Source organism: Sciurus carolinensis, chromosome 12 (genome assembly GCF_902686445.1).
Source record: "Sciurus carolinensis chromosome 12, mSciCar1.2, whole genome shotgun sequence".
NCBI classification, from domain to species: Eukaryota; Metazoa; Chordata; class Mammalia; order Rodentia; family Sciuridae; genus Sciurus; species Sciurus carolinensis.
The window spans coordinates 61005213-61581928 of NC_062224.1; the positions used below are offsets into that span (position 1 = coordinate 61005213).

The 576716-nt window shown below is 38.1% G+C and overlaps 4 protein-coding genes, 1 non-coding gene and 6 pseudogenes across 18 annotated transcripts; 6 read left to right on the forward strand and 5 right to left on the reverse strand.

The window, feature by feature from the left end:
- Positions 1-21691: 21691 nt before the first annotated feature.
- On the reverse strand, positions 21692-22309 carry LOC124961366 (60S ribosomal protein L10-like; annotated as a pseudogene).
- A 29503-nt stretch (positions 22310-51812) lies between these two features.
- Cdc42bpa (CDC42 binding protein kinase alpha) lies at positions 51813-385287 on the forward strand. Its single transcript, XM_047519951.1, is given in 51 exon segments — positions 51813-53256; positions 114723-114814; positions 133861-133944; positions 138170-138265; positions 151572-151720; positions 206538-206631; positions 224461-224640; positions 224642-224666; positions 226311-226514; positions 226517-226554; positions 229083-229137; positions 229140-229161; positions 231527-231693; positions 239014-239130; positions 245057-245190; positions 253307-253549; positions 253801-253911; positions 279061-279308; positions 294598-294703; positions 301027-301151; positions 309814-309919; positions 310328-310476; positions 312750-312841; positions 315297-315373; positions 316435-316482; positions 325924-325962; positions 333896-334015; positions 337774-337805; positions 337807-337843; positions 345083-345188; positions 348077-348213; positions 349972-350050; positions 350053-350110; positions 351724-351805; positions 353402-353619; positions 354446-354510; positions 355621-355697; positions 355699-356029; positions 356032-356139; positions 356142-356213; positions 358099-358195; positions 360199-360244; positions 360883-360913; positions 360916-360966; positions 364085-364208; positions 365146-365201; positions 365204-365259; positions 368983-369168; positions 374006-374123; positions 378804-378961; positions 380937-385287. Coding segments are annotated over 51 exon segments (5556 nt in total). The 5' UTR covers positions 51813-53078; the 3' UTR covers positions 381069-385287.
- LOC124961524 (ATP synthase subunit g, mitochondrial) lies at positions 143462-143912 on the forward strand. Its single transcript, XM_047520166.1, has one exon. The coding sequence runs from the start codon at positions 143501-143503 to the stop codon at positions 143810-143812; it is 312 nt and encodes a 103-aa protein (XP_047376122.1). The 5' UTR covers positions 143462-143500; the 3' UTR covers positions 143813-143912.
- Positions 190138-190467, reverse strand: LOC124961523 (60S ribosomal protein L34-like; annotated as a pseudogene).
- Positions 195945-197533, forward strand: LOC124961521 (hepatoma-derived growth factor-related protein 3-like; annotated as a pseudogene).
- A 1973-nt stretch (positions 385288-387260) lies between the features above and the next one.
- Coq8a (coenzyme Q8A) lies at positions 387261-445244 on the reverse strand. Of its 9 annotated transcripts, none has more exons than XM_047520161.1 (18): positions 423565-423695; positions 423082-423180; positions 408560-408752; positions 407960-408243; positions 407683-407868; positions 403835-404242; positions 403513-403579; positions 396135-396209; positions 393048-393170; positions 391527-391612; positions 391287-391427; positions 390808-390889; positions 390594-390687; positions 390230-390371; positions 389847-389954; positions 389658-389723; positions 389297-389383; positions 387261-388278 (listed from the first exon to the last, which is right to left on the reverse strand). In XM_047520161.1, exons 5-18 carry the CDS (start codon positions 407857-407859, stop codon positions 387994-387996), a joined length of 1941 nt encoding a protein of 646 aa, XP_047376117.1. In that variant the 5' UTR covers positions 407860-407868; positions 407960-408243; positions 408560-408752; positions 423082-423180; positions 423565-423695; the 3' UTR covers positions 387261-387993. The 9 variants fall into 9 exon arrangements, with proteins under 9 accessions (XP_047376117.1, XP_047376119.1, XP_047376118.1 ...); XM_047520163.1 differs by lacking the exon at positions 423565-423695 and adding an exon at positions 423392-423521; XM_047520162.1 differs by lacking the exon at positions 408560-408752.
- On the forward strand, positions 400814-400886 carry Trnam-cau (transfer RNA methionine (anticodon CAU)). Its single transcript has one exon. It is a non-coding gene; the product is annotated as a tRNA-Met (tRNA).
- Positions 442768-443158, reverse strand: LOC124961522 (60S ribosomal protein L22-like; annotated as a pseudogene).
- A 25791-nt stretch (positions 445245-471035) lies between the features above and the next one.
- Positions 471036-500847, reverse strand: Psen2 (presenilin 2). 6 transcript variants are annotated; one of them, XR_007104417.1, is made up of 13 exons: positions 500770-500847; positions 500026-500168; positions 487066-487228; positions 484809-485023; positions 483403-483544; positions 481146-481213; positions 480237-480457; positions 479458-479556; positions 476375-476458; positions 475905-476006; positions 473956-474078; positions 473041-473138; positions 472744-472862 (listed from the first exon to the last, which is right to left on the reverse strand). XR_007104417.1 is itself a non-coding variant. In XM_047521136.1 (12 exons), the coding sequence occupies exons 3-12, from the start codon at positions 487204-487206 to the stop codon at positions 471595-471597; spliced, it is 1347 nt and encodes a 448-aa protein (XP_047377092.1). In that variant the 5' UTR covers positions 487207-487228; positions 500026-500168; positions 500770-500847; the 3' UTR covers positions 471036-471594. The 6 variants fall into 6 exon arrangements, 4 of the variants coding, with proteins under 4 accessions (XP_047377092.1, XP_047377095.1, XP_047377094.1 ...); XM_047521136.1 differs by lacking the exons at positions 473041-473138; positions 473956-474078 and adding an exon at positions 471036-471750; XR_007104418.1 differs by lacking the exons at positions 473041-473138; positions 473956-474078 and adding an exon at positions 471720-471750 and having other exon boundaries at positions 475900-476006.
- Positions 491621-492710, forward strand: LOC124961368 (mitochondrial fission regulator 2-like; annotated as a pseudogene).
- A 7115-nt stretch (positions 500848-507962) lies between the features above and the next one.
- LOC124961369 (40S ribosomal protein S18-like) lies at positions 507963-511756 on the forward strand (annotated as a pseudogene).
- Positions 511757-576716: the final 64960 nt, after the last annotated feature.

Genomic DNA, 576716 nt, shown 5'->3' on the forward strand with positions numbered 1-576716 from the left:
CATTTGACAAGAGACTTGGTTGACTGGGGAAATGGTGAGAGATTGGACAGAATGACAGGAACAGCTAGGTTGAGGGACCTGTATACCAGGTGCTATGGTTTGGATATGATTTGAATGTGTCCCTCAAAGGAAATGCATTGGTAGCTTGGTCCCCTGTGTGGCAACACTGAGAGCTGGCGGAACCTTTGAGGAGTGGAGCCTAATGGTAGGGCACTGGGTTATTGCCCTCAGAAGGGATTAAACTAGTTCTTAGGGGACCCCTGAGTTGGTTCTCTGAGAGAGTGAGTTTTTATAAAAGAGTGAGGCTGGCTTCTCCCTGTGCTCTTGCTTCCCGTCATGCCATGTTATCTCTCCTTTTCTCACATGGCCATTTGCCATAAGGTAATGCAGTTGGGCATGGGCCCTCACCAGAGCTGGCACTATGCTGTTTCAACTTTCAGCCTCCAAAACCATGAGCTAAATAAACCTCGTACTTTACATTATCCAGCTTTAGTTATTTCACTATGACAACAGAAAATGGACCAATACATCATACTAGAAATTACAAATTTTCCTCAGAGGCAAAGGGGAGCCAGGTGGTAGGAAAATCAGTTTTTCAAAAGAAAGATGCTGTAGTTTGGATCTTAAATGTTCCCCCAAAGGCCCATGTATTAAAAATTCGTTCTCCAATTTGGCACAATTGGGAGGTAGTGGAACATTTAAGAGGTGGGGCCTTGTGGGAAGAAGTTAAATCATTGGAGGCATGCCTTTGAAGGGGAGATTGAGACCCTGGCCCCTTCTATTTCTCTCTTTCATTGACTGGCTACCATAAGGTTAACATCTTGCTCTACCTCATGCTCCTGCTATGATGTGCTGCCTTGCCACAGGCCCAAAGCAACATATCCAATTGACTATGGACTAAAGTCTCCAAAACTGTGAGCCAGAATAAACCTTTTCTCTTTTTAACTTATCTCAGGTATTTTGTTATAGTGATAGAAAGGTGACTAACACAGACAGTTACCGCAAATATTGCAGGGTAGAGCTGAGCAAGGAGAGAGCATGGTTCTTGACCAATTTTTCTACTGTCCTTCTTTTGCAAATCCCTCCACATGTGGTGAACTGGCCTTTATTACCTTTATGTGCACATCCTAGAAGCAGATGCTGCCCACGGAGACATTTCTGTCTATGCAACTGCATGTGTGGGACAGAATCACATAAACTGATGTGCACTGCTTTGTGTGATTCCTAAAGATCAAGATGACTGACTTGCTTATATAAAAAGCTTCATTTCCAGGAGATTAATCAATTGAGTTATTAATGAGGCATCTTTAGGGGATGAAATGAAAAGAAAAAAACCAATGTGGCTTCTAGTGAGCTTGTGTGTGCTTAAACATAGATTTGCTGTATGACCTTGGCTAACTCATTGCTTCTTTCTAGCCTCAATGTCACCATCTAGAAAATTAAATGGTCCAAATAAGAATAAGTTATTCTGGAACTTACCTGATGACAAGCATCTCAGAGTTCTTAAATTCCAGGTTCTACCCTAGACTCTAGGAGAGGGGCCTTAGAAATTATATGTTTAATAAGAGCTCTATGAAGCCCTCCCAGCTCTGTGATTTTGTGATTCCCACTTTCTATGATGCTGGTTTACAGCAAAGCCAAAGCCCAATCCAACTGAAGATTCCTCAGATGCCTTAGCCCATATCTCACTCCTGGAAGGTTTTGCTGGAGAAGGTGAGTGACAGTATATATAAGGGTGGCCATTTTTATGGTAGGAATGTATAGCAATGTCATAGACCCAGGAAGAAGCAGCAAAGTCATGGCCCCTTCATTTCTATTTTCCTTCCTCTGCTTAACCCCAAATATGCCCCTTTGGGGAAATAGGCACTGGAGCATGGAGGAACAAAGTTCTAAAACAATGAGGAATGTTTTCTAAATGATGACAAAGTTTGAAAAAAACACTGATAGCATTCAGTATTCTTCTTCCAAAGAGAGAGGCTGCTCCTTTTGGTATTTCAGTTCATTTAAAACGGTGTCACTCATTAGGGTCCCCCAGGCTCCATTCAAAATAGCGCCTTTAAGTACCCACTTGAGTGCCATGAAGCCATTAAAATAGGCATCATTTCCACTCCATGTAAGCTTTCCATCAGGGTGGACAAACAAGTTGAAGGGCAGTCAAACAGAACTACACAACACTGAGGGAAACATAAACAAATAGAGAACCTACCCAGAAAATAAACACGATTTTAAATATTGACATTCTGAATGGGGATTAGTAATTGTTCTTATGCTCCAGGTTAAGGTGGCTGGATCCAGTCCAGGGATACATGATTCACTGCCCTCTGCAAACAGAGAGATTGAATTATTTCCTCCCTATCCATTCACCCTGTCTACAAATTTGGGTTTTTAAAATTTATTTAGTGAACACTTATTCAATTTCTTCTGTTTTCTAAGAATCACACACTCAGGATATAAAAAACAAACAAACAAAACACTTCCTTTCTTTTGGGAACTTCATAATGACAAAATTAAGAAAATGCAAGCACTTTTCATTAAGAAAATTCTAGGGACCCTCTTATGAAAGTAAGAGAGCCAAATCCAAATAAGCATGTAAATGTTTAGATTGCCATCTAAACCTGAACTTGGATTCCAAGTTTTACTACGGATTAGTTAATAGCTCAAGCTATCTTATTCCATGGGAATTTTCTTAATTGTCTTATTGTAAATTAATTGGATTTTTTTCTTTTGTGGGTCAGATGAGTTGATCTCATTTTGACTGGAAGCTGTTTTTTCCTTTTCTATTTGTAGGAAGCAGTAGATCTAAGTAGATCAAGACTGTGGCTTATATACATATGAATACAGATACTTCATGTTTTTCTGTAAGGAATATTCAGATATGGAAGATTCTGGATGAAATTCTGCTAACAGAGTCAAAAGCAAACCTTCCCTGTGATTGTGTTGAACTTTTCAGACTTTGGAGGTCATCTCTTTTTTTGATTTTGTTTTTGGTACTAGGGATTGAAAAGAGGGGCATATAACCACTGAGCCACGTCCCTAGCTTGTTTTATTTTGAGACAAATCTTGCTAAGTTGCTTAGGGTCTTGCTAAGTTGCTTAGGACCTTGCTAATTTGCTGAGACTGGCCTGCAACTTGTGATCCTCCTGCCTTAGCCTCCTCAGTTGCTGGGATTGTAGGCATGCACCACCATACCCATCTTGGAGGTCATCTCTTAACAACAGCAAGTCTCTAACACATTGGTTCCTCTGAAAATATGTTTTGAAAATAGTTAATGAGCCAGGCAGGGCAGACAAAATGAACCTGGAATCCTCAAAACATCTTCCAAGGAATTAGTGACAACCACAAACCAACACTTTTATACCATCTTGCTTGTGCTCACAGCAAGAAATTGCCTGTTGAAGATAGGATGTTTTTGGTCAAGGTCATGATATAAACCTTTTCCATCTGTTGGCTGAGGCTTCATGGGCCTATAAGTTGGTTTTCTGAGATATAATTTGGTTTTCCTTGCTGTCTTCATTCTGGATTTGCCTCTCTCTCTCTTCTTTTTAAAAAGCTTTATTTAAAATATTTATTTTAGTTGTGGATGGATACAATGCCTTTATTTTATTTATTTTTATGTGGTGCTGAGGATCAAACCCAGTGCTTCACACATGCTAGGCAAGTACTCTACCACTGAACCACAACCCCAGCCCCTAGATTTGCCTCTTACTGAGTATTAAGTTGGGTCTGACCCTGCAGCCTGATCCAAGAGTTTTTCTTAATTCCTCCAACCTGGGTAAGATACGTCTCAGAAATCCCAAAATATCCTTTGCATTTCACTAGCACTGCTTTTTTCTCATTGTTTTCTAGGCATAATTATCTTTATTTATTTGACTCCACTGCTAGATTGTGAGCTTTTTGAGGACAGCAATATTGTTTTATCTCTTCCTCACTTGGTTTATGGTAGATATTTAACAAATGCTTTTAAATAAGTAATTCAATAGATGGATGGATATCTATCTATCTGTCTGGCTGTCTATCTGTCTCCATCCACATATGCACAAGTGAATGAGTGTGAATTCCTGCAAGGATGACTACATTAACAGACACGGTAGAATTCAGTGTTCCTCTGTGTCTCCAAAAATTATCCTCTACAGGAGCAACCATTCAGCTATGTTAGGACTGATAGAGATCCTATATTGTACATGAGTCTCCATGTGAAAAACAGATACATATCAACTGAGAGTCTGTGTCATGAATCCTTTTTTGGGGAGATGAGTTCTAGAGAAGGTAGGGTCAAAGGAAGCTAGGTTAGGACATAGTGTCAAATATAAGGGTGTCAGGGGTGCAGGGTGAACATTGAGTCTTCGAATCATGGTATTAAAGCTTGGAGAAGTAATGTAGGGACATAAGAAAATAGGAGAGAGGGGTCTGGTTTGAGGGGAAGCTTTCTGGATTGGGGACCTTGATTCTCAGGCGTCTGTCAGGCCATTGGAACAGAAGGAAGTGAGCAAGGATCAGGACCTCTAGAAGCACTTGCACTGGGGTCAGTGGAGGCCAGCTGAAGCAAGAAGTCAGGCTGTTGCTGCTGTGACCAGGTAGGAATGCAGGATTCCTCTCGCTCTGTAGCTCCTTCAGCCAGAAGGAGGCCAAGTGCCTCCCATCACCTGTCACCTTGAACCCAGCAATTTTCAACCCACTGAATGTAATGAAAATGGAATTTCCAAATCCTCAAAGTAAGAGTCTTCAGACAACTATTAGAGATGTAATTCTCTTCTTTATTTATTTTCTAGTGCTGAAATTTGGCAGAAATTTTCCTTTTGCCACAGGATGAGGAATACTTGCATTAAGAACACACACACACACACACACACACACACACACACACACTCCGATGTCTAGCTGTTTAGAATTAAAACAATGATTCTGACACTGAAAAGGAACCCAAAATGCAAAGAGTAGATATTTGACCTTGAACAAACAGTGCATATGTTATGGTCAAGTCAGAACTAGAGAAGGAAGAATGAGACTTACTTCTTGAAAAAGATGTGGTTTCAGGGAGTGAAAACAGTTCCCCAGCGAGCCCCATGAAAATGGCAGGGATTTTATCCAACAAGTAAATTATCAGGGCAAGTTAAAGCAGAGTTAAAGAATTATCAAGTGTCTATGGGGCCTGCCTGTGCAAGGCTAAGTTATAATTTAACACAGAGCAACGTATGCTTTCTTGTTAGAGTATGCAGTTGTATTTACCTGATGATTCTCCACATTTCTGTTTTAGATAAAAAATTGGGAGCTTCCCCTGGTGGTGGCTGTAGCTCAATGTGAGCCAGCAAAATGCCAAGTGGGTTTGTGGAAAAAGGTCAGATTTTATCCAGGGCGGTTGCCTGTCCCTCTGGTCTGGTGTTCTCAGTCCCTGGTGACCTCAGATCTTGAATCATTCTTGCCACTTTTACAAATAAATGTCCTACCCTGTGCGTGTTTCCGGGCATGGGGTGACCCAGCCTGTTCTCTGTTCCACTTACTGAATGCTGCTCAGAAACCACACTGGGTTTGCTGCAGAGTGCGTTGGCCAGGACACAGAGAAAACGTTCTTATTTCCTTACATTTTTAATGCCAAGGCATGGTTTGGTACAAAGAGGATTATGCCAGACCAATGTTATTTCCTTTTTTGCTAAAGGGGCAGGATACATGGTGGTGGGTGGTGGGCGGTAGAGGGTGGGGCGAAGTAACCAATGTGAATGTAAATAAGGCAATTGAATCTATGTTACATGATGTTCAAAGTCAGGAGCTGAGACACTGGTAATAATTAGTCTGTTGAAAATTCCTAAACAGTGATTCTCAAAGGCTCCTCACCAACCAAAGGACATTCTTAAGGATTGTTCTGTATCACTGACTTAGGTAAAGATGTTGAGATTGCTCACTACATTAGGAGAAGGCACTCATTTGCAGGGAGAAGATGCAGTCAATTTGAATGTAATTTAAAAAAAAAGAATGGAATGCAACACGACTTTGAAATACCAAAAAATGTGTCTATTAATAACAAAATTGCTTTTAATCTTGGCAGAGACCAATGCACATTAAAACTTTAGGAATCAGAAACATGGTCTCAAGGTGGCATTAAGCAGGAAAAAGTGCTTCCGTGTCAGTATGGACCACAAGCTAAATGAGTTAGCAATGGAGCATCATAATGAAAACAATTTATTGTTGTATAAGAACCTCTTAAAGAGTGTGTGCCATACAAAGAGAAAAAATCATCTGTTCATGGTGTTTAGAATCGTTAACGCTTAGAGTTTATTTTTTATTATCCTGTCCTAAGAGCAAACATTCTAGAGAAATACAATAATAGTCATGATACAAATGAGAAATAGAAGAAAAAGGAAAGTAATAACTCTTCACATTTGGGACACTGCCCTGCTTTCAGTATTGTTACTTGAGATAACATCACTGGCTGGGTCTTAAGTATTATTTTGGGGGCTCTTCTGGCAGGATCATATTTTGCAACTTTGGAACTCAGTTTCACTGAATAGTGAAAAAAATAGGTAAGCCAATGAGATAAAATTAGCCACTAATTATTTGTGAAGCACTCTTCTATCAGGTTCTCCTCATGCTTGTCCTAGTTTTCTTTGTCCCTAGCTGTAGAGACCATTTATCTTTTTAAACAAGTACAGAATCACACCAGCACTTCCTGGCCTGAAATTCAGACTACTTTTATATTAATTGTAACCAATTTCTGCTCTTTGATAAAATGTTAAAGGGAAATAAGGGATGATGTAGGAAACCTGAGGTTCTCCACCAATATTTTTTGCAATTAGGCACGCCCAGAATCACTGAGCTTGAGAGCAAACTCAAGGGGTGGGGGTCACTGAGCTGGCCTGGGTGAGAGGGGCCTCTTTGGGCCTCCACAGTACCCTGTACTTTCCTCCGTCCTCCCATTAATTACATTCTCATCTGGTACTTTTCTGTCACTGCACAGATCACCCAGGGTAGATAAATTTAACCCAATTTAAACATTACACAATGTGCACATTTCAAAACATTATGTGGTACCCTGTTGATATGAGCAATTTTTATGCATCAGTTAAAATAAATTTAAATTTAAAGTAAAATAACATAAAAGCACCTGGGAATCTTGTGAAATGCAGATTCTGATTCAGTTGGTTTGGTGTGGGGCCTGAGAATATGCATTATTGTCTGCACCAAGGAGAAAACAGTGTTGTGAGTCCCGGGGATTGCACTTAACTGAGTAGCAAGGCTGACTCCATAAGAGCTGGGCAAAAATCTCTTATTTTTTTATTGTTTATAAACTTACTATGGAAGTATAACATAAACACAGAAATGTGGACTAATCATCACAGTTCAAAGTATTTCTAAACAGTGAACATGATTATGTAACCAGCCCCCAGATCAAAAACTAGAACATTGCCAGGACCCCAGGAGTCCTCCTTGCATCCCGTGCAGTGTCTATTCTTCCCCCAAGGGTAATGGAATCTGACCTCACTCACTTTTGTACTAGTAACAATTACACAATGTACACAATTACACAATAAACGCACTTGCAAATGTACCTTTATTCACATGTGCACATTTCTCTGTGATAGATTTCTAGACCTATTCTGATTTTAATGCAAGGATGATAATTCACAGAAACATTAGTGCTTGTTCTTTGGGTAGTTTTTGTCTTTGAGTCTAATGAATGATTGATAAATGCTGTAAATAGCTTTAAGTTGTTTTGCATGATTTTCTTGAAGGGCTAAAACAAAATACCTGTGATCAGTACACCTCTATTGCCTGAAATATGTTTGTTCTTCACATAATGTCTAGATATAGACATCATGACCCTTTGAAAAAAAATAGGCCTGGCATTTTGAAGTGATATCCAGTATGCTAGTTTATAACTTGAGGAGTATTTTCTTAAAATGGGGTGGACAAACATTTGTCTACATTCCATGGGAAAATGCTGCTAGTATTATTTAGTTATCATAATTTAGCAAAGGTTATGGTTCATAAGTCAGGATAGAGTAAATAATTTTGAGGACAGAAGTCTTCTGGCACTTTTTTATGTGGGTAATTGATCAACTGTTAGATTGAAGTTTTGATGCAGGTCTTTTAAACTATAAGGATCATACCCACAGCTGTAGGATTACCATCTAAAGAAGCAACTTATCTGGTCAAAAATTATTTATGCTTTGATAATTCACTTTGCAAAAGATTTACAATGAACTCAGTGTCCCAGAATCCAATTTCATCATCATCTATACCTATAGATGTTGAAGTCTCCATTAGAATCTGTTATCATCTATTTCTTTGAGGTAATAATTATAAAAGGATATGAATTTTACAAGTGTCTACAGTCTTTTTTTTTTTTTGGTAGTAGGGTTTGAACCCATGAACTTTAACCACTGCACCACACCCCCAGCCCCGTTTTTATATTTTATTTAGAGACAGGGTATTGCTGAGTTGTTTAGGGCCTCACTAAATTGCTGAGGCTGGCTTTGAACTCGTGATCCTCCTGCCTCAGCCACCTGAGCCACTGGGATTACAGGTGTGTACCACTACACCACGCTACAGTAGGTTTTTGTATGTGATATTATTTATTATCTTGCCAGGTTCCTTTTGAGAGATTCAGGTTTTTTGTTGTATGATTGCTTTCATAATTTTATCACTCTCTGTTGATTGAACAAGAAATGGATGGTACTTTTCTTTTTAATTCAGGCAAATCCCCTGGAGATATGACCCAATCTAAATTTTCCAAATTTATCCTTGGTAGAACCACTGAAAATTTGATGTTAAAGTGTTCCTAAATCAATATGCTAGCTGGTGGATATTTAACAAAACATAATACATAGAAGTCTGACCATTGGTTCCAGACATCTGAAGCATGAGCATTCAGATTAGTAAAATGATACATATGTATATTAAGGCATATTTATTCAGTGTTTTCAAAAGTTATATTAGGATTATGAAAATAGTTTCTTTTTTCTTTTGTTACTAGATATTGAAACAAGGGGTACTTTACCATTGAGCTATATCCTCAGACCTTTTTATTTTTTATTTTTCATTTTGAGACAAGGTCTTGCTAAGTTGTTGAAGCTGTCTTTGAACTTGTGATCCTCCTGCCTCAATCTCCAAAGTAGTGGGGATTACAAGTGTGTACCACAGTGCCCAATAGAAAATAGTTTCATATGCATGAAATCACTTACAGAAAGTGCTTCTATTATAAAGGCAACCAGAGGTCACTTATTCATCCAAAAAGTCCACCAAATGCATATTATGTGTTAGGTCCCCTGGTAGGCACTTAGGGTATGGAGATGTTTCAGTAGTTCCTGTCCTAATGTGACCTGCGGTCTACCTGGAGAGGTAGACAAACATTCATAATTAAGGTAAGAACTGTTAAGGTGTTGGATCATATTTGTATTAACAGCAATTAACCCAGAACCTAATATAGTAAATGTTCAAATAAAGAAGGTATAGCCTCTAAAATAGGCATGTTCTGAGAAGATGACCCAAAAGGAATGTTTATCAGCTCAGCCTGAGATAGGATGGGACAATTAGAATCAGGAATCTTCACAAAGGAAGAAATATTCCTGACTGTGGCAGACTGAAGACTCCTTCCCTAAAGATGTCCATGTTCTGCCAGGAACTGTGGTGCATTTCTGTAATCCCAGCAGCTTGGGAGGCTGAAGCAGGAGGATCATGAGTTCAAAGCCAGACTCAGCAAAAGCAAGGCACTAAGCAACTCAGTGAGAACCTGTCTCTACATAAAATATAAAATAGGGCTGGGGATGTCTCCCGGTACAAAAAAAAAGGAAAAGTGATGTTGAAATGGAAGAATTACCCCAGTGAAACCAATGTAATTGCAAGGGTCTTTATAAGAGGGAGGCAGGAAGTTCAGAGTCAGAAGAAGGAAATACGAGATAACAACAAAGGTTGGAATGAGGCACTTGTGAGGAATGAGTCACAAGCCAAGGCTTGTGGACAACCTCTGGGCAATGGAAAAAAGGCCAGGGGATGGGTTCTGCCCTTGAGCTTCCAGAGGAGATCAGTCACTGACACCTCAACTGTACCCTGGTTCTAGATTTCTGACCTCAAAAACTGTAAGAGAATACACTGATATTTTGCTAAGCCACTAAGTTTATGATAATTTGTTAGAGTAACAATAGGAAGTTAATCTATTTGTTCACTGTCATGCTCTGCAACTGTAATTCTCAGTGATTTGTGTTCATAGGTAGAAGCCTATCTAGCTCTCAGGCCTCTCAGCTCCTTGATTTTCTTCCAGTGATCTCTACCCTATTTGAGTCACTCACTTCCTTAGTCATAGCCTAGGCTTAATATTACCAAGACCTGCAAGCCCTCCTTCCACTCACCCTCAAGTATCCAACTCTGGGTGCCCCTTCCTTTTTTTCCAACTCTCTCTCTCTTGATTCCAGTAATCCTGTGACCCACTGGATCCTCCAATTCACTGATCCCACCACCTGTCCACTGTACCGCACCCCTTGATGTCCTCATTTCCCTCCTAACCCGATTTAGATTTCTTGGGCAATCATTGTAAACATTCCCTTGCCTACGCACTAGACTCCCTGGCTTCTCTTTCCCTCTGACTTATTTGCTTGCCAAAATTCCACCCCTGCCTCAATCCAATTTTTGGCTATTCCTTGCCTGCACTTGGACAGCTGAATGTGAGTAAAGAAAAACACACAACCAGGCTGTTGATCCCAGTTTAAATTCACAGTCACTGATCCCAAGCTCCTGAGGGCTGCCTGGCATCCTCCTGTATTTGCACAGTGCACTCCTCCACTCTCCTCCCTGACCATTTCTCACCTTCCCCTCTCTCCACACTCACAAATATCCTCCCTCCTCTTCACCCCCACTTTGCTTCTGATTTCACTAAGGAAACAGGAATGATCATAAAAACTCCCCCATGATTTCACCTCCCACCCCTTCTGTCTCCTCCCTGCATTTCTCCCCATATGCACAATTTCATTTCCCCCCTGTGGCTCTGGACATGGCTCTTTCTGTGCTAGTGTCTCAGGCCAATGTCTCTACTTCTGTACTGGTTTCCCCTCTCTCCCCTGCCGGAGAATTTTGCTTCTGGTATTATTCTCTTCATCTCCAATGACTCCCGATTCATGTTTTAGATCATTCTTATGCAAAACTCCTTGAAAATGGGGTCTATCTTTGCTTTCTCTGTTTTCTGACCATTTTCTTGCTCTCTTTCCCCCCGCAATGTTTCCAGGGGCACATTACCACTAAGCCACATCCCCGGCCCTTTTTGTTTTTCATTTTGAGACAGGGTTTCACTAAGTTGCTTAGGACCTCGTTAATTTGCTGAGGCTGGCCTTGAGTTTGTGATCCTCTTGCCTCAGCCTCCTAGTCACTGGGATTACAGGTGTATATTACTGCCACCTGCCCCATTCTCTCTTGAATTTACCAAGCTTAGTTGTTATTGAGGTGTCAGTAATTCCAGGTTGCTAAACCCAGTGTTCAGGTTCCATCTGACCTTCTCTCTCAGAAACATGTGACATAGATGATCATGCTTTCTTTCTTGAAAACCTCTTTTTGCTTTGGGAACTGGAATGCTCTTTCTTGGTTCTATTCCTACCCAACTGATGACTCATTCTGTTTCTGCTTATTTCCCCAAACCTCTAAAGATTCAGAGACCCCAAGGGTCAATTCTTGGACCTCTCTCTATCTATACCCACATCCCAGTAGATCTCATCCAAACCCACAACATTAGTATGCAGATTATGCATAAAAATTTGGCTCCCAAATTTTTATTTCCAGCCAAACCAAATCTCTGTTTTGTCTTTTAAAAATATTTTTTTAAGTTGGAGATGGATACAATACCTTTATTTTATTTTTATGTAGTGCTGAGGATTGAACCTAGTACCTCAGACATGCTAGACAAGCACTCTAGCACTGAGCTACAACTCCAGCCCCCAAATCTCTGGTTTGAACTCCAGATTTTAACATTCAGTGGGTACCTCAATATCTGCACTTGGATTTCTAATAGGCATGTCAAAATTAACAAAATTAATAGCTAATTATTAAAACTAATTGACCTCCTAATTTCCACATCTTGCCCTACTGTATACCATCAATTCTGTTTCTCTCTAATCAATAAATGGCAACACCATCCTTCCAGAGGCTCAAACCCAATCTTGACTCTTCAATTTACACCCTGTGTTACTTTCTGTTACTGTAACAAAACACCTGATAAAATCAACTTTAAAAAGGAAAGGTTTTCTTTGGCTCACAATTTTGGAATTTTCAGTTTGTTATTGATTGGACCTATTACTTTTGAGCCTGTGGCAAGGGCAGCATATCATGAAGGTAGTAAATGGTGGAGCAAGTCCATAAATCCCAATCCTGGGAATAAAAGAGAGAGGGAAAGAGAATAAGAAGAAGGAACTTTTCTACTCCCCGCCAATAGCTCAAAACAGGGACTAAGCCTTTAATACATGAACTTTTTGGGAACATTCCAGATCTAAACTACAGCAGACCCCACATGTAACCCCTCAGCAAATAATATGAGCTCTATGTTCACAGAGGCTTAGGATCCAACCGCTCTCTACCAGCCATAATCCCAACTATCATCATCTCTATCCTGGCTTAATGATTGGCTTCATGATTAGTCTCCTATTTCTTTCCTGACTGCCTATTCCCACAATAACAGTCCATTTTCAACATAGAAGTAATTTATTTAGCAAATATTTATTAAATTCATATTCGTTCTGGCTGAAACATGAAATCTGGTCGTGTGTCTCTCTTTCCAGAATAGATGCTGAAGCCATCACAATGGTAACCCCTTTGACCTTATTTTATAGCTAACCCCATTTGCTCAGTGTTCTCCAGTCACACTGGCCTCCTTATTGTCCCTTAAATATGCCAAAGATGTCTCCACCTTGGGAACTCTGTATTTGGGGTTCACTCACTTGGAATATACACTCCTCCAAATCTTCATTTGGCTTACTTTCTCACTTCTTTCAGGCCTCTGCTTAACTTTCACTTTATCAATGAGCTCTTTACAAAACAGCACTGCCTGCTTCCAGCCTCTGCATTCGCTATCCTCCTGCACTCACTTTATTTACTCATTTTCTGACAATGCTATTGCATATTTACTTGTCTATTTAGTTATGGTCTGACTCCATCCACTAGAACGCAAACTCAATGAGAGCAGGCATTTGGAATTATTTTATTCACTGCTACAGTGCCAATATGCAGTAGTTTCTGGCATGTGGTAGATGTTCAACAAATATTTGAGGAATGAATAGAGTTGCTAAATAAAGCACGTGGGAATAGAATATCCCATGTTCTATTTGGACACACTTATACTAAAAATTATTTGTTGTTTGTTTGGAATTCAAATTTAGCTGGGTATCCTGTGTTATTATTTACTAAATCTGATAACCCTGTGGATGAATGAATACTTGAGGAGGTTCTTAAAGAACCAATAGAAGTCTGGAGAAGACACAGGGTAAGAAAGGACATTTTGGCAGAAAGATTTAATTTGCAAAAGCATGCAGGTGTAAAAGCAATATCACTCATTCAGAGAAGAGTTATTTAAAAAGGCTAGCCTGTCCTCATCTCTGCCAAAATACTTTGCTGGAGCGTACATTTTAAAAGGCCCTGTGTCAAAACTTGGATAGTTTTTCAGTCTTGTCTTTATAAATGAGTGATATTAAAAGTTCATAGGAAGTTTAGAGGATTTTTTTTTCGTTTCTTCATCATGCCATTATTACAGGAAAGAATAAGAAAGAAAATATAAAAAGAACATCCTTGGGGTGAGAGAAGATTTTTTTTCCCCTCTTTTCAACCTTGAGGTTGTATGAATTCATTCACAATTAATTACCATGTTATTAATACTACTGATATTTTTAGGTCTTATTTATCTGGGCTAAATTTCCTTCCTTATAATGGAGAAACTTATATGCTCATTAGTTCTTTTCATCTGAGAAAGAAGAATTTGTCTTATGTGGTAGATCCTATGGCGTGGTGCCCATAGGCCCTTACAGGACAGAAGCACTGATTGACTCAGCTTTGGGAGTGGTGGCGGTTGACTGCTCTTCTCTGAATTATTTTCTGTGACTTGCCATTAACCAAAGAGAGTCACTTTGCCCAAGTCACACCCTCCCCCTGAGGTGGCCCACATCTTGTCCCCAGAACTCTGTAATCATCTGAGGCCTTTGTTGTGATCTCAATGCAGTTTATCTCTTCCCTCTGAGCAATCCTTCTTTGTCCTACTCTTTGATATTGCTCTGATGACACTCTCCACCCCTTGCAAGAAATTTACTGTATGCTAATCTCTGTCTCAGACTCTGCTTCTTGGAGAATCTGACACAAGAGTTGGTCCCAGGAATAGTCTGAGGAACCTGACTCTAAAATAAGTTCTAGGGATGTATTACCCATAGGTCATTGCCAATAAGGACACCATCACTAGTGGTAGCTGGAGATAGTGCTTACCATGCTGTAGCCAGGTGAATGTTAGAATTTTGGCTGGTGATCAGCTGAGATGGAATATTAGTGGAAAACAATGCAGGAGCATTATCTCAGGCATTCAAGAAGTTCAGTGGAAGTAGTATTTATAAAAACTTTGGAAATAGATAGCTGTTGCTATGGACATTTGATGTATTAGAGAGAGATGATGAAAGGCTGAGGGTGAATAATCAAAAGTCAGAAAGTCAGAAGTTCTCCTTGGCATCGTGAAAAGACTCTCAGCCTACTGAGAATCAGGTCTAGGACTTAATTATGAGAAAAGGAGAGATCCAGAAGGTTGAATTCAAGTTATTCATCTCTACTGAATTGTTTTCTCTCCTCAGTTCATACCTATGGACCATACAAGGTACTTACAACTAGTTGATGGGAGAGGAAGAAGGCCATGCTAGGCTCACAGCATTGTGTGTGGATGCAAAGTGAAAATGGACTGTGGCAGTAATATAGCCCACATTGGGAAACCTTAGAAGACAGGTGGTGCCAGATGTGGGGTGTACTCCTTTAATCCCAGCATTAAGGCAGGAGGATCACAAGTTCAAAGTAAGCCTCAGCAGCTTAGCAAGGCCCTGAGCAACTTAGTGAGACCCTTCTCAAATAAAAATTTAAAAAATGGCTGTGGATGTTGCTCAGTGGTTAAGAACACCCAAGTTCAATCCCTGGTACCAAAAAAAAAGACAGATGTCAAAGGAAATCCTATCATTCACCAGATTTCTGGGTAGTGGTTTCTGGTCAAGTACTTTTCGAGGGTTTGCTTCACTAGCTGTTCAGGAGTCAAGGACAAAAAAGATTGGAAGACTAGGGGCAAAGACGTTTGGAAAAGAGGCATGTTGAGAGACTAATGGCCATGGCTCAAAGTGTGAATATTTTTGAATCCCGTTGTCAGTATTTGTCAGAGAGCATCCGCATGCAGGAGGCACTGAAGAATTAAGTAGACAGAAGGGCTTAATGGGTAGTTTATCAGTCAGCCCCTGTCATCAGTCACCATAGTTCTTGCACAATGGGCACAGGAACAGAGTAGCAACTGTGGCAGGGAATGTGGGCTATACCCAGGCTAACAGCATGGATTCCTACTCAGCAAGGCTGTTCTAGCTATTATTACCAAACATCTGATTTACCATCAATATGCATATTTAGTATGGTGCCATCTTTCATCTGAAGTCAATTAACCATTTGGCAGCAACTTTACTTTGGTTCCTTTATATGCTGAAGAGGCAGCAATTGATTTAGATAAGAATCCATACATGGGGAAGAGGGTTTGCTTTTCCCACCCACAGGGTGTCAGCCATCACCACCCTTCTAAATGATTACAAAGTTTTTGATCCACAAATATGGAATCTCATATGACATTGTATCCATTCAAGGAGCCCACTTACATTCAAGAAGTGCAAAAATGGATACATGATCATTGATTAACTGTTTTTTGTTTGTATGTTTGTTTTTTGAGACAGGATCTCACTAAGTTGCCGAGGCTGGCCTCGAACTTGCCATCCTCCTGCTTCAGCCTTCCAATTAGCTAGGATTATAGGTGTGCACTATTGCATGCAGCAGGACCAACTAGTGCTATCAGATACTACACCATCCAGATCCTACCAGTCTGCTAAAGGGATTATTATGGTTTAGGTGTGGTGTTTTCCAAAAGTTTAAGCATGAGAAAATGCAAGAAGGTTCGGAGGAGAAATTGTTGGGTTGTGAGAGTCTTAACCCAATCAATGAATTAATCCCTGATAGGGATTAACTGAATGGAAACTGAAGTGGTAGGGTGTGGCTGGAGGAGGTGGGAATTGGGGGCATGACTTTGGGCATATATTTGCAAGTGGAGACTCTCCCTCTGCTTCCTGATCATCATGTGAGCTGCTTCCCTCCATCACTCTCTTCTGCCATGATGTTCAGGCTCATCACAAGCCCCAAGGAATAGAGACAGCTGTCTGTGGATTGAGAACTCTGAAACCATGAGCCCTCAAATAAACTTTTCCTTCTCTACCATTGTCCTGGTCAGGTCCTCTAGTCACAACAGCAGAAAAACTGACTAAAACAGGGATGGGAGCCATGGAAGCTCAGGCTTGGAGATGATAACCTGAGAAAATAGCACATCATCTTCCAGGTTGCAGGACATACCCTAAATCAAATATCAGTATGTGGTACTATATTCCCAATAGGGAGAGCACTTGGGTCTAGGAAACATGGTAGAAGTAGGTGTCTGTGCTTATCATCATTATCAGTGACTAAGAGGAACTTCTGCTTCCTGTCCTTGCAGCTCTAGACTTCATGGGTATAGAGTATATCCTAAAGGGAAACCATTTCCACTAGAAACGCAGCAAGCATACTGTTAAACTTTAAAGCTATAGTTGCTGCCCAATTACTTCAGGCTTCTTGTTTTAAGAGACAAGAGAAGAAAAGGAATCATCACTCTGGGAGGTATCATACTGGGGACTCAGCAGGGGTAACAGATTTTAATCACCAGGAACAGGTGAGAGTACTGATATACAATGCAATGCACCAGAAAAAAATTTGTGTGGCATCCAGGGTCTCCATAGTCTCCATAGGCCTCCCTTTCCTCCTTTCCTTTTTTTTTTTTTTTTTTTTTTCAGTGCCTGGAATTTAGTCCATGTCCTTGTGTATGCTAGGCAAAGTGCTCTACTGAGCCATACCATTAACCTCCCTGCCTTATTTTAATACTGGGTGTTGAACCCAGGGATGCTCTACCACTGAGCTGCATCCTCAGTCTTTTTTATTTTGAGTCAGGGTCTCACTAAGCTGCCAAAGCTAGCCTCAAACTTGTGATCCTCCTTGGCCTACTGAGTTGCTGGGATTGCCACGACCTATCCTTTCCTAATTTAAATGTACAAGTGCCATAATTGTGGCCTGAGAAGGACATGGCAAACAGGGTCTCAGACCCATCAAAGATGAGTGTCAGCTGGGCATGGCAGCACATGCCTGTAGTCCCAGCTACTGAGGAAGCTGAGATAGGAGGATTACTTAAGGCCAGCCTGAGCAATATAGTGAGATCCTATTAAAAAACATGAGGGTCTAGGTCACCACCAGGTATACCACTGAGACCAACTCGTGCTAGCCACAGGTGAGGGGAATCTAGAATGGGTAACAGAAGAGAGAAAGAATCAACAGGAGCCTTGAGATCCATCACTGCAGTGACAGAAGCTGTGGTTTTTCCTGCCAACCCTCCTCTTAAATTTCTCAGAAAAAGAACCAATCAGAATCTTAGAGGAACTTTTACAAAACATAAAGCAGCAGGGCAGACTGTAGTTAATACTGGGAGGCATTACTGAGATCTTTCCTTTAGAACTGAGTTACCATTTCCCCAACTGTTGGGAGTGTTGGCCACTGAGGACTCTCAGTCGAATCACTGTCCTGGAAAAGTTCTCAGTCCCTCACCTAAGGACATACCCTTCCTAGGACCAGTTTCCAGCCAATGACTAATAGATGCAGAATGTAATGCCCAGTCTTTTTGTATCAAGGAGGATCTAGGAAGGCTATCCCTAGCTCCTCTTTGTCTGCAACTTGGCTTTTGTTATATCTTCACCCCTATGCACTCTTCCTCCTTCTCCTATCCAATCCTACTTCCTTCCCTTTCCATTGATACTGATTCCAAAAACACTCCCTAATAAACCTCCTGCCCACAAATGTCTGTTTCAGAATCTGTGCCTCAGGAGACCTGATCTAAGAAAGCTTCATTATCAATGTATTATACTTTATGATCAGAGAGGGTAAAGTAATAGAAGAAACAACCCAAAGAGCTGTTATCTGATAATTCACAAAGGAAACTACAAAGGAACTGGATAAATAGTGCTATTAGATAAGAAGTGTGTTGTTGAGTTAACTTTACAGATAGAGAAAGACTCTCTTAAGACTCTATCTAAAAGAGAATCAGAGTAATGGATAAATGAAATAGAATGTCTGGGCAAAGAGAATGGTGGGAGGCAATGTTCTGTGAGAGGCGGCCTATCTTTTATATGTCTTACACACTGTTGGACCACCGTTTTATTCTAGCAATTGATGTGACTGGTACTAGTAGGTTCAGTGGGGCCTCTCTGGCAGTATCCTTCCTAATCACTAAGAAAGTCTTCAGCAATGGGCAGGTGTAGCTCATCAGCTTTTTACCTTCACTTTATCACATCTTTCTCAATTTCTTTCACTTCTACCCTGTGGGCTGACTGTAGACACTGTTCAGCCATTCTGACCCAATGGCTGTGCAAACCTAGCAGGAGTTTCATTTCCTGTAGCAACCCTTGACCAATGCAAGATGTTTGTAATTTACATGGATCTTCAGAGAGTTCCTGGCAGGATGGAACTCCACTTACCTACTGTAATTATGGACTTAATAACACACCTTTGAATGACTGTCCCTCCTTTCTTGTTTTACTCTTTGTATTCCTCCATTCCCTTTTTTTTTTTTTTTTTTTTTTTTTTTTGTAGGTTTTATGTTTACCCCCTCTGAGGCGCCGGGGATTCGAACGGCGATCCTTGCACATGCTAGGTGAGCGCTCTCCAAAATGAGGTATTTCTTCAACTCTATTCCCATTTCTTGATATCACTTCCCCAAATAAATTATTTGTATTGAATTTTTTTTTTTTTTTTTTTTTTTTGGTATCAGGGATTGAACTCAGGGGCACTCAACCACAGAGTCACATCCCCAGCCCTATTTTGTATTTTATTTAGTGACAGGGTCTCACTGAATTGCTTAGCACCTCCCTGTTGCCAAGGCTGGCTTTGAACTCACAGTCCTTCCGCCTCAGCCTCCCAAGTAGCTGGGATTACAGGCATGCGTCACCACACCCAGCTTGTATTGAAAGTCTTAGGTTCTACTTTTTAGGAAAACTCAGGCTAAGAGGGTTGTAAATCTTGGAGAGATGAATTATAAGAATGGATTTATTATGTGATATAGAGAACTCATGTGGTCTGAGCATGTGGTCTAAAGAACATCCCTTCCATTGAAGCAATAGGCTTGCACCAGTGAGGGGAACAAAGAGGATCTTCAACAAGTGTAATTATAGCTATTCTCCACAGGGCAGAGGTCATTCTGCTGCTATAGAACTGAACTCTGCCCATCAGTGGTGGTGAGAGAATTCTGGAATAGCAGAGTCCAGGTAGTAGCACTTAATTGACAAGGTCAAGAAGGAAGTAAAAGAAATGGGTAACCCCAGAGAAAACTTACTATCAGGTCCCCTCTTGCATGGCAAGAGTTCTGATTCTATTTCTGTTCAATTAATCCTATTCACACTCAAAGAGGTGGGGGGAAGAGAGAGAGAGAGAGAAAAGAAATGGATCCGAGCCTGGTGGCACATGCCTGTAATCCCAGCAGCTCCGAGGCTGAGGCAGGAGGATTGTGAGTTCAAAGCCAGCCTCAGTAAAACCAAGGCGCTAAGCATCTCAGTGAGAACCTGTCTCTAAATAAAATACAAAATAGGGTTGGCAAAGTGGCTTAGTGGTCAAGTGCCCCTAAGTTCAATTCCCTGTACCTCCCCACCAAAAAAAGAAATAAATGGGTAACAAGGTGGAATCTCAACCAGAGTGCCTCTCTCACAAGGTTTTGTGGTAATGGCTAATAAATAGACCATAGTGATCCTAAGGGGACAAGACAGATGGGAAACTAAGAAGTTAATTCACTTACATAACCAGAAGCACTTGAGAATTTGGTAAGCAGAAAGCTAACATTAACTACAGAAGCAGAAAATCATGACCACTCCCCTAGTTTCCAGATCTCAGTCAGTTCTCACTCCCAGAGGCCATCAGTTGAAGGGAGTCTATGTCCCTTGTGAAAAGACCTGACAGTGTCACTACAAAAATATACTTCTATTATTTCTCCCATTCCTTCCATAAAGGGACCTGTGGTCATATACCAGAATAAGGTTATAGAGAGGGAAAGGGAATGCCCAGTCCTTTTGAGGGCTATCAGATACAGGGGACTCAAAATGCCTTCATGATCCTTCAGTTACAGTGGAAACTTAGGGATGCAAGGTGATAAATAAAACTTGGCTCAAGTCTATTCTACAGCAAGTCCAGTAAGTCTATGACCCCACCCTGTGTTTATTACTCCCGTCCCCAGTTGCATAATTGGGACACACATACTTAACAGCAGTCAGAATCTTACTTTGGCTACCTCATCTCTGGGGTAAAAGCTATTTTGGAAGGTAGGATCAAGTGGGGGTCCTTGAAACTGCTCTCCTCTCATAAGATTGTAAAAGGTAGTAAGCCAAGGCGTTACTGTATCCCAAGAGGAACTATGGAGATAAGCAAAGGGATACAAAGACCATGATCTCTATCATATTCCCATTTAGTTCTCCTGTATGGCCCTTGTGAAAATCAGATGGATTAAGACAGGTGGTGAGTTGGGTTACCCAGATAGAGTTGTTGTACTAAATGTTGCAACTTTACTGGAAAAGATTAACATAGTGTCTGGCACTTGAAGTAAAGCTATTGATGTGACTAAGATCTTTCTATGGGCTGGGGTTGTGGCTCAGGGGTAAAACACTTGCCTAGCCTATTTGAGTCACTGATTTCAATTCTTAGCACCATATTAAAAAAAAATAAACAAAACAAAGGTATTGTGTCCATCTACAATTAAAATATATATTAAAAAAGAAGATCTTTGTAATCACCATCTATAAAGAAAATTAAAACCCAATTTTCTTTTACATGCCAGTGGGATATAGTTACCATCTTGCCCTAGAGAACTATAATTCACTCTTCTTTCTATTACTACTTAGCCCACAGGGAGCTTGATCATCTCAATCACCTGTGGAAGCAGAACGTCATAGCCGAATTGTTAAATTAATGGCATCGGGTTCATGTTGCCTCAGAGAGCAGGAATTGGTAAGAATGTTCAATACCCTAATAAAAATATATGTGTCAAAGGGGAGGAAATAAACACCACAAGAATTCATGGATGGAAGTACATAAGGTTGCAAAGAAGCTCTGAGGATTTACACAGGATCTTCCACAGAGGTTATGAAACTGCTTGTGAGGTTAGGTCCAGATATGATTGTAATTTACTCATAATAGACAATAAAAAGAAAAGGCAAAGGTTCTGAGGGGTAGTCTACAAGGATGTTTTCTGTGGTTCCTGAGTGTCTTCTGGGTTTTAGCAGTATGATTGTATTGCTGCTGCAACTAAGCAACAAATGAGTAAAAGGCAACAGAAAGAGCCTTAGAAATAGGGGTTTGTTGTTGTTGTTTTGGACAGGAAGCAGGATTTGTTGGTGGACATGACTCAGCAGGTAGCACAGTGGAAGCCATGAGGAGTATAGGGCCCACCAATTATCCAGGTTACAATGATTTGACAGCCCCCTAGGATGAGCTGCTTCTCAGCCACCATGTCTTCAAATTCATCTGAAATAAACTTGGTAAAACCCTACTTCTTTGAGATGTGGATCCCCTGACAGCCAGGGAACTTGAACTTGGCCCTGCAAGGGGCCTTAGTCACATGTTTTTTTTTTTTTTTTTCTTGGTGCAGGCAGACTTGATGACTCAGTTAATGTCCTGGATTTCCAAAGTCACCCCACCTGTCCTGAGCCTGTCAGCCCCAGCACAGCGGATGATATGAAAAGGGTGGAGCTGCATTCAAATACGAAGTCATCTTTGCCAGAACTTTTGACCTGTACTTGTTGGCACCAATATGGGTGGCCTCCAGGGTTTTGGAAGAGAACTGCTCCTTTTGATCAAACACCCAGACACCATATGACCACAGAGGGGGAGTGCGTTCCCTTGCTGCCTTCTGTCCTAGGTCAAAGATGCAGACTTTGGCATCAATGACACTTTTACAGAATTGAGACTTTGCTGATGACTTGTTCTTGCAATACCCATAGCACTAGCCAGGGAAGTGACCCATGGTAACCCCAGGATCTTCGGTGGCACACTGAAAAGAGATGTTGTTGTTTTGTGTATTGTTTTCTAGGAGGAATAAGTCTTCTTGTTGGTGCTATCAGGAAGCCCAAACATGATTTCCTTATACACAGACAATAGTCATTGCTATTGTTAGGAGAAACACACTAACAGGAGAGTACAATCAGGTAAGGACACAGGCATCACATGGTGGAAGAGAATGTGAGGGGCAACAGAAGTGGCAGGTCCCAGTGAAGCAGTGACACCTAAGAGGGAAAAAGTAGGGAGAAGCAGCTGCCTAAAGGCAGCCCAGAGTGGACCAGGAGCAGGTGACTGCATGACATAAAAGGCATGGGAGGGTTGGAGTGTCGCTCAGTGGTAGAATGCTTGCTCAGCATGCACAAGGTCTTGGGTTTGATCCTCAGCACCAAACAGAAAAAAGAAGAAAGAAAAGTTATGGGAAAGAGGGAAGCAGAGTCCTGAAAAACTGAAAGAGTAGAAAAAAATTCAATATGAATTTGTACTGTTTTCTAGGGAGGACAGCAAGGATGAGTGATATCAATCTTTAAAAGGTCAGTGTAAAAAAAAAATTAATGCCTTTTCCAAATACAAAATCAATTGTTTTACAGAGGAAAAAAAATCACAAAATTCTCCTAAAAATTTGATTTCAAAAGTAATTTTCACCACTTCTTGTTAGAAAAATTATACTTATTCATTTGAGACATTTTGTAAAATATAAATTAGCAAAAAGATTGCCCATAATTCTGCCACTCAGATATTAATAAATACCATGAATATTTTGATGTTTACTGTCCAAAGCTTTAGTGCATGTATTCTATTTTAATAAAAATAGGATCATGCTGTGTAAGGCAATTTCTTTAAAAATGCACTGTTTTCATCTGTGAGAAGAACAATAGTGCTTTCCTTAAATCACATTCAATTTCTAAAAGGAACACAATAGATGATAGAAAATCTTTTCTGGGATTATTTTTTTATTTGAATCTTCAACATCCTTTTTTTTTTTTTTCTCCTCTCTCTCTCTTGGAATGTGCTCTGTCACTCTACCATGAAACCAAGGCCAGGTCAGGCACAGGCTGGCTGTGCTCCCCCCTGCAGAACTCCACAGCCTCCCACATCAGTATTGTCAGTAGCTTGCTACAGCTGACCCACATATTTATTTTTATGGGCCTTTTTCTGGAACAACAACAAAAAAATGTTCTGGGATATCTTCCATGATAAATGAAAAGGAAGTGCTGTCAATGTTGGAAAATGGTAGGACAGATCACTGCTCCAACCTACCATGACTCTATTGACTGTCCTCACTTTGGTCCTCTTTCACAGGCTAATGGGGAAAATACCTGTGCCATAAATAGTGGCAAGATCTGAATAAAAGTTAGGCATGGCGGCACAGGCTTGTAATTCCAGCAACTTGGAGGCTGAGGCAGGGGAATTTCATGTTGAGGCCAACCTCAGCAATTTAGCAAGATCTTGTCTCAAAATAAAATTAAAAAGGGATGGGGATGTAGCTCACTGGTAGAGGCCTGTGGGTTCAATCCCCACTGCTGACAAGAAATAAAAAAGAAAGAGAGGGCGTGAGAGCAAGAGACAACTGAATAAGACTATGTGAGGAAAGGACAGGTATTACATGCAGAAACAACAGACCACTTATTTTTCAAATTTACACACTAAAAGTAAGAGAGTTTATGGAAAAAAACAGGACTGAGGCAGGCCATTCAAGACTATTCAACCTGGAAACCAAAGCATTGGCATATCCAGCCTGATAAAATACTATTACAGGTAAAGTTTATTTATTTGGTACTGGGGATTGAACCCAGGGTATCTTTACTACTGATCTATTAAAGGATTGGGGAGTCCTTTTAATTTTTTTAAAATATGAGACAGGATCTCCCTAAATTACTGAGGGTCTCACTAAGTTGCTGAGGTTGGCCTCAAACGTGATCCTCTGGCATCAATCTCCTGAGTTGCTGAGATTACAGGTGCATACCACTATGCCTAGCTACAGGTGAACTTACAAACAGGATACTTGCCTTTAAGATGATGGTTGTTCATATGGATGTACCACAGTGAATTTCACCTTTATGCATATCCATAATGCACCAATTTTAAAAAATTATAACTAGAAGAAAGATCACTATAGTAGAGAAAAAGGAAAGGGAGAAGGAAGAGGGGAAGGAAAGGGGAAGTACTAGGGACTAAATTGGAGCAAATATATTCCATGCTTATATTAGTATGTCAAAATAAACCCAATGATATATATAACTAAAACAAACTAATAGAGAGAGAGAGAGAGAGAGAGAGTGAGAGAGAGAGATGGTTGTTTAATGGAATAGAACACGAGTAAGAGTTGATGCTGCCAAATTAAAGAGGTAAGTACAAAATGCACCAAGATCCAGGAAAACTTCCCAACGAACACTTCTAAGAGCCAAGAGGAAGAAAGTAGGATGAATGAGCCCCATATTCAGTACTGGATAACTTTTTTTTAACCTTTATTTTATTTATTTATTTATATGTGGTGCTGAGAATCAAACCCAGTGCCTCATGCAGGTTAGGCAAGTATTCTACCACTGAGCCACAACTCCAGCCCCCAGTACTGGATAACTTAATGACATCTTTTTGTTTTTAAAAAATGTATTAGGGTACATTGAGTTGCAAAATACTAACATGCTTCTGGGGGGGATCACATAGACATCCAAGACAAACTCAATTATATTGATATTTCCCCTATTTATCAACATATGAGCTTTTATATATATGGATACTGGGTCAGAAAGGACTAGAACTCATATAGTAGCTGGCTCATAGTAAAGGCACTTCTTAAATGATTGTGAAATTATCATCAAACTCATCATCAAAGTACCATCATGTTAATCCTCACTGGTCAAGAATTCCAAATAGAGAAGGAAGTTCATACTCTGAACCAACATACAAGGAGTCATAAAAACAAACAAACAAACCAAAAAAAAAACAAAAAAAAAACAAAAAAAAACCACCATCTGAAGACAAGATCTGACCTCAGCCAGAGGCTTTCTGTATGCTCTTGCTAAGCCAGTGTCATCAGTTTTGAGTCCCAGTTGAAACTGACAGGTGAGAGTAGATCCAGATGGCTTTGGAGACACCCATACCAAGATTTCAATTTTAGCATTTCGAAAGTAATCCGCTTGTGGCAAAATGGTATGTGTCAACTTTGTTCAAAATGGAGAACCAAAGAGAGTTTTTATGATTTTACTTTCGCCAATTACCTACTAAAATGGAATTTTAAGGAAAGGGTAACCAAGTCTAATCCCTCTATTCTACAGTTTCAGATTTAACATTTATTGCAAAAGGTCATAGAAAAATAGAGAGCTCATGTTTTACCAAGATTTGACCTTTACATAAGAGGCACTAACGTTTCTTTACTTTTGCAACAGACTTCCACCCTGCTTGTTTGACAGACATTTGGAGAAGAGACAACAATGATTTTAAAAATGTAAAAAAATAATTACTTCATATAGAATGTTCAATCTCAGAATCCATGTAGTGCCACATTACCTCAACTCTTGTTTTGCCTGACATTTATGGCCCAGGTCACAGACTGTCTTAGCCACAGTGGCCCAACTGGTAGGAAGAAATGTAAGGTTGAAAAGTAAAACCAAACTTGGAATAGTGCTTATTTTAATAAAACTGTCCATAAATGGTATAACTCAACAATGTTATGAATTTAGACATTCAGGAATCAGGAAATTCCAGAGTTACAGTTCTTATGTTGATTCAGCTATATAGCACATTTAATATGGTTTATATTACACCCTAAAAATATAAACCATAATGTGCTATGCTATTGTTCAAAGGAAAAGTGGGAAGACCAGCTATGGCTAAAGAGATCAAATGAATATTACTATGAAAATCTTTGAAATTCCTTAGACTCTGATCACATATGTTCCTAACTTGTATGCTTCATTAACATTATTTTCTTCTTGGGTTTAGGTAGAAGGCACATTAAAAAAAAATTTGCTAAAGTAGAATCCTTAAATGAGAATTTTTGAATCAGGAAGCCATAAGTCAAAATTCTTGTAAAAAACCATAAAATGTTCTATTCTGTGCTTGTTCTTAGATATATTATTTAAATCTTCATGACTTTAGATTGGCTTGATTTTTTCCCCTTCCTCTACTGGGAGTACATTCCTGCCAAGTTTGAAGTTTGTAACAATCATTTTTGAATGACATAAATGCAAAAAAATCTCAACCGTCTGTCTGCAATAGGAAAAATTATATTTCTTTCACTGTTGCTTTACTGCAGACTCATGAAACTATTTTAAAAAATGTTTTTTTTCCCATCAGGAGAAAGTTCAGTACAAATATGTTGACTTAAGACACAAGCTAAACTTTTCTAGGAGGGTCTTCATTAAATAAGTAACTGTAGGATAGTCTTAAATATTAATACATTTCTTTCTTTTTTTGTTTCAATTTTCACTGATTTGAGTGATTTGGGCAAGCCAACTGGTCTTTATAAAATTCCTTTTTCTCAAAGTAACATTGACTATAGTTTATGTAATAAGCTATATAGCAGTTATTTGTCTGCCCAGGAAGATTTCCCAGTGCTTTTCTTTGTCTAATACTTCCAGTCCTAGTAGTTCTTCCTGGAGATTTCTTGATTTTCTAGCCTGGGGAGGCACAGTTTTGCCTCTGAAGTCAGGTCCTAGAGGGATGGGAGGGTATGTGTGAGTAGTGATACAAGGAGGTGGCCATCTTCTCCACCTTGAGCGGAAGCCTGTCTGCCTTAGAAGAGGAAACAAACAAACAGAGACAGAGAGGAATGAGTGATAGGTGGGCACTACATAAATAAACAAGCCAAAAAAACCCCACAACAAACAATAGTGCTATGTGCTAGAAAAAAAGAATCCTGGAAGTGGTTGTGTTACAATGAAAATATAACAATATCTGGTAAACCTATTAATATTTTCATTATTATTTTTCTTCAACACAATCTGTTCTTTCTCACAAATGTAGAGAGGGAACACAGGATTTAAATATAGTTAGGTTATTTAATTATTTAAATATAGTTATATTTCTGATATCTTCAATCAGAAGTTATAATTAGCAGTGTCCTTGTTTTGTTGTGTGGGGTTATATATAGGCCAATGATTCTCAAACTTCAGCATGTATCAAAATTACCTGCATGGCTTGTTAAAACATTTCTCGGCCCCATTCTTAGAATTTCTGATTTGGGAAATCTGGTGTGGAGGTCAGAGAATTTGCATATCTAACAAGTTTCCATGGTGATGCTTATGCCACTGATCCAGAGACCACACTTGCAGAGACACTGATATAAAGAGTTTACACAGATCTTTGTAGCAACTAGAGTTCTTGATTAAGGAACAGGCTGCATCATTAAGCAATGAGCTTCCCCATTTTGAAAATATGCAAGAAGCAACTAGGTGAAGACTTTTCAGGGGTGCAACACTCCATCAGTTCTTTCAAACAACAGAGAAACACAGGAATGTGTTCTGCCACAAAAATCAGACTTGTTCAGTAAAACAAGCCCCACAGTGCATTTCCATATTGGCTTTGGGGAAACTGCATTGGCATTGTTCACAAAGTTCTGTAGTAAATCAGCAAACATTAAATGAACCTGTATTCAACATTGCTAATAAAGCACATATCTTGTCCTCACTCCCTAAACCTAATATAATAACTCTATGAATTATATACACAGATGGACTATAGCCAGAATTTATTTCACAGCATATTAAAAATTCTAACTTGGGGAGGCAATCAATCTTACCAGTTCCAGAACTTTAATTCTATTTCTATTACCAATAGCCAAATCTAGCAGCTAATTCACTAGAAATATAGTGTGGGAAAGAAAACCCTAAGTTTCCTCTTTAAATTTTTGAGAAAGAACAAATTGTGTTGAATGACTATGATAATGGAGATAGTATACTGTAGGTATTATTGAATATTTTTATAGTTTAGTTGTGATGCAATCACCTTACAAGATTATTTTTTATTTCTACTACTGGATGCTGTGTATTTTTGAGTAATACCCATAAGCTCACGTGCATGCAGTAGAACCAAAACAGACACACCAACTATTAGACAACACTCATGCTGTACTGTTGTTGAATATGTTGAAATAACCTCCGAATATGCCATTTCTTAAAAAGCATTATTTTGGTTTTTTGATTTGTTCTTTTTAGATTTGCATGACAGTAGAGTATATTTTGACATATTTATACAAACATGGAATATATCTTATTCTAATTGGGATCCCAGTCTTGTGGTTGTACATGATGTGGAGAAAAAAAAAGCATTATTTTGGTAGAGTGGTGCAGGGCATCGAACCCAGGGCACAGTGCATGCTGTGCATGTGTTCCACCACTGAGCTATATCTCCAATTTCAGAAATCCTACAGGCACAAACCTCAGTGGTAATTCTTTGGTAAAGAAATGAGACATATCAGGTTATTTTAGTTGTGTTTTGAGATTTTAAAAGTTAAATCGTATATATTAGTCTGAGGATACATTTTAACAAGAAAACAAATGAAAATAAAATAAATGTCAGTATTGCATGTTTTTGGAATTATACATATAAATATATATGTGGATCTGCCACTTACTAATGATGTCACTTTGGTCAAATCTGTAGATTCCTCAAGCTCCCCAAAGTTCACTTTTTTCACTTATAAAATACAAGATTGGACTGGATGATCTCTATATTTTTTCCAAAGTTAATGTTGTAGTCTTATGGGAGACAGCATAACAATTCATTAAGTTTTCTATAAACACATTTCAGTTTATTATAGTTTCTAGAATTCAAGTGTTGAAGTCATTCCATGCCATTATTTAGGAAATAGAGACACTGGCAAAATGAGCAGTGTATGACTCAACTTCTTAGAGAAATAGTTACTTCATTAAAGGAGAAAACTTGAACCCTAGAAGTCTGCAGAAATCTGTGTCACAATAGTGGGCATGTCAGAGAAGTGTTGGAGAGAGATTGGTACAAGTCATTTTTCATGGAGGTTCTCTCTTCTTCCAAAGCAGCATATCTCTGTGATTTCTCAGTGAATTTCACAATATGCTTTATGGTAGCAACACTTTTATCTATTCTATGTGTGGGAAAATGGATAAGATATAAAAGATGAAAGTAGTTTGTAGAGGTTTATGCAATGAGTAAGTGTAAAAATCAAATTTAAAACTTGAAATTTAGGAAGAGACTCATAGTCATAAGAAAATCCTGGAGAATTGATTTAAGTTTAGAAAGTTAATGTCAGCAGTTTCCTTTCCTATCAACATGAAAAGTAAATAACTTCAGGTAATAATTGTAGGTGAACATTAGATCATCACATTTTTAAAAGAGGCCAAAGTACTACATCAACTCACTTTTGACTGTTGTTGAAAATAAAAAAAAACAAACTCAGAAACACAAATGAAACTTAGTATGGTTAAATATAAATCAGCACAATTTGTGTGAGCATATTTAAAATGACAGGTGGACTGAGAGTCAGTAAATACAAGATATTGAAGATTTTGTGCAGAGTCTACTCTACATGTGTTAGGTCTGAGTTTTCTAGTTTGAAAGGGATTAGCTAAACTCAATAGAAGAAAAGTCAAAGAAAACATTACTTCATCTCTGGAAAAAATAGAAAAGGTTTAGCTTTGTTTTGGGGATGGCAGAAAGTTACAGGACAGTCAGATCCTTCCAAGGGCCAGTTCTTACATATTCAGCTAATAATATAAGAGTCTTTACACTCTATAGTACTTGATGGAATAATTCACAGCAGATAAAAGAAATATCCCTTTGGCAACTTTGGGCTTACTATCCAGAGAATCGGCTGCTTGATAATATTTAATAAAACAGGAAAGTTGGATATTGCATCTCTACTGAGCAGAAATATCCCAAGAATCCACAGAGAGAAAATAAAAAAGAATATGATTCTAGTAGAGAAATTGAAATAAATGTGAAAACAGAGGAATATCAAGGTTAAAAACAAAATGGAGCCAGGTGTGGTAAGCATGCCTATAATCCCAGCAGCTTGGGAGGCTGAGGCAATTTAGCAAGGATCTAAGTAACTCAGCAAGACTCTGTCTCTAAATAAAATATTTTTTAAACGGGCTGGGGATGTGGCTTAGTGGTTGAATCCCCTGGGTTCAATCCCCCATACCAAAAAAAAAAAAAAAAAAAAAAATGGAGAATGGAGGCTCAGTGTTAGAGCACTTTCTTAGTATGTATGAGGCCCTGATTTCTGTCTTTGGTACCACAAAAACAAAAGAGAAATTGGACTAGTTACACATTCTAAACATTTTCAATGACTGGGAATTTATTATATGTTGACATCAATTTGCAAAATCATACATTCACTAATGTGTAATCTCATCAAGAATTTTTTTTAATACCTTAAACTATACCATGTAAGACTATTCAAATGTTAATACTGTTCTGTTGAGTTTAAAAACAGATACATACACTTCTTGTGGACTATAGCAAATGTTTCAAAAACCCTAGAATTTGGGTATGATGAACCAGGCTAGAAGAAAGGAAGGGGACCTGGAGAGTTGGAAGAAGATTCAACAACTGTGCCTGTAACATGTTAGATGCTCAGTAAAATAGAATGGGGCTAGACAGGCTTTGTGCTATACTTGATATCACTTATCTCCTATCTTTATATGGCTCTTTGTCCAAGGAACATAGTGTGGTTGTATTAACTATATTTTCCTATTTTTTGTATTCTTGATACTCTAGTGTTTGGGGTCTCGTGGACCCCAGGAACAACCCTTCCCAGGGTTATCTAATTCCTACAAATAGTAAACTCACCTCCCAGCATTTCTTTGATATACAAACAAACCAATCCAGTTCATATCCCACACTTTCCCCCTTTTATGGGACATCTACAGTCTTGGGACATTGTCCACTGCTCTAATCACCACAGGGCCAGTCACCAGACACTTGGGGACCATTCCTATAGCGCAGAACCCACTGAAATTATTCTGAGCATAGGGCCTGTTCTGCTTACTTACTTTGCTTTGCCCCTTCCTACATAAATTGCAATAAGATCTCCCACGCACATTTTCCCTCCTCTCTGCCTGTTATCTTGTTTCAGTGCTTCTCAATATAGCTCTGTGTGGCATACTATGTCCCTTGTTTCTTGAGTCTATGAATAAAAAAAAAAACTTTCTTCTTTTTTGGCAATTATTTTCATATGTGTGTCTTACTATACCTGTTCAAAATAGGTCCTGGGAATATTTTTAGAATAATAGCATAATGTACATTTCTTCATTTCTCAACTAGTTGTACAGACTGCTCCAACTGAACACATTTTCTGAGTTTGTTCACTAGCATATTATACATACTACAGTCCCAGGACCACCTTACCCTTGTTGCATGTCTTCACTCAATACTCCTGATACTGTGGCTCTATCACTGTACACAGTTATGGATGGCTCAGCAACTTTTCCTATTCTTTTGAAAATTGAGAAATTAGTCTCCCCTACTCCCAGATAGGTTCTTTGTTTGGTAACGTGCCTTTCTCTGCCCATTGGATTAACGTGAGCAAGCTAGATCAAACCGACATTGTTTCCATGAGATTTGATTGTTGCATCATAGGAAAAAAAGGTCAGAAATGTTGGAACTGATTTACACTATTATTGGCACCTGTAAGAGAAAGACCATCAGCCTTCACTGCCTATAGCCTATAGCTATCCTACTGCTTTTGCCTGTCTTTTGATTTTATGTTATCTCACAAGCTTCCAGTAAAGTTCCTAAGTTACACTTGGTTTCTACCACAGAACCCCAACTGATACTTATGATTTCAGTGAATAGAGTTACTTGATGAAAACTTGGCCATTAAAGTAAAAGTCACAAGGATTCCTGAAAGTTGTAGATGGTGTTAAGATAAAAATATCTTTAAAAGTACTTGGTAAAAGAGGAGATATATTGATTGACCTTTAATCTTCTCTATGTTCTTCTCCTTCACTCAACCCTTACTCTATACTAAATGGAATAGACACACATGTTTAAGAACAATTGGTTAGCCACTCTATGCCAGTGAATATGTTATATAAAAATGGGTTGTTTCCTTCTGGACTCTTCTTTAGCAAGGTAGAAAGGGGTTGGGGCTGTGGTCATGGTACAGTGCCATGAATTCCATCCCCAGCACCAAAAAAAAAAAAAAAAGAAGAAGAAGAAGAAGGAGAAAGAAACTGTAGAAAGCTGGAGAAGGCCAGACTGAGATAAGATTCAGTCTCCTCCATCAGAATAGAGACTCACCCAAGCTTCTTTTGTCCTTCACCAAAAGATCAAACAGCAAATGTGACCATCTTCCTCTCTTTAGGTGTTTTCCCCCACTCTTTTCTTTCTGTGACTAATTTAAGAAGTACTTTTGACCAGATTTAAGAAGATCTGAGGTAGACAGGTTTAGCCTTTGGGACTAACCATTCCTTTTGCTATCTCTCCATTTGGTTCTTTGCCTCACATTGGTGGATGTGATCTGTTCAGGAGGAGTAAATATAATGTGAGACTCAAGTTCAGTCTTCCCATGGAAAAGCACGAAGCAAACCTTCATCCTACTTCAGTTTAAGGCTATTCCAATTGAATTTGAGCTCTTTGCTGGAAATTAGGGCCAAAACTCCAGCCAAACATAGGGTATCCTTCTGTGTCCTTTGGGTATATTTATTTGAGGTACCTCTTGGATAAGGTACTAAGTCAAATATCATTCTTAATATTACATTCTTCAGGCAAGTCAGTACACATTAATTTGGTCATATCTATTGTTTATAGCTGTCATCTGCTGTGATTGGTTAGTGTCCATGTACTACTGCTTGTCCTGGCATTTTGAATATCATCTCTTATGTTAATATTATGTTCAGCATTCCCTGAATGCAATTTTTTGTGCTTTATGTGATAGGTTGCAAAAACATTCACAATTGTTTAGACCTTCCTATGTCCAAACCTTTATAATACATCTTCCATTCTCTGCTCTCTGAATCTGGGCTGAACTTGTAATTTTGCTTTGGTCAATATAATGTAGCAGAAATGATGGTGTGCTAATTTCAACCCTAGACTTTTAGAGACCTTGCTCTATTGGGCCTCTTGAACAAGTTCAAACTGTCCTGCGAGAGAATGAGTTCATATGGATCCGAGTTAAGTCAGCTCAGTTGTCCCAGCTCAGGCTCCAGAAAAGAGGTGCTCTCTTGTGTGAGAGCAAGACTGGCAAAATTCATCTGCAGCTGACCACAGATGCGTGAAGGATCTTAGCAGAACTGTCCAATGGAGCAGAGTCTAAATTGCTGACTCTAGTATCATGAGTTATATATGGTCATGTGCCACATAATGATGTTTCAGTCAAAGACAGACTGCATATGTGACAGTGGTCTCATAAGATGGTATTGCCTAGTGATACTGTAGGCACCTTAGTTTGTGTAAGTGCAATGTCCACTTAATGATGAAATAGCTCAGTGAGCTGGATATGGTGGTGCATGCCTGTAATTTCCAGCAACTTGGGAGGCTGTGGCATAAGGATCTCAAGTTCAAAGCCAGTCTTAGCAACTTAGCAAGACCCTCTCTTGAAATAAAAAATAAAAAGGGATGGGGATGTAGTTCAGTGGGTAAAGTGTCCCTGGGTTTAATCTCCAGTACAAAAAAAAAAGAGGGAGAAAAAAAAAATAGAAATTACCAAATGACACATTTATCAGAATGTCAGAATCTATTTCCATTCTTAAGTAATTCGTGATGATGAGCAGTAGGGTAAACCAGTAGTGCGTGTGTGTGTGTGTGTGTGTGTGTGTGTGTGTGTGTGTGAACCCAGGGCTTCATGCATGCTAAGCAACCACTCTACAACTGAGCTATACTCCCAACCAATTTTGAATTTTATTTTGAGATAGTATTTCACTAAGTTGCATAGGCTGGCCTTGAACTTGCCATCCTCTTGCCTCAACCTCCCAAGTAGCTGGGATTACAAGTATGTGCCACCACATCTGACTTAAACCATTAAATTTTGAAATGACTTTTTATGTAACAAAGGTAATGGCTAATTGATTTATTATTATTTGTGATAAAATTAGAGTTATCTAGCAATAAAGGCAATCTTGGAAAACAATAAGATCCCCATCAGTGGGATCTCTAAGCAGAGGCTTTGTGATTCTCATACTGGACCTATGAAAAGATCCTAAGGAGAATATTTAATTCCATAAGCCCAAAACTCTGAAGGATGATAGTTTTTATTCTTTTATCATTACAAATGTATAAAAACACATTAAAAACATGTTGTTCTCTTCTTCCCATAAGTAAAATTTCTGAATCTTAGTATTAAAATATTCCCAAGTTAATAAAAATAATCTGTTGGACTTGAACTCAAAGAGTCAACTGGTTATACCATGAGAATATAATACAAGAGATAGATTCTGAAACATAAGTCTTGACTTCAAAGTCATGGTCATGTCTTTAATATCTTCCCACTGCTGCTGCTAGACCTCAGGTAAATTCCTAACACCCCCAAATTTTTTAAAAATATTTGACTCACATGTAATAATTATGAATATTTATGAGGTACAGCATGATATTTCAACACATGTATCTAGTATGTACTTATCAAATCAGAGTAATTAGCATTTTCATCTTATTACCGTTTATTTCTCTATTCCACTTTCAAGTTTTAGTTACATGATCAGTAAAACAGGCACAACAATCCTTCATCTTGACAAAGGATAAGCTAATCACATATCCTTTCTAAAGAGCTGAGAATTCAAAATAGATTAAATCTGCATATAAAATACTATCACACAAGGAGAATGTCTTAGTAAATATATCCCCTAAATTGCTGGGCACAGTGGCTCATGCCTGCAATCCCTGCAGCTTGGGAGACTGAAGCAGGAGGATCATGAGTTCAAAGCCAGCCTGAGCAAAAGTGAGACACTAAGTCACTCAGTGAGACCCTCTCTAAATAAAATACAAAATAGGGCTGGGGATGTGGCTCAGATATATCTATATATCTCTGATTTATAGATATATCTATATATATATCACACCTAAGGCATGAATATACCCAGGTAAAAGTATCATTGAAGAAATAATCAGGCCAACAGCCTCAGACCCCTTTATTAAAATTTTTATTTAGAGACAGGGTCTCGCTAACTTGCTAAGGACCTCAATAAGTTGCTGAGGCTAGCTTTGAACTTGTGATCCTCCTGCCTCAGCCTCCCAAACTGCTGAGATTTCAGGCATGCGCCACAGGGCCTGACTCATTTGAGAATTTAAGGCATTAAGTTTATTTTTTTACCTTATTTCTGGACTTGCGGTTATGTTCCATCAATCTTCACATCTGTCCTTTTGTCATTACTACACTGACTTTATTGTTGTAACTTTGTAGTAGGTTTGGAAATAAGGAAGTGTACATCCTCCAACTTGATTTTTTCTGCATCATTGTTTTGATTAATCTGCATCCTGTTATTTCCATATAAATTTTAAGCTTATCAATTTTTCCAAAAAAAAAAATGTCTGCTGTGATTTTGATGGGGATTCCCCTAAATTTATAGCTCAATTTTGGAAACCATTGTATCTTGACAATATCATGTCTTCTAATCCATGAGCATGAAATACCTTTCCATTTGTGTAAATCTTTAAAAAAATGTCAGCAATGCTTTGTAGTTTCCAGGGTATGGGTCTTGCACTTCTTTTGTTCAATTTATTCCTCAGTGTTTTATTCTTTTTTTTGATGTTATTGTGATGGAACTATTTTCTTAATTTCACTTTCAGATTGTTCATTGCTTATATATACAAATATATTTACCTTTTGTATATATTTAAAAAAAAAAAAAGAGCTGGGAATATACCTCATTTGGTAGAGTGCTTGCCTAGCATGCACAAGGCCCTGGTTTCAGTCCCCAGCACCCAAATGAGGCCAGAACATAAATGAGCAAACTGACTAAATTGTAAGATGCTTACTATGTAGAAAATTTAAATTTATGTTTACACAGAAGCCTGAAGAGAAATATGAGTTACTAAAACTTCTTAGGGCTGGGGATGTAACTAAAGTGAGCCCTGGCCTTGCAGTCATAAGGCCATGGGTTCTATTCCCAGCACTGTGAAAATCAAAAAACAAGGACAGTGGCACTACCAGGGTAAGAGGCACAGTAAACAGTTGTTGTTTCTGGAGAAATAGACTTGCTTAGCTATAATTTAGATTTCATTATTTTCTGAAATAAAATAATATACTAGTCCATGACACTAAATTTCACAATATACACGTATTTCAATTCTGATGATTTTTAAAGAATGAGTGACAGATGAAGTTCTACAAAAGTGGGAGTATGAGGGGAAAAAAAAGTAAGGTCTCTGTTACATAGTGGAATCTTAAGGCCTTGAACTATTGTGGTGAAATGTGGCCAAATTGTAACTTGTTTTGTAGGATTGTCCCTGGGAATGTTTATGCAGGGGCCATGATTCCTGAATTGGATATAATAATGATTTTTCCAGTTCAGAAATTTCTAGCGCTTGCTGCTTTGAATACCGTTCATGCGTTCAATAATCCTTTATTGACCTCCAAGTCTGTGCCAGCGCACTGTTAGGGACCGTGTGTACAAAGTTGAATGAGTGTAGTGTGCAGAGATCACTAAGCCCTCAGAACACCTCATGGTGGTTCCCTTTGATGACTTGCTTTGTTCTGGCAGACAGAGCTGTCAAGCTGGTAATGTTTCCCCTTTGTTCTGTCACCATAGGCTTTGGTTATCAGACAGACTGGGCCCTAGTTCCAGCTCTGCCACTTACTTTCTATACCTGTTTCCTAAGTGGAGGTAATACTTCTGTCTACTTTGTAGGGGTTCTGTAAGAATCAGAAAAAGCTGATTTCTCTGATGTGAGAAAAAGCTAAGGACAGGCTCTCCACTAAATGTTTGTTCTGATGACTCATTCCTCACTGTCCTCCTGGAATGTCTCATGCATTAACCCTTCCTTCATCCTGCTACCCTCACCAATTTTCAGAAAAAACTCAAGCTCGCCATTGTCTCTCTTCAGTGCCCTATTTCATGTAGATAAGTAGTTCATCCAAATCTGTATGAGCATATCAACTACTAACTCCCTGTTATTTGTCCAAAGTATAATGCACCTAACAGGAACTTCGTTGAGAGGATACTTTTTTCCCATTAATATTGGTTACATAATAACTATTTGAAAATCAATTTTCATTCAGCATTATGAGAAGTTAAGGGAAAAAGCGGGTGTGTAAAAGTAAGAGCATAAAAAAGGAGATGTGAAATTTCAGAGAGAGATGGGAGAAGGCTAGAAAAGAGAAAGGACAAATAGAAAGTAAAGAAGTAGATTAAGAGCAATTGCTGCTGTGGAGCACCGTGGCTCTTGCCTGTAATCCCAGCGGCTCAAGAACCTGATGCAGGAGGATCCCTAGCTCAAAGCCAGCCTCAGCAATTTAGTGAGGCCTTGTCTCAAAATTAAAAATAAAAAGGGTTGGGGATATTGGTCGGTAGTTAGGTACCCCCAAGTTTCAATCTGCGGTATAAAAAAAATAGTAATTGCTACAGAAAGATATATTCAGTAAACAAAGTGAGGATAAAGTGGAAACAGGGAGAGTGAAAGAAAGCTACAGAGAGTATAAGACAGGGAGAATTGTTTGTATTCTCAGACTTCACAGAGCCTGGGAAGCAACTATACACTGTCTAGCACATAGTCAGTACCCAATATATATGTGCTGAATGAGAGAGTATATGAAAGAGATGGTCAATAGCTGAAGTAAAGTGTTATCTTGGCATACTATTACTGCCTTATTGTTCACTACAGAGGGTATTGTGACTTAGCTATCTCTTGTAATGACTTTCCTTTAAAAGGCTAATTTGCTTTTAAACCATGGTTCATAGCTTCACAATAGTTCTTTATTATTTAACCTTCAGAGGTTCCAGTCTGAATAGGATCAGCCAGCACCCAATTAAGGAGAAATCATTATTTGCATTTTAGCTCCATAGCTCAAAGTAGTAAGTATCAATACACTAGTAGGCAGGTCTGTCCAAGCTTTAGGTTATATCCAGCCTGTGAAAGATGTTCCCAGGCTTTACCTTCATCCAGAGCAATGGTCAGCCTGTCAGAGGTGTTAGGCAGCACAGTAGGGTAGTAAGGGAGATAGTTTTAGGAAGGTGGTATCAGTTCATGATTGTTGTGGACATAACCAGATGCCTGCAGTGGTGACCTTCAGGCTCTGGTCCACATAGGACCTGGGATAGGAGTATGGTGCACGCTGAGAATTTTAATAGGTAGCAAGATCTTGAAAAGGGTCCTTTTGCTTCCACAACTCAGTTTGCCCCCATACATCTTGGAGTGCTTCTGGCTGACCCCCATCTGGTTAGTTTTTATGTCTGGCTTTGCATCCTGGTTTGGATTTCTTTTCCAATTCCTTACCGAAACTGGAGTCTCTGTCTTCTTTGCTGAAACCTGGGTTCTTGCCATGCCTTCTTCCCACCTTTTGTTTCTTTATAAAAAAAACCAATACTGCTCTGATCTAGAAGCACCACCATTGTCTATAACATGACACCTACCTGACAACCATACCTACCTTCTCTAAGAAGTGGCTCCACCTAGCCCTGTCTTCATAGAATTGGGTCACTTGAATATTAAATTACCCTCATTAGAGTTCATTTAGCTATAACGCTTGGATTTGGTTGCCTGTACCTCTCTCCTTTCTTAGAGGGGCCAGATTCTTCTCTCTCAGTTTGTTGCCCACAGAACAGAAGTTGGCTTATTCTTTTCTCTCTACTGGGAAAGTCCCCCCTGTTATCTTCTCTGTTCTAAAAGTCACCTAAAGGTCACCTAAAGGTATATTCTCATTTATCTTCTTCTGATATACCTTATTCTCATATAGCTTTTCAAGGATATTTTTCTGCTTCATCACTTTCTACCAACCAACCTTCCCCCTCTGACTAAAAAGACATTAATAATATGATATTTTTGCTTATGAGTTGTAAGTATATCTTTGGGTATATGTATAATGAAGTATAGACATGATCCTTGTGTACCTTGTACTCTGTTTCTGATATAAGTTGGGGGCTTAATAAGTGCCTGTTGCTAACCGAACTAAACTAAGAATGAACTAAAACATCATAATAGTATTTTTTCTTTCTACTTTTTTTAGTGTTTCTAGGATAATCTTTTTTTCCACTTTTTTAAAAAAATATTTTTTAGCTGTAGACGGTCACAATATTTTTATTTACTTTTATGTGGTGTTGAGGATTGAACCCAGTGCCTCATACATGCCAGGCAAGTGTTCTACCACTGAGCCACACCCAGCCCTCCAGATTTTTTTATTTGGTGCATTAGAGTTAAATATAATGATGGGATTTGTTGTTACATATTCATTCATGTACACAATATAACAATAAAATTTGGCCATTTGTAATAGTATTTCTTTAAAGAGAATTTGGTTAGTACTTGTTAATAGTTCTATCACTGCCCTGACAATTTATTTTTATGTAGTGAAAGTATTTGTTCCACAGTCACACATAATATCTTTTTATAAATTTTTTAAATATTTTTTTAGTTGTTAATGGACCTTTACTCTATTTGTTTATATGTGGTGCTGAGACTCAAACCCAGTGCCTCACATATGCTAGGCAGTTGCTCTACAACTGAGCTATAGTCTCAGCCCCCACACATGATATCTTACAATGAGACTAGTCATTAACTATATCATGCTCTTTTCATGAGGCAGGATGAGCAAAGGGTATGAATGGTTCAGAGAAAATAATACACTAGCAAACAATTGTTTGTTTGTAACACAATGTTTCAAAGATCAGGAAAGCCTACTTGATATAGTTTGGATCTTAAGTGTCCCCCAAGGGTTCATGTGATAAAAGCCTGTACTCCCGGAAGGAGCTATTGAGAAGTTACCAAACGTTTAAGAGGTAGGGTCTAGAGGGAGGTCTTAGTTCACTGGGGCATGCCTTTGAAGGGGCACCCCAGCCCCTCTTCTTCCTTTCTTTCATTTGCTGGTCAGGAAGTGAGTGTTTTTTCTGTGCCATACTTTCCCACCATGATGTTATACCATGGGCCTAAATAACAGGGCCACCATCCGTGGAATAAAAACCTCCAAAACTGTGAGCCAAAATAAATTATTTCCCTTTATAAGTTGATTATCTCAGGTATTTGTTACAGTAAAGGAAAGTTGACTAACACACTAATGTTAAAGAAAAATATTTAATTTTCCTATTATAATGTTATTCCTTGATATATTGCTCTCTAGCTTTTTATCCTGATCTATGTCATGCTAGTATCTAAAGAAGTGATTGAAATGAGGTCCCAGGTTTTATTACTTTACAAAGTCTTCTTTGTTATTTCTTGTCCTCTGCATGGCTTTTTCTTTGTAGTCTACAATATTGGGGGCCTTTCTTACTTGAGGAAAGTCTCTCTTAAGATCTCAGATTGGCCAGGCACAGTGGTGCACATCTGTAATCCCAGCAGCTTGGGAGGCTGAAGCAGGAGAATCACAAGTTCAAAGCCAGCCTCAGCAACTTAGTGAGGGCCTGAGAAACTCAATGAGACCCTGTCTCTAAATAAAATATAAACAAGGACTGGGGATGTGGCTCAGTGGTTGAATGCCCCTGGGTTCAATCCCAGGACCAAAAAAAAATCTCAGACTGAATTCTCTTAAATGTTCACTTCCCTTATCCTTATGACAGGGATCTTCTGGTATCATCCTATTCCTTGGTCATGTCTTGGTGCTCTATTATCATTATTGTTGTCGTTGTTGTTGTTACATTTCTCATTGTAAGGAATACTGCTGACAGTGCCTCATTTCGTTTGGCTTGTAAATGCTGATGCTGCTATCCTCTGGGTCAGACAGAGGTCACAGTCTGTTCTAAAACATAATCGCTAGCTCCACCATATGACTGTGAGTTTAATTAGTACCCCATACTGGTGTGGAAGCACTGAATCTTACGGCTGAATGGAACCTGGAGAGAGCAGCTGTTCTGGTCCCTTTACCTTCTGGCAGGTGGTTTCTGAACCATTCAAGAGAGATGGCTGTTGGAATCGAATTGAAATGATTGTTTCTGAGGTCTTCAGAGATTAAAACTCGACAATCTCTCTTTGTCTGATTTTGGACTTTACTATTCTAATAATAAAGAGTTTCTCTTTTAATATACATAAATAAATCCTCTTTTAATAAAACCATTCTCTTTGGTTTGCTCAACTCTAATCAGGAAAACAACTGACAAACACCTCTGTAGGAGAATGTCTTCTATGCTTCAAGGTTATAGTTAAGTCATTTGAATGTTCTTTTCTTTTGGTTAGACAATACAGTATAGCCTAGTTATGAATCACACCTAGTTATGGTATTAGTTTTTTTTACCTTGCTATGAGATAAATTAGGAAATTATTTCAGCATGTAAACTATACTTTTATTAGTTTTTATTTAAATTTATTTTTAACTGACACATAAAAATTTTACAGGTAACACTTTGATACATGTATACATTATGCAATGTTTAAATCAGTTTAAATTAAGGCCAAGTGGCATATGCCTATAACCTCAGCAACTCAAGAGGCTGAGGCAGGAGGATAGAAAGTTCCAAACCAGCTTCAGCAAATTAGCAAGTCCCCAAACAACTTAGCAAGACACCATTTCAAAATAAAAAATAAAAAAGGGTTGGGGAGCTGGGGTTGTGAGCTAGCACTTGCCTAGCATGTGTGAGACACTGGGTTCAATTTTCAGCACCACATATAAATAAATAAATAAATAAAATAAAGGTTCATCAATAACTAAAAAAATATTTTAAAAAAAGGGTTGGGGATGTGACTCAGTGGTTAAGTGTCCCTGGGTTCAAAACCCAGTACACCCCCCCAAAAAAAATCAGTTTAAACATACTTATTTCCTCAAACATTTATTATTTCTTTATGGTAAAAACATCCAGAATCCTTTCTTCTAGCTTTTTGAAATATATAGTGCATAACTGCTACCATTATATTGCACACTACTGTGCAATAGCACATCAGAGCTCCTTGCTCCTAAATATAACTTAGTATTCATCACCGCCACAACTTTCAATCCTTCCCTTCTTGCTCTCCCCAACCTCTGGTTACCACCATTCTATTCTCAACTTTCAAGAGATCAACTCTTTTTAGATTCCACATGAGTCAGATAACATGATACTTGTCTTTCTGTGCCTGGATTATTTCACTTAACAGAGTGATCTCCAGTTCCATCCATATTGTTGCAAATGAAAGGATTTCATTCTTTTTGTGGCTGAGTAATAGTCCATTGTGTGCATGTGTCACTATTTCTCTGTCCATTCGTCTGTCAATGGACAAGTGCACAAACTTCAGAATAAATTCCACAGGGGATCTTACCACCTATAAGCTTTATAACCTTAGAAAAATTATTTAAGCCGGGTGCTGTGGTGCACACCTATAATCCCAGCAGCTCAGGAGGTTGAAGCAAGAGATCAAGAGTTCAAAGCCAGCCTCAGCAATTTAGCAAGGCCCTGAGCAACTTAGCAACCTAATCTTGTCTTAAAAATTAAAAAATTAAAAAACGGGCTGACTGGGAATGTGGCTCATTGGTTAAACAGCTCTGGGTTCAATTTCTGGTACCAAAAAAAAAAAAAAAAAGATTTAACCTCTCTAGTTCTCATTTTTTCCATATGTAAATAATTGTAGTTTCTATCCTATAGCATTTTAAAGAGGAATCCATGAATGTAAAGCCTAAGGTACTTGGCATAGAAGGTACACAATACATGTTAGTTGTTATTGTTGCTTTGTAGCTATTGCCAACACTTCCGCTTTTCCCAACCTTAAAACCATATATATATGTATATATATATATATATATGGACTAGGGATGAAGTTCAGTAGCAGAGCATACCAGGCCCTGGGTTCTGTCCCTACTACTGCAATAATATTTTTTTCTTTCTCTAATATTTAAATTTTTCATACAAATCCCTCTACTTCCCTTGAAGAAAAATGTCTTTGTCCTTTTATGTCTTGGAATTTGCAGGACCATTTCTTTTTTTTTTTTTTTTTTTTTTTTAGAGACCACTTCTGTGGGGCCCTTGGCTTAACCAGTCAACAACAGGCTTCTGGAGAGGTGGTAGCATTAATATCATCTCATGTAATAAACCTTTGAGGGCTGGGTGTGTAGTTTAGTGGTAGAGCACTTGCCTAGCATGCATGACACCCTGGCTTTGGTCTTCCAGCACTAGAAAACACACACGAACATCCTGTAGGAGGCAATTCAACAAGGGGTCAATCTTCTTGGATAAGGAAGGGACAGCTCCTGGTTCTCTGAGGGAGTTTCCACACCATGGACAAAGGCCAAGAGAAAGCAAAGCATGGTCACTGGTCCTAGGTGCTGGGTAAACTGCATAGCTGTTCTACCTTCACAGAACCTGCATTTTAGTTGAGAAATTTAAGAAATAAGCAAACAAACAACAACATGCGCCACACAGGCACGTGTTATGAAAAATCAGGATAAAAGGACAGAGAATGACAGCATGGAAGGCTGTGGTTGGTCATTGTGCATGTAGGAAAACCCTCTCTGATGGAGTGAAGCTTTTTTGTTTGTTCGTTTGTTTGTTTTGTATGAGGGATTGAACATAGGGGCACTTAACCACTTAGCTACATCCCCAGCCTTTTTAAAATATTTTATTTAGAGGCAGGATCTTGCTGAGTTGCTTAGGGCTTTGCTAAAACTGGCTTTGAACTTGCAATTCTCCTGCCTCAGCCTCCTGAGTCACTGGGATTACAGATGTGTGCCACTGTGCCTGGCTGGAGTGAGGTTTTTTGAAGAGACTCAAATGCAGTTATGTGTACATATGTTAGAAGAATGTTCCAGGCAGAAAGAATGGCAAATTACAAACTCTGACGCAGAAGTGCAACCACAGGAGAGAACACTGTGGTCCGAGTGCAATGAGGTGGCGGGCAGGGAGTGGTAAAAGACGAAATCAGAGAGGTAGTCAGGGACCAGATTGTGGAAGGTCTTATAGACCATGGCAGGATTTTCGTTTTCATCCAAGTATAATGCAAAGCAATTGGAGGATGCTGGGCTGGGATATGAAGGCAGGAGTACGGTAAGTGAGAAGTGGTCATATCTGTTTTGATGATCAGATCAGGGTCTGTTCTAATTGTTTGGAGCCCATGCCCTTCTGGTAATTAAATACTTTAAATTTTCGCCAGCTTTCAAGATAGAATAGACAGAACATGCTGATAGGTTGTAAAGAGGGAGAAAGTAAAGTCTGGGAAAGGAATTGGGTAAATGAGAACTCTGGAGAAGAATCCTCAATTATTTTTTTCTTTGTTTTTGCAGGGGGCAGGTTAAAGACTTCTATTTTGACCATAATGTCTTTGAAACAAGATGCTAACTAGGCAGTTAGAATGAGAAGCCTGGAGTTCAGGAGAAAGATCCAGATCTAAATATAAATGTGGGAGTTATCAGCATTTGTATATTATTCTGGTTACTTAATGTTGCATAACAAACTATCTCAAAATTTCACAGCTTCACACAATATTTTATCTTTTTTTAAAATAATTTTTTAGTTGTCAATGGATCTTTATTTTATTTATTTATATATGGTGTTGAGAATTGAACCTAGTGCCTCACACATGCTAGGCAAGTGCTCTACCACTAAGCAACAACCCCATCCCAACAATATTTTCATTAGATTCATGGATACCTTGCATTTGAAGTTTGGAAGAGGCACAGTGGTGAAAGCTTCTCTTTGCTCCACCATGGTTGGTCCTCAGCTGGGAAGACATGGGCCTCAGCTGGGTGACCTGACAGCTTGGAGTTGAAATCATCTGGAAGCATCTTTTTTTTGGGGGGGGTGTACTGGGAATTGAACTCAGGGGTACTAGACCACTTAGACCACTGAGTCACATCCCTAGCCCTATTTTGTACATTATTTAGAGACAGGATCTCACTGAGATGCTTAGTACCTCGCTTTTGTTGAGGCTGGCTTTTGAGCTCTCTATCCTCCTGCCTCAACCTCCCAAGCCGCTGGGGTTATATGAGTGCAGCACTGTGCCCGGCTCATCTGGAGGCCTGGAAGTTGATGGTTTCTAGAGTTGCTGCATATGTGACTACATATGGCTTGAGCTCCCTGATAGTATGGCAACCTTGGGATTGTGGACTTCTGATAACAATTGAATATCTTACATGGCAGTTCTGGGTTCCATTGACAGTGTTCCAGCAGACAAGCTAAGGCTTCATGGTCCTTTACGCTCTGGCCCGGGATGCTAAATAATCATTTCTTTTTGCATTCTGTTTATTAGAAGTGAGTCGCCAAGACTGGTCTAGATTCATGGTGAGGAGATACAGACTCAAACTCTCAACCCTTCAGTATTGAAGAATTTGTCACGTGTTTTTGAAATCATCATAAGCCTGGGTCAGTCACTTTTCTGTCACTGTGACAAAATATCTGAGATAATCAACTTCTCAGGAGGAAATCTCTTGGTTTCAGAGGCTTCAGTTGATGGTTACTTGGTTCTATCACTATGGGGCAGAATATCATGGCAGGGAGCACATGGTAGAGCGGAGCCCCTCACCTCAGGGCTGCCAGAAAGCAGAGAAAGAGAGCTTGCTTTTATAACAGAGTCCCTCCCATGAAATTCACTAAGCTATGAATTCATCAATGAATTAATCTATTGATGAGATCAGAGCCCTCATGATCCAATCACCTCCAAAGGTCCACCTCTGTCTGAACACTGCTGCACTGGGACAAAACTTCCAACACATGAGCTTTGGGGATTTTCAAATTCAAACCAAAGCAAACCTTTACAACTAATTTGGACCAAGTAGGTAATAGGTATAGACATAAGAAAAGATTCAAACACTGAGCCCTGGGACACTCCAACGTTATAAGAGGAGGATCAGCAAAGGAGACTAAGAAGGAATGGCCAGTGAGGTAGGAGAAAATCAGAAGAGCAAAGAAATCAAGTGAATAAAAGTATTTCAATTAAGAGGGGTCGGGGATTTAGCTCAGTGGCAGAGCGCTTGCCTTGCGCACGCAAGGCCCTGAGTTCGGTCCTCGGCCCTGAAAAAAGAAAAAAAAAAGTATTTCAATTAAGAGAAGTGATGGGTGCCATAAAATACTGTAAAATAAATGTCAAATGAGATGTGGATGGAGCTATGGTAGTGTGAAAGTCACTGGTAACCTTGGCCAGAGAGACTTTCTGAATGTAGTAACAGAATTCTTTCAACTCTCACTTCTTTGACTGCCCGCTCCTAGGTCCTGGCTATGTCACTCCCATCTCCACTTCCAGACTTAGTAGGACACATTGGCTTAATTGGCTTGATTTTGTCACTACACATTGCCATAGAATCTTTTACCAAACATTTCCTGCTGATGGCATTTATAAAAGAAATTCACTTGTCCTCTTACTAAATAACTCTAATAGATACATTATCTATACTGTAATGTTTGATCCCAAACATGGTTTTGAAAGTTCCATCTATAGTAGAACTATGCTGTGGGTGGAACCCAGGGCTCTGTGCATTCTAGACCAGGTGCTCTACCACTGAGCCACACCCCCAGGACCCCTAGGTAGAACTTTATTGAGAGATATAAAGATAGGCAATCTGGGCAAGATACAAGGACAAGAGTGGGACATATTAGTTTGTGAATCTAACTAATCCTACTGTAATGAAGAGGGCTGGCTTATTTATTTATTTTTCTAACTCACTGAGGGATCCCCCTCAAAAAAGACAAAATAAATATAAAAGGAGTAAAAATTGTTTCTTTGTGAAAGCCATATCATTTCAAAATTTCATGTCCTGATTGTTCAGAAGTAAAAACATTTGTTTTATCAAAATTTTGTGTTTTACTTGGTGCTGAAAAATGAACCATGTTAAGCACACAATCTACCCCTGAGCTATATCTCCAGCCCCTTATCAGTTTTTAAAACCATTTTTGTAAGATCAAAACTGTGTTGAGGGACTGGAGTTGTGGTTCAGTGGTAAAGTGATTGCCTGGCATATGTGAGGCCCTGGTTCAATACTCAGTACCACATATAAATAAATAAAATAAAAAATCCATTGACAACTAAGAAAAAAAAAACTGTGTTGATTATATGTGCGTAAATCCTTACCTGTTTGTCTATACAGCCATTACTCACCCATTGCCTGCTGTGCTCTGAATCTTGGGTGATTGCTCAAGCAGACTCTTTTCAGAGGCTCTGTTAGCTGCAGAAGGTGGGAAATTTGAGGCAAGGTGTCCCCTCTGTCTGCATAGGGCTACCTTCCTAGTATCCACTGCATCTCTCCTGTGGCTTTAGCTTTCACCAGCCTTGTGTTTAATTTTCACCAGCCTAGGAATGGTAGCAGCTTTCTGATGCTGCCAGACTCTGTGTTCCCTCAACTACTTTACCATCATCTGTGTAACCATGTGTCAGAATTAAATTTCTTCTGCTTTAAATACACAGGTGATTTTTGCTTTTCTTTATTGAACCCTGACATCATGTGTGTTCCCTTCTTTTGCCCTAATGTCAATTTCTAATGTCCAAATATGTGAATACTACACCCCACTTCTTCCTTGTTATAACAGGAAGGAATAGTTGGGTTTACAGAATTTCTCAAATCTTCTAGACTTCCCTTACTTAGTGGGTAAAGTCTTGGGCACTAGCATGAGACAGCCTGGTATTGACTCCCAGCTCCTGTGTCATGTGCTACCTGTGTGATCTTTTACAACTTTCCTAAGCTCACTAAGCCTCAGCTTCTCTAATCTATGATTTGGAGATAATAATTTTCCTATTTCATGTGGTTTTGATGGTTGAAGAAAATAATGTGCTCAAAATTACCCAGGTTAGTTTTTACACATTGTGTGTTCTGTAAAGGAAGCAATTACTAATTAGAAAGTCTTTCTTTTTCATAATGTAAGTCTTTGCAGTAGATATTACTCATGTCAGCAGCCTGAAATGAAGTGAGCACTAGCATTTGCTATTTGTTTTACCCTTGGAAGGTACTAAATGGAGTGATTCATTTGCAGGGGCAGAATGTGCTAGCCAGGCCCAAAGAGGATGGAGCAAAATGTTCTGAATGCTACCATACATTGTTTCTTGGTATCTGCTGAGGATTGGTTCCAGGATTTCTGCTCCCTGTACCCGCAGCCCCCGCTCTTTATCACAATCTGATGATGCTCAAGTCCCTTATATATAATGGTGTGACATTTGCATATAACCTATGCACATCCTCCTGTATACTTCAAATCATCTCTAGATTACTTCTAACACCTAATAAAATGTAAATGCTATATGAACAGTTGTATACTATTTTGTTTAGGTGATAATGACAAGAAAAAAAGTACATGTTCAGGCCGCGTGCAGTAGTACATGCCTGTAATCCCAGCAATTTGGGAAACGGAAGCAGGAGGATCATGAGTTCAAATTCAGCTTCGGCAACTTAGTGAGACCCTGTCTCTAAATAAAATATAAAAAAGGGTTGGGGATGTGGCTCAGTGGTTAGGCGCCCCTTAGTTCAATCCCTGGTACTGAAAAAAAAAAAAAAAGAAAAGAAAAAAGAAAGAAAAAAAAAGGTACATGTTCAGTACAGATCAATTTCTTTCTTTCTGAATATTTTTAATCCATGGTTGTTGGAGCTGTAGATCTGGAACCCTCAGATATGGAGGCCCAGTTATACCTGAATATCATGCTTTTGACCCTGCTCTCCATTGTTGAATCTATATTTATTTTGGAGTAAGGTATATCAAGGTAAGAATGGGGCCAGTGGTTATAAATACTATTGGTGGATGGATTCTCCTAGTTTTAGTTTGAATTGGAGAATTAGTTGAAGAGCCTGCATTGGGGACTAGGTTTATTGACTTCTGTCCTATCTTATTCTACTACTATAATTTTTTCTTCTGTTCTTTCTAGTTTCTGAAAGGTCAGATTAATTCCCTTCATCTTCATAAAACTTTACTTCAAACAAATTGGGCATTTGCAGTGATATACATTTAATCTGTAGGTCACCAAGCAGAATTTTACAAAAAGGGACCTCCTCCAGGCTCTTTTCCCAAAGAATGCTCTGCCAGGCAGCCTGTGGCACTCTTGTGTTTTGTGGGAGTACTTCAAGCACTGTATGGCCACTGGGGCTGCGCCTTTCTTTGACTTAAGACCGGTTTCATTAACAAGCATGTTCACACTTCAACCGGAACATTTAAAATAACACCCACACAATGTGTTTAGTGTCTAGTTAATTATTAAATCTCTGAGCTTGAATTATTCAAGCAAAATTGATTGGGTTCAACTTTCTTCTTTCTCTTTGTGCTTTTTTTAAAAATAAAAATAAATTCTTCCCTTTGCTCTTTAAAATATGTGGAAAAGGTTATTTAATAACGTTCAATACCATGGACTGTGTGTGGTACCCAAGTGCTAATAGAATAGGTAGAGAGATCTGGCAGCTTGATTCTTTTGTTTAAAAAAAAGCCTGTCTGGGTCTGGGGATCGACTCTGTGTTAGAGTGCTGGCCTGGCATGCATGAGGCCCTGGGTTCTGTCCCTAACACTGAGAGAGAGAGGGAGAGAAAGTATCTGCATTTCATACCTCCCTTATTAATGAGCATTTATTGAGACATAAACTGTTTTTGGCTCTTTTAAATTTCTTGGTAGTTATTTGTAAGTTGGGTAAGTATCTTGGAATCAGTTCATTAGTGTACTGCATTTGAAAATGCAGAAGGAGGAACTGATTTCTTCTTTACTACCCCATTTCATGGTCATTTGAAATCATCAAAACGTGTTAGCTTCACAATTAAAAATCATGTTCTTGAAGAATGTTTACCTAAAAAGACATTTGTAATGTATTGGTAACTGTAAACTGGAAGCTGTAAAACTGTCCTTTATAGGTAACACTTTTTAGGAAAACAAATTATAAATACTAAATTATTGATTATTATCTAGTTTAGGATTAAAGTTTTGTTTTTGCTTTTCTACTTTTTAAGAAAATTTATTTTATTTTAGCTGTAGATGGACACAATACCTTTACTTACTTTTTATGTGGTGCTGAGGATCGAACCCAGCACCTAATATGTGCTAAGCAAGCACTCTACCACTGAGCCACAACCTCAGGCTCTGCTTTTCTACTTTTATAATTAGACAATACACACATATGTCATGGTTGGAAGTGATTTGACTTCTCTGAACATTTAAATATATTCATGTGTCAAGAGCACACTGAAAATAATGCTGTCCTTATTTAAGTCAGGCAAGTGTAGATTTCACAAAAAGATTCACAATATTGTGTGAATCACAGCAACTTGAATAACTTGTTAGCCTTTATTTTTAGGTTTTCTGTTTAGATCTTCATTTCTTTCTTGGGCTTCCATATTATCAAGGTGTAAAAAGAGCACTGTGGGCACTGACATAGATAATGGGGGTGAAAAAGGAATAGAAAATAACTGTTTAGGAGAAAGAGCATAGAGATGGAAATCTTGAGAGGAAATAATGGAAATGTAATGACCTAGTTTAGGGGCTTTAATTTAAAGGTAGAGTCTTCCATGAGAATTTTGTTGAGATCTCTTTTCAAACCAAGATCACAAAAACCTGGAAAGGCCCTACAGGCATCAGGGGATTTAGCTCTGCCTTTCCTGCCCCAATTCCTGCATTGTGCCACTGGATTACAAGTGTGCTTGGGTGCCTATCTGTGTGCGTGTGCAAATGGGGTGTAGGTTTGGTAACAGTTGGAGAACCGTCTTGACTCCTTTCATTAGCTAAAAGCCCTGTAGGCGGTAACCTTGGCTGAGGATAATTAGGCAACATCTAGAATATTTCCGGAGGAGAAAACATCAGGCTCTACGTTGGGAAACTTTTGAGAATAGAGATGGGAAATTCTCTCCTTTGCGCGCGCGCGCATCCCCCCCCACTCACTTGGACAGTAGCGCATACAAGTCTGTTATTGTTTTTGTCCTGAGAAATGACATACGTTCTTTAATCAGACACCCTAGACTCGAATGAGTGAGAACCAAATTTTGGAGTGGGGGGTAGGGACCAACAGGTAAGTAGTGGTCAGAGGCACCGTCTTTTCCAGAGCTGTTGGAAGCAAAAAGCCATCAGCTTCCAGACCCACTCAGCAAATGTGGAAGACAGGTGGCGTCTCCCAGGGTGAAGAAGTAGCCGGGCTTTGAGATGTGTAGGAAAAGCCTCGGGGAACCAGGGGTCAGTGACGAGGCAGCGGTGGCGCAGTTCCCAGCCTGCGCCCGCGTCCTGCTGCAGCTCCCCGGCTCGGCTCGGTCATCCGGTCTCCATATCCTCCGCCACAGCCACCTGGGCCTCCCCCAGTCCTCCCGTATCCCTGCATTCCACACTGCGGCAGCCGCAGCTTCGCGGCCCGAGTCGGCCCTCAGCACTTGCCTCAGGCTCGTGCGGCAGCCGGCGCCCCCTCTGGGGCCTCGACTCTGCTGGGCCGCAGGACAACGCCCGGCTGCGTGCGGGGCTCCGGCGGGGGCGGGGAGAGGGCGAGTGCGCGCGTGTGTCGCGGGGGCGCGGGCGGGGGCCGCCATATTGGATCCGGACTCGTCCGCGAGTCTCCGCTGCGTGCCGCGCAGACTGGAGCGGCCTCGCGGAACCCAGGGCGCGAGCGCGAGAGGAGCGGGAAGGCGGGGGAGGCTGGGAGGGAGAGGAAGGGAGTGGTTGGGAGCCGGGCTGCGGCAGCCTCTGGTCTCCACACCAGCGGCACGGACCCCTCCTCCTGCTCCTCAGCCTCCTCCCTCCTCTCCAAGGAAAGATGCCCTTAACCCAGGGGTGTGAAGAAGGGGGAGAAGTAGCCGCCGGAGCCGCCTGCGCCGCCGCAGCTGCTGCTGTCCGAGTCCTTTGAATCCAGAAGAGCACCCCCCTCGCCCAGGGGTGTCGGGAGCCTCCGGCTCGGCGGCCGCGGTCCGGGTGCGGGGGACCCCGGGCTCTCCGCCAGGCGCGGCGCGGCGCGGCGCGGCGCGGCCCGGCCCGCGAGCGACCACCGACATGGAGCGGGCTCGGGCGGCCAAGTAGCCGCTGCTCCGGGAGCCCGGGTGTGAGAGCCGCCCGCAGCCCGCCTTCCTACTCCCGACAGCGCCGCTGGTCAGGCCCCTGGGAGAAGCCGGGAGAAAAATGAAGAGTTTCCACCGGAATCCGTTGGAAATGGGACAAACTGCAAAGCCTTAAAAAACAAGGACCTCAGGAGGAGAACGGAAAAGCCTCCTCCGGGCAAGACTTGGCGTGCTCGGCCCCGAGGAGAGCTGCTTCAGGGACCTCGCCCCCTCCCTTTCCCGCTGGAGAAATTGCCGCTGATGCATTATCCAAGTGGCGGTTGGGAGGATTTGCAGCAGAATTTTTGGTTTTCCCTCCCCCTTCTATACATTCTGTTTTTTTTCCTCCCCTTTTAATTTTCCTTCTTCCCGGGAAGTGAATTGCTGATGCAAAGGGGACTTTATTCATTAATGATGCAACCGGATTCGTTTCAGGATTATGTTGCACGAGTTGAATTTTGAATGAAGGAGAAGAGTTTTTTTTTTTTTTTAAGTGTTGACTCTAATTCGTTTTAATTATTATTTTATTTAAATATACGATTTAATTGTATTATTCTTTTAAAATATTAAATATATTTTATGGTAACTTACCCTCCAAATATATGTATATGGGTGAAATTGAAGACGTTTCAGTTAAGTGAGGTTGCTGGTGTATTGGATGTTTAATTCAGCACCGGCATTGCATGACAGTTATTGGAATAACAAGTGGTTTATTTCTAAAGCCACACCTTTTAAAACTTAGGTTCAAATAGTAATAGTCAAACTTGTAAGAACAATTTAGAAGAAAAATCAACAAAAAGAAGCAAACATGTCCGGAGAAGTGCGTTTGAGGCAGTTGGAGCAATTTATTTTGGATGGACCGGCTCAGACCAATGGGCAGTGCTTCAGCGTGGAGACCTTACTGGATATACTCATCTGCCTTTATGACGAATGCAATAATTCTCCATTGAGAAGAGAGAAGAACATTCTTGAATACCTAGAATGGGGTAAGTTTAAAAAATTCCACTCTTTAGCTGGGCTTTATGATTTAATTGTTATGGAGAGTCGTGAGTAAACTCTAACGATAAAGAATTCAATTTATTTACAATTAAAGAACAGACACTAGTTGTTCACGATTTTTTCCCCTTAGTTTTTGGTAAATATTTTTCCAGGAGTAAAACCACTCTACTCAATTCTTGCCTTGACATAAGGCCTAGCTATTATGGAAGTTATGATGAAGAACTTAGGTTTTTAGGTCAGCAGTAAGAGATTTAAAATAAATTCTGGGATGGGCAAAAATGGATTATTGTTCACTGTTGCCTAATCCATGGCCGTATGACAGCTATTCAATTGAAAGGTATTTGTGGGTGGAAACATTCCTTCCCAGACTTTGGAAATCACTCTCGAAATGGGAGGATATTGAAATATCTGTGTTTATCTTAGGACTACAGGAACGTGAAGGTGAACAGTGGGTTTCATTTCATCTCCATATAGTGCAAGCAAAGCATAAGCTAAACGTGGACTTTAAATAAATTGTGCGTTCAGAAGATGAAATGACACTTAAAATTGTTGATCCAGAATGGGGAAAGCTACCACCTGAACGACTTTACTCTGAATTTCAATCTAAACGGTTAGTCTTTTGTTTTCAGTCTTCTAAATATAGATGTGAGTTAGAAGACTCGTAGTGGAATCGATCATTGATGCTGTGCGAGCGATCGCTCCATGTGACCTTCAAGCTTAAAGACTTGGCTGAAGTTCTTCAGCCTCTAATGTTATATACGGGCGCAGTCAAACCTGCCAGCAGTCTTCAATGCACTGGCTTTGAAAAGATTTGGCCAACTAGAATTTTGTACCTTTGGAATACTAGTAATATTAGTTTGTTGAAAAGTTTTTTTTTTTTTTTTTTTTGATTGAAAAGTTTTTATACCAAAATATCCTTGTTCCCAAGTGATACTTTATTTTCCTGAAGTAAAAGTCAGGGGCTTATTGTTTCTTTTCCTTTTTTTTTTGGATTTGAAATTTATTCAAAATTAGTTTCTTAGGTCAACCACTGATTCAAGAATGCCTAACATATAATAATTGTAATTATCCAATTTGTCACTATTAGAAGATTTCTAGAAACATGATGTTGTGAGGTTTTTAAAAAATATGTGAATGGGATGATTTTTAAAAAACAGGCCACCAGAGTCATTCTGGAAATGTAAGAAATCAACTTCTCTTTCAAGAGTGCTGGTTTTGTTGTCTTTTTATGTATAGTGTAAAATATTTTATAAAGTATGTGTAGTTTCTCATTTTTCTTGAATTTTAAAAATTCTGTAGTGTTTTCTTTTTGAACACTGAAGGTCTTGGAACTTATTTTATTGATTTATTTTTTTGTGATATTGGAGATAGAACGTGGGGTTGCTTTACCCCTGAGCTACATAATTTTGCCCACTTAAAAAAATTGTTTTTAGTTTGAGACTCAGTCTTATTAAGTTGCCAAGGTTGACTTCAAACTTGCTATCTTCCTGCCTCAGCAGACTGATGGCTGGGATTATAGGTGTGCACAGCTATCCCCGGTGAAGGTTTTGGTACTTTTAGTTTGAGTTCTAAATTGTGGTTTTTAAAGTGATTCACCAGTCTATGATTATGATTGTCATTTGATATTCTTTCTCATTTGCAAATAGTGGGAGAACTCTTTACATGGACCTGTGGTAAATATAATTTTAAATAATTTATGATAAAAGAGGAAAACATGTTGTCCATCTACTTCTGGTTGATGTAGCTTTATGCGTTGAGATATTTTGCGGTATTGTTAAAAGTAATTTTTCTTTCTGTTAAATATGTTTTCTTGGATGTTGTTTCTTCTATATATATATATATATAAACACCTTGCATATATAGTTACTTAAGCCAAAAGAGTAAAAAATCAAATATTTAACCAAATGCCTTATATTTTTATTAAGATACCTAAAGTAATTCTAACCAGGGACTTATCAGAATTGATAGTTATTTTAGTTGTATCCTTCACAGCTTTTCTTTTTTAGAAGTGTGATAACAAACTGTATAGTTTCTTAAACTATTATTGTTTTTCAATACTCAGAAACCAAGAGAACAGATTTTTTGTTTTATGGGTCTGGAAGTACAACCTATGGCCTTGCACATGCTAGGCAAATGCTGTACCACAGAGCTACATCTCTAGTTGGAGTATGAGGTCTTGAAGATCGTGGTTATTAACCACAGAAGATTGAGTAAAGAATAAGAAAAGTTAAAAAGAGAAAAGGAAGAATGGAAAAGCTGTGGAGATGTATATACTAGTGGTAGTATTTACTGTTCTTAAGATATTGGGGAATTTAGGTTAAGAATGACTTTATTTTTCATTCAGGTATTAAATGATCCATTCTTCACATATGAATTGATTACATATTTGGGAAATCTTCTATGTTATTTTCATTACCTAACATTATATAGAAAGCAATTTAGATTAAGGAAGTTTCCAGATTGTGAATTGACCTCAATTTAAATTTTTTTGAACATTATTATTTTTGGTATCTGATGGAAATTTACAAGAGATTATTGTTTGGGTTAAATCTGGTAATTTAGATTTGCCTTAAATTATATCATTTTTAGTTTCATTTTAATTTAAAAAATATTAGGTCTTTAAATCTCTAAAATAATTGCAGCAGGAGAGCAGTTTAGTTAAATACTATGTGTTATGTACTAAATATTTGTATTTGTTATTTACATTAATGCAAGTACCATCTAGATATTCCTGATTTTTATGCTGATGTTAGGTTACTTTTAAAAACGGGAGTCAGCCAAGATTCTATTGCTTCATTTCCATCAATTTCATTTGATTCCTAGTTATAGTTCATTTTACTTTTATATTGGTACAGTTAATGTTTTGTTCATAACAGTATCATGACAGTAACAGAACTGACAGTTCAAAGTCAGATATATTGTTTTTCTTTGACAACATTCCTTGCTTTTGGTGTCCATGGCTTGAGGGAGGAAATAAGTAGAGGAGAGAGGAAGAGGGGATTAAGCTAAAGAGTACTGATGAAAGGGAATAAAAGTACCTTAAGACCATAGATCACTTTTTAAATTTCACAATAATATTTTCCAGTTATAAGCAATAAGATTTGAAAGACAATGTTTTTTCTCCTTTGTTTTTAAACCATCGATTGTGGTTTGTATGTTTGCTTATAAAGTGGTAGTTTTGAAGTCAGTAGTATGATTCTAGATTAAGTTACAATAAAGTTGTAGTAGTAAAAATAACTTCAGTATCATCTAACTAACTTGATGACCATATGAGTTCATTATTTATTGAATTGGCTGTCCTCTACTTTGAAATGGGAAATTGGAATTTTAGGGAATTCTTTACCAATTTACTTAAAAAATAGATGTAAGATACTATTTCATATGAAAGAAATTTGCAGGGCTGTATCGGTATGTGGATAACGTTGATGCTTTCTGATCCTGTCTTTGTAACATTTCATGAAAGTGATCATTAAACAATTTTATAGCTTACTCATATTGTATGTATGCTACACAGAATAAACTGATTAATAAACTTGTTAGTAGGGCACATAGGCAAATTCTATGGTGTAAACATTTCCTTTTTTTAAAGAAATACTCTTTTAGTTGTTAATGGAGCTTGATTTTATTTATTTATTTTTATATGGTGCTAAGAACCAAACTCATTGCCTCACACATGCTAGGCAAGTGCTCTAACCATTGACCTACAACCCCAGCCCAGCATTTTCTTTTATTAAAGTAATTTAAAGCTTACTCACATTTTTTCACGTGTGGGTTAATTGAATGAGGTTAAGTGATGGCTTGCTTAGAAGAATCTAAATGTCTGGGGTATTTTGTTCTTATGTCTGCGGTTCCTCACAGTTATCTTTTTCTGAGAATTTATTACCCATATCAAATTATCAGACATTAATTGAATACAGATGATCAACTTATTTTTATGTAAATTTGCAATTAGGATCATATAAATGTCTTCAGAAACAGGTTGGGCATTTAGATCCTTTATACAACTTATCTAATATTCTTTTCTAAGAGTGAATACAATTATTTTATCCAACACAATTCTGGCACATGGTAGGAACATGCTCAACAAGTGGTGGGTGACTTATTATTCTCTCTCTCTCAAATCACTCTTAGAGGTAGTTGCCACATGATATTGGTTATTGCAACAGATTGGGATATCGATTAGTAATTATTTTAAGGAACATCACTTTTTTTAAGAATACTGCTTTATGAATGAGAAAAGGATGTCAGGATTAACACTTTAAGAATTTTAGAAATATAGTTATTTCTTATGGAAATTTAAGTCATATCTTAGTGTAAAAAGCAAATACCATAATGTGTTGGAAATTTATGAAATGTGCTATAAATCTTGCTATTATATAGTAAGCCCAGGCTATTTTAGGCACAAATTAATATTTTACTCTACTACTGTGACAAACATTTTTTCCAAAACTTTTTCTCTTTTGGTACTTAAAAAAAAATATTTTTAGTTGTAGATGGACACAATACCTTTATTTATTTTTATGTGGTGCTGAGGATGGAATCCATTGCCTCACATATGCTAGGCAGGCACTTTACCCCTGAGCTACAATCCCAGCCCCTCTTTTGGTACATTTATTGACAGTTTGTTGTGTATGAAACTCATTATTTTTTATTCTACTGATTGTGAGGTTTTAGAATCAATTTACTAAGTCTAACCAATACTTGACTAAAATGGAAATATTAAACTCATCTTGTATAGAAAGAATAAGTATTGTTATTAAAACACTTGGGTTTTCTTGTATTTCTTTTTGTAGATTGAGTTTGAGCCTGGGTGATGGTATAGGTCTGTAATCCCAGGTACTGGGGAGGCTGAGGCTGGAGGATCACAAGTTTGAGGCCAGCCCTTACAACTTAGTGAGACCCATCTCATAATAAAAATAAAGGGCCAGGGTTGTGGCTCACTGGTAGAGCACTTGCCTAGCATGTGTGAGGCACTGGGTTCAATTCTCAGCATCACATAAAAATAAATAAATAAAATAAAGGTATTGTGCCCATCTCCAACTAAAAAAAAATTTATTAAAAAAAAAAAAAAAGGACTAGGGATGTAGCTCAGTGGTAGAGCACCCCTGGGTTCAATCCTGTGTGGTGTGTGTGTGTGTGTGTGTGTGTGTGTGTGTGTGTGTGTATGTATGTGTACATTGAGTATGATAGTGTAGACGAAGCTATAAAGTAGATTATTTAATAGTGAAAATATATACATATAAGGAAAAAAATATATTTAAAATATATTTTAGTTGTCAGTGAATCTTTTTATTTATTTACATGTGTGCTGAGTATTGAACCTAGGGCCTCACACATGCTAGGCAAGCACTCTACCACTGAGCCACAACTCCAGCCCCTTATAGTGAAAATATTATAGACATAGTTTTTTTTTTCTTCAAGGAGGACTCATGATAGATTAGTGATAGGTGAATTTAATGAAGGAAAGGAGTGTTGGTAGGGACACAATAACTTTGAAAACCCTGAAAGCGGAAGGGAAAAGGAATGGGGTCAAGAGGTAAAGGGGAAAACAGAAGGGGGAAAGAATGAGAATGAATATAACTGTGTTCCTCACTTGCTGCTTTAGTCTGACTTGTGAATGATTGGGTACTTTTAATTTAGAAGAATTTACTAGACAGAAGTAACATCACTCCTTTGTATTTTTTTTTTCCTGTGTATTTTCTTTAATGGTTCATTCTCTCTTTGTAATTTTCCTTTTCAATTTTGGCTAATGAGTATTGATTTTCATTGGTCATATCCATATGACCTATAAATAATAGTAGTTGTTTTCTTGGTATGTCTTCCTATTACTACAGGTATTAACTCTGGTATAGATGTAGGTAAGGATTTGCTAGTTCCATAGATTTTTTTTTTTTTATTACTCATGAAACTGCCAGGCAGAGTGACTCAAATTTTAAGTATCAAAGACCATGAATTGCTCAACTGCTTTTTCCCTATCTCAATGAATCAAGAAGTTCTTTCCGCAGTGATTTTTTTTTTAATGACCCACATTATAACTAAATGTTATTCCAGACACTAATTTGAGTGTCCCTTTTACATTGAATGTAAAACTCCTTTCCAGATCCAGAGGATTTCCTTTCTTTCTACTGATGCGGATCAGAACTTTAGGATTGTTCTTTCTAAATAATTTCTCCACATTTCCTCCTCATAATTTCCTCCTGGTTTTCTGGTCAGTAGGTAGAGAATGACCAATTTTCTATTGCTGTCCTTTCTTCTCATTCTTGTATTCCATTATCTGCCACTATTGAAGAGTGGTATTTTGGGTTTCATGGTACAGGAGGCATGGAGACTTGGCTCCCAATTTCCAATCCCACTTTTTGCCCCTTAATTCTTTATTGAACTCTACTTATGTTTTGGTAATAGGACTACTTCATCTAGCTTCCTCCCTAGTTCCAAATGTGTTCAGTAAATCCTTGGGAAATTAAAAGACGCCTTGTGTATGTGGGGAGTGGAGGAAATTTAAGTAGTCAGATATGTTTTGGGAAACTTTCAACCAAATTTAACTTTAAAATGTTGCAGGTTATCCTAGAATTTATGGAATTTATCTGCTTATGAATCTTTTTTTTTTTTTTTCAAAATATCTGGAGGAGGGATAACTAGTATTTATACAAAAGTCTTTGTAAGATGCTATTTCAATATGAGATTATGGCTTTCCTTGAAACTCTGAGAATCAGGGTTAGAAAGAAATTTTGGGATACTATATGGTTTAGAGAAAGAATTCAATCTGAAAAAGTGATATTTTATGCAGTGATTGTGGACTTTATTTAGTGTGTGAAAGTTGTGATCTGAAAGATAGACTTGATCATGGTGTAGTAGTATAAAAGTGGTGCTGTTGATAGAATTACATCTAAGAAATACACCCTGTAAAGTGAATTAGATTTAACTGTGCTGTCAATTCCTAAAGCCCTTGAAGTTACTGAGAAGTCTTTGTGTATGACATTTTCTTATACTGATTAAATTTGTTTTTCACTTTTAGGTATTCATATTAAATATAGAAATTTTCACTTTCTCTTTTTTTAAAAAGTTTTTTAGTTGTTGATGGACCTTTATTTTATTGACTTATTGATTTATATGTAGAGAATCAAACCCACTGCCTCATGCATGCTAAGCAGCACTCTACTGCTGAACCACAACCCCAGCTCTCACTTTCTCTCTTACAGCTTCGGTTACTATAATAGTGATATGTTACACAAACTATTGTGTATCTGTCTGAAAAAAATTCATTACTTTGTGATGTTTAAGAGGAAAAGGTCATGGATTAATGCAATTTTAGAATCCATTATAGTGTTAAGTATTGTATTATTTCCAAGGTGACCGTGTTTTAGCTAAGCAGTTGATTTCAGACTTTTGACCAGTGTGGGAGCTTACTCTTAGGTATAACATTGTATGCTTAAACTGTTTCATATGCAGCACTTATTTATTTGTACTGTAATGAAAACAGAGAAAAAGTATTAAGAAGAAAAATCGTATATAATTGGTGCTATTTCAGCATGTTGTGAACAATTAGAACTCTGTAATTACCATAAACTTTTTTTCCCTAGATATTATGGTGGCAGGTAATAATTCTAGAAAATGATTCATTTTGACAGTTTAAAGACAAGTAAAGACCAGGAGCTTTGGATTTAGACTGACTAATTATTTGCTGGGTGATTTAGGCAAATTGTTTAACATCTAAGTCTGTGAAAAAGGGACATCATCCTAATAGCTTCTTTTGCCAAAAGAGAAGTCAGTTTAGGATTTTCCTTTTCTGATAATTTGTAGTTGTATTTGTTGGCTACATTCCCCATTCCCTCCTCTCTCCTCCTCTCCTTTCCTCCCTCCCTCCTTCCCTCCTTCTCTTCTTCCCTTCCTTCCTTCCTTTTCTCACACTGGGTGTGAATCCAGTAGTACTCTACTGCTGAGTTATATCCCTGGCCCTATATATTTTGAGGCATGGTCGCGCCAAGTTCTCAAGACTGGTCTTGAATTTGTGATTCTCCTGCCTCAGCCTCTGGAGTAGCAGAGATTACAGGCGTGTGACCAAACCCATTTCATTTTAAAATTTCTAATCTATGTAGCCTTATAATAAAGGAAAAAGTAAAATAACATTTTTTTACTTAATTATAATTGAAGTGTATAGCTGTACTAATATATGTGTATAAATAATTTAACATTAACAAACATAATATTTTATTAAATTTTATTGCACTGAAGATATCTGTATGTGACTATGCAAACAACATCTTAGTCTTTCTTTAGGATAAGATATTTTACATTGGAATATTTTGTTATTAATTGAACTATTTTGGTGTTAATATTAAGCTAATGCCCATTCTTTCTACCAGCGGTGGTAAATATTATGAAGTGACTAGTTAAATTTTATTTTATGTTTATATAGCTTCAATCTGAGAATCACTGATAGAGTTCTAGACCTCAGCCCAGAATATTAAAATCATTATTGATATGTTGTTCACTTGGGGCCTTTATGGACTAAAGATTATATAGTACCCATAGATGCCTTTGTGTTCTTACAGTAACTATGAATAAAATTAATTGTATCCCCTAGCATTTTTGAAACTATATTTCAAGAGATACAAGTGAATATTTTGAATATTAAGGGTTCAGTGGATATGTGAGAACTATTGCTTGTTGCATCCCTCTTTGGATGCTACAAAGCACATTTTCATAGATGTTTCAGAAAGTTCTGATACAGAAACCTCTTAACTTTGTTTTACCTAGTCCTTTTCACTGTGGTACTTTTTATGAGAAACGATTGAGTTGGGCAATGTTGGCGTACACTGGGGAATCATACATGATGTCAGAACTTTTAAACTGGTTATGTGAAAGGAAGGGACTCCCAGATTCTTCTACTGCGTTGTTAGCTACCTATGGCCTTGCCCTAACCAAAAATCATTGCTAAGAAACATTTTAAAACAGACTGAAAGCTCAGGTATTGTGGTGAGCTAACATGTTGCTATGCAGTGAAAACTAATACTTACAAAGATTTTCCTAGAGTTTATGGTTAAAACCAAAATATTATTGCAAGTCTAGTATAATTTCTGTTTCTGCATTTTTTACTGCATGCCTTTGTGATGTGTCAGTCCATTTCTAACTGATACATGCTGACATTTTATTTAAGTCCCTTGCTATAGTACATCCCTTGAGATAGTGATTAAGTGTGATCATATTGTTTCTTTTCTATGTGTGCCTGTATCAGTTAAGTGCAGCACCTGGTGGATTATCCTGTCTTCATTCTACCTTTGTCTGCATCTGACTCAATTGACTTGTTTGTATTATTAAGCCTGTATAAATGGATTTAGATATTTCTGGGTTTCATATATGTGTATATGAATTTATACATTCCTGGAACTTACTGTTCTTATTAATCATGTTTTGTTTTCCCTTCAAGTGCTACGTAATCTGCAGCTTCCTTATTACATGTGTTTCTAACTTGATAATATTGGGAATCTTACATATCCAGGATTTTTGTTTAGTGAAAATAATTAAAAAACCGAAAACTAATAGTCTTTGATCATGTCAGTATCCTACTTAATATCCTTCAATGACACTGACAGTTTTCAGGATGACTTTAAATTTCTTGGCATGGTATACACAATTTTAAAATATGGGCTTTGTTACCTCCCTAATCATTTTTTTCACTTTAAAAAATAATTTTTAGTTTTATTTTTGGCATTGGGAATTGAACACAGGGGTTCTACACCACTGAATTAAATCCCTAGTCCTCTTTTTATTCTCTATTTTGTGACAGGATCTAACCAAGTTGCTAAGGGTCTTGCTAAATTGCTGAGGCTGACCTTGAACTTGTAATCCTCCTGCCCCAGCCTTTGGGATACTGTGTGGGCCACCATGTCTGACTTTTGTTTCCATCATAAGCTGGGTCAATAGAAAATGTGGGCATGTAGGTCACCCATGAGTGTAGGCCACCCATGCATGTGCTGTACACATGTTCTCCTGTATTAGTGTGCTCGTTATGACAGCAAAGGATAGGTAGGTCCACAGATGCAGAGAGGAAGACTTGTGGTTCCCTCCTGCAGTTGGGGTAAAAGATAATAATAGTAAAAAGAAGCAATCTTAAACTTTCAGAAAAATTGCAAGTATAGTACAATTTTTTTCCTCCAGAGCCATTTGAGATAAGTTGCCTACCTAATGCCCAGATATGTTTGTGTGTATTGTCTACATTCTTTTCATGACTACAACTGTTAAAATCAAGAAATTAGCATTTAGGCAACATTATCTAATCCTTAGAAGTCATGCAATACTTCATTTGAGTTTTATCAGTTGTCTTAATAATATGTTTATAGCAAAAGGATTCAGTTTAGAAACTTGTTATATTTGGATGGCATGTCTTCTGTCGTCTTTCAGTCTGGGTCAGGTCTTTAGATTTTTCTTGACTTTCATGACTTTGACTCTTTTGAAGATTGTAGACCAGGTATTTTGCAGCTTTTGCAGTATCCCCATTTATGTTTTATTTCTTCATGATTATATTTAGATAATCTTTGATAAGAATATCACAGAAATGATGCTGTGTTCTTTCATTGCATCCCATCAAGGGTTACATGATTTAATATTGCCCCCTTACTTGTTAAGTTGGTATCTGGGGCCCTGCCAGGAGTCTTCACTGTAAAGTTCTTTCCCCCCCCTCTTTTTGTATGTATGTATGTATGTATTTATTGTACAAGAATTGAATCCAGGGTCACTATACTGCTGAAGTACATTCCTAGTCCTTTTTACTTTTTATTTTGAGACAGGGGCTCACTAAGTTGGTAAGTGTTTCAAAGGCTTGTCTTGAATTTGCCATCCTCCTGTCTCGGCCTCCCAGATAGTTGAGATTATTATAGGTAAGGGCTACAACACCTTGCCTTTTTTCTAATTGATAGGTATTTTGTGGGGAGGTATTTGGAAATTGTGTATATACCCTTTCCTTGTTAATGGTTTTCTTTGCTCCTCATTAGGTTATAGTCCTTCACTCTCATTTATTTTGAGGCTTGAATAGATCCAGATTTGACTGGTAAGAGTCCCTTGAAATTAGCTTCTGTGTCATTTGACAAGTCCCTATGACTCCTTGATCATAACTTTCTTGCTTTCTGGTATAATGAGGTGGTTCAGATTTGTCTTTGCTTTCCTTGCCCCATCCCTGGAATCAGCAATTTTTTCAGAGTCCTGGTTCCTTTTAGTGTAGAGGAAATTGTTCTAAAAAAGCCAAGATCCAGTGTAGATATGTGCTCATTGCTATTGTGTTGCTGCCCACAGCTCTGCTAGTAGACAATACTATTTTTTCATCCATTCAGATGTTCAGCTATCTATTCATCTGTCCACTTTTATGTATAATATCTACTTTTTAAAGCTATATTTAATTCTGTAAATATTTGTTTCTGTATTTATATATCAAAGACCAAGAATTTATACTAGTATCCCTAATTCCAGTCTAATATTACAGGGTTCTTTCTAGTTTTTTCTTTTCCAGATTGTAACTCCTTCCTAACAGAATCATGGCTTCCATTATCCATAATGTATTTTTTCATGTGATCAGTTTCATAGTATATAACTGACCTCCCATGAATACTGTGACCCACTCACTCATGCAGATAACCTTTTTTACCCTTTTTTTATTTAGCAAGTACTTCATTCCACTTGAACCTTCATCTGTCTGCCAAATTACTGTCCCTCTTTCCCCTTAAATTCATGCCCCTCGCTTGTCTTGCTCAGTCTCTGGCCACCATACTAGGCTTCTCTCTTCATGCCAGGCTGTCCTTCCATCCCTGGATGCTCTATCATGCTCTTTAGGTTTCTGTCATGACTCTTCCAGTGTCAGTGCATACAACATTTTTATGTGGATATTCTTTTCATCCATTTCAGCTTCTAGCACTATACTCTGATCCAGTATGACTTCTTTTTCTTTTTGCTTATTTTAATTTGCCCCACCTAATGGCTTTAATCTGAAATATTGAGGAAGGTTAGGAAGGGCTACTTACCTAATATATACACTCCTCTCTTAATGATGGGAACATAGTCTGAAAAGTGAGTTGGTGATTTTGTTGTGTGAACATCATGGAGTGTACCTACACAGACTTAAGAACTAGGATGTCACTAGGCAATATAATTTCTTGGTGCTGTCCGGATATATGTATTTATTCTGTCATGAAACGTCTTAAGTGTGCATGACTATACATACGTATGCATACACATACATATAGGTGTGTATAATTTTATATTCTCTACCTAACTTTAAAAATTAAAAATTCTTTTAAAAATTTTACATATAGTAAATTTACTCTTTTTGATGCATATCCTGTGAATTTTACCAAAGTAGAGTTATGACCACTACTGGTTGTTAAGGAACAGGGAACACTTCTATCATCCCTCAAAATTCTCTTGTATTGCCTTTTGTACCATGCCCTTTAATCCTTTGCCTGTCCTGGTAAGTGTGTGGCACATAGCAGGCATTTGGTAATGTTGGTTGGTTGGTATTATACTTGCTACACCCAAGACTAAAAGCAGTAGATCTAAGATATCTAGGTATCTTGAAAAGTTGCTTGAAATACAACATTTTTCTTGTCAGGAACTTGTTTCCTCTTTGATTTACCCTGTTCTACTTCAGAATAGCAGTTGACAGTCTGTATTACTCTATTTTATTTCAAAACAGCAGTTGGCAGTCTGTAAACAAGTATGTAATGGAGTGAGGAAAGGAAAAGGTAAGGAATAAAGTAAAATGCAAATTTCTGATTTTTCAACTTAAAATTTTCTTGCATTAGTTCTGTGTTTAACCTTACTTGCACAATGTCCAGCATAAAATTTAGAGTCTGGTGATGATGAACATACAAAAATATGATTTTATTCCCTTCTGCAACCATCTAAAAAGTATAGTAAACTTTTTTTTTTCTCTTAAGTCGTAAATATTTAAGGATGAGAAGAGCAGTGAAATTTTATAGAGTAAAAAACAGATGAGTAGAGTGAAATTTTATAAAGTTACAAACAGATGAGTGATAATGACTTAGGGGATCTGAGAAAATTGAATACTAAGTTAGCAGTGGTCTAAGCTAACCTGTCCAGCTTATTTGGCAAAATCCTCAGAAGTCTTAGAAATTGATGTTTTCAGGAATCTCTGTAAGTTGAGGTATGGCTGTGCTAAGATATGGAGGATTGATTGAAACTGTTGTAGAAGCAGGCAGAAACTCTAGAGTCCCTGCCCTAGGCTGTGTCACTGGACTACTTTATCTCTTTCCTCAAACAAAGACTTGATGTTTAAAATAGAAGCCTTCTGGGTCAAGGCATCAAGCAGGGTAGGCATTTTATATTGAAAATAAGGATATTAAATAAATGTTTACTTCTGTTTGGCTCCCAGGATTTTGGTGGTAGGCCTTATACCACAAAAGACTGTAGATTAGAACAATTTCTGGAGAATCTGACCAGCCCAAGAAAAAAGGCCTAAAGATACAGATACTTTGTAAAAGGCTTAGGCAATCACATTACAGTGAGGTTCATTTTTATTGGGCTTCACCTGAGGATTAGAGCTTCAGCTCTTCTTTTCATTTTCTCATAACTAAATGTGAGTAGAAAACCAAGAAGGTACCATACATCAGAGGGCAACCTCTAATATTTAAGGTATGGCTACAAACAATAGGGGGGAAAACCAGATCAAACCAAAACAAAACAAAACAAAAAATCAACAAACCAGCAATTATGAAACAAAGTTTGCCAAGAAGGCATAACTTAAAAAAACAAACATAAAGCTGTAATTAATATTCTCAGAGATAAAGTACTACAGCTGTGAAATAAAATCAGAATGCCATAAAAGGGAATAAGAGAATGAAAAGGTTTCTTTGAAATTAAAAATACGATAGCTAAAATGAAAAACTCTATACAAGAATTGTAAAGCAAAAATGAAAAACATTTTCAGATAATGGATGAAAAAAACCCACAAAGGCATAGAAAAGAGGAGGTAAAGGAAAATAGAGGACCAGTTTGGGAAGTTTAAATAATAATCTGATTAAGAGGAATTCTCTTATTCCAATAGAGAGAACAGAGAGGAAGGAATGGTCAATGAAATAATTCCTAGAAAATTACAAAACTGAATGACATGGGTTTCTAGATAAAAGGGGCCCATTCAGCATAGTGAATGCAAGTTGATTCACACCAAAATTCATATTCTGTGCACTGCAGAATTCCCAGAACTCTGGAGACAAAAAAGAGACACAAAAAATACAAAGATCAGGAATCAAAAAGACAGGCCTTCTTAGCAGCAACACTAGAAAGAAGCTAGGGCAGTGCTGAAGGAACATGATTTCCAGACCTGAATTCTGCATCCAGACAAATTCTTAATCAAGTGTGAGGTGGAATAAGGACAGTTTTTAGACATGCAAGTCTTCAAAAAGTTTACTTTGTACAACCTCTTCAAATAGAGTATTGAATCATTCAGGTTTACTTGGGACTGAAGAGTTTCCTGGGGGACATGGGATTTTTGGAGCTAAAAGCAGCCATACTGAGATGAATTGATTGCTCTAGTTCTAACGAGAGTACAGGGAGTAAATTAAGATAGAATGTAGGAAAGAAGTAGGAGATCCAATACAGGAGAGAGAAGAAATGATTTCTTTTTATAAATTTTAAAAATTTGTTCTAATTACATATGACAGTAGAAAACATTTTGATGCATCATATATAAATGGGGTATAAACTTCTCATTTTTCTGGTTTACATGATGTAGAGTTATACAGGTCATGTAATCATGTATGCACATAGGGTAATGTCTGATTCATTCTACTATCATTCCATCTCCATCCCCCTCCCTTCCCTTCACTCCCCTCTGTCTAGTCTATTCTCCCCTCTCCCCCCATGGTGAATTAGCATCCACATATCAGAGAAAACATTCAATCTTTGGTTCTTTGGGATTTGATTATTCGCTTAACATAATATCTCCAGTTCTATCCATTTGCCTGCAAATGCCATAATTTCATTCTTTTGTAAGACTGAGTAATATTCCATGTGTATATATACCACAATTTCTTTATCCATTCATCTGTTGAAGGGCACCTAGGTTGGTTCCATAGTTTAGCTATTGTGAATTGAGCTGCTGTAAACATTGATGTGTCTGCATCACTGTAGTATGTTGATTTTAAGTCCTTTGAGTATAAACCTAGGAGTGGAATGACTGGGTCAAATGGTGGTTCCATTCCAGGTTTTCTGAGGAATCTCCATATTGCTTTACATAGTGGTTGCACCAATTTGCAGTCCCACCAGCAATGTATGAGTGTACCTTTCCCCCCACATCCTCGCCAACATTTATTGTTGCTTGTATTCTTGCTGAGTTGCTTAGAGCCTTGCTAAAATTGCTGAGGCTGGCTTTGAATTCGTGATCCTCCTGCCTCAGCCTCCCAAACCACTGGGATTTTAGGCCTGAGTTCTGTAAATGAGGTAGACACAGTGAATAGGAAATTGAGATTAGAGCTTATCATTATGTACTTTGAACAGATCAGTGATTGCTCTGTTCTTATAGATGGCAATTTCTAAATAGTTTTTTTCTGTCTTAGGATGATAGTTTATTCCAGAAAAATCCACTTATGTTAAATTCTATGTGTTTACATTAACATTTACACAGATACTTCTGAAGTTAACACAAGTTGCATACATATTACTCAGTGTTTATGGAATTGAACACACAACAAATAAACAGAGCAGAAAGATAAATCTTACAAATTATGCAAATGACATGATTATCACTTCTGTGAACTACTGAGCCATCAAGTACTGTGAGAGGAGATACCAGAATACTTGTCAAATATACAACTGCAGAAGTAGCTTTATTTCAGCAGTGCTCAGCTTCTCAAGCTGAAATTCAAATTGATCCTTGTAAATTCAAAGAAATGCCTCATATTAAATGAAATTCTCTTGTGATAAATTTCATCTTCTCATAGAGAAAATTTTTAAGTTTAAATAACTGACCAGTTGTTTTCCTCATTTCTGTTTTTTAGGGCAATGTTAAGAGAAGTTTGTTTCAGGGAGTTTCTGAGGTTTACATAAGACTGAATGAGAAAATTGGTCAGCTTTCTAACTACTCTTAAGTCAGGTTTTTTTTTTTTTTTTTTCTTTTTTTTTTGTTTTTTTTTCTTTTTTTTATTGTAAACAAATGGGATACATGTTGTTTCTCTGTACATGGCGTAAAGGCATACCATTTGTGTAATCATAAATATACATAGGGTAATGTTGTTTGATTCATTCTGTTATTTTTTTCCCTTCCCCCCCACCCCTCTTTTCCCTCTGTACAGTCCTTGCTTCCTCCATTCTTGCCCCCCTCCCTACCCCTAACTCTAACCCTAACACTAACCCCTCCCACCCCCCGTTAGGTGTCATCATCCATTTATTAGCGATATCATTCGTCCTTTGGTTTTTTGAGATTGGCTTATCTCACTTAGCATGATATTCTCCAGTTTCATCCATTTGCCTGCAAATGCCATAATTTTATCATTCTTTATGGCTGAGTAATATTCCATTGTATATATATATACCACATTTTCTTTATCCATTCATCAATTGAAGGACATCTAGGTTGGTTCCACAATCTGGCTATTGTGAACTGAGCAGCTATGAACATTGATGTGGCTGTATCTCTATAATACGCTGATTTTAAGTCCTTTGGGTATAGGCCAAGGAGTGGAATAGCTGGGTCAAATGGTGGTTCCATTCCAAGTTTTCTAAGGAGTCTCCACACTGCTTTCCAGAGTGGCTGCACTAATTTGCAGCCCCACCACCAATGTATGAGTGTACCTTTCTTCCCACATCCTCGCCAGCACCTCTTGTTGCTTGTATTCTTGATAATCGCCATTCTAACTGGGGTGAGATGGAATCTTAGGGTGATTTGATTTGCATTTCTCTTATTACTAGAGATGTTGAACATTTTTCCATATGTTTGTTGATTGCTTGTAGATCTTCTTCTGTGAAGTGTCTATTCATTTCCTTAGCCCATTTGTCGACTGGATTATTTGCATTCTTGGTGTAGAGTTTTTTGAGTTCTTATAGATTCTGGAGATTAGTGCTCTATCTGAAGTATGATTGGCAAAGATTTTCTCCCACTCTGTAGGCTCTTTCTACGCATTGCTGATAGTTTCCTTTGCTGAGAGAAAGCTTTTTAGTTTGAATCTATCCCAGTTATTAATTCTTGCTTTTATTTCTTGTGCTATGGGAGTCCTGTTGAGGAAGTCTGGTCCTAAGCCGACATGTTGAAGCTCTGACCTACTTTTTCTTCTATAAGATGCAAGGTCTCTGGTCTGATTCCGAGATCCTTAATCCATTTTGAGTTTAGTTTCGTGCATGGTGAGAGATATGGGTTTAGTTTCATTCTGTTGCATATGGATTTCCAATTCTCCCAGCACCATTTGTTGAAGAGGCTATCTTTTCTCCATTGCATATTTTGGACCCTTTTCTAGTATGAGAAAATTGTATTTATTTGGGTTTGTGTCCGTGTCCTCTATTCTGTACCATTGATCCACCTTTCTATTTTGGTACCAATACCATGCCGTTTTTGTTACTATTGCTTTGTAGTAGAGTTGAAGATCTGGTCTTGCGATACCCCCTGCTTCACTCTTTCTGCCAGGATTGCTTTAGCTATTCTGGGTTTTTATATTCTTCCAGATGAATTTCATAATTTCTTGCTCTATTTCTGTACAGTACATCATTGGGATTTTAATTGGAATTGCATTGAATCTGTATAGCACTTTAGGTAGTATGGCCATTTGACAATATTAATTCTTCCTATCCAAGAACATGGGAGATCTTTCCATCTTCTAAGGTTTTCTTTAATTTCTTTCTTAGTGTTCTGTAGTTCTCATTGTAGAGGTCTTTCACCTCTTTTGTGAGATTGATTCCCAAGTATTTCTTTTTTTCGAAACTATTGTGAATGGGGTAGTTTTCCTAATTTCTCTTTCTGAAGATTCATCACTTATGTATAAAAATGCCTTCGATTTATGTGCATTGATCTTATATCCCGCTACTTTACTGAATTCACTTATGAGATCCAAAAGTTTTCTGGTGGAATTTCCTGGTTCCTCTAAGTATACAATCATATCATCAGCAAATAGGGATAGTTGATTTCTTCTTTCCTATTCGTATCCCTTTAATTTCTTTGGTCTGTCTAATTGCTCTGGCTAGAGTTTCAAGGATGATATTGAATAGGAGTGGTGAAAGAGGGCATCCCTACCTTGTTCCAGTTTTTAGGGGGAATGCTTTCAGTTTTTCACCATTTAGAATGATATTAGCCATGGGCTTAGCATAGATGACCTTTACAATGTTAAGGAATGTTCCCACTATCCCTATTTTTTTCTAGTGTTTTGAGCATGAAGGGATGCTGTATTTTATCAAATGCTTTTTCTGCATCTATTGAAATAATCATGTGATTCTTGACTTTAAGTCTATTGATATGGTGAATGACATTTATTGATTTTCCTGATGTTGAACCAACCTTGCATCCCTGGGATGAAACCCACTTGATCATGGTGCACTATCTTTTTAATATGTTTTTGTATGCGATTTGCTAAAATTTTGTTGAGAATTTTTGCGTCGATGTTCATTAAGGATATTGGTCTGAAAGTTTCTTTCCTCGATTTGTCTCTGTCTGGTTTAGGTATCAGGGTAATATTGGCTTCATAGAATGAGTTTGGGAGGGTTCCCTCCTCTTCTATTTTATGGAATACTTTGAGGAGTATTGGAATGAGCTCTTCTTTAAAGGTTTTGTAGAACTCGGCTGAGAACCCATCTGGTCCCAGACTTTTCTTTGTTGGTAGGCTTTTGATGACTTCTTCTATTTCATTACTTGAAATTGGTCTATTTAAATTGTGTATGTCCTCCTCGTTCGGTTTAGGCAATTCATATGTCTCTAGAAACCTGTTGATGTCTTCGAAATTTTCTATTTTGTTGGAGTATAGATTTCCAAAATAGCTTCTAATTATGTTTGTATTTCAGTCGTGTCTGTTGTGATATTTCCTGTTCATTCCGAATTTTAGTGATTTGAGTTTTCTCTCGTCTTCTCTTTGTTAGTGTGGCTAAAGGTTTATCAATTTTGTTTATTTTTTCGAAGAACCAACTATTATTTTGTCAATTTTTTGTATTGTTTCTTTTGTTTCAATTTCGTTGATTTCAGCTCTGAGTTTAACTATTTCCTGTCTTCTACTACTTTTGGTGTTGGTCTGTTCTTCTTTTTCTAGGACTTGGAGCCTGTAGTGTTAGGTCGTTGATTTGTTGAGTTTTACTTCTTTTATTAAATGCGCTCCATGAAATAAATTTTCCTCTAAGTACTGCTTTCATAGTGTCCAGAGATTTTGATATGATGTTTCTTTGTTCTCATTTACCTCTAAGAATTTTTTAATTTCCTTTCTAATATCTTCTGTTATCCATTCATCATATAATAGCATATTGTTTAATCTCCAGGTGTTGGAGTAGTTTCTGTTTTTTACTCTTTCATTTATTTCTAACTTCAATCCATTATGATCTGATAGAATACAAAGTAGTGTCTCTATCTTCTTATATTTGCTGACATTAGCTTTGTGGCATAATATATGGTCTATTTTAAAGAAGGTTCCATGTGCTGCTGAGAAGAAAGTGTATTTGCTCTTGGTTGGATGGTATATTCTATAAATGTCTGTTAAGTCTAAATTATTGATTGTGTTATTGAGATCTATGGTTTCTTTGTTCAATTTTTGTTTGGAAGATCTGTCCAGTGGTGAGAGAGGCGTGTTAAAATCACCTAGTATTATTGTGTTATGGTCTATTTGGTTTCTAAAATTGAGAAGGATTTGTTTAACATACATGGATGAGCCACTGTTTGGGGCATAGATGTTTATGATTGTTATATCTTGCTGATTTATGCTTCCCTTAAGCAGTATGAAATGTCTTTCTTTATCCCTTCTGACTAACATTGGCTTGAAGTCCACATTATCTGAAATGAGGATGGATACTCCAGCTTTTTTGCTGAGTCCATGTGCATGGTATGTTTTTCCCCATCCTTTCACCTTTAGTCTATGGGTATCTCTTTCTATGAGGTGAGTCTCTTGCAGGCAACATATTGTTGGATCTTTCTTTTTAATCCAATCCGCCAGTCTATGTCTTTTGATTGATGAATTCAGGCCATTAACATTCAGGGTTATTATTGAGATATGATTTGTATTCCCGGTCATTTGGTTCATGCTGTCGTTGGATTCTATTGATGTAACATCTAGATTTGTTTGGGGCATTTTCTTACCTTGATTTCTCATATTGTTCAGGAATCAGTTGGTTATTAAGATATTGCAGATTTCCTCTATCGACTTATAATGTCCCTGAAGATTGCTAGAATATCCCCTCTTATCCATTAGTAGCCTGAAGTCTTGGAGGAAGTTGATAATGCGGAGCTCCACGAAGAAGCTGCTTCTCTAGGGGTGGTGACCCTCAGGTGGGGTATATTCCCTGCTAGTGGGCAGAGGTGCCTCCACTTGTTGACCAATGGTCATCCAACGGGGAACTAGGCTGCGGGCTGAGGCAAGGCCTGTTTGTGCCTGTGTCTCTGGTTTTACCGTCCCTGTGGGAAAACGTCACCTGGCAGGGAAGACTCACCCGGTGGGGACGTCTCCCTGGTCAGTTCCCCTCCTAGAGGTTCCCCTCAATCTACAACTACCGCCTGGGCTGGGCTGTCTTCCTCTGCAATGTTCCCAGGGGCCCGGACCTACCTCCTGGGCCTGGGAGCCTCACCCTTCGCAGGCGAGTCTCCTTAGGCTGCCTCTCCCAGAGAATCTGCCCACAATCCTGGAAACTTCACTCCGCCCCTAGGCGTGTCTCTGTGCGGCTCTTCCAACAAGAAGCCACCTAGCTCCTGGGACCCTGCTCTGCACCTAATCGCCTGGCTATGTGGCCCCTCCTCTGAGCCGCCACCTGGAGCCCCATACAATAGCTCCGATACCCAGAGACCCGCCACACACCTCCTCCTCCGGACAGCGGCCCGGTTTCCGACGCAGTTACTAGGAGTCCAAGCAACTCACTTCGCGTCTCCTACTCCCACCAACTTCCTGTAGCCCTAGGCAGTCACTCCAAGTCCAAGTGACCCGCCCTGTTCCTCCTCCTCCTCCTCGGGGTAGCCCCCGGGTGTTCAGGAGCGGTGGCTCCGAGACCAAGTGACCCACCGCGCTCCTCCTCCAGGCAGGCCACCGGTGTTCAGGAGCGCTCGCTCTGAGTTCAAACAGCTCACCACGCAGCTCCTCCTCTGGCAACCATCTTGGATTCCCCCCTTAAGTCAGGTTTTTAGCAGATGACTTCTTTATTTAATTTGAATGTCAGGAATATTTCCACTCAGATGTGTATTGAAAAGCACACCCCAACTGAAATTATTGAATTATGCAATACTCTGTTTCCTTATATTAGAAATCATTCTGATTAGTTTGATTCTCAGGGTTATTTTGACTGTTTTCTGTATTGTTGATCACTTATTTTGTTGACAGTTGCATACCTAAAATTTATTTACTTTTGCATTTTACCTAAAAGGGAAAGAGAACATTCAAAATAGTAAAGCCATAAATAAAACACTTATATCTTACTAGAATTTAAAAAAAATTTTTATTGCAGTGCTAGATCTTTAACCTAGGACCTTATACAGGCTAGACAGGTGTTCTACCACCAAGCAACACCAATAGCCCTAAAATATATCTTAAATCAGTAATCCTTTTAGAGTCTAGATTCAGTGCTTTACTGAGAATCAAAATAATTTAAGCAGATTATAATCAGAGTGCCTCTCAGTATACACATCTGGCTTAGAATCAGGATGGAATATTTATGATAGTGTTGTATGTGTGTATTTTCAATTAGGTACGTTATTAAACAGCATAGCTTCATTCGATTTGAAAAAAAAAAAACAGAATTTTAAGGAAATGATGTAATATAATTAGTATGTGGAAATGACAAAGGAATTTTTGTCCCAGCAGTTCCTTTGCAGCAGTGATTTTAATTTACACTTCACTTCTCAAATATACAAAAATGATTTTTGTGAGAGTTTTAGTTTCTTCACAGACAAGCAAAGTTATTTAGATTTTTAAGAAAACTAATACTGTATTGTTCATTAACACTTTTCAGGTAAAGATGTGTTAACTTAATTTTAAAGTTATTTAAAAAGTCAGGTTTAATTTTCTTTTTAAAATTATCTGCATATGGCTCACATTGTATTTGAATCTCAATTTTTGTGTTTGGAAAATTCAGAAAACTTCATGAAGAAACACCAGGAAGACCAGTTCAAACACCAGTTCAAAGTTTTTATTCTCTCTCCATGGAAGGGCTTTTCTTATACTTTTAACTACTTCTATTTTTATTTATTCTACTAATAAGATTTCCATTTCTGAAAGTCACCAGCCTCCCAACAGTTGTATATGATTCTGTTCTCCCATATTTGAGATGGAGTTCAGCTTAGTCGGACTAATTTTTTTTGATGGTTAATATGTTATATTCATCATTTAGTGTGAAGGCAACATTTATGAGATAGTTCATGGGCCTTCTTTTCTGTAAAGTTCTCATTTTTTCAGTGAAACCTATAAGCAACTGAGTTGCCTCTGTCTCTTTTTACTTCTCCCCTACAAACTGGTTTGAAAAATAAGGAAAGTTGTACCGGCTAACTATCAAGAGCAAAGGTAGGGACCCGGTGCAGTGGGGCATGCCTGTAATCCCAGTGGCTTGGGAGGCTGAGGTAGGAGGATCGCAAGTTCAAAGCCAGTCTTAGCAACTTAGTGACCCCTGTCTCAAACAAACAAACAAACAAACACCCCCAGTGTTCCTGGGTTCAGTTATTCAATCTCTAGTACCAAAAAGGGAAAAAAAAAGCAAAGCAAAGGTAGGGTACAGTTCTTAGTGTCTCAGTAGTATTATCAAACTTCCAGGCTCTTTGAGTGATAGACTTCGACTTAGACGACTTCTTCCTCTTCCCCATCCTGTTCCCCTCCTCTTCCTCCTCTTTCTCCTCCTCCTCTTTTCCTCCTTCTTCCTTCTCTTCCTCCTTTTTCTCTTCCTTCCTTTCCCTCTTTTCCCTCCCTCTTCCTCCTTTTTTTTTTTTTGAATACCAGGGATGGAACCTAGAGGTAGAGTGCTTAATGACTGAGCCACATCCCCATTCCTTTTTATTTTTAATTTGAATTGGGATTTTGCTAAGTTGCTTAGGCCTTGCTAAGCTGCTGAGACTGGTCTTGAACTTGTAATCTTCCTGCCTCAGCCTCCCAAGTTACTGAGATTACAGGCATGCGCCACTGTGGCTGACTTAGATATTTTTTTTAACACTGTTTTTCCTAGAGGTTATAGAATGGCATTGGAGCAACATACCCCCTTGTCCAGGAGGGAAGGGGGAGAGAGGTGTGTTTCTGTAGGTCTCCTAAGAGGAATAAGACTTTTCATAGAAATACCTATTATAAAATTTCTCCCCTTCTGTTTCAGATGGCTAGGATAAAATTCCCTGTCCGTTCTTGAACCAGTCATTTCATTGGTGGTGATGGAATTGTTGAGGTACATGGGATGTAAGAGGGAAGTATTGCACTCTTAATGAAATTAGGAATCTATTTAGAAAAAGCAATCTTCAGTACGGTTGGCATTGTGGTTTAGTTTATTCATAACATTTTCATTAAAAATTATGAGTGCTACAGCACAGTTTTATGCTGTTTTTTTTTTTTTTTTTTTTTTTTTTTTTTTGGCCTTGTCCCTGACCTCTAAGTGATGCCTTCTCTAATATGCTTTTTTGACTTAGGGATTCTGGGCCAAGTTATTGCTAGGTGAAAGAGAGAAGCAATGCATTATAGATATCTATGATTAAATTTTAATTTCAAACTGTATCTGGTCATTAAAATCATACCTTTCTCAACTGAGCCATCCATTGTTGGCTTATCCCTCCTCTGAATGCTTATAAAATTTGTTTATAGTGCTCATTTGGCAACCAGTATGCATCTTGGATTATGAGTTATCTTTTTATATATGCCATATTGGGGTCATCTCTCATATCTCTAGCATCAATAAATTCTAGTATATATTGCTGGTGACATACGCAGAAAGTATGGTTAGGAGAAAGACTGTTAAAAGTCAACTTAAAGAAAACTGGGAATGGACCTACCTTTTGACCCAGTTATCCCACTCCTCAGTTTATACTCAAAGGACTTAAAATCAGCATACTATAGTAACACAGCCACATCAATGTTTATGGCAGTTCAGTTCACAATAGCTAGATTGTGGAACCAACCTAGATGCCCTTCAACAGAAAAATGGATAAAGAAATTGTGGTATATATACACAATGGAATATTATTCAGCCGTAAAGAAGAATAATATTATGGCATTTGCAAATAAATGGATGGAATTGTAGAATATCATGCTAAGTGAAACAGGCCAATCCCCCAAAACCAAAGGCCAAATGTTTTCCCTGGTAAGTGGAGAATGATATATAATGGGGGTGGGGGTGTGGGGAGTGAGAGAAGAATGGAGGAACTTTAGATTATGTAGAAGGAAATGAGAGGGAGGGGAGGTATGAAAAATGGTGGAATGAGACAGACATTACCCTGTGTACATGTATGATTACACGAATGGTATGAATCTACATCATGTACAACCATAGAAATGAAATGATGTACCCCATTTGTGTACAGTGAATCAAAATGCAGTCTGTGTAAAAATAAATAAGTCAATATATTGATTAAAATGAATAATAAATATTATGTGTATGGTGGTGTTCAGAAACAAAGATGAATAACGTGGTTCCTACCCTCAAGGTATTAAATAGTATTAAGCATTATAAAAAGAGAGGAGAGAGATTACTTTTGATATAGAGGGTGGAGAGTGGAAAAGGGTCTATCACGGAGGTGACATTTGAGCTGACCTATAAGAAGATAGTGTTTTATAAAATAGAATTAGAAGGAGGGCATTTTAGATGGAAGGGATCTATAGAAGGTAGAGTGTGGAGGCAGGTATGCTCAAAGGCATATGCTAGAGCAGAGTACTTGGAGGGATGGAGATATCATGGGAAATAAGTTTAGACTCATGGGTTGGGACCCTTTCAGAAGGCTTATTATATAATTTGAATTTGACTCTGTGGACAGTGGGAATCTGTTGAATATGTGTATTTGTATTTAAAGAAGGAGATTTGGAAATTGCTTTCTGTCCAAATGGAATAGCCTTAAGATTTGTAGTCTTTTGCCATGTTAGAATGTTTGTGGAATATACCCATTCATTCATTTTAACAGGTATTTATTACATACCTTCTATGTGGTAGGTATCAATTTCTGGAGATACAACAATGAACAAGACAGGCTGGATCTCTGTTGTCACGGAACTTACCTCTTAATGGTGGGGGGAAGTCAAGAAATAAACATGTAAGTAAACAGGATTATTTCAGTTATTGGTAAGAGCTATAAAGAAAATGAAAGAGGATGCAGGATAGTGTTTTTGGTGGTACTTTAGATGGTTGGTCAGGGAAGGCCTGTTTGAGGAGGCGATATTTGCAGAGTTGTAAAACTGAAGAAGGTGGCAGGCATGTGATCATCTTGAGTAAAAACATTCTAAGCAGGGGGAAGAGTAAGTGCAGAATCTTAAGGTGGAAACAGAGGAACAGAAAGATCAGTGTGGCCAGATAGGAGTAAGCAAAGGAGTGGGGTGGGTAGGATATGAAGTTCTACCTGAAAAGGCCTTATTTTATTCCAGAGGAGGTCATTAGAGAGTTTTTGAGCCAAGGAGTAATATTATCTAGGTTTATGTTTTAAAAGGGTGATGGTGGTTGCCACATGAATAACTCATACCATCAGAACTAGCAGTAGTCCAAATGAGAGATAATGGTGCCTTGAACTTGGGCATCAGTAGAGGAGCTGGAGATTTGTGAAGGATTTTGTAGAACTCACAAAACTGTCATAGAGGGTTGTTTGTACTGAAGAAAAGGTGGAATCAAGGATAGAAATATTTCTGAACTGAGTGACCAGATGAATATCAACAGCTATTACTTACTATTTACTGTGTGCCAGGATTGTCTAAGCAACTTAAATGGATTATTCTTATGAAGAAGGTAGCATTATCCCTATTATAGATGATAAAACTGAGGCATAGGTTTGTGGTCTCATCTCATAACTAATTAGTGGTAGTGTCAAGGTCCAAACCTTTTAATCTGATCACTGAGAGAATTATTGCCATTACTGAGAGAATTATTGTGATGGGGATGTCTATGGGGTGGGGTAAGAGTCCAGGGTACTTTCTCTTTTAGCCATGTTAAGGTTGGGATAGACTGAGTTGATTTATTAGTTTGGAGATATGTTAGTTATTGAGAGGTTAGGAACTAGAAACTCAGTGCCCAGCGTGTTTATTTTGTTGATCATCTGGGCACCCTCTGCCTAGCAAATACTGAAATTCCAGACTCTCAGAAGGAAGGTTTTCAGCAAAGACCATTTTGTTAGCTCAAGCAGTTTTAAGTGCAGTGAGCCCTTTTACCACGTAGAATTGGGGAAACACTTGCCAAGCTGAAGTTACCAGATGCTAACCAAGCCCTACCCTGTAAGCAGTCCTTTTGAGTTGGAATCTCAAGCCTGTTATGCTATCAGCTCTATACTGTACAAGACGAAGTAGTAACTTTGGAGAGTGGAAGAGGCTATCTTAGGGGAGGGGGTTCAGATTGTCAGAAATGTGTTCATGTAAAATTTGGATATAAATTTAGTCAGCTAGTATGGTTGTGATTTTTTTTTCCTCTGCTATATCCAGCTGTTCAGGAACAGGCAGAGTTCCAGTTTTAACTATGATATCCAAAATAATTTGCCTTGTGCAAAATGAGGTTGTCCATTTTTCATATCATCCTGAAACAGGGACATAATCAGAGATTTCTTAGATTTTATTTTATGTTGATAACCCCAGGATAAATCCTAAATGACCTTTTCCATAGTGACAGGAATATCTGGGACTCACAGACAATAGAATATATATATATTCTATTACATATATATATATATATATATATATCTATATATATATATATAGAGTAATTTGACTTTCCTCAAGGTAAGCAGAGTCTCAGGTTCTGACAATCCTTATTTTGACTCCCCCCCCACCCCCGGTACCTAATCACTGAGCCACATCCCCAGCTCTGTTTTTGGAGACTGGGTCTTACTGAGTTGCTTATAGCCAGCCTCACAAAGTTGCTGAGGCTGGCTTTGAAACTGCCATCCTCTTGCCTCAGCCTTCCAAGCTGCTGGGATTACAGGTGTGTACCACCATGTCTGGCTTCATTGTGACTTTTTATTGAGTACCATTACATAGCTTGGTTTTGGGTGGTTTATTTCAGGGCTAGATGGGTGGAATTTGGGTCTGTTATTTCAGGGGTATATGGATGGAACCAAGAATGCATTCTTTTATTTCCTTTTCATCATCACATGAGGTTGGTTATTGAGTAATTACTTAATATGTGAAGTCCTCAGAAGAAATGGTTCTTAACTTGGGGTAAGTGTCCAAAACACTTGTGTGACTTTTCCAAAATATATATGATTGCAACTCTTTCAGCAATTGTTTGAGTTGACATAGGACAGAGGCCAGGGTATGTGGATTTTTTAAAATGCTTTCCTATTGATTCTAATGTATGTATGCTTCTGATGAAGAATCATAATCCCAGACCAGTGAAGGTCTCTTAATCTTTATAAGTTTTGGACTTTGCATTAATAAAACTGTGTAGACAGTTTGTTTTGTTCCCTGTTTTACAACAAGAAACTAGAAGAATTTTGTCAGTTTGGGCATGTGTCTGATTGGGTATACTGGACCACATATGATGCATATGCCAGGGAATTTCTTGGTCTCCTTGACCCAAAAGTAAGTGGATTTCTAACAGCTCAGGGAACTTGGGCCTCTAGCATGGGAGAAAACTCCACTAAGTATTGCTCTGAAGCCTAGGCTTATGGACCAATTTAGTATTTCTTTAGGAATCATAGATTGTGAAAATCAGTACATTATTTCCATTGCTATTAAGTGCAGGTATACTCCTGGGGGATTGGTGGGTGGAATATTATACTTGATAACTACTTGCTGGACCTCAGGCTTAAAGATTCCAGACTTATGTATAGTTTGCTGGAAAACTATACTGCATTTATAACATTTTCTTAGACATTATATTCTAAATTACAAATTAATTGTTTAATAAATTGTGGATAATGATGGATTATAAGTTGTGAATTTCTTGAACTTTTCAAGGAGAATAAAATATGGAAAAGTAAATCATTTTTTAAAGAAATAATTCTTATAACATTTTTAAAATTTAAAAATATTAAGATATTCTGAGATTCTTATCAAACCATACCTTCATGATATCTGATATGTCAAGACAAAGCATCAATTACTATATATTAATTCCCTGTTACAGAAGAGAGTTTATGGATTGTTCAGTAATTACTGAAACAGTCCAGTAAAACATTTTGAAAATATTATAGTAGCATAAACATTTTCATCACAAATAGGATCTTCTTAGAAACATTTCTTTTTTAGATATATCGAGTTGTAAATGAGTTAGATCAAATTGATGTAAGCTATTAGTAGATATTGTAGTAAAGTAAAGTATTCTCACAATGGCATATGACACTTGTCATTTTTATGGTAGATTAAATACTTTTCAATTGTTTACGTGTATATACAAAGTGTATATCAAACTTTCTACTATTTAGTATCAACAGATAAATGTTTGCTTACAAAAATATTTATGAGGGCTGGGAAGATAGCTCAGTTGGTAGAGTGCTTGCCTCACAAGCCTAAGGTTCTGGGTTCAACCCCAGCACCGGAAAAAAAAAAAAAAATTATGAGACTAATATATATAAATACATCTTTATGTATATAAATACATCTTTTCAGGAACATGCTATTGTATCGATATGTGTATTTTAAATTCTCCTTAGAACATTGATTCTGTCACTAACAGAATATGGAAATTTTAAATTTGTAGATTAAATGATAGAGTTTTTGCAATTTAAAGTGTTTTATCTCATGGAATTTTGAAGATATTATTAATTTTTTTGGTACCAGGGGTGCTTAACCACTGAGCCATCCCCCCAACATGCTCCCCTACCCACTTTGCTTTTATTTAAATTTTGAATCAGGGTCTCCCTAAGTTGCTTTGAATTGAGATCCTCCTGCCTCCGTTTGCTGATCTGCTGGGATTACAGGTGTGTGCCAGCATGCCTGGCTAAGATACTATTTTAAAAATTTTCAGTAACATAGACATAACAAAATTTATCCTTGTAACCATTTTTAAGTGTTTAATTCAGTGACATTGAGTACCTTCATATTATTGTGTCACTATAATCTCTATTCATCTCCAGAAACACTTTTCATTTAGCAAAATTGAAACTTTGTACTCTTTAAAAATAACTTCCCCAAACCTCCCCATTCTCACTCATACCCTGGCAGCCGCTATTCTACTACTGTCAATTTGTCTATTCTTAAGTACACCTCATGTGAATAGAATCATATATTTGTTTTTTTTTTTTTGTTTGATTACTAGCAAAAAGTGATGTAGAGCTATGCCTTTCTACTGTTTGTATTTTATTTCTAAGCAAACAGTATTACTTAATTTTTTTTTTGTTATCTGAATTTTAAAAATAACATATGTTAGAAAGATCTTAGATAACCGCAGATAATAGGAGAGAGCTTGTTATGCTATGGCTTGAATGTTTCCCAAGGCTTCATGTGTTGAAAATAAATTCCTATTGTGAGGTTGTAAGAGAATGGAAGCAATCTGATTGGTATTTAGAGGTGGGACTTTTGGAAAGTGATTAGAATCAGATCAGATAGGGCTTTTGTGCCTGATTCCTGGTGGCCTTATTAGAAGAGGAAGAGAGACTAGACAGACAAAGACATACAAATGTGTGCTTTCTGTTTATTGTTATATGATGCTTCACACTGCCTGGGACTCTGCCAGTAAGAAGGCCATCATCAGATGAGGCACTCAGTCCTTTCACATCCAGAACTGTGAGCAAAATAAATATTTTCTTTATAAAGTAGCTGGCCTCAGGTATTTTGTTATAGTAACAGATTAAGACACTGCAGTATGTGCTACAGAAATTTCCCTGACTTTGCGTAGCTGCCATCAGAATTCTCACATTACACATGTATAATAGTAAACACTGCAAGTGATTCTATTGCTGTACAGACATTTTAAAGTGTTATGTAAACAACTGATTGTTTAATTTTAATTTAAACTCCTGGGAAGTAATAAAATCACATTTTAACAGTTTTGCATAGGAGCCATAAAAATAGTAATTTTCAGATAGTCTGTTCTTACCTTATGATAATAATATTGTCTTTTTGGCAATATTTATTCATTCACTTATATTTTTCTTTTCAATTATTAAAACTTTTTTCACTGACTGGTCTAGTTTTACCCAGAGCCAGGTGGGTTGTTTATCTTTTCCCCTTTTAAAGGAATGTGTACTGCCCAGGGTTATTTATGAGTTCCTGTCAGGGCCAGAGCAGTTCAGGTCTCTGAGTCTCTGGGCACTCTTTTTTTTTTCAATTCTTTATATATATATTTTAGTTGTAGGTGGACACAATACCTTATTTTATTTTTATGTGGCGCTAAGGATTGAACCCAGGGCCTCATGCGTACTAGGCGAGCGTGCTACGCGAGCGCGCTACCACTGAGCCACAACCGTAGTTCTCTGGGCACTCTTCATCTCTTTTGTCCTCCCTCAAGGCTTTGTGCTCAAACTCAGTTGCATCTGGACCATTTGCAAAAGTTCTAAGTCTGTGTGGTGGGTTTGGGGTGTATAGAGACATAATTGCTGTCTGGTGCTGTGGGCTACCATTACCCACCAGTGCAGGGTAGGGACCAGCCACAGGAGACTCAACAGCTGGAGGCAGGCAAACCTAGGGTCTCTGAGCTGCTTTTAGTGACCCTGAGACAGCTGATTCTGAGAGCCTCATGTCTACTGAACTGTGAGATAGAAAAGTTCTTGCAAGGATTGAGGTAAAGCTGGCAGTCTTTCATTGGCTGACTGTCTCTATTCCTATGAGTTGGAGAACTGGGTTGGTAATCTCTGAGGAGCTGTGTTTTAAGGAGTCTTGAAGTTCTCTGGCATGACTGGAGTGAGAATGAGTCAAAAGGGAAAGAACTTGGAACCTATCCACCCCTGCCTAATTTTGGATAACACCAGAGCGGCCAATTAGGAAAAGTTTAATGAAAAGGTGTTTGATAGGGCAGCAGACTGACTTTCATAAATTTAGTTTGGCTTGGATTCTAATACATCTCAGTATTCTCTAGATTTACACAGGCCATGGTGTTCTCAGGGATGGAGGACTGGAATTTGGGAGAACGCAGTAAGGAGAGAAGCAGTAGACCTGGCATGGTATTTGGGCTGTGGAATAGGCATTAGACAGCTGCTGGTAGAGTCTTGGCCGCTAGTATCAGCAACTCTGTCCCAGGGATCCTCAGAGGTACAGTTCCTCAGAGTCAGTTCTGACTTCCTGAAGTGCTGTACTGGAGACCCCTGGGTGGCAAGCTTGCATTATGGTTAGGAAAAAAGGGGCAGGCCAAGAAAATTAAAATAATATTCCTCACCTATTGCATATTATTAAGAAACAAAAAACAAAACAAAACAAAACACCAAAAAAAAAAAAAAAAGAAAAGAAAAAGAAAAAAAAAAGAAAGAACAAAGCCTCCAGCATGGAGTCTGTTTTTAATGTACTATCATTCATTTCTATTTGAATGTCACTTAATGAGATTAAAGCATAAAGTGACAATTTCAATTTCTAAAATGTCTACAAAAGGTCGGAGATAATCTAGTACAGTAGTTTTCAAAGTAGGGTATCTGTATCTGTGGTGCATGATTCCCCAGGGAAATGTGTGTACAGAGTTTAAGGGAATAGATTTCCAAATTTTCTACTCTAAGTACTCTTTTCTAAAATCCATCTGTTTGAGAGTACCTTGAAGTCTGTTGATTTTCTTTTTCCACTTGTTTCACAGTACCCATCTCCTACTACATAAAATAAGGCATATTTCTTACCCATCTCAAATCTTGCTATAGTATCTTGCCTTGAGTAGTGAAAATTTAGGTGTAAAATAAAAGGTACTATTTGAGATCACAGAGCTCCTGAGGGAGGGTAAAACAAAAAGAGGTTCTGTAGAGTATTGAAATCGGTGTTTTATTTCACTTGTTTACAGGCTAGTGCAAACATTGGTTATCCATCATCTGAGAAATCTGAAGCCAGTGTAGACTGGGCTGTATACAGTAATTGCTCATTCATTTGATTTAAAAATCAAGTAAGATTTACTCTAACAGAAAATGTCTTATTTTTGCCATTGGTTTGATAGGGAAGGACTGACTTTGCCAATTAGATTATATGGTGGACATTCTCCATAAATTTTATAAATTCCATGTGTTGATGGAATTCTTTGCAAAGTACATATACAACTTGAAATATGTTGGAAATTATTTACAACCTTTTAAACTTACAAGTACAATTCTTGAGTATAACTTATGTATGTGTGCAGCTGCTGAATTTGGCAGGTCGAATCCGATAGATAATAAAGACACTCTCTATACAAGGTAGTGTTTATGGAAGCAAGAGCAAAAGCAAAAGTGATAGGTGAGATAGATAGAGGTATGCATTGACTGGGAGAAACACCAACCCCTGAAGTCATGTAGCTGGGAGTCCTGGGGCAGCTTTTCAGAGTCCTGACTGGGAAGTCCCAGGCAGAGCATCCTCTCCATAGGCAAGACTCCACAGACTTATTCCCAGTGGGGTTCCTTAAATATAAGTTAGAACAAAGATAGCTTTGTTCTAGCAAGCTGCAGTGACCTAGTGATCCCCCAAAGACTGGCAAGATCCCTGAAAGGAGGGAGCGATAGCCTGAGGTAAGTGAATGACTCAGTTCTAATGAGTGAGCCAAACCCACCTAGAAGTCAGCATTCTTTAGATGTTCCATCAAGGATGTGTGAAGGTCACAACAGACACATGGGTGGGGAAAATTTTTAATTATTTTTAGCCCCTTTGTCAAGCTGCAATTTAAAAGGTCTAAAAGGAATGCATTGATTTATGACACTTTTCAAGAAAGAGTCTGTGAACAAGACTATTTCATGAGCGTTGCTAGAGTGTAGTGGAGAAAGCCTGGGCATTCCTGTCAATTTTAGAGAACTAGCTTTGAATCTTGTTTCTGGCCATGTTGCTTTAGAAGCTTAAATTAAAAACTGTGAAGGAGTTTTATCCAGTCTATCCAGCTAGTCTATTTTCTAGTTTTCTAAGAGGTTTTAGATTTTTTGTTATTTTAATATAAACTGGTATTGAATTTTATGTTTTTTGCATTTATTGAGATTATATGACTTTTCATCTTTAAAATTCCATTTAATGTGATGATTAACACTTGTTTGACTATTAAATCAGTCTTGCATTCTTCTTGCATTGTAATTTCGGTCTGTAACATATTTCTGGATTTGATTTACTAATGCTTCGATTAGACTTTTTTGTATTTATGTTCACAAATTAGTCTGTAGATTACTTAATATTGTCATTATGTTCCATTTTAAATGATTTCTACTTCTTTAATTTTCTTTTTGACCTGAGTCTTTCAGAGGTATAGTTTAATTTACTGTGGTGTTTTTTTTTTTTTTTTTTTTTTTTTTCCTCGCAGTGCTGGGCCTTTTGCTTGCAAGGCAAGCACTCTACCAACTGAGCTATATCCCTAGCCCAATTTTCAGTGTTTTAAAAGAAAGTCATTAGTTTCAGATTTTTCTAACTTATTTGCATCACACCTAGTATTTGTTTAATATTTGTCTTTGAGTGTCAAAATTATTTGCATTACGCCTAGTGTTTAATACTTATTTTTGAGTATCAAGATTGTTTTGTCCTCATAAAACAAGATAGGGTGCATTCCCTCAAGTAATGTTGGTGTCATTTCTACTTTTTTATTTCTAATATTGTTTATTTGTATCTTTGTCTTGATCGTTTTTTAGAGAATCATCAGTCTTGTGAAAGAAATATTTTTGTAATGTTGATTTCTCTATTTAGTAGTTTTTTTTTTAACATTTGAAAAATTGTGCTTAACTCATTATTAATAAACCAGTGAATGTTATAACTTACTCAAAGGAGAAGAGAAGGAACAGAGACAAATACATGGGAATGCAGAATCTACTTATTAATATCTACTCTTTTTAATATTTGTGGTTTTTAAATTTTTTAAAATTTATTTTTATGTTTTTTAGTTGCTGATGGACCTTTATTTTATTTATTTATATGTGGTGCTGAGAATTGAACCTAGTGCTTCACACATGCTAAGCAAGTACTCTACCAGCAGGCTACAACACCAACCCCTAACATCTACTCTTACCTATGCTATATTTAAAAATTTTTTCCATCTCTAAAGTTCTATGATTAGTCCATTAAATTTTAGCATTTTTCTAATATAAGTTTTAAGGCTTTAGACCTCTAAGTACCACCTTAGTTTCCTCTCATCCATTTTGCTGTGTTGTGTTTTCATTATTGTTCTATTTTATATGCTTGCTTTTTTGACCTGTGAGTTGTCATTTGTTTAAGATTTTCTAACTTACATCATACCTATTATTTGCTTAATATTTGTAAATATTCTATTGGTTTTCAAATAATGTTTATTAAATAGTTGTTATATTGTCTTGGTGTCCATGAGATCAGCTTATTAACATTTTTGTCTGTTTTGCTTATCGGTTATTGAGAGATGAATATTAAAATTACCTAGTCTGATAGATGTGCTGATTTTTCTATATAGTGCTTATAGTTTTTGCCCATTATATATTTTGAGGCTAGATCAGTTAGGTGCATGAAGTCTAGAATTATTTTTTTTTTCTTGGTGAATTGCACCTTTTTCTAAGGTGTCATTTGTAGTGAGACATTTCGCCTTAAATTTCCTCTTGTGTTTTCTTATTAATATAAATAATGTACCTTTATTTGCTTACTATTTGCTTGACTTACCTTTTTCCATCATTTATTTCCATTCTTTCTGTATCCTTGAATTTTGAAGGGTTTTTGGATATAGCATGTAACTGGATTTTTGTCTCTCTGTGAAATCTTTGTATAGCTGGCATGTATAGACCATTTAATTTATTATAAATACAGATTTATTTGGTTGCTATTTCTATCAGTTAAAAACATATTTTATATTTATTTTCCTTATGTTCTCACTGTCTTTGGATTAATTCAGTACATTTTCCAGATTCACTTTTCCACTCTACTTGTTTGGAAGATATACACTTTATTTCTCTTTCAGTTGAAACATGTTTAATGTAAAATTCATCACTATCTTTCATGTACCCTTGGGAAATCCTCTCTGTCTTTAAAATGGAGAAAGAGAATCTGATTAGGATCACTTGGGTCAAGTGTCTACTTTTGGATTATGGCTATTGCAAAGTATGGGAGAAGGGAAGAGTTTTAGCAGAAATATGGCCACTGGGGATGGCTGTCTCCGCCCGCGGCAACAATTGCACAGGTATTTATCGGAGGGGCCTGGAAATAAACTATTTTTCCTATATTCACTAATTCATAGAGGAAGAGAGACTTTGAGAGAAAGATAGACTTTGCTTATAGGAAGAGAAACTTTGCTTATCAGGAAGAGAGACTTTGCTTAGAGGAAGAGAAACTTTGCTTAGAGAGAAAGTTTTAGAGAAAGAGAGGCTTCTACTTCTTAGTTCTGCTGCTGCTTCTTAAAGGTGCGTCCTGCATCCTGTGACTAAGGGTGTGTCTATCTGAGGTGCTTCTTTTCAAAGGTGCTTTCTATCTGCTTGCTGCTTCTTCTTCCTTTCTGCTAATGGCTTCTACTCCGCTTCTTCTGCTTGCTGCTGCTCTTACTCTCGATGCTGCTTACTCTCGCGCCCTGCCAATTGCCCGCTTATATTCCCTCCAGGAGGCAGAGGGCAGGGCCACGCCAGTTGCCCCATCACGGCAAGGGTCAAAACGAGCAGGCCCAAGCAGGTGCACTCGGGAACACCTGTGCAGGCGTTGTGCGCGTGGATTTAACTGAACACGGCCAGTGATAAATCACCTGAGTGCGCTTATGCTAATTAACCTCCTCACCTCCGATGTGATCAGGCACCAGTTCTGGCTGGCACAGTCCCCAACAGATGACCTCTTCCTTATTCCTTACCTTCGCCCTGCCCAACCTTGTGCACCATATATTGTTAACTTTTGTCAGCCATTTCAGGTGGTGGATACTAAAGAATTGCTATAAACCCAAATATATCTAATTCTGTAGTCCTTCTTACTATAAAATATTAAGATCTTTTAAAAAAATCTCAAGATTTTTTTCTTACAAATTCACAAAATTGGGGAGATCTTTTCCCTTTCCCTTCCTTCCTCCTCATTCCTGCACCCCCACCACCCCCACCATGGCCATTTCTTAGTGGCTGTGCTGTTCCAAAACTGTTGGGTGACTTTTGTTTTAAACTTGTTTCTTTCATTTTTTTCATTAGTGCTTGCCTGTTTGAGAATTCCTAGGAAACTTTGAAGAAGTATCATAGTTATTCCAGAATTAGAACAAACTATATATCTAAACTTTTAATGAAAGTTCAGGACCATGGACAGATGCATGTGCGCTACCTGTCTCAGTCTTATATCCAAACAGTAGGCAGAGACATTGCTCTGAAGTTGCCATTGGTCATCATTTTTTAAATTGTAAGTTATACCTCCTCCCATTTTATCAGTCATCTAACAACCAGGTCTTACTTCTTTGAAGTTTTCATCTCATCTGCAAATAAATACCTTGTTAGTACCTTTGAGTTAGTTAATAAGTGTAGTCTCCATAAAGAAACTGAGAATTAGGTGAGGCAGTTTATCTGAGGTTATACTGATCAATGACAGAGCCAGATTTTTAACTCAGTTTTTCTGACTCTGAAGTCAGATCTTTTAAATTCCTTGATGCATTTGATTTATGACTTTAAAAATGTATTTTAAAATTAATTTGTATTTATTAAATAATTATTTTATATATTACCCCATTTCCTATTATATTTATATATATTTTCAAACTGTGTTTGCAAGTGCTTTTTGAAATTTAGGGATAGGAACCTTCTGACCATCAATAAATTATAGATATTTTCTCTGTAATTTTTTTCTTTTAAATTCATTTAAAGTGTCTTTAAAAATACTTTACTGTAAAATAAAACTTTCTTATTTAGTAAAATTTACCCTTTTCATTAACGATTTGCTTTTGGCATCTTGATTAGAAAAATTCTTCCCCACCCAAGAACATAAAAATATCCTTTTCTAATACATCTATGGTATATATAAGTTGTTTTTAAGATTGTCTATATTTGAAGTGATAATTTTCTAACAGTTTGATAGATGGTAATGCAGGGCCCTTCATATTTCTTTTAAAACATTTTTTGTGGCTATTCTACATTTATCTTTAGAGTTGACCTTAAAATTGTTTTGTTAAATTCCCTTTCCTACCCCTAAGTCTAGGCAAAATTTTTTTAAAAGACAACCTAATTGTCTAACTTATTTTCTTTTCACTTTTGTTGTAGTGCCAAACCACCATTTTAATAGTATTATGATCAGCTGGGTAGAAATAATGCGTATGTCTATATTTATTTTCTATTTCTTTGAGAATTATTTTCTATGAATCTATTGCCTAAAATTCCCTAATTCTGTTGTTGGTTTAAATATTATTAATAGCATTAATAACAAGATATTTGAAAGAAGGTAGTTGATGTGATTAAATTGTTATCATGGGAAGGTTGACTAGGTAACTACCCAAAATATTTTATTTCTAGTATAGTGGCTGGTACTGAATAGGTAATAAGTAAAGAGGTGAATGCAGAGTTAAATGAATAATGAAGACATTTTCTTGGTGAATTTACTAGGATATAAATTGGAGAGTTATTGCTAATAGTGTTTCTGTTTAGGGTGTTAATGTTTTGGACATTGTGGCATTTGCACAAAATTATGAATGTAATTATTATGTGTAATTAATGCTGCTGATGTACACCTAAATAAGGTTAAAATAGCATATTTTGTTACTTAGTTATTACAGAATTTAAAAAAAAGCCCAGATAACCTGTTGATTCAGGTTCTGTTGTTATTGCCATTTTGCAAGTGAGGTTTAGAAGAGATAAATGACTCGTATGTCTCCAAGTACTTGAACCCAGGTCTGAAGGATCTCACATTCCACATTTTTATCTATGTGATCTCTGCTGTCAGTACTAAAAGTGGAATTCTCTCCTATTCTGTGTTTACATTCTTTTTCACAGTAGTAAACTTTGACTCTTTGGTCAATTGATTTGTATTCTTTTAAGTTCTTTTTGTAGACATTCACTTATGTGTATGTATACATATATAAGTGTGTACAGTTTTTTTTTACATAAATGGCTTATTGTAATATTTATTTCCCACAAATGGATACCAGTTTAAACTCCCAACAGTGGCATGTGATTGTTTCTGTTCTCCAGGATTAGGATATTATCAGTTTTTTTTTTTAATTCTGTGGTCAATAATTGATACTTGTTACTTTAATATGTAGTTATCTGATTACTTCCAGGGCTTAAATATTTTTTATATATTTTTTCAAATGCCAAAACCCATTTTTCTAATATTAGTCCTTATTGATTTATAAAATTATGTTTTATGTATTACTTTTTGTTATATAAATATTTGTTGCAAATATATTCACTTTTTTAAAAACTTTGTTCATGTTATCTTTTACCAAAGACTTAAGTTTTTTTTTTTTTTTAATACTGGGAATTGAACCCAGGGGCACTTCACTACTGAGTTACATCCCCAGTTCTTTTTACTTTTTATTTTGAGACAGGGTCTCACTCAGTTGCTGAGGCTGGCCTCAAACTTGAAATTCTCCTGCCTAAGCCTCCGAAGTCACTGGATTATAAGTATGCACCTCCACACACCCAATTAAGAATTAATTTTTTTTATATACGTGAATCTTTTTTCTTTATAGCTTTTGGTCATACAGCTGCTAAGAAAGTCCTCACCTCAGTATGCTGTATTATTTTCTCCTAATAGTACAAAGATTAAAAAATAATTGCTTATTTTTGCTCATAGTGGTGCACACCTATAATCCCAGGTGCTCTGGAGACTGAGTCAGGAGGATCGTGAGTTCAAAGCTAGCCTTAGCAACTTAGCAAGGCCCTGGAGTTAAGTATCCCTTTGTTCAATCCCCAGTACCAAAAAACAAAAACAAAAACAAAAACAAACCCACAAACAACCCCCCCCAATTGCTTCTTTAATATGATATTACTTTTTGAACTCTTGTGAATTGTGGATCTGTTTTTTGCCTCCAAGTAGTCCATCTTTCCCCCACTGATTTAAAATACCAGTTTTATACTAAATTTTCATATATTGACAGACCTGTTTTAAAGTTGATTTCTGTTTCGTTGTTCTGTTGGTTCAGGGTTTAGCAAATTATGATACTGATTTGTTTATGTATTGTTTTTATTTGCTTTTGTGATGCAGTGGTTGTGTTTAGTAGTTGTCACAGTACCCGTACAGCTAACGCAGCCTAAAATGTTTACTGTAGCCTTCATAGAAAAAGTTTGCTAATTCCAATATTAGTATGCCTCTTATCATTATGCTACTCTTGTGATATCATTTATTAGATTTGCTATCTATTAGGAATAGACCCACACATTTATTTTTGGAAACAGCTGAGTTTTAAAAATTTTTCTTCATCCACATAAGAAAATCAACAAAGAAACATTGACGTTATATTATACATGATAGATGAAATAGACCTGTGAGACACTTATATAACATTTTATCCAATGGCTACATCACATCACCACGGGGAACATTCTCTGGGGTGCACCATATGTTAGGTCATAAAACAAATTCAAAAAAAATCAAAATCATATCATGCATCTTCTCTGACAATACAATAAAACTAGAAATCAATAAGAAGTTTTGAAATTGTACAGTTGTATGGAAATTAAACCAACATACTCCTGAATAGCCAATGAGTCAACAAAGAAGGCAAAAGAAAAATTAAAACAATTCTCCAAACAAATGAAAATAGGAGCAGAACATAATGAAACCTATGTGAGGTAGTAAAAGCAATAGTACTGAGAGGGGTGTTTCTAGCACTAAGTGCCTTCATCAAAAAATTAGAAAGATTTAAAGTAAGTAACTGGATGATGCAACTCAAGTAACTAGAAAGGCAAGAACAAACACAAGAAGGAAATAAATAACAAATATCATAATAGAAATAAATGCAACAGACTTAAAAATCAATTAAAAAATCAGTAAAATGAGTTGATTTTTTTTGATAAAACAAAATCAACAAACTTTAATGAAGAAAAAGAGAAAAGTTTCAAATAAATCAGAGACAATATACAGTTGGTATTTCAGAAAAAAAATCATTAGGGAATATAATTAACAATTGTAAACGATACATTGGAAAACTTAAAATAAATGGGTTAATTTCTGGACACAAATAGCCTAACAAATCGAAGCTTGATGAAATAAAGAATCTGAACAGACCAGTAATGAATAATCAGATTGAATTGAATCAGTAACAAAAAAGTTTCCTGCTGGCCCTGGTGGTGCACACCTGAAATCCCAGCAACTCAGGAGACTGAGGCAGGAGAATTGCAAATTCAATGGCTTCAGCAATTTAGTGAGACTCTGTCTCAAAATAAAAGGGCTGGGGATGTAACTGGGGTAAAGCACTCCTGGGTTTAACTTCTAGTACCAGGAGGGTGGGGGAAGTCTCCCAACTAAGAAAAGCACAGGACTGGATGGCTTCACTGCTCATTTTTATCAAGCCTTTTTGTTGTTGTTTTTCTGGAGATTGAACCCAGGGATGCTCTACCACTAAGCCACACCCCCAGCCCTTTTAGTTTTAATTTTGAGACAAGATCTTACTAAGTTACTAAAGACTTTGCTAAATGACTGGGGATGGCCTTGAACTTAAAATTCTCCTGCCTCAGCCTCCTGAGTGTTTGGATTATGGATGTGTATTATTGTACCTGACTTTATCAAATTGTTAAAGAAGAACAAATGTTAATTCTTCTCAAACTGTTCTAAAAAATGAAAAGGGAGGAAACCTATTGTAATTCAGTCTGTGAGTTCAGTAGTAGCCTGATACCAAAATCAGACAAGGATGTAACGAAAAGAAAATTACACACCAGTGTCTCTGATGAACATAGATGAAAAATTCTCAACAAAATACTAGCAAGCAAATTCCAACAGCATATGAGAATGATTATGCGCAATGACCAATGGATTTATTCCATGTATGCAAGGATATGGTTCAACAGGTGCTAATCAATAAACACAATAAATCATAACAGAATGAAGGACAAAATCATATAATCATCTCAATATATTTAGAAAAAAGCATTTGATAAAATTCAAAATCCCTTTATGATAAAGATCATAAATTAGATATAGAAAGAATGTGCCTTAACACAACAAAAGTTGTTGTTATGATTTGGATATGAGGTGTCCCCCAGAAGCTCCTGTGTTAATGCAGGAATGTTCAGAGATAAAAATGATTGGATTGTGAGAGCTATAACATAATCAGTCCATCCCAATTTGAATAACTGGATGGTAACTGTTGGCAGGTGGGGGTTGTAGCTGGAGGATGGTCACAGAGGTTGTTCCCTGGAAGCGGGGAATCTTACCTTTTGCCCCTCATCCAACCCCTTCTCTCTGCTTTCTAACAGTGCCATGAGGGGAACCACTTTCCTCCACTGGGCCCTTCTTCCATCATGTCCTGCTTCACGTTGGGCCCAGAGCAATGGAGTTGGCCATCTGTTGACTGAGACCCCTGAATCTGGGAGGTCCAAATAAACTTTTCCTCCTCTCCATTGTTTTCATTGGGTGTTCAGGCCATGGTGATGAAAAAGTTGACTAAAACAGCTTGTATGATAAATCCACTGCTGACATACTGAATGGGGAAAAGTTTGAAAGTATGTCCTTCAAGATCTGGGTCAGGACAAGGATGTCCACTTTGACCACTCTTATTCAACATAGTACTGGAAATTTTTGAGCAGTAAAGCAAGAAAGAGAAATAAAGGGCATCCAAATACAAAAGGAAGAAGTTCAATATCTCTGTAAATGAATGATTTTACATATAGAAAAACAATAAAAACTCCGTCAAAAACTGTTAGAACTGGTGAGTTCAGTAAAGTTGCAGGATACACAATCGACATATGAAAGTCAGTAGCATTTTTGTGTACCAATAGTGAACTTGCTGAAAAAGAAATAAAGCAATTCTTTTCACAATATTTACAATAAAATAAAATAAAATTCTTAGGAGTAAACCTAACGAAGGAAGTGAAAGCTATCTGTAATGAAAAATCATAAAACACTATTGAAAGAAATTGAAGAACATTGGAAGACTTCGCATGTTCATAGATCGGAAAAGTTAATATTTAAAAATGTACCCAAAATAAGAATCAGTGCTATTCCCATGAAATAGTGTTCACAGAAACAGAAAAAAAACAGTCCTAAAGCTCATGTGGAACCACGAAATACCTTGAGTAGCCAAAGTAATCCTGAGCAAAAAGAGTGAATCTGGAAACATCACAGTACCTGATTTCCGTAGAGCAAAGAAAACAATCAACAGAGTGAAGAGACAGTCAGATGAATGTGAGAAAATATTTGCAAACTGTTATCTGACAAGGGACTAATATCCAGATATATTAAGGAATTCAATCACCAAACAAAAAAACCTATAAATAATTAAATTAGAAAATGGACAATGATTTGAATTGACATTTCTCAAAAGAAAATGCACATTGCCAGCAGCTACATGAAAAAATATTTAACATCACTAATTATCATGGAAATGCAAGTCAAATCACAGTGAAATAACATCTCAGCCCAGTTAGAATTGAAAAAGAAAAAATTTACAAATGTTGGTGGGATGCAGAGAAAGAAAAACTCTTATACATTGTTGGTGTGAATGTAAATTAGAACAACCATGAGGGAAAACAGTATGGAGTTCCTCAAAAATCTAAATAGAGAACTACAGTAGGATCCAGCAATCCTACTATTGGGTATATATCCAAAGGAAATGAAATCATTATGTAAAGAGATATTTACCCTCCAGTGTGCACTGTAGTAATAGTCACAGTGCCCAAAATATGGAATCAACCTAGATGTCTATTGAGGGATGAACTGCTAAAGAAAATGCATTATACACAGTAGACTTTTATTAGCCATACTCAAGAATGATACTGTGCCATTTGTGGCAATATGGATGGAAGACTAGATAAAAGAATAGTTACTAGAGTGTGGGAAGGGTAGGGAGACAGAAGGATAGGGGGATAGATAGATAAAGGTGTCAAAGTTATAACTGGGAAATCAACTTTTTTTCCCCCCAAACTAGGGGATAACTTCTAGTGTTGTATGACTGGTAAGGGGCTGGAGAGGGTACAGACAAGGAAGTTTATTGGGAGGTAATTCCTCCTTTTTCTCTGTAGAACGGAGGAATAACTTTTGGAGTTGTGTTGCATTGAAAAATAATGTGTCTGTATAGGTCAAAACATCATCATAGTAATAGCTTAAGTATAAAGAAATGGAGTGTTTGGGGAAAAGGACTTCTCCCTGTTTTCTTACTCATGAGGGAGAAAACCTTTTCTAGGACCCCCAGGCCCTTTTTATATCATTGGTCCCAATCATATAAATCAAGTTTCACATATTTGCCTGACTAAACAGTGGAAAAGAGGAACTTGATTGCCATGATTGACATACACCAAGTATAATTCATTTTCTGGGGCAAAACAAACTGCTACCACCCAAAATCTGGGGTTGTTAGTGAAGTTGAAGGGAAGAGTGATTAATTGTTAGGAAGCGAACTAGCCTGTTGGCACATACTACAATATTCATTTATTTTAAAATGACTTAAAACAGGAACAGGGTTTAAAGTACTGAATAAAATAGCCTGATGCCCTGACTTCTTGAGTAGTTTTTCTTTCTTTAAGTAATGTCATTTTTGTTCAGATATTACTTAGGCTTTTGTTGTTGTAGTGCTAGGGATGGAATCTGTGGCTTTGTACATGCTAGGCAAACGTGCTACCACTGGCTAGCTAAGTTTGACTAAATCCAGCTGAACTTAGGCATTTTCCCAAATACTTAATAAGTCTTAAAGTTCAAGGGGACCATCTTGGACCATTAGATTTTTAAAATATCTTTTGAGGTTCTGAGAAAAAAGAAATTTCACTTAAAAAGTTTTATTCTCACAATTATGACTAATATTAATACATAATGGACCATCAGATTTTTAATATAATAGCTAATTTAAAAATGTATATCTCATGTTTTTGTTACTTAGCATAAGTTGTTTCATTAAAACTCATGACCCTCAGCTATGAAGTATAGGTGCCCATACAGGGTTTAAATAACTTTTCAAGGTCTCATAACTACTAAGGAGCAGTTAGACTCCAGGACAGATTCATGTCAAAGCCAGTACTTCTAGCTATTACATTGTATAAATTCTTATGTGCTTATGCTATATAAGAAAGTGATTTAATGAAAATTGTTAAAAATCTGAAGAATAAAATAGTTTCTTTGTTACCTTCATTAATTCTTGGCGATTAAATTTGCAAATTTATTGTATTAATGAGAAAATATTAGATTAATGTTTAGGTGAGTTATGTTTTAAATCTGTGAAGTGTATTTAAAGTTCACCTTGTAATTAGAATAACATATTCCAATTTCTTATTGCTTTCTAATGTGTCATAGGAAGTAGAATTTATTGATGTTGGGACTGTGGAAAATGACATTTTCAGGATATCCTGTGGCTTAAAAGGCTGAATTTTTAACAGGTCATATTTTTGTGATGGCTTATAGTTTGGTTTAAATTTTACTTAAAAGTAAATACTGAACTATATATCTATATACTTAGTATCCTTTAAAACATGATTTCTTTTTTAAAAATGACTTTGTTTTATTTATTTATTTTTATGTGGTGCTGAGGATCAAACCTAGTGCCTCACACATACTAGGCAAGTGCACTACCCACTGAGCTACAACCCCAGCCCCAACCCCAACCCCAGAACATGATTTCTAATCTAAGTGTATGAGGTTTCTGGTAGTCTATATGCTATGTAAAACTCCAGGTAAATATGCTTTTCCTTGGGAGGGATTCATAGCCTTATCCCAAATTTCTGAAAGCGTCTGTGATCCCCTGTTCCTCTCTTCCTATTTTTGAGTTACTGCTTCAGAATGTTTTAAAATATGGTTTGAAAACTTTAAAATAATATGGAGAAGTAAATTGCTCACCTAGAAATTCATTATCTTATATACATGTTAACGTATATTACATTTCAAAGTGATAGTGTTTTACATGTTTATACTTTATATAGGTTCTATTTGGTTATTTTTAAATCTGGTTGTTCTTTCCTCTTTACTTTTCTATTTGGTTATTTTCCAAATCTGGTTGTTCTTTTCTTCTTACCTTCCCCTTCTCCTTGAACCCAGGGTCTTGTATGTACTATGCTGTGGTTTCTGCTCCCTCCTTCTTTTTTTTGTTATTATTCATATTTCTTCTATCTTTTAAATCATTGTTACCCATTTAATTTTATGGTATTTCCCAGATTGTACTATGTTTCGAGTTCTTGATGATACACATTTCCTGGTTTCTTTTGATCAGTAATTTTCATTATGGTAGACTATTTCCTCATTTGGTTTAATTTTCTCATTGTGGACTTGCTTTGGCTGAGGTAGAATTTTCTTGGTTGTCACTTTGTGGATCTAACTGTTAGGACCTGTGTCCAAGACCAGTAGTCTTTTATACTTTTACGGCATCTATGAGCATTGTAGCATCTACTTCTGTGTTTAAAGTTTTGATTAGACTTACTTATTTCTAGTTCTTGGGTGAATTAGGGAGTCTCTAGATAAGCTAAAAGGGGTGCAGTCCAAGAATCTGGAAGCCTCAGAACAAGGGAGGCTGAGGCCCTAGAGTCTTTATAAGTTGCAGAGTCCAGAATCTGAAGAACTTGGAGTCTGAGGTACAAGAGCATCAGCAAGTGTGTCTGTTCTGGAAGGAAGGGACAGAGAGTGAGCATGAGAGTTATTTCCCTCTTCTACTTTTCTGTTTTCATTTGGATGCCCAGCTGATTGGATAGTACCTGCTCACATTCAAGGTGGGTCTTCCTCACTTGGTTCATTGACTCACATACTCGTCTTCTCTGGAAACACCCTCACAGACACACCCAGAAGTATGCTTCACTAATTCTTGGCATCTGTCAGTTCCATTAAATTGACACTCTGAACTAACTGTCACATTGGGATTCTACTCTTTTGTCTTTTATAAATTTGATTATGTTTTTAATTTTTCATGGTTGTTTTCTGTTTTATTCAGCATTTCTGTGTTTGTTGCATAACTGTGTGGATCTCTGTTAACTCTGCTTATTATGTTGCCAAATCCATATACATATTATGAACTGTTTTGAATCTTTGTTCAATAATAACTCAATTATTATTAAAATACCTTAAAAATTCATTCTGTGATAGATACTAATGCTAATAGTGAACAAGACCCAGTTTTTACTCTCAAATATCTGTCATTGCCAGTTATCCTGGAAACATACCACTTGTAACTTTATTCTTTGTACAAGTAGTGTGTAGTTGTCATATATTTCATAATCCTTTATTATAGATTTAAAAGAATATCATGTATTTTAGTTGCAAAATACAGACACACAACCTGATAATAATTGATAATATTATTAATGTGACTTTAGTAACTACTCTTTTCTCATTGGTACCTGTTTGTTTCCCTTATGCATGGATTATTATCTTTCCCTGTCATAGCATTGGTCCTTGATTGTCATGTTAGTCCACTGCAGTTTGGCACTAGTACCCATAGTGAAGAGACTTGTAATAGAAAGGATAAGGGGGAGAAAGAATGATGAAATGGAAACTCACTGGAGAAATTTGAGAAGAACATTGGGTGAAGGTAAAAATCTCTCCTGCACTTTCCTATGCTTCTTACCTTACTTCTTCAGATTCTGTCTTTATTTCTTTTATTCTCACATGCATGTCCTCCTTCCCACTCCCACTCTGTTTTTCTTTCTGAAGTCATGGTAGCCATCACCAGTGGCCATCTAGCTAGTAGTTGTGGGAGAGGGAAGCTGGAGGAGGGGAACACTGGAAGATACTCCATCTTTGGATCTTGGGCTTCAGAGAGTGAAGAAGGTATGTCTTGCAAAGAGTCCTTGGAATTTCACATTAGAATTTGAATTCTTTTTCTTGTAGAATTACTCATTTATTTATGCATTAATTAAATAGTGTCTTAGGAGATCAGAACTCTCTTTTCGAAGCAGTCTTAGAATTATTTCATGTTTAAATCTTTTAATTTTAGCATCTGTGTTTGTTTCAAAGTTTTAGGGAATAAAGTGGCAACTTATTATATTGGAAAGGTTTTTGAAGCCTGATAGGCTTCTCTGTACTACTTATTGGGTAGCTAATTAATCCCCATCAGAGCTTTTTTTTTTTTTTTATATGGATTTCTTTTTTTTATTTCTTTTTTGTAAGATGGGAATTGATTATGAGAATGGGAGATAATGTATGACAAGTTTTTATTTTGGTACTCATCCTAGTTGGCTCCCAATAAAATGGTACCTAAGATCATTATCACCAGAAAAGTTTGTGCTTAGTAATAAATCAGTTTCGTGTTGATACTTTCACAGATGGAGTACATTCAGACAGTGATTAGGGATTAATTTTGTTTCTTCACATTATTATTATGTTTTTGGGACTGGAGATTGAACCCAGGGTGGTTTTACAACTGAGTCACATCCCCAGCCCTTTTTATTTTTCTTTTGAAACAGGGTCTTGCTAAACTGCTTAGGAGCCTCTCACTAAATTGCTGAGGCTGACTGAATTTGCAACCCTCCTGCCTCAGCCTCCCAAGTTGCTGGGATTATGCTATGTGCAATCATGCCTGGCTTCACATTACATTTTGAAATTGGGACAGGATGTCAGAATTTACATAAAACAACTGTTTTTATGTTAGTGTGTCCCTCTCTGAGTCAGCTATAGCATATTGGTACTTTGACTCTTAATCAGGTTTCTACAGGTAAGTCACATAAAATTTTTAGGCCTGACAATAAATGAGGATTATATACCTAATTTATTAGTGTATTAGTTTGGAAGCCAGATCTGTCTGTGAGAGAAAAACCAGGTTCTTGTGATAAAACTTGGGCGCTCAAGGAATCGAAGGCTTGGAATGTAAGCAAATGTCAGGAACATGGAGGAAGAGAGCTTTCACAACACTTCTTTTGTCCTTGTTTCTGCTTCATGTATCTGCTTTGTTTTCTTTTCTTTCTGCAGAACTGATTTTCTTCTTTGTTTTAGCCTTATGATGAAATGTTTGCCTTGACAAGTATTGAATTTGCTAATTCTTGTAACCATCTGCATAGACTTAACTTTTTCTGAGCTCAATTTTAAATTATTAATTCCCCAGTTGAGGTTAGGTTCCACACTGGTTCACTTAACTCTGGCAAGGAAAGTAAGGTCTAGAGATATTATCTGCCTTACTTGCAAAAACCTGATTAACAAATAAAATGCTTGGGAATCAATCTAACAAAAGAGGTGAAAGACCTCTACAATGAGATCTACAGAACACTAAAGAAAGAAATTAAAGAAAACCTTAGAAGATGAAAAGATCTCCCATGTTCTTGGATAGGCAGAACTAATATTGTCAAAATGGCCATACTACCAAAAGTGCTATACTGATTCAATGCAATTCCAGTTAAAATCCCAATGACATACCTTACAGAAATAGAGCAAGCAATCATGAAATTCATCGGGAAGAATAAGAAACCCAGAATAGCTAAAGCAGGAAGAGTGAAGCAGGGGGTATCGCAATACCAGACCTTCAACTATACTACAAAGCAATAGTAAAAAAAAATGGCATGGTATTGGCACCAAAATAGACAGGTAGATCAATGGTACAGAATAGAGGACACGGAAACAAACCCAAATAAATACAATTTTCTCAGACTAGACAAAGGTGCCAAAAATATGCAATGGAGAAAAGATAACCTCTTCAACAAATGGTGCTGGGAAAACTGGAAATCCATATAACAGAGTGAAATTAAACTCCTATCTCTCACCCTGCACAAACTCAACTCACAATGGATCAAGGACCTCGGAATCAGACCAGAGACCCTGCATCTTACAGAAGAAAAAGTAGGTCCAAATCTTCAACTTGTTGGCTTAGGATCAGACTTCCTTAACAGGACTTCCATAGCACAAGAAATAAAAGCAAGAATCAATAACTGGGATAGATTCAAACTAAATAGGTTTCTCTCAGCAAAGGAAACTATCAGCAATGCGAAGAGAGAGCTTACAGAGTAGGAGAATATGTTTGCCACTCATACTTCAGATAGAGCACTAATTTCTAGAATATATAAAGAACTCAAAAAACTCTACACAAAGAATACAAATAACCCAGTCAACAAATGGGCTAAGGATATGAACAGACACTTCACAGATCTACAAGCAATCAACAAACATATGAAAAAATGTTCACCATCTTTAGTAATAAGAGAAATGCAAATCAAAACCACCCTAAGATTCCATCTCACCCCAGTTAGAATGGTGATTATCAAGAACCACAAGCAACAATAGGTGTTGGCGAGGATGTGGGGAAAAAGGTACACTCATACATTGCTGTATGAGTGCGAATTAGTGCAGCCACTCTGGAAAGCAGTGTGGAGGTTCCTCAGAAAGCTTGGAATGGAACCATATTTGACCCAGCTATCCCACTCCTTGGCCTATACCCAAAGGACTTAAAATCAGCATACTACAGAGATATAGCCACATCAATGTTCATAGCTGCTCAATTCACAATAGATTGTGGAACCAACCTAGATGTCCTTCAATTGATGAATGGATAAAGAAACTGTGGTATACATATATAACATGGAATATTACTCTGCCATATAGAATAATAAAATTATGGCATTTGCAGGCAAATGGATGCAGTTGGAGAATATCATGCTAAGTGAAATAAGCCAATCTCAAAAAAACCAAAGGACGAATGATCTCACTGATAAGCAGATGATGACACATATAGGGGGTGGGAAGGGGGCAAGAATGGAGGACGGAGGGACTCTAGAGGGATAAGAGGGGTAGGAGGGGTGGGGGGGAGAAAAAAATAACAGAATGAATCAAAAACTATTACCCTAGGTAAAGGTATGATTACACAAATGGTATGCCTTTACTTCATGTACAAACAGAGAAAGAAGATGTATCCCATTTGTTTACAATAAAAATGAATTAAAAAAAAACCTGATCAACAAGTCAAAAGTACCACTCGATCTACTCATAAGAATGGAGGGGGAGATTTTTCAGAGAAGGAGAGGGAGGAAGCATGGCAGTTACCTCAGAGTATGTGTCACAAGTGAAGGCACTAAACTTGTAGCACTGGGGAGAGTCATTAGATGGTATAGTACTTTGTGAAACATTACTAAATATAGCATATATTAGAATAGCATGTCATTTATCTAGTAGTACAACATACTCAATTGGTCCTTTATATAGTCTTAAGTTTTGTCAAGGACAATAGTATAGTGATTATGAAATCTTTTTCAGTTGTTACAATGAATATAAAGTCTTTTTCATTTTGTCTTTAATATCCAAAGTTACTTTAATCACAGTGCCTGAAATGGACTTTTGATGGATAGAATTAATAGTTTTTAAAAACAACTTTATATAAAGCATTTTATTAAATATTGCTAATGAACTTTTGGAAATAAATTGAATGTATATTCAATTTTTCTGATGCAGTGGAGAAATAGAAAATATTCAAGAAAATAGTAAATCTTTTGGTGAAAGAGGGCATCCCTGCCTTGTTCCAGTTTTTAGGGGGAATGCTTTCAGTTTTTCACCATTTAGAATGATATTGGCCATGGGTTTAGCGTAGATGGCCTTTACAGTGTTAGGGAATGTTCCCACTATCCCTATTTTTTCTAGTGTTTTGAGCATGAAGGGATGCTGTATTTTATCGAATGCTTTTTCTGAATGTATTGAAATAATCGTGATTCTTAACTTTAAGTCTGTTGATATGGTGAATGACATTTATTGATTTCTGGATGTTGAACCAACCTTGCATCCCTGGGATAAAACCCACTTGATCATGGTGCACTATCTTTTTAAATATATTTTTGTATGCGCTTTGCTAAAATTTTGTTGAGAATTTTTGCGTCAATGTTCATTAAGGATATTGGTCTGAAATTTTCTTTCTGCAGTACTTTTTTATCTGCACCCCTGGTTTAGTCTTTGGAAGTGCTAAATTATGGATTAATGACCACCTTTGTTTTGTGATCCTGTGGTAGAGTAGAAATCAAAACTCCGGGGGGTTTTTTGGTATGGGGGATTGAACCCAGAGATGCTTTACCACTAAGCCATATCCTTTTTAAAAAAAAAAAATTGTTTTTTGAGACAGGTTCTCGATAAGTTGCTTAGGGCCTCGATAAGTTGCTGAGGCTGGCTTTGAACTTGTGATCCTCCTGCTTCAGTCTCCAAAGCTGCTGGGATTATAGGCATGTACCAGTGTGCCTGACTCAAAGCTCCTTCTTAAGTTTAGGATATTGATGTTATAATTATTTTGGGTTTTAGTTAGGCTCCTGTTTCCTGTTCTAATAGGCCAGTATGGATCAACCTTATAATGATTTTTGATATTATGAAATTTAAAAAATTGTAAAATATATGCAGTCTAAAATTCGCTATTTAACCATTTTTAAGTGTAGAATTCAGTGGCATTAATTATATTTATGATGCTGTACAATCATTATCACTATTTCCAAAATCTTTTCATCACCCTCAAGAGAAATTCTAATAACCATTCAGCAGTGGTTCCCTATGTTAGCAACAACTTCCCATTTCTCCTGCCTCCCTAACCTGTGGTAATAATCTCTAATGTACTTTCTGTGCCTATGAGTTTTTCAGTTAAAGATATTTCTTATAAGTTAAATCATAAAGTTTTTGACTTTTTATCTCTAACTTATTTTACTTAGCATGTTTTCAGTATTAACCATTGTTATAGCATATATCAGACTTTCATTTCATTTTAAGGCTGAATAATAGAGAAACGAAATGTGTCTATACACACACACACACATGCTTGGGGGTGTGTGTATAGACACATTTTGTTTATCTATTCTTACATTGGTGGTCTGTTGGTTTGTTTCCACCTTTCGGCTATTGTGAAATAATGCTGAATGTGAAGTATCTGTTTGAATCCTTTCCATTCAGTTCTTTCGGGTATCTGCCTAGGAATGGAATTGCTGGATCGCATGGGAAATCTGTTTAGCTTTTTGAGAAACTGCCTGTTTTGGGAAACAGCTTTATCGTTTTACATTCCTAATCAGCAGTGTATGAATGTTCCAGTTTTTCCACACCCTTTGTTATTTTGTTTTTATTTTGTTTAATTAATTTAAAAAATGTCATCAGTCCTAGAGTGTGTATTGGTATCTAATTGTGGTTTTGGTTTGCATTTCTCTAATGAGTAGTGATGTCCTTTAGTATCTTTTCATGTACTTATTGACCTATGCATATATTCTTTGAGAGGTGTTTAATCAAACCTATGCTCTTTGTTTAATGGGCTATTTTTTGTTGTTTAATTATAGGTATTCTTTATGTGCTGTTCTGGTTTTAATCCCTCATTTGATATTTGATTTGTAAATATTTTCCCCTTCGGTGGGGTTTTTCTGTTTTAATATAGTATGTTTTGCTGCAAAAAGCTTTGATTTTGATGAAATTCATTTTATTTTCTCTTTTATGTCTGTGTCTTTTGTGTCATATCCACAAAATCCTTTATATCTATTCAGTGTCATACAGATTTTCCCCTTGGTTTTCTTCTAAGAGCTTTATAGATTAAACTTTTAAGTTTAGATCTTTGATACATTTCAAAATAATTTTTGTATGTGGTATAGGTAAGGATTCAAGTTCATTCTTATGCATGGAACTATCCAATTTTCCGAGCACAATTTGCTTACTGTCCTTTCCTCATTAATAATCTTGGAACCCTTTTTGAAATCAGTCGACCACATATGTGAGCATGTATTTCTGGATTCTCTTATTTATTCCATTAGTCTGTATGTCTATATTTATGTCAGTACCATGCTGTTTTAATTACCATACCTATGTAGCAATTTTGAAATCACAAGTATGAGATTTCTGACTTTGTTCTTGTTCAAGATTGTTTTGGCTAATCAGAGTATGTTGAGATTTCATTTAAATTTTTTTTTGGTGGTGGTGTCAGGAATTGAACCCATGTGCATGCAAGGCCAGCACTCTGCCAACTGAACTATATCCTCTCCCCTTTCATTTGAATTTTAGAATGAGTTTTTCTATTTCTGTTAAAAATACCATTGCAATTTTGATAGGGATTGTATTGTATGTAGATTGCTTTGGGTGGCATTGTTATCTTTTTTTAAAAAATATTTTTTGTTATCAATGGATCTTTTATTTTATTTATTTATATGCGGTGCTGAGGATTAAACCCAGGGCCTCACACATGCCAGGCAAGTGCTATACCACTGAGCCACAATTCCAGCCTGGCATTGTCATCTTAACAATATCAACTCTTCTAATTCAGAATATGGGATGTCTTTCTATTCATTTAGGTCTTTAAAAATTTTTTATCAGTATTTTGTAATTTTCATTTTAAAAGTCTTTCAGCTGTGTTAAATTTTTCCCTAAGTACTGTATTGTTTAGATGCTATTGTAAATGGAATTTAAAAAAAAATCCTTTTCTAATTATTCATTGCAAATATGTAGAAATACAACTGATTATTATTATTATTATTTTTTTTGGGTTCTGGGGATTGAGCCCAGGGCCTTGTGCTTGCAAGGCAAGCCCTCTACCAATGAGCTATGTCTCCAGTCCTTATAACTGATTTTTAAAGCAGTTTTATTAAGATATGATTTGCATCCCATATAATTCACACCTTTAAAGTATTCAGTTTAATATTCTTAGTATATTTATGTTGTTATGCCTCCATCAACACAACTCAATTTTAGAACATTTTTATCATATCTCAAGAAATTCCTGTATTCATTAGTAGTTGCTTCACATTACCCTATCTGCTCAGTCCTAGGCAACAACTAACCTTTCTGTCTCTGTAGACTTACCTATTTCATGTAAATAGGTTCACATGAACAAACAAACAAATAAACAACACATTCTTTATGAATAGAAAATACTTCATTTTCTCCTTTCCATTTTGGAGGCCCACCCCATGCCTGTTTGCCTGTTTGCTCTGGCTAGAATTTACAGTATAATAGAAGTATCTGAAGCAGTCATCTTTATCTTGTTCCTGATTTTAGGGGAGCAGCTTTCCCCATTGAGAATGATGTTTTATAAGTGCATGAGCAGTAAGTTTGAACTGAGGTATTGTTGACTGTAACACATTTTTTATTCCTCAAGTTAAAAATATCAGGGTGCCACATGAAATCAGACGTGTACTCAAAAGTTACTCAGCAAGGCAGATTTTACTTCTGCAGAAGAGCATGCTACCAAAAAATCTGGCAAACAAGCATACTGGGGAGGAATTCTTCCCAGGTTTTTATCCCTAATGCAGCACTGCCCCTTGCTCTGATAGGAGGAGTTCAGGGTTACAATCTGTGATTGACCAATTTAAAATTGGGGAGGGCAAGGGGAAGGGCTATAGTTATGATGGGATCACCAACTACATTATAGGAATTATGACTGGAAGACTAAGGTCAACGGGAGATATGTTGGGCTGGGGGACTCAAAATGGTTACATTTCAACCATTTAGATTACAGCAAACACATTTTTGTTAAATATTAGGAAACTCAGAATGTAGGTTTAACCTTGATAGAAAAAAGAACACTAATCTTAAACATACATTTTCTTTCATTTTGATTGATTTGCTAATGGTGCATGTTTTTATTTACTTTTTTCTTTTTATTTTTAATATGAGGAATTGAACTCAGGGGCACTTAACCACTGACCCACATCCCAAGCCCGTTTTTTGTATTTTATTTAGAGATAGGGTCTCACTGATTGCGGAGCGCCTTGCTAGTTTGCTGAGGCTGGGCTCTGGCTTTGAACTCTAGATCCTTCTGCCTGAGCCTCCCCAGCCACTGAGATTACAGACATGCACCACCATGCCTGGCTACTCTTCTCTTTTAGTCCAGAAATCTTGTTTCAAAATTTTATTGTCAAAATTGCAATATTAGAAGTTGTAAGTATTATGAGCTCCCATATACTCTTCTAGATTTACCTGTTTTTATCATTTTGCCACATTTGTGCTGCTGTTTATTCTCTCTATACACCAAATTGCAATATTAGAAGTTGTAAGTATTATGAGCTCCCATATACTCTTCTAGATTTACCTGTTTTTATCATTTTGCCACATTTGTGCTGCTGTTTATTCTCTCTATACACCTACATGCACACATATTTTTGCTTAACCATGTAAGGATAAATTGTAGATATTATAAACCCTTGAACTGTACATGTTTGTCATTGCTTCAGTGCCTTCAGCCTGTGTGTTAATGGGGTGTGTGTGCGTGTTGGGTGCGTGTGTGTTTTCTTTCTTTAAAAATTTTTTTTAGTTGTCAGTGAACTTCATTTTATTTATTTATTTATATGTGGTGCTGATAATTGAACCCAGTGCCTCATACATGCTAGGCAAGCACTCTACCACTGAGCCACAACTCCAGTTCTGTTTTCTTACTTATTTGAACTTGTAAAGCTGTTTAAGATTGTTGTTTTCTTTGTAGAAGATTTAAAAATATTGATTCTACTTGACAATTCAGATTTTCAGATTTTTTTAAAAAATGGGTTGTTCTTAGTAATTTATTTATGTCTATGTTTTCAAATGTATTGGACTAGGTTGTTTATGCTCTTTGCTTTAGTGGCATGGTAGTTTTGTCTAATTTCTCATTCTCAGTTTTGTTTTTTATTTGTTTTTTTGTTTTATTCTGTCAGTCTTTTCAAGGCTTTGCTAAGTCTTTCTATTATGTGTTTATTTTATTTTAAAAAATTTTTAGGGGGCTGGGGAGATAGCTCAGTCGGTAGAGTGCTTGCTTTGTAAGCACAAGGCCCTGGATTCGATCCCTAGCACCCAAAAAAAAAAAAAAAATTTTTTTTTTTTAGTTGTACATGGACACAATACCTTTATTTTATTAATTTATTTTTAGGTGGTGCTTAGGATCAAACCTAAGGCCTTACATATGCAAGGCAAGTGCTCCACCACTGAGCTACAACCCCAACCCTATTATGTGTTGTTTTCAAATTAAATAATTTTATTTTCTGATGCCTTTGCTTTTTTTTCTACTTTGAATTCTTTTTACCTAATAGTTTTAGTGGGCAGGGTGGGGAGAGAAAGAAAAAGAAAGAAATATGGGATTGCATTTTGTTCCCCAGGCTGGTCTTATACTGGGCTTAAGTGATCTTTCCACCTAAGCCTCCCAAGTACGTTGGGACTACAGGTGTATACCGCTTTGCTGTGCTTAGTGTTTTATGTTGTATGTTTAACACCTTAATTTCCAGCTTTTTCTTTCCCAGTGTAAATGTTGAAGGTACTATTTTTTTTTTTTTTTGTCAGTACTGTTTTAGGCTGTATCCTGGAAATATTGATATGTAGTTTTTTTTTTTTAATTATGGGGTAGTTCTTTTATAATTAACTTATTAATTTCATCATTTGAATTTCAGAGTTTTTAGGCTTTCCTGGTTATCTTTCTTTTTATTGATTTTTAGTTATATAAGGTGCTCTGTATGTATCCTTTGATTTTTATGTTCCCAATACTTTGGATTTTTGGGGGGGGATTTTATGACTTGACATGTCATCAAAATCTGTAGAGTTTCAATGTGTGTTAGAAAATATATTTTCCAATTCTTGGGTGCAGTTCAGTTATATTGACTTTTTTTTGATTACTGGTAGAGAGAAACTCTCTAGAAAGGTGAATAGGTGAATTTGTTTCTTTTTGGCTCTATGTAATTTGAGATTATATTATTAGGTACATATATGTTTAAAGTCATGTCGTAGTTAGATGAACATTTTTAAAAATCATATATATGACCTCTTTTTATCTCTTCTACTGATGACCTTTTGACTTAATGTGTCTTTTGTCTAGTATCAAAATGGCTTAGTTTTAATTTATTTATATTGGTGGGGGATGGTATTAACCTCTACTTTCTTTTTCTGATGTCTTATGTAAATTCAGTTAAGAGTTTACTTAAAGAGAAAAAAAAACAAATTAAGAAAAAATCAACAAATGTAAATATATATTTGTGAAAAAAGGTTGTAACATGCAGACTTTAAGCAATACTGGTAATGAAAAACAAGGAAAACAGACCTTCATAAATAGTTACTAAATAGTTAGTAAATAGATTTTAAACCTATCCATATAGTAGCATTTTAAAGACAAAATGCACATACCTGTAATCCCAGTGACTCTAGAAGCTAAAGCTGGAGGATCAAGACCAGCCTTGACAATTTAGCCAGGTCCTGTCTCAAAGTAAAATAGGACTGGGGGATGGTAATTCAGTGGTAAAGCACCCCTGGGTTTAGTACCCAGTACAAAAAAACAAACAAAAAACCCCCCAAAGCCAAAGATGATTATTAATCACCTTATTCTAATAAATTTGAATTCTGATGTAATGCATACGTTCAATAGAAACTATAATTAATCTAATCGTTTATTTTAAACATTTTTTAGTTATCAGTGAACCTTATTTTATTCATTCATTTATTTTTATGTGGTGCTGAGGATTGAACCCAGTGCCTCACACTTGCTAGGCAAGCTCTCAACCACTGAGCTACAACCCCAGCCCAATATAATTGTTGAATGTAGAAATAGAAAAACATGGACAACAATATTATGAAATAAGTAATCAAAAGTCCACCAAAAAGACACACTTGCTAGATGTTTTCACTGTAGCAAGTTTATCAGTCCTTTAAGTCATAGTTAACTGTAGTCTTCTAAAGGTTTTATAGTTTTATTTTTCACATTGACATAGTTTAGCAACTGGAGTGATATTGTTTTAGCAAATAGGAAAGGAAAGAAAGCTTTGTACTTTTAAACCAGATGAAGACAGTACAGAGAAAAGATAATTGTAGACAAACTATGTTTATGAACACAGGTGTAAAATTCCTAAATAAAATCAAAAGCAGTTTCAGCTGTGTATTGAAAAAAAAACACATTGCAAGGGCTGGAGTTGTAGCTCAGGTAGAGCGCATGTGAGGCACTGGTTTCGATTCTCAGCACCGCATGTAAATAAATAAATAAAAATAAAGGTCCATCGACTACCAAAAAATATTTTAAAAAACCATTATAATCAAATAAAGTTGATCTCAAAATATAAAAAAAAGTTCAACTTCTAAAGTCTACTTAAAAAATATGTCATGTTAAAAGACTGTTTTAGTTAACTTTTTTGCTTCTGTGACCAAACTGACCAGCACAATTATAGAGGAAAGATTTATTTGAGGGCTCACAGTTTCAGAGTTCTTAGTCCATAGCAGGCGGGTTTCATTCCTCAGTGCTGGAGGTGAGGCAGAACATCATGGCAGTAGAGTGTGGCAGAGGGAAGCAGCTTGCATCATCAAGAAGCAGAGAGTCTTCACTTTCCAGATTCAAAATATATACCCCAAAGCCACACTGCAATTCCAGTCTTCTCTAACCATACCCTACCACTTCAATTAATCCCACCAGGATTAATTAATCCCCACCAGGGATTAATTCACTGATTGGGTTAAGACTTTTACAACCCAATCATTTCTCCCCTGAACCTTCCTGCATTGTCTAATATGTGAGCTTTTGGGGCGGATACCTCACTTCCAAACCATAACAAAGATCATAAACAGAAAAACCAAATCTCTACAGAGATTGTAGTCAGTACTTCCATCTACTTTGTTTGATAGTACCTGTTATTCACATTCTTGCCAACACGTCGTTGCTTCAGATTTTAGAATTTTTGGCACATTTGGTTGGTAAATGATTGAATATCCCTGTTAAGTTAATTTGTATTTCTTTGATTTCTTGTAAGATGAATAATGTTTTCTGTTTCCTAGCAATTTGAGTTCAACCACACTGAAAGTTTTAAATAGTCACACTTACTGTATAATTTGTTTACTCAAATATAAGGCCTGTTTTAGTCTTTTTTGTATCTCTAGCATCCTGTATAATGCTTGGCATGTAGGGGATATTCAAAGATACTTCATGAATGAATTGAATAAATGATTAGTAAGCTATGAATATTCAGAAGAAATTTATGATGCAAATAACCTATTTTTTTATTTTATTAAATTTTTTTTTTTGTAGTTGTAGATGAACAGAATGCCATTATATTATTTGTTTATTTTTATGTGGTATTAAGGATTGAACCCAGTGCCTCACACTTGCTAGGCAAAATGCTCTCTGCTACTGAGCTACAACCCCAACCCAAACAACCTATTTTTTGAATGCCTGGAATTAGAGTAGTGTTGCCACATCAGAGAACTGGGAGTAAAACAAAAGAACTGAGATTTTAATTCTAACAGGTTCCAGGGAAAAAAATTTCAGGGGTATTTAACTTATGTTACTACTGTAGATTCCCATAAAATTTGTATAACTGATAATCCTAATTGTTTTATAATCTTAATTATTTATGATTTTATAGTACTCATTTGCTTTATGCTTTTAGGGTATATGCTACTATTGCAGGGCAATATATTATTCTTTTTGTTTTTTTTGAAAACACTGTTAATTTGTTGCTAACACGTCATTTTAACAATCACATTCTTTTTTTTTTTTTTTTCTTGGTACTGGGAATTGATCCCAGGGGCACTTAACCACTGAGCCACATCCTCAGTCCTTTTTTGATATTTAGAGGCAGGGTCTTGCTGAGTTTCTGAGGTGGCTTTGAACTTGTGATCCTACTGCCCCAGTCTCCCAGGTTACTGGGATCACAGGTGTGTGCTACCATGCCTGACTGACAATCACATTCTTATTAAAATCAAATTTCAAAAAGTTTCCTTACTTTTTTTTTTTTTTAAGAGCATTGCATTTGTATATAGTATCTGGGCTCCTTTTGACATAATTATACATACAAGGAATTTGATTTCAATCCCCATTTCCCCTCTCCTTTCCTCTCCTACTCCCTCCCTCTTTTCTTTCTTCTCTGATCTTCCTTTCATTTATTTATTTATTTATTTATTTATTTATTTATTTATTTATTTATTTATTTTTGCAGTGCTGGGGATTGAACCCAGGGCCTTGTGCTTGCAAGGCAAGCACTCTACCAACTGAGCCATATCCCCAGCCCACCTTTATTTTTGATTGGTACTTTTTCCATATTCATAAATGAGATAGTCCCTTTGGTACATTTATGTTTGTATATAACATGATTCTGTCAGATTTGTTCCATATTTTTTCCCTGTCTCTTCCTTCCTTTCTTTCTCTTCTACTCCACTATCTTTCTATATCTTTATGATATCAGATCCCCTCCCTGACTGCCTTTTTCTCTTAATTTTGCTTTAACTTCCGCATGTGAGAGAAAATGTTCTACTGAGTCTGACTGCATGATATTCTCCATTTCCGTCCATTTACTGGCAAATGCTATTATTTCATTCTTTATGGTGAAATAAAACTCCATTGTGTATATACCACATTTTCTTAATCCATTTATCTATTGTTGGGCACCTGGATTGATTTCATAATTTGGCTATTGTGAATTGTGTGACTGTATCACTATAGTATGCTGATTTTAGTTCTTTTGGATAAATACCAAGGAGTGGGATAGCTGGATCATAATGGTGGTCCCACTCCTTGTTTTTTAAGGAATCTCCACACTGCTTTCCAAAGTAATTGTACTGATTTGCAGTTCCACCAACAATGTTTGAGTGTTTTCCCCCACATTCTGGCCAGCATTTATTATTATTTGTGTTCCTGACATTTGCCATTCTGATTGGAGATGAAGTCTTAATGTAGTTTTTCTTTACTGTTTTGCAGTGATGTTTCATAGGATTGAAACATCTAGATTTCTCACCTTCTAGATCAGTAGATTGTTACTCAGAGGAAGGTGAATATGTAGAAGTATTCTTTAAGAACTGAACTGAGTTACAGATTAATAGTAGTTCAGTGTATAGTTCATATGCTTTATTTGAGTATCAGATTATTGGAGACCTTGGGTAGTTTGATGAGATTTTAAATACTTTATCTTTTTTTTTTTTGTACCAGGAATTGAACTCAGGGTGCTTACCCACTAAGTCACATCCAGAGCCCTTTTTATGTTTTATTTAGAGACAAGATCTTGCTGAGTTGCTCAGAGCCTCAGTAAGTTGCTGAGGCTGGTTTTGAACTTGAGGTCTTCCTGCCTCAGCCTCCTGAGCCACTGGGATTATAGGCATGTACCACTGTGCCAGACTGTTTTGGCTTAATTCTTAATCATAATTTGAATTTTTATTGTGTAAGTAATATTCATATCTATAGCATGTGTAATTTGCATCACATTTCTAAGAAAGTAATTGATGTTGCTCTTTTGTTTCAGCTAAACCATTTACTTCTAAAGTGAAACAAATGCGATTACATAGAGAAGACTTTGAAATATTAAAGGTGATTGGTCGAGGAGCTTTTGGGGAGGTAAGAGATGAAGATTTTATAGAATATCTGCTAATTGTTTTGGAAGGTGTTTTATACAGTTGTGAGAGAATTTAACTGAAATATTTACTTGATGTAATTGATGTAGTTGATTGGAAAATATATTAAAGTTTTGAAAGAAATATTTCTATATGAGTTGTTTTCTAAGATGTTAATGTATATATGATTAATTTTCTGGACACTTCTTTGGTCCGTTTGTGCCTCCTTGTGCCAAACTGTCCTAAATTACGTTAGTTTATAGGAACTTTTGATATCTGGTAGTGCATTTAACCTGACTTCTTCTCCCAGTCAGCCTTTCCCTCCTTTCATTGTATTTTCATATTATTTTGAATCCATTTTTCAGTTTCTTCTCATTTATATTCCCCATCTCATGCACCCCTGCTCAAATTTGAATTTGTTTTACATTGAAACTGGAAATCAGTTTACAGATAATTAAAATCTTAATATTGAGACAGTTAATCCATGGACATGGTATATTCCTCCATTTATTTAGGGCTTTATAAATTTCTCTTAGTAGGTTTCAGTCCATAGAGTTATTTCTACATCTTTCAGTATTCCTAGATCTGTGATATTCTTGATGTTATTTTAATTAGAATGGTTTCTTAAATTCTATTTACTAATTATTGAAAATATAATTGCAATTAATTGAATTTTATTTATTGACCTTATAGCTAGCACTAGTGTGTTAGTCAGCTTTGCATTCCTGTTACCAAAATACCCAACAAGTTAGAGGGGGAAAGTTTATTTTGCTTATAGTTTCAGAGTTTTAGTTCATGGTGGGCCAATTCTATTGCTCTGGGCCCAAGGTGATGAGGCAGAGGGTAGGGTGGAGGAACTTTGCTCATCTCAAGGCAACCAGGCCTGCAAGCAGAGGAAAATGAGACTGAAGGACTGCAGGGAAGATAAACCCTTCCTGGGCATGTACCCAGTGACCCACCTCCTTGAGCCACATCCACCTGCTTACAGTTACTCAGTTCATTCAAAGTAGGATGTTCTGATTAGGCTGCAGCACTCATAATCTAGTTATTTCACCTCTAAGTATCCCTGCATTAAGATACTATCTTTTGGGGGACACATTATATCTAAACCATAACATTCTGCCACTGGCCCTCCCACAGGCTTATGTCCATCTTGCAATGCAAAGTGTCCCCATAATCTTAACAGTTCCAGCACTGCCCAAAAGTCCAAGTCCAAAGTCTCATCTGAATACTCAGTGCAGACTCTTGGCTGTGAGCTCCTACAAAGATCAAAATCAAGTTACAAATATCCAGTGTACAATGGCACAGAACAAACGTTCCATTTCAGCAGGGAGGAAGAAGGTCATAGAAAGAAGGAATGGGACCAAAACAAGAAACCAAACTGCACAAACAAGTCCCATAACTTGACATATAGCATCTAGGACATAGTGGAGAGTTGTGGTCTCCAAAGGAGTTGGGTAGTTCCTCCCTTTAGACCTTGCCTGTTGTAACCCATATGAACTCTCTTTTAGCCTGGCTTTCTTTGCAGCCAGTGACTTTTCTTGGCAGACTGTTTGCATTACTGCCATCTTTTAATTTCTTGGGCCCTTTTCAGGCTTTGGCTTCATCTTTACAATTTCATGCATCACCCTCCCAAGGGGCAGCCCACAGGAGTTCTGACCCTGCTACACTTTGCCTATCCTCCAGGGCTTCTTTGAAATCTCAGTGGAAGCTTCCATGACCCCTTAACCTCCAGTATCCTGAACATTCCTGCAGAACCAGCACCACATGGGTGCCACCAAGGTCTGCTGCCAGTTTGCACAGCTGAACCTTTTGGGGTAACAGCTTCTGCCACCTCTGAGTGCTTGCATGGCTAATTTTGGTGAAATAACTGCCCTCCTTTGCTGTGAGCAGTGTGCCCTCAGAGTGTCTTCTTTTAGTTTTCCCTTCTATTCCCTTGAACCTGCAATGGGTATGCTCTTGTAAATACCCGAGATGCCCTCAAGCCATCTTTCCTGTTGTATCTGTGCAAAGTACTTAACGTGTTTAGTTGTCGTAATGTCTTTTAATAGCACACCTTTGTTGGCCCAGATTTTCCAAACACTTTTTTTTTTGGCCAAACTGCAAGTTTTTAAATCTTTGCAAAGCCTTGTCTCACTTGCCTACAGTTACACCCAGATAATTCATTCAAGCTAGAATGGACTGATTAGGTTACAGCTCTCATAATCCAATGAATATTCTTGCATTAACATAGGAACTTTTGGGGGATACCTCATATTCAAACATAACAAGTTGTGTTGATTATACTTTTAAAGTCATGAATTGTGTTGAATTTTTATAAAATGTTTTATGGGTATCATTTGAGACACTGACTTTTTTTTCTCCTTTACTTGGTTAATGTGTTGAATTATGCATGCCAATTTATTTATTTTCAAATGTTGAACTAAATTTGCCTTCCTAAAATAAGCCCATCTTGGTTGTTATGTATTGTCCTTTTTTAATATATCAGTGGATTAGATGTGCTGTTGTTTTTATCTTTTTCTTTGTTGGATTTGTTTCTTGAGAGAAATTGGTCTGTAATTTTTCTACTTCAAATATCCTGGATCAGATTTTGGTGTCTTGGTTATATTGGTCTCATAAGAAGAGGGAGGCACTTCCTCTTGTTTTTTCCTTACATGCTTATAGGATTTCATTTGTGAAGCTACTTGGCCTGGAGGTTGCAGGTGAGATAATCTTACATAATATATTTAATTCTTAAAAATGGACTTCCTATTATGTGTCAGGTTTTTTTAGGTTTATCTATATCATCTAATTTTCAAAACTTAATACCATATGGATCATATGTTAATTCAAATGAACATTTATTAATCTCACTTTTTATTTGTCTTGCTAGGGGCCTATCAGTTTTCTTTTCAATTAATTAACTTCTGGATTTTTGAATTTTATTATTGTTGGCTTGTTTTCTGCTTCATTCATTTCTGCTCTTGAATGTTTTCTTCTATTCTGTGGCTTTAACTTGCTTTTCTTTTTCTAATTCATTATTATGTTCACTTAGAACATTGATTTCTAATCATTTTTTCTATTTTTTTTAAACTGGAGCATTATAGTTATACATAGTAGTTGGATTCATTTTGACAAACTCATAACATTCTTCATTTCCTACATTTCTTCTTCCCCTCTCCCTCCCCCTATTCTCCTTTATTCTACTGATCTCCCTTTCACTCATTTATTTATTTTTGATTGATTCTATCTCCTTATAAATAAAGGTGAAATTCCCTGTGGTATATTTATATATGTACATAATATGATTTTGTTAAATCTCTTTCTCATCCTCCCTCCCTCCCTTTCCATCTCTTCCTTCTACTCCACTGATTTTTTTCTGTAAGTTTATGATATCTGGTTCTCCCCTCCTTCTTTCCCTTATTTTGCTCTACATAGTAGAAAATATTTGACTCTTGATTTTTGAGACTGGCTTATTTCACTTGTTCTTTCCATCTGTTTACCAGCAAATGCCATAATTTCATTCTTCTTTATGATTGAGAAAAATGCCCTTGTGTATATATGCCACATTTTCTTAATCCATTCATCCTCTCACTTTAAACGTACATTTGCGGCTGTATATTTTTCTCTAAGCAATGTTAGCTTTAACTGACCAGTTTTGATAATATTGCATTTTCAATAATGAAATAATGCCCCCAAATGCAGTATGATTTCCAATGCAATTTTATATTTTAAATGTGTTTTGTGTTGGATCCAAGAGTTTAGAAGTTTCTCACTTTCTAATAAACATTTGGAGGCTTTTTCATTTTTTTTTCTTTCATTGACTTATAATCTAATTTCCAAGTGGTTAGAGGATATATGTGTGTGATTATAATCCTTTGAAATTTGCTGTTTAGTGTTCTATAAATATCAGGTCAAAATCATTAATTTTGTTTAAATTTTTCATTTTCTTTGTATTTTCTCTTGATTTGTCATTTCCTGAGAGGATTTGTTTGTTTCTTTTTTATTCCTCTCAGTTTTTGCTGATAACAAATATAGTTATAGCTTTATGATTAACTCTTTTATTAGTATCATTATGGAATGTTTTCTATTATCTCTGTAGTACTTTTTTGATATAAATTTTTTTACTCTGATGTTAATAGAGCCACTATAGTTCTTTATTTGTATTCACATTAAAATCTTTTTCCATTCTTTCAGTTTCAGCTTTCTATAACCTTATAGTATATTTACTATTAAGTAAACTATAGTTAGGTTTTTGTTTTCAGTGTATTTTGAAAATCTTTTGTCTTTTACTTGGAGCACATTTAATCAGTTGACATTTACGTTGTCTATTCTGTATCATTTTCCTCTCATTTCTTGCTTTTTCTTAGATTGATGGAGTGTTTTACAGTATCACTCTCTTTGCTAAATTTATATGTTATGCATTCCCATTTACCTGATGTCTACTTTTCTTTGATCATTGCTGTCATTATTTTAGGTCTAATGTTTTTAAAATCCCCAAAGATATGATTATATTGTCCCTATTCATTCACATTTTCCAGCAGTTCATTTTCTCTTGTTCTTCACATTCACATGCCTTTTCACATTCATAATTTCACTTTGGAATCATTTTCCTTTTGACCTAAAAGTTCTTTGTGGTATTTTTCCAGTGCAAGTCTGGTGATAAATTGTCTATTTTATTTGTCCATAATATATTTATTTTGAGGTCTTAAAATTTAAAAAAATTGTATATGACTTGAGGGATTATTACATTTGTATGAACTTGTGTAACCATTGTGCTGCTCAAGATAGACTGTTTATAGCAATCAGATAGGTTCTTGCCCCCTCTGTTTGAATAACCACTTCTTGTTAATCATCTATTCTGGCCTCTATCATAGTTTTATGTTGCCTGTATTTTTAGTCTTATATACATGGCATTTGGTACCATATACTCTTGTTTCTGGTTCTTTTGCACCACATTATACTTATGTGATTCATTTCTTGTTTTTTTCATTAGGTGTACAGTATTTCTTTGAATGAATATAACCATATGTTATTTATTCATTCTAGTGTTGAACATTCAAGATATTTATAGGTATTAAAACAACGCTTTTACAAACATTCTTGAACTTGTCTTTGTGACATATAAGCACTCATTTATGTTTGATATAAACTTAGGAATGGAATTGCTGGGTCACAATAGGCATATTTAGCTTCAGTGGCCAAATAATTTTCCAAGTGCTTGTTGATTTATACTCCCACAGGCAGTGTATGAAGTTCTCAGTTGTTTCAATGCCTCACTAATGCTTGACTCATTTTCTGACTTTATCCAATTTTTGGTAAAAATTTGAGTAATTTTTTTGTGATTTCATTTTGCATTTCCTCTTAATGTTCAGCACATTTTCATATCATTTCACATCACCTTTATGAACAAGTGCACATTTTGGGGTTGAGGAGGCAGGAGCTGGATGGGTGGGTTTTGTGACTTATTGGTATATTCTAGATATGAGTGGTTTCTGTGGATATATGGTGTATGTGTATTAAAAAAGTGGTTTGGCTTTTCCCTCTCATTATAAATCTTGTATTGAACAAAAATCCTTAGTTTAAATGAGGTTCAGTTAAATTAAGCTTTGAAGATTATTGCTTTTAGTGTTCCTTTTAGGGATTTTTTTTGTAACCTTAAGGTCATGAACATATTTTTTTCTATAATCTTAGAAATTCTTCCTGTAATCTTTAAAAAAAAAAAACTTTTCATTTAGGTCTGTGATTCACTTGGTATTGATTATTTTGTGTTTCTGAAGTATGGGTCTAAGTTAATTTATTCTTTCTGGTTTCTCTTTATTGTACAGTTTTGAGAAAAAGGAAAAAGAAGGTTTATTGTTTTCCTAGCAGAGGAGAATAGGGGTTTGTAAACAGTTGATCATCCAAAGGCTAAATTCCAGGTGTTCTCTGTCTGGGAGTTGTAATTAATTTGTTAATTTAGGAGATAGTCTTTTCTTAGATCTTCTGGGCATTCCCAAATCTGAATTATTTCCTTCCCTGTGTGGGTGGGAAGGAAAGTGGCCATATGCAAAAGGGACCAGATGTGGGGGAATAGAAAGGGATCTGAAACCAACATGAGAAACATAGAGGACATCAGATCATAGGCCTTTCTACACTTGAGTTATGACCTCAGAGGTATGACCCCCTCATGGTTTGAGCAGGTTTTCAGTAGACATCTCCATGTTGATATTCCCTTTAGTGTGAGTGCAGACCTGGTCAGAAATGGTTTCCATAGCTCCAAATGCCCAGGAATTGCTGCAGGAACTCTGTCAATGTGATGTCTTTTTAATAGTTAGGCAGTTTGGCCACTATTCCCATATATCAGTGTTTTTAGGCAGACCCATTTTTCTTAGCAAAGTATATTCCCTGAGGTACATTGGGCTTATCCAGGAAACAGCCCATTCACATAGTTCAGGTTGGGGTAGTGGAGGCCAAACAGTTTATTTATAGGAGTATAAATAGTGCCTGGTTGGGCTACCAGTTAACATCATCAACAGAAACGGTCGCCAGGACCTCCTTTGGGAAATGAATCTTGAATTCATTGGAATCTGACGCACAATAATTTTCGTGGAACTTTTTATTTTGATTGTGACATGGTTGCTTATATCATACAAGCTTTTCTGCTGAAAACAGCTAGATTACAGCTTGATTAAAATTAATTTGTTTGAAAACATAAGAGCTATGAAATCAGTAATAAATGTAGGAGCCTAGAGTTGTAGAATTAAGTCTATTGAGAGGTGAACCCTCAATCCTCAGTCCTGTCATTCTCTTGGAAGCAGTTGACATTACTAGGCAGTGGTAAGAAGCTAAACAGAACTTTTAGAAGTCTTGCAGTGCAAGTAAAAAATATAATTTAGGTTTCAATAAAGAGAAGGACTCTGTTAAATATCCTAGGTATTCATTTGGGATCTCTGAAGGACTGTATTTGTTCTTCGTGTGTAAGGACAAAAAAAAAATGGGCCAGCCCTCACAAGACTAAAACTCAGTTCTAATCAGTCAGTTCCAGATTGGATTAAGGTGAGTTTACTCTACCCTAAAAATGAAACACACAGTGGTTTAAATTAAAATTTGTCAAGTTTCACAGGATAGCAAACTTAAGAGAGGATTAACATACAGGAAAATAGGTTAGTAAAAAATAGCCAGGCTAAAGCCTGAATGGACAGAAAATAAGTGGATGGAAATTTTAAAGAAAAAAGAGTTGACTCATGTTAGATATACTGAAAATTAACTTGGTTGTATTTATAGTTCTAGAGGGAAATGAGGAGAGTATGTGACAGAAATAATATTTGAAGAGATAATGACTGAGATTTTTCAAAGATAATTAAAGACATAAATCCATGAATAAATTTAATGGGGTTCTATAGCTTCATGACAGGATAAAAATGAAAATTTTATCCAGGCACATCATTGTAAAACTCTTCTGAATACCAAGGAGAGAGAGAATTTTAATAATATCTAGAGGGAAAAAAGAACAAGTAATTTTCAAAAAGCAATGAGAAATCAGTTCTCAACAGAAGTGATGGAAGTTGAAGATAATGGAAAATGTGTCTTAAAACTGCTGATAGTGGTGCTAGTGATATAGCTTAGTGGTAGAGTGTGTTCTTTGCATACACAAAGAAATACCCAAAAGACTTCAGAAAGAAGAAAACCTATCAAGATTTTATATATATAATGTATGTGTGTATATATGTATACACACAGGTATATATGTATCTCTAAATATACATACATATGTATACACATATGTATACACACATGTATATATGTATATGTAAATATACATACATATGTATGTATACATATAGTTTAAACTTTCTAGGTAATTGCCCTTACCTTAATTTTAACCTGCTATATAATTTGGACTGTGATTTCTCCATTCTTACCTGTCTAACCCTATTGTGTTCATCCTGGACTCCAGGAATTCTTTAAAGTACTGTTATCTTACCAGCTGATTTTGTCTTATTATTTTTCTTAGTTATTAGGGTTTATTTCTCTAAAATTTGTATTTTTATGTCATCTCCTGCACTTGAGGGTGAGAAGAAGATAAGTGAAGGTTCCTAATTTACCATCTCAAAACAATCTCTAAATACTAACTTAAGAAGAAAACATAAGCAAAAGAACCAGTTTTCCTGGTTCTTCAGTAATTACGTATTTTTTGACTGCCTTTCACAGCAGAGGTTCCTTAGTGTTTACATCTTTTGAGAACCCCAGTTCCTTCCTGGTTCTGACTACATAATCATTCATAAATGTCTTTAGTTCTTGTGCCTAGATCCGGGATGCTTTTGATACTTTGGATTTCTGGGCTATAATTGTATCCTGTTTGAGTTGTCTGATGAGGTGAGATTTAAATTACCCTCATCCCTCTGCTTCTGGATTTTTAAATAGTATCATCAGGCTCCCCTGTTAAAAAGGGATTTTGAACTTAGGACCATACTGGAGACATCCAGCCAATTTTTTTTCAAATGCAACCTTGGTTCCCAACTTTGGATCTCAAAATAGACTCAAAGTAGATTTTTAAATAGTATGTTGGAATCAGAACAAGTTCAAATATATCAGGATCCCCCGTTAAATAAAAAAAGGGACTTGAACTTAGGGCCAAACTGAAGATGTCTAACTACTCTTTTCCAAATGCAAACCTTGGTTCCCAACTTTGGATCTCACAGTAGGCTCAGAGTTTGTGTATCCAGATAGTAGAATTGAGGTTTTAGCAAGGCGTACGCACCCCACTTGGTGGTGGAACAGAGTGATGTTGAAATATGGGCTTTCAGGTCAATTGCCAGAAGGTAGGTCTTAAGTTCTTATCCATATGAATTTATCATATGGGCAGAAGTGAAAGGGAATTCCTCACCTTTGTTTTCCACACTAGCCTCTTGATGCTGAGAGGAGCCTTTCCTGCTTTTGAGGAAGAATTTTTCTGCCCACTTCTATCTTGAATTTTAAGAAGAAAAAAGTGACATTAAAAAAAAAAAAAGGCAAAGTGACTTTGAACTCTGATCTCTTTTGATACAGGTTTTCAGATACTTTGAAATGACTAATGCATTGTATTTAAGACCTCTGCTTGACAAAATGTATTTGTCATCACCTCTTTCTTCATTAAACTCATTTCCTATTTGGAAATAAGCGTTAAAGTCAGAAGTTAGTGAATTCATGGAGGAACTGAATAAAAGAGTGAAAAGGATGAATGAGTTCATATAAAGGGGAGTGAAGATATAAATAAGACACTTTTATCTACTGGGGAAGATGAGAATATCTAAAAACTTCTTCCTAATATTTATACTTGTAACTATTAAGTTTCTTATTTGTGTTTAATGTTTGTCTTTACAAACATTAGACTGTAAGCTCTGTGGGGGCAGAGAATGACTTTCATCTTACTCATTAAATTTAGTACTTTTCCCTTTTAGGTATTAAATAGATAGGAAAATGAAGTTCCTTTTTTCATGACTTTTTTTTTTTTTTTGCTAATGAAATTAATACTTATTAATTATCCACTATAATTCAGTCATGTTCCATGTCCTTATTTAGGTTTGCAGTGTAATTAGCAAGAGAGAGAGGTTCACAGCATTGGTATTCACTTCTACAGTTTTGGGGCATTTCCCCAATTTTATTTCTACTCATAGGTAATAAAATTGGAATAGATTTGTAAATATAGGTTTCCGTATCATTTTGTCTTTTTCTTGTGTATTAAAATATTTCTTTGTAAATCTGATTTTTTAATGGCTCTATAAAAAACCCATTATGAATGTTCCATAAGTTACTTAACCATTTCTCTTCTGTTAAACAAGAATACATGTACCATGAATATAAGAATTTTCCCTCCTCTGTCAGCATACTGCAATTCCCCAGCATCTACAACATTGTCTAGTACATAATTGGGTATTTAATACATGTTTGTAGAATGAAGGAACAAACTATGTAGGTTGTTCTTTTTTTTATTTTCCAGTATCATAAACACCCTCTGTAGTGTTTTTGTACATAATGCTTTTACTGCATTTCAAATGTTTTTCTAAGAATAAATTTCCAAAAGAGGATTTGTTGATTCAAAGAACATAGAAAAGATTGTGTGATTTTAGATTAATCTAATCTGAAAAGTGTTGTGTTTTTCTTTATACTTTAATTTTACAAACTTCCTATAATATATTCTATTAGAATCAAGAGTTACCTTTTCTTTTAAGTGCATTTCTTTTTGTTTGGGGAGCAGTATGTGCTCTTGGATTGGAAGATAGGGTTTTTGGGCAAAGTAGTGAATGACTTGGTATGCTATGCTGAGGAACTTTATTCCAACTTTATAGGAGTTAGAATTCTATTAAATATTAGGTAAGCAGAGAACTGATAGAATTCTTAGATAACATTGGTGATAGTCTTGAAGAAGGATTGAATAGAGAAGAAAACAAAGACAGGTAAGTTCTGGATTTCTTACTCTCTAGTCCTTGTTATCTAATTAGTCACCAGCTATTCTATCTTAAGGATCTCTTGAATTTCTTCCTCTCTTCCCTCGTTATAAATGTAACGGGTGAGTTAAAGATAGAATTAATAGATGATTGATCTGCAGCTTGAATAAATGAATTTGGTATATAAGTTTTTGGCTTGCTAAATTTAAGACAACTGTGAATATTCTAGAAAGGGAATTAGAAAGCAACTAGAAATATAGGTCTAAGAAATAAAGAGATGTTGTCAGTATAGAGTTATTAGTTGAGGCTTTTGGAACAGGTAATACATGTCAAGAAGGGAAGAGACATAAAAAGGTGATGCAGTGATCCTTGGGGAAACAATATTTAACAGTTTTCAGAAAAAAATTAGGAAATGATTCCCCTCAGTGTCCAATAGTGAAGAGTGGTTGAGGCAACCAGAACAGTATATTTTATTTGGAAATTAGAAGTTCGTTATTGATTTTTGAAAGAATAATTTCAGTCTAATAAAGTGAAATAGAAACTAGATTGAAACTAGATTGAAAGATTGAGAAGAAAAATGATGAGCAAGTAGAATAAGTAAGGGTATACTACACTTTGAAAATATGCTTTATGGAGAAATGATGTCATATGGAAAAGGGATATGATATAAGTTCCTTGGGGAAAGGTGGAGTGGTAGTAAAGTTTTTGTTTATTTTTTATTCTTGTTTGGAGGTGGGTCTCAGAAAAGTTTTCGGTTGATATCCAGGAACCAGGAGAAAGGCGGATTGAATGCAGGAAAGTCTTTCGTTTAACAGGGACAAAAAGGGAAAGAAGAGGAGGGTCTTGGGAACCAAATCTTAAATGATACTGTTAACTTTGAAAAGTGGTAGGGACACCTCTTCCTAGGAAAGGGAAAGAGGTAAGGATAAGTGGAAGTATAGAAATATTTAAAAGATGGCATGAGAAATGTGAAGGATTTATCAGCTATGAAGTAGGCCACCTGGTTGTTGTTGTCTGAAGAAGAGTGGAGAGGACAGGTATGATGCCAGGGTGACACAAGCATTTTAGAAGATTGGCAAAGGTCTATTGAGAATGACAAAGAATAAATGGTGGGACTGAAGTTTGATTTGAAGGCTCAGCTGAGATTGAACTATGGAAAAAAAGGAAGCAGTACTAAAAATCCTTTCAGAATATAATTCATAAAAGTATCTGAACAACAAAAAAAAGGATAGGGTATTGGAGAATTATAGTTACCCATTAGGTTAAGTGAGGCAGATAGTTAGGGACAGCCAGGTTTGCTCTACAGTCCTGAAGCTTGGAAGAAAGGGGTGCAGAGCTGGGGTAGCAGCAGACAGTCCAGAAGTCAGTCAAGTAGGACTAAGTGATGCCTGGTCACAGGTCAGTGCCAGTTAGACCTCAGTACTTAATGCATGACTGATAATATTTGAGATTTGAATGTGAGAAGGTGTCTTTCTTTTTTCTTTTTATTAGGTATGTTCTTGCTCTGTATGTACTTTGAAATATGTAAAAAGCAACAGATTGCTTATAGTCTGCTCTGTTGTTTTAAGACAGAGTTAATTTTGTATATAAAAGTAATATTGACTGGATTTTGAGCTTCACTGTTCAATCCTGATGAAAACATCTCTGCTGGGCTTTCATACCCTGTGGTGTTTATTAACTAATAGGTCTAGAAATACAAAGACCCTAAGCAGATAATGATTTCCTCCAACTTGTTTTCTACCAGGAATTTGTAAACAGGTATATAGGCCCAATGGATAGACTTCCTTTTGCATGATATCTGATAGAAACATTTCTATCAACTATGCTTTTTTTTGAAGGAAAAAAAAAACCATACCATGAAAATACATGCATAATTTATGTAACTCCTACAAGAAATGCATAAATCATGGGAAACAATAAGGAGCAAGACATAATTGAAATTCAGCATCTCTGTGAGTTAAGAACCTTCTCTCTACAACTCAGTTGTTGTCAGTTACTGCTTAACTTAACGCTGGGTTTTCCTTTTTGCTTTCAGGAAAACCTTTAACTTACGCCCTGGGTGTTACCTGTCCACAGTTTCCTGGTGGCTCGCCGCTTCTGCCTGCTCCAGCCTTGCTCCGGCAGCTTCAAGGCTTCTGGGCTTCAGAGCTTGTTGTGAAAGCTTGCTGCTTTGGCCTGCTACCCCTGCTTCAGGTGTCAAAAGCTTTTAATTAGCTTGCTTCCTCTAATTACTATAACTAGGCCCTTATATGTCTGCAAAATCTAGTCTTAGGGTCTGAAAAGAGAATTACCATTAGACATTCGTTTTTTAAAAACTCTATTACTGTGGCTGTCCTGGGATTCATGGGAAGTTTGAAGTTATAGTGCATGATTCACCTTTGATGGTGCAGGTTGTTAGTCCATAAAGGCAAACAGTTGTGGGCATAGTGTATTTTTATAGTCATTGTTCCAAATAGTTGATGCCCATGCTGTACCAAATTTTAAATTTTGACTATTGCTCCTGATACCTCTGACTGTTTAGTAAATTCTTTGTGGTATTTTTAGTTTTGTGTTAAAAGAGACTTATTCCCCCTACCCACTTTTTTGTAAATATTTTGAACAGAAGTTGATCACACATAGAACAGTTTTTAAAAATACAAAATAGTGATTTCACAAATACTACAATCACCATTAACATGTCAGAAGGTATCAAAACAGTAGACATAGTGAATGTAAAGAACTCTTCAGTACCTATAGAATCGTTCATTATGACTATATTTATAGTTGTAACTATTTTTTTTGGTTGTAACTATTCTTTATGATTATATTTATAGTTGAAAAGAACATAAGCTCTGTTGTTAGATAACCAGGATACATTATCTGGTTGTATTACTTACTTATTAATTATATGACTATGTGTAAGTTAAGTTTTCAAAATCTTAGTTTACTAATTTCTTAAGTGGAAATTTTAGGACCAATCATAGGTTGGTGTAAGGATTAAATGAGGTACATGTGATTTTTTTGACCCAGTGTCATATACAGAGTAAACTTTCCTGTTTTGTTATTTTATTATTTTTAATGGAAAGTGATGGTAGATATTAAACAGGAGAGACAAAAGGGAGACAAAGACATAAAACATTAGATGGTTAATAGTAACAGACAAAAGATGATAAAGGCTAAGTTGTAAAGTTGAGACTTTGAAAGCCTGTTAAGAAGTAGCATGAATTGAAATAATCTGATATACCCTTCACAAATTATCAAATACACAATTGTATATCTTTTATCCTAATGACTTTTTTTTGAATTTTGGTTTTGGTATGGTAGTGTACTTGTAGTTGAGAATATTGGTGTCTTATAGCTTTCCATGTATATACAACCACATAGATTAAAAATCATTCATTTATCCAACAAGTGTTTATTGAGTACCTGTTGATTCTCAGGCACTAGACATGTACTAGTGAAAAAAATGAGATAAAAATCCCTGTTCTCATAGAGCTTATATTCTAGTGAGTGAATAAAAAAAAAAAAACAAACAGTATTTAAATATATAGTACATTAAATAGTGATAAGTAAGGAGAAAAGGAAGCAAAGAAAAGGGATAGAAACGATCAAGAAGTCATTTCAGTAAGGGAATGAGAGAACAGTAAATGTGTCTCTGTGGAGGTAGAATTTTCCAGACCTAAGGAAAACGAGTACAGAGGGCTTGATGTAAGTTAAGTAAAGTGACCATTTTGGTTGGAGCAGAGTAACTTAAGAGGTGAGGCATGTGAGGTTGGGGAGGTTGGAGGCCTGAACATGTTGGCCTTATAGGTTATAGTTAGGACTTCGATTTTTACTTGGAGGGAGAGAGGAAACCACTGGAAGTTGGGAGTAGGAGATTGTCATGATCTGAGAGCAATGTTTTAACAGCATCTGTGGCTTCAGGGTTGGTAATAAATTGTTGTGGGCGAGGGCAGAAATAGGCAAGAAATGATGGTAGTTTGGAATGGGACAGAACAGAGAAGGTATGGTGAATGCTCAATATGTCAAAGACAGACTAGATTTGCAGAACTCTGGCAACGATTTCTTCCATATTAAAATCCTATTAGAATAGTGTGATCATTCTTAAATTATAGGTTGTAACCATAAATGATGATAATTAAATTGTGTTTAATAACCAATATGCATACATTTGTCACATACTCATTATTTCTGAAGTGTGTAGTTTTTCTAACATCAAATTGCTTTTACTACAAAATTCTTAAAGACATCTCTAAATGTTAATGTTTTAAAACTATATCTTTGTTTCATGTTAACTTGAAAAATTTCTAGTCCATTCTAAATGTGCTTTTCATTTTGATCCAATTAAATAAGAAAGGACATTTGTTGTCCCTTTTTGTAACACTAGGGATTGAACTCTGGGCCTTGTGATGCTGGGCAACCACTCCACCACCTATTTCTTCAGCCTTGAGGAAAAGATACTTTAACATCCTGCCTTCTTACATGTCAGTTAGCCATGGTTTTTGAAAATATAGGATCTAAAGTTAGAGTTCTAAGGGAATTACCTTTTCCTTGGTTTTTTCTTGAAATAAACATGAAAATGCTTGTCATGTTAAAGGAGTAAAGCAAGATCATTGTTGTTTTACCACCTTATAAGCTTCATAATCATTTCTCATAATGTTAATCAATTTGATAATTCAAGACTGTTTCCTTACTGTTACTATTCCACACCCCACACACTTCATTCCAGAAAACTTTTTAGGTAGCTCATGAAATTGTTGTAACATAGTTTTGAAAATATTTTTCACCCTGCAGCAGCCTAACATTCCCGATTATCACACAGATGTGTATGTTGGCCTTTATCAGTCATACTACAAAACGACTATATTTAGTGATCATTTCATGAGGTGTAGTATTCCACTCTATTCCATTCCATGTCTCACATTTTGCATATTTCATATAGAAGATGTAGAAAGGGAAATAGAAACCATATCTCCTAGAAATATTTGATCATCTAATATTTTGGTCCTTATACTTCTCAATATATATGTTATGGTTTGGATGTGAGGTGTCCCCCAAAAGCTTACATGTGAGACAATGCAGGAAGGTTCAGAGGAGAAATGATTGGGTTGTAAGAGTCTTAACCCAATCAGTGAGTTAATCCCTCATGGGATTAATTGAAGTGGTATTGTGTGGCTGGAGGAGGTGGGAATTGGGGTGTGGCTATGGGATATATATTGTGTATCCGGAGAGTGGAGTCTCTGCTTTCTGATTGCCATGATGTGAGTTGCTTCCCTGTGCCACCCTCTTCCACCATGATGTTCAGCCTCACCTCAAACCTAGAACCAGCCTCCTATGAACCTCTGAAACTGCAAACCCTCAAATAAACTTTTCCTCCTCCATAATTGTGCTGGTCAGGTCATTTAGTCATAGCAGTGAAAAAGCTGACTAAAACAATATATGTGACATAGAAATTGATGGTATCTATTTTGTGTATATATAGAAAAAGTAACCATAGTCTGCAAAGTTTAACAAACTTCTTTCTTACATATATCATTGTGAGGTTTTCCCTGTCAAATACTGTTCTTCAATAATTTTCTTCAAACATACAAATGATTCTCTACTCTCTTCTGATATTTAGTCAGTTTCTTCTTTTAGAATGTTCAATTTTACTATTGAAAACCACACTATGGTGAATATTGTGGCTTTTTATTTGTATGTAGATTTTTTCAGTTCAGGGAATTTTGGCCTATATTTCTATGTATATGTATGTTTCATAGGTATAAAATTATGGAAAGTTCAGTTGGAAAGATGGAATTTTTTTCCTCTACATAGTTTAAAACAATGGAACAGGTATACTGTTTGCCACATTCTTTGCACAGTGTTGGCACATAATAGCTAATACTCACTGGATAATAGCTAATATTCACTGAACACTTAATGAAATACCAAACCCCGTGGTAAGTACTTTGTGCTCATGTTAATGGTTTTAATCTTTGCCACAATTATATAAGGTATATACTATTATTAATCTCATTATATTGACCCAAAAACTGAAGTATTGAAAGGTTAAGTTTTTTGCGCAGTTAATGACAAAACTGGAACTCAAACCCAAGTAGTCTGACTTCAGAGTTCATGCTGTCACACCCCTCTAAACAGACAATAAATGCGAGCTAAGTGTTTGCATGTTCAGTAAGTGCTAGGTGTCATCATCATTATTTGTACTGCACAAATGTATAACCCAGGTGTTTTGGTTTGAATATTTTTGGATTTTGAAAAGATAATTTAGTTCATGTGTTCTGTTTTATGTAGCACACTCTTAGGGTTTGGAGCAGCACTCCATTAGCAAATGCATTCCTGTTTCTTCAGTGAAGCATGTTTTTCTTTATATTAAATGAATTAAAAAGTAAAATATATTAATTACCTGGTATCATCAAATGACCAAATGAGTTATGAAAAGCTTCTTTTAGAATTATGGTTAAGAGATTGTGAATTTGTCTTAGTATGTGTATGGCATTTCAACATTTATTGTATGTTGGCGGGTACTACTGTTACTACCAATATTGTCATTGGCAATTGCCTTTGGGTTCTTATTTACTCATACGTATAGAAAATTGGTGAATTATGCAGCATTAGGAGTACTCTTTCTCATATCATGACATGAGGAGGGGAAGGTACTTAGTAGAGTCTTCTAACCTTTCTTCCCTACATCTGAATAACAGGGCTTATGTGATAGTCTTCCACATCTTTTTCTATCTTAACTATAGTCTTATCTAGCTTAATGCTTCTGTCCTGTCCATGTGCACTCCCAATTGTGCAACATTGATTTCAGATTTTACACAGTAGCTCACTTTGCGTTTTCACCCTTTCAGAGATTTTAGTGAGACAATGCTCTAAGTTTTTCCTTGCTTGTTACTATAGCTCCTTTATGTTAAGTGGGAACCCTTTGGGAGAACAATTTAAATGACCCATCATTTCTCCCAATAAGACCAGATAGGACTAAAGACTCAAGTGATTGCATTTGAAATTGAAATACTTCCTCTTTTTTCCCCCCAGCATTTTAATCCATGAAAAACTGTAATTGTAGTTATCATAACTTTTTAATAAAACCAGGAAATGTTCAGTATTATACAGTGATTTAAACTACTTTTATTGCAATCTGATTCAAACATAAATTTATTAAATGCTCTTGATTTGCATAGTTGCTATTGAGATTAATTTTTTAATATATTTATATTTTAGCTATAGTTGGATACAGTATCTTTATTTTATTTATTTTTCTGTGGTGCCGAGTATCGAACCCAGTGCCTCACACATGCTAGGTGAGAGTTCTACCGCTGAGCCACACCCCAGCCTGAGATTAATCTTTTTAAAAGTTTTTCAGCTTGGATTTAAATCTATTCCCTGTTCTTGAAAATATCCCTTTGAACTCTTTAAAGATCTGCTGTGTTGCTATCTTCTGCATATTAGGATAGTATGTTAGCTTCCCATTACTGTAACAAAATACTTAAGATAACCAACTTACAAAGGGAAGAAGTTTTGCTTGAGTTCATGGTTTTGGAGATTTCAGTCCATGATCAATAGGCTTTGTTGCTTTTGTGTCTCTGTTGAGGCAGCACATCACAGTGGGAGCTTGTGGCAGAGTAAAACTGCTTAACTCATGCCTGGGACTTGAAAGGAGAGATAAATGAAGAGACTGGATTTCCACAAAGCCCTTTGAAGACAGGTCCCAACAACTTGAAGACCTCCAACTAGTACCCATCTCTTAAAACTTTTCACCCTCTCTACAAATACTATGCTAGGGACCAACCCTTTACCAAATGGACCTTTGGGAGACACTTAAGATCCAAGCATAGTAGTTAGTGTTTGTCTTCCTCATCCCTGCCTTTGAATAATTGAAAACATTGTCACTTAATATTTATCTTCCTTTTCTGTAGGTAGCCCCAGCCCCATATCAGATCCAACAGATTTGAAGGACAAATCCAACTGAAACAGAAGGATAGAAACAAATGTAACCAGTTTGTTAAGTTTGAGAATGGGGTCTTATTTATATTTGGCAATTTTTTGATCTGTAGGTGAAATTAAAGTGGAGAAATGTTTGTTTTTTTTGTGTTGTGATTTAAGTAGTTGTGTAAAGTTTATATAAACTAGCAGTTTATAAAACTGCTAGTCTTAATTGCTGTTAAGAGTGTATGTATATGTGTGTGTATGTGTGGTGTCTGTGGATTGGGGGTTGTGGTATATGAGTATGTGGAATGAAAAATAAGATCATTTTTAGTTTATTTCATATTGTTTGATCCCCATAGAACATATTTGTTTTGGCAGCTGGCATTCCCTGTTGGAATTTTGCATGCATTATTTAATAAGATCTATTTCTTTCATGTTGTAAATTTTGGTATACTTCTTAGTAACGAGAGACATTGAGTTTAAATTCCAGGGCAGAAAACTTGGAAAGGAAGATATAATATATAATAACTAACTGATACAGTGTTCACAAATAACTGTTATTGGTTTGGCATATATTCACTAATACACCTTTTTTACCTGAAATTGTTTAATTTAGGACCTTAGAATTTGAGCTGCATTGAAATAATTGATAATTGGCATTTATTTTTTTACAGAGAGGAAAAAGGAAAATGGATGACTGGAAAGAAGTACTATATATGTCATATTTTAAAAGTTATATTTTCTTTATCTTTTCTAGGTTGCTGTAGTAAAACTAAAAAATGCAGATAAGGTTTTTGCCATGAAAATTTTGAATAAATGGGAAATGCTGAAAAGAGCTGAGGTAAGAGTCTTAATATAAAAATAGCTATTTAGGGTGTTTTCTCATTTTTATTATTTTGAACCATGTTGTAGTAAAAATCTTTACGCCTGTATATTAGAGTAATTTTGTGAGCTTATCCATAGTGTGAATTTTTAATAAGGTAACAGTAAAGCTATTAGTATGTTATTTCACACACCCTAACTACTTGTTTGTTAACAAGAAATGTCACAACAGAAGAATATAGTATATGAGAAGAGTCATGATATCCAAGTATATATATGCAAAGTAAACTTTAAGAAAAAGAAAACGAAAAGGGAGGGGGAGTATGAAGTATTCTTAATCAGAGATATTGCTACTTCCAATTTGTATATACTGAGGTTGAAATGATTTTAGGATAATTTTTATACTAAGGATTTTCATGTTGGGTGGCTTCTAGAACTTACCCACTTCCCAAATTAAACTCCTTGCTACTATAACTTTTGGGCTGGGGTTAGGAGATACATTTAAACTTTGGTAGTTATTGCTTTAAAAAAATTGTCTTCTATAAATGTTGGACCAGAATATCTTTATTTGTTTAAATGTGCCAGTTTCTTAAAGAACTCTCCAGTTATTCATGCTATCGTATTCTCTGCCTTTAATTACATTAAACAGCATTTTTACTGACAGATAAGTTAAAAATGATGTATCTCTTGTTTGGTTTGATCATCAAAAAAATATATGGTAAAATGAGGGGTATATGCAATGATGCCATGCAGTATGAGACCTAGAATTCAGATTTTTTTGAGTTTTTTTTAAATTTAAAATTCTACTTGCTTATTTTTTAAAAATGAAAAATTTGACTTTTCCCTCATCAGATATTAGAGAAATAGTTATTATCCAAGATTTTTCTGTGGTAATAATTTTGGAGTGAAAGAAGTCTTTATTCCTAAAATATAAAAACTAATAGATGTAGTCGTCAGTGGATCTTCTCTTTTTGACACATGATTTCTAAGGATACATGCAGTTTTGATGTACTGTATAAGATTGTTAATTTGTTGAATGTACTGCATGAGTGAGGTGAAGAGAATCACGTGTCAGCTTTGCATAATTTTTATCATTTATATATGGTCCTTATTAACTTCTGTTTCACTATAGATATTTGTGTTGCTATTAATCCCAGTAATCCACTAAGAATGAAATTTAAATAATATATGACTGAATATAAAAAATTTGCAAGTGTGTCATAGACATATCACTATTGCAGACAGAATGTATGGTTGAACATTTGGTTGAGAAAGTGAATAACTGAATCTGAGGAAGCTCTATGATCTCCTCTCCAGTAGTTCCATACAATATGTTCCTTTGCATTCTTTTCTTTCTTTCTTTTTTTTTTTTTTTTGGTGGTTCTAGGGATGGAACCCAGGGCCTCATGCATGCTAGGCAAACACTCTACCACTGAGCCATATCCCAAGCCCTCTTGCATTCTTAAGAGACCAAAATATCCTGTTTTTAAAGGAGGGAAATTTAAAAACATTTTGTTTAGTGTTTTTAAAAAACGTAATTGAAGTGTACATTATGATAACTTTAAAACCATTTGAATCCCCACAATACTTTTATGAACCACAGATTATACATACATCATGGTTTGGTTAATACTGATCTAAAACAGGGTTTCTCAACAGGGACCCTTTTGACATTTGGGGCTGGATAAGTCTTTGTTGTAGAAGCTCTCCTGTGCATTTTAGATCATTTAGTAGTATCCTGGGCCTCTGCCCACTAGATGCCAGTAGAATCTTCTCTTCGGATTATCATAACTAAACAATGTGATATAGAAGCAAAAGAAGTAGCCTGTGTTTTACATTTAGACTCAGCATCTGAAGCATTAGTAAGAATTTTATTACCTAAATATGGATAAAATCATATGTTTTGGACTTTTTAAAAAAAGTCCATTGTGTTTGTATGTATGTATTCATGGAGAGGGGTGGTGGTGAGTGGGTGTGTAATGAAACAAGATTGATCTACAAAATAATTGCTGAAATCGATCGATGGTACATTGGGAGGAAGGGATTGTTGTATTAGTTTGAAATTTATGTCATAGTTTATTATGTTTTTTATTTAAAGTGATTTTTTTACTGAGCAGTTTAGCATAGATTACAACTCAGCTTATTCTTTTGACTGAATATTTGAAGTTTTATTTATTTTGAAATCATCAATCAAATGAAATAATGGTTATCAGAGTCTAGCGGGAGTGCCTAAAATTTTTTTTGATAGCTGCCACAGTAAGATTAGTCCAGGAGAATGCATTCTCCTAGGCTCTGACAACCTTCAGAACTGCTCTACAGTGCCAGTAGTAAGGCATAACTTTAGATCAGTTCAGTTATAAAACAGGACTTACTGGCAAATAGGCCTTGCAATTCCATTTTCTTCCTAAAGTGAATTAATGCATAATATTATAGATTTTAATAATCTAATTGGCAGGTTAAATCGCCCATTTCAGTTGGTTCAAACTTTGTTTTGGTGTTTTCTCTGTTGTTGCCATTTAATGCCTGTCTTTGAAAATGCTATTTGTCCAAATAAGATTTATGGATATACTTTGGAAATACTTGGGCTAATTGTATCACAGTGATTGTTTTCTGTATCATGGTTGTTTAATTTACCGTGTGGGAAATAATAACTTGGTGCCTACTACACATAGACATGCTCTGGGATGATATTTGTAGTGTATCTGCAATATGGTGTAGCCGTTAAGAAAAATTAGGTTGGGTTATATGTACTAAGATGGAAAGCTGTTCAAATATATTGTTACTTGGGGAAATAAACAACTTATAGAGCAATATGATTTCATTTCTGTAAAGAAAAATAAGATGGGAGAAGTGGGATACTATATGAATATATAACATGTCTATGCGTGTGTGCATGTGCATGTGTATATGTTTATGTATACTCAGGGATTTTCTGAGTGTGCTGAACAAAGATTTAATGGTAGTGACTGAACACAATTTGAAATTGAAATTGTGGGGACATTACTTAGGAGACTTTTACTTTCTATTTTACCTTTCAGTCTTAACTTTTAAGTTTCTGGTATAGTATTTTTTGTTTTCTTTTTATTCAAAAATTCAAAATTTTGTATAATAGAATTATAATGTATTATATCAATTTGTTTTTATTTATAATAATATATTTCTCAGATTCTCTAGGATATATTTTCATACTAATGGAAATTTATTCTCAGAATAAATTAAACCTTCAACAAATCAATATAAAAAACAATCCATTAGAGAAAATGTGCAAAGGAAATAAGCATTCAAAGAGAAAGTTAAGGTCGCTTGTGTGTGTGTGTGTGTGTGTGTGTGTGTGTGTGTGTGTATAAAGTTATTCATCTGCACCTGTAATTAGGAATATGTTAGTTAAAAGAACAATAAGACATAATTTGACAGCCATCAGAGACAACCACTTAAGTCTAATAATGGTAAGTACAGTTGAAGATATGAGGGAAAGGAACTTTTGCATGCTGGGGTATGGTGGTAATTGGTATAGAAACTTGCTGTTTTTTTGTAAAGTTGAAATTTGCTTATATTTAGCATTTTTATGTCTAAGTGTATACTATAGAGAAACTTGTACAGATATACTCATTATAACATTGTAATAGTGCAAATTTGGAAATTATATACGTTTCCATAATTGGGGGTTGCACAAATAAATTTCATAGCAGATAAAAGGGAAATAGTAATTCTGGAGTAAAGTAATCAAATTACAAGAGGGTAGATGAACTTATAACACTATATAAATTTTTAAAATATTTCAGTTCTGTTTTTGGACATATATACATGTGTGGTCAAAATGTGATTGGTAGTCTTTATGCTGTCTTCATTTTATTGGTTACATGAAGGGAAGAAAGGAGAGGAATGGGAAGGAGTAGGAAGACTACAACTGTGTCTTATTTCTTGAAAAAGATCAGAAGTAAATGTGGCAAAATAAATGTATTTGTATTATCTGAATAGTGTCATGGTCTATGCTTAATTTTTCCATACATTTTCTGATTTTTTAAACTATGACAACATTTTTAATATAAAATATTTTCTTAAGTGTAGTATTCTAGTAGCTCAGTTGCTGTTTTGAAATAGTGATTTGTTAAAAAGTCATATATTGAATACGTTCCTTTTCCAGAAGGGAAATAGCATAATAAACATATTAAGCAGTTGTTTGCATAATTTATTTCCTGGTTTTACTTAAAACGTTGTCTACAATTTTTTTCTTTCCTTTCCAGACAGCATGTTTCCGTGAAGAAAGGGATGTGTTAGTGAATGGAGACAATAAATGGATTACAACTTTACACTATGCTTTCCAGGATGACAATAACTTAGTAAGAATCTTTGTTATGTATTTTTGATCCTTATTAATTTTTTGACAGATTTAGCATTTTCTGTTAAGCATTATTTAAATGTAGATTTTAAATAGAAAAATTACTTCATTTTCAGAGTATAAGTTGAACTCTAGATATGAAAAATTTTTCTCTCAGTGATATGATACCTTTCCATTGAAATTATTTGTACTTTTAAATAAGCAAGTCAAAACTTTATCCAAATTGATTTAATTTCTGTCAGTTAAATTCTATAAAAGGGAATTCGGGATATAGCTTAGTTGGTAGAGTACTTACTTCACAAGCACAAGACCCTGGGTTCGATCCCCAGCACTGGGGTGGGGTGGGGGAAGAATACTATAAAAGGGTTCAGGATTTTTCTTTCATGACTTTCCCACTATTTTATTTGTGGTGTTCTGTTCCTTTTTAAAATTTTTACATAGTTTTCAAATGACCATGTGCTTCACTAAGTAGAGCTACATTTATATTGAGGTAAACTGCTTCACAAAATTCAGGAGTTTGGAGGAAGATCAAACTATTAGAGGCTTTACCAATTGAGAATAAATAAAAGAGAAACAGGAAATAGGAAAATAAGATTAAATCTACTATAATTGAGTATATAACTCCTTGGCTTGCACTGCAGAACTTTTCATTTTCTGACCTCAGTTTTTATTTTTTAGCATGCATGTGGTGAGATCCTGCCATGTGCCAATAAGTGAAAACTGGGATGTAAAAATAAAAAGGATGTTTTTTCACTCACTTGATAAATATTTATTGCATGTATGCTATGTATTGGGCACTATTCTCTAGATTCTGGAGATGTAGTAGTGAATAAGACAGAGGATCTTTTTTTCTTACTGTTCTTATATTTACATTAGGAGAATGACGATAAATCTAAAATCAAGTAAATAATATTTTCAGATTACTTCAGTTGATGAAAATATTATATTTATTCAAAGCTGTGATGACTGTGAAGATTATTCTCAGATAAATATGAATTAGCTAAACCAAGAAGGGAGAAAAGAAAGAGAGGGATTGATGAGCGAAAGCCCTCTCTGAGATTGGAAATAGCTTATTACATCTGTATTGATAGAAGAATGGAATTAGAGGATGAGGGAGGAGGGATGAGAGAGTTACATCATGTAAATACCTGATACATTTTGCTAAAGCAAATTAAACTTTTTTTTGCCAGGTGTACCAGGGATTGAACTCCGGGGCACTTGGCCACTGAGCCACATCCCCAGTCCTTTTTTGTCTTTTATTTACAGACAGAGACTCACTGAGTTGCTTAGCTCCTCGCTGTTGCTGAGGCTGGCTTTGAACTCTTGATCCTCCTGCCTCTTCCTCTCGAACCACTGGGATTATAGGCGTGCACCACAGCGCCTGGTCAAATTAGACTTTTACTACCATGTTTTTCAGTATGTGAATGTTTGTGTGTATGCATGCACATGTGTGTATTTTGTTTTTAAAAATGACGTTCTATCTGAAAACCAAGACAGTAAATCCTATAGTAGTGGAACTGTCCTTACTGATCTCCTGTCTTCCTCTTTACGCCTTCATTCATTGTTACTTCAAGTTCCCTCATGAGCAAAGTTTGAAAACTACTCTTTTAATACTGTAGAAAGGCTTGTGGCAGGAAAGGACAAGGATTGTCTGAGGCATGAGGGGAAGGCTAGTGTGATTAGAATAGAGCAGAGAAGAAAGATATTCAGCTAGGGGAGAGAGGTTTCCAGCATACAGGTCAGTCCTAGCGATTGGATTTTATTCTAATTTCAAGGAGAGTAAGATAATTAGTTTTACATTTTACATAGAACATTCCGGCAGCTTATGGATTTCAGGGGCAAAACTAGAGACAGGAGAGTAGGAGAATTTTATAATATTCACATGAGAGATAATAAGAGCTTGAATAAAGGTGATAATAACCAAATAGGGATGGAGAGGAATGGAGAGGATGGAGAGGTTTTGGCATTGTTCAGCGGGGTAAAATAATCAGAACTTTGCGTTTGAGTGGATATCAGTGGACGAGAAGAATCACAATGATTCCCTTTTTTTCCAGTGCCTGATTTGTGGGATTGATTGATTAGTTGGTGATGAACTTATTTGAGGAATACAGAAGGAAAAAAGATTTAAAGTAGAAGGAAAGATGATAAGTTCATTTTGGAATGTGTTGGGTTTGAATTGTGATGTGATTCATTCAATTAGTTGGTTAAATGTTTGGTGCTTCTGGAGAGGTAGCACTACATATTTTTAAGTTCTTGTCTCACAGATCAGGTTTCAGCAAGCTGTGACCTACAACTTAAAGCTCTCACAGCACCTATTTTGGTAAAACCTATGAATTAAGAATGCTTTTCACATTTTAAAATAGTTGAAGTAAAATCAAAAGAATGATATTTTGGTTGGGGCTGGGGAGACAGCTCAGCTGGTAGAGTGCTTGCTTCCCAAGCACAAGGCCCTGAGTTCGATCCCCAGTACTGCCAAAAAAAAAAAAAAAAGAATGATATTTTGTAAAACATTAACATTATATAAACTTTAAATATCAATCACTATAAGGTTGTATTGGAACACAGCTACATTTATTGATTTATATATTGTCTACAGATTGTAGTGACACAGGTGAAACTTTCATTTTGAGTGTCATGCATATTGCTATACCATATTCTATTATTTACTAATAGTGCATACCCCTCATGTCAAGATAAGGAAAGAAGGGTAGTCTTCATATATTCCTTTGAGGTACAGGGAGTGTGGATTATTTTTTTTTCCATTGAATTAAATGGCAAAGCATTGTATTCATTATACAACCACACTATGGCTGTACTAATAGAATACAATATCTCATTGCTAGAGTAAGCACTCATTACCACCTTCCCAATTCATAGGAAAGAAGGCATCAGAAAACTTAGAAAATTTCAGACAGAATATCTACCATAACAAAATTTCTTCACAAAAATAAAAAAAAAAAGAAAAAGATCCCACAACTATACTAAGTTTTTGAGTAGTTATTTTGTTAGCCAAACATAGAAAGCCATTTATTAGTGTTAAGTTGTCTAAATCATGCTTGATTACAACAGCCAAAGAAATATGTTTGGGGAAAATAAACTTAAGACCTTTAACCATTTGTCAAGAATAGTCCCTTGAAGAATTGTGCATATTGTGAACAAAAGCAGTGATTGATTTTAAAACAAGGGAAATTGGTTTTCACCTTTATTGTATAAAGTGACTACATAATATACTTGATTTTGCCTCTTATGCTGCCAGGCTAGTAGTATTTCCTATCTGGACTCTTATAGGAAATGTTGACCAGTTCCCGTAGTAGATAACATTAAATACAAGGATCAAACAAGAGTAACTGAGTATTGCTTATAAAAAAATAAATAATAATAAATAAAAAATAAATAAAAAATAAAACCAAGTGTGTTACAAAAGACAAGATAGAAAATCCAAGAAGAAAACTAATGGAAATAAATGGTCAGAGTGAAAAGGAAGATCAAGATATTGTACCATGGAAACTGAAGACAGGAGAGTAGGGCTGGGGATGTAACTCCATGGTAGGGCAGGTACCTCGTAGGTGTGAGGCCTAGGATTCAATCCTCAGTACCTCAAAGGAAAAAAAAATGTGGAGGAAATGGTGAGTAGTATTTTAAATATAGTATTTGGTAAAAAATATATATATAAATAGTGGTAAGACTGGAAATATTGTACTCTTCCACAGATCCTGCATTTCAGTTTCAGTGGAATATCCTCTGTTCTTGAGCAGTCTCTGTACTTGTCTACATTTTGCCTTTAATACTATTCCCTTTCATCTTTGTCTGCTCCTGTTAAAGTCCAGCTAATACTTCAAAATTATGCTCAAATTCTACATCTTAAAATAGCCAGTTTCAAAATTTTAATTTGGAATTCATCTTTTTAATATTTATTTTAGCTTTGTATTTTAAGTACTGCTCTTTCATGACTAACATATATAGAATATCTGATTCTCTGGTAGAACTTTAGAAGAAGAAATTAAGTGGTATATGTTCTATTATCTTTAGTTAAAGTAAAATTGAAGGTTTATATAACTCTATAATGATCATGGGCTTTATCTGATTTCAGACCAGATCCAGATTTTCAAACTTTGTTATTACCACCCTTCCTTTATATCCTTACATGCTTATAGAATATAATTATGTGTTTCAAACCGTAGGTTGTGACCCATTAGTGGCTTATGAAATCAATTTAGTGGGTTATAAGCAGTATTTAAAAATTAAATAGAAAAGAAAATGACAGAGTTCATTGCAATTAGTAAGAATAAATGTTGTTTTGTGATACTTATTTTATAATGTACTGATTCATCATATAAACTGTATGAATTATTGTGGGTTGTAGTTGAAATTGTTTAAAAGTGATAGGATAGAGCTTAACAGTATGTCAGTTGCTCAGTTGTTGAATGGAATGATGTTTAAATTGGATTTAGCATAATTATGTCAAATCTCAGGGATGAATGTGTCATGCAGATTATCTGCATAGATTTGTCAGCAGAATTCATAAGAGTAAATTAAACACTTGCCAATAATCTTGCTTTGTGAAATTATAGTGTTTAGCATGGTAATTTTCAAAAGTTTTTAGATGATACAGGCTAAAATCCCCTGTGACTGTTTTTGGTTGTAGATAGATGTAGCACTATAGATTTATGCATTGCTGCAAATTTTGTGTTTTGTTATAAATATAAAAGTTTATGAAGAAATAAACTACCCACATAACATTTTTATAGCAAAATTTGCTAAAATATTGATGAGAAAAAAATCAGAAACCGTTTTATCATTTTGTCCCCTGAGTTACTGGATTTGCACTTTCTGCATTTGACATTAGGATTAACATTTCTTTTTCAGAGACATGTATCCAAGAGAAATTGTTTATTATGTCGTTAGTTATATTAAGATGTTAATTATATTCAAATAAGTTATGCAATATTTGGAGGAGTATGGGAATACTCCAGTAATCAAATCTTGTATAATTTGTTCATTTTTCTTTTGGGGAACCTTTGCCATATATTAATCTTAAGAGTCAGAAGTCTTGGTCATTATAGATATTTATTTTGAACTTTTTATAAAATACTTGGAAATAGGGGCTGGGGATGTAGCTCAGTTGGTAGAGTGCTTGCTTGTCAAGTGCAAGGCCCTGGGTTCAATCCCCAGCACCACACACACAAAAATAAATAAATAAATAAATAAATAAATAGGGACCTTCTACCCTAGAACCATGGCCCAGTTCGTGCGTAACCTCGCAGAGAAGGCCCCGGGGCTGGTGAATGCTGCTGTGACTTACTCGAAGCCTCGATTGGCCACATTTTGGCATTATGCCAAGGTTGAGCTCGTTCCTCCAACCCCTGCTGAGATCCCTACAGCTATTCAGAGCCTGAAGAAAATAATCAATAGTGCTCAAACTGGTAGCTTCAAACAGCTCACAGTTAAGGAAGCTGTGCTGAATGGTTTGGTGGCCACTGAAGTGTGGATGTGGTTTTATATCGGAGAGATCATAGGCAAGCGTGGCATCGTTGGCTATAACGTTTGAAGACCAATCTTTAACATCTGATTATATTTGATTTATTGTTTGAGTTTTCTTGGACCATATATGATCAGATTGCTATCTGAATAAAATAAGATGTGTCAGATATCAGTATTTTCTCTGTCAAATACTATATAAAAGTCACGGTTTTGTTTTTTTGGGGGGGGGGTTGTTTGGGGCTTTTTTTGGAGGGGAAGGGTAGGGGGTCTTTGAACCCGGGAGGCACCCTACCACTGAGCTACATCCCCAATCTTTTTTTATATTTTTGAAACAGGGTCTTGCTGAATTGCTGAAACTGACCGTGAATTTGTAATCCTCCTGCCTCAACCTCCTGAGTGACTGGGATTAGAGGTCTGCACCACTGGCACCCAGCAGTTTCTCTTGATATTCAGTTTCGTTGTTTGGGTGATATATTAATATAGTTCTAAATACATGTCTATTTATGCTGAAACTGGAAAAGATATGTGAATATACCAACCTAGTACATGAATATATGAGGATTACATATTAATTGATAAATTAAAATATAAATATAAAATATATTTAAAGCTGGAAGTGGTGGCACACACCTACTCCCAGCAATTTGGGAGGCTGAGGCAGGAGGATCACAAGTATAAGACCAGCTTCAGTAACTTAGCAAGGCCCTAAGCAACTTAGTGAGACCCTGTCTCAAAATTAAAATTAAAAAGGACTAGGGATGTAGGTCAGTGGTAAAGCATCCCTAGATTACACCCCCAATATCAACAGGAAAAAAAAAATGATATTTAAACTTTATTTCCAGAAAACTTAAGGGGAAAAGTCTTGAGAAAAGTGGAACACTACAGTAGGAGAAATAGTAATACCAAGTGCCAGAGTAATGTAGTTAAATCATATTGGTAAAAGCTGGGGTTGGTGCCACACCTACAGTCCCAGCAACTCGAGTGAGGCAAGATTGCTTGAACTCAGGAATTTGAAGCCCACGTGGGTAACATGATAAGATCCTGTCTTAAAAGAAAACATGTTAACAAAGAAAATTTGGATTGTTTGTGCTATATAATCAGTGACCCTTTTGACAACAGTTGTGTCTGTAAATGTTGGAATACTTGTCTACTAAAATATTTGCTTTCCCAAGAGAGAATAACAGTGATGGTGTTCTAAATATGAATGTTCATAACATCTTTAAAAGTAATACAGAGTGGTAACCTATATTTTTAAGTATAATTTTCACATGTATTATTAATCTTTCTGGTTTTATGATTTTTAGAGCTTATTTTTGCAAAAATAGAGACCCCCACAGATAATTACACAAGTTTATGACAATATCATCCATGGGTCTAAATTAGTATATTGTGTCTTGAAATAAATGCAAGTGATTAGTGTCAAAAAAAAAAAATAAATAAATAAATACTAGGAATACTAGTATTCCTAGTATTTTGCATTTAAAAAGATGCAAAAGTGTAGTTTTAGGTACCAAAGAGGAAATTTTATTAAACATAGCTTTTTTCCAAAGTAACTTTTAACCCTAGTAGCTGATAAGTAGCCAAATAAATATCATGATTTATAGTGCTATACAAATCAAGAAAGATCTGGTTGATATCTTTTTTGACCTTCATTTACAACCTGCCTAAATACCCCTGTAACCAGAGCTTATGAAAAAATACTCACACATGGCAAATGTGCCTTTTATGTGCTTCAGAAAAAGTTACATAGGTTAATGAATGATGTTAAGATGTGATTAGAACATTTTTCCTCAAGAAAAACTCATTATATATAAAATGCTAAGTTGTATCAACATTGACACATAAATTCTTACCCTTTAGAATATTATGAGTCAATGAAGTTTCTTTTCCCCATATTTTCTTTATCCTTTTTTTTTTTTTTGGTACTGGAGGTTGAACCCAGGGTCGCTTAACCACTAGCCACATCCCCAGCCCTTTTTTTGTATTTTATTTAGAGGCAGGGTCTCTATGAGTTGCTCAGGGCCTCACTAAGTTGCTGAGGCTAGCTTTGAACTCAAGATCCTGTTACCTCAGCCTCCTGAGCCACTGGGATTACAGGCATGTGCCACTGTGCCCAGCTTCCCCATATCTTATCCACAGTATCCTGTTTAGTTATTTTATGCTTGAGGAAAAAAGATTGGAAAATAGTCTAAGAAAAATTTTTATTTCTTGAGTTAGCAATTCAAAATTGGTTATAAGATGTACAGTAATATTTAGTGTTAAATTATAATAACTTATATGAAGTCTAAGTTCTTTATAGGAATCCAGTGTGTGAAGATAGAAATTATTAAAGCAGTTTTATAATAGTAAAAGCAAGGAGGAATAAATCAAAGGTGAGGCTCTAAAGATTATTAATCTCCTTGTTTGACAGCAAGATGACTCAGTTCCTATTATCCCTAAGAAGACTTCTAAAAGTATATATGTCCTATAAAATGTTCTTTCTTGTACAAAATTTGTTTATTGTATGTTTTCAGATGTCTTAGCATTGTTTGGAATGTAGCTCTTTAATAAAATTTGAAGTAGAAATTTTAGAAATTCAGAGTTGGAAATCTTGGAGCGTGTATATATTCATACCTAGAAATCTGTTTCTTTATTTTGGATGAATAAAAGTTTGCCAGAACCACGTGAATCCTAATTTCCTTTTTTTTTTTTTTTTAATTATTCTGGTGCCTGGTACATATTCTTTTTTAATTTGCGGATATGGTCCATTTCCATTGAATGTTGACTCCCTCTTGAGTATAAAAGGCACTAGTCTTAAAATTTAATAACCCTGAATCTTGGCTTTCCCAACTGTATAATGTATGTTTGGGCAAATCATTTGGCTTCTTTTCCCCTGGTTTTGTAGCCATAAAGTAGGAATAACAGTTATGATCCCTACCTTAGATAGATAAGCATCCCTGCACCTGCATTCCATAGTTCCTACTTCATGGAGAAAATGCAAACTGTTGTTTACTCAAGCATGAATTTGTTCAGAGTTCTACTCTTTCCTCTCCTAGATGTAGATTTGTCCATATTTGTTCTTATCCCATGTGGATGAGATGTATCTATTTAAGGTTATTCCTTTCAACACTTTCCTTTGACTTTATTACAATAACTCTAGCCTTTTGCAGAACTTTACTGCATTGGTCACTTTTGGTTTGATTAGATTTCTCCCTCTTTACAATGAAGGGGTATACATTCTTAACTTCATCTTTCTATTTTATCCTTCTGAAATAACTGTTTGTTGTGTCTGTTCATTTTTAAATACTTTGTATAAATTTTATGTCTATAAACATGTATTTTTCCTTTTTTATAGAAAAGTGGAATCACAAAATACATATTACTTAAAATTTACTTTCTGTAACTTGTGTTTGTTCCCTAAATATATCACTGGCATATATTTATTTATTCTTTTTGGCAACTTTATGATATTTCATAGAATGCATATGTAAATATTCATTTAACTGTTTACTTTTTGATTGCTCTTCACATTCTTTCTGATTTGCTGCAGCTAATATAAAGTTTTGTGCTTGCTCATATTCCTGATGTATTGGAATCAAGTTTTGTACCTACTCATATTCCTTACGTATTTAAGCTTTTGTTTTAATTGATAAATTTCTAAGAGTGGTAGTGCTCGATCAAGGGCATTTATATTTAAAAGTTTAATAGATACTGTGAAATTACTTTTCAAAAAGATTGTAATATATTATCCTGCAAAAGCAGTGTTTTGTCTTATCATTTGATGGTCTCTTTGCTAATCTGATTGATAAAAATTGGTATTTTGTTGCAGTTTTAGTTTTCATTTCCCTCAGTTTTATTAAAGTTAAACATGTATTGCTAATTGTTTCCTGTTATATAAATTATCTGTTAATATCCTCAAGTCTAGTTTTGTTGGCTTTTTTGTTTTCTTCTTAATTGGTAGGAACTCTTTGTTGTAGGATTATTACCTCCTTGACCATTTTAGGAATATCATTAGCCTATATAGATTTAAAAATTTTTAAAGGACAGCTTAGCCATATTGAGTTACTTAGTTTTGGGTAGGGGATTGAACCCAGAGACACTTTATCACTGAACTACATTCCCAGCTCTTTTTCAAAATTTTATTTTGAGACCGGTTGCACTAAACTGGGGATGCTGGCCTCCAATTTGAGAACCTTCTGTCTTAGCTTTCTGAGTACCTGGAATCACAGGCATCTATGCTACTGCGCTCTTTGAGAGGAACCTTTCCTGCTATTACCAGTCAGCATGGAGTTCTTTTGCTTACCGTGGGACAGGATTCAGGAAATGGCAAAGTACAGCTCTTTTTGGGCTTACTGGCTGTTGGTGTTAACAACTTTTGCTCAATTAGAGAAAGAAATCACAAAGATAAGCAATAACATACAAACAAGACTTTATTGGGCTGTATAAAAGGGAGACAGTACACAAGATAGGGTTCTTGGACTGTTCTCTGAGGAGGTGAGAAGCAAAGCTTATGTAGACAAAAGAGTGTGGGCTAACATAGGCATATGGTCTGCCCTTGCACACAATCTCAGGGTTTCTGTACGTTTGGTCAGTTCCTTGCTCTCAGAACCCCAGTTTGCACTTGACATGGTGATTTGCATATATGCATTGGGTTCCTCTGTGCTCAGCTCACAAAATATAGCCTCACTCATACCACCATCCCAGGAAAATCATACATGGGTCAAGTTCAGGGCTATTGAGCATACTGGAGTTGCTGAAAAGCTTGGAGGAGTCAGCAGCTCCGGAACCTGGAACGTGGTGATTGATGAAAAACAGTATTTTAAAAGCAACTTGCGGCTGGGGAGATAGCTCAGTCAGTAGAGTGCTTGCTTTGCAAGCACAAGGCCCTGGGTTCGATCCCCAGCACCAAAAAAAAAAAAAAAAAAAAAAAGAATAAAAGCAACTTGCTTTCAGTTGGAAGCCATGGTGGGGCATTTAGGGACCTACCTCCTGCTCAGTCTTAATACCAGCTATTCAGTTTTACTCTGAAATTAATCAGTACAACATGATATTGATATAGTAATAGGCAACCATAGCAAAGTAGAGTGCTCAGGAACAAATGAGTGTATTTGGAATCTTGAAGTATGATGAGAGGACATCTTAATTGAATTGGGGGAAGACTGAATGAAATATTTTAAATAATAGTCTCTTTGTTTATAAGAAAATAGTCTTTCAGTTTTGACCAAAACATAAAGTCAGACAAATAAATGATCTTGATCGACAGATGGGGTTCTTTTCTTTTAAAAGCCAATTGGTCTTTGCTTATTCTTGTTAAAGTATTTATAGTACACTGAAATCGCCCATTATTTGTGTTTTCTTCTCTGTAACATTCCTGAAGGCAGGAACTATGTCTTGTTTATTGTTGTACACCCATTGAATAAATGAGATGTAGGTGCTTTTATAAATTATCTGTGGAATTAGTAAATTCACTTACTTATTTCTCCATTGTTCTGTAGTCTACTTTCCATTGTCAAGAAAATTGTTTATACTATAAAATATGTTATGGAAAGCTACCCCCTTTACCCTTAAACCCATAGTAGTAAATTGTCCAGAGTTAGGAGTCTGCATTAGAATTTTGGTAGTTGATAGCAAGAGAAGTAGATGGATTCTGTGGGGATTTAGTAGATAATAGACTTAACCAGATCATGATGATTGAATTGAATATGGTGAGTCAAAGAGAAAGCATGAAAGAAAGACTTCATGATCTTGGTTACATTCTTGGAGATAAGTTACCAAGGAAAGGAGTTTTATTCCTATGTGAAGTTATTTATTATTTATTTCCCTCTCCTAATGCATCTTGTCTAACATCAAAGCTGCACTGCATAGTTTTGCATATAGTTCATTTTCAGTTTACTTTTCCCTTGAGAATTTTTGTTCTTCTTGTTGAATTGTGTCTAATTTACTTTTGAGAAAAAGGTAGGGGAAAAATACAAGTAGGTAAAACCAGGACCCAAGTTAGCAGGCAAGGAAAACTAGGAATACTTTTATATTCATCATTTTTAGTTCTATCTTAGGGAGGTTTGTTTACCATAGAAAAATTTCAGTAAGATACATTGGAAGTTTGAAAGGGAAGGGAACCATGAGATTTTGGGTTTGTTAAGAGGAAGCTGAGTAGTATGTGGATGAAGGTGGAAGATAGATGATGACTCATGAAGCCCAGGTTTTCAGTGGTGAACATGGGTGACAAAAATGTTGAGATAATTATTTTAGCAATTTAGTAATGAACAGAGTACTCACATCTGTTAGAAGTCTGGTGTGATAAGAATAAAGTACCCTTTCAAGAGGGAAAAGGCTGTGATATAGGGGACCTTCATCTTTGTTCCCTGGGTATTTCCTCTATGTTTGGTGCAAAATATAATCTGGTTGACACACAGAAAAGTTTATTTGAGGAATGAGTTGTATTCTATGACTTTCTATACATAAGTATTACATTCTATTTTATACTGTGCGTGCGTGTGTGTGTGTGTGTGTGTGTGTGTGTGTGTGTGTGTGTCTGTGTGTTGGTAATCAAACCCAGGGCCTCAGGCAAGTGCTTTACCACTGAACTATATCTCCAGATCCTACATTCCATTTTAATAGCCATCTTGTTTTTACTTTTAAACAAATTTCTTGCTTACTATTGTTCTCAAAGTTCTTTTTAAAGGAAAAGATGGATATTTCTTCTCTACATCCATCCCTATGTCTTGTGACATGTTTATGTTAATAAAATTTTGTTACCTTTTGTTAGCTTGTTCTAATGGTGAGTGTGGAGTTTTTTAAACATTACATGGAGTGAGTAAAACAAGCCATAGACTAGGATTTGAAATATAGTTTTCTTAATTTTCACGACTTTAAATATATGAAATTAGCTTTGGTTTAACATATATTTTCTACGCTTATAATTTTTGTATATAGTAATAAAAATAATTTAATTTTCTCAAGTTTCTTTAAATTGAAATGTCAATTCAGTGGTTACCCTGAAGTATCCCATTCTGTAATAAAATCATTTTTCATCAAGGAATTATAGTTGATGTTTAAATAACTTCTGTTTACTAGCCTTCATGCTAAGGGACGTGCCCATATATACATGTATATGTAATACATATGTTCTAGCAGTCTAGAACATAGCAAAAAGCTATGATATCATCTGCAGTCTAATAACTTAGAGAAACTAGTAAACTTTTTGGTGTATATGCTTTATTGTTTGTTTTTTGGCATGGACACTTCCCCCTTCCCTGCCCCTAGTAAAGGTTCATATCTAAAATTAATTAACCACCATTTACATACACCTGAGAAAAATGCATTTTGATATTTGTACTCCATCAGAATTGGGAAGTGAAACACATGATGGAAATTATATTCCATATCAGTGATTTTTTCAAACCATAGACTGGTACTGGTTATATAGTAAAATTCTTACTGACCCATGGTCAAATAAGGAAATTATAATGATGATGAAGAGTAATGTGATTTTTTTTTTTTTCCAACACAGGTACTGTCCTATAGTCTGAGTTTTTTCCCCCTTCTTTCTTAGTTTTTGGAGAGTTAAAATGTTCAGTCTTGTGTGAACATTTGGCAAAGCTATGTATGGTCCACTGTAGGTAAAGATGTTGATGATATTACTTTGCAAAGTACAGCAACAACAGAAGGATAATCCTGTGTTGTTCTCTGCTCCAGTTTTTAGGAATGTTATTTCAATGCTGTATGAAATTTAGAAGCATTATAATGACTACTGGTAATCATCTTAAATACTTTGCAGTAACTAATATTATATGTGAATTTTTTACCCTTACTACTTATTGATGACATTTTATGTTTTTTATTCACAGTACCTGGTTATGGATTATTATGTTGGTGGGGATTTGCTTACTCTGCTCAGCAAATTTGAAGATAGATTACCTGAAGATATGGCTCGATTTTACCTGGCTGAAATGGTGATAGCAATTGACTCAGTTCATCAACTACATTATGTGCATAGGTAAATCAGCTCTTTGTTGCACCTGGCTATGAGTTACCATGTAATATCTACAAACTGAAGTCTTTTTATACCAAATTTATTATGGTCTTAGATGCATTGCTCATCAATCAAAAAATTGGTTTTGGTTATTTTTACTTTGTTGTTGTCATTATTTAATCAGCATTGCTGAACAGATGTTCCTGCTTATACATAAATGTATCCATATGGTATCTAAAAGTACCTACTTACAGTCAGCATTTCTGTAGAACACTTCTAAAAACACTTAAGTTAAATTTACATGTGGTTTCCTTTCTAAATGGTATATGCATTGGCCAGTTTCCTTGCAGTTCATTCTTATATATTAATCCTAGCTGAAATTCTCGACCATAAATAATAGTTTCATTTGCCAAGTAAGACTCATGTTATATAGTTTGTTTCTCAAGAAAATACTTTCAAGACTCATATAATGATCAAAAGAGATAAATATTTCTTTTTGTAGAATATGGCAGTTTTTATGTTCATGGAATGATTTCATTATAAACTGTTTAATAGTTAATACTTTATTAAAATTTCTCTACCATTGTGTGTTATATTGTGTAGGATAGAATGAAAAGAAAAATGCAGGCCTGTTTACAGAATGAATGGTTTTTACACAAAATTGTTCTCATGCTTGTTGACATACGTTAAAAATCCTTTTTCCTAAATAACTTATAATGATTTATGTGTAATAAAAAATAGAAACATATTTGATGATTTAAATGAAAGTGGGAATCATCACAGTTATTGGTGAATTAATCATTCAAATGAGATAAATTTTTGGGTTATGCAAAATGTAAAAAAGAGAAGGATGCTAAGAAGTAGGTAAAGGGTTATTGCTGTGTTAGAAAACAGACTATTTTATGAGACACTGATTTTCAAACTTCAGACGCATCAGGAGTCTTGGAGGGCTTGTTAAAACTCTAGAGTTGGGTTTTTAACTCTAGAATTTTTGACTTGATAGGTTGCATGGGACTGGGAGTTGGCATCTCTGGCACAGTTGCTGGTGGTAGTGGTGCTGGTGCTGGTGCTGGTGGTGGTGGGGGTGGGGGTACTACTGCTGCTGCTGCTGCTGCTGCTGATGATGATGATGATGAATTCAGTGACCACACTTTGAGAACACTGTTCTTGGGCAGCAAGGAATATTTCTCTTTAAGTTCTCTGAGAAGAACATGTATGTGGAAGGACAATGAGTTTCTGTTTCAGTGGTTTTCAAGATATGATTTTTAAAAAATATTTATTGGTTTAATTAGTAATGAGCTTCTGGAACTTTCATAAAGGAAGACTCTTTTGATTTAAAAAATTCTGTTTGGGCTGGAAGTGTTGCTTAGTGGTAAAGCAGTTGCCTAGCATGCATGAGCCATGGGTTCTGTCCCCAGCAACCCCTGCCTCCCTTTGCAAATGCATTTAATAGATCTCAATTTGGCTCTTGCCTATTCATATGCTTTTCTCTGTTGGTGTCTAATAGTTACAGATTTTTACCAAAAATAAAAGATAGGAAGATGCTTCAAAAATGGTATTATGGTCTCAAAGAGTGAATTACAGGATGAGAAACTACAGTGATTTTTTGTTGATTAAACAGTAATTCAGTTTCCTAGTTGAGGACTATTATTTAAATATATGAACATATTTTATTGAATACTTACAGAATACTGGTTATTAAACATAAGTCTTAGACTTGAGGAATTTCAAAAGACTTGACCCAGTTCATGTCTTCATTCTTCATGAGGAATGATTGTTTCTGAAAATTATTCCTCTAGTTTGGGAATACTAATTATGAGGTATTTGTGATACTCTGTATTATGCAGGCTTGTGACAGATTCTTAAGTGATCACAGCACCCTTTTTTAGTGACTATAGTTTTAGTCTTATAATTCTTCTCAACATAGCATTTTAGGTAACAGTTATCTTTCTGATATTGCCGTGTGGCTGAAAACCGTATTAACCCTGAGCTCTGCTTAGGTGGCTGTAATTTTAAAAGGTACTTACTATTAAAATGAATCCTCTTTGTTCCATTGTTGAGTGACTCTAATGTTACAGAATTTTATGTTATCTTCACTCAGAAAACTCTCACACTTTCCAAAGCCTTTTCTTCAGGCTAAACTTCTAAATATCTATGGTTTTTCTTTTATCAGAATTAGTATACACATTCTCTCTTCCTTATTTCACACATACTCTATGCCTACTTCCAAGTCACTTTGTCCTCCCTCTTTACCTCCTTCTTTACCCTTCAGTGAATGTTCCAATGTGTTAATACACCTTTAATATTTTCAAAATGAGTTTCCCATTTTCTGAATAGATTATTTCCAACAAAGACTTCACTGAGGAAATATTTTTTGAATCTTCTTTTGTAAAGAGCATAATGTGGGTTGGGGTTGGGGCTCAGTGGTAGAGCACTTGCCCAGCATGTGTGAGGTGCTGGGTTTGATTCTCAGTACTGAATATAAATAAATGAATAAAATAAAGGTCTGTCAACATCTAAAAAAAATTTTTTTTTTAAAAAAGCATAGTGTCAAATCATGTGGAATTATAAATAGGTATACTATAGTTCTGACTTTTAAGAAGCTTCCAGTCTGTTTAGAAACATAAAGCATAAGACAGAAATAAGAATTAAAGTAAATAGTCACTTAGGGCAAAAGTGTAAGAGATGGATTGAGTCCAGGAGCTAAATTGGGATAACAAATTTAGTTCTAAATATTAGTTCTAATGGTTAATTAATTCTTACTTTGTGCCATGGACTTCACCTATATTCTGATTCTAATGATAATTATGTTATTTAGATATCCAAAAATGGCTTTTGCTCCATTTTATAGATGAGGAAGCCAGACTCAGAGACATGAGTCAGTAAGTTGCATGGCCTAGATGAAAATCTAAGTCATCCTAACTCCAGAATTCATGCTCTTTGCACAATATATTTTCCTAAGAGAAAGCTTTAATGGAGGAACTTTGAGGAATGAGAAGACTATATATATATAGGCAGAGAGGAAGGCATTTTCAAATAAGAGAAAAGGAGGAGAAAAGCACATAGGCAAGAAAAGGCAGTTTTGGAGAACAGTAGACTAGTTTGGCTAGAAAAGAGAGTTCATGTTGAATTTGATAGAAAATTAATTTGTAATTCAGATTTGAACCTTAATTGTCCTACCAAGAGACTTTGTGAATTACTTTCAGGTTTTTTAAAAAATGTTTTCATTATTGTGTTATAATCTTCCAAGTTTTGACAGTTATGAATAAAACTGATTTTATGATTTTATGAGATTGTTTTCTTTTTATCATATTTTCTACACTTAAAAAAAACCTTTTTTAGTGATTGCCCTTGAGCTTGAAATATCTATTTGTAACTAATCCAGTTTCTTTTTAAAATAGCATGTTCTTTTTTATAATAGCAAAATAATCCTAATTCCTTCTTCCTATCCTTTATATCATTACTGTTGTTCATTTCATGCATCTACAGAAATTCATATTTAGATTCATTCATGCTATTATTTTGAACTAACTTATGTTAGGTCATCTGTTAAGAATGAGAAAAATAAATTTGTATTTTATTTTCACTTATTCATTGTCTTGTGCTTTTACTTTCTTTATGTACATCCAAGTTTCTGGCCTATAACAGTTTTCTTTTTTTGAAGAACTTTTTTCTTGTTAGACAACACATTTCTACGGATAACAGACTTCCTCAGTTTTGTTTGTCTGAGGAAGTCTTTCTTTCTCCTTCACTTTCAAGAATAGTTTTTCAAGGTGCAAAACTCTAGGTTGACCTGTTTTTCTCTCTCAGGTATTTCCCTCTACGTTGTTACTTACATAGTTTCTAAAGAGAAGTGAGATGTATTACTTATTTTTTGTTCCTGTATAGGTAAGACCTTCCCTAACCTCCCTGGTTTCTTTTAGGATTTTTCCTTATTTTTGATGTTCTTTAGTTGGAAATGATGTATGTACATGTGGGTTATTTTTGCTCTCGTTTTTTACATTTATCCTGCTTGATATTCTTTATGCTTCTTGGATCTGTGGTTTGGTATCTGATATTAATTTTGGAAAATTCTCAGTCATGGCTTTAAAGATTGCTTCTCTTTCATTCTTCTTCTGATATTCTCATTATACATGTTACACCTTTTGTCATCCCACAATTCTTGATTATTTTGTTTTCTCATTTTTTTCAGTCTCTTTAGTTTTCCATTTTAAAAGTTTCTGTTGTCATAAGCTCAGAGGTTCTTTCCAGACTTCTAATGAGCCCATCAAAAGCATTCCATCTCCATTAGTGTTTTTTATATCTCATATTTTTGACTCTTTCTTAGAATTTCTGTCTGCTTAAATTATGTATCTATTCTTTCATGTTATCTCCTTTTCCCATCAAAGTTCTTAACATGTTAATAATAGTTCTTTAAAATTACTCATCTCATACTCCAATATTTCTGCCATATCTAACTTTGGTTCTGATCTTTGTTCAGTCTTCTGGTCTCTTTGCCTTTTAGTATGTCTTGTAATTGTGGAAAGGTAGATATGCCATACTGGGTAAAAACATGGCATTATACTATCCTCTAGTTGGTGTGATGGTAAGGTGTGTGTGTGTATGTGTGTGTATGTGTTGTGGGTATGGGAGGAATATTCTGTAGTCCTGATTAAGTCTCAATCTTGTAGTGAGGCTGCTACTGAACTGTGAACACCAGTACCTCTCAGTATCCTCTAAACCCCACCCCACCTACACCTGCTTATTTGAGACAGAGCGGCTTGAGGGGACTGTAGTTAGGTATTTCCCTTCTCCCCTGTAGGTTGTGCGCTGATAAAACCCTAGCAGGTTAGGCTTTGGTGAAATAGTTCTATTGGAGCAGGTGTTCTTAAAAAAGAGAATGCTCTGGTTTATTTCTAAACAGCACCTTTACCCCTTCCTCTTCTGGAAGCATGAGTATTTTTCTGTAATACTAGCTATGAGTACCTGATTGAACTCCTAGTGGTAAAACTCACAAAAGTATGAGGTCTCCCCATGACTTGGCTTCCCTGGAATTTTTAATCTCTCAGGATGTGTACAGATTCCAGCAATATGTCAGTTGCAGTTTTTAAGTTTTCCTAACCGAGCACTGGTTCCAGGCAAGGTTTTTGCTTGTGAAGTTTGGCTTTGCTAAATTGTGAGTCTCTGTTCTGCCTGTCCCTCTAACTCCAATATTGGGAGCAAAAATTTGTGACCTTTCTTCTTTTACATGTCTAAGAAGAATTGTTGATTTTTCCAGCTTGTTCTTTTTTGTTGTTATTAGGGCATAGTGGTGACTTCTGAGCTCCTTATTTGTTGGACTGGGAACTAGAAGTTTCCCCCATATATTTTATTAAAATTTAGAATTCAAAACAACATGTTTTATCATTAAAATTACAGCAACTTGGAACTTTGTAAAAATATAGTTTTCCTGTAAAGATGAAAAGATTCCCAAAGGTACTTCTTAAAGTGTTAATTGACTAGCTGCGGAAATGCAATCTATTTCCTTGTTATTTTATTGAGAAGCCCTAGGATGTTATGGTGTTACAAATGCTCACAAGGGACAACTATTATTTTCTCAGAATTATCCCAGCAGCTCAGCTCTTTTGAAGGAGGCAGGGAAAGGATGCATTAGGATCAAGTAAAGAAGAAATACAGTATTAACAGTAGCTACTACTGGTGAGTATTGCTTAGAGGAATTAGAAATAATTAGTGACTAATAGTTTTGAAATACTCAAAGAGGTCACATTTCCCCAACTTGATCTATAGATTTAATACAGTAGCCATTAAAAAAAAAAAAAAAACAAAAAAACTACCTTTTTTTTTTTTTGTAGATAAAGACAAGCATTATAAATTCATATGGGAAGACAGTGGAACTAGAGTAGTTAGAAGAATTTTGATAAAGGAGAATAAAGTAGGAGGAATAACTCTACCAGATATTGAGGCTTATTGTATTTTTTACCTTAAGCAAGATAGTATGCTAGTTATGGAGTAATAAATACATATTTTACCGGAAAAGAATAGAGAATTCAGACATGACTAACACAAGTACTCCCAGATGATTTTGACAAGGGTGCAAAAGCAATGAAATGGAAAAAAGATAATTTCCAACAAATGATGCTAGAATCATAAGCAAAAAAATAGAGCTGGGATTATAGCTTGGTGGCTTGCCTAGCATGTGTATGACCCTGAGTTTGGTCCTTAGCATTGCAACAAAACAAAACAAAGTTCCCTAAACTTTACTGAAATACAAAAGTTAATTTTAAATGGTTCGTGGATTTAAATGTACAGAGTAAAACTTTAAAACATTTGAGAGGAAAAAAATCAGAGAACATCTTTGGGTTCTTGGACTTCGTAAGGATTTCTTAGATGTGACAACAGAAGTATGATTAATCGAAGAAAAATAGAAAAACTTTATCAAAATTAAAAATGTGTTCCCTATCAAAGACCTTGGTAATAGGATGAATAGACAAGCTATAGAGTGGGAGAAAATATTTGTCACTATATTTAATAAAGGCCATGTATTAGGGAACAGAACTAATAGCATGTATATATAAGAGGGAATTTTAGATTGGCTTATACAGAGAGTGAATAGTCCCACAGTAGCTGTCTGCAGGCTGAAAAACCAATGAAATCTGTCACTACTCAGTCCAAGAAACCAGAAGCCTCAGAAGAGGAGGGATCCATGATAAGCCCAAGTCTATGACTGAAAGCCTACAAGCTCCCTGGAGAGACTCGGTGTGAGTTTGCCTTCAGAGGCCAACAGATCTGGAGTCTGATGTCCCTAGGCCATTGTAGGAGCAGCAAAATAAAGTACTCATTCAAGGAGAATTGAACTTGCAGGCATGTGAACTTCCCCCTTCTGCTTTTTTTCCCCATTCAGGCCTCCAGATTATTAGATGTTGCTGCCCACATTCAGGACAGGCTTTTCTCCCTTATCTCACTGCCAAATCATCTCTGGAAACACTCTCACAGACACACAAAGTGTGCTTTACCAATTTATAGGTGTCTCAATTCAGTCAACTTGATAATCAAGATTAACCATTGCTGGCCTTGTATCTGGGTTATATAAATTTTTTCTAAAGCAGTTTTAAAAGGTCAAACAATCCCATTATAAAATGGGGAAAAGACAACAGTTAACCCTAGGGGAGACATAGGAGATTCAGGTGGCAAGTATTACATGAAAAATATTCATTGTCATTACTGCATGTTAGAACAGTTAAAATAAAAGGTAGTCATAATTCTAAGTGCTGGCAAGGATACAGAGAAAGTAAATCATACATTAGTAGAAATGTAAAATGGCATGACTACTCTAGAAAATTATTCCATAGTTTTTAAAATTTAATAAACGTGCACTTTCCATGTGACTCAGCAGTTACATTCCTAGGCATTTGTTACAGAAAATTAAAATTTATATGCATACAAAACCTGTACATCAATGTTTACAGCAACTTTATTTGTAAGAGTAAAATACTGGAAACATCCCAGGTATGTATCACTTGGTGAAGGGTACTCTGGCATGTCCATATAATGGAGTACTATTACACAATAAAAATGAATGAACTACTTACTGATTGGTGAAAACAGTTAAATCTTGAAATGTTGCATATCAAATGAATCCATTTGTATAATATTCTTGAAAAAACAGTAGAGATACAAATTGATGATTTCCAGGGAACAGGGAAAGGGGACAGAGTGTGTGGGAGGAAGTAGCAATACAGGGAGGCAGTATGAGGAAGTTCTCTTATGGTGATGGAACAGTTGTGTGTTACGGCTGTGGTCATATAGTTACAAGACTATCTATGACATAAAATTACGTAGATACATACAGACATGCATGCACACATACACAGTCTCAAATACAGATTTTTAAAAAGAATTTTAATTATGTTTTCATATCATACCATATTTCAGAAATTGAGAGACTTTCCTTGACTGGTCATTTAATCATGTGAGAAAAATACATTTAAAAAATAAAGCTGAATGAGTTCAAATACGATTTTTAAAAAGGACGAAAACTGACTAAGGTCTATAGTCTAGCAATAATTGGTGTCAGTTTCTTGTTTTTGTACTGTACTACAGTTATATGTTTTACAGGTAGAAGGGTACGTGGGATTCATTGTACTATTTTTGCAATTTCCTCTGAACCCATAATCATTTCAAAATAAACAAATTTTTAATAAAAAAAATTAATTGTTGCTTATCCTTCTGCAGTTGAGAAACCAAGCCCCCAAAGTTCTTTGCATCATATTTCACTTGCCACACATATGTATTTTGGTGAATTCTTCAAAATTGCCAATTTGTTTAATTTCTTTGGTCTGCCAAAAAGCAATTTTTCTTCCAAGTATAAGACTGAGACCTGTAATCCAAGTAATTGGGTGTCATTAGCAATGTAGATAGTATGTACATAATAAAGCAAACTGAAAGTACTCAACGAAACAGGGATCACATAATGAAGTGGGTCCAGGACTGAGTTTGAGGAAATCCAGTGTGTAGACTAGGTATAGTAGGAATAACCAAACAAGGGACTCAGAAGCAGTATCTAAAGGAAAATGATGAGAACATGGCCAAAGCATGGAAAATAAATCATCTTTCCCTTTTTTTTAATTACATTAATGTCTTAACTGATAGTATTTTAATTTAACATTTGAGCACTAGTGTTTTGGGTGCTGGAGGTTGGAGTGGCTGGAAACTGTAGGGTATTACTTGCTTTCTTGAAAGTAATATGCATGTTACCTTAAATTTAGTATCTTTTGCAAAAAGACTACATTTGAAGAAAATACTTCTAGTTCATGGTTGTCCTCAAGTTGGACAGATGTTTATCTTATTTTTCATTTTATAAATACATTCATTCATTCATTGTGGAGTTATTGTTCAGTCTCTACTGTTTTCCCAATATTCTAGCTCTTCTATGAGGGACATGAATAGAAGTAGAGGACATATCCCCCCCCCCCCCCCCATTTTTTTTATTGTAAACAAATGGGATACATTTTGATTCTCTGTACATGGAGTAAAGGCATACCATTCGTGTAATCATAAATTTACACAGGGCAATGTTGTTTGATTCATTCTGCCATTTTTTCCCTTCCCCCCACCCCACCCACCCCTCTTTTCCCTCTATACAGTCCTTCCTTCCTCCATTCTTGCCACTCTCTCTAACCCTAACCCTAAACCTAACCCTAAACCTAACCCTAACGCTAGCCCCTCCCACCCCCCATTATGTGCCATCATCCGCTTATCAGCGAGATCATTCGTTCTTTGGTTTTTGAGATTGGCTTATCTCACTTAGCATGATATTCTCCAATTTCATCCATTGCCTGCAAATGCCATAATTTTATCATTCTTCATTGCGGAGTAATATTCCATTGTATATATATACCACAGTTTCTTTATCCATTCATCAATTGAAGGGCATCTAGGTTGGTTCCACAATCTGGCTATGGTGAATTGAGCAGCAATGAACATTGATATGGCTGTTTCTCTGTAGTATGCTGATTTAAGTCCTTTGGGTATAGGCCAAGGAGTGGGATAGCTGGGTCAAATGGTGTTTCCATTCCAAGCTTTCTGAGGAATCTCCACACTGCTTTCCAGAGTGGCTGCACTAATTTGCAACCCCACTAGCAATGTATGAGTGTACCTTTTTCCCCACATCCTTGCCAACACCTATTGTTGCTTGTGTTCTTGATAATCGCCATTCTAACTGGGGTGAGATGAAATCTTAGGGTAGTTTTGATTTGCCTTTGTCTTCTAGAGATGTTGAACATTTTTTCATTTATCTGTTGATTGCTTGTACATCTTCTGTGAAGTGTCTGTTCATTTCCTTAGCCCATTTGTTGATTGGATTATTTGTATTCTTGGTATAGAGTTTTTTGAGTTCTTTATAGATTCTGGAAATTAGCGCTCTATCTGTAGTATGAGTGGCAAAGATTTTCTCCCACTCTGTAGGCCTCTCTTCACATATCTGATAGTTTTCTTTGCTGAGAGAAAGCTTTTTAGTTTGAATCTATCCCAGTTGTTGATTCTTGCTTTTATTTCTTATGCTATGGGAGTCCTGTTAAGGAAGTCTGATCCTAAGCCAACAAGTTGAAGATTTGGACCTACTTTTTCTTCTATAAGATGCAGGGTCTCTGGTCTGATTCCGAGGTCCTTGATCCATTGTGAGTTGAGTTTTGTGCAGGGTGAGAGATAGGGGTTTAATTTCATTCTGTTACATATGGTTTTCCAGTTTTCCCAGCACCATTTGTTGAAGAGGCTATCTTTTCTCCATTGCATATTTTTGGCCCCTTTGTCTAGTATGAGAAAATTGTATTTATTTGGGTTTGTTTCCGCGTCCTCTATTCTGTACCATTTGTTCTACCTGTCTATTTTGGTACCAATACCATGTCGTTTTTGTTACTATTGCTTTGTAGTAGAGTTGAAGATCTGGTATTGCGATACCCCCTGCTTCGCTCTTTCTGCTAAGGATTCTTCCAGATGAATTTCATAATTGCTTACTCTATTTCTGTAAAGTACGTCATTGGGCTTTTAATTGGAATTGCATTGAATCTGTGTACATATTCCCCCTTTTTGAGAAGTTACTTGAAGATTAACTGTAATAATAGAGATGAAGTGACAAAACAGGTTTTTAAGAAAGCTGTAAAAACTATACACCTAAACATTAAAGACAACAATAGATGAACAAGCAAATCTGAAAGACCTCTTGGAAAAAGTCACATCTGTGATAGGAAGAAGAATGTATTTCAACAGCTTCACTAGGGAAGAAGGGCAAAGGAAACAAGCTATATAGGGAAGGACCATTAAGGTTCAGGAATTATATTTTATCATTTTAATGTTAAAGATATCACATGAATATATAGAAAGTATAATATATTGAAATAGCAATGTTATAAAAATATGCTTATCTTATTCTTTTAACAAAATGGTTGAGCCTCCCCCTTGTACTTATTAGAATACTATTTTGACAGTCATAAAATATTTTCTTTAAAAAATTTTTTTTGAGTTTTTTTAAAAATTTATTTTATTTTTTTATGTGGTGCTGAGGATTGAACCCAGTGAACATGTGCTAGGCGAGCGCCCTATTTTTTTTCTAAAATCTGTCAGCTCAGATTTTAGACTTTGCCATAGATGCACTTAAATTTTCAACTTAAAGTTTGAATTCCAGCATCACTATTTTTGATTTGCTGAGGAGGCAGTCTACCTTTTAAGGGTGTGTCCTTTCTCCTTAATCATTTATTTGCTGAAATTTAGAATTTGGGGGTAGAAATTATTTCTAATGACTTGACATCATCATGTGGCAAGTCTGACTCTGGTTGATTAAAGTTTTCTGTCTAATGTTGGGTTATGACAAAGTAATTCCTAATTGTAGGTTGAACAAAAACCCCAAGTAATTTCTAAACATGTTAACTATACTTAGCAATAGTGTTGGTGTTCAGATTGTCAGTTATAACTTAAAGCATGCTAGTAATCAAAGACAAAATCCTCTAGACCAGTGAAGAAAATGAAGTTTGGTCTCATTAGAATGTTGTATTGATTTTTTGTACTTTACTTTTAGATGACAAAAGTGGAAAGATTATGACTTCAGTGGTATTTTTTAGCACTGCATTGATTATCAGTACAGATATTCATAATGTTAATGCTGATACCAGGGTCTTCATCAGTTTCTTTTCATCAGTGTAAATAATCTTTCTAGATTGCTTTGAGACCTAATTCACATAGCATACATTCAGTCGTTTAAAGTGAACAGTGGTTTTTTTTTTAGTATATTCACAGATATGTGCAACCATTGCCACCATCCATTTTAGAACATTTTCATTGCTTTGAAAGAAATCCTGTACCTTTAACCTCTTCTCTGTTTTCCTCTATGTCCTCAGCCCTAAGCAACAATTAGCCTACTTTATATTCTGTAGATTTGCCTTTTTGCAGATTTCATATAAATGAAGTCATGTAACATGTATTATTTTATGACTGTATTCTTTTACTTAACATGTTTTCAAGGTTCATTCATATTTTAGAATATGTGAACATACAAGTTCAACTAGGTTGACTGGTAAAATCAGAACACTATCATTTTCCAAACTTTTATGACAGAATCCAAAATGTGGATGACATACATTCACAATATATACAATACATTGAAATTAATCAGGAAATTATGATTTAATCTCAGGAGGAAAAAAATGTTCACTTGATGGCAGTGCTAGGGTAACCAAGGCATAAGAATTATTGGATAATCACCTAAAATAGGGCTGGGGTTGTGGCTCAGTAGTAGAACACTTGCCTGGCATGTTTTGAGCCTCAGAACCACATAAAAATAAGTAAATACAATAAAGGTATTGTGTCTATCTACAACTAAAAATATTTTAAAAAGACTTAAAGCTCTTATTTTAAGTATGCTCCAGGAAGTAAAACAAAACAAAAAAAGTCCACTTTGGAAATAAGTGAAATGATAGACAAATCTCAGCAGTGAAATAAACTGTAAAAGAACCAAATTGAAAATTTGAAACAGAAAACACAGCATTTTGAATAAAAATTCACTGAAAGGCTTCAAGCACAGGAATGAAAGCACATAAAAATATCAATATGGTGAGGATGTGGGAAAAAAGGTACACTCATACATTGCTGGTGGGGTTGCAAATTAGTGCAGCCACTCTGGAAAGCAGTGTGGAGATTCCTCAGAAAGCTTGGAATGGAACCACCATTTGACCCAGCTATCCCACTCCTTGGTCTATACCCAAAGGACTTAAAATCAACATACTACAGAGAAACAGCCATATCAATGTTCATTGCTGCTCAATTCACCATAGCCAGATTATGGAACCAACCTAGATGTCCTTCAGTTGATGAATGGATAAAGAAACTGTGGTATATATATACAATGGAATATTACTCCACCATAAAGAATGATAAAATTATGGCATTTGCCCGCAAATGGATGAAATTGGAGAATATCATGCTAAGTGAGATAAGCCAACCTCAAAAAACCAAAGGACGAATGATCTCACTGAGAAGGAGATGATGACACATAATGGGTGGTGGGAGGGGGCAAGAATGGAGGCAGGAAGGACTGTATAGAGGGAAAGAGGGGTGGGAGGGGTGGGGGGGAAGGGAAAAAATAACAATGAATCAAACAACATTACCCTATGTAAATGTATGATTACACAAATGGTATGCCTTTACTCCATGTACAAACAGAGAAACAACATGTATCCCATTTGTTTACAATAAAAAAAATCAATAAATTTTAATATAAATCAGTGGAAATTATTCCATGCAGAAAAAATAAGCCTCCAAGTTTTCATGTTTGGAGAAATAATTTGGATTTATAATGGAAAAAATTATAGCAATCCCAAATAGTATTGATTCTAGGAAACTGCACCTAGTGCATCATAATCAATGTGAAATCATACCTAGGTCATCATAATCCATAGGAAACCACACCCAGTACATCATAATCCACAGGAAAACATACCTAGTATATTATAATGAATGAGAAACCATACTTAGTATATCATAATCAATAGGAAACCATACCTAGTATATCATGATTAATAACAAACCACACCTAGTGCGCTATAATCAATAGGAAACTACACCTAGTACATCGTAACCAAGAGGAGACCATATCTAGTGTTTCACAATCAAAGTGTGGAGTATAGAAGGATAAAGAAATCTTGAAAACAACTAGAGGAGAACAAAATTTTTTGTGGGGGAAAATAATTGAATGGTTTCAGACTTCTCATCAAAATCATCAGGGACTAAAAGACCGTGGAATAGCATCTTTAGACTATTTTAAAAAGAAGAAAACTATCAACCCAAAATTGTATATCCAGTGGCAATTTTGTTTTGTAAAGTAGAAAAAATATATTTCTAGATACAGGAAATTCAAAATAATTCATTTTCCAAGACCTTCCTTACAAGAATATCTCAAGAACATACTTCAAAATGTAGAGAGACCATAGCAGAAGGAAATCTGAATTTTCATGAAAGAATAAAAGAGAATAATAAATGGTAAAAATTTCATTATAAATTCTTTTTTCTTTCTTAAATTCTTTAAAATACGTAACTTTTTAAAACAAAATTTTTAGTTGGTATATTCAATGAATGAATATGTAGTATGTATAAGAAATATAACATAATGGAGAAAGATCATAAACAATTCTAGTATAACTCTTGACCTTCAAATGAAAGAAGGTAAAAATTCTTTGGGGGAGACAAAATGAACAAGTAACTTATGTGGAAAGAAAAATAACAGTTGAACTGTGTAGTGACAAAACTTTATGACAATCATGCACTGAATATTTATGGTATTCCAGAAAAGTATGTGAACAAAACTGGCTTTCAGGTATTAAGGGTACATACAAATGGGTTCAAGTTCCAGAACCTTGGGGCATGTTGTTTCCCTGAATTCTTCCTTCAGATTGTATGTCTACTAGAAAAATCAGACAACCAAAATGGTCTGAGAGATGTCAGCATGTAGGCTGGTGTTTCTTGTGGAAGAAAAGCAGAAAAAAGGCTAACAGGAGAGTGCATGGTATTAATGACTGTATGCTCTTACAACAAATATATAGGACAACTGTAAAAGTAGCTGGTGACAACTGGGAACAATTTATGCAATTTTTTTCAAATTGTTTTCAGTAATTGAATTAGTGGTGATAGTGTAATTACTGTCATTTTTGAGATAGTTGTGTGTGAAATAAGCAACTTTAAGCATACTTGATGGAGTATCCTAATTATATCATTCCCTGTGTTCTTTTTTTTTTTTTTATGGCATTATTTATTTATTTATTTATTTATTTATTTATTTATTTTTTATTGTAAACAAATGGGATACATGTTTTTTATCTGTCTGTACATGGCGTAAAGGCATACCATTTGTGTAATCATAAATTTACATAGGGTAATGTTGTTTGATTCATTCTGCCATTTTTTCCCTCCCCCCCTCCCCTCCCACCCTTCCCCTCCATCTATACAGTCCTTCCTTCCTCCATTCCTGCCCCCCTCCCTAAACCCAACTCCAACCCCAACACTAAACCTTCCCACCCCCCATTATGTGTCATCATCCACTTATTAGCGATATCATTCTTCCTTTGTTTTTTTGAGATTGGCTTATCTCACTTAGCATGATATTCTCCAGTTTCCTCCATTTGCCTGCAAATGCCATAATTTTGTCATTCTTTATGGCTGAGTAATATTCCATTGTATATATATACCACATTTTCTTTATCCATTCATCAATTGAAGGACATCTAGGTTGGTTCCACAATCTGGCTATTGTGAACTGAGCAGCTATGAACATTGATGTGGCTGTATCTCTGTAATATGCTGATTTTAAGTCCTTTGGGTATAGGCCAAGGAGTGGGATAGCTGGGTCAAATGGTAGTTCCATTCCAAGTTTTTTAAGGAATCTCCACACTGCTTTCCAGAGTGCCTGCACTAATTTGCAACCCCACCAGCAATGTATGAGTGTACCTTTCTCCCCACATCCTCGCCAACACCTGTTGTTGCTTGTATTCTTGATAATCGCCATTCTAATTGGGGTGAGATGGAATCTTAGGGTGGTTTTGATTTGCATTTCTCTTATTACTAGAGATGTTGAACATTTTTCCATATGTTTGTTGATTGCTTGTAGATCTTCTTCTGTGAAGTGTCTATTCATTTCCTTAGCCCATTTGTCAGTTGGATTATTTACATTCTTGGTGTAGAGTTTTTTGAGTTCTTTATAGATTCTGGAGATTAGCGCTCTATCTGAAGTATGATTGGCAAAGATTTTCTCCCACTCTGTAGGCTCTTTCTTTGCATTGCTGATAGTTTCCTTTGCTGAGAGAAAGCTTTTTAGTTTGAATCTATCCCAGTTATTAATTCTTGCTTTTATTTCTTGTGCTATGGGAGTCCTGTTGAGGAAGTCTGGTCCTAAGCCGACATGTTGAAGCTCTGGACCTACTTTTTCTTCTATAAGATGCAAGGTGTCTGGTCTGATACCGAGATCCTTAATCCATTTTGAGTTTAGTTTCGTGCATGGTGAGAGATATGGGTTTAGTTTCATTCTGTTGCATATGGATTTCCAATTCTCCCAGCACCATTTGTTGAAGAGGCTATCTTTTCTCCATTGCATATTTTTGGCCCCTTTGTCTAGTATGAGAAAATTGTATTTATTTGGGTTTGTGTCCGTGTCCTCTATTCTGTACCATTGATCCACCTTTCTATTTTGGTACCAATACCATGCAGTTTTTGTTACTATTGCTTTGTAGTAGAGTTGAAGATCTGGTCTTGCGATACCCCCTGCTTCACTCTTTCTGCCAAGGATTGCTTTAGCTATTCTGGGTTTTTTATTCTTCCAGATGAATTTCATAATTGCTTGCTCTATTTCTGTAAGGTACATCATTGGGATTTTAATTGGAATTGCATTGAATCTGTATAGCACTTTTGGTAGTATGGCCATTTTGACAATATTAATTCTTCCTATCCAAGAACATGGGAGATCTTTCCATCTTCTAAGGTTTTCTTTAATTTCTTTCTCTAGTGTTCTGTAGTTCTCATTGTAGAGGTCTTTCACCTCTTTTGTGAGGTTGATTCCCAAATACTTTATTTTTTTCGAAGCTATTGTGAATGGGGTAGTTTTCCTAATTTCTCTTTCTGAAGATTCATCGTTTATATATAAAAATGCCTTAGATTTATGTGCATTGATCTTATATCCCGCTACTTTACTGAATTCACTTATGAGATCTAAAAGTTTTCTGGTGGAATTTCCTGGTTCCTCTAAGTATACCATCATATCATCAGCAAATAGGGATAGTTTGAGTTCTTCTTTTCCTATTCGTATCCCTTTAATTTCTTTGGTCTGTCTAATTGCTCTGGCTAGAGTTTCAAGGACGATATTGAATAGAAATGGTAAAAGAGGGCATCCCTGCCTTGTTCCAGTTTTTAGAGGGAATGCTTTCAGTTTTTCACCATTTAGAATGATATTAGCCATGGGTTTAGCGTAGATGGCCTTTACAATGTTAAGGAATGTTCCCACTATCCCTATTTTTTCTAGTGTTTTGAGCATGAAGGGGTGCTGTATTTTATCAAATGCTTTTTCTGCATCTATTGAAATAATCATGTGATTCTTGACTTTAAGTCTATTGATATGGTGAATGACATTTATTGTTTTCCTGATGTTGAACCAACCTTGCATCCCTGGGATGAAACCCACTTGATCATGGTGCACTATCTTTTTAATATGTTTTTGTATGCGATTTGCTAAAATTTTGTTGAGAATTTTTGCGTCGATGTTCATTAAGGATATTGGTCTGAAATTTTCTTTCCTCGATGTGTCTCTGTCTGGTTTAGGAATCAGGGTAATATTGGCTTCATAGAATGAGTTTGGGAGAGTTCCCTCCTCTTCTATTTTCTGGAATACTTTGAGAAGTATTGGAATGAGTTCTTCTTTAAAAGTTTTGTAGAACTCCGCTGAGAACCCATCTGGTCCTGGACTTTTCTTTGTTGGTAGGCTTTTGATGACTTCTTCTATTTCATTACTTGAAATTGGTCTATTTAAATTGTGTATGTCCTCCTCGTTCAGTTTAGGCAATTCATATGTCTCTAGAAACCTGTTGATGTCTTCGAAATTTTCTGTTTTGTTGGAGTATAGGTTTTCAAAATAGCTTCTAATTATGTTTTGTATTTCAGTCGTGTCTGTTGTGATATTTCCTTGTTCATTCCGAATTTTAGTGATTTGGGTTTTCTCTCGTCTTCTCTTTGTTAGTGTGGCTAAAGGTTTATCAATTTTGTTATTTTTTCGAAGAACCAACTATTTATTTTGTCAATTTTTTGTATTGTTTCTTTTGTTTCAATTTCGTTGATTTCAGCTCTCAGTTTAACTATTTCCTGTCTTCTACTACTTTTGGTGTTGGTCTTTTCTTCTTTTTCTAGGGCTTTGAGCTGTAGTGTTAGGTCATTTATTTTTTGAGTTTTACTTCTTTTATTAAATGCGCACCATGAAATAAATCTTCCTCTAAGTACCGCTTTCATAGTGTCCCAGAGATTTTGATATGATGTTTCTTTGTTCTCGTTTACCTCTAAGTATTTTTTAATTTCCTTCCTAATATCTTCTGTTATCCATTCATCATATAGTAGCATATTGTTTAATCTCCAGGTGTTGGAGTAGTTTCTGTTTTTTACTCTTTCATTAATTTGTAACTTCAATCCATTATGATCTGATAGAATACAAGGTAGTGTCTCTATCTTCTTGTATTTGCTGACATTAGCTTTGTGGCATAATATATGGTCTATTTTAGAGAAGGATCCATGTGCTGCTGAGAAGAAAGTGTATTCACTCTTGGTTGGATGGTATATTCTATAAATGTCTGTTAAGTCTAAATTATTGATTGTGTTATTGAGATCTATGGTTTCTTTGTTCAATTTTTGTTTGGAAGATCTGTCCAGTGGTGAAAGAGGCGTGTTAAAATCACCTAGTATTATTGTGTTATGGTCTATTTGGTTTCTAAAATTGAGAAGGATTTGTTTGACATACATGGATGAGCCACTGTTTGGGGCATAGATGTTTATGATTGTTATATCTTGCTGATTTATGCTTCCCTTAAGCAGTATGAAATGTCCTTCTTTATCCCTTCTAACTAACATTGGCTTGAAGTCCACATTATCTGAAATGAGGATGGATACTCCAGCCTTTTTGCTGAGTCCATGTGCATGGTATGTTTTTCCCCATCCTTTCACCTTTAGTCTATGGGTATCTCTTTCTATGAGGTGAGTCTCTTGCAGGCAACATATTGTTGGATCTTTCTTTTTAATCCAATCTGCCAGTCTATGTCTTTTGATTGATGAATTCAGGCCATTAACATTCAGGGTTATTATTGAGATATGATTTGTATTCCCAGTCATTTGGTTCATATTTAAAGTTTTTGACACATCTTGGTTCTTCCTTTATTTGACAGTTCCTTTAGGATAATTCCTCCCTTTGCTGATTTGCTTCTTTGGTTTTTATCTCTTCCTCATGAAATATTTTGCTGAGAATGTTCTGTAATGCTGGCTTTCTTTTTGTAAATTCTTTTAGCTTTTGTTGATCATGGAATGATCTTATTTCATCGTCAAATTTGAAGGTAAGTTTTGCTGGGTATAAGATTCTTGGTTGGCATCCATTTTCTTTCAGAGCTTGAAAAATGTTGTTCCAGGCCCTTCTAGCTTTTAGGGTCTGGATTGAAAAATCTGCTGATATCCTTATTGGCTTCCCCCTGAATGTAATTTGGTTCTTTTCTCTCACAGCCTTTAAAATTCTGTCTTTATTTTGTATGTTAGGTATTTTCATTATAATGTGCCTTGGTGTGGGTCTGTTGTAATTTTGTGTATTTGGAGTCCTATAAGCCTCTTGGACTTGATCTTCCATTTCATTCTTCAGATTTGGGAAATTTTCTGATATTATTTTATTGAATAGATTGTTCATTCCTTTGGTTTGTTTCTCTAAGCCTTCCTCAATCCCAATAATTCTTAATTTGGCCTTTTCATGATATCCCATAGTTCTTGGAGATTCTGTTCATGATTTCTCACCATCTTCTCTGTTTGTTCAACTTTGTTTTCGAGGTTAAATATTTTGTCTTCAATATCTGAAGTTCTGTCTTCCAGCTGTTCTATCCTATTGGTTATGCTTTCTATGGAGTTCTTAATTTGGTTTATTGTTTCCTTCATTTCAAGGATTTCTGTTTGGTTTTTTTTCAATATCTCTAACTCTTTATTGAAATGATCTTTTGCTTCCTGAATTTGCTCTGTTAACTGTCGATTGGTGCGATCGTTCAATGCCTGCATTTGCTCTTTCATCTCATTGTTTGCTTCCATAATCATTTTAATTATGTACATTCTGAACTCCCTTTCTGTCATTTCTTCTGCCATGCTGTCGTTGGATTTTATTGATGTAACATCTAGATTTGTTTGGGGCATTTTCTTCCCTTGTTTTCTCATATTGTTCAGGGATCAGTGGGTGATTAAGATGTTGCAGATTTCCTCTATCAACTTATAATGTCCCTGAAGATTGCTAGTATATCCCCTCTTATCCTTCAGTAGCCTGAAGTCTTGGAGGAGGTTGATAATGCAGAGCTCCACGAAGAAGCTGCCTCTCTAGGTGTGGTAACACTCAGGTGGCGTATATTCCCTGCTAGTGGGCAGAGGTGCCTCCACTTGTTGACCAATGGTCATCCAATGGGGAACTAGACTGTGGGCTGAGGCAAGGCCTGTTTGTGCCTATGTCTCTGGCTTTACCGTCCCTGTGGGAAAACCTCCCCCGGCCGGGAAGAGTCACTTGGTGGGGACGTCTCGCTGGTCAGTTGTCCTCCTAGAGGTTCCCCTTAATCTACAACTACCCCCTGGGCTGGGCTGTCTTCTTCTGCAACGATCCCAGGGGCCCGGACCTACCTCCTGGGCCTGGGAGCCTCACCCTTCGCAGGCGAGTCTCCTTAGGCTGCCTCTCCCAGAGAATCTGCCCGCCGCCCTGGAAACTTCTCTCCGCCCCTAGGTGTGTCTCTGTGTGGCTCTTCCAGCAAGAAGCCACCTAGCTCCTGGGACCCTGCTCTGCACCAATCGCCTGGCTATGCAGCCCCTCCCCTGAGCCACCACCTGGAGCCCCGTACAATAGCTCCGAGACCCAGAGACCCGCCACACACCTCCTCCTCCGGACAGCCGCCCGGTTTCCGATGCAGTCACTAGGAGTCCAAACAACTCACTTAGGGTCTCCTCCTCCCGCCAACCACCCGTAGCCCTAGGCAGTCACTCCAAGTCCAAGTGACCCGCCCTGTTCCTCCTCCTCCTCCTTGGGGTAGCCCCCTGGGTGTTCAGGAGCGGTGGCTCCGAGACCAGGTGACTCACCACGCTCCTCCTCCAGGCAGGCCACCGGTGTTCAGGAGCGGTCGCTTTTAGTCCAATCAACTCACCACTCACCTCCTCCTCTGGCAACCGCCTGTGGTTCTGATGCAGTCACTCCCAGACTAAGCGTCCCACCGCTCTCCTCCTCCAGGCAGGCCACCAGTGTTCTGGAGCAGCTGCTCCAAGTTCAAACAGCTCGTCACGCAGCTCCTCCTCCGGCAACCGCCTGCGACTCTGATGCAGTCACTCCCAGGTTAAGTAACACGCCGCGCTCCTCCTCCTCCTCCGGGCAACCTCCCGGCACTCAGGAGCGCTGGCTCTGAGTTCAAACAGTTCACCACGCAGCTCCTCCTCTGGCAACCGCCTGTGGTTCTGATGCAGTCACTCCCAGACCAAGCGTCCGCCACGCTCCTCCTCTTCCTCCGGGCAGTCCCCCGGCGCTCAGGAGCGCCCACTCTGAGTTCAAACAGCTCACCACGCAGCTCCTCCTCTGGCAACCGCCCGTGGCTCTGATGCAGTCCCTCCTAGTCCAAGCATCCCGCCGCGCTCCTCCTCTTCCTCCGGGCAACCCCCCGGTGTTCAGAAGCGGTTGTTCTGGGTCCAAACAGCTCGCCACACAGCTCCTCCCCAGGCAGCCGCCCGGAGCCCCAGCGGCTGCTCGAGTCCAAGCGCTATGCTGAGCCGCCTCCTCTACGATGATCCCAGTTGTCCGAGTTTACCGATCCAGTGGGGGGGGAGGGGCGTCCTGCCGAGCAACTCCACTTCACAAATTCCCTGCGTTCCGGGGCTACCGCCCCATCCGGGACGCCTCCCCAACAGGAGAGACTCACCCGGCAGCTTTGAGTTGGTCCCAAGTCTCTCACTATCTCCTCTTTTGAATCTTGCGTCCTGGAGCAGCGTGAAATGCAGCCACCCTCTAGTCCGCCATCTTGGCCCAACTCGCATTATTCCCCTGTGTTCTTAAGAACAGGATTTTTGGTATAGATGAAAAGAGAAGCTGATATAATACAGAAGAGTATTACTAAAAACCCTATAGTACTGAATTCAAATTGAGAATATCAGTATGAACTGAAGAATTTTGTTTTCACATACCTCCCAAAACACACACACACACACACACTGCAATGCAAAGGACTAGAAACAATGACCAGTACAATAACAATGACCATCCATATGGACAGATTGTGGTCCTTGAATATTACTTCTCCTAGGGATGGGGGCAAGTTTCTTGGAGAAATGACTAATGGTAGGAAATGTTCAAGATGAGCCTGGAACATCTTATCATCCCAAATAGCAAAAACTTTTTAGTGTCACGTCAGAAGGATTCAGGAGTCAAATTTGGGCAGGCTACCACTGATCAAACATGGGAAATTTTCAGATTTAATGGAGATAATAATTTGAAACCCATTGGGTGTACTTAAATTAATGATTTCATAACGTTATTTTCAAAACATACTGAATTTGTTTAGAAACGACTCAATCCATATTGTAGATTCCTCAAAAGACGGGATTTTTTTATTACCAAGCACGTTGGTAGGGAGGTGAATATGAATCTGAATAAGAATATTGGTTGAGAATTTAACCTTTAGACACCCATATCACTTTCCTGGTTGAAGCTGGGCAAGTACCCCTTGCTTTTCCTTATTGCAAGGCTCAAACTTTGCTCACTGGAAAGGGTGAAACAAAGTCTAAATCCTTTGAGGAGGACCCAGGTATGGGCAAATTTACCATCTAAACATGGGGGGACTTACTGGAATAATTAATTTTACATTTTGAATATTGATACCACCCTCTAGGGCCCGTTCCCCTTTTGACTCTAAAGAACAAAGGCCAGACTTGTGCCCTCTAGGCAGGAGACTGGGAGATTCTTTTCTGAGGAATTTTAAACAGACCAATTGAAAGATCAACTATGAAGTTCAGCTATTTCCCAGTGAAAGAGCAAAACCAGATTACTCAGCCTTATAGATAATTTCATAACCTTTCTAGCACCCTGCTCTTAAATGTGAATGGTGTAGTAAGGGATCTCTGACATCTGTGGTATACCTTTAAGATTTAAATCCAAGGACTTTGGTGTAGCTGGTAGAATATGCTTAACATGCACAAGTCTTTGATCCTAGCATAAAACAAAGATTAAAATCCAAACCAGAGAATATTACTCAGCCATGAAGAAGAATGAAATTATGGCATTTGCCAGTAAATGGATGGAACTGGAGACCATCTTGCTAAGTGAAATAAGCCATCCCCAAAAACCAACTGTCTAATGTTCTCTCTGATATGCGGATGCTAGAACACAATAAGGGGAGGGAAGGGAAGAGTAGATATGCATTGATTTAGACAAAGGGGAATGAAGGGGTGGGGGGATGGAAATAGGAAAGATAGTAGAATGAACTAGACATTACTTTCCTATGATCATATATGAATACACGACCAGTGTGACTCCACATCGTGTACAACCAGGAGAATGGGAAATTAACTCCATGTATATGTAATATATTGAATTGCACTCTACTGTCATGTATATCTAAAAAGAACAAATAAAAAAATAGAATGAAAAAAATATAAACCAGAATGAACAGAAGAAACTTGGGGGAAACATAACTTAAGGAAAAGAAAATCTCTCTCCCTAAAAGATCACTAGTGATCTCTGAGACATAGAGGATATGTGACATTTATGAAAAACATGCTATAGAGAGGATCCTAAGAAAATAAAAAGAGCTTTTGAAATTAAAATTATAGATTTAAAGCAAAATTAGCAGAAGCAATTGAAAATAAAATTGAGGAAATATCCTAAGAAATAGGAGAAAAATAATTATACCTTGGATACTGGAGAGAATAATGGAGAAAATTATGTGATCATTGACAGGGTAACACATCTGAATAGGAGGACTTCGAAAACAAGATAGTAAAGATGAAGGGGATGGAATTATCAAAGAAATATTAAGTAAATATTTTATAGAGCTCTAAGACATGAGTTTATATATACCATTAATGCTCAGTTCTTTCAGTCCTTTGATAGAATATTGATCCCCCCACTCCAAGATATATCACATCCCTCAGGATGAATGAGATGAACTAATGTAAATAATGCATGTAGTGATTAATAATTTGGTATATGCCATTTAAGCATAGGATGCTATTCATTATTGAATATTTGTAACTTTAATATTGACTATTTTCTCCATTAGGTTTTAAATTTGGAGAGGCATAGACTGAGACTTTTTTCTCTATTGTGCTCAGTGGATATAGTTTTTTTTTTTTTTGTATACAAATGGGATACATGTTGTTTTCTATTTGTACATGAAGTCAATGCATACCATTTGTGTAATCATAGATTTACATAGGGCAATGATGTTTGATTCATTATTTTTTTCCCTTCCCCCCACCCCTCCCACCCCTCTTTTCCCTCTATACAGTCCTTCTTTCCTCCATTCTTACCACCCTCCTTATCCCTAACCCTAAACCTAACCCTAACCCTAACGCTAACCCCTCCCACCCCCCCATTATATGACCTCATCCGCTTATCAGCGAGATCATTTGTCCTTTAGTTTTTTGAGATTGGCTTATCTCACTTGGCATGATATTCTCCAGTTTCATCCATTTGCCTGCAAATGTCATAATTTTATCATTCTTCATTGCGGAGTAATATTCCATTGTATATATATACCACAGTTTCTTTATCCATTCATCAACTGAAGGGCATCTAGGTTGGTTCCACAATCTGGCTATGGTGAATTGAGCAGCAATGAACATTGATGTGGCTGTTTCTCTGTAGTATGTTGATTTTAAATCCTTCGAGTATAGGCCAAGGAGTGGGATAGCTGGGTCAAATGGTGGTTCCATTCCAAGCTTTCTGAGGAATCTCCACACTGCTTTCCAGAGTGACTGCACTAATTTGCAACCCCACCAGCAATGTATGAGTGTACCTTTTCCCCCACATCCTTGCCAACACCTATTGTTGCTTGTGTTCTTGATAATCGCCATTCTAATTGGGGTGAGATGAAATCTTAGGGTAGTTTTGATTTCCATTTCTCTTATTACTAGAGATGTTGAACATTTTTTCATATATCTGTTGATTGCTTGTACATCGTCTTCTGTGAAGTGTCTGTTCATTTCCTTAGCCCATTTGTTGATTGGATTATTTGTATTCTTGGTGTAGAGTTTTTTGAGTTCTTTATAGATTCTGGAAATTAGCGCTCTATCTGAAGTATGAGTGGCAAACATATTCTCCCGCTCTGTAGGCTCTCTCTTCACATTACTGATAGTTTCCTTTGCTGAGAGAAAGCTTTTCAGTTTGAATCTATCCCAGTTGATTCTTGCTTTTATTTCTTGTGCTATGGGAGTCCTGTTAAGGAAGTCTGATCCTAAGCCAACAAGTTGAAGGTTTGGACCTACTTTTTCTTCTATAAGATGCAGGGTCTCTGGTCTGATTCCGAGGTCCTTGATCCATTGTGAGTTGAGTTTTGTGCAGGGTGAGAGATAGGAGTTTAATTTCATTCTGTTGCATATGGTTTTCCAGTTTTCCCAGCACCATTTGTTGAAGAGGCTATCTTTTCTCCATTGCATATTGTTGGACCCTTTGTCTAGTATGAGAAAATTGTATTTATTTGGGTTTGTGTCCATGTCCTCTATTCTGTACCATTGATCTACCTGTCTATTTTGGTACCAATACCATGTCGTTTTTGTTACTATTGCTTTGTAGTAGAGTTGAAGATCTGGTATTGCGATACCCCCTGCTTCGCTCTTTCTACTGAGGATTGTTTTAGCTATTCTGGGTTTTTTATTCTTCCAGATGAATTTCATAATTGCTTGCTCTATTTCTGTAAGGTACATCATTGGGATTTTAATTGGAATTGCATTGAATCTGTATAGCTCTTTAGGTAGTATGGCCATTTTGACAATATTAATTCTGCCTATCCAAGAACATGGGAGATCTTTCCATCTTCTAAGGTTTTCTTTAATTTCTTTCTTTAGTGTTCTGTAGTTCTCATTGTAGAGGTCTTTCACCTCTTTTGTGAGATTGATTCCCAAGTATTTTATTTTTTTCGATGCTATTGTGAATGGGGTAGTTTTCCTAATTTCTCTTTCTGAAGATTCATGACTTATGTATAAAAATGCATTGGATTTATGAGCATTGATCTTGTAACCTGCTACTCTACTGAATTCACTTATGAGTTCTAAGAGTTTTCTGGTGGAATTTCCAGGTTCCTCTAAATATATAATCATGTCATCAGCGAACAGGGATAGTTTGAGTTCTTCTTTTCCAATTCGTATCCCTTTAATTTCTTTGGTTTGTCTAATTGCTCTGGCTAGAGTCTCAAGGACGATGTTGAATAGATGGATATAGTTTAATAGATGTTGCTGGAAGGTTTTTTCATCTAGACCGAGAGAGCCTTGTGGTTATCAACAGTTTCTTACTGGGTTAAGTTAATAGATTACTGCAATATAGCATTCCCATTGTCAAATCATATTTTGGAATATTTGCTGTCACATTTGGTATTAGACCATGAATCTTATCTAAACTTCAAAAAGAGGTGTATCAACCATTACTGCATTCATTCAGTGTCCATTGAATTGTATTTACTGTCTCCCTTTCCCTGTCTCCCTCCCTCTTTTCTCCCTCTCCTCCTTTCCCTTTCTTTCTCCCTCTCTCCCTCCCTCCCTCTCTCCACCCTCCTCTTCCATAATGGATTTAGGTAATTTAAAATAAGAACTCATAAAGAAGATCAGTGGTGAAATATAAAAAGGACTAAGGAGTCAAAACAGAAATTATATGTAAAAGTAAAGAAACTACACCAGGGAAAAGTAATCAGTGAACAGAAATTATGTTTTCCTGTTTTTCATGCTTACCTTTATTTCTTTTTCTGGTAGAATTTCTTTTTTTTCCATGTGAAAATATCTAAGTTTCAGAACAGGCTATGATCCTAAGGGCTAAGACATACTAGGTTTTATTTATTTATTTATTTATTTATTTTTGGATAAAAATCTGTTTCTGAAGACAAATTTAGCAGGTTTGGGGAACTTGATGAAATATGTGTTCTTTCTTGTCTTTGTTTTTTTAACACTTTATGAGCTTGGATAAGTTTTTAGGATGGCATATATCTGTGAAGTGATCTTTTCCCTAGTCCAAAAATAAAAATAAAAAAGTTAACATATTATGGATTCCTTCATAACTCCTGTTTTTCCTCATGTTATCTGTTCCATATTCCAGATTTAGGATTGACAGTTTTTATTAACCTCATTTCCTTGATGTTAATAATGTTTTAGAGAATGGTATTAACTCTAAAGTATACTGATAAATAACAGAAAAAGGAGTTTAAGAGAATTTGTTGGGGGAAATACTACAGAATTAAATTCTAGTGAATTTTTCATTCCTTATTCCTTAAGAATTTTATGTAGGATACGATTTGCCCTGGTCCTTCCACTAGGGCTTCAGGCTGATTTCATCTCTTTCATCTTAAGATTTGTGGATACTATTTGGTAGTTACCCTCTTGGTATATGTAAAATCATTACAATGAGTTAGAATTACTTGGAGGCTGGAGGCTTTGCCTGAACTTCCTTTAGTCCCTCATAGACTCATAAAATGAGTCACATTTTAAAGTTGGAATTTTTCATATTGCTACTAGGGGAGCCATTTGTGTAGTATTCTGAAAATTTTGAAGAATAGGTACTATTGTAGTTCAACGTTGTTATGGCAGAGCTATAGATAAATTCAGGATGTGTACCATTTTAGGGATTATTTATATACGTTGTTACGGCAGAGCTATAGGTAAATTCAGGATGTGTACCATTTTAGGGATTATTTATATAATCATTTCATTAAAGTTCATTGGTATTTAGTACCTGTGAGGAATTTGGGTCAGCTATAAAGTTAGAGGGAACATTTTCAAAAGACCACCATCAATTCTGATACCAATTCCAATTTTAAGGGTTTACAAAACCACCCTGAGCTCTGAAAATTGTGTAAACGGACTTACAAAATTCATTGTAATCTGTTATACTTAACAATTATGGTTTGTTACCTGTGCGAATGTGAATTTAAATCAGCCAAAGGAAGATGTGAATAGGGTAGAGGTTAAAAATGCCAAAAGCAAAACTCCCATCATCTTCTGTTGGTGGAATTAGTATATGACTGTGCACATTGAGTAGTGCCAACTGTGAAAGTACACCTGAGCTTTTGGTTTTCACTGCCTGTGTGACTGTCCTTAGTCTCCTCTCCTATTCCTAGAAGTTGGGCTGATACCTTTAGTCCTAATCTCTTTCAGAGTAAAAACTTAACACCACATGGCACACATGAATGACATGCATCATAAATTACATTATTAGACTGTCTGGTAGCCAAACAAATATACTCCTAACTGTCATGATATTCTACGAACCTGGAGATGGCAACTCAGTAGCTGAAGACAAAGGTGGGACCTTACTTTGAGTAAGGTTAATTCTCTGTTATACAGTCCACCCTCTGGTCTTTAGCCAAGGCTCTCTTTTATAGCAAACCAATATTGTTTGTCAGGGCATCTATGGTGGTATAGCACTTGTAGACACAGCAGTGGTATCAGTGTGAAGATAGCTGTTATTTGGAAGAAACAGTGCAGGTTAAGGATAGATTTAAGGAAATTGGTAGTCCATTCTGTGATACTATCACATATATTTTCATATTTTCGTACTAATTTAATTACTTGTTTCCTCCTTTTATCTACAACTAACTTATGCAGAACCTAGTTAGCATGGAAATTACTTGATGGTAAGTTACATCCAATTCTTCTTCATTTTATTATTTTATTGGATCTTCAGAAGGCTCTAACTGAATCAATCCAAGGATTGGTTCTCAAATTAAATAGTATTGACTCTTGATACAGCTTTACACTGTTGATTTTTAAGTGATATGTTGTTTATCCAAATACAAATATATGTCAAATACAGTAAACATGAAGGCATTATATTAATGTATAACAATATAAAGAGGACCACAGTATAATACTTATATAAATTTGCTCCATAATTTTTTTTTACTTAAGAAAATATTTATTTTGAAATAATTTCAGATTCACAGAAAATTGTAAAAGTAGTACAGAGACCATGTCCCCTTCACTTATCTTTCCTCAGTTGTTCTGTATCATCCCACTCACTTATAATAGGACCTTTTCAGTGATGGTGGTTAGTGGTTTAATGTGTGTTTTATCACACCTTGACTTCCCTGTTCTGTTCTTCTTTTTCTCACAGTCTCTTTCTCTTTAATCTAGTTTCCTCTAAAGTTGAATTTACTATATTCAAATATTTCCATATCTATACATAATTTTGAATTTCATGGTAATCTTTGAGTTATGCTATTAGTATTGTTCCTGTGTTGGTTTCACTGTTGATTGTATCTGAATAGATTTTGAAGGGTTAAGATTTGAACAGCCACCATTATTTTATAATACCTGGAATTGTATGATCATTAGTTTTTTATTATTCACATAGAAATTTTTTTTCCTGGTACTGAGGATTGAACCCTGGGTACATTCTACCACTAAGCTATACCCCCAGCCCTTTTTAGTTTTTATCTTAAAATAGGGTCTGGCTGAGTTACCCAGGCTAACCTTGTCCATGCTGGCCTCAAATTAGCTATCCTTCTGCCTCAGCCTTCTGAGTTACTGGGATTATAGGCATGCGCCACTACGCCTGGTATCACATAGAATTCTTTTTTTTTTTTTTCTTTTTCTTTTTTTTTTATTGTGAACAAATGGGATACATGTTCTTTCTCTGTTTGTACATAGAGTAAAGGCATACCATTTGTGTAATCATACGTTTACATAGGGTGATGTTGGTTGATTCATTCTGTTATTTTTTCCCCTTCCCCCCACCCCTCCCATCCTTCTTTTCCCTCTATACAGTCCTTCCTTCCCCCATTCTTGCCCCCCTCCCTAACCCTCACTCTAACCCTAAAACTAACCCCTCCCACGCCCCATTATGTATCATCATCCACTTATTAGCGATATCATTCTTCCTTTGGTTTTTTGAGATTGGCTTATCTCACTTAGCATGATATTCTCCAATTTCGTCCATTTGCTTGCAAATGCCATAATTTTATCATTCTTTATGGCTGAGTAATATTCCATTGTATATATATGCCACAGTTTCTTTATCCATTCATCAACTGAAGGGCATCTAGGTTGGTTCCACAATCTGGCTATGGTGAATTGAGCAGCAATGAACATTGATGTGGCTGTATCTCTGTAGTATGCTGATTTTAAGTCCTTTGGGTATAGGCCAAGGAGTGGGATAGCTGGGTCAAATGGTAGTTCCATTCCAAGTTTTTTAAGGAATCTCCATACTGCCTTCCAGAGTGGTTGCACTAATTTGCAACCCCACCAGCAATGTATGAGTGTACCTTTTTCCTCACATCCTCGCCAACACCTGTTGTTGCTTGTGTTCTTGATAATCGCCATTCTGATTGGGGTGAGATGGAATCTTAGGGTGGTTTTGATTTGCATTTCTTTTATTACTACAGATGTTGAACATTTTTCCATATGTTTGTTGATTGTTTGTAGGTCTTCTTCTGTGAAGTGTCTGTTCATTTCCTTAGACCATTTGTCGATTGGATTATTTGTAGTCTTGGTGTAGAGTTTTTTGAGTTCTTTATAGATTCTGGAGATTAGTGCTCTATCTGAAGTATGATTGGCAAAGATTTTCTCCCACTCTGTAGGCTCTTTCTTCACATTGCTGATAGTTTCCTTTGCTGAGAGAAAGCTTTTTAGTTTGAATCTATCCCAGTTGTTGATTCTTGCTTTTATTTCTTGTGCTATGGGAGTCCTGTTGAGAAAGTCTGGTCCTAAGCCGACATGTTGAAGATCTGGACCTACTTTTTCTTCTATAAGATGCAGGGTCTCTGGTCTGATTCCGAGGTCCTTAATCCATTTTGAGTTTAGTTTTGTGCACAGTGAGAGATACGGGTTTATTTTCATTTTGTTGCATATGGATTTCCAATTTTCCCAGCACCATTTATTGAAGAGGCTATCTTTTCTCCATTGCATATTTTTGGCCCCTTTGTCTAGTATGAGGAAATTATATTTGTTTGGGTTTGTGTCCGTGTCCTCTATTCTGTACCATTGATCTACCTGTCTATTTTGGTACCAATACCATGCCGTTTTTGTTACTATTGCTTTGTAGTAGAGTTGAAGTTCAGGTATTGCAATACCCCCTGCTTCATTTTTCCTGCGAAGGATTGCTTTAGCAATTCTGGGTTTCTTATTCTTCCAGATGAATTTCATGATTGCTTGTTCTACTTCTGTAAGATACATCGTTGGGATTTTAATTGGAATTGCATTGAATCTGTATAGCACTTTTGGTAGTATGGCCATTTTGACAATATTAATTCTGCCTATCCAGGAACATGGGCGATCTTTCCATCTTCTAAGGTGTTCCTTAATTTCTTTCTTTAGTGTTCTGTAGTTCTCATTGTAGAGGTCTTTCACCTCTTTTGTGAGATTGATTCCCAAGTATTTTTTTTTTTTTCGAGGCTATTGTGAATGGAGTAGTTTTCCTAACTTCTCTTTCTGAAGATTCATCACTTATGTATAAAAATGCATTGGATTTATGAGCATTGATCTTGTATCCTGCTACTTTACTGAATTCACTTATGAGTTCTAAGAGTTTTCTGGTGGAATTTCCTGGTTCCTCTAAGTATATAATCATATCATCAGCAAATAGGGATAGTTTGAGTTCTTCTTTTCCAATTCGTATCCCTTTAATTTCTTTGGTCTGTCTAATTGCTCTGGCTAGAGTTTCAAGGACGATATTGAATAGGAGTGGTGAGAGAGGGCATCCCTGCCTTGTTCCAGATTTTAGGGGGAATGCTTTCAGTTTTTCACCATTAAGAATAATATTAGCTATGGGCTTAGCATAGATGGCCTTCACAATGTTAAGGAACGTTCCCACTATCCCTATTTTTTCTAGTGTTTTGAGCATGAAGGGGTGCTGTATTTTATCAAATGCTTTTTCTGCATCTATTGAAATAATCATGTGATTCTTGACTTTAAGTCTGTTGATATGGTGAATTACATTTATTGATTTCCTGATGTTGAACCAACCTTGCATCCCTGGGATGAAACCCACTTGATCATGATGCACTATCTTTTTAATACATTTTTGTATGCGATTTGCTAAAATTTTGTTGAGAATTTTTGCATCGATGTTCATTAAGGATATTGGTCTGAAATTTTCTTTCCTCGATGTGTCTCTGTCTGGTTTAGGTATCAGGGTGATATTGGCTTCGTAGAATGAGTTTGGGAGGGTTCCCTCCTCTTCTATTTCATGGAATACTTTGAAAAGTATTGGAATGAGCTCTTCTTTAAAGGTTTTGTAGAACTCGGCTGAGAAACCATCAGGTCCTGGACTTTTCTTTGTTGGTAGGCTTTTGATGACTTCTTCTATTTCATTACTTGAAATTGGTCTATTTAAATTGTGTATGTCCTCCTCGTTTAGTTTAGGCAATTCATAGGTCTCTGGAAACTTGTTGATATCTTCGAAATTTTCTATTTTGTTGGAATATAGATTTTCAAAATAGCTTCTAATTATGTTTTGTATTTCAGTCGTGTCTGTTGTGATATTTCCTTGTTCATTCTGAATTTTGGCGATTTGGGTTTTCTCTTGTCTTCTCTTTGTTAGTGTGGCTAAAGGTTTATCAATTTTGTTTATTTTTTCGAAGAAGCAACTATTTATTTTGTCAATTTTTTGTATTGTTTCTTTTGTTTCAATTTCGTTGATTTCAGCTCTGAGTTTAACTATTTCCTGTCTTCTACTACTTTTGGTGTTGGTCTGTTCTTCTTTTTCTAGGGCTTTGAGCTGTAGTGTTAGGTCATTTATTTTTTGAGTTTTACTTCTTTTATTAAATGCGCACCATGAAATAAATCTTCCTCTAAGTACCGCTTTCATAGTGTCCCAGAGATTTTGATATGATGTTTCTTTGTTCTCGTTTACCTCTAAGAATTTTTTAATTTCCTTCCTAATATCTTCTGTTATCCATTCCTCATATAATAGCATATTGTTTAATCTCCAGGTGTTGGAGTAATTTCTGTTTTTTGCTCTTTCATTTATTTCTAGTTTGAATCCATTATGGTCTGATAAAATACAAGGAAGTGTCTCTATCTTCTTGTATTTGCTAACATTAGCTTTGTGGCATAATATATGGTCTATTTTAGAGAAGGATCCATGTGCTGCTGAGAAGAAAGTGTATTCACTCTTGGTTGGATGGTATATTCTATAAATGTCTGTTAAGTCTAAATTATTGATTGTGTTATTGAGATCTATGGTTTCTTTGTTCAATTTTTGTTTGGAAGATCTGTCCAGTGGTGAGAGAGGCGTGTTAAAATCATCTAGTATTATTGTATTGTGGTCTATTTGGTTTCTGAGATTGAGAAGGATTTGTTTGACATGCATGGGTGAGCCACTGTTTGGGGCATAGATATTTATGATTGTTATGTCTTGCTGATTTATGGTTCCCTTAAGCATTATGAAATGTCCTTCTTTATCCCTTCTGATTAACTTTGGCTTGAAGTCCACTTTATCTGAAATGAGGATGGATACCCCAGCTTTTTTGCTGGGTCCATGTGCATGGTAAGTTTTTTCCCATCCTTTCACCTTTAGTCTATGGGTATCTCTTTCTAAGAGATGAGTCTCTTGCAGGCAACATATTGTTGGATCTTTCTTTTTTATCCAATCTGCCAGTCTATGTCTTTTGATTGATGAATTCAGGCCGTTAATATTCAGGGTTATTATTGAGATATGATTTGTATTCCCGGTCATTTGACTCATTTTATTCATTTATTTGCTTATTTTTGACACAACTTGGTTCCTCTTTATTTGAGAGTTCCTTTAGGATATCTCCTCCCTTTGCTGATTTGCTTCTTTGTTTTTCATATCTTCTTCATGGAATATTTTGCTGAGAATGTTCTGTAATGCTAGCTTTCTTTTTGTATATTCTTTTAGCTTTTGTTTATCATGGAAGGATTTTATTTCGTCGTCAAATCTGAAGGTAAGTTTTGCTGGGTATAAGATTCTTGGTTGGCATCCATTTTCTTTTAGGGCTTGAAAAATGTTATTCCAGGCCCTTCTAGCTTTTAGGGTTTGGATTGAAAAATCTGCTGATATCCATATTGGCTTCCCCCTGAATGTAATTTGGTTCTTTTCTCTCACAGCCTTTAAGATTCTGTCTTTATTTTGTATGTTAGGTATTTTCATTATAATGTGCCTTGGTGTGGGTCTGTTGTAATTTTGTGTATTTGGAGTCCTATAAGCCTCTTGAACTTGATTTTCCATTTCGTTCTTCAGATTTGGGAAATTTTCTGAAATTATCTCATTGAATAGGTTGTTCATTCCTTTGGTTTGTTTCTCTAAGCCTTCCTCAATCCCAATAATTCTCAAATTTGGCCTTTTCATGATATCCCATAGTTCTTGGAGATTCTGTTCATGATTTCTTACCATCTCCTCTGTTTGTTCAACTTTGTTTTTGAGGTTAAATATTTTGTCTTCAATATCTGAGGTTCTGTCTTCCAGGTGTTCTATTCTATTGGTTGTGCTTTCTATGGAGTTCTTAATTTGGTTTATTGTTTCCTTCATTTCAAGGATTTCTGTTTGGTTTTTTTTTCAATATCTCTAACTCTTTATTGAAATGGTCTTTTGCTTCCTGTATTTGCTCTTTTAACTGTCTATTGGTGCGTTCATTCAGTGCCTGCATTTGCTCTTTCATTTCATCGTTTGCTTCCCTTATCATGTTGATTATGTACATTCTGAACTCCCTTTCTGACATTTCTTCTGCCATGCTGTCATTGGATTTTATTGATATAACATCCAGATTTGTTTGAGGCATTTTCTTCCCTTGTTTTCTCATATTGTTCAGGTATCAGTGGACTGCAGAGATGTTGCAGATTTCCTCTATTGACTTATAATGTCCCTGAAGATTGCTAGTGTATCCCCTCTTATCCTTCAGTAGCCTGAAGTCTTAGAGGAAGTTGATACTTCGGTGTTCCCCTAGGTAGTTGCCTCTCTAGGGGTGGTGGTCTTCAGGTGGGGTATATTCCCTGCTAGATGGCAGAGGTGCCTCTACTTGTTGACCAATGGTCATCCAAAGGGGAACTAGACTGCGGGCTGAGGCAATGCCTGTTTGGGCCTGTGTCTCTGGTTTTACCGTCTTTGTGGGAAAACCTCACTAGGCGGGAAAGACCCACCCGGTGGGGAGGTCTCGCTAGTCCGTTCCCCTCCTAGAGGTTCCCCTCAGTCCACAACTACCGCCTGGGCAGGGCAGCCTTCCCAAGCAACGTTTCCAGGGGCCTGGACCTACCTCCTGGGCTTGGGAGCCCTGCCCTTTGCAGACGAGTCTCCTTAGGTGGCCCCTCCTCAGAGAAGCTGCCCGAAGTCCTGGAACCTTCGCTCCACCCCTCAGCTGGTCTCTGTGTAGCTCTCCTGGGCCTGGGAGCCTCACCCTTCCTAGACGAGTCTCCTTAGGTTGTCCCTTCTTAGAGAAGCTGCCCGAAGTCCTGGAACCTTCACTTCGCCCCTCAGCTTGTCTCTGTGTAGTTCATTCAAGAAAAGGTGCCTAGGTCCCTGGACCGGACCTTGCTATGCACCTAATCGCCTGGCTATGCGACCCGCCCTCTGACCTGTCACTTGGAGCCTCGTACATATGTTCCAAGCCCCAGTGACCCGTCGCTCGTCTCTTCTTCCAGGCAGCCACCCGGTGCTCTGTGTGGGCGCTTGGAGACCAAGCCACTCACTGCGTACCTCCACCTCCTCTGGGCAGTCCCCTCCCCGTTGCTCAGGCGGTTGCTGGATCCAAACAACTCGCCGCCCCACTCTTTCTCTGGCAGCCGCTGGAGCCCTGGCAGATCGCTTCAAAACCAAGCGGTGTGTTGCACAACCTCCTTTGCAAAGTTCCCTGCTTTCTGAGTTCACTGCTCCAGCGGGGGAGGTGTGTCTTGCCGCCTGGGCAGGGCAGCCTTCGCAGGCAGCATTCCCAGGGGCCCGGACCTCCCTCCTGGGCTTGGGAGCCTCACCCTTCGCAGACAAGTCTCCTTAGGTTAGAGAATCTGCCCGGGGTCCTGGAAACTTCAATCCGCCATTTTTCGCTCCGCTTCGCTGTCCAGAATTCTTTAAAAAAGAAAAAAAAAGTCAATATGTAATGGAAAAAGAGAAGCTGAGAAAAGTTTGAGAAATTTTATGAATAACTTTTTAAATTGTAGATAAACGCCAAATTAGTGTTCCCATTAAAAATTCTCATTTCTAACTAATGAAAAGGCTATCGATGACAGAATTTTACTCATGTGACTTTTCTTTATGACTGACATAATGTTTCTTTTGAAAAATTAGGAGAGTACACACACACACACAGACATTTATTTATTTAAAAACCTGGACATACTACTGTATTATTATGGCATCAAGTTAAGGGTGTTTGAACAGTGAAAATAGAAAGCATTTATAGTTATTAAACCTTGAATACTTTGGACATTTATTTTATTGGTTCTTTTCAGTTATACATGATAATAGAATTTATTTTGACATAATTATTGAAGCATGAAATATAATTTCTTCTAATTCAGCCCCCAGTACTTCTCCTTCCTCTCCCATCCTCCCACCCCTTGTTCCCTTCCCTGTGTTCTACTGATCTTTCTGCTATTAACTTCGTTTTTTTTTCAAATGTGTTGTGGATGTACACGATGGTGAGATTCACTATGGTGTGTATTCATATGTGTACATAGGAATGTTAGGTTAGATTCATTCCATTGTCTTTTTCTATCCCATCCTTCCTCCCTTCCCTATATTCCCCTTTGTCTACTCCACTGATCTTTCTTCTATTCTTTTTAGCCACCCCCCCTTTATTTTGGATTAGCTTCTACCTATCAGAGAAAACATTCAAATGTTTACTTTTTGGGACTGTCTCATTTCACTTAGCATGATAGTCTCCAGTTCCATCCATTTACTGGCAAATGACATAAAGTTGTTCTTGTTTGACTGAGTAATACTTCATTGTGTATATGTACCCCATTTTCTTATCCATTCATCTGTTGAACGGCACCTAGATTGACTCCATGTCTTGGCTGTTGTGATTTTTGCTGTTGTAAACATTGAAGTGGCTGCATTCCTATAGTATACTGATTTTAAATCCTTTGGCTATATACCAAGGAGTGGGATAGCCGGGTCATATGGTTGTTCCATTCCAAGTTTTCGAGAAATCTCCATACTACTTTCCTGAGTTGTTGTACCGGTTTGTGGTCCCACCAGCAATGTATGAGTGTACCCTTTCCCCATATCCTTGCCAAGATTTACTATTCCTTGATAATTGCCATTCTGACTGGAGTGAGATGAAATCTCAGTGTGGTTTTAATTTGCATTTCTCTTAATTGCTATAGATGTTTGAACATTTTTTCATATATTTGTTGATGTTCGTATTTCTTCTTTGGTGCAAAATGTCTGTTTAGTTCCTTTGCCCATTTATTGAGTCAGTTTTTGGTTTATTTTTTGAGTTCTTTGTGTATCCTAGATTAATGCCTGAGGAACAGGTGGCAAAGATTTTCTTCCATTCTGTTGACTCTCTCTTCACGTTCTTGATTCTTTCCTTTTCTGTGAAGAAGCTTTTTACTTTGATGCCATCCTATTTATTTATTGAATTTTGATTTAAGATGCAGTTTGGTTGTCGTATTCCAATGTAGCATGAGACTTTTTTCCTCGTGTATGTAAAGTGGTGGTGTAGTATTACATTGTAGTGTGGTAATTTTTCTATATGTATATAAAAAGGGGAGTAGGAAGAACAGAAAATAAAAGCATTCTTATATAAGAGTTCTGTTTTCTCACCTATATAAACAATAAGAAGGAACTGATTGGGAGAGACATGCTGCTGATGGGAAAGAGAAATGCATGCCTTAAATTAGTAATTCTCATTGACCAGTTGCTGTGCAGTATTCTGATTTACAGTGTATGGATTGGGTCCCAAGGACTATAATTAAATAAACTTTCTAGTAGTTTTGATGTCCAGACAGTTAAAAACTACTGCTTTGCAGATCAACTAATTTTAAACCCACATTTCACTATTATAGGAATAATATTTGTAATAATCATGCATCCGGCTTCCTTTTATAATAGTCATTGTTTTGGAATGCTTTTAAAAAATTCTTACTGTTATAAAGGAAAGTATGTATCATAAATATATTAATTTTGTTTTATTGTTTTAAAATAATACTATTCTTTTTAAGTCCAGTGTTACTTGTTTTTCTTAAAGACAATCAACTGATTTTTGGAACTTTACAGAAAAAGGGTTGATTCATATTCAAATTAGGGAGAAATTTGAATAATGGTATCACAATGATAATGTAGAGTTTATCTTTTCTAAACATTTCTGAAACTTTCTCAGTTTTCATAGGTTGTGAAGGTTGGAACTAATGTTTTGCCTTTCTCTTCACTCCCTTTATTGACAATACTTGGGTGTCTGGTAGGCTGGCTGTCACCTTATTTGCAAGATGTCACTAACGGAGTGGATCTGAATGCCAGATGTTATTTTGCATCTTTTTTTTTTTTGACTTTTTATAATTCAAAGAAGCTTCATTTTTTTATTTGGCTTTCTGACTCATGCCTTCAACACTCTCACAACCTTTTTCTGTTCCTCAATAAGGAAAGCACGTTTGATCCTGTCATGGACACATTTAGCACACATGGAACTACCATAGGTCCCGCTGACATGTTTTTTTATTTTAGACAATCTCATAAGGACTTTGGGTCTCACAGCACGAACCCCTCGAAGTCTGCCTGGGCACACACCATATGCAGATTTTGGTGCTTTCCCAACCTTCTTTGTATGAAGGTACACGATTCTATTACCAGGGGTTTAAGATAGCTTTGTTTTGTTAGAGGCTGTATTGTAGGAAAGCGTATGATGGTATGTCAAACGCTGGACCATTCTGAGTGCCTCTAGACACCTTCCCAGAAGCTATTTTGCATTTTATAACAGAAAATGGCATTTGTTTCCTATTGTTCCACTTAACAATTGCTGCATAGTATACTGTATTCTTCAGAAGTAGGCATTGAGTCAGTATGAATCATGCAGGATATTTAATGGGGATTAACACCTATGGAAGGGAGTTGATTGGATTGGATGGAGGGAGAAGTCAAATTATACTGTGGACCAAAACCTCAGTGAGCCCCAACTAGAGTTCTGAAGAGGCTGTTGCCATCTGAGTTGTTGGTAATTTGGTTAAAATGGCTTGATCATTATCTTTGCACATCAGTCATTCAGTGCATATGGCCTTCTCCAAGAAAGAAAGATGTGTTTGGGAAGAGGCTCTGTGCAATTCTGAAGGATCTGACTGATATCTGAGGCAGAGCCCTTTGTTGGAAGAGAAGGCAGCACATCTCTGTCCACCCTACACCCTAAAACATAGAGGCTAATGTAAAACAATAGTCACTTTTTTTTGCTCATGAATCTGCAATTTGGTACTAATTGTTTCTTCACTGTGCAGCTTGAGTTGCAGTGACCCACTTGGGGTTGGAAGATACACCAGGAGTCTCATTTACATACCTAGCTAGTGAGTGCTGCCCATCAATTGGGTTAGGGTCCAGCCAGAGCAGTGGGCCTGGGGCCTCTCCATGAACTACTTGAGTTTGTCTCACATACATAACTAGTAAGTGTTGCCCATCAGTTGGGCCTGGGACCTCTCCATGGGCTACTTGAGTTTCTTATCAACATTATGACTAGGTTCTAAGAAGAAGTGCCCCAAGAGAACAAAGAATTGCATGATATCTTTATGTCCTAGCCTTCAAAGTCATAAAGTCTCATCTTCACAGTGGAAGGGGCAGTCAAAATTCTATCCAGGTTCAATCAGGAGGGACAGTTCCTCTTGATGGGGGAGTAGCAGGAGTCTAGATGAGAATTCTGCAATGAGAAATTTTATTGAGACAGCTAAAAAAAATAGTTTGTCACATCCATGAAACTTAAACACCCTAGGTGCTTTATTAGAAATACATTGACTGCATCTGTTAGAAAACTCGATAGTGGTTCAAATATACAAGGAAGGGTCGTGAATGAGATCTTTCTGGGTACTCGCAGAAAGCAATAAAAATCTGAGTATAAAGCAAAACTAGCATCCTAAAGGCACTAGAGAATATGCAGAAGCAGGTGGAACTTATAGGAATATACACTTAGAGGAGGTTACTTTTTTGCCACTCTCAACCTGGATTTGGGTGAAGACGCCATGGTCAGCAGTGTGACTTGGATACAGTTGGAAAAACTTCAGTCTTTATGGCTCCCGAAGTATGAAAGCTGAATTTTGGGAAATTGTGTTTGCTATAGAGGGAATCCAAAATCTGTGTGCCCACATCTCTGATTTAAAACTGCTCAGCTAAAAGAAAAAAAGATATCAACTGAGACCAGAACTTCTGGAATAACAGATTTGGACTTTCAGTGTGATAAATCAGTTGATAAAGCAAGAGGGAAAAAAACAAACCACTAATTGGAGAAAAATAAAAGCATCCAGATTTCAACCATTAAAATTCATTATAATCAGTATACAGTTCATACTTACCCAGTGTATGAAGAAACAGGAAAATATGATATATTTTCAAGAGAAAATAATACCAACCATTTCTAAAATGACCCAGAGGTAGAAACTAGCCAAAAAGGATCTTCAGGTGGCTGTTGTAACTGTTCTTGAACTATCTGCTCATGATAAATGAAAATATAGGATATCTCAACTGAGAAGTAGAAACAATTTCTGAGAATCAAGTGGAAATTGAAAAAATGGAAAACAATATTTGAAAAGAAAATTTCTCTGGAAAAATATTGGTGATGACAAAGTATAGACTTGGAGATAGATAAATATAAATTATTGAAGGTTGGAGAACAGAAAGAAAAAGATTAACATGGTAGCACCTCAGTGACCTATGAGAAATACCAAAAGTTTTGTGGACATGTACTTTTGAGATCCAGAAGGAAAAGAACAACAATGGACAGAAAATACCTGAAGAAATAATGGCCCCAATTTTTTCAAATCACATTAAAGTTATAAACTTAATGCATTTGAGATGCTTAATGAATACAAGAAGATGAACATGCGAAAGGCCATGTCAGCATCCATCATGAAGCTGTTGAAAGCCCAAACCAAATTTTGGAAGCAGCAAGGAAACACATTACATATAGGGAAACTACGATTTCATTAAGAGATTCTCATCAGAAAGTATGGAAACTAAGAGATTGTCAACTAAGAATTCTATGTCAAGTAAAAATATCCTTCAAGAATAAAAGTGAAATAAAGACATTTTTAGGTAAAAGAAAAAAGAATTTGTTGCAAAAGACCTGCAAACAGTATGTGCTAAATGAAGTTCTTCAGGCTTCAGGGAAATGATACTAATGGCAACTGAATATGTAGAAAGCAATCTTCGGCATTGAGAATTGTAAATGTCTAGATAAATACAACAGTGTGAAGTTTTGCCTCTTACTCATAAAACATGTGACTACTCAGAGAAATTAATAATATGGCCTTTTGGGGTTTATATTGAATATATAGCTGATATCTGTATAACAATTATAGCATAACAATTGTGAAGACATAGATGTAGAACCCCAGAGTCTTAACATTTTTTTGGTGAGGTAGTTAAAAATATTTCTAAGTGGACTGTGAATAATTCACAACCAAGTGTGATTATATATACCTATACTCCCAATTACTTGGAAGACTGAGGCAGGAGGATTGCATGCTTGAGACCAGCTTAGGCAAGAGAAAAACCCTGTCTCAAAATGAGAAGGAAAAAAAAAAAAAAAAAAGGAAAAAGAAAAATAAGGATATAGAAAAGATACAAAGAATTATGATTTAAAAAAAAAATCCATCAGATCCAAGACCAACTAACCTGAAGTCTAGGAAAAGACAGGCACCTCCAAGGGGAAAATCATTGAGTGAGTTACCCTCCCAAAAAAGCAGGATATTGCATTTTAGTGCCTCTTAGGGAAGGATATCACTAGGGAAACAGAAATCATGCTTTTGGGAAAAAGGAGCCAGGAGAGGTGTTTTAGTCAGTTTTTTCGTTGCTATGACTAAATGACCTGACCAGCCCAACTGTAGAGGAGGCAAATTTATTTGGGGGCTCATGGTTTCAGAGGTCTCAATAGCAGGCTCCATTCCTCAGGGCTTAAGGTAAGGCAGAACATCATGGTGGAAGAGTGTGGCAGAGGGAAGCAGTTCACATGATGATAAAGAAGCAGAGAGACAGCCGCTCAGGAGGCTGAGGCAGGAGGTTTACAAATTCAAAGCCAACCTCAGCAAAAGCAAGGTGCTAATTAAGTAATTCAGTGAGACTCTGCCTCTAAATAAAATACAAAATAGGGCTGGGGAGGGAGATGTGGTTCAAGTATCCCTGGGTTCAATCCCTGGTACCTACACCCCTCCCCCAAAAGAGAGAAGCAGAGAGAGTGAGTCTTCACTTGCCATATACAAATATATACCACAAAGCTACACCCCCAATTCCTACCTCCTCCAGCTACCCACTTCAGTTAACACTGAATCTCTGTCAGGGATTAATTCACTGATTGGGTTAGATGCTTATAATCCAATATTGTCTCACTTGTGAGTTTTTGGGGACACCTCACATCCAAACCATAACAAGAGGAAACTGGGAAAAATTCATTTGAGTTAAGAGAAGAAATAGGAGAAAGTACTATAGTTGGGAGAATAAGCAACAGTGACAGATGTCATAGAAGTCACTGTAGGTTTCAAACTGAAAAAATTGTGCTGTGCTCAGCAATTAAAAAGTCATAGTCATCTTAAAGGGGATATGTTCTGCATAATGAGTAGAAAAGGAAAAGTCAAAAAATTTTGAACTACTTTTTAAAAAAATTTTTTATTTGTAGATGGATCTTTATTTATTTATTTTTATGTGGTGAGGATCGAACCCAGTGCCTCATACATACTAGGTAAGTGCTGTACCTCTGAGCAGCAACCCCAGCTGGACTACTTCTTTTAAGCATTTAAAGTCCTTTTAAAAATCTGATCATACATATGTGTCTGTGGTGAGAAAACAAGGACTTGCATTTTCTTTGAGCAGGAGAAAGAATAATAGATAACTTCTTATCTATGATTTTATTTAGAGAGGTTTTATCAAATACTGAGCATAATAAGTTTTTTAGGAGGCTTCTGTCTTTTTTTCTTAGGTAGCATTTCAAGATACCAAAGCCTTGATTCAGTGATCACATTATTTGTAGAGAGAATAAATAGATGTTTATCTACCTCCTTCTCTTTGATCCTGTCTCTTCTAGATGACAAAAAGGGAATTTTGGGGGATTGAAGGTACTGTTAATTAAGTTAGTGTCACCTACTTTATACTCAGTTTACAGGAGAGTTCTTTCAGTTCCTTTACCCCTGTCTTCATCCCACCCCCACAAGTTTGAATGAAATATGTATATATGCTTGTTATGTTAGTGAGAACATTCTTTACTCACATGATGGGTGTTGGTCAGGACTTCTCCAGATCCACCAGACATTTGTGTGAATGTCAGTCTGTGGACTCTGTTCACTTTGCCCATACTTAAAAAAATTTAGAGTGGGGGGAAAAAAATCTAGGGCTGGCCTTGTATGGGTTAAGTCCAGTTTAAATCATATTTTGTGTTACTTCTCTCCAACACTTTACTTTTGGCCACTATCAAATTAGATTTAAATGAAAACGACAGAGAATCTTTAAGGAAAAAGGAAACCACAGAAGGTCAAGATGCAGTCTTTTGTTGAGAAAGAAGGAGGGTACATTTTTCTTTGACTTGGAGTGATAAAGTTCATGAACTTGTATGTTAGGCCTTCCAGGTGGCTGGTAGTTTAGATCTTATTCAGTACCTATATTAGATGGAAAAGTCAACTTTTCCTCTAATTTATGAATTCTTTAAATTCTATCTGATATCAGCATTTTATCCCTCCTCCCAATAAAAATAAGACCTAAATACTTTCAGACCTAACAGAACTAGGGGAGAGTAGCTCATCTTCTTGAGGTCTCCTTAATCCAGAGGATTTCTAAGAGTTTTCCATATGCTTAAGAGTGACCATTTTAAGAGTAGAGAGACTTTTAGCAATGAAATAAAAATGAATGAGGATGTGTAGTGAGTCGGTAGGCAACATATTACATTAAATTTATAACATTATTTCTGTTGAATAAGCAGATTAATTAGTATTATCATTGTAGCATTATAGGGTTTATTTATGATTTTGGTACTCAGTTGTTTTGATTAAGAATATTGATGACTTCAGATGCTCATAGTCAAATAATTTATATATATTCTTTGATAAAATGACTCAGCCTGCCGGCTTGAGGCCTGTGGGAGCGCAGCGCATCCCTCGGCCTGTGGGGGCAGCCTGCTGGCATCTTCACAGCGACCAAGGACGACCCGGGAGAGGAGCCTACCGGATGGCGCGTCTGCGGCCTGGCGAGTACAAAGTGGGCGGGCGACCTAGTCTTTGCCAAGATGAAGGGCTACCTGCACTGGCCGGCGCGGATTGATGAACTTCCAGAGGGAGCTGCGAAGCCTCCAGCAAACAAGTATCCTATCTTCTTTTTTGGCACTCATGAAACTGCATTTCTAGGTCCCAAAGACCTTTTTCTGTATAAGGAATACAAAGACAAGTTTGGGAAGTCAAACAAACGGAAAGGATTTAATGAAGGATTGTGGGAAATAAAAATAACCCAGGAGTTAAATTTACTGGATACTAGGTAATTCAGCAACAGAGCTCTTCAGAAACTGAGGGAGAAGGTGGAAACACTGCAGATACAAACAGTGAGGAAGAAGGTGATAGAGTAGAGGAAGATGGAAAAGGCAAAAGAAAAATGAAAAAGGAGGTTCAAAATGGAAAAAGTCATATACATCAAAGAAATCCTCTAAACAATCCCAGAAATCTCTAGGAGATGAAGATGATAAAGACTGCAAAGAAGAAGAAAACAAAAGCAGCTCTGAGTGTGAAGATGCTGGCAGTGACACAAGAAACACAACTTCAGACTTGCAGGAAACCAGTGAAGGGACCTAACTACCTAATGAATGCTGCATATTAAGAGAAACCACAAAAGGTTAAATATTTGGTTGTCTAATATTCTTGAATTTGATATGAACCAACACATAGTCCTTGTCATTGACAGAACCCCAGTTTGTATGCACATTATTCACATTTCTCTGTTTTGTTGGAAAAAGAGACATTTTAACCTTTTTAAAAAGGTTATTGATTTAATATCATGTTATTTGGTTGCATGAAGTTGCCCTTAACCACTAAGAATTATCAAGATATGTGCACAGACTTACACATGTCTAGGATCCTTTTACCAAGGGAATTATGTTCATTATTTTCCTGCCTTTACCCCACCACCACTAAACACTTGGTTACATATTAATTAGCATTATTTTAGATAACCACTCCGTAATGCTTAGGGATAGGATTTCCTCTTTTTGACAGAACCCAGGAAGTAATTCTTAGATACATAATGTTGGTATATCAAATATGAAATTAAAATTGTCCTTCTGTTCTGAGGCCCTGTGTAAAGTTTTAACCATATTGTACAATATCTATTCTGTATTAGAAATAGCTAGTTGACAGCTTATACTTTTCAAAACTCATGTTGTTATGTACACAGATTGAGTTTTCTGCATGTGAAGTTAGTGAGTCTTTTTGTGTTACTCCAAAATAAAGGCAATGATTTATTTTTTTCCCAATGCCAGTACAATTTGAGCTAATCACTCAAAGTGGATACTTTACATTTTAAGGCTGGAATCACTAGCGGCCCTGTGGGAAACCAGACAAAGTATTGACTTTTAAATAGAGATTTTAAAATGAACTGTTTTCTTTTGGAACTAGCATTAGAATAGTTAATATTCACCCATAAACCAATATTATGTGTACATTATTGTTGCTATTGTGATAATAGAGAATTTTCTTTATTTTTATGCCAGCTTATATTGTGAAAACACATTTAGTCAATTTGAGTTTTATCAATTCTGTTATGCCTTTCCTTGGAACATCGTTTGTGTATTGGAGGTTTGTAGTTGAAAAGGTTACTGTAAAAAAAAATCAAAAAACAAAAAAAAAATTGTTTTTACAGAATAAACTTATTGGAATGTGAAAAAAATGACTCAAATTATATATATGTATTTTGGTTTTTAATCAAATTAAATACTGTATATAGTAAAAATGAAACCCAACTAGTATAAAAAGTTCTTATAGAAATTAAGAGTAGAATAGTGGAGAGAGAGGAGGAAAAGATTGCTCAAGAGGTGCAGTATTACATTTTCATAGGAGAAATATGTGCTGGTATTCTAAGGCACAACAGAGTGAATATGATTAACACTAATACATTATATATCTCAAAATAGTTAGATGAGAGTAATTTGAATTACTCACCATAAGGAAATAAAAGTTTAAGGTGATGAATTTGCTGTTTACTCTGAGTCAGTTGTTACCCAGTGCGTACAGGAATCAAAACATCACTTTGTACTTCACAAATATGTAAAAATACTGTATGTCAATTAAAAGATACATTGAAAAGTAGTCCTGTTCCACACTTCTTATGACTGCTTCCAAGTGGCAGCCACATCGAATTCCTTTAAGCTATGTTTTTCTGTTATTTATCCTCTTATCTCTAATGTCCTGATATCTATTTCCAGATATATAAATTCTAGACAGTTTGTTAGAACTTTTATTGACTATATCTTATGCTATTTGAGGATTTACCTCTTTGTATCCCTCCTACTTTTCTCTCCTTTATTCTCTCACGGATTATGTTTTTGCTTTGCTTAGTAGTTAACACATGATTGAAACTTTGTATAAATAGTTTATTACTGAGCCAAGAAGTAGAAGTGTTTATTTTCCTATACTTGGTAAGGTTCTCTGTTTTTTAAGTTTGCCCAGTATGCCTGTTGTTTTCCTTCTGTTTGTACCAAATACTTAACAATCCTGCTGCTACTTTGAGTTTTCTCTCTTCCTTCTCTTCTAGTTCTTTTTTTTTTTTTTCCTTCAGGTTAAACATATTTGTTTCTCAAACATTTATCATTTCTCTTATTTTAAAAACTTCCAAAATTTTTCTTTTAGCTATTTGAAATGTATGGTATATAATTGTTATCTATGGTCCCCACATGAGACCTTCTTGCTCCTAAGTATAACTCAGAACCTATTGATCAACCTTTCTCCATTCTTCACCTGTCCTCTGGTAACCACAATTCTTATTCTCAATTTCTGTAACTTTGTTTTGATTCTACATCTAGGTGAGAGCTTATGGTACTTGTCTTTCTGTGCCTGGTTTATTTCACTTATTGAAAGGATCTTTAGTTCTAATTTTTTTTATGCCTAAATAGTATTTCACTGTTCATATGTACCATATTTTCTTTATTCATCAACTGATGGATACCTACATTGTTTCCAATTCCTGACTATTGTGAATAATTCTGTAATGAACACGTGAGTGCATATGTTTCTTTGACATATGGATTCCATTTCTTTTAGATACAGAACTAGTAGTGGGTTGTTGATTCAATGGTAGTAGTAATTTTAGTTGAGGAACCATGCTGTTTCCCATAATGGCTGAGCTAATTTACATTCCCACTAAGAGCTTATAAGGTTCCCTTTTTTTCACATTCTTACCAGTACTTGTTATCTTTAGACTTTTTGATAGTGGCTTTCTTACTAGGGTCAGACAGTATCTCATTGTGGTTTTGATTTGTGTTTCCCTGATGATCAGTGATGCCGAACACTTTTTATGTACCTGTTGACCATTTATGTCTTATTTTGAGAAATGTCTATTTCAATTTGTAAATTGGGTTATTTGGGTTTTCTTTTTCTTTTCTTCTTTTCAAAAAATTTGTTCTTACTAGTTATATATAACAAAGTATTTTGACATATACCTACATGGAGTTAACTTCCCATTCTTCTGGTTATACAAGATGTGGAGTTACATTGGTTGTGTATTCATATATGATCATAGGAAAGTAATGTCTGATTCTGCTATTCCTATTCCCATCCCCCTCCCATCCTTTCATTCCCCTTTGTCTAAACCAATGCATGTCTACTCTTCCCTCCCCTCCCCTTATTGTGTACTAGCTTCCCCATATCAGAGAGAACATCAAGTCTTTGTGTTTTTGAGATTGGCTTATTTTACTTAGCATGATAAGTCTCCAGTTCCATCCATTTACCAGCAAATGTAAGACCCTTCTTAACAATCACATTTCTACTATTTAGACAGATGAAATGATATATCAAGTCAATTTAGTTTCTTTCTCCCAACTTGTGGACAGTTGTCATTTGCCTTTCTTTGTTTTGCATTATCATACAGTACATTTTCCATTTTCTAAGATTGCAACCACACCTTTTATCGTCTGTATCTTTTCTCACATTCACTTCTGAGTTTCTACCTTTTAATTGTTGTGTAGTCATTTTGCTATGGCTTCTGGAAAGAGTAGAGATAAATATGTGTTCACCCAAGAAGATTTTTAGGTGCAGATAAGGGAATGTGAAAATGAGAAACATGGGGATTTCTGTTTTCTACTTTTGTATATTCCATTGGTATGTAATGCCAGTTAGTGGCATTTGCCTCTAATTCCGTACTGTACATGCAAAATTGTTTAATGCTTGTCGAATGTTTACTTCAAAGTTAAATGTTTTTTATATACTTATTTATCAGCTGTTTCTTTTATCAGTTGATCTTCATGTCCTTTATTAATCTATTTTTACATGCTAAAATTTTCAACTGGTCATCTATGGTGAAAATATTTAGGTATTTCTTTCAGTTACAGATTTCTAAACAAATTACTTTTCTATTTTTAGATAACTATGTTTTTTTATTTTCTAGTTTTTATTTTCTTCTTCATTGGGAAAAACAATTTCTAGAATGAAGAGCAGAGAAATCAGAATATTCTTATGTAATGCTCTGATATAAATAGCTTTATATAAAAGCATGAGTTCCTTTATGAGAGGAAGGTGATGTCTGTGATTATCTATCAGTTGTCAGTCTATAGCCTGAGATGCCAGGTCTGCTTCCCAAATATCATGCTTTAATTTTTCTTTTAAAAAAATGAGCTATAATTCTCCTATCAGGAAGAATGCACTAATAGGAGTACAGTTACTACCGAGTATAGCTTCTAACCTGAAAGCATTAGGCAGTTGACAAGATAGTAGAGACCGATGGAAAGGGAAAAGAAGTCAAGGCTGCTGATTTTAGAAACTCCCTTGAATTTCCTGTGTTCTAAGGAGACAATAGCTTAGAAGGAAACGATAGTAAAAGTAAGGGAAATAACAGAAACCATCATGTTGGGAGTCTAACTGTATTATTCCTTCTTTAAAGGAGGATCGTAATTACAGTATTTGGGTTCATTTTGAGAAAATCATACATGAAGGGATTTGATTTCAAGTCCCACTTTTCCTCCCCTACTCCCTCCCCCTATTCTCCATCCTCTACTAAACTTCCTTTCTTCTACATATATATAAATGTGAAATTCCCTTTGCACCCTTTATATATGAACATAACATGATTTCGTTAAATTCATTCTACATTTCTTCCCCTTTCCATTCCTTCCCTCACTCTCTTGTTCTCCTTCTACTTCCACTTATCTTCCCTGTATCTTTATGATACCAATGCCCCCTGGCCAACTGCCACCTTTCTTTTGCTTTGCTCTAGCCTCCACATATGAGAGAAAACATTTGACCCTTCATTTCTGAGTCTGACTTATTATACTTAGCATGATTTTCTCCATTTCAATCCATTTACCAGCAGATGTCATTATTTAATTCTTTATGGCTGAGTAAAACTATTGCATATTTATGCCACATTCTCTTAATCCATTCATCTATTGTTAGACACCTGGATTGATTCCATAATTTGGCTATTGTGAATTGTGCTGCTGTAAACATTGAAGTGATTATATTTGTATAATGTGATAATTTTAGATCTTTTGGATAAATACCAAGGAGCAAGATAGCTGAATCACAGTGGTGGTTCCATTCCTAATTTTTTGAGGATCTCCACACTACTTACTAGAGTAGTTGTACTAATTTGCAGACCCTATAACAATGTAAGAGTGTACCTTTTTCCCCACATCCTCGTCAGCATTGATTATTATTTGTGTTCTTGTTAATTGCCATTCTGACTGGAGTGGGATGAAATCTTAGTGTAATTTTGATTTGCATTCCCCTAATTGCTAGAGATGCCAAACATTTCTTCATATCTTGTTTGTCATTGGGTTTGTTCTTTTGAAAAGTGTCTGTTTGGTTCTTTTTCCCATTTATCAATTGGGCCATTTGGGTTTTTTTGGTATTGAGTTTTTTGAGTTCTTTATATATTCTGGATATTAATTCCCTATCAGAGTAGAACTGGCAGAGATTCACCCTTATTTCATAGGCTCTCTCTTCATTCTCTTAATCATTTCCTTTGCTGTGCAGAAGCTTTTAATTTGATGGGATCCCACCCAATAATTCTTGGTTTTTATTCATGAGCTTTCGGGGTCTTGTTGAGGAAATTGGTGCCTGCACCTATATGATAGATTGTTAACCCTGTGTTTCCTTCTAGCAGTTGCGGGGTTTCTAGTCTAATTTTTAAGTCCTTGATTCATATTGATTTGACTTTTGTGCAGGGAAAAAGGCTATAAATTCATTCTTCTTCACAGGGACATCCAGTTTTCCCCAACACCATTGATTTAAAGGGCTTTCTTTCCCCACCATATATTTGTGATACCTTTTTCGAGTATCAGATGGCTTTAAAAATTTGAGTTTGTCTCTGTCTTCTATTCCATTGGTCTTCATATTATTTTGATGCCAATACCATACTGTTTTTTCACTGTAGCAGTATAGTATAATTTGAAATCAGGTATTGTGATGCTTCCTGAATCACTTTTCTTGTTCAGAATTGCGTCTCTCATTCTTGCAAATGAAACCCAATCTTCCAAATAAATTTTAGGGCTGTTTTTCCTAGTTCTGTGAAGAATGTCGTTGGTATTTCGATGGGGATTGCATCATTTTTCTTGTTTTTAATTCAATCTATGAAATGCTTCATTAAGAAGCATTTACTTTTTTAAAAAAAATTTCAGACTTCAGAAACTAGCCTCTAGTTTTAGAAACTCTCAATAAATCAACAAAATGTAAAGGATCCAAAATTATCCTAATCACTTTATAATTTATCCCAAATCAACAAATAATCTTCTTAGATTATGCCACATATCAGCAACTGGGAGGAAGATAGGTTTGGAAAACCCAAATTTTAGGATCCCCTAAGTCTATTGAGATAGAGTGAAATGGGATGAGAATGTTACAGTTGATGAAGCAGCTGTATACACTGGGTAGTGATCAACTCAGAGTAATTGCAAATTCATCACCTTTTATCATTTCTTAATGGTGAAGTTCTTTATGGTCAAATTAGTCTCATCTCATTGGTGTTCATTATATTCACCCTACTGTGCCTTAGAATACCAACCATATTCCTCCTATGGAAAGACTTAATGAACTGATTAAGGAATCAGTTTAAGAAAAAGACTATAAAGCAAAAGAAAAATGGTCAAAGTTTGTTTCTCAGAAACAGTAATCAAATGGCTCCAGCCTATATAAAAGATGGTTTTATTGATAATACAGAAAATGCAAATATTGTTATCACCACTTTGACCTAAAAGATGGGTAAAACATTTAAATATTTGACAAACTACTCTAATGTGCAGCTATATGATAATAGGCACATAGTGCTCATGGTAATATAAGTTGAGTCAAGTACTGAGGAGGCCCATTTTGGATATGTCTATTAAAATTTCAAATTTATGCATTTTTTTACTTAAAATTCCACATTTAGAATTTTATCCTACAGAGATCATTACATCTTGAAAACAGTCATTGAGAATTCTTCTATATTAGTATTATTTGTGAGACACAGAGGGGTATAGGTTCTTTGTCTTACAGATCTGAAGACTGAGAGTAAAGTAACAGAATTTAATTTAAACAGAGAGGAAGCAGAGCTTCTGCAAGAGAGAGGTCCTTGGTGGGTTACACCTAAGTTGTTGGTCTGGGGGTTTATACGGTGTTGCCGCAGATGACATTTTACGGTATTGGCTGACGACTTTTGGGAGGGGAGTTTCTACATCCAATCAGAATGAGACACTTGGTGATCATGTTGATTATGGTTCATATGCTATTTAGTGCTTGATATCTACCCATTGAATACTTTGTAAAAGGAATATTTTTTAAAAATATTTTTTTAGTTGTAGATGTCCACAATACCTTTATTTTATTTTTATGTGGTGCTGAGGATCAAACCTAGGGCCTCACACATGCTAGGTGAGCATGCTACCACTAAGTCCCTGCCCCAGCCCCTGAAAATGGAATTTTTCATAAATATTTTTTTAGTTGTAGATGGACACAATATGTTTTATTTATTTATTTCTATATGGTGCTGAGGATTGAACCCAGTGACTCACACATGCAAGGCAAGCTCTGCACCCCTGAGCCACAGCTCCAGACCCTGAAAACTTCTGTTTTTTTGTAATCAAGATCCTCACCCTGTCTGCCTATCATATTTCTAGCTCCTGGTCTTAATAGAAGATTGTCAAAAACTCAAGTGTTCACCAACAGCAGACTTGTTAACTAAATTATGTCACAGTTATATAATGGTGTGTTATATAAATGTATAAAAAATATTGGGGCTTTTTCTCTTCTAATATGGGTCAAAGAATTTTCTGTAAGTGAAGAAAGATTGCCGTGCATAATATACTATTTGGATTAAAAATAAGATTATATGCTTGCTTTTATATAATAAAGGAAACTAAGAAAGGATAGATAAACTAATCATAATAATTATTTTTGTCAGTATAGTATGAGTAGATGGGGGACATGTACAATAGGGAAATTTTTCAGTGTATGTTTAAAAATCGTTTTTATTTTGAACAGTAAAATGTGTTATCCATCCCCAAAATTAAATAAATAGAATTAAATCAGAACAGAAGTGAAAATAATCCATGTTTTGAAATTTTTAAAATGCATTCTTTGTAACTCCTAGGTTTGAGGGAAGATCACAATGGAAAATAAATATTTAGAATGAAGAAGAAAGCTCTACATATCAGAACTTGTACGTGCAGTAACTGTTGCAATAAACGAAGTTGCTAACCTTAAGTGAACTTAAAAAAGAAGGAAAGATTAGAAAAAAGTGAATTAAACCTCCAATGTGGGAAGCTGGCAAAGAACAGCAAAGTTAAATTACAGAGAAGGAAAAGGGTGAAAAGAAGTTAAATTTGATGAAATGTAGAAATAAGGAGAGGATCAATCAAATTATTATTTTAAAATAATCACAAAAGGACAAATATCTGGTTCATCATAGTAAAAAAATATGGAATCTTAAGCCAGATTACATGTGTCTCAGTCCTGACTGTGACATCTTCCTCATTTGTAAATGGGATAAATAATTGTACCCACCTTACAGAGCTGTGAATGTTAAATAAGCAAAGCTCTTAAAGCAATTGGAATAGTAGATGGGAAACAAAGTACTAAGGATTTGATGTTATTTTTGTCAAGAACAAAAGATAAAAGATACAAAGAATATTAGGAATGCAACTACATTATAGGTTTAAAAATCATAATACTATTATCAACTATTTCTAATCAATTTTAAAACATGGATAAAATTTGTATTTTATTAGAAAAATACAAACTACCCTAGAAGAAATAAAAACTCTCTGAATACATTAAGATCATATACAGAATGAAAATCTCCTCCACAAAATTCTAATATCTTATTTTTAATGGTAGTTCTTATCCCCCCCATTTAAAAAATTGTCCCAGTTAAGAATGTTTTCATCACCCCAGAAAGTTTCTTTGTGCCAGTGCAGGAAGCAGAATGGAATGGCCTCATGGCCATAATTGCCAATCTGTGATGACTCAGTGATCAAAATTGTACTAATGTTATATCCATATTACAGATGGGAAATCTAAGGGATAGAAACCTGTAGTGTTATCCTTCAGGTTAAAATGACTTTATTCTTCTCTTAATCCCATGGCAATAGAATTCTTTAAAAAATATGTAAGTTGTATTTAGAAGATTCTTCTTATTCTCTTTAAATAGGGTAAATTGGGAGGACCTAATATCTAACTTACTCAGTTACAATTTTTAGAATAGGATAAGAAACATTATTACTGACTTGAGAATCTTCTTTACAAAATCATTTTATATGATTGTTTTCCCAAAGGTTGCATTCAAATGCAAAACAAATAAAAATCTGGTATGATATAATTTATTATTTAAATTTAGGTGTCGTGCAAGCCATTAACATCCATAAATAATGAAAGCTCTAAATAATATAGGTAATCTGTTCCACATTTATTTCAGTTCTTCCACAAAATTAGCTTTATGAAGCTATTCCTTTTTGTTGTTGTGACCTGCAGTACTTGAGAATTTGTCTGTTGGTAGTTATGTTCAGGGTCTAGGAAGTATTTTTTTCCCTGTAAAATATCATAAGCTAGATGATAGCATTTTTTGTGAGTGTCAGGTAATTTTGACTTTTCTTAATATACTGATAATAGGCCTACCATAGCCACGTTGGAATCTGTGTAAAATGTAAAGAAAACAATAAAATTACCAAAGTACTTTTGATCTCCAGGGAAATTGTATATATTTAATAAAGTTTTAAACTGGGTATGGTGGTGCACCCCTGTAAACCCAGTGACTCAGGAGGCTGAGGTAGGAGGATCACAAGTTTGAGGCCAGCCTCAGTCACTTAGTAAGACACTGTCTCAAAATAAAAAATAAAAAGGACTGTGGTTGTAACTTCATGGTAAAGTGTCTATAGGTTCAGTTCACAGTAATCCCCCCTCAAAAGAAAAAGAAAAAAAGTTTTAGTATGAACCATGAATCAGATCCTAAAGTTGAATACACTTTCATAAAGTGGTTGAATAGACTTTCTTAGAGTATTACTTTAAAAATAAGTTGATATTTTTATCTTATTACCCAACTGATTATTTTTAATTTTCCCAACTAAAAATTGAATGTATATATTTTTTTCAGAGACATCAAACCTGACAATATATTGATGGATATGAACGGACATATTCGGTTAGCAGATTTTGGTTCTTGTCTGAAGCTGATGGAAGATGGAACGGTAAATAAAGAAATCCTAAATTACTCTACCCACAGATGTTTTCTTTGGTGTATGTCTTCTTTCTTTATTTTAGAAGCCTATCTGTCTATCCAGCCATCCGTTTGTCTGTCGGTGCACCACTTCCTTCCACAGTGGCCTTTGGCCATGCTTGTTCATAAAAGGGCTTGTCTATAAAATCAGAAGCCATTTCACCTGCTCATATTCATAATCTTGAGATTGCTATTTTATGAGCTCTTATTTGTTCATTAGCTGTTAACTACTTATTGTACTGGAAATATTTCTAAGTTTTCAGAAGGTAAGGAAAAAGAAATTTCATGTTGAAAAGGAAATGTTACTCCACCCTCACATTTTAAAATTTATTTTTTCTTTCCTAATTGTATAGTTACTCTGAGGGACAGTGCTCAACAAATCCTTTTTTTCTCTCTCCCCCAGAAAAATCTCCCTGGTTGTATGTTCCCTGTAGATTAACTAATTATTAATTAATTAATAGAAACTTTAGTTGGTAGAAACTTTTTGGAGAACAGCTTAGTATAATATATTCTAAAGGCAATGAAAGTGTCACATTATTCTGGATTAGTAACTTCAGTTCTGAAAATTTATCCTGAAGAGAGAATTTTTTTAAAGGCTTATATTAACTCTTTGGCCATATTGATAGGAATAATTAGTATAGAGTTAGCCCTCCTACTCTAAACAACTGTAAAACTGGATACAATATCTGAGACAGACATTTTTTGTGTAATGGACAACAAACAGCATAAGACAATTATCCCTGACAGGAATGAACTCTTGTGCTGTGCCTCTTTAATTGCCCACAATTGAAACAGTTCCCAACTCTCCTGCAAAAAGCTAGAGTTGGAGCAAAGTATAGCATTTCTTCAGAGATTAGGAGAAGAGACCAAAGATGAGTTAGATGTAGCAGCTGGAATCTGCAGGGCTTGGCATTGGAGAGAAAGAGAGATTGTACAGAGAATCTAAAGTATCCACTTGGGGGTACCTTTTTTAAGGTTGGGCAGTAAATGTGCAATGCAAGATCATATGAAATTTGCCAAATTATAGCGATACCTGTTCGAAACCAAATAGAGTACTGGAGATCAAGCAGTACTGGAGGAGAAACAGAGGATGTTGGATTTTTGGCCCTGGAAGCTTTTAGCATTTAAGACCAACTGGGCTTTAGATGAATCATAGACTTTACATTAACAGAGTGAATTCTCAGAGTGTAACCATAATCTAACACATGTTCAAGGAAATCAGCCAGTAATTATTTTGTGTGCTTAAACAAGACATTATATTTCAGAGGAATATAAGAGATGCACACTCCCTAAAAAAATGGAGATGGAGATAGTAATATAGAGTTAGAAAAAAAAATTAAAGCGTGAGTAGAAACCTTGATGGTACTTATATATAAGGAAGAAATGTCAGAATAACCACTGACTTCTTATGAGAAATCATAGAAAGATATCTTTAAAGTGCTGAAAGGGAAAAGAAATGTGTAAACTGAGAATTCTATAGCAAGCAAAAATCCTTAAAAAATGAGAGTGAATTTAAAATGTTCAGATTAATGAAAGATGAGGAATTAATCTCTAGCAGGTCTGGGAAGCTAAAGAATGTCCTTCATGCCAAAGGAAATGATACCATTTGTACACTTAGATCTATAGGATAAAGAATATCAGATATGATAAATAAGTGGGCAAGAAAAAAATGACTCTTAAAAATTATACATAAAAGGCTTCTGTTAGATTAAAAAATATTAAGATTTTAATGTGGAGTTTAATGTAGAAGTAAAAACACACAATAAACAATGGAAGATAGGTATATAGAATTATACTGCTTTAGGATAATAAAGTATGAAGCATAAAGTGGGAAGCGGGTAGTGCAAGGTTTGGCATGAAAAGAAAATAGCATGGTGGTTTTGTTGAATTGAGAAAACACACAGTGAAATCAGATGCTTTGGCATCTGGAAGTCATGGGCCACAATTCCAGAAAGGAGGGAGCTTTACTGAAAAAGAACTGCAGGGAAAGAACCTGTCATTCTCCAGTCCCACATGCTATAAGCCCCTCGTACTAAAAGTTGGGGCTTTTCTCCTGGAGCCTGATGTCTGCTTTTCTAAATCCCAGTACATTCCAAGTGAATAGTGATTGCTGTTTCTTTCCTTCTGAGTTTCCCTCAATCAAATTTGTTCCTGAAAGAGTGGTATCTTTCTATTTATCCATTCTTACTTTGTTTGACAGTGGGATTATGTTTTAAATTTTGTTTCTGGCACATTTTGTGATGATCTCAAAGTAGTTTTCTTGGACACACCAGCATGTTGGACCTCTGTTTAAAAAATTATAATAAAGAACTTCTTGTTTTATTTAATTTTATATTTTCATAAGAATGATACCTAAATATTTTAGGAAGATGTATAACGAAATATTTTAATTCTTCTCTCCTCCGAATCTGTTTCCCTAGAGAAAGGTTCTTAAACTTTTGACCCTTTCTTCTGGCATTTCATTTATGTACACATTTCTTACCATATTTGTGTTGCTATCTCTTATTTATCAAGATTCTATTTAGCTGGGTATGGTGGCACATGTCTGTAATCTCAGCCTGTCAAGAGGCCTGATACAGGGGATCCTGAGTTCAATGCCAGCTTGTAGCAACTTAGCAAGGTCCTAAGCAATTTAGTGAGACTTTGTTTCAAAAAATAAAAAAACTAAAAAAATAAAAATAGGGCTGGGAATGTGGCTCAGTGGTTAATATCCCTTCCTTCAATCCCTGTTACCAAAAAAAGAAAGAAAGAAAGGAAGAAAAGGAAAAAAAAAGGATTTTATTTCCTGCCATGGAAGATGAACCTTCAGGTCTCTTAGTCCCCTCTTATGCAACCAGTTCACTTCCTTTCTATCTTCCCAGTGTAATTACCATATAATCTGCCATTAAATTCTCTTCAAGATTTTTTTAATAATGATACTAATATTCTTAGTGTGCCATGCAGTTTATTTTAATTACATTTCTTTGCTTTATCTTTTCATTCTCTCTGGGGTAAGTAACCACTTTACATTCTTTAGTTTTGTTTGTTTGTTTGTTTATTTGGTTTTTTCTTTGTTTTTTTCAGTTCTGGGGATCAAATCCAGGGCCTCATGAATGCCAGACAAGTGCTCTACCACTGAGCCCTACATTGCTTAGTTTTTCATTTTAATTCATACCTGTTTATCCACAAACTTTCTGCCAAATGTTAATTTGGCGATTCCTTTTCCTCTCAGACACATTATATAAATAAGCAATTCCCCTTTATTCCTTGAAGATATATATACTGGAGTCTTGCCTTCTCCTGTCCTAATCTTGATGTTTTTTAGGCGTAATGCAGAACTGTCTTCCTAAGACTATGCTCTTATCATGGAATTTATTGTGTGTTGGTCTGTGATATTGGATCCTCTGTTACTAGATCCCTTGTGTGTCCTTTTCACTGATGGTAGCTGCCTGAGGAAAGTTCCAGGGGAAGTAAATATTTCACAATCTTTGATGTCTGAAGTATGCCTTCATTTCTTCTCTCTTATGTGATTGATAATTTTGACATAGTATTCTAGATTTGAAGTGATTTTTCTCGTCTTCTTAGAGGGTTACTGTTGAGGCATTTGATGTCATTCTGGTTCTCAGTTCTATTATAGTCTTTCAGTATATCTCAGGAAAAAAAAAATCTCAGAAGCTTTTAGGTTGTCCCATTTATTCCCAGTGTTTGAAACTGATATTATATGTGGGTCATTGTTATTTTTTTTTTTTTAACCTGGACAGATGCTCCAAATCTAAGAGCCTTTGCCGAACAAAGTCTGTGACTTTCAAAATTAAGCTTGAAGTTGATTTTTGGCTCTTAAACCAGAGTCAGAAATATATCTTAATCATTTTACCTTTAGAAGTCAGTTTCTGATGGAGAAATGTCCACTATAATTCTTTTTCTTCCTCTAAAATTGTCTTGACTGTTTTTGCCTTTTTGTTTTTCCATGTAATTGTTATGATGGTTTATATTCATATCTGTACCCAAGTATAGATATTCTTTCACAAATACAAGCTTGAGGACCTACACTGAATTGAGAGATTGATTTTAGGGAATTTATAACATGGAATGTTCCCTTCCATGAATGTATTCATTCTAATTATTTTAGATTTTCTTGTATTTCTGTAATAAAATTTTATAATATTCACTATTATTAATCTATTGCCTACATGTATTAGATTTAGTCCTAGATACCTTGTGAATTTTTTTGTTATGGCAAATTATAGCTTGAATTTGCAACTTAATAGCATGTAGCTCTTTTTTAAGCCAGTTGATTTTCTGTGTTCATTCTGACTATAGATATCATGCTAAATTTTTATCAGCTCAAAATAATTTGTAGATGCTTCTAGATTTCCTATACAGACTGTCATATAATCCACAAATAAAGATTATCTTCAGATTTTTTTCCCTTCATAAACTTTTTCCAGTACAGTGTTAAGTAAGTGTGGTGACTGGGCTTGCTGACACATGCCTGTAATCCCAGCACCTGTGGGTGCTGAGGCAGCAGGATGGCAAGTTCAAAGCCAGCCTCAGCAACTTAGTGAGACCCTCAAAATAACAAGGGCTGGGGATGTGTGTTTAGGTGTGCTTGGGTTCAATCCCTGGTACAAAAAACCCCCAAAAAACAACAAAACAAAACTAAACTAAACTAAACAAAAAAAATGTGTATGGATAATAATGAGCATATTGTCTTGTTCCTAACTTTTATAGTGGTGTTTCTGGACTTTGAAATGAATATGTGTTTGCTGTTGGCTTTTGGTATATATCCTTTATCAGATTAGGGAATTTCCTTCCATTTCTGATTACCAAGAGTTTACCATTTTGATTATAATCAAATAATTTTTGTATTCATTGGGATGATATGGCATTTTCCGTTCAATTTTTTAAATTCATTTTTATTGTAAACAAATGGGATACATCTTGTTTCTCTGTACATGAAGTAGAGATATACCATTTGTGTAATCATACATTTACCTAGGGTAATAGTTTTTGATTCATTCTATTTTTCCCTCCCCCAACCCCTCCCATCCCTCCCACCCCTCTTATCCCTCTATAGAGTCCCATCCCTCTTTCCTCCATTCTTGCCCCCTTCCACCCCCTATATGTGTCATCATCCTCTTATCAGTGAGATCATTTGTCCTTTGGTATTTTGAGATTGGCTTATCTCACTTAGCATGATATTCTCCAACTGCATCCATTTGCCTGCAAATGCCATAATTTTATCATTCTATATGGCTGAGTAATATTCCATGGTATATATATATATACCACAGTTTCTTTATCCATTCATCAGTTGAGGGGTATCTAGGTTGGTTCCACATTCTGGCTATTGTAAACTGAGCAGCTATAAACATTGTTGTGGCTTTATCTCTGTAGTATGCTGATTTTAAGTCCTTTGGGTATAGGCCAAGGAGTGGAATAGCTGGGTCAAATGGTGGTTCCATTCCAAGCTTTCTGAGGAATCTCCACACTGCTTTCCAGAGTGGCTGCACTAATTTGCAACCCCACCAGCAATGTATGAGTGTACCTTTTTCCCCACATCCTCTCCAACACCTATTGTTGCTTGTATTCTTGATAATCGCCATTCTAATTGGGGTGAGATGGAATCTCAGGGTAGTTTTGATTTGCATTTCTCTTATTACTAGATATGTTGACCATTTTTTCATGTATCTGTTGATTGCTTGTACATCTTCTTCTGTGAAGTGTCTATTCATTTCCTTAGCCCATTTGTTGATTGGATTATTTGTATTCTTGGTGTAGAGTTTTTTGAGTTCTTTATATATTCATTGGGATTTTAATTGGAATTGCATTGAATCTGTATAGTACTTTTGGTAGTATGGCCATTTTGACAATATTAATTCTTCCTATCCAAGAACATGGGAGATCTTTCCATCTAATAAGGTTTTCTTTAATTTTTTCTTTATTCTGTAGTTCTCATGGTAGAGGTCTTTCACCTCTTTTTTTAGATTGATTCCCAAGTATTTTATTTTTTCAAAGCTATTGTGAATGGGGTAGTTTTCCTAACTTCTCTTTCTGAAGATTCATGACTTATGTATAAAAATGCATTGGATTTATGTGCATTAATCTTATATCCTGCTACTTTACTGAATTCACTTACGAGTTCTAAAATTTCTGGTGGAATTTTCTGGTTCCTCTAAATATATAATTATGTCATCATCAAATAGGGATAGTTTGAGTTCTTCTTTTCCTATTCATATCCCTTTAATTTCCTTCATCTGTCTAATTGCTCTGGCTAGAGTTTCAAGGACAGTGTTGAGTAGAAGTGGGGAAAGAGGGCATCCCTGCCTTTTTCCAGTTTTTAGGGGGAATGCATTCAGTTTTTCACCATTTAGAATGACATTGGCTATGGGCTTAGCATAGATGGCCTTTACAATGTCAAGGAATGTTCCTACTATCCCTATTTTTTCCAGTGTTTTGAGCATGAAGGGATGCTGTATTTTATCGAATGCTTTTTCTGCATCTGTCAAAATAATCATGTGATTCTTAACTTTAAGTCTGTTGATATGGTGAATTGAATTACATTTATTGATTTCCAGATGTTGAACCAACCTTGCATCCCTGGGATAAAACCCACTTGATCATGGTGCACTATCTTTTTAATATATTTTTGAATGTGATTTGCTAAGATTTTGTTGAGAATTTTTGCATCAATGTTCATTAAGGATATTGGTCTGAAATTTTCTTTCCTCCATGTGTCTCTGTCTGGATTAGGTATCAGGGTGATATTGGCTTCATAGAATGAATTTGGGAGGGTTCCCTCGTCTTCTATTTCATGAAATACTTTGAGAAGTATTGGAATGAGCTCTTCTTTAAAGGTTTTGTAGAACTCGGCTGAGAACTCGGCTGGTCCCAGACTTATCGTTGTTGGTAGGCTTTTGATGACTTCTTCTATTTCATTACTTGAAATTGATTTATTTAAATTGTATATGTCCTCCTCGTTCAGTTTAGGTAATTCATATGTCTCTAGAAACCTGTTGATATCTTTGAGATTTTCCATTTTGTTGGAATATAGATTTTCAAAATAGCTTCTAATTATGTTTTGTATTTCATTCGTACCTGTTGTGATATTTCCTTGTTCATTCCGAATTTTAGTGATTTGGGTTTTCTCTCTTCGTCTCTTTGTTAGTGTGGCTGAGGGTTTATCAATTTTGTTTATTTTCTCAAAGAACCAACTATTTATTTTGTCAATTTTTTCAATTGTTTCTTTTGATTCAATTTCATTAATTTCAGCTCTGATTTGAACTATTTCCTGTCTTCTACTACTTTTGGTGTTGCTCTGTTCTTTTTCTAGGGCTTTGAGCCATAGTGTTAGGTCGTTTATTTGTTGATTTTTTTCTTCTTTTGTTGAATGCACTCCATGAAATAAATTTTCCTCTAAGAACTGCTTTCATACTGTCCCAGAGATTTTGATATGTTGTTTCTTTGTTCTCATTTACCTCTAAGAATTTTTTAATTTCCTTCTTGATATCTTCTGTTATCCATTCATCATACAATGTATTATTTAATCTCCAGGTGTTGGAGTAGTTTCTGTTTTTTATTCTGTCATTTATTTCTAATTTCAATCCATTATGATCTGGTAGAATACAAGGTATTATCTCCATCTTCTTGTATTTGCTAACAGTAGCTTTGTGGCATAATATATGGTCTATTTTAGAGAAGGATCCATGTGCTGCTGAGAAGAAAGTGTATTCGTTCTTTGTTGGATGGTATAGTCTATGTATGTCCATTAAGTCTAAATTATTGATTGTGTTATTGAGATCTGTGGTTTCTTTGTTCAATTTTTGTTTGGAGGATCTCTCCAGTGGTGAGAGAGGTGTGTTAAATCACCTAGTATTATTGTGTTGTGGTCTATTTGATTTCTGGCATTGAGAAGGATTTGTTTTATGTATATGAATGAGCCAGTGTTTGGGGCATAGATATTTACGATTGTTATGTTTTGCTGATTTAAGTTTCCTTTAAGCAGTATGAGATGTCCTTCTTTATCCCTTCTGACTAACTTTGGCTTGAAGTCCACATTATCTGATATGAGGATGGATACTTAGACTTTTTTGCTGTGTCCATGTGCATGGTATGTTTTTCCCCATCCTTTCACCTTTAGTCTGTGGGTATCTCTTTCTACGAGATGAGTCTCTTGCAGGCAGCAAATTATTGGATCTTTCTTTTTAATCCAATCTGCCAGTCTATGTCTTTTGATTGATGAGTTCAGGCCATTAACATTCAGGGTTATTATTGAGATATGATTTGTATTCCCAGTCATTTGGCTCATTTTTTTTTTTAATTGACATGATTTGATTTCTCCTTTATTTGGGTGTTCCTTTAGGGTAGTTCCTCCCTTTGCTGATTTACATCGTTGGTTTTCATCTCTTCCTCATGGAATATTTTGCTGAGAATGTTCTGTAATGCCGGCTTTCTTTTTGTAAATTCTTTTAGCTTTTGTTTATCATGGAAGGATTTTATTTTGTCATGAAATCTGAAGGTAAGTTTTGCTGGGTGTAAGATTCTTGGTTGGCATCCATTTTCTTTCAGAGCTTGAAAACTGTCGTTCCAGGCCCTTCTAGCTTTTAGGGTTTGGTTTGAAAATTCTGCTGATATCCGTATTGGTTTCCCCCTGAGGGTAATTTGATTCTTTTCTCTCGCAACCTTTAAAATTCTGTCTTTATTTTGTATGTTAGGTATTTTCAATATAATGTAACTTGGTGTGGGTCTGTTGTAATTTTGTGTATTTGGAGTCCTGTAAGCCTCTTGTACTTGATTTTCCATTTCATTCTTCAGATTTGGGAAATTTTCTGATATTATTTCATTGAATAGATTGTTCATTCCTTTGGTTTGTTTCTCTAAGCCTTCCTCAATCCCAATAATTCTTAAATTTGACTTTTTCTTGATATTCCATAGTTCTTGTAGATTCTGTTCATGATTTCTTACCATCTTCTGTTTGGTCAGCTTTGTTTTCAAGATTAAATATTTTGTGTTCGATATCTGAGGTTCTGTCTTCCAGGTGTTCTATCCTATTGGTTATGCTTTCTATGGAGTTTTTAATTTGGTTTATTGTTTCCTTCATTTCAAGGATTTTTTTTTTCCAGTATCTCTAACTCTTTGTTGAAATGATCTTTTGCTTCCTGTATTTGCTCTTTTAACTGTGAATTGGTGTGATCTTTCAATGCCTGTATTTGCCCTTTCATCTCATCCTCCAATGCCTGCATTTGCTCTTTTATCTCCTCGTTTGCTTCCCTGATCATTTTGATTATGTCCATTCTGAACTTCCTTTCTGACATTTCTTCTTCTTCTTCTGCCATGCTGTCATTGGATTTTATTGCTATACCATCTAGGTTTGTTTGGGACATTTTCTTCCCTTGTTTTCTCATATTGTTCAGGTATCTACCCCTCTAGTAGTGAAACTCTGGGATATTGCAGATTTCCTCTGTTGACTAATATTGTCTCTGTAGATTTCCAATAACTCACCTCTTAGCTTTCAGTAGCCTGAAGTCTTGGAGGAACTTGATAATGCAGTGCTGCACTAGGAAGCTGGCCTTCTAGGGGTGGTGGCCTTCAGGTGGGGTATATTCCCCGGTGGCTCTAAGTTGGTCCCACGTCTCTCAATACCTCTTCTTCTTAGCTCCTCTAGCCTCCTGTAGGTGTCTCAGGAAGGGAGTTGCCCTTCCAGTGATGATGGCCACCTCCTCAGGAGTAATTCAAAATGCCTGCACCAGCCTATAAAGAAACCTCTGGCTAACTCCTTGATGGCGACAAACCTCAGCGTGGTGGTCGGGTGGAGTTGTTCAGTGATGGCGGCTGTCTTTGTCCTGGTCGTTGGGCAGGTTGGCTACCCGCTGCCCAGCACCGCAAGGCAGATCGTTGGGTACCCACCTGCTACCTCCTCAATGCAAGTGGCCTGACTTTCCTGCCAGCTCGCTCCGCGACTGCAACCGACTAGGGATGGCACTGAGCTAGGTGCAGGGGTCAGGCGGGGTCGCTCAGTTATGATGTCTGTCCTTGGCATGCTGGCTGGGCGGGATAGCTGCCTACCGCCTACCTCCTCGATGTAGGCAACCTGACTCCCTCCCCAACTGCGACCAACCAGTGATGGCACCATGCTAGGTGCAGGGGTCAGGCCTCCTTTTAATCTTAATTTGATGAATGACATAATTTTTCAGTGTTAAGCCATCTATTCTTTGGATAAGCCTAACTTTATCACAATTTCATACTGATATATTTTAAAAGATTGCTAGATTATAACTGCTAATATTTTATATAGGATTGTTACCTGACATTTATTAATGAGATTGATCATATCTGAGACTGAAATAGCTTTATAAAATGAGTAGGTAAGCCCTCTCTCCTCTTAATCATTTTAGTCTAGGACAGTTAATACAATTTATTGGTTATTTGTTTCTTATGTAATTCATAAAATTCACTGTAAATTACCTTAGCCTTATGAGGTTTTGGTTTTCTTTATCTTCTTTGTTTTACAAAGTAGATTTTTTTTTTTTTACTATTGATTCACACTTTTTAATGGTTATATAACTCTGTTTGGTTTTCTGTTTCTTCCTGAGTCAGTTTTGGTAAGTTACATTTTTATGAAAATTGTTCATTTTCTTTGAATTTTCAGTTTTGTTCAAATTATCCTCTTCCTAGTTTTAAAATCTCATTTGTATATGTAGTTTTGCCCCATTTTTCATTTCTAATTTTGTTTATGTTTCTCTTTTCCTTTGTAAATATTTTAAAGAACATTTACTGTTATTTAATTCTAAGTCTTTTCCAACTCCAGTGAGAATTCTTATGTGGATCATAATTATTTAGAGATGTACCTTTCATATCTATAATGTTATATTAATTAATTGATTTGCTTCTTTCTAGTTTTGTTGGAAAATGGGTTTGATAATCATTTTGTGGGGGTGTTAGTTGATATTTGTTTGTAATTTTAGAATGCTTATTCAAAAAGAATACATTTTTAGTAACTTTTATTTAGTTTTATTTCTTTTTCTACTTTGACAGTTATGCCTTTTATGTTAAATAATTTAATGCTTTAATTTTTAAAAATATTTACACGTGATTTAAGTATAGAGTTAATCAACTTTTGCAGCATATTCCCAATCAAAACAAGAAACTTAGTTTACATCATATACAAAAATTAACTCAAGCCAGGCATGGTGGTGTGCATCTGTAATCCCAGCACCTGGTGAGGCCAAAGCAGAAGGATGGCAAGTTCCAAGTTTGACTCAGCAACTTGGGGAGGCTATAAGCAACCTAGCAAGACCCTGTCTCAAAAAATAAAAAGGACTGGGAATGTGGCTCAGTAGTTAGGCTCTGTTGGGTTCATTTACTGGTACCAAAAACAAAACAAACAAACCAACAAAAACCTTGAAGTGAGTTAAATGCCTACATATAGAAACTAAAACTATAAAACTATAAAGCATAGGTGAAAACTTCATGACATTGGATTTGATAGTGATATCTTGGCATAACACAAAAATCACAGGCACAAAAGAAAAATATAAAGAAATAAGAAACTTTTGTGCATCAATCTTCAGAGTGAGAAGACAACATGTTGAATAGGTCAAAATATTTGCAAATCATGTCCAATCATATGATAATATAAAATAAATGAATAAAAGAACTGTACAACTCAACAAAAATAACCCCATTGAAAAATTACAAGGGACCTCAATAAAGAATTTTCCAAAGAAGATATACAGATGACCAATAAGAACATTAAAAGATGCTCACTAAAGCTAATCATTAGAGAACTGCAAATCACAGCCATAGCAAGCACCTCTTAATCTGGGATGACTGGTATTAAAGCAGAAAATATCAAGTGTTATCCAGGATGTGAATAAATAGGAAATCTTGGGCACTGTTGGTAGAAATGTACAATAGTATAGCCACTATGGGGAAAAATATGGGTAGTTCTTCAAGAAATTAAAAATAAAATTACTGAGTATTCCAGCAATTTCTATTCTGGATATATACCCCCCAAAAATAAAAACGGATGCTTGAACAGATGTTTTCATGCCCATGTTCACAGCAGCATTATTCACAATAGCTAAAAGTTGGAAGCTACCCAAATGTCTTTCAACAGAAGAAGAAGTGTATAGACACAGTGATTGATCAGTCAACCTTAAAAAGGAAGGAAATTCTAATACATGTAATAACCTTAAGGACATGCAAGTAAAATAATCCAGTCACAAAAGGACAAATAATGTCTAATTCCATTTATATGAGGCACCTGGAGGAGCCAGATTCAAAGATGCTGAAAGTTCAATGTTGATTGCCAGGCACTAAGGGGAGGGAAAATGGGGTAATTATTATTTTAAGACAACTAAGAAACTTAGAACATTTTAATCCTGATTATCCCCTCAGTGGAATTTACTGTTTTCTAGTATTTTAGGGTTTTTTCTTTTTTTCTTTTCCTTTTCTTGGGAGTGAGGGTGGGGAGGTGTGGATATGGGTGGATTTTAAAATAATCTTATTGTATTAAGTTTAAATTGACTAATTATAGTTGCATATATTTATAGGACATCTTATTTTTCAACCCTATAGTAGTTGATATGCTCTTCCTTGTCTTGTTTTTATTTTGTATCCTCCTCTATCTCCTTCTCTTCCTTCTTCATTATGTTATATAATAAATAACCACGTAAGTACATGTTTAAATTTACTAATATGCTTATTCATGATTGCTTCTAGTATCATATTCCTCAATCTGAGTTCGTGTTTTCTGGAGAACACCTTTTAGTACTGCTCTTAAAGAATCTGTAAGTTATAGCTCACTCAGTCTTTTATGAAAAAGTCTTTAACACATTCCTGAATCTCAATTTAGATAAATGGGTATTTTGGTTTGGATCTAGAAGTGCCCCCGTAAAAGCTCATGTATTAGGCAGTGTTCAGAATTTAAAAGCCTGGATTATGAGAGCTTTACATGAGTAGATGACTCCATTTGATGGATTAATAATTTGCATGGCCTACTGGGTAGTAAATATTTTGGGAGCATAGTCTTGGCTGCTATGAACTGAAAACTATTCTCTGCCACATCTTGTTGCCACAGTGGTTTGCCTTGTCTCAGGTCTAGAGTAATAAGTTACCCAACCGTGGACTGAACTGCTGAAACCATGAGACTGAATAAACTTTTCTTCCTCTAAGTTGTTGTTGTTAAGTTTTTGGTCACAGAAATACAAAGGTAACTAATACAGTAGGAAATAATTATTTTATCTTATAATTTCTTTTGTTCTCATTACTATTAGTATTAATATTTCATCTATCAGTCTAATTGTCATTCTTTGGTAGATAATCTTTTTCCATTTTTGAGTTCTGTTGGTTGAATCTAGGGCCTTGAGCCTTCTAGGCAAGTGCTCTTCTTTTGGGCTGCACCCCCAGCCCTTATATAATCTTTATTGTTCTTCAATTTTTTAAAATTTCTTTGCCTTTGGTATTCCATGATTTTAACTATAGTAGGTTTACAAGTGGAACTGGTTTTATTTCTTTAGTACCAATACCCTACTGATTCCAAGAATTCAAGCCTTACATTATTCTTGAAAAATATATTAAGCTATAACCCTTTGAATATTGTTTTCCAGTATTCTGTCCTTTCTTTTAGTCTCTCATATTACGTGTTGTTGAACCTGCTCATTCTAGTGTTTGTACTCTTCTATATCTTTCATCTTTTTATCTCTTCACACTGGATGGTGATTAACTACTTAAGCTCTTTTTCAGGTGTAACTTTTTTTTCAATGTATGTAATCTATTTGTTCACTGTATTTTCAAAATTTCAGTAAGTTCATTTTTAAGACTTTTTGTTTTTACTTTTTTTCAATTTGTTCTAATTATACTTGACAGCAGAATGCATTTTGATTCATTGTACAAATATGAAGCACGACTTTTTGTTTCACTGGTTGTACATGGTGTAGAGTCACATCATTCGTGTAAACATACGTGTGTATAGGGTAATGATGTCTGTCTCATTCCACCATCTTTCCTACCCCCACATCCTCTCCCCTTCCCTTACTCCCCTCTGCCCAATCCACAGTTCCTCGAATCTTCACTTGCCCCACCCCCACATCCCTATTATGGAGTAGCATCCACTTATCAGAGAAAACCTTTTGGCCTTTGCTCTTGGTGATTGGCTTATCTCACATAGTATGATATTCTCCACCTCCATCCATTTACCTGCAAATGACATAATTTTATTCTTCTTTAAGGCTGAGTAATATTCCTTTGTGCATATATACCACTTTTTCTTTATTCATTCATTTATTGAAGGGCATCTACGTTGGTTCCACCGTTTAGCTGTTGTGAATCGAGCTGCTATAAATGTTGTGGCTGCTTTACTGTAGTATGCTGATTTTAAGTCCTTTGGGTATAAACTGAGGAGTGGGATAACTGGGTCCAATGGTGGTTCCATTCCATGTTTTCTGAGGAATCTCCATACTGCTTTCCAGAGTGCTGCACCAATCTGCAGTCACACCAGCAATGTATCAGTGTACCTTTTTCCCCACATCTTCACCAACACTTATTGCTTGTATTCTTTATTTTCTATTTTTTTATTTACTAAGAATTGCTTCGTGATATAACATACGGTCTGTTTCAGAGAAGGATCCATGTGCTGCTGAGAAAAAAGTATATTTACTAGATGGATGGAACGTTCTGTATGTCTGTTAAGTCTAAATTATTGATTGTATTATTGTGTTCCATAGTTTCTTTGTTTGGTTTTGTTTGGAAGATCTATCCAGTGGTGAGAGAGGTGTGTTGAAGACACCAATATTATTGTGTTGTGGTCTGTTTGAATCCTGAAGTCGAGAAGGATTTGTTTGATGTACATAGATGCTCCTTGGTTTGGTACATAAATATTTATGATTGTTATGTCTTGTTGATATGTGGTTACCTTAAGCAGTATGAAATGTCCTTCTTTATCCCTTCTGACTGACTTTGACTTGAACTCCACTTTATCTGATATGAGGATAGAAACCCCTGCTTTTTTACTGAGTCTGTGTGTGTGATATGTTTTTTCCCAACCTTTCACCTTCAGTCTGTGGATATCTTTTCCTAGGAGGTGAACCTCTTGAAGGGAACATGTTGCGGGGGTCTTTTTAAAAATCAAATCTGCCAGATCATGTCTTTTAATTAATAAGTTTAGGCCATGAACATTCAGGGTTATTTTGAGATATGATTTGTTTTCCCGGTTATTTTGGTTTAGTTTTGGTTTTTAACTTGACTTGGTTTCTCCTTTGATTGGCTTTTCCTTAAGTGTAGTTCCTCCCTTTGCTGACTTTCATTGTTGTTTTTTATTTCTTCCTCATGGAATAATTTGCTGAGAATATTCTGTAGTGCAGGCTTTCTAATTGTGAATTCTTTTAACTTTTGTTTATCTTGGAAGGTTTTTATTTTGTCATCAATCTTAAGCTTATTTTTGCTGGATATTAGGTTCTTGGTTGGCATCCACTTTCTTTCAGAGCTTGGTATATGTTGTTCCAGGACCTCCTAACTTTGAGGGTTTGGGTTGAGAAATCTGCTAATACTGGAATTGGTTTCTTCCTATATGTATCTGATACTTTTCTCTTGTGGTCTTTAAAATCCTATCCTTATTTTGTTTGCTAGGCATTTTCATTATAATGTGCGTTGGTGTGGATCTGTGGTAATTTTGTGCTTTTAGTGTCCTGTAAGCTTCTTGTATTTGATTTTCTATTTCATTTTTCAAGTTTGGGAAATTTTCTGATACTATTTCATTGAAAAGATTGTGCATTCCTTTGGTTTGTATCTCTGTGCCTTCCTCTATCCCTGTAATTCCTAAATTTGTTCTTTTCATGTTATCCTATAATTCTTGGAGGTTCTGTTCATGTTTTCTTACCTTCTTTGTGTGGTCAACTTTATTTTCAAGATTACATTTTTTGCCTTCATTGCCTGAGGTTCCATCTTCCAAGTGATCTAGTCTGTTGGTGATACTTTCTATTGAGTTTTTAATTTGATTTATCATTCCTTCATTTGAAGGATTTCTGTTTTTTTTTTTTCCAGAATCTTTATGTCTTTGCTGAGTAATCTTTTGTTTCCTGCATTTGTTCTCTTATCTCTTTATTGAAGGGGTCTTTTATTGCCTGATTTGCTCTTTTATATCATCCTTCACTTCATAGATCATTTTAATTATGTACATTCTGAACTCCTTCTCTGACATTTCTTCTACTGTGCTGTCAATGGATTCTATTACAGCATCTTGGTTTGTTTGGGGCACTTTCTTCCATTTAGTTTTTTCATGTTGTTTGTCTTCCCCTCTAGCAGTGTTGATCCAAGGAATTACATTTTCTACCTTGTAGATTTATAGTGTCCCTGCAGGTTTCCAATACCTTGCCTTTAAGGGGGTTGATATTAACATCATCCGGGGGCTGGGGTTGTGGATTAGTGGTAGAGTACTTGCCTGGCATGTGTGAGGCACTGGGTTCAATAGTCAGTACCACATATAAATAAATGAATAAAATAAAGGTCTATCAGCATCTAAAAAGATTAAAAAAATATTAACAGCATCCAATGCAAACAGTATGCAGCCTTAAACCGAATAGCCCCTATTAAAATGTTTACAGTTTTATTGCCATAAACAGAAATACTGTGTTTGGTTATTATGTACAGCATCAACTGTAGGTTTTCAATAGGGTCTACAGTTTCTAATGGTGGACAAAGAAAGAGTGGGGAGGTGTAGGATGTAATGTTAAGGATGTGATGTTTATGAGGTAGGAGGTAAGAATATAGAGGTATTAGATCAAAGAAAGAGTAAAAGAGGAATGGAAATAAGTTGATTGCTAGCAGGAGAAAAGAGAGAAAGAGACTCCAGGGAAACAGATAAGGGAGAGGAAAATAGAGTTAAAAAAAAAAAAGTAAAAAGAAAAACAATGTAAAAATATAAGAGTCTACAATGAAACTGTAATATACTATTCAAACATCCGAATCCTCAAGAGTCTGATGCATGAAAAGTACTTGATTTCAAAAATGTTGGGAATGTGAGAATGGGAAACGAAAAAAGAGAAAAAAAATAATTCTGAAGGAAAATTGGAGAATTGTTTCTGTTGGGGTTCAAGATCTTCTTTCATCTGATAGGTGGCATTGTCTGGAGTAACTCCACCCTTAGGATGGTGAACTTTACTAGGGTGGGAGGGTTGGATTTGGAGGTGGGACACCTGGAGGTAAGGTATAGCAATTGCCAATTCTGCTGGAAGACTGCAGGAATCTGCAGGAATCTCCTTTGGGGTTCACTTGTGTGATGAAGGAGCCTGTTCTTAGCCCCTTATGTTGCTTGTGAACTCTACAATTCCTGGTCTCTAATTTAGTCTCTGAATTGTATCTCTCCCACTCCCACCCTTTCAACTTCCCAGTCAGGAACCTCTCTTTCCAGAGGCCTTGAGGGCTGAGTGCTGGGACCTAAGCGCCTGTTGTAGATTACTCTTCTGTGTTGGCTAATCAGGACCAGGCATTGAGAATTGTGGGCTAGCCACATAGCTGCAAGCGCTGTTCCGGTTGGTGGCTGGGGGGCAGACTGGGGTTTGAGGAGCCAGAGGGCCTCCTAAATGTAGTCAGCTAAGTAACATCTACAATAAAGATTCAATAATACTATGTAATCTGAAAAAACCATTAGCATGGAGATTACACAAAACCTTACCCATATAGGAGACTAAATTCAGATAATGACAAAGATGTAGTAGTTATGAGATAATGTCTATTGTGAACCTCAAGTGTAACTGTTTGTAATATATAATTGTTTTATTCCTAATATTTTACAGCAGATTAATAAAAATGTAAATTTCTTCAGGTCCAGTCCTCAGTGGCAGTTGGGACTCCAGACTACAGTTCTCCTGAAATCCTTCAAGCTATGGAAGATGGAAAAGGCAGATATGGACCTGAGTGTGACTGGTGGTCTTTGGGGGTCTGTATGTATGAAATGCTGTATGGAGAAACACCATTCTATGCAGAATCTCTGGTGGAGACATATGGGAAAAATCATGAATCACAAAGTTAGTATATTTTACTTTTTTCCACTAAATTATTATGGTAATAATATAGTTTAATAAAAGAGAAATAGAGAATATTTTCTAAACACAATGAAAAGTTAAACTTCTTTGTTAGGAACATGAAAATTCATACATTATACATAAAGTTATTAGGTATAGCTTTCTCCTATATTTTGTTTAGAGGTGCAAATGAGTAGGAAGTTGAATGGTCTTTTCAGTTGAATAACAAAGGTCATAATGGACAATTTTTTTTCTTTACTCTTGATACTACTCATGGATTCATAACTGGAATGTATGTAAAAAATCTCAATCATAGCAGTGACAAATGTAATGCAAGTGTTAATAAAAATCAGATGCCTTTTTTTCTTGTCAAATTTGAAAATTTAAAGAAAAATTTTACTCTACTAAATAATTTATTGTGATGAGCATTCTGAGGTATTCTTGATAGGAGTATAAATTGATGTAACTTTTCTGTCAGGGAAATTTACAGGCTTGCACTTCATGCCTTAACAAATGGTTAGAATTTTGATTGAGCAACTTTAGTTTTAGGAAGCCACCCAGTGGAAATATTTAGTACAACAAAGATGTGTACACAGATAATCTATTTCGATATTATTCAGGATCAGGAAACATGGAAACAATCCATATGTATGACAGGAACAAATTTACAAAACTTGAATCTATTTAATATAAAGTGAAGTAGAATAGATTGTACATAGTAAGAGGAAAGATTTTGCTTGATTAGTTTCAGAAGATTGTGACTACTTACAAAAACTCTGCATATGAATGGGAATATTCCCCCAAAGGAATAATGTTCTTTTAATTTGTTCTACTGATGCAATTATGACTACTTGCTTATGTGCATATAAATCAGACTTATAGAGGTTTTCTTCCACCTCGCTGCAAAGATAGTGCTCTAAATAGCTATGAAGAAAGACAGTAATAGTTGCAAGATTGTAAAAAGCAGGTACAACATTTAAGGAAGAAATCATTGTAGTGTTACATGGTACGTAGTAGCACAGGTTCTGGAGTGAGACAGCTTCAGTTTAAGATCCATTTCCTCACTCTACTAGTTGAGAAAATTACTTGGTTTCCTCTTCTATAAGATTGCCATAGTAGTAGTATGTATATACCTAAGATGATAGTGTTGGAGTCTAAAGGAGTTAAATGAGTAAATCACTTTGAATAGTAGCAGATACATATTACATTCTTTAAAAATGTTTAATATTGATCAGTTAATCATTATTTGTTTTGTATAGGAACATATCAACCATCTACAGTTTCTTGAGATACTGAGTCAAAATTCCTCCACTCTTAATCAGATCCTTTTCATTCTAATAGCAGTAGAAGGTTTTATATTATTTTATGTTCTATAGCACATGTGTGACTTAAGCCATATATGGAATTAAAAGCATACACTTACAAGATATTTTTAAATGGAAACATATTTTTAAGACTTTTTTTTTTTTTTTTTGGCGGTGCTGGGGATTGAACCCAGGGCCTTTGCTTGCAAGGCAAGCACTCTACCAACTGAGCTATCTCCCCAGTCTGGAAATGTATTTTTAAGAAAATATATAAATCAGTTATTGACTTAATAAGTTTAACATTGTTTTTTACTCATATTTTATTTCTGTCATTCTTTGTATAGGAGAGTTTCAGTTTCCAGCCCAAGTGACTGATGTATCTGAAAATGCTAAGGATCTTATTCGAAGACTCATTTGTAGCAGAGAACATCGACTTGGTCAAAATGGAATAGAAGACTTTAAGAAACATCCATTTTTCAGTGGAATCGATTGGGATAATATTAGAAACTGTGAAGCACCTTATATACCAGAAGTTAGTAGCCCAACAGATACATCAATTTTGATGTAGATGATGACTGTTTAAAAAATTCTGTAAGTATGACATTATGAAGAAGTCCGTTCCTGTTTCTTGTAAATATGGTTATAAAGTAATTTTTTGGTTTGCAAATATTGTGCTAGGACCACCTTATCAGTTATTAGTCAAATAATAGTCATGACTTAGAGAAATGAAGTTTCCTGAGGCCAGTGTAGTTATTCACAGTGGAGTAAATTCAAAGATTTACTTATTTGATAAGTTATTCCAATATGTTTTCCTAAGAAGACAAATTGGATGCTTAGATACATGGCTTTCATGATTATAAAGTGGAAGAGTTGGGAAATCTCTCCCTAAACCAGCTCTGAAGCTAGACAAAATTGTCAAAAACCATTTAATGGCCTAATATATTAACCAAAGGAAAATATATTAAGAATTTATTCACGAATGATCCTTAGCTTTGGATAAAAACACACATAGCATATCCTCCATTCTCATCATCTGCTTGGTTGTGACATTTGACCTAGTAGCATGGAACTGGATATTAAAAACAGCTGCCAAAGAGGGCAGACTCAATTTTGAGGGCTAAATAACCACACCAATGATGTTACTGCAAAAAATAGCAAACTTGGTAGGAAATGAATGGGGGAAGTAAGTCCAGAACCTTACTAGCATGACGTTATGACTCTGCTTGAGGAAAATGGCAGGCAAGCGAACTATAGAAATATTGTACCATTCTTCTGAGGCTAGTATGGTGTATTGGTCTCTGTTGTGAACCATCAGGTTATATTAAAATTTAGGAAAATAAACATGAAAAATTTGTACTTTTTTTTTTTTTTTTTTTGCCTTTTACCTCTCTTATTTTGAGCTTTGTTTTACTACATTTTATTTCTTGTGGTTTTTATTCTGTACTAAATTTTTTTATATTTATTTTATATCATTTTTTACTGTTCTTACTACATTCAAAGTAGGCAAGAACTTCTCTTATATTTTCAAAACTTCACAAGAAAAAATTAGATAGACTTCCCTTGCCTCCTTTTTAAATTTTTATTCTATTGGGAATTGAACCCAGGTTTTTGTATTGTTATACAGACACTCTACCACTGACGCTGCCATATCCCCAACTTTCTTTGTTTTGAGATCTAGTCTTGCTTAATTGCCTAGGTTGACCTTGAACTTGTGATCCTCTTGCCACCTCCTCCTCCTGAGGAACTGTGATTACAGGCATAGGCCACCTTGCCCAGATTCTCATCAATATTTTATTAGAATTATATATTATATTCACTGTTAACACAAATTATGAGTCATTCTAAAAATTTATGGTATAGTTAGTACTAATTATTCATGGTAGTTATATTTTATAAAGTTACTGTGAACACTGTATTAGCTAACTTTGACTTATCACTCTTGGAAAGACAAGGTTAGATTTTTGTGGTCATAGCATTTTCATGAGCTTACCAATGCATAAACTGTTTTATGTGTGATGCTATTTAAAGACTCCTCCTATATTGTTAATTCACTGACATTGAATTCATGTTTAGCAACACTATAATTTATGCCCTGAATGAAGCTTATCTAACACATTATGTCTGTTAAGGTATGTTATAGTCTCACCTGATAGAGCTGAGTGTGGTGGCACATAACTGTAATCCCAGCAATTTAGAAGGCTGAGGTAGGAGGATTGCAATTTGAGGCTAATATGAACAATTTAGTGAGAACCTCAGCAACTTAGCAGGGACTTGTTTCAAAAAATAAATAAATAAGCCACATGTACTGCATTTCCTGGTCACCATCTGCTATTTGTTGGTAAGTTAATATAATTTGGACAAAACGTATATAGAGATTTTTAAAAAAAATATAATGTATGAGAAAGCCTGTAATCCCAGTGGCTTGGGAGTTTGAGGCAGGATGATCACAAGTTCAAAGCTAACCTCAGAAAAAGGAAGGTTCTAAGCAATTCAGTGAGAACCTGTCTCTAAATAAAATACAAAATAGGACTGGGGGTGTAGTTCAGTGGTAAAGTGTCCCTGGTTGAATCCCCAGGACCAAAAAAAGAAACTAGACAGAATTTCAGTGCTATGCTTGAAAAAGTGAAATTACCCACAAAATGTACAAAAAGGTAAAAAGCATGTCATTAATTTGACCATAAACCGTAGTGGATGTTTGTTATAGTATGAAAGCTTGAATGACTAAGTAGAATGTTTACTGTTCAGCCTTAACTAGGAATATGAACATAGAGCAGCTCCAACTTTCTCTGCTCTGTACATTTTGAATGATCACAAAAACACTGCGAGTATTGATTTTGAGTTTATAAATTAATATTGTCATCTGGAAAAATTTGCAAATGCAGAATACATCAGTAATGACTATACTGGCACTATCAAACTTTCAATCTTCATTTTCATTTATTACAATTTTTATAGTAACAGTGTTCATGGTGTAAAATTTTTATCACTTAACATCTGTTCCAAACTTACCAGTGTTCCCAAATGGAATAGTCACATATTCCATTGACAGTTAATATTTATAGCCCAACATATAGGTCATGGCTATCTATTCTTACCAGATTTCTTTTCTCTTCTTTTAGGAAACAATGCCCCCACCAACACATACTGCATTTTCTGGTCATCATCTGCCATTTGTTGGTTTACTTACACTAGTAGTTGGTAAGTTAATATAATTTGGACAGTATAGAGAGATTTTTTTAAAAATGTAATGTATGAGAATGCCTTGTTATTTTTTTTAAATAGGATAAGCCTACAGTTGGAAAAAGGTTAGATAACAGAAAATGAATAGTATACACAAGAATCTTGACTCATTTTGGAGGAGAAAGAGTAGGACCAGTGGACAGCTCATAATCTGTTAACAGGAATTGAAAGAGTTCCATGGTATTGAATAATCTTCTTTAGATGTCTCAGCTTCGGAATTTTCAACTTATTGATGCTACCATCCTTTTACCCATTCTTCAGTGTCTTTATACCTTCTTGTTCCTCTTTACCCAATTTAAATTCTACTGAGAATGAGTATAATCTCTCCTTATATGACACCTCAGTTTCCTTGGCCATCTCTGATTCTTTTTGCTTTGCTAAGTCAATAACAATGTTAAAAGTAAATTCTGTCTGTACCTATGTAGTTCAAAATGATTAGAGAAAACTGAGCATTGTTATTGATCTTTAAATTCATGTTCACCAAATTCAAGTGCCCCTTATTGCTGTTTGGCAAATATACTATTTTACCCTATTTTACCCACTCACCAGGATGACTATTTCATATTTCACATTTGCCTCCAAAACCTCAGTCATCTTCACTCCAAGCTGATGATCTTGCTTTTCATTTCACTGAGAGGATTGAAGCCAACAGCAGACACTTCTGCAAGCTTCCTCTACCAGATTTTCTACCTGCACACCTCTGGACTCATGTGCTTTTCTTTTCATAGATGAATCATAAAACTTGCTACTACCACCAACCTGGTCCATCTCTACTGCCTAGCATAGGCACTGCTCACTTTTACACCATAAATTTTCCATATGTGTCATCGTATTCTCATCTGTATTTATAAAAAACACAGTTCTTTCTTCCTTCTTAATGCAAAATAAAAAGTCTCTGGATCCCTCTTACCCACCATTTTCTCTGCTCTACATACAAAATTACTTCTGACTGTTGACTATTTGTGTGTGTTTTTCATTTTCTCCTTTCTTGAATCCAAGATGGAGTTTTGTGCCTCTGTCACTTCATGCATACTGCTTTGGTCATATTCCCATTGACCTCTGTGTTGCTAAATCAGGGATCACTTCTCATTCCTAGTCTTATTTTGCCTCATTTCATCATCTTTGCTACAGCTCCAGATCACTAAAATATCTTTTTCTTGTCATGGTCTAGAGCACTTTGCTGATTTCTTTTCATTTTTCTGGGTACTTCTCCTAATCATCCTGTTTTCTGAATATCAGAGTGTTCTAGGACTGTCTTTGATTTCTTTTTCCACCTGTCCTCTTTGGTGTTATCCCAGTTCTTTGCTGTGCATCTGTAGCTGCGACCTTTTTTTATCTCTTCTACTTGAAATTTATCTTAACCACCTATGTAATATGTTCATAATCTCCTTTTTTATATTTCTCTGAACCTGTCTCAGGTACCCTGTTGTGCGTTAAGTCAGAACATGTCACTCCCCTGTTCAGGACCAATCCTCTCACTCCTTAGCTTAAGTGACTTGTATCTTAACTCTAAACCAAAGTTCTTACAAGGCCCTATACAACTGGCTCACTTTTATTTTTCTGATTTTATTTCCTACTGCTCTTCTTATTCCACTCCATTTCATCCACACAGACCTCTTTTCTGACCCAGAAGTCTTGCATTCATTCTTCTTCATCTGCCTGAAATGCTCTTTCTTCTAATATGCCCTTGGCTGGTCTCTTGTACTTACTTGACTTTTCACATAGTTACTTTCACAAGGATAGCTTTCCTGACCACTTCATCTAAACTTTTATCTCTTCTACCTCAAGACTTCATTTCTCTCTTCCGTGCTTCAAGTTTTCTCCTTAACATTTAACACTTTATTGTACTGAATATTTTACTTATTTATTTTGTCCCTGTTACTGGAATTTAACCTCTACCTTAACAAGGATTTCTGTTTATTTACTGCTGAATGTCTAGCGCCTCTGTTATTTACAATTAACTTGTATTGAATTAAGGAAAGCACCTTTTGAATTTTAGATTTCAATTTCTGTTAAAGAGCACTATGGTTGTTACTTTTGACTGTTATTTACTTAGTGGTCAAATTGTTTAAACTAATAATCCTTTACCAAATTTAATTTTATAATTTGTGCTTTTTAAAATTTAGAATCATTTGGTGGATTTAAGTTTTCATTCAAAAAATACTGCTAACAGTGGTTTATGATAATTTTACAAAAACCATTTTTTTACTGTCATAGATAACTAACTATAGATGTTCAAATCCATGTGTTAGACATCAAAAGTTATTTTTTCCTTCAGACTTTTTATTGCAGTGTGAACCCACATTTATATTTTTCCCTTCAGTGTTCTTTCTGACCGAAGCTGTTTAAGGGTCACAGCTGGTCCCACCTCACTGGATCTTGATGTTAATGTTCAGAGAACTCTTGATAACAACTTAGCAACAGAAGCTTATGAAAGAAGAATTAAGCGTCTTGAACAAGAAAAACTTGAACTTAGTAGAAAACTTCAAGGTATATATATTTTAAGGATATGTTTCCTTGCTAGAATTGGAACCACAGTGTTATGAATTATTACAAGTGGTTTGTTTATCTTCAAAAGAAAGTTTTTGTGAGTGGTAAAAAGTCAAGTTGAAAAAATTTATAAGGAACATAGTATAATACCATTTATTGCAATTAACTGTAAACAACAATATAGTATGTCTTCCATAGGTGTGGTATGTATGCATGTGTAAAATGTGTGGGAATAAATACCTCTGGAGAGAGGGAAATGGGGGCCACCCATAAAACAGGGACCCTTCTTGCCTCTGTATAGCACTTAATGACTTTTCATACCATATAGTCTCAATTCTTAAAGAGTTCTCGCTCTTGTCCACTGTCACTGTTTATATCATTGTTCCTGCTAATGATTGATGATTTGAAAATGTATATAGGTGAAACTTCTAAGATTCTTACTTTCTTAATTCTTTACTTATAAGAATCTTGGATCTTTACCCTACCTCATTCACACTATCTGATAATGGCAAGATATAGCCCAAGATTACAGTATCAAAATTTTATTCATCTCAGTATTAAGTAAACCTTCATTAATATCCTTGTAATTTTTCTAGTGAAGTCTGTCTGGTGCCTTCCCTCTAACATTTCTCCAGTTCCACTGTTAACCTACCATTCTGTGTCACCCCATAATCATCATTTCACTGTTTTTCCTGTATCCTCTTTTCTCATTATATGGTCTGTGATAATCATACTATTACATCTACCCTCAGATCTGTTGTTCCCCCTTCTGTTTGTCAAACTACTTTTTAAATGAAGCTTTGCACCGTCTCCTGTGCATCTGAAGGTAGCTTACTTAAAACACAACAGGCTGTCTAGTGTCACTTCACATTCATGAACACTAGTCTCAAGTCAGCTATTAATGTTGTCCGATAATCTTTTTTTTTTTTTTTTCTTAGCCTGTTTCCCTGCCCTTTCTTGCAAAATCCAGTGACCATTTCTCAGTTCTTATCTTTTTACCTGTCAGCAACATTGACCCAATTAAGCATTTTCCCCTTAGAAACACTTTCCATTTTTGACTTCTGGAGCACTTTATCCCCTTGGTTTTGTTTTTCCTCAGAAGGAGTCCTCAGTCTCCTTTGCTGATTTCTCCTTCAGTCTGACCTTTGAATGTTAGAGTATGCTAGAATATTCCACATTTTCAGTTTTCAGAAGAGAAAACCTTACTTCCTGTCATTCTCTCAAATCCTCCATCTGATCCATACAGCATATCAGGTTAGCTTTGGTGTTGTAACACATTCAGAATTTTTTTTTTACTTGTTTTTGCCATACTGAGGATCAAACCCAGGGCCTTGTGCATGCTATATTCTCTTGCCCCAAGATCCAGAATCTGATTATCACTCACTGTAGGGTGGGGTTCCTACCCTGCTTTAAATCACCATTACCTCTTAACTATTTCGATACAGTATCTACTGTTTTCCCTTTTATAAACACCCCCACACACTTTTCTACAGTTTATTTTTAACATAACAGCCAAGTAATTTTATCAAAACACAATTTAGATCATTTTATTCACTGTATTTTTCCCAGTCCCAAGGGCTTTCTTTCTCACTCACAGTTATAACCAAATTCATTTTAATGGCTTAAGACCATGTATGACCTGACTTCTTATTTCCTTCCTGACTTCATTTCCTAGTATGCTTTCCCTTGTTTTATGTTCAAACCATTCTGGATCCTTGCTGACCTCCACCCCAATACACACAAGCCAGGTAGATCCCCCACCTCAGGGCCTTTACATTAGCTATTGCCCTATGTTAAATGGCCTTCCTTTGATATTCATATGATTCAAATGCTTACCTCTCTACTCAAAGTTCATCTCTACTTAATTGAGGTTGCTCATGTCTTTCCTGACCATCCTATTTATAATTCAGTCTCAAGATGCATTCTCTCATCTTCCAGCTTTATTTTCTCCAAAATGAACCATGTAGCATACAATTCATTTATATATTATGTGAATAAAGAAATGTATGTATGAACAAATAGTCAAGAACTTAAAACTCCTAAGCAGAATCAAGTTTTACAGTCATAAAATTTACTATCATTGTTTTAGAGGTCCATTAGAAAAAAAGATTATGACATCAGTATAACTATTTCTGTTTTTTAATATATGCTAAAATCTCTGCATGTGAATTACTTCCTCTTTGTGACTCACATTTTTTACTAGGTATTTAATATGGTGATATACACATAATAATGTGCACATTCGCTTTTATTTGTATGAGCAGTGAATGTTCATGTACGTGTGTACTCCTATAAACTTTACCCACATTGATATATAGTATAAAGTCCCCAGCATAGTGTAAAGTCCCCTTTCAGTCCCCATCTCATTAGTACCCTACCACCCTAAGTATCACTGTTCTAATTTCTTTTACCATTATTTAATTTTTACTTGTTCTTGAACTTCATATAAGTGAAATCATGTAGTATGTAGTTCTCTTTTGTAACTGACTTCTTCTACTTAACATGTCATTTTTTGAGATTCACTCATTTTTTATATATTTAATTAGTTTATTATTTATTTCACTGTTTAGCATTTCATTATATGTAAATACTAGAAATTATTATTGAATCTCTTGTTGTTGGACATTTGGGTAATTTCCAGAAGTTGACTATTATAAGTAAAGTTCCTGTGATATTCTTTTTTTAAATTTTTTTTTAGTTATAGATGATATAGTACTTTATTTTATTTATTTATTTTATGTGGTGCTGAGGCTTGAACCCAGTGCTTCACATGTGCTAGGCCAAGTGTACTATGACTGAGCTACGATCCTGTGAATATTCCTTATCTATTTCTTTGGTGGTCATATGTACTTATTTCTCTTGGATACATACCTAAGAATAGAATTTCTTGGTTTTGGGGTAGAGAATTTTAGCTATGAAGATATTGTCAAAGAAGTTTTTCAGAGAGGTATGTCAGTGCTTGGTTTCACAGACATACACATTTTACGTCCTTCATCCACTACCTCCAGAACCTGATACTGTAACCTTTTTTTCTCTCACAGACATTCTGTATGATGGTATCTTGTAATTTTAATTTGCATTTTCCTAATGAATATTGACACTGTGTATGTTCATATATTTTCTGTTCATATATCACTAATAAGAATATTAAGGAAAATAGTGAGCCTAGTGATCCATGTTTCTATCTGGAATTGTTTTTCTTTAGCCTGAAAAACTTCCTTTTGTATTTTTTATAATGTGAGTGTGTTATGACAAATTCTCTTAAGATTTTATTTGTCTGAAAATGTTTTAATTTTGTCTTTATTTTTGCCGTTTTAGATTTCTAGCTTGGCAGTTTTTTCCTTTCAGGACTCGTAGTTATTGTTCCATTGTTTTCTAATTTCATTATATTTCTTAAGGAGTTAGCTGTTAATCTTCATTTCTTGAATGTAATTTATCTTTTTACCCCTTTGGCAGCTTTTAAGATCTTGTTCGTCATGTTCGTTTCAAACAGTTTAACTGTGATGTGCCTAAGCACACCATTCTTTATATTAATATAAGTGCTATATGGAATTCACTGAGCTTCTGCAGTCTTAATTGATCTCTTGTATCAGTTTTGGAAAATTCTAAACCATAATCTCTAGATATTTCTTTTGCCCTATTCACTCTTTCTTTCTGAAACTCTAAGAAGATAGGACAGATAAGTGGATGGCTGTAATAAAAGAAAATGGCTGTTTCAGGAGATACAGGAGATTTAGGGAGAGACAGGAGTAAGGATACCTACTTTATGTCCTGTGCTGAAGCAGGTGGAGTATAGAAGAAAAAATAACTTGCATTAATGTCCATTGGGTATTTTGCATACTCACATTTTCTACTCCTTAGATGTCTTAAAAAAATTTAAAACAGTGGGTATTATTTTAAAATAAATACAGAAAGAATCAGTTTGTAGTATATTTGAACCCAAATAAAAAGAAAGAGGTAAGAAATAATTATTGAATATAGATTTTGAGAGATGCACTGCACAATATAGTATATCTTTTTTTCCCTTTTTAAAATTTTTGTTTTTACAGACTGCATTTTGATTCATTGTACACAAATAGGGTACAACTTTCATTTCTATAGTTGTACACAATGTAGATTCACACCATTCATGCAGTCATACATGTACATAGGGTAATGATGTCTGTCACAGTCCACTATATTTCCTTCCCCCACCTCCTCCTGCCCCATTTCCCTCTACACAATCCAAAGTTCCTCCATTCTTCTCTCCCCACCCCCCACCACACCCAACCCATTATGTATCATCATCCACTTATCAGAGAAAGCATTTGGCCTTTGTTTTTTTTGGACTTGACTTATTTCACTTACCATGATATCCTCCAACTCCATTCATTTACCAGCAAATGCCATAATTTTATTCTTCTTTATGGCTAGTAATATTCCATTTTGTGTATATATATATATTGTGTATATATATATCACAGTTTTCTTTATCCATTCATCTATTGAAGGGCATCTAGGTTGGTTGAATGGCTATGAACATTAATGTGACTGCCTACTGTAGTAGGCTGATTGTTAAGTCCTTTGGGTACAAACCAAGGAGTGGGATAGCTGGGTCAAATGGTGGGTCCATTTCAAGTTTTCTCAGGAATCTCCATACTGCTTTCCAGAGTGTCTGCACCAATTTGCAACTCCATCAGCAATGTGTGAGTGTGGCCTTTTTCCCCACATCCACGCCAACACTTATTATTGCTTTGTTCTTGATGATAGCCATTGTAATTGGAGTTAGATGAAATCTTAGGGTAGTTTTAATTTGCATTTCTCTAATTACTAGAGATGATGAGCACTTTTTCATATAGTTGATGATCACCTGTATATATCCTTCTGTGTAGTGTCTGCCCAGTTCCTTGGCCCATGTATTGATTGGGTTCTTTGTATTTTGGTATAAGTTTTGTTAAGTTCTTTATAAATTTTGGAGATTAATGCTCTGTCTGAAATGCGTGTAGAAAAGATTTTTTGTCCCACTCTTTTCACATTATTGATTGTTTCCTTTTCTGATAAAATCATTTTAGTTTGAATTCATCCCATTTATTGATTCTTGCTTTTATTTCTTGCACTATGGGGCTCTTGTTAAGGAATTCTGATCCTAAGTCAACATGATGAAGATTTGATCCTACTTTTCTTCTACTTGGTGAAGAATCTCAGGTCTAATTCCTAGATCCTTGATCCCATTTTGAGTTGAGTTTTGTACAGGGTGAGAGATAGGGGTTTTAATTTACTGCATATGGATTTCCAGTTTTACCAGCACCATTTGTTGAAGAGGCTGTCTTTTGTCCATTGTATGTTTTGGCATCTTTGTCTAGTACAAGGTAACTATACTTATGCGGGTTGTCTCTGTGTCTTCTATCTTGTACCATTGGTCTACCTTGTCTATTTTGGTGCTAATACCATGCCATTTTTGTTACCATTGCTCTGTAGTATAGTTTAAGGTCTGGTATTGTGATACCTCCTGCATCACTCTTCCTGCCAGGATTGCTTTGACTATTCTGGGTCTTTTGTTCTTCCAGATGAATTTCATGATTGCTTGCTCTATTTCTATGAGGAATGTCATTGGGATTTAATTGGATTTGTGTTCAGTCTGTATAGCGTCTTTGGAAGTATGACCATTTTGATAATATAAATTCTGCCTATCCAGGAACACAGGAGATCTTTTCATTGTCTAAATTTTCTTTAATTTCTTTTTTCAGTATTCTGTAGTTCTCATTATAGAGGTCTTTCATCTCTTTTGTTAGATTTATTCCCAACTTTTTTTGTGAGACTGTTGTGAATGGAGTAGTTTTCCTATTTCTCTTTCAGAGGATTCATCACTTATAAATAGAAATGCATTAGATTTACGTGTGTTTGGTTTTATATCCTGCTCTTTTGCTGAAATCATTATTAGTTCTAGAAGTTTTCTGTCGGAGTTGTTTGAATCCTCTAAATATAGAATCATGTCATCAGCAAATAGTGACAGCTTGAGTCTTCTTTGCCTATTTGTATCCCTTTAATTTCTTTGATCTGTCCTAATAGCTCTGGCTAGTATTTCAGGCACAGTGTTGAATAGAAATGGTGAAAGAGGGCATCCCTGTCCTTGTTCCAGTTTTTAGAGGGAATGTTTCAGTTTTTCTCCATTAAGAATGATGTTGGCTGTGGGCTTAGCAATAGTCTTTACAATGTTGAGGTATGTTCCTACTGTCCCTATTTTTTCTAGTGTTTTGAGCATGGAAGGGGTGTTGTATTTTGTCAAATGCTCTCTCTGCATCTACTGAAATAATCATGTGATTCTTAACCTAAAGTCTGTTGATGTGATGAATTACATTTACTGATTTCCGTATGTTGAACTAGCATCCCCAGTGATGCAAGTGGGAAGAACCCCCACTTGATTGTGGTACACTAGCTTTTAATGTGTTTTAGTGTAAAATTTGCCAGAATTTTGTTAAGGATTTTTGTGTCTGATGTAGTATATCTTATGCTTTAATTCAGGTTAACTAATATTTTGACAACCATAGATCATTGCCACCAAGAATCATGATATGTATTTTTTATCAGTATGTATAAATACAAAACAGACAGTAATGCTTTATACTAACCCACACAGAGAGTTTGGTAAAGTGTGAGACTTACCATTTGGGAACCTTTCATAGTAGCAAAAAACCTATTTTAGGACAAATGGTGGTTTCATTTCTGATATAAAATGGTTTTGAAGTTTTCTTTTAATCCCCCTATCTTTTGATGCTATTTGGTATAAACCTCAATAGAGTTAATTTTTTTTAATGCCTTGCGTATTCTGATTAGAACTGCAAGATAAATTAATCTATTTCAACTAAACTGGGGAACCAAAGACTCTATAGATGGACCTCAACTCTCATTCATGAAATTTGGAAGGCTAGCACTTCTATATATGATATAATAGCATGTCCAAATCTCCTTTCGTATACTGGATGCAATTGTTCATATATCATCTGCCAGATGACTCTTGATTATCACATGGTGATGTTCTCTTAGGACTAAAGGACTGAATAGTTTGGTTCACTGGCAGAGTATACCAAGAGTACTTATAATGAAAATCTCAATGTATTAGAGGGTAGATTCATAATAAACATATAGATATATATATGTTTCTTATATATATACCATTATAAAATGTAAAGACATGCAATGGAATTTTTATGACAGTGTGTACATGCTTTTTATGAATGGATAGATGTTGTGGTCTATAAAATTAAGTGAAGATTTTTCTACAAAAATAATAGTAGGTTTTAAAATTTAAGTGTTTTGATATTTTTCATTCTTTTTTTAAAGAGTCAACACAGACTGTCCAAGCTCTACAGTAGTCAACTGTTGATGGTCCACTAACAGCAAGCAAAGATTTAGAAATAAAAACCTTAAAAAGAAAGAAATTGAAAACTGAGGAAACAAGTAGCAGGTAAATTTCTGTGGTTCCTCATTGAATTCATCTTAGATTATAAAAACTGGTTCATTTTCACACAGAACACCCACTGAGTCTCTGTCTGTATTGTGTTGTAAGTTATATATCTGTGAGGGAAAAGCAATAAAAATGGGGCATTTTTGGGTAAGGAATTTATATGTTGGTGTGGGAATCAGATATACAAGTAGTCTTTATAACACAGGTGAAGAGACTGTGGGGAAAAATAACATCTGTACATGAAGCATACATAGGAGAAGCATGTAGGTTTAAAGAGAACAAAGATGATTTTTTTGAAAGACCTACTTTTATTTTTGGGAATCAAGTTGGTGTTTGTCTGGCAATTCATAGATATGACTAGGGAAAAGGAATTAGGACTGAAGAAGAGGAAGGACACTATAGAATGGAACTGCATGTAGTTAAGCATGTAGGTTTGTGGAAATTTATTTCTTTGTAACATTTTATTTTTCAGTGTATTGCTTAGATTAATTAAAATTCATTTGACATGTTATGTCTGTTGTATCCATTCATGCATTTTTCAACAAATACTGAGTACTAGGTGTTGTTTCTTACTTTTGAGTTTAAAAGACAGAAATCCTTACTTTGCCTGGGTGGAGGGCAAACAGTGGGGAAAAAAAACCCAATAAATACGTAAGTATATAAATGATAAGAGTATGTTAGAAGTGGAAAGTGCTTTTAAAAAGAGTAGAATAAGAGGAGTCAGATGTGCAGATGAGAAGTTTTATCATTACGAAGGAAGGTCTGGTATAGGCCTAATTGAGAATATGACATGTTTGCAAAATTTAAAAATAGGTAAAGGGCTTAGCCATACATAAGTTTGGAAATGCATGTTCTAGGTAGAAGGACCAGCCAGTGCAAAGGCTCTAAAGTCAGAATGTGCTTAATATGTAAACAGAGGACAGAATAGCTAGGGCAGACTCAAGCAGGAAGGATGGAAGAAAATGAGATTAGTGAAGTAAAGGCGTAGAAAGGCTATTGCCTGATCAGTAGTCTTAGTAATTGTTATGAGGTCTTTGGTTTTCATTCTGAGTGAATAACCTTTGCAGGGTTTAAAGACATCCCATGATGCAGAAGGCGGCAATACTATCTTAGCCAGAATGGTTGGGCCTCTCCAGAAATGCAGTTTAAGGCAAAAATAAATGAAGAAAAATAAGAACTGACTCAGGAACTTTTATTTTTAAAAAGATTTAAAGTGCTACATTAATACTTTGTTTTTATTAAATAAATATATCTTAATTTGAATATAGTTTATAAATGCTGTTTTTTAATAAAAATATTTTGTTTCCTAAGAAATGTTTTTTATCAATTTCTTTAAATTTATATTTCTAAAAATAAGTTAGATTAGGAACATTATAAGCACAATCATTTATTTTGCTTTGGCACCAATGATATAACATATACAGTGGAACTGAATGTCTTATTTTAGAGTCGTATAACATTCAAAAACATTGGCACACAAGACCAGCTAAGATAGACAGTAATTTATCTTCAAAGGAACTTGTACTGGAAAACTCCATATACCTATAGATTTACATTTTTTTTAATGATAGAGGCTTTGAATGGCAATAACTTTTGAAAGTTTATTTTACAATTAAAAATTATAGTGAAATAGGTGGGATTGATGTAACCATTTAAATAAACAATCTAGTAGTTGTGTGCCTCACTAAATAGTTGTGAGCTTCTTTTGATGACTTCATCAAATGGGTAATTTTTTAAAACCTACCTTTTGCTGTTACATATAGTATGTTCTACCAGTATCTAAAAGGGAACCTATGGTGACATACAACCCACTTTATATAGAATAACAATAAATAATTACATTTTTAGCAACTGAAAATGGTATTATATTTTTAATTTCAATGTGCATTTATTCACTACTAATATATAGAAATACAGTTTATTTTTATTTTATATTCTGTGACATTGCTGGCTGAACTTGTTAGTTTTAGGAGGACTTTTTTTAAAAAACAAATTCTTTGGGATTTTCTATGCTAACTACATTATCTAAAAATAGGACCAATTTTTATTTCTCCCTTTTTGATCTGTATGCTTTTCACTTGTTTTCTGCCTTATTTCACTATCTAGAACTTGTAGCACTGTGTTGAAGTGGTGAGAAAAACATCCTAGCTTTTCATTTTTAGGGAGAAAGCATTTGGTCTTTCACCTTTCAGTGAAATATTTGCTGTAGACTTTTTTAAAAGTATTTTTGTAGTTGTCGATGGACCTTTATTTTATTATTTATACACAGTGCTGAGAATCAATCCCTGTACCTCACACATGCTAGGCAAGTGCTTTTCCCCTGAGCTATAATCCCAGCCCCTTGCTGTAGATTTTTATAGATACTCTTTATTATCCTAAAAAAGTACTCCAGTCTTGTATTTCCTAGGGTTTTAATTAGAGTGTGTTCTGAATTTCATCAGAGGCCTTTTCTTTTTTTCTTTATTTGTTCTAGTTATACATGACAGTAGAATGCATTTTGACATATTGTACACAAATGGAGCATAATTGCTCATTCCTCTGGCTGTACGTGGTGCTGAGTCAAACCAGTAGTAATCATACATGTATAAAGAGTAATACTGTCTGTCTCATTCTACTGTCCTTCCCACCCCTACTGGCCCATGCCTCCCCTCCCCCTCCCTCCTCTCTGCACAATCCAGAGTTCCTTCATTCTTCCCTCCCCGCCCCCGCTCCCCCCCCCCCCCAACTAAAGATCAGCATCTGCTTATCAGAGAAAACATTGGGCCTTTGGCTTTTTTGGGTTTGGTTTATTTCACTTAGCATGATATTCTCTAGGTTACCCATTTACCTACAAATGCCAAATTTTATTCTTCATTTAAGACTGAGTAATATTCCATTGTGTATATGTACCATATTTTCTTTATCCACTCATGTGTTGCAAGGGCATCTAGGTTGGTTCCACAATTAAGCTATTGTGAACTGAGCTGCTATAACATTGAATATGGTTGTGTCACTATAGTATGCTGATTTTAAGTTCTTTGTGTATAAATCGAGGAGTGGGATAGCTGGGTCAAATGGTGGTTCCATTCCAAGTTTTCTGAGGAATCTCCATACTGCTTTCCATAATGGTTGCACCAATCTGCAGTCACACCAGCAGTGTATGAGTGTACCTTTTTCTCCACATCCTCACCAACACTTATTATTGCTTGTGTTCTTGATAATTGCCATCTGAATGGAGGGAGATGAAATCTTAAGAGTAGATTTGATTTGTATTTCTCAAAATTGCTAGAGATATTAAATATTTTTTCATATATTTGTTGATCGATTATATTTCTTATGTGAAGTGTCTGTTCAGTTCTTTAGCCATTTATTGATTGGGTTATTTGTTTTTTTGGTGTTAAGTTTTTGAGTTCTTTATATATCCTGGAGATTAGTGCTTTATCTGAGGCTCTCTCTTCATGTTATTGTTTCTTTTGTTAAGAATAAGGTTTTTAGTTTGAATCCATCTCATTTATTGATTTTTGCTTTAACTTCTTGCTTTAACTTTAGGAGTCTTGTTAAGGAAGTCAGGTCCTAAATCGACATGATGAAGATTTGGGTCTACTTTTTCTTCAATTAGGCGCAGGGTCTCTGTTCTAGTGCCTAAGTCTTTGATTCACTTGAGTTGATTTTTTGGTGAGATAGGGGTTTAATTTCATTTTGTTACATATGGATTTCCATTTTTTCCAGCACCAGTGTTGAATAGGATATCTTTCCTCCAGTGTATGTTTTTGGCACCTTTGTCTAGTATGAGATAACTGTATTATGTGGGTTGTGTCTATTTTTTCTATTTTGTACCATTTGATCTATATGTCTATTTTGGTACCAGTACCATGTAGAAGGATTGCAAGTTCAAGACCAGCCTCAGCAACTTAGCAAGACTCTAAGCAACTTAGTGAGGCCCTGTCTCAAAATGAATAATAAAAAAGGGCTGAAAATGTATCTCAGTTGTAAAGCACCCCTGGGTTCAATCCTGAGTAACCCCCCCCCAAAAAAAAGTTGAAATAAAACAGCAAATCTATTTTTAAAGAATGTTGAGGGTATCCTGTGAAACAGTTTGCTTCATAAGATTTATATTTTTTTCTTATAAAGAACAATTGAAATAAGTCAATAACAATTTAAAAAAAATAAACAAATGTGTTAGGATAGAACTCTTTAAAAGTACAAGGGTAAGCTCAGAAGTGATTACTAAATGTACTGTTAGGATGATTTCCTTGAAACATAAACTGATTTAAAATATACCAGGAAATGACAGGAGTCAGCAGCTTCACATATTAAAATTTGATTCTTAATACTAATAAACAACAACATAAATTAATATCTCCATTGAAATCCTTGAAATACTAGGTATTAAATAACAGGAAAATATTATACTTGTTTGAAGGAAATTAGAATAAATAGAAAATTCCCATATGAAATGCTGATATTTGAGAAAATGATAAAAACTAAATCTCTTTAGTTTTCTTCATATAAAACATTCATTAAAGGATACTATTAAGATAGAATAAAAATTAGTTAAATATTTCTTGGCATATATCCTTAAAAGTTGTCAAAATTGTCCTTCCCATAAGTATATCTAAGCTTTCAGAATAGCAAAATTTTAAAATCTATAAATATAGGGCACTGGCTATCATTAAATTATTTTGTTTTGGGAGGTAGAAACATTAGTGGTTGAAACACTACTGTATTTAAGTGATTTTTAGACTACAGACTTGTTTATACAAATGAAATGCTCTTCTCAGTAGGACTAACATAATAGTAACACTTTCATTTATTGAAAGCATGAGACAGCAGTATGCAATACTTTGTGTATTCGTTCCACTTTAATGTACAAATGAGTATCATATATAATTCTGATTCTCTGGGTCTGGGTGGACTCTGAGATTCTGTATATTTAAATTCCTGGAGAATGCTAATGCCATTTGTCCGGGGTTGACTTTTAAAGTAATAATGCTGTAAAGAATAGCAAACATCCAAACAGAATTAACAATGAATGTGTTTAGTTTTCTGTTTTAACAAACTTCAGTTCTTTTATTTGCTAGTTCATTTTTGATACCATGATCATTTCCTAACAGTTCTTTAAATTTTATTTAAGCATATGTGAAAATTAATCATTTTGTTTAGTAATAACCCTTTTGATCCAATCATATTAAACATTATTTAGTGACATTTATTTCCAAGTTGGAGAAGTCAGTGCAAAGTTTACTGGGCTCTGGTCTTCATTCTGGTACTCATTTAATAACATGACCTTAGGCAAGTCATTCAACTCCCTGAGTTACTTCATCTGAAAAAAAATGGAAGAACTGATTTGGATCAGAGGTTTTCAGATATTTACTTGAAGAAATCAGAATTTATTCTTTAATTAGCCAGTGGTGAAACTTGACTAGGTGATCTGTACCCAAACTATTCGAAGCAAAACTATATTAAATAAATTAGTGGGCTGGGGATATAGCTCAGTTGGTAGAGTGCTTGCCTTGCAAGCACATAGGCCCTGGGTTCAATCCCCAGCACCGCAAAAAAAAAAAAAAGAAATAGAAATTTGTCAGTAGCCCAGATACAAACTTGTGTTTTTCTCTGTTTGGATGGTTTTGTTGTTTTCTTAGTTTTAAGTTTTCATTTGATCTGAAGGTTCTGTCTTTGGAAGCATGGTCTTTTTCCCCCTAATATGTATGTATATATGGCATTTCTGTCCATAAATTTTGCACATCTTTACTTAAGCATATGTTATTCACTATCTCTACAGTGAATCAATACTCATTTAACTTGTCATGAGTCATACTGGTATGTGATGTTAATAGACAATACCAAATTCAAAATACTTCTTTTTTTCTTTTTAACTTTTTTCAAACTGTGGTTCAAGCATTTGCTTTAATATTAAAAGAAGCATTGTCTTGTTTTTAGAATCGAGTCATTTGGAGCAGCAACTTGAAGAAGCTAATTCTGTGAGGCGAGAATTAGATGATGCTTTTAGACAAATCAAGGCTTATGAAAAACAAATCAGAACTTTACAACAAGAAAGGGAAGAGCTAAATAAGGTAAAAACATATGAATAAATTGTTAAAACCTTTTCTGTGTTCTTAATTTTCTGTAATTATAATGCTGAAAGCATGTGTAATGAATTATAATAATATATAGTCTATTTTAATTTTTAAAAGTTATTTTAAAAATTTAAGTGTTGTTTTGGTGTATATCATTTGATTATTTTCTTGTAATGAAGAAACTTATATTCTTAAGGCTTTTAAGGAAAGAATATTTAGTTATTTGGAAAGTGAATGCTGTTGAAAAGAAACATTTTTGAAGAAATATACTAGTAGAATGTATTTAGTGAAATGGGAAAATTTTAAATGGAGGAACATTTTCATTATATTTTGCTGATAGGAACATTTTTAACAAATTATAATTAAAAATCAGTGATTTAGTTATTTTTTAAAATGTAAGTTTCTCTTCCAAAGCTGTATAGATAAACAACTAAAGTCATTTTCATAAGAACTTTATGTAACATTTAAAACAGTATTGGAAGCATCAGCAAAATTTACTACTATCAAAAACTGCAACACAATCATAATGTAAATAACATTCATGCAGTAGAGCAAATACTTGAACCACATGCTGTTAAGTATTGTGGCTTTCATTGAAAAATGAGAAAATGTTGGGATTAATACTTCATAATGCAAACTAAGGAACATTATATAAATTGTATTCAATGATATAATATATATACACTGATTAATACAGAATGAAATTCTTCTGAGGAAATTTGTAAATCTTCCTACCAGTAAGGATCTAGAGCAGATAGAAAATAGCAAATAACCTTTAAACAAAAACCATGTAATAACAAATTGACTATTATGAAGTTAATCCAAAGGACTAATAGACAAAGCCATTAAGGATTAAATTGAATTAGATAAGAACATTTTTACTTTGCATTTCCTGCAGTCAAGCAGTGGTTTGTATTGATCCATCTAAATTCATGTTCATTTTTATAATATTTGGCATTTATAGCAGATATTTTATTTTTTAATGATAATATTATAATATTAGTGGTTTACTGATATTAGTGGTTTAATGCCAAGTTGTTTTATTGGTAGGATTTCCAGTCAAATTTAGCTAATATAATAAGGATGAAAATATGATACCTAGATTTTATAGTACTAGGTATTTTTCCAATTTTAAGTAGGTTTTAATACTAAAAATCTTTTTAGTATATTTCGAGAAAAGGGAAGTGCCGAAAAGAAACTGATTATACCCATAAAGAATTTTAAATGATATGCTTAATAGCATACAAACAGTAAAAGAGGACCTCTTTCTCTCCATATCCTTGCTAACACTTTTTATCTTTTCTTATTTTATAATTACCATTCTAAGAGTTGTGAAGTGTTATCTCATGTGGTTTTGATTTTTACTTCTTTGTGATTAGTAATGTTGAATATCATTTCATCTACCCTTTGGCTCTGCATGTCTTCCTTAGAGCAAGGTCCACTCATTCCTTGCTGTTTTCTAGTAGGGCTAGCAAATATTTTGTTTTTTATAATGCTAAGTTGTTTTCCAGTATACGAGTTTAAATTCTTCCCAGTAGTGTGTGGGAGTTTCTTGTGTTCAACATTATTTTGTACTTCCAGATGTATTACTTTTGACTAAACTAGTTTAAATTGAGATTTCAGGTCTAAGTTAATTTTATTGTGATTTTGATTTGCATTTCTCTGATTACTAAAGTGGTGAGGTGTATTTACACACATCTATTCATCATTTATATTTCTTTTTACCAAAGTGTCTTTTAACATTATTTTTACATTTTTCTGTTCAGTTGTTTGTCTTTTCTTTTTGATTTATAAGAATTCTTAAAAATTTCTGGACATGTTAACCTTTTGTCATTTATGTATATTAAAGGTACCTATCAGTGACTTGTCTGTTTACTTTGTTACTTTTGATTAACCAGTGCTCTTTGGTTTAATGTAGTCAAGTTTTTAGTACTTTCTCTGTTAGTACATTTGTTAGATTGTACAGTATTAAGAAATCTGAGGTTAAAAAATTTTACTATTTTTATTTTTAAGTTTTTAAGTTTGATCTTTCTTATGTCTTTAAAACCACTGGAAATTCATTTTTTTGTATCATGTGAGATTAGGATCCAATTTTACTTTTTTCTATACCACTCATCCATTGTTCATTTGCTAAATAGGCCTTCCTTTTATAGTATTGTGAAATGTCACCTCTGTTATATATCAGATTTTCATGTTTGCATAAGTGTGCAACTCTGTTACTTGAAAACTGTGATGGAATTGTGATTAAAATTGCATTGAATCTACAGATCAACATCAGAATTGACATAATACTGTCAATGTTTTTCTTTATTAATATTCTGAGTGCACACAAAAAAGTCAAGAGCAGATTGTTAACATTTACATACACAAATAATAAGCACATGGCTTCATCATATGACCTTTTTTTTTTTTAACCTGTAAGGCAGTGCCTTGAGAGCTGACTGGATAAAACCCTTCACATGAGGAATCTGTATTTTAAAGGAGGAACCTCAAAAACATTTACTAGGTGTTAATAGAGAAAGGAGGTGACTGCTTGCTTTTTAACCCTATTCCCCACTTCGAGGAGTCTTCTAGGAAGTGTGAAGTGAAATTTTTGGTTGTCTCTCTAAGCCTTTGCAATATAAATTAATTACTCCAGAGGAAAGATAAGGTGGAGTTTCCAGTATCACACAGAGAAAGTCTCCATTGTCCAGGTTGTCTTCCACTTCACCTTGAAATGGTAACACATTTCCTGCAGAAGGTAAATCTCTGGAATTTTCTGACTACTGAAATAAGTCATAAATCACTTTCAAAAAAGTGTATTTAGCCTAGGTTCCAAGTTTCAATAAAATTTGTTTAGAGGGCTAATTATGCAAAAATGAAAAATAGGTTTTCTACAGTTCTTCTTTTAACCCATAAACATGATATCTTTTTGTGTATTTATAGTCATTTAAAATGTTCTTCCATAAAATTTCATGTTTGTTTGCCTTTCCTTAAATTTATTATTCTTTCACATTTTAATTGATATCTTTAAAATTTGTGTTTTCTCTGCTGATTTTGTTCTAAATATTATCACTCAACTCTTGATAATGGGATTTAGTGTAGATTCCTTGAAGTTTTCTGGAAATAGTGACAGATTTTTTTTTCTCCCTTTTGAATTTTTATAATTTCTTTCATTGTTTTATTGCATTAGCCAGGATGCACAACAATGTTGAATAAAAGTGGTGATAGCAGGTATCCTTATCCTTTTTTTTTTTTTTTTTCCCTTCTATAATGTAGAATGAACTCAATACCTAACCTGTGCTAAGCCACTGGTCTACCACTGAGCTATATCCCCATCCCTTCTCAGTTTTATTTTTGGGATTGAGACTTACTAAATAGCCCTGGCAAACCTTGAACTTGGAATTTTCATGTCTCAGCCTGAGTAGCTGGGATTACAGATGTGTACTATAACACCCAGTTCTAAAGGAGAGTACTTTTTTTGGGGATGGGGAGGTCGTGCTGGGGGATCAAACCTAGAACCTCACTGGTGCTAGACAGGCACTCTACCAGTAAGCTAAATTCCCAGCACAACAGACATCCTATCTTATTCATGATTTTAAAGAATATGTCTTTGATATTTTACTACTAATAATGTTTGCTCTTAAGTTTTTAATAAGTATTTTCTATCAGGTAAGGAAATTGCTTTCTATTCCTATTTTGCTATTTTTTTTTTTAAATTAAGAATGGCCTTTTGCTTGGCCTTGGTGGCACACACCTATAATTCTAGCAACTTGAGAGTTTGAAACAGGAGAATCACAAGTTTGAGGCCAATCTCAAGCAACCTTTCAAGACCCTGTCTCAAGACAAAAACAAAAAACAAAAAACAAACTGGACAGGGCCAGACATAGTAGCACAGTATGATCCCAACTGCTGGGAAGGCTAAGGCAGGAGGGTTGCAATTTCAAAGCCAGCAACTTAGCAAGAATTAAAAAGGAATGTGTCTCAGTGGTTAAGCAGTTCAATCCCTGCTACCAAAACAAAACCAAAAACAATGGACTTGGGATATGCGGAGTAAAGTGCCCCTGGGATCAAACCTAGTATCTGCCCCCAATGGAGTGGGCACTGAATTTATTAAAAATACATTCTGTACTCTTATTGATAATATTATGATTCTTTAAATGAATCCATGCAGTTAATTATATTTGTAGACCTTTTTTATTATCAAAACACAATTTTTAAATTAAACCTAAATTGCACATGTATTATTTTCTATATAATAATGATATATGGGGGCTGGGGTTGTAGCTCAGTGGTTGAGTGCTTGCCTAGCATATGTGAGGCACTGGGTTCAATCCTCAGCATCACATAAAATAAATAAATAAATAAAGGTATAAAAAATAATGATATATGATAGTATAGGTAATGTCTGCGTAGCAGGTTAGCCCCTCTAATAGCACCTTTCTTTTTTTTTTTTTTTCTAATAGCACCTTTCTAAATGCTTTACCTATATTAAATTGTTTAATCTTCATTACAATCCCATAAAATACATATTTTAAAAAACTATTCTTATTTAACTAGTGAGACTGAATATTGAGAGGTTAACTTGCTCAAGGTCATTAGAAATCAAAGTAGAATTTCAATGTAAGGAGTCTAGCTCCAGGATTTGTGTTATTAACATAATATCATTGGGATTGATTTCCTCATTTTAAAAGAACTTTCACCTGTTTCTATTAATGAGACTGGCTCATAATTTTTTCTGTTACCTTTCCTGAATTTTTTTGATATCAAGATTATACAAGTAGGACTAGGGTTGTGGCTCAGTGGTAGAGCGCTTGCCTAGCATGTATGAGGCCCTGGGTTCTATCTATTCTCAGCACCACATAAAGATAAATAAAATAAAGGTATCGTGTCCATCTATAGTTGAAAAAACTATTTTAAAAAAGGATTACGTAAGTCTAGTAGAATAAGTGGGATAGCTCATTGCCTCTTTTTTATTCTCTTGAAAAGATTATATAGACAAACTCCCCATTAGAGGAACTACCTAAAAAGTAGTTCCTGGATCTGGCCCTTCTTCTCCACCGTTGTGATGGGGAAATTGTATTAACTATAGATTCAGTTGCTTTAATTGTTATAGGGCTAATTGTGAAAACAATTTTTTTTTTTTTTCGCGGTGCTGGGGATCGAACCCAGGGCCTTGTGCTTGTGAGGCGAGCACTCTACCAACTGAGCTATCTCCCCAGCCCATGAAAACAATTTTGAGAAATTGTATTTTTCTAGGAGTTTTTCATTTTGTAAGTTAAATTTATTGGCATTGAGTGCTTCATGATATTTTCGTATTTTCTTTTTTGACCTCTTTTAGATTTTTTGTTGTAGCCTCTTTTTTTCTTTCCTAATATTATTTCTTTGTATCTGTATGCTTGTTTCCTTGATTGATCTTACCACATATCTATTTTATAGATAAACAATAAAATAGACATGTGACTTTGTTGATTCCTCATTCTGTAATTTTTATTTCATTGATTTATGTTCTTTATTATCTTCTTCCTCATATTGGTGGAGGGGTGTTCTAATTTTTTAAGTGGAATCTCATTGAATTTCAACTTCTCTTTCCTTTCTAAGCATTTTATGAGTTCCCCTATATAGTTTACTGTATCACCAAGTTTTAGTATATAATAATCATTTTTTTGTTTATATTTTAAAATTTTATTAGTTTTAATTATTTTTTACAATTTTTCTCACTGTCCAATGAGTTATATATAAATGTGTTTTAAAGTTTCAATGTATAGAGTTAATATTTTGATTTTCGATTTGTAATTTAATCGCAATATTGTTAAAAAACTTAAATCTTTATGATATTTGTTCTTTGAAATCTACGTATATTTGCTTTATAACCTAAACTGCACCATTTTTAAAATATTCATTGTGTGTTCTTGAAAAGAGCATGTGTTTCCAATACAGGATGCAAGTTCTTACACATGCGAAGAAGCTTGTTACTAGAACTTTTCAAATCTTTATATTCATTATTTTTTTCCTGCTTGGTTTCTATATTATGATTAAGAAATTGATATCTCTCATCATGATGATACAGTTTTAAGTTTTTCTCTGAAGTTCCAATATTTGCTTTTTACTATATTTTGAAACTACCTTATAGAACACATTAAAGTTCAGAATGTTTTTTCTTCCTAGTGTATTGAATTTTATGATTGCTTGATATCTCCTGTCTCTAATATGCTTTTTCTGCTGAAGTCTAGATTTTGTTTCTTAATGTGGTATAACAAACTGCCTTTAACTGGCGAGTTTAGCCATTTTCTTATTTATTTGTTTAGCAGTGCTGGGTATTGAACCTGGAACCCTGCACATGCTAGATAAGAACTCTACCACTGAGCCACATCCCTAACCCCATTTTGTGTTTATTTTGATTACTAATGTTTAGGGGCATGTTTCTACCACTTTATTTTTTCCTTTCTGTTTGTCATGCTTTTTGATGCTGCTTTTTGGCTCCTTTCTTCACCTTTTAAAAAGTTTTTAACTACATATAATGTTTACCATAATATATTTATATATTTATCATATTATCTAGTGTTAAATACATATATATTATGTAGTAAGTCATCAGAATTCTTTTAATTTTGCAAAATCTTTTCGTAATGTTTTTATTTTCTTATTTTTTATTTTACTTTTCTACCCTTTCTAGTCTTTGGTGGTTGTTTTTAATTTTACCATGCATATTAACAGTTGAAATTTAATCTTAAACTACTCCTCCCCTCAAATAATGTAAGGGCCTTTAATTCTGTTACCTCTTTCCAGTATATTGTTGTGACAAATATTTTGCTAGTTATGACCTTTATTTACTGTACACATTAGACATTTTATAATGTAGTCATGTATTATTTCTTTATATTCACATTCATATTTACCAGTTTCTTAGCCTTCCATGTCTCTTGCATTTAATATTCCTTCCAAGAACATTTTTCTTTCTCCTTAAATAAACCTGTAGATGTTCCTTTAGTGCATATTCGATTGTGGTAAGCTTCGACAATTTTTGTTTATATGAAACCTTATACTTGAAAAGTAATTATTCTGAGTATACGTTTTAGTGATTTTCTCTTGTCTTTGGAAATATTTATCAGTGTTTCTATTTCTGTTGTTACTTATTTATGCATCTTTTTTTTGAGAGTGGGAAATAGGTGATTTTTCCTATTTTTACAGTTCATTTCTCTTAAGGTCTTTATTTCTCTGTTGTTATCCAGTTTCATTTTGAACATACCTAGATTTGAGTTTTCTTAAATGTAGAGCTTTCAGTATTGGCAAATCCATATATTTAATTTGAACACATTTTATTTTAATTTTTATATGTTGTATAAAGTTCTTTTATAAATCTGCATGTTTGTTTTTAATAGTCTTTTGTCATTCTCCCATTCATGTAATTTCATTTTTTATTTCTTCAAGCATTTCATGTTTCATACATAGCAACCTTATATCGGTATATGATGACTCTTAATACCCAAATACCTTTGGTGTTTATGTTTATTGTTTCCATTGTTTGGTTATAATGGTGTGTTCTTTGGACTTTTAGAAATCTGTAGTTGTGAACTCAAATTTTGTTTTCTTAATGTGTAAAAAGCCTAAATTTCCTTGAAATTCTTTTCCCTAAAGATGTGCTTTTTTTTTTTTTGCTATAAGGCAGGCAGTAGTACGAATCTGGGTCCACTTTAGCCCCTCTAACTCAGTTTCAGATTTAGTGTTTTTCTTCTTGCTACTAGGGCCTAGTGTCCATATTAAAGGCAACCTTATTTTTTATCATTTGTAATCATTCAGTATACTTTTTAAAGAAAATATCATACCTGTTTATTAAATTTCACTGTCTTTATTTTCATCATCATGTCTCATATGCTTGTATGTTCCACTCAGTTGTGGAAACTAAGGTCAAATCAGCTGCTCCCTTGCATTTTCTACAATAGCATAAGAAGTTGATACTTTAAACAAGGCACCATGCCCCTTAATATCTGTTCAAAAGTAGTTCATTTCCTTTAATTTTGTCCTGAGGTGAATAATTTTGGCTCTTCTTGACTTAATGATAGCTACTTTGATGGCCAAATTTGGTTTCTAGGTGGCAGAATTGGTAACTTATATTCTTTTTACAAAACTGTAGGAACTAGTCCAGGCTAGTGAGCGATTAAAAAACCAATCCAAAGAGCTGAAAGACGCACACTGTCAGAGGAAACTGGCCATGCAGGAATTCATGGAGATCAATGAGCGGCTAACAGAATTGCACACCCAAAAACAGAAACTTGCTCGCCATGTCCGAGATAAGGAAGAAGAGGTGGACCTGGTGATGCAAAAAGTTGAAAGCTTAAGGCAAGAGCTGCGCAGAACAGAAAGAGCAAAAAAAGAGGTTAGTAGTCAGGCAAATTTCATAGTGCCCATGGGATAGTGATTAAAGCTGCTTTTGGAGACTTAGTGAAATAATGTTTCTCATTTTCTTTAATTTTTAAAAAAAGTTATTTGTATAGTTTGATAATATTATTTTATATGAAATCAACATTTGAGTTATCTTCCTATTATAAGACAAATTCCCATGGGGTAAAATATCTTGTTTGAAAAAATAATAACCACAAAATCTACTCTTTTCACTCTGTTTTAAAGCTGGAAGTTCATACTGATGCTCTAGTTGCTGAAGCATCTAAAGACAGAAAACTGCGTGAGCAGAGCGAGCACTATTCTAAACAACTGGAGAATGAATTGGAAGGACTGAAGGTATCTTTTGATTTCACATTTATGACTCCTAATTAATTTACTTTTCTTTAGGCTTGATAGGAGTGTTAGCTTCTTTACCCTCTTCAGTGTGGAGTGAAAACTAAAAAACCTATTGTTCTTAATTTTCCTTCTTACCAGAGAGAATATGATACAGATTTCCTAAGGCTGAAGAAAAGGGAAGGTCACGTTTAGTGGAGAATAGTAATCTACTAGGAAGGAGTTAGAATATTTATTGAGGACTGCCTACCTGAATAAGATGTACTGGTTATCTGTATTTGAATTATGGTAAGATATCTAGACTCTTATTTATCTTGTAAATGACTCAGGAGAGGCTCAGACAGCTTTGCAGAATTTGGATTAGTTGGGATGAGATGATCATAGACATAGACTAACAAATCTCAACAGTTGCTTTTCAGGAGAAATCCTATGCCATCTCTTGAGTCAGATTACCTAGGTTTAACTTCTAGTTTACCAATTACAAGCTACGTAACACCAAACAAAACAGTTAATCTCTTGATATTTTAATTTTCTCATCTCTAAAATCCTGTCTTTGTCAGGAGTACATATGTACATTTCTAAGCTGGCATATAAGTGCTCAATCATAATTGGTATAGTAACAGTATTGCATATATCAATGAAATATCAGGATCAATGTGATTGTCATCTCTGGAAGTCTAAGTACTTCTTCAGTGCTGTTTAGAATTCTGTTAATAACCATAGCATAGTTCTTAGCTACTTGTCATTATTGCATTATTTACTAGAACTACCTAATAAATAATGCATTTAAAGACTGCAGACTTATTCATAAACCTGTCTCCCCACCTAAAGAGTGACCTAATTTATTGAAAACATAGACAGGTAGATTATTAACCTACCCTAGTGCAGAGCCAATTATTTAATACTTGTTTAATATGTATTAAATCATAGAAATGGTCAGAACTTTTCCTATGTTGGTTGAATATCAGTGGTTGCAAGTAAAATTCCTCTTCTGTTTTAAATAAAAATATAAATTCTACATTTTATTTCTTGTTTCAGTTTTGGAGGTTTGTTTGTTTTGGTTCATCATGAACGTAATCTTGGTTAGTTTTACAAAGTACAGAAATGTCTTCTATTTACATCTGTACCTGTAATGCAGCATTAGTGTAGAGAAGGAATTATTGTCTCAAATACTTTTAAGTCAGGGTCTGCTTCATTTCAATTGCTATTCTAGGTGCTTTGGAGGAGGAGGAGGAGGATGATGATGATGATGATGATAATAATAATAATAAACCATAAAGTATGCAGGAAGAAATCTTTTTTAAACAATTTTTTGCAGTTGTAGATGGACAGCATGCCTTTATTTTATATGTTTATTTTTATGAGGTGCTAAGGATTGAACCCAGTGCCTCACAACATGCTAGGCAAGCTGAGCTATAGCCCCAGCCCAGGAAGAAATCTTAAGTGTTACTTTCATTTGAGGAAATTGAAACCAGAGGACTTGAGGAATTTATAGTCTTAAGTGACAGAATGTACTCTAAACCCCAGGTTTCTAACTTTCAGTGTCATGTTTTATCCAGTAGTTTACTTTATATTTTTTCCTTGATGAGTACTAATGTATTGAAAAGTTTGAATCAATGTTTTTAGCTACTTGTCATTATTGCATTATTTACTAGAACTACCTAATAAATAATGCATTTAAAGACTGCAGACCAGGTCGTGGCACATATTAAAGGCTCAGTAAATGTTTGCTATGATTATGTCTACACTGTAATTTCCTTGTGATATTTTTTAAGAATGGAATTTCTTGGTCAAAAGATACACAAATATAATTTAAAAACACCTTTTGGCTCTTTAAGGATTGTAGAAATTTTTACTCCATTAGAGTAATTTTCAACAGACTTATTTTTTATTTATTTATTTTTAATTTTTTAATTTTATTTGTTCTAATTAGTTGTACAGGACAGTAGAATGTATTTATACATTTTGATGTATCATAGATTATAATCTCCCATCCTTCTTATTATACATATTGCAGGATCACATTGGTCATGCAGTCATACATATATATGAGATAATAGTGTCTCTTTCACTTTACTGTCATTCCTTCTCCCATAACCTTTCTCCTCCCTTCACTCCCCTCTACCTAGTATAAAGTACCTCTATTCTTTCCTCGTCACCTACCCCCGCTTATTGTGAATTAGCTTCTGCATATCAGAGAAAACATTTAGCCTTTGTTTTTTTTTGGGTTTGGCTTATTTCACTTAGCATCATAGTCTCCAGTTCCATTCATTTACCTGCAAATGCCATCATTTCATTCTTCTTTAAAGCTGAGTAATATTCCTTTGTGTATATGTACCATATTTTCATTATCCATTAATCTGTCAAAGGGCATCTAGGTTGGTTCCATAGTTTAGCTATTGTGAATTGAGCTACTATAAACATTGATGTGGCTGTGTCATTGTAGTATGCTGATTTTAAGTCCTTTGTTTAAAAAAGCAAGGAGTGGGATAGCTGGGTCAAATGGTGATTGCATTCCAAGTTTTCTGAGGAATCTCCATACTGCTTTTCATAATGGTTGCACCAATCTGCAGCCCCATCAGCAATGTATGATACCTTTTTCTCCACATTCTTGCCAACATTTATTGTTGCTTGTATTCTTGATCATTGCCATTCTGGTTGGAGTGAAATGAAATCTTAGAGTAGTTTTAATTTGCATTTCTGTAATTGCTAGAGATGTTGAACATTTTTTCATGTATTTATTGATCGATTGTATATCTTCTGTGAAGTATCTGTTCAGTTCTTTAGTCCATTTATTGATTGGGTTATTTGTTTTTTTGGATTTAAGTCTTTTGAGTTCTTTAAATATCCTAGAGATTAATGCTTTACTGAGGTGCATGTGGTAAAGATTTTTTCCCAATCTGTAGGCTCTCTCTTTACATTATTGTTTCTTTTGCTGAGAAGAAGCTATTTAGTTTGAATCCATCCCATTTATTGATTCTTGCTTTAACTTCTTGCACTTTAGGGGTCTTGTTAAGGAAGTCAGGTCCCACGCTGACATGGTGAAGATTTGACTCTACTTTTATTCTTCTAGTAGTCACAAGGTCTTTGTTCTAGTGCTCAAGTCTTTGACCACAGTGAGTTAAGTTTCATGCTGGGTGAGAGATAAGTTTTTAATTTCATTTTGTTACATATGGATTTCCATTTTTCCCACCACTTTTTGTTGAACAAGCTGTCTTTTCTCCAGTGAATGTTTTTGGCACCTTTGTCTAATACAAGATACCTGCATTTATATGGGTTTCTCTCTGTGTCTTTTATTCTGTACCATTGGTCTACATGCTGTTTTGTTACCAACACCATGCTGTTGTTGTTGTTGTTTTTTTTGAATGCAAATTTTTTTATTGTATTGAGACAGCACACAGAGTTCTAGGGGTTCTATTAATTACAATAATAAAAAAATATATATATATTGTACAACAAATGGGATACATGTTGTTTCTATGTTTGTACATGGCGTAAAGGCATACCATTTGTGTAATCATAAATTTACATAGGGTAATGTTGTTTGATTCATTCTGTTATTTTTTTTCCCTTCCCCCAACCCCTCCCACCCCTCTTTTCTATCTATACAGTCCTTCCTTCCTCCATTCTTGTCCCCCTCCCTAAACCTAACTCTAACCCTAACACTAACCCCTCCCACCCCCTTTATGTGTCATCATCCACTTATTAGCGATATCATTCGTCCATTGGTTTTTTGAGATTGGCTTATCTCACTTAGCATGATATTCTCCAGTTTCATCCATTTGCCTACAAATGCCATAATTTTATCATTCTTTATGGCTGAGTAATATTCCATTGTATATATATATACCACATTTTCTTTATCCATTCATCAATTGAAGGACATCTAGGTTGGTTCCACAATCTGGCTATTGTGAACTAAGCAGCTATGAACATTGATGTGGCTGTATCTCTGTAATATGCTGATTTTAAGTCCTTTGGGTATAGGCCAAGGAGTGGGATAGCTGGGTCAAATGGTGGTTCCATTTCAAGTTTTCTAAGGAGTCTCCATACTGCTTTCCAGAGTGGCTGCACTAATTTGCAGCCCCACCAGCAATGTATGAGTGTACCTTTCTCCCCACATCCTCGCCAACACCTGTTGTTGCTTGTATTCTTGATAATCGCCATTCTAACTGAGGTGAGATGGAATCTTAGGGTGGTTTTGATTTGCATTTCTCTTATTACTAGAGATGTTGAACATTTTTCCATATGTTTGTTGATTGCTTGTACATGTTCTTCTGTGAAGTGTCTGTTCATTTCCTTAGCCCATTTGTCGATTGGATTATTTGCATTCTTGGTGTAGAGTTTTTTGAGTTCTTTATAGATTCTGGAGATTAGTGCTCTATCTGAAGTATGATTGGCAAAGATTTTCTCCCACTCTGTAGGCTCTTTCTTTGCATTGCTGATAGTTTCCTTTGCTGAGAGAAAGCTTTTTAGTTTGAATCTATCCCAGTTATTAATTCTTGCTTTTATTTCTTGTGCTATGGGAGTCCTGTTGAGGAAGTCTGGTCCTAAGCCGACATGTTGAAGCTCTGGACCTACTTTTTCTTCTATAAGATGCACTGTCTCTGGTCTGATTCCGAGATCCTTAATCCATTTTGAATTTAGTTTCATGCATGGTGAGAGATATGGGTTTAGTTTCATTCTGTTGCATATGGATTTCCAATTCTCCCAGCACCATTTCTCCATTGCATATTTTTGGCCCCATTGTCTACTATGAGAAAATTGTATTTATTTGGGTTTGTGTCTGTGTTCTCTATTCTGTACCATTGATCTACCTTTCTATTTTGGTACCAATACCATGCCGTTTTTGTTACTATTGCTTTGTAGTAGAGTTGAAGATCTGGTATTGCAATACCCCCTGCTTCACTCTTTCTGCCAAGGATTGCTTTAGCTATTCTGGGTCTTTTATTCTTCCAGATGAATTTCATAATTTCTTGCTCTATTTCTGTAAGGTACATCATTGGGATTTTAATTGGAATTGCATCGACTCTGTATAGCACTTTTGGTAGTATGGCCATTTTGACAATATTAATTCTTCCTATCCAAGAACATGGGAGATCTTTCCATCTTCTAAGGTTTTCTTTAATTTCTTTCTTTAGTGTTCTGTAGTTCTCATTGGAGAGGTCTTTCACCTCTTTTGTGAGATTGATTCCCAAGTATTTTATTTTTTTCGATGCTATTGTGAATGGGGTAGTTTTCCTAGTTTCTCTTTCTGAAGATTCATCGCTTATGTATAGAAATGCCTTAGATTTATGTGCATTGATCTTATATCCCGCTACTTTACTGAATTCACTTATGAGATCTAAAAGTTTTCTGGTGGAATTTCCTGGTTCCTCTAAGTAAACAATCATATCATCAGCAAATAGGGATAGTTTGAGTTCTTCTTTTCCTATTCGTATCCCTTTAATTTCTTTGGTCTGTCTAATTACTCTGGCTAGAGTTTCAAGGACAATGTTGAATAGAAGTGGTGAAAGAGGGCATCCCTGCCTTGTTCCAGTTTTGAGGGGGAATGCTTTCAGTTTTTCACCATTTAGAATGATATTAGCCATGGGCTTAGCATAGATGGCCTTTACAGTGTTAAGGAATGTTCCCACTATCCCCATTTTATCTAGTGTTTTGAGCATGAAGGGGTGCTGTATTTTATCAAATGCTTTTTCTGCATCTATCGAAATAATCGTGTGATTCTTGACTTTAAGTCTATTGATATGGTGAATGACATTTATTGATTTCCTGATGTTGAACCAACCTTGCATCCCTGGGATGAAACCCACTTGATCATGGTGCACTATCTTTTTAATATGTTTTTGTATGCGATTTGCTAAAATTTTGTTGAGAATTTTTGCGTCGATGTTCATTAAGGATATTGGTCTGAAAGTTTCTTTCCTTGATGTGTCTCTGTCTGGTTTAGGTATCAGGGTAATATTGGCTTCATAGAATGAGTTTGGGAGGGTTCCCTCGTCTTCTATTTTATGGAATACTTTGAGAAGTATTGGAATGAGCTCTTCCTTAAAGGTTTTGTAGAACTCGGCTGAGAACCCATCTGGTCCCGGACTTTTCTTTGTTGGTAGGCTTTTGATGACTTCTTCTATTTCATTACTTGAAATTGGTCTATTTAAATTGTGTATGTCCTCCTCGTTCGGTTTAGGCAATTCATATGTCTCTAGAAACCTGTTGATGTCTTCGAAATTTTCTGTTTTGTTGGAGTATAGATTTTCAAAATAGCTTCTAATTATATTTTGTATTTCAGTCGTGTCTGTTGTGATATTTCCTTGTTCATTCCGAATTTTAGTGATTTGGGTTTTCTCTCGTCTTCTCTTTGTTAGTGTGGCTAAAGGTTTATCAATTTTGTTTATTTTTTCAAAGAACCAACTATTTATTTTGTCAATTTTTTGTATTGTTTCTTTTGTTTCAATTTCCTTGATTTCAGCTCTGAGTTTGACTATTTCCTGTCTTCTACTACTTTTGGTGTTTGTCTGTTCTTCTTTTTCTAGGGCTTTGAGCTGTAGTATTAGGTCGTTTATTTTTTGAGTTTTACTTCTTTTATTAAATGCGCTCCATGAAATAAATCTTCCTCTAAGTACTGCTTTCATAGTGTCCCAGAGATTTTGATATGATGTTTCTTTGTTCTCATTTACCTCTAAGAATTTTTTCATTTTCTTCCTAATATCTTCTGTTATCCATTCATCATATAATAGCATATTGTTTAATCTCCAGGTGTTGGAGTAGTTTCTGTTTTTTACTCTTTCATTTATTTCTAACTTCAATCCATTATGATCTGATAGAATACAAGGTAGTGTCTCTATCTTCTTGTATTTGCCATGGTCTATTTTAGAGAAGGATCCATGTGCTGCTGAGAAGAAAGTGTATTCGCTCTAGGTTGGATGGTATATTCTATAAATGTCTGTTAAGTCTAAATTATTGATTGTGTTATTGAGATCTATGGTTTCTTTGTTCAATTTTTGTTTGGAAGATCTGTCCAGTGGTGAGAGAGGCATGTTACAATCACCTAGTATTATTGTGTTATGGTCTATTTGGTTTCTAAAATTGAGAAGGATTTGTTTAACGTACATGGATGAGCCACTGTTTAGGGCATAGATGTTTATGATTGTTATATCTTGCTGATTTATGGTTCCCTTAAGCAGTATGAAATGTCCTTCTTTATCCCTTCTGACTAACATTGGCTTGAAGTCCACATTATCTGAAATGAGTATGGATACTCCAGCTTTTTTGCTGAGTCCATGTGCATGGTATGCTTTTCCCCATCCTTTCACCTTTAGTCTATGGGTATCTCTTTCTATGAGGTGAGTCTCTTGCAGGCAACATATTGTTGGATCTTTCTTTTTAATCCAATCTGCCAGTCTATGTCTTTGGATTGATGAATTCAGGCCATTAACATTCAGGGTTATTATTGAGATATGATTTGTATTCCCGGTCATTTGGTTCATATTTAAAATTTTATTTATTTATTTATTTATTTTTTGACACATCTTGGTTCCTCCTTTATTTGACAGTTCCTTTAGGATAATTCCTCCCTTTGCTGATTTGCTTCTTTGTTTTTTATCTCTTCCTCATGAAATATTTTGTGGAGAATGTTCTGTAATGCTGGCTTTCTTTTTGTAAATTCTTTTAGCTTTTGTTTATCATGGAAGGATTTTATTTCATCGTCAAATTTGAAGGTAAGTTTTGCTGGGTATAAGATTCTTGGTTGGCATCCATTTTCTTTCAGAGCTTGAAAAATGTTGTTCCAGGCCCTTCTAGCTTTTAGGGTCTGGATTGAAAAATCTGCTGATACCCGTATTGGTTTCCCCCTGAATGAAATTTGGTTCTTTTTTCTCACAGCTTTAAAATTCTGTCTTTATTTTGTATGTTAGGTATTTTCATTATAATGTGACTTGGTGTGGGTCTGTTGTAATTTTGTGTATTTGGAGTCCTGTAAGCCTCTTGGACTTGATTTTCCATTTCATTCTTCAGATTTGGGAAATTTTCTGATATTATTTCATTGAGTAGATTGTTCATTCTTTTGGTTTGTTTCTCTAAGCCTTCCTCAATCCCAATAATTCTCAAATTTGGCCTTTTCATGATATCCCATAGTTCTTGCAGATTCTGTTCATGATTTCTCACCATCTTCTCTGTTTGTTCAACTTTGTTTTCGAGGTTAAATATTTTATCTTCAATATCTGAAGTTCTGTCTTCCAGCTGTTCTATCCTATTGGTTATGCTTTCTATGGAGTTCTTAATTTGGTTTATTGTTTCCTTCATTTCAAGGATTTCTGTTTGGTTTTTTTTCAATATCTCTAACTCTTTATTGAAATGATCTTTTGCTTCCTGAATTTGCTGTGTTAACTGTTGATTGGTGCGATCATTCAATGCCTGCATTTGCTCTTTCATCTCATCGTTTGCTTCCCTAATCATTTTAATTATGTACATTCTGAACTCCCTTTCTGTCATTTCTTCTGCCATGCTGTCGTTGGATTTTATTGATGTAACATCTTGATTTGTTTGGGGCATTTTCTTCCCTCGTTTTCTCATATTGTTCAGGAATCAGTGGGTCATTAAGATATTGCAGATTTCCTCTATCCACTTATAATGTCCCTGAAGATTGCTAGTATATCCCCTCTTATCCTTCAGTAGCCTGAAGTCTTGGAGGAAGTTGATAATGCGGAGTTCCACGAAGAAGCTGCCTCTCTAGGGGTGGTGACCCTCAGGTGGCGTATATTCCCTGCTAGTGGGCAGAGGTGCCTCCACTTGTTGACCAATGGTCATCCAACGGGGAACTAGGCTGCGGGCTGAGGCAAGGCCTGTTTGTGCCTGTGTCTCTGGCTTTACCGTCCCTGTGGGAAAACGTCACCCGGCAGGGAAGACTCACTCAGTGGGGAGGTCTCGCTGGTCAGTTCCCCTCCTAGAGGTTCCCCTCAATCTACAACTACCGCCTGGGCTGGGCTGTCTTCCTCTGCAATGTTCCCAGGGGCCCGGACCTACCTCCTGGGCCTGGGAGCCTCACCCTGTGCAGACAAGTCTCCTTAGGCTGCCTCTCCCAGAGAATCTGCCCGCAATCCTGGAAACTTCGCTCCGCCCCTAGGTGTGTCTCTGTGCGGCTCTTCCAGCAAGAAGCCACCTAGCTCCTGGGACCCTGCTCTGCGCCTAATCGCCTGGCTATGTGGCCCCTCCTCTGAGCCGCCACCTGGAGCCCCGTACAATAGCTCTGATACCCAGAGACCCGCCACACACCTCCTCCTCCAGACAGCTGCCCGGTTTCCGACGCAGTCACTAGGAGTCCAAGCAACTCACTTCGTGTCTCCTACTCTCACCAACCGCCCGTAGCCCTAGGCAGTCACTCCAAGTCCAAGTGACCCACCCTGTTCCTCCTCCTCCTCCTCGGGGTAGCCCCCCGGGTGTTCAGGAGTGGTGGCTCCGAGACCAAGTGACCCACCGCGCTCCTCCTCCAGGCAGGCCACCGGTGTTCAGGAGCGGTCGCTTTTAGTCCAATCAACTCACCACTTGCCTCCTCCTCTGGCAACGGCCTGTAGCTCTGATGCAGTCACTCCTAGACCAAGCGACCCGCCGCACTTCTCCTCTTCCTCCGGGCAACCCCCCAGTGTTCAGGAGCGGTCGTTTGAGTTCAAACAGCTCGCCACGCAGCTCCTCCTCTGGCAACCGCCTGTAGCTCTGAAGCAGTCACTCCTAGACCAAGCGACCCACCACGCTCCTCCTCCAGGCAGGCCACCGGTGTTCTTAATGTACAATATTATCCACATTTACACTTAAGGTAAAGTAATTCACTGTCATAAAACAGATCATCACAAGTGAAAATCCTACAAGTCTCTGCTTTAAAACATGAAGGATAAAATTTTTTGAAAGCCTTCTGCACAATACACATTCATTTATATTTATTAAACAATGATAAATTTCAAACTGATTTTTTGGGGGCTACTTATTTATTTTTCTTTTTTTATTTTTATTGTAAACCTGTGGAATACATGTTGTTTCTCTTTGTACATGGAGTAACAGCATACCATTTGTGTAATCATACATTTACATAGGTAATGATGTTTGATTCATTCTGTTATTTTTTCCTACCCCCATCCCTCTTTTCCCTCTATACAGTCCCTCCTTCCTCCATTCTTGCCCCCCTCCCAGCCCCCATTATGTGTCATCATCAGCTTATCAGCGAGATCATTCGTCCTTTGGTTTTTTGAGATTGGCTTATCTCACTTAGCATGATATTCTCCTATTTGCCTGTAAATGCCATAATTTTATCATTCTTTATGACTGAGTAATATTCCATTGTATATATATATACCGCAGTTTCTTTATCCATTCATCAGTTGAAGGACATCTAGGTTGGTTCCACAATCTGGCTATGGTGAATTGAGCAGCTATGAACATTGATGTGGCTGTATTTCTGTAGTATGCTGATTTTAAGTCCTTTGGGTATAGGCGGAGGAGTCAGATAGCTGAGTCAAATGGTGGTTCCATTCCAAGATTTCTGAGGAATCTTCACACTGCTTTCCAGAGTGGCTGCACTAACTTGCATCCCCACCAGCAATGTATGAGTGTAACTTTTTCCCCACATCCTCTCCAACACCTTTTGTTGCTTTTGTTCTTGATAATTGCCATTCTAATTGGGATGAGATGGAATCTTAGTGTAGTTTTGATTTTCATTTCTCTTATTACTAAAGATGAAGAACATTTTTTCATATGTTTGTTGATTGCTTGTTGATCTTTTGTGAAGTGTCTGTTCATATCCTTAGCCCATTTGTTGATTGGGTTATTTGTATTCTTGGTGTAGAGTTTTTTGAGTTCTTTATAGATTCTGGAAATTAGAGCTCTGTCTGAAGTATGAAATGGCAAAGATATTCTCCCACTCTGTAAGCTCTCTCATCTCATTGCTGATAGTTTCCTTTGCTGAGAGAAAGCTATTTAGTTTGAATCTATCCCAGTTATTGATTGTCGCTTTTATTTCTTGTGCTATGGGAGTCCTGTTAAGGAAGTCTGATCGTAAGCCAACAAGTTGAAGATTTGTACCTACTTTTTCTTCTATAAGATGCAGGGTCTCTGGTCTTATTTCAAGGTCCTTGATCCATTGTGAGTTGATTTTTCTGCAGGGTGAGAGATAGGGGTTTAGTTTCATTCTGTTACATATGGATTTCCAGTTTTCCCAGCACCATTTGTTGAACAGGTGTCTTTTCTCCATTGCATATTTTTGGCCCCTTTTCTAGTATGAGAAAATTGTATTTATTTGGGTTGGTGTCCTTGTCCTCTGTTCTGTACCATTGATCTACCTGTCTATTTTGGTGCCAATACCATGCCGTTTTTTTTTTACTATTGCTTTGTAGTATAGTTGAAGGTCTGGTATTGTGATACCCCCTGTTTTATTCTTCCTGTCAAAAATTGCTTTAGCTATTCTGGGTTTCTTATTCATCAGATGAATTTCACAATTGCTTGCTCTATATCTGTAACGTAGGTCATTGGGATTTTAATTGGAATTACATTGAATCTGTATCGCACTTTTGGTAGTATGGCCATTTTGACGATATTAATTCTGCCTGTCCAAGAACATGGGAGATCTTTCCATCTTCTAAGATCTTCCTCAATTTCTTTCTTCAATGTTTTGTAGTTTTCATTGTAGAGATCTTTTACCTCTTTAGTTAGATTGATTCCCAAGTATTTTATTTTTTTTGAGGCTATTGCAAATGGAGTTGTTTTCCTCATTTCCCTTTCAGCTGTTTTGACACTTGCGTATAAAAATGCTTTAGATTTATGTGTGTTGATTTTATAGCCTGTTATTTGAATTCATTGATGAGGTCTAGAAGTTTTCTGGAGGAGTTTTTTGGATCCTCTAAATATAGAATCATGTCATCAGCAAATAGTGACAGCTTAAGTTCCTCTTTTCCTATGCATATCCCTTTAATTTCTTTGGTCTGTCTAATTACTGTGGCTAGAGTTTCGAGGACAATGTTGAATAGAAGTGGTGAAAGAGGACATCCCTGTCTTGTTCCCGTTTTTAAAGGGAATGGTTTCAATTTTTCTCCATTAAGAATGATGTTGGCCATGGGCTTAGCATAAATAGCCTTTGTAGTGTTCAGGTATATTCCTACTATCCCTATTTTTTCTAGCGTTTTGAGCATGAAGGGGTGTTGTATTTTGTCGAACGCTTTTTCTGCGTCAATCGAAATAACCATATGATTCTTATCCTTAAGTCTATTGATATGATGGATTACGTTTATTGATTTACAGATGTTAAACCATCCTTGCATTTCAGGGATGAACCCCACTTTTCTTAATATGTTTTTGGATATGGTTTGCCAATATTTTGTTAAGGATCTTTGCATCTATATTCATCAAGGATATTGGTCTAAAATTTTCTTTCCTTGATGTGTCTTTTCCTGGTTTGGGTATGAGGGTGATATTAGCTTCATAGAATGAGTTTGGTAGGGTTCCCTCCCTTTCTATTTCCTGGAATACTTTGAGAAGTATTGGAATGAGTTCTTCTTTGAAGATCTTATAGAACTCGGCTGAGAATCCGTCTGGTCCTGGGCTTTTCTTGGACGGTAGATTTTTAATGGCTTCTTCTATTTCATTGCTTGTTATTGATCTGTTTAAATTGTGTATGTCCTCCTGGTTCCATTTGGGAGGAGCATATGTCTCTAGAAATTTGTCAATGTCTTTGGTAGTTTCTATTTTGTTGGAATACAGATTTTCAAAGTAGCTTCTCATTCTGTATCTCAGTGGTGTCTGTCATGATATTTCCTTTTTTATCACAAATTTTAGTAATTTGAGTCTTCTCTCACCTTCTCTTTGTTTGTGTGGCTAAGCGTTTGTCTATTTTGTTTACTTTCTCAAAGAACCAACTTTTTGTTTTGTCAATTTTTTTGAATTGTTTCTTTTGTTTCAATTTCATTGATTTCAGCTCTGATTTTAATTATTTCCTGTCTTCTACTACTTTTGCTGTTATTCTGTTCTTCTTTTTTCTAGGGCTTTGAGCTGTAATGTTAGGTCATTTAGGTGTGGACTTTTCATTCTTTTCTGGAATGCGCTCCATGCAATGAGTTTTCCTCTTAGTACTGCTTTCATAGTGTCCCAGAGATTTTGATATGCTGTATCATCATTCTCATTGACCTCTAAGAATTTTTTTATCTCCTCCCTGACTTTTTTTGTTATCCATGTTTCATTCAATAGCATATTATTTAGTCTCCAGGTGTTGGAGTAATTTCTGGTTTTTATTTTGTCATTGATTTCTATTCTCAGTCCAATATGATCTGATAGAACACAAGGCAGTATCTCTGTTTTTTTTGCATTTCCTAAGGGCTGCTTTGTGGCATAACATATGGTCTATTTTTGAGAAGGTTCCATGTGCTGCTGAGAAGAAAGTGAATCCGCTCGTTGATGGATGGAATATTCTATATATGTCTATTAAGTCTAGGTTATTGATTGTGTTTTTGAGTTCTATGATTTCTTTGTTCGGTTTTTGTTTGGAAGATCTATCTAGTGGTGACAGCGGTGCGTTAAAGTCACCCAGAATTATTGTGTTGTGGTCTATGTGATTCCTGAAATTGAGAAGGATTTGTTTGATGTACAGGGATGCACCATTGTTTAGGGCATAAATATTTACTGTCGTTATGTCTTCCTGATTTATGGTTCCCTTAAGTAGTATGAAATGTCCTTCTTTATCCCTTCTGACTAACTTTGGTTTGAAGTCCACTTTATCTGATATAAGGATCGAAAGCCCCACTTTTTTACTGAGTCCACGTGTATGGTAGGTTTTTTCCCATTCTTTCACCTTTAGTCTGTGGATGTCTTTTTCTATGAGATGAGTCTCTTGCAGGCAGCATATTGTTGGGTCTTTCTTTATAATCCATTCTGCCAGTCTATGTCTTTTGATTGATGAGTTTTGGCCATTAATGTTCAGGGTTATTATTGAGATATGATTTGTATTCCCATTCATTTGGTTTATTTTGGTTTTTAAGTTGGCTTGGTTTCTCCTTTGAGTGGTTTTTCTCTAAGGTAGTTCCTCCCTTTGCCGACCTCTATTGTTGTTTTTCATTTCCTCCTCATGGAATATTTTGTTGAGAACATTCTGTAGCGCAGGCTCTCTATTTGTAAATTCTTTGAACTTTTGTTTATCATGGAAGGATTTTATTTCATCTTCAAATCTGAAGGTTAGTTTTGCTGGGTATTGGATTCTTGGTTGGCAACCATGTTCTTTCAGAGCTTGAAATACGTTAGCTTTTAGAGTCTGGGTTGAGAAGTCGGCTGCTATCCGTATTGGTCTCCCCCTACATGTAATCTGATGCTTTTCTCTTGCGACCTTCAAAATCCTATCTTTATTTTGAATGTTAGGCATTTTCATTATAATGTGCCTTGGTGTGGATCTGTTGTGATTCTGTACATTTGGTGTTCTGTAAGCCTCTTGTATTTTATTTTCCATTTCATTCTTCAGGTTTGGTAAATTTTCTGATATTATTTCATTGAATAGGATGTTCATTCCTTTGGTTTGTATCTCTGTGCCTTCCTCAATCCCTATAATTCTTAAATTTGGTCTTTTCATGATGTCCATAGTTCTTGGAGATTCTGTTCATGATTTCTTACCATCTTCTCTGTTTGGGCAATTTTATTTTCAAGATTAAGTATTTTATCTTCATTGTCTGAGGTTCTGTCTTCCAAGTGGTCTAGTCTTTTGGTGATGCTTTCCATTGAGTTTTTTATTTGGTTTGTTGTTTCCTTCATTTCAAGGATTTCCGTTTGGTTTTTTTTTTTTTTTGAGAATCTCTATCTCTTTGTCGAAATGATCTTTTGCTTCCTGCACTTGCTCTTTCAGATTATTGGTATTATCATTCATTGCCTGCATTTGCTCTCTTATCTCATCCTTTGCTTTGCGAATCATCTTAATCTTGTATAATCTGAAGTCCTTTTCTGACATTTCTTCTAACATACTGTCATTGCATTCTATTAATATAGAATCTAGATTTGTTTGGATCTTCCCTTGTTTTTTTCATGTTGTTCATGTATCTTCCCCTCTAGCAGTGCAGATCTCTGGGATATTACAGATTTCCCCCTATAGGCTTATAGTGGCCCTATAGGTTTCCCAAACCCGTTTTTTAAGGGGAGATCAATATTAGCAGTGCCCAATTCAGACACTATGCAATCCTAGACCAAATAGCCCCTATGAGGACAATAACAAAGTTGTCATAATAAACAGAATGAGTTCAAATATTATCTTCAGTAAAACAAACAGTTTTGCAATAAGGTCTGCAGTTTCAAATGGAGGACAAAGAGGATGCAGAGGGATGTAGAATGTGGCTGTTAATGGGATAAGAAAAGAATATACAGAAGTTCTACATAATAGAAAGGGTGAGAGTGTAATCAAAAGAAATTGGATGTTAACATGCAAAAAAAGGGAGAAAGAGACTCTGAGGGAACAGGTAAACAAAAGGAAAAGAGAGCAAGAAAAGTAAAGAGATAAAAACTTAAATTTTTTCAATAAGGAGAAAAAAGAAAATCTACAGTGTAACAGTCATATAGTAATGAAACCTCCCAGAGTTCAGTAGCCTGATGCATGAGAGGTACCTGACAATGAGCTTCAAGTCTCCAGCAGGCGTCTCAGAATGGGTTTTGCCCCACCAAATAATCAGAGCTAAGGCTTCCAGGATTATCCATGATGGCCACTCTGGCTTCAAATTGTGATGGCAAATGGGGAGCTACAGCTCAGCGTGTGGCCGTGGTCAGCAGGAGGTCCTGGAGGTGGGATGCAGTTGGTCAGGCAGGGGTCCTGAAGGTCTGGTGTGTTTGGTGTGGTTGTGGGATCCTGGAGGCTGGTTGCAGTCGGTCTGGGGTCCCGGTGATAGGGCGCAGTCAGTTGGTCTGGGGGTCCTGGCGGGAGGGAGCAGTCAGTCGATGTGAGGGCCCCAGAGGCAGGGAGTGATCGGTCAGGCTGAGGGATCCTGGAGACGGGGCCCAGTCAGTCCGGCCAGGGGTCCTATAGGGCCTGGCTGTTGTCTCAAAATGGCGGCAGCCACGTGTAATCAAACCTGCAGGTACTGTAACAGTGAACTTCCAGGGAACAGCAGGCAGCTGGTGCTCCACTGGCAGTCGGCGATCAGTTTGCTGACTGTTGTCGGATGATGGGGAGGTGAACCTCATGCGTTGGGTGATGGATGGTGTAAGGCGGGCGATGGACAGGCAAGAGGCAGGCAAATGGCCACCATGCTATTTTTATTACTAGAGTTCTGTAGTATAGTTTGAAGTCTGACACTGTGATGCCTCATGCTTCACTCTTCTTGTGAAGGATTGCTTTGGTTATTCAGGGTCTCTTAGTTTTCCAAATGAATTTCATGATTGCTTTTTCTGTTTCTATGAACATCGTTATTGGGATTTTATTAGGAATTACATTAAATTTGTATAACACTTTTGGTAGTATGACCATTTTGACAATATTAATTCTGCCTATCTAAGAGCATGGGAGGTCTTTCCGTCTTCTAATGTCTTATTCAATTTCTTTTTTTAGTGTTCTATAGTTTTCATTGTAGAGGTTGTTCATCTCTTTTGTTAGATTGATTCCCAAGTTTTGTTTCATTTTATTTTTTTGGCAATTGTGAATACGGTATTGTTCTTTATTTCTCTTTCAGTGGATTCCTTAGTGACATATAGGAATGCATTTGATTTTTGGGTATTGATTCACAAGACTTAGAGAAATAGACTGTTCTACAATGAGTTAGAGACTTCAGGTCTGGGTTTGTGACTCAGTGGTGGAGCAGTTGTTTATCATATGTGGGACACTGGGTTTGATTTTCAGCACTGTGCATAAATGAATAAAATAAAGATACATCAACAACTAAAAAAATATTTTAAAAAAGGGAGACTTCAATATATTGGATAGAACATACAGACATAATATCAACAGGAAATTGAGATCTTGTTCAGCAGTGAAACTAACTAGACTTAATAAATATTTGTAGAAACTTCCACTCAACATGAGTACACATTCTTTGCAAATGAATTTAGTAAATTCCAGGGCTGAGTTTATATTAGGCCACAAAACTAGTCTCAATGTAAAAAGACTGAAATTATACAAAGTATCTTCTTCAACCACCATGGAATGGTGTTAGAAATTAATAACAAGAAAAAATGGAATATTCAAAGATATGTGGGCATTAAAAAAAAACACTCAGACAGCTCCTAGGTTAAAGAAAATCATAGGGAATTTAGAAAATACCTAGAGATGAATGAAAATGAAAACATAACATATCAGAACTTATGGGGTTCAGTAAATCCATTATTCAATGGGAAATTTACAGCTACCAATGCCTATAATAAAGGAGGGAAAGATCTCAAATCAGTAACTTTATACTACAGGGATGTATAAAAATAAGAGCAAAATAAACCTGAAGATGGAAAAGGAAAGAAACAGAAAAGAAATACTTAGATAGAGACTAAAAGAACGACAGAGGCAAGGAAACCAAAAATCTCTTGAATAAGATCAACAAAATTGACAAATCATTAGTAGACTGGAAAGAGAGGGAGGGAGCAAATGAATATGCAAATAACTAAAATCAGAAAGTGTGTTCTTTATTACTGACCACTGCAAAGTAAAAGAATTATAAGAGACTCTGAACAATTGTATGCCAACAAAGTAGATAAACTAAATGAAATGAACAAATTCCTAGAAGGGCACAAATAACCTAAAATGACTCAAGACGAAAAAAAATCATATACAGACAGCTGGAAATGTTGCTCAGTAGTAAAGAGTCCCTGAGTTCAATCCCCAGTATCAAAAAAGAATATCTCAACAGACTATAATAAGTAAAGATATTGAATTAGTAACCAAAAACCTTTTAACAAAGAAGTCCAGAATCAGACTGCAGCACTGGTGAATTGAACTGTGCATTTAAGGAAGAATTAAAAGTCTTTCTCAAATTCTTCCAAAAATAGAAGAGGAGGAAGCACTTCCTAGCACTTTCTGTCAGCTCAGCATTACCCTGAATACCAAAGCCAGAAAAAAATTCAGGGAAAGGAAATTACATACATTTCTTATTACCATAGATGTATAAGTCCTTAACAAAATATTAGCATATTGAATCCAAAAGCATTTTATAAGGATTATATACCAAGTGGGGTATTCCAAGAATGCAAGGGTGTTCCAACATAAAATCAATCAACGTAATACATTTATAGAATCAAAAGAAAAATGAACATGATTATTTAGGTACATGAATGTCATTTCACAAAATCTAACATTCTTTTATGATAAATCTTATCAGAAAAATAGGGATAGAAGAGAACATACTCAGCAGAATAAAAGGCAGTTTTGAAAAACCCACAGATAACATCATACTCGATGATAGAAGAATGAAAACTTATCCCTTAAGATCAGGAATGAGGCAAGAATGCCTATTTCACCATGCTGTTCAACTTTACTGGACATTCTAGCCAGAGCAATTGCACAAGAAAAAAGAAATAGAAGACTTCCAAATTACAAAGGTAGAACCAAAATGATCCATATTCAAAGGGGATACAATTCTACATTTAGAAAATCCCAAAGAATAAAGAAGAAAGGTAATAGAACTTATAAGTAAATTTGCCAAAGTTACAACATACAAGGTCAACATAAAAAAAATCAGTTGTTTTCCTATGAGGTAGCAATAAACAATCTGCAAAGGAATTAAAATAGCTATGCCATTTACATAACATCTAAAAGAATAAAATGCAGTAAAATGAGTTTAACCAAGTTAAAAATTTATACATTGAAAATTATAAAACATTATATTAAGGAATTAAAGAAAACCTAAAGAAATGGAAAGACACCCAATGTTTATGTGTAGGAGGACATGATAATTTTAAAGTGCAAATACTACATAAGGTGATTATAGTTTCAACTTAATGCCTATCAAAATTCCAACAGCCTTTTTTTGTAGACATCTTTAAATTTATTTGGGCTTTCAAAGGACCTGAACAGCCAAAAAGTCTTAAGAAAGAGAAAGTTGAAGGAACTCGCACATCTCAATTTCACAACTTACTACAAAGTCAAAGTAACCCAAACAATGTGGTGATCTCATAAAGTTAGACATATAGACCAATGGCATATAGTTATGGGTCCTGAAATAAATGCATGAATCATGGTCAATTGAGTTTTGATAAATGTAGGAAGTGGGGGAAGAATAGTCTCTTCAACAGACATATTGGGACAACTACATACCCAGCATGCAAAACAATCAAGTTGGATGCCTTCCTAACATTATATACAAAAATTAACTAAAAATGAATTGACAGCCCTAATGGTAGAGCTATAAAAATAAAACTCTTAGAGGAATTTAGATTTGACAGTAGGTTCCTAGAAGTGACACTGAAAATAAGCATCAAAATAAAAAATAGAGGTGTTGGGGAGATAGCTCAGTTGGTAGAGTGCTTGCCTTGTAAGCATAAGACCCCGGGTTTGATCCCCAGCACCACACACACACACACACACACACACACACACACACAAAAGATAAATTGGACTTTATCAAAATAAAATTTTATGTGCATTGCATCAAAGTGCATTTTTAAGAAGGTGAAATAACAGCTGGGCATGATGGCACACACCTGTAATCCCAGTGGCTCAGGAGGCTGAGGCAGGAGGATCACAAGATGAAGGCCAGCCTTAGCAATTTAGTGAGACCCTAAACAACTTAGGGAAACCGTATCTCTAAATCAGATATAAAAAGGACTGGGGATATGGTGTAATGGTCAAGACACAACCCCAGCTCTTGGGGTTGAAGATTGAACCTTCAGTACTAAAAAAGAAAAGTGAAAAGACACCTGAAGGAATATAAGAATATATTTGCAAATCATTCATCTTATAGTGTTTTAAAATTCAGATTACATAAAGAACTCATACAACCTGACAATGAAAAGGCAACCCAGTACAAAAAATATGGGTAAAGGTCTTGAATAGACGTATCTTCAAAGGAGATAGACAAATGGCCAATTAACACATGGAAAGATAGCTAGCATCATTTTTTTTTTCTTTTTTGGCAGTGCTGGGGATTGAACCCAGGGTCTTGTGCTTTGGAGGCAAGCACTGTACCAAACTGAGCTATATCCCCAGCCCCGCATCATTAATTATTAAGGAAGCGAATTACAACCAAAATGAAATAGTATTGCATACCTACTAAGAATAGCTAAATTAAAGAGAAATAAACATAAAGTAAATATTGGCAAGGATGTAGGGAAATTGGAACCTTCATTCCTATCTGGTGAGAATGGAAAATATGCAGCTACTTTTGAAAACAAATTGTTGCCTCCTCAAAAAGAAACAAACTATATGACTCTGCAATTATACTTACAGGTTTATAGCCAAAATATTTAATAGCACATACTTTAGTATTATACCTTACACTGATGTTCAATGAAGCATCACTGCAATGGTCAAAAGGTAGCAATAATTAGTGTCTATCAAGCAATGGTTAAACTAAATGTGGTATATATGTGCAAATTCAACTATAAGAGAAGGATGTTCTAATACATGCCACAGCATGATTGAATCTGGAAAATATGCTGAGTGAAAGAAACCAGGCATAAAAGGACAAATAATGTATGATTCTATCTGTGTGAACTATCCAGAATAGACATTTTCTATGAGACACAAAGTAGAATATAGATTACCAAGATCTGGGTAAAGAGGGAAACAGGGAGTTAATTCCTAATGATTGCAGAATTTCTTGGGGCAGATGATGAAAAAAATTTAGAATTATATATTGGTGATGTTTATACAACATTGCAAATGTAATAAATACCTCCGAATTATACAAATAAGATGATTAACATGGAAAGTTTTATGTGATATCTATTTACTCAAAAAGTTAATAATGTAATATATCAGTCTAGCATAGTACCTGTAGTCCCAGCTACTCAGGGTCTTATGCAGGAGGATCACTTGAACCCAGGAGTTTGAGATCAGCGTGGACAACACAGGGAGACCCCGTCTCAAAAACTAAAAAGTAATAATAATGCAATATATCAATAACCAAAAATAATCAAATTTTATACCTTAAATGGGTGAATTGTTATGGTACATGAGTTTCAATAAAAGTGTTTTTTAAGAGAATGATTTTCAGTTATCATATGTTGCTAGAGTTTGTTTTGTTTTTGTAAACCCTATTTTATTAGTTTTTGCTAGGCATCCTGTTACAAAGTACCACAGACTGGGTTGCTTACAACATAAATTTCAGTTCTGGAGGCTAGAAGGTCAGAAGCAGTGTGTTGGCAGTGTTGGTTTCTGATGGTGTACTGGCAGTCTTTGGTATTTCTTGGCTTACAGATGTATCACACTGATCTCTGTCTTCATGTTCACATGGAGTTCTCCCAGTGTACATGCTTCTGTATCCTTTTAATGAGGAGAGATATATTGGACTAGTGACCATCCTAATGACCTCCTTTTAACTTGATTACCTCTGAAAGACTCTACTTTTAAATAAGGTCCCATTTTGAAGTACTGGTGGTTAAATCTTCAACATAGGAATTTTGGGATGACATAATTCAAACAGTATCACTTGTATTTTTTCACTTAACAGTGTAGTAAGAATTTTATTTATTAAAAATTGTCACAACATAATTTTGATGATTATAAGTTGCTCAAGAATAATATCCACGTAGCCAGTTCTCAAACATACCTTGTTTTTACTTTTGTAATAATCTAACTGCTACAAACACCTTTATATACTGTTTATCATTTTCTTAGAAAAGACACCTAAAAATGAAATTAGTAGATTAGTAGATCATTTGAAGGCATTTCATAGATACTTCAAAGCTTTGCAAATTTGAGGCACTAAAAATTCATTACTGCTTTTTTGTATTTCTTGGTTTATTATGGCTTATTAAACATTTTATCTTTAAGTTATTTGCCCAATTAATTTTATAGTTCTTATGTTTTTCTTTTCAGTTTGAATAAATTCTTTACAGAGTAAAATTTTTACTTTTTCTTGGATTTCTAGAAACTTTATCAGTTTATCGTTTGCTCTTAGATTTTGGTCTAGTTTGTTTTTTAAATTGTACAATTGTTTATTATTTATTTAGGTACTAAGAATTGAATCCAGGGGCACTTAAGCACTGCCCTTTTTATATTTTATTTATCCCCAGCCCTTTTTATGTTTTTTATTTTATCATCTGCCCTTTTTGTATTTTATTTAGAGACAGGGTCTCGCTGAGTTACTTAGGGCCTCACTAAGTTGCTGAGTCTGTCTTCAAACTCTTGATCCTCCTGCCTTAGCCTCCTGAGCCACTGGGATTATGGGCATGCACTACGTCATCTGGATAGAATTGTTTTGTCTTTTTCTTGATGTATCTTCTGTGGCTTCAAAGCTTGGCTTCTGCCTCTCTTTGTAGAATTTTCATCCATATTTAATTCTGCTTTTTTCTGAATGTTTATGGGATTTTAAAAATATTTAAATCTTTAATCTGGAATATGTTTTGCTAAATGTTATTAAGTAAGACTTTTTTTTTCTTGTATTGCTAGCTGGTGACTCTAATTTCATTCCTTCTAACCTCCCTCCCAGGGATTGAACCCCCTGAGACCCAGCGACATACCCACCCCATTTTATTTCTTTTTTATTTTGAGACAGGGTCTTGCTAAGTTGCTTAGTGCCTCACTCAATTGCTGATGCTAGCTTTGAACTTGCAATCCCCTGCCTTAGCCTCCGCAGGTGGGATTATAGGCCTGCACCACCGTACCCAGCTCATTTTCTTCATCATTGATTAAAGATGTTGTATATGTTGAATTAAACTATTTTGGGGGAGGAGATCTTTTACAATGATGCTTTATTAAAGACTTTCAGTATATTTTAATATCTAAAAGAACCCCCCCACACATACACTTTTCCTTTTTTTCTAATACTGTGGTACTTGTAATAGCTTATTTTTACCCATAGTACTAGAAACATTTCTTTCCATCTCTTTCTATGCCACTGTACTCCTCCCCACATTTAAAAAGAGCTTTTCACATAGGAGATAATTTGAAATATATTGAGTACATGTACATTTGATCTTTCCTTTCAAATACTTGGGATTTTAAAAATTTGTTTCAAATCTTTTATATCCTTTATAAGGACTTATAGTTTTTGATAAATTAGGGGAAATTTCTCACTATTATCTTTCCTTCTGAATATTTATATATTAGTTTGTGGTGATTTTTGTTTGTTTTTGCTTTTAAAAATTTTTGTTGCTTATTTTATTACCTAGAAATGTTAATGATTTGTGTTTATCTTATGTGTTACTGTTTTACTGACCTCTATCAATTTTAATACTTTTTAATTTTCTAGATAAACAACTAAATGGAAATGATAATGATATGGTGTTATAAAATTGTTTCATATGTTTGTCAGATAGTATCTAAAATCAGTGTTATAAAAGAGTAATAAAGGGTGGCATCCTTTTTTTTTATATTATTTCCGAATTTATTTGATGTACTTCTGATGTTTCACCATTAAGTATTGTTTCGTTTGATAGCAGGAAACATACTTTTTTTTTTTAGCATTAGAAAACTTAGTCAACTTTTTAAAATGCTTTTGTTGTGGAACTTACAGTAGCATTTAGAATTATTATTGTATAATTGTTATTGTATTTTACCAGTTACTTTTGGGTAGGGTTAACTACTTGGAAAATCATTTAATCAGCAAAATAATGCATTTGTTAATAAGTTTGCTATTACTCAATTAACTTCATTACCTGCATTAAAACCTATGCTGTTGTCATATCTTGTTCTTTTTTAACATGATTTAATTTTGTTTTTCTACATTTTATTTGGCTTTTTTGTATTTTTAAAAATAAGTGATAGACACCTATAAGTTGAATTGGTGGCATCTTTGTTAGATTTTTGGTTTCAGGGGCATTTTTCTTTGAAACTTCTTGTATATGCTGCTGTTGTCATCTCAACAGTTGACTGAATGGAAAAATCAATGTTAAAGTGTTCCATAGGTGATAAGAAAACAAAAGAGTGGTATATAGGTCAGTAGTTAGTGCTGTATATATATTTTTAGGCATCATTTTCACAGAGGAGTTTAAAAGCAAGAATCTGCCTTTCTCTGGTTCTTCTCAATTTAAGCAGTTTTGCATGCCAGGCTGCCTCAGAAACCACTGGACAGTCTGGATCTAGCACATGATAAGTATTTTCTTAATAAATAGTTAAATATGCAGTGGACGCACATACCATTTCCTCTGGCCTACATCTTCTTCCCTTTTCTTTTTACATTTTGTACCTCACATGAGGAGACAGGACATTTTTTGTTCAACTTTAAATCATGCACCATACTAATTTTATTACTCTTATCAGTACCTTCAAGAAGGGAACAGTGCCCCCAGCTCTTGATTTCCTTGTTGTCCATAAACCTACACACATAGGTCCTTTTAGTTTTATAAGTATTATTGATGTTTGCTTAGAGAAATAGAATAGAGCAAAGTATGACCTTTGGAAAGTTAAAATCTCAGGAAATCTTATTGTCATAATCTCTGGTCTGTTTTTGTTTACTCTTTGGACATAGTAAGAACCTTTGGACTTTTACATTGCAGTGTAATTTCTAAAAGGTGAATTTCAATCAAATTTCTCCTCTTTTCTGAGAGCTAAGAGACCTACCATTTTTTTCTAGCATATGTGAAATAGATGTTTATTTGGGCCTTTGTCATTTTCCCTGGACCATTACAGAAGTCCCCTTTCTTTTCTTTTTGTACATTCTAGCTTTATAATCCCCTTCCCCATTTTAATCTTTGTAGAGACCCAAATTTCCTTAAAACTTTTTGACAGTTTCTTATCAGATATAAGATAAACTTTTATCACTTCATACACCAAAATAATTCTACATAGAAATTTTAATGTAAAACAAGAAATCATACAAGTACCAGCAGAAGAATGATAAATACATAATCTTGGTGTGAAGACTAAAAAAATAACCACACAGATCATAAAGGAATGTAAACCAAGGAAAATATTTGCAATACATAGCTGACAAATAATAACTTTAAATACAGAAAGAATACTATTTTTGTGTGAGAATATACAAAAATGATAATGCATTTACATGTATAGTCCCTTGTAGAAAGGAGTTATTTTTTATAGATGACTAATTTTGTGTATTACTTCTATAGCAAAAGCAGATTAGTTATTCACCTGGAGTATGCAGCATAGAACATCAGCAGGAGATAACCAAACTGAAGACTGATTTAGAAAAGAAAAGTATCTTTTATGAAGAAGAATTATCTAAAAGAGAAGGAATACATGCAAATGAGATTAAAAATCTGAAGAAAGAACTGCATGATTCAGAAGGCCAGCAACTTGCTCTCAACAAAGAAATTATGGTATTAAAAGACAAATTGGAAAAAACCAGGAGAGAAAGGTATGAATCAAGTTATTTATTCATTCAGTAAAAATGTATTGCATGTTTGTTTTGTGACAAGTGCTGGAGATACATAGGCAATAAGCATGTCCCAGTTCTCAAGGACACCAAAGTCAAGATTGGTAAATAGAAAATTACAGGACAGCTTGGTAGGAAAGCAAATGGAATAAGTTTAGGCACACATATAGGCACAAGAAGTAACTGTGCTACATTTAGGATTTCTGGACAAAATGACTTCTCAGCTGAGAACTAATAAATAAGAAATAAGTAAAAGTGGAAGAGTATCCAAGCAGAGGTAGCAGAATGTGCTAAAGTCTAATGGAAAAGGGAAGCATAGCACATTCAGAAAATGAAAGGTGTTTATTATGGTAGAAGCATAAAGTGACAGGAGGGAGTGGTGAAAACTGAGTCTGCAAAGGAAAATAAAGCCAAGATCTTGAGGCATCTGCAATTTATTCTGAAGGAAAAGCATGATTTTTAATTTTTACATTTGAATAATTGGTACTGCTATATAAAGAATGCTTTGGAAGGTGCAGACAGGTAAAGGAGTTCAACTATGAGAAGAGGTGATGGAAGTAAGGTAGTGATAGAGAAGTTGGAGAGAATTGAATGAATTCAGAATGTCTGCTGAGAAGATAGAAACTGTAGGGCTTAATAATCAGCTATGAGAAATGAGGGAACAGGATAAATTTTCAGTAATGCTCAGATATCTACATTTCAGGCAATCAGCTGGGCACAGTGGTGCATGCCTGCAATCCTAGTAACTTGGGAGACTGAGGCAGGAGGATCACAAGTTCAAGGCCAGCCTGGGCAACCTAGTGGAGACCCTGTCTCAATACAAAAATTAAAAAGGCCTGAAGAATGTATATCAGTGATAGAGTGCTCCTGGGTTCAATCCCCAGTGTTGTCAAAACAAAAAACACTTTAGATTTCAACTAGATATATATAATTGTCATTCTTAACTTTTATATTGGAAGGCATTTCAGAACCTATTATTTGCAAAGCAGTGGTATGCATACTGGGATATAGCACTGAGTAAACAAAATCCTGATTTTTAAAAAATTTTTATTTTTTTCCTACATGTATATAGGATAATGTCTGTCTCATTCTACCATCCTTCCCACCCACCTCTGCCCCACTCCTCCCCTCACTCCCCTCTGCATAATCCAAAGTTCCTTCATTCTTCCCTACCCACCTCCCACTATGGATCAGCATCTGGTTATCAGAGAAAACATTCAGCCTTTTGTTTTTTTTGGATTAGCTTATTTTCACTTATGATATTCTCTAGGTCGATCTGTTTACCTACAAATGCCATAATTTCATTCTTCTTTAAGGCTGAGTAGTATTCCATTGTATCTATATATCACATTTTTTTTCTTTCTTTCTTTTTTTTTTTTTTTTTTTTTTTGCGGTGCTGGGGATCAAACCCAGGGCCTTGTGCTTGCAAGGCAAGCACTCTACTGACTGAGCTATCTCCCCAGCCTTCACTTTTTTTTTAATCCATTCATCCGTTGAAGAGCATCTAAGTTGGTTCCATAATTTAGCTATTGTGAATTGAGCTACTATAAACACTGATGGACTGTGTCACTGTAGTATGTTGATTTTAAGTCCTTTGTGTATAAACCAAGGAGTGGGATAACTAGGTCAAATGGTGGTTCCATTCCAAGTTTTCTGAGGAATCTCCATACTGCTTTCCAGAGTGGTTGCACCAATCTGCAGTACCACCAGTAATGTATGAGTATACCTTTTTCCCCACGTCCTCACCAACACTTATTATTGCTTGTATTCTTGATAATTACCATTCTGACTGCAGTGAGATGAAATCTTAGAGTAGTTTTGATTTGCATTTCTCTGATTACTAGAGATGATGAACATTTTTTCATATGTTTGTTGATCAATTGTATATCTTCTTCTATGAAGTGTCTGTTCAGTTCTTTAACCCAATTATTGATTGGGTTATTTGGTTTTTGTTGGTGTTAAGTTTTTTGAGTTCTTTATATATCCTGGAGGTTAGTGCTCTATCTGAGGCTCTCTCTTTATGTTATTGATTGTTTCTTTTGCTGAGAAGAAACTTCTTAGTTTGATTCCATCTCGTATATTGATTCTTAATTTTACTTCTTGCATTTTAGGAGTCTTGTTAATAAGTCAGGTCCTAAGCCTATGTAATTAAGATTTGGGCCTACTTTTTTCTTCTGTTAGGCACAGGGTGTCTGTTCTAATGCCCAAGTCTTTGATCCACTTTGAGTTGATTTTTGTGCAGGGTGAGAAATAGGGGTTTAATTTCATTTTGTTACATATGAATTTCCAGTTTTCCTAGCACCATTTGTTGAATAGGCTATCTTTTCTCCAGTGAATGTTTTTGGCGCCTTTGTCTAGTATGAGATAACCATATTTATGTGGGTTTGAATCTGTGTCTTCTGTTCTGTACCATTGGTCTACATGTCTGTTTTGATGCCAATACCATGCTGTTTTTGTTACTATGACTCTGTAGAATAGTTTAAGGTCTGGTAGTGTGATACCTCCTGCTTCATTCTTCTTGAGAAGGATTACTTTGGCTATTCTGGATCTCTTATTTTCCTAGATGATTTCATGATTGCTTTTTCTGTTTCTATGAAGAATGTCATTGGGATTTTAAAAGGAATTGCATTGAATCTGTATAACACTTTTGGTAGTATTGCCATTTTGACAATATTAATTCTGCCTGTCCAAGAGCATGAGAGATCTTTCCATCTTCTAAGGTCTTCTTCAGTTTATTTTTTTAGTGTTCTATAGTTTTCATTGTAGAGGTCTTTCTTCTCTTTTGTTAGATTGATTCCCAATTATTTTATTGTTTTTGAGACTGCTGTGAATGGAGTAGTTTTCCTAATTACCCTTGCATTGTCTTTATCACTAATGTATAGAAATGCATTTGATTTATGAGTATTGATTTTATATTCTGTGACTTTGCTGAATTCATTTATGAGTTCTAGAAGTGTTCTGGTGGAATTTTTTGGATCCTTTAAATATAGAATCATGTCATCAAGCTATTAGTGATAGTTTGAGTTCTTCTTTTCCTATTCATATCTCTTTAGTTTCTTTTGTCTGTCTAATTGCTGTGGCTAGAGTTTCAAGGACGATATTGAATAGAAGTGGTGAAAGAGGACATGTCTGTCTTGTTTCAGTTTTTAGGGGAAATGCTTTCAATTTTTCTTCATTTAGAATGATGTTGGCCTTGGGCTTAGCATGGATAACTTTCACAATGTTGAGGGATGTTCCTACTATCCCTATTTTTCGAGTGTTTTGAACATGAAGGGGGTGCTCTATTTTGTCAAATGCTTTTTCTGTATCTTTTGAGATAATCATATGATTTTTTTAAGTCTAGTGATATGATGTATTACTTTTATTGATTTCCATATGTTGAACTAACCTTGCATCCCTGGGATGAACTCCACTTGATCATGGTGCACTATCTTTTTAATATGTTTTTGTATGCAATTTGCCAGAATTTTATTGAGAGTTTTTGTGTCTCTTGTTCATCAGGCATATTTGTCTGGCGTTTTCTTTCCTTGAAATGTCTTTGTCTGGTTTTGGTATCAGGGTGATACTCATAAAATGAGTTTGGAAGGGTTCCCTTCTTTGCTATTTCATGAAATAATTTGAGGAGTATTGGTGTTAATTCTTCTTTGAAGGTCTTGTAGAGCTTAGCTGAGAATCCTTTTGGTCCTGGACTTTTCTGGGTTGGTAGGCTTTTGATGATGTCTTCTATTTCATTGCTTGATGTTGATCTATTTAAATTGTGTATGTCTTACTGCATCAGTTTGTGTAGATCGTATGTCTCTAGAAATTTGTTGGTATCTTTGAGTTTTTCTATTTTATTGAAGTATAAATTTTCAAAATAGTATCTTATTATCTTCTGTATTTCAGTAGTGTGCATTGTGATATTTCCTTTTTCATCACGAATTTTACTAACTTGAGTTGTCTCTCTTTGTTAGTGTAGCATTAAAGATTTACCAATTTTATTTATTTTTTCAAAGAACCTACTTTTCAGTTTGTCAATTTTTTCAGTTGTTTCTTTTGTTTCAGTTTCATTGATTTCATGATTTTAATTATTTCCTGTCTTCTGCTTTTGGTGTTGATTTGTTCTTTTTCTAGGGCTTTGAGATATAGTGTTAGGTCATTTATTTGTTGACTTTTCATTCTTTTAATGTATGAGCTCAATGCAGTGAACTTTCCTCTTAGCACTGCCTTCATAGTGTCCCAGAGATTTTGATGTGTTTGATGTGTTCTCATTTACTTCTAAGTATTTTTTAAATTTCTTCCTTGATTTCTTTTGTCCATTCATCATTCAATAGCATGCTATTTAGTCTCCAGTTGTTGGAGTATTTTCTATTTTTTATTTTGTTGATTTCTAGTTTCATTCTGTTATGATCTGATAGAATGCAGGATAATATTTCTGTTCTTTTGTATTTGCTGAGAGTTTCTTTGTGGCATAACATATGATCTGTTTTAGAGAAGGATCCATGTTCTTCTGAGAAGAAAGTGTATTCACTCATGATGACTACTCTATATATGAAATACTCTATATATGTCCATTAAGTCTAAATCATGGAGTGTATCATTTAATTCTGTAGTTTCTTTGTTTAGTTTTTGTTTGGGAGATCTATCCAGTGGTGAGAGAGGTGTGTTAAAGTCACCCAGTATTAACTGTGTTATGGTCTAGTTGATTCTTGAAATCGAGAAGGGTTTGTTTGATGTATGTATATGCTCCATTGTTTGGGGCATATATACTTGTGATTATTATGTCTTGTTGATGTTTGGTTCCCTTAAGTAGTATGAAATGTCCTTCTTTATCCCTTCTGACTAACTTTGGTTTTAAGTCCACTTTGTCTGATATAAGAATGGAATCCCCTGCTTGTTTACACAGTCCATGTGAATGGTGTGTTTTTTCCCAGCCTCTCACCTTCAGTCTGTGGATGTCTCTTCCTAGGAAGTGAGTCTCTTGTAGACAGCATTATTTTTACTTTTTATTTTTTATTTTTTTACGTTTACATAGGGTAATGATGTTTATTTTTTTTTCCTTCCCCCCCACCCCTCCCACCCTTTTCCCTTTATACAGTCCTTCTTTCCTTCATTCTTACTGCTCTCCTTAGCCTAACTCTAAACCTAACCCTAAACCTAATGCTAACCCCTCCCACCCCCATTATATGTCCTCATCCGCTTATCAGCGAGATCATTCGTCCTTTAGTTTTTTGAGATTGGCTTATCTCACTTAGCATGATATTCTCCAATTTCGACCATTTGCCTACAAATGCCATAATTTTATCATTCTTCATTGCGGAGTAATATTCCATTGTATAAATACGCCACAGTTTCTTTATCCATTCATCAACTGAAGGGCATCTAGGTTGGTTCCACAATCTGGCTATGGTGAATTGAGCAGCAATGAACATTGATGTGGCTGTATCTCTGTAGTATGCTGATTTTAAGTCCTTTGGGTATAGGCCAAGGAGTGGGATAGCTGGGTCAAATGGTGTTTCCATTCCAAGCTTTCTGAGGAATCTCCACACTGCTTTCCAGAGTGGCTGCACTAATTTGCAACCCCACCAGCAATGTATGAGTGTTCCTTTTTCACCACATCCTCGCCAACACCTATTGTTGCTTGTATTCTTGATAATCGCCATTCTAATTGGGGTGAGATGAAATCTTAGGGTAGTTTTGATTTGCATTTCCCTTATTACTAGGGATGTTGAACATTTTTTCATATATCTGTTGATTACTTGTACATCGTCTTCTGTGAAGTGTCTGTTCATTTCCTTAGCCCATTTGTTGATTGGATTATTTGTATTCTTCGTGTAGAGTTTTTTGAGTTCTTTATAGATTCTGGAAATTAGCGCTCTATCTGAGGTATGGTTGGCAAAGATATTCTCCCACTCTGTAGGCTCTCTCTTCACATTTCTGATAGTTTCCTTTGCTGAGAGAAAGCTTTTCAGTTTGAATCTATCCCAGTTGTTGATTCTTGCTTTTATTTCTTGTGCTATGGGAGTCCTGTTAAGGAAGTCTGATCCTAAGCCAACAAGTTGAAGATTTGGACCTACTTTTTCTTCTATAAGATGCAGGGTCTCTGGTCTGATTCCAAGGTCCTTGATCCATTTTGATTTGAGTTTTGTGTAGGGTGAGAGATAGGGGTTTAATTTCATTCTATTGCATATGGTTTTCCAGTTTTCCCAGCACCATTTGTTGAAGAGGCTATCTTTTCTCCATTGCATATTTTTGGAACCTTTGTCTAGTATGAGAAAATTGTATTTATTTGGGTTTGTGTCCATGTCCTCTATTCTGTACCATTGATCTACCTGTCTATTTTGGTACCAATACCATGCCGTTTTTGTTACTATTGCTTTGTAGTAGAGTTGAAGATCTGGTATTGCAATACCCCCTGCTTCGCTCTTGCTACTGAGGATTGCTTTAGCTATTCTAGGTTTTTTATTCTTCCAGATGAATTTCATAATTGCTTGCTCTATTTCTGCAAGGTACATCATTGGGATTTTAATTGGAATTGCATTGAATCTGTATAGCACTTTAGGTAGTATAGCCATTTTGATGATATTAATTCTGCCTATCCAGGAACATGGGAGATCTTTCCATCTTATTTTTGAATCTTTTTCTTTTTTTAATTCAATCTGCCCAGTCTGTCTTTTGAATATTGGCCATTAACATTCAGGGTTATTATTGAGATATGATTTATATTCTGGTTATTTGTTTTATTTTTGGTCTTTAACTTGACTTAGTTTCTCTTTTGATTGACCTTTCCTTTAGTGTATTCCTCCCTTTGCTATTTTTTTTTTTTTTTATTTCTTCCTCATGGACTGTTTTGTTGAGAATTATTCTATAGTACAGGCTTTCTGGTTGTGATTTCCTTCAACTTTTGTTTATCATGGAAGGTTTTGTTTCATCTTCACATCTGAAGCTCAGTTTTACTGGATATAAAATTGTCAGTTGGCCTCCATTTTCTTTCAGAGCTTTAAATATGTTATTCCAGGACCTCCTGGCATTGAGGGTCTGGGTTGAGAAATCAACTGAGATCCAAATTGGTTTCCCCCTACATGTATTTTGATTTTTTTTCTCTTGCAGCCTTTAAAATTCTATCTTTATTGTATATGTTAGTCATTCTCATTATAATTTGCCTTGGTGTGGGTCTGCTGTGATTTTGTACATCTGGGTTGTGTAAGCCTCTTATAGTTGACTTTCCATTTCATTCTTTAGATTTGGGAAGTTTCAAAATCCTGGTCTTTATGCAGCTTTCCTTTAGTGTGGTAAAAGATAATAAAAGAAATAAAATGTAGAACACATTAAATAATGAAAAAATGTTAAGAACAGAAAATAAAGTGGGAAATGACTATTAAGCATTAAGAGAGTAAATTAAATTATATATGGGTGTAAATATTCATACACATATATTACGATATATAGAATGGATAGCAGGTATTTTAATGTATTACATTTAGATATATATGTTTATATAGGTTTTATACACAAATATACACACACTTATTTATTTATTTATTTATTTATTTATTTATTTATGTGCCAGGGGAAATTATACTGAGAGGTGATGTCTCAGTTAAGACTAAGGAAAGTGAGGGCAGAGCTTTAAAAATGTATGAAAAGATCATTATACACAAGTCTGTTAAAAATTTTGTGGGAGGCTAGTGTGGCTCAAGTTCAGGTAAGGACAAGGAAGAGTAGAAATGAGTCAGATAACAGGAGTCAGGTCTTTAAGCCTTGTAAGTCATATGTAGTTAATTTACTGTTGTTTCCTTGCAGGTACTTATTGTAGAATTTTGAGCAGAAAAGTACAAGTACTAAACTTGTGTTAAGAGCAAACAATAAGTCTATCTAGAAGGCCGTTCTAGTAATGCAGGCTGAAAATGGTGGCTCAGGCCTAGGCTGGTGGCAAAAGGGATAGTCAGAAATGTTCAAATTTTAACATTCTTTAAAGTTAAAGGTAATGAATGGTATTGGTTGATGGAATGATTGACAAAGAAAGAATTTAGGATGATCCTGCAGTTTTGACATAAGCAAGTGGAAGAATATAGTTACCACTCAGAGAGGAAGACCACAAGAGAAACAAGTTTCAGATGAGAGTATTATCAAGAGCTTGTTTTATCCATCTAGCCTGCAGATGCTTATTAGACCTTCAGTGAGATATGTTAAGTAGACTGATTATATAGAGCACCCTGGATTTCAGGGGTGTAGATATAATCCTGAGATTATATCATGATATTTAAAGCCATGGAGACAGAATGAGATCATATAGTTAATAAATGAATGTAGATAGAAAGTGAACCATAGAAGTGAGCACTGAGGCACTGCAATCTTTAGAAATTGGGAGATGAGGAGGAACTACCAAAATGGAAGGAGAAAGAATAGTCAGAATGATAGGAAGTAAACCAGGCAAATTTAGTATTCTAGAAACCTGCTGAAGAAACCTGTCAACATGTCAAATAAAATGATGTTCAAATCAGGTACGATAAAGACTGCACAATGGCATTTAAGTTTAGTAATCTGAATGTCATTGGTGACTTTGAGAAGAACAGTTTTAGTGGAAGAATAGGGACAGAGACCCCACAGTGGGATCAAGAGAGACTTAAGGAGAGCAATTGGAATAGAGTGTAGATAACTATAGTTAATACTTGGAGTTGTTATTGCTACAGCAAGATGTGACATAAGAGAGAAGATGGAGGAGAAATTTCTATCAAAGAAGTTACTTTAATGCTTATTGTTTTTTAAGATAAGAGCAGTAAGTAACATGATTTTAATCTGATAGAAGTTTTTTAATAGTTGATTCAGTAGAAAGGGGAAAAAGTACTAGAGCAATTTTATTGGAGATAAAATTGGAAAGATTGGCCTTAATCTTACTTTTTTTTTAAACTTATACTAAGAAAAAGTCGATACTTGTGCATAAATCAGAACACGTTTTTGTGTTGAGCTTTCTTGTTGAGTTGGGTATGAAGAAGTGAGGCGTTTTAGACACATACTTATGGAGATGTTAAGTCAGCAGTTTGAAGCCCATGAAAGCTTCAGAGTTCCTTGGTGTAAGAGATAATAACTGTAAGCAGATGATATAGTTGATGAACCTACCTTAGGGAGAACATGTAGAGAGAGGAGACAAGCACCTGAGACAGAATTCCAAGAAGCACTGGCATTTATGGGAAGAATAGAAGGAAAGGAGTTCACAGAGACAGCTGAAAAGAGCCAGGGTTGTTGCTACAAATCCATTAAGTATGATAACATCACAACCTGGAGAAGACAGCATTTCATGAGGGAGGGAAAGGACAACATTCTCAATGGTAGATTGGATGTGAAAACAGTTAAGTCAGTGGTGAGTTTTGAGAGACCAGGTTTGGTTTTGTTGCCAAAAGCTCAGTCCTTGTCCCCAGTGCCATTCCAGTAACAAAGCCGCGGTTTTGAGAAAAAGGAAAAAGAAGTTTTATTTCTTTGCTAGCAAAGGAGAAGCCCAGGGGACTCCTGCCCCAGAGGCTGTGATTCTGCCCATCAGCAGGAACAGGCTTTTAAAGAGGAGATTCAAAGTGTTTTCTATTGGAGTTGTAATTCACTTGTTAATTTGGGAGATAGCCATATCTGAGATCTTCTGGTACCATTCCCAAAATCTGGATTACTTCCTTCCTATGGTGAGTGTGTACTCAGGGACAGATAAGTCAGCCTAGAATTGTGAAAAAAGGTAATCCTGTTTCCCCTGAGTTTAGGAAGGGGGAGATATTAGGGGAGGAGGAAGGTAAAGAAACATATCCTTAAAAAATTAGTCTTGGTGGCAGAGCAGCAAGGACTATATTTAAAGCATAAAGTAGACCACTATTACATTTCCACACTGTCAATTTCTGCATTCCATTTCTATGGAAAATAAATGACATCTCTAAGCTGCTTCCTATCGCGTCCCACCGCGTCCCTTTCTGGCCGCAGAAAGACACGACATACGTCTGAAGCTTCAGAAGTTTATTGTGCACGGTCTTCCTTCCTTTCCTTCCTTTCTGTCCCTCTCTCTTTTACTCTCTCTCTCTCACTTTCCCCCTCCTGCGCTCTCCTCTCTCCCTCTTACTTAGCCGTTCCTCTCCTTCTCTCACTCTGCTCTCGCCTGCTTCGGCTGCTTCTGCACTCTCCTGCTTTCTTCCGCTTCTGCGACCGACCTTCCATCTCTCTCTTGCACTCTCTTCTGCATAACCCCCTCCCCCAGGAAGACGCCAAGCTTATATACACTTCAACCAATCAGGGGAGAGTACACGAGGTAAACGCGCGGACAGCTGCAGGCATAGAACAGTTCCGCGAGGGAGGCATGCTCTAATCAATTAGCCACTCATCAGAATTTGCTGGTTGTTTACTGTATAGCTAGCCGCTTTTGGCCCAGCGCCAGGCGCCATCTTGACTATGCCCGAGGCTCCGGAAACCCCGACAGCTTCCTGCTGAGAGAGAGCGTAGTTGTGGGAAGTGACCCAGAATCCTTGTTCTCTATCACATGGGTTGTAGACAGATAGTTAAGGGTATTTAGCATCAGGGCAGACCAGAGGTCCTTAGTGGCATCTGGTGGGTGACTGTATAAGGCATATATATAGAAAGGATCATGCTGGGACAACAATAAACAAGATAGCAAAGCATTACTTTTTTGTAAATAATTATCACAAAAGTAATTAATAGTTTAACTAGTCTCAGAAACTTAGGAAATATTCCATGACTCCAGAGTCTTTTGTGATAGTTATTAGGCACTCCCACATAAGAATCCTTCCTTTATAACCTCCAGCTTTACATACTTTTGATAGAGTTGACAAAAGTGTACATCTCAAGTTATTCTGAAAGAGCCATTCTCTCTCCTAAATGTCCAAGTAGTACTTGCTTTGGTTATACTCTCCTGCCAGGTATCTTAAGATCAAGTTAATCAACATTTACTTTGTTCCTGTCCACTACTAAGAGTCAGCAGAGATTTTTCAGTGTCACTCTTGGAAACATGTGAGAAGCCTCTTGGCTCCTTTTTTCTTCTTCTATCAGTCATGCCATCTTCCAGGATGGGTCAGGGTCTTGTTGACCACAGTTGGCTTCCTTTGAAAGCATCAAGGACATTTCCCTCTCCAGGACCCTCCTCTTTGCAGAATGTACACTGGTTGGCTTCCTGTTCCCTAGAGTCGTCTTAGAGGGTTCCCATTGTTCCCTGGATCCTGGATCCTGGCTAACCCTAAAGGGCTGAGTCTCAAATATTGGCTGCTTTTTCCTTAACCCTTTTACTTTCTTCACCTTAGTCTCCAAGTTTTTGGTTTTAAACATCCAACAGGCCAGTGTTGCCAGTCTTAAAGTGGGAGCAAAAGTTTATAACTTCAATATCTATAATTTTAGAGTTACCTCTTTCATTTAATTGGGGTCAGTATTAGTACTGGAAGCCTACATTGTATCCTGTCTGTCCTGTAGGTGATGGTTTTTGTCTCAAATTCACTCAGGTTGTTCACTAGTACTTCTGCACTACACTAACAGGCAACAGTTATTAAGTTTTATAAGGAAAATAAACACTAAAGTATCTTTGGTATCTAGCCTCCACAAAGACTCATATATTTATCAACTTCATTATATATAACTTTTACTTTCTTTTAGAATTCTCATACAAACCTAAATACCTCTTATGATTTGCCCAAACCTTTAGTTTTTCCATTATATCCCCTGTTTGAGATCACACTAATCTTTGCAACAACAAAAAAATCTTAACTTTTGAACACATCTTTAAATAAGCTTAATTCTTAGGCTACTTCAGAGCCATCCTAACATGAAGCACAAGAGACAGAATATTAACTCAGGTGAGGTTGGCCTCTTGACAAATCTTAAAACGTGTTTATTTCTGAGTCTGATCTTTGCCCTTTTAAAAATATCATTCTACAGAGTTCTCATGTATTATTTCCTGAGACTTTCTGAATATCAGTTAACAATACATTATATCCAAAGCATAATCAAACAGAAAGGCTGAGAGCGCTCTTAATTTTCCTTTTGTGGAAAAATGGACAAAATGTTTTCATGTTCCAAATTGTCAACCTTTGAACTAATCGGGCTCTCTTTATTAACTTCCAAAAATACATTTAAATTCCAATCCCAGTGTAATGATTAACACAAAATTTTATATATAACTAAATGATAACAGGTTACCTTTATCCAGTTATAAAACATTAAATGACATAAATAAATCCCACAAAATTTGTTATTTCTGTATAAATCTGAAGGACACTATTGGTACAGACAGTTTTAGTTTGGAGAACACCAACTTGGTAAAGTGCTCTCACAAGGTTTACATTTTAAAAGGCTTGTTTACTTGAAGAACATGAATATAGCTAATATATAAAGAAGCCAGTAATGGTTAGCATCACAGTTACAGAGATGTCTTTATATTAGTTAAGTTAAACTTTTAAAGTTGAAAATTTTTTTTTTCTTTTTTCGGTACCAGGAATTGTACCCAGGGTGCTTAACTGCTGAGCCACATCCCCAGCCCTTTTTTATATTTTATTTTGAGACAGGGTCTTGCTAGTTGCTGAGGCTGGCTTTAATTTTGCTCTCTTACTGCCTCAGCCTCCTGAACTGCTGGGACTATAGTTAAAGTAAAATTTAGAACCATAGTGTACAGTAACAGTTGTACATGAGGTAGCAAAAATCAAAGGATAGCATTAAATCTCTTATACATTTAGGAAACAGTGTTAATGATCAGAAGTAGACTTAGTCAAAGCCAAAGATGATATAAGACACGTCTTCAAAAGGCAGTGTAACCCTTCTATGTCAGATACAATGTAGAAAAGAGAGCACTTATTGGTTAAATTGCTGGTAAACCTATGTAAACTTTTATTTTACAAACTTATTCATGACACTTAGACTTTGCTCATAAATAGTTTTCACATGTATACATATATCTAGTCACATATATTTAGGAGATCAACTATATTGTTATAACCTAAAATCATAGTTGTTTATTTAACTAGTTATGAAGTAATCATTTTAAAGACTTTAAAACAGGAACAAACCCTAATTCCTTTAAGACATAGTTTCCCTAAGTAATAAGTTCTAACAGATACAAGAGAATTATCTTGATAGATAAGAGCATCAGTGTTTCAGACTTTACTTCATATCAGTATGTTAAAATTTGAACAACTTTGACTAATTGTGCTAATTATAGTTAATTTAAACACATAAACAAATTTTGGGGGGGATTTACCTTCCACAAACTTTCTGCAACTTATTTAGACATTGAACCAGCAGACTCTTTACTATAAGCCAGAGAGGTCCCACACTTCATGCTCCTTGATTGCAGGTCACTGTTGGGTCCAGGCTTCCAGTACCCAACCCAGCTGAGTAAAACAGCATCTGAGTATCAAGTCAACACATGAAACCACAAATCCCAGATAAATATGTCTGTTTGATGAATTTGGTTGTATTTACTCTGTTCCCCCACCTACCACTCTTAGGATTCATTCTTACATGCTGCCCATACTTTTTTTTTTTTTCTTCCAATTTGGACAACTCCTTTTAACTTCTTAGCACATCCCTTCAAGAGGGAAGCACAAATGTTGATATGTACAACCAAACCTCTTTTTTAAATATTAATCCCCCAAAATATTTATCAAGCAGTGACTGGCTGAGGGCTGTGCAAGATGAGAACATACCCAAATATGTTGCTGCCCAAAGGTTCCCATCCTGTGTTACAGACTTTAGGCTTCACTTGTTCTGAATCTGCATTCTTGCCTTAGCCTAAGAGGTTTGGTCAGCTTCATTTTAATGCTTATATGTGGGTGATAGATAATGGGTATGTTTTGTCTGTTCCCTGATAAATTGTTTAAAACAAATCAGTCCATCAATCAAAACTTTATTCATCTTGCACAGCCTTAAACCATTTGCTGCTTAATAACATTTTGGAGGATTAATTAAAAAAAAAAAAAAAAAAGAGGTTTGGTCATTGTTGTGCATATCAACATTTGTCCCTCCCTCTTGATGGAATGTGCTGAAAAGACTTTAGTATTATTGTTGTGGTATTTCAGCACAGGATGAAATATTTGAATTTGTTTACAAAAAATCAGACAAACTAGATTGAGGATCACCCTATGCAATGAGAGGCCTACAGTTTAAAAACTGGTGTGAGAGATAGGGAAGATAAGGTTTGTTCTAGCCCAAGGGAAAGTGAAGAGATACAGCTGCTAACTGCATCACATTTCTTAGCTGATCCCTGTACTGGATGAGAAAAGGAGACATTGTTGGGATAGTCACTAAACCTTGAGTTTGGTCTGCAGTTTTGGACAGTTGTGTTCTTGTAAGGGTAAATCTTCTAATTTGGAGGGTTGCTTAGTGCTTATGTCAGAGAGTACCCTTGATCTTGGCATATTTAGAGGAATATTTAGAAGTAAGAAGTAGTAATATTTGCAGCTGCCTCTCAGTACTTCAGAGCAATTATGAAATCATTAAACACACAGGGTAATGAAGTGCAAATAAAGTAAAATGTTAACAGTTGGAGAATCTGGGTGAAGAGGATGGAGGAATTCTTTGCACTAATAACTTTTCTATAAAGCTGAAATTATTTCAAAGTCAATTTTTTAAAATATCTGAGTTCAGATATGTTTATTTCTAAATATTATCAAAGACCATGGAACATAATTTTTAATAAAATTAGTAAAACTAGGAAGTGACTAGTCAAATCTTAAGTAAGGACCCATGACTTTGTATTTTTTAAGAATGTTTTGGTACAAATATACAAAAAATATCTAACTTGAACTCAGATTAATTTGGATTAAATTTAATGAATATGAAGTAGATGATAATTATTACTTTCATTTTGGCATTTTATTTCTTTGGCTTTGATAAGACCTTCCTTAAATGTGTAATCTAAATTTGCCATGCCACCCCTAGATAGTATTTATGGCATTATCTTTATATTTTATTTTCTTTATAGAACTTATCTGAAATTAATTCATGTACTCACTTTTCATTGCCATGAGAGTAGGACCTATCTGTAGGGCTCACTATTTCTTGGCACCTACCAGATACTCTATAAATATTTGTTAAATGATTCAATGAATCAGTCAGTAATTATTGTACTATAAATTCTTGGAAAGTGTTTTATCAGGCCTTTCATTGCATATTAACATGTTGTGTAGTATGTAAATAATATCCCTGTAGTTCAATCTGATATTTATGTATGTTATATAATTATTGCAAATATATTTTGTTTTCACCTTACCTTAGACTCAATTTCTTTTTTTTCTTCCTTTAATATTTTGACTTGTGTTAGTCAAAGTGAAAGGGAAGAATTTGAAAATGAGTTCAAACAACAGTATGAACGAGAAAAAGTGTTATTAACTGAAGAAAATAAAAAGTTGACCAGTGAACTTGATAAGGTGAGTGATTCAGTTTCCATTTGTGCACATGCTAAATGTTAAACATCATGACAGAAATTGTGGGTATAATTTGGCTTGGTGTACATTTTCAGTCTAAATAGTCTTCTTTACAAGCTGAATGCTTATACAATTCAGGTAATCTTCTCTTGTACCCATTTGTGACAGGAGTCTTCTGAAGAGAGCATTTTGCTTTTGTTTATTTCATCTTATTCTTTGTCCCATTTATTTTTTAGCCTCTATTCTTTATTTTACTTTCCATCTATTCTCCTTTTTACTCTCTTCTAATATTTATCACTTTCCCTGTCATGGCTAGCCATATTCAGGCTAAATGAAGATTGGCCCTTTGTGCAAGTTAGGCCAAACCTCAAGAAATCATAACAGCTATGATTTCATATTTATAATGAAAAACTGAAAACAGCTTAATGATACCGGAAGTTAGTGATAATCCCACAAAACTGAATCTGCCTAATCTTTGACTTGAATACAGAAGTTATTAAACTTAGAAGTAGCCATGTTTATAAACAAAATTTCATATATTTAAAGGAATTTTTTCCATAGTATCTCAGATTTCTCATATTTCTACCATTCTGCAGCTCATGTCCCAATCCCTAATGAACAGTTGTATAAAATCCTAATATTAATTAGAATTTTTAATAATTTCCTTTACATTGGAATAAGAAGGGCTGGTTAATTGCATTTTATAATGATTTCTGGGTTTTCCTATGGGGCTGGGGTTGTAACTCAGTGGTAGAGCACTTGCCTAGCATGTATGAGGCACTAGGTCCTATCCGCAGCACCAAATAAAAATAAATTAAAAAAGGATATTGTGTCCATTAAAAAAAAAGTGTTATGTTCTAAGTTATTCTAATAACAGATTAAAAGACCATGTCTGAATAGCCAGAAAATAGAGAATTCCATTTTCTCTGAATTCTATTATTTTCTTTTTTTTCTTAATTGTTTTTTCTTTTCTTGGTTTATTTAGTTGTTTTTTTTTTTTATTAAATCTGGTGCTAGGAATCGAACTCATTGCCTCACACCTGCTAGGCAAACACTCTACCACTGAGCTACAACCCTAGCCCCTGTTAATTTTATATGACTCTCTGTTTCTTTCACTACTTTCCTCATGATTATGTAACATTTTAAAATGCTAAGTAAGCTGTAAGGAATTTAAAAATTGGATTTTGCTTGTTTGATTGGAAATTCCTTGAAAAAGAATACTGTTCATTTTGTAAACTCTTATAAACCTAAGGTACAAAAAAATTGTGAAAAGTAGCTGAAGAGTAAGTAGCATAAATGGATTTTTTAAGACACGAATAATGTAAGAGTTTTATTGTATAAATTATAGTTATTTCCACCAAAATAAGACTAACAATATTTGAACTTTATCTAAATAGATTACATATTGTTATTTCCTGTATTTGACTAATATGAGTACAAAATTGAATGTCATTTCTATCTGCAAGACAGAATTTTAAGATTTTCTTAAGAGTTACCTTGAGATACAAATTATATATAATCAAACTCTAGAAAGCCATGTCATGAATGTCTAAGCAGATTACCTAGTAAAAAAATGTTATTACAGTATAAGAAAAATTCTCTGGAAAATAATCAAATTGAATGTAGATCTAATTTTGTTTTCAGTTCTTGGTTTAATTTTATTACTAGCTGTGAAACTGCTGCGTTCAACAAAATTGTTTTTAGGGTTGGGGTTGTGGCTCAGTGGTAGAGCGCTTGCCTAGCATTTGTAAGGCACTGGGTTCGATTCTCAGCACCACATATGAATAAATGAATAAAATAAAGGTCTAGCAACATCTAAAAAAGTTTTTTTTTAAAAAAATGTTTTTAAAAAGTACTCTTTTAATTAAAACTGTTTAGTGATCTAATACATCCATAAGGAAGGAACTTACTAAGGCCTGCTTCATAAGGCCTGAGGGATGATTTATGAAAAATAGAACATTACTTTTCTTAATGACTTTTAAGGTATGATATGGGATATGGGTACTACTTTGAGAGAAAATTCATACGGTAGACCAATATTCAATAACAAATGATTTCAAGGAAATATTCCTGGAGCCTGACAAAAAGATGTGGAATCTCTGCTTAACTCTCAGTTCACCTCATTGCACATTTTCTCCATCTCTTTCCATGTCTTCATTTTTCCAATTTAGTTTAAATTCATTATTTTTCACAAGAACGATAACCAACAAATGTATTTGCCATTGTTTTACCAGCTATTCCTTTGAGAATCAGGTTTAAGAAAACTGGATTCCTTCTTAACAGAATTATACACTTAAAGACCAAAGAGCAGTCATTACATTCGTTACTTTTGAAAGTTACATACAATAGATTTTCACATTTTAAACCTAAAAAATAATTTAAAAAAACAGAAACAAATGAATGATATTTTCAAGAGTCTATAAGCTATTTTTTTATTAAAAGAAGACTTTTTGCAAATAAAATTAATATATATGCCAGAGTTAAATTATATAGTTTTTATAGTACAAAACTGTAATTTGCATCTTGTTTTCCAATTACAATTTTACACAAAGACAACATTGCAAAAAATACAGAAAATTTTTAACATGAAAGTCACCTATGATTTCATTCGCACAAAACAACTGTTTTAATTTAATAATATTCCTTTTCAGGTGTTCCATATTCATTTTATTGCATAATTACGGTTATGTATACATTCCTTTAATATGCCTTTTCACTTAAAATCTTCAGAATAGTACTAGTGTTGTAAATATTATAAGTCAGACATATCAACATAGAAATAGTAAAATCTTCCAAACATGCAAAATGAACTAATACTTAGGTAGAATTTATTACATGTACGTCTTCTTCTGAGTTTATTTTATATAACTCATTTTCACAATTGTTAAGATACAGTCTAATTATTCTTGCCATTTTATAGATGAAAACACCAAAGAAGAGTTACATTTTTTTCCTAACCACAGATTGCAACTTGAATATACTCCAGAGTTCATGCTTATTTAGTAATAATGTGAAGGTTAACTTTTTTTCTGACTAGTTCTAAACAAATTAAGTAATCTGTTTAAAACTCTTTGCAACTGTTGTACATTAGCAGTGGGAAGTATACATTTCCTACTCTTACAAATCTCCTGCTGACACCCTAGCCACAAATTAGCTGATAGGACTGCCAAAAACAGTGGTGATCAAAAAAGAATGTGTTTCAGGACCAGTAAGGAAAAGATGCTGCATTTGCAACTCTCAAAAATGGCTGGTATGGGCTGGGAAGATAGCTCAGTTGGTAAAGTGCTTGCCTTGCAAGCACAGGGCCCTGGGTTCGATTCCCAGCACCGCAAAAAAAAAAAAAAAAAAAAAAAAAATGGCTGGTAGACTTGTGGTTGTGCTAATATGAAGAGATTGATGAATCCTCCCTACCAAAACAAACAAACAAAAACATAGCAAAACAAACAGTTTCAGAGCTCTTGGAATTAACCAGTGGAAGATAATTAGAAAATATTTCTGAGATACATTGAGGACTATCCAAACTTAGCCATATACTGTGTTAATGACTTGGTGGACTCATTAAGAGTCTCCCCAGATTGACCTATAGTGAGTTCAGGAACATCCCTGTCAAAATTCCGGTATGCTCTTTTTTTTCTTTTTAAGATGTAAATGGACACAACACCTTTATTTTGTTTATTTTTATGTGGTGCTGAGGATTGAACCCAGTACCTAACGCATACTAGGCAAGTGCTCCACCACTGAGCCACAACTCCAACCCCTCTGGTATATTTTTTGTTAGAATAGGTGAGCTTACACATAAATATAGATAGCAGTACAGAAGACCTAGAAAAGCCAAAATATTTGGGGGAAAATATCCTATACTTGGAGGATTCATTCTATGTAATATGGATATACAGGAATAAAAGAAAACTGTAGTATTGGAATAATGAAATAAAGAGTCTAAAAGTAAACCCTCATATTTATACTGAATTTATTTCTCAGCAGAATCAGTTTAGTTACAATTCAATAGGAAAGGGATAGTCTTTTCACATGTTCTTGGAACATCTGTATGCCCATCTTTGAGAATAAAAATGAACTTAGATTAAAATTTACTCAAAATGCATCAGCAAGTGAAATGTAAGTGGTATATAAGAGAAAATCTTTGTGATTTGGGGGTTAAAGAATGGCATTTAAAGCATAGTCTGTGAAAGAAAAACTATGATATGTCAGATTTCAAAATTTGAAAACATTAAGAAAACGAAAAAACATGCACAGGTAGGGAGGAAATATTTCCACATCATTTATGTGATTAAAAGTTTCTATACATCACATATAAAAAAAATCTTAAAACTCAGTCCCTACCAACAATCTTTTTAAGTAAGTAAAGAAAAAAAAAAAGGAATAGACATTTTGTGAAAGATCATGTGTAAATAACAAGCACATGATAAGATGTTCACTGTCATTAGGAAAATGTAATTTAAAACGATAATGAGAAAGCTGTACATGCTCAAGAAAGTCTACTGTGACCAAGAATGATGGCATACCAAGTATTGTCAAGGATATGCAGGAACTATAACTTATATACTGCTCATGAAAGTATTAAATTGTATAGCCACTGAAAAAATAAATAAATGCAGTAAAAATAAAAATAAATGTAAGTAAATAAATAACTTACTAGGCATAATTGCAAACAAGCAAAACACTAAAGTCCAGAAAAGAAAAAAAAAATTAACAGCAAAAATAAAATTGATTTAAAAAACAAAAACCAGTCATCAGTGCAAACAGCCCAAAGGAATTCACAGCATGGAATTTTCACAAATGGACTTTAAAATAATGATTATATGTTCAAGAAAGTAGAAACATTGTGAAGAATTTGGACAATTGCAGTCCATATAAAAGAATCAGACAATCTCTAGAAATGAAAAAAATGAAATAACTAAATACCTAATAGAAAGTTTTCAGAAAAGCCTGGAAAGAGCTAAAGGACTAGGTACATTTAAAAACAATCCATACTAATGTACAGACTGGGTTAAAAAAGAAAGTACAGAAAACAGAATACCAGACATAAAAGACCTGATAAAAAGAACTAACAAATATTTGGTTTCCTAGAAGAAGAGAAAAGAGACTGTGGCAGAAGTGGTGTTTACAAAGTTAATAGCCTATAATTTTTCAAACATTTTAAGAAATATTTAACCACAAATTCAAGAAATGTCACAAACCCTAAAGGTGATGGAAACCATACACCATTTAGATAAATCACTGAACTGCTGAAAAGCAACAACCAACATAAAATTCTAAAAGCCACCAGAGAAGAAAGATTAATTATATTCAAAGGGGTAAAAAGCTGATAGTTGACTTCTCAACATAAAAGGGGTGGGGGAAGGAAACCAGAAGAAAAATAAATTTAGCATGTTATATGCAGCAAAAATGAAGGCATGTAAAAAAACTCTACAGGATAACCTACTTTGTTTAACAATTAAATTACAATTAAAAAAATATCGTAGGGACTGGAGTTGTGACTCAGTGGTAAGAGTACTTGCCTGGCATGTGTGAGGCCCTGGACTCAATCCTCAACACCTCATATAAATAAATACATAAAAATAAAGATTCATTGACAACTAAAAATTTATTTTTGAAGTATTGTATAGAAACCTGTAAGTAAGATAGACTTAAAAAGACATATCAAACTATTGAGCTGCATTTACTTAATTGGTTTATGATTCAGTTTAACAAATTTCTGTTTTTTAACTTGTCAACATAAATGGAAATTTGAACAGTTGATACCAGTGTGATGGTATTATGACATTTGTTAAATTTAAATATGATAATATTGTCATTATATTTAAAAAGATGGAGACTTATTTTCAGATATATATATTGGTGAAATTATACAATTTCTGTTATTTCTTTCAGAATCATGCAAGAAGAAGAGGATCAGGATAGGGGCATAAATTAAATAAGATTGATGGTGGGCTTATGGGCATTCACTTGTATTGTCCCATTTTGAATGTGCTTGAAATTCTTTATAACTTGTTTTTTTAAAAAAATGACATTAAGATATTTGCAGATATGAGAGAGAGAAAGAGATATGATGTTAACATTCTTCTGGCAATGGTGAATGTTCACAGGACCAGAACCAATTTAGTGCAGGGTATAAGGACAAGCAAAGGAAGCATGAGAATTCAGAGTACTTGTTATTTCCAAATTCAGTGACCAGAGGATGTACAATAATAAAAAGACAAGCTTTCTGAGTGGAAGATTATCAATTATCAGATGTAACAACAGTTGTCTGAGCACCTTGAAGTTTTGGTACTAAAAGTTATGCATACTTTCAAACTTCCTTTCAGCTTACTGCTTTGTATGAGAATTTAAGTGTGCGTAACCAGCAGTTAGAAGAAGAGGTAAAAGATCTAGCGGACAAGAAAGAATCAGTTGCTCATTGGGAAGCCCAAATCACAGAAATAATTCAGTGGTGAGTACTCTTTTTAGTGTGTGTGTGTGTGTGTGTGTGTGTGTGTTTTCCCAGTATGTTTTGTGTTTCTGCTGTTTTCTGTTGTTCCTCTGTTCCCCAACTCCAGGAAAATGCCCCATATAAACTCTTACATAGCTTCATTGAAATCTGATATTTCTTTTTAAGAATAGAAAATGTTAATCCCTCTTAAGTCAGAGTGTGTCCTTAAATAACTGAAGAAACTTATCTACAAGCTATAGCTACTTCTAAGATCAAAATGACTGTGTATAGATTATTTAAGAAATAGTCTGAGAAAAATTTAAAAACTGATGAAACTGTGCTCATTAGTATAACATTAATTCACAAATGGCATTTTTAAACTTTGCAATTTAATCAACTGTTCCTAATCTCTCAGAACTCTTTTTTGACTATTTTTTTTATTGTAAACAAATGGGATACATGTTGTTTCTATGTTTGTACATGGCGTAAAGGCATACCATTTGTGTAATCATAAATTTACATAGGGTAATGATGTTTGATTCATTTTTCCCTTTCCCCCCAACCCTCCCACCCCTCTTTTCCCTCTATACAGTCCTTCCTTCCTCCACTCTTGCCCCCCTCCCTAACCCTAACTCTAACCCTAACACTAACCCCTTCCACCCCCCATTATGTGTCATCATCCGCTTATTAGCAATATCATTCGTCCTTTGGTTTTTGTGAGATTGGCTTATCTCACTTAGCATGATATTCTCCAATTTCATCCATTTGCCTGCAAATGCCATAATTTTATCATTCTTTATGGCTGAGTAATATTCCATTGTATATATATACCACATTTTCTTTATCCATTCATCAATTGAAGGACATCTAGGTTGGTTCCACAATCTGGCTATTGTGAACTGAGCAGCTATGAACATTGATGTGGCTGTATCTCTGTAATATGCTGATTTTAAGTCCTTTGGGTATAGGCCAAGGAGTGGGACAGCTGGGTCAAATGGTGGTTCCATTCCAAGTTTTCTAAGGAGTCTCCATACTGCTTTCCAGAGTGGCTGCACTAATTTGCAGCCCCACCAGCAATGTATGAGTGTACCTTTCTCCCCACATCCTCGCCAACACCTGTTGTTACTTATATTCTTGATAATCGCCATTCTAATTGGGGTGAGATGGAATCTTAGGGTGGTTTTGATTTGCATTTCTCTTATTACTAGAGATGTTGAACATTTTTCCATATGTTTGTTGATTGCTTGTAGATCTTCTTCTGTGAAGTGTCTGTTCATTTCCTTAGCCCATTTGTCGATTGGATTATTTGCATTCTTGGTGTAGAGTTTTTTGAGTTCTTTATAGATTCTGGAGATTAGTGCTCTATCTGAAGTATGATTGGCAAAGATTTTCTCCCACTCTGTAGGCTCTTTCTTCGCATTGCTGATAGTTTCCTTTGCTGAGAGAAAGCTTTTTAGTTTTAATCTGTCCCAGTTATTGATTCTTGCTTTTATTTCTTGTGCTATGGGAGTCCTGTTGAGGAAATCTGGTCCTAAGCTGACATGTTGAAGCTCTGGACCTACTTTTTCTTCTATAAGATGCACTGTCTCTGGTCTGATTCTGAGGTCCTTAATCCATTTTGAGTTTAGTTTCGTGCATGGTGAGAGATATGTGTTTAGTTTCATTCTGTTGCATATGGATTTCCAATTCTCCCAGCACCATTTGTTGAAGAGGCTATCTTTTCTCCATTGCATATTTTTGGCCCCTTTGTCTAGTATGAGAAAATTGTATTTATTTGGGTTTGTGTCCGTGTCCTCTATTCTGTACCATTGATCCACCTTTCTATTTTGGTACCAATACCATGCCGTTTTTGTTACTATTGCTTTGTAGTAGAGTTGAAGATCTGGTATTGCGATACCCCCTGCTTCACTCTTTCTGCCAAGGATTGCTTTAGCTATTCTGGGTTTTTTATTCTTCCAGATGAATTTCATAATTTCTTGCTCTATTTCTGTAAGGTACATCATTGGGATTTTAATTGGAATTGCATTGAATCTGTATAGCACTTTTGGTAGTATGGCCATTTTGACAATATTAATTCTTCCTATCCAAGAACATGGGAGATCTTTCCATCTTCTAAGGTTTTCTTTAATTTCTTTCTTTAGTGTTCTGTAGTTCTCATTGTAGAGGTCTTTCACCTCTTTTGTGAGATTGATTCCCAAGTATTTTATTTTTTTCGAGGCTATTGTATATGGGGTAGTTTTCCTAATTTCTCTTTCTGAAGATTCATCACTTATGTATAAAAATGCCTTAGATTTATGTGCATTGATCTTATATCCCGCTACTTTACTGAATTCACTTATGAGATCTAAAAGTTTTCTGGTGGAATTTCCTGGTTCCTCTAAGTAAACAATCATATCATCAGCAAATAGGGATAGTTTGAGTTCTTCTTTTCCTATTCGTATCCCTTTAATTTCTTGGTGTGTCTAATTGCTCTGGCTAGAGTTTCAAGGACGATATTGCAAAGAAGTGGTGAAAGAGGGCATCCCTGCCTTGTTCCAGTTTTTAGGGGGAATGCTTTCAGTTTTTCACCATTTAGAATGATATTAGCCATGGGCTTAGCATAGATGGCCTTTACAGTGTTAAGGAATGTTCCCACTATCCCCATTTTTTCTAGTGTTTTGAGCATGAAGGGGTGCTGTATTTTATCAAATGCTTTTTCTGCATCTATCGAAATAATCATGTGATTCTTGACTTTAAGTCTATTGATATGGTGAATGACATTTATTGATTTCCTGATGTTGAACCAACCTTGCATCCCTGGGATGAAACCCACTTGATCATGGTGCACTATCTTTTTAATATGTTTTTGTATGCGATTTGCTAAAATTTTGTTGAGAATTTTTGCGTCGATGTTCATTAAGGATATTGGTCTGAAAGTTTCTTTCCTCGATGTATTTCCTGTCTGGTTTAGGTATCAGGGTAATATTGGCTTCATAGAATGAGTTTGGGAGGGTTCCCTCCTCTTCTATTTTATGGAATACTTTGAGAAGTATTGGAATGAGCTCTTCCTTAAAGGTTTTGTAGAACTCGGCTGAGAACCCATCTGGTCCCGGACTTTTCTTTGTTGGTAGGCTTTTGATGACTTCTTCTATTTCATTACTTGAAATTGGTCTATTTAAATTGTGTATGTCCTCCTCGTTCGGTTTAGGCAATTCATATGTCTCTAGAAACCTGTTGATGTCTTCGAAATTTTCTGTTTTGTTGGAGTATAGATTTTCAAAATAGCTTCTAATTATGTTTTGTATTTCAGTCGTGTCTGTTGTGATATTTCCTTGTTCATTCCAAATTTTAGTGATTTGGGTTTTCTCTCGTCTTCTCTTTGTTAGTGTGGCTAAAGGTTTATCAATTTTGTTTATTTTTTCTAAGAACCCAACTATTTATTTTGTCAATTTTTGTATTGTTTCTTTTGTTTCAATTTCGTTGATTTCAGCTCTGAGTTTAACTATTTCCTGTCTTCTACTACTTTTGGTGTTTGTCTGTTCTTCTTTTTCTAGGGCTTTGAGCTGTAGTGTTAGGTCGTTTATTTTTTGAGTTTTACTTCTTTTATTAAATGCGCTCCATGAAATAAATCTTCCTCTAAGTACTGCTTTCATAGTGTCCCAGAGATTTTGATATGATGTTTCTTTGTTCTCATTTACCTCTAAGAATTTTTTTAATATTCTTCTTTAATATCTTCTATTATCCATTCATCATATAATAGCATATTGTTTAATCTCCAGGTGTTGGAGTAGTTTCTGTTTTTTACTCTTTCATTTATGTCTAACTTCAATCCATTATGATCTGATAGAATACAAGGTAGTGTCTCTATCTTCTTGTATTTGCTAACATTAGCTTTGTGGCATAATATATGGTCTATTTTAGAGAAGGATCCATGTGCTGCTGAGAAGAAAGTGTATTCGCTCTTGGTTGGATGGTATATTCTATAAATGTCTGTTAAGTCTAAATTATTGATTGTGTTATTGAGATCTATGGTTTCTTTGTTCAATTTTTGTTTGGAAGATCTGTCCAGTGGTGAGAGAGGCGTGTTAAAATCACCTAGCATTATTGTGTTATGGTCTATTTGGTTTCTAAAATTGAGAAGGATTTGTTTGACTCTTTTTTGATTATGTTACCTAATAACTTTTGTATTTATTCATTATGTGATCATTAAGATGCTTGTCAAATTTTATATATTTCATATACAGGGATAAAGTGGAATCCAATGAGGACTTTATTTCCTAATAAAAATAGATATTCTGATTTTTGTATTTTTTAACCAATTTTGGAACATGATAGATGTTTACTTTCTATCAAAACAGTGTCTTCCTGGATCTATAGAACAGTTACTTGGGAATTTTTATTTCCTTTGCTCTTATTTTGGTTCAAGCATTTTTCCATTTTCCTTACTTTTTCAAATTAGTAGCCTCCTTCTTATATGAAATCAAAAGTGAATGAACAACAACAGAAAAAAAAAAGTGTATTTTTTGAGTAATTTTACCATTTGAGTATTTGGTTTTGCTTAACTGTAAAACTTTTTTTTTGCTTAACTGTAAAATTCTTCAGTTAACAAATATCATCTAGGCATTAGGCTAAAAATGTATGTGTATTCTCATTTAGTTATCATAACAATTCTGTGTGGGAGATATTATCATCCCTATTTCATAGGTAGATAACAAATTAGAGAGTGTCATGGACACTTCCAAACTTGCACAGCTGGTAGGAGCAGAGCCAGGATTTGAAACCAGGTCTGTCTAACTCAAAAATCTAAGTTACTAATTACTCTGCCATATATGTCCTATCTCCCAGCTTCTTAAGAACTGTATCTTGAAGGACAGTAAAATTAATCAGACAAAACTTTCCTAGCCTTGTATTTGAATACACAACCAGCGTAACTCTGCATCATGTACAACTACAAGACTGGGATCCTAATTAGAATAAGTTATATTCCATATATGGATAATATGTCAAAATATATTCTACTGTCTTATATAACTAAAAAGAACAAATAAAAATAAATATTTTTTTTTATTTTATTGAAATATAAGTTTTCAAAAGAGTCCAGAATGATTCCCTGGATTTCAGAAATGTCTGTTCTTGATTTGGGTCTTTTACTCTTTCTTTTGTTTAGTTTGACTAAGGGTTTATCAATCTAGTTTATCTTTTCCAAAAATCAACTCCTTGTTGCATTGCTTTTTCCTGTGCTTTTATTCTCTGTTCTCTAGTTCACTGATTTTGGATCTGATCTTAATTATTTTCTGACTTCTACTGTTTTTAGAATTAGTGTCTAGGGCTTTGAGATGTAGCAGATCTTGCTGTTTTGTTTTGTTTTAGTGCAGGTACATAATGCTATAAACTTTTCTCTTAGAACTGCCTTAATAGTGTCCCAGAGGTTTTGGTACATGGTGTCACTATTCTCATTTGATTCTAGGAATGTTTTTATTTCTTCTCTCATTTCTTCAATGATCTATTCCTCATCCAAAAGAATATTGTTCAATCCCTTGTGTTTGTGTTTTCTATAATTTGTCTTGCTGTTGACTTCTAATTTCATTTCTTTGTGATCTGATGAGATGCAAGAGTTTATATTGAATTTTTGTACTTACTTTCTTGGTGACATACAATATGTATATTTTGGAGAAGGTTCCATAAGCTACTAAAAAAAAGTGAATTCAACTGTTGTTGGGTGAATTATTCTATAGATATATGTTAGGTCTGTTTGAGTTATATTATTATTTAGATCACAAGTGTCTTCATCCATTTTATGTCTAACCTGTTGGTGAGAGTAGTGTGTTGAAATGACCTGGGATTATTGTATTGGGGGTCTGTCTGGAACTTACTACCAAGAAGTGTTTGTTTTATATAATTAGGTACAGTGGCATTTGGGCCATAAATATTTACCATCATATCTTCTCATTGAATCATTCCCTTTACCAGTATATAGTGACCTTCCTTGTTTCTTTTGATGGATTTTTGCTTGAAATCTGCTTTAATAGATATGAGAATAGATACTATTTTTTATTTTCAGACAACATTGGCATGAATTCTCTTTTTCCATCCTTTTACTTTCAGCCTGTAAGTATCCTTACCTTTAAATGAATCTCTTCCAGGGGCTGGGGCTGTAACTCAGTGGTAGAATACTTGCCTAGCACTGGGTTTAATCCTCAGCACCACATAAAAGTAAATAAATAAATAAATAAAATAAAGATATTGTGTCCATCTACAACTAAAAATATGGAAAAAAAAAATTGAGTCTCTTCCACACAGCCTGGAGTTGATTCTTGTTTTTTAATTCACTCTGCCAGTCAGTGTATTTTAATTGTAGAGTTGAGGCCATTTCCTGCCATTTTGGTTTGTTTCACAATTTTCATTTGCTTAATTGTTATTCTAGTGAACTGTATTCATTCCAGAGTTCTGGGGTTTGTTTTGAGTTCTGTGTGTAGTGTTTCTTTAAGATTTTTCTCTAGTGCTGGCTTAGTAGTCTTGAATTCTTTCAGTTTATTCTTATCTTGGAAAGATTTTATTTTGGTTTCAATTCTGATGGATAGCTTTGCTGGACATAACAATCTTGGTTGACATTGTTTTCTTTCAAAGCTTGGATTATTTCATTGTAAGCCCTCTGTATTTTAGAGTCTATGTTGAGAAATCAGAAATAAACCTTACTGGTTTACCTCTAAATGTGACCTAATATTTTTCTCGTGTGACTTTCAATATCTGTATTTATTCTGTATGTGAGGCATTTTGATTATGAAGTGTCTTGGAGAGGTTCTTTTTCAGGCTTGTCTATTTGGGATTTAATTTGCGTCCTTTGTGCAGATGTCCGTATCATTCCTAACATTTTGAGATTTTTGTGCTGCTGTTTCACTGAAAAAATTCTTAATGCCTTTAACCTGTATTTCTGTACCCTCTTGAGCCCCAGTGACTTTTTTGTGTGTGCCAGGGATGAAATAAGGGATGTTTAACCACTGAGCCATATTCCCAGCTCTTTTTTTTATGTTTTAAGATAAGGTTTCAAAAAAAAGAAAAAGAAAAAAAGAGGAAAAAAAAGACAAGGTCTCACTAAGTGCTGAGGGCTTTGCTAAATTGCTGAGGCTGTCCTTGAACTTGCCATCTTCTTGCCTCAGCCTCCTGAGTTGCTAAGGATTACAGATGTGCACCACCATGCCTGGCCCAGTGACTCTTAAGTGTGGTATTATTTTTGTCTCAGAGTTCTTGGTACATTGTGATCATGGTCTTTATTTTTCATTACTGCTTTTGAGTGTTTAAGTTCATATGCCCTGTCTTCAGGGACTGAAGTTCTGTTTCTACATAATCTAAACTCTGGTGATAATTTTAACTGAATGCTTGATTTTTGATAATTTTTGATTATCAAAATTAAATTTTGATTTTTTGATAAATTCAGCAAAATAGTTGAGGCAGAAATTAGCCTTCAGGTTATGTATTGGAGTGAGTGAGGGTTAAGTCTAGAACGATTAAGTAGCTTAATGATGGGAAGAAGAGACAGGAAATTTCAGACTGGGGCGGCTAGGACAAGGAATTCTTTTGGATTATAGAAGGTCCGTAATGAAATTGAAACTATAAGGTGTAGTAGGGACGATAAACATTTGTATAGCAATGATAACTGTGGAATTAAGAATACATTTGAATTACTTAGTCAGTGAAAAGATGAGAGAACTCCCTCTAAAACTGTTTTTAAAAACTAAGTGGATGAGTGTGAATACATAACCAGATGGCCTGAAAGCAAGGGGCAAGAGAGAGTGTCGGGGGGAAGAGATATTTTTAACGATCAGGGTTGGAAACAGACACATAGCAATGATTATGAAAATGAGTTGTGTAAGACCTAGGACTCAGTGAAACTTAAATGGCATCAAGTTGTAGCTAACCCCGATCTTTTTTTTTAAATCCTTCCCACCAGTAATTCTCTGTAGCCAAGAAAAAGCAACATGGTTTTAAGTATAAGTTGAAAATTAGTGGAAGACCTCAGCAGTAGCAGAATGTGAATTTGTGTGACATGTAAATAAAAAGCAAAGTTAGAAGAGATTATCATATAAAATTTAAAATAGCTCAGAAGTTATTTACAAGAAGTTATTTGATTTCCAACTTTAGTAAATCAGGGCTGGGAATGTTGCTCAGTGATAGAATGCTTGCCTACTGTTTATGAGGCTCTGGACTTAATCCCCAGCATTGCCTTAAAAGAAAGGAAGGGAGGGAGGAAGGGAAGAGAAAGAAAGGGGGCGGGGAAGAGGAAGGGAGGGAGGGAACCCTGAACAAAGTTTATAGAACATAGTGACTTCATAGGTTCCTGGAAATGTGCATAAGTCAGTGTTGGATCCTAAACCAGCACTAGTTGTGACTAGTCAGTGTGGCCATTTAAATAATAATGTGATTTTCTTCATTGTTACTGTACAAGTGTCTTTCTTTGTATTCTAAATAGCTAGTCGGAACTTGAACTTTTTAAAACATCACCAGCTTTAATTTGTGTGTAACAGCAGTTCATAAACCTCTTCCCATCTGTTTACAGGTCTTGGTATTGTGATAGACCATTGGAAAGAAGTTACTTAAGAATGTTGTTAAGTCTCTATCACTTCTTTATGAAACTTTAAAAGAGTATATATGTCACTGAAGTTTTTCTGTTTTGTTTTATCTCTGTGTTCATGTGTGTGTGTTTTAGGGTCAGTGATGAAAAGGATGCACGAGGGTATCTTCAGGCCTTAGCTTCTAAAATGACTGAAGAATTGGAAGCATTACGAAGTGCCAGCTTGGGTACACGAGCAACTGTAAGCTCTGCCATTTTGCATAGAGGCTTATCATTTTAGATAAAAAGGCTCAAAAAACATTATAATAAACCTGATTATTTATGTCAGTTTTCCTAGGCTTTAACCCACTGTAAGTTTTCATGAGCAATCAGTTAGTTTAAGTCTTAAGTTTAGGAAAACAACACATAACTGCTTAGCAGTATTCTATATGAATTGTCATTATTGGAAATAACTATTAAGAAACATTCATTTGTACTTGAATATTAACAGTTATTTCTGAGTTTAATGAAAATTATATTTTTGTGAATAATGTTTCTATTCTATTACAAGCAAAAAATGGTGCTTAGAAGTAGTTTTCAAATTCACTTGGATTATTAAATTTAAATGTTTAAAATAGGGAGCTAAAAACATACTCATATTACTTTATAGGATATGCCCTGGAAAATGCGTCGTTTTGCAAAACTGGATATGTCAGCTAGACTGGAATTGCAGTCAGCTCTGGATGCAGAAATAAGAGCCAAACAGGCCATCCAGGAAGAACTGAATAAAGTTAAAGCATCCAATATCATAACGGAATGGTAAGGTTGAAAAATCTAGTCCAGGTAGAATCATTTCTAAGGTTTTAAGAAATTATCTAGAGAAAAGTTACATGTTTACTTTCCTGCCTATTGCCTTAAAAAAACAAAACAAACAAACAAAAAACAAAACCTTTTGAAGATTTGTAAAAGAATAGATGCTTTCATGTCCTGTAGGTAGTGATAAGATTTTCATACAGCCTTATTTTTCCTCTGACTTGTCCATAAAGTGGAATTAATACTATTAGATAATATTCATTGTTTATTTTCCCCTTATTTGTAAAGTTCAGTTAACTCTCAAATTTTATTCCATTAAATCTAAATTTTTCTCATGTTCAATAGTATCATATTTGCTCTGGACGCAGCAGCTCACATCTGTAATCCTAGTGACAAGCAGTTGAGGCAGGAAGATCATAAGCTTTAGGCCCATCTCAGCAACTTAGCAAGACCCTGTCTAAAATTTAAAAAATAATAAAAAAGACTGGAAATGTAACTCAGCAATAGAGTACCCCTAGGTTCAGTTCCAGTATTGGGGAGTGGGAGGAGAAGGAAAATCATATTTGCCTGTCATAGTGGCACAAACTTGTAATCACAGATACTTGGGAAGCTAAAGCAGGAGGATCAAAAGTTCAAAGCGAGCCTGGGCAACTTAGTGAGATCCTGCCTCAAAATAAAAATTTTAAAAAGACTGGCGGTATAGTTTAGTGGTAGAGCACTTGCCTATCATGTTTAAGACTCTTGATTTAATCCCCAGTACCACAAAGAAAAAAAAATACCTTGTGTGTATAAAATTGTGATACATGGTCAGAACAAAATAGAATTATTTGAAAATTATGACCTCTACCCTTGGTCTTTTGCAAATAAATATCCTATTGATGGTAAATTTCATAAGGGTAGAATATCTTTTGATTATAATTATTTTTCATGTTCCTGTATTTCCTAAAAATAGAAGCTCCCAGTCTTTGAGGGTGTTAGCTAATGAATACATTCCCTGTTATCACAACAGGAGAGCAAATCATACTCTGAATGTATAAATGATAAAATTAAAAATCACAATTGGATTAGATATAAATATGATTCCAAAATCAGTCAAGGACTGGGGATGTGGTTTAGTGGTACGGCACTTACCTATCATGTCTGCATCCTTGGGTTTGATTCTCAGTATCATAAAAAATAACAAAAAAGTATAAACTGGGCACAGTGGCTCATGCCTTTGATACCAGCAGCTCTGGCATCTGAGACAGGAGGATCACAAGTTCAAAGCCAGTCTCAGCAACTTAGCAAGACTCTAAGCAACTTAGTGACACTGTCTAAAAATTTTTTTTAAAAAAGGGCTGGGGATGTGGCTCAGGGGTTAGTTAAAATAAAAAAAGTCAGTATAGATGATATATAGGAGCAAAAGTTCACATTTCAAATGAAACTAGAAATACGGAAATCCTTTTGGTGCTCAGAATACTAAAGGTTACAAAAGCATTAGAAGAACTGTAGGGCAATAAATTCACTTTTTGATGATGTGATCTCAGCCTTAGACTTCAAACTGCAGCCATTAATATCTTGAATCAAATCAAAGGGCAGATACATGGCACCCCTGTTGAATTATAAACTTTTTGTTATAAATGACACACATAACTTATGTTTTACTTACATGTGTTTATGTGGCATTGAAAAGAGAACAAATGTTTTTCTGGAGTATATGAATTAAATACAACATAAAGACCTACTGAGTGTCAGTCTCTGTGTTGTAATTTAGAATATGTATACTCTTTTTCTTCCTGTCCTCAGGATATCAGAGTTCACACATTAAAATGTCCATAAAACAGGTATATAAATCAAATTGACACTTATAAATTTACACGTATGTTCCACTTTTATGGTTGTTTATGAATAAAGTCTAACAACTCTAAAATTAATTGATTTTATAACATTTTGAACATTAGTAATTTAGCTCAGGGCCAGGAAACTTTTTCTATAAAGGACCAAATAGTAAATATTTTAGGCTTTGAGGTATATAGCCTCCCTCACAACTACTCAACTGTATTATTATAATAAAAGGACAGCTATAGTCAGTATTGAAATGAATGATCCTGGCTATGCTCTAGGAAGACTTAATTTACATAATAGCAGGTGACAGGCTGTATTTGTCCTGCCTAAAGTGGTTTGCAGTACTCTGATTTAGCATGACTAAAATTTAAACTAATTTAGTGAGCTACATATAAGATGCCTCACTAACCAGCAATAAAAATTAATGACATTTTTCCTTTTTTTCTTTATTTAAGTAAACTAAAAGATTCAGAGAAGAAGAACTTGGAACTCCTATCAGAAATTGAACAACTGATAAAGGACACTGAAGAACTTAGATCTGAAAAGGGTATGGGAATGTGTGTTTGCATCAGTCAGGACTTACTGTTTTGTCACGAATGTTTTGTATTACAAAAGAGTCAGCTTATTGTGTAGGTGGGAAAATTGTTCACTTATTCAGTTCTGGCACTCACTTATGAACATGTGCCTGTGTATATGATGCATACACATATACATTTAGCAGACTGGTCTTGAGTCATTTTGTTTTACTTACTAGGCATTGTTTTTAAGACTTTATAGTAACAGAAGCAGTCACTTTCCCATAAAGTTAACTGTTCTTTCAGTGACAGGCACTATTTCACAACATTTTGGTCACTGGAAAATTATAATACACTTTATAATATTCTGAAATGTTATCATCCGAGTTAATCCAGTAGTGGCAATGTGTGTTAACATTCAGACCATAGTAAGGATACTTCAACAAGTATTTATTTGTGCCTAGAAAGTACAAAATCTTGTGGTGGATTCATTCTCAGGATAGTTGGGAAAGCAATGTATGAAATAACTAATGAGCAATCTAATTTGTTATCAATTGGGCAATGTAATAATGAAGAATTATTTTGATATTTCAGTGCCACCTTCTAGTTTGATGCTTATGTTGCTGGCCTCATGGGATTTCCCAAAATTTATTACCATTTTCTTAAAAACATTACTTTTGCATTTGTTCCATTAATGTGGAAGCTAAGGGTGTTTGATAGTTTTATTAAACTTTCTTCCTGTAATATACATATTAAGAATATGAAGGTTTAATAAAAAGACACTCAGGATGTTATTTTTCTAAATAATGGGATGTTTTATATGCAATCATACAAAATTCATTTTCCTAATAAAGGCTATCACTGAATACTACACTAATTAATGGTTTTATATTAGTCCTATGGGCTTCTCTCTCATTCCCCAGTCTCATAACATACATAGAATTAAAGCTGGTTGGGTCTTTGAATCCATTTGTGAAATTGTGGAATACAGAGAGCAGTCAAATAGAGAACCTCACATGACAAAGCTGTTTAAAGTAGTTGATGTTCAATAAATTTTTGTTGGTAGAATTTGTTACTGAAAAAAGAAAGAAGGAGTCCCCCAAAAGTGAATAGGAACTCTTATTAGGTACATTAGTCTTCGTGCTAAAATGATAACCATGCTGGGTTTTAATTAATGACGAGTAAAAAGAAGAAACATTATTTAATGAGGAGACAAAAAAGAATGCATAAGACCTGAATCACTTGTGACCCTAAAACCAACTTAATAAGAAAGAAACCAGTGCAGAGTATGATTTACATTAGATGACATTGATTGTATCATTTTAAAATTAGATCTAAATGTGAAAATTCTTAAATTTATTACCTTGCTTTTGAAGAGATATTAACCAAAGCTTTTTTGTTTAGATTTTGATTACTGCAAAAATAGTTTCACTGTTATAATGTACTGTAGCTGCTTAAATATTATAATGTGATATTTACTAGATGAAGACAAAGACTTTTTAAAAAAAACATGCTTCATTTACTCCTATGTCCCCAGAATCTAGAACAGTGTCTGGTACATAATAGTCTCAACAATTATTCATTGACTGAATGAATTTGTGAACATATTGCCCTATCTGATAATTATGGTATATTATTAGAAGGTAATATGGAAAAACACACAAATTAGTTGATAATAGTCCCTAAGGATATAGAAGTCAAAATTGTGTGATTGTTTTTATTTTATCCTTACTAGTATTTATCATCATTTTTATGTTTTATTGTAGAGGGCTAGGGATGTGTCTTTAGTAGTAGTGTTTGCCTGGCATGCACAAGGCCATGGATTCAACCCCCAGCACCAGGGGGAGAAAAAGGACCAAAAAAAAAACCACAAAAGAATTATTTTGGAAATTATGTGTTTAAAGTTAATACCATAGCCACAAGACATATATGAATCTTTTAATTCATCTGAGAAAAACTGGAGTTTGGATTCATCATTCAAACAATACCTGCAGTCAGATTGACTAACTTTTTGCAAATTAAGTACATTTGTTTTATGACTGCATTATTTTCTTAGAAATATTATATATATTTGTGTGTGTATATATATTATTTATATTTATATCTGTATGCTTAGTACAAGTATTTCAAACAGAAACCTCATTTGGCGATGTTAGCTTAGAAAAATCAGACATAAACAAACACGTACATTCTCTCTAGTTTACCAAAAGTCTTAATGTGGATTTTTAATGATGTAGCAGATGGAAAAAGGAATTCCATAACAAGTAACTCAAGAACAAGTATTTGATAGAATGGATATTATTTAAGTGTTGAGTGATAATCTTGGAAAAACTAATTTGGCTTTTTAAATATGTAGAGTTAATAATATTGATCAGCTTTGAAATATAGTATTTGTGAATAGATTTAATAGATTGATACAGGAAAGGTTATCCATAAAAATTAGTATTAATTGTTCTAGTTTTAAAAAAAGTTGCTGCTGTTTTCTAGGTATAGAGCACCAAGACTCACAGCATTCTTTCTTGGCATTTTTGAATACGCCTACCGATGCTCTGGATCAATTTGAAGTAAGTACTAAACTTTTCACATATCCTTTGTGGTCAATTTAAAATTTACTTTGTGATTTAAAATTTACTTGCAATTAAACTGTTGTATTGCATCTCACATAAAAGGATCTAGAATCCTATAAAATAGCAACACAGGGAATTAATATGTTCTGGATTCTTACAGAAAATATAATCACACTTGTATTTAACAAAACATCTAGAAAGGTGTAAACATTAAAGTCATTATTAGTTTTAAAAGCATTTCCAACTTCCCCAAGAAACAATAAAAGCAGAAAATATCCCAACTTTTGAAATAATTTTGACTCTTTTTTTTTCTCCAAAGCATAGAGCCACAGTAAAAAAATGAATGAAAAATTTGAAGCTCACAATAGTGTATTGGTGTTTCTTGTTCCAAATCAGTTCATTTTTTTAGGTATTTAAAGAAATGCTTCATGTTAAAAGTATTACATTCTCTGTTATATGGACTCCACAGTAATGAAATGGTGATTATATAACACTTTGTCATTCCTCACCTTATTCAAATTTTTGACTGAAAAAAAAAGTCAATATCATGTTATAAAGTACATTTTAAATTTAAGTTAGTTATATTTTTATTTAGCAAATCAAAATCTTGTGTCTGTGTGCAAGGAGCTTTTCTAAGTACTAGAGATACAGTAGTGACCAAGAGTGACAAAAATTCCCCTCAAAAAGGTTACTTTCTAGTGGGAAGAACCAGAAGCAGAGATTCTGTTACTTACTTTTAGTTATTATTTTCATAAGTGCTTATATTTAATTTGATTATTAATGATTTGCCATGAGCTTCATTTTATTATACTTTGGGCATGGTATATGAATTATATTTCATTCCTTTGGAAAAAGGAAAAAGAAACACTCTAAAAAGTATTTAATGAATCTCTTAAGTTTCTTGAAAACAATGACAGTGACTGCTTTTCTCATTTATTTATTTGAATTAATGTCATTTTGCCTTTCAATTGTTTTACAAAATTTTGATTTATTATTTGTTCCTATTAAATTGCTTCATCCATATTTTCTATTTTTTTATTGCTGTATTCGTTAAATAGGATTCCTTTTCTTCTTCCTCATCCTCACTGATTGATTTTTTGGATGACGTAAGTCTTTGATTTTCAAACCAATGCATCCTTCAGTAAAAGAGATCAGTGAATTTATATAAAGAATTTGTTTAGTAATGCAGTCAGTTTTAGAAATATTACATTTGTAAATTTATCTGTGAGCCAAAATGTGCTTCCTTCTTATCTTAAATATAATGGTTAATCATTACTAAATATAAAGTAAAAAATATACTTCAAAAATGCTTTGACCATTGAAGAATCTCTATTTCCATTCTTTGTAAGAATTCTAAAGACTAGAATGCTTATTTAATTATTGTCACTATGTGTAAATAATTGTTTATTTTTATTTTTCATGATTTCTCTTTTACTTTCCCCTTTTGTTTTCAGCACTTTACTGTTTAATTTTTATATTGGTTAAAAATAAACCTCTGATGGTATAATCAGAAAAGAATGCCATTTTTTTTAAGTCAAATTCTTCAATAGATTTTATTGTAACACAGTAAGATGGTATAAAACTATTTTTAAAGCTGACAGAAGTTTTTCTTATGGGAGCATAATTTTAGTTAGCATCTGTACTAAATGCCTTATAAATTGACTGCATTATCATTTTCTCTCCTAAATTATTTCTATAGATTTAATAATTTAGAAGTTCCTATTAAGTGTGTATTTACAGTACTGTATGTTTTATACATTTTCTCTATTCCACATTAAATGCACAGTAATCCTGTCATGTAGCATTTTGTTATCTTGTTGAACCTTCAGACTTTGTAGAAATGAGGAAATAAAATTAATTCAAATGCAAATATTATGAATAAAATCAAGAAATTCTTTAAATGTATAATTCCTTATGTTTTGTTATATAGAATATCATTGTTAGTATGTAGCATAATTTTCCGTTAAAGGATCTTGTTGATCTTGATTTTTTCAAATTATTGAACAAAAAGTGATTTTGGATAGGTTCGAAATATTTATGCCAGAGCTTACACATTTCCATTATAAGTGGAAACTCATTCCTCAGACAAAGAATTGTTCTGGCTAATTCTGTAGTGTAATCAGAAAGGTTACTATCTTGAAATACAATGGTGCAGCATGTTATAATATGCTGATCAGAATATTAAAATACTCAATATGGTATTTCCATACAGATATTACTAAGAAAGAATGAAAAGGAAATTTGAGTCAATTACTTAGTTTTTTCCTTTAGAAAATCATTTTTATTTTTCTTTCTAAGAACTCTGGCCTTCATCCTCTTCCCAACCATTTTAAAAAAAAATCTCGAATGTAAAACGTAGGAGCAATATGTATTTGGCAAATAAATGAGCTCTTCTCTACAGTTGATCCTTCAGAAATACCAGGTCCCTGGCTGGTTTCTGATCTCAGACACACTTTGCAACTACCACCCCCACCTCCAGGTGCAATGAATGAGCGCCCAAATCACCTGTTTCCCACTGTTACTTTCCCTTAGGGAGTATCCTTTATTCTTTACCCACTATTATATAACACAGACTCAGTTTAAACATACAACTAAATTTTATGCCAGTGCAAAGGAACTCCTAGGACAAAGTAGAAAGGAGCTGTGTTCACAAAAGCTGTCAAATCTTTGATCAGCTCTTAAAATAGGTGATTTTAAAATTCCATCCTTTCATTGTTTTGATGAAGTGCATAAACTGGCTCAAGTCTTGCCTATTCCTACTTTCTAGGTATATAGTTTGGAGAATGTGAGCAATCATTTCCTTGTTTAAGGTTGCTCATTTGGCAGATTGGAATAATAATGGTATTAATCTTAAACTGGTTTAAAGAGTTTTAAAAATCTATATAATATCCTCAGTAATATTGGTATTATTTACTATTCTAAATGGGCTGGTTCCCTTCTCTTCCTCTATTCCCTTAACTTCCTTATCCATTATCTTAACTTCACTTAAATGCTTTCTTAACTCTGCACTACTCAGCCTTTCATTCACCAACAGTATGAATACTTTCCTTTGGAATTGTTGAATCCCATTGCCATGGAAAAGTATTTTTTATCTGTCAGAGACAAAGCCTACAATAAGCTTCCATTTTAAAAAAATTCCTATTCTTAATTTATATTTTATGGCACAAATCTCTTGTTTCTTTTTCATAATTATGATTACCTTTCCCAGAGTTATCCATTTATTTCATCCTCAATGTCATGATAGAGAGAGGTTTTGAGCAGTAGTACTCATTCTTTGGCATACACTAGGTTCACCATCCAAGCTGTTTAGTATAAAACTCATGTTGTGCAGCACCCTTTGTGTTAGCCATTTGGATTTTTAAGGAACAAATGAAATCTTGATTTTTCTTTGTTCCATATCTGATTATATTGTCATGTATGTTGTGCTTATAATAATATATGATTTTCCCCTATAGTAAGTAGGTTTTGTTGCTTATTAACCTAAAATATTTTGTGTCTGCTCTTTATTTTCTATTTTTTATCTTAGTGCTATAGGAAAGATTATGTTGAAGATCTAAACTCTGAATTGTATCTGCAGCTTATATATATAGAAGGGAGTAAAGTTTATATCAAGGAAAATGCGAGAAATCAAGTTTCCTTTGATATCCATATATCATTGACCTTTCTTTCTTCCCCCAGAACACTAGTGTTCTTGTCCTGCTCTCAAATTTTTCTGAACTTTACCACTGGTGTATCATCTTCAAAATTATCTTTTATTTTCCTCCTCTTTCTTTTACCTTCTTCTGCATACCTATTAGAACTATTATTCCTTTAATACAGTGCACATACTCACTCTTACACTTAATTTTTCCTCAGCATTTTTTACCTATTAATTAAAAATTCAAATGAGTGCTGAAATTGCGTCAATACAGGAAAATGTTCAGAGCAGGCTGTCTTCCTTTTAAGTCACAATGTATAGTTACCTGCTTCTGTATAGGAGTAACCTTGATGGACAGGAAGGAGTGTATGTAATACCAATCACCTCATTACCTATGGGAAAATAAGCAGGGTAACCAGGCAGAGAATGTAGGCATTTTGACTTTCTAGGAATAGTCACTTTTAAAGGAGAAAAGAGCCTTAGAAGATACTTAGTCCAGTGATTTTAACCATTATTTATCACAACATCTTTCCATTAGTAAGAGTGGATAGATCATTCTGCCATTTGCTAGAGTGGCTTTTTTTTACAAATTTTTTAAAATTGTAGATGGACACAATACCTTTGTTTTGTTTATTCATTTTATGTGGTGCTGAGGATCGAACCCAGTGACTCACACCTGTGAGGCAAGTGCTCTACCGCTGAGCCACAATCCCAGCCCCAAGAGCGACATTTTTTAGGGTTCTCAACCTTTGAGGAAAAAGAAGTAAAGTATTGCACCTTGCATTCATTAGGACAAATAAAGAGGGGTTTGTGTTAATTTTGAAAGAAATTGAGGCCACTTTGTTGAGTAATCTCCTGGATAAGGTGTTCTATATTAAGAAAGCAGTAAAAAAGATACCAAAATCCTTTCTGCTGTGGAAATTGTTCTCTTATACCCTCATCTTTGCCCTCAATCCCACATATCCATTCCTGGGCTGCCTGTTTTGTCCATATTAGGCCAGTCTCATCCTTGAGGTAAGTAGCAACAGGGTGAAGACAAGTGGAACTCAGTAGCTTGACTTTTCTCATTTCCGTCCCCCATCCCTTTCTTTCTTCCCAGTAGTAACAGATCCAGGGATCCTCACACCAAGCTTATAGCAGCTTTCTACTCTATTCAGTTCATTTTCCTCTTTTTCAGGTGAATCAGAAAAACACTTGGCTTCACTTTATAAAAAGTGATACTAGTTATGGTCATATAAATGACTTATTTGCTCTTTATATGTAATACACATATTGTCATTCATTCATGTGCTAGTTAAGTTTTGAGTTCTATTAAATAACAGTTCTATACTCTGTTCATTTGGTCCTAGTTCACAAAAATGGAAATTGCCCACTTTACTGGCAAGTAAGAATCTGTTCAACTTGCTGTTTGCAAATTTTCTTACTCTGATACGCTGAGGAAAGAGTAATCAAGGAGTTAAAGCTCTTGAATATAAAGATCAGGCATGGAAGAGAGATTGTTTCCAGAGTCCATCTGTTTTGGTCTACCTCATATTGTTTTCCTTTCTCATACTCTGGCATATAAGAGGAAGAAATCATCTGAACTGGGAAGGTTTGTGTTTTATGTTTTGTTTTGCAGTATTGGAGACTGGACCAATAGTTTTATGCATGGCAAGTGCTTTACCATTGATCTTTCATCTCCAGTGTCCTAAGCTTGGTTTTAACCTCATACAAAATCTTACTCAAGTGGGGGCTGTGGCATGCACCTGTAATCCCAGTTCTTTGGGAGACTGAGAGAGGAGGAGTACAGGCTAGAGATCAGCCAAGGCAACACAGCAAGACCCTGACTCAAGGGAGAAAAAAAAATTATTAAATTGTCTCAAAATAGTTAATTTCAATCAGGGTATCTCTGGCCCTTCATTCACTCATCTCTTGATTTTGCCAATGTTCTCTCCCTCAGCTTCTTTTACCTTTTCTCATAACCAGTCATGGGGATCTGAGACTTGGAAGCACAGTTCTAGCTATATCTGGGGCAGATTGATCATAACTGAGAATCAGAAGAACACTTTTTAAAAACATTTATTGTAAAGATTTCTTTAATCCTATGATTAAAATCAGGACTGGCTCCTCCTAAAATTATGGCATTCCTAAAATTTCCTCCTTCACTTCTTATTTTTAAAACTTAGATCCATATATTCAGCATAATTCAACTTAAAAGATCTCATATTTCAGAAGATTGTCATATTTGATCCTTCCCAAATTTAGGCAATACAGGTTGAGCATCCCTTGTCCATAATACTTGGAGATTTTTGGGGTTTTGAACTAGTCACATAGACCTTTCCAACTGAACATCACTAATCTGAAAATCTCAAATCCTCTAGTACTGAAAAAGTTTCATATTTCAGATTTTCTGATTAGGGATATTTAATCTGTACATTGTATATAATTGTGCATATTTTACTTTTTTGTTTTATATCTTATAATATATTTAGACAATGGAAAGGGAACAAATACCATGACTACATAGTCCACCTCTTACTTTTTGGTATTTATTAAATAAAACCTTGGGAATTCATTAACTGAACCTATAAAACTGTTAACCAAATTTTGTGCCCCTAAGATTGATTATTTGTCTTGGTTTTTGCTTGTGCACTTACCGATATATTCAGCCTTAAAGTTCTTGTGGGCTGTTCACAGACTTAGATATAAAAAAAACACTTTTTAAGGTGGTTTACAATTGCACAATTAAGTCAGGGTACTGGATTTGCAGTGTTTGCTATGAATCAAATTTTAGCATTAGTGTTTATAGAAAACCATGGTCTGGGGGTATGTATGTGGGGTACTAGGTATATTCTTCTAATTGTATTTTAGGGAAAAGCATAATTAACCCTCCTCTGTTTGGTAAGAAATTATTGCTATTGTGATTGAGTATCATTATTATCTGTATACAATGCCAGCTTAGAAAATATGTTGTCCTTCTTACTTGAAGATAATTTTGAGAGACATTTTTGTTTTTAGTATAATGATATTTACTTTGAGATGCTCATATTCTTTTTCATGGCTTTAGCATATTAGACTCTAGAAGTAGGGATGGCCAAAAGGTAAAGGTTTCTCTGTAAAACATTTTAGCACTTTTTACATGTGTAGTAGTATACCCTGCATAGTGGAAGATACAAAGATTGATGAGATGTAGAACTGGACTTCAAAATGCTTTTTTTATTGTTAGAAAAAAATTATGTAGTGATAAATAGTTTTAGTCAGCCTTTTTTTTTTTTTTCCTGTGACCAAAGACCCAACAAGAACAATTTTAAGGGAGAAAAGTTTACTTTGAATCTTATGACTTCAGTGGTCTCAGTCCACAGATGGTCTACTCCATTCCTTGGAACTCAAGGTGAGGCAGAACATCACGTTGAAGGAAAGCAGCTGGGAACATGGCACCAGGAAGCAGAGAGACTCCACTCACCAGGGTTAAAACATATACCCCAAAGGCACGTACCCCGATGACCCACCTGCCCCAGTCATACACCCTGCCTGCCCTTAGTTACCACTCAGTTAATCCCTCTTAGAGGATTAATTCACTGATTGGTTAAGGCTCTCATTACCCAATCATTTCACTTCTGAACTTTCTTGCATTGTCTCATACATGAGCTTTTGAGGGACACCTAATATCTAAACCATAACATGAACTATGCAATGTGGAAAGCAATAAATGTCATGAGAAATACCTTGATTAAGCCTTATGATGTTCGGAAGAATTCGTTCAGTATTTAATGAAAAATTTTAAATTTACAGGCTATATGCCAAACAGAATAATTATATTTCCTGTCCTTAGGAATCTGACCATCTGGTGGAAAAGACAAGTAGGTAATTACAGCACAGCATAGGAAGAAAATATGACAAAAGAGAGATCTCCAGTTGAAACAGGAGGATACAGAAAAGCATTCTAAAAGAAATAATGCCTGAGCTGGGTCTTTACAGATGAAGATTGTAGGCAGGCATGGTATAGTGGAAGGGTCAGATTCGGAAGACAAAGAGATTTAATTCAGTTTGCTGAAAGCAAAAGGGATGAAGCAGGGATAGATGAGAAATGAGTTTGAAGACATAGAAAGAGGCCAGAATCAGTATGACTATTCTGAATCATGGTGTTTAGGTTTAATCAGTCCTATCTGTAATAATTATTAAAGATTTAAGAGAGTTTTTGGAAAGCTGGCAGCTTCACTTTGGACAGGTTAAGTTGTAGCAGCCTAGCTTGGGGCTGTGGTATGTGCTTATAGACCCAGCTTTGGCTTTGGGAAGATCACTTGAACCTAGGAGTTTGAGACCAGCCTATGCAACACAGGGAGACCTGTTTAAAAAAATAAAAAATAATAATAATTAAAAAGTTCTTTAAAAGCTGGAGACAACTGACTTCACTAAAGGGGAGGAGGAACAATGACTGGAGAAAGTATCCTGTTAGAAAAACTAAGGTAGTGGAGTACTCTCAGCAGCCATCCCATGTAGCAGAGATGACTGGTTAGATCAGACAAATTGGGTGCTAGTGCCCTGATACTGAAGTGGTTAAAGCAGAAACCACATTGTCTTGTGTTGAGAAGTGACTTGGGAGGTTAGGAAGTGCATACCATGATATTCTACCACTTGGGGGAAAATGAATCTCACTGAGAAAGTTTGAATTCTGGCTTTACCACTTAGCAGTTTTAAGACTAATTAATCTATTTTTTTCATCTTTAAAGTGGAGATCATAATGCCTACCTTATTAAGTTTTATATGAGAATTAAGAGAGTTTATATAGGGAAAACATTTTGGAAAGTACTGTTTATACTCTGCTCATGGGGCTTGAGTTTTGGCTCAATGGTAGAGTACTTGCCTTAGCACTTGTGAGACACTGGGTTCTATCCTCAGCACCACCATATTAACATAAAAAAATTAAAATATAAATAAATAAAATAGAGGTATTATGTCCACCTATAACTAAAAATTTTTTTAAAAAAATACTCTGCACATGACAAAAGAAACAAAAACTTATTTTGTACAGGTTGTCTAATCCTTGTTTGCTATTAACTCTTTGAGATATAGTATCCATTCCAATCTCTTATAAGAAAAAGTAGCTACTATTTTTACTCACCTGCGGAGTTTCTGTTACAATTGGTAATATTGAATGATGTTTCTTGTCCTTGAACTTTTAACTTTTCTCAGAAATCTGTAACTCCTGTAGACCCTATCTATAAATTTCTTCCTTTAAGTCCTTATAGAAATCTTACACATCCCTCCTATAGATTCCCATGCAAATGGTAGGTTTATCTCTAAGATATCTGTCACATTGTTGCTGGCATGATGTCTTTTGTACCAGTGTGTGAATTAGTGTAACTTATTTATTTTTCAGTTGTTTATAAAAGTCTGCATAGTACTGTAGTTTTTACCCATGTTAGTCAGCATCATTTCATGCTTAAGTAGACTGAAAGTTACTTAAGGAAGACTCCTGAAATATTTATACAAATGCCTGAGTAATATATTTAAATTATATAAGGTTCTAGCTTCAAATCAACCAGCACAGTGAATTTCACTTCCTTTTTTCTTTTCTCTTGTTTAGCCCATAGTCACTTGAAAAGATTATGGAATATTTAAGAACCCTCAACCCATGCTCTCTAATTCTGAGAATTCTACATCATCAGCTTCATTGTTATTAGCATCTAAGCTCATTCTTAGATACTGTAGAAAATGATTGGATTATATATAATACATTTGAATGACTCCTATCAAGTTGTTATTCTCAGATGATCTGGTTTAAAAATTCCCCAAGTTTTCCTATAAACATTGAATTGTCTTATTAATTAATTATTTTTTTAATACATGGCAGTTGAATCTATTTTGATATATTTACTTCCCTTAACTAAATTAAATGGATGTAATTTTGACTGTGAAACCAACAGTTAATCATGAAATCACATGTAACTAACAATATAACACTGAAATATATAAATTAAAAAGTGAATGGGATCTATGTATTACTCTTTGTTTTTAAAATCCTTTTTGTTCACAGTGTAGCATGTCATTATGGTAAATTTTCTAAAATTATCCTGTATCATCACCTGATTTAAGAATTATATTTTGTATTAGTAATGAATAATTTAAGAAATTTGTAATCTCCAATCACTGATTATTTAGAGTTTTAACATTTTGCTGCTATAAAAATAATAAAAATTCTCATAAGCCCAAATGATTGTTAAAGTTGCATTGAAAATAGGAAGATGCCTAATTAGATATGATTCATATTGGTGAAGCTCGATCATGTGTTCATCACAAAGTTTCAAAAACTTGAAAAATATTTTGAGATAATTGTTAGTTTTTGCTGATTACTTAACTCTTTAATATCAAAAAGGTGAAGGCCACTCTGACTTAGCTTAAAGTCTAGTCAGGATGGACAGGATTGTTAAAGTGACAGTTTTTGTTTTAATCCATTATCAATATTAACATATTCCCAATTAGCTATTGTCATTTACAGAATCGTCTTTAAAAAAGAGGAAGAACTTGGTAGGTAAATGTGTAAGGCAAGGCTAGTTAATCAAATATTTTATTAAATGCTTGGCAGAAAAAAAATCAGAATTATGTAGCTCCTTTTGTACTGTCATCTGTTTCAGTTTACTACTACCAGTCTTTCTGGAAAATAAACTGTCCATCACTTGAAGGAGTGTTATTTTGTGGTTCATTGTGCATGGGCCAGTGAAAACTTTATCCTCAATCTTATACCTGGTCTAGGCAACTGTTTCTTTACTGTCTAACCCTCTAGGTTTTCCTGAAAACACAGACTTGGAATCTGTCCAAAAAAGTGGTTCTCTATGTGTGTTTACATATTGGTGTGTTAAGATAGTAGGCATTGGGAGTCTTCTCTGTGTAAATATTTGTAACATGTGGTGTTCTCCTTTCTCTGTTGAAGCGCTCTCCATCCTGTACTCCAGCTAGCAAAGGCAGACGTGTAAGAGACTATTGCACTTTGTGTACCCATCCTGATGCCTTCTACCTCTCTTAGCCTTTTGCCTGTGGTTGCAGAAGCTGTGAACATTTGTGTGACGTATTATTACATTGACTGCATGCTTTTGCTGCTGCTTCTGCTCCTGCTATTGCTCCTCTGCTTTCCTGTATTTTTGGGGGTTTTTTGTTTGTTTGTTTTTCCTGTTTTGGCTTTGGCCGCAAAGCTTTAAGAATGTTCATATAAATTTCTATAACCAAAACACTAAAATAATACCTCATTTTTGTTTTGATTAGGGGCAAAAAATAGTGATCCTAAGGAATACTTTATAAGTTAATCAAACACAAAGTAAATGAGTTTCTAAATAAGAATCTGATATAAGCAGTGATGTAGAGATTTAGATTTTGATTACATAGAAATAAAACAATAATTTGTATTGTATAAATGTTATACAAAGGATTTGGGACAAATTATAGATCTTATTGGCTATCATTTTATGTAAATAAGTTTTAAAGAAATCTTGAAGTTTTTTTTAATGTAATTCAAAGGAATATCCTTAAATGTACATACAGATATGAGGGAATAATGTTACTAATTAAAATAAATTCTTTATATTCTAAGATAATTCCAAGATCTTAAAAATATCTGCAGCATACTTTGTATATAAATCATACTATATATATACATATATATATATCTGCAGCATACTATGTATATATATGTGTGATATATATATATATATATATATATATATAAATCTTCCTGTGCTAATGCTAGCTAAGTCCATGTTTCTAAATCTGAAATGGCTCTTCTACTATCTCTGTCCTACAATATTCTGATATGCCCAGACTGGGGAATCTATATGTAAAAGGACTCAAGAGTTTTCTAAACCAGCCTTCATCCCAGCACCAATCTCATATACATACTTCCCAGCCAGGAAGCAATAGGCTAGCTGATATATTTGTTCAGATTTTCTTGTTTTGTGTAAAATAGTAAAATTAAAAAGGAAAGTCATTAGTAGATCAACATTTAAACTTTCACCTGCCAGGTTCATAATTGGGATTGATCAACACTTTAGTATGGACAGAGTACTTGGATTTGGAAAGCTCTAGATCAGTTAATTCTCTGATTTATGGAGGAGATAGAAGGTAGTAGGGCGACTCATTGCTCCCTGTGTTCATTCTGATGTGATGGAAGGTTGATTGTTAAACATGAATAGCACTAGTATCACATATATTTTCAGTGTACTGTTTAATAATCAGTTTAAAAATCAGTCTGTGTCCAGTAGAACTGTGAGTTCCATTGACATTAATTATTGGTCTATGAAAAGATTGCTGGTTCAATAAATTTTTTTTATTACTTTGGAGATTTGTAGAAAGTTAAAACAATTAGACGTTTGGATTTATCAAATTAATCTGAGCATATATTAACTTACTTCATATAATCCCTAGAAGGAGAGGCTGAAATGTTGTGTGCCCAGTTTTATTAGGTTCAAATCATCACCTGTGAATTGAGTAAATTTATAACTGCTTTTTTAAATAAAGTTATAATAAGGTTGTTTTTCTGATTAATATGGCTAAATATCTCACTTTGCCATGCAGACTTTTGAACCCTTGACCATCCAGAACATTTCTCTAAATCATGAAATATGGAAAAATTTTTGAGGGAATACCTATTAAAAGGTCTCATTGTCCTTTATTATTTTTGTCTTTATTACATAGAATACAAATAAGCCACAACCAACCAAAATTCACAGACTTTAAATAAAATACAATTTTTTAAAACTGAAAATAAGCTTAATTATCTGCTTTCTCAATAATTTTTCCTGGCTTAACTATCTGACCAATAAAAATTCAACCATTGAAAATTGTAGTGTCTCTAAAGGAGATTATTGAAGAATTATGAATTTTCAGTAGTTAAATAGAAACTTCTCAATGGTTATTTTAGTCAGCTTTTTTCTACTGCAACCAAAAGACCTGACAAGAACTGTTTTAAAAGAGGAAAAGTTTATTTGATGCTCACAGTTTCAGAGGTCTCAGTCCCTAGATGTCTGGGTCTTAAGCCTCCTTGCTCTTCTCAACCAGCAACAAGGGAAGGGGGACACTCCCCAACAAGGTCAGACCGGGATAGGTAGGGCCAAGTGACCACCCGCACCCAGCCCTCCAGGCAGAGGACAATCAGACTTGTCAGGGAGACCAGACACAGCAGTAGGAAGTCACACAGCTTTTATGTAGGGTGGAGGCTAGGCAGGAACCAATCAGCTTAAAGGTCAGCAAGGCATGGGGGGGTTCACGCAGGTGAGAGTCTCATAGAACTATATGGCAAGCACCAGCTGATCACGTTCGGTGGTCCAATTTATCGTCATTAACCTTTGAAACCGCCTTTGAGGCCTTGATCTTGCTCACCCACCAGGGAGTAAGGAGTCAGCCTGAGTTAGTTAACGTGTCATTAGTCCCAACACCTTGATGACTGACTCCATTCTTTAGGGCCTAAGGTGTGGCAGGATATCTAGGTGAAGAGTGTGATGGAGGAAAATGCTTCAGGATACACCCATCAGGAAGCAAAGAAAGAGAACTCTCATTACCAGGGACAAGTTATGTACCCCAAAAGCACAGCCACAATGACCCACTTCCTTCAGCTACACCCTACCTGCCTAAAATTACCACCAAGTTAGACCCTATTAGGGGATTAATGCACTGATTAGGTTAAAGCTCTTATAAATCAATCATTTCATCTCTAAACTTTCTTGCATTGTCTCACATACAAGCTTTTGGGAACATGTTACACCAAAACCATAGCTGTGGCATTGCGAAGAACCACAGTAGTCCCTGGGACATAAGGCTTTTATTCTAGTAGGATACAAATAGCTATTCCTAACAGTGGATTTCATGTTATAGATATATGTTTAGATAAGTAAGTGTGCAACACTTATATAGACTTTGAATTCACTGTGAAATGTGATAGAAATGATGATGTATTATAAATAATATTTGCCATATTCTAATTTTAATGTGTTTAAACCTATTTATCGTTTAAATATTTTATAAATGGTGTTATTTAATTAAGCATAGTATAATGAAAAATTGTTATGAATAGTTAACTCTGAATACAGATGGTTATGAGAGTTTCATAGTGTTTCCATTAATAGTGAAAAACACTATTATTATCTGAATGTCTCATTTCAGATAATAATCTGCTCCAAACCCTTAAAGAACTCTCTGAAATGAAATAACAAAGAAAACTTTTTTATGTTTTGTAATTCTCCAGAGTAGGTACTCAAATCATACTGAAAATAACTTCAGGAAAATTTTCCTTAAAGAGAAACAAGTTACATTGTTTATAACTAGTAAGATTGCATAATCTTCAGTAATTTGTTGTTAGGATTTGCTTTAGTGTGATAAAATATTTACTGTTTTCTGAATGATGCAGTATTTCTTTTATACTGGGGTTTTATTGTCATAAGCTCAATTAACAGAAATAGTTATTTCACTGAAGGTTTGAGATTTATAAATGTTCTGAATATAAAGTATTAGACTACTTGCTCCTTTTTTCCCCAAAATGTTTCTAGCTAAGGATTAAGAAAATGATTTAAAATTGAATATTTTTGTTAACTTAGAATTTTATATTTACTAATACAAAGAGCATATTAAATGCAAGCTGTTGTTTACTAAGTTGATCATTTGTAGTTCATATAAAACCTTAGTATCTTTGACTTTAATATAAGGTTCCTTATTAGAATTATTGCTACTTAAACATATCTGTAATTATTAGGGGATATAAAAGGCTCATTAATACATACTCAAGATGAGTAGTTTTAGTTATTTTTATTATTTCTAGAAAAAAATAGTACATAATTCAAGAAATTCTTGAGATGTAAGTGATCTAAAAATCAGACATTTGCCTAATCCTGAAAGAAAAAGAAAACTTTCTATTTTACTGTACTACGCTAAAAGTACATCGTGAGGAAAGTCCTAATGAATATTGGGAACATTATGGACTTTTAGTATGACAGTGCTGTGCATTTGAGAATAATATCATTAATATTCAGCTTTTCTGCCTTTTTTTTTTCCCCTAGTGATAGTGTTAAGTAAAAATGATACTGGAGTATAGTAGATGTCTATAATGCCTATTCATCAAAGTAACTCATTAAAATATGTTTACTTAAGAAAAAGTTAGTTAACCAAAAAATAGGAAGAATCCATTTTTTTCCAGAGCAGTGTTCCTTATTCATTTTTTCTCAGTGGATTGCAGCTTAGAAATATTGAGTGAATTGCTTATGCCATTCAGTTAAAATTTGTTTCCCCGGGTCCTTCTTTGGACAAAATCAAAATATACTGTTCAATAAATATTAGCTATTATTGCTTTTTGCTCTTGTCCCTTTTTTATCATTTATTTTTATAACTATAAATCCAGTTACTAAATTAACATTTATCTGTGCTTTAGTTGTACATATTTATTAGAATAAGCCATTGATTACAATGCATGGTAAGCATTTAATTTTATAAAATTAACATTTTGAAAACCACAGTCCTGTTTGATGAAGAAAATATTTGATACTGTATTTTTTCTTATTGGTATTATTAAACCACATATGAGATACTATTTATACTGGCAGTAATTCAGAAACAAAATTAAATATTACAGTTCTTAATGTCATTAGCTACCCACTTCTACTAGAGTATTTTAGAAAATCTAGAATGTATTTTAAAATTTTATGGTCAAATTTTTTTTTTTTTTTTTTGCCATGAGTTTACTCAGCTTTAGTAAACTTTGTTCCTTCCATTTATGAGAAACACATCTTTGAAAGTAAAGGGTTATTTTTAAAATTCAGCTATATATTCATTTTCAAAAGTCAGTATTATAAATGGCATAGTTCAACTTCTTGATATATTCAGTTAATGCTATCTCAAAATATTATTCCAATGTATTTACTTATTTTAAAAATTTTTTAAAGAAAAATAACTTGATTTTGTTTTATCTGAAATTAATTTTTACCTTAAGAGCATACAGCTTTAAAAAGCAAGTATCATAATTTCCACAATTCTATTTTATTACAATTCATACTGGTTATATTTTTAATTTAAATATTTTGTTTCCAGATATAATCAGATTTCATCTCAGTCAACTAAGAAAATCATTTTAAAATTTATTCTCCTTTGTATTGTTTTATTTCATTTTTAATTAAGATGAATAAAAAGACTTTAACAAATGAGATTAATTCTTCAGCTGAATCAAGAGATGTGTGTTAAAAGACTCAGAGGTTCTTTAAGAGTTAGTAATTTAAGAGACTTAATTGATAGTGGATTTTTTTTTTTTTCTTTCCTGGGTATCCATCCCTCTGACATAATGGCATATTTTCATAGAGTCATAAAACTGCTGATAAATGTTTTAACAACTGTGGGAGATGGTAACCCTGCTTTAGAGGGTTGCTGATTTTGTGATGTAAACGCCCTATTAGACTACATACTGACAAAATGGCTTTTGGCAGCATATTTAATTTCAGAGCAGGACAATATAAAACAGTATGCTCCACTTCTATGGGCATGTGTTTACATGACTCAGAGAGCAGGACTACTGTACAATTTTAACTATTCTTAGTGGAAACAGCAAGCTCTTGCCTTTTTCATGTTTAGAGTTTTTAAAGTATTGAACCCAGAGGTACAGAGCCATTATGTTAGCTATTCAGTCCTATCATAGCATTGCCTTTTGCCCAGGATTCATAAACACTAAAATTTTCTTAAAATGGTCCCCTTTTCTACAAATAAAAATCTTCTACTTGGACACTTCTTTGAAATGTTATGAGATGATTATTTGAGTTACATTTAAGTTCTTGCAAGTGTAAAATGCATCAATACTTTTTTGCTTATTCCATTATAATTGACTTCCCCTCTCCCCATGGACACTTATTCACCTTACAATTTGTATAATATTATGTAAACTAAAAGGAGGAAGTTTTTAGAAAGTGAAAGACATTTCTGCCCTATTCCCAGCCCAGTGTCATGTTTTAGATTAATAACTTATATTATCATCTCCAGTGACTACTCCTGAATAAAACTATGAAGTAGACAAAATTTGTCTTCAGTACCATTTTCTTCTTTTATGGTCCTTTTCCTTGTCAGAGTTCACTTTCATGAGGGGAGATAAAGTGACTTGGCCTCCATAATCATTTAGTTACTTTGAGCACCTCTACCATGGAGATAACCTCTGATAGAATAAAAAGAATGCTAAATATGGAATTGGGAGACCAGATTCAGACTTGGCATATTCGTTGTAAGAAATCATCCATGTTACACATACAAAACTGATATTTAGCTGGTAAACTTTAGTTCAATAGCTCCAGAATTTAAAGTATTGAAATATTTTCCTAACATTGGCATTCCAAGTCCCCTACATGCCCTCATGGAGGCCTTTCTTTTCTCCCCACTTCTAAATCTAAAAACTAAAGGTCTAAGGCCTGGTAGTGGCTGCTTTGATCAGCCACCAGAGCTTTGCCACCACGTGCCTGCCCATACCCACCACCCTGGGAGGGTAGAGGTGGGTACCTATAGAGAGACACTAGTGTTTGCCAACCTAGTAGTATATTTTCTATCAGATTATAGAAATTCCCCATCTTGAACGAAAATTCACTGTTTTACATAAACAACACATCATAAATCCAGAAGAGTATTCTACTTTAATTGTACATGGGAAAATATCCCCAACTTGAGAAAATGATTTGTTCTTTTAGAAAACAAAGCCATGTGCCAGAATTCTGTTGAGCTGAAACCAAAGCTAGAAAGTTAATTTCTAGGCATCCTTTTTCTTCCAAGTATGTCTATTCTCAGTCATTGATAATTCAACATAGGATTTTAAAGTTTTTTTCACTTAGTTTCAAAATGAAGGATCATTATTCTTTTAATCATCAAACATTTCTGCTTTGTCAAGACATAGTCTCATGACTGCCTCTAAATTGTCCATCATTGTCATTTGTAAGAGGTACATTACCTATCATATTTTCCCTCAAAAGTGATGAACATAATGATAATAAAGGAAAATAATTTTATGTACTTAAAATACTTAGCTTCTGATGCTGTTTTTTATTGATTTGTAACTTCTGATCATAGCATTGTTCTTTTTGTACAATATATTTGAAACATTTCCTAACCTGTTTTCCAAATTGCTGTTATTGCCTTTTATTTTAAAAACTCTATCCTAGTAATTTTGAAAATTGCCAAATGGAATAGATGCTCAATTATCATGCTTCATAACATCTTTTAAATTCTAACCCAAAGCATTTTCAATTTCTGAAAGTACTTGACTTAAAGGGGTATAACTGAGTGCTATGATTTCTGCTGTGAAATTAAAAGGAATTGAGTTAAGTGACAAGCATAAGCTCTTATTAGCTTCTTTTACTTTCACTAATGCCTAGTAAAAGACCAAATTTTATTTTTTAAAAAATATTTTTAGTTGTAGATGGCCAGGATATCTTTATTTATTTGTTTGTTTGTTTATTTATTTTACATGGTGCTGAGAATGCCTCACATGTGCTAGGCAAGCACTCTACCACTGAGCCACAACCCTAGCCCCCAAATTTCATTTTTATTAAGGGCAAAATTATGCCCGATCTGCAGCATATATAAATAAATATATACACGAATGATTTGTTTTGTGAAATAAAAAGTTCTACAAGGAATACAAACATTGAACATGCGTAGAAACCAGTACTCAGAGTAAGCCTTTGATTAACTGTTGTTACCTTAACCCTATTTACATTAAAGCTAGTGATTATGCTTTTGTGTAATGACATATCACATCCCTAACATGAATATTCAAACTGAAGTTTATTATCCTTCACTCTTGAGAATGTTGTCATGATCATACTTTACAGAAATTTGCTAAGAGCAGCACATTATTTAAGGTGATTTCTTGGGTTATTGTTTTTCCTGACTTATTTTCCTAGACTGATCCCGTTGAGAACAGTTAGGTATGGAACTTGAGTGTCAAGTATGTAAACATCCAGTCAAGGTCCACATCTCCTTCCACATCTAGAGAAGCTGAGCCAGTTAAGGTGCTTATTGGAGCAGCTTTGCTCCCCAACTTTAACTTGTGTCAGGAAAGGGAATTGGAGGGGAAAAAAAGTGAAATCTATCTTCTCTTAATCAAAAACATTTTACAATAATTAGAGGTCATTACTTTTAAATAATAATGTAGATAGGAATAGAAAATAAGGTAGAAAACTGTCCCCCAGATTTACCTAAAATAGACAAAAATTAATCTGTAAAAGTAATCTCTCTACATGGTATAGTACTATGTGGAACAGAGGATAGCTTTATGTAAATGTTAGTTAACATACAAATTCTGTAGGCATGTGGCAGTGCAGGTGACATTCTCATATTTAATTCTTCTAACAAACTTTAAAAAACATGATATAACTAATCTGTTACATCATAAGCACAGCTCAAAAGTGAAATTGCCACTGCTGAGTAGTTGATTCTGATTGCTGAATCTGCCACAGCGACTCACTTAACTAAACCGTGCCCTTTAAAAGTATCAAAAACTGTGTTGTTTTTACACTTCATGTCGGGCAGGGGCTTTTAACAGTCAATTGGCCAGCTTTTTCACCAGAGACCATTTCCTGCACAGTTTAGAACAATATATTGTGCCTCAGTTCATGCTACCTGCCTTGTGACACAGGTCCTAGTTCTTCACTTGGCATCACAGCTCCTGCAGGGCTCTGTTGTTTCCCATTTGTAAACAACACGGCTGTGTCTAGCTTCCCACAGGAGCAGATGGTTCAGTCTAAGAAATTGTCTAAAGTGAAGTGTGAACTGTAGTCAGATTCTGACTTGTTTCCCAACTATGATACAGTCCTCAGACTGGTTAATGAAACCCTCTGGATTTTTAGTTACAATCGTTTCCATATTTGGGGTTAATGGAATTTTATTTTAATGATAAAACATTTCAGGCATACACAGGATAATAAATACCTATCACCCACAGATTTGACAGATAAGAACATTTTGTCTTATTTTTTCAAAGAAAAAATATTCTAGGAACCAGTTAATGTTTTCCCTTACACAATTCCCCTCTTTTTTTCCCCAGACATATCTCAATATCCTGAATCCAGGTGCATATTCCCTTCCTTGGTTTTACATGTTTATTTCATTTGTATCCATGAACAATATATAGTAATGTTTATCATGTATTTAAAATTTGTGGGAATGTTACCTGTGTCCTTCTGCAACTTTTTTCATTCGTAAGTGCGCTTTGAGGTTTGTTCATACAGATACAAGTCCATTTAGTTCATTCATTATAACTGTTGGATTAATGTTTCATTGTGTAAATACGCCACAGCTATTTATCCATTCTTCTACTGTTGGGTATTAAGTGGCTTCCAATTTTTATTACTACAGTCAACACTGAAGTGACCCTCCTTATATCTGTGTACCTTTGCAAATGTGCATTTATACATAGAAGCAGAATTACTGGCCTTTATGTATTTTCAGTTTTAACTAGATCTTCCAAGTTGTTTTCCATAGTGGTTGAACCTATTTTCATTTTTACCAGCGGTGTGTGAGAGTTCCCTATTTCCCCACATCCCTGCCATAGCTGGGTATTTTCAGATATTAACTTTTGGCAATCTGATGGGTATGAAGTGACATTTTTGTTCTAACTTGTTTCTGTTTTCTAATTTATCTTTTTAGAAAAGTGTTTTTTAAATTTCTTTGTTAGCTATTGGTGATTTGCCTGTTAATATTTTGTCCTTATTAATATTTGTTGACTTACTTTTCCTGTTGTTTGTAAATGTCATTTATATAGTCTGGATACTAATTCTTTGCCAGCAGTATGCATTGTAAATATTTTCTCCTGGTCTGTGGTATATTTAAAAATTTTATTTGTGATATCTTTTGTCTTGCAAAATTTTTCATTTTAAAGTACTCAGTTTTATCAGCCATTTCCTTTATTACTTATGCTTTTTGTATCTTTTTAAAGCAGTTCTTCTGCATGCAGAGATTCTGAAGATTTTCTTCTAAAAGTTTAAAATTTTTGCTTTTACCTGTTTAAGACCTTAATCAAACTGAAATTTATTGTTATGTATAATAGAAAGTGGAATTCTAATCTGTTTTCCCATATCAACATCTGGCTCTTCTATATTTCCCCCTCCTTCGATTTGTAATCCCATCACTGTTTTGTATGCATGGGTCTTTTGGAGACTCTCTGTTCTCTTTCACTTATTTCTTCACTGATACCACATTATCTTACTTATCTAGCACTGAAATAATTCTTGATACCTGGTAGAGTGAGCTACCCCAAAAACTTGATTCTTTTTCTTCTTGACTCTGGTTTTCCATATTACTTTTAACTTGTCAAGTTCCATGTGGGGCTTTTGATTGGAATTGCATTGAACTTATAGATTTGAGGAGAATTAACATCTTCATGATATTGGACATTTCTGTCCATGAACATGGTATGGCATAATGGTTGGGTATTCTTCTACATCCTTAAATAAGGTTGCATTACTTCAGTGTACTCCATGTTGTTAGATTTGTTCCTAGGTATCTTAAAATTTTTATTGCTATGATGAATGGGATCCTTTTAAAATACTTATTTTAAAAGGCATTGCTGCTCTTTAAGAACTCTGATGATCTTATATCCAGTACCTTTGCTTGACTTTTAATTTCAATAACATTTCTTGAACTGTCTATAGAACTCTAAATGACAATTTTATTTCCTTTTTTCTTTAACTTTTATGTAGATTTTCAATGTTCCTCTCTTATCTTTTATATTTGATATTTATCTTCTAAATTATTGAATTATATATTGGGTTTTAAACTTTTTAAGCTATTCAAAAATAATAAAATTTCAGTTAGAACTAAACTCACAGTTCATCAGAAGATTCTAAGAAACTCAACTGAATTCCATTTTAAGACTCTACTGAATGTCAAATAGTCTATTTTTGGAAGTTTTATGTAACAAAGTCAAAGAGAGATCATCTATTTTTCTCCTAATATTTTTAAATAATAGGATTAGTAATAATTTTTTTTCTTATGTATGCTTACCATTCTAAAAGGAAGTTATTCTTCATATCTTTTTTTTATACTTTTCTAATTAAGTAATGTCTCTTTGTTCCCCCACCCCAACAATAACATCCAGTAAATCACTGGTTCATTTCGAAGAAATATTTTAAAGTAATACTTCATAAAACAAGACTGTTTGCCTACTAATAAAGATAATGGTTTGTAACTAAATTTGTATTAAGTTCAGAATTCCAGTAATTTTTAAATAATTTAACTCCCTTATTTGGTAATTTGTACAAAATCCCACTGATATCTACCTGTATATTCAAATCCACAGAGCTGTTTGTATTCCTCACATGTAATATATGTTCTAATATGGAAGTCAAGTAGTAAAAAGGAAACTTCTAAATATTTTTTAGTATAAATAAAACAGATACTTTCTAGGATCAATATGTCAGATTCATAGGAATGGAAAATTAGTATGTTCATTTATTTGTAGGCTACATGCTCTGATTCTTTGGTTTGGTTTTATTTTCTTCTGTGTATTTTTCTTTTCCAAATTACTCATTTTAAGGATTTCAGACTGAAATAATTTTTACTAATTGAACAAATTTCATTGTAGACATTGCAGGCTAAAATTTAAATTATCAGTACTATGAGAATTTTAACTTTGTTGAGATTAACTAGTAGAAACTCTTGCCCCAGTCGATGTTTTGTTAATTTCTATTTACTTTGGTGTTCTTTCTGATTATATTTGAAATAAATGGAGTGTTTCATGACATTTGTTTCCTTTTTGCTCCTGGGTTCAGATTGCAGACAGTACTCACTTCCAGTTCACACACCAACCTTAAGGAAAAGGATGCCCTGGTTCAACTGGTTTTCCACCTAAGGTACTCTAGTTATAAGCATAGTGTGTTCAAAAAACACTGGAATAATGGATTTCTTCTACTTGTATTAGTGCTGTATTTTTAATTCTGATTTCTTCAAAGTTAAAACATAAAGCTTGGAAGGAAAATAAATTCAGTATGAATGGAAGTAATCACCAATGAGAAAGGTAGGAAGCTTATACAGTCTTTTTTTTTTTTTTTTCTATCCTAAATTCAGTGTTTCACAGTCTGTAAGTAAGGAGTAATGTTTCCTCCAGAAACTACTCCAGATTGTTGCCTGAGGAAGACATTACGTTGAGGCCTCCATTGCAAGGGTCTGAGAATTGAGGTTATTAAAGTACCAGGAAAGGGAAATGTTTAGTGAAAAACTCAGGTTCCCCCTCTCCCTTCATTCTAGTCACTTGAGTATGACACATGTATTATATACAGCAGAACATAAAGATTAGTTGCTTATTTCAGATTCCTACAAAAAATTCTAGAAATTGGAAAACTGAAATGATCTATCTCCCCAGAACATAAACCTTGGGTAACCAAAGAATGAGAGAAGGATCAGTGGATCTGAAAAAACTATAACTGATATAAAAGAAAGACCATAAACTGAATAATATGTGCCCAGCAAAAGAGTAAAGAAACCAAAGGAAAAGCAAATGTACTTTCAAAACAGTTCAAAAATAATGTAAATAGAAACACAGTATGGGGTGAGTATAAGGATCAGTGAGATGAGCGTGTTTTGGACTTGCCTGGGGAAAAAGTATAGAGATGGTATTGCCTGCTAGTTAACATGTCGAATCTCTGGCAAGACTTCCTAAATTGTAATTCCATGTTAGCAGTGTAAGCTTGAGCATGTATTTACCTTTCTCTGCTTTCATTTCCCCATTCCAAAAAAAGAAAAAGGATAATAATAATACCCATTTCATTGAAAGTTTTTGAGTTTTAGACAAGTTTAATGTTTGTAAAGAACCTAAGAATGATGATTGGCATAATATATGTCATAAATACGTTTAACTTATAATATATAAATATGTCAAATAAATAGATGTTGGTAACTCAGGAAATTAAGCATAAGTATGCATCTTCATAAGTGAAAGGGAATAAATAGATTAGTAAATAAAAGGTATAAATCTTAAACCTTTGAGAGAAAATGCTAGTCATTGAAAGGAAATAGGAAAGAGTAAAGAAAGGAAAACATGGTGACTTGGTACTCCTGTGTAATAAATTGTCTGAAGTCTTGAGTGTTTTGTTTTTTGTTGTTGTTGTTGTTGGTTTGTTTTTTTGATACCGGGGATTGAACTTGGGGCTCTCAACCACTGAGCCACATCCCCAGCCATATTTTTCCTATTTTGTATTTTTATTTAGAGACAGGGTCTCACTGAGTTGCTTAGGACCTCACTGTTGCTGAGGCTGACTTTGAACTTTCAATCCTGCTGCCTCAGCCTCCCGAGCCACTGGGATTACAGGCATGTGCCACCACACCTGGCAAATTGTCTGAAATCTTTTTTCTTTTTCTTTCTTTTTTTTTTTTGTTTTCAGTTGTCGATGGATCTTTTTTTTTTTTTTTTTTTTTTTTTCCTTTTTAAAGTGGTGCTGAGAATCGAACCCAGTGCCCCACACATGCTAGGCAAGGGCTCTACCACTGAGTTGCAACCCCAGCCCAAATTGTCTGAAATCTTAATGGATTGAAACAACTCCTTTTTGTGCTCACAAATTATTGGGCTATGAATTTGGGAATGATTCACCTAGGAGGCTCTCATTAAGAACCTTCCATGTAGTTGTAGTTAAAAAATAACTAAGACTGCTATCAACTAAAGGTTCAGCTGAACTGGATTGTTCACTTCCAGGGGTAGGAAATTGATGCTAACTGTCACTCAGCTACTTATGATCTCTGCAGCATGACAGTGTTAGTCTTCTTACATGGCAGCTCTCTTCCTCCAGAGTGAACATACCAAAAGAACCAGGTGTAAGCCACATGACTTAAAGTAAAGACATATCAAAGGTAGAAAAGGAAAGTAGAGGACACAGATGTATACTACACATAAGACATAAACAATTATAGATTAAGTTATTTTCCCATACACTACAAAATACAAATGAATAGAAACAAATCACCAGCATCTACAAGACCTATATGGTATTTAAAGTTATGTGAGTGTAAATTGAGACAAAGCAAAGTGACTTGTAATTACCCTCAGCTACAAAACTATTGAGGGAGCATTAAGTGCTCCTGGAAAGTTCTAAGAGACTGGGAGGGGACTTTTCAAGTGCCATTCCACAATAAGCATAAGGAGATATAAGTAGAGGAAGATCTGGCAGTGCTGGAGTTAGGAAGTCTCAAAATTAACAAATTAGAAATGCCTTTCCAGATCAAATTCCTGTCCTATGGAAAAACTGGATGTAGATCAAAATTGAGTAGGACAGGGAAGAAAAGAGGAAGTCCAAATAGATAAGAAGAGGGAATAAAGATCTTGGAAAGTATGAGGTCATATATATATATTATTTTTTTCCATTTTGGGAAAATAACAGAAAAGAAAACCTAGAGCTTTGGAGCTACAAAAACTATCCTAGCCCACCATTCCCTCATAAAAGTACAGGGAAAGTCAAATGTAAAACTGGTCAACTGAAACAGTTCAGTTAAACCTCACATGAAATAATTATATAAAAAAGGAATAAGGTATAAAATATCTTAATAAAAAATGAAAATCTGCCAGTGAAAGTGTGTTTATCTCTACAAACCAATGAAAATTAGTGGATAGTGGGGAACGAAACATCGTTCAGTGTTAGACTTTGGATTCAACCCCAGAACCAAAAAAGAAGAGGAAGAATTACATTGAATATTTCAAAAGAAATTATTTCTTAAGTGATAGCAACTTAAATAAAAAAAAAATTAGACGTCAAAAACCTCAAAAGCAAAGGATGTTTGGAAAAAAGAAAATTTGAAAGAAGATGAAAGAATTCAGGAGAAAACTACAATTTAAAATACAGTGTGATTTCAGGAATGTAGGCTAACGTACGGGAATTCAAGAGCAAACACTAGCAAATAATGACTTGCCACAAATAGATAAAGAAGAGGACTTATTTAGTGAAGAAATGTGCAGAGGTTAAAAAATATTTAAGAAAAAGCAATAGAAATACTGGCAAAGAAGAGCCAACAGTTTTTATAATAGGAGTCCCAGAAAAAGAACACCAAAGCAATGGAAAATTCTAAAAAATTACAGTCAAGAAATTTCCTTTTATTACCCTATGTACATGTATGGAAAAAAATTAATTAAAAAAATTACAAAAAAAAAAAAAAAGAGTGAAAGAGAGGCTCAAGGTCTCCAGATAACTTTTGTTTGAGTGGTGGTACTTCAAATTAAACTTGTCTAAAACCAAACATGGGGCAGGCAGAACATTTCCCAAAACAAAAGAAGGCTTGAAACTCAAACTACAAGGATATGCGGCATATGAGAAAATCAACTCAACCAAAACAACATATTCTAGCAAACTATTAATGGTGTTTAAAGAAAAGCATCAGGTATTCAGACAAAAAGACTGGTCTCATCTGATAATGAGATTATCATCAGATTTTTTTTTTTTTCAATAGCTGCACTGTGCTGGAAAACAATGGAGTGATATGTTTAAGATACCCAAGGAAATTATGAGTCAAGCTAAATTGTTTTGTTGTAGTGGTTTTCATCTTTGTTTTTATGGGGTTGGCTCTATCACTGAGCCAACATCCCTAGCCCAGTTAATATTTTAAGAATATCAAAGCATCCTCCAAAAATAAGAAGCCATAAAAAATGTGTAAGAGTTCAAGAATGTTCCCACAGTTTTTCTTAGGAATGTACCAAAGAACAAGTTGCAGACAACCAAAATAATAAGATAGGTAATTTGAGAGGCAGGAGGTGAAGTAAGGGTCTAGAGTTAAATGCAGAATGGTTCAAAAAGCTGTACTTGGTGGTGTATGCCTGTAATCACAGCTACTCAGGAGGCTGAGGCAGTAGGATCACCAGTTTAAGGCTAGCCTCAGCAACTTAGTCAGACCCTGTCTCAAAATAAAATATTAAAAGGGCTAGGGATATAGCTCAGTGGCAAAGCAACTCTAGGTTCAATCCGTGCTACCCACCCCACCCCCAAGAAAATGAAAAAAACAGAAGAAAAAGAACATCTACAGAATGATTCAAAGTTTACATGAAGCATTAGACTAGCTCTCAAAACAGACAACTACCCAACCCAGTCATGTTAATTTTGTGGAGCAGTTAAACCAAAGAGACCACACAAATTCAGTGACACCAGACTTGGTTAAAGAGAGAAGTATCAGATCACAAATAATGAGACTTATAAATAAAATGTCTACAAAGAAAATGGTAGAATCCCAAATGCCTTTCCCTTGCTTATATCCCAAGATACTGGATATCAGTAGATTCTCTAAAGAAACTGGTCCAGAAAAGATCTATAAATAATGACATTTGAAGGTCCTCAGTGAGATGGCAGATTCTCTCTTAACAAACACAAACATTTGCTTACATATTTACATGAATGTGCACACAAACACACACACAACACAAACCTTTCCTTATAGCTTTTTTCTGTCTCTCTCTTAAAAATGTTCAGATTCTCAAGAATCAGCAAGCATTTTAGTAAACCCTCTAACAAAAGAAACAGCAGAAAAATGTTTTTTGTATGTTTCTTGTTAGAGGAGAAAAAGAATGATTAGAGAACAAGAGGTCTTTGGAAAATTAAAAATGCCAAACATTTTTAAAATTCAGTAGATGAGTTGGGAGGCAAATTTGAGAAAATCTCTTCGAAAATATTTTAACTAAGCATAATGGCGCATACCTATAATCTCAGCAGTTTGGGAGGTTGAGGCAGGAGTGTTGCAACTTCAAGGCCAACCTGGACAACTTGGCAAGACCTTTTCTCAAAATGAAAAATAAAAGGGCTGGGAATATAGCTCAGTTGTAGAGCACCCCTGGATTTAATCCCTAATACCACTGGGAAAAAAAGGAAAAAGAAAATATTGTAAAAGATCATATAGAAATTAGAAGAGGAGGGTCTGGGGATATAGTCAGTTGGTAGAGTGTTTTGTTGCAAGCACTAGGCCCTGGGTTCAATCCCCAGCACTGCAACCAAAAAAGGGGGGGGGAAATAATTTAAGAAATCAGTAGTCAACAAATAGAAGTTCCAGAATAATACATTTTCCATAACTAAAAAATTAATGCCTTTTTTACTCAGTTGTTTTTCCTTTTATTTTTTTCCTTTTATATATCCTTTTGAGAATGATCAGAAATCAAGTATATACCAGGATGCAGGGAACCAGGGCTCTTAGAAAGATCAGAAACCAAATAATCTATTAAATTTAATTTAGGATTAAATTCATGTTTCTTTCTGTTACTTTTCTTCACCCCACCCCTAAAACAAAACCATAATCCTATTGTGTATTGCCTAAAGATTGGTGACATTAGAATCACGATTTTTAAATTAAGTTGTATGTTAATACTATCCTCAGTTGAGATTAGTGAAACATTAACCCCTTAATCTTTAATTGTAAACCTTACCCCCTTCTCCCATAATTTAATTAGCACTTCACAGTTGAATGATTGGTCATCCAAACTTATTTCTCTGCCAAAACATTGATTTTCCTTCCTAGCACTTTACTCGGTGTCAGAATTGTGACAACCTGAATAGATCTCTGGGGAAGGGGAAGATGTCTTGGTATTCTTTGAAAAAGAATGAAATTACGCTGAGCAATTGATTAATTCCTTCAGACATATTTGAAGTAACAGCAGTAAAATAACTGGCTGTGACAAATTTGTTGATTATTCTTCACAAGACCCAAGAAACTGCCTAAAAAATCTTATATTTATTATATGCCCCATTCCCTTAACAATGGTAGTCACATCATCTGTGATGTGACCTTTTTTTTTAACCTCTTTTGTGATATATATCATATCCTAGTTGAAGAGAGCAGATTTTGGTTTGGTTTGGTTTTGGGGTTTTTTTGGTGGTGCTTGCTTGGGAACCCCACTGCCTACTGCATGCTAGGCAAGTATTCTACCACTGAGCTACATCCCTAGCCACCAGAATTTATTTTAAACTTAAATTTTAGTTTTGAATATTCTTTTTGGTTTTTTTAATAGATTAACCTAAACTAAGAACTCTTTCATAACTTTTATCATTATTGACATTGGCCTAGAGAGTTCTCACTTGTATAAATTAAATCACACGTGAGAAATAATTAGCAAAATTTGTTTTCATAAAGAAAGAAATGTTTTTGAGTATTTACTATGTATGTGTCATTGTTTAAAAATCTTCGTTTATAAGTAATATTTATGAATATTTAATGTTTACACTCATTTAGTCACCCCTTGAAGTAGATATTATTATTGACCCTATTTTATAGATAAGGAGAATGAGACACAGAGGACTGAAGTGATTTGCTTTTGAGTTTACACAGTGGTTTAAAAGAAGAGTTATTATTGTAATTCTTTTAAAACATGCTAAGAGATAATTTGGAGAAGAAAAGAGTGTTCCAAAGAGATAAAGTCTATATTGGATTGTCACCATACACATCAAGCAAAACAGAAGGACTGAGGATATAGTTAAGTGCAAGGTCCTGGAGTACCAAACACACACAAAAAAAAAATTGTTGCAATCAAGACAGTCATCTTTACTAGACTTTTAGTGAGAAATTTCAGACTGACATCTGTCTGTGGAATAATAGGTGTGTATTTTTATCTGCTCTAGTGTAAGTTATACTGCCTCTTTCCATCAGAAGAAACAGAATTTTATAGCCTATTTGTTTTTGCTCCCAGAAGATGAAATACATGATTTACAGTAGAAATAAGAGGTGTATATGGTTTTTATTCTTTTAAGAAAGTATAAAGCATATTAAAACTATATTTGTATACATAAATATGCAAAATTTCACTAAACTCTTTGCCAAGAATAATTTGAAGAATTTACAGAAATTCTGAAGCCAAGATTTGTGAGCAAAACCAGAATGCTACAGTCTGCTTTATACACTTTCCAAATGATATTCAAAAGCAATTACATTTAACTTAGATTAAATTAACTTGGTCCAACTCAGTTTTGCCTGGTATAAATGTTTAAAGAGTATAAGCTGTGAGAAGATGCCATGATAAATGGGAAGAATTCATTCTTCTATTTAGAAAACATTCTAGAAGGTAGTTATGGGATATAGAGACTAACATAACAGAACTCTTTAAATAATTGATGTATATGTTTTTTATCAATGTTTTGCAGCGCAAGACTCACCAGTTTTTTGTAAAATCTTTCACTACTCCTACTAAATGTCATCAGTGTACCTCTTTGATGGTGGGTTTGATAAGACAGGGTTGTTCATGTGAAGGTAAGAAAAAATGGAAAAATTGACTGTTTGAGATCACTTTGTTATAGCATTTACTACCTAAATTATAATCGAGTAACTTTATTCTCTTTAAAAGACATACAAATGTTTGTTTCACTTAATCATTTGCTTTTCTCTGGACAACAAAAATATAGACAATAAACTGAGCACTAGCTAAAGTCTTTTGAATATCGGGAAAACTAGACAGATATTTCCTATAAATATTTTTCAGGGGAGATATACATTAACCTGTATGACAGACACCTTGGACGTTATCCTTAGATATGTTTAATTTTAATGTTTATTTTCAGAAATTAAATGTTTGCCACTATGTGTTAAAAGAAAGTTTATTCCTAGTATTAATAGCAGAGGTTTTTACTACTTGTTCATTGATTACCTGTCATGTGTCTGTGGAATTCTTAGTGAATGTGGAAAGGACAAAGGCCCTACACTTGGGGAGCTCATATTCTGAGAGATCAGGGGTCATTTAAACTGAATATTAAGCGTGTTTGAGTATTACTTTATGTTTCCTAGGATCTCTAAAATGCAAATGACTTAAATGATAATGGGATATGTTATTTATGACTTTTAGAAATATGAATTTTTAATCAGATGAGACTTGCCATTACAAAACCACCTTATATATGATTTACTGTTGTATCTTATGAAAAAGACAAGAAGATAGTTGCTAATTCAAATTCTAATACTTGTTTCTGTTTCTTGGCTTTCTGCTTTTAGTTAGAAGGAATGTAGTTACTCTCTGTCAGGTGCTTGTGTTCTCTTTACAATACACTTGGAATTAGCCTTTATTTAACTACTTCAGGAAGAGGAAGTTAGTAGCATCTTAAAACTATTATTTTATATTTTATATTTTGGTAGTTCTCACAACTGAAGTGGAAGATCTAGATTGCATTAGGTACATGGGTAAAACCAAAGAAAATGGTCAGGGTCAAAAGAAAGAGTTGAGAGTATATTAAGTCATGAATGTGACATTATCCAACAAGCACATGTAGATTGAAAAGAGGAAGTATAAGGATAGAGCCTTGGAAAACATAGTTAAGGGAAGGAAAAGGGCAAGATAGCCATATAATCTGAGAAGAAATATCATGGACCAGGAAGGTTTAACCAAAGCCAAAGGAGAGAATTTTTACTGTTTTCCAGTTTTTAATCTCATTTTGGGTCTTGGCCAGACTTTACGTGACAGTTTATAATCTATTTGTTATAAAGAATTCTGGGAAACTACCTGGTCATTTTTTATGCATCAGAGTTATTTGTAATTCCATGGTAGGAATTTGGGGAATCTTCCCAGTCTCTCTTACCTTCGGGAGTCTTAGGCTATGAAATTGTACCTTTCTTTTCCTCAAACCCTTGAAGTTCACCTTATAAAACCATGGGAGTGCATTAGACTATCCCAACCAAGACTTTGTCTGGTAAGCTTTTGTAAATGTGGTAATGTGGTTATAGTGTCTACTGCCATTTTTATTTCTTCCTGGTTGACTGAAATTAAATCTAGTTTAGGTACTTATTTTGTTGCTTCAACTGTCCTTGAGAGGTGAGATTTTTTCTTATTAGTAAAATAAAGTACAACTTGTTAGATACTCCACTTAAAAGCAAATGGTAGCTTGGCCCAGTGGTGCATGCCTTTAATCCCAACTACTTGGGAGACTGAACCAGGGGGATCACCAAGTTCTATGCCAGCCTTGGCAACCTGAGAGACCCATTTCTCAAAATAAATTTTTTAAAAGGCCTAGGGTATATCTCAGTGGTAGAGTGCCCTGGGTTCAATCTTTAGTACTGGGGTTGGGGGGAAGTACAAACTGCAAAGTTTATAGTTTTGGGCAGTCAATATTAATCATCCTGCCTTTATGTTCATTTCATGATGTCTATCAGTGATATATAATCAATTTCTCTCAAGTTTAAGTATTCTCACAATGATATTCTTTAATTCTTCTCTTATTCTTTCCCTAGTTTTCTCCAGGACCCCACTTAGGAGTAGAAGTTATAATCTTAGTCTATAACCCTTGCCAAAAACCTTGTTTTTAAATATATATGTTTTTTTAACCTATAATTTTCACCCAACCAAGTTGAATTGAAACCTATGAGTTTATTTTATTCATCAGCTTGTCTTAGAATCTCAAGTTTACCTTGTAAGTATCAAATAGAAGAATCATGGCAATACTGTTAGTGGTCAGGTATGCAGGCTCTGAGCAAAATTTTAAATTCTAGCACCGCCACTTCCAAGCTCTCTGACTCAGTAAGTCATAGGGAACATTGGGATAAAAACTGTACACCTCTTATATTGTCATAGAAAGATTAAAAATGCTCAATAAACTACTATTATCTAGTAGTAGTTTAAGTGTATGGGATATCAACCCTAAAATACTTACCCTTAGTTTATACCTTTTTTTATTCATTGAAAAATTCCATTTTTAAGAACATAGGTAAAACTTGCAGAGATGTTAGGTAGCTTAATGTCCATTACTGACTCTTGCAAGAGACATTTCAGGATACATACCAAGTTGCACTAAGATGAAGAACTAGAAAGAACTCCAGAAACCAAGTTTTTAGGAATTATACGTTTAACCAATCATTTTGTTCACAGAGTTAGATATTTTTCTTATATATTTGCTTCCCCTTTGATCACTAATGTTAGTAACAGAGAACAATAGTATTACCAATAATAAAAATATTTACTATTTCTCATTGAAATTATTGGTAAGCAGTTGAGTAGCTTTTCAAATGATAAAACATCATTTGAAATGGTGTTTAAAATAAAAGCTAAGCATTCATCTAAGAGTACCTTGCACACAATTAGTGCTCAGTTAATTGTTATTGTTATAATCATTAAAATGAATTTATAACATAAATTGTCTTTCTTTTCCTTTCAAAAGTGTGTGGATTCTCATGTCATATAACTTGTGTAAATAAGGCTCCAACTACTTGTCCAGTTCCCCCTGAGCAGACAAAAGGTCCCCTGGGTATTGATCCACAGAAAGGAATAGGAACAGCATATGAAGGTCATGTCAGGGTAAGTATCCTTAGTCAGATTTAGAAGCATCTTTTAAGATTTAGGAATGAGTTTAAATAAAATCAAGTCGTTCATCCAAAGTAAGAATCAATAAATGGGATGGATTCAAACTAAAAAGTTTTTCTCAGCAAAGGATAAAATCAATAATGTGAAAGAGAACCTACAGAGTGGGAGAAAATCTTTTCCACATGCACTTCAGATAGAGCACTAATCTCCAAAATTTATGAAGAACTTCAAAACTTTACACCAAAAACACAAAGGGCCCAATCAGTAAAGGGGCCAAGGAACTGGACAGACACTTTACAGAAGATATACAGGCAGTTAACAAATATATGAAAAGTGTTCAACTTCTCTAGTAGTTAGAGAAATGCAACTTAAAACAACTCTAAGATTTCATCTTATTCCAGTTAGAATGGCTATTATTAAGAACACAAGAAATAATAGGTGTTGACTTGGATGTGGGGAAAAAGGCATACTTGTACATTGCTGGTGAAGTTGCAAATTGGTGTAGCCACTCTGGAAAGCAGTATGGAGATTCCTCAGAAAACTTGGAATGGACCCACCTTTTGAACCAGTTATCCCACTCCTCAGTTTATACCCAAAGGACTTAAATTAGCATACTATAGTAACACAACCACATCAATGCTTATAGCAGCTCAGTTCACAATAGCTATATTGTGGAACCAACCTAGATGCCCTTCAACAGATGAATGGATAAAGAAACTGGTGTGTATACATAGTGGAATATTATTCAGCTATAAAGAAGAATAAATTATGGCATTTGCAGTTAATAGATAGAGTTGGAGAATATCGTGCTAATAAGCCAATCCCAAAAAACCAAAGGCTGAATGTTTTCCCTGATAAGTGGATGATGATACATAATGGGGGTGGAAACTGGGGGATAAGAAGAATGGAGAAACTAGAGTACACTAGAGGGAAATGAGAGGGAGGAGGGGGCATGGGTATGAAAGATGGCAAAATGAGACAGATATCATTACCCTATGTACATGTATGATTACATGAATGGTGTGACTCTACATTGTGTACAACCATAGAAACAAAAAGTTGTACCCCATTTGTGTACAATGAATCAAAATGCAGTCTGTAAACATAAAAAGTAAACGGTAAAGTCATTTATCAACATAATACTTGACAAAAATTAAATGAATAAAATTCATCTAATAATTTTATGTCATCCAGCATATTGATTTGAAAATGGGAAACCTAGTCTTTACTTGGAAATAAATTCTAAAATGTCACAAACTTTTTCATATTATCCCTTATCTTATAATGAATTAGAGGTTGAAATCACCATAAAAGAGTCTTTGGCCCCTGGTCTTGCCAAAAAGGGTGAAATATGATTATGAATTACAAGATATTATCAAGTAATAATCTTATTTAATTTGAGTAGTATTTACATTATAAACTGAATTTTATCTTACCAAATTTGATGCTTTGCTATTTAGAGGGGAAAAAAAACAGAAATCATGTGTCATTTTAATGAATTACTAGCAAACGTTAAAATGATTCTACGTAATACTCTTTCATTAAAAGATAAAAGTGTTTGAAGAATATATTCTCACTCTTTCTCTTAATGTTATTAATGATATGTGTCCCATTTACTTTATCAACGAAAGTGGCAGACTTAAAATTTTTGTACATTCTCTAGGTTTTCAACATCCAGCTTCATATGTAATTTAAAAGGCTTTTCTTGCCACTTTCATTCAATGTGTTTTTGTTTGTTTGCCTTTTTGAAAGATCCCTAAGCCAGCTGGAGTGAAGAAAGGATGGCAGAGAGCACTCGCTGTGGTTTGTGACTTCAAACTCTTTCTGTACGACATGCCGAAGGAAAAGCGTCTCAGCCTAGTGTTGTCATTAGTCAAGTGATTGACATGAGGTAAGCCTTCAGCGGGTGAAGAGGTCTATATCACTGCAGCATAGGAATTACAAAGTTTTTATTTTTCTTCTTGTATTGTCATTAAAATGAATTTTTATCAAACATTGTGTCTTTTTCCCTTTTAAAAACATGTGGATTCCCATATCATATATCTTGTGTAAACAGAGCCCCAGTATTGTCATGTTTACCTAAATCATCTAATGTCATGCTAATTTTCTAATTTATTAATATTGCTGAAGTAACATCATTAAATGTAAGAAGTAAGGTGCAGTTCTGGAGAGTTCGGTTTTGAGTGCTGAGTATATAGCAGCCAGATAGGGGTGGGAGATGTGACTCAGTGGTAGAATGCTTACCAGTATGTGTGAGTTACTGAGTTCTATGCCCAACCACAGCTGGGAGGAAAAAAAATTGGAGCCAAGTAAAAGCAAATGATGTTTTGGTCCAAAAGACTTATTTAAAGGGGGTGGGGGGTGGTGAAGGAGAGTCTTAAAATATAATGTTTATATCATTACCTAAAGGTGTGTAGTATGATTCTGTGTGAGGATTATCAAATGATAAATCAGAGAAACTCTTGGAAATAGTGAATCGGAATACATTTAAGTAAGCCATCTCTTCAATATTTCTGGTTTGTTTTTCCAGATTCTTCCCCCACCCCCTTTGAGTGTCCTCAAGTACCTCTTCTCATAACTCCCTAAGGGACCTTATTTGTCCCCATAGATTCTGCCATCACTTCTACCTTGTTGGATCCCCAGACATAGCTCTCCAGCTCAGAAATAGCCATTCATTGCTCAAAACCTACATTTCTTAGCTATGCTTTACACTGGCATTTCACACCTGCATCTCAAACACATTATCTTTTTACCTCAGATATAGAATATGAAGGAATTTATGCAAGAAATATCAGGGAAAATCTGGCAGAACTTGCTAAGGAACTGAATAGAAAGCTAGGGAGGGCCAGGTACAATGGCCCATTCCTATAGTCCCAGTCCCTGCCACTTGGGAGGCAAACGCAAGAAGATTGCGTGTGTCCAGGAGGAGTTCAAGGTCATTTTGGGTAACATAAGTGAAACCCTGTCTCTTAAAAAAAAAAAGAAAGAAAGAAAGAAAAACGAAGAAAAAATACAGTGGGGGGGGCGGGAAAGAATCAAAGATAAGATTAAGATGTCAAGGATACAAATTAAGGAAATCACAAGGAAAAACTTTCTGTGGAGGAAATCTCTTGTATATGTTGACGGAAAATAAAATGTCAGATGAGCTAGGTTAGGCAAACGTGAGATCTATTATGGGCAGCAAAGGAGTCTCCTGAAGGCTCTGGAGACCTAGCAGGGTTCAAGTGCTAGTTCTGCATGTACACTTGCTGGCCTTGTGTCTTTCAGTAAGCCAGCAAACATTGTAGCTCTTGTATATTGTGCCTCTGTTAAGTTACACTTGATAATTACTTTGGGTACTATCTGTTATAATGGGGAAAAATCAGATTTTTTTAAAGTTTCGATTTAGGTGTTTTGTGCAGTTAAGCTTTGAGGATTGCTTCATATGTGTTATCTGGTTATGCAATCAAAACTCCACATACACAGCCACATATACTAACTTTTAATGTTTCACTTTTCTTCCAGAGATGAAGAATTTTCTGTTAGTTCAGTCTTGGCCTCTGATGTTATTCATGCAAGTCGAAAAGATATACCCTGTATATTTAGAGTAAGTGTGTACTATAATTTGATCATTGAATTATTTGTCTTTAATGAGTATCTTTTGCCTCTTATATAAATCATAAACTTACTTAGACTAGAACCAAATCTGATACTCATTTTTATGTTCAGTATCATCTGATAGTTGCATGTATGCCAACTAACTAGGGAAAGACCAATAGAAAACATAAATATATGATTTCTAAAATATGTTTCCTAAAAGGTAATATTTTGAATCCAAATTCAGATTTCAAATAAAGACTCCTTATGAAAAATGAGATAATGTGGGGTTTCTCAAGTTTTTTTTTAAAGAAGTTTCTCTCTTTAAATATCTTATTTCAAAATCATGCTTACCCATACTTTGTAACAATTGCCCCAAATCTTAGAAACTTAAACCAGCAACATTTTATTTTCTTTTCATCATCCTGTGAGTCAGATCTCAATTAAGGTCACTCACGGGACTGCATTCAATTCTTTTGGAGCTTAGAACACCCAAAATGACCTTGCTCTTACATCTGTGACCTTGGTGCTGGCTATATGGTCTTAGTTCTCTTCATGGACTCTCTGTATGGTCTCTTAAATAATTTGATAGTCTAGCTGAACTCACAGTGGCTGGCTTCTAAGGGAGCAAAAGAAACTGCCAGACCTTATAAGGACTAGACCCCAAACAGGCATAATAACCCTTCTGCATTCTGTTGATCAAAGGAAGTCATGAGGTCACCCCAGATTTAAGGGAAAGGAAATGAACTCAAGTTGTTAATAATAATAGAAGGATGGAATTCCATAGGAGGAATTGTTGATAGCCATCTTTCAAGGCTGTATACCACAACATGATCTTAAAATGGTGAATTAAGACAATAGATATTTTTTAAAGCTGCCCTATTATGCCTGTCTGCATAGTATTTGTCTATGAATTTTATGTCTAATGAAGGTCAAAGACAATAACCTAGTCTGATCTCTTGGTTTCTAACCTGGTAACTATTTGATTCCCCCCTTAGCCACCAAGAGAGCCTATAGAGCCTGCTTATCTATAATTAATAAGTAACAGAATATAAATATTTCCTAGCATTCCTGACTTTTAAAACCAGTATGGTAAAGTGCTTAAGAGCATAGACACAGGATCCCAGACCTCTAGCTGTTTGCCCTTGGGGAAATTACTTAATTTCTCTTATCATGGTTTTATCATGTATAAAATGAGGTTATAATAACAATTTGTATCTCACAAAGATGATAAGAGGTTCAGTTTGTTAATACTTGTAAAGTGTTTAAATCTACCCATTATTTAGTAATTACTCTCTAAATGTCAGTTGTTATATGAGTATGTATGATCCATTTTTTATTATGATGTTCGGGTACTTTTATAGCAAGTAAAATGAAAATGATTTGAATGGTGTCTCCTTCCTTTGCCTTGGCATGAATTCTAGTGCTAGAACTAGTTACTCTGATTAGGAATAGCTAAACTCTATTAAAGGGATCATTTAATGAATTCTCATTTTACTGATGACTGCTAAGCAAAGTAGTCTTCTCACAAAACTAGCCTACTCATTAAACTAGCATAAACAGTGTCTGTTTTCTAATATCATGAATATTGATTAAATTGTTCTAGGTCACAGCTTCCCAGCTGTCAGCATCCAATAACAAGTGCTCAATCCTGATGCTAGCAGATAGTGAGAATGAGAAGAGTAAGTGGGTGGGAGTGCTGAGTGAATTGCACAAGATTCTGAAGAAAAACAAATTCAGAGACCGATCAGTCTATGTTCCCAAAGAGGCTTATGACAGCACTCTACCCCTCATTAAAACTACCCAGGCAGCTGCAATCAAGGTATGAATTTATAACATTTATCATGTTATTATAATGTTTACTGCTCTCTCTTGTGAGCTGGGCTGACTTTCATCTAGGAATCCCCACTGTCCAGCATAATATGTATTATATCATAGACGTTTAGTAAATGTTTATTAAATGAATGACACCTATATCAGATTTTTTATTTTTCAATTACACTAAGTGCATTCTCTTCCGAAAAAGTGATATTGCTAATGACTAACTTAGTAATCCATTTTCTACATATATGAATTAGAACAAGTTAATTTCTTAAAGCATAACTTTCACATTTAATACATAAGATACTAATACCCGGCTAAGGTTATTGAGAAAATTTTAAAAACTGGTGTATATACAAATAGAGCTCTGCATTAAAAAACCCTCAGTAAACGGAAGCTTCTGAATCTGGAGATTTAGTTTTGTCACATTCTTACATACATATCTATCTCTTTGGTTACTGTCTAGTAAATACTGAAAAGTTTAGTGAGTAGGTTCAATACCTGACACAATCTTTTCCTTCCAAAACAATACATTGAACTGGACCTAGTGTACTAACAAACTCAGTTTTTAATTATTTTCACAATTTAGTCTATAAACATTTACTTCTTTTTGTAGATATTGACATAGAGTATTTTAAATGATTTTTCTAATTTAAAAAAACTTGATATATTTATTACACTGTAATCTGAAAGGAAATTTCATAGTGTAAATCATTACTGTATTTTGATTGTTTACTTATTTCTATTTTTGCTCCACATTTTCTTGTTTTATTCTATTAGCTTTATATGACTTTTACCTAATAAAATGTTACATATTTGTGTTTTACACAGATCATGAAAGAATAGCTTTAGGAAATGAAGAAGGATTATTTGTTGTGCATGTCACCAAAGATGGTAAGAGAAAACCTAATTGTTTTAGAGTAACTTTAAATCATATGTTAGAAAATTTTTGCTTGAGTCTAAATTCTAAAAAAAAGTAGGATTTGCTCTTACATCTATAAATGAAATTTTCCAGGTACAATTTGATTTCCATAATCCCCCTAATCAAGTGTGTATTATCTTTCTTATGTCATCTTATTTAGCAGTTCTACTGTATGAACTAATTGTATTTCAAAGGTGGTACATGGAATTTTTTTTGAGTTTTCCTAAAATTACTCTATTTTATATCATAATTAGTCCTTATTGGTAGGATAAATAACAGCTATTAAAATATGTTTATTGGAAGTTCTCCCACCCCCACTGTAGTACAACAGGTTTCTTTCTTTTTTGGGGAGGAAGGGTTTACCAGATGTTGAACCCAGGAGTACTTTACCACTGAGCTTATCCCCAATGCCCTTGCCCCTGGCTTTTAAAAATTTATTTATTTATTTATTTTATTTATTTATTTTTTTGAGATAGAATCTTACTAATTGCTAAGGCTAGCCTTGAACTTATGATCCTTCTTCCTTAGCCTCCCAAGACAATGGGATTACAAGCATGGACACCATATCTGACCAACAGTTTTTTTCCTATAGAGAAATTAAATGCTGGGTGAAATAGAAACCAATTTAATTGATATTTATAAATATAATATTCTAAGTTCTAACTTTATATCAAGTTATATCATGAGAAAATAATTCATTTAAATGTCATTGGTTTGTTACCCATAGAAATGCTTTCAGAGTACCATGAGTTACTCAGTTACCCAGTTTTTTTAAAATAGCAACACCACAGTGAAATTCCCTAGAGTTTAGTACCAGTAAAAGGTTTTCTTGAAAACTAGCATGCTTTCACTTAAGAACTCTGCCTTGACTGTCAGAGATCTGTGCCTAAATTTGATGCCTCCTATAGGTAAGTAAATAATCTTACAGTGGGCTTAAATATCTTTTTCTCTGTAATTTCTGATGTCTTATTCTATGTGTACCTCTCCATCTTTAAATAAAATTGACTTATATCCTTTTGAGAATAATTGGAATGATTAATAAAACTATTTTGCATTTGATTTGTTATTATTTCTGCATGTAGAAATTATCAGAGTTGGTGACAATAAGAAGATTCATCAGATTGAACTTATTCCAAATGATCAGCTTGTGGCTGTGATCTTCAGGACGAAATCGTCATGTACGACTTTTTCCTATGTCAGCTTTGGACGGTCGAGAGACAGATTTTTACAAGTTGGCAGAAACTAAAGGGTGTCAAACCATAACTTCTGGAAAGGTGCGCCATGGAGCTCTTACATGCCTGTGTGTGGCTATGAAAAGGCAGGTTCTCTGTTACGAACTATTTCAGAGCAAGACCCGTCACAGAAAATTTAAGGAAATTCAAGTCCCATATAATGTCCAGTGGATGGCAATCTTCAGCGAACAACTCTGTGTGGGATTCCAGTCAGGATTTCTAAGATACCCCTTGAATGGAGAAGGAAGTCCATACAGTATGCTCATTCAAATGACCACACACTGTCATTTATTGCACATCAACCAATGGATGCTATCTGCGCAGTTGAGATCTCCAGTAAAGAATACCTGCTGTGTTTTAACAGCATTGGATATACACTGACTGCCAGGGCCGAAGATCTAGACAACAGGAATTGATGTGGCCAGCAAATCCTTCCTCTTGTTGTAAGATTCTTTCTTATGGCTGTCTTTTTATCTTCCTGTCTCCTTCCTTTCTTTTTCCTTCTACTTCATCTAAATGTAGTCAATGTTAATAATGGGGTTTTTTAAAATCATTTTGAAAGTTTTCCTAGTATTAATTAATTGGTTGTTTGTGTAAAATAACCATATATAGTTAGGCCTAGGCAGATAGGGTCAACATTAAACATGCCCATAATGAAAACTAATCTTTCTATGGAATATTTTACTGAGATGGAAATTTTTTATCTTGTATTATTATATTTTGAATAATCCTAACTAGCTGTCTTCATTGTCCCCCAAATACAGTGCTCATAAATATCAGTAACTTATAGGACTTATTCTTGAGAAATAATTACTACACAAATTATTTAGTTAGGTAAAGGCAAAATGTGATAACTTTAAGAAGTATTATTTAGTTTTATGTTTATCTAAATGGGCAGATATTTAAAATTGCTATTTCACTTTCAAGAAATATTAAATTATTGTATACTTTTATTGTTGAATAATAATTTATTTATTACTGAATACATGCCATTTCACTGTATGAAACAGTGAAGTAGTCTACCCTCTCAAAGGACAGAGTGCAGTAGAAAAGACTCATGGCACAACAAGTAGTTGCAGTAGAAAACAGTGCTCTGATACTGGAGTTGAGAATTCAATAGAAGCATGTAGTAGTAGTATCTAACCTGAATTCTTTTGTTTGCAATGGAAAATTCTTGAGCATGTTTGAATGCTAAAAGGAAAAAGTCACTAGGGAACCACTTGGAAAAGATTGACAGTCTGGGAAATACAGAAAACAGAGTCAGATCCTGAAGAAGGCCAATGAGGATGAATTCAGAACACAGGTAGAAGACTTACTAAGAACAGGAGTGAAACCCCTCCCATTGTAATGTTAAGACAGGAATAAGAAGGAATGATGGGAATGAAATCAATCAGTTCTAAAGGTTCTGTATAGGATCTAGAAAGATCATTAAGAAAATTAGGAAACCTAGATTAAAAGAATAATAACAACAACAACAAAAAAACCAACCTCTGATCCTGCCCACTTAGATTTAATTTGTGGCCCAAGGTGGGGGGGGGGGTGGGGGGGGGGAGGGTGCCAGGGATTATACATCAGATTTAACTATTTTTAATGTATTTCTCCTGGACCTCAGATTCAACTACTTTGAATGTTTTATTTCTTTTGATATATGTACTCTCTTATTTATAACTTAATATATGGAATGAATACTGTTTGTAACTGAGTCAGATAGTTCAGAATATGAAGTAATATCTGACTTTTATTTATACCTTTGCCTGTAATGTAGTAGATAGCCTTAGTTTACATAAATAATTTAATCTCTCTTTGCTCTATTGCCATTTATTAATATTCTTCCAAGAAATATTTATTGAATATCTACACTGTTCATGTAATTGTGCTCAGGTGCTTAATCATACATTCACAATTGAGACTAGAACACTTACCTGAAGATTTCTCTACTTTGTAATAAGTTTGTTTCGCTGTTAATAATTTAACTACGTTAAGGGTCAGATGCTTTTAACATGTAATGAAATTGCTTGTTGGGCAGGATGTTAACAGAATTCTTCTGTATAAAGGGTTCCCTTACAATTTATGTTTCATTTACTTCAAAAATGTTTTGAGGACTGGGGAGATAGCTCAGCTAGTAGAGCGCTTGCCTCACAAGCACAAGGCCCTGAGTTCGATCCCCAGTACCACAAAAAAAAATGTTTTGATGTGGTTTCTTATATGGTAACAATAGGCATTTGGTGGGATTCTACTCTATAGTTATTTAGGACAAAACTTTCAAAATTATTTGGGCTTAATAGTTTAAAATAATCAGGAGTCTGTCCCTTCCTTTCCTTCTCCCAGGTTACAATGCACCATATCTGTCAGTGTATAGTGAAAATGCAGTTGATATCTTTGATGTGAATTCCATGGAATGGATTCAGACTCTTCCTCTCAAAAGGTAATTTGAGGGCCGGGGATATGGCTCAGTTGGTAGAGTGCCTGCCTCGCAAGCACAAGGCCCTGGGTTCAATCCCCAGCACTGCAAAAAAAAAAGGTAATTTGACATTAAAATATGATCTGAGCAGGCTAATTTATGATAGGTAGCTCAACTTCATACTATTCATATTACATTTAATTTCTCTATATAAAGTCTGATTGTTATCTTGATGAACAACTTGAATATATCATACAACCTAAAAAGTCTGTTATCTTCTACTTTGGCATTAAGGAGCTCCGAAGGAGTATATGATTATTATGAATCATAATATTTTTCACATAATGTTATGCAGTGTTTAATCCTGTGAAGACAGATTTCATAGGTAGGGAAGTGGTTAAACTTGGAACCAAAACTGTTTAGTTGAATCATGATTTAGAAATAGAAGTGTGGGGATGGGGAGATAGCTCAGTTGGTTGAATGCTTGCCTTGCAAGCATAAGGCCCTGAGTTCAATCCCCAGCACTGCCAAAAAAAAAAAAAAAAAAATTAGAAATAGAAGTGTATGGGCTGGGGCAGTGGCTCAGGGACAGAGTGCTCACTTAGCATGCAGGGAGGGCCTGGGTTCGATCTTCAGCATCACATAAAAATAAATAAATAAAGGTATGGTGTCCATCTACAACTAAAATTTTTTTAAAAATTAGAAGTGTTACTAATACATATTACTAATACATTTTACTAATTAAACAGAATATTTTCCCTTAATATTCCTGTTTCCATAACATAAAATTTTTACAATTATAGAACTACTGTTCCGCAAACACGAAAAGTACTATTTTCGTATAAATATATATGGTATATGTAGAATGTATATCATTGATCAAGTGACAGTTTAGAGGACTAGGTAAACAAAGCCAAGATCATATTTTGTAATGTGCCCAATAGTAAACCACATCGGCAGTGAGAAAAAAATTCTTGTAAATATTGCCATATTATATAAAGCAACTACAATGTGGTCTTCTATTTTATAAATTTTGACTGACTCTAATCAGGTTTCTGGGGGGGTTTTCCTTGTAATTTGCAATATGTATGTCACCTTTATGAAGCATATTAATAAGCTGATCACTTGTGAACCCACCTTCCTATTCGACACCCCAGCCTTCCCCTGAGAAAGTCACTACACTGAATGTTGTGCTTATTGTCCCTGAGCTTTCCTTAAAATACAGACTTTTGCCCATTTAAATATTCCTAAACAATATATTATTTAGTTTTTCTTGGTTTGAGATCTATCACAATATTGTAATATATCGTCATTTTCTACCTTTGTTTAAACTCATTTACTGTTTTTCCAAGATCCATACATGTTGCTACCTGTACTATATAGTTCATTGTGTAAAACAGCCTATTCAGTGAATATATCATTCTCTGATTAACAGACATTTTAATTATTTCCTAGCTTTTTGCTATTGTGAATGTTGCTGTAATCATCTGGTATAGATGTTCAAGAGTTTAAGTCATATGCTTAGGAATGAAATTGATGAGAGTCTTACCCACATCTTCTGTAATACCTGTTGTTAGTATTCATGGTTTTGTAAATGGTTATAAAATGGTATCTCATTGGAATTTTAGTTTGCATGTCCCCAGTTAACTGTGTGGTTGGGAGTCTTTTCTATAGCCATTCATAATTCATATTTCTTCTTCTGTGAAATTGCCTGGTCATGTTTTTTGCTCCTTTTTTTCTGTTGGTTTTGCCACCTTATTAATTTATTCTACTTCTTTATGTAATATAGATCCTGGGTTAGTAATGCATGGGGTAAATCTTGTTCATTTGTGACTTACGGTTGTATTTTCTAGAACAGAAGTTACTGCTTACTAATTTTACTGTAGTTAAATGTACTTTCCTTTTCTTTAGGTTTGTCTTTTTTCTTCTCAAAAAACTTTACTACCTTCAGTTATATAATATATAATAATATATATAACAGGTTATATCTTAAAGATATAACCTGTTTCCCTCCACATGTTTTGCAGCGTTGCCTATTACATAGTCTTTAGTCCATTTGTAATTGATTTTTTGGTATGTAGTATGAAGTAAGGATTCAGATTTATTTGTTTCATATAATCAGTTGCTCCATTGCTATTTATTGACAGTCCTTTTTCCAGTCATCTGCACTTTCATCTCCATCATATGTAGACCAAGTGTTTGATAAGAGATCATAAAGCAAATATTGATATCTTCTTTTTTAAAAAAAATTTTTGTTTTAGTTGCAGATGGACACAGTACCTTATTTTATTTATTTATGTGGTGCTGAGGATTCGAACCCAGTGCCTCACTCATACAAAGCAAGTGCTCTACCACTGAGCTACAACCCCAGCCCTGATATGTTCTTATTGTAATAATTTGGTCACTAATGGCTTTAAAAAGTCAAACTTAAGGTTTAAATATATTTCTACTTCATTTTATTTATTTGTCTGAGATATTCTTTCTTTAAAATGTTGTCATTGTAAGTTTGATTGTTCAATTAGACGATATTATGTCTTCCCAGTCAGAACTATTATTAGCTTTTCTTTTCATTTTTTTCCTGAGAGGACTCTGTTTTGAAGTATATAAATAAAAGTTCTAATAATATATGCTTTATATACAGGCCAGAAATTTTATGATATAATTTATAAAAGTTTTATTGAAATACTTACTTTATTTTTTTATTATTTTAGGTTCGACCTTTAAACAGTGAAGGATCTTTAAATCTTTAGGACTGGAGACAGTTAGATTGATATATTTCAAAAATAAGATGGCAGGTAAGAAAATACAACATTAAAAGTATAGCTTCAATGGAAATATTATTTTTCTACTGACTGCCCAAGGTCATATGAATAATGAGTGCTATAGTCCAGATTTAAAATCTTATATATCTTCCTCTAGAGTGTATGATTTTGGCCACAAACTCCATTAATATATCAAGACAGACTACTGGACAAAAGTGATTTTATTTAAACTTTCATAGCTAAACAAAAAAGTATTTCACTCTGACGTGCCTTGTTATTTTTCTAGGGCATACCTAGGTAAGTAAAAAAAGTGTAACTGAATGTACTTCTGCACTTAGAATACCATAGAACTAAACAAAAAGTTTGTGATACTAAATTAAGGACAGTCATCCAGAATTTCGTCTGGGGACTACAGGAACCCATCTCTTGCCATTGCAAAGGGCTTAGCACTTCTAAAGTGCTGAAGACAACTTAGAAAAAAAGCAGAAAAAAGAGGAAAGTCATAAGAGTGCCTAGAATCAGGGGAGGGAGCAGGAACCCTGGGGTTAACAGATAAGAGATCAGCCTTTGGTCAGTGACCAAAGTAGTAAGTAAGCTAAGATTGTCACATCTATGATTACATAGCACATAAGTAAAATGCCAGAAACTGTATATATAGAATTAAATGTTGTTTGCTATTATTGTGAGCCCAGACAGTTAAAATCTCACTTTTAACAAATATTGTGCTTTTTTTCTATATAATAAATCATTCTTATGTCAACAATAAATTTCTTCCTAACAGGAATTCATAAATCTCTGCTCTTTTATGGTTAGAACTATTTAATAAAGATGTACTTAATGATTTATTGTGCATTTAAAGTAATATTTGAATTGACAAATGTAAGTAAGAACAGTGGCCTCAAGAAAACATTAAAATGATTATACCTGTTATCTGTAAGTAATGAGATCATCTTCTTAATGCTTTCTGCCCCTCATATTTCTCCAATAATTTTTTATGTTCTGAAAAAGAAGTGCATCAAAAGTTAATTTTTATTACTTTTTTTGTTGTTTTGATTTTAAGTATGAAATGCTTTATTGTTTGCCTTCTGGTTCAGTGCTTTGTTGACTAGCTAGCTGTCTGTGTTGGAATGATATACCTATATGGTTTGATTTGATAAAGGGCATTCAGATTTTAGGCATGATTTCCAACCAGTTTGATTTACCATGAGACTAATGAAATTTAAGTTTCAGGCTTCCAAGACCCTATACTTAATATTGTGTTCTATTTCTTAGAGGCATTTCACATATTTGTGTAAAATTGGATCCACTCTTCTCACTTTGTGTGACCATGCTGGTCATTAAATTTCTCCATACCCATGTTGTATCCATAGGACAAAACCTATTCTAACTTGTCTTTTCCCATTCTTTCATTGTTCTGTTTCAGGCTAGGAGTGGAGGTAGAACTTGGAAAAAGGAGATCTGGCAGGATTTCAATATAGTTGTCTTATTCTTTAAGAAAGGAAGGAAATCCCATTTCCAAGAGGTTCTTTCTTTTTTTTTGTATCTTGCTTTCTCCTCCTGCAGGAGGTCCTAAATGCTCCTTCAGCCTTCAGGCTGTCCCATATCTCCTATCACCACCTCCGTAATTCCTCCTGCTTTTCCCTCCTAATTCTCATATTCTAGAATTATATCCTACATTCTCAGCTACTTTAAAAGTCTATCCTTTTAATGTTTTATGTTGAGAAATGATCTGATTAAGCAACATTTTTATACTACAAGGAATGTATTGTTTTGGTGGTAATTGTCTATTTTGACTTGCCTTACAGGCCTATTTTGCCCTATTTCAACCTTTTTCTTCTTGCCTTACCTTTACAGTTTTAAAAACTTATAAAGATGGACTTTTCTCCTTTTTCTTTATCTATTTAGATAATGGCACACCCTGCCATGTTATATGGATAACAATTGTCTGTTTATTTCTTAAAGTCTGTTTCATAAAACCCAGCAGGTTTTTGTAGTCCCTGGTTGACAGTTTGTTTCCTTCTAGATGTTGAAACTGAAATGGGAAAAGATGGTCACTGGGTTGCTAGGGGTATACAATTAAATAGCATCTTCCTTCAAGATCAGAAGATTAGAATAGTGGACAGATCCTTACCCTTCATAAAGGAGGGTAATGGGAACACAGTCCTTTCCTTATTCCACATCTCACAGATTAAATCTTACAAAGGAAATTTTTATTATGTAAAAATAATTTTAATTATTTACATGAGTAGTTTGCTATTTATGCCTGATTACACATTAACAGTAGCATCTTTTAGAGACTGGGGATATAGCTCAGTGGTATAAAACTGCCTACCATGCATGAGATTCTGAGTTCCATCCCTATCACTGCACACCAATTTCAAATAAAAACCACAAAATCCCACAATAGCAACTTTTTAATATCCTAAGCCCCTAAACCACAGATAGATGGGGGGTGAGAGAAAATAATATAGAAATATTAGGGTGTGAATTGGCTGGTAAAAGGGACAGGACAATACTATTTTCTTCTAGCAAAATTTTATCATTCTTACGTTTATAATGAAATAGAATTGAAAATGTATTTTGCAAGCTATGTTTAATTTCAACATATATGCATGCATATGTGTGTTGTGTGTGTGTGTGTGTGTGTGTGTGTGTAAATTTTTTTTTTTTGATGATACAAGGAATTGATCCCAGGAGTTTTCTGCCTCTGAGCTAGATCTCCACATTTTATTTTGCTTATATTTTATATATAATATTTACATAATACTACATAAAAATAAGGCATATATCTTTTTATACATCCTATTGAAATTATTGCTGCCAGGTGTGGTGTTCCATGCCTGTAATCCCAGCAACTCGGAAACTGAGGCAGGAAAAAGCCTAAGTTCAGGGCCAGCCTGGGCAACGTAGCAAGACTGTCTTGAGATTTTTTTAAAAAATTTTTAAAGGATCGGGCATCTAACCCAGTAGTAGAGTATTCCTGGTTCAATTTCTAGTATCACACACACAATTGTTGCTTATTTACTGTGATTATCAATACATGGCTCTTAAAAATCAGAATTACATATACTTGTATAATTGTGCTACATGGAGATGAACGGATAAAACACAATTTAGCAACCTTAAACAGCACCACTTTTTTAAAAAACAGAAGGGGATGAACTGGTGGTTCCTGAAACATCAGATAATAGTCGGAAACAAATGGTTAGAAATATCAACAACAAACGGCGTTACTCCTTCAGAGTCCCAGAAGAAGAAAGAATGCAACAGAGGAGGTAGATATATAATTTGTACTCTATTGCCCATCTATGCTTCTAGCATCTGAGGGACTGTCTTCTGATAATACTATATTGATTGGAAAGTAATTTGATTTCTGAAAATCTATCATCATCCGTGATACAAAAACTGCAAGACTAGGAATAGTCGGTGGTGAGTGCTTGCCTAGCATGTGCAGGGCCCTTGGATTTTGATCCCCAGCCACAAAAGGAATTTAAGGGGGAAAAAAAAAAAAAAAAAGAGCCTAACTGTAATCATGAATATAAACTCTCAGTGTCATTTTAATTAATGATCTCAAAGTTATGAGAATACACTGAATTAAATACCATATTTTGATCCTTTTAGGTAGGTTTATGAAAGAGTAATCATTTGAGGAATGTGTACCTTTCTACCATACAAGCATAAATCTTATCTGTGCATATAGTAACTTGTATATGTTTAAGCAATCAGATTGTTTTATGAGCAACAATATGCTTGTAGCAATTTTCCGCTACATTAGAAACATTTCTAAAGTGTTATCAATTATTTTAAAAGACACATAAAATGGTTAGCATTATCTGTAAAAGTCCAGCAGAAGTTCTTCGATATCTAAATATGAATAGACCTTTTTGGGCTGGATCTGTAGCTTAGTAGTAGAGCACTTGCCTATCATGAGCAAGGTCCCTGGTTTGAATCCCCAGTACGAAAAATATAAAATAAATAAAAGGACTCTCCCTCTTTTCCTACTCTAAATCACAGGATCTTTTATTTAAAATTAAAAACAAAACATTTTAAGGAATTGAATTATTAATTGAATCTATTGTTATTCTAATTATATCCTTACTAATATATTTCAACCATTTTATTTTTATAAAGACATAAAAATAAAATGTGCATTTTTTCTATCTAGATTTGTTAATTAAAAAATGTCTACATGGTGGATTTTTTTTCTTATAGGGAGATGCTTCGAGATCCAGAGATGAGAAATAAATTAATTTCTAACCCAACTAATTTTAACACATAGCCCACATGGGTCTGGCGATGGAATACAGATCTAAAGACCTGCCAATGGTAGAGAAATGAAGAGTGAGGTTAATAGAAGGGGTGATACGTAAGTAGGAGATACGTGGGGAGAAAATACATATATATCACCTTAATATATAGCAGATTTCACAGGATATATTAATATTATAAGAAAATGATTCTTATATATCAATATGTTAAGGTGCATGATGATATATATAACTGATGAGCTAAGCATAAATTTAGATATCTGTCAAATAACAAATAAATTCAAGTTCTATTTAGTTATAGAACTAAATAACCCTAGAAATTTCTATACCCTAGAAATTTCCCCATACCTAAATTACTGTTGTTGGTGAAAAAAAACTACCATGTTTGGAGAGGTTCTATATCAATTTCAGAACTTGGTTACAAAACACTAAAATTTCACTAAGTTCCATGCAGGCTTTTGGTCTTTTTTCCCTAAAGATCTTTATTAGCTTGGTCTTTAATGGTCACACGTCCCAGCTGACTGTGAAATTAAATCTTTTTGCCCAATTACAGACTGGTCAATTGTACATAAAAAAGTACAACGTAGAAAAACAGTTGTGTTTTAATAATATGAAGATCAGATTCTCAGATCTGTTGTGTTGAGATTAAGGATATTAGAATTACCTGATTATCCAGGTTTTGTTCTTAACATTTCAGTACCACATACTCAGCAATCTATAAAACCAGTCCTCAGACTGGTTTTCCTTTAATATCAGAAGTGAAAGTAACAACCACACAGTCCAAAGCCTCTGGGTTCCCCTATCCCCTACAGAAGTTACAATATCAATATATTAATTATGATAAATAGTTGAAATGTGAATTTATTTATAGCTTATATTTGAAAGAGCAAGTGCTGTGTATTATTTTAATTGAACTTTTTGAAATCAATTTGTCAGAAGTTTTTTCAATATATAGTACATAATTAGTGTTATGGAGGGATAAAGGCATGTAAATTTCAGACACATGCGTGTATTGCAGAACAACACACAAGCAAATACAAAATTATTTCAGTAAAGTTTTAATAGGTTATTATTCTTTTAAAATTAAAATCTCTTTCCTTTTATTCTACTTCAGTGTACCAAAGAATATTTGTCATGTCATTTATTCCAGCAATATAGCAAGAAGAATTATAGAAAATTTTTGTAGAAATTCTATTATATACTGTTTTTCTTAACAGTGCCAGTATTCAGTAAAACGTTGCTTTGCCATCAGATGAAAAAAGTGCCAATGTTCCAAAGTTCTTCCCAACCCTCATATACAGTATACACCCTGATGCTAAAATATCAGATTTCAAGTATCATAAGAAATTTTATATCAAAGTATTTGACTACTCCTTTACTTTTTCTCCCCTCACCCTTCTACCACTTAAAGTAAAATCTGTATTTTACTTTTTATTTCAATTTTTTTTTTAACTAAGCAAAACAAGTCAGGTAACATTTTCTAAAGATTCATCCCCTAATTCATTCCATAGCACATGATTATTGGTACTGACTACTAATTCTAATTAGACCTCTTGATTTTCAGGGTATGTGATCACCTGATTCTGTTCATCCATGACCACCTTGTTGGTTCTTTTAGGCATTAACACAAGTGACTTTTTGCCCTCCCTATTCAATCTAGTTTTTAATACTCTTTCAAGTTCTTTAATTTTTTTTTTCCATGTAAGAGCTTTTTTTCAGGACAAAAAGTTGGTGTAAATTTTTGAAGCCTGTTTCTTGACCTGTATATGTAGTATGCATCAAAGATTTTATGTGTTTTAATTCTTGTTCTTCACAGTTATACCTTATTTTCATATGAATTTTCTCATTCATTACCAAAAGCCATCTGAGCTGAGGCTTTTGATTGACATCCTTTCAATCACCTAACATATTTCTTGGGCACATATTATGTTTCTGGGACTATGCTTATTTGGGGGCAGACTTTAGTAAACCATAATAATTTGCATGTGTTGGAATAATAATAATATGCATGCCTGTATCTTATACATTTGTGTCTATGAAAGCTTGTGATCTTTTAATGTATTCTCAGATTTTAATATGTTCTTTTTCACTGAAATGGAACTATGAAAATTTCCAAAAACTAGAGATGAATTAAATTCAGCTATTAACATATAAGAACTTTCAAGTACCAAAGCCAGGTTACTATCAATGCAAAGAATATGTGCCCCAGACATTTTTATGTTTCAAGTTATTCAATCAGTATTGCTTTCCTATGAAATATTTATGAGCTTAGAAAGTTTATTAAATGTCTTTGAAACTTAATTGTTTCTTTCATACCAAATGATCCTGAAATAGAATTGTTTATCTTATAAATATGAAAGGGACAGTAAGGCTATGGTCATTTTATTTTCTTATTTCCTGTATCAGATGTGAACCTTTCACTTGGAACTTAACCAAGACCATTCCTAAAATTATTAATAAAGATAAAACATCTAGTTCAATGACCTCTTTGAATTTTAAGAAGTAATTTTGCTTCTTTGATTGGGAATATAGCTTAGTGGTAGAACATTTGCCAAGTATTCATGAAGCCCTGAATTCCATCCCTAGCACCAGTACTCCTCCAAAAGTAATTCTTCTTCTTAAAGTCAAGTTACATGTGTATCACTCAGTAGTTTTTTGGTTTTATATGAAAACAATCTTTAAAAATACTGATTTTCCTCATGTCTCAAAGTAAAAACAGTATCTTATATAGAATCATTTCTTTTAAATGTAGATAATTCCTGAGATCTTTTTAAAAGCAAGTCATATCAACTCATTAGAACACAAATGCCATGTTAGATTCAGTCAGCATTCTCTCCAACATGTCTCTCTGTGCCTCTAATAAAGTGATTGTGTTTTTTTCTCTTTAGTATTACATATTTCATTAAAAAAATATGCCTGAAAATTGAAGGGAAGATTTTACCCTTGTTAAAGACAATTATTTTGGGGGTTGTCTAAATGGAGATAAGCTGGTAGCTTACAGGTAAACCAATAATATACTAATATCCTGTAGTTACCCACCATTTTTGTTACAGAGAAATAAGATCAGTAAAAACAAACACATTAAAACCTTTATGAGCACAGTACCAGGAATGGTTTTTTAAATCCCACCCTCTGCCACCCCAGTACTGGGTTTGAACCCAGGGGGTGCTCAACCACTGAGCCTTATTCCCAACTCTTTTATTTTTTTATTTTTGAGACAGAGTCTCACTAAGTGCTTAGAGCCTTGCTAAATGGCTGAGGCTGGCTCTGAGGTCACGATCCTAATGTCCCCGAATGCTGGGATTACAGGCATGCACTCCCATGCCCAGTAAGTGGTTTTAGATTCTAAAGAACAATTTTGAATGAGTTCAGTTAACCAAAACTGTTGTCGATTCTCTTTGTCCTTTCCTTTAAGCATTTCTTGCCTTTTCTGTCTTTAGTGTTTGGGGTAATATTTGTCATATTTACTTGTATCCATAAAAAATACTGAACTAACTCAGAAAGTCTTGCATTTCTAAAAGTTCAATTTCTACTCATTTACAATAGTAATTTAAAATTTTTAGGAAATGATCTTTTGCAAATTAAGCTATTTAAATAACTGCAAAAGTATTACAAACATTTAACTTTCTAAGACCTAAAAGTATTTCATAAGGATTCAATTCTGATGTAAGATATTACTACATTTTTTAATATATGCATGTTATCCGAAATGTCACATCAGCTACTGCATCCGTTTTCATCACCTTATCACCTTTTTTCTTCTTTCTGTTGTTTTTGATAGCCAGGTTTCCCTTATCCATCCCCTCATCATCACTCCGGTCTGATCTCCTCTCCGATCAACTTTGAGCACATCTATCACATGACTGTTAATTCTGCTGAAAAATTTCTCTCTCCTGATTCCATAAACCCTGAATATTCCCCGTCTCTACGCTCTGTCCCTGGTACACCAAGCTTTATGACTCTGAGGGTATGAACAGCTGAGTCAGGTGTTAACTTGTACTAACCATGTATGGATTTCCTGTTGCCTGGCCTAATAAATAACATCACCAAGGTGGTACCACTTTGTGGAATGTTTTCCTTTGGCCTATATCTCTTCTGCCATACTTCTCTTACTTTTTTTGTTCCTCCTGTATTGATCTTACTCTTCTTCCTCCTGTTATTTTTTGTTTCTTCTGAGGAAAAAGATGGAGGAATAGGGAGAGTTTCATTTTTATTTTTGAAATGATACTGAGCTTTATCTGTCACGAGAATTTCCTGTCATGGGTATTTTCTATTACAGATACCACTATAAAAAGTAGCCTTAAGTATACTTTTATTCTGTTCAAACAAACAGAAAAAGTTCTCCTTAAATTTTTGATGAGCTATAGCTTGTTATCCTGTAACCAGTTCAATTTGGAGAAATTTTTATATTTGATGAATTTAAGCCTCAGCTGACCCTGTCTACAGATTTCTATCTATAATAAAACCCTTGTGAGAAAGCTTAAAAATCTCCAAAGGAAAATTATATTATTAATAAGTAGCAGGAAAAAATCCAAAAATGAAGTAAATTTTTATACAACTTTAGGTTGCTGATATGCATTTAATTCTAACCAGGATCCAAGATAAGAAAAGTTAACCAAAGAGAGAGAAAAATAATCATGCTACTCTCCATCCCTTCCATTCAGCCCTATGTCTTTGTTACCAGTGACTTTGCAGTGAGATGAAAAGTGGCTACTAAGCTTAATGTCTGTATTTTTATCAAGTAATGTATGCTTATGCTGACTTTAAGTACAGTTAGTTTTACAGATAATAAAATATTTGGATTGTATCATGCAGTCATTTCCCATAATGTCCCCAGCTTAGAAAAATGGCAGCATTGACTTTTTAATTTGTATATATAGCAATTTTCCAATAAGAAAATGAGCTATGGGGTTGAAAAGTTTAATTTTTGTTTGTATTGTAAAATTATTCAAAGTTATATATTAGTGTCATTAACATCACTTTATAATGTCATTTAAGTGTTTGATAAAATTATTCATGATAAAATAAGCTTTGATTTGCTTGTTAACAGGTTTGAGGGAGTGGATTCCAGTGGAATGCTATACAAATTAATCAAGAACTTCTCATCTTAAGTTAGTCGTCTCTGAGTAGAAGTTTTACCCTGATCATAAGCATGTTTCTAATTAAAAGACAAAGATAGGTTTCTTATCATTGTATAGTGAAGTTTATTTAATTTTAATTGGCTGAATGATAAGCTGGGCTTTTTTTTAACAAAACATTTTTCTATGTATTATTCTTTTATTATTTAAACATTCAGTATTACCAAGTGGCTGATGGATTTTATAAACTTAATCTTCACCATTATTCTAGGTTAGGCTTATTTTATAACAAAGGACACCAAAGTGTCTTAAGGTTTATAGAGGAGACAGTAACAAAATATACAGCTGGGGGCTGATATTCCCATCTCTTTTGAGCTTTACTTGGCTACATTTTGTACATGTTGCTTACATCTTACAGGACAACTCTTTCCTGTATATGCGAATGTTGAATTGCTAGCATTGTTATCAGTTCTATATATTTTCTTTCTTGGATTTGACAAAAAGGTAAAACCATTTGCTTTAAACAAATAGCACACTAAGAATTACATGGACTTTGCAAATTTATTATGTGAAACAAAAGGGCAATGGTTGAATTTGGGGCTTGCTAGCCAGCCATACAAGAACTATGTATATTTCTTCAAAATGTGTGATTTAGAGTTTATCAAGTGGTATTTTGCTTATTTTTTTGACTGCCAGCTTTGGCCCTACTCCAGTTGTTTGCCATAACTTTCTCTCAGGTTTTTCAGGTGCTTATAGGAAAGCTCAGTACTACATACTCATTCAGAGCCATATCCTGTCTTTGGGGTCTCACAATTACATGGAAATTGAGGTTCCAGTTTTAGACTTTTACTATAACCAAAAATGTTTTTTAGCTTCATCACTACATTTCTTTATTACTTTTTTATTTAACTCAAAAGGCTCAAGTATTTGTGCTCATTTCATTACATTCTATGTTGAATCGTTTGACCTGTGCCATATTATAGCAAAGAAGATCTTTTGTTAAGTGTTAACATATGAATCAGGTTATTTGAAGAACTGCCATCATTTTTAGTCACATGATTTCCACCCCGGGGGTGGGGGGGGGTGGGGAATTGTTCTGTCCAAATGATATAAATAAAATGTACTTTGTATCTTTAAAGCTCATACACATTCCTACACCCACATTATACTTCTCACATTAAACCAGTTAACTAGAACACTGTTTTCTACAAGAAGAATCATAATTTAAAATTCATGAATTATATTACCAGCCAAATTAATCCTAGTACTTGTAGTGGAAAATTGGGATTGTAGATATAATCCATTTGTTTATTCAGTAAATCTTTTAGTGCCTGTTTTAAATACTGAAGTTCAATGTGGTCATAATTGTAGTTAGAGTAAGAAATGACAAGATGACTAGAGGAATGAAGCTAGAAACAGCCATGAACTACATGCTTCCTAAACAACCAGGTCAAACTAGACCATCACCCCAATAAAGATGACATCCCCAAGAGGGTGAGTTTGAATTAGGGGATGCCTTCTAATAGTGTTCCCCTTGTTTTCTCTGCTTAAAGGACAGGTGTGAGGACAGTCAGTGAAATACGTAAAATGCAGTTTAAGAGTTAGGCCTTTTGATGAAACTTTTAAAGCAATCAGGTAAGATAGATTTCTGTTAGTATTGAACAAGTCCTGAAGAAACCTAACATTACCACAAACAGTATAAAATTCTCTGATGTGATTTCTTCTTTAAGCTACCAAAAGAAAGTAATATTTCCTGAGCCCTACTTGCTTAAAGAAGATTTATCGATTTTGAAATTATAAAATGAGGCAGACAATTATAACATTTTTAAATATACTAGTTACTTTTGTGTTCTGCATTTGGAAAAAAATTACAGTGCGGTCAACTTTTTCAAAAACTGCATTAGAATAAAAGATGGACCAGAAACACCAAATTCTTAAATAGTGTCTGGCGAGTGCACAAGAGACTTTGTCTCTTATGATTTCATTATTAGCCATACATATCCAATCCATGAATGTTATTTTTATAATTAGGAAAAAAGCAAATGGTTTTAATGAACTAATTAGGTAGTATTTAGAGAGCTACCAGTTAATAAATATATTTTCCAATCACTTTTTGTTTATGTTAGTGACTGTGATCATTGTGTAATGTTCTGAGTGTAGAATTGATAACCAGAAGTAAAGTGAACCTGTTGCAGCACATGAAGAGAGCCATCTCCTCTCAGAGGAAAGTAGCACATTTGATTCCATTGGCTTCACTTAACAAATTGATCCTTTGGAAAAATCACAGAATTTTAATTTTTTACTACTTTTTAATGTGAAATTTCATTGCATTTTAGAGCTGCAGTCTTGCCTAATATGTGTAAAATTTGTAATTGCCCCCTTCCAGCAAAATCACTATTTTGATATAACTAACCAGTACTTAAGAGTGATAATGCAGATGGCCATTTAAGGTTACTAGCAGAGCAGAAGAAGGAACAGCACATAATGGAACTGGGCCTTGCAGGAGCTTTCCTAGGACCAGTAAAATCACTGTCATTCTTAGAAAATGATATAGGTGTGAACCCCAATATGGTTGAGGAAACTGAGGCTCAGGGTTGAATCACCCTGAAGTCTGCTGCCAGTGGGCTGTATAGCACAGGTGTAAGTACAGTCTGTTTCATTCCTGAACCTGTGCTCATCAGCCTCCAAGCTGTCTCTGTCTTAACCTCTTGCAATCGACCAGTAGAGAGGGGAATCTGACTAAAAGAAGACTAATGAAATATAGATGAATTTTCTTTATATAAATATATAGACACACACACATATATCTTTTTGCCAATTTTAAGAAATCTAGACTCTTTGCATCAAAAATGCTTGCAAGAGTTGGAGAATATATCCACAAATGGAGAAAGCATTATGAATGGTAAAAGAGATATATGGTATAACATGGTATATATAGTTTGCCTGCTCTAGGATTTGTGAAGAATATTGAAATATTTTCCCTTCTTCTGACCACTGGTCATCCCCAACATCCTTTCCTTCTAGTCTGAAAGGGTTGGGGCCAACAGGGAGTTATTCACACTGACATTTTCTAGCTGCAGGGTCTCACCAGGGTTGCAGGTTGTGGTTGTTATATCATCATCTATTATCTTCCTTTCTTCCTCCCTCCCTCCCTCCCTTCCCTCCTTCCTTCCTTCCTTCCTTCCTTCCTTCCTTCCTTCCTTCCTTCCTTCCATCTTTCTGACTCAACAGAGGTGACTTAGGGTGTGAACATATGAATGACACGTTCAGTATCAGGTTAATAGAGCGTTCTCTTGACAAGATTATAATTATAATTGACTTTCCTCCAAATGGATTTATTTGACTACTTAGTGTTCCTAAGCAAATAAAAATCTCATTCATAATCAAGGTTTTGTTTCAGTTATTTGCAAATGTCCATGTAATTCTATACTTCACTATCATATCTAACCGTATAACATTTACTTACCATTTTCACAACCAAAAATATTATTTATTAATAAGTATTTTAATAAGGATAAGTACTTAGCCCTGATTGGGGTGAAATTTATTTCACATTAGAACTTAATTACTTTTGTGGGTGGGAGGGATTATGGAATCTCCTGTTTCTTACTTTGTATCATTCTGTCAAGATCTTTTTATTTCTTGATAATTAGATTGAAAACTACACATCTCTGCAGAAACTGAGTTTCTTCCTGGCTGAAGAATGTACCTTTGTTTTATTTTTAGAACCCTCGTCCTCAGGAAAGTCGGACAGTATTCAGTGGTTCAGTCAGTATTCCATCCATCACCAAATCCCGCCCTGAGCCAGGTCGTTCCATGAGTGCTAGCAGCGGCCTGTCAGCAAGTAAGTGGCCCAGTCTGTGGGCAGGTGCTCTATGGCCAGGTAGCCCCCAGGGCTGCCTCCTGTCCTGCAGTTTCAGCAAGTGACATGCTCTCACTTTCTCATTCTCAGTGTGTTCTACAAAGGTAACTATGTCTCAGATCCTGCTTAGTGGACACGAGTGCAATTATTTAAAAAAAAAAAAAAAAAAGTCCTGGAATCCTTCTAGAACATACAAGCCATCTGGGAGACAGGCAAATAGAACTACAAATTGTGGTAACTCTCTGCAGAAAATGGCACAGTAATAGAGAATTAACAAGGTATAGCTGTCAGGGAGGAATTCATACTTAGAATAATTAGGAAAAAGCACATCACTTGCTACAGGTGGGGCTATGTAAATTAACTGAAAGAAGGCCAATATGGCTACATGGTAACATGGGGAGTGACAAAAAATAGGGAAGAGAGGTGGACAAACGCCAGATGGGCAGACTTGGAGACCATAGTAAGAAATGTTTTATCTTAACTAAAATGTGGTGAGAAGCCTTTGGAGAATTATAAGTATGGAAGAAACTTCATGCAGTTTACTTTTCTAATAATGACGCTAACTGCCAAGAAGAGAAGGGATTCAAGGCAGGCAAGAGTAGAAACCAGCAGCCAGATAGCAAGCAGGTTCTTAGATGGTCTAGGTGGAAGCTGAGGAGTTTTAGAGTACTGCAGAACAGAGGAGAAAAGAATGGGGAGAAGGAGAAATGGATTCTCTAGACATATTTTCGGAGGTAGAAACAATAAGACTTGATGACAATTCAGTAGTGAGAGAGTAAGGGAGAAATAATGTTAAAGACAGCCCCTAGATTTCCGCTATAGCCATAGGGTGATACATTGACTCCCATTAACCATGGTTTGAGGAAGGCTGGGTCAGGATGTACAAAGGTCACTGCATAGGAAAAAGATTAGTATGTTTTATTAACTAATTGAATTCTGGATACCCTTTTATCATGAAAGCAAGGAAATAATCATCATCTGATAAAGACACCAGTGTTTACTAAACTACTAGGGTAAAAATCACATATAACCTAATACTTTCTTTCAAGTGGCTCACAGTCTTACAGTCTTTCTTATTAATCTATATGTATGGGAGTGGTACTGGGGATGCTATATTATTGAGCTATATCCCCAGCCCTTTTTTTGATTGTTTGTTTTTTATTCTGATACAACATCTCACTAAGTTGCAGAGAGACCAGCCTTGAACTTCTATTCTTTTGCCTCAGTCTCCTGAGTTTCTGAAATTATGGGCATGCACCACCACACTCAGCTAGTCTGTCTTTTTTCCACTCTACCCTGACCTGCATGCATCTCTCTTCAATACCTTTGTTCAGAATCCTGAGCTAAGGGAACATAAAGAGAAAAAAATCTGTCTCCATGGTAGACTAGGGAAATTGTGTCTGTCAAAGGAAAAATGTCATCTGTCTGAGCAAAAGTATACAAGGAGGCTAATGACTGCTCACCTTAGAATGGGAGTATACAGATCTTACTAGATTCATTGTGCTCTTTAGTAATATCTGGATCTAAGTGGTAAGGTTATGAATTATGAAATGATCCCTATAGCTTCTTATTTGGGGAAGACGATCTTGGCCCAAGGGTTGCTAGCCTTTAACGTTCTTAGATGTGCACTCTACCCAGCAGCATTGCATTGGCTTAGAGGGCAGCATGAGGAATCCTGACAAGATCTGGGACACTACTCACAAACACATTAAGATTTATACAGCAAAAATCATAAAAATTTACGCTAAAACCATATAATAAATTTAGTCTTTATACATAAAGCCTACAGTTAGCCACCAGTCAGTTCAGGTGAGGTTTTGCTATCACATGGGATTTGCATCAAACTTATAAAAACTTTTGGTGTTTTGCAGCTTTTGGATTTGTGGGATTGCCTATAAAGATAGGATCTATAGCACAAAGATCTCCTTAGAGGGCCTTAAGGAGGGTTCCCTATCACTGTTGACAATATGCAAATTTGCAGACTGGAGTTAGCCTTACTTCCTATCATTTCCTAATGCTTTAATCAAGCTCAGCCTTTTTGTGATCCCTGTCATAAGCTATTTGTGGACATGGGAAGAAAGGCCATCTCAGGAATCCCAAGGGGCATCTGCTATTTAGATTACCTCCTCCTGGCTTCAGGAATAGCCTAGCTTGTATAAAACATGTCCAGGACAACAAGTCCAGAGAGAGACAAGAAGATACAGGGGAACCCTGCCATTAATCTTCACAAGAAGCACAAGGTCTTCCATAGCCAGGCCCACAAGGCTTCCTGAGGTATAGCCAGACTTCAAAAGTGGTTTCTACTGTGACTCATCTCAGCCTCCCCAAGGATTAAGACACTTCCGTCTGTGACATACTCACAGGCGAGCTTTTTGGAGCTTCCAGAGGTCATGCAGAATTTGGATGCCCCTCATTCCCAGGAAATTCAAGGCCCAGCCCCTACCCCACCCCCAGAATCGCCATCAGACTGTAGCAGAGGTCAGGTGTCAGTGGAATGGTCTCAGCCAGGACCACGATTTCCAGATTGCTTCCAGGCCCAGGCCTCTTTTGCTATTAAAACAACCTGCCCTTTTTTTTTTTAAGATTAAGAATAGGTAAATGTAACCTTCCTTTGAAAGATTTACAAAGCTTAAAAGTAAAATAAATACATATAAATGACAGAGATGGGATGAAGTTCTCTATTATGTAAGTGGTAACTAGGAACGGGGAAACGTTGAAGAGAAGACACCTGGCATGGCACAGGCCCTGTGCACGCCTCCTGGTGTACACAGCATTCTCCATGGAGTTAGCATCCACTTGTTCTCACAGAAGCACCATAAGATGGAATTTATTTTCTTTCTTTCTTACAGGAAAGCTGAGACTCAGAAAGGTAAAAACAATTCATTTGAGTTCGTACAATTAGTGAGCCACAGAAGTCTAACAGTTTGGATTTTCTATTTAGAATGACAAAAACAAAATTTTAAGTATATCATAATTTTTGTTACTTGAGCACTCAGCTAGATATGGAATTGGAAGAAAAAGTTAAAAATGATTATGCTTTCATTAGGTTATACTCTAAGGAAACAAACAAACAACAAAAATCAAATAAAAAAACATTAAAAACTGAAGAGTACATTCCAAAGAAGCAAACCACCAAATGAAAACCTGTGCATGTCTAGTGACCGGTGTCTAGGAGCTAGATGAGGAGGAAGCCTGTGAGTCAGTGGTTTCCAGTCTGAGATGTGGTCCCTCATCAGGAAAAGCTTTTAAAAATTAAATCAGAAGTTCTGCTCTAGTTGGTCTGGGACAGACCCCAACATCCATATTTTTAAAGTGCCATAATATAATCTACAGTTTACAATCAGCCTTGGTGGCCCCTGCAAGAAGTAAGTTACATCAGGAAATTCAAACCTGTTTTCTGACATCCCCACCAAAGGGCCTTAGGAGGAAAGCCGGCAAGGGGAGGCCTGAGGGGAGTTGGCAAGGACAGTGCACCAGGCAGGCTCCTGTTCCATGTCTTTATGGGCACTTCTACAGTTTGGTGACCTTTTAAATGGTCACTCATTGACAGTTTTAATGAATTTTAATCTACAAAGAGAGAGATGTTAAATCAGCAAAAGCTGAAACAGTCACAATCTTATATCTTACAGTGCACTAAAACTTCAACATAGTCCTTTTTGACCAGTGGGTTATAATATTGAAGTTCAGCAAGATAAAACACTTTTAAGCAAAAACTAAAGAATAACAGACAATGCTAAGAGCTTTAGATATAACAATAACCTCAAAAGTTCTAAAGATTGTTTTCTTATCTTCCCGTGAATGTAGTTTGTCTCCATTGTGTGTCCCAATCCCAAGATCAACATAGAGTATTTTTGATGAAACTCAACCTCATTTTGATATCACAGACATCTTGCCCTTTGGAGTAGAAAGGGCTATTTTTATGTTTCCTTTGTTGTTGTTGTTGTTGTTTTAAGTGAGTTCTTGCTACGCACTGTTGTGCACTCCTGTAATCCCAGTGGTTCGGGAGACTGAGGCAGGAAGATCACAAGTTCAAAGCCAGCCTGATCAACTTAGCAAGACCCTGTCTCAGAATGAAACTTATAAAAGGGCTGGGGATGTGGCTCAGTGGTTAAGTGTCCCTGGGTTCAATCCCTGGTACCAAAAAAAAAAAAAAAAAAAAAAAAAAAGGAGAGAGGGAGAGTTCTCTACAAGTAAAGTGCTATCCTGTGTTAGATGACAGTCTTTGTCTAGGAATGGTTCTCCCTGCTATGTACCACATCCTGGAAAGACCCAGGAGAGACAAAGATGTCTCATCTAATGGGAGAACAGAGGGCACAGGATTATAACATGATTGCTTATATCCTATGGAAGAGAAATGTGAAAGCTATTAAGGGAGCCCCAGAGGCTGGGAAAGATGAGGCAGCACCCAAGTGGGTAGGGACCACAAGGCTTCCATAGGAATTGTTATTGGGCTCATGGCATAATCTGGAGAGTGCTGCCTCCTCACCAGAAGTTCCCACAACTAAGAGTGTGACAGGAACAACCATGCCAGATTGTTAGGCTTCGGGGCCAAGGTGCCACTGTTGAGGATGACTCTGGGGCATGGGAAGGATGCGCACTTCATATACAGACTGATTGCCACCTTCTGCATATGTAAAATTTTTTCTGAATGGTGCCCTATAGGGTCATCTGCACAGAATGGCAGTGCATTGAAGAGAGAATTCTCTGGAGGAAGCTACAATTCAAAGCGGCAGCCCATGCCTTCCCCGTCAGAGGGTTCTTTGTCTTCCGGAGGCATGGACCAAGGAAGCGATGCCCCAGCAAGGGATTATGATGGAGAGGTGAGTGGAGTGTGAGTGGCTGCTACTCCTAGAGATGGGGGTTGGGCCGCTTTGTACCAAAGAACGAGTGCATGTACCCAAATAATCCTACCACTTTGAGCCTGGCCTTAGCTGCAGCAAGGGCCAGCATTCATTCCCAGCCAGGGCCAGCAGAGCCTGTCATTTGAACTGCAGTTTTCCTATGGCTGTTCTAATGGCTTTTGAATGAAAATACCTACGTTTTTTTTTTTTTTGGAGGGGGGACTGTTTAGATAACAGTAGAGTATATAACTTATTCTAATTATAATTCCATTCTTTTTTTTTTTATTGTAAACAAATGGGATACATGTTGTTTCTCTGTTTGTACATGGCGTAAAGGCATACCATTTGTGTAATCATAAATTTACATAGGGTAATGTTGATTCATTCTGTTATTTTTTCCCCTTCCCCCCCACCCCTCCCACCCCTCTTTTCCCTCTATACAGTCCTTCCTTCCTCCATTCTTGCCCCCCTCCCTAACCCTAACTCTAACCCTAACACTAACCCCTCCCACCCCCCATTATGTGTCATCATCTACTTATTAGTGATATCATTCGTCCATTGGTTTTTTGAGATTGGCTTATCTCACTTAGCATGATATTCTCCAGTTTCATCCATTTGCCTGCAAATGCCATAATTTTATCATTCTTTATGGCTGAGTAATATTCCATTGTATATATATATACCACATTTTCTTTATCCATTCATCAATTGAAGGACATCTAGGTTGGTTCCACAATCTGGCTATTGTGAACTGAGCAGCTATGAACATTGATGTGGCTGTATCTCTGTAATATGCTGATTTTAAGTCCTTTGGGTATAGGCCAAGGAGTGGGATAGCTGGGTCAAATGGTGGTTCCATTCCAAGTTTTCTAAGGAGTCTCCACACTGCTTTCCAGAGTGGCTGCACTAATTTGCAGCCCCACCAGCAATGTATGAGTGTACCTTTCTCCCCACATCCTCGCCAACACCTGTTGTTGCTTGTATTCTTGATAATCGCCATTCTAATTGGGGTGAGATGGAATCTTAGGGTGGTTTTGATTTGCATTTCTCTTATTACTAGAGATGTTGAACATTTTTCCATATGTTTGTTGATTGCTTGTAGATCTTCTTCTGTGAAGTGTCTATTCATTTCCTTAGCCCATTTGTCAATTGGATTATTTGCATTCTTGGTGTAGAGTTTTTTGAGTTCTTTATAGATTCTGGAGATTAGCGCTCTATCTGAAGTATGATTGGCAAAGATTTTCTCCCACTCTGTAGGCTCTTTCTTTGCATTGCTGATAGTTTCCTTTGCTGAGAGAAAGCTTTTTAGTTTGAATCTATCCCAGTTATTAATTCTTGCTTTTATTTCTTGTGCTATGGGAGTCCTGTTGAGGAAGTCTGGTCCTAAGTCGACATGTTGAAGCTCTGGACCTACTTTTTCTTCTATAAGATGCAAGGTCTCTGGTCTGATTCCGAGATCCTTAATCCATTTTGAATTTAGTTTCATGCATGGTGAGAGATATGGGTTTAGTTTCATTCTGTTGCATATGGATTTCCAATTTTCCCAGCACCATTTGTTGAAGAGGCTATCTTTTCTCCATTGCATATTTTTGGCCCCTTTGTCTAGTATGAGAAAATTGTATTTATTTGGGTTTGTGTCCGTGTCCTCTTATAATTCCATTCTTGAGGTTGATGAGGAGTTTCACTGGTGATGTTCACATATGAACATAGGAAAGTTATGTCCTGTTCATTCCACAGTCTTTCCTATTTCCTATCTCCCCCCTCCCTTTCCTTCATTCCCCTTTGTCTAATCCACTGAACTACTATTCTTCCCCTCCTCCCTTGCCCCCTTAGCATCTGTATCAGAGAGAACATTTGACCTTCGTTTTTTTTTTTTTTGTGGATTGGTTTATTTCACTTAGCGTGATAGTCTCCAGATCCATCCATTTACCTTTCTTTTCTTTGGTCCTTACAGGACTCTGATTCTCCAAGGCATTCCACAGCTTCCAACAGTTCCAATCTGAGCAGCCCCCCGAGCCCAGTTTCACCCAGAAAGACCAAGAGCCTCTCTCTAGAGAGCACTGACCGCGGGAGCTGGGACCCATGATCCCTGGGTGGCCTCACCCAGCACCCCCCACTGCCTCTTCCCTCACTTCCATCTCCTCCCTCCACCTCAACCTGGAAAAGACCAGGAGCTGGCAGCAGTAGCAGGGTAGGGACTCGGCAGTTCTGAAGATGCACCTGGCAGATCACGCACTACCTAACAGCCGCAACAGGCAGGCTTCAGCAAGCAGCTGAGGTCGATGTCCATTCATTCCGTACTCTTAGAGTTGCTTTCAGTAACATTTCACCCCTTCCCAAAAGGTAGCTTCAGTAGACTACACAAATATAAGTGATAAAAGTAAGAGTAGACAGATCTTGTTTTCACAATAGCGCCTCACTGTAGCCTCAGATAGCACATGGGATTCTGCACACCAGAGGGACAAAGTCCTTGGAAAGGCCACTGAGCTAGCGAGCGTCAGCCCGATTGTTGCCAGGAAATCCTCACAGATTAAAACAATGCATATTTTACTACAATACAGAGTTTAAATAAATACATAAATGTAGAAGTTAAATACTGAATGTATATAGTCAAAAGAAGCATCTTGTAATCAATGAAAGATGGATGCATATATAAGAGAAAGAGATCATTTAATTTAAAGCAATGTGTTGTTTTTTGTCTGTTTCTCAGCTAAGTCATGTACAGGGTAGAAAGACCTCAAGCTGACATTTGTGGAGGGAGAGTGAGAGAAATCCCCATCCTTGTGGTGCCCTGTCCTCAAGACTCATGGCAGACTGTGGTCACCTCAGGAGAGCTACTAGGGAACATTCAGACTCTGGCTTCTTTGGTTTAGAGTACAACCTGGGCACCAGTGTTTTGACATTTAAAGCCACTTCAGTTTCAAAAGACACACTCACCTCTACCGAAAACGTTTCTTTTTCTAGTAATAGTGTGAACCACACTTTCTACTTCTTACTATATTTTGATATCTTCTGCAGATGAATGTAGAAATATGATTCTGTCACCAACTGATCCCTTCCATCTGAAAGGACACAAGGAATTTCATGGCTTTTGAAGGTCCATAAAAAGGTTCATAGAAGTGTTTCCTGGGCAAATCCGGTCCCTCCTAAGGGTATATGGTGAGATGTCTGTCCCTGGGATGGAAATGGCTTCCTAAGGAGGAGACTGGTTGTGGGTGGATGACAGAGTCCTTAGGTAAGCCTGGAAAAAAGGCTTACAAATAACATGAAGCCTCAAAAGCAAGGACTTGCACAGCCTCAACCAAATACTCTGCCTTGCACGGTGGAGAATGAGCAAGGAAACCAGAATGCAGGCAAGAAGCTGGCCCAGCAGGCCTTTCCACTGAATGCCTCCCTCAGTTGCTGTGTTGTTATTTTGTTACATTTCCTTTTGAATTCCTGCTGTTGTACTTGCCATTAGGAAATGAGATGAAGAACCAGAAGAATTTATTTCTATCCATTAATTTCACCAGTTAAGCACATGAGTACAGAAAGAATAAAAATAAAAATAGCTCATGGAAGCAAAGAAAATCTGCCTCACTTTTGCTTTTCACACAGGTTTCTGAGAGAAACAAAAACAGAATTTTCTCCTCCCTTTAAAATTCAGTTAAAATGCAGAAAGTTATTCTACATTTGCCACTCTGGGATGGCATGGCTAAGCCCTGCCACCTCAGCACTGGTACCTAGCACTTCTGGTCCTTTTCATCAGCAGGACCTGGGCCAGCCTGCCATAGCCTGCTCCCCAGGCCATGCTGTTTCTAAGTGCATACTACTTTATAGAGAAAGGGCTACTGAGATTAAGTGAAAGAAGAAGGGATCCTATTGGAGGATTAGATTGAAGTGCTTCTGAAAGGTAATTTAAAAACAACTGCTTCTGAATTTGCTGCTGGCTCAGGTCTGGTTATATATTATTTTAGATGGGCATAAATCACTGCATAGTTCTAATCTTCCAAATCTTACTGCTTTTAGAAAAGAAGTGTCATATAAAAATAATTCTGTTCATCCATTTATCAAGTGTCAGACCCCAAATGTGGTCATTGCTATCGTATATTACTCTGGTGGCTGTTTAAACTTGGCGCTTTGCATGAGAGAAGGGAATCAACTACCCAGCTAGTTGTGACCAGCTCCCCTCCTCTCCTCCTCACCCTCACTAAACAATTAGTTTGTAGCTTTGACAACTAATTGTGAATTTTTGTTGCCTGTAGGTGCTTATTTTTCAAAGGATGCTTTTAGAATCAAAATTAAAACCTACCTGAAGTTTAGGCTCTACTTTCATCAATCCTACTACTCCTCAGCCTCCCAGCAGGGCAAATAAGTGAGTGAGTGTCTGGAAGGCTCATCTCAGCTGCCAGACTGATGGCAGCTGGTTCATGGTAACCAGTGACTTGCACCACATCACTTTGTGAATTTCCCACTGCAATCATAAATGGTCTCAGCCATCATGAGAGAGGAGTCCCAAAAACCCTTAGACTCAAAAGTCAGGACTTTGAGGAAGAAACTGCCAGTGGAGTAGTTCTTGGGGAGATTTTCTCAAGATAATAATCATCCTGGTATGCTTATCCCACCCTTCAATATGAAGCTGGCTACCTTCAGAAGCTTCTGAGAATAATGATCTGAAAAGACTGGAAACAGGCTCCAGGAAATGGAAAACAAAGATCATTCAGAGGGGTCCGTTAACAAAGATCACAGGAAAGGTATTTTTGTCACTATCTGAACTCATCCTTTTTTTCATGCAAGACATTTGAAAAATGTGTGTGGCAACAGAAACTAATTTCTTCATAAAAAACAATGCATTCAGAGGCATTTCTGGCATAGGGTCTACTTGTTGGTATTTGGTGCTATCGACATCCAGCCAATGTGTTACCTACCCTTAAATTCTGGCAAATCTTGTCCTGTGGCCCAAAAGGGTCTACAAAATTATACGTATACATATATATTTATTTTTGCCAAAAACAAAAGCCTTCCTATTTGTGAAATGATTGCTAAAGCAGATTTCACTTCTTTCATTATTAAAATACACACACACACATATATACATAGGACACATTTTATTTATATATATATATATATATACAAACACATATATATGTATATATATTACACCTACACTTAGCAACTTACATACTCTCCCAGGGAGCACAGCTTTAAGGCTGTGAGATACAACTAAAAAGGACCCATCTATTTGGTTTTCCAACCAGTTCTTATACCTAGCCTTCAGGGGAGAATATGAAATTCCTCTTACGTTTACAGCAACAATCTCATTCCCCACTGGCTCTCAGCCTCCCTCTCCTTCCGTATAGTTAGAATCATGTCATTTTGTTATTTAGTGACCACATCTATTTCTAAGAAAGAGCAGTTGGTTCGTTTGGAATCTCAGGTATCACTAAGGAAGAGCCAGAGCAGGGGTGGACAGATGACCTAACACCCAGGGCCATTCACCAGCCTTGGCAGTGACCACATACTAATCTCCCAATTCAGAGGACCTAGCAGGGGCTACTACCCACTCTAGATAGAGGGAAACTCCAGCAGCCTGACACTCCTGCTGTAGGTCACGCTTTGCCATAGCCCAAGTCCATGGGGCACCTCCCTCTGTACCTCTCCCACGCCCAGCCCCCGAGCTAGTTAAAGCTGCATGGCATTTCATTAAAACCTCTTTCCTTGTTATGATCTTCATTGTTCCTCAAATCCAGAGTTCTCTGTTGAGTCCTGCTGGATAAGGAGGGCCCTGCTTCAGCGGAGCACTGTCTTCCGCCAGCACCAGCAGCAGGCCAGCTGCTTCTCTACCACCCCAAGGATGACCATTACACACGAGGCTACCATTGCAGTTGCAGAGCGGACTGACCACCACAAATCAACCTTGATGTCTCATGAAAGCAAAATGACCTGCCTTTTTATTTGATAGGATAATGTCATTTATTTTATAAATTTTTAGGGTTTTTTTCTCATTGTAATATTATTGTACAGTTTTGCATGGCCTAGGTGTAATCATTTTTGTTTAGAATATTATGCTGACTGATATGTGTGTATGGAAGGGGAAAAGATATTGCTTTCACCTATCACTTATTTTGTTTTTACGCCCCAAATGTCTTAGGGAACTTTATAAGAGATTATCTGCTACCAAACAATGATGTGGATTCTTTTGCACAGAAATATTTAAGGTGGGACAGTCAAAAATGTTAACAAAAGACTTCTCACCAATATTTTATGTTGGTATCACTTAATATTAACCAGACTTTGATGTACTGCAATAAAACAGGGAACTGTTACGATTGAGTATTTTGTCTTTTTCTTCACCCATTTTAAAGTCTGAGGATCAGAAAAAAGCCGCCTGATTCTTGCTCTCACTTGCCCCTGCTTTCTGCTGGTCACTTATCCAGGCCTCTTCCTTACGCTCCAAGGACATGGGATTGGTTTGTCCCCATGGTTTAATCTAGGACTAAGTTGTCCTTGTATATCTGGTAAGAATAATGTTCATAGCCCTTGAAACTTTGACCACCCCTTTTCTAGACCAAACTTCCTGAGTATCGTAGCTTCCAGCTGTGTCTGCGAAGCCATACTCCCCTGTAGGTGGCTTAAGGAATGGCCTTGATGGTATAAATGCGTGAGCAGCTCCATTTCATGTCTGCTTGCTGTAGAGAATCAGCGACCACAGAGGACAAGAGGGGTACTCCTGCTTTGGGTAAGTTAAAACAGTGCATCTAAGGACACACAGGTAAAGCTGGGGGTTGTCCTAAAAGAAAGCTGAAACTCTGACTGCAGCTAAACCATTATTCTGAGAACCTTCCCTGTTTCCATTTCCCATGTAATTGACATGTTTGTTATTGATAAGTTGGCTTGTTACAATGTATGCTGTGCTTTCAGGGCAGCAGAACAAGGGTTAGCAAACTTTCTGGAAAGGGAAAGTTAGTACTTCTGGCTTTGTGGGCTATATTGTTGTGGCTACTCAGCTCTGCTAATGTTGTACAGAAATGACAATATGTAAATGAACAAAAGTGTCTGTATTCCAATAAAACTTTCATAATGCAGTGCCATACTTGGCCCATGAATTGGTAGTTTGCAAGTCCTTGGTTTAGAGTGGGCTTAGCATGGACTGTAAGACCAGACTATCTTGTTCCAAATCCTGGTTCCCACCACTTGGTGACTGATGTTCAGCAAGTCACTGAACCTGAGTCTTAGTTTTCTCCTCTAAAATGCCAAGTGTCAGGAGTTAGTACATGGAGTTAGAACGTCTTCCTATGGCTCAGTATTCTGGTGTTATTTACCACCATTACCAACATAACATACTTTTTTGCAGTGTTAGGGTGCAGCCCTTCGGTAGATGTTAAGGGATAGAGTCTTTTGGTGTGAATGCAGGGGCACGGGGAATCATTTGGTCCTCAATACTGTGAAAATCACAGTAGGTATGACCAGGTGAAGAGCACACTTTGCTCAGGGATCAGGATCATTATCTACAGTTTATAGTGATTTTCACTGTCATCTTAACCAGGAGTTGTCTGGTTTTCAGCTGGCTCTCAGACTTGGGAGTGCACAAAACTTCATTTCCCTTTCAAAACCTTTTCTCCTAGCAGTTTGGCTTAGTTGTCCTTGAGAAACAAATCCTTAGTATTTTCCTCCCTCCTTCCCCTGCACACTGCTGCCTCATTTGTTTAGGTTATTTTTGAGGAAGAGGCTGGGCCAGGCTGGGACTAGCTGGGGCCCTTCCAGGAACCCTGCATGGTGGCGCTTCAGGTCTGTGGAGGTGCTGAAGAAAAACTTGTACCTGTAAGAGGATGCTGCTGGGTACCAGTGATTGAAAGGCCTCCTGGACCACCCTAACCTCTTCATCCTGTCCTGGAGGCCAGCATGTCCAGTACTTGTCAATCTCAGATTTCCCCCAGGAGAAGCCACTTTTCAGGAGTGTCCCTCAACTGCACTGATCTCTGTGTTTTACTGTGATTTGACCTGGCACCAGCCTTACTGGCAGGTGTCTATATCGTCCCACAGCTGCCATCATGGCAGGGCACAGTGGCTTCAGGGATGGTCATGGGGCTGGGGCACCACCTCCCCTCAGCCCTGAATGTGGTGAGCCTGCAGGTGCCCAGGGCCTCAGCTGGGAACAGGTGTGCAGACCCAGCCAGCAGGCCCAGAAACACACGGATCTGAGACCCGGTACATGGAAAGATCACCATGGTGATGAAAGGTGGGGTGCCCCATCACTCCCCCCAATTTTTATGCACACAAAATAGTACAGTCCCCAAAGCGCTTTTCACAAGCACTTTTTTAATTGAACTGAAATTTAATAACAAGACTTGTACAAAAAACAGCCGTGCTGACCCTTTTGGTGTGTGGGTGGCAGCTGTGCATCTCCTCAGAGGCCCTAGTGGGGACGGCAGGCACCTCTGTCCCTCTGCTGCTCCTGGCCCTCCCCCTTGTGGCAGCAGTTCCCCAGAACATGCAGTTGTCCCAGCCCTGTAAGGCCCAACAAGAGCAGGCCCAGATGGCATGGCTTTAGTCACTGGCACTGTTCAGAGTGGCACTTCTCCCAACACAGATCACAGGCTGGAGTCAAAAATGGGCAGAAACACAAATCTCATCTAGAAACACACACACACACGCACACACACACAAAATCCAAAAGTGCTTCTCTTGTTTCCGTTTTTCATTTTGTTTTAGTGGCAGGGATTTGAAGGAAGGAAGTACCCCCTCTTTTCTGATGAACATTCACTTTAGGAAAAGGGGCAAAAATAAAATTGCCGTTTTTCCTAGTTATTTGAGGGGCTGAACAGATGACCAGCGGATTCTGATGGAACAGTGGGGGGTCTCACTTTCCTCCTTGCACTTAGCCTACACACCTCCAGCAGTGGAAACTGGAGCGCTATGGGGCTCCCCACAGCTCCTCCTGCTCAGACCCACCCTCTCCTCTGGGCAGAGAAGGGAGCAGAGCACCAGCACACCCACACTCTCTGGCCACCCACCAAGGACGGAGCAGCTGGCTACTGCTCAGCCTGCCTCCTGCGGTAGTTGCTGTAGGCCTCTTCAAACATGGCTTTGCAGGGGAAGCGGGCCTTCAGCTTGGAGCAGATGAGGAAGGATCCACCCATCTTCCTGTGCAGGGAGTAGGTCTCCTCAGGTGGGGGAATGAGGCGATGCTTCAGCATGACGGGGATCAAGTTGTGGATCTTCTCGGTGGTGCTCTGGGTACCAAAATCAAAGGGCTCATCAGAAGCAAAGGCCTCCCCTAGGATGAGGATGGCATCCAAATGGGCATCTTCCATGGCCTATGGGGAGAGAAAAAAAGTAAATAGGGACAAAACTCAAGATCCCTCAGCCCTGGGGATCCTACCATAATGCTGTAGCACCGAGTTCTCATAAAAGCTGTTAGCATTCAAGCTATTGGTTGTTTTTAACTGGATTAAATAATGGTAACAGGCATAAACTCAAACGCACAGAGGCTGGGAAACCATTATTGTCAGCTGGGGTTGAGGGGAGACCAAAGGGAGTGGTGGGGCCTATGGCAGAACACAGTATAAGACCTGACTGAAGGCACTCAAGTTCAAAAGTTTTACAGAACTGTTCTAACCAAAAAGAATAGTCCATAGGCCTGAGCGAGCCTGCCAGCAACAGCCCAGAACACAGCCAGCAGTCACCTGCCTAGTACAGGTCTCTGTGCTCTTCCCCCAACCCCAGCGGGGCATGGGAGAGAGGCAGACCAAGGTGGGTAGGGTAGGCACCACAAATAAGAAAATGGGAGCTGCTGTCCACTGAGAGCTTTTGAGGTAAGTACCTCCACTTTTCAGAAAAACGAGGCTCACCCATCCTAACTTGCCAAAGTCACACTCTTACTAAGTATGAATCCAAGCCTGGACTTGGATCTCTATCCCCTTTCCCAGCACTGAGGAAAGTGCTGCTCCCAGGGTGGCTTCTGGGTAAAGGAACATAGCCCATGCCCCTATTTAGAGGGCTGGGGCCTCATCCCAGTTTCCCTCATGGAAACCATACTCCCATTTGACTGAGACACTGCCCTCGGTCTCTAAGTGAACCTAAGTGCCCCGACATGCCTACCCCAAGAAGCTCATGCAGAGCACAGTGACATAAGCCTGTGTTTAAGACTGCCCAACAAGGCAAGAGTTTGTGGAGACCCTGGAGGGCACCTGTCCTCTGTGTTTTCATCTCTTTATTAAGGTTCTGCTAAGATTTCAAGGGAAAACACCAGTCCATGTCCCAACCCAGACCCACCCCACAGGGAGCTGTGCCCACATGAGCAGGCCCCATGGAACCCCCATTATCACCACTAACCTTGACCTCATAGCCAGTGAGGAACTTCATCTCTATGGACTTCTGCTTTACAGTCTCCCTGTCCCTGTCGGCAGCAGCCCTGATGATCTGGGCAGAAGCACAGAAAGATGTTCCTGAGCTCCCAGGGAGCCAAATGCCAAAAACTGGACAACCCCATGTTCACCCTGCTACTTGCCTTCCACAAGAACCCTGGCCTTGAGGCCACAGCCTGTGCTGACGGCCTCACAGGGTCATGGTGGGCTCCCCATTATCCAAAATAGGAAGCAGGAGCCCAACCATTCCTTCTCCAAGTCCCCAGCCCAATCTCTGGTCCCAGCCTCAAAAAAATGTGGGGCAAGGCCAGGCCCCTCTCTCAACTTACTTGAATATAGAGGTCAGTGAAGGATCTGTCATATTCCCGCGTTGCCCCGAAGTCCAGGAGAGCCACCTGGGGATGGAGACATAGGAAGGTTTGCCTGCGTGGGCATGAGAGAAGGATAATCTCTTAAGGACCCCAGAGCCTCCTGCTCACTGAGGATGTTCCCTAGGCGAGAGGCAGGCTGGGACTCACCTTGTGCTGCTCAGGGTCATAAAAGAAGTTGGACCAGTTGGGGTCTGTCTGCATGAAGTGGAACTCGAACAGCTCCCTCAGACACAGGACTAGGATGTTGTAGCAGATCTGGGGACAGGGTGTGGGGCTTGTGTCAGGTGGCACCAAGCTGCCTGGTGACCTGTGAGTCCAGCCTGAGAAGTTCCCATCTACTTTCCACCCCAACTTCTTCCAGATAATGGATTCCCAGTGAACCACCCAGCAGGAGATATAGCTGCACTCCTGTCACCCGTCCACAGGGAGCACACTTTGGGGACTCTGGGGCCACTACTCACACATCAGTAGCCAGCAGAGCAGGGACAGGCCAGTCCCCACCCTGTTTGCTAGCTCAGGTTCAGACACACCTCGTTCCGAACCTCCTGGCTCAGTCCTTCAGCCTGGTCCAGGGGAAAGCCGGACACCAGCTCCGTGGTCAGCACGTGGGGGCTGCAGAGCTCATCCACGATCTCAGGCACATAGAAGAAGGGGTGGTCTTTCAGCAGCTCCCTGGGTAGGGGCAGGAGATCACACACTGTCCCAGACCCTCTGCAGCCCCATCCTCCTAGAACCCTCCCCCAATACACAGGCAGAGGCCCTGTTCTCTGTGAGGAGAATGTGAGTCCAGACCAAAGCCAACCACCCTAGAGCTGGAGGGAACTCCATGCCCAGAGCAGACCCCTCTGCCTCCCAGAGGGGCCCACAGGGAAGGGGCCCAGCAAGGAGCTGCACCTAAACTTCTTGGCACAGGCGGCCTCCCGCTGGTAGTCACACTCCAGGGCCAGCTCCCTCCTCAGCACATCGATCAGGTGCTCAGGAAACAGGCCTGGCCCAGGGAAGAGGGTGTCAGGCTTGGGAAGGGCTCTGCAGGGAGGTTCCCATCCAGTCCCCAGAGCCCGGCCCAAGCACCTGCCACCCCACTGATGCCAGCGACCCTGCTTCAGACCTTCTGGAAGCATGTTGCTCATGTTCAGCACAGCCATGAGGTTGCTGACGTCACTGTTGATGCTCTGGGCCACACCAGGGTACTGTATGGGAAAGAAGGGAGCTATTCCAGGCAGATAGGGAGGGCCCTTGAAGTTGCTGTCCCTACCACCCATGAGCTTCCCAGCCATGTCCAGGTCAGACCCCTCATGTTGAACTAACCAGAGCTATGATCCAGTGCAACCCCGTTCTCCACCTTCTGTTCATCCCATCCCTAGAGACCACTGCCAGCTCAGGCCCCTTCGTTCAGCTTAGGCCCCAAAAGGCAGACAATCACTGTCCCCAGCCATCCTGAGCCAAGTTTATTGACTCCCACAGTCACTCCTTTAGCAAAAACTTCTGGAGCATTCAATTCCCATCAAGGGCTGAGGATTGGAGTCCTGGCCCCACGATCTGCAGCAGCCCCCTCATGGGGTCTAATGCACAAAGAGAGGCACCCACCTGGATCTTCATGGCCACCTCACGGCCACCCTTCATGCGGGCCAAGTGCACCTGTCCAATGGAGGCAGCTGCAAAGGGCCGTTCCTCAAAGTACTCCAGCTTGTCCCTCCAGCTGGGGCCCAGATCATTGTTGAGAGTTTTCTGCAGACAGAGGTCAGGAAAGGGTCGTGAGCACAGCCTCACTGCCTGCTCCCCCAAGATGCACCCAGTCTGCCAGGCAGGCATCCCCCGCCACCTTACAGTCATCTGCTTCAGTGGCATGAAGTCAGCACTTTGCCGCACTCGCTCGAAGATCCTGGCCAGATGGGGGTTGATGAAGGCATCATCTAGAAGGCATGTGGAAAACAGGCTTGTGGCAGTGCCACCCAGTCAGTTTGCACAGTGCAATCCTCCCCTCATGGTGAAACAGGTTCAGATAATCAGATAAGACAAGCAGCAGACCCCAGGTCACACACCTGGTCCTTCCTTCCTCCTTCCCTGGGGGCATCTTTCCTACCTGGCACACCCAGGCTTCTGGAGGGGACACTGGGAGCACTACCCTGGGGTGGGCACACTCCTAGGGCACCGGTCAATCAAATCCAGACACAAATGCACCCCAGCCACACCAGCCCTCCCCAGCAGGAACAGGGTAAGAAAACAACTGCAGAGGCCTGACTTTCCAAGCCCTTTGACTTCAGCTACATGGCACAGGTGGGGTCCCCAAACTTACCCCAGTGACCCGAGGAGGGGTACTTTTAGGCATAACATGTAAAGTTTTTACTACTATGAAAGAAAATTGAAATACCTATAATCTGACTACCTCCAGACAACGAGCATTCGTCCCTCTGATCTTTTTTCTACATGCTTCATTCCTACTCAGAGTCACATGCGGACACTGCGAGCTCTCTTGTGCATTGTCTTAAAAACACTTCCCCATGTAGTTAGGCTGTTTTCCAAAATCTTTGGGAACAGGTATCAGTGGCATGACAGTCACATGCATGTTCCCTCACATGATTCACCAGCCCCAACCCTGCTTGCTTTGGTCCTGTTTAGCTGCCAACCAGAGGAATCCCAGGATGAAGCTGGCACAGAGCCACACCCGCCCACGTCTTTCCTTAAGTGAGTTAGCAGACAGGATCACTGCAGCCACAGGGTCTGAGCATGGAGGGATCAAGGCAGATACATGCTGCCCTCGGGAAAGTTCTCACCCAGCTGCAGGACCCCAGGCAGCACCCATGCCCCACACCACCCTTAGTATTAGCACCTGGCTTAACCTTGGGTGGGCAGTGGTCTGACTGCCAGGAAGCAACCTGTTCCCACTGAGTGCTGCCTCATGGTTCTTCCGCATGGGCACCACTGACAGGCCAGAGGACCCCTCAACAGTGCCTCACTGAGCTGGCCTCCTTGGCCACCACCTTCCATCTGAATCACAACTGTGACCCTATACCCAATGCTGCCACTGTCACCACAGCTAAGAAGCTCCCCAACCAGTTCCCTGTGACCAACACAACAGGGTGCACAGGATGGCCTTGTGTCAACTGCCGAGATGTGCAACAACCTCTGGATTTCTCAAACACCAGAAAGAGGCAAGAAACACGACAGCAGACTCCTATCAAAGACGCTGTTTTAAACATTCCTGGGAGCACAGTTTGTTCTCCCACAGTCAGTGGCCAGCAAACATCCTTCCCACTGAGAGCTCAGTGGGCCAAAGTCCTACACCACTGTTCCTGACCTGAGCTACCCAGGAGTCCTAAGGCAGGAACAGAGCCCACCATCACTCACCCTGGATGCTCAGCATCTGGCCCAGCTTCAACGCTGCCCCGCGCACCTTGCACAGCGTGCTCACAATGCGCTCCGCGTTCGCTTCTGACAGGAAGGGGCTGGAATCCAGCACAGCCTTCTTTCCTGTGGGCAGGAAGGGTCACCACACACTGGAAATGCAATGGGGGAAAAACCCCACACCCAGCATGACCGAGAGAAGCAATGTCTATTGACACCTGGGTACCCACTGAACTGGTAACGCAATTTAACTCCACAATCCACACGCTTCCACTGTGACACTGGGAGGCTCGCCCACTGGGGGCACCCTGAAAGCATGAGACACTACAGGAGGGGGCAGGAGGGGGAGAACTGGAGGGGCTCACCCAGCAGCACCCAGGCGAGGAGACCAGTCGAGTCTGTAGCCCCCACCTGGTTTACTGACTGAAGGTCCTCCACACTCTGGGGTGTCAATTTGCCACAATGGGCCAAATGGCTGCAGTCAAGGGACGGGCACTGAGGGTCAACAGTGCACAGCACAGCTGGTTCCTGTGTCACCCCTTTGCCTACACAGACCCCACAGTGCAGCCAGTGCAGCCAGCCGGCCATGGGGAACCCCAAAGCCCCAGGTGACACTGGAGGGTGGCCAGGTGCCAATGACTCCAAAAAGCAGGAGGAGGCCAGCTGAACCTTGCTGCCAGCCAGTATCATGGCCAAAGGGAATAGGCCCCTCTGCCTCAATGTGGAGTCTGCCCTCATGCACAGAAGGAGAGAGGCCTGAGCTGGGTTTAGGGTTCGGCATCCCTCTTCTCTCTGAGCTCCTCATTGGTGCTCCTGGCTGGGCTTTCAGCCCTTGTACATTCAGGGCTTTTCCTGCTCTCTGTTCTGTGAATCTAGTTAAATCAGAAGATCCCTTGACCCAGGCTGTCCTGCACCTTCCCATCTCTCCAGCTCCCAAGGTGCCTGACACCTGCCTCAACTCCCATCACTATGGCCTGAGAAGGGCCAAAGGACAGAGGATTCAGCTGGAGTATTTTCAGTGTTAGTGCTGAAACACTTTGGGATATGAGAGCCTGGAATGCTTTGGGATGAGATAATAGACACAGTGCTCAGAATAGGATGGTGCCTGGCTCCCAGTGAGGGATTGGGAGAGGTGACTGTGCCCAAGTCTTCTGCCCAGGGTCATGTCCAACATGGTTTCTGACAAACCAGGACAGGTGGTCTGCTCAGGGAGCACAAACCCTGAAGGTTTTGGAGAGAAGATGCTCAGAAGGAACAGTGGATCTGCCGGCTGGAGGCAGGTGTGGGAGAGGGTGAGACTCCTCCCAGGTTCCAGACAGCAGGATGGGGTCTGGAAGGTTAAGAGATTTTAGCTCCACAGGAAAAGGTTGAGCTACCCTGAGAGGCCAAACCATGACCCATAGGAAGGACAGAAGTGTCCCTGGCAATAGTAGAGGGCCAGAACTGAGAGAAGGGCAGCGTCTCAATAGCCCCTAAAACTCCTGGGGCTGGAGAGACAGGAAAGGGAGGGAACCTGGGAGAGATCACTGCACCTAGCCCAAGAGGGAGGTTTTGTGCCAACTTCAGAGCTCCTAAGATTTGGGGACAATGCCTGGCCCAATCTGGGCTTTCTCATGCAGCCACTCCCCAAAATTGGTCAAACCTCACAAGCTAGAGGTATATCCTCAGCTCATAATCACCTGGGGAAGCCAGGATGGGCCACAGGCAGAGAGGCACACCCCACAAAGCCAAAGAGGTTCTCCCAGGGCAGAACTCAGCTGGCCTGGTGAGGCAGCTGGAGCATGGCTTAGGGTTTGCCCAGAGCATCCCATCCTGACTGAAGCCCCTATTCGCATACTAATAAACTTGGGCCCCTCCAACCTCAGCTTCAGGTTACCACTATCTCTGACAAAGGACACCAACTGTAACCTTGGAGTCAAGTTGGCCTCTTCTCTGCTTGGAAGAAGTGGGTTGGAGAGCAGCCAGTTCCCGGTGGGGAACAGGAGGGGTGCTGGCCCTGGGGAGCCCTGGCTTCTCCTTCCAGAGAAACCTGGGCTTCATATCCCAAAGTGTTTCAGCACCAGCACTAAATATATCTTTGCTAAGTCTTCCGTCCTCCAGCCCCTTCCAAGGACACACAAAGTGTCCTGAGTCCCCCAGTCCTCAGGTGTCTGTAGGAATGGGGCTAATGCTAATGCCCTCTCCCCAGAGGGATAGTCTATGGTTGAAGAGGGTCATCCAGGCAGCTGGCAGCAGGTTCCCATAGGTGGGGTGGAGGTGTGAGGCACCATAATGAGCTGATGTGCCCTAAGAGGGCCGAGAGGAGCCCAGCCTGGAGCTACAAGTACATTTGGGAAATCCACTAAGCAGACAGCTCTATCAGTGCTGCCCATAAAAGCCCCAGGAACCTGCTAAGAGAAAACCCTACTGGGCTAACTTCACAGCCACCTGCCTACCTCTCCCTGGAGAAGCCTAAGAAGGGACTCATTGGCACCTCCAAGATAGGAGGCAGCTAGAGCCTCAACTGCTCCCCTGGCCACCATCCCAGCATCTAGCATTCCCCAGGGCTTCGGTGTGCCAGTCTGCAGAACACTCTCCCGAGTGCCAGCCCACAGTTCATCACCAGACCAACATTCTAAACAAGCACTCTGACCTGACTGTGGGCTGGACCTGGGAAGCAAAGGACAAAAATGTTGTGATCTCTGCCCCAGAGACCAGAGTCTCTGGATAAGCTCTGGCTTCCCTAGGTCAGAGCACAGGGAGGACCCTGTGGCTCTGTCCCAAACACCTACATCTTTATCCACAGGGAGAAGGGGAATCCTGGGCACCTAATGAACCAGAACAACAGACCCCAGAGACACCTGGGAGAACAGGACAGGAACTGAGTGCATAAGCACAAATGGTAGTATGTGGGTGTGAGGTGGTATGTGGAGAGCCAGAGGGAACCAGCCAGGGGCTGGGTGGCCATCTGGGGCTAGAGGATGGCCTTCCAGCTGCAAACACTCTAGAGCAGGACAACTGAATACCCAGGGTCCTACTTTTGGAGGCCCAGTGCCCAATGGGCTCCACGTCCCAGGCCCCTCTGCCCCTCCCACGCAGGGCCTAGCTCACCTGAGGGGTTCTCAGGGCGCAGACTCTTCTTGGCAACCTCGGCCAGTGCCCCAAAGCCCAGGCCCACAGCCAGACCTGCAAGGAAGGAGAATGAAGCAGGCACTAAGTGCTCGCACAGGGCTGAGGCCACCACTACCACTGGGTTCAGGCAGATACTGCTGCAGCTCACCAGTGATCCTTGCTGGCACTCCAGTATTTTGAAAAGGGGAGTGGGGTGGGAAATAGCCATTAGTGGTTTCAAAAGAACATTAGGGAGGTGTTTCCTGTGAAAAAGTCTACACATCCCCTACCTGCATCACTTTTGGTAACCTACAGGCCCTAGGGCAGACACACAGACCCCCAAGGTGGCACATGTTGGGAACACACTGAGAACAGGCACAAATGGGAAGATGGACCAGGTTTGGTCTTGGACAAGGCAACTTGGCAACACAGGGTGCCCTCCGTGACACATACTACCTGCTTCAAGTCTGCAGGAAAAACCTTCAGGAACCTAGAATTCTCTAAGGAATCCTTGCAGTAGCATAAAGCAATCGGTGGGGGGAATCTTCTGCAATCACAAAAGAAAGGATGTCCCCACTGCAAGCTCATGGGGGCTTGTGGGAGCTGCAGTTCCCACCTCACCCTCCTGGTGGCCAGCACTGACAGTCTGAGGACAGTGGGTCTCCCACCCACTTATGCAATCCTGTAAATCAAAACTCACTAATACCTTGTTTGTCCGCAAATAAATCTCTGGAAGGTCCCCACTGTTCAATAAAACCCCATCTCCCGGAGCCCAGCAGGTGCATCCCCGGCCACAAAAAAACCCTGGCAGCTCCTCAGGGTCTGTGTCTTCTCACATCAAACCCAATTCTAGCTGGCTACCCAGAGCAGGCACACCATTAGTGGAGAAAATGATTAGCACACCGACTTGGAGGAAAGATACCAAATCTGCCTCCAGATGAGCAGCCTCCAGGAGCACAACAGCCCCTGCATCTACCCAGAGTAGGTGGCTGTCACTGGGTGCTGTTTAAGAAGCAAGGAAATCTGCATCCATATCTACATTTTACAAATTTTATACAGTGATGATGCATTACTTTTATGAAAAATATTCAACTTACTAAAAAGTTTATCTCATGAAAAAGAAATTTTAAAAGTCAGAAGTAACTAATTTGGGTCTGGGGATATAGCTCAGTTGGTAGAGTGCAAGGCTGAGTTCAATCCCCAGCACCGCAAAAAAAAAAAAAAAAAAAAAAAGTAACTCATTTTAAAATGTTTTTGCAATACATTTTATCTACCACTAGATGGCAGTGCACCCTCCACTTCACCAGTTGCTCCTGCCTCCCAGGTGGTTGTGAGTAGTAGAAGGGTAAAAGTGCTCACAGTAGGGCCAGCACAGGTACTGTGACAAAAGCGTGTTATTTACAGAAAGTCTATTCAAAATGGACGGGCCAGCACTGAGCAAAAGAAACCTAATGTGAGTCATAGATATTTTAAATTTTCTAATAGCTCCATTAAAAAATAAAAAAGCAAGAAACGTGAAATGAATTCTAATACATTTCATTTAACCCAATATACCCAAAATAGTATCATTTCAATAAATAAATGTAAAAAATATTAGAGATATTTTATATTTGTGTGCATTTGTATTAAGTCTTCAAATGCTGAATGGATTATATATACACTCAGCACATCTCCCTTTGGACCAGACACATTTCAAAGGCTCAGTGTATTGGACAGCAATACTGTCAACAAGTCAAGCTCTGGTAACTGCAGGAAGAAGTCAGCTTCTGTAAATATCCTTAGGCATGACAGTAACACACACAAGGACATTTTGGTGTACTAGGATGGAGATGCCAGGTCTAGATGCCTGGTGGGTACCCCAGCTGTCTTCTCTTCAAAACATCCCCAACCCCAGCTCCAGAGGGCACTGGGCACAGAGTTGGGAGCCAGAGTCACCGATTAAACATTAATTTTCTACCAGCTGCTCACCTCACTCTACCCTGCACACTATCTGACTCAAATAGCAGGCAACGTTAACCTTCACACCTTAGCAATCTTCAGTAATGTCTCTGCATCCAGATTCTTCTCTGCCTAGAACAAGTCCAAAGACAAGCCCACAAAAGAGGCAGATGGCATCACAGGTCATTCAGCCTGGCCCCTTGCAGGCAGAGGTGTGTTCTCCCACTACTCTGTGGCTGGACCTCCTCAAATGTTCTGTCAAACTATTCTCTGGCCATTTCCATATTCTCGGAGAAAGCCAACACTGCAATGGGAAGGACCTGTTATTAAACAAATCACCAAAGGGACATTCCACAAAGGAGGGCTAAGGCTCCTTCAATGGCCCTACATGTTCCTCAGGACAATCCCTGTGCCAGGCAGACAGACAGGATCCCCACAGCAGACAGCCCAGCTAGTGAAAATGAGCCCAGGTGGCCAAAAACTTTGACCTTAGCCTCTCCAGCTCCTGTTCTCATGAATCCAGAATAAATTGGCTCCCCTACCCCACCTGGCCTGGAACTCTCAGAACCCCAGCCTACTCTGCCTTTTTCCAGAAACAGGTGGAACCAGGGGGTTGCTCAGCTGGGATGCCCCCCAACGTTATGAGGAGCCCACACTCAAATTCCTGCCCCCCAGGAGGACCCACCTCTGTACCCTAAGACCTCAGGAAAGAGCAGCTCTCCCAGCTCTGACCCCGTTCTAAGATGCTTAGCCCACAAGAAGTCCTGAAGAAAAAAGGCCCCAAGGTCCCTGTCAGCAACCAAGTCTCCCTCCTGGCCTAAGAAGGTGACTGCCTGTTCTGAAAAACCTCCTGACCTCTCACAAAGCAAGGTTTTGCAGTTGAGCGGTAGCAGGGAGCAGGGCTCCCCATAGCCAGGGTCTGCTCAGGGTGATGTATGGGAGCCCTGGGCCCCATGCCAGGCCTTTTCCTCCTTGCAGTCCCTCTAGGGGTCTGAGCAAAACAAGGTCCTCCCTGAGTAGTCCCTGGGATTCTTCCCAGAGACCGGAGGTGAAAAAAGCAAAACACAAATAAACAGAGCCCTTCCTGAGCAGGCTGGATGGAAGGCACTTGAGAGCAGTAACGCCCATGGTGGCAGTGCTCCTGTGGCCTTGGCTTTACCTGTTCACACTGCAAGGTGAAGGGAGGCTGCAGCGGCAAGGGGCACACGTACCTAAGGATGACCCCAGCACACTCACACAGACGCTGTGCCAGCCCCTATCCTGAGCCTCGCTTCTGTTGGTTTTTGTTTTTTGGTTTTTTGCAGTGCTGGGACAGAACCCAGGGCCTCACACATGCTGTGCAAGCGCTCTACCACTGAACCGCACCCCAAGCCCAGGTCTCGTCTTATTAACACATACAATGATCCATTTAATACTAAGGAAGTCCACACACAGTAGAGGGTCAGGGGTATTTTCCTTTGTTTCCAGAATCCTTAGTGATATAGTCTCTATTACTACCACCATCTGGCATCCTCCAGCCACCCTGAGCCCCAGGAGAAGACAGGGCCTGGGGAGGGGGCTGCAGCCTCCACATAAGGGAACAGGAAAAAGCGGGGCAGAAGTTCCCCGGGCCTTGTTCTCGCAGATTGTTAGTATCTGGCCTTCCATTACCATAAGTGATCAAGTGATGAGGTGGGGACCCCTCACACAGCCCCTCTGCTGGCTGCCAGGGGAGCAACGGGACCTAATCACAGGGTCAGTCAGTTCATACTTCCACATACATGACAGAGGCCAGGGCTGAAGTCCTAGGGTTGTCACAAACATGCATGTGGCCCTGGACTACTGGACAACTTCGTGGCTCAGCTTCCTCATCTGTAGCTATAGAGAATGATAATATTTTCATCTGTAACACCAAGCTTCTAAGGAGCAAAATATACAGAAAAGTCCCTTTCCAAGATTTCTCCTGAGAAAGCAGAGAGGCAGACTGTGCCTTTTCTTTAAAAGCATCCAGAGCACATCTATCTCACTGTAGTCAACACGCACCCAAACTTGTGCTGGCAGGAAGGAATAGCTTCCCGGGCACTCTGTTGTCACTGCATGACATTCCTTGAGAGGAAACCAGACAGGGTCAGCCTTGGACACAGTCCTATTAGCAAAGGGGGTATCATGCCAGCAGGTTGGAACTTATGACTCTGCACAGAGGGCGTAGATACTCCCTGACCCACCAGCCCCTACTACTCTACCACCCTCTGTCCCCTACCAAGTGTCCAAGTGCATCACCACTGAAGGACATTCTGCACAACTTCTGGCAAGTCATAGTGGGGTCTCAACCAGTGTCTGGAAACCAAGAGGTACAGCAAAAACTTTCACAAAACTGAGCTATTCACCCTTCATCCTTTATCTTGGGAGGATAAAGGTCCTTTGCACTTCTGCACTGTTTCCTAAAGTTCATTTCTGACCCCAAATCCATTAAATGACCTATCTTTCACAATTTCTTTAGCAAAATCTAATATCTAAAAACCATGTTTCCCATAGCATCATAGTCATAATGTCTCACAGCCAAACTGGAATTAGGATTTCAACCACCATCTTGGCATCAAAAAGAGCCACTGAAGCCAGGTGTGATGGCGCACGCCTGTAATCCCAGCGGCTCAGGAGGCTGAGGCAGGAGGATAGAGTGTTTAAAGCCAGCCTCGGCAACTTAACGAGGTACTAAGCAACTCAGTGAGACCCTGTCTCTAAATAAAATACAAACTAGGGCTGGGGATGTGGCTCAGTTGGTGGAGTGCTTGCCTCATATGCACAAGGCCCTGGGTTCAATCCCCAGCACCACCACCAAAAAAAAAAAAAAAAAAAAAAATATATATATATATATATATATACACACACACACAAAAAAAAAAAAAATACAGCTGGGGATGTGGCTCAGTGGTTGAGTGCCCCTGAGTTCAATTCCCAGTACCCCCCCCCAAAAAAAAGCCACTGAAATTGCAAACCACCTGCAGTTAACCTCCTGAAACACCTGGGTCCCTTCAGCAATGCTACCTCCCTGAGATCTACAGCAAGCCCCTTCCTTCCTATGTCCAGTGTAGAAACTCAACACCTACCAATCTACACATCAAAAACATCTCACTTCTAATGAAGGGAAGAGAGGTTAGAAGTGTTTTCAGAAGAACAACACAGAACAACGCTACTTCAGACTGTGTGGACTCATTAGTAAGTCATGTGTTTCATACCGCAGTGAACAGCACACTTACACAGTGTGTTCATATCTCTGAAACGAAAATATTTTTCTAATGTGTAGGGTTCTAAGGGTCTATGACATTCATTCTGATCATTTCTACTCAAATTCATTCCATTAACATGTGTGTGTGTGTGTGTGTTGCTGCAGCTCAGACTCAGGGCCTGGCACAGGCAAGGCAAGTGCTCTACCATTAAGCTACATCCACTTAATTGACTATTTTGACTCTGCATTCATTCAAAGGTCATAATTTAGAGTTTGAACCCTTCTGGGTGGGATAGGTGGCTGTAAATTTGCCTCTGAGGCCAGAAGAGCACATTCTTTCATGACCTGGCTCCTCTTTGCTCCCATGCTGCCACCTCTAGCCTGAAACATTACCTGCCAGTTGCTTGGACAACAATGTGGGCAGCTCCAAATCACAGCTATGGGCAACCTTCAGCATACATATTCCCAAGGATGGCTCCAGGCATCAAGTGCTGTCAGCAAAGGCTCAAGAGACCTCTGACCGTGCAAAACTCCTGCCAAAACCAGGGCTTCTCCTCACTCCAACCAAGGCTCCCTCTGGCTGCCCGTATCACCACACTGTGAAGAGAGTGCTCCACTCTGGTTTCACTACAGTGTTCTTATTTTTCCTACACATCTTCCTATGTAACTCCGTCCACTTCAGTCTTCCTTAACCTGCCAGCCTCACCTAGACTTCATGTGTTCCTTCAAATTCTAATTTGCCATCAAGACTTTCATTCTGACCACTTTTCCCAAACAGAGCCTCCTGTTAACCCTACTACCTCTTCTCCTGCCCCTAGAAGACTCCCAGGAGAAGACCACACCCAGGCTAAAACACAGCCAACTCAGCCTCCTGGGCACAGGGCTCACCATAGGCTAGAGTGAAGCGAGAACGAGCAGGATTACAGAGGAAAACTACAGATGTCCTGCCTCCAACTCACAGGGAAGACAAGAACCTCTGTGAACAGGAGGAGCAAAGGGAGGAGCAGGCCAAGTCTCTGAGGAACCATTAGAGGCCATCAGGACAGTGACTCTCAAACTCATCTGGTGGAAGACACCCAGGAAGTTATTATGGTCTATGAGGAACTGCTTAAAAGGCTAACCCATGAAAATGAAATAAAGAAATCATTTCTGAGCTACAACTCAAATGATGCTTTATACTAAGTTCTTGAACAATAAAGTAGCAGAGAATGCCAAATTTTAAGATGATAACAATGGAACAAAACATTACCGCTGGGAAAATTCTATCCAATTAGCTTAGTCTGCTCTATACACTGGAAAGGCAATCAGTCATCGCTCAACATTAGAATACACACACTGGTCCAGCTCCCAGAGTATGAAGCTGTCAGGGAGAGTGTGTGGGTCTCTGCTAACAGTCAGTCCTGAACAAGCAGAATGGATGCTATAATCCAGATCCTGAATGCCCCTCAAAGGCCCATGTATTAAAGGCTTAGTCTCCAGTCTGTGGCACTCTTGGGAATTAGTGGAACCTTCAGGAGGTAGGGCCTAAGTAACAGGAAGTTAGGTCATCAGGGGTGTACCCTTGAAGGGAATACTGGGACTCTGGTCCCTTCCTGTCTCTTTATTTTCTGACCACCATGAAGTGAGCAGCTCTTCCTGCCACATGTCCTTGCCACAATGTACTGGGCCACCAGAGACCCAAAGTAACAGACTCAGGTTACCATGGATTGAAACTTCTGAAATCATGAGCCAAAATAAACCTTTCCCACTTTTAAGTTGATTATCTCAGGTACTTTATCACAGTGATGGAAAGCTGACTAGTAAAATGAGGCTTTCAAAAGAGAAGAGGCAGCAGCATGTATAATGCAGGAGACTTATAAGGCAGCCTCCTTCCTGGAGAACACTTCAAAAAACTCTCAGGAATGAGGTCAGGGCAGGAGGAAAAGGGGATGCTGCAGACTCCCCCTCCCAAGTGAGGCCTGCCAAGTAGTCTAGGCTGCAGCTCATGGCAGGGGATCAGTCACTCTTGCCCCAGGGTGAGCCCAGGCAGAGCTAGAATCCAGAAACTGGGTCATCAGCCTGTGGAAAACATCCAGTCCCCCAACAGTTAATGCAAGGGCAACACTGCCACCTAGTCCCCCATCCCAGGATATGGTTGAGTCCCCATTCAATCCCACATCCATGCAGGCCCCAGGGAGGCCCCAGCTTCCCTTGCCCAGGACTGACTTGGCAGTACAACACACACGGCCACCTTACCTCCAAAGTTTGCCAGCCGCCCAATTCGTGTAACTGGCACCTTCCGCTCCCGAGCCCGCTCACTGAGCTGGAGGGAGAAAGGAGAGACTTGTTCAATCAGCAAACAGGGACAAGACCAACCTCGAGGGTTCACACTGCCCCTACATCCCATTCCACCCCCAAAGGCAGCAGTACCACCTGACAGCACATTCACCAAGAGGCCACCACATTCCTAAAAATCTGACCACAACATCCACAAAAAGTCCCCAAATGGGGGGCTGACACCAGTACCACTGTGAGTGAGAACCACCCAGCCCCATACCAAGGGGCCTCCGAGACGCACCATCTGCTTGTGTGGCTTGCTCTCAGGGCGACCCTTGGCCTGTCGGGCCTTCTCGATGTCCTCAGCTGTGAGGCCCCCTACTGGGGACTGGTCCTGGTGGAAGAACCTTCGCTGGAAGCCAGGACCAGAGAATAAGTCTCTGGGTTCTGCAAAGAGCCTCCCATTAACTCTGCCCAGAGGAGAGGCCACCTGGCCTGGGAGCCCAGTTTCCTTAAAGGGTCCACTGGCAACATAGGCAGGAGCTGGGCCCTTGCTGTGGGCATGACCCAGAGGAGGAGAGAGTGACTGGTCAGGGGTAGAGGTTGCAGAGAAGTCTACAGTGGATCCAGCTTCCTGTGAGAAGTGGACCTCTGCTTCCAGGTCGTCAAAGTTCTCGGTGGCCTCAGACTCTCCATGCTTATCCTGTCCCTGCAAGAAATAAAGGCCAATGTCAGAGAACCACAGGACAGCACAACACCACTCCCCACCTCTCTAACCCTCCAAAGGAAACACCATGTTACACCCAAGACCCACAGCCCGCTTCCCAGCTCAAGAGCCAGGGCCCAAATTCCAGTCTGCTTCTTCCAGGGCTCTGCTTTGTGGTCCTGGGCAGGCAGCCATGGAGGGGGCTGCAGAGCTTTGAGGAGGGAAAAGTCGTCAGAGGAAACAACCACCACGGCTAGCCAGGGTAAGGGGGTACACAGATGGGAAGCAGCTGACCCACTCCAGGCCAGTACCTCACTGCAGACATGACTCCGTCAATAAGGGGCATGCAGTTAAAAGCTTCTCACTGGAGAAGTGGTCACAACCAGGACAGGGCCTGCTGTGCCTGGGGGCTCCAGATACAGGGGAAGGGGAACACAGGACACATTGTGTTTTCTTTGTTAATGACCTTTGAATGCTGACTCTTCCTACTTTTGAAACTGAAATGACCTTGAGTGAGTCCCTAACCCTTCTCTGCTACTTCCTCAACTGAAAATAAAATCCCTGCGGCTTTAGTGACACAGGCCATAGCCAAGGTCAAGGAACCTGCCTGAGGAGGCTATAATTAGATAGCACCAAGTCCTAAAGTCAGTAGCCTGGATTCCCTGGTTCAAGAGAATGGATGAAATGATCGAGCGACATGCTTCTTACAGGGTTATGCAAAAACAGCAGGAGATTCCAAATCCTCCTACTCTCACTAGCCTAAGACAAGCACTGGTTGTTATTCTCCTTTCACAAAGGGAAACTGAGGCTGAGAACTGATGTGTCTGACAAAGGTTCTCAGCCAGCAATGGCAGAGCAGAGGTCCTAAGCCAAGGCTTGCCCTGCCAACTACCCCAGGTCACCTACTTTTCTGATAGTAGAAATCGATTGCATTTAAACTCACTAGGCATCTCTCAGAAGGCCTGAGAAGCCCTGTAGTGAGGAGTCTAGGGCAAGTGTGCTATAAGCTATGGCAGGAGCCCTTCCTACTCCCTAACTCCCATGATGGCCAGATGGCCTTGGGTTCCAGCTACTGTTGACGTGGCAGTGGGACCCACAGGCAGTGAAGGATCCCTAGTGCCTCAGAGGACTCTGTAAGCTCCTACCAAATGGGTGTGGAACAAATTCCTTGCAGAGATGAAAGCCAGTAGGTTTCTAGAGTCACTGGACCTCATCCCCTCTGGGAGGCTGGGCGTGTGGGGAAGTGGGGACCATAAATCTATGCTAGGGAACAAACAAGCAAAGTGGTCATCCTCCTCAGGTACTTCCTTGACAGTGATGGATGGTCACGCCCTCCTACACTAAGAGCTATGCTGGGGGATAGCCCTGCCTCTCCCAGACACAGGGGCTCAGACCTGTGGACGGAAGTGATCCTGGGAAGATGCCCTCTCACCCTGGTGGAGAAGGCCTGCCCAGGTCTAGCACACTGTCTTACTTCTGGGTGGGGCCCAAAGAGCTGGGCAACCTCACTTGGAACTCTGAGGGTTCCACAGGCAGAACAGTCACAGAAAAAGCAAAGGGTTCCTCACCAATGAAGGCATCAAGCAAGACAGCTGGGGCACAACCCATAGTTGGCAGAGGACAGACAAAGCTGGGAGTCTTGACTGAGGGTAGCACAAGGATTCTGGCCCTGTCACTTAATATATCATGGTCTTGCAACAAACTGCTTAGATTCAGTTTTCTCTTCTGAGAAAAGGGATAAGCACCCAAACCTGTCCCCATCCCCAGGAAAACAATGAGGGACACTTAAAAGTTAAAGGTCTCTGTGTAGGGTGAGAGAAACACTGTATCACCACTGACTCCAGGAGAGGAGGTGCTGGGACTCCACACCTGAGACTGAACGGAGTCTGGGAACTATGACAACCTCACAGCCAGAGAAGCATGGTGACCTTTGTCCAGAGGTCAGCCAGTCCACGGACAGAAACAAAAGGAAGAGGAGCCAGGGTGGCCACTGAAACACAACTACCAACACACGCAAGTGCCCACACACGACACACACATGTCCCCTTCCTCAGCCCTTCACATTATTAGGAACACGGCTGGCAATACAGAGTGACACCACGGTGACCAAGCCAGGCCTGTCTACGCTCACTCTGCAACACTCAATTTTGCTTAAAAACCATCTCATAAATGGAAGATATGGAGGCTTCCTGACCTCCACCAGACAGCATAAGGGACCAAGATAAGGCCAGAGATGAAGCTGCCCTTGGCAGGACTGTGCCACTGCCATCTAGGAAAGGTGTGGCACCCCAAGCCAGGTGCCCAGAGGCAAAAGGAAAGAGGAAAGGGAGGCTGGCTCTTGGTTGAAGCTCAGCAGACTTGGCAGGAAGAGCCTTCAAAGGCTGAGCTAGGTCAATCAACACCTGGGCCCTGTCTGGACTGTATGTGTATTCTCCCAAATTCATCCGTTGAAACCTAACCCCCGGGGTGCTACATTAAGAGGAGGGATCTTTGGAAGATGATTAGGTCATGAAGGTGCAAACTTCATGTGCTGGACTAGGGTCCTCATAAACATCACAGGCAAATGGATGAAATTGGAGAATATCATGCTAAGTGAGACAAGCCAATCTCAAAAAACCAAAGGACAAATGATCTCACTGATAAGCGGATGATGATACATAATGGGGGGTTGGAGGGGGGCAAGAATGGAGGAAAGAGGGACTGTATAGAGGGAAAAGAGGGGTGGGAGGGGTGGGGGGAAGGAAACAATAACAGAATGAATCAAACATCATTACCCTATGTAAATGTATGATTATGCAAATGATATGCTGTTACTCCATGTACAAACAGAAACAACATGTATCCCATTTGTTTACAATAAAAAAAATTAAAAAAAAAAAAAAAAAGAAAAAAGAAAAAAAAAATAAACCCCAGACAGTTCCCTCTCCCTCCGTCTGCCTTGAAGGACACAGCAAAAAGCCACCATCTATGAATCAGGAAACAGGCCTTTGACACCGAATTTACAGGCACCTTGATCTTGGTCTTTCTGGCCACAAAAATCTGAGAATAAATGTTTGCTGATTAAGTCTCCCAGCCAATGGCACTTTTTCAAAGTACTTTTTTTTTTTAGTTGTAGATGGACACAGTACCTTTATTTACTTATTTTTATGTGGTGCTGAGGATCAAACCCCGTGCCTCACAAGTCCTAGGCAAGTGTTCTACCACTGAGCCACATCTCTAGCCCAGACAATGGCATTTTGCTACTAAGTGGCCACACCCTCACACAGGGGCCCTGCCCTACTGTGAGACAGCAGGGCATGCTGGTCACTAGGCTCTCAAGCCTTGTGCACAAGACCAGCCCCCAAGGTCTATTTTGGGTTACACTCCCAGGCCTCACCAGGAGCTCCAACTCTGGCCCTCTTCCCACCAGCACCCCCCCACACTGTTGGGATAGGCCTCCTTACCTGCACCTTTCCCAAGACCATGCTGATCTGCTCCACGGCTGTGGACTGCAGGGCCCTGGCTGCCATGATAAGCTCCCCACCAAGGCCCAAGTGCTGCAGGTGGGTTTCCATGGCCGCCTGGGTCAGCTTGGCAAGGCCTTTGGCAACCATGATGGCATCCCCCAATATGGCAGCCATCCTTCAGAGCTGGACGAGAGGAGGCCAAGTCAGGGAAAGGATGCCACACCTCACTGAGTTGCTTAGTGCCTCACTTTGCTGAAACTGACTTTGAACTCACCATCCTCCTGCCTCAGTATTACAGGTGTGTGCCTCACACAGGGTACACCACACTGACCAGCTCTACACCCAACTCTGGGCAGAAGGCAGCTGGCTATGTGGTTTTTTTCATTGATTTTCATTTCTGATAAAGGGCTGACTGAGGGAAAAGAAAGGGCCTAGGGCTCAAGGTAGACTCCAGTGACTCCCAATTCTCCACAGCACTGAGCAGAATGAACAACTGTTGAGTCCGTATTGTCTTGTGCTCACCACTTCTCAAGTTACTTCACCTGGGACTCAGCCAACCTATGAAAATTCCAAGACACAGAAAGGTGAAGTAACTGCACAGAGAGATCAAGTGACAGGACCTGAATTTTGTGCTGACTCCTACTCTAGTGCTCTCCTCCTGTGAACCCAAACTTCACGTTGGAGTGAGGGCATCCCACTTCCAAAGCAGTCCGCTCACAACAGCTATGTCCAACCCTCCATGGCTAGGGGTGCCTGTCTGGTTCCAAGCACTCTTACTCAGCCCAACAAGCCTCTGATGGACACCCAAACAGGGATAAACAGAGCCCTCCCTGATCCCCACCTCCATCAAGCCCCCTCGGCCTCACTTAGTTACCAAGCCTGTCTCAGAAACTGATTCTCTTGGTTGTGTTGTCCACCTCTCTCCCTCTTCGGTCTACTGGGTTACAGCATAAAGTGTACTTCTTAATGTAGGTCAGAGTACAGTCAGGTACAACCTGGCTTGTCAGTAACTACTCCCAGGAGCTATGTGCTGGGGACTCAGGTAAGTCCTGGTAACACAGAGGTGGCTGGAAAAAAAAATGCAGGAAAAGAAAGGAACATCAGGACACCCACTGCAGCAACAAGGGAGCACCCTGGCTGGGAGAGGAGGGGGATCTGGCTGGCCAAGTGACTGGACGCAGCAAAATATGCTGCAAGTCCCAGAGGAAGCAAAGTCAGAAGCAGAGAAGGGTGCAGATGGTGTTTCAGGTAGGAGAACTATATGAACTAACAGCAGGTTGAGGAGGGAGACATGGCCAGCAGGAGGGAGGGACAGTGAGAGGGGTTCCCTGGGATTCCATTCTCTCATCACATTGATAGCACCACAGATGGGGATGGCTATGCAAGGACATTTGACAGGGCTGCTTAACCAGAACTCCAGGGACATCTGAAGACAGGATCCCTCCCACTTTCCCTTCTCAGGGGACAGCCCAGGTCACTCCAGAGATCCCCACAGGGATCAGCTCTGCTTCTGGGCCTGGGATAAAACCCCTTTTATTTAAAAGAAGAACTGTCATAATAATCAGAGAAACCCACTACTGCCCAGGTACTAGGCACACTGGGATGAGCTGCCCTAACATGCCTTGTATTATACCTTCCCTTCGAGTACCAGCCACTACCATGCAATATCTAATCTTTATAAACAGTCGATGACATGGTTATTAATGACTCCACTTTACAAGTGAGAAAACCAAAGCCAGAGCAGTTAACTAACTGGTCAAGGTCCCACAACAGTGGCCCTGGCGCCCCAATCCAGCCCCGGCCTGCTGTAATCACACCATGCTGCCTCTCCGAACATATGGCCCACCAACTCACAGGGACAGGACATGGCTCAGGCACAAATAACCACTCACATTCAAATTCAAGGCAGGGAGGTTTGGAGAAGGTAACCACTGAAAGAGATGTGAGACTTGGACAGGAGCTGATCCAACCCATCATGGGATGCCTTGTCACACCCTGGGCTCTGCTCTGCACTCCAGAAATTTTATGGCAATAAACAAGGGTAAACCCCATAGACCAAATGTCTAGGACTGGGAAGAGATCATGTAATCAGAACTCAAGAGGGCCTAGGGCCAGTTTTCAACTGGCAGGCCAGGGTCCCACTCAATACACACAGATGCATTTCAGTTCTTAGCACCCACCATGGCCCTCTAGACCCTAGGGAGGGAGAAGGTTCTTGAAAGAGATGTGATGGCAGAGACAGGGGCCCCAGAACTATCTATTCAGAAGGACCCCTATCAGTGGTCTCAGGACCATCCACCAGGTACCATGGGTCCCCACAAACAGGTCTTCCTCTGGCTCACCTTTAAATCAATCTAGACAACCAGGACAGGCATTGCCTTTGGGGAGACCTGATAATTCCAAACCTCATCTCACCTGACACCCAATCTTCCTCAGAACATCCTCCTAAGACCTATTTTAAAAATTTGGACTTTGTTTTCAGACTTCAAACTGTTTCTGCCTGACTTTTCCATCCAGGTGACATAAACACACACTAAATTTTCACCACATTGAAAATGGTAAGTGACTTTTTTTGGCCAATGTAGCCAGCCTGGCGCACTATGCTAATGGGACTTCAATTTTAAAAAGCCACTCAGATTCCACACACTGCAGTAAGGTAAATCTGGGACCCAACGAGGCCAGTCCTAACTCTTCTGGTTTCTAACACATGGACACAACCTAAGTCGGTTGCAGGCTGAAGGCACACCTATGAGTCCTCTATTTGGGAACTATGAAAAACTATCTCTTTCTGTATTTTCCTAACCTTTTAATTTTGGTTCACATATCCTATTTTCAAAATTAAAAAATAATTAGTTGAGCTGGGAGGGGTAATACTGTAACCCCAGTGACCTGGGAGGCTGAGGCAGAAGGATCATAAATTCAAGGCCAGCCTCAGCAACTCAGACCCTGTCTCAAAATAAAAAAAAAATAAAAAGGATTAAGGATGTAGCTCAGTGGTTAAGCACCCCTGAGCTCAATCCTCAATACAAAAAAAAAGTAATTAGTTATGTTTTTCTTCCTGTCTACATGGCTGCATCTCACATGCCCAGTGAACTCCCAATCAGTGCCAAGTCTCACCCTAGATACTGGCTTCAGAGCCAGCACCAAGGGAAAGAAGGTCCTTTATATGAGTATTGTGAGGTAAAACTTTTTTTTTTTTCACAATCAATAGATGTCACTAATAAACACAATCTGCAATTTGTGAGATTAACACATAGATCTCATAACCACCCTAGCCAGCCCACACCCACCCATCTTTGGCAAATACTCTTTACTACCATGTAGGACTGTACCCCAACCTCCCTCACAGTACAAAGTAAACCAACCGTTCACACCCTTATCAACACAGGAAGTTTTCTACAAGGGAGTCACTTACCTCAAAGAAGCAGAGGGAAAAACTACCAGAAGGACAAGCTTTCCAGAATTTTTCTTACCTTCTGGTTTTCAAAAATTGGGTCTTAAAAACCCTACTTCCAATTGATCAGAATCCCAACATAATCCATAATTTGACACTCCTGAATTTTTGTCACAAATCCCCTCTAGGAATACCTGGAGAATCAGGCACTCAGCTACTCTGGGGCATGTTCATCACAGTTTAAATTTTAAAAAACATGAAAAGCCCCCAAAACACATTTAATACACAAGTTCCATGATTTCATCTACAAGTAGCAGGACCCTCACTGGGACCATCAGCAACACTCCCTTATCACAACCTTCTGGTCCCTAAAGGGATTTTGGGGACCTCACCAATGAGAAACCCAGAAATGCGGCATTCCATCTCAGGAAGCCTCAGTGCCTGCCCACTCACCTCTGAACAGGGGAAGCCAAAAGTGCTGAGTGGCCACAAACTAATAAGGTTGTAGGGGTGGAGGATAGACTCATACTTGGGAGTGCCCACTAGCTAGGAACTATAGGAAAAGAAAAGTCACTCTCATTCCTTCAACTCAGGTTCACTAACATCTCCTGCTGCTCTGGTTAATCCCTGCAGGCCCTGTGGGTGAACGTGCCCCAGCCTGGGGTGAGAGTGCAGTGGCATGTAGGCATATTACAATTCACAGACACCAGGGAGATGACAGAGGCCAGCTGTCACTAACATGACAGGATCAGAGGCAGATACAACAGAGGTACCTGCCAAAGTAGAAAAGACAGCTCTCAGAGCCTGGACATAGGCCCCAGGTTTGTCACCACCAGCTGTGTGACTTTGCCTCTTCGTCCCTTCTCAGGAGGAAAGGGCTCAGACCCCTTTTCTGGCCCTAATGTGCTAAACTGCTAACAAGCAAGTAAATATAGTCTCCATGGAGAAAGAGAACTGGAATAAATGCAGCTTCCTGCTCCTTGGGGACAGGGAACAACAAAGCATAAGATGGCATGATTGGTCATGGGAGTCCCAAGCTCCGTAAGGACATCTTCCCATTGACCTTTGCTCTCTGACCCTCCTAAAGAGCTTCCAGAAAGTCCACCTGAGCATGCAGGAGAGCAGGGTCTAGCTGAAAGTATACAGAAACACAGGAACTTTCATATCTAGTCCCCAGAACTGAAAACCCCCCTAGGTCATTATAATAAGATGTCCCAGCAGCAATGTGAGTTGTATTCTTTTAAAAATAAATAAAGCAGCAAGCTTGACAAGTATAAAACAAATGAACACATCACACATGCATCCACTCAGGACCCACATGTGGAAGGAGAGTGCTAGCAGAGAAAGTTCCTATGTAAACCTCCAATTTTCCTCTTCACAACCAGAATACACCATCTGTCATTTGTTTCCTCTCATGAGGTGAGAGCAAGCTGAGGATGGTGTGTTAAGAATTTACTAAGTGGCTGTTCAACCCCCTTTAGGACTACAGAGCATTGCAGGCCAGCTCCCATGCAAGCAAAGCAGTGGTACCTATAACCTCCAAAATCCAGGATCCACCTCCTTTAGTCCCTTCCTAGTCACAGCTGCCACCACAGCCTTGGGATGCACAGGAGGTTCTCTGTCCTGGGAGGTGAGGGTAGCAGGGCAGAGCCCACACTGAGAAGCCTCCCCTGGAGCAGGCTGCATCCAGCCCTCTGCTGCTCCCACATCAACCAACATCCCACAGACACCTCAAACTCAACATGTCCAAAGTTGCCCTCACCACCCCTACCCCACAGTCCAGGGCTCCCCAACCTGAAGCATGCCACCACCACCCACTGCTTTCCAGCCCTCCTCACCTGCCCCAGTCCACCTGCACATTCCCACCTGGGCCACCCAACAGCCTCTATCGCAGCTCTACCTGCTCCCCACCTTCTTTTCCCACCCCCCAATGCATTTCCATGCTGCTGGCCAGAGCACTGACTTTAAAAGAAAAATCCAGTTAACCCCCAACCCCCAGGCCTCATGATTTCTCTGAGATTTCAAAAAGGCTGAAAGAACCTTCCTGACCCAGCTCCCTGCACCTCCCCAGCCTCACACTTGCCTCGTTCCCTCCACTGAGTGTGTGTTCCAGGCAGGCAAACCTATTCCTAGGACCCAGGGGTGCTCCCTCCATGCTCCCAAGTGTACTTCCTCCCCTCATCCCAGGACTGTGAGCTCAACTGTCAGCTCTTCCAGAAGCTGTCCCCTGCACCCAGCACCCTGTGTCCCACATGGCATCGCAGCCACCACCATGTTCTGAATCTGCCAGTGTTTTCTGTCCCTCTCCACACACAGACACATGAGACTGACAACCACAAGCCAAAAACCACATCCATTTTTCTGTCTTCCCTGTCTCTCCAGCATCAAGCACAGTGCTGGGGCCCATAGGTGATAAATACCTGTTAAATCAAATGAACTCGGCAGGTCTCTCCAAGGTTGCAGAAAGCCTGCCATCTGCAGAACTGGCTCACAGCTTTAACTCTACTTTAAGTAGAACTAAGGCCTCCTAAGAGTTACTGGTCTGAGGCAGTAGCCCTGGAGTTTTAGTCTCTATCACAATCACCTGGTGGGTTTGTTAAAAAAAACACTGCAGGGCCACAACCCAGAGCTTCTGATTTTATAGATCTGGATAGGGATGGGGAATCTGCATTTCGAGCAAGTGCAAGCATGCTAACAACATTGCTGGTCCTTAGAACTTATTTTGAGAACCCCAGTTCTGGAGGCAGAGGAGGAAACGGAGAGGAGAGGTCAGTTTCCGAGAACAGGCAGGAAGTCTCCAGAGATTCCTCCCTAAAGTCTCCACCTTCTTACCTCCCTCCCCAAGTCTGGCTTTCCCCTTAAGTGGAAACCTTAAGTTTGCCCCCCTTTTCCCCACTATCCCTTCAAGAACTTGAAAAAGGAAATCAGAAGTGCTGAGCTTAAAAACAATAACTCAAGAGGTGGCCACAAAAAGAAAAAAAAGAAAAGAGGTGTCCTCCAAGGGCTCTCAAAAGCTGTCACTTCAAGCAGACTTTGGCAAGGCCTATTTAGTGACCTTGGGGAGATGCCATGAGGAGCTAGCAAATGGTCTTCTGCTCCTTCCCAGCTGAAAACCATATTTTTACCTTGAGCATAAACATCTCAATTTCTACCTTGCATGGGCACTGAAAAGTTCTCGTATATCTTGGAGATTTTTCCTCTTCTCTTTATCTGAGAAAAAGGAAACACCAGTTGATCGTTTCCTCTAAGGACTCAGAAAAATGAATGTGTTGGGGAAAGATTCTGAAACCAAATCCACGAAATTGGGTAAATTTGTCCTTTGCCTAGGACTTTAACATCACACATGAGGGACCATCATTCAAACTTCTCAGGCTACTCCAGATTTCTGCCTAATGAGATCTAGCCTCAGGGTTTCTGTCAGCAGGGTCAGAAATATCCTAAGGAGCTATCCATCTTCAAAGGCAACAGAATACTAGGAAAAGAACCCAGAGCAAGAGAAAGAGAAAAACAGCCTCCATCCTTGCCCTGCCAGCCCCAGCCGGGCCTGATGAGTTCATGCATCACAATGAAGACAGGCCTCTGGCAGTCACACTCCACCTCTCCAATGTCTCATACCAGGAACTCCCTTGTCCCCATCTCCTCTCCAAGCCATTCTGTCTGATAACAATCTAAGAATCCTGCTCAAGCCCCTCAAAATGCATTACCTTAAAAATGGATGTATGTGATATTTCAATACAAGAATGTAAATACCCACATGGTCTAAGATGGCTGTGTACACCCACAGATACAGCCATTTAAATGACACTGGGAAAGGTACTTATTGACAGATAAGAAAGCATACCATATGTTCCCACATGAAGAAAGGTCATAAAATGATGTAAAATATTAAAATCGTGGTTTTCTCTGAGTGGTAGGATAACAGATTTATTTGAAATTATTTATTTCCTTAATAAAAATTTATGCTCTGCCTTTGCAATATCAAAATTATATAAAAAATAATCTTAAATATCTTCTGTTAATTTTTTTTTAAAAGTAAGCATACAAACTGAAATTTTAAAATACTTTCCCACATACCTCTAGTGTTTGTTCAGGGTAGAACTGGCAGAAGGTTAAGGTTAAGATCAGAATGCTATAAATAATGCCTCTGCATGCCCTTGGCTAGCCACCATTCATCAGAAGACAACTGCCCCTAACAGGCTGCCAGGCAGATGGAATACGGTCATCCCACTTTGGGAAATGAGGCTCAACTGCCCTTCTCAGAAATGGTGAGAAAACCCTTGACACAAGCCCTTCCCTAATACCGGTCCAAGTGCTAAAAGATAGAAATAATAAAAGAAAAATGCTTTTCTATATGTACCCTCAATAACAGATTTTGAAGAAATCATGTAAGATGATAAAGCATTTGAATGGTACAGTAGATGTAAAAAAATTCAGTTTAAAAGAACATTTGATTTTACATTAAATGTTTATTTGAAATGATTTTGTACATAAATTCAATAATATAAAAAAAAAGATAGAAATAATTAATGGGTGTTAACACCCCCCCACAAAAAAAAACCCAAAAAACAGAAAATTAAGTATTAAGTCCAATAAGCACATTTGTTGAACCAAAAATTAAGTCAGATAACATCACTAGCGTCCTTCTAGGCAGGGGGAGGGCAAATCAGGGTCCAAATCTGGCCCAGCTGCCTATTTTTATAAATAAAGTTTTATTAGAATACAGCCAGCACATTCATTTATATATTGACTACACTCATTCACTCACATATGTCTATGGCTGCTGGGTTGGTTTGATTGTTTGTTTGTTTGGACTTTTTGTTGTTTTGCTTTTGTTATAATAGCAGAGTAAAGTAGTTGCCAGAGAGAGCTAAGGCCTACAAAACCCAAAATATTTACTATCGGGCCCTTAAAGACAAAGTTTCTGACTCCTAAGACAATAAACTATAACCACAGTATCCCAGGAATCTGGAACTTTATTTTTTTATTTGTTTATATGCAGTGCTGAGAATCCAAACCCAGTGCCTCACACATGCTAGGCAAGTGCTCTACCACGAGCCTCAACTCACCCCCTTCCAGGAAATTTGGAAAAGTCACTAGAGTCGTATTGGAGCAGCCACAGTACACCAGAGCAGACTGGTATTGGGGCAAGGACCCTCTTTTAAGCTCTGCTCCTGACCCCAAGAAATAGGCTCATCCCACTATACACAGCACAAGGTCCCAGGCTAGACCACCTTTTCCTGGGTTATCCATGGCAAAGTGGCCCCTAACTGCTGCTTAAAAAGAGGTCATGCCTGGGTTGTGAGAGGGGGTGTTGAATGCCAACTTCCTGAACATCTCCTCTCCTTCCTCTTGCCACTTCAGAGGGCTCCCAGTCATAAATGAGACCACCTACATCCCCTCCCTCATCCTAAACAGGCAAGTGCCACTGTCAGTCCACGGTTTGAGATCATATAAATCTACCTACCATGTAATCATCCCTTCATTCCTATGCTTCATAGAAACCCTAAACAAAGCCCCTGGCTGGGCAAGCACTGGGTATGGATGCATACATGGACATGTGGGGTGGTGGCTGGAGGAGACATGCCAAGGTGACAGGCAGGTAGATGGGAGGCACACTGCTGCCTCCACTCCAAGGCCCACACAGAAGCCCTTTTGTCTGTGGGGCAGTAGTGGCCTTCTGGTGAGCCACACAGTCTGATCGGTTGCTGTGGAAGAAAAGTTGATACACAGGGATGCTCAGCATGACAAACACATGGGTCTGTCACCACAGCCCTTTGGATGGTCCATGGAGTCCTGCCTTGGAAGGAAAGGAGTTTCTGGGCCTCACGCTGTCTTCGAGGCTAAAGACTTCATGTTCCCTTGAAGTTGCTTCCAGATACTGGGTTTTTTCTCGAAAGTGCTTAAAAATGATACACTCTTGTGCTAACATACACAAGGGCTTGCTGAGCAATTACTCAGACAACTCTTCTTCAGTGAATTTAACCAGTTCCCCAAATGCTTTTGTGAAAAGTAGAACTAGCACAACATGATAATGGTAACTACCACTGCCTTACTGATCATTTACATGCCAGGACCTCTGCCAAGTGTCCTGTTTATACAGAGATGTGTTATCATTTTTAGAAGGTAGGTACAGTGCCATTTATAGCTGTTATGGTTTGAATCCAGAACGTTCCCCAAAAGGTTCATGTGTTGGAATCTTGGTACCCAAAGCAGCAATGTTCAGAGGTGAAGCTTTTGGGAACTGATTAGATCATGAAGGCTCTGATCTCATCAATGGATTCATCCACTGATATGTTCATAATTGAATGGATTATTGGGAAGCAGTGGAACTGCAGGATGTTGGGCCTAGTGAGAGGACGTAGGTCACTGACAGTGTGTACTGCAAGGGTATACCTTGTCCCCACCTCTCTCTCACTCTGCTTCCTGACTGCCAAAAGGAGAGCAGCATTCCTCTGTCATGTTTTTCCTCACCACAGGGCCAGAGCAATAGAGCCAACTGACCATGGACTAAAACCTCTGAAACCATGAACCAAAATAAATCTTTCCTCCTTTAAAGTAATTTGTCACAGTGATGTAAAGCTGACCAATACAGTAGCTGAGGGAGCAAAGACAAAGAGGTTAAAAATTTGCTCAAAGTTACACAACTTGTAAAAAGTAAAGCTAGGTCTTTGAATTAATTATGGTTCAGGAGCTGGACAACCTGTTTATCAGTTTAGAGGTGTAAACAAGCAAAAGAGTATGTTTTTGAAGTCCCAAGCTGCACCTGAAAGCCTCCATTCTCCACACACTGGGCAATTAAGACATCCTTACCAGGGGAGGATGTAAAAGTAGCAGAAAGTGAAGTTCAAACCTCTGGTGATTTCCCAGAGGGATCAACACCTCAATGGGCCAGGGCTCCAAGACACAGCCAGGCAACGAAGAGCTGTAAATGGCCTCTCCTCCTTTTAAAAAGGAATGGGAATGTAGCTCAATACTTGTCTAGAATGTGTGAGGTCCTAGGTTTAATCCCCAGCACCATGCACACAAAATATCCTTAGCTGATATTATTATTATTATTATTGCAACCAGCCAAGTACAATGGTACACACCATAATCACAGCTACTTAGAAGGCTAAGGCAGGAGGATTAAAAGTTCAAGGCTGGCCTAGGCAACTTAGTGAGACTTGGTCTCAAAAGATAATAATTTTACATATATATAGATAAAAGGTATAAATGCAACCACACAGACACTCTAGAATGAGGTTTGGAGGGAGCATGAATGAGATCAGTCTGGTAATCTGGGTATTTATATCCCCAGCTCCTCATTCTGGGTACAGGATCCAATCTAAGTCACGGAGGCAGGCAGGGTTCACCTTCTCTTGAGGACGAGTGTGACTTATTTGACACTGTGGTGTGAGACAGTGCTCAACAGAGTGCTGGCAGCCTGCTGGAAGAACCTCAGAAATGGGCTGGACATAAATACCTGCCTACACTCCTTACAACAGGGATGCTGAGCACAGGGAAACGTCCTTTCTGTCTGTAATCACCCTGAACCTCTTGGCATGCACAGCAACATACATGGCAACAGCAACATCCTTGTCTAAAGAGATTTTTACAGAAGCCAAGCTGGGAAGGATCTATGTCAGCTTCATGAGCTGTTCATGGTGGACACAAAGATACCTGTCTATTTTCTTCCACACCTTGGCTACATGAAGAGTGAGAGAAAAGGACAGAGGGAAAAAAGATGCTGCTCCTCAGAAGGTAAGTCTGCCCTGGCCTGTCAACCATGAGCTCCAGGGAGGCCTGAGCAGGACACACAGTCAACCTGGCTGTGCCATGGTTCCCACCCTTTGTTGGGCCAAATGTTGGCTATAAACACCTTAGGGAGCAAAAGTCACTGAGTTTCTTCTCAATCTTAGAAAGACCTGAGTTGTTTGCTCAAGCACCTGTCAAACAGTAACCACCTTCAGCTTACCAGGCAATCTTGTTCTTTCCTTTACCCTCCTCTGAGCCAGGAATAGTGACAAACAGAAATGTGCCAGGCAGAGACAAACAGTGGAATCAACCCCAGGCTCTGGACTTTAACATTTCTTTTCATATGAACAGTCCCTAGGACCTCTTGTCTAGCTCAGCAGATGGCAGGGACACTGCTACCAGGCCCTCTAGTTCTGGACATTACACAGAATTTGATGAGAGTTGACAGGGAGGACCCAGGGCTTCCAGGCCCAGCTCAGTCACCAACCAAGTTACGCACAAGCACATCAGTTCTCTTCAGGCCTACATGACCCATTTCCCCATGTATAAAATAAGGCAGTTGACCTAGGATGATCTCTAATTTCCAGGGATTAAGAAGGAGCTGTCTACTCCTGGAGCACAGAAGAGTGACAAGGAAACACACAGGGTTAGTTCTAGAAAACTGGATTTAACAGGGTCTGCAAAGGATAAAGCTCAAAAGAATTAGTTAAGGATTTTCTTAGACATTCTATGAAAATAGCAGGGGGAGACTCTCACAGATGTCTCACAAAGGTGGAGAGGTAGAAAAGTGGAGCAGCCATGCTCGGGAAATACTGGGAGAATCCAGTGGGCAGTATAGAGGTAGAGAGGGGAAATGGCTCCCTGCCTCCCCTCTACACACACTCTTGCCCCTACCAGTGCAACCAGCTCCTCAGAAGATGGCAGGCAGGACCCTGGGATACCTATGACAGAACCTGGGTCTGGCATTCTATTTGATATCCCCCTCAAGGTTAAGGACAGGGCCTCACTCCTTCCACAGCAGACCTATTTCCCCACAAAAGTGGAGGCATTCAATGTGAATACCTCAAATTCCTGGTCCCTCCTATACATTCTCCTCCCCATCCCATCTCCCAGAGCTATTTTTTCTTCTGCCCTTGATTACTCCTTCCACAAAAGCCTTTCCCCTCAAGCCCACAAACCCATTCTCAGCTCTCCTGCACCAACAAAAACTCCTGTTGACTTTGTTTCTCCTTTGCCATCAACAACTCCCAGAGATGGTGTTACTTGTCTCTCCTGCTCCCCAAGCTGCCCTCTGTAATACCTGATGACCCAGGCCAGTTGGTCTCCTCAGCCTGCCTCTATCAACACCCTTCACAGGGTTTCCTGCAGCTCCACAGACCCAGAAACTCTCCCTTGTCCACCCTCTCTGGCCTCCTCTTTCTTCACTGTTCCACAGCATGACTGGCCCTAGGCCCTCCTGCCTTCCTACTATGCACACTGTCTCAAGGCTGCTGCAGCCCCTCCACAGGCTAGCTAAAGATGCTTCCCTGTTCTCAAGCCAGCAAGCCCTCTCACCCACTTAAACGAATTCTAGAACAAAAACAAGTTACACACATCTGTGCCATACAGCTTCATTCAAGTCCCACAGGTAACTAGAAAGACGTACTAATAAACGCTGGAGGGTGAAGGAACTGTTTTACACCTTGATTGTGTAGTGGTTATGTTACTATATGCATCTGTCCAAGTGTGTGGGGCTACACATTAAAACAGGTAAATTTACTGTATGCAAATTATATCTAATAAACAAGGATAGAAAAAAAAAAATAGTCCCACAGGTACATCAGCTCCATCATGTCTAACACTAACATCACCATCTCCCCCAAACCAGCTCCTCCTGCACCCTCTATGGGTAAACACACCATCATCCAGTTTCTCCCTCCAGCTAGAAATCTCAGCCCTCTATCCATTAGTCTATAAATTCTACCTGTGTGTATTCTTTTAGTCTGTGACTTGAGGTCTACATTCCCTCTGTCCTTTAATACCTGAGACACAAGCCACCCTTGCTTCTCTCAAACTGTCTCCCTGCCTTCACCCCTCCCCACACATATAATTCTGAAAGAAACTAGACCATGAGCTCCCCACTTGCAATGGTTCTCCATCCCACTGGCTCTCCACAGATCCCGACTGTTGTTTAACAGGAATGCTGGAACTATTTCCAGTTGTCAGATCAAGACAACTCTCTAGCTAAATATTCCCATCTAATTTTGCACACAGCTCTTGTTTCAACTGACAAAGATAATGACTCAGTGTCCATGGCTCTTGGTGGAAAATATTCCTGCCAAGTTTTGAGCTTCCCAATAATAGACGTCTCCAAACTTCTCTTTGAAAAAGGAGAAGTGACCTCCCTTCCCAATTCTCTTCTATAGGCAACACAGGGCACCCAAAAGACTGTGTAACTGACCAAGGAGTGTTGCAGGAAATCCCCGATATACTCCACAGGAGTAAATTGAAAATAAAGAAACAGAAATATATAGTAGGTGCTTGGGATGTTTTTCCTTTCCCTGCTCAATAATCACTGCTTTTTCAGGTTTTCTATATGTCCACCATATTGGGACTCAGATGAGGACATCAATTCTGTGCTAAGTCTAAGGAAAATGTAGACTCGGAAGTAAAGCATCTTTCTCTGCACAAAAATAAATGGCTGTCTTTGATAATGATACTTTGATCAACTGGAGAGGAATTCCACAAATATACAGGTGCTCGTGTGGCACCATTATTACACTCCTAGAAGGGCAGGTGGTGTGGGGGTGGGGTAGGGGGTGTACAAATGTATGTTTGAAATGCAGCCAAACACTTATTCCCTGAACACACAAGACTGGCCTCTTCCCACAAGACACAGAGATGTGTGAGCAAAAAGTGAGGATGAGTAAAGCACCACACTGGAAAAGTTGCTTGTTGTTAAATGAGCTGACCTCTCTGCCAGCATTCAGGCAGCTTACACTTGTCAGCTCATTATTAAAAAATGGCCAATGTTTATTTTATGTGCATATATTTGAAAGTCTTGCAAGATTCCCAAGGATAGAAACTACTGGTCTTTCACTTCCTCAGAACTCCCAATTCCACTAGTCACCACTACACATTCTACAAACACAGTAAATGTCCATGAGTTTCTACCTCCTCCTCTCTGTTGGCAGGTTTCACCTCTACCACTCAGTGAGGTCTCCTTTAAAGCTCCATCTGCATGGCTCCCACTGTTTGTTAATGGCAGGAGGCATAACACTGCCCTCTCCCTAAGCCTCTCAACTACTCCTGGGCAGTCTGAGAAAGGCCCCTGGCAGCACAGGATGACCCTTTTTAGTCTTATCTGAGTGGGCCTCAATCAAAGAAAATTTTTCCCTCCAGGAGACACTAAGCAATGTCTGGAGACATTCTCAATTGTTACAACTGGTGGAACAGGGGACAGGGGTGGCTACTTTTCTGATGGATAGAAGCCAAAGATGCTGTTACACATCCTATAATGCACAGGACAGGCCCCTCACAACAAAGAATTATGAGTCCAAAATGTCAATAGTCTGGAGGTTGAGAACCCTGTCCTACCTTTGAGGGAGGTGTCTAGACTGTTGTTTCACTTTTCCTTTGAGTCACCTGAGGTCAGGCCAACAATTTTAGCAATTCTGCATTGTCTGCACTACTTGCAAGGGTAAATAAAACACTCGAGTCTTAAAGATGCTCCTCCTGTGAACCACCACCCCCTTTTGTCCCTTCTCCTGAGAAGGTCCTTCCTCCAAAAAAGAGTCTCCCAACAGTCCTCCTGCTAGGATGACCCACCCATCCACAGCACAACTGGCAAGTTGGCACAAATGCATGTTCAATGTTCAAATCCTTTGGCAAGGAGATAGGCGAGGCATGCCCAGTTCCTGAGTCCTGTCACGCAGACTTAAGGCCCAAGAGAGCATGGACAAGTTTTCCAACAGGCTGCAAGCCCAACCCAGGCAGGGAGGATATGCACAAGACTTTCACCTTCAGGAATATGAGTCTCTCATCCAAATAGAGGGTCATAGCACTCAGACCTGCCCCTAGAGCATTCTCTATCATCCCACTCGTGAGAAAATAGGCCTGGGTTCAGCAGAGTGAGATGTTGCCACTGTGCAATGAGTGACAATGAGCCACGGAAAGGCTAGAGTTTGGGGAATTTAGCCCAGACCGCCAATAAGACCACCAGTGCCTGGAAAAATAGAAGGAAGGATCAAAGTAAAGTGAATAGAGGAAAAGACCAACAAGGTACCCACCTGTGAAACCCAACAGCTGGATTCCCTTAAGGAGGTCAAAGTTCTGACAAACCTGCAGCCCAAGCAGTTAGAGTTCCCAAACACACGGTACGAGAGGACCTGGAAATTAAGAGACACGTAATTTATGAGAAAACGAAGCAGGAAAGCTGTACTGGAGACCAAGAGGCATGGGCAGGAGGTGGCCGGGCATCCAGGTTGCTGCGTCTCATTCCAGACACTCGGCTTCCCCCGCCCCCAACCCAAGAGGCAGGCCGGGCTGGTCAAGGTAGGCAAACATGTGGGAGAAGGCTGCACAGCCCCTACCCTGCACCTGAAACGCGCCCACTGCAACTCGCTGCGGAGCAAGTGACCAGAGAAGCTCGTAACGGGAACCCGCGCTGTCACCTGAGGCTGCAAGAATAGCCCAGGCAGGTGGTGAGGCCAGTTCTGGCCGCAGCCGGAAGGCGCCCGAGCACGCTATAGGCCCGCGGGTGGCAGCCTTACCCGGCGGCAGTAAGCTGGGACCTCGGTCACCTTCGCGCCCCTCCGCGCGTACGCACCAGCGCGAGCGCCTGACACGCGCTCCGGATCTGTTTACCATAGTCGCTGGCGTCCTGGAAGGCCCAGCGTTGACTGACCCCGCCCCGCGAGCTGCTCTCATTGGCTGCACCTTCGTTGCCTACCCAACGCCGCGCGGCGCGGGGGAACGTGCTCAGCCCGTACGCGCGGCCTACAGCCAATCAGAACCGAGGGCGGAGAGAGAGCAGCCAATGGGATGCTACCCTAGCGGGCAGTGCCCCCTCCCTTTCTTCCTTCCCCCACAGCCCCGCTGCCCTTTCACCTGGTTAGAAAAGCGGCGTTTGTGAACAGAACGCGTGCGTCTGGAGTCCGGGCCTTTTCCGGCGCAACCGCAATGGCCGGCCACGTGCACGTTACGTCCCTTAGAGTGCTTGCCTGGGCTCGGAAAGGGCCTAGGAGGCTAGGCGGAGGGCATAGCAGGAGCGACTGCGAGGGGCGCAGAGCCCTTTGAGAAATGGGCGAGGCCTGCACCTTCTCCCACCTTTGGCGAGGGCCTCTTACCCATTTCCATAAAAAGCACTCCGGGAAGGGGAAAGCGCGGCGGCCAAAGCAAATCGAACTTCCACCTCTAGTGTCACGGCCCTCCTACTTTATCCTGCTTTCTCCTTAGACCAGTTATATTTACTTTCAGCATCCTCGTCAACACAGCCTTTGCTGCCCACGTCCCCGACTGGGGGACTGGGGCACCAGAGGAGTGGCGGAACTTAGCGCTGAGGCATCTGGTCTACTCGCTGGTGACTAGAGGTGCGACTCTCGCTGACAGCTGGGGACAGGCGAACAGGTAGAAGGAGCTAAGCCTGGAGGAGAGCCCCTGCGGCCCCTTCTTCAGTCAGCGGGTGGCAAGCAGAGCTGCACATAAAGAACACAGAGAAGATAGGTTTGGGACAAGGTCCATACCTTGGCTCTTTCACCACACAGGAGAAAAAGACCAAGCCTCAAAGCCTTCCCAGGGTGCCCACTGCTCCTTCCCACACTAATCATTCTCTTATGCTGCCTTCCAAGTTTTCCCAGTGACCCCCACCCCATCTGTCCCTGTATCTTTGGAACTCTACCCCATCAGACTGCGTTAGGAACAGGTTGAGATTTTTCAACAGCTCCTGTTTCTGCTGATTGAAGTGGAGAGAAAATGTGGGGAGAGGAACGACTTGGCTGCTTCCGTGCCAGTTCAGTCCCATTCTATCAGCAAAGCTAGAGTCGGTTTCTCTCCTAAAGTACCTGAAAACAAACATAACCCACAACCACAAACATCAGTTTATTTTCAAGGACCAATAGCCTAGTTGACAAGAGAAATGTTCCCCAGTTGGTCTATGAAAATAACGCATCTTTGTCAGATTAATTACCTACTTCTTCTCTATTATGACTTCTTCTCTATTATGGTAAAACACATTTCTTTTTCCTGCCCTAATTTTTTTTTTTTTTTTTTTTTTTTGTAAAGCATTCCCCAGTCTTGCAAGTTAAGGATTCCTGCAAGTTCTTTTTTTCAAATGCTATAGTGGTATTGTAGTTAGGTTTTTAAGAATCCTTACATTTGAGAGATACTGAATTCCTCTCAGATACAAATAATATGATGTATGGGTTTAACTTCAAAATATTACACACTTGAGTCATGAATGGGTCATGAGTTGATAATTATGAAAGAGAATGATGGGTAGGTACGTGGGGTTCAATGAATATAATCTAGATGATGTATGGTTTCTAATTCCACATAATAAAAAAAAATTTTTAAGATATGTGTAAAGAAAATCCAGACAGAACAGAAGATAACACTAATAATGGAGGTAGGGTGACCAAGAAAACAGTAACAGTCATTACTACTCTTCTTTGCCAGCCTCTCTGCAAGGCAGGAACAAGGATGGGTCTAACCATAGCTAATAAGACAGCCACAAAACTCAAAAATAGCAAGAAAACATTTGAAGCATGGATTTCATTCACTAGATACCTCATTCTGAGTGTCTATCATGCCTTAAGCTATTAGTTAATGATCATATGCCTTTTTTTTTTAAACAGGACTGGGGATTAAACCCAGGGCCACTAAATCACTGCCTACATCCTCAGCCCTTTTTATTTTTTTGAGACAGGGTCTTGCTGAGTTGCTCAGTTTGGCCTTAAACTTGCTCCTGCCTCAGCCTCCTGAGGCTCTGGGATTAAAGGCACACACTGCTGCACCTAGCCCAGCTAATATCATCTTAATATTTTTTTCAAGTTTACCTTAAAACTTCTAAAAATTTGTCTTTTTGTATACCTATCCTAAAGGGCATTAGGTTCCCCTAAAGGATTTATTCAATAAACACACTAAAATGTGTACATGCATATATATATATATATATATATATATATATATATATATATATATACACACACACACACACATATTCTCCCAATAATCAACAGTGTCTGTGCCTGGGACATTTGGGTGAGGAACTTGATGTTCCAATAATTTCCCTCTAATCTCCAGATTTCTTCCTTAATTATAAAATCAGAGGAGGCACTTAGTTTTTCCCAGTCTGCTAAAACATTCTCATCAACACACAAATTTCTTGAAATATCTCTTGCTCTTCACTCACCTGCATTTCTCTGCTGCCATTTTCAACAAACTCCTGGAAGAATTATATATATTCATTGTCTCCACTTCCTTTTCTCTCATTCTCTCTAAACCAATCTAGCCAGGCTGTTATAGTTTGGATCTGGAATGTCCCCCAAAGGCCCACATGTTAAGGACTTGGTCCCCAACCTGTGACATTATTGGCAGGTGATGGTACCTTTAAGAGGTGAGTCCTATCGGATGGAAGTTAGATCATCTGAGCGTGCCCTTGAAGGGTATATCTGGACCCTAGCCACTTCACTCCCTTTCCTTCTCTCTCTCTCCCTCTCTTCCATCTGTCATGAAGTAAGCAATTTCTCCTGCCACCTGCTCCCTCCATGCCACAGGCCAAAAGCAATGGAGCCTAATGACCATGAACTGAAACCACCAAAACTGTGAGCCAAAATAAACCTTTCCTCCTCTTAAGTTGATTATATCAAGTATTTTGTCACAGTAGTAAAAAACTAACAACAAGCTTTGCCTCCATCATTCCCCTAAAATTGCTCACCAGTGACTTCCATGTTGCCAATTCAAATGGGCAAATCTCAGGTCTTAAACTATCACCAACATTTTTAAAATAATACTATTGATTTTAATCTGTTCCTTTTGATTGATCACCTGATAAGAAAAGCAGTATTTTATCTTTTAGATTTCACATTCTTGAAGCAGTTGCTAAAACATTAAAAATATAATTTCATTGCCAATTACAAATAATATAAAATAGAAGTAAAAAATATAATCAGTATACTCTCATTATTTTGACTTTAGTGTTATTATATTCTTGGCAAACACTTATCTATATAAAATGAAGCTTTTAATGAAACACAAATGTGACCATCATTAATACAATTCGAAAATCCATAGAGAGTGACTAAAGCAAACTAAATGGTCCTTGATTCTCTTTCTAACCATTTATCAGAAGTGGCTTTATACTGTCATTAGCTGAGTTTCTCCTTTATGGTTTTCTGTGTCCTTGTCAGATAATTGCTTCAGAACCAGATCAATGAGAATTCTTTGGGGTCTTTTCGATGCTCCCATTTCCTGTGGGAAATAAAGTGTACCATCCTGTTATATAGGCATCAATATGTAAAAGTACAATCATTGTTTTCACATATTTTCCCCTGAAGATAGGCATGACTAAGCAAATACAACATGGTTCCTGACAAGGTTTCAGAGGTCTCAGTTCGCAGACAGCTGGCTCCATTGCTCGGTGAGAGAGGTGAGGCAGAACATCACAGCAGGAGAGTATGGCAGAGGAAAAGAGCTCAGGACATAGCAACAGGAAGCAGAGACCATCACCCACATTTGACACAGTTCATCACTCCTGTTTTCTTTCTCATGGGTTGCCCTGGGGGTGATAATTAGCCTAGCATTATAGTTTGGATGAATACTAATTTAATTTCAATAATAAATTAAAATGCCATTTTCCTTTAGCTCCATTCTCTACCCTCTTTTGTAGTTACTGTAACACAAACTACATTTTTATTCATTGTATGCCCATCACCATAGGTTTATAATTATTGTTTTATGTATTTATTTTTAAAGGTAGATATGTGAAAAAATAATTATAAAGAAAACATATATTTATACTGCTTTTTATGTTTAACCTATGTAGTTTCCTATATCAAACTCCTTTATTTCATATGTTTTGCTGTTTCATTTAAGCCTTTAAGTGGCATCCTTTATTTCTTATAGCAAAGACCTGCTAGTGATTAATTCTCTCAAGATTTATTTCTATGGGAATATCTTAATTTCTCTTTCATTTCTGAAGGATAGTTCTTCTGGATATAGAATGCTTAGTTGACATTTTGATTTTTGTTTTGGTTTTCTTCACTTTAAATATATCACAGCCTTCTAGCTTAAGTTTTTTTAATGAAAAATTGAATATTAATCTTCTCAAGGACCATCATACAGGATGAGTTTTTGTTTTAAAAGTTTGTGGCGGTTTTTTGCATTTACCTTTTGACAGTTTAATTATTATGTTGTCTAGTTGTAGAACTGTCTGGATACATACTGGAGATTTTTTTTTGTTTTTTGTTTTTTGTTTTTTGGTACAGGGGATTGAACCCAGGGGCACTTAACCACTGAGTCACATCCCCAGCTCTTTTGTTATATTTTTATTTAGAGACGGTCTCACTGAGTTACTTAGGACCTCACTAAGTTACTGAGGCTGGCTTTGAACTCACAATCTTCCTACCTCAGCCTCCTGAGCCTCTGGGATTACAGGTGTACGCCACCATGCCCAGCTGGAGGTCAGTACTTCTTAAACAAAATTAACGTTTCCATTAAAACTGGGAAGATCTCTACCATTATTTCTTCAAATAAATTTGTGTGTGTTGTACTGCTAGGGATCAAACACAGGGTCTCATGTATTCTCTACCCCTAAGCCCTCTTCAAATATTCTTTCTATACTTCTCTCTCTTTCTCTTTCTGGGATTCCCATTACATGTATGTTTGTATTATCGATTATATCACACAGATTTCTGAGGCTGTGTTCATTTTTTTTCATTCTTTTTCCTCTCCGTTCCCTTAATGATGACCAATTTTCAATTATGCTGAATTTTTTCTCCAGCCTGCTCAAATGTGCTGTTGAATCCCACTAGTGAATTTTTCATTTTGGTTATTGTATTTTTCAACTCTAGAACATCTATGATTATTTTTATAACTTCTATGTTTTTATTAATAGTCCCTATTTTTAAAATTATTATTATTATTCTAATATTTTTCTTAGTTGTTTATGGACACACTGCCTTTATTTATTTTTATGTGGTGCTGAGTATGGAACCCAGCACCTCATACATGCTAGGCAAGTGCTCTACCACTGAGCTACAAATTCCAACCCCCAATAGTCCCTATTTTGTGAGACATTATTCTCATACTTTTATTTCTTTAGCTTAATTTAGCTCTTTGAATATATTTAAAGCAGCTTATTTAAAGTCTTTGTCCAAAAAAAAATAAGTCTTTGTCCAGTGAGTCCAATATCTGGAACATCGTTGGTCTCTATTAATTGCTTTTTTATCCTGTGTATATACCACACTTTTTGGTATATTTACATGTCTTATAATTTTTGCTGAAAATTGGACATATTAAATAACATAATGTGACATCTCTGGCAATCATATTCTTCTCCCTTCCCAAGGTCATAGTTGCTACTTGTTATATTTCTTTAATGACTTTCTAAACTAAATTGCAAAGCCTGTATATTTTGTTGTATGTGGCCACTGAAATCGCAACTCGGCTTAGTACTCAGCTAATGATAAGACACAGATTTCCTTAAATGTCTGGAACCAATAAATCAGTCAGTCTTTGGTTTAGTCTCTGTGTATGCCTTAAGGCATGACTTCAACACTCAGCCAGCCAGTTAACAGAGCTAACTCTGCCTTAACCTTTCAACTTGAAAAGAATCTCAAGGTCATTCAAAATTGAGATCCTCAGCCCTCCTCAGGTCTTTCCTAAGCGCCTAGCCTGGCTTGTGCATGGCCTTCAAGGGTCTCAGGAATATGTAGGAGCTTTTCAAAGCTCCTCTGGACATCTCATTTCCCAGCAATTCATTTAAGGTCTTTGGTTAGTCTATTGTTTACCCCAACTGTTATCCACTACCTTAGGCAGCTGTAGAGTTAAAACTCATACCTGTAATATTTTTTCACAAATTCTCCCTTGGAAAAAGACTTTTCATGGTGGGTAAGCTTAAGCCAGGTCAAATTGAGACAGCTTTGTAAGAGATCTCCCAGGGAACCATGACATAGGTAAAATAATGACAATTTTAGGAGAATGAGAAAGATTTTCAGCTCTATTCAGCTCCCTCAGGTGACAGCCAAGCTGTACCAGGAATGCAGACTTATTTTCCAAGGCCACCACATATCTGAAGAGAGAGGCCCAAGACTAGAGCAAGTTGAAACACTGCAAAGTTTACTGTTGTTACTGAGGTTCAGTCATTTTTCTTTCATCAGTTCTTTCTGTGTGACTGCAAGCCTTTGGTGAGTTTACAGAGTTTTGAAGAAAAACGTGTTCTGACCATTTTTTGCCAGTTTCCTCATTGTTTTTGTGGAGGACAGAATTTTCAAAAATATTTGCCATTTGTGCTGACATCATCCCTTTTCTTTATTGAAATAGCTATTTGACTTGACCTCTGGCACATTATACTCTCCTGCTTTTCCATCTAAGAACCAGTCATTTCTTCCATTACTCAGGCCAAAACCTTGGCTTCCTCATTGACACCTCTGTTTCTATCATACCTCACATAAAATCCGTGGGCAACTTCTTTCAATCCATCTTCAAATGCCTCCTGAGTCAGCATCACTACTGCCCTAGGAGAAACCAACATCATCTACCACCTGAATTATTTCAATAGCCAACTAACTAGTCTTCTGTTCCCACACATCTTCCTACAGTGATCCTTTGTTTTAAAGCAAAAGTCAGATCATGACATTTCTAAACTCACACCCCACTGCTGGCTGCTCATCTCAGAATAAAAGGCAAAAATCTTTACATTGTTTCATAAGACAACATGACCTTAAACCAAGTGTCTTTCAGGTGTTATTTTCAACTGCTGCCTCCCTCTCCCACTGTATTCCACCAAAAAGACCACCTGGCAATTTTCTAACATGTCAATAACAGTCGCAGCTCGGAGATTGTGCACTTGCTCTTCCCTCAGATGTCCTCATAGCTCAGTTACACTTTGGATAGGCACATCACAAAATGTCACCTTATCATTCAACTGAAATAGGGCCCACCCTGTCCCTTGATCTGATCTTAAGAGGACTCTCTGCTCCCTTATCCTGCTTATTTTTCTTCCTAGTAATTTTCATTACCTGACATGTTATCTATTTGTTTATCATCTGTCTTTCCTAATGAAAGCAAAAACTGTTTCTTTGATTTAAGATTAAATCCCCAGCACCTAGAAGAGTCACTGGCAAACAGTACTCAATAAACACTATGGTTAAGAACATGGAAAATGGAGTGAGACAGACTGCTCTGCTAATTACCAAATGACCTTGGCCTAATTAAACTTTCTGTGCCGCAGTTTCTGCCTTTGTAACAGTAATACCTATGTCTAACAGGGCTGTTGAGAATTAAACGAATAACTCTTTGCAAAGTGCTTATGATGGTGCCTGTAACATATTACACATTGTATCATTTTAGTTATTTTTTCCTTAATAAATAAATAAACCCAATATTGTATTACACATATGTATTCAGAAAGATTGTATTAATATCTGAATTTTACTAAATTAACATAATTAACATGCATACACATGAAAATAACTTACAGATGTTGAAATTTAAAAGTTAAATTTTGGAGGTTTCAAGATGGTGGCCTAGAGGGCGGCTGCATTTCACGTTGCTCCAGGATGCAGGATTCAAAAGAGGAGATAGTGAGAGACTTGGGACCAACTCAAAGCCGCCGGGTGAGTCTCTCCCGTTGGGGAGGTGTCCCGCATGGGGCAGTACCCCGGAACGCAGGGAATTTGTGAAGTGGAGTTGCTCGGCGAGACGCCCCTCCCCCAACTGGAGCAGTAAACACGGACAACTGGGATCATCGTAGAGGAGGCGGCTCAGCACAGCGCTTGGACTCGGAGCAACCACTGGGGCTCCGGGCGGCTGCCTGAGGAGGAGCTGCGTGGTGAGCTGTTTAGACTCAGAGTAATCGCTTCTGAACACTGGGGGGTTGCCCGGAGGAAGAGGAGAAGCGCGGCAGGTCGCTTGGTCTAGGAGTGACTGCATCAGAGCTACAGGCAGTTGCCAGAGGAGGAGCTGCGTGGCGAACTGTTTGAACTCAGAACGACCGCTCCTGAACACCGGGGGGTTGCCCGGAGGAAGAGGAGAAGTGCGGCGGGTCGCTTGGTCTAGGAGTGACTGCATCAGAGCCACAGGCGGTTGCCAGAGGAGAAGGCGAGTGGTAAGTTGATTGCACTCAAAGTGACCGCTCCTGAACACCAGTGGCCTGCCTGGAGGAGGAGCGCGGTGGGTCACTTGGTCTCGGAGCCACCGCCCCGAACACCTGGGGGGCTACCCCGAGGGGGAGGAGGAGGAACAGGGCGGGTCACTTGGGCTTGGAGTGACTGCCTAGGGCTACGGGAGGTTGGCGGGAGGAGGAGACGCGAAGTGAGTTGCTTGGACTCCTAGTGACTGCGTCGGAAACCGGGCTGCTGTCCGGTGGAGGAGGTGTGTGGCGGGTCTCTGGGTCTCGGAGCTATTGTACAGGGTTCCAGGTGGCGGCTCAGAGGAGGGGCCGCATAGCCAGGCGATTAGGCGCAGAGCAGGGTCCCAGGAGCTAGGTGGCTTCTTGCTGGAAGAGCCGCACAGAGACACGCCTAGGGGCGGAGCGAAGTTTCCAGGACTGCGGGCAGATTATCTGGGAGAGGCAGCCTAAGGAGACTCACCTGCCGAGGGTGAGGCTCCCAGGCCCAGGAGGTAGGTCCAGGCCCCTGGGAACGTTGCAGAGGAAGACAGCCCAGCCCAGGCGGTAGTTGTAGATTGAGGGGAACCTCTAGGAGGGGAACTGACCAGCGAGACGTCCCCACCGAGTGATTCTTCCCTAGCGGGAGAGGTTTTCCCACAGGGACGGTTAAACCAGAGACACAGGCACAAATAGGCCTTGCCTCAGCCCGCAGCCTAGTTCCCCGTTGGATGACCATTGGTCAACAAGTGGAGACACCTCTGACCACTAGCAGGGAATATACGCCACCTGAGGGTCACCACCCTAGAGAGGCAGCTTCTTCGTGGAGCTCCGCATTATCAACTTCCTCCAAGACTTCAGGCTACTGAAGGATAAGAGGGGATATACTAGCAATCTTCAGGGACATTATAAGTCGATAGAGGAAATCTGCAGTATCTTAATGACCCACTGATTCCTGAACAATATGAGAAAACAAGGGAAGAAAATGCCCCAAACAAATCTAGATGTTACATCAATAGAATCCAACGACAGCATGGCAGAAGAAATGACAGAAAGGGAGTTCAGAATGTACATAATTAAAATGATTAGGGAAGCAAACGATGAGATGAAAGAGCAAATGCAGGCATTGAATGATGAGATGAAAGAGCAAATGCAGGCACTGAATGATCGCACCAATCGAGTTACCAGAGCAAATTCAGGAAGCAAAAGATCATTTCAATAAAGAGTTAGAGATATTGAAAAAAACCAAACAGAAATCCTTGAAATGAAGGAAACAATAAACCAAATTAAGAACTCCATAGAAAGCATAACCAATGGGATAGAACACCTGGAAGACAGAACCTCAGATATTGAAGACAAAATATTTAACCTCGAAAACAAAGTTGAACAAACAGAGAAGATGGTAAGAAATCATGAGCAGAATCTGCAAGAACTGTGGGATATCATGAAAAGGCCAAATTTGAGAATTATTGGGATTGAGGAAGGCTTAGAGAAACAAACCAAAGGAATGAACAATCTATTCAATGAAATAATATCAGAAAATTTCCCAAATCTGAAGAATGAAATGGAAAATCAAGTTCAAGAGGCTTATAGGACTCCAAATACACAAAATTACAACAGACCCACACCAAGGCACATTATAATGAAAATACCTAACATACAAAATAAAGACAGAATTTTAAAGGCTGTGAGAGAAAAGAACCAAATTACATTCAGGGGGAAACCAATACGGATAACAGCAGATTTTTCAATCCAGACCCTAAAAGCTAGAAGGGCCTGGAACAACATTTTTGAAGTTCTGAAAGAAAATGGATGCCAACCAAGAATCTTATACCCAGCAAAGCTTACCTTCAAATTTGATGATGAAATAAAATCTTTCCATGATAAACAAAAGCTAAAAGAATTTACAAAAAGAAAGCCAGTATTACAGAACATTCTCGGCAAAATATTTCATGAGGAAGAAATAAAAAACAAAGAAGCAAATCAGCAAAGGGAGGAATTATCCTAAAGGAACTGTCAAATAAAGGAGGAACCAAGATGTGTCAAAAAATAAATAAATAAATAAATAAAATTTTAAATATGAACCAAATGACCGGGAATACAAATCATATCTCAATAATAACCCTGAATGTTAATGGCCTGAATTCATCAATCAAAAGACATAGACTGGCGGATTGGATTAAAAAGAAAGATCCAACAATATGTTGCCTGCAAGAGACTCACCTCATAGAAAGAGATACCCATAGACTAAAGGTGAAAGGATGGGGAAAAACATACCATGCACATGGACTCAGCAAAAAAGCTGGAGTATCCATCCTCATTTCAGATAATGTGGACTTCAAGCCAATGTTAGTCAGAAGGGATAAAGAAGGACATTTCATACTGCTTAAGGGAAGCATAAATCAGCAAGATATAACAATCATAAACATCTATGCCCCAAACAGTGGCTCATCCATGTATGTTAAACAAATCCTTCTCAATTTTAGAAACCAAATAGACCATAACACAATAATACTAGGTGATTTTAACACGCCTCTCTCACCACTGGACAGATCTTCCAAACAAAAATTGAACAAAGAAAGCATTGATCTCAATAACACAATCAACAATTTAGACTTAACAGACATTTATAGAATATACCATCCAAGAGCGAATACACTTTCTTCTCAGCAGCACATGGATCCTTCTCTAAAATAGACCATATATTATGCCACAAAGCTAATGTCAGCAAATACAAGAAGATAGAGACACTACCTTGTATTCTATCAGATCATAATGGATTGAAGTTACAAATTAATGAAAGAGTAAAAAACAGAAACTACTCCAACACCTGGAGATTAAACAATATGCTATTATATGGTGAATGGATAACAGAAGATATTAGGAAGGAAATTAAAAAATTCTTAGAGGTAAACGAGAACAAAGAAACATCATATCAAAATCTCTGGGACACTATGAAAGCAGTACTTAGAGGAAGATTTATTTCATGGAGCGCATTTAATAAAAGAAGTAAAACTCAAAAAATAAATGACCTAACACTACAGCTCAAAGCCCTAGAAAAAGAAGAACAGACCAACACCAAAAGTAGTAGAAGACAGGAAATAGTCAAACTCAGAGCTGAAATCAACGAAATTGAAACAAAAGAAACAATACAAAAAATTGACAAAATAAATAGTTGGTTCTTCGAAAAAATAAACAAAATTGATAAACCTTTAGCCACACTAACAAAGAGAAGATAAGAGAAAACCCAAATCACTAAAATTCGGAATGAACAAGGAAATATCACAACAGACACGACTGAAATACAAAACATAATTAGAAGCTATTTTGAAAATCTATACACCAACAAAATAGAAATTTCGAAGACATCAACAGGTTTCTAGAGACATATGAATTGCCTAAACTGAACGAGGAGGACATACACAATTTAAATAGACCAATTTCAAGTAATGAAATAGAAGAAGTCATCAAAAGCCTACCAACAAAGAAAAGTCCGGGACCAGATGGGTTCTCAGCAGAGTTCTACAAAACCTTTAAGGAAGAGCTCATTCCAATACTTCTCAAAGTATTCCATAAAATAGAAGAGGAGGGAACCCTCCCAAACTCATTCTATGAAGCCAATATCACCCTGATACCTAAACCAGACAGAGACACATCGAGGAAAGAAACTTTCAGACCAATATCCTTAATGAACATCGACGCAAAAATTCTCAACAAAATTTTAGCAAATCACATACAAAAACATATTAAAAAGATAGTGCACCATGATCAAGTGGGTTTCATCCCAGGGATGCAAGGTTGGTTCAACATCAGGAAATCAATAAATGTCATTCACCATATCAATAGACTTAAAGTCAAGAATCACATGATTATTTCGATAGATGCAGAAAAAGCATTTGATAAAATACAGCATCCCTTCATGCTCAAAACACTAGAAAAAATAGGGATAGTGGGAACATTCCTTAACATTGTAAAGGCCATCTACGCTAAGCCCATGGCTAATATTATTCTAAATGGTGAAAAACTGAAAGCATTCCCTCTAAAAACTGGAACAAGGCAGAGATGCCCTCTTTCACCACTTCTATTCAATATCGTCCTTGAAACTCTAGCCAGAGCAATTAGACAGACCAAAGAAATTAAAGGGATACGAATAGGAAAAGAAGAACTCAAACTATCCCTATTTGCTGATGATATGATTGTATACTTAGAGGAACCAGGAAATTCCACCAGAAAACTGTTAGATCTCATAAGTGAATTCAGTAAAGTAGCGGGATATAAGATCAATGCACATAAATCTAAGGCATTTCTATACATAAGCGATGAATCTTCAGAAAGAGAAATTAGGAAAACTACCCCATTCACAATAGCTTCAAAAAAATAAAATACTTGGGAATCAATCTCACAAAAGAGGTGAAAGACCTCTACAATGAGAACTACAGAACACTAAAGAAAGAAATTAAAGAAAACCTTAGAAGATGGAAAGATCTCCCATGTTCTTGGAAGAATTAATATTGTCAAAATGGCCATACTACCAAAAGTGCTATACAGATTCAATGCAATTCCAATTAAAATCCCAATGATGTACCTTACAGAAATAGAACAAGAAATTATGAAATTCATCTGGAAGAATAAAAAACTTAGAATAGCTAAAGCAATCCTTGGCAGAAAGAGTGAAGCAGGGGGTATCGCAATACCAGATCTTCAACTCTACTACAAAGCAATAGTAACAAAAACGACATGGTATTGGTACCAAAATAGAAAGGTGGATCAATGGTACAGAATAGAGGACACGGACACAAACCCAAATAAATACAATTTTCTCATACTAGACAAAGGTTCCAAAAATATGCAATGGAGAAAAGATAGCCTCTTCAACAAATGGTGCTGGGAGAATTGGAAATCCATATGCAACAGAATGAAACTAAACTCATATCTCTCACCATGCATGAAACTAAACTCAAAATGGATTAAGGATCTCGGAATCAGACCAGAGACCTTGCATCTTATAGAAGAAAAAGTAGGTCCAGAGCTTCAACATGTCGGCTTAGGACCAGACTTCCTCAACAGGACTCCCATAGCACAAGAAATAAAAACAAGAATCAATAACTGGGACAGATTAAAACTAAAAAGCTTTCTCTCAGCAAAGGAAACTATCAGCAATGCGAAGAAAGAGCCTACAGAGTGGGAGAAAATCTTTGCTAATCATACTTCAGATAGAGCACTAATCTCCAGAATCTATAAAGAACTCAAAAAACTCTACACCAAGAATGCAAGTAATCCAATCGACAAATGGGCTAAGGAAATGAATAGACACTTCACAGAAGAAGATCTACAAGCAATCAACAAACATATGGAAAAATGTTCAACATCTCTAGTAATAAGAGAAATGCAAATCAAAACCACCCTAAGATTCCATCTCACCCCAATTAGAATGGCGATTATCAAGAATACAAGCAACAACAGGTGTTGGCGAGGATGTGGGGAGAAAGGTACACTCTTACATTGCTGGTGGGGCTGCAAATTAGTGCAGCCACTCTGGAAAGCAGTGTGGAGACTCCTTAGAAAACTTGGAATGGAACCACCATTTGACCCAGCTATCCCACTCCTTGGCCTATACCCAAAGGATTTAAAATCAGCATATTACAGAGATACAGCCACATCAATGTTCATAGCTGCTCAGTTCACAATAGCCAGATTGTGGAACCAACCTAGATGTCCTTCAATTGATGAATGGATAAAGAAAATGTGGTATATATATATATATATATATATATATATATATATATATATACACAATGGAATATTACTCTGCCATAAAGAATGATAAAATTATGGCATTTGCAGGCAAATGGATGAAACTGGAGAATATCATGCTAAGTGAGATACGCCAATCTCAAAAAACCAAAGGAAGAATGATATCGCTAATAAGTGGATGAGGACACATAATGTGGGGTGGGAAGAGTTAGTGTTAGGTTTAGAGTTAGGTTTAGGGAGGGGGGCAAGAATGGAGGAAGGAAGGACTGTATAGAGGGAAAAGAGGGGTGGGAGGGGTGGGGGGAAGGGAAAAAAATAACATTACCCTATGTAAATTTATGATTACACAAATGGTATGCCTTTATGCCATGTACAAATAGAGAAACAACATGTATCCCATTTGTGTACAATAATAAAAAAAAAAGTTACATTTTAAAAGGATCAATATTCTCCATAACTTCATCTAATTCATTAGCTGTCATACTTCAAGTATCTTGTTACTGATACATAGATATGAGTTATGTGAGATTCTCACATTGTATGTGCCTAAAGTCAACTAGTCTTACTTCAGTAATTTCATCTTTTATTTCTAAATGAGTCAAAGTATAGTCTTAGTGCATACTGCTTGGTAAGTTCAATTTTATATGCTGCTTGCATTATTTTCTCTTTAACATTATATTCTAAAGTAAAACAGCTTGGTTTTCCATAGAAGTTGATAAATCACAACTTCAAATCTAGAGAAAACTCCTGCGTTTCATTTATAATTTATAATTTTCATGTTCTACATCACCTAATCAGTATTCCTTTTGATTCCTGGACCCTTTGGGGTATTGCTTAACACATAGTTAGGAATAAAACAAGTTACAACTGCACGGTGATCAGAGCCACTAGCACAGGAGAATTTGTTTCCAATCAGGAAGATGCTAAGCAATGGAGTCATGACCTGGACACCTGCTTTCCAAGGCTGCCTGGTGTGTCCAGCCCACACCCCAGGGGCTGTCATCAGAGGATAATTGTTTAATAGCTCTTTTATTTGCTGAGTATAAGAAAGTAGGAATTAAAACAGATTCTAAGCCAGGCATGGTGGCCCACACCTGTAATCCCAGAGACTCAGGAGGTCGAGGCAGAAGGATCACGAGTTCAAGGTCAGAGCCCTGCAATTTAGCAATACCCTAAGCAACTTAATGAGAACCTGTCTCAAAAGAAAAAGAAAAAAAGACTGGGGATGTGTTCAGTGATGAAGAGCCTCTGGGTTCAATTCCCAGTACCAAAAACACACACACAAAAAGATTCTAGGACTAGAGGTCTATAGAGAGCTTGCCTAGCATAAAGGAGGCCCTGGGTTCCATCTGCAGCACCAAACAAACAAACAAAATACCCAGCTTCCATTACTGTTTTAAATATACATGAATTTCCCATTACACCTTCACAAACCACTGTTTGAGCAATGCCAGATTAAGGGATCATGGGGTTCTCCCCATTCTCCTAACGCTGTTTCTTTTTTTTTTTTTTTTTTTTTGCGGTACTGGGGATTGAACCCAGGGCCTTGTGCTTGTGAGGCAAGCACTCTACCAACTGAGCTATTTCCCTAACCCCCTACTTTAAAAAAACAAAAAAACAAAAAAACTTTTGAACATTTTAATTGATTTCAGTCTTTCATTAGGTAATACATTCAACTGATTATTAAAAAATCTATTTTTTAAATATATATATATATATATTTTAAGCTGTCAATGGGCTTTACTTTATTTATTTACACGTGGTGCTGAGAATCAAACCTGGAACCTCACACATGACAGGTAAGCGCTCTACCCCTGAGCCACAACTCCAGCCCCCAAAAATCTATTTTTAAAACGTGTGCAATGCAAAGTCTCCCCTAAATTTCATCTGTCTCCCATCCACTCCTCAGTTCTAGAGCCCCACCCACCCACACCTTCCCATACAAACATAACTGTCTCTTTTTTCAAAGTGTCCTTATACACGTACAAGGAAATAGAAACTGACACTCATTTCATAGCAATGGCCATACGTGTGCTCTGTTCTTCACTTAACAATACCAGTTGAAGTTCTTTCCAATCAGGACACAGAGAGTGCCCTTGTCATCTTTTTCAGTGTTGTGCCATGTAGATGGACACTAGTTTACTTAACCAGTCTCCTGTCGGACAAATTGTTTCTATTCTTTTGCTGTTACAAACAGTGCTGTAGTGAATGATCTTATTTTCAAAATGTGATTAATTTGGACCTAAGTGGAGCTGGGTTGATGAACTGAGAGGGGTGCCAAGATAGAGCCCAAAGTGCTCCTGCTGTGCTCAGGCCTGTGACACATGTCTCACTGGCTCCAAGATTAGTCACCCATCCCCAAACACTCTGTGGTGAAAATGCAAGACCAACAGATTATTTCGGGGACCCCAGGAGTACACATGCCACAATCTGAAGAAGATACCAAACTTGGGGAAGATCCAACCCTGTCCTTAAAAGAATGACTTAAAGGAATTCCCAACCCTGTTGAACCAAGGCAAGACTAATTACTATAGTTAGCTGACTGTACAATTAGAAGTGATTAAGCACATTACAGAAGAAGCTCAGCTCCCACAACTGGAAACATACCAGCTGAGCCCATTAGCAAGACCTGGGTTTCTCTCCCAGTTTATTTACCCTGTGCATGGAGCATGCATCTGCCTTCTCAGGAAGCTATTGCTTTTCTCTTTCAGAATAATTTATTTTCAGGCTGGGGATATAGCTCAGTTGGTAGAGTGTTTGCCTTGCCTTACATGCACAAGGCCCTGGGTTCAATCCCCAGCACCGCCACCAAAAAAAAAAAAAAAAAAAAGGAATTTCTTTTCAACATGATGTAGCCTAAGGACATTAGCCACATGTGTCATAATCATTGGTTTAATGTTCCTATGTTTACATTGAGATATAATTTACATACAGTAAAATGCACAGATCTTAAGTCTACAATTCATACATTTTTATAATTGAAAATATCACACAACCAACACCAGTTGGTCAGTAGTTGGGCTGGTGATGTAGCACAGTGGCAGAGCACTTGCATTTATGAGGCCTTGGGTTCTATCCCCAGCATGGGGGATGGAGGAAAGAACAATTTTATGCCACCAAAAAAGTTCCTTTATGGCAGTCTTTTGGAGCACCATCTGCTCACTGCAGGCAACTGTTCTGATTCTATGTTGATTGTGTTAAGGGAAAATAACTGGTTATATGACATGAATTACGAAGTAGCAAGTGAATTGAAAAGAGCCTATGATTCATTCTCACATCTTTCAATTCTACAGGGTGTGAGGGAAGCCATCCCAGTTGTTGGATACATGTTTCACTTTGTTCTCCTTCAGACAGTCATGGGATACTTTTTAAAAAAGTATGCTTTAACATAAGTTTGCTTTAACATAAGTTTTAGAGTAATTTCTAGATTTGGGCCTAAAATTTTCAAGCTAGAAAAGGAGTAGACATTCTTGAGGCTGGAAACCTTGAGCTGAGCCCACTTCTGTGTCCATCTCTTGCATACTTTTTTTTGTGATATTCAAAGCCAAGTTTACAAGAGCAAAGTTGGCACGACATTTTAGGAAAGAGAGCTGCTATGTGTGTAAAACAGAGTGAGACTTGGCCAGAGCCTTCTGTAGGCAAGAAAACCCTTCAAGCAGAGTTAGAGTGACTGCAAGGAAAAGAACTTCAACATATATGTGAGGATGAACCAAGGACACAGATTTTGCCAATATCCAAGGAGGTTAAACGTCAATGTGAACTTGTAATAAAAGAGCGCAGGAGGACTGGCTCCCTTGGGTGAAGTAAGCGATTCTGGAAGAGATTAAGAGGCATGAACCTATGAGTTCAAGAGCAGAATGTAACTCTGGTTGAACTTGGGGTTTTCTTTTCTTTCTCTGAGCCAATGAGAAAGGCATCAGACAGCTCCTGGCATAGTAAGGCATTTTGAATAGGTGCTCTCACCTATTCAAGTGTGTGTGAAGGGCCAGGAAAGGGTAAAAAGGGAAAAGTCTACAGCAGGGAAGGTGGGTTGTTGTATTGTTCATGGAAGGGGCTCTCCTTGTCTCCTAGTGCTGTGGATCCCAGGAAAAGATAGAAGATAGAAGTCCTACATCCAAACTACCTGTTACCCAGATGGCTAGTGAGTGACTCAGTGGATGGGGGAACTGGGAATTTATTTGAAGAGCAGAATTCTGAGATGAGGACTCTGAACCACCACTAATGAGGAACACATTTGACACAAGTAGAATTATCCTGCCTGAGGAGTCACAGAGATCTGGGGATTTGTGTCAGTCCCTAGACTGACAGGACCAATGGCCTCTGCTTCAAGTGAAAGTCAGACTGATCCCATTCTGTACTTTGGACTGTGTACAATTTGGATCTGGGAACAATTAAGGGGTGCAGGAGCCCCATGAAGGAACATACTGAGCTTTCTGCTAATGGCAAATGGAGGCCTACGCCAGTTTTTATGGGGAAAAATAAAGACTCCATCACCTTGCACCCTGACTTGGTTCATTCTAGCTACTTGGGTATCATATACACCCTGAGATTTCTTCCCTCAGTGACAACTTCTAGAACTTGTGTTTCCACTAACCTGGGATGCCACCTTCCTCCAATTCTCCCTTGGTTTTGTTTCTTTTGGTACTGGGGATTGACCCAGGGGCAATTTACCACTGAACTACATCCTCAACCCTCCCCTTTTTAAATACCTTTATTTATTTTTTATGTGGTGCTGAGAATCAAACCTAGTGCTTCACACATGCTAGGCAGGCGTTCTACCACTGAGCCACAACCCCAGCCCCATCAGCCCTTTTTTGTTTTGTTTTGTTTTGTTTTGTTTTGGTTCCCAATTTTTATTCAAGAACTCATACAAAATATTCCTGATGAAAGAATTTTAATCCTCATCTTCTTCCTCCTCTTCATCCTGGTTAATCTGGAAGTAACATAATTTGTAACTCTCTTTGCTGTCAGTGACTATGAGCAACCAGTCACGTAGATTATTCTTTTTCAAATACTTTTTGGTGAGATATTTCAAATACCTTTTGGAAAAAGGCACCTCAGATGTTACAGTGATCTTGCTTTTGCTCCTTTCAATGGCCACAACCCCTCCACTAAGATTCCCAGCTTTTCCATTCACTTTGATTCTCTCTTGGAGAAACTGCTCAAAATTGGCAGCGTCCATGATTCCATCTTCTACAGGGTAGGTGCAACCAAGGGTGAACTTCAGAACCTGCTTCTTTTTTTTTTTTGCTCCCCTTCACCACAAGCTTTTTCATGGGTGCCATGGTGGCAGCAGAGGCAGAAAGGGTAGCCCTTATTTAATTATTTTGAGACAGGATCTCACTACCTTGCCTCCAACTTGGCAATCCTCCTGTCTCAGCCTCCCAGTTACTGGAATTACAGGCCTGCATCACCAGGTCTGGCCCCAGCCCTTTTTCTTTTCTTTTCTTTTCTTTTTTCCAGACAGGGTCTAAGTTGCTGAGAATGGCCTCAAACTTGCAATCCTCCTGTCTCAGTCTCCCTAGTCCCTGATAGTACAGGTATGTGCCACTGAACACAGCTTTCCAATTTTCCCTTGGTTTCCTGCCTCTGGGGTGTTACTCCTTCTACTCCCTTGCCTCCTGTGCCCTGCCTTCTCACCTGCAATCATTAAAATCCCACTCATTCTTTGAGAGATAATTCCAATATTACTTACTATATCATGCCTCTCTGATCACCTCAACCAGAAGCAATCTGTCTTTAGTTTTATAAGACTTTGTTTTAGCATTTGCATGCCTTTTCCACATTATACCTAATAGTGTATTGCAGTTGTCAACTTGTCTTTTACATCTAACATATGGCAAACTACATGTCTTTATATCTCCCAAAGTACCTTATACTTAGAAAGTAACTCTTAAAACACAATTTTCAAAACAACTGTAAGCATTGTGAATGTCCAATACCTCTTTTCCTCCTTCCCATTGTGTAGGTACCATCAGTTTGAATGGTAGCTACACAAATGTTCCCCAACCAGGGTATAAACCAATTTTAACCTCTTGCCAGAGAGAAAGGTGTTTGAGCCTGAGACAGTCAGTACATGACACCCCCACAGTGATTAGTCCTGGGATGGTCTGATCAGAATGAGCTCAGGATTTCTGTGTAATGGTTACAGGAAGCAATAGCTTCTCTCTCCCTAGACTCATTGTAGCCCAAGTTGCTGTTCACAGCCATATAGCAATCTCTCCCACAAAAGAGTACAGGCAGAGAGAATCACAAAGAGAATAGAGCTGGAGCCCTGATTAAAACATATGAGAAGCCTTCCCTAACACTTAAGTGTTAGGGAACCAATAAAGCCTCTTTGTGTTTTCTCTTACTGACAAACACATTCTAACCAGTGCATTGGAAATTATATTAGTCAGTTTTGGAGACCAAAAGTCTGAGATCTAGTGGCCCCATTGGTTTGTTCTCTGGTGAAGGCCTAATGGCAGCAGTGCATGTGGGAAAAAGAGATCACATTGAAACAGGAAGATGAGGAGCAAGGGGTTGGGCTTATAAGAGTCCAGAGGTCCCAGGAGAGCTGTCTTAATATCTTTTGAGGACAGCTCCCCTAATGACCTAAGGACCTCCCATTAGACCCCTCCTCTTAAAGGTCCCACCAGCTCTCAGCACTGCCACAGTAGAGACCAAGCTCCCAACATACAAATCCTAGGGAACACACTCAAACTACATCTAAACCATAGCAGGAAGGCAGTATTTTGGTGAGTGTTGTGGGTTCATATGTTGTATGTATGTGCATGCACCCACATACACACATTCACAAGACCTGAGTCCTCTTAGAGAAGAAGAGCACACACCTTCAATTCCTGGGAGGGTTGTAACTTCTGCTTTTACAAAATTGCACACTTAAAAGCTTTTGGTAAAAATTGCCAAGACAAGGAACTGATGTCATTTTTTTTTTTTTTTTTCAGTGCCGGGGATTGAACCCAGAGTCTCCCATGAATTAGGCAAGTGTTCTACCATGAGTTGTAGCTCTAAACCTCTTTTGATAATTTTTCATTGATTTTTGTGTTAAAAATGATTTTGTGATTTTAACTTGAATTCTTAAGGGTATCTCAGACTGTGCAAGTGATAATATATTGTAAATACTTTTTCCTTTTAAAAAGTGTTAGATTGTTGAGAGGAGTGGGGAGAGAGGGAAAGAGAAGGCACTGGGAACTGAAATAGAGCAAATAAAATTCCATGCATGTATGATTATGTCAAAATGAACCCAATGATTATGTATAACTATAATGCACTAATAAAACCATTTTAAAAATTAATATGTTGTGACCCATGTTAGTATTTAAAGAAATAAAATCAACATTTACCTTAATATGAAGTTTATATTTTCAACATTTTCCTTCAGAGGTGAAATGGGGTTCTAATAATTGGAAGGTGATACTGACTTTTCCTGGCTCTGTTCCATGCCTTGACCTTATTTTCAACTTTGGCTTAGGATTTTGAAACCTGTTTGTTCACTTGTTTTCTTGGCAAGCACTCCTGACTCCTTTCTCCAGGGATCTCACTCCTTATGATTTGGGACCATGTCTTGTACCTCTTTCATAACCCAGGTTCTCCCCAAGTCTCATGGAGTTCAGAGTTTCCCAAAAGCTGGTGAACAGCTCATGGAAATTTCCATAGCAGTTGCTCATCTCCAGCCCCTCTCCCTGCCACCAGGGACCTAGCCTGAAAGTCCTACCAGCCCAAGGACACTAAGCCTGGCTCTGGGTCAGCCTCTGGGTCTATTTATGGCTTTTTATCTCAGGGTTTGCCTGGCACTTTGCACTCAGGAAACCTCCTCCTGTCCTCATCAGTCAACATACAAACATGCGTCCTTATCTGAACAAGAGGAGAACAGTGGGTCAGATCAACAAACACTTCCACATGGCTGCCTGGTTGTCCCCATGTCTCTCTACCTTTGGTTCATTCTTTTAATCTGGAGCCTAAATATTTGATAGGAACAAAGAAAATCTTTTGATATCAGATAATATATCTTTAGGACAACAGATATAGTTATTAATAAATTTCTTTCTTATGTGCTTCCTCTTACTAGGGAAAATCTGTCTATAAGATGTCTTCCTTTCTTCTCAATCTGTCTTCCTTCTACATATATTCCCCTGAGCTCAGTCCATTGATAAAAGTAATTACTGATAAACCTCAAGACCCCTGTGGAAGTTGCTCAGTTTAGAGCTAAATTTTTGAGGGACCAGGAGTTTCTGATGCACTGTTTTCTCTCCCTGGGACATAGGAGTAGGAGCCAAAGAACATGAGAACAGAGCAGAACCTGGCCATTACAGCAGTCCCTTAGGTACATTAATCTCTTTGGTCCTTTCCATTTTAAGGGACCACAAACCTGACCCACCTACTTAGTTCCTAATTTTATTTTATGATATTATCTGTACTATTATTTTACCAATGGCTATGTGTTTGTAGCTCAGGTATCAGCTGGAGTCTTTCTGGATAAAGTTGTTTCAAACTTCTATTTTGCATTCAGTGGCAGTCTAAGGTCCTCCTCAAGTTTGGCCAGTCCCTAGAGGGAGACCAGGGTGGAAGGTGGGGACTTACTCCTCTGTCAACTGTGGCTCTGAGCGCTTGCATTTGCTGAATTTAGTGTGCAGACTATCTCACTAGCCTTGGGCTGCCCTGGTCCAGTGCTGTGTCAGTCCCTTCAGGAAAACAACTCCAAATGAGACACCCTGAACATCCTTTATCCCCTCTTGTGAAGGTTTTCTTAGGCTGATTCCCCTCATGGAATGATCTAGCCTCTCTCTTTATCCTCTCATCTTTTCTCCTTATCCATTCTCTTTTGTATTGCCTCCAGAACTCCAAATTGTTTTATTCTGTAAGAGTCATTTATTTTTATACCATTTCTTCTGCCAAATTCAACCATATAAACTGATCCAAGTTGCAGAGTAGGATGTCCATTAGGCAAGATCCACCTTCACTATGTACCAGGCGATTGTGGCTGTAGATGTTTTATTCTTATTCTATTAAAACTGAAATAAAACTTCTGCTAAATTCTTGTCCAAACAACAAATCCACATTTTAGGAAGCGGAAAAAAATGAGGAGAACACCATTTTGATCTAATTTTCCCAATCGGGAACCTGGTTGTAAAGTGAAAGTTAGATAAAGATTTGTCATCTGGGAGTCTTGTAGTGTGACTCCGCCTCAAAAATTAGGAAGAGAATCTCAAGAAATCTAGAGAAAAGTTGGGCATGATTGATCTGATGTTCCAAGCTTAAAGGACAAGACAGCTAAGGTAGAATTAAATAAGGATATAAATTTCAAATCCTAAAAAGGGATAAGAGAAAACAGGTCCACAATCAAATAAATAAGTGGATATCTTACCCATTTTTGTGTTAGAACAAAATACCGGAGACTGGATATTTTATAAAGAAAAGGTTTATTTAGCTCATGGTTTGGGGGGGGCTTAGAATCCAAGATTAGATGATCCCATCAATTCAGTTTCTGGTGAGGGTCTCATTGTAGATGACATCACAATGGTGGAGGCCATCTCCAAAAGCAATCACCTAGTGACACAGGAAGTCAGGGATTAGGGAGGGGCCGGTCTTTTTTTTTTTTTTTTCCTTTTTAAATATTTTTAGTTGTAGATGGACACAATACTTCTTTTTTTTTTTTTTTTTTAACGTGGTGCTGAGGATGGAACCTAGTGCCTCACATATGCTTGGCAAGCGCTCTACCACTAAGCTATAACCCCAGCCTGAGTCTCACTCTTTTATAACTCATTTTTAGGAGAACTAATTCATTTCTAAGACCAGCATGAATCTCTTCTGAGGACAGTGCTCCCAATAACCTTACCATCTCCCATTAGGTCTCACCTTTTAAAGGCCCCACCATTTCTCAACATCACCACATTGGTACCAAACTTCCAACACATGAACCCATGGGGACAAATCACATCCAAGTCACAGCAGTAGGCCGAGTGGGTCATCCGGGTGTTCCTCTTCACCAGCTGACAAAGGCTCTGGCATCTTCATCTTGTGGCTTCCAAGGCTACAGTGGGTGTCATTTCCAGCCCATGTGTGGTTTAATAGGCCAGGCCTGATGGTGGCACCCACCACTACTGCCTTGGTTTTGGTAACAATGACAAAGCTTTGTGCTTTGTTACTAAACAATGAGACAATGAATCATAAAGGTAATAAAAATGGTGATTCTGATGGGAGAGAAAAAGAGGAGATAGCATATGCCAAACCAGCAGTTGTGAGTGAAACCCAGAAGCAATTAATTGATGTTTGATTTTATAGCTATACTACTAGAGTTATAAAAGCAGTTTTGTAATCAAAATTCCTATAGGAAAATGACTTTGTTATTGTACATCTAAAATTTGCTAACCTTGAACCCTGTCTTTTTTCACCTCTAAAAAAATTAGCTATGTTTTGATAATGTGTGAGTTCCAAAAATGCAACTATAATAGTGGAATAGACAGAATTGTATTCATTTTTTAGTATTTTGGTCCAAATGGGATACTGAAGTACTTGACCAAGTCAAAACAAAAAGGAGCAGAATGGATAAAGTTCTAGAAACAACAACAAATAGAAGATACTTAGGCCAGAAGCTGATGTATGCACATCTGGAAGGGAGGGAGTTGGCACTAGATTTCAGTCCAATACAAGGAAGGTCTTTCCAACAGTTAGAGACAATGTGGTGCGCTGTTGGAGCTGTATGGGGTGAGAAGTAGGAAAGGCTAGATTCTAGAGTCAGGTCAATCTGCATTTGTGTTTGGGTACTTTCTTGCCATGTGGTCTTATTAGCTCTTCTAGGCCCCAGTTTCTTCACTTTTAAAAGAAGCAAAGTAACTCTCTATTTCTTAGTGTTATTATAAGAACTGAATGTGATGATGCATGTCTATATTTATGCTTGTGCCTGGCAAATGGTAAACCTTCAAAAACCTTATTTCTTAGCTATCATCGTTACTCATGGTGATGGAGCTCTGCCTCCAGATGTTCAAGCAAAGTGCTATGGTTTGGATTTTAATTGTCTCCAAAGGCCCAGGTGTTAAAGGCTTCATCCTCAGCTTGGTTCTACTGGGAGGTGGCACCTCTTTAAGAGGTGGGGCCTAGTGGGAGGAAGTCAGGTCATTAGGGACATAGTGGAACCAGGAATGTAATCTTCCTTTTCCTTCGAAACCCTGCTCTTAGCCACTAGACTACATTTGTATAGAGACTGCTGAACTTTTATACATTACTGGCTGACTGTATATGATGATGAATAGTTGTGGGGGTAGGGGGGAAATAATGTGGGGGTTGGCATTGTAGTAATGGGAAAAGCATACAAACCAGTAGTTAGACTTGGGACTCGGACTCTTGTCTTGTGACTCTGGATTTCATGCCCTTTCTACTAACCAACATTCAAATTGGTTCATTCATGCCAGATTGCTTCAAGTGTGTTGGAAAAAGTCATGGGGACCACTGGTTAACAGGAAGTTGAATGGCCCCCAAGGCTTTTGGAAGACAAAACATGCTAGCAATGTTCGTTACTTGTTCTGATAGAAACGAGGTCTTTCTTTTGGGTAAAATCTCATGTATGACCTTTACCAGCACCTTTATCCAAGACTGTATAAAAAGGCAGGTGAAGGCCTTGATTCCCCACTCCCCTTTCCACTTTATGGCCTGATAACTGCATACTACTGACAATATGTGGTATGGGGTGCTCTTCCCAGACAATGGCAACAAGGACTAACACTGCCAGTTAAAGCTGAACATCCAGAAAATGGGCTGTAATGCTCAGCTCTGTATGATATGAAAGTGCATTCACCAAACACGTCAATCTCTGTCATGTGGTCTAGTTGACCTGGGCCAAAAAGCCATTCCTCTCTGCTGGCACCAGAGACAAAGAACATGAGGGCTTGAGCCTCCTACACTGCAAGAACCTACTTTATCATCTTTGCTTTTCCTGATCTTGGGTTAGAGACTGGTTGGTTGAAGGCTGCAGGCCCATTTGGTGAACACTTAGGCTTCAGGGAGAACTGGTGGCTCACAGCAGAATCTGCTGCCCTCATGTGGCCATGCTGGTGTGGCAATAACAAAAGGTGAAATTCAAGAAAAAACTGAAGGGCCCGTGAAGACATCCAAGAAGTGGCAAAAGAACAGCAGAATTGTAAAAAGAAACATTTTGGTCTCAAGAACTCTTTTAAACTTGTAAAAATTACTGAGGCCCCCAAAAGATCTTTTGTTTTCTAGGTTAATTCTATCCTATTTAGAAATACAACTGAGAATTTTTAAAAATTATGTATCAATTCCTTGAAAAATAATAGTAAACATTTTAACTTAAACAATGCAGTTATATGAAAATAGCTATCTTTTTCAAATTAAAAAAGCTTTAATGAAAAGAGTGGCATTTATAATGTTTTGCAATTCATTTAAATAGACTAGTTTAATAGAAGACAGTCAGCTTCTCATATCTGCTTCTTATGTATTCAGTTCATTATAATATCATATATTCCATGGCTTCTGGAAAATTCCACTTACACTGTGAAAGAAGAGGAATGGAAAGGTGATGGTGTAGTATTATTATGTCAATAGTTTTGGCCTCATGGGCCCCAGGACTGCACTTTGAGAACCACTGCTGTAGGGCTAAAAATTAACCCTGATTCTGGATCTTCCTTCATCAGTTAATTGGCAGTAATGAGCCCAGGGAAGAAGAACCCAGGCAGAGAAGCTATCCCAGACCACTAAGAGTCAATGCCCACTGGTCACTGAGGAGGGGAAAACCACCATGTTCCCAGACTCCCTTACACCCTGACTAGCCCAAACAGGCTGAGCAACACTCCTGGTGACCTTTGCTCTAAGGGGAGCCTTTCTAGCAGAAATGGTAAAGACTTGGTTTTCTTTTTCTTTCTATGTTTAAAACAGCTGAATTTTAGGGGGCTGAGGATGGAGCTCAGTAGTAAATGGAAACATGTGGAAGGACTTGAGTTCAATCCCAACCCCCCAAAAAATAAACAAACAAACAGTTGAACTTCAGATTTAAGACAAAGGATTGGATAAGAATCCTGGCTAAGTCAGGATTTCCCCAAGAGGGACAAGTTTTGCTTTGGGGGAGTTGTGTGTGTGACACCCAAGGTCTTGTACATACCAGGCTAGTGCTTTGCCACTGATCTACAACCCTAGCCCCAAGGACAACACTCCCTTGGGGAAGAGAGAAGAGGGCAAGGAATCCACAGAACAAGGTGCAGCTGTTGGGTCTGTGGGAAGAGCCCTGGGCCTATAGTTTTCTCTCTTCCAGACTGCCATCTAATGGGGTGGTAGAATTTCAGGTAATACAGGCCATCTGCCTGTTCTGCCTGAGACTCCAGAGACACTGGCACACAGATGTTTTGTCCTGCTATGGCACAGGAGCTCATGAGCAGAGGTAACCACATGGAGGCTTGAAAAGAACCCAAAACTCCTGTGAGCCTCCTGTGGTCCTGAGATGGGCACAGAAGACATCAGAGAGGGAGGGAGAGAAAAACCGAGAGGGCCTCATAGTCAGCAAAGGGATGTAGTATGGATCCTAGAGCTAAGATCATCTCAGTCAAAACCAAAATTGGTAGTGATGAACTATATAAAAAGGAAATCAAGAAAATAATCCCAGAGGTAGAGCACACCTGTAATCTCAGCAACATGGGAGGCTGAGGCAGAAGGGTCACAAGTTCAGAGCTGACCTCTGCAACTTAGCAAGACCTTAAGCAACTTCAGTGAGACCCTATCTCAAAATAAAACATAAAAAGGTCTGAGGATGTAGCTCAGTGATAGAGTGCCTCTGGTTAAATTCCCAGTACAGGAAGGAAGGAAGGAAGGAAGGAAGGAAGGAAGGAAACAACCACATATACGATAATGTCAAGAAGAACAAAATACTTGTGGATAAATTTATCCAAAGGGGTAAAATGCTTTTACATTGAAAACCACAAAACATTGCTGGAAGAAATTAGACACAAATAAATGGAAAGATATCCTGTGTTTATGGTTTTTAGGTCTTAATATTGTTAAAAGTTCATACTACTCAAAACTGTCTACATAGAAATTTAATGTAATCCCTCTTAAAACCCTAGTGACTTATTTTTGTAGAAATAGAAAAAAATTATATTAAAATTCATATGGAACCCTGAATAAACAAGACAATGGTAAAAAAGAAGTCTCACACTTGCTGACTTCAAAACATATTACAAAGCTACAGTAATCAAAACAATATGTATTAGCATCATGACAGACATACAGAGTAATGGAAAAGAACAGAGAACCCAAAAATGAATTTCATATATATAATCAAATGATCTTCAACAAGGATGCCAAGACTACTCATGGGAAAGGACAATCTCAACAAATAGTGCTGAGAAAACTGAATATTCACTTGCAAAAGAATGAACTCCTACCTTTACTCCAATATATAAAAATTTACTTAAAATGAACTTAAGACCTAAATGTAAGACCCCAAACTATAAAACTCCTAGAAGAAAACAGATAAAAAGTTTATTGGATTTGGCAATGATTTATTGGATGTGACACTGAAAACACAGGCAACCAGAGAAAAACAGACAAATGGGTATCAAGTTTACAAACTTCTGTGCATCGAAGGAGTGAACCGATATACTTTCAGAGTGAAAAATCAATTTAAGGGAGAAAATACTTGTAAATCATGAAAAATAAAAGATGAAAAATATTTGCATTTATCTGATAAGGGATTAATATCCCAAATACATAAAGAGCTCCTATAACTCAACAACAAAATAATGCAATTTAAAAATGAACACAGGGAGAGGGTAGAGCAGGATAGTGAAATAAGACACTCCAGTGATTGGGGCCCATGGAAATGGCAATTTGAAAAACTATCCACACACAAAAATATCTCCCCAAATGCTAAGGAAATCAGTTCTCAAAAGTCTATGGTCCTGTAATGACTCTACATTTTGGAATTAAGCCAGTGATGGTGTTGTATGGGTATGTCTCAGTGAAGGAAGCCCTGGTTGACCTTGGAGAAGTGTTTTCAGGAAAAGGTAGTTTCCCAATGGGTGAACAAATTAATGTAGGGCTTGGAATCCTTGTCAGCAATGGAAAGAGATGGAAAAAGATCAGTGCCTCTCCCTCATGACCCTGCAAAATTTCCTGATGGAAAAGAGGAACACTGAGTAGCACACTCAAGAGGAAGCAAGGCCCTCACTTTTGATCCTACTTTTATCATGAGCTGTGCTCCATGCAGTGTGATCTGCTCCCTTATCTTGTAGAAACATTTTAATTATACAGATCAGAATTTTCTTAACTGGATGAAAAACGCAATGAGCTCCCCATAGATCCAGGTATGTGATAATTTCCTCTGCTCTCCTTGATTATGTCCGAGGGAGTCACAACAACGTGTTTAGAAATGTTGCTCATATAAAAATTTATGTTTTGAAGAAAGTAAAAAACACCAAGAATTTATGGATACTAACAACCCTTGGGATTTCACTGATTGTTACCTGATCCAAATGGAAAGGAAAAGTAAAATCAAGTCGAAATTTACTGTTGAAAGTTTGATAGCCACTGTAACTAATGTGTTTGGAGCTAGAATGGAAACACTGAATTCCACCCTAAGGTATGGACAGAGTCCTGCTTCTGCGGAAGCATCCAGAAATCACAGCTACAATTCAGGAAGAGATTGACCAGGTGGTTGACAGATACCAGAGCCCCTGCATGCAGGACAGGAGCAGTGTGCAGGAGCAGTGTGCACTATACAGTGCCACAATACATGAGGCAGAGACACTGATCACATCTTTGGCACCCTGCTCCATGCAGTGACCTGTGTTATCAGTTCAGAAACTACAATAATAACATTACTGATCACTGTGATGCATGACAACAAAGAAGTTCCCAGCCCAGAGCTGTCTGACCCTGGATGAGAGTGTCAACTTTAAGGAAAGGAATGATTTCAGGCTCTTCTCAGCAGGAAAACAGGTATGTGTGGGAGCAGGCCTGGCCCACACAGAGGTATTTTTATTCTTGACCACCACTGTACAGAACTTTAACCTGAAGCCTCTGGCTGACCAAAGGACATTGACATTGCCCTCACTGCCAATGCATCTGGCTATGTGCTCCCCTTGTACCAGCTCCACTCCATTCCTGACTAAAGAAGGCCAGACCATCTGGCTGCTGCTGTGCTGCTGTCTGCAACCTCCTTTACTGGGGCATTGCCCATTTCCTGTCCCCACCAGGAAGGACTTCTCCGATCTCCAGTCTCACATCTCCCCATTCCCTTAACACCCAGAGAATACCCCACCTTCATTTTGGATAGTTTCCCAGGTCACTTCACAAATGTATCTTCCATATCCTGTGCTCTATAACACTAGTATTGACCACTAGGGGTGCTAATCTAACAATGAGTTTTTGATACGTTATTGATATGTTATCACTGTAAAACAAAAAGAATGGTTTGAATGTGACAATTCAGAGCCATTTCTCTTAAGTAAGAAGCATTGTTCATTGATGGGGAGAAAAGGACTTGAATAGACATTTCCCTAAAGAAGATATGCAAATGGCCTAAAAGCATATAAGAAGATGCTCAAATAAAAAAACCTCAGTAAGCCCATTAAGATGGCCACTATCTTAAAACAGGAAATAATGAGTACTAGAGAACAGGTGAAGTGAGAAACCTTTTACAGTCATATGAAAAACAGTATGGAAGGCCTTCAGAAAATGAAACAGAAATACAGTATGTCCAGCAATTCCATTTCTGGGTTATGTATCCAAACTGAAAGCAGGATCTCAAAGAGATATGTGCACACCCTTGTTCATTATGGCTCTACTCACAATAGCAACCCAAATGTCCACTGATAGATGAATGGATTAAAAAAAAAAAAAAAGGTGGAATATACATAAGATGGGGTATTATTCAGTCTTAAAAAGGAAGGAAATCTCATCACCTACTACAATGTGTATGAACCTTGAGGACATTATGCTAATTGATATAAGCCGGCTACAAAAAGGCAGGCAGATACTGTATGATTCTACTCATATGAGGCATTGAGAGTAGTTAAAAATCACAGAAACAGAAAGTAGTGTGTGCCAGGGTCTGGGAATTGGAGGAAGAAGGGAGTTGTTCTGCAAAGTTGGTACAAAGTTCAGTTTTGCAACATAGAAAAGTTCTGTTTCACCTGACTACACTGAGCTACTGAACTGTACTTAAAAATCATTAGAATGAATCAGACATTACTGCCCTGTATACATATATAACTATACAACTGGTGGGATTCTACATCATATATAACCAGAAGAATGAGAGATTATACTCCATTATGTATGATCTATCAAAGTGCATTCTACTGTCATGTATAACTAATTAAAACAAATGAAACATTTTTAAAAAATCATTAAGATGATACATTTTGTTACATGTTCTTTGCAACTGAAAACAAAACAAAACAAAACAAAACAAAACAACAGCAACAAAAAAGAACAACCCAAATGGAAAGATATTAATCAAGGACAAGTGCCTCCCCCACTCCATTCCCTGTGTCCTGATATTACCAGCCACAGGCAGAAAGAGAAGGCAATTTGTAAAACCAAATTTACAAGGAATTAATTATGCTTTCTATCAATAGGCAAGATGGAGCTTACTTTATTAAAAATTTAAGAAAATTATTTTTAGCCAAAAGAGCCTTCTATGCTCCTCTACCATTTCTTCCTCACTAACTGAACTCTGATTTTTATTCCAGTATTCACTCCTCTCCCATGGGACTCAGGATTAAGTTCTGATTGGTCTAGATAAGTCATGGCAATTCCTTAGCCCTTTCCAGTGATAAGTTTAAACATAGGGATGGGACGCAAATCTGGCCAGAGTCAGGGAGAAATCTGCCTGTAGACCTCTAGGAATGGTTTTCATTGACCTTAAGAAACAACTTATTCCATTTTCTACTGCTATAGTAATACCTGAAAACAGGCAATTTATGAAGAATAGTATTGGGCTCACAGTTCTGGAAACTGGGAAGTCCCAGAGCATGGCACCAGCATCTGCTTAGCATCTGATGAGGATCTTCATGACCTATCATAACGTGGCAGAGGGCATCACATGATGAGACAGAGAAGCATGTGTCAGTAATGTCGCTCTTCCTCCTCCTATAAAGCCACTAGTCCCATTATGGGTGTTCCACCATGATGGTATTATATAATTCTAATTTTGCCCCAAAGCCCCTACCTCCAAATATTATCAACATAAGTAGATTAAGTTTCTAATGTGAAATTTGGAGGACAAATTCAAATCATAGCGATGACAAAGGAAGGCCTTCTCTCTCTCTCACATACACACACACAGCTGAATTTGTGCAGGTGAGAATGCCAGAGAGGAAAATGGAAAGAATGAAAACAAATCATCAAATATGAACCACCCACTCCACTTGTCATGTGAGACAATTCCTGACTGTTTAAGCCAATTGGAACCCAAATTAAGATAAGAACTTGCCCTATTTAACTAATGTCACTGTTTTACCTTGTTGCCTTCAGGTACTTGCAGCAAGAAGCACCCTGACTGTTCTAAATGCCTTCCACACCTGGAGACCTGGTGTGAAACCAGGCCCCTCCCCAACCTGAAGTATGGCTGGCTGTGCTCTCAGGGTACAGATGCCTCTGACCACCTCCACCTTGCTGTTTGTTCTGCCACTGCCGCCCTTTTGTGCCTGTCTCTGTGTCTCAGAGAATCAGACTCCAAGCTCCTTTAGACATGAGTCCTTTTACATCTGTATATCCACAATACATCTTGGTATATTGCCTGGAATATACCAAATGTATATAGTCCCAAGAATGAATAAAGAAATTTCTTACTGAGTTTAGAGCAGATTCTGCCCAGAAGTTCTGCCTGCCTACTGCTGACTGAGTCCTTGACCTGCTGCAGACCCTCTACACTACTTTCAATGGACATGGTGATAGACCTGGGACCAAACTGTGAGTCCTGCAGCCAGGGGCTCCCGGTAGGCAGAATTCAGCATGTGCTCTGGGTCCAACTTCCCCACTCCCAAGAGTTGGGTGCTGCTCACTCAACCTGTTTTACTCTGGTGACTCAGCTCACCACAGTTATGAGTTAAGACTTTGAATGGCCTTGTCATAGCTTTAAAAAAAAAAAATCAGTGCACCATTTAAATGGATCACTTTCACTCTCCACAGCATTTGTTTGTGAATCATTGTATCACATTTACAAATCACATTTTATAAAAGTGAGAAACTGAGGCCCAGAGAAGTGAATTGACTGCTGGTCATGGTTATTGGTAGACCAGAAATTAGCTCTGTAGGCACCAAACTCCACATTTTATATTCTTTTTTTTAAGGAAACTGTGACTATCAGGGGAAGGCCTATCTTTAGGAAAACACATCTTCTTAGTTTAATGAGATGGCAATTGGTAGAGGGGGTCATTGGTTATAGTAGGGCAGGTCTTATCTTAATCTGGTCCTCCAAGAGACAACTGGAACCAGGACTGAGTGCGGGCAGTTCCTAGGTACCATGGAGGGCAGGGCAGAGGGGTGAGGGGATGTGAGACAGGCCTTCCTCGGGTCAGCAGGAGAGGGAACAAGGGAATATGGATTTACTGAATGAGACTCCCACTCACTCTAGATTTACATCTGCAAAGAAAAGCCACTCCCAACAGCTGTTCTAGTTCTTCATTCATAAATGAAGAGCCAAGCCAGGATCATCAGTCATTGTAGAACTAGCATAAAAGAAAAAAACTCAAGATGAACAGGGAAACAAAAGACCCTGGGGAAAAAAAATACTCATCAGACAGAAAACATGTTAACGAATACTTTTTCTCAGTAAGATCTAAGAAGATACTGCCTCCATCAAAAACAACAGCCATCGAAAAAAATAAAATACTTGGGAATCAATCTCACAAAAGAGGTGAAAGATCTCTACAATGAGAACTACAGAACACTAAAGAAAGAAATTAAAGAAAACCTTAGAAGATGGAAAGATCTCCCATGTTCCTGGATAGGCAGAATTAATATTGTCAAAATGGCCATACTACCTAAAGTGCTATACAGATTCAATGCAATTCCAATTAAAATCCCAATGATGTACCTTGCAGAAATAGAGCAAGAAATTATGAAATTCATCTGGAAGAATAAAAAACCTAGAATAGCTAAAGCAATCCTAAGTAGCAAGAATGAAACAGGGGGTATTGCAATACCAGATCTTCAACTCTACTACAAAGCAATAGTAACAAAAATGGCATGGTATTGGTACCAAAATAAGACAGGTAGATCAATGGTACAGAATAGAGGACATGGACACAAGCCCAAATAAATACAATTTTCTCATACTAGACAAAGGGTCCAAAAATATGCAATGGAGAAAAGATAGCCTCTTCAACAAATGGTGCTGGGAAAACTGGAAAACCATATGCAACAGAATGAAATTAAACCCCTATCTCTCACCCTACACAAAACTCAACTCAAAATGATCAAGGACCTCGGAATCAGACCAGAGACCCTGCATCTTATAGAAGAAAAAGTAGGTCCAAATCTTCAACTTGTTGGCTTAGGATCAGACTTCCTTAACAGGACTCCCATAGCACAAGAAATAAAAGCAAGAATCAACAACTGGGATAGATTCAAACTAAAAAGCTTTCTCTCAGCAAAGGAAACTATCAGCAATGTGAAGAGAGAGCCTACAGAGTGGGAGAATATCTTTGCCAACCATACTTCAGATAGAGCGCTAATTTCCAGAATCTATAAAGAACTCAAAAAACTCTACACCAAGAATACAAATAATCTAATCAACAAATGGGCTAAGGAAATGAACAGACACTTCACAGATGTACAAGCAATCAACAGATATATGAAAAAATGGTCAACATCCCTAGTAATAAGGGAAATGCAAATCAAAACTACCCTAAGATTTCATCTCACCCCAATTAGAATGGCGATTATCAAGAACACAAGCAACAAGAGGTGCTGGCGAGGATGTGGTGAAAAAGGAACACTCATACATTGCTGGTGGGGTTGCAAATTAGTGCAGCCACTCTGGAAAGCAGTATGGAGATTCCTCAGAAAGCTTGGAATGGAACCACCATTTGACCCAACTATCCCACTCCTTGGCCTATACCCAAAGGACTTAAAATCAGCATACTACAGAGATACAGCCACATCAATGTTCATTGCTGCTCAATTCACCATAGCCAGATTGTGGAACCAACCTAGATGTCCTTCAGTTGATGAATGGATAAAGAAACTGTGGCATATATATACAATGGAATATTACTCCGCAATGAAGAATGATAAAATTATGGCATTTGTAGGCAAATGGATGAAATTGGAGAATATCATGCTAAGTGAGATAAGCCAATCTCAAAAAACTAAAGGATGAATGATCTCGCTGATAAGCAGATGAGGACTTATAATGGGGGGTGGGAGGGATTAGCATTAGGTTTAGGGTTAGGTTTAGGTTTAGGGATAAGGAGTGTGGTAAGAATGAAGGAAAGAAGGACTGTATAGAGGGAAAAGAGGGGTGGGAGGGGTGGCGGGGAAGGGAAAAAAATAGTGAATCAAACATCATTACCCTATGTAAACGTATGATTGCACGAATGGTATGCCTTGACTCCATGTACAAATAGAGAAACAACATGTATCCCATTTGTATACAATAAAAAAAAAAAAAAAAAAAACAGCCAAGTGAGGAACGAAGTGATGCCAAGTTCTTCTCAAAGTATTATGACAGAGAACCATGTAGCTCCCCTTCCCCAATCAAGTCACCAAATAGGACTTACCTTTCTTAAAAGGCAATTGGGGTTATGAACAGAAAAATGATGTATCAGGTGCAAGATCATTTTCTGTAGCCTAAATGACTTTGGGGATCAGAGGTCACTCCAAGGACAGCTATTCCATTCACCAAGGATGAAGTTTGGGAGGACTCTACTCCCACTGTCTGTGTGAAGAATCAACCCAAGGCACAAGAAATGCAAGGGTGAGCAGAGGACTGCACTGTGGCAAGAGAAATGACTTCTGCTCCCAGCTTACCCACCTGGAAGCAGTGAAAACACTACATTATCCTGTTACAGGGATTTTTCCCTCCTAACTTCCTCCACCCTTGAAATCCTGTTCCTTTTATTTTTCTGGTATATTGACCTCAGAGTTCATCCTCTACTTGATGCTTCTTATGGAGGTATTTTCTTAAATAAATACAGCTCTCTTTCTAAGAATTCTGGGGAAACTGCTAAGACAAACATGTTGGGGGTGGTAAACACTGGAGGGGCAGATTCAGGGTGTTGGTGGAAGAGAGGAGAGGAGGTGTAAGTTTGAGATACTGATGTGGAAGAACTAGCAAGTGAGCAGAGACATCTGGAATAGAAATACATTATTTGGAAATTAGATTGGGGTTGCATTTGACTGCATGTTTTAGAAACCCAACTACCGTAGTTTGATCAGATAGGAGTTTGTTTTTATAACATAAGAAGTCTGTGGGTAGCTGGGGCAGCTACTCAAGGAAGTCATCAAGACCCCAGCCTCTGTGGGAATTCTCTACCACATGTGCTTTGCTTGTGGCATTTATCCTCATGGTCCAAAAGGGGTGGCGGAGATCTCTCAAAGCAGCACATCTATGTACCACACAAGGAGAAAAGAGTAAGGTGAAAGGCAGATTACCACTGGGTGCACCCCACTCCCTGCTTTTAAATCAGGAAAGTAGCTTTTCTAGAAGACCCACTCATTAGACTTCTGCTATCCCTCAATAGTCAGAGACAAGTCATATTTTCAGAGAGCCTAGAAGATAAGTAATATTAATTGCATATATGGCCAACCTGGGAACATTGAGGGTTGTTAGTAAGGAGGGATAGAAATTGGGGAAGACACGTGGAAGTTATGTGCATGTTTAGGATCTCACTGGAAGACATGGAGTACAGAAGAGGAATCCAAAATTGTGTCCTGAAAAAAATCTCCCACATTCAGGGAAAAGGCAGAGTTGGAAAAGGATCAAGAAAGGAACAGGAAGAAAAGAGGAGCTGGAGGGAACTTTCAAAAAAAAAGGGGGGGGGGTTTAGTAAGGAGATTTCAAAAGGATTGTTGCAAAGGCAGGAAAGGGACTACTGGTATAGGAGAAACATGTGATCTTAAGATCCAGGCAAAAGAACTAGGCAGTCTTTCTTTTATAGGGGAGTAAAGAAGGCTAGAAAACAGGGCAGTGGCATGGAAGGGTGGAGAGACTGGATAGCAATCACAACTTGGGAGGGGTAAGCTTCCCTGTTCTGCATCCCTCTGTCCAATCAGTGCAGCAGGGTAGTGCTGGGGAGGGGAGAAGCCAGTACTTGGGTTTAAACTACAGCTATGCTGGACTCCACTTCAGTTCTCCCATTTTATCCAGTGCATATGTACGCTGAGTCCCACAGTTGCACACTATTGTAACTGTGTAGCTTTATACCATCACAGGAGATCTGGTATTGATTTTAGATTTACCTATCCTCCACCGACAGGATCCCAGAAATAGGCACTCCCAGGAGAGCTCCATCTTCTCCTATTATGAAGTTCCTCTGCTTCACTTACGTGGTGAGGCACTAATCTGGGAGCGAGCAAGCACCAGGAGAGTAGAACAGAGAGCCTGGGAGTCCATCCACCTCTGTATGGGAGCTTGGCATGTGTCTGAAGAGTTCTGCAGACCAGGGGGAAAGGACACAGTGCTGGAAAACTGGTTACAGATTTAGAAAAAAAAAATTATCTCCCTGCTAAATACAACCATAAACATATACTTCGGGTGAATTAAAGTTGTATTATGAAAATTAAGATGTATGCTTTTAGAAAATCTTTAGGGTAGAGAAGGACCTCTTAAAGTAGATTCAAAGGCATAAAAGTCACAAAGGCAAAATCCTGGTACATTGAACAATACCTTGTAAAACCACTGTGGCACGGCAAAGGACTCCTAAAGGAGGGTAGAAGAAGGGCAGCCATGGTCTAAAGATATTTGCAATGCATGTATACAGTCAGGCTTCAAGATGGAAACCCGTCTGAGATATGAACAGTCAGCAGATTTTTTCATTGTGCAAACACCACAGAGTGTACTTACACAAGCTCAGATGCTACGATGTATACAGTTATATAATCAAAGGGGATTGTCACCATACACACAGTTCATTGTTGACTGAAATGTTATTATGCAGTACATGACTGTGATTAACCAAAGATCAGCATCTCTTCAGAATATGTATTTTAAGAGATGTAAATATCAGTAAGACAAACAATCCAAATGAAAAATGTGCAACGTATATGTGAACATGCAAATAACAGACAAGGAAACCTATTTAACCAACACACAAATGAAAAGGTGCTTAACCTCACTGCAAACTAAACCCTAGAGATGACATTCATGCGGAGGGTCAAAATGAAAGATCTGATAATAACAAGTATTGACAGAACTTTGGGGAAAGGGGACTCTCAGATTGCTGATAGGAATGTAAACAGACACAAGTGCACAGGAAAAACTGAAATATCCAGGCAACTAGGGGACTTCAGTACTCCTACAAATTCACAAAATGTGATGGGGTTGCTCACTATAGTAAAATTATAACACAGAAGTACTGCAAAAATCCTAAATACCCATTAGTAGCATCATGGATAAACAGTGGAGTATCACACAATGATACAGCTATGTAAGAGTTAAAATATCTGAACCAAAACTACATCTATACACCTGTCTCGGGAATACTTAAAAAATTGTCAGGGCTAGGGATGTAGCTCAGTGGTAGAGTGTTTGCCTAGTAGGAGTGTTTTAGTCAGTTTTTTTTTTGCTGCTGTGACCAAAAGACCCAACATGAACAATCAGAGGAGGAAAAGCTCATTTTGGGGCTCATGATTTCAGAGGTCTAGGTTCATAGAAGGCCAGTTCCATTCCTCAGGGCTCAAGGTGAGGCAGAACATCACGGAAGAAGGGTACGGTAGGAGATCCAAGATGGTGGACTAGAAAGAAGCTGTGTTCCTTGTCGGCTCTGTAACTCGTGTTTCAAGCAGAGGAAATGTTTCTCTGTGAGGCAGCCTTTGCTGCTTATTGATCCCCTGCTGTTTACCCCTTTTGTCCACCTTGATCACTCGCAGTCTGCCAGCATATTGACTACTTTTTGAGTGCAGATTGCTCACTGAATGCCACCTATCATCCACCAGCATCTGCTAGTTTGCCTGCCTCTTGCCTGCTCATCGCCTTTCACCTACCTATCACCCATCTGCCAGTAGCCTGCAGACTGCCAGCAGATTGCCAGCTGCCTCCTGTTGCCTGGAAGTCCACTGTCACAGTACGCACAGGTATGGTTACATGTGGCTGACATCATTTTGAGACAACAGCCAGGACCTGTAGTAGCCCTGGCCCGACTGACTGAGCCCCACCTCCAGGACCTCTCAAACAGACCTACCACACTCTGCCTCCAGGACCCCCAGCCCGACCACGCCCACACCCCGAGCTGTAGCTCCCCATTTGCTAGCACATTTGGAAGCCAGTGTGGCCATCTTGGATTATCCTGGAAGTGGAAGCTGCCATCTGTAGGTGGGGCAAATTCCATCCTGAGACACTTGCTGGAGTCTGGAAGCTTATTGTCAGGTATCTCTCATGCATCAGGCTACTGAAGACTGGGAGTTTCGAGTAGTATACGACTGTTATAGTGTAGATTTTTGTTCCTCTTTTTTGAAAATTTTTGTTTTTATTTCTTTATTTTTCTTGCTCTATTTTCCTTTAATCTGTTTCCTCAGAGTCTCCTTCTCCCTTTTCTCATGCTACCAACCAACCTCTTTTGATTACGAATTCACTCTATGATCTACAACTTCTATATACTCTTTTCTTATCCCATTAACAGTAACATTCTACACCCCTCCCCATCCTCTTTGTCCTCCATTAGAAACTGCAGACCTTATTGCAAATCTATTTGTTATACTGTAGATAAAAATTGAACTCATCCTCTTTGTTTATTATGAAAATATTGTTAACATCTTCAGAGGGGCTATTTGGTTTAGGGCTGCATATTTTCTGTATTGGGTGCTGCTAATATTGATCTCTCCCTTAAAGAAGAGGTTTTGGAAACCTGTAGGGTCACTATAATAGGGGAAACTGCAATATCCCAGATCTGCACTACTAGAGGGGAAGAAACGTGAACAACATGAAAAAACAAGGGAAGAAAATGTTCCAAACAAACCTAGATTCTATTTTAATAGAATCCAGTGACAGCGTGATAGAAGAAAGGTCAAAAAAGGAGTTCAGAATATACATAATTAAAATGATTCATGAAGCAAAGGATGAGATAAGAGAGCAAATGCAGGCAATGAATGATCACTCCAATAAGCAGTTGAAAGAGTAACTGCAGGAAGCAAAAGATCATTTCAACAAAGAGATAGAGAGTCTCAAAAATAATCAAACAGAAATCCTTGAAATGAACCAAATAAAAAACTCAATGGAAAGCATCACCAACAGACTAGGTCACTTGGAAGACAGAACCTCAGACAACGAAGACAAAATATATTTAATCTTGAAAATAAAGTTGACCAAAAAGAGAAGATGATAAGAAATCATGAACAAAATCTCCAAGAACTATGGGACATCCGTCATGAAAAGACCAAATTTGAGGAAGGCACAGAGATACAAACCAAGGGAATGAACAACCTACTCAATGAAATAATATCAGAAAATTTCCCAATCCTGAAGAACGAAATGGAAAATCAAATACAAGAGGCTTACAGAACACCAAATGCACAAAATTGCAACAGATTCACACCAAGGCACATTACAATGAAAATACCTAACATACAAAATAAACATAGGATTTTGAAGGCTGTGAGAGAAAACCATCAGATTACATGTAGGGGGAAACCAATATGGATATCAGCAGATTTCTCAGCCCAGACCCAAAAAGCTAGAAGTGCCTGGAACAACATATTTCAAGCTCTGAAAGAACATGGTTGCCAACCAAGAATCCTATACCCAGCAAAACTAACCTTCAGATTTGAAGATGAAATAAAATCCTTCCATGATAAACAAAAGTTAAAAGAATTTACAAACAGAACATTCTCAGCAAAATATTCCATGAGGAGGAAATGAACAACAACAACGTAGGCCAGCAAAGGGAGGAATTACCCTAAAGGAAAAGCCAATCAAAGGAGAAATCCAGTCAATTTAAAAGCCAAAAATAAGCCCAAATGACTGGGAATACAAATCATTTCTCAATAATAACCCTGATCATTATTGGCCTACACTGACCAATCAAAAGACATAGACAAGAAGATTGGATTAAAAAGAAAGACCCAACAATATGCTGCCTTAAAGAGACTCATCTCATAGAAAAGGACAGTCACAGACTAAAGGTGAAAGGATGGGAAAAAACCTACCATGCACACGGGCTCAGTAAAAAAGCAGGGGTTTCCATTCTTATATCAGATAAAGTGGTCAGAAGTGATAAAGAAGGACATTTCATACTGCTTAAGGGAATCATAAATCAGGAAGACACAATGATCATAAATATTTATGCCACAAACGACGTATCCATGTACATCAAACAAATCCTTCTCAATTCCAGGAATCAAACAGACCACAGCACAATAATTCTGGGTAACTTTAATATATCACTGTCACCACTAGATAGATCTTCCAAACAAAAACTAAACAAAGAAACCATAGAACTTAATAACACAATCAATAACTTAGACTTAACAGACATATATAGAATATTCAATCCATCAACGAGCAATACACTTTCTTCTCAGCAGTACATGGATCCTTCTCTAAAGTAGACCATGTTATACCACAAAGCAACCCTTCGTAAATGCAAAAAATAGATACCACTACCTTGTGTTCTATCAGATCATAATGGAATGAAATTAGAAATCAATGACAAAATAAAAAACAAACTACTCCAACACCTGGGGACTAAAAAATATGCTACTGAATGAAGCATGGATAACAGAAAACATCAGGGAGGAGATAATAAAATTCTTACAGGTAAATGAGAATCATGATACAACATATCAAAATCTCAGGACACTATGAAAGCAGTACTAAAGGAAAATTTATTGCGTGGAGTGCATTCAAGAAAAGAATAAAAAGTCAACAACTAAATGACCTAACATTACATCTCAAAACCCTAGAAAAAGAAGAACTGAGCAACACCAAAATTAGTAGAAGACAGGAAATAATTAAAATCAGAGCTGAAATAAATGAAAATGAAACAAAGGAAACAATTCAAAAAATTGACAAAACAAAAAGTTGGCTCTTTGAAAAAGTAAACAAAACAGATAAATCCTTAGCCACACTAACAAAGAGAAGGAGAGAGAAAACTCAAAATTACTAAAATTTGTAACGAAAAAGGAAATATGACAGACACCACTGAAATACATATTTAGAAGCTACTTTGAAAAATACTCCAACAAAATAGAAAATATTGATGATATCAACAAATTTCTAGAGACATATGATCCTCCCAAACTGAACCAGGAAGACATACACAATTTTAACAGATCAATTTCAAGAAATTAGGAGATGGGGAGTGAGAGAAGAATGGAGGAACTTTAGATTATGTAGAAGAAAATGAGAGGGGGGGTATGAAAAATCACGGAATGAGACAGACATCATTACCCTATATACATGTATGATTAAACAAATGATATGAATCTACATCATGTACAACCATAGAAATGAAATGATGTACCCCATTTGTGTACAATGAATCAAAATGCAGTCTGTAAAAAGTAAATGAATAAATAAATAAACAAATAAAAGAGGCCATCAAAAGCCTACCAACCAAGAAAAGTCAGGGACCAGACAGATTCTCAGCTGAGTTCTACAAGACCTTCAAAGAAGAACTTATGCCAATATTCCTCAAAGTATTTCATGAAATAGAAAAGGAGAGGACCCTTCCAAATTTATTCTATGACACTAGTATCACTCTGATACAAAACCAGACAAAGACACATCAAGGAAAGAAAACTTTAGATCGATATCTCTGATGAATATACACACAAAAATCCTTAACAAAATTCTGGCAAATTGCATACAAAAACATATTAAGAAGATAGTGCACACAATCTTCTTAACCCCACAATCAAGTAGGGTTCATCCCAGGGATGCAAGGTTGGTTCAACATCTGGAAATCAATAAATGTAATTCATTACCTTAATAGAGTTAAGGTCAAGAATCATATGATTATTTCGATAAATGCAGAGAAAGCATTTGACAAAATACAATGCTCCTTCATGATCAAAACACTAGAAAAAATAGGGATAGTAGGAACATACCTCAATATTGTAAAGGCTATTTATGCTAGGCCCATGGCCAACATCATTCTTAATGGAGAAAAACTGAAAGCATTCCCTTTAAAAACTGGAACAAGACCAGGATGCCCTCTTTCACCACTTCTATTCAACATCATCCTTGAAATACTCGCCAGAGCAATTAGACCAAAGAAATTAAAGGGATATGAATAGGAAAAGAAGAACTCAAGCTGTCGCTATTTGCTGATGACATGATTCTATATTTAGAGGATCCAAAAAACTCCACCAGAAAACTTCTAGACCTAATAAATGAATTCAGCAAAATAGCAGGTTATAAAATCAAAATGTATAAATCTAAAGCATTTTTATTCATAAGCAATAATCATCTGAAAGGGAAATGAGGAAAACAAGTCTGTTCACAATAGCCTAAAAAAAAAAAAAAAAAGAAAAAAAGAAAAAAAGAACCTTGGGAATCAATCTAATCAAAGAGGTGAAACATCTCTACAATGAAAACTACAGAACATTAAAGAAAGAAACTGAAGATGACCTTAGAAGATAGAAAGATCTCCCATGTTCTTGGATAGGCAAAATTAATATCAAAATGGTCATACTTTCAAAGGTGCTATACAGATTTAATGCAATTCCAATTAAAATCCCAATGACATTTCTCATAGAAATAGAGAGAGCAATAATGAAATTCATCTAGAAGAACAAAAGATCCAGAATAGCCATAACAATCCTGGGCAGGAGATATCACAATACCGAACCTTAAACTCTACTATAGAGCAATGGTAACAAAAACAGCATGGTATTGGCACCAAAACAGATAGGTAGACCAATGATACAGAATAGAAGACACAGAGACATACCCACATTAGTACAGTTATCACATACTAGACAAAGGTGCCAAAAACATACAATGGAGGAAAGACAGCCTCTTCAACAAATGGTGCTGGTAAAACTGGAAATCCATCTGCAGTAAAATGAAATCAAACCCCTCTCACCCTGTACAAAACTCAACTCAAAATGGATCAAGGATCTAGGAATTAGACCTGAGACCCTTCACCAAGTAGAAGAAAAAGTAGGCCCGAATCTCCATCACGCTGGCTTAGGACCAGACTTCCTTAACAAGACCCCTATAGCATAAGAAATAAAAGCAAAAATCAATAAATGGGATAGATTCTAACTAAAAAGCTTTTTCTCAGCAAAGGAAATAATCAATATGTGAAAAGAGAGCCTACAGAGTGGGAAAAAATCTTTTCCACACACACTTCAGACAGAGCACTAATCTCCAAAATTTATAAAGAACTTACAAAACTTTACACCAAAAATACAAAGAACCCAGTCAATAAATGGGCTAAGGAACTGGGCAGACACTTCACAGAAGAAGATATAAAGGTCATCTGCAACTATATGAAAAAGTGTTCATCATCTCTAGTAATCAGAAAAAAGCAAATTAAAACCACCCTAAAATTTCATCTAACTCCAATTAGAATGGCTATTATCAAGAACACAAGCAATAATAAGCGTTGGTGTGGATATGAGGAAAAAGGCATACTCATACATTGCTGGTGCAGTTGCAAATTGGTGCAACCACTCTGGAAAGCAGTATGGAGAGTCCTCAAACTTGGAATAGACCAACCATTTGACCCAGCTATCCCAGTCCTCGGTTTTTACCCAAAGGACTTAAAATCAGCATACTACAGTGACACAGCCACATCAATGCTCATAGCAATTCAATTCACAGTAGCTAGACTGTGGAACCAAACTAGATGCCCTTCAATTGATGAATGGATAAAGAAACTGTGGTATATATACACAATGGAATATTATTCAGTCATAAAGAATAAAATTATGGCATTTGATGGTAAATGGATGGAGTTGGAGAATATCATACTAAGTGAAATAGGTCAAGCCCAAAAAAAGCAAAGGCCGAATGTTTTCTCTGATAAGTGGATGATGATACATAATGAGGGGCGGTGGTAGGGGTAAGAGAAGAATGAAGGAACTTTGGATGGTGTAGAGGAAAATGGGGTGGGAGGGGGTGGCGGAAGGAAAGATAGTAGAATGAGACAGTATTACCCTATGTATATGTATGATTATATGAATGGTGTGAATCTACAATGTGTACAGTCATAGAAATGAAAAGTTGTACCATTTGTGTATAATGAATCAAAATGCAGTCTGTAAAAATAAAAATTTAAATTAAAAAAGTAAAAAGAATGGTATGGTGGAGGAAAGCGGCTCAGCACGTTACATCAGGAAGCACAGACAGGCTTCACTGGCCAGGAATAAAATGCATACCCCAAAGACACAATTCCAATGACTCACCTCCTCCAGCCACACTCTACCTGCCCATAATCACTGCTCAGTTTATCCCTACCATGGGATTAACACACTGATTGGGTTAAGTCTCCCATAACCCAATCATTTCACCTCTAAACCTTGCAGTCTCATATATACGTTTTTGGGGGACACTTCACATCCAAACTATAATGGGCAAGGCCAAGTTCCATTTCTAGTACTGGAGGAAAAAAGTAAACAAATAGAAAACTGAAACATAAAACCTCTAAAGTTTAATATGCTAATGTACAAAATGAAACCACCCATGGCTGAGAGAAATACAAACTGACTTCAAGATGTGCATGAAGGCAATAGGATTGGGGTGTCATACAAACATCACTTGAGAACTCCAAAGCTTTATTTCTATAAACAAAGCTGAGGTGAAGATGAGAAAATACTATTTGATCGGTTATGTGGAGATTTGTATACCAGTTCTGTTTTCACCTTGTTTGAATTCTTATTTTCTTTCCAATGGCTCTTCCCATATGCAGTTGTTTTCCTAGTCTTAACACTTAATCCTCACCCTTTATCCCAGGTCCTTCAGGGATGGTGCTCATCTCCCTCCCTTGCTGTCAATCCACTTACCTACAGATCCTCCATGTCTGCTTTTACTCTGAACGTGGCCTCCCCACAGCAACCACGAGCCAGGCCTTTCACAAAGGCCTCTTCAAGCTATTAAAATCAAAACATTTATTCAGCCTCATCTCTGGAAACCCCACCCTGGAACTACTCTTTTGAAGATAAACATTGCCATAACTGTCAAAATTAATGAGCTTTTCAGAATTATTCTTCCCCTACTAACTTCCTGGGAGCTTTCCAGGGCCATCCTTGCCCTCTTGAGCTGCTCCTTGCTTTTAGCTTTTCCAATAGATGCCACTAGCTGCCAGCACAGGAACACTGCCCCACACCCAACAGCACTTGGCTCCTTGATTCCCTTTAGGTCACTGTGGTTTCCTCTGCTCCTCCTCAAACAGCCCAGAGGGAAAAAAAAGCTCCTGTCAAACACTGAGATACATAATTCTTTTATTCCTTTCAAAATACACAGCCAGTTCTGTAGCATTCATGTTATTTCTGGAACGAGGGACACAGGGCTACCAGTACGAACTCCAAATGCACACCTGCATTTTTTGCAGCAGCCCCAGAAAGACAGCGGCCTGCTCTGCGTGGGTCCGACAGGCTCAGGTTCCCATCTTGAGGCGTTTCTGAGGGTCTTCACAACTTAAGACTGATGCAGAGGAAAGGGCACAGCCAACCTGCCACCCCCCCGCCACAGCACCCAGCACAGTGGGTCTCAACCTGGGCTCTCACCTGGCCTGATGCAGAGGATAGGGCACAGCCAACCAGCATGCTGGTCACGTTGAGGATGGACATTTGCTAAAGGAACCACTCAGCATTTTGGCAACTACCTTGGAGTATTTGTGAGGCCTTCCTCATGCTCTCCGAATACCTCTGCCTAGAAAGTTTTCTAGATAAAGTGAGTACAGAGAAGGGAGGCAGTTATGCCTTTCCCCTGCGTAACAGGGCAGATCCTTTCTTCCTGGCCAACAGCACGTTACCCCAGGAGTATCCATGAGACGCACGGAGAGGAGCTAACACTCAGAAACAGATCAAACCCCAACATTCTAACAGGAGACATCTATTTATTGATATTAATATTAAGCCACTTCCCAGCAGTAACTGCCCCAAGAACAGGACTCAGTTTCTAAAGATAATAAAATAACATCACAAAGCACTGGGAAATTCCTGACGGGGAACTGGCTTTTCTTCTTGGCTGGAGTGACCAGGTGGTTAGCGCTTTTCCTGAGCATGGACTCCTGACCCCCACCAATGTGCACCTCCCTTCCTCTTGACCTTTGGAGGACTCCAGGCCTCGACAGGAAATGGGTGTCCTTCACCAGGCCTGGTCCCACTCCATGTGATCCTCTCAGTTCATGAGCATAAACTTGTCGTGTGTCCCATAGGTGAGGTGCTCACATGGGTGAGTCACAGTCTGATGACAAAACAGCTAGCACCAAAAAGCTGCTTTGCTTCCTTGTCATGAAGTAAACACAATACTTTTTTCTTCTTTTTTTTAAGGAAAGAAAAGTCTTAAAAATATATGGCACTAGAGTGTAAAACTATACAACTGCATCTGGTGAAGTTTGCCTACAGCTTCCAGCCCTGTGGCTGTATGTCCTCCTGGTCAGATGTAGAGCTGGTGGGAGGCCAAGGTGTCCATGAAAGGGCGCACCAGGTTGTCAGTGGAGAAGTAGAAGATGAGCCCGAAGGTGATAGAGATGGGCAGGGCAGGCAGCGCTTTCTTGAACACAGCGAGCAGCAGGAGGGTGAGACACAAACCCTGTAGGACATCAAATGGGTGGGGTAGTGACCCCTAAAGTGTGGACAGGTGAGAGTAGTGCTAGCCTAGCCCCTGGGCTCAGATGTTGAAGACTAGTCAGACAAGAGTGCTGAACACACCACTGTCTTCCCTGATGGTACTACGCCTCTGCCAGGTGCAGAGGGCAGGGGTTCTCACTCCAGACAGGACACCCTGACTATCTGGTAATGGGTGGGCCAGAAAGCGGGCCTCCTGACTCCTGGGGACACTATTCTACCAGGTCCTGTTGCCTCCCCCATTTGGCTACAACACACATGGATGGCAATAGGCCTCCCTGTAGGAGAACTGATGGCCATGACTGAAATGCCAGTGAGGCTCTAAGTGACTGACACCAAAGAGGCCATGTGACCCATCCCTTGGTAGCAAGCATGGAGATGGCTCTTTCTGTCTCTGCCCCAGATGTCCAGGGTGGGGACCCAGGTCCCTGCCCTGTCCTTTGGGACAGCAGGACCCAGTGGCAGGGGAAAACTTGGGATCTGTTATCCCATCCCTGACACATATGCTAGTAGGCAGAAAGAACCTCTTTCACAAACACTAGAGCAATTTTAATCTTGTGCCTGGCCCCTTGGTACTCAAGGTTTTCACCAAGGGGCAGGGCATGGAGCACGCATTGCTCAGAGACTCCACCCCATCTAATCTAAAAGGAAGATGACATGTAGGAGATCACCCCCAGTACATGAATCTGGCCACAAGGATCTCCAGACTATACTGTTGGGACTTGGGGTAATGGGGCCATTCTCAGTCCCAGGAGACTCCTGGGATTCAGAGTTCCATGGTGACCCAGTGGAATGAAGGGGAAATTACACAGCTCTGGAACAGGAGAGGAGTTCTAACCACTATTCCCTGGCTTATTTTGTCCCCTGCCCCTGCTCATAAGGTCCCCTTACTGCTTTTGTCCTTCAGAGGGAAGACAGCAGCTGGAAATTCCCCAGGGAGCAACCCCAGTCTACTCACGATGAGAATAGCAACAAAGCAGGCCAGCGTGGTGTTCCAGTCCCCACTGCCTGTGGCTGCCGCCTTGCCTACCAGCACGCTGTAGAAGATGAAATCTCCCAGGCCGAGCTTCACACCCCCTGTGTGGGGAAGAGAAAGTGGCCCCATTCAGCTCTCAGGAGTTTCAAAAGGAAGAAGGCAGAGCCAGGGAAGTGGAGGGCAGATGACACCAGCTAGGGAAACCCAGCAGCTCTGCCCAGCACAAGCGGACCAGGGGCCAGAGGCAGCAGTGTCCCTGTCCACCCCAGCCCAGCTCACCAGGCTTCTAGCGGCAGTCACACAGACTGGGGTTGGGGTCAGGCTGCCTCAAAAAGTAGCCACCAGGGAGAAAGGGAGAAATTCTGAGGACTTACAACCTGGGTAGAGAAAAGCTGGTCATTCTGAAACTCAGGTGAAACCACTGCTATGCACTTAGTTGAAAAAAAAAAGATCAAATAAAAACACTACCCCAGGCTGCTGTGCAATTTAGTACCAAGTCTGAATGATAGATATTTTTTAGTTAATTAATTCATTACTTTTAAGAACATGTGTCAGAGGTCTTCTGGAGACCTTTCCCCCTTAAAATCAGAGAAACAAGCTACAACCCCCAACCAATGCTCTTGGCCCAGACACCACACAGCCCCCAGGGACACCTGCAGCCCCCATGCCATCTGTCCATCCCTGTCCACTTCTGGCTCCTCCTCAGGGCCCTCTTCTGATGTCCTGGATTTCATATGTAAACATCAATTATCCTGGATTCTGACCTTGCACTCTCCTTGGCTGCCTTTTTGGGCCCACAGTTTTGATAAGATGACTATGCTGATCATTCTAACTCTGGCCCTCAAAGCCTTAAGTCTCCCCACCCCCAAGTATCCACTGGTACGTCTATCTGGATGTCCTACAAACCTTCCCACGAGTCTTGGTGAGGGCCCCACCTTTTCATAGTCCCTCCTCCATGCCTCCTGGCTGGTCCCCAGCCCAGCTGTTAATGTATCCCCATGGTGCTGTGGCCCCATGTTCTCTCAGCCCACTGTCACTGCCTTATGGCTCTTTATCTCCCCTGCACTAGGACAGCATCCCTCGGGTTTCCCCAGTCTGTCAGGAATTTAGCTCTGTTCATTGGATTTTTCTGTTTATAACCCCTGACAGTTCCCGCCATTGCCAGGACAAAACCCAAGGTCTTCCTCAGCCTACCTGAGGTCTACCTAGTGCTCCCTGTTGGCTCTGTAACAGTCATGAAGCTCCCTGAAGGCTTCAGGGCTTTCTTCTGAGCCCCTGCAAATGCTGCTGAAGAATCTGGCCTCTGCTTGATAGATTCTTTGGAAAAAAGAGACTAAGTTCTTGGCATTTCCCAAGTAATAGGAGCCTCTTTATAATTCATGAGCCACTTAGGTCACTCTTGAGTTTATGCTGAAATGACTCAGGATGGGTGCTGGTTACCACAAAGATCAACTATGTGATCAGAGGATTGGAACTTAGGGTGTCACCTCTAGGAAGGGGATGGGAGGTTTAGTTCCATGGGCAAAAATTCACTCAATCATCCCCACATAAAAGAAACTCTGAGAAAAGCTCTAGACACTGAAGTTTGGTGAACACATCCATTATATGCCAGGAGGGTGACACCAGGAAGGGACACAAAAGTGACATCTTCAGGATCCTCCCAGACCTTGACTGTCTAGGTCTTTTCATTTGGTAGGCTCTGATTTGTATCCCTTATAATAATACTACACTTGTAAGTATAGTACTTTCCTGAATTCTCTGATTTATTCTAGTGAGTTCTTGAACTTGAGGGGTCACGGGAAAGCCTGAATTCATAGTCAGTTGGTCACAGGTACAGATGGCCTGCAGATTCCCAAAACTTATGGCTGGTGTTAGAAGGGAAGCCAGTTTTGTCCACCACATGCTTTAACCTGTGGGGTCCATGCTAATTCCTGTGGTCACCTGAGTGGCAGCATACTAGTTAATGCCTGAAGGATCCCACTGCTGGGTCATTACTCCATCCTTCAAGACCCACCTTAGGAGGATCTTTGTCACCAACTTGCCTCTACTGGTCACTGGAGAGTTTCATCCTGACCACTCAACTGTTGGTTGCTCCCCCAGGTGCTTTCCAGGGGCAAAGTCTTTGTCATACTATAGCAGATCCCTATTCCAGCTCTGCCTGGCACACAGCCAGGGTCTGTAGCTGCAAATGGACCAAACAACTGCTTTAATCCCTTGAGAAGACAGCTCCATCACAACGTCTTCAGGCCTGTCTTCCTAACTCTTATACCCAGCCACACGGCCTCTGACTGGGAAAGCTACCACCCCAGCTCTCAGTGGCCCAATGTAGTGGCAGTACTGTTACCTGCTCTGAGCCCAAGTGCCCATACCCACCTGCCTCCACACAAGACATTAGGATGATGTCCTTCCAGTCACCCAAGGATATGCTTCCAGAAGGAGGTATCCATAGGCCACAACCCTCCCTCCTCAATCACGTCAATCTCCCACACAGCTCAAAATCCTCCTGAAGGCTCCCACTGCTCCCAAGATAAAGACCAGAATCCCTGTCTTGATCTTGAAGGCCCTTTGGGCCCCTGCCAGCCTCCCCACTTCATCTGCACTGCTGGCCCCAGTGTCTTATCCTCACTTCCTCTAACTCAACATGCTGCTGTCTGCTTCAGGGCTCTGCTCCCTGGGAGATGCCCCCGTGTTTCCCTCTTCTAGTTACAGCTGTGATTCACCCAAAAGAGCTGAGCTCAGAAGTTACCCTCTGAGGAGACTCTTCATGATACTCAGGAAACCTTCCATTCTCCTGGTACCCCATTGGTCTCCCTCCGTCCTCAGTGGCTTTTATAGTATGATTAGCACCTGTGCCGTGTTAACCCCTGGGATCCACCATAGCAGGGTCTCACCTAACACAGCACAAGTACACAGTGGGCACTTGAAACACATCTGATAAATATACAGTTTAGCCTGCATGGAAAAGGCCCAGGGTTTGGCAATGAGAGAGACTTTGGCTTTGCAGTTTCTCCTTGATTTTCATAAAGATACCTTTGATGAATAAAGGGCTTCTCTCCTCATACCCTCCTCTGCCTAGATTTCAGGGAGCCCCACCTCCACCCTGCCCAGGGATAGAGCAGACCATCTGAACACGGGCACCTTACTTTCCTCCTCTTCTTCCAGCTCCTCCCCTGGGTAGCCAGGCAGGTGGGGTTCAAAGACTTCAGGGTATGAGGGCTCCCCAAAACTGTCATAGGAGTCTTCTTCTGCATGCCCGTCATTGCCATGAGGAGGGGTCAAAGGAGAGAAACAAAAGCCAGTCAGAGGGTTCCCCAGCCCCTGGAAACAAAGCCCCCACCACCAGTACCACAGCTGATCTCAGGGTTTTTGCTTCCTCCGCCCCCAGTCCCAACCATCAGAAGTGAAGCAGAAGTGGCTGAGGTCCAAGATGGGTGGTCCAACCCTCCTTCAATCTCTGAGATGCCTATATCCAGGAGGGCTGGCTTTCAGATGATGTCCCTCTGCCCTCCTGAACTTGTGCATCCTGGAAAGGTCAGGCCAGGTAGAGCTGGGTGCAGATATGGAGTTTCCCCCTATGATGAGAAGCTATCAGTCCCTCACCCACATAACTCACCCATCTCCGGGTCATATGGGAGTTGGAGGGCTCCCTGAGAGGAGGGATCCAGCTTTGCCATGCCCACTGTCCACACCATGGCAGCTGGGGGAAGGAGAAAAGGTCACACCTCAGGCAGTGCTAACTACTTTAGGTGCCTCATATGAGAGGATCATTTGTATTTGTCTCTTTGTCATTTAATTTACTGTGCAGAAAGCCCTCAAGGTTTATCCGTGTTGCATCATGATTTTCCTTCCTTTTGGTCTTAGTAAGAACAATTAGATGGAAAAAAAAAAAAAAAAAGAGGCATCCAAGTTGGAAAAGAAAAAGTTAAATTATCCATGTTTTCAGACAACATGATTTTATATATACAGAAAAACCTACTACTCCATTAAAAAGTTCTAGAACTTATAAACAAATTCAGTATAGTTGCAGGATACAAAAATCAACATCCAAAAAAAGTAGTACTTTTACACACAATAATGAACTTGCTGAAAAAAAATTAAGGAAGCAATCCCATCCACACCAACTACAAAAAAATACTTAGGAATAATTCAACCAAGGAAGTGAAAGATGTCTATAATGAAAACTATAAAACACTGATGAAAGAAATTATAAAGGACACCAAAAAATGGAAAGATATCATATGTTCATGGAGAAGAAAAATCAATATTGTTCAAATGACCACACTGCTCAAAGCAATCTATAAATTCAATACAATTCCCATCAAAATGCCAACAACTTTCTTTACAGGAATAGAAGACAAGAAGCCAGTGTTTTTGCATGGGTGGTATGCACCTGTAGTCCCAGTTACTAGGAAGGCTGAAGCAGGAGGATCACCTGAGCTTATGCATTTGAGACCAGGCTGAGCAACATAGTGAAATATCATCTCACAAAAAAATTTAAAAAAAAAAAAAAAGGTCTGGGATTATGGGTGCACAGCAACACGAGTGGAATCGAACTGTAGGTCATTAATTAAGTGAAATAAGTGAGGAACCGAAAGATAAAATACCAAATGTTCTCACTCATTTGTGGAAACCATCGAGTCACTCTTATAGAAGAATGGAATGGAATGGAGGTCATGTGAAAATGGGAAGAGCAGAGAGAAGAAGGGAAAGAAGTTCAATAAGCAGGCAACAAAACACAGAGTGGAGAGACTGCTTCCAGTTCTTCTTTGGCATAGTAGGGTAAATACAGGTCAACAGGTAACTCCTGCTCTCAGTTCTCTTAGGTACATATCCAGAAGAGGGACTGCTGGAACACATGGGACCAAATGAATTGTGCTCTCTCCCTCTGGCCTGGACACTGTCCCCTGAACTCAACTACTCTGTGTCCACAACTCTGCACTGGGAGATCCAGTGAGTGCCTCACACTTAACATGCACCAAAGTACTCTCAGCACCCCTCCAACTGCCAGTCTGCTCCCTCGTAGAAACTTGTCCATTTTGTTGATCAGCACCAAAGCAGTGACATCATCCTTTACTCTCTTTGGCCTACCACACACCACCTACCTGTCAACAACCCTCACCAACTCTGCTTCCAAAACATCTCCAGAAGCCAATCATAGCTCACTGCCTCTACTGCTGCCCCTACTTCCAAAACCCCATCCTCTCTCTTCTGGGTTGTTATTCAATCTAAGCAGCCTTCAAAACTGGATCCTGCTTCTGCTCTTGGCCCTCAAACACTGTGTTCTCCACCAGCAACCTGTGTGATCCCGTTAAAATATCAAGTCAGGTCAGCCCAAAAGTTTCCAGTAGTTTCACATACCACTTATAAATAAGAGCCAAAGTCTTCACTGTGGCCTTCAGGGGCTAAGGTGATCTGACCCTCCCCTCTTCCCTTCATTATTCCCTCTGCTCCAGCCACTCTGGTTGCTCCTTCAGCACACCTGGCCAGCATCCATCTAGCATCTTTACACTTGCTGCTGTCCCTCTGACCTGGGATGCCAGCCCCCAGACTTCCAGAGTGCCCTTCTTTATCTAAGTCTGGTCTCTGATCAAATGCCAACTGATCACCTCATGCAAAGGAGTATTACCCTATGATCCCCAAATCCTTCATGTCTTACCCTACTTTCTTTTTCTACAGAACATTCATTACCTCCTGACTTATGTTTTTGTCTATTTTGTTCCTGTTCATCTCCCCTCCAGGAACATAAGCACTAATAGAGTAAGGACTTCATCTGTCCACAGGTGACTCCCCAGAGTCCTGGAGCACTCAGCACTAGCACTCTCTCAGTCTTTCCATACATGGTCTCTACTCTCCTTTGAAGGTGCCTGGAACGAGCTTTCATGCCATGCTGATGGCAATTCTCTACTACAAGAGTGGGTCCTCATTCATGCAGAGATTACCTAGTACTGAAGAATTCTATAAACTGTTTCCCAGGGTATCCTGCAGGCACCAGAGCTCCAGAAATTCATGCTTTTACTTAAACAAGCCCACCATTAAAAGACAAGAGGCAGTCAAACCACAGGGATGTAAACTCCATGAGACCCCAGGCCATGTGGTCTTTTACCTGCTGAACCCTTGATGCCTAGTCATAAAGTAGGGACTTCATGAATACTAGGGACACTTGTTTAAAGCACATATAAATACAAATCCCTAAGCCCTGAGGTCAAGGGAGATTCTACGTGCCTTCCCTTCAGAGATGACTAACTTCTGTGAGACATGTTGTTGTCAAGGAAGCCCAGAGAGGAAAAGGAGCTCCTTAATTCCCCCAGATCCCTGCCCTGAAAAGTCCCTCTCCAAGTCTTTCCTCAGGAGCCTGACAGCTGACGGGGTGGCTTCAGGGATCCAAAAGATCATGAGAACGTGGCCTCTAATACCGAGTGATGAATGGGATATAGTCACAGGGCTGACCCAAGCCCCTTCAGAGTTCCTTTTCCTGCTTGGACTTCCCATGCTGCTTCTTGTGTGACAGCAAGATACAGCCCACTGTGGTCTTTGAAGGTGGACAGCTTGCTGGTATCACCAAGGCAGACTCCCCTCCTTTAGTCAGGGAAAATAAGTATTTCTTCTCAACTCTGAAAGCCAAGGTCAAGCGCCCCATCCCTACTTTAGGTTGCCTGTGGATTCTTTGGTCAGGCAGAGGCTTGGGTGCCCACTTACATGAGTATATCAGGGCAGGAAATATGGGTTCATTTCTCTCTTGGGCAGTTTCCACCAGCATCCTCAGTGGCCCTTTGGGACACAGCACAGCCACAAGATCTGGGAAAACAGAGATGTCCTTGTCACATTAAAAAAGTCATTTATTCCCAAGCAGCTGACTCCCAGAGAGAGGAGTCAGCCCTCTATCACCAGGATCCCCAGGGTGGGGCTCCCAGAACGTGCACTGCCGCTGAGCTAGCATCCCGACCTCATCAATTTCTGGTCATATCTGGCATCTGTACTGGCTGGAGCTCAGAGCAGGGCCTAAAGCAGTAAATGCAAATAAGGAAGAACTGTGAGCTTGAGACTCAAAGGACAGGCTTGGAAGTCTCACTTCTCTGAGTCTCAAATTTCTTAGCCTTAAAACAGGAATACCAATACTGACAATAATAATCACACTAATATTAATTAATCAACAGTTAACATTCTGAGTTATTTATAGGCAACATGCCAAGGTAGCTGGCATGTACCTAGGATTATTCTTGGGAAAAAAGAGCTTATCAAGTGCTTACAGTAGCATGCTCAATAAGCATGTCAACAAGAAAGAAAATAAGGTATGTAGTGACTACTGGCTAGAACACCATGTGTGCATGGGACCCCTACATTTTAGAAAGGAGTTTCCCACAAGGCCTCCTCAGGGCAGATATGAGCATTTTGGCACCCGCCATTCTTGTGCAGTAGTAAAGTGGCTTAGCCCTAGGCATCACCCCCTGCCCACTGCCAGGCTCACCTCCACCTACCATACACAGAGATGGCACCCAGGATGACCCATGCAGACCACTCTGGGAGGTACTTGATGAATACCAAGGCCATGAGGGCGCTGATCATGATGAGGTAGGCCTGCTGCAGCACCAGGGGGCCCTTCCAGTGAATGCACACCATGCCTACTGCCCCAAAGTTCCAGACAGTCAGGAAGAGGGTCGGGTAGTCCATAGCCACATTGTAGGTCTTAAGTACTTCTCTGCAGGACAAAGGTTGAACAATGGGGTGGGAAACTCAGTGGAGATGTCACATCCTGCATTGTTCAACATCCTCCATTCCTTAGCCATTAAGTCCCAATCTGGGTTTGACAATCTGGTCTTATTTACTATGTTCCTATATCCCATTTCCACTGGTCCTACAATCAAACACTCCCAAACACTCAAAATAGTTTCTGGAACACTGTGAGGAGTAAAGCAATGTCTCAGCTTGGAATGGTTCACATAAACATTCTTTGGGACCACCTGGAAGATGCTCTGCATGTGGAAAAAGCCCTTGGAAGTGTTCTGTGTGTCCTTGGTGAGGTTAATAAGCCAAATCAAAGGACAATAGGGCAGTTTCCCCCTGCATAAATTAGAAGTACCAGACTTAGTCCAAAATTGGAATGTAAATTGAGGGGTTTCTGTCCCTCTTGGTGGTCACAGAGAGACACTTCCATGATGGTTTTGTTGTAAATCAAGAATCAGAAAGACTTGTGGCCCACTCCGGAGTCCTACTCCCATGACAAGGTCTGTGCAAGAGGGATCTAGAGGCCTGGGCTTTTTGAGGAGCTGACCCTGGGGAGGGCTGGAGCTCAAGAGCCACCCTTCCCTACCAAGGTCCTTCATATCCATTTATGCTGCAGGGGGAAGGGTCCCTAGGGACCCTGCTGCTCACCAGCCACCACTTACCCGAGGTAGATATAAGTGAATAGGAACAGCAACATCAGAGAGGACATGATCAACCAGCCATGGATGAACTAGACAACAGAAACAGAAGGACCATGACAAGGGATCCCAAGCTCCCAGACCACAAGCCCCCAGGCTGCTGGGACTGTTGCTCAGGCTGGGTGTTCTTTTTATATAGGCTACTTCATGAAGGTGTGGAAAGCATCAGGTGGCCATCTTACAGATAAGGAAGCCTTTCTTAAGTCACCCTGCAGGTGTATGAGGGAGATTAGCCTCCTGTAAGTCTGCTGACCCCAGCCGTGAGCTCTCCAGACCTTAGCACTAACTCCCTTAGGAAGTGCATGCTAAATGTCTACTTGCCGGGCACCATTCTAGGCTCTGGAGAGAGAACCAATGAAATGTCCACGAGTGTATTCTAGGGTGAAGGGAATTTGATATCACATAAGAGAATCAACAGGTAGTGAAGAGGATTAAGGGACAAAAAATATCAGCAGGACAAAGTGATAGGAGACTCACTGGGGTGCGATAAAAAAGCTTTGAGTGGTCAGGCAGGCCTCTTAGGGGCTATGTCTGAATAGAGATAACTAAGAAGTCCCCTCCCACCCAAGCGTCTATAAATAGGTCCTCAGAAAGACCTATATTCATCTTCTCCTGGCCCAGCATGGAGAGGTCAAAAATAAGGGTGGGCCTGATCCTAAACCAAATCCTTAGCCAGTGGTGCCATCTCTTACAGTCTCATCTCTGAGGACCAGCTCATCAGTTAGCAGCATGGCACACCAGGACCCCAGCAGAGACCTGGTCTACCTGGGGGAAGTGGCCACCAAGGCCTTGTGGCACACCCAGTCAAAAGAGAACATGCTCGCACTCTATCCCAACCACCAACCGCCCAACTGAGTCACAATCATTGCCGCCTATCACCACATCTCCAAGTATGTTACTGAAAGATGGTTAAGCCACCTCTTCCTAGTCTCTGGGACTGGCCACCTGACACCTACTGGCCATAACAGGGCCAGCATTCCATGTTTCCCATCCTGTTTCTAGCTTGTTTACATGTGTGCTGTACGCTCTCCTCCAAATGAGTAGCCTTCTACCTCTTCCCACCATCACCACGATCATCTCGCTTCAATACTAAAGATCTGCCTCATTTACACAGACATTGTTATTTATCCATAAGTTGTAGCTTAGGGACATTTCCTGATAATCCCTCCCACGGCTTATGCCCATGTCATCCTCCCTGGGACTGCTCAGCTCCCTGCCTGCATCACCTGTCTCATCCCTGCAGACTCTAGTCTTTTGGCTCCTCCTCTCTACCTGCTCCATGAATGGCAGCTGCCTGAATAAGCAGCAATGAGCAAAGCTTGTGTGAAAATAGTATTAAATTAGGTAATGCCTAGCTTAACTTCCTTTCAGTCTTTAGGGTTGCAAAGCCTTCAGCCTGAAACCTGTGTCTAAAAGTTTATGACACAAAATTGGGCCAGGCATGACTCAGCCACTCCCAGGGGCAGCTCAGTGCTGCAGGTGGGTCCAACCCAAACATCTCCCAGAGCAGGAGACCTCAGCATAGCATATGAACATCACTGTCCAAAAGGGAAATGGAAAAATAAAAATAAACCCAGAGGGGAAGTGTTGGGGTGAAGGAAGCCTAAAATAGAACTTCAGGAGGAGAAGCAAAATAAAATTAACTTCTGAATGGTGGAAGTGACACTAGGAACATTACAAAGAGGAACTCAGTGAGTTGAATTAAGTTTTTGTTTCTGTTTTGTTTTTTTGGCAGGACTGGGGATTGAACCCAGGGGAGCTCCACCACTGAGCTCCACCCCCAGAACTTTTTAAAATTTTGACCTAGGGTCTCACTAAGTTGCTGAGGCTGGCTTCAAACTTGTGATTCTCCTGCTTCAGTCTCCCAAACTGCTGGGACTACAGGTATGAATCACTGCACTCATGAGAGTTTAAAAAACAATAGTATTAGGTAATCCTAGGTGGGGGACTGGAGTGGGGTGGGAAAGAATGCCCAAATCAGTCTTTTTCCCAGAGAAAAAGAACTCTGAAGGTGTTTTATTTATTTATATATTTTTTAAGGTTGCTGTGAAGGATGGGGATGTAGCTCAGTATAGAGGACTTCCTATCACATGTAAGGCCCTATGTTCAACTTCTAGCGCCCCTCAAAAATGGTTACTGCAGAACAGGTCCCATTGGGCAGGTGCTATGGAGAGGACAGACAGGAGGAGGGAAAGACAGGCAGAAGGTGTACGGGCCTCACCTTGTAGCAGCGGTACTTGTAGAGCACCACCAAGAAGATGGTCATGACCACGATGACACTGATCATGATGAGGGTGTTCAGCACAGAGTTGAGGAGGCGCTGGCCCACTGAGGGAGTGTCCTCGGTGAATGGAGTGTAGATGCTGGGAAGGCAACAGGCTGGTGTTCTTGGTTCCTGCCTGCTCTGTAACACCCCCAACCCTGAGCGATGCTCAGAGCCACTGTGGGTGCCTGGGCATCCCCATGCTGCTTCAGCACAGCCCTCATGATAGGAGTGCCTCCACCATCATGAGCAGTCCCTGACTGCTGGTCCCTTTGCCAGAATCCTGACCATACACCTGTGGCTTGCGGATTCAAGTCTGGACCCAGTAAGCAGAGTGGGCATGTACTAGACAACCTCATCAAACTATCACTAAGCTACATCCCTGGCTCAAAGGAGCTTCCCTCCCCTCCCACCTCACCCCAGTATAGGGATTGGCGCCCAGGGCACTATACCACTGAGATACATCCCCAACACCTCTCCTTGCCAGCCAAATTAAATCCCTCCTGAAGGTGCTTCTCTTCAGTCAGTTCTGGTCCCTACAAATCCAATGGTGTCTCATATCCACACTTCTCCATCAGCCCCACCCAGACCAGGACTTATCCACAGGGTGTTCCCCCATCCCTGCCCACTGGAGTCCAGGTGCTGCACAAGGTTCATACACTCAGGAGGAACCTTGCTCTTCCCAGCCTAGACTGCCAGAAGCATCTGCTGGGACAATCCTCTCAATGCCTTTCACCTGCTGCTCTGAGTTCCCAACAGGTTAGAATCTTCCCAAGTGGGGACTTTGCTCCCTTTCTTTTGAAAAACTAAAATAGAACCAAATAAGTTTCTAATTAAAAAACTCAGATGTTTAGAGAAGACTCTTAGCAGTGATGGGAACAGAGGTGGGGAGGGAGAGGAGGGAAGATCTCGCTTATGCTGCAACTTCTGCATGTATGTGTGAAGTTTACCACAATCAACAAAGGGCTCTATAAATCTTTCTCTCAAGGATGGAAGCTCAGAAATCTCTCGTCTAACCCCCTCAATTTACATCCAGGGGGACAGAGAGACTTGCTTGGCATTTCGAACACAGAGCTCAGTGCTGTGGCCAGAGCTTGCTTTCTATGTGTATTCACTTGCTTAGTTTTCCAGGTAGCACCTTATTTAAATCCCTTGTACAGAGAAGGAAACTAAGGAAGCATGCCCAGGCAAGTCACTGCCAGGAGGCAGTGGCTGGGGTGTGAACCCAGGCAGCCCTCCGTCCCTACTCCTCACTGTCAATGGCATGCAGCTGCAGGTACAGTGGCCAGGGGGAGCCACAATCCCCCAAACCCATCTCCACTCCGTCGTCATTCTACCCCACACTGCCCAGGGCCCCAACTCACAGCTGTCCATTCTTCTCTGTGTAGAAGCGCACGGACTTGATGGTGGCCACCACGACAATCATGCACAGTGTGACAGGCACAAACAGCATGATCACGTGCTTTGCCCCATATTTGAGGGTCAGCTCTTCCTCCAGGCCTGGTGGCCGTCCAGGGACCCCACTGCAGTCGTAGTGGTCAGGGTCCTCTTCACAGTCCTCCTCGCTATCATGGTTCCTCTACGGGAAACCACATCATGAGGGTCATGGAGTGCCTCCCACCACCCCACCACACCACAGTGAACTATTGATGTAGGGCAGGAATGTTGAAATCAGAATGAGAAACTGAATATTGTTTCCTACGTGTACACAGCAGTTTAAGAGCTGTAATTTAGATGTGTAAGTGTTGCATTTGGGGAATGTAAGAAAGGTGTGGGAGGACAATAGTAAAGAAAATATGGAACTGGACAAATCAGCACAAATAAAGGGAAGGAGGCTACCACTGAAGAGCATAGTCTCTGGCCCACAACTCAACAGCTAATGAATCTGGAACACATCAAAAGATACATTCCCTACTGAAGTACAGGGACTTAGGATGCCCCTCAATTCTGTTCACATGGTCATACTGACCAGGGAGGAGATAGGCCAGGTGGTAGGAGGAAAAGAGAGCAAACATTTTCAGTTGATAAATCACTAATTAGAATAAGGAGCGCATAGGGGGACTCTCCTCAATTATGAAAAAGACACTGGGAATTGGCAAATTACTCTGAACATTTTGCCCCACAAAATCAAGAAGTAAACTTGTAGCTCTGAATTAGAGCTAAATGAGTGTCAAGCCTCTGGAACAGCTGGACTCCATGCAGGTGGGAGAGTTCAAATGAGTGAGCAGCACGGGGGGAAGGATGCTTGTCAGACATACTGGAAGGAACTGGTTGGCAAGATTTAGTGTTTTGGAATTGTGGCAATTAAGGGTCATTAGCTGCCTTGTTAATTAGGTTAACAGCAAAAGAACAAGTCAAATGAAACCAAAATCAGAAAAGTTCAGTTGCTTCATGTTGGTTCTTTGCAGAGTTCCAATCTAGTTGTTTATCTGAGGAAGGAAAGGAGAGTTGTCGAAGGACAGGAACAGAAACAAGTAAAATGCACAAAACTCCAGGAGATAAAAGAAGAAAATAGCAAGAAAAGGCTGAGCAGTGACCTTGAGCTGGTGAGATTTCATTCAGAACTCATGACAACAGGCTCTGCTCATGGAGAATGTGGAGAAATGAGCTCAAATATCAGCAAAGGGGCTTAAAGCTGGCTGGAAGAATAAGGTCCACAAAGAAAGGTTGTTAACTACAATAATAAATGAGCAAAACAGAGAATGGGATTTAGGCAGAATCAGATGTTGTTTTGCCGGATGAAAGGAAGATGGCACAGCTAAGTGACTCTCCCAAGTCTATTCCAGTCCTGCCCCGGAGGCTGCAGGTAAGATGACAGTATAGCCCAATTACCCCCAATTACAGAGTCAATGGTAATGCAGGCAGATTCATCTCATGGATATAACGTCTGGCCACCCACCTAATCAAATAAATAAGTTTCCCTCCTAGCAGTTTCTACTCCTGCCTTTGAAAAACTCTCATGTTACCATGGAAACAGTGACCTGAACTAGAAAGGTAAATCTAAGGGGGCAGGGATAGAGTGCAGCACCCAGTCCATTGCACAGCTGATTTTAGACTGTGAATGTGGACAGCTACTTAGAAAGCCCTCAAAGATGCAAGATTCACCATGGCAGACAACCCATTCCCTTGGCCAATTCTCATGTTTACTTTTTCTTCCCTCCAGTTGGGGAATGTCTGTTTTTCAATCATGTTAGCTTTCTGTCACTGCAACACACATCTAAAATAAATTAACTTATAAGAGAAAAGGTTCATTTGGGCTCACGGTTTTGGAGGTTCCACTCATGATTAATTAACCCTATTCCTTTGGGCCTGAAGTAAGGTAGCACATACAGCAGAAGCACAGAGCAGAGTAAAATGGACCACCTCATGGTCAGGCCATGAAAGAGAGGAGAGAAAGAGGCTGGGGTCCCACTACTCCCTTTAAGAGCACACCCCAGGTACCTGAAGACCTCCAACTAGGTTCCACATCCTAAAGGTCCCAGCACCTCCCAGTACCATACGGGGGACCAAGTCTTTAACACACCAGGCTTTGGGGGAACATTTCAAATCCAAACTACAGCCATCCATGAAGTTTAGGAACCCCATGCTGTTTTAAGACCTCCAACTCCTAGTGGAACCTACCCGCTGGGCAGTGTTCTCTCCATCCTCCAACCCCTGTCTGCCCTCCTGGCAGGAGCGTGGTGTAGGACTCTCAGCTGACATCAGGGATGTTCGCTCATCGCACACTTCTTCGTCACTGTCAGAGGCCATGAATGTGAGCATGACCCTGCTCCTCAGGAAGCACCTGGAAAAGGAGTACAGAGATCCTGTATTACTTTCCTGTGAGGCAAAGGCAGCAGAGGGCTGAGGTGGTAGCTGGAACAGCTTAAAGATCTGGATAGAGGTCCTCCCCATCATGAGATCTGTATGTTAAATGACTGCTATAGAACAGGAGCCCTCAAGGGCTGCCTGAGGCGCTGCTGCCATGGGTGGGACCGCCTGAGGAGACTTGTACTCCAGGGGGGCAAAAGGCCTAACCAGAAGAGTCAGGGTCACACTAAACTGCTGGCACACTCATTCACTCAATCAACAAACATCTGTGGAACACCAGATTGTGTTGGGCTCTGGGGGATATAAGGATGAGTAAGAGATACTTTTGTCTTATAAACAAAAATCATCCAGTGTGACAAATGGTATCATCCAGGTGTTGGTCAAAAGGTAACACAAAGCAGGACCTAAATCTCAAAGACTAAGGAGTGTTTTCTAGAGAAGATAGAAATTTGCTGGAGACAAGATTTTCCAGGTGGGGCAGAGGACATGAAGGGCAGAAGGCAGATCAGGTTGTGGAGGTGTGGAAGGTCTCCTATGCCATGTGGAGGCAGCCTCTGTTTCCTCAAGGACAGATCTGATCTGTGTCTACAAATGTCAGTCTGGCCAGTGACTGCAAAGGGAAGAGGATAGTCCAGAAGATGAGGAGGTGATCTGATTTGGGGATTTGACAATGGGGATAAAATAAAGGATGGGACCTAGATGATTGTCACACCTGGCTAAGATGGGAAAGATAGGAGAAGCAAGGTTCAGGGGAAGGACTGAATGTGTTTCAGAAATCCATGGAGTGTCTGTGGGTTAAAAAGGGGAGGCCACTGAGGGGCCATCTGGGTCTGGGGGTTTTTGGGTGGAAGAATCGTGAGCTGAGCAGTGGCAGCTGCAGCCATGGGAGTAAGTGCACTCACACTAGCAAATGTGTGGGTGGAAGTGCCACTAAGGTTGGGACCCCAAGGAGTACCAAGGCCAAAGAGACCACCAAGGAGGGAAGCCTGCCCCAGGACTACTGTGTAGTTCCAAATGGGGTTCCAACTCAGCAAAACTCTGAGGAAGTCAGTGCAAAGTCAAATCCACACACAAGGTTTCAGGTCTGGGAAGCGCATAGAGCAACCTGTGGTGGACATAACTGTCCCCACAACATCCTGGACAGGAATATCTGTTGAGCCATTAATAAACTCTCAGAGACTTGGGGCTTAGCTTCTGCTGCTGGGAAGGATGGCCTAGCCTGTTCTCTGCTGAAAGCTCATCTCCAGGCAAGTCACCCTGGAATTCATGGGATTTTCAGATGAATCAGGCAGCGTCCTTCCCTGAGACAGACAGGTTTATTTCTCTAGCAGGGCTGTGACTGCAACTTTTTCTTTTTTTTTTTTTTTTCCTTCAAAGATAGCCACTGTGGGGCTGGGGCTGTATCTCAGTGGCAGAGTGCTTGCATAGCACGTGTGAAAACTGGGTTAGATCCTTACCAAAAAAAAAAAGATAGCCACTGTGGCCTGGAGTATTCCCACAGGAACTTCAACTCCTTCCCAGTTACAGACATGAAGCATGACCTGCTTCACCTTCCTGACTCAGGCCTACTGCAAAGGCTCCCCCATTGACCTCATGTGGATTTCAAAGTCAATAAGCCCCCCCAATCCCCTGTCTCAGAACATCAGAACATCTCATTCAGGGTCTATCAGACAAATAGGAGTAAAAACAGAAGCAAGAAAAATGTCCTGGGAGGGAGGTAATAAGGTCCATGGCCACTGAGTTAAGAAGAGAGAATCTGTCAGTCATTAGCACTGGAGAGCTCTGGTTTCATGGAGTAAGAGAAACAGGAAGTGGGCCTTACAGGTTAGGAATATTTTGCCTGGCTGAGATGGAAGGAGGTGGTCATTCTGGAAAGTGGAAAACTACTTGAGTGAATGTGTAAGATGGGGACTTACCTATCCTGATAAAAGCGAGTACCTGATAGAGTAGACCATCCCAGGGAGGGGCTCTCACTCTTTCACTTGGAATTCCCAAAGACTAGTCTTAGCCCAAGGCCATAGGAGGGTATTCCTGACTCCGAACCATGGCTGGGAACCAGTGTGAGGGGCCACAGCTTCACAGCCCCAACTCACCATGAAACTTGGAAAAATTTTTCACTTTAGTTGCTTCATCTATGGAAATGAGAGAAACTATCAGGTGGGTTCTAGAAGAAACTTTAAGGTTGTCCTCTTGTCTGTGCGGTTAGCCTCTCAAGATACACCCTAAATAAACACCTACTTAGACGTGGAAGTTCCCCTTACACCTTCCCATCCAGGACTGGTGAATTCTCTTAATCAAAGAGGGCTCAGGGCTGGAACTACAGCTCAGTGGTAGAAAACTTGCTGGCATGTACAAGGTCCTGGGGTTCCATCCCCAGCACTGCAAATTTAAAAAAGGGAGGGGGCACCTAAAACAAACAACTGGTTGCATTTCCTCCAGCTAAATTATAACATTCCATAAGGAATAGTGCCTTAGATGGGAGATGGCACTAGTGGTTCTTTTCATCCATTGTTAGCATGTCATTTCTGTTTTGTCTGGGGGCATGAATTAATAAATTACAATATCCCTTCTTGTCTTCTTCCCATGCCTGTGGGGTGCCGGTGATTCATCTTCACAGTGAATGGAGGAGATCTTGTATCTCAAACATCATAGTCAACCCTTGAGGATGAGTCAAGTTTGCCCTTCAGACTCCTAAGGGTCACAATGTTCAGAGGTTGCCTCTTCTCCTAGACTTGGAGGTAATACACGAGAGGAATGGAAAGATGCTTCTGTGAAGGACAAAGGGATCTAACAGAAGAGTGGGTACAGAAAGGCTGGGAACCCATGACCAAACAGGATTAAGTCTTTCCAATTTCCATTTCTCCATCCAGCTGCCAAAAGCTAAGACATTTCCTGGAAAGCATTTTTGCCTCAGTTTCCCTGATGTCTGTGAAGGATGAATTGGAGAGAGTAAGCTTAACGAAAGGCTATGCCCCTTCCATGTGACACTGCACTGAACAGAGACGAACACTGTCCTCACCATCCACGTGTGCTGACCAGCATATAGGTCTGCTCTTATAGGGACCTGATAGCTCTTCAGGAAGAAACATTTAAAAACCAGAAAATAAGCTTTTTAGTCCACAAAGAAATTCATACATATGGTCTCCTCACCAGAAACTGCTCTTCAAGCAGACTCCTTCCTTCATTTTATTAGTTTTTAAAACTCCCCTGAAGTCCCACCCCGCTGCCCCTGAAAATATGCCAAAAAAAAGTGGAGGACCCAAGCTCCAGACAGGCATGGCTGGAGGGGTTTGCTATTAAGAAGTGATCAGGGAAAAGCTGGGTTTGGCTGGTAAAGTATGGGCACAATGTGATTGCAACTCTCCTAGTCTGCTGGGGGTGAGGGTGACAGGTGGGAGGCACATCTCTTGAGTTCCAAGCACCTGAGAGTCCAACAAAGCATTTAAGAATTGCTGCCCAATGGGCTGGGGATATAGCTCAGTTGGTAGAGTGCTTGCCTCGCATGCACAAGGCCCTGGGTTCAATCCTCAGCACCGAAAAAAAAAAAGAAATGCTGTCCATTAAGATCACTATTTCTCAAAGGTGGTCCAGCCTACTGAGGGGGCAGTGGTGGTACCTTAGTAGGCACTAAATGCAAGAACCCCAGGTGTTAGGTGCTATTGCTCTCCCCCATTTTGTGGACAAGGAAACAGAGGTTTAAAAAGTAACTGCACTGATAGAACCCAGGGCCTTGTGCTTGCAAGGCAAGCACTCTACCAATTGAGCTATATCCTGTTCTTTTTGCAGTACTAAGAGTTGAACCTAGGGCCTTGGGCAAACTAGACAAGTGCTCTATCACTGAGTCACACACCCAATTTGGGCTAGAGATACAGATTAGCAGTAGAATGCTTGCCAGGCATGTGTGAGGCCCTGGGTTCCATTCCCAGCACCACAAAAAAATAAAAAGTGACTGATTCAGGTTACCCTTGGATCCAGGTATTCTGTTCCCTGGTTCTTCAACACTATTGCTAGGCTGTATATTAAAAATGAAGGAGGTCAGATCTAAGGAGGCACAACTGGCTGCCTGGGCCCCGGACGACGGGGTACGCTTCCTGCAGAGTTGTCCCAGCTGCTTGCTGAGCCCCAGGACCAACCACCCAGTCGGCTCATGCCCTTCGCTCCTGGCGTCGTCTATGCCAGTCGCCTGAATTGCTGGTGTGCGGCAACACCAGATTGGATCTGGGCAACAGTGGACCAGGGCCAGGGCCCCTCTGACATTCCCTGCTGGAGGATTCAGAAGCTATCTCCTTAATGCCCTCCGCTTTGTGTTTTCTCGTGGTCGGAGGCTTGACTTCTGAGGAAAGTACCAAGAAACTGATAATGTTTCCTTGAATTTTCTTCTTCAATGTCTCTCAGACTGAAAATCTTCAGAGAGATGCTGGCATATTTTGGTGTTCCCATAGACCAGGTTCTGCTGATTTGGGAAAATAAAGACTATGGATCAGCTTAGAGTATTGTTTGTATTTTTGGGAAAATGCTTCCTTTAGAACCTTGTTGAAGACCTGCTTTCGAGGTGATCCCACACTTTAACTCTGTAGAGTCTGATAATTGTGGATCTATGGTTCCATCTTTTGCTGATATTTTGTGTGTGGTAAATGAGGAAGAAGAGAGTTTTCTCAGATTTCGAACTAGTACATGGAAAAATGAAAAGGAAAAAATTGAATTTTTCCATCCTTTACAACTAGTTTCAGATCCATTGTTATCAGCTCAAAGACACAACAAAGCAGTGAAAAATGATCTGCCTGTAAGTGAAGTTGCCATTAAGAAAATAGCTGCCCTTGATGTGCTTACTTTTTTTCGCTCTCAGATTGCAGCAATTGTGGAAATGCAGGAACTAAGAAATAGAACAAATTCTGGCTCCTTTGACTTGAACAACGAGCCCAGTGGTGTGAGATAAATGCCATCACTGGGGACAGCTGAACTGAGTGTGGAACCAGATCAGTTTCCAATTGCAGTGCTTTCTCCTCCTCTTCCACTGCTGCTTCCTCCTGTTTTCTTCTCTTTAGCCTTCAAGTTTTCCTCCTATACAACCAGGATGTACTAATATTTGTGACTCAGATAATCCAACAGCTAAAATAAAAAAGCAGCACCCTGATGCTATTAAGACCAGTTATAGTCATCATTCAAAAAGCCAGAGAAATACAGATGTTCCAAATATGTTGGATGTTCTAAAGGATATGAATAAGGTCAAGCTTTGTGCTATTGAACAGTCACCTGGTGATAGACCCATTCATAAGAGGAAAAGATGAAGTTCACATTGGGATACAGTTTCCTTAATATCACATGCATTTAAACAGAAATTTGCATTCCAAGAAGATGACTCCTTTGACAAAGAAAACAAACCTCGGGAGTCTTCTCCATTTTTTAGTACAGAAACTTCAAGGTTCGGACATCACATTTCACAGTCAGGACAGTGATCTGAGGGAAAAACTGATGATGCACAAAAGCTGTTGGCCAAAGTATCAGCAACAAAAACTATGTCTACACTTGGAAGGAAAGATGCAGAAATATGGCAGTATGTCTTTCACTGCCTTTCAAAGGATCACATCCTCTGACAAGTAATGCTGAATGAAGCTTGTATCCTGGGATGTTTCAGGGTCCAGGTCTGAGGCAGACTCCTAAGAACACCTGTCTGGTTTTGGAAGATTCTGAAGTTAACTGGCTACTGAAGAGTTAGGTGTATGGAGTTTTTCCCCTGTATGTTAACATTATTGAAAGCGGAATATATGCTTCAACAATTATCCTAAGCAATTCTGACTTCCCAGTTTAAGAGCCTGTGAATCTTTCAAAAATTGGTAGTGATCTGGTTTACGTGGCCTTCAGTAACTTGGAGATTTTTAAAGAAGATAAAATTATAATTTATTTCATTAAGAAACTCATAGTTTTAGTCATAGGGTTGAGCTTTTTAAAACTTCTTCCTGAGAAAAATTAGTCTTGGACACAGATTTTGTTTAAATGATACAAGTAGAAGTATTTAAAGAATCTTCTTGACATGTTTTGCCTGCACTTGCTATGTAAATATGTATGCCTGACATCTGTTTCCTCCATACCTTATTATATTTATACATTGTTCTTTTGCAAATAGCTTGTACAATAAATGTGTCTTTTGAACATGAAAAAAAAAAAATGCAGATTCTAGCCAGGCATGGTGACACAAGCCTATAATTCCAGCAGTTTGGGAGGCTTAGGCAGAAGGATCACAAGTTCAAAGCCCAGTCTCAGCAACTTAGGGTACCCCTAAGCAAGTTGGCAAGACTCTGTCTCAAAATTTAAAAATATTAAAAAAGGGCTGGGGATGTGGCTCAGTGGCTAAGTGCCCCCTGGGTTCAATCTCTGGCATCCTTCACCTGAAAAAATACAAATCCTGGAGCTCCACCTTAATGTCTGGGGATCTGCATTTTGATTTTGAGATGGTTCCTGAGCATCTGTGCCCAGTAGACAGTCTCTAGGCTGTACTGGCTGTTTAGTCACCAGGCTGGGCCCCGGCTCAGTAAGGCAAGTACACCTCCTCACTCACAACCTCCATGTCCCCACTGTTCAGCACTATTGCACTGCTGGATGAGGGAGTAAAAGAATGAGCAGCCCTTTCTACTAAACGTGGAGGGCCTGGTCAGAAAACAACTGGGGAGACAAAGGAGTGAAAGATAATCAGACTAGCGAAGTGCTCACATTGAAAAATGTCCCCCAAAAATGCCTATTGTGGAAAAACTGGGTGTCAAACACTGCTGGAACATTTTGAACTGACCTTACTGTAAGCAGAAAAAAAATCAAAAGCTATGAAGATATTCATATCTTGAGATCCTGAAATGTTACTTCTTAGAAAACAGCAAGATTTACACAAAAAAATGGGTGTTGCAGTTATTTAAGTAAATGAGATATCTGACCCTGTACTGAGATACAGTCGGCCTTCCTATCTGCAACTTCACTTTCTGTGGTTTCAGTTAACCATGATCAACTGTGATCCAAAAAATTACATGGAAAATTCCAGAAATAAGCAATTCCTATGTTTTAAATAAATCTTATTATAGTATATTGTTATGATTATTTTATATTATTAATCTCTGTGCCTAATTTATAAATTAAACTTTATCATAGATGTGTATGTATAGGGAAAAGCACAGTATATGGAGGATTTGGTACTATCTGAGGTTCCAGGCATATTTTTGAGGTCTTGTGATGTATCCTCCACAGGTAAGGAGGACAGTAGCATATCCATCTTATAGGGACTATTACAGAACCATTAAAAATCTTACTTCAAATAATATTTAGTAACATAAAAAAGCAATATGTTAAATTTAACAGAATGTAAAATAATAATTTTACAAAACTGCACATAACCATCTGAATTTTCTTTTTAAATATGTATGTATGAAAGAATGGCAAGAAATATTACAAAATGTTAATGATGGTTATCTTTGGATTGGTGGGATTGTGGGTGATTTTAATTTTGTATTTTCCTGCATTTCTCAAAGTTTTTAAAATAAAGATGGATGGTATCTGCAGTTTTTTAAAACTATTCATTTTCTAAAAGGAAGTACCAAGCAAGCATCAACACAGGTTTTCCTCCACTCCTGCCCATTTCTGAATCCCTTCCATGGACTGGATGACATTTTCTCCCCAGCACCCCTGATTTACCTGATTACTGAAGGAAAACACAACGGCTGGGATATTTTCCTTTTGCTTCTATTTTGAAAAGAGTCTGCTTTGCAAGGTTCCTAAGTCTGCATTGAAGCTTGATGGCGCTGAAATCCTTGGAGGGAAAAATCACCACCCCACTGTGTACAGATAAACAACCTCTTGCTGGATGTGTGTCCACATCAGAGTGACGCAAAGAACTCCCGCTGGAGCCTGACTCACAGCCAGGTGGGGGTGGGGCTGGGCAATTCTCCAATGCTGATGTCAAATCCTATCTGCGATAGCAACCAGCTCTCCTGTCTCCCACCTCCTGTTCCCTGTGGGTACAACTAAGGGTACAGGGACTGATGGGGATAGAACAAAGCACCATGGCTGAAGGCTGCCTTGAATTAGGAAGCAACAACACTCAAAAAAGCCACTTCTCACTTCCACTGAACAGCTGAATGGGATCAAAATGCTGATGAGCCAAACCCAGGGAGTATGACCCAGAGAAGTTTCCCAGCCCGCTGGTGTCAGCAGTTCCTGCAATTATAATGGAAACCCAGTGACCCAATTTCCTTTTTTTTTTTTTTTCCATTTCAAAGAAAAGCAAAGGTTTGACTTTACATTCAAAGCATATGGGCTCAGGTAGGAAATAAAATGCCATAGCAAGCCCCAGTGTCTCATGAAAAATTAAGAGTCCAGAAGTAAACTGGGAGCTACTACTCTTGTCACAAATACTTGGGCCTACAGAAAAAGGTTTGGAGCCTGGACACCTGGCTCCTTTTCCCCCCACCAGCAGGGTCAGATGAACAATACGCTCTTGCTGTCAAAGACAGCAGCAAAGGTTTCTAGCAGTTCACGATCTGTGGTCACATGGCACTCCCATGACTCCTGGAAAGCCATGTGATCCTCCTCTAGACTACAGAAGGGTTTCCTAAGGTCAGGTGACATGCTCAGAAATCTTGCCCACCTCTCTCACCACCCTGAGCACCTGACTCCATATTTGGCCCCACATGACTACTCATCTGTCCGTCCACGTCAGCTCATATTACGATACACACCATTTAACTGAATGGCTCACCCCAATACTGGAAGGGGACCTCAGCCAGAGTTGGGACCTGAGTCCCAGGGAGGCCTCCGAAGTACCACCCCACCCTCCCAGGCACCCTTGCAAGGGGCCTCCTGAACGCCGACCCAGGTTCTAGATTAACCTCCACTGGCTCTTTTCTACTCAGAAGTGCCTGGGGGAATTTTTCATTTCCTCCCTGGGAAAAGGGCAATTTGGAGGCAAGTGGTAGAGGGAGCCCCTAGCACACCAGTCTCAAGTAGAATTACCCAGAATGGTAATTTTTGTTTGTTTTGTTTTAGTGAGAAGTAGGAATCCAATGATCAAACACAGTCTCTTTGGAGACTGACAGGGTTCAAGTTACCTACCTGTGTGATCTCAACTATATACTCCCTGGCTGCATGGCCTATGATGATTTAATCGGACAGGGTGTTTTCTGTGAAAAGTAGAATAGGGATACATTGCAAGATGATTGTGAAGACTAATGTGTAAAGTGTCTGGAGCACAGTGGGTGTTAAATAAATAGAAGTTATAATGAAGATGAAACAAAGGGTACAATGAGAGAGGATTAGAGGCCTGTTTATGTCCCTCTTGGAAAGTTAGGGTTCTGCTAAGCCACCAGATACATGAGCTGGCTACAAAGGCCAGGCCCCAGGGAGAGATCCTGTTTCCATGCAGCCCCAAGCCCCTGTACTCTAGCAATGTGAACACTGTCTAAGGAAAGGGCACTTACATAGATGATGTTAAAGCAGGCAAGGTCTTTGAAGGCCACATAGCACCCTATTTTATGGTTAAGGAAACTGAAGTCCAGAGGGGCAAAAGGAATCAGTTAAGGTTCCATGACCAAAAGCCACAGGATTTTTTTTTTTTTTTTTCTTTTTGCAGAGCTGTGCATCAAACTAAGGCAAAAGCCACAGTTATGCAGGTCTCCACATTGCCCAGGGAGAAGTCCTCACTTGCCCACTCAGCCCTTATGAAGCTCACACACACAATGATGGGCTCTGGTCAGGCAGCCCATACTGCACACCATAGGGTCTCTCTGGGAGCACATTCATATTTACAAGGCATGTGCCTTTGTCATGGGCAGAGATGTGCCCCTAATCCTCACCCCTAGATCAAGACACCTTAAAACTCTCCATAAAGTCCCTCCTATTCCCCACCCACAACTCCAGCCCCTAGGCCCTCTCTACTCTCCCTCTGCTGCAGGTCTGTGTGGCAGGGTGTGGCCATGGGGGAGGAGAAAGGGCTGCTTCTCTGGGCCAATTCAAAAGGCTCAGGGAGGGAAAGTGTCTTGCTGAGCCTGGTAAGAATAAAAAGGACATATTCAAATGTTTGCCACATCCATCAAGTCTGGTTTTCTAAGATGTGTTAAGGCAGTTTCCTGTTACAATCACAAATACCTGAGATAATCAGCTTATAAAAAGAAATATGACACATCATGGCAGAAGCAGGTGGTGGAGCAAAACCATTCACCACCTGGCAGGAAAATGCCAAGACCAAGGAGGGGCTGGGTCCCACCACCCCTTCAAGGGCACATTCTCAATGACTTGAAGACCTCCCACTAGCCCCACCTCTTACTAAAGTTTCTACCTTCTCCCAAAAGTGCCACACTCAGAACAAGTGTTAACATTTGTTATACGGGGAACAAATAAGCTCTAAACCATAGCATCAGCACACTTAAAGAAAGGAAAATTATGAAGAAATAACATTAATAGAAAAAAACAGAAGCCAAGCAAGAGGGTGCACACCTGTAATCACAGGAGGCTGAGGCAGGAGGACTGCAAGTTAGAGACCAGCCTAGGCAATTTAGCAAGACACCATCCCAAGATAATAAATAAAAAAAGAGTTAGAGATGTACCTCAGAGGCAGAGTACCCCTGAGTTCAATCCCGGTACCAAAAAGAAAAAATCAGAACACAAAAATTTCATTTACACTTTCCTATCTCTACTGTTTTTATAAAATATTTTTTTAGATGTCGATAGACCTTTATTATTATTTTTTTGTCTCCCCCCCACCCCCAGGCGCCAGGGATTCGAATTGCTGCCCTTGCGCATGCTAGGCGAGCGCTCTCCAATTCGAGAAATCAGACCTTTATTTTTATTCATTTGTTTACATGCAGTGCTGAGAATCGAACCCAGTGCCTCACACATGGTAGTCAAGTGCTCTACCACGGAGCTACAACCCCAGTCCCTCTACTGTTTTAGTAAGATAATATATACACATGCACCTGGAGTAGAGCCCTGGAAGGAAATGCATACTAACAGTAGTAATTCCTGAGCTGAGGGCTAATGGATGACAAAACAAACAAAACCTTGAATTTTTTTAGAATTGAAATATATTATTTTTATTTAAAAAAAAAAAAAAAAAAAGGAAGTTTTTGGCTAAGGTACAGCAGAAAGGTGAGCATCCTTTACATTTTTTCTTCCCCTGCTCTTTAGCAAAGATGAGTAAGCATTCTCCCCATCAATAAAGAGAATACAAAAAATGATCTTTTGCTAATATTTAGTCTTTCCTGAGGACTGACATGAAATTATCCTTTTCCCCTGACACCTGCATGGTGGTGATACCATCTCCACACCTGGAGTCCAACATTTATTATACAAGGTGGAGAGGTCATAAGGATCCAGGCTGGGGAGGAGAGGGCCTCCAGGACTAGCCCTCCTCTGGGCCCCAACACCCCTCCCCCAGAGTTGCAGCCATGGAACAGGTGGAAACACTTGCAGAAACATTTGTTGCCTTGTCAGTCCCCAACAAAAGTGTCTCAAACTCAAAGCAACAGTTAGAAACACACGTGACTTATACACACGGCACTGGTTTCTTTTTTATAATTTTTTTTTTCAATTTATTTATTTTTACTGGTTTCTCAGTAAACTGGTAATGGAGATCCCATAGAAACTTTCTGGGCAGTAGCACAGAGACATGGGAACTGAATGTGGGAAGCTGTCTGTGCAAAAACTCAAAAAAGACAAAGATAAGATGGGCAGTTGTGTTCAAATCCTGGTACTCACAGGCACTTAAGCCACAAACTGCTTAACTTTCCAAACCTCAGCTTACCCTCTGTAAAAGGTAATAATAACTACTTCAGTGTTACTGAAGTTCTTAAGATAACTGATTACTATTGCACAAAATGGTTTTTTATTATATATGACCAACTCCTAAAACAAAATACGTTATATCATTCTTAACACCAATAACAAAGAGAAGCCAAAGGAGGTTAAGTCTCTCATGTGGCAAATCATGTGCAGTGGGGCTGAGGAAACGGGTAACAGGCATGATCTCCTGCACCTGCCATCAAGCAGTCAACAGCAGGCTCTGGCCAGCTCCTTTCTGGCTTTCTCAAATACACAGGAACCAGGCATTCACTTCCAAATGCTAACGTGTTGGACTCTACACTTGATGTATGAGTACCAAAGAATATGATCTTCCTCCAAACTTGAAAAAGCATCCATTGCACCCTGCAGCAACATTCTTCATAGACCTACAACCCTAGACCCTGTCTTGGAGACCAAATGCATCAACCTGGATGGACAGCTCTAGGCTTAGGTAAGGAAACAAGGATCCTTTCACCAGCTAGGCTCACAAAACAAAGCAGCTGACACTGTTTCTCAGGTTCCCACATGGCCACCTGCAAGTAGAGGGGAACCTGAAGCTCGAACACCTGCAGCAGCTTATCCAGAGCCTTTAATTACTGCCAAAAGTTTTGGCTGAAAGCTTTGAGGGTTCAGGTGTCTACAGAATGTACTATGTAGACATCAAGGGCATCCGTACTAGAAAGGTGGGGTCTGTTCTGATCAAATTACTCTGGGGACAGCCTTGGCTTCCCAGGCTGTCTATTTTGAGTTAAAACTGACCTGTTCTGTGTGGGATGCTTTCAGGCCCTCCATCTGTAAAAAGGATGCACTACTTTCCTAACCAACAGTTCATATCTTTAAGAGGGAATACTTAAGCCATAGACAGGAACCTTTTATCTAACTAGCAAAGGGCTGAGGTTTGGACAGCATAAGTAGAGGCCAAAACACTAGGTTCTAATCTTGACTGCTATATCCTACCTGGGCGACCTTGGGCAAAGTCACTTAGCTCTGTGGGCTCAGCTTCTTCATCAGTAAAATTCGGAGCGGGGACTAGCTTCTGTTTTCGGATTTCTCCAGCTTCAAAAGCTCGCTTCTGGGCGTCTCCCCACCAGTGTAAATGCCTAATAAAACAGCCAAACACCGCTAGTAACCAAGGCCATCTCCAAGCACTGTCCTTTGCCCTGCTCCTCATACACTGGGAAACCTCTTCTCCTCCCCGCAAAGCAGTGCCCGAATGGACTAGGCGCAAGCGAGGTCCCAGGCAGGAGGGAAGAACAAAATGCCTGATCCACGCGCCTCCGAGACCCACGTGCACTGCCCCTTTAAGAGCTCTGGCCCTTTAACAGATCGCACCGCGCCCACCCACAGCCCGGGCTCTGGCGGCGGGAGGGTGCGGGGAGCGAGGCTCTGAGGGCTCCCGGACGAGACCAGAGGCCTGCGGGGTGCTCCGTGCACTCTTTCCACGCCCCAGTTCCGGGTCGGCCCCTAGCCGCCGCTTCCCGGGCGCCCTGCTCTCGCCCCCGCGTTGGCCGCAGAGGCCGCGAGCTCGGCTCACTCAGGGGCCTCAGCCCTGGAGCCAGGGAAGGGGCCTCGACTGCCACAACAGGGGCATGCGGAGGGCAGGGCCCGGCCTTCGGGTCCCGGGTTCACCCCTGGCTCTCCGCGCCGCGGGCACGGGCCTTGGGCCGCGCACCCCCGAGCTCCGCCCGCGTGCCCTCTCACCTGCTCGGCCGCTGAGCCCCAGCAGAGTTTACGCCGCTGGCTGAGAGCCCGGCTGGACCCAGCACCAGCGCAGGCCCCGCCCACGGTCCCGGGCCCGCCCCGCTCGCGGCCCCGCCCACGGCCCCGCCCCACTTAGGCCGCGTCGGGATTCCCCCTTGCCGAAAGGCCAGCTAGAGCTGTCTCCTGCAGTGCTGAAGTCGGCATCAACCGGACTTCAGAACTGAGCAATGGACTGCCTCTTGGTAGGGCCCTGGCAGCACCACCGGGCAGGAGGGCAGTGGCTTCGTACATCCTCTTCTTGTAGTATTAGATTTCTGTCCATCCTAAACCCTCAGGTGTTACTCACTTTAAGAGAGCACCAGTGGCCTGATTTGAAGTAACACTATGAAAATTTTACTGATCTGTTTCCTCCAAAGCCACCAGGAACTCTGGATTAAATTAAGCAGAGACGAAATTGCTACCAGACCTGGAACTGGTCTTGGAGGACATGATTCCAAGAGTTAGAGTCCATGGGGTGAAGATGATATTGTCAATAATTTGACATTGTCTCAGTGGCTTTACTTTTATTTGTTTTTTAAGTATGGTATTTTAATTTCATATAACAAAATTACCCATTTTAAAGTGTACTATTCCGTAGTGTTAAGTACATGCCCAATGTTGTACAACCACTGGCTCTATGTAGTTCCAAAATGTTTTCATTACTCCAAAATAAATTACCCATTAACTATTTTGGATATTTCATATAAATGGTAACATAGACTATATGTCCCTTTGTGTCTGGCTTCTTTTAACGTTTCCAAGGTTTATCCACGTTGAAGAATGGGTCAACACTTTATTTGTTTTTATCACTGAATAATATTTCAGTGTATGTATATACCACAATTTGTTTATCCATTCATCCATTGAAGGGCATTTGGGCTATTTTCCCCTTTTGGCTATAGAGAATAATGTTGCTATGAACCAGCATGTAAATGTATTTGAGTACCTATTTTCATTTTTGAGGAGTACCCGTCTAGAAGTTGAATTGCTGAATCACATGGTAATTCAATGTTTAGCTTTTGGGGCCATGGGAGGGTTTCCACAGGCACTGACCCATTTTACGTTCCCATAATCAATGTAGGAGGGTTCCAATTTCTCCAAATTCTCACCAAAACTTATTTTCAATTTTTATTATTATAGTGGGTATGGAGGGGTATCTCATCCTGGTTTTGGTTTGTGTCTTCAAATAACTTATTATGTTAAACACCTTTTCCTGTGCTGGCTGATTATTTGTATATTCTTCCTAGAATACAAAAATGTCTATTAAAGTAATAGACATATAGACTTTCTAGAATATAGAAATGTCTGGTAAAATAATAGAAATGTCTATTAAAGTCCTTTGTCCATTTTTTAATTAGATTGTCTTTTTGTCATTGAATTGTAAGATTTCTTTATGTATTCTGGATATTAGACCCAATATATGTTTTGCAAATATTTTCTCTTATTCTGTCGGTTGTATTTTCACTTTGATCCCCTTTGATGCACACAAGATTTTAATTTTGTCGAAGTCCAGGGTATACATATTTTCTTTTGTTGCTTGCACTTTCAGTGTCCTAAGATTCCATTGTCAAATCCAAGGTTGTGAAAATTTACTATGTTTTCTTCTAAAAGTTTTAGCACTTAATTTAGGTTATTGATCCATCTTAAGTTAATTCTTGTACGTGATGTGAGGTCAGGGTCCATCTTCATTTTTTGCATGTGGATACTCAGATATCCCAGCACCATTTATACAAGAGATTGTCCTTCTCCCATTGGATAGTCCTGGCTTCTTTCTAGAAATCTACTGGCCACAGATGTATGGGGGGAAAAACTGTTCTAAGGTGCAAATTAACCCAAGATGGAAAGGACCAGTATTTTGGCAGACAAAATAATGGTCCAAATAGTGATCTTTGATAAATTAGAGAAATGATTTTCTATTTCTTCTTGAGTCAGTTTCTAGAAATTTGTTCATTTCTTCTAGGATATTCAATTTGTCAGTGTACAGTTCATATTGTTTTCTTATAAACCTGTTTTTCCTGTAAGTTCTACAGTGATTTATGATTTTATTATTTGCATATTTATCCTTTTTATCAGTTTAGCTAAACATCTGTCAATTTTCCCCATCTTTTCAAATTTTTTATTTCAACTATTGCATTGTTCAGCTCCAGAGTTTCTATATCATTCCTTTTCATAATTTCTCTGTCTGCATTTGTCCATACATGTATTTGTCTTCTGGCTTCCTTCATTTCTTCATGCATGGTTTCCTTAATCTAATTAGTTATATTTAAGATATTCCATTTAAAGTCTTTGGCGAGTCTAATGTCGAGGCTCTTTTAGGGAAGGTTTCAGTCAATTTCTTTTTTCTGTGGATTGGTTATACTTTTCTTTTTCTTCATGTACCTTCTAATTGCTCTTTTTGAAAACTGGACATTTTAAATATTATAATGTGGTAAATCTGAAAATCGGATTCTTTCCCCCTTTGCAAGATTGGTTGTGATCAAAAGCTATAGTCATTGGTTTGTTTAGTGACATTTCTATACTATATTTGCATACTGTCTTAGCATGTCTAGACACTGAGGTCTCTGCTCCAATATCTCAATGGTCAGCCACTGTGTTTACACAGATTTTCTCAAACATCTGGACCAAAAACAAAACAAAACTTTTCTGGTATTTGTAGATGGGCTCTGACCTCACTCATTCAATGCTTATTCAAACACAGCTGTCCACCTGCCTTAGACTTTACCTCCTGCTTGCATAGAACACAAAGACCAGTCAAAGATACAAACCTAGGGTTCTCTCAGTGTCTGGTCCTGGGCATGTTTATTGTTGTTTGGATTTTCCAGTATATGCAGATCGCCAAAGCCCTTATTCCCCCAAACCTCTTCCTCCTCAGCTCCTTCCTTCCCTAGCTGTTTGGTCTTGCTGCATTCAACCCATCTGCTGTCCCTCGCCTCAGACTACTGTGGACAGTGTATGTTTTTAAAATATTTTAAAAGATGGTATCTAGGGCCAGTCCCTCAGGGAACTTTAAAATGTACAACCATAGTGCTGGAGGTGTAGGTCAGCAAAGAGTTCTTGCCTAGTGTGTGCAAGGCCCTGAGTTTGATCTCTAGCACCACATGCAAAACAGCACAACCACAATTATTTGAGAACAAGGTCTGTATTGCCCAACCTGGCATCAGCAAGCCACATCTGGGATGCATCATCACTGAGCTGGGGATGGGGGATGGTGGAAGATAAGCAAAAATGCTGCAATACCTTCATGGAATTTAGCAGTCTCTCTATTAAACACTCCCCTGGTTGCCGTAAATTTTAAAATTAGACTCTAGAATTCAAAAACAGATTGACTCTCCACTTTTGACAGCTTTCAATTTGTTTCAGTGTGTGTTTGTTGGGAGGGAGGGTTCTTGGATATCCATGCTCTGCCATTTTCCATGATATCACTCCTGAGTAGCCTCACTTTCAACACTGGGCACTACCAAAGGCAGAGTTTCTCCTTGGCACTGTACCCTCCTTGTTTGTCTGTTTGATCATGGACTTTACCTCCTTAGTTCATCCTTGTTTCTGGCCTCAGTGGAGTCCTGTCCTCATTCTGCATACTCCCCTTGGTGAATCCAGTCATGTCCATAGCTGCCATTTCTATGTTGATGAAGCTCAAGGCTGAATCTTCAACTTAGTCATCTCCCTGAGTCTTAGACATACAGAAAACTGCCTATGAACTATTCCATCTAGAAATCCCTCAGATCTCTAGAGATGAAGCCCCATAACTAAGCTCTGGCTAATAGGACGGAAGGAGAAGCAGCATGTCCTTGTCATTCTTCTTTCTGTCTAGAATATGGAGATGATAGTTGGAGCTCAAGCAACCACCTTGGACCAGGAAATCAATGAGGATGGTGAAGCCACAAAATGGAAAGATCTGGATCCTCAATGACTGTGGAGCCACTACTTGGCTTTGCTAACTCCTTACTTTGTTTCAGGAAGGAAAAAACAAAAAACTTTTATCTTGTTTAAGCCATTTTTGTTTTGTCATTCCCTCACATACAACTAAACCAAAGCTTGTTTGATACCTTAGACTTTCTAGCCCCATTGCCCACAAACTCTCTGCTCCACTATTTTAAAGGAATGCTTCATTTCTTTACACAGTATGTACTGAGTCTATTCTTTTATCTACCTCACTTACCTACAAATGCCTCTAGAGCAGAAACTATGCCTTTCTTCGCATTTCTCTCATGGGCTCTATTTCTTTAAGGCAAGAAAGGGAGAGATAGGGAATGGACATTTATGAGCCCCAATTATGTGGGGCTTATTTTGTCTTATTTTGTCTTATTTTGATTTTTGGAACAATGATAATAGAAGAAAGCATTGTTATTGCTTTTTTTTTTTTGGACATGAGGAAATCAAGATTTCCAAAAACAAGTTGTTTCCCAAATGTGCTTGGATAATGAGTGGAAGAATCAGGTGTGGACTTCAGCCTATCTGTCCTGATGGGGTGGCCTTCTCTGCTCCAATTAGAATGTCCCATATTGATGCACAGGCTGGACGGTGGCTTAGTGACTTAGAAGAATTCGTTTCTTCCTGATTCTCCTCTGAAGTCATCATTCCCAGCTGCTTGTCACATGCTAGTTTGTGAGGGATGAGTAAGTGCTTTCCTGAGCCTGGGCACTGTTCAGAAAGGTTGGCTTCTGCTTCAGGTTTTGGTATTCAAGGCATTGAGTTTTCTCAACACCCTTGAGAATCCCAACACTGCCTGGCAAACAGCAGCGGGGGATGTAACCCACAGGAACTTGAGAACCAGATGAATCTGGGTTGAAAATCTGTCTCTTGTACTTATTTGCTGCATGACCCAGGACAATTACTTAATCTTGCTGGGTTTCTAGTTTCCTCATCTGTGAAAGGATAGAAAGATATCCCTCAGAGGATCATAAAGAGAATGAATGAAAGAAAAATAGGGGTACAAGTGACCCAAACACAGCAGACACTTAAGAAACACTAGTTGTTCTTCTTCTACCTCCCTACTTGAGGTGGGGACTCTGCTTCGTTGGACATGGAAATGATAGTCTATATATATTACTCTTCACAAATCTTCCACACTTCTCTCTTCAGGAGGATCTTTCCTTTTTTCCCTGTAAAGAACAGAACTGGCCATGTGACCTTGACCAAGGGCAGCAGAAGTGTTGTCTGGTGCGGGGTGTTATCCATGGCCAGCAAATAAAACCAAGCTTGGTTGAGCTATTAGACTCAGAAATCTGGCTCTCAGGAATTGACAAATATGAGAAATTGTTTGAGATTTCCTGGAGTATGTGGTTTCTGTGCAGTTGGTTCACCACCGGAATTTGCAGGTCCTGGATGTGCCAATGACCTGCTAGAGCAAAATGGCTTGCTTAACTCCATCCCCAATCCTGTTTCTCATGGAAAAAGCTCCTACCATTGCCCTTTGAGCTATACCACTATAAATAAAGAAAACATGGGCTCCTCCATTTTGTTAGAACCAGACCCTTATGAATGGCTCAACTCTTCATGACTCCATTCTAAAGATAATTCTGTCTCCTGTTTTTCTTGATGATAAATAAAGTTCTTAGTGATTAGGTCACAACCAACCCATCCCTCCAATAGGAACCCTTTTCCTTGTCCACATGGGATGTGCAGTGAGTCTGGCAGTTGTGGACAGAGCTCTGGAATCCTGGGTATGCTTCATCTCATTTCCATGAAACCAGCTGTGTTCCAGATAGAGGCTGCTCCATCAGGCTGGATTCACATATAACACATGAAAGACATTGTCTTAGTCTATTGGAGTTACTATAACAAAATACCATAGACTGGGTGGCCTATAACCAACAGAAATCTATTTTACTGTTCTGCAGACTGGGAAGCCCAGTAACAAGACCTTAGCAGTTTCAATGTCTGGTAAGGACCTGCTTTCTAGTTTACAGATGGTATCTTATAACTGTATCCTCATGAAGTGGAAGGGTGAGCTAGCTCAGTGGGGTCTCTTTTACAAGGGCATTAATTCCATTCTTGAGACTTCTGCCATCGTGACCTAAGCATCTCCCAAAGTCCTCCCCCCCCCTTTTTTTTTTGGCTAGGAATTGACCCCAGGAATGATTTACCAACTGAGCTAAATCCCCAGCCCTTTTTATTTTTTATTTGAGTCAGGGTTTTGCTAAATTGCTTAGGGTCTTGCTAAGCTGCTGAGGCTGGCCTTGAACTTGTGATCCTCCTGCCTCAGCCTTCCGAGTCACTGAGTGGCACACATGTGTCACTGTACCCAGCATGGCCCCATCTCTTAATCCATAGCATTGGGGTTTATGATTTCAACATATGAATTTTGAGGGAACACAAGCACTGAGACCATATAAGTAGTAGGGTAATAAAAACGAACAAAATACCCTTTATTGCTTCAAGCTCCTAAGACTGGCAGTCATTTGTCACTGCATCATAGCCTCTCCTTGTCTGATCAATGCATTTGACATTCAGCATCTTACAGTTCTGTGCAATATTTGCCTCTTTAAACTTTTCTAAAAGATTTATTTACTGTATTTATATATTTGGTGGCAGATACTTTAAAATTTTTCTTGTCTGAAAAACATTATGCTTTGTAGAAAGTTTGTAAAATACAGAAAAATACATAGAAGAAAAGTCAGTTAATAATTTCATTTTCTATCTTATTATCTTTTTCCCCCTAGTATTCCCTTTTATCATTTTCTTAAATAAGAATTTGATAGAAATTTTTGAAACTGGAAATCTTGCTTGTCATGAAAATACAAGAATAGAAAAGTAGGTAAATTAGTAATATGGAACATAATATCACCATAGAATGGGTCTATTGCACTTGCTTTTCTTTTCCATCAAAATTAATCATTTATTGTAATTTTGAGAACCTTTCGGTTGCCAGCAAGTTCTCCGTGAACCCATGTCCATCACTGATCTGAAGGGGTTGCCTTGGGTTGTGAGCCAAGGAAGGACAGTTCCCTGAGAATACTTCAAGCAGCTCTAGAGAACTCCTAGCCATGGGTAATCTGACTTTTAACTTTGCAGTGGGAAACTAACCGTGCAGGCACAGTAGCACTTGCTTTTTGAGCCACATGGAACCACATTCTACATCAGAATAGTCTCACCAGTAGAGCTCCAGGGAAGTCAAGCTGCCACAAATCTTGGCTATGGGATGGGCTCTAGCGATGCATTGCCAGGTATTGTCAGTCATGTGTGACCCTATGGACAGAAGAGATGCTTGAAGACACTCTGAAGCAACTCTCTTTGCTAGGGTGCAATGGTTAATCTTGGTTGTTGTTTTAGTCAGCTTTGTGTGCTGTGACCAAAAGACCTTGCAAGGACAATTAGAGGAGGAAAACTTCATTTGGGGATTATGGTTTCAGAGTTTCAGTTCATGGTTGGCTGACTCCATAGCTGGGCTCGAGGTAAAGCATAACATCATGGCAGAAGAAAGCAACTCAGAACATGACAGCCAGGAAGCAGAGAGAGCACTCTGCTCACCAAAGACAAAATATAAACCCCAAAGGCCCGCCCCCTCAGCGACCTACTTCCTCCAACCACGTTACCTCCCAGTTAATCAATACCAATGGATTAATCCACTGATTAGGTCACAGCTTTCAAAATCTAATCATCTAACCTCTGAAAATTCTTGCATTGTTTCACATGAGTTTTTTGGGGACACCTCATATCTAAACCATAACAGTTGTCAACTTGACTGAATTGAGGGAATACTATAAAATTGGTAAAACACACTCCTGGGTATGTCTGGGTGTTTCCTGAGAAGGTTGGTATGCAGGTCAGTAAGCTGAAGGGACAACCTGCCCTGAACATGAACTGAATCATCCCATAGGCTGGGGACCTGGATTGAATGAAAGAACAGAAGAAGGGGGAAGCTCACACATAGGCACTCTAGACCTTTCTTGAGCACATGTAGTTTTCACTGCTGTCATCACCCATGGACATCAGACTTCAGATATTTTAGCCTTTGAATGTGACTTGTGCTTGAAATGCTGCAGAGAGCTTCCAGACCTTCCACCTTGAGTTGGTCATTCTTGTTATGAGGCTTCCAGCTTCTAGGACTGAGCAGTCACTTGTTTCCTGGCTCTCTGGCCTGCAGACAGTTATTGTGGAAATATTCAGCCTCTGATCATGTAAGCCCTTCTTATATTTCCATGTATTCTATTGGTTCTCTTTCTCTGGAGAACCCTGACTAATACTAGGACTTTGCCATTACGTCTGGAGTTGGTAGCCATCACCTGAAAACTTCGGTCAATTTACCTAATGAATTATATACCACATATGCAGCGTTTTCTCCATATAATATGATGGTTTCATTTCTCTGTGGAGGATGTTCATGTTCTTTTGAGGAGATCTTATAGTGGCTCTGATATTATCATTTCAATATTTAAACCAGTAGTCTTCAAACTTTCTTAAAACTAATTGAGGACTTTAAAAGTTTTTGTGTATGTTTCTTGTATCTATCAATACTTACCATATTAGAAATAAAAACTGAAAAATTAAAAAATTACTAATTTAAAAGTAATGATAACAACCCCACTACATGTTAACATATAAAATACTTTTTATGAAAATTATATTTTGAAAAAAAAAATGTAATGGGAAGTGTGGTACACATTTTCTTCACATTTGTGAGCAGTAGAATAATGGCCCCTAAAGATAGCCATGTCTAATCCCCTAAACCTGTGAACATGTTACTTTATAAGGCAAAAGGGAATCTACAGATGTGATCAGCATCAAGGATTTGAGATGGGATTATTTTAGATTATCCAGATGGGCTCAATCTAACACAGAATCCCAAAAGGTGGTGATCCTTTCCTGACAGTGGTAGGAGGTGAGATGTGACTATTGAAGAACAGTCAGAGGGACATGTGGCATTGCTGGCTTTGAAGTTGGAGGAAGGTCTACAGCCATACCAACCTGAATATGCCTGATCTAGTGTGAAGATGGAGGGAGGGGCCATGGGCCAAGGAATAAGCATGCCCTTTAGAAGCTGGAAAAAGCAGGGAAACTTTTTCTATAAGCGTCTACAAAAAAGGAACACAGTCCTAGGACAGCTTGCTTGATTGACAACCTATGTCAGACTTCTGACCTACAGAACTATAAGATAATATGATTGTATTATTGAACCACTATGTTTATTTAGAAAACAAATGGAATATTTTTGGAAATTTTCTTAAGATCAGTCTTAATAAAAGACAACTGAATTCTCACATCTGCTTCTACATTCAATCTGTTTTGATAGGATGCTTTGGTTAAAGTATGTGAATAAAAATTGGGCTTAGATTTATAGTTAGAAAACAGGAGTATTTTAATAGTCTTTTCATGTAATTGTGGATTATTCTTTGATATGTGTTAGGTTTTTTTACTATAACGAATACCTTAGATAATCAACTTCTAAAGAGAAGAGTTCTTTTGGCTCACAGTTTTGGAGGTTCCTGTCCATGATCAATTGGCCCCATTGATTTGAGGCTGTGGTGAGGTGGCACATCATGGTGACAGCACATTGCAAAACAAAATCTCTCGCTTCATGACTGGGAAACAAGAGGGGAAGAGGAAGAGGATGAGACTTGGGCCATGAGGGCTTGCCCAAATGGCCTGACAACCTCCTTTAGGCCCTACCTCTTAAATTTTCTGTCACCTCCTAATGATGCCAAGCTGGGGACTAATCTTTTAACACATGGTCCTTTGGGGGCACATTTCAGATTTAAACTCTAGAAGGTACAACACCACATTTAACAACTATAATTTCATAAAGTTTAGTTGCAATGTGGAGAGTGAAAACACATCAATGAACTTTCATATTTATTACATTAATATCTTCGGGTCTATCTTGCAATTCAAATGGATCTTTTAATCATGCATTATTTTGTGACATCATGTACTGTCATTTGGAAAACACTAATTCACTGAGTGAGGCAGATCTTCCAAATGGTGACACACTTTCTCCCGCAACATAAAGAAGATCACATTTGTTAATGTCACCACCAATCTCATTAGTAATACTGGAAAGCTAATACACTCACAGTGGCAGACACAAATTTTCCAGAATTCTCATTTTCATTTGAAAGCTCAACTTTTATCATTGGCAACAAATACAAAACCATCAGTTGTTGTCCTTGAAGTTAACAGGATCATTGTGTTGATCATTCAGAAAATGCCTCCCAACTTTATATTGTTCATCCTACTTTCAAATAAAAATGGTGTCCTATGGAAAAAACAGCAAGTACAGCTTATGTCTCACAAGACAACAGATGTGTTTTCGCTAGAGTCTACCTAGGTTCTTCAGATTGGACAAAAATGCCTTATGCCTATTTCCCATTTCATCACACACAATGTTAAAAAGAGTACATGAGCAAGGGCAGAGAGGAAATGGATTTTGTAATTTTGACTGCTTTATTAGTATATTCTCAATTGAAACTGGCACTTAAAAAAATAATGTATTGCTCTTCCATAGGAGGCCTACACACCAACACCTACACACTGCCACTCTGCTGCTGTCACGTCTCTAGTGATTCCTGAGAAGTTCCAGCACATTTTTCGGGTACTCAATGCAAACATAGATGGGTGGTGGAAAATAGCTTTTGCCATCACTGCCATTAAGGGTGTGGGGCGAAGATATGCTCATGTGGTGTTGAGGAAAGCAGATATTGACCTCATCAAAAGGGCAGGAGAACTCACTGAGGACGAGGTTGAACGTGTGATCACCATTTTGCAGAATCCATGACAGTACAAGATCCCAGACTGGTTTTTGAACATACTGAAGGATGTAAAGGACGGAAGATACAGCCAGGTTCTGGCGTATTGTCTAGACAATATGCTCCCAGAGGACCTGGAGCTATTGAAGAACATTAGGGCCCATAGGGGACTGTGCCACGTCTGAGGCCTTTGCATCTGAGGCCAGCACACTAAGAACACTGGGGGCCATGGCTGTACTGTGGGTGTGTCTAAGAAGAAATAAAAGAAATGGGTCTGTAGGCCTTTTCTGTTAATAAATAGTTTATATACCTAAAATAAATAAATGGATGAAAATAACTTATCTGTTGGCAGTGACTATTTGGTGCCACCAAGTTCACAAATTATAAGGCACTGGCTTTTTACCCAGCATTACTTTTGTTCCATCTGTGCACAAGTCTACATAGTGCAAAGGAAGAATAACAAAGTTTTAGTTTTATCCTGAAAATCATTGCCCACTCAGACCCTGGGGGTCTACAGATCACATTTGAAAAAAATGATGATTTAAGTCAGTTTATCTAAGGGCATCCCACTGTGTTAGTCAGCTTTTGGTTACTGTAACAAATAGCTGAGATAATCAGCTTAGAAAGAGAAAGGTTTACATTGGCTTATAGTTTTGGAGGTTTCTGTGTCTGGTTGGTTGGCCCCATTGCTTTTGGGTCTGTGGCAAGGCAGCACATCATGGTGGGAGGCACATGATGCTCACCTTATGGTGGCTGAGAAGCAAAAAAGAGAAAGAGTAAGGGGGTGTGGCCATACTATTCCCTTCAAGTCACCCAATAACCAGAAGTCCACTCTTAAAGGTTCCACCACCTTCCAATAACATCAAACTGGGGACTTGGCCTTTGATACATGGGCCTTTGGGGGACATCCCAGATCCAAATTTCATTCCATATTTCTGTGACATGTAGTGAATGGGCTTAGTATTATGGTGTTTGTTTCTGTAAACCATTTTAGGGTTATGCACATCTACCTTGTCATATTCTAAAAAGATTTATGAAATTCACAGTACATGCTTTGTAGACAATTCAGCAAATGCTTTTCTTTTAAACTGACTGGCTTCCTCTTTGTTATTCTTTTTGGTTCTGTGTACCACTATGCATACTTGATTTTTTTTCATACTTGATTTGTGAAGGAAAGTGGTAGTTATAGATCTTTATTCCCACTTAGTGATAAATTACTTTGTCAATGATGGAAAGAAAAGATGTAATGCATATGCCTAGGCAAGATTTAGTTCACTGCATTTGCCTCCACTTGAAACTATAAGGTAAAATTATATTATGATATGCTAATCAGCTTTCATCATTTTCCCCCCTGGTTTTACAAGGTCTGTTTCTGTGGGAAAGCAATACATATTCATTAAGAAAACCTAAAATTCTGAATAGTATAAAGGAGAAGACAATAATTAATAATCTCATCTCTCAGAAATGACTAATAATAACATTTTGGTTTACTTCCTTTTATCCTTTTTAAAAACACACTATGAAAACCATTTTGTAGCCCGTCATTTCCTCCTTAATATTTTATCGTTTGCATGTGTTATTGTGTAGTCTTTATAAACATTATCTGAAATAGGGGAGCAATATTTCAATGGATAGATATACTATATATTTTTTAAAATTTATATATATATATATACATACATATATATATATATATATATATATTTAGTTAGTTAGTTAGTTGTAGGTGGACACAATACATTATTTTATTTTTATGTGGTGCTGAGGATTGAACCCAGGGCCTCGTGCATGTTAGGCAAGTGCTCTACCACTGAGTCACAAACCCAGCCCCTATCATAGTGTATTTAAACTTTCAGTTACTGTTGTAATATTTAGATTATTTCCAATTTAAAAGTTTTAGGGCATAGTGGTCTTCTTCTTTATTTAGACTATTTCCTTAGGATACATCTGCAGAAATATATTTATTGGAAATGTACTGTTTTTCTGCTAACAACACTTCTGACACCCAATGTACAGGGGTTTTCTGCATTAGCAACTGATTCTCCAATTCTCTGGACACCAAAAATTGTGCTGATCTATAATTTGACTCAATTATGATACTATCTAACTGGAATTAGTGCAAACCCCACTGGTTAAGGGCTCAGTCCCACAAGTATTCCCCACTTCAGAGTTAATCACAAGTTCTGAGGCTCTGATCTTTCTACAAATTGGGGGTTCCCACGATCTCCTCCTTGGGTTTGATAATTTGCTATAATAACAACTCACAAAATTGGAGGAAACACTACTTATAGTTACTGGTTTATTAGACAGGGTATTACAAAGGATACGGATAAATAGCTAGATGAAGAAGTACATAGGGCAATGTCCAAAAGGTCCTGAGCACAGGAGCTTTTGTCTCTGTGGAGTTGGGGTGCAACACACTCCTGGCACTTGGATGCACCGCCAACCTGGAAGTTGTCTGAGGTCTGTACGTTAGGCAATTTTCCTTGGTATTTTAGGCAGTTTTTCTTGGTGCTGGGGATAGAACAACCTTCACATGCTCTACTACTGAGTTACACCCCAGACCCTAGTTTACTGATTTTTTTTAAATTAGAGCTTTATAGTTAAACACAGTATTGGGTTAATCCTGACAAACTCTTACATGCATGGAATTCAATTTCAGTTCATGATCCCCCTTTTTCCCTTCCATCACCCTCCCTCTCCCATTTTCCTTTCTCTGCTCTACTAGACATATGAGAGTTTCTGAGTTTGGCTTATTTCACTTAGCGTGGTATTCTCCACTTTCATCCATTTACTAGCAAATGCCATAATTTCATTCTTTTTATGACTGAGTAGAGCTCCATTTTGTGTGTGTGTGTGTGTGTGTGTGTGTGTGTGTGTGTGTATCATAATTTCTTAACCCATTCATTTCTTGATGGGCATCTAGGTTGATTCCATAATTCATCTATTATCAATTGTGCTGTTATAAACATTGAGGTGACTGTATTGCTATAGTATACTGATTTTAGATCTTTGGGGAAAATACCAAGGAGTGGCATAGCTGGGTCATGTGGTGGTTCCATCCCTAGTTTTTTGAGGACTCTTATACTGACTTCCAGAGTGGTTGTACTAGTCTGCAGTCCCACCAATAATGTATAAGTGCAATTTTCCCCCTATAACCTCACCAGCATTTATTATCATTTGTATTCTTGATCATTGCTATTCTGACTGAAGTGAGATGAAATCTTAGTGCAGTTTTGATTTGCATTTCCCTGATTGCTAGATATGTTGAACATTCTTTCATATATTTGTTGTCCATTTTGTTTCTTCTCTCAAGAAGTTTCTGTTTAGTTCTTTTGCCTGTTTGTTGATCGAGTTATTTCATTTCATTTTATTTTTTTGGGTGTCAAGTTTTTTGAGTTCTTGGTATATTTTGGATATTAATCCTCTTTTGTAGGAGTAACTAACCAAGATTTTCTCTCTTCACACTCATAATTGTTTCCTTTGCTGTGCTTTTTAATTTGATGGAATCCCACTTATTGATTCTTGGTTTTATTTCTTGCACTTTGGTATCTCATTAAGGAAGTTGATGCCATCACATATATGATGGAGTGTTGCCCCTGTGTTTTCTTCTAGCAGTTGTGAAGTTTATGGTCTAATTTCTAAGTCTTTGATCCATTTCAATTTTACTTTTGTGCAGGGTGAGAGACAGGGGTCTAGTTTCATTTTTCTGCATATAGTTATCCAGTTTTCCCAGCACCATTTGTTAAAAAGGCTGTCTTTTCACCAAAATATTTGGGACACTTTTGTCAAAATATCAGATGGTTGTAGGTATGTGAATTTGTCTCTATGTCTTCTATTCTGTTCCAAGGCCTTCATGTCTATTTTGACGCCATTAACATGCTGTTTTTATTACTATAGTTTTGTAAAATTTCAGATTAGGTATTGTGATGCCTCCAGCTTTACTGTTCTTGCTTAGTGTTGCTTTAGCTATTCTGGGTCTCTTATTCTTCTGAATGAATTTAAAAATTGGTTTTTACAATTCTATGAAGAATGCCATTGATATTTTCATGGGGATTGCATTGAATCTGCATATTGCTTTTGGTAGTATGGCCATTTTGACAATATTAATTCTGCCTACCCAAGAATATGAGATATCTTTCCATGTCCTAAAGTCTCCTTCAATTTCTTTCTTCAGTGTTCCATAATTTTCATTGTAGAGTTATTTTACCTCCTTGATTAGATTGATTCCCAAGTATTTTATTTTATTTTTTTGAAGGTATTGTGAATAGGATGGTTTTCCTAATTTCTTCCTTGACTGAATTGTTGTTGGAGTATCGGAAAGCCATTGATAATATGTGTGTTGATCTTATATCCTGCTACTTTGCTGAACTCATTTATAAGTTCTAGAAGTCTTCTGGTGAAGTTCTTTGTTTTAGGTCTTTTAGATAGAGGATCATGTCATTGGCAAACAAAGATAGTTTGACTTCTTTTCCTATTCGTATCCTTTGATTTCCTTTTCTTGTCTGATCACCCTGGCTAATGTTTTGAGATTATATGAATAAGAGTGTGAAAGTGGACAAACTTGGCTTCTTCCTGATTTTAGAGGAAATGTTTTAGTTTTTCTTCATTTAGTATAATGTTGGCTTTGGGTTTGTCACGAATGGCCTTTATGATGTTAAGGTAAGTTCCTTCAATCCCTAGCTTCTCCAGTGTTTTTAACATGAATGGGTGCTGGATTTTATCAAAGACTTTTTTCTACATCTATTGAGATGATCATGTGATTTTGTCCTTAATTCTGTTTAAATGGTGAATTACATTTATTTATTTGCATATTTGGACCAACCTTGCATCCCTGGAATGAAACCCACTTGATATGCATATTATGTTTTTGATGTTTTTTTTTATTAATTTTTTTTTATTTTACAGACTGCATTTTGATTCATTGTACAATTTTTCATTTCTATGGTTGTACACAATGTAGATTCACACCATTCATGTAATCATACATATACATAGGGTAATACTGTGTTTCATTCTACTATCTTTCTGTCCCCCACCCTCTCCCACCCCAGTTTCCTCTACAACATCCAAAGTTCCTTCACCCTGACACCCCCCTTCATTATATATTGTCATGCACTTATCAAAGAAAACATTCGGCCTTTGGTTTTTTGGGCTTGACCTATTTCACTGAGCATGATATTTTCCAACTTCATCCATTTACCAGCAAATTCCATAATTTTATTCTTCTTTGTGGCTGAGTAATATTCCATTGTGTATATATACCACAGTTTCTTTATCCATTCATCAATTGAAGGGTACCTAGGTTGGTTCCACAATCTAGTTGTTGTGAATTGAGCTGCTATGAACATTGATATGGCTGCATCACTGTAGTATGCTAATTTTAAGTCCTTTGGGTATAAACCAAGAAGTGAGATAGCTGGGTCAAATGGTGGGTCTATTCCAACTTTTCTGAGGAATCTCCATACTCCTTTCCAGAGTGGCTGCACCAATTTGCAACTCCACCAGCAATGTATGAGTGTGTCTTTTTCCTCACATCCACGCCAACACTTATTATTGCTTGAGTTCTTGATAATGGTCATTCTAATTGGAGTTAGATGAAATCTTAGGGTGGTTTTCATCTGCATTTCTCTAATTACTAGGGATGATGAGCACTTTTTCATATATTTGTTGATCATCTATATATCTTCTGTGAAGTGTCTGCCCATTTCCTTAGCCCATTTATTGACTGGGTTCTTTGTAATTTGGGTGTAAAGTTTTTTAAGTTCTTTATAAACTTTGGAGATTAGTGCTCTGTCTGAAGTGTGTGTGTGGAAAAGATTTTTTCCCACTCTGTAGGCTCTCTTTTTACATTATTAATTGTTTCCTGTGCTGAGAAATAACTTTTTAGTTTGAATCTATCCCATTATTGATTCTTGTTTTTATTTCTTGTGCTATGGGGGTCTTGTTAAGGAAGTCTGGTCCTAAGCCAACCTGATGGAGATTTGGGCCTACTTTTTCTTCTATTTGATGAAGGGTCTCAGGTCTAATTCCTAGATCCTTGATCCATTTTGAGTTGAGTTTTGTGCAGGGTGAGAGATAGGGGTTTAATTTCATTTTACTGCATACGGATTTTTGAATGCAGTTTGCTAATATTTTATAAAGGATTTTTAATCCATTTATGTTCATCAGGGATATTGGTCTATAGTTTTCTTTCCTTGATGTGTCTTTGGTTTTGGTATCAGGGTTATACTGGCTATATGGAATGTATTTGGGAATGTTCCTTTCCTTTCAATTTCATGGAATAATTTGAGAAAGATTGGTGTTTGTTATTCTGTAAGGGTCTGGTGAAACTCAATTGAAGATCTATCTGGTCCTGGGCTTTTCTTTTTTGGAGGTTTTTAATTGCTGTTTCAATTTCATTACTTGATATTGGTATATTTAGGTTTTCTATATCTTCATGATTCAATTTAGGCAGGTTATATGTGTCTAGGAATTTGTTAATGTCTTCCAGATTTTAAAGTTTATTAGAGTATAAATTTTCAAAATAGTTTCTAATGATCCTCTGGATTTCAGAAGGATCTGAGGTGACATCTCCTTTTTCATCTCTAATCTGTTGATTTGGGTCTTCTCACTCTTTCTTTTGATTAGTTTGACTAAGGGTTGAACGATCTTATTTATCTTTTCAAAGAACCAACTCTTCATTTCATTGATCCTCTCTATCGTTTTATTTTTTAAAAAATTCAGCTCTGACCTTAATTATTTCCTATATTTTATTGGTTTTGGAGTTAGTTTGTTCTTTTTCTAGGGACTTTAGGTGGAGCATATGCTTATTTATTTGGAATCTCTCTAATTTTTTAATGTAGGCACTTAGTACTATAAATTTTCCTCTTAGAACTGCTTTCACACTATCCCAGAGATTTTGTTATGTTGTATCTCTGTTTTCATTTGTGTTTCAAAGGATTTCTTGATTTCTATTCTTATTTCTTCTTTGACTCATTCTTCATTTAGGAGAGTATCATTCAATTTCTGTATATTTATGTAGTTTCTATCATTTTTCTTGCTGTTGACTTCTAGTTTCATTCTATCATGATCTGATAGGATACATGGGATTATACACATTTTTTTTGTATTTGCTAAGATTTGCTTTGTGGCTAGAATATGATCTGTTTTGGAAAAAGTTTCATATGCAATTGAGAAGAAGGCAAATTCAACTGGTTTGGGGTGTAATATTCTGTAGACATCTGTTAGGTCCATTTGATTTATAGTGTTATTAGGTTAGAGATAATATTTATTGATTTTGTGTTTTAATAATGAGTCTGTTGGTGATAAGGGTATATTAAAATCACACAGTAATTTGTGTTGGGGTCTATGTGGAATTTAGTTTCATGGAGTATTTTTTAATTGTAATTGGTATGCTGACATCTGGGGCACAAATGTTCACTATTATCATATTTTCTTGTTGAATTGTTCCCTTTACCAGATGTTATGGCCTTCTTTGTGTCTTCTGATTAATTTTTGCTTGAAATCTTCTTTGTCAGATGTGAGAATAGCTACTCTATATACTTAGAAAATTTTTTTCCCATTCTTTTACTTTCAGCCTGTGGATGTCTTTGCCTATAAGATGAGTATCTTGTAAATAGCATATAGTTGGATCTTGGTTTCTGATACATTCTGCTAATCTGTGTCTTTTAATTGGAGAATTGAGATAATTAGCATTCAGTGTTAGTATGGATATGTGTTTGTGGTTTCCTGCCATTTGTTTTTTTCTGTATTCTATTCTGTCTTGATTCTCATTTAGTAGATTACTCTTCCATTGATCTTTCTCTTTTTGGGAGTTTGGGGATTTGTTTTTGTGTTTCTTTGTGTATAGTTTATCTTTGAGTAGTCTTCGTAGTGCTGGCTTTGTGGTCATGAATTCTTTTAGTTTATTCTTGTAATGGACGGTTTTTATTTTTTTCCTTGAATTTGAAACTGAGCTTTGCTGTGTATAGTAAACTTATCTGGCAGTTGCTTTCTTTTAGGACTTGGAATATTTCATTCCAGGCCCTCCTTGATTTTAGGGTCTGAACTGAGAAATCAGATGTGAGCCTTGTTTGTTTGCCTGTAAATGTGACCCATTTGTTTTTCTTTTGCAGCTTTTAATATTCTTTACTTATTTTCTATGTTTGGTATTTTGTTTGTGATATGTCTTCTCACTTGATTAGGTCTATTTGGAGTCCTGTAAGCCTCTTGTATATGAATGTTTATTTCATTTCTGATATAGGAAAAGTTTTCTCTTACTATCTCATTGAAAATAATCTTTGTATTGGGCGTGATGGTGCACATCTGTAATCCCAGCAGCTTGAGAGGCTGAGGCGGGAGGATTGCAGGTTTAAAGCCAACCTCTACAACTTAGTGTAGTTCTAAGTAACTTAGTGAGACCCTGTCTCAAACTGAAAAATTAAAAGGGCTGGGGTGTCGCTCAGTGGTAAAATGCCCTTGGGTTCAATCCCTGGTGCGCACACACACACACACACACACACACACACACACACACAAAGTTCTTTATGCCTTTTGTTTGTATCTCCATGTTCTCTTTTATTCCAGTGAGTCTCAGATTTGGTTTTTTAATATTGTCCCAGAGTTATATTGTGGTCACATTCTATAATTTTTCTCTGTAATTTTTCTCTGATTGCATTCTGTGTAATAAAGATCATATAGCCTTTCTTCAAAGTCTTTAAGGGCTAAGGTTCTGTCTTTAAGGGCTAAGGTTCTTTTTTCTGCACATTCTAAACTATTAGTAATGCTTTCAAGTGAATTTTTAATTTGATTGATTGTGTCTTTCATTTCTAGGACTTCTGCTTGTTTTTTTTTTTTTCACTATTTCTATTTCTTTATTAAAGGGGTCTTTTATCTCCTGTAACTACCCTCTTAATTCCTTCCTTAGATCTTCTTTTAGTTTATTGAACATTTTAATAGTCAGTTTTTAGTAATCTTTCTCTGGGATTGCATCCATCTCACTATCAGTGGAATCCTTTGTTGGGGGATTATAGATTTGGGTGGGGAGATTTGTTTGCCTGTTTCCTCATTTTCAGAGGTCTTAGACCCGTGCATTAATTGAGGTAGATTACCCTATCTCTTTTTTTATGCATGCCCTTTAGTGTATAGTTAACTTTTTTGTTCTGGGACTTTTCTCTGTTTTTCATGTATGAGTAGATGTCAAGCTGTCAGGTCTCTCTGATTGTTCCTCCTTGGGTCCTTATTGTTGGTTTGGGCTTTTGTCTCCTCACTTCTTTGAGTGGGAGTAATGTCAGGGCTCAGGTGGAGTAGATTGTGTGTGAAGTGAGATTCACTGTTGCCTCTCAGGGGTACAGGCATTCATTAACAACTCCTACCACTCCCTGAAGGGAGGAACAATCCCCTGGAAGCAGGTAACAGGTGGAGGAGGTGGAAGGGCTCTGGAGGTGTTAACATTTTATTTCCTTTCCTTTTAAACCAGCCCTCATCTTCCCAATCTGATCTGATCATTTATTACCTATACTGACTCTCTCCACTCCTTCAACCCCACACCTCAACTGCTGCCTATGATCCCAGCCTTCTTGAGCACAGCCTTCCCTGGCTTTGTCCCTGAGTGGATTCACCCCAGCCCACTTGGACTCCTGGCCTGCTTCAACTGGTCATGACTCAAAATCACCAGACTCAAAAGAGAAGTGAGTTAGGCTCCCCTTTACCCTTCCAACTCAAATTCTCCTGAGTAGTTTTCTCCACGCCTGTTTCATTCACATTCCACCAGGCACACCTTAGTCCACCTGGTTGGCACCTACTGGGATATTGTGACAGAGTTTGCTCTAACGTTCCATCTCCAGTAGCCTCCACTGCTGTGAGATTGCCCTGAGTTGGCTCCTGCCTCAGCCCTCTGTGGCCAGTTGAGATACAGAGCACCCTTTTCAAACACCAGTGCACAGTGCAACTGTTGGATCAGCTACGTTCAGGCAACTTTTTTGATCTCAGGTTTTTCTATATCAAATCTGTGTTCTCCCTCCACCCCTGCGGTGAATCTGCACTGCTATTGCCCTCTTTGGAGCTGGGTTGGCTCCAATGTATTTTTTCTTCATTTTTTATCATATCCAAATTTCTGAGTCACAGTGTGGCTTGGAATGCAGTTTTCCTCTACTCTGCCCTCTTCAAATCCTCCTAGATTAGGATTTTTATGTAGGATGTAGGCAGTTAAGGTCTTTAATGGAGAATGCATCACATAGGCATGATCAATTATCAAATCCATGGAGCTGGGCTTGTTTACCATCAGTAATTCTACACTAGAGACATGGTGCTGGAAGACTTCCATTAGTAAGTACTTGCCCAACAAATATCCAGTGACCAGCATATTTACAAGGAGATTCGACCAGTTCGCCTATCTTCCTTCTTTCTCTGGAGTGCCCCCCATTACCCAGCAGTGAACAGGGAAGGAGTATACAACAGACCAGCTGCTTTCCTTCCTTCTTCCCACTTCCCAAGACAGCTGTTTGTATTTTAATTTTTTGGACTGTAGCAGCTTCAATAAAACTTCTATTATAATTATGGGTATTTGAGGTTTCCATAATGGCAGAGTAGCTTATGTTAGTTGAATCCTCTCACAGACAGCAATTATAAACTCTAGACAAAATATTTTTAAAACATTATTTTAAGACACTGAAAAGTAACCAAAAGCAGGAAAAACTAGAGGGTATTTGATTCAGGAGGAAGGGAAATGAACTACTACCAGGAATAAAAAATACTGAGTAGTGATAAAAGAGAGAATTCATCAGGAAGATATAACTATCCTAATTGTACATGTGCCTAGAAATAAAGCTTCCAAGCACATGAAACAAAAACTGAGAACTGAAGAGGGAAGTAGAAGAAACCACAATAATGGTTAGGAAGTGTAACGATTCTCTCTCAGTAATTGATCAAACCCCACAAAACAATTAATAAGGGTACAGATTTGAACAATACTGTGTTTCCTATGGTTGCTAGAACAAATGACCACAAACTCTGTGGCTTAAAACAACACAGATTTACTTTCTTGTAGAGACCAGAAATCCTGAGTCTGTTTCACTGGTATGAAATCAAGGTGGTGGAAGTGCTCCCTCTGGGCTCCAGGGGACAATCTATCAATCTGTGTCCCTGCCTCCCTTCTCCCTGGAGTTTCTGGAGCTGCATTCCTTGGCTTGTGATCCCTTCCTTTGCCTTTAAAGCCAAAAATGCAGCATCTTGCTTCACTCCACACAATGCTGTCTTCTCTATAGTCAAATCTTCCTTCACTTCCCTCTTATAAATACCTCTGTGATTACATTTGGGGCCCACCCATATAACCATGATAATTTCCTTATGTCAAGATCTCTAATCACACAGGCAAAAACCTTTTTGCCATATAAGGTAATACAGATGTTCCTTAATTTACATTGGCATTACATCCTAATGAACCCATTGAATGTTTTAAAATATCTTAGATCAAAAGTGAGTTTAGGGACTGGGGATGTGGCTCAGTAGCAGAGTGCACACTTTATCCTCCCAGATGTTACAGCTTAGCTAACCTATCTTAAATGTGCTCAGTATACTTACATTAGCTTAAGTTGTGCAAAATTATCTAACAGAAAGCCTATTTTGTTAGGAAGTATTAAACCTATAATTTATTGAAAACTGCACTATTACAAGTGAAAAATAAAATGGTATAAGTATGCTTTCACACTATTATAAAGTTAAAAAATCAGAAGACAGGGACCATCTGCATTCACAGGTGTCAGAGATCAGGATGTGGGTATCTTTGAGGATTATTATTCAGCTTACCACATGCACCCTCAACCCTGAAAGATTCATGATCATGTCATATAAACATCCTCCAATGTCTCAACCCATTACAGCATCAGCTCAAGCTCAAAATCTCATCTAGATGTCAACACCTCAAAAGTTCCATATCTCATTATCCATATTATCTAAATCAGATAAAAGTGAGAATTTGTGTACAATCCACCCTGGGGCAAAATTCTGCTCTACCTGTGGACTTGTAAAATTAGAAAACAAGTTATCTGCTCCTGACATAATTATGGGATGACAATTGTAGACTGCCATTCCAAAAGGGAGAAAAAAGAAGAAACAAAGGAGTCCCCAGTTCCAAGCAATTTTTAAATCCAATGGGCAAACTCCATTACATCTCAGAATCCGAGAGCAATCCTTTGTGGACTGAGGGTCTGCTCCTGGACTGAGGTACCTCTTTTCAAAGTCATCTTCCTTTTTCTTGAAGGTTAGCACATGCTTGATAAAACTATAGTTTATCAATCTATTTCTTGCTGATAGAGTCCAACAGCCTTTTATTTCATCCTTTCTCTGTTCCTTTCAGTTCAAGCTGGAACTGAAAAAATCTTGGGGGTCTCTTGTTACAGAGATTTATACCATTAAACAAAAAAAATTTCCCCACAGATCATTCCTAGATTAACCCACCTCTATTCCTAGCTCCTGCTAAAATGGTTATGGGAATCCATAAGTCACATGTCTAATTTATTCTGCACTAGCAAATGATTGTTCAGTTAAACCCTGGACTTTTCTCTAGAACCCACTTTCTTGACAGTTTTCTAATTTTAGCATCTTTTGCAATCTTGATAGGTTGAGAATTTCCAAGATCTTCAAATCTTGTTTCCTTTCACTTGCATGTTCTTCCCTCAACTTATCTTTTTTTAAAATTATCTTTATGTATGTTTTAGTTGCTGATGGACCTTCATTTTATTCATTCTTATGTGGTGCTGAGACTTGAACCCAGTGCCTCTCACATGCTAGGCAAGTGCTCTACCACTGAGCCACAACCCCAGCCCCAGTTCAACTTATCTTTTACCTCTTGAAGTTGACTATAAGTAGCAAGGCTGTATCATTAACACTTTGCTTGGAAATCTCCTTAGTTAAATATCCAAGTTCATTGTTTACAAGTTCTACTTTCTTTAAAACTGTGGGACATAATCAGTTTTCTGTCACTATATAACAAGGATCTTCTTTCCTCTAATTTCCTATAACATGTTCCTTATTTCCTCACATGAGATACTTGTCAGGGTTCTTCAGAGAATGTTCCAGGGATTAGGACCTAGTTATCTTTTGGGGCCATTATTTGGTCTATCACAAACAGTTATCCATTCCTTTCAAGTGCATATAGAATATTCACTAAAATAGGTCATATGGTAAACCATAAAAGAAGTCAATAAATTTTAGTCTTTCAGAGTATGTTCTCTTATGACAACAAATAAATTGGAATTCAATAATAATAAGATAACCAGAAAAATTCACATATATAAAATTAAATATGAAAATTAAATAGAACCCTGAGACAAGGAAAAAATTATAAGGGAATTAGAATATATTTCAAACTAAATGAAAACACAATATGTGAGTTTTTAAATTTATTTTTTGTTTTTTTTATTTTTTGGCACAGGGTATTGAACTCATGGGCACTGGGCCACTGAGTCACATCCCCAGCCCTATTTTGTATTTTATTTAGAGACATGGCCTCACTGAGTTGCTTAGGGATGCAGCTAAAGCAGTGCTTAAAGTAAAATTTGTAGCATAGATTGATTAGATGGTATTATAGAAGAAGACATGCTTAAATTGATTATTTAAGTTTCACTTCAAGAACTAGAGAAGAAGAGCAAATTAAGCCCTAAATAAATAAATATGGTAAGAATGTTGAACATTGGAACTCTCCTACTGGTAGTACAAAATGATACTCTCACTTTGGAAAAAAAGTACATCCATCCATCCTATGACTCAGCAGTTCCTTCTCCAGGTTTTTAACCAACACAAAGAAGATAAAAAGTCAGAAAAATTCTTGAACAAGAATGTTCACAGCAGCTTTATTAATAATTGACCCAAACTGAAAACATCTCTAATGCCTATTAATAGGAGGCGAGATAAATAAATGATGGTATACTTACATAATGGAATATTCTACCATGAGGAATATAAACTAAGGCAGCTCAGTGGTAGAGCACTTGCCTTGAATGTGCAAAGACTTAGCTTTGATCTCCACCACTACAGAAACCAAAATGAAAAACAAAAAGAATAATGAACTGCTGATACATATGTAGTGGGTTCTTATAATTTTATGTTGCCTTGGCATCCATTTTAAATATACTTAAAAACTTTTCTCATACCAGAAGTGGGACTTAGTAACATTCAATAAAATTTTCAGTTCTACCCCTGCCCCCGGTTTCTCAATATGGTCTACCCAGCTATCTGCCTTATATAACTGCTCTCTGGTGACCACCTCACTCTGGGACAGCTAGATACAGCCTACTTGACTAGTTCTGCTGACCCTCTCATCCTGCATGAAATTTGTGGATATGCCATGGTGACCACCTCTCAGCCACAGTGTGATCTCCTGGAAATTGTGCCTGCCTGCTTTAAATCCACCAATTAATACTTCCCACAGCATGCATATTTGGATAATGACCTGCATTCAATAACGGTCTTGGCTCATGGATCTCTCTCTCTGAACTCCCTGACCTCCATTTGCATGACTTCCAGACATGCCACATACTCCCAGGACCTATAAGTAATAAAGTCTTTATTTCCATCTTGTGTCCCTTATAATTATTGAAGGTGCATTCTTTATCTTAAGACTCTAAAATAAAACATATGCAACAGCATGAGTACATCTCAAAAAAATTATAGAAGACAGACACAAAAGAATATCTACAGTCTGGGGGTAGAGTAAATGGAAGAGCATGTTCTTGGTATATTCCAGACCTTGGGTTCAATTCCCAGCACAAGAAATTATCTACAATAGGATTACATTAATAGGAAATTTAAAAATGGGCAAAATTAACTTATATGACAGAAATCGGAATAGTGGTTTCCTCTGGGGGATAAGGTTAACTGAAAGAGGGTGTATTCTGGGTGATAGAATTGCTGTATATTTTGTCAAGATAGTGGTTACATACATACAATTATTTAAATTAATTGGACTATATATTTAAGATCTGTGTATTTTACTGCATATTAATTTTAATTTATTTTATAAACTATACATTATTTATGTTAATATTTGTGATGGGCATTTCAACAACTGAAAAATAAATGCTACTTATAGTAAAAAGCAAATCAATATACATTTTACTGGGTTTCTTCCTCTCCTATTTTGTGATCATAGTAAACATCCAATACCTTAAAATAAACAATTAAAATTTTTAAATATTTTGTTATCTTTTCTTTGCTATTTTCCTCCATCAACTTAAGAGTTTTTGCCCAGCTGTTTTGGGAAATTTAAAAAATTTGTTTCTTTTATTTGTATTTTTTTTCTGTATTTCTCTTTAATCTATCCAGAATTTGTTTAGAAGGAAGAATGCCTGCTTCCGGTGATGCAGAGAGACCTCTCTTTTCACCTCTAAGTTCCCTCCCCTGAACTTCTTGTGGTCTACGTGATTGCTTCCTCTGACCAAGAAAAAAGAGCTGTAGCAAAGCACGAAGGAGCTTTTCAGGTGGGAGCTAGAGAAGGTGTTTATCTGCCTCCAAAGGGGTCCTGTGTCCTTTGCTTATGGTGATCTTTCTCTAAATGACCTCATTTTCTGATTAATACAGTTTGAAATTGGCCTGTTTCTTTGAAGTTAAAACAAATTGAAATGTTCAAAAGAAGGCAAAGTGGAAACAGTCACCTGAAAGAATAGGAAAATACTCCAGATGGAATAGCATAACCATCTTGTGATACCTATGAAATGTTGTACATTTATAAATGGGAAACTCAGGGGAAATTATTTGTGGGTGATTGGCTTTAGTTTTTGGCACTAAAAGTAGGAATCTGAGGGTAGTGCCTATATCTCACAGGGTTATTTACATGCTAGGTTGGTGGTACTTGTGCTTTATCATTGTCATGGCACAAGTTGAAGAGAATACTGATGTCCCAGAGACTTCTGAAAATGAATTCTGTATGGTAACCATTGCTACAGTTTGGACCTTGAATGTTCCCCAAAGGCCCATGGGATGAATGCTTGGTCATCAGACTGTGGTACAATTATGAGGTAGTGGAATGTTGGGGAGGTGGGGCCTAGTGGGAGGAAGTTAGGTCATTGGGGACACAACCTTGTGGGATTTATGGGGATCCTGGCTCCTTCTAATCTCTCTCTTTTCACTTCCTGGCTGTCATGAGTTGAGCAACTCCTCCCACCACATGCTTCCACCGTATGTTCTGTGTCACCATGGGCCTAGAGTGACAGGGCCAAGTGACAATGGACTGAAACTTCTGAAACTGTGAGTCAAATAAACCTTTCCTCCTTTTAAGTTGAGTCTCTCCAGTGTTTTGCCACAGCGATGAAAAGCTGGCTAACACAACTTACTGGCAGCAATGGCAACATCTTCAAACCCAAAAGCAGTCAGGTATTTACAAGTTGATCTTCCATTGATGTCATGGCACTTATTTCAGAATTACTTGAATTTGTAATGCTGCAAAATATGATAAGATAAAACTGTTTGAAAACTGTCTACAATTCACAAAGCTATTATTATCCCCTCTGTTTAATCACCCTGGGAGCCTCATTTAGAGCACTGTTGGGTGTCTTTTTTTAAAATTGCTGTTAGAATCAGAAGATGATCCACATGGGGAAATCATCTTGTTTTTCTTAATCCATAGCAGTTGGTTCTGAATAATTTGGCTGTTAGCAAAATCCAATTCACCCCAGAAAGGACAAAGATTTGTCACCAGTGAAGGAGTTAAAGAGAATGTGCTGCAGACTCCCTTTGGAGATTTGCACAACAGAGTTGTGGATGATGTCATCAGTTAATTGGTATTGACAATAGTTCTTTGAATAAACTTTGGGCAGGCTTCTAAATCTTCCCCTGGTCTCATTCATGTACTTCTAGTTTAGCAAAAAATTCTGCTAAGTCAGTTTAGCAAGAAACTCATACTGCCACACCTAAGGACACTGCATATCTAATGGGTTCTTCATCCTCCACCATTCCACAGGTAATGTCTGATCACCATGGCCTATCTTCAGCAAGAATCCCATTAAGTCTGTGTGATACTGTGAATATGTGTATCGAGTCTTCTTCCTCATCTGCAGGCATACAATTCCTAAAATCCTTGGACTCTCCAAAGTAATGAGTGAATTTTGTATGCAAATGAGTTGATGGGTGACTGGCAGCTCCTCAGTAACTTTAGGATAGGACTAATCACCTGAAAAATCCAAGGCAGGCTTACAGGATTGGAATTCTCAGTCTTACCCACCAACCTCCAGGGAAGGGAGAGGGGCTGAAGTTGTTGATTGTCAATGACCAATGATTTGATCCATCACTTATATGTAATGAAGTCTCTATAAAATCCCAAAGGGAGGGGTCAGAGGGTTTCTGTTAGTTGAACACACAGAAGTTTCAGGAAGGTAGTGTGCCTAGAGAAGGCATAGAAGCTCTGTGCCCCTTCTCACATAACTTGTCCTGTGCATCCTTCATAGTACCCTTTATAATAAACCTGTAGGTGTACACGAAATGTTTCCCCGAGTTCTGTGAACTGCTCTAGTAAATTAGTTGAGGAGGGGGCTGTGGGCACCCCCAGTTTACAGCTGATCCATCAGAAGCAGAGGACCAGGTAAAACTACCTGGTACTTTCAATTGGCATGGGAAGTGGGGCCGTCAGTCTCATGGGACAGAGCGCTCACTTGTGGGATCTGATGTTACTCTCAGGAAAATAGCAGCAGAATTGAACTTCATCAGAGGTCACCCTGCTGGTGTCCACTGCGGAACAGTTAGCTTGCTTGATAGATTGGGTCCCCCGCAACATTTGATTGTCAGAAGCGTGTTGTGAGAGTATGGTGAAACTGAGCTTGTTTATTCTTATTTTCTCAAGAGTCAGTTTTAACTAGAATCCCCAAACCGTGATGTATTACCTTAGTACTTTTCCACCCCCTGGCCCTCACCCTGCTCTTTGTCTATAAATCCCCATTTCCCCATGCTGTGTTTCAAACTGAGCCCAGTTCTCTACAGGTCCCTTCCCACATGGTTGTGAATGAAGTCTGTTTTTCACCACCGTTAACTTCGGCCAGCTCTGGTTTGTCTTTGCCGGTGGCACTCCTCTGGGAGATTGCTCCACAGGGCCTTCTCTGGCTGGGACACCTCAGTTGTGCCTGGCTTGTCCTTTCCCTGGCCTTGCTACTCCACAGCCCCACTGCTTACATGCTTCTTCTGTGTGCCACTCTCTTTTAGGGCTTTGTTTTGGACCATACGAAGCAATGGACACGGATGTGAACCTGGCTCACAGGCTGCTCCTCTGCAGAAGTCATACCTGGTGCTAACATTCCTCCATTCCCCATTTTTTTTTTTTTTTTTTTTTTTTTTTTGCCCTCTCCTGCTCACACCTGATGCTTTCAAGGATGAATGGTGGTGAAATGGTTCTCAGGAGTGGAAGGAACAAAACATAAAAAACAACCGCTTTCCGACGCAGATGATTCAGAACGGTAACAGTGATTCATTGACTCCTAGCTAGGACTGAGTTCCTTCCTTCATGCCTCCTCCGTCCCAACCTTCCCCTCCAAGCCCTAGGAATGTTCCAAGGTCCTAAAATGTTTACTAGTCTCTACTGTCTTCCTTCTTCTCGTCACACATTCCCTGTCATTACCCAAAAAGCATACTTTCCAGTGCACTTTCATTTAACCAAAAAAAGAGAAAAGCTGAATGAGTTTTTGTTCATATGAAACACTTAAAATATGTAAAAAAAAAATTACTACAACTTCTATTTATGACATTTCTAAAGGTGTAGTAATCTCTGATTCCTAAGTAACCATTCTTTTCTGGCCTATTTCTCCCTTTGCCCTTTTTTTTTTTAACTTTATTTTTTGATTGCCATATAATATGCATAACAAAATTTACCATCTTTTAAACTACTCTGAAGTAGATGGTTTGGTAGTGCTAAGTATATTCCTAGCATACAGCTTGATCAATACCATCCATCTCCAGAACTTAAAAAAAAAAAGAAGTCAAACATTTTTAAGGGCGGTTTTAAATTCATAGCAAAAATAAGCAGAGAGCACCAAGTTCCCAGATCCTCCCTGTCCCCTCCACACACAGCTTCCCCAACTACCCACGTCCCCTACATTTGTTACAACTGTTGAATTGATGGGTGAACATCGACGGATCATTCTCACCCAAAGTTCTCTAGAACCTTGTTGACTTGCAAAACTAAACTCCATACCCATTAAACATTACACTAGTCCCTTTTGTCTTATTCTGCAGGGAATACTGTCTATGACTCCAGTGGGTGTCTGAAACCATGAATAGTATAGAACCCTGTATATACAGCTTTTTCCCTATGCATCCTGCAGGTTTGCTACATAATATCAGAATTAATCTTCCCTTCTATGTTTTATGCCCCGGTGCCTCCTTTGCATCAGTACCCTTGGGCTTTGAGGCCTTTGGTAAGTAAAGTAAGGGTTACTAGAACACAAGTACTATAATACTGGGGACAGTTGATCTGGTAACCAAGAAGGCTATGACTAAATAAGTGGTAGCATATACAGTGTGAAAACACTGGACAAAGAGATGATTCATGTCCCAGGCAGGGTGGAGTGGGACACTGCAAGTTTTCATCATCTTACTCAGAATAGAAAGCAATTTAAAACTATGAATTGTTTATTTCTGGAATTTTCCATTACTATTTTGGACTTGCAGTGGTAAACTAAAACCACAGAAAGTGAAACTATAGATAAGGAGAGACTATTGTAACTGACCATTCCCTTCCCTTAGCTCCTGGAAATCACCATTCTATCTCTATGATTTTGATAACTCTATGTATATTATACAGGTCAAATCATACAGTTTTTAAATGTTTGTGTCTGACTTGCTTCACTTCATTTAGCATAATGTCAACCTCAGGCTTGACCCATGTTATAACATGTATCAGAACTTTATCCCTTTTCAAGGTTGACTAATATTCTGATGCATGGATATACCACATTTTTATCCATTTCATTCCCATTGATGAGTACTTGAGTTACTTCCATGTTTTAGCTATTGCGAATAATGCTACTATGAAAATGGATGTACGAATATCTCTTTGAACCATGCTTTCAATTCTTATCATTGTGTACCCAGAAACAGAATTGCTGGATCCTATGATAATTCCATTTTGAATATTTTGAGGAACTATCAAACTGTTTTCCATAGCAGTGGCACCATTTTACAATAAGTGGATGAGAGTTGCAATTTCCCCATCCTTTCTTTTTTTCTTTTTTTTTTTTTATTGTAAACAAATGGGATACATGTTGTTTCTCTGTACATGGCGTAAAGGTATACCATTTGTGTAATCATAAATTTACATAGGGTAATGTTGTTGATTCATTCTGTTATTTTTTTCCCTTCCCCCCCACCCCTCCCACCCCTCTTTTCCCTCTATACAGTCCTTCCTTCCTCCATTCTTGCCCCCCTCCCTAACCCTAACTCTAACCCTAACACTAACCCCTCCCACCCCCCATTATGTGTCCTCATCCACTTATTAGCGATATCATTCGTCCTTTGGTTTTTTGAGATTGGCTTATCTCACTTAGCATGATATTCTCCAATTTCATCCATTTGCCTGCAAATGCCATAATTTTATCATTCTTTATGGCTGAGGAATATTCCATTGTATATATATATATCACAGTTTCTTTATCCATTCATCAATTGAAGGACATCTAGGTTGGTTCCACAATCTGGCTATTGTGAATTGAGCAGCTATGAACATTGATGTGGCTGTATCTCTGTAGTATGCTGATTTTAAGTCCTTTGGGTATAGGCCAAGGAGTGGGATAGCTGGGTCAAATGGTGGTTCCATTCCAAGTTTCTAAGGAATCTCCACACTGCTTTCCAGAGTGGCTGCACTAATTTGCAGCCCCACCAGCAATGTATGAGTGTACCTTTCTCCCCACATCCTCGCCAACACCTGTTGTTGCTTGTATTCTTGATAATCGCCATTCTAATTGGGGTGAGATGGAATCTTAGGGTGGTTTTGATTTGCATTTCTCTCATTACTAGAGATGTTGAACATTTTCCATATGTTTGTTGATTGCTTGTAGATCTTCTTCGGTGAAGTGTCTATTCATTTCCTTAGCCCATTTGTCGATTGGATTATTTGCATTCTCAGTGTAGTTTTTTGAGTTCTTTATAGATTCTGGAGATTAGTGCTCTATCTGAAGTATGATTGGCAAAGATTTTCTCCCACTCTGTAGGCTCTTTCTTTGCATTGCTGATAGTTTCCTTTGCTGAGAGAAAGCTTTTTAGTTTGAATCTATCCCAGTTATTGATTCTTGTTTTATTTCTTATGCTATGGGAGTCCTGTTGAGGAAGTCTGGTCCTAAGCCAACATGTTGAAGATCTGGACCTACTTTTTCTTCTATAAGATGCAGGTCTCTGGTCTGATTCCGAGGTCCTTAATCCATTTTGAGTTAGTTTCATGCATGGTGAGAGATAGGGTTTTAGTTTCATTCTGTTGCATATGGATTTCCAATTCTTCCAGCACCATTTGTTGAAGAGCTATCTTTTCTCCATTGTATATTTTTGGCCCCTTTGTCTAGTATGAGAAAATTGTATTTATTTATTTGGGTTTGTGTCCGTGTCCTCTATTCTGTACCATTGATCTACCTTTCTATTTGGTACCAATACCATGCCATTTTTGTTACTATTGCTTTGTAGTGGAGTTGAAGATCTGGTATTGCAATACCCCCTGCTTCGCTCTTTCTGCTGAGGATTGCTTTAGTTATTCTGGGTTTCTTATTCTTCCAGATGAATTTCATAATTGCTTGCTCTATTTCTGTAAGGTACATCATTGGGATTTTAATTGGAACTGCATTGAATCTGTATAGCACTTTAGGTAGTATGGCCATTTTGACAATATTAATTCTTCTATCCAAGAACATGGGAGATCTTTCCATCTTCTAAGGTTTTCTTTAATTTCTTTCTTAGTGTTCTGTAGTTCTCATTGTAGAGGTCTTTCACCTCTTTTGTGAGACTGATTCCCAAGTATTTTATTTTTTTCGAGGCTATTGTGAATGGGGTAGTTTTCCTAATTATTCTTTCCAAAGATTCATCACTTATGTATAAAAATGCATTAGATTTATGTGCATTGATCTTATATCCCGCTACTTTACTGAATTCACTTATGAGTTCTAAAAGTTTTCTGGTGGAATTTCCTGGTTCCTCTAAGTATATAATCATATCATCAGCAAATAGGGATAGTTTGAGTTCTTCTTTTCCTATTCGTATCCGTTTAATTTCTTTGGTCTGTCTAATTGCTCTGGCTAGAGTTTCAAGGACAATGTTGAATAGAAGTGGTGAAAGAGGGCCTTGTTCCAGTTTTGAGGGGGAATGCTTTCAGTTTTTCACCATTTAGAATGATATTAGCCATGGGCTTAGCATAGATGGCCTTACAATGGTAAGGAATGTTCCCACTATCCCTATTTTTTCTAGTGTTTGAGCATGAAGGGGTGCTGTATTTTATCAAATGCTTTTTCTGCATCTATCGAAATAATCATGTGATTCTTGACTTTAAGGTCTATTGTATATGGTGAATGACATTTATTGATTTCCTGATGTTGAACCAACCTTGCATCCCTGGGATGATACCCACTTGATCATGGTGCACTATCTTTTTAATATGTTTTTGTATGCAATTTGCTAAAATTTTGTTTAAGATTTTTGCATCGATGTTCATTAGGGATATTGGTCTGAAATTTTCTTTCCTCGATGTATCTCTGTCTGGTTTAGGTATCAGGGTAATATTGGCTTCATAGAATGAGTTTGGGAGTGGTTCCCTCCTCTTCTATTTTATGGAATACTTTGAGAAGTATTGGAATGAGCTCTTCTTTAAAGGTTTTGTAGAACCTCGGCTGAGAATCCATCTGGTCCCGGACTTTTCTTTGTTGGTAGGCTTTTGATGACTTCTTCTATTTCATTACTTGAAATTGGTCTATTTAAATTGTGTATGTCCTCCTCGTTTCGTTTAGGCAATTCATATGTCTCTAAAACCTGTTGATGTCTTCGAAATTTTCTATTTGTTGGAGCATAGATTTTCAAATAGCTTCTAATTATGTTTTGTGTTTCAATTGTGTCTGTTGTGATATTTCCTTGTTCATTCCGAATTTTAGTGATTTGGGTTTCTCTCATCTTCTCTTGTTAGTGTGGCTAAAGGTTTATCAATTTTGTTTATTTTTTCGAAGAATCACTATTTATTTTGTCAATTTTTGTATGGTTTCTTTTGTTTTCAATTTCGTTGATTTCAGCTCCGATTTTAACTATTTCGTGTCTTCTACTTTGGTGTTGGTCTGTTCTTCTTTTTCTAGGGCTTGAGCTGTAGTGTTAGGGTCGTTTATTTGTTGAGTTTACTTCTTTTATTGAATGCGCTCATGAAATAAATTTTCCTCTAAGTACTGCTTTCATAGTGTCCCAGAGATTTTGATATGATGTTTCATTGTTCTCATTTACCTCTAAGAATTTTTAAATTTCCTCCTAATATCTTCGTTATCCATTCATCATGTAATAGCATTGTTTAATCTCCAGGTGTGGAGTAGTTTCTGTTTTTTTACTCTTTCATTTATTTCTAACTTCCATCCATTATGATCTGATAGAATACAAGGTAAAAATATCTTCTTGTATTTGCTAACAGTAGCTTTGTGGCATAATATATGGTCTATTTTAGAGAAGGATCCATGTGCTGCTGAGAAGAAGTGTATTTGCTCTTGGTTGGATGGTATATTCTATAAATGTCTGTAAGTCTAAATTTGTTGATTGTGTTATTGAGATCATGCTTTCTTGTTCAATTTTGTTTGGAAGATCTGTCCAGTGGTGAGAGAGGCGTGTTAAAATCACCTAGTATTATTGTGTTATGGTCTATTTGGATTCTGAAATTGAGAAAGATTTGTTTAACATACATGGATGAGCCACTGTTTGGGGCATAGATGTTTATGATTGTTATATCTTGCTGATTTATGCTTCCCTTAAGCAGTATGAAATGTCCTTCTTTATCCCTTCTGATTAACTTTGGCTTGAAGTCCACATTATCTGAATGAGGATGGATACTCCAGCTTTTTTGCTGAGTCCATGTGCATGGTATGTTTTTCCCCATCCTTTCACCTTTAGTGTATGGGTATCTTTTTCTATGAGGTGAGTCTCTTGCAGGCCAACATATTGTTGGATCTTTCTTTTTAATCCAATCTGCCAGTCTATGTCTTTTGATTGATGAATTTAGGTCATTAACAATTCAGGGTATTATTGAGATATGATTTGTATTCCCAGTCATTTGGTTCTTTTTAAAATTTTATTTATTTATTTATTTTGTTGACATGACTTGGTTCCTCCTTTATTTGACAGGTTCCTTAGGATAATTCCCTCCTTTGCTAATTTGCTTCTTTGTTTTTCATCTCTTCCTCATGGATATTTGCTGAGAATGTTCTGTAATGCTGGCTTTCTTTTTGTAAATGTCTTTAGCTTTTGTTTATCATGGAAGGATTTTATTTCATCGTCAAATTTGACGGTAAGTTTTGCTGGTATAAGATTCTTGGTTGGCATCCATTTCTTTCAGGGCTTGGTAATGTTGTTCCAGGCCTCTCTAGCTTTAAGGTCTGGATTCAAAAATCTGCTGATATCCGTATTGGTTTCCCCCTGAATGTAATTTGGTTCTTTTCTCTCTCAGCTTTTAAATCCTGTCTTTATTTTGTATGTTAGGTATTTTCATTATAATGTGCCTTGGTGTGGGTCTGTTGTATTTTGTGTATTGGCAGTCCTATAAAGCTCTTGACTTGAGTTTCTGTTTCATTCTTCAAGATTTGGGAAATTTTCTGATAGTATTTTATTGAATAGATGGTCATCCTGTGGTTGTTTCTCTAAGCCTTCCTCATCCCAATAATTCTAATTTTGGCCTTTTCCATGATATCCATAGTTCTTGGAGATTCTGTTCATGATTTCTTACCATCTTCTCTGTTTGTTCGACTTTGTTTTCAAAGTTAATGATTTTGTCTTCAATATCTGAGTTCGGTCTTCCAGGTGTTCTATCCTATTGGTTATGCTTTCTATGGAGTTTTAATTTGGTTGTATTGTTTCCCTCAATTTCAAGGATTTCTGTTTGGTTTTTTTCAATATCTCTAACTCTTTATTGAAAGGATCTTTTGCTTCCTGTATTTGCTTCTTTTAACTGTCGATTGGTGTGATCATTCAATGCCTGCATTTGCTCTTTCATCTCATCATTCAATGCCTGCATTTGCTCTTTCATCTCATCGTTTGCTTCCCTAATCATTTTAATTATGCACATTCTGAACTCCCTTTCTGTCATTTCTTCTGCCATGCTGTCATTGGATTTATTGATGTAACATCTAGATTTGTTTGGGGCTTTTCTTCCCTGTTTTCTCATATTGTTCAGGACTAGTGGCCACTAAGATTATGCAGATTACCTCTATTGACTTATAATGTCCCTGAAGATTTCTAGTATATCCTCTCTTATCCTTCAGTAGCCTGAAGTCTTGGAGGAAGTTGATAATGCGTGCTCCACAAGGAAGCTGCCTCTCTAGGGGGTGGTGGCCTTCAGGTGGGGTATATTCCCTGCTAGTGGGCAGAGGTGCCTCCCCTTTGGTCATCCAAAGGGGAACTAGCTGCGGGCTGAGGCAAGGCTGTTTGGACCTGTGTCTCTGGTTTTACCGTCCTTGTGGGAAAACCTCACCCAGCAGGGAAGACTCACCCGGTGGGGAGGTCTCACTGGTCAGTTCCCCTCCTAGAGGTTCCCCTCAATCTACAACTACCGCATGGGTGGGCTGCCTTCCTCTGCAACGTTCCCAGGGGCCCGGACCTACCTACTGAGCCTGGGAGCCTCACCCTGTGCAGACAAGTCTCCTTAGGCTGCCTCTCCTCAGAGAACCTGCCTGCAGTCCTGGAACCTTCGCTCCCCCCCAAGCGTGTCTCTGTGCGGCTCTTCCACCAAGAAGCCACCTAGCTCCTGGGACCCTGCTCTGCACCTAATCGCCTGGCTATGCGGCCCCTCCTCTGAGCTGCCACCTGGAGCCCCGTACAGTCGCTCCGAGTCCCAGCGACCTGCCGCACGCCTCTTCCTCCGGACAGCTGCCCAGTGTTCCGGTGCAGTCACTAGGAGTCCAAGCAACTCACTGTGTGCCTCCTCCTCCTGCCAACCGCCCGTAGCCCTGGGCAGTCACTCCCAGTCCAAGTGACCCGCCGTGTTTCTCCTCCTCCTCCGGGCACCCCCCCCCGGGGTGTTCAGAGCAGTTGCTCTGAGTCCAAGCAAGCCTCCACACACTTCCTCCGGGCAGGCGCCCGGAGCTCTGGTGCGGCCGCTCCGAGACCAAGCGACCCACCGCGCTCATCCTCTGGGCAGCCCCCTGGTGTTCAGGATGCGTCGCTTTGAGTCCAACAACTCACACACTCGCCTCCTCCTCTGAGCAGCTGCCTGGAGCTCTGATGCAGTCACTCTGAGTCCAAGCGACCAGCTGCATTCCTCCTCCTCCTCCGGGCAGCCCTCCTCGCGCCCCCCTCCCATGTCGCTCTGAGTCCAAACAGCTCGCCGCGCAGCTCCTCCCCTGGCAACTACCTGTAGCTCTGGTGCAGTCACTCCGAGTCCAAGCGACCCGCTGCGCTCCTCCTCCTCCTCCTCCTCCGGGCAGCCCCCCGGTGTTCAGGAGTGGTTGCTCTGAGTCCAAACAACTTGCCACACAGCTCCTCCTCTAGGCAGCCGCCCGGAGCACCAGTGGTTGCTCCGAGTCAAGCGCTGTGCTGAGCGGCCTCCTCTCAGATGCTCCCAGTTGTCCACAGTCTCACTGCTCCAGCGGGGGGAGGGGTGTCTCTTTGGGCAACTCTACTTCACAAAGTTCCCTGCGTTCCGGGGACTACCGCCCCATCCGGGACGCCTCCCCCAACGGGAGAGACTCCCCGGCGGCTTTGAGTTGTCTCAAGTCCTCTCAATATCTCCTCTTTTGAATCCTGATTCCTGGAGCAATTTGAAATGCAGCCACCCTCTAGTCTGCCATCTTAAAAACCTCTTTTTTCTTTTTTTGATAGTAGTTATCCTAAGGGTGTGAGGTGGTGTGCACTTTCACTTCTTAAGGTTTTATTAAAGCCTTACCCCTTTGTATCAATGATTTCTTTCAAATTCTAAGTAGCCACTGTATTATGTGTACACTTCTCTTCCCAAAATGTGTGCCACAGGCATGTCCTTTCTCTTTGACTTAATGGTGATGGAATTGATACCTTTAGGTGGGAGGGCAATTTAGCCAGCAGAGGAATCTGTCCCCTCAGAGAGTGTCTGAAGGGTTCTGCCCAATTCCCTGGTTTGTATGGGAGTCCTCTTACCTCTTTTGATCACCTCTCCCAACGCTGCATGCTTCCCCCAAGAGAATAAAATTTTCTCAGTACTTTCACAGGTCACATGCTACGTGGTGACTTACTAGTGGCTTTGATCTCATTGAGAAATAACAGAAGAGTTCCAACATCTGTATACTGGAAGGCAGTCATTATTAAAACAGTATACATCACATTAATGGGTACCCTAATATCCACTGAAGTTAAACAGCCGCACAATTTTCCCTCTTTCTACCCACTCAGGAATCTTCAGGACGTGTTTTTCCAGGGTCTCCTGTGGATTACTTGCCTCTCAGGGCACCTCAGCACTAACCAGGAGAATACGGTCTTTGGACCGTGGCTAGTAAATAATGTCTACCCACTAGAGGGCGCCCAGCTCCTTTGTTCAGATCGCTCTTTGGAAATCCAGGGAGGCCTCTTGCTCTTTTCTGGTTGCCTTGGGCCTCTGGGTTTTATTTTTAGGCCCTTGATGTTGTCCTTGGGTATTCAGGCCTGGGAGACCCAGCTGAATCAGGAAACAGCATATTCTCTCAGGGGGTCTGGGTGGTGACTCCTCAGGGAGTGGAAGCAGGCTATGAGGTCACCTTTCACAGAGCACCAGAAGACCATACAGGGGGTCAAAAGTGTGCCCTGTTCTCCCCACATTGTGAGTTCTTAAACAAAAATAAAATTTTAAACTAAAAGAAAAATGGTTGGGTGTAAAGAAAAAACATGTTTATCTATGTTGCCTTCCCCCTCTGGTACTTCCTAAAAGTTGAAAAGTGTGTGGGAGGCACAGGAAGCCATGTCCTCTGCTTCTCACTGAGTTGTGTGACCTCCTGGTTGGGACCATGTGAGCTCCAAGAGCCACCAGTTGAAAGAGCAGAGGCCCAGGCCCCACTGCAGAGCTTCCACCAGGGCGTGGGTGCAGGACCTGCCTTTTCTGCACACACTTCCTTAGTCCTCAGGCAGATGATGTACAAACCACCACTTGAGAAAACTGTCCGTCAGACTAGGTCATCTTGTACCGTCCACTTAGTCTTATAGCTCTCATGTAAAATTTATATTCCAAATGGAAACACCCATTCAGGAATACGTCAGTGAGCCACTGCTTGCCTCTTTCTCTATATTAATCCTAACACCCTCTCCTCCTCCTGCATACCCTGGGCAGGCCCTGTATTTGGTTCTGAAATGTGGTGTCTACCAGCAGCCCCCACCTCAATTCCAAACTCCTGCTTCTCAGTCGGGACCCTCAGCCTCCTACTTGTGATGCTCTATGGCTCGCTGGGCCTGGCAGCCTTTTGAATTATTTGTTTATTTTGCTCAGCTTTTGGACAAAATCTTACCTCCTGGGACAGAAATCTCCAAATGAGAGTGGCTTTGTCTCTGTCCCTCATATTAGGATCTCCCTTAACTCCAGCTCATACAAGCACAAGCACACACTCTCTGTAGCTATAATAATTATGGTTCTTTTCTAAGCACAGTACAGCAGCTAGGGCTGGGGAGATAGCTCAACTGGTAGAGTGCTTGCCTCACAAGCACAAGGTCCTGAGTTAGATTCCCCAGTACCGCAAAAAAAAAAAAAAAAAAAAAAAAAAAAAAAGTACAGCAGCTAGACAATCTGAATTTTTAGGCTCTGTATGGTGCTTTCTGCTTTGATGGTGTTTGGTAAAAAAATGTCAACAAATTTAAGAATCAGTCATTATCTGACCCATGTCTGGGTTGACTGGGATTAGAACATACCAAACAAAATCCACTTTCAAGAACTTGATGTGACAAGTGACTGGTGACAGGTGATGGAGAGGGGGTTCCTGGCATCTTCTAGCCTGACACAAATGACATCTTGAAGACACACAACTGTACAAACTACAACATCTTTAGAGCACCTGAGAAGGAAAACACACACCTGTCTTCCCATCCCCTACTAAGCTCCCAGGTCTCAGCACTTTCTTGCTTAATTCACATACTAATTACTGATTCTCGGGTAAGGCAGCCTCTGGCTATCTGCCTGAGGTCAGTTATTGAGATTGATTATCTAATCTGTCACCAGTTTGTAATTACCTGGTACTGATGACTCAAATATCAGAGGCGACCTCTTGGGAGACTGTTCTTGAGCCTAGAGGCTACCCCTCCCACTCATTCCCAATCAAGTATCAACTTGCAAGAGAGAAGCGGGTAGCACTGAGAGTCCAGAGTTGCAGGGAAGGAGGTTCACAAGTTGGCCCTGAAGAAGGTGGGTCACCACAGCTGGGGGCCCAGACCTTGGCCTTGCATGCTGAGAGAGTATCTTGTCCATGGCTCAGTGCTGAGATTCAAAGAGCTTATGAAAGACTGATGCAGGATGCCATCACGTACAGTGGGAGAGAAGATCAGACCATTATGCCAGGCCCAACAGCCCAGTGGATGGATAAGAGTGGGGAGGGGCTCTCCTTGGTGGTCTCAGCTCAGAAAAAGTATGGTGAGAGGTAGGAGTCCAGTGCAGATGGCATGGTCTCTGCTTACACTCAGCTGGAACTCCCTGCTGGCGATACTGGTTGTTAACGGCTGGTGACAATTTTCATTGGTCAGTGCCTGTGCCATATCGGTTGACTATCATGGCCATTGCCCTCATAATAAGCACCCAGCCACCTGTTAGGAGAGTCAGCATGTCTAGTAGCTGATGCAGCTGTCTCTCCCCTAGACTGATTATAAGTCCCTTAGCAGATTTTAAGAAGTTCTATTCATGGTTCACTACCAGCACCTCGCACATAGTAGCTACTCAATGGCACAAACTGGTACTCGTGATGATGAGCTCAATCAACCCTTGATGCCTGGATGGGTCCTGCCTTCTGAGGTTCCCTTTCCTGAAATTCCATGGTTGACCCCACTCTAAGCTATGCCATTCTTTCTTTGCATGCACCAGATTGTCCTAGGAGGTGAAGTCTTTCAGGGGCTCTTGTCAGCTCAATAATGGATATTTTACTGTATGCCAGACTTGGAGGAGAGAACAGTGGATAAAAAAGTCCTGGTCCTGGTCCTGCTGGATTCTAAATCCTGAGGAATGAGTCAGGTATTAAGTGCTATGGATGGAGAGGAACCCAGGGCACTGGATCTCCTGTATGAAGTAGTAACATTTCAGCTGAGACTGGGACTCCTGGGACTCCTCTGATGCCAACTTTGGATCAAGGACTCCATGGTGGCTTTGCTGTGTTCCTCAGTCTGCAGGGCAGGTTAGGACACTTCTACCTTCCATTCTTTCCTCCTTTCCTTGAGTTCAGACTCTCATCCCAGTCGGTGGCTCGTCCAGCCTCCTCCAACTCCCTCCCATGGTTCTGTCACAGACATTTCCCCAGATAAAATCCTTGCATGTTTAATCCTAACTTGTGGGGAGGATCTGGACTAACATGCGGTTTTATTCTAGTGATAATGTGAAGCCATTGGAGGGCTTTAAATGAGACAGTAACATCACCAGATGGAAAAAGATTAGTCTGACTCTAGGTTGGAGAATTTGACAGGAGGTGACCAAAACTAGAGACAAGCGGGCCCCCTGGAGGCTGCTGCAGTGGTTCAGGTGAGTTGGCTTGGACTACGGGGAAGCGAGAGATGATTTTTAAATGAAGTTGGGTATGGGAGATATTTAGGAAGAAGAGGTGGCACCTGGTAATGGAGGGAGGCAGGAGTGAGGATGGCTGCAGGAGCCTGGCTCGTGTGACAAGGGGGACGAAGCCAGCGGTTGGGAGTTGTGTCCAGCTTGCTTAGGGAATAGAACAGAGTCTGGCTAATGGAAAGTAAGCTCTGTTGTCAGCTGGGGTAGCTTGCTGGCCTCCCTGAGACCTTTGGGAACAGTCACCGCTGTGCTTGAGTTCACGCTCACCAAACAGACTTCTGGTTGTTAATTTGATCACACAGTGGTTCAGACACCAGAAGATCCGTCTAGAAAGGAATAGTTTCCATGAAAAAAGAAATAAATGAATTAACTGGCATTCTAGTTTATTCAAATGTCATAAGTGTCTGATGGACCTGAGCCAAGATCTCTAAGTCTGACAAGCATGGAGATAGGATTGTGTGCCATGGTCAAGTCACCAGGGGAAATCTACTCTGCTCCAGAGGCCTTGTGCAGACAGCCAGCTGACCTTCCTTAGAGACAGATAGCTGCAGGCCAAATAATGACCTCAAATGTGTTTCTGTCCTAAATCCATAGGACTTGTGGCTATGTTACCTGATGTGTAAAAGGAACTATGTGGAAGTGATTGAGTTAATGACCTTGAGGTGAAGAGATCATCCTGGATTAGCTGAGTCCTTTTAAGAGTAAGACAGGAGAATGGGAGAGAGTAGGAGATGTGACGACAAAAGCAAGGAAGGGCCATGCAAAAAAGGAGCCCTGAGCCCTGAGATGCAGGCGACTTCTAGAAACTGGAAAGGACAAGGAAAACACGTTCTCCTCTAGAGCCTCCAGAAGGAAAGGTCAGCCTGTTGCATCTCTATTTTAGCCCGGTTAAGACTGACTTCACAATTCTGACCACCAGAACTTCAAGGAATAATGGTGTTTTTTTAAACTGCTAACTTTGTGTCAAGTTGTTATAGCAGCAACATACATACACCTGCTGTACTGTCTCATCTTTTCAAAAGGCAACAAATAGCAGATTTTAAAAATATGCAAATACATACACACACATGCACACATAAGACAGTTGGCCCCTATATCTGTGGGTTCCCTGTCTGCATAATCGAACAACTGCAGATCAAAAAATATTTGAAACAAAAATTGTATCTGTACTGAACATGTATAGACTTTATTTCCCTGTTATTGTTCCCTAAACAATAAAGTATTACAAGTCCTGACATAGTATTTACTTTGTGTTAGGGATTGATAAGTAACCTAGTAATCCAGAGATGATTCGAAGTATACAAGGGCATGGATACAGGTTATATACAAATATCATGCCATTTTGTACAAGGGACTTGAATATCTGCAGATCTGAGGGGACTCCTGGGATCCTGAGGGGTGACTGCATATGCATGTTTCAGGTCACAGTGATGAAAATGGGGGGCCATGTCACACTTGCACATGTCATGCACATGTCATACTTGTGGCTGCTTAACATCTGTTGAATAAGTATCTGTCCTCTTTTTAGAGACTTTGAGGCCAGAACTGCATTTCCCCAGGATGTCTTGCAGTTAGGGCACAAGCATGTGACCTGGGCCCCTTCATGAACAGGCCCCTGGAGGAATCCTTTCCTGGAGGCTCAGTGAAGCAACCCTTGAGGCTCAGGGGCAGCAGGGACAGAGGACCCCAGCATCGTGCCCATCTCAGTATCCAAAGTACCAACAGCACCTGCACTCAGCCATGATGGGAAGAGGATTTGGGTGTCATTGCAGGTTGTAGAACCTTTGGACTGATTTCTTCTGCCCTTCCTGGGGATTCTGTGAACCACAAAATGCTCTTCAATAAATCAGTTTGCTCTTCATCTTAGACTGTGGATTATTTCATTTGCAGTCAAGAACTCTGATTGATCTGTCACCCTGTGACAAAGTGGTTAGCCTGTCTATTCTGGCACTGGAGGGTGAAGCATTTCAACCTGCCTCCCCACCCCCCGCCACCCACCACCAGGCAGAATCATTCATAAGATTAGGAAATAGAAGCCAAAGTGCACGTTAGATCTCTGCTACAGCTGCAGACTATTGCAGCAACCACAGAACAGCTGGTCCTCATTAATCCTTGAGTGGCCATGGAGAGGGATCATATCCAAATAATGAGTGAGGAATAGGTGACAACTGGGTTTTCAGGTGGGCTGCAGAAGGACCTATCTGAGGGACATGAGGGATGCCCAGCAGTTTCCTCTGTTGGATGCAGGTAAGAAAGTTGCTAGGAATATCTTTCAGAGTCAGTTTTCCCCAAGAGGAGCAGGTTTCCATTCTGGTTTGGGGAGAGGTGCCTGAAGTCTCTGGACCTTTCTCTCCCCTCCCCTCTCCCTCAGGACTCTGGCCAAGAGCACTCACGGATGAGTAGCCAGCTGTGAGCCAAGCCTTTGACACACCATCCCGTTCTAGGAGCTCATGCTCAGCTGGAACACTGTCAGGGAGATGACAGATGTGGCCTTCTCCTTGGGTCAGCCCGCCTCGGCTGAAGTTATCCCTTCCTTCTGGACTCTATCAGGATTCGTCCTTGGGATTTCTGATTCACCTTGACAGTTTATAAGCACTTTGGAAACCAGAAGCATTGTGGGAAATGTCTCTAAAGGAGATTTTTATCCTTTTTATTTTGAAGGATGCTTTTGAGACCCAGAACCAGAAAATTCAAGGAATATAAAGAATTAAGATTCTCTTTGAGGAAGTTAATAAGGAGCATAAAAGAAGGGGAACTCAGTTGTAATGGGAGCTCAGGAATGCATAAGAATTGGAGCTACCATAAAATCAAATGCTCGTCTCTAAGCCTTCCTATACTCTCCAGGGATTCTGTTGATAAATTTCTTGGCTCTTATCAGAAACAAGGTAGAAAAGTCTTATACATGGCTTTATTTGGAGAGGCCTAGTGCTAGGAAGACTTTTTCTTTCCACATATGTGGAGAGGTTTTTTGAATATCATTGCCTGACATCTCCCCTTAGATTTGTGTGTGTGTGTGTGTGTGTGTGTGTGTGTGTGTGTGTGTGTAGGGATGTTGCTGTGGATTGAATCAAGGACCCAATGCATGATAACCAAGTGCTTTACCACTGAGCTACACACCCAGCCCTATTTAGCCATTTTTATATTTTTGACTTAAGGCAGCTCAAAAGTCTTTAAGAAGATAAAATTCAGATCTTGTCAATAGTTCATAATTTAATGATCAACATAGTATTTAATCAGATCCTTTCCAACATCTCTTCAGTAAAATAATTTCCCAAATGAGTTTCAACAGTCATATTTTTATGGAGGGAGGAATAACAACATTAGCTAAGGATGTAATTACAGTCAGGGAAAAACCACTGGAAAGGAGCCCTTCAAGAGGAAACCTGGAAGGTTGTCCCAACCTGGACCCATTTTCCCTTCCTTGAGGGTATGCATCCTTCATTTATTACTTTAGGAAGTTTAGACCCAGAGAGGGTTTGCCCTGGGCCTGACCTTATTAATTTACAATTCAAGTAGGATTTTGATAGAAACTGAGATTACTACTATCCAGGCAATACAAATCCAGTGGTCCCTGTTAAAGGTACTTTGATGATATGGTTGCAATAAATCGAAATCATGATTGATGTGGATACAGTGAGTTTTATCCATGCAGTAATTTCTGCTTAATTCTTGTTTCTCAAGTGTGTCATTTAAAGAAGAGTCCTTAATAAAGATCTCCAGCTCTGAGTCCAACTGCTTGGTATACATAGTAAACACAGGAAACAGAGACCTGACCTTTCCAACCAAGGGCTCCCCAGGTGATCACCACTGGTCCCCCCAGTTACTGGTTCACCCATAGGGGAGCATCCCTATCCCTTCCCATTCTTGGAATAGGTGCACTGCTTTTCCAGCATGGGTGTTCTTGGCCAGCCTCTGTACTACTTACGAAAAATGTCAACAATCGTTCCCGTTCCCTGCCTTCTTAAGACAGTCTCCTTCTCCAGAGCTCTGTCTCAGGGCTTGGTAGGCCTCTTGCTGTCTCTGTGTGTCCAAGTGGGACTCACAGGACCAATGCAGCTTACCTCCAGGTCTTCCACAATACTTCTCTTTCTTTTTTAAAAAATATTGGTTGAGTGAACAATCGCAATGGTGGGAAGAGATTCTCCTTCTGATAATTAGTAAGAGAATTTTTTTTACAAAAGTATATTAAACTGATAAACATTGTACATATGAATAAGCTAGCAGGACAATAATTCTTTTAAAAATTTTCTTAATTGTAGATGGACACAATACCTTTAATTAATTTATTTATTTTTATTTGGTGCTGAAGATCGAACCCAGTGCCTCACATGTGCCAGGCAAGTGCTCTACCACTGAGCCACAACCCCAGCCCCAGGATAAAATTCTTGACACTGCTAGACTCCATAGAATGTGCAAACTTTATCCAGGTTATCTTTTTTGCAGGATCAGTTTATTTTTTGGGTGTATATCTGCTGTTTTATTGTATTCAATAAATTCAAGAATGATGATAGATATGTAATTTATTATATTTACTGCTGAAATTTGCTTATTTATATTTTTAATTATGACTATGGTGGCATGAGGAAATACTACATCTATTGTCCCTTCAGTGTTGCTATGCCTAGTGCTTCTTTAGCTACAGGAAAGCACAAATTGCAAAAAAAAAACCCTCTCCACTTTGAAAACCAGAGTAGGATAATATCACACATGCATTTAAACCATGGAAATTCAACTACTCATGCTTGATAAAAATATCAAAGTGCTGGTTTTGCAGGATCTGTGACTCTTGAAGCTAGGAAATTCCTGCAATGATCTGTAAAGTTCACTAAAAATTAGTTTTTCCTCCATTGTCTGGTATCAGTTTAATTCCAAGATGGCCTAACAGGATTAGCTATTAATACCCCTCCCCATGCTCAGGCTCGAGGCAAACACATTTTGTTGTTTGTGTCTGCTGAGGTAATTCCAGCCCTTCCTGGACCCCAGAAAGCAGGATGTAGTCCACTCTTTCAGTGATCTATAAAATACCAAGAGTCACCTACTGGACACTCTGGAAATGATAGCAACCGGTTCTAAATGTAATCGCAGCAGGAGGACATGGTCACGTTCGCTCACATCCTGCTTTGGAACTAACAAAATGTCCTTTTAGTTCTTGTTTCCTTCCCGCCCCCCCCCCAAGGAATTTGCTATTGTTTGTAAATATAGTGTTACCCTGACACTGGTTTATTTAACCACATTTCAAATTAATCTTTCGAACATTTATAGTATATAGGCTTTAATTTTTTTTTTAAATCACTCCATGGAGGTAGCATTTATGCACCATAAAATGCATTGTTTTAAGTTATACAGTTCAGTGATTTTGGACAAAATGTATACACTTCTGTAAACCACCACCATATATATATTATATATATATATATTTTTTTTTTGTTTTTTTTTTCTTTTTCTGTTTTTGGTACTGGATGTTGAACCTAAGGTGCTTAACCACTTAGCCACATCCCCAGCCCTTTTATTTTTTATTTTGAGACAGGATCTCAGAAAGTTGCTGAGGGCTTTGCTAAGTTGCTGAGGCAGGCTTTGAATTGTGATCCTCCTGCCTCAGCCTCCTAAGTAGTAGTAGTAGTAGCTGGGATTACATGTATATGCCCCCACACCCAGCCACATGGAAGAATTTTAACATCAAAAAGTAGCAGCTTGTGCGTTACCCGAGCCACACAAATTTATTCCTTTTCTGACTTTCTTTCATTGGCATGGTCAGTTGTTTTCAGAGATGATGCTTACAATTGTTCCCCACCCTATGACCACATGCCACTTCCCCCATCAAGAGATGGGGTCTATCTCCTCCTCCTTGAACCAGGAATGACCTTGTGGCTAGATCTGACCAAAACAATTTAGAACAAGTGCCAGTCCACTGGGCCCAGGCCTCTGCCTTGCAAGACTTGATCACGTCTGCTTTGGGTCTCCTGGAATTATTCTGCCACCGTGTCAATGAGCTCAAACCAGACTACTGAATAATGAGAAGAATGTGCTCTTCTAGACACTCGCAAAGGTATCAGACCAGAGGAAGACATTCAATGCTTGAGCATTCCAGCCCAGCCACGCTCAATACAACATAGAGCAGAACAATTACCCAACCAGGTCCAGCTAATCCACAGACTTGTGAGAAATAATAAAACCTTGTTCTAAGATCCTAAATTTTGGGATAGTTAATTATAGTGTAATAGATAGCAAACAAGAACACTTGAAAGAGCACCAATAAATGGGAAAGACATGCGGCCTCCATAACACTGTGAAGCACTGTCTACCCCCTTGTGAATTTCCAGATGCAGTTTGCTTAATCTGTTCCTACCAAAGGAACCAGAACCATGTAGTCACAACAGGAAAGGTTTTCTCAGGGCCTAACTCAATGTGGGGTTTGGTACAAGGAGGAAAGGGGCCCTAGATTCTCCTTCTTTCCTTTCTCTTTGTGGTTTTCAAAGGGAGAGTCACACAGGTGGGAGGAGTCATAGTTCAAGAATCTGAGACTCTAGTGAAACCTGGGTTGCGTTAAGAGGTTAAGAGTTTTTTAGAGCCAAATCTCCTTAGGAAGATCCAGATGAGAAATGATTTAGGAATTTCCACCATCAAAATCTGGCAAGGTCCATGGCATGCGATAGCTATTCATGAAAGTGTTTGTTAAATCAGTCAATTTCTGCCTGAGTCATCTGGGTATTCTATAGGTCCATTAGAGTAGGGAGTCTAAAATTGGTGCTAAGGTGTCTGCCAGGCAAGGACAATCCACTCTGACAATTCCTGAATCATCTGTGCATGATCTTCAGACCAGGGAGAGCCATAGAAATTTAACTTGGAAATGAATTATTTGGCCAATGGAAGATTTGGCCTCCACCTCACATTTAACTGTAGGGTAGGGTAAGCCAGGGACATCCACGTAAACTCATCGCTTGCCTTTCTTTCCTGGAAGACTTGGTCATCTTCAACCAAATCTCCAGGTCATGGAAAAATGATCCCCTCTGACAGCAACTCATTTGCGTTGAGGAGGACTCCTAATGGGTATATGTAAATCGTTGCTCTAAATGTTTGAATAACCAGGTGGGAGAAACAAGGGCACCAGCGTTTCCTGATAAATACAGGCCCTCTGCTGCTAGCAGGAGCTGTTTTGAATTGGATATGGTAACAAGTACAAAACTACTGGGCCTCTGTTTTTCCTGAAGTATCCACCTGAAGTTGGTCAGGCCCTGAGAGGAAGGAGAATGGGGACAGGAGGAATGTCTTAGATCTGCACCTCCAGTTTAATTTTTTAACATTTGCAGTGGTCCTAGCACACGTGCAGGGTCTTCATTTTCCCTCTGCATTCACATTGAGGTAGGTTTCCGTGGAGACACCCCAGGAAGGGAGAAGGGGTTGGAAATGCAACAACCCCATGGGTCTTTTTAAAAGGAGGACTGTGAATATGTGACAAAGACAAGGAAGGGTAAGGACAGAGGAGTAAATGTGGAGCAGCACAAATCAGGTGGCAGAGTTTTCACTTTCTAAGTTGGAGTCTTACTGAATAAATCCAGAGGGCTCAGCCCAGGGCTTATGCAAGATCTCTTAGTAGTTGCTAACCTTTTGGAATGCTTTCATCGCTGCACCAATGGAAGGTGAAGTGACTTTTGTTCTTAGCTCTGTCTGTAACTGGAAGACAGCCACGCCCTCTGGCATCTGACTGGGTAGGAAAAAGGCCCCAGGGTGTCCTGTGCTGGGGACACCAGGTGAGTGTACAGAGTCCTTGCCAGCCAGGAGATCCCAGCAGGTGCAGGGCTGATGGGAAATGCGCAAGCTCAGTGGGTTTTCCTGCTTCTATGGAGCATTCATCTGTCCATCAGGCTAAGTCACTTTTCCCTCTGCCTGGGGGAGGGAAGTCACAAGTTTCTTCTCCTTCTGCCCCGTCAGCTCTTCTTTTTCCCTTCTGTCAGCCTTCTTGCCTTCGTAACTAATCTTAACTGGAACCCAGAACACATTTGCTTTGATAGGCTTCCCTTTCTAAACTTCAAGTCTGAAAGAGAGGGCCAAATAGAAGACACCCCCACAAGGTCAAAACCAACCTCTTTCTGCAAAACCAAACTACCAGAAGGATTTTTAAAACCCGACAAGTGGTGGGATATAAGCCATGGGTCAGGGCAGTCGCAAAGCAGTCTCTCCACTTGGTGCTTTGTTGTCTGAGAAACAATATTCCTGATAACCTCAAGATGCAGTTAGAGCCTCAGATTCAAAACAATTTCAAATTTAATCACTGACATCTAATTTGTATGGTATCCCATATTCCTTTCAAAATGGAATAATAAATAATAAATGATAAATAATAATGAATTTTTATGTTTATTTTGCAAGAACTTCCATTATTTCTTTAGTCTTATCACCATCTGCTGAGGTGTCAGGCTTCTGGGATTTGTCTGAATCTTTAGCATAGTCACAGGGATGGTGACAGGGTAGTATGTCTGGCCCCACCAGCAGATGATCTAGAAGGTCTTCCTGGGTTCTGCTGATCCTGTTGGTAGATACTTTTGGATAACGTGTTGGGGACAGCACACTACTCTGTAGCATGTGGGAATGTGGCCTTGTCAACGGGGGATATTCCTTGGATCATTATAAAGGTGAAGTTTACCTTTGGGTTCTTTTAGTCATAAGATACAGAAAGTTGTTTAAGTTAGCACAAATGAAAAGGGGACATTTATATCAGGATGTACTGGCGTCTCAAGGAACCCAAGAGCAAAAAGGGTGCATACTCTTACGAGAGACTGGACCCAGAACAAATGCACTTGTCAAAAGGACATCAGAGTTCTGAAGCTGAAGTGGAGAACAAGAAACTCTTCCAGGAGCCAGGCGAGGCTGGGTGTCTGACCTGCTCGGTGTAAAGTGTAGTCCCAACCCAAGAGGGACTAGAAAGCAGAAAAATTCTTTTACATTAAAAATCAAATGTATGATAAAGAAAGCATAATGAATAGGAAAGATGAGTCCACAAATGGTACCAAGACCATTTAGAAGTCACCTCATTTAATACTCCTAAGTAGGTTCCCAACTGATTCAAGATGAGCTCTTTTAAATGTTTTTAAACATATACCCTAAAGACTAAAGTAAAATCTAACTGAACATTAATTGGGACTTACTGTAAAGAAGGGAATGACTTCTAAGCCCAGAAACCACAGGGAAAAAAAATAAACACTGAATGAGTTTGACATTTATCAAGTGTTATCACAATCAGTCTCTGTTTTTAAGCACTTTGCCCATGTTACCCAGTGCATCTTCCAAACCTACGAAGATGGTTTCATGATTCTCTTCCAGTGCTGGGATTGAACCCAGGGCCTCACACATGCTAGCCTGCACCACTGAGCTACATCCCTGACACTATTCTCATTTTTAAATATGAGTAAACTGAGGTGTAGGGATATTCAGTAACTTGTCTAGACTTCAGAATAAGTGGTAGAGCCCCAGCATAACCTAGAACCACCTATTTACCAAATCCCTCGCTTGCCCTTGGTGCCCTCTGGTCTCCTTCATATAAATTTAGACAGGTTAAAAGGGCAAAGTTCATGCAGTCATTCATCCTACATGTATTTATTGAGCCTCTATTGAGGGATGGATGCTGCTACCGACACTGGGCATACCATGGTATATAAGACAGACAAGGCCCTGCCCTCAGGTAGCTTGTATTCTAGACTCCAGAATCTAGACAGGCTATGAATCATAAAGAAGTACATGAATGCACAAACAAGGGTAGTCCTGTTTGTAGCCGTACCAAGAAGAAGAAAACAAGGCTATGTGATAAATAGTGACTGGGCACAGATTGGGCTGAGGGAGACTAGAGGTGAAAAACAGGTTGGTTGATGAGCTATGTGGCCCTAGAGAAAAAGAGGAATGAAGAATGACCCCTGAGTTTTGGGCTGGGGTGTACTATATTTTCATGTACGAAGATTGGGAAGACCAGGGATAGTGCAGGAAGTATTGGGGTTCCATTGTGACCTGCTACATTTGAATGACCCGCTAGCCATTCAAGTGAAGTTGTAAGGCAAACAACAGATTTGCAACTTATAGTACATGCATAGCAAATATCACAAAGCATGATATCAGATATATGTGCACCAAAAACATACTGAACTTCCAACAGATATGTGGGCAAAGGATGGTATATTAGTTCAGTTTTCATTACTATAATGAAATATTTGAGGAAAGTTAACTTTATAAAGAAAAGAGGTTTATTTAGCTCACAGTTTTGGAGAAGCAAAGTTTAAGGATCAGACCTCCCCAGTGGTTTGGCCTCTGGTGAGATTCCAATGGTGGATGGTGTCCCAATGGCAGGAGTATGAGTGGGAGGAAGAGATCACATCTCAAAATGGGAAGCCAGATAGGGATTCAGAGTAAGATTGATTTTTATAATAACTCATTCTTATAAGAGCAAGGGTGCCATGAAAGCTATCTTAAACCTTTCCAAGGGCATAACGCCAATTACCTAAAGATCTCTCACTGGGCCCCACAACTTAAAGGTCCCGTTGCTTCTCAGCATCTCCATACTTGGGACCAACCCTCCCAACATGGGAACCCTCTGGGGGACACTCCAACCATAGGAGATCGGAAAAGATAGTTTAGAAAAGGGGAAATATAATCAATAAACATGGGAATATATTTTATTTGACTAGTAATCCAAGAAATAAAACTTGAAACATGGATAAGGTAGTATATTTTTAACTGCTGAATTAGAAAACTAGTCTATGGCCATACCATCCTGAATGTACCTGATCTTGTATGAATTAGAAAAATATCTGAAAAAAAAAAAAATCCAGTGGAGCCAATCTGAAAGTGGTACTCCTCCTGGATTGATGGTGACATTGTAAAATGGTACAGATACTTTGGAAAGTAATTGGGCATGAGTCATAAAGATACTCATCTTCTTTGACCTAGTTTTTTGACTTTGGAGATCCCCCTTTTTCAGGAAAAGACACCATATTCCTCTAGTATTTTCTAAGGGGATATTGTACTAAAATTCAAAAACAGGAGCAAAGTAAGGAAATGGTGATATAAATCATGGTGAACCTGTCCCATTCAAATGTCATGTAGTCATCCAATGATTAGTGCATTTATCTCAAGCAGGTTCAGGAAAGTTCCAGTCTCCTGGTGGCTTAAGTTGACTGCAATGGACGCTGCATAGGCTGGGGAGCAGCCTGTCTCAGGTTGCTTGTGGGGACAGTTTGGGACTGGTCCTCATAGTGGGCACTTGTAGGGATGGAGCACTGTGGTTCCTGCCACTGCCTGGAGTCTCTGGGACGTTCAGAAGGTAAGGAGAGGAAAACCCACATCCTGAGGCCGGTGCCCTCTTTCCCCCTTAAGGCATGGCATTTCTGATGACAACCTACATGACTTTGCTGGCCTTTTCTATGGAGCCCAGTGATCCTGTGCTGCTTGGGGAGGGATCAGGTCAGTTGATAGGAACTAATCCCCTTGCAGTGGACTTCACTGCATTCTGCATTTTACTATCCTCTACTTTGCATGGGTTTTATCTTAAAGGCACCTGAAATCACAAGCAAAGTGGCTCAAGGTCATCTCCCATTCAGCTACTCAGGGAACTATTCAAATGTGTGGTGTTCAGCAGAACGGCACAATCGGCTGCTCCCTGGTTACTAGGCAATTTCTGTGGCGACTGCTAAAGCTGGCTTGGAATGCATTCTCCAGTCTTTAGTGGTTAGCTGGAGATCAGCAGGCTTCTCAGAGGGATATTTTGCTGGAGTCAAATGACCTCTCAGTTTTTCCATTTGTGTAAGCAAGAGAGAGCTCAGCCCCTGCCTCCTGGACAGCCTTTGTTAGTCCAGCCTCATGATCCCTCTGAGCTCCTTTGGCCAAGGGCCCTTCAAAAATGACCCAAGGAAGTAAGATTGACCAGAAAGTGTGGCCAAGGGAATCAGAGGAGACTCAGAGGAACACTCCCACTATACCACAGAAAATCAGGAATTTCAGAATCATTTCACGCTCCTTCCCATGCATCCCTTGGAGACACTACTGTGTCCAAGTCCAACAGCACTTGGGGGCCTTCCTGCACCCTGAGCTGGGCCTAGCTTGCATTCCAGGGGTGGCAGCCCCTCTGCCAAGCACAAGACTCTGCAGACAAAGCTGCTGCTACTGGACATCCTTGCCCAGTATAAGCCCCAGCTGGCAGCGCTGAGGAGACTTCAAGGGTAAGAGCAACAGTAAATGGGGCAACCATCCTCTGTGTTCTTTCAGCAGTCACTAATATACCCTGGCAACTCCTGGTGGTAGTACACCTGGGCCCTTGTGCCAGGCATGTTGCAAGCACTGGGAAGGCACCTCAAGAAGTTTGAGGTCACCTGGTGAGAATGTTCCAGATAAGAATTTCCAGTACTTGGTGTATTACCCTCTTCAGCCCCACCTCACGCTAACACCCAACAGGGGGCAGGTGGCAGAGAACTTTTGACAGATGCCAGTCATTGTCATCATGCCTGCCAAAGGTATCTGTCCCCATAATTCCTCCTAAATGGATCCAGGGCTTGCACCAGGTAAGTGTCTTACCTGAGATTACCTGACTATTGGTATAGATGGAGCTTCAGCCTGAGAAAGACTGATTGGATTTTTTGGTTAATTCAGAATGGGGAAGCAGAGGTACCAAAAGATGGTATTGTTAAGGCAATGCCAGAGTTAAGAGGTGGTAGAAAGCAAGTTGGTCAGAGAGACAAGAGAGCCGAGGCTCCTGTGTAGTAGGAGACAGGGGTTCTGAATGGATTACTGTTCCTTTGAAGTTGGGCTTTATAGCTCTTCCTGTGTTTGGATTCCCATGAAATATCCCTAAAGTGGTTCCTTATTTTCTGGAACCAGCCACGCTTGAGTAACCACCAGGGACCCAGCAACCACCAGGGACCTCTGAATGCATCTCATCCCTTATCTGGCGTCCTTTTGGGAGCTTTATTGTCTGTATTATCTGAAAAGTCAGTGAGAGTCTCCTGTTTGCTGCTGGCTTTGACCCTCCTGCCACCATCTTGTTCAGGGAGGGTGTCAACCTTTGGCTATGCAAGGAAGCTGACAGGAGCTCTATTAGCCTGTTGCTCAGATAGCACACACCCCACACCTCCCAGAATCCCTCTTTCCTTCCACGGAGGCAGCAACTCCCAGCCCTATGGTGGCAGAAGGGCTTGGATGTCTAGGGTTTCCTGGAATAACGTGAAGGACCTGACCAGGCTATTGGGGGACAGTGAAACCATAGCGCCAGGAAGAATCTGCAAAAAGGACAAAAGTACCTCCCTGAGAAGCTGAAGGAAGCACCTGGCTTCCCAGGCAAAGCTGTGGTCAGCCAGCAGGGAGAAGAAACCCTTCTCAGAAGCCCTTTGGAGTGACTACTGTCCTAAAACTTAGCAATGACCTTTCTTCAAAGGCTCCAAACAAAAGGAATTTCCAGCTCCAGAACCTTTCACTTGGACAGGTGGATCTGACACATAAGGGGCCTCTTGGGGAACACAGGTCTTAGGAGCATCCTTATGGGCGGGTCTGACTTGTTTCCTCAGACCCCAGAAGGAGGAAGCGGGTGCTTCCTGTTATTTACTCTTGTTCTCTCTCAGGCACTTGACTGCCCACTGGGCCCTCTCCAAGATGGAAAGCCCCACAACCATCCCGATGCCCCGCTGAAAGCCACTGCTGCTTCCCGACCGTCACAAGCCCGCATCACCTGGGGGGCTTGGGTGGGTTTTTTTTTGCCCTGGTTCATCTGGGTTTGACAGAAACCAGAGTTGGTCAATCAGGATCTCCAGGTGTGGAGTCCAGCACCTGTATTTTTCAAAGTGCCCCAGGTGATTTTTTTTGTACAACTGTACTGAGATCCGCTGAGCTAGACCATCCCCATATTTACCAGGGCCAGATAGGGGAGGAGTCCTGCTGCAGCCATGGTAAGTGTAGTGAGGTGCTTTTTTATTTCCAAACAAGAGGAATCCCCAAATAAGATCCTTCCATGTAGTCACAGGGGTCTGCCTGATCCCACAGGGGTGGGATAAGGAAAGGGACAAGTTGACATTTATTTAGCACTTGCTAGGAGCTGAGCCCTGGACATGTCCCACTGATCCATTCCTCTATGGAGACATACATGGATGTGTATGTTTTATTTATTTTTTAAAAATTTTGTGATGCTGAGGATCAAACTCAGGGCCTTGCTTGTGCTAGCAAGCACTCCACCCCTGTGCTTAATTCCCAGCCCCTTATATGTATGTCTTAAAAAACTTTTTTAATTGAGGCAAAAGGAAGAGAAAAAGGACACTGCTTAGATGGAATTTCTCTTTCTGGTTAACTAAGCAAACTCTTATTGCTGGGCTGGTGCTTCCTTTCAGAGCATTTGTACTCACCCCCTTAGGCCTGTCGCAGAGGAAAGTCAACAAACACAAACCCTCAGCATTGACAAGTGTCATTAGAAAGAGATAATGATTTATTCTACTCCCAGCCCCTGAAGGGACCAACAAACAAAGCAAAATGTGAGAAACCCTAGTGAACTCCCGAAGACAGAGCTAGGTCTGTTTTGTTAGCCACTGTGTGTACCCTCGGGCCTGAGCACAGTATCTGACATACAGTAGTGTTCACTAAATATTTGTCAGATAAATCAAGCTTTGAGTTGTTTACAGTTTCTATAAACCCAACTTTATTGATCTCCTCTGTTTGGTTAGCTTCAGGATGCTCTTGGTTGTTGGAAAAAAGGAGCATCCTGTACGGCATGAACAGTATCTGCCTCCAGAACTTTGCTGAATGGCTTTTCCCTTCACCTGGCCATGACAAATCTGTCCTCTTCAGAACTGCTTCATTTCCATGAATGGCATCTCCATCCACTCAGGTTCCCAGGCCAGGGAGCTCAGGACTCCTCCCAGACTCAGACCCCATCCACTGTACCCAACTGGTACTACTCTTAAGTTTTTCTCATCTTCCTTTTCCATCAATGGACCCAAGTCCCTCTCTGTTCCTCCCCCAAATGATTCTCCCTCCCCTTAGCCTTCCTAAACAAAAGTGTGTTGCTGTATGGATCAGTTTCCTAGACACTGACTATGCATGATTCCTTATGGGCACCATCTTGAGAATATTCATGACATTTAATGGACACACATATTTGTGTGAGGCTGCTGTGAAGTTTTTCTTCACATAAAAGTTACCCCTTTAATTTGGAAGTTGGATTTAGAATCAAATAAGATGTGTTGATCTTGAGCCTAGCCCAAACACATATTGTACATGGTTCAACCCAGTTTAACAGAGATAGGAATTTGGGCCAAAGCACTAAGTAATATTAAATTTAGGTTTTAGGTGGGGTGCAGTGGTGCATGCCTATAATCCCAGTGACTTTGGAGACTGAGACAGGAGGATCAGAAGCTTGAGACCAGCCTCAGCAACTTAGTGAGATCTGTCTCAAAATAACAAAATGAAAAGGACTGGGGATGAAGATCAGTGGTAAAGGGCCCCTGGGCTCATTCCTTCCCTCCCCCAAATTGTGGTTCTTAGGGATATAGTAAGTGAAAATCTTATTTCCCTCATCCAATGGCTGACCTAGTTAAGAGATTAAAAAAGAGAGAGAACTCAGTTATATGAGTTATATATATGGATCGTCACCTTTGCTGTAGGTGAAGCTGATATTCGAGGAATGGGGCTTATCCTGGGAGCAGGTTGGCTTCCTCCACAGTCAGCTCTGGACCAGGGCAGTCTTAACAGGCAGACTGGGAGACACCAGCTCCCATAAAATTTGAAGCATGGCCCAGCAGACTACTTGCTGTGCCCGCAAGGAGTCAGTGACATGGAGAGGGACCAGGTTATTGCTCTAATTCAAAGCCCCATGCTTGGAAGGAAACATAAGGAGATAAGAATCAACATGGCAACTTTACAAAAGAGCATTTTCTCTCCCTTGCTCTGCTTATATCTTTGTATATTAGGAGCTATGTGAGTAGTAGCTCTCCTCCTACTTTGGGTTACTCCAATGGCTCCTCACTTGTGTCCCTAAGGCCAGTTTCCCTTTTGGAACCCATTTCCACAAGTTTTAGAAAGAGTGATCTGACCCTGTGATTGTGTCCCTGAAGCCCTCAGTAGGCTGGCCACTGTTACAAAATCAAGCTCTGATTGGCATGCTCCCAGTCAGGCAAGAGTCCAAGACTTCTTGTAGAGGTAACAGTGTGGTTCTGGTTGCAAAGACTAAAATTTCCTGTCTAGGTTGCCTGGTAGCTTAGAAAATTATGTGCACACCTATAATCCTAGTGGCTCAGGAGGCAGAGGCAGGAGGTTTGCAAGTTCAAAGTCAGCCTCGGCAACTTAATGAGGCCCTAAGCAGCTTAGCAAGACCCTGTCACAAAAAACAAACAAACAAATAAATAAATAAATAAAAAATAAATAAATAAAAGGGCTGTGGATGTGCCCAGTGGTTAAATAACTCTGGGTTCAATCCTTGGTACCTTCTCCCTCAAATTGTGATAATGTTCATCATTATTAAATTGAGGAATAAAGTTTAGATCCCTTACCTTAACATCAGCCCAGAAACCCAAATGTGTCATACCCACCTTCAATGGCAGGATATCTGACATGGCATTAGTAACATATTTCAACAATTAATGCCTTCTCCTATTCCCATCAGTACTTTGTGGTCTACAGCACCAACCTTAGTTTAGTGTCCCTAATTAGTCCTCATACAGAGCAATGAGAAGGTTTGAAATCTGGCAATGAGTAGCCATCTGCTCAGGTCCTCTTCTTACTGGGTCCGGTAAGGGTCCTTCCCTACTCTTTAGGATGAAAACTCTGAATTTAAAAACATTTTTGTGCCAGTTCCCACCATATGTGCTCCCCCCCACAATGTCAAGATGTGATCTGCAGCCCATAATGGCAGAACTTCAACTTCATTTTCACCCGCTGGATGCCCTTACTCCCACACAGTAAGGGAGTGAGAGGGGACCCAGATTCCCTTCTGTCCACCTTGGGTGGCCTCCCCCTCCTATGCCTGGTGCACACAGCAGTGGGCTGCTCTCATTGGCAGGAGGCAGATGCTCAGGAGGTCTCTCCTGAGCAACCTCAGAGCTGACAGTTCATTCCTCTCCTACATCTTCCAGTTCCCTTACAGGGGCATCCAGAGGTCACCACTGTCCCCTGTCCAGCATTTTCTGGATGTGGAACTCAGCCTGAGTGTTGAAAGTAAACTGTTTTCTGATGACAGATTGTTCTGGGGTGGAAAAGTAAAAGCAAAAAAAGAATAATGATACTAGTTATTCCAACATTTCCCCCCACTTTGGGGGAAATTGTCATACATAAAACAGAAGGAAATAAGATTTTGCCATAATTGTATTTTCCCAGAATACTCCAACAGTGGCTCTGGTGATTGGTCAAGGCTTTATCTGACTGAAAGAGACACTTAGGCAGTTGGGGATGAGAAAGAGACCCCAGCTCATGACTCTGGAGCCCCCTTGGATTCTCACATTGATAATCTTGGGGTAGAGCTCCTCCAGACAGAGCAGGTAGCCTTTCAACAGGAACAGCTGCTTCTTTCAACAGGAAGTGCCAGCTGGAAGGGCTGGGGCCCAGCAGCTCACTTTCGATGTGACATGGAATAGTTAGTCGTTCTGTCTGTTACCCCTCCCCTGGCCACCAGGATCAAGGGCCTATCTGTGGATCTCTGCAGCTGAGTTCCTTCCTGCAGTCTGAGGGAGAATCTGGGCCAGAGCACATGCTATAACCCTGACACAGGTGAGAGGAGCCTCTGCTACTGTCAGCAGGGAGACATCCTGTACCAACTAACCTACCATATCTCTAGGTAGTGCAAATCAATATCTACCTGGGCAAGTTATTGAAAGGGTAAAAAGGGATAAGCTACAAAAAGTGATTAGCATACTGCCTGGAATGTGCTAGACACTTAGTGAATGGTAGTTCATTAATAATAAAATAATAATTAGCTTTTGTTCAAGAGTAACCTCTGTAGAGAGGCCCTGGCCGCCCCCTCTGGAGCAGGCTCCTGTCACTGTTTCCTTAACTTGTTTTTGAGCAGAGGCTAATCCCTCCAGCAAGATGAGGAGAGAGTGACAGAAACCTGCTCTCGAGGGAGTGACTGGGAAGCCCTTATTATTTTTTGCTTATATACATTTACTTTCTCTTTGCTGGCTTTCTGTCTCTTCCACTAGAACTCAAGCTTCATGAGGATAGAGACTTGGTTCACTGCTGCATCCTCAATGCCTAAATCAGGGTGGCATATTTAGATGCTCAATAAATATTTGAATGAATTTTCCAAAACATGGCATAGTAACCAACAATACATCAAATCCCTGACACTTAGGTGCTTTAGAGTTTTCAAAGGACTTTTGCAACAAAGCTGCATCCAAACCTGCTGCCCCTCTCACAGTCCTCTCACTTTGGTAACACTGAAAATGTATTTCCCCACCCAGCTCTCTTTCCTGGGTATCTGCATCCCTAAAGTGTCTCCATTGAGCAGATTTTGACTGCATGGTTTGTGGGTCAGTGTAAAATGAGAAATCCTGGAGGCCCTCTTTCAACGTGTATTCAGAATGTCAAGATGGCAATAGCAGAGACTTAAAAAGAACTTGGGCCAAGTGGATGTTCATGTGGTTCCCCTGGCAGCCTGCCTGTGGTTCTACCTCTCCGCTCTTCCACCCCTTCTTTAAGTTTTGCCAAATTCCCTGACAATTCTTTTCACTCTGTGTACCTCCAGTGTTTCTCTGTCTTTTCTTTCTGTTTTCCTCCTCTTCCTTCCTCTCCAGTCTTGAACTTCCTTCATCATGATTTCCTCTGACATCTGGATGTTCTCCCCAGGAATTCTGGGCCTCATCGTCTTTTCAATGCAGCTATCAATGATGACCATTAGGCTACTGTGTCCAGGAGGGACAAGCCTTTTCTATCCACTCCTTGGAGGGCAGATCACTTTGGACTTGGCAGTGCGATTTCAGAGACCTGTCACAGGGGAGGAGTGGGGGAGATGCTGTATGCACAGAGGATGCTGGAAGAATGCCTGCGTGGGAGGCCAGAGGCTCACCTCTGGATGGGCCACACAGTCCTGGCTCACACGCTACATGCCCGTGAGGTCTGATGGGCACAGTGAGCTGTGGGTGCTGGGTGTGAGCCAGTGACAAAGGTCAGGACAGTGGTGGGTGAGGAGTTCATGCTCCGTTGAAAACTGGCAGGAGCTGCTCCAGCCATTATTGCCAGGAACTTCTGATTTTCTAGAGAAGCCAGAAATCCAGGTTCTAATCTGAAATATTTTATTTTTAGGAGCACTGTAACATAAGCTGGCTCTTCCCACCGACCACTGGTTGTCAGGGCCTGGACTCTTGGTTTTGGGATCCCTGGAATGTCATCTGTACCTCCCTAGGCCTGAGGTCCATTTTATGGCAGCATCCTATGATCATACCAATGGAGGATGGAGGCCTTCCAGACTGTCAGGGTCTCCCCATCCTCTGCTCCGTTGGGGATGCAGGCTGAGGTCAGGTAGACAGGGAGGCGCAGGGTCATTCTGGAGGAAGATCTAGGACAAGAGAGATAGGCAGGAACTGAGTTGTTAAGGTGAATTTCCCTGGGTCCCTGCTGGGTGGAGAAAAAATTGATTTATTCTAAAATCTAAAGAGGGGCAGCAGACCATCAGACCCAGCCTGGTATTTATCTTTAGAAATAAAGCTCCAACAGATGTGCCTTTCCCCACCAAAGGATGGAGTTTACCTATGGCATGAGACAACTAGCTAGATTTTGTGTGGTTATCAGTGGGTGGAGTCCCAGGAACACCAGTGCCACTCCTTCCCTTGGGGGAACCCTCCCTGGCAACTGCCCAGAAGCTGCCAGTCCCCCAGGTGTGGTCAGAAGTGCTGAAGCAGGGGATCGGTGGAGGGCAGGAAGTGTGGGAGTATAGAGACCTCCAAGGATGGAAGATGTTGGCACTTTAGAGTCTCTTCTAGTCGGGCAGTGCTCTTCCCTCCTGCCCTGCGGCACAAGCAGTTCCTGGCCTCACAGACCCCCACAGACTCACCACCTGGCCTCTCCCATCAAAGTTGCACTGTAACACTTTTTCCTTAGGTTCTCCGGGCCTTCCTGTTACAGAGCTTGGGTCCTTAGGTCCAGAGTCGGTAGAAACAAAAACCAGACCCAGGAAGGATCTAAGCAGCACAGGCAGAGCTTTATTAGGGGCTTCTGTGGGAACTAGAAGGCAGACAACACTGACTGAGAGAGTGTCCAGCTGGCCTAAACTAAGTACAAAGGTGTGCGTCTATATGGCATCTCTGGGTGGGCAGGGACTCCCACTCTTGATGTGGTCATGTGGACAGGTGGATTTTTTTGCGGGGGCAGGGTACTGGGGAGTGAATTCAAGGGCACTTAACCACTGAGTCCCAGTCCCAGCTCTTTTTTGTATTTTATTTGGAGACAGAGTCTCACTGAGTTGTTCAGGTCCTTGCTAAGTTGCTGAGGCTGGCTTTGAACTCTCAATCCTCCTACCTCAGCTTCCGGAGCTGCTGGGATTATAGGTGTGCACCACTATGCCTGGCTTGGACAGGCGGGGTTTTAGCTGCGCCTTGATTCCTCTTCATCATACATCATTCCCATCTTAAATCTCCACTAGTGGTGTGTATGTATGTACTATGCTTTTAAGGTTACAATAACTGAGGGTTATTTCCGTGACTATTCTACCCAGGTTTTGTCCCTCACCAACTAGAGTTTATCCCTCATTAACTGGGAGGTCTCTGATATTATTTTCAAAATGGGGTGGACAATTTTTCTGTGCCAGTGGATTCTTCAGTGATTTTGCTTTGTCTGGTTTCAGTTTCTTGGAATTTCTACTAACCACATAATGTCAGAAGTTAGGTTGACTTCTCAGCCTCCATCTCTGGTGTGTTGTCTTACTCCTGGAGATTTGAAGCCTGGTTCACTTCTTCATTCCTGATTCTCTGGTATGATTGTTAACCCCATAAGACTGAGATCTAGCTTGGCTGTCATATCTTTCCTGTTAGGTTTTATGCCTAAATCCTAAGGGGTCCTGTTTTTCATGGAGTCACCTGACTGTCTCACCTCTACACTTCCTCCATAATCACTTGCTTTACTTTTGGGGACTGGAGGAAGAAGAGTTTCTTGGTCTTTGCATGCTGCTATAACAAACTGTCACAGATCAGGCAGTTTATAAACAACAGAAATGTATTGCTTGCAGTTCTGGAGGCTGAGAAGGATTGAGGTGCTGGCAGATTTGGTGTCTGGTAAGAGATGCTCTCTGGTTCAAAGAGGTGCTTTCTTGGGGCATCCTCACATGGTAGAAGGGGCAAGGGAGCTCCCTTGGGCCTCTTTTATAAAGCACTAATCCCATTCGTGAGAGGTCCACCTTCCAGACCAAAAGTCCCACCTCCTAATACATCATACTGGGGATGCTTTTGATATATGAATGCTCACTGCAGGGGTGGGGGTTGTGTAGCCTGCCAGGCTTGTAGACAGGTACAGTTGGAACCTGCACTCACCTCAGCTTGCCCAACCTGGCAAAGGACAGGAATCCAGAGCCCTTTTTCCCCTCCCATCCTTCAGTTCTGTGGGCCTTTCACTACCTTAATGTGCCTGTCACTAATTCTAAGTCTAACCAAGATTTTCATTCAATCGGCATAATATTCCACACATCCTGGAGAAACCCTGTTCTCATAGCCCTCAGAGAAAAGTAAGAGAAAGCCCACTGAAGGATGGGTTTGGAATGTGGGCTCTGGGCTCAGGGTGTAGCTCAGTGGTATAGCACTTATCTATCGTGCACAAGGCTCTGGGTTTGATCCCCAAGGCCACACACACACACACACACACACACACACACACACAGAGAGAACATGAACTCTAACTTGGATGTCCCCCTAGGCTGTCCTGAGGGACCACATCTCCCTGATGGGCAGGGTGTTGAAGGTGTTACCGAAACCTCCCTTCACTACCCACACCAATTGAGGGGAAGCCAAAAGACAGGCCTAATTAGCTAGATGTGGTGGTACACATCTGTAATCCCAATGACTTGGAAAGTTGAGGCAGAGAGATCACAAGTTCAAGGCCAACCTCAGTAATTTAGTGAGACCCTGTCTTAAAAATAAAAAGGGCTAGGGCTATAGCTTAATGGTAGAGTACCCCTGGGTTCAATTCTCAGTGTCCCCCCAACATACACAAAAGGATAGAGATAATTACCAGCAAGATGGAAAATAATCAAGGCATATCACAATGCCTCATCTCAAGGAAATGCTTTTGCATTATTATTAAAATACTTCACTTTTTTCCCATCACAGATAAAGACCTTTTCAAAATGTTTTATTGACTTTCCTGTCTTCTTAGATAAGTATGTTGAAATAAATTTTATCCATTTTTCCTGATTTGGTTACCATTTTGAATATTGATTAATGTTTTGTAATATAATATTGAAAGCCTCCCCCCCCAGGTCCTACCATATATATATATATATTTTTTTTATAAAATATATATATATATATATTTTTTTTTTTTTTTTTTTTGCTTTTGTGATAGTAGGGATTGAACCCTGCAGTTTTCTACCACTGAGCTGAATCCCCAGATCTTTTTCTATTTTTGTTTTGAGACAGAGTCTCACTAAGTTGTCCAGGCTGGCCTTAAACTTGCAATCCTCCTGCCTTATTCTCCGGAGTCTCTGGGGCCACTGTGTTATTTAAAGTTGTTTGCAGATACTACCATTGTCTTTAGTCTTCGGTATTTTTTGATGTCTTGATCTGTTCATTCTCATTTCCTTTCCTCTAGTTTTTAGTCTGCAGTGGCTATAGAACCAGTTAAGGAAGGCTGGAAGAACTGTTTGTCAACTAAGCGTCAATATGGCTTGAGAGAGAACGGGATGGGTTCTCCTGTGAGTGAAGTTCAGGATATTTACGGAAGATATTTTGTGATACAATCTGCCCTCAGGTCTTTTTCTCATTTACTCATTTGACAAATATTTATTGAGTACTTTCTGATTGCCAGGATTGTTTCTGGGCTTGGAGCTCCAATAGCAGACAAGACAGCAAGCTCTCTGCTTTCCTGAGTAGGGTGTGTACGTGAGTGGTTAGCTGTGGTCCAAAAGGTGAAATTGCTAAGTGACAAAGTTCCAGGGAGACAGATTGTGGCATGTTAGCTTTTTGTGGGTGGTTCAGAGACATATGTTTAGTTAGGAAGTGTGTTAGGACACACACACACACACACACACACACACACACACACACGCACTCCTCCAAAGTGGTGTTCCCAAATTCTTCTCAATCCACCCCAATTTCCTCTCGCTGTAGTGCCCACGAAACAGTAGGAAGTGAAGAAATCCAGTCATTTACAGAAAATAGAATCCTGACTTCAATTGCCATCTGTGGATCAGTACTGGACAGATTTTTCTGCGACAAATTTGAAAAAGAAAATTTTATATTTCCTGGAATGCCCTTCTTCCTTTTTTCTCTTTCCTCTGATTTGTTTAATAAAATTTATTGAGCACCTTCTATGTGCCAGACCCTTGACTAAGTACTGAGAATAAGAAGGTAAAGGCTTAACTCTTCCTTTTGAGGCCCTGACAGTGTGAACAGATTGTCATAAGCCAGCATGATGTATACCAGCACCAAGAGATGCACTGCTGCCCAGGGAAAGCTGGGAACTGAATCAGAAGGAGAAGAGCAGGGGGAAGTGACAGAGAGTCAAGGAAGGAGGAGGTGTCAGTGGAACTCGTTTTTGAAGATGAGCAGGAATGGGCAAGCTTCTCACTTTGACATCCAACCACTGAGTCAGGTCCCCTATGTCGGAGTGTTTGGGAGCAGTGGGCAAAAATGGAGCAAATGGGGATGTGGAGAAATATACAGAGTTGCTAGAACCCTCTAAAGACCCACCATGCTTATCTCTTTCCTCACTGGCCATCTCTGGGACCTATTTTGAAGCTGATTCTGAGCCCAGTCTTTTCCAGGACTGGTAACCTTCCTGTTTAACCAGCAGACATTGGGTTTCACTCTTTGTGACCCTAGCACACCTACAAGCTGTGGCAGCCTGGTGAGTAATCAGGCAGCATGTTTGTTCACTGAGCAATTATTGTGTACCTGCTGTGTACATAAGTTCCTTAGTCCTAAGAACTGACCACTTACTATATGCAATCTGTATGATCACAAGTAAAACAAAGTCCCCCAAACACACCCTCACTCACCTAAGCTCATTTCACATTTTATGTTAGTCTTCCATTGCTGTGACAAAATACCTGAGATAAACAACATAAAGGAAGAAAGGTTATTGTGACTCATGGTTTCAGAGGTCTCAGTTCATGTTCAGCTGACTCCATCATTATCTGCCTGTGATGAGGCAGAAATATGGCAAAGAGGTAGAAGAGAGATGCTGTCTGTCCTCATGATGGACTGGGAAGCAAAGAGGGAGAGGAGGGGACCTGGACAAAATTAGTCCCCAAGGCCACAACCCCCAAGGACCCACTCTCTTCATCTAGGTTCCACCTCCTACAGTTTCCAGTACTTCTTAATAATCCATTCAAATGTCTGATTAATCATTTGAATTAATCCACTGATGAGGTCAGAATCTATGATCCAGTTATTTCCCCAAAGTTCCACCTCTGAACATTGTTGAATCATCGAGGACCAAGTCTTTAACACATGAGCCATTAGGGGACATTTCAGATTCAAACGAGAACACATTTCTTAAAAACAAAAACAAAAAACAAACCTACTGCCTACTTCCCCCCTCCTCTTTTGCAAAGATTTCTTCTCAAGAGCTGAATCAAGTGTCTCTGTCTCAGCTTCCTTGCTAAAGTATGCAGTGCCTTCATAAACTGCTCTCTTCCTGTGTAGGCTTTGTGAAGACAAATGAGAGGAGCACATTTTCTTTTCTTCTAGTGGCACAACGGTGGACTTTTTCCATCTTGACAGCCTCTCTTCTCTCTCTGCCCCTTCTCAAGGCAGTTTGATATCTTTCTACTCTGCACCTTGGGTTCAAAGGGAGTCTGCATTGATGAGAACCAGGCTGTGGCTGGAACTTGCCCTACCCTGTGTGCTGGAACATTCTAAGTTTTGTTTACTTTGACAGGAAAACCTGGACACCATGGGAAGGAAGCTTTGGAATTGAGCAGCTGAGAGCCAACCCTGGTTCCAGCACTTCCAGCAGCCACAACCTTAGGCAGCTGGCTTCACTCTCTGACTCTGTTTCCTCTGCTGTGAGGTGGGTTGGGGTGAACTGCTGAGCCCAGTTGCAACTTTCTCAGGTTTCAAGGAGGGGAGACCAATACAGTGTGACACAGTTAGAGAGAGAGGGCTACTGTAAAGACATGGGAAGTAGACACACAGGACATGGTACCGCAGCAAGGTGATCGGGCTTCCAGGAGAACCTGAATGATGCTCAGGAAGCCACTGCAGCAGGGTGCTGTGCTGCCTTCCACCTGAGTGACTCTGCCAGTGGTGACTTGGTTTACCAGGGTCCCTGCAGTTGCTCCTCGTGCCCCTACCTCCTCTTCTCTCACCTTCTTTCTGCCTCTTGGCTTCTGCTCACTCCCTTGCTGTTCTTTTCCTGACTGTCACTCAGTTCAAGAGGCTCCTGCAAGTGTCTCTCCTCCTGCCAGCTCCCAGATGGTGGCCTGGGACAGACAGGGCTTCTAGGCCCAGTAATGGGGTCACAGGTACACAGTGGGATCACTGCACTCAAGAAACTGCTGGGGTGGTTGGTCTTAGTGAAGAGCCAGGGTGGGGTGGTCACTTGTTGACTCTTTACAGATGAGGAAATGGATTCCTCAGAGAATTCAGCATTGGTGAGCGACAGCAGGTACCACTCTTAGCTCTGGTGTTTCCAAACCCTGCGCACTGCTCTGCTTCCTGCTTCTCTACACCCACACAGGGTAACCTAGACAGGAGGGGTTTCTCCTGACTCAGCCTGCTCTCAGCTTCTGCTCTGATCTACCTGAGTGCCCCCAACAACAGATCCTCAACCTGAAACCTTCCATCCTGGCTCCCAGTCAGTCCCTGATGAATTAGACAAAGAGGGTCCTGGTCTCCCTGAGGCCCAGGGAACTGGCTGCTGGCATAGTGGTCAGAGTTGTCCTGAGAGAGTCCAAGGGCCTGGTCCAGGCTTATAGCTGTGGGATTGAGAGCTAAGGGTACCAAGATCCAGTGGAGAAGTGGTCAGCTCCTGGTCAGAGAGGGCAGCCTGGGTGCCAGTGGGGACCAGGCACATGCAAGGCCTCTACTTGAATCTTCTACTTAGGGCCTTCAATCTGTAGTTGATTAAGTCTGAGAACTCAAACTGGAACCCATGGTCAAATATATCATGTTTAGAGAGTGAGACAAATATTCAAAATCAGGTCTGCCCTGGAAAATCCAAGACTTATTGTGGTATGCGGGAGAGCGGTGTGTGGTTGGGTCCAACTTCATCTGAGAGCTCAGTCAACCACAGGCGGCTGGGGGCCCAGGAAGGAGGCGGCTCTTGCAAAAAGATAAGGGCCACACTTGGGAGAGGTGCTCTCCACAGAGCAGGGGGCCCCAACTGCTTCTTACTTCCGGTGGTGAACTCCGCTTCATTTGTAAGATCAAGGGAGACAGGACCCGTTACCTCCTTCTTTTTCTCCAGCACTGTCTCCTCAGCCCTTGAAGGTCTGAATAGGCCCAGATTTGTCCTCCCTCCCCAACTTTCCATAAGGACCATGTGCCCAACCAGTCCTCTCATTTGCAGCAGGGAAAATGGAGGCCTTTGGGAAGATCACGGAGCAAATGCAGAGGCTGTGCAAGATCAGCCTGAAGCTTCTCAGAACCAGTTAGTTATCAGTCCCCAAGAGGACAGTGCTAGGGGTGCAACAGACCATCCAGCATGGAATTATCACGGTAGGAACTAAGGCACACAAAGAGGCCAATACATAACTCAAGAGGCACGTGGTTCTCTCATAAGGTAAAACAGGAGAACAGAGAGTTGGGCTGATTTCAACCCGAGCTGTGCTCTCCAAAAGACTTGGTAGGAGTTGGAAGAGCCACTTTTTTGAAAATTTGCACGAAAGGGGCTATGTGGGCCAGTGGGGACCATAGGAAGTGAGGTCCCTGAGATGGGGAAGCAAGGCAGAGTTCGTTTTGAGATGACGGCAATAGGAAGCAATCATTTGTCATGGAGCTTCTGAGGACAGAAAGCAGGGCTCTGGAAGTAGGGGGAGAAGATGCAGGATGACTGGGAAAGGAGAGGCTGGAAAGAGGCCCTGTCACAGCGATGCAGTGATGGGACTGGCAATGAGGTTCTCTCTCCCCCAAACCAGGCTGTCATATAGCATATGGTGCCCTTGCAGCCTGTCCTCCATGAAACAAGCTGGTTGTAATTTTTTAGAATATTTTGTTAGTTGTGGATGGATACAATACCTTTATTTTATTTATTTATTTTTATGTGGTGTTGAGGATCAAAACCAGGGCCTCACATGTGCTAGGCGAGCACTCTACAAGTGAGCCACAACCCCAGACCAGCCTGGTTGTAATTTAACATCCCTGTGAGCTCACTGGATAATATCTGCCCTCCCTCCTGGACTGAACACTTTTGGGGGCAGAAGTAGTTGCTGTCTTGTATCCCTTAGTAGCTGCTACATAAATGATTATTGAGCAAATGAATGAAAGAATGAGTGGATAAGGGGTCAGTCAACACAGGAGGCACTCTGATGAAGAAGTTTTATATTTTCTTCCAGTTTCCAATTCCCACTGGAAGAAATAATACGACTGTTTTCTCTGTCTCCCCAGTTCCAAAGGTTCTACTTTAAAAAAAAGACTGTAGAGCTGGGTGTTTGCCTAGTGTGCATGAAGCCCTGGGTTTAAGCTCCAGATTGCTCTTCCTCTGGGATAGTCTTTCTTTCCTCTCATCTTCTTCTTTCTTCATTCAGCTTCTGAGTGTGAAAATAAAATCTAATCATTATAGGAATTTTAAAGGTTGAAAAAGAAAAAAAATCATGATGGTGCTGGTGGGGTGGAAAAAACTACTTCTGACCCACAGTGAGGAGGCCTGGTGGTCAGTTTTGTTGGCTTCAAGACATCTGAAGGAGCACAGTAAGCAAATTGAAGTGCATACTCTTTTTGTTTGTTTGTTTGTTTTTGCGGTGCTGGGGATTGAACCCAGGGCCTTGTGCTTGCAAGGCAAGCACTCTACCAACTGAGCTATCTCCCTAGCCCTGAAGTGCATACTCTTGAGGCCTCTGTCCCAGTTGCCCCAACCTGTGGTCATTTCCCAAGTACACCAAGGGGCCTAATTCCCTTACCATCTCTTCTCCCCTCATCCTAGGGCTTTCCCAAAGCCCTGGGGAGTTTTGGAAGGGCTTGTCCTTCTACTTAGCAATGGAAATGATGAAATGCCTTTGGACTTGAACTTCTTGCCTACAGTCCAACAGCCAAACTTTCCTAGTGAGCGGGTGTCAGGTGAGCAGTATTTGGGATTATGTTAATCTCCTGAACTGCTATCCTCTTCCAATTTTCCTAAGTCGGCTTCCAGACTGGTTTCCTTGATACTTCCTAACAGTTGAAATAGCATATCACTAAAATGAGGGATGAAGCTTCTTCAAAATGACTTGCTTATGGTTTTTATAAATTCTGGGTTTCTAGATGATGCTGATTCCTTTGGAGTCTCTCTTGGGAATTACATGGGTACTTTGGAAGCTATAGAAAAAAATACAGGTAGGGATGGGAAGAGGTTTATCTGCGTGCCCAAACTATACAATGGCGATGTGCAGCCCAGGAGTTCTGCTGAGGATTCTGAGACCATGTCCAAGCTCTCTGGAAAAAAGTGAGGTGCTGGTGGTTGATCAGTGATGTCTGCTGTGAAAATGGAATGAAGGAATGAAATGGAAGCTTTTCCTGTCATCCCTGAACATAAGGACCATGCCTTTAAGGAGCTTAATGGTTTCTATGGGAAAAGCAAGTTAAAATCAAAGGCAAATAATACATGATAAAGTGAGCAATAGTGTAAGTGTTCCCTTGTGGGAAAAATCAAAATGGGTTGGAAGATTTTTGGGAGAGGTGGGCAGGGGCTGGTCCTGAGAGGAATAATGGCTGGGTAGGGAGGAGACAAGAAAATGAACCAGACCAAGAAATGAATTTAAGAAAAGCACTGTTCTGTCATGTCATGTTTCAGGGGACTGTAATGGGATCAACCTCCTCAGGGTAAATGCAAAATTTTAGAATATATATAGCTGGAGCTTATAAGATGAGTTAAATTATATGTAGAACAGAATAAAAATGCATTTGAGAATTTAAAGTGATGACTACCATTTTTAAGCTTGTGAAATGTTTAAAAAGAAAAAAATGATATAACAAAAATCTGTGAATAGTTAAGATTTTTGTCATATTTGCCTCTAGCCTCTTTTTGTTTTTAAAGAAATAAAATATTGCAGATAAAACTTCAGTCCCTCTACCACCCTATCTCCCCAGGAACAACCACTACCAGAAATTCCAACTTTATCCTTCAAATTCTTTTTAAATATTTTTATATACTGACCTGTGTACACACAGGCATTTCTCAACTCTTTTTCATTCCTTTATTGTTAAGAACTCAAGCCAACACCCTCTTCTTGCCAACCACTTCTTCTAGGCCATTTTCTTTAGAACCCTTTAGGAATCTTCTACCACCGCCTTTTCCACGTCTCCCTCACATTCCCCTGCTCCTCCCCGCTTAAATACACTTCTTCTTCTTTCTCTTAGGATAAATCTTATACTTTTCTTTCTTTACTTCCTTCAAATTCACTCCATATGAGTTTTCCCTTATTTTGAACCCCTTAAATTCTGGTATGTTGAACTTGGCCTATATGACTATTATAGTACTCAGTTTTCATTATTGTAACAAAATACCTGAGATAACCAACTTAAAAATAATAAAAGTTTAATTTTGCTCATAGTTTTGTAGATTTAAGTCCATGACTGATTGGACGCATTGATTTGGGGTCTATGTTGAGGCAGCACATATTGGCAAAAGAATGTGGCAAAAGAAACTGCTCACTTCCCAGCAGTCAGCAGTAAAGGAAGAGAAAAGGGTGGGGGCAAGATCCTAATAGCCCCTTCAAGGGCATAGCCCCCACTAGCCTAACTTCTTCCTCTAGGCCTCACCTCTTGAAGGTACGCTACCTCCCAATAGTACCACAGGTTAGAAACAAAGCCGTTAACATAGGAGCCTCTGGGGATGTTTCAACTTCAAACTATAGCTACTATTCACCTTTATACAATGGATATTTCCTGTTTTATTGAGTATTTAAGTAAATTAGAGAATAATGGTTTAATAAGAGAGATTATGTCTTCTCTTGCATTCATCATAATCTTTGGCACAGGGCTAGATTTAAAATAGGAATTCAACAATTGCTTAATGGGTGAATAAAATCATTCTTAAAGGTTTTTCTATGTCAAGAATCAGAAACTGGTGATTGTTTCCCTTTTTATATACAAAGTGATTCTTAACTCTGGGTCTACAGATCTCAAGGCTAAGTTAATAGAACCATATTTCAATTTAATCTGCTTCCCCTATAATCTATGCATTTTATTTTATTCACTTGAAAACATTATTCTTTTTTTTTTTTTTTTTTTTTTTTTTTTGGTGCTGGGGATCAAACCCAGGGCCTTGTGCTTACAAGGCAAGCACTCTACCGAGTGAGCTATCTCCCCAGCCCCTTGAAAACATTATTCTGATAAGAGAGTCATAGATTTCACTAGGGTACCAGAGGGCTACATCATACCAAAAAAAAAAAAAAAAAAAAAAGGCTAAAAAAAGTCCCTGAAACCCAATACCTAGCTAGGCATATTGCTGCCAAGAATAGGGATCATATTTCCCAGACTACTCTGACAAATATGGTCTCATAAAAACAGTAATTTCCTCAGAGAGCCCTTAGTAAGAGGGAGTATTTTCTTTCTTTTCTCATCCTTTCTTGTTCCTGGACTGAAGACATAATGACCGGAGCCCCTGTAGCTATTTTGGGCCTTGGGAATGAAAGGCACAGGTAGCAGTGCAATAAGATAGAAGATCTGGTATCCTACCAGCGTGGAGGGCTGCACCAGGCCTGGACTGACAACCTCCAGACTTCTTAAATATGAGAGGGAAATAAACTTCTAGTTTACTTAAGCTACTGTTGCTCTGGGCTTCTCAGTTACTTGCTGTTGGGCCTTAACCAAATTAATGCAACAAGCCTTTCTGGAACTAAACAGAAAATGGTGCTGTTTATCCTCCTTCTAGGGAAAGAATCATTTTCAACTTAGACCATGACTCTCTTACTGCCTAACCTTGTATCTGGTATCTAAACAAAAATGAATTATGCTAGAATATATTTTATTCAGAGTTTCTATTTTTGATACAATGAATGAACTTGGTAACTTTTTGAAACTTTCATTTTTCAGCTACTTCTTTAGTATACTTTGGTCTCCCTCAAAGATAGCAGGCATGAACATCTGGCTTTGTGCTTACTAACTCTAATTTATGAAAGTGACTTTTAAGAATGCATCTTAAGAATTTAAAAAGCCAAGTAGTAAAGATTTTTCTAACATGCCCACTATATTATTGATGGACTCTCTCTCTCTCTCTCTCTCTCTCTCTATATATATATATATATACATATATATATATATGTATATATATATATATATATACATATGACATCATAATTGTCAATAACACTTTTAAAGGATGCTGTAGTTACAGAGAGTTACAGAATAACAGCTCCTGTCTTCAAAATAGATCATGTTTATATATATGAAAAAATAATGGCATACAACATATACCATACAAAAGATGTGAACAAAAAGTGGTGTCTAATTCAGAAAAGGGAATAACTAAGGTCCTTGGAAATAGGGTTTTGATAAAAACACAGGAGAAAAGACTGAAGAAATGAAGGCATGGGTTGACCAGTTGGCTGGAGTGGAAGTCTAGCTCAAATGGTTTCTTTGCTGTAGAGTCTTCTTGATTCCTCCAAGTGGGATTGATGTATCTTTCCTTCCACCCATGCTTCCATACAGCTCTGTGAATGTTTCTAATACCACACATACCACAGGAGGGTGACAGTCATTATGAACACTCTCAGGATGGGGACGTTCTTGTTTTTTTATGACACTGGCTCCTACCAGGGCTCCAGAAACATTTGTTAGTTTGACTTTTAAAATTTTGATAAATAAGAATCATTTCTGATGAATGTTTGTACTTCATCTTTAAACACACCATCCCCATTTGGCATTTTCTCTAAAATTATATCAAGGGGCTGTGGGAGGGATGTAGCTCAGTGGTAGAGTACATGCTTTGCATGCACAAGGTTCAGGGTTCAATGCCCAGCACCCAAATAAAATAAAACAAACCATGTTTTTTGTTGAACAGTTTAAAATACCTAGGTAAACATAAAAAAGGAAGCTCCAATGCACATCCCAACTCCAAGCATCCAGAGGTAAGACATGGGCACTATGAACATTTCAGTGTGTACCCTCACATGGTCACACAGACAGGCTTCCCTTTTATTGATTCTGGCCTGGAAAACAGCATCTAATTCCCGGGAATGGCTGGTCTGATGTTTGTAGGATGTAGTAAGTACATATACAGTTCACAGTGTGCTGACACAAGGTGCCTAAGCAGGGACCTGGAGGCTGAGGTGGGCAGTCAATGGGTAAATGTAGTCAAGACCTTGCTTGAAGGATGGCTGACACCACAAGAGCAGTTAGTACTTGACAGGCACCTGAGGGTCCTGAGTGGAGGGAACAGAGGAGAACCTTCTCAGAGAGCCTAAGAATATTGCCTTGCAGGGTTCACAGGCAGCGGCACCCAGGGTTCCACTATATAAAACACGCTCATTTGATTGGCTCCCTTCATTAAACATAAAATTCCACCATTTTATTTGTTAATTGTCTGTTGTGGGACTCAGGGTTGAACCCAGGGCCTCGTACATGCTAGGCAAGCACTCTACCCTATGCTAAACTCCCAGCCTAAACTGACCATTGTAAAGTAAACAATTCTATCACCTCTATTGTAGTTCCAAGATATTCCCAGCACACCACAGTGACACTCTGTATTCATTTGGCAGTTTCCCCTCATTTTCCCCTCCCCCTAGCCTCCGCTGGAAACCCCCAATGTGTTATGACCCTACGGATTTATCTACTCTAAATATTTCATGTAAGTGGAATCCAATGATATGTGACCTTTTGTGCCTGGCTTGTTTCACTTAGCATAATGTTCTCAGGATTCATCCCCATGATGGCATGTCTTGGTGCTCCCCTTTTAAGGTTGATGGATGTTTGAACTGCTCCGTAAAGTGGCAAATAAGAAAATATTTGTAGATGTTGACATGTGTAGGCAGGGCCCTCATGGATAGGGGGCAGATGTCCATCTGGAGCTACCATGGCGAGGCTTTCATGTGTCCCTGGGGTGATAAATGGTGGGACTTAAGAAAACTCAGTACAATCACACTCCACACTTGTTTCTCAACTTTTCTACACAAGATGATCAGGACAGAAAAGATGATCTCTGTCTTATAGACGAGGAACCTGTTCCAGAGATCAAAATTCAATGACCTGGCTAGTCAGGTCAGAGTGCACTCTAAGCCTTCTGTCCAAATCCTGCTTCAGTTGAGGAACTGTTACCATCGACAATGACCACAGTGAAAGAAGTAGACTCGGGTAGGAGGGAGATTTGTGTGTCAGGAATAATTCTGGTGGTGAATCAATGGAGGCAAACAATTGCAAGTCTGTCCACACAGGAATGAAATGGTCCCCAAGGACAGGGGATGCTTTTCTTAACCCAACCACTCCATCCTCATTGTTCCCCTTTGCTGCCCACCCAGCAAAGTATTTGACCAGCACTTCACATTTCATCTCTATAGATCCTGCCTCCTGGGGACCTGGGAAGGTGGCTGTCTTGGACACGGTGGGCGTAGGGTGGGCAGAGAATGTTTGGTATGGGAGGCAGGCAGTGTACAGTCTTCTTACAGAGATGCTTAGGCAACAAATTGTAAAATGAATGAGTGCATGTATGCAGGAATATGGTTCAAAGCACTTTTGAATCTTTTGCAACTTTTTCTGCTAGGCAACTCATTCTCTCTGCATTGAAAACAAGGGCAAAAATCTCTATCAAACAGTGGCCATGGACAGTTCGGTGTCTGAGCCTTTCCCCTTCTCCAGGGCACAAAGAGGAGCAGAGTCCCAGATGGAGGAGGCTAGCTGTCTTCCTTCCTTCTTTCCTTCCTTCCTTCCTTCCTCCCTCCCTCCCCACGCCAAGCAGCTAGACAGCTTCACCTCCCAGCCATGGTTAGGGCTCCAGCAACTCTTAAGGACTGACCTGGATACCAGAGCCCCTTTCAGACTCTGTGACTCCCTCCATTTTGTTCTCCAGAAACCCAGCTGGTCAGATGGTGGGAATTCTGATTGCATTCCCTGCAGCTTCCTGTTCATCTCACTCCAAGA

What these genes read in the sequence shown, in the direction of transcription:
- LOC124961524 (XM_047520166.1), top strand. Translation starts at nt 143,501, where the DNA reads ATGGCCCAGTTCGTGCGTAACCTCGCAGAGAAGGCCCCGGGGCTGGTG.
- Psen2 (XM_047521136.1), bottom strand. Translation starts at nt 487,206, where the DNA reads ATGCTCACATTCATGGCCTCTGACAGTGACGAAGAAGTGTGCGATGAG. An exon ending in ACAGAGAAGAATGGACAGCT is followed by an intron (nt 483,545 to 484,808) that starts GTGAGTTGGGGC and finishes TTGCCTTCCCAG; the next exon opens with CATCTACACTCCATTCACCG. An exon ending in GCTTTGTTGCTATTCTCATC is followed by an intron (nt 471,751 to 472,743) that starts GTGAGTAGACTG and finishes GATGTCCTACAG; the next exon opens with GGTTTGTGTCTCACCCTCCT.
- Coq8a (XM_047520160.1), bottom strand. Translation starts at nt 407,859, where the DNA reads ATGGCTGCCATATTGGGGGATGCCATCATGGTTGCCAAAGGCCTTGCC. An exon ending in GCAAGCCACACAAGCAGATG is followed by an intron (nt 403,580 to 403,834) that starts GTGCGTCTCGGA and finishes TTCTCCCTCCAG; the next exon opens with CTCAGTGAGCGGGCTCGGGA. An exon ending in TCACTGGCTATGAGGTCAAG is followed by an intron (nt 388,279 to 389,296) that starts GTTAGTGGTGAT and finishes CTCTCCCCATAG; the next exon opens with GCCATGGAAGATGCCCATTT.